The 551769-nt window shown below is 48.7% G+C and overlaps 2 protein-coding genes and 1 long non-coding RNA gene across 6 annotated transcripts in view; 2 read left to right on the plus strand and 1 right to left on the minus strand.

Moving 5' to 3' along the window:
* Positions 1 to 1303: 1303 nt before the first annotated feature.
* LOC147574041 (uncharacterized) lies at positions 1304 to 6829 on the minus strand. Its single transcript, XR_015243677.1, has 3 exons — positions 5828 to 6829; positions 3619 to 3747; positions 1304 to 2305 (listed from the first exon to the last, which is right to left on the minus strand). It is a non-coding gene; the product is annotated as an uncharacterized LOC147574041 (long non-coding RNA).
* An 8594-nt stretch (positions 6830 to 15423) lies between these two features.
* On the plus strand, positions 15424 to 302994 carry SHISA6 (shisa family member 6). 4 transcript variants are annotated; one of them, XM_025920323.2, is made up of 6 exons: positions 15425 to 16080; positions 40254 to 40414; positions 148971 to 149066; positions 291253 to 291309; positions 294839 to 294991; positions 296709 to 302994. In XM_025920323.2, exons 1-6 carry the CDS (start codon positions 15440 to 15442, stop codon positions 297254 to 297256), a joined length of 1656 nt encoding a protein of 551 aa, XP_025776108.2. In that variant the 5' UTR covers positions 15425 to 15439; the 3' UTR covers positions 297257 to 302994. The 4 variants fall into 4 exon arrangements, with proteins under 4 accessions (XP_086542167.1, XP_086542170.1, XP_025776108.2 ...); XM_086686041.1 differs by lacking the exon at positions 291253 to 291309 and having other exon boundaries at positions 15424 to 16080; XM_086686043.1 differs by lacking the exon at positions 148971 to 149066.
* Positions 302995 to 316537: 13543 nt separating this feature from the next.
* The window catches only part of DNAH9 (dynein axonemal heavy chain 9), a 342468-nt gene continuing 107236 nt past the window's right edge, over positions 316538 to 551769 (plus strand). Inside the window, exons 1-49 of the mRNA XM_086686045.1 lie at positions 316538 to 316931; positions 326509 to 326705; positions 328710 to 328868; positions 329912 to 330042; positions 334873 to 335084; positions 336899 to 337132; positions 344987 to 345154; positions 346601 to 346717; positions 348556 to 348706; positions 352196 to 352310; positions 357716 to 357784; positions 359111 to 359237; positions 362984 to 363239; positions 364659 to 364900; positions 370729 to 370864; positions 374367 to 374563; positions 374655 to 375079; positions 393480 to 393702; positions 394355 to 394521; positions 403719 to 404589; positions 407785 to 407915; positions 408499 to 408625; positions 413094 to 413246; positions 414461 to 414586; positions 416794 to 417033; positions 417348 to 417508; positions 429760 to 429916; positions 435559 to 435663; positions 446159 to 446316; positions 449990 to 450128; positions 451874 to 452161; positions 463271 to 463481; positions 468313 to 468440; positions 470224 to 470332; positions 471399 to 471546; positions 473652 to 473826; positions 479988 to 480161; positions 480632 to 480839; positions 495676 to 495841; positions 497480 to 497582; positions 498061 to 498300; positions 508168 to 508329; positions 512627 to 512823; positions 522342 to 522504; positions 524564 to 524687; positions 537497 to 537639; positions 538017 to 538178; positions 538386 to 538619; positions 547373 to 547633. Of these exons, the coding sequence (XP_086542171.1) occupies positions 316539 to 316931; positions 326509 to 326705; positions 328710 to 328868; positions 329912 to 330042; positions 334873 to 335084; positions 336899 to 337132; positions 344987 to 345154; positions 346601 to 346717; positions 348556 to 348706; positions 352196 to 352310; positions 357716 to 357784; positions 359111 to 359237; positions 362984 to 363239; positions 364659 to 364900; positions 370729 to 370864; positions 374367 to 374563; positions 374655 to 375079; positions 393480 to 393702; positions 394355 to 394521; positions 403719 to 404589; positions 407785 to 407915; positions 408499 to 408625; positions 413094 to 413246; positions 414461 to 414586; positions 416794 to 417033; positions 417348 to 417508; positions 429760 to 429916; positions 435559 to 435663; positions 446159 to 446316; positions 449990 to 450128; positions 451874 to 452161; positions 463271 to 463481; positions 468313 to 468440; positions 470224 to 470332; positions 471399 to 471546; positions 473652 to 473826; positions 479988 to 480161; positions 480632 to 480839; positions 495676 to 495841; positions 497480 to 497582; positions 498061 to 498300; positions 508168 to 508329; positions 512627 to 512823; positions 522342 to 522504; positions 524564 to 524687; positions 537497 to 537639; positions 538017 to 538178; positions 538386 to 538619; positions 547373 to 547633 (9483 nt within the window). The 5' untranslated portion in view covers position 316538. The remainder of the gene's footprint in view (positions 316932 to 326508; positions 326706 to 328709; positions 328869 to 329911; positions 330043 to 334872; positions 335085 to 336898; positions 337133 to 344986; positions 345155 to 346600; positions 346718 to 348555; positions 348707 to 352195; positions 352311 to 357715; positions 357785 to 359110; positions 359238 to 362983; positions 363240 to 364658; positions 364901 to 370728; positions 370865 to 374366; positions 374564 to 374654; positions 375080 to 393479; positions 393703 to 394354; positions 394522 to 403718; positions 404590 to 407784; positions 407916 to 408498; positions 408626 to 413093; positions 413247 to 414460; positions 414587 to 416793; positions 417034 to 417347; positions 417509 to 429759; positions 429917 to 435558; positions 435664 to 446158; positions 446317 to 449989; positions 450129 to 451873; positions 452162 to 463270; positions 463482 to 468312; positions 468441 to 470223; positions 470333 to 471398; positions 471547 to 473651; positions 473827 to 479987; positions 480162 to 480631; positions 480840 to 495675; positions 495842 to 497479; positions 497583 to 498060; positions 498301 to 508167; positions 508330 to 512626; positions 512824 to 522341; positions 522505 to 524563; positions 524688 to 537496; positions 537640 to 538016; positions 538179 to 538385; positions 538620 to 547372; positions 547634 to 551769) is intronic.

The following is a 551769-nucleotide window of genomic DNA, read 5'->3' on the forward strand; positions in this document are numbered from 1 at the left end:
GACTCTTGATTTCGGCTCTGGTCATTTATCTCACAGTTTCGTGGGTTTGAGCCCCCGTGTAGGGCTGTGTGGTGACAGTGTGGAGCCTGCTCAGAATTCTCTCTCCCTCTCTCTGCTCCTCCCCTGCTCATGCTATCTCTCCCAAAAATAAATAAACTTAAAAAAAAAAAATCTTGTCCCTATTACACAGAAAAAGGAGAGCTCCTTTCTACCAACACACGCGCGCGTGCGCACACACACACACACACACACACACACACACACTCCTCTCCCTATTCTGTCCTACTGGAGTCTCTGAAACTCTGTGAAACCAGGGCAAAACTTCTTGAAGAGGACATACAAAGGAAAACCTCAAGTCTTTGGGGCAGGGAGGGGCACTTCTATGCTTCTGGCAATGCTCTGTTTCTCGATCTGGGTATCGTTTAATAAAAGGCATAAAGGGATATCCATGGCTGGAAATCTTCAGTCGAACCAAACCTCTCCTTTGGGAACATACGGTCTCTTGCCCGTGACCATGACCTGCTCAAAAGACGATGGCTTTGCCAACACACCTCTGCTTTTTTCCGGTCCCTCCTGGGCCTGAGAACCATGGGCCTCCTTCTCCAGTCTCCACCCCGGCTTGGATCCCTTCTCCAATGCTGCGTTCGCTCCTCTACTGCTTCTCTTGGTCATATTTGTTCCTCGCGCATTTCCCTGGCTGGTCCCCTTGACCTGGTCCGGCCTGAATTAATCGATGAGGACATCTGTGTGCTTTCCTCAGCTCCAGGCTCTGTCTTCAATTCCGATTATTCCATTTTGACAGGAGCCATCTTGGCTAATCCACATTCCAAGCATTGCCTGCAATTTTGTCACCAACCCAGGCTAAGTGACAGGTGGGAGAGAATGAAAGCAGAAGGGGAAGATGAGGCAGTGATTGTCAGCCGTGCCGTTTTGAATTAGAACATCTTTTTAAACACAGACCTTTTCTGCGGGAAGATGGACAGTGAACCCCAAATAGCAGTCGCTTCGGGATTTGGGAAGGAGGAGGTATATACGTGGGTAGAGGTGATAGGCGTGTTGAGTGTGTTAAACGGAGCTTTAACTTCATCTGTAATGTTTTCTTTTCTTTTTTTTTTTAAGTTTATTTATTTATTTTGAGAAGAGAGAGAATCCCAAGCAGCCAGCACGGAGCCCTACTCAGGGTTCGATCCCACGAACCGCGAGATCATGACCAGAGCTGAGATCAGGAGTCAGACGCTTAACGAACTGAGCCACCCAGGCACCCTGTAATGTTTTAATTTTTAAAAAGGAGAATGCATTCCTATGTTGTTTGAGAAAATCAAAAGATAACAAATAATAAGTATGTCTAAAAACAAAAAGTAGGGGTTTTTTTTGAAAAATACAAAACCGGTAAAAGCCCCAACGTGTAGGTATATAACATGTAAATGTCGGTCTGTATGCTAAAGATAATGTACAGTCTGATAGGATCTGCTCATAGTCTAGTGTTATCTTTGCACTGGACCATGAGCCAGTGCCCCCATTTGCTCCCCTTGGCACGGACCGTGGACACTGGTGTGCATTTGGCCCCCAAAAACGGTTTTTAGCCAATCTTAAAGGAAACCATCTGGCTTTCTTAGGGGATGGTGATCTGAAGCGCTGGGCTGAGAAAGGAAGGAAGGAAGGAAGGAAGGATGGAAGAAAGGAAGGAAGAGCTGGGGTGAGGAGTGGACGATCTCTGTTCTTTCTGGAAACGAACGGCAAGGTGTTGAGGGTGCTTAATTATCCCCCCACCCTGTGCTCCCCATAAGCTGGCCCTATGCCCGACCGCAGGGAACTCAAGAAAGAATCTTCTTCAAAGTCTCTCAGCGTGACAGAGAGTAGGAATTGCTACCAGTCATGGAGGAAACGTGTTCCTGGAGCTCTCGAGTTCCCACGCGGAGACTCGCCGCGTTCTGGCACTCTGCATGTGAATTGTGTCTTGCTCCAAAGCCTACCCAGATTGGGGGGTGGGGAGCTGTCACCCTCTCCTTTGAAACTGCTCTTCCTCTCCATTTGCTGCCACAGATGCCAACACAATTCTTGTTGCATTAATTTGGCCGGGAGACGGAAAAACGGCAGCAGCATTAATTAAAAAATAATTTGCCACCCAAGAGAAAGCTAACCCATTTTCTCCGACTTCCGGCCGACGGTCCACAGGTTCGAGGGAGGGGACGATGTAAGTTCGGTAGGCATGTGAATGAGAAGTGAGAGGTAGTAGAGAAGCGGCTCTAAATGTGATGAAAATCTTCAATCTTAGAGGCATCTGGGAGGCAGATCTTTGAAGGCACTAAAAAAAAAAAAAAAAGTTGTGAAGAATCAGGGGAAAGGACTGGATGGGAAGGTGATGGTGATAATGGAGGGATTGGAAGAAAATGGCATAAGTGGATTTTTTTTTTTTTTAAATAAAGAGAAATAATGCCATTCTTCCATAAAAGGAACCTGGACCCCTTGGAGACATGACTTGGGTCGAGGGTGGGGGCAGGAAGTGTAGATAGTCCAGAAGATCTCATGCTGGAAAATAAAGACATGCTTGAAAACGAGAGAACACAACAACAACAAAAAGCTTTCAGCAAGCTGAAAGAGCTCCCGGTGGGCAACGCTGGGACCATTTGAGCCCCAAAATAATACTGTAATACAGTAATACTGGGCTGTAACTTAAAGTAGGAATACCCACAGGTCCATAGTGATGTCAAGAAATGACTGAATATATAAATACGTGGAGGAGAAGAGACAAATCTCCTATACAGAAGAATCCCATAGAATTTATGTGTCTGTGACCCCTTCTTGGAAGTGGAGGGTCACTCCCCACTCCCAACCTGTGACCTGTGCATAGTGACTTTCCTTCCAAAGAGTACACAGTATGGAGAAAGGGGGGGTGGGGAGCAAATCATTTTATAGTGGAGGAATCTGACAACGTGCCCCCAGCAGGGGTGATCCAAGTTAACATCATTCCTGTTAAAACATATTAATAGCGTGTGTCCTTGATAAGACAATGGCACTTCACCTCGGTGGTTCCTTTCTTCCCCCAAACCCATAACTCCAGTCTAACCATGAGAAGAGTCATCAGACAGACTGAAGTGGGAGGGCATGCTACAAAGGTCCTGACCAGTCCTCCTCAAGCCTGTCAAGGTCATCAAAAAACAAGGGAAGTCTAAGAAAATGTCCCAGTCCAAAGGAGCCTAAGGGGACATAACGAACAAATGGAACATGGGGGTCCTGGATGGGATCCTCGCACAGAAAAAGGACCCTGGGGAAACACTGAACAGATCAGAGTCAAGCATGTGCTTTAGTCAACAGGGACATATCAATAGCATTTGCTTGGAACCATCAATGTCAATTATAATACGGACCTGGGTCAAGACTGAAAACAAAAAAACAAAAAACCTTACATTTGCATTCAGAACCGGAAGCCTCACACCTTGTCAGCCCTGCTCACATTGTAAAAGAAAAAAAAAAAATTACAGTGGTTGCAAGCTGTGTTTTTAAAATGTAATGCTGTTCTAACTGCGTCTAATTTCAGGTGGACTCCTTTGGAAGTGAAGGCAATATTTTCAGCCATCCAATTTTTTTTTTTTTTTTTTTTTTTTTTTTTGTCCTCGCCTTGTTGACAGAGTAGGAACCACTGAGCCAGAGAAGCAAAGGAGCAAATCTGGGGCAAGAATCCACAAAGCTGACATGCGAATTATTCGAAATCCAACAGTCCTCGTAAACCCGTGTCTCCCAGGCCGCCTGCAACGAAGGGTGATTTTTCTTTTTCATAAGACTTTCCTCTTACTGTGGAATTAATTGAGTTATTTTCGGTTCATTATGTATGCCTTTAAAAGAGACTTTCTAATAAACTCAGTTCTTATCAGTTAGAAGCCTCCTTCTGTTTCACATTTTGTCTCCTGTGTGTGGCCCTTTGTTCGCTAATCAGAATCACAACTTCCAAATGAAGGGAGGAAAGCATTTTGTTCTCTCCAACCCATTTGGCGTGTGAGCGAATCAGAAGCGAGCTAAGACTGCCACCTCTTTATTTGTTGTGTTAACCAATTAAAAAGTGTTACTCTCTTGGTAATAAAGTGTAACTTTGTCCCTCTGGGTCCTCACTCTGGTCCCTCTTGATCTGGCTCCTTATTTAATTTTCTAGCCAGCCTCACTCTGGTCTCAGATTCCGGAATCATCCAGGGCTCTACCTACGTCAAAGCCCTTCTCCGCTGGAGGGAACACGTGGAACCATTCTGTCCTTCCCTCTGAGCTGACCGCCCACAGGAGCCGGTAACAGAGTCAACGCCACATAGGGCTGTGTCAGAAAACTCTTGGACGAAGTGATCTCCAAGGACAGCTGTCCATACAAGGGCTGTGCCCTCAGCAATGTTTATATATCAGTAGAGAGCATAAGGTTCAGACAGGAACAGTGAGACCAGAATCTGTATGCATGTTTGTTCAAATATCCAGATAACTGATTTAATAAACTGGATGGCAGCCAGCATGGACGCTTGTGTACAAAGCCAGGAAGGAATTCAGAAATATCATGGAGGACATGTGTGTCTCGGAAACATCACATCCCTTGCTGCCAGGACTGGTTCGGTTTGACTTTTGATCCAGCCCTTATGGTTTTGTGTAATGGAGAGATTTGGCAGGATAGGAGAAATGAACATTTTTATTGAACTTCTGAGTTTCCTCAATATTTGAGCATTCATGATCTCACTGGATCCCCACACCCTGTGTTGTTTCAAAGGCCAGAATTACCTTCTCTCTTTTTACAGCAAAGGCAACCGTGGCCCCCGGAAGTCACCCACTACTTGTTGAACTAGTAAAGAGTAGCCTCAGGACTGGAGTTCAGGTCTCCTGAATTCAAGGTTTAGGCTTTGCATCCTACAGCGATGGTTTAATGTTTTCTTCGGGGGTCCGAATTCATTTGATTGTCTGATGACACGTCTCCTAAGCAGACACATGCACACTTTTGCTATAATTTCAAGGGGTTCCCCATCAACCCCAGGGTGCAAACCACTGTCCTCTGCTACGTAATCTCTATAAAGGTCGTAGAGCAAAAATAAGGAAATTCTGAAATAGGACAATAAGCAATTTGAAGATGAGAATTAAGACCAAATTCCTAAGTTCTTTGGCCAAATTTTCTCTCTTGTCCTGGAATATATTATCTCACAGAGGGAATGGCAGATCTTGAAATGAAATGTGTTAAGAAGATACCCTGGGGGGATATGTATAAACAAAAATGGGAACACGTTGATGGATGGAAAATAAAAACCTGAGAAGATACAGAACGGCAGGAACGGGGAAGCGTAAGATGAAAGGGAATAAAAATAATGGTCAATTAGACATTTCGATCATGATGATTGTGCCACCAGCATAGAGTGCATACTTATGAAATCTGTTGGGGGTGGTGGGGACCGAAAGAGGAACTTGAGGGGTATGGGATGTGGAGGGAATTGGGTGTCACCAACAAGATGGGCTAACGGAAGCCAAGGGGGCACTGACTCGCGTCACACTTGGTCTAGTGGGGCTTATCCCACACATCAGTTGTGTCTCTAGCTATCTCTGGAGAGCCCATGCTTTAGAATAAATACCTGCTCATGCTGGAAGCTTGTAAGCCACTTCGTGGCCAGGTTCCCTGTCACTGTGACTGGACCCACTGACAACGTCTTTCCTTGCCTGTGGGTTCCTGTGGATGTCCTTATTCCCAACCACTGGATGGACACTGAATGTTTCCCTCCTTTCCTGCTTGGAGCAGGTTTTCCAGGTCTGCTGGGTTTAATTTACCACCCTGCCTTGACTTCCTTCTCCACTGCAAACTCTCTGGGCTACCTACCTGGTTCTAAGTGGATTTTCTGCTTCATCCTCCACATGTGGCTTTGTTGACTTTCTACCCATTGCAAATGGCCGGAGACACCTCCAATGTTGTGTGGCTCAGGATCTTCCTGGTCTCAGTTTCTCAGTTTGATTCACAACTGTCCAGTCACCACACCAACACCACCATGACATTGTTCTTCAGCCTCTGGGGACTCCTCCTGGAGAAGGATTTGCAGCCGGTTGGTTTCCTCCCTCCAGGTTTGGGATTCTAGGAGATAGAGTTGGGCTTGAGGGATGGGGTATGAATAGGAAGATACAATGAACAGGTACACCAAGTGCTGAGCTCAGATTTGCAAAAGAAATGAGAAAACCTGACCCTCAAGCAAAGGTTGAATAAATGGTTCTCAGGCTCTCGAGCCAACTCTCTCCAGAACTTCCTTTGCCAAGCATCTTTGGGCCAGCCTTTCCTCCTTTCGTTGGTACCTGGCTCCAGCAGGCCCTACCTTACCACTGGTTATGTCTGCAGAGAGGGTTATTCAGGGTCTCGTTCAAGGCTCAGGATGTCACAATGGACGTCTGTCCACCGAAAAGTAATTCCAGGATCCAATTAGTAATTTTGAAAATTAATGGGAGTTAACAATAACAAAATTGGCCCTTTTCAGCCCAGTTACCTCAGTTATTTTAATGATGGTGATTCACCCTTAGCTTGGCACTCAGCCAACAGATGGTCCATCCAGATCGTATCTACATCCTGATGCAGAATCCAGAATTTCTGTTTATTCATTTGGCTGCATTAATGACCAATTTGTGCTCAGTCAATTAGATTAGATCAGTGAGTTAGATCCAATTAGTTTATTCAATTTTTTTTCCTTTAAAGGAAAAAGACAAGCCACGCCAACCAGTTTTTTAGTATATATTTTTAAAATCACGTGTACCTATTCTGAAGATACCATTGTCTATGGCATGTTTAATGTCATGAAAGTCAAGAAACAGAATTCAAGGTGACCCAAGTGATGATAGACACAGTAGACACTATCTAAAAGGTAGGACACCAAAGGGTGAAAAGAGTTGAGACCGATAGGGAATGCTGGTTGATATGAATCCTATGCCAAGAAAATATCACATCTATGTTTAATGTGCTCAGCATTACAGGGGAACATATTTTTGCAGGTTAACTCATGGGGTTTTGAATAAGATGTCAAAAAATTCCAGCCCAACAGAAAATGTAATAGTGATGCATGGAATTTGCACATGAATATCTAGGACTGGCCGTGTGGTGATTATCCTTGGCATTCATTGGGTATAGTCTTCATTATCACTTTTCTCGGGGAGAGCTAACCCTAGCATGCATTTCCTCTAGCTGCAAATCAGTGACGTCTTTCAGCAAAAAGCACATAATAACCAATGACGTTGGTGTCCCTCCTTTTATACATATTTCAGGTTGGGCCAATGGAGCTGCGGAATTGGAATGGAATTCTAAAACCATGTCTACATAAAGAGGTAGAACCTGTATTTGAAACTTCTTGAGCGGTCAGACAAATAGGATTTATTCCTTGTACTAGTTCCAACTCTAGTTAATCCCTGCTGGCTCTTTGGAGCTTTGTGTGGTGAAGAGATTTTTGAGGCTATGACCGGTCTCAGCGGGGAAGTGTTCCATAATTGATTAGTGATGTCTGCCATGGGCGCGGGAGGAGAGCGTTATAGCGCGGGATGTTGCTGTAGCCTGTTCTAGCCGCAAGGAGTGACTGAATGCAGTGCCTTGTAGCTAAATGTGTCCTTTTGGAGTTAAAAGTATAAAATGTGCATGCACTTTAACCTGTCATTGCTGGCAAATTTGGAACAAACATGGACAAAACCACATTTGATAGTCTAGATGATCATGACAGGATAGCAGCCCCTTAAGGGGGCGACAATTCTCAAGAAGCTAGTAAGACATTGAGCACACATGTGGCCCACACATTTGACTCTTCAATTATGTTTCCAGAATATCTCCTGAGGTGCTTTGAATCTGTTAAGGCTTCCTCCTGGAGGTGTGGCTCATGACCTAACCGTAAGAATCTGTGTCCTAGAGAGCTTCTGGACATTCAGCTAGTGGGGGAAACATTTCTGAAGTCCTCTCCGAGAAGTACTTTTTCCTTGCAACCACTGGTGACTTAATTAGCTCCAGCTGCCATGACAAAATATCAACAACTGGATGCCTTGGAGAACAGTCTACTTCTCTTAGTTCTAGAACCTGAAAATACAAGATGGCGTCAGCAAGGTTGATGTCTGGTGAGAGCTCACTCTTGGGTTACAGGTGGCTCCCTCTTGTTATGTGCTCGCATGACAGAGGACTGTGGTCTCTTCTTCTTTTTTTTTTTTTTTAATTTTTTAATGTTTATTTATTTTTGAGACAGCATGAGCGGCGGAGGGGTAGAGAGAGACAGGGAGACACAGAATCCCAAGCAGGCTTCAGGCTCTGAGCTGTCAGCACAGAGCCTGATGTGGGGCTCAAACCCACGAACCGCGAGGTCATCACGTGAGCTGAAGTCAGACGCTTAACTGACTGAGCCACCCGGGTGCCCCATGTATTCTCTTCTTCTTATACATATATTAACTCAGTTGGGGGCGGGCGGTCACCCTCTCAATTTTATCTAAACCTCATTACCTCCCAAAGACCTCATTTCCAAATACCATCATATTGGGGAATAGAGCGTCAATGTACATATTTTGGAGGGCCAAAAACAGTCATTAGACAACATTTGGTATGTGGTAGAGAGAAGGCAGTTCTATGAGGCCCCAAGTAGGATTCTGGATAGCAGGTCAGAAAGCCTAATTTATTTGTTCGTATTTTGACTAGCACCTAGCAGGGCCCATTAAATATTCATTGAAAGACCGATAGACAGAATAAATGCTAAGGAATGAATAAATGAATGCAGAGAAGAGGTGATCCCAGGCCAGGCTAGCCGTAGAGGTAACATGAGGTCATTCTTGCCCTCACATGTCTGGCTGATCAGATACAGGCTGCGAAGAGTCCAGAGGATATCAATTCTTAGGTACCCATCCAGTTCTAAAATGATGCAGTTCTGGGGCCACCTGGGTGGCTTAGTCAATTAAGCATCTGACTCTTGAGTTTTGTTTAGGTCATGATCTCATGGTTCGTGGGATCGAGCCCCCACAGTGGGCTCCACACTGAGTTTGGAGCCTGCTTGGGATTCTCTCTCTCCCTCTTCCTCTGCCCCTCCCTCGCTCACGCCCACCCCCCCACCCCCCAAATTAAAAAAAAAAAAGCCACAGTTCTAGAATTCTAATTATGCAGGATGCAAACTTCCTTCACTCCATCTCTAGGTGGGGAATGCCGGAGCAAGGCATTCCCTTTCTTCTGCTTCCTGTTTGAAGTCTCTCTTATTTCACTACAGCAATTGCTTTGAGTTTTGGAAAGGGTCTGAAAAAGACCCTTCCATTTCCAGTGTGACCTAAATTGGCATTCTCTAACATCTCTCTAATCAGAGATAGTAGCAAACATGACTTCCTTCCTTCCTTCCTTCCTTCCTTCCTTCCTTCCTCCCTCCCTCCCTTCCTGCCTCCCTTCCTCCCTCCCTCCCTCCCTTTCTTCCCTCCCTCCCTTCCTCCTTCCCTCCCTCCCTTCTTTCCTCCCTCCCTCCCTCCCTTCTCTTTCTTTCTTTCTCATCTGCATACATGTTTTCATGATATTTTGGACAGAACACATTACCCTTCCATAGAGTCATGTTGATCAACAGTGAGGTCAGCTGTATCAGTTAAAATGCTTCTAATTGCAGACAGACAATCCAGTGAAAAGAGCTTAATTAAAGTGGGGATACATTGGCTCAGGTAATGTAAAAGTGCAGGGGTAGGCAGACTTCACAAGGGGTTCCAGGTTCAAATGGTGCCAACGAGACTGTGTTTCTTTCCATCTCTTGGCTCAGCCCAGTATGCTGCTGGCTCCTTCCTCGGGAGCAGCTCTGGGTTCTCCCTTCCCAGGGCAAGATAGCTGTCCTGATGCCATGCTGGCTTCCTCTCACGGAAAGGAGTGATCATGTTTCTCAGTCCTGCCCACATAAGTTCCCGGTTATTCTGCCACTGACTTACTTTCTCTGGAGTCTCCCAAATAAAGAGTTAAGATGTGCTGTGGGGCTTAAACCTGGGTCCTGTGGAACCCTGGGCAGATCCCATTAAATGAGAGTGATGGAGGCTAAACCTCTGAATAAAGATTTGAGACTCTGGCTTAAAAAAAGGGGAAAGAATGTTGGGAGAAATAGCATATCAGATGTCAAGTTCCCCAAATGCTCAAAGAGCTGGCATCATGGGCTCCAATCCATAAGATTAACTAACCTACGTATGAAGGATTTCACGTGGATGCCAAAAGTCATCCTAACTCGTACAGGTGTGGAAAAGACTCTAGTCAACCGTAAGCTTGGTCTGAACCAATACATTGATTGGCCTCTTCAACAACAATAAAAATCCAATGTACTCGAATTTTCAGCCGTTAGAACTGTCTAGCATTGAAATTAACGGCCTGAGAAGATAGTTTCTAAGTTGTCACTAGATGTCCTAAAGCAAAAGCTATATAGTCACCTACAGGGATGTCACTGAGGGAATGCGGGGAAGCACAGACTCATTCATTCATTCATTCATTCAACACGTATTTACTGAATGCCCCTGGTGTATGCTCGGATCTCTTGAAGTAGAGGCTGAGACAAATGTCGACAGGCTCCTTTTCAGGGGAGGAAGCAGGACGGTGCAAATGCAACAGAGGCTCTACAAAACCTTGGCCACAGGGAGCCTGGATCTTTGGAGAAAACGTGGCCCATCAGAGTTCCTGCGTTGAGCTAAAATAGCTAGGCCTTTGTACTTTCCAACTTGATTAGTCATTGGATGTGGGCCACTCAGGGAAGGAAGCCTGTGTTCCTGGAGGAGAAGCCTCTGTCCCTAGAGGAGCTGACAGCTGGAGATGTGTCCTTCTGTGTCCACCACAGTCTACTGTGTGCCAAGCAGTGTTTTGACATTGAAAATACAGCAGTCAACAAAACAGTAGCAAAGCTCAAGCAAGAGCCAGCATTCCAGTGGAAGGTAAGAAGAGAACTTTTTAAAAAAATTTTTTAAAGTTTCATTTAAGTGATCTCCACACCTAACACGGGGCTTGAACTCACGACCCCAGTATCAAGAGTCACATGCTCTTCCGACTGAGCCAGCCAGACGCCCCTGAGCACTTTTAGAAAATATTTAAATGGGTGTGTAGCGCTTGGTGATAAATTTTTTTTTTCAACGTTTTTTATTTATTTTTGGGACAGAGAGAGACAGAGCATGAACGGGGGAGGGGCAGAGAGAGAGGGAGACACAGAATCGGAAACAGGCTCCAGGCTCCGAGCCATCAGCCCAGAGCCCGACGCGGGGCTCGAACTCACGGACCGCGAGATCGTGACCTGGCTGAAGTCGGACGCTTAACCGACTGCGCCACCCAGGCACCCAGGAGAAAGAACCCTGTAGACATGGAGGGCTTGAAGGGGTCCAGGCACTGAGTGAGTGCAAAGGCTTTGAGGACGAGTCAGGACGTCACTGTGGCGGGAGGGAGTAAGGAACAAACAGTAAGACAGGGGCTTAGAAGAGTAGCAGGGGACCAGATCGGGCAGGGCCATGAGGCCATGGTTACACTCGGAGGCCATGGTAAAGACTCATGGTGGGAAGACACAACGGTGGTCGTTTGTTAGACACACTGCCTCCGCTTAGCGTCCCGCTTCATAGAGGAGAAAACCAGATCCCATGGCAAGGGTAGGATCAGTACCAAGCTGCATAGGTAGAAATCCTAGAGAAAGTCAGAGTGGAGACAAGATACCGGATATGTCCATTAGGATGCATTGGGCTGCAGGTTAGAGAAACTCTAGATTCAAAGAGGCTTCCGTAAAAGGGAATTTAATAACTTCGCATGACTGGGAGACCAGAGTTGTGGGAGCCCTGGGCGCAGTTCCGTGAGTGGCTCAGTAATGCTCCTTCTGTCTTTCCATCTGTCGTCCTTGGTGTATCAGTCAGGATGGGCTAGGATATGCTGCCATAATAGATCCAATTCCAGTGGCTAAATTTAAGAAGCAGACGTCTAGTTTTACTTCACGTCCATGGCCGGCCACCATTTCTGTAAACTGGGGGGCTGTCCCTACTGCCATCAGTCACAGGCTGACAAAGCCACGCCCACACATTGCCAATCACCATGCCAGAAGAAAATGAGAATTCTACGGAGGGTCTGGAAGTGCTGATTAAATGCTCTGGTTCGGAAATAACATACATCATTTCTGCCCACGTTTTGTCCACCCTCCTACTCACAAATGGGCCAGAGATTACAAGTCTAATATATGCCCGGGAGGCAGAGATACTCAGCGGCCCTGATGATTATCAAAGGAAGTGGTCAGCTTCGACTAAGAACTAGTTGCCCCCCACCCCCACCCTCCACCTCCCTGCAAGGTCAGCACATTCACAGATACAACACTCAAAAAAGTAGAGGAATTCTCACCATTTTTGAGAGCGAGGATCATTTCCCCAGCATCTCCCAACGCTTCCCTCAGTTTGTATTGGCCAGAAATAGATCACGTGTTCATTCTTAACCAACCACTGGCCCAGGGGGAATTATCATGGTTGGTTCATAATTGGGATCTATCCAATAGGGATTTACCTTCTAGAGCCAGAGATTGGGTCACTTTCTCTTGAGCCTGTGGGCTGGCTGGCTGAAGTCGGTACAGGTGTTGAAAAGATAACTCTTCTCTGGCACTTTTTAATGAGTTAAACCCACAAAGGAAGGATACTTTCATATGGGCAACAATTCAGGTATTGCAACCAGAAGGAGAAAATAGAAAAATGGATGCTGGTGGGCAAATGGATGTTGGTAGGCAACGAACCTGATCTACCACGAAGGGCAGAAGAGGAGGGCTGGGAGTGCCAATAAGAAATATAATGCAGGGGTGCCTGGCTGGCTCAGTCAGCAAACTGTGAGACTCTTGATCCTGTGGTCATGAGTTCGAGCCCCACGCTGAGTGTAGAGATTACTAAAAAATAAGTAAAGCTTAAAAAAAAAAAAAAAAAAAAGAAAGATAATGCACTGCAGTGAGGGTTGGAGTGAATAACCTTGAAGATCCTATCCAATCCTGAGATGCCATTATTTTCTGTGAGTCTGTTGACGTTCCCATCTGTGAGCACAGGGGTTCAAATCACATTTGCGGGTGGGACTATCTGAGGAACCAAACCCATGTCCCTCACTAGTACCACCAATCAAATCTTATTAAAGTTCTACATGAGGAAGATACGCTTCTAACCCATTGCTAGGTTGCTTCCAGATGTGGGGTAGGCAATGCTGGAATAAAGAAGGGGCGGGGAGGTGGCCTCGAAAGCTCAGGGGAGAGGAAAGGAAGGAAACGACTTAAAAATTGCACATAGTCTAAAAGTCAAGAATATGTTCTTATGATTTCCAAATGTGTATCTTTTCTTGTCTGCTCTCTGGAGCTTGAAGCCCTTGTCTTCACCATGGGCATCGACTACCAATAATCGACTTCAGCCCTTCGTCAACTTTTACCTGCATCAGGAGAACAGCTTCCAGATTGCTCTTCTGTGCCCTGGTCCTTACTCCGGTCGACTGAAGAGATCCAGCGATTGGGTCAATCTGACAGTGTCCTGGAGCGGAACCCACCAATAGGTCTGGAGGGTTCTGCAGTGGAGGGAATGGGGGTGGAGGGAACGGCGTGGGGGCAAGTGCACAAGAAGAGGGAGGGAGGGGCATCCCAGAATCCGCCCCTGGTGCCTTGGAATCTGGGCTCCAGCTCTCCCATTCATCCATTCTGGAGTTCCAAGGAGCGGTTCTCTGCCTTTCTGGCACGGGGGCTCCTCAGTTCGGGTCACGCAGGAGCCGGACCTAACAGCCTTCCCACAATCTCTACGGCCCACGCTCTTGACAACGGCCCCTGCCTTCAACCTAAGCCACCCCGGCACTTGCACAAAAGGTCAGGACACACAGGCAGAATCCTGGCAGTGGCCGCTGCTTTTTGTTCTCATTTCCCCCATCTCCTCCATGGACACACGCCAAAGATGATTACGACTCCCTCTTGAGGTGGCCTCAAGGCTTCGACTCGGACCCGGGACTCCTTTCCACAGATCCCATGGGCAATCACACAGGAACACTTCTCTCTCCGCACGCCCCCCCCCCCCCGCCCCCCTTCACCTACACAGATGCATTTCAAAGCTGAGTCTTAAGAGGCTCAGGCAGCTTCTTCCAACTCCGCCTCAACGCTCTGGAAAAAGTCCTTGAAAGAGGCAATAAAAGGTGCCACCCAGCGCGGGGGGCGGCTTGCGCCTGTGTTAGGGTTGCGGTTGGGGTCCTGGGGCGGGGGGGGGGAGAGTGACTCAGGGCGAGAGACCGCAGGCCCCGCTCACAGGCAGCCCTACCACCTCAGACAAGCCACTTGACCCCTAGCCTCAGTTTAGGGACCTGTAGCAATGGGTTTGGCCTCCTCCCGCCGCTGCGAGCGTCGCCACTAGGGAGAGGCAAAGGCTTGCAGATCCCCGAGTCCCCGAGCGGGACTCGGGGAAGGTGGGACCCGCGCCCAGGGCCGCGCGGGGCAAAGGCGGCGGAGGTCTGGCCCAGCCGCGGGGCCGGCTCCGGAGGGGACGCTCCCGCCCCGCTCCCGGCCCCCTCTCCGCCTCCAGGCTCGCCGTTTCCAATAACGGGAGTCCTGGGCTTCGGTGACGCGGAGCTTCAAGTGCCGCCGAGAGTGGGGAGCGGCGAAGAGGAGCCGCCCCCCCCCCCCCCCAGGCGTGTAAACGTGGGCGGCGGTGAGCGGCCGCCTTTCCCTCCCCTCCCCTCCCCTCCCCTCGCGGCGCTCCCGCGTGTGCGGGTGTGTGAGTGCGTGTGTCTCCCTCGCTCCCTCCCGCACGCGCTCCGGCCGCTGCGCTCCCTCCCGCCGCCGCCGCCGCCGCCGCCGCCGCCGCCTCTGCAGTCGCAGCCGGGCATGGTGAGTGAGTGAGGGCCGGCCGCCGCGCGCCCCCCGCCGCAGCCCGCTCCGTCCCGGGGAGCCAGCCCGCGGCGGGAGCGCGCTGCGGGGCCGGCGGCCCGTGCGCCCTCGGTGGCCGGCGCGCAGGGCCGCCGGGCCCCCCCGTCTCGCCGCGCGGGCTCCGCGCCCCTCCGGCCCCGAGCCCGGCTCGTCGAGGGCGGCGCGCTCCCTCCCCGCCCGCCGCGCGCCCTCCGCCCCCCCGCCCCGCCCCGTGACCGGCTCCCCGTCTTGTCCCGCAGGACCCGCCCGGACGGGACCACGCCGCCGCCGCCGCCGCCGCCGCCCGGAGCCGCGCTTCAGGTCCCGCCTGAGCCGCGCCGCCGCCGCCGCCGCCGCCGGCGGGGGATGGGGCTGCCCGGGAGGCGCGCCGAGCCCGCAGGGGGAGCGCGGAGCCGGCGCGCAGCGTGAGCGCCCGAGCAGCCAGCGCCGGGCCGGTCCGTGCGCACCGCGCGCCGCCGCCGCCGCCGCCGCCGCCGCCGCCCGCGCCCCGATGGCGCCATCGCCCCGGCGCCGCTGAACGCCCGCGCCGCCGCCCTCGGAGCCCGGCGGCCGGGGAACGGCCTGCCGCGGAAGCCCGCCCGCGCGCCCTCCCGCCCGGCCCCGCCATGGCGCTGCGGCGCCTCCTGCTGCTGCTGCTGCTGCTGCTCTCGCTGGAGTCCCTGCACCTGCTGCCCGGCGCCCGCGCCGCCCGCGGCCGCGCCGCCAACCGGACCCTGAGCGCCGGCGCCGCTGCCGTCGGGGGCCGGCGGCCCGGGGGCGCCCTGGCCCGGGGCGGCCGGGAGCTGAACGGCACCGCCCGGGCGCCCGGCGGCCCCGAGGCGGGGAGCCGGCGGGGGCAGCCCGCGGCGGCGGTGGCGGCGGCCAGCGCGGCCGTCACCTACGAGACGTGCTGGGGCTACTACGACGTGAGCGGCCAGTACGACAAGGAGTTCGAGTGCAACAACAGCGAGAGCGGGTACCTGTACTGCTGCGGCACCTGCTACTACCGCTTTTGCTGCAAGAAGCGCCACGAGAAGCTGGACCAGCGCCAGTGCACCAACTACCAGAGCCCGGTGTGGGTGCAGACGCCCAGCACCAAGGTGGTGTCGCCGGGGCCCGAGAACAAGTACGACCCGGAGAAGGACAGGACCAACTTCACCGTGTACATCACCTGCGGGGTCATCGCCTTCGTCATCGTGGCCGGCGTCTTCGCCAAGGTGTCCTACGACAAGGCCCACCGCCCTCCGCGGGAGATGAACATCCACAGGTGAGAGGTCCCGCTCCCCGAGCCTCCCGCCGCCTCGCCTCGCCCCTCCCTCCTGTCGCGCGTCCCCCCCGGCCCGGCCCTTCTTCATTCACCCTCGGCCGCGGCGGCGGCGGCGGCGGCGGCGGCGGCGGCGGCGTCACCACCACAGCTCTCTGGCTCTCCGAAACCCAGCTTCTCCCTTGCTCCCCTGACATGCGATAAATCACAGCCCTCTTTCCTTTTTTCCCCATTTCTGCAGAACCCAGAATGCATGCTTTGGTGGCAGGGGCAGAGTAAGGAGCCGTGGAACTCGTGGAGTTGGAGTTTAAGAATTTTACCAATTGTAGAATTCTGGCTGGCCGGGCGGGACCGGGGGAGGGGGGCGGCGGTGGCGGTCCAGGGTTCAGTTTTCCAGGCAAGTGGGCACTTTGGCATAGGTTTCTCTTGCATTCGGTTTTCTGAGTGGAACCAGCACAGCGTCTTTCGGTCTAGGGTTCTGAACAATGCCGGCAGCTGACAGGAGAGAGTACCAAGCGATTTAGTATAAATCGCATGTTCTCTGGGTGTGAGAGCTGGGGGTGATCTGGAAAGGATGTTTTCCCCCCGGGTGAGAAGGGGTAAAGATCTATCTATCCGTTCCGAGTGGACCAAGGGCAGATGGTCTCTCTTCATTACATCCTGTCCAAATGGGATGCTCTTTTTCTTGCGGAGATTGGAGGACTTGTTCTTTCAAACCCTGTAGGCAGAACTCTCCGAGTGAACATTCTTGCTGTGCTAAACCTGGTGGGCAGCGTTTCCAGCTTACGTTAGGGGGGCGGTGGGGGAAGCCTCCTACCAAAACTTACGCCAAGAGCACAGAATATGCTAGTGCCTGGTCCTACCCTGACTGCCTCCCACCCCACCACCCTAGCCCCCAGTGAGTCCTTTGGGAGGTCGGAGCCCAAAGAACGGGAAACCAGACTGTCTTCACCACTCGGGGACCGATGCACCCAGGGGAGGCAGAGTTAGCTCTGTTTCCAGTCCCCTGGTGGTGGTGATGAATGAATGACCAGACTTGGTTCAGCAGAGTCTTTCGGGGAAACAAACCGTGCCCCAGGACCTGCCTCCGGTTTTGGCACATGGTGCGGGCACCGGCTGGTAACTGGGACCCCCCCCTCCCGCTGACCCGTCCTCTTTCTGAGTTTGCCTAGCCGGTCCCCACCCTGAGCCATATACCTGAAGCTCATCTCTACACTCTGCTGGTTAACCTTCTGGCCTGGAAACCTCCTTCCCTTGCTGCTGTGGACGTAAATCATCGGTACCTTGATGAAGAGAGAGAAAGGAGGATAGAAATTTCTGGGCATGATTTTTTTTTTTTTTCTTCCTTTAAAGCTGTTGAGAAAAGATGATGTTCCCTGGCAGGTTTTATGGAGTCAGACGCACGAAGTTTGGGTACTTACACAGTGACATTCTTGGGTATCAGGACTGGGTGCTTCCAAAACCGTTCGTAATCCTCACTCGTCACCCCAAGGTGCCACTGACCCCCCCATTGCACCCCATCTTCTCTTCCAGGTAGTGAGTCTGTGCCTGGCTGGTCCTGGGGGCTGATGGAGGGATTGAGACAATGATGTGTAGTCAGCCAGTGTCCCCTTTGGATTCTCGCTCTTGGCTCCTCTTGGAAAGCAGAGAAGGAATTGCCTGTGAAGCAGGTGGTCCTGGTCCAAATCGTCCCCCTCTCTGTGCCTTCAGGCCTCTTCACCTTTCTCCTGGGCTCCTGGCCTCTCACGCCGCCTTCCCACTATGGCTGTGGCCTCCTGCTGGCTGGTGCCCACAGACCTTTCTTTGGGTTTCTTTCTTCTCTGAGCCTTTGTTCTGTGCTCTCTTAGACGGAGCCTTCCCCTGCCCTGACCTTGATGACCTGAATTGAGTCATCATGACCTGGGAGGATGCTGACGGCCTTTGGATGCTGGCGCTGGCCTGTGTTCTGCAGGCCTGTGACCCTGGAGATGTCCCTGTCCCTCTCGGTGATTTTTCCCCTCCGCATCCCACCGACCCCCTTCCCCAACCCCAAACTAGGGTGCTGGTCTGTGTGTGGGTGGATGGCCCTGTGACTGGTGATGCGATTAGAGCAGTTTGTCTCTGGGGTCGCGGAAGGCAGGTGACCAGGGTAAGGGAGCTGAATTCAGCCTCAGACCATTATGTAAATAGGGGACGTTTCTGCCTCAAATTCACCTCCTGATTTTATTCAGTTCACAGCACCTCTTCCAGCAGCTGCAATGTTGCCTGCTCAAGGCTTTGGAAACCACCATACTGATGCTTGTTAAGTAGGGGATGATGCCTGTCTCTGTGTTTGGGGGAAGGGGACGGAGCATGAGCTACTCATCGAGGACATTCCGTGAGTGACCTTGGGCAGCAGGGGGGAAACTCCGTGTCTGGCCCTGGGTGACTCAGGCACAACAGCATCCCATCTCCGCCCCCCGCCCCTCCCCCCACACACACACACCAGGCGTGTCAGGGTGAGTGTGCACATTGAAGGTTGCTCCTCCCCGACTCCTGGGTGTGTTCCCATGAGTTGCTTCACTTTGCTCACACTTTAAGAGGTCACCGCATGCCATCCTGGGGAGTTTTTCACGCAGCTGGTCTTGTTGGGAACCAGGGTAGGGAAAAGGGAAGGGATCAATATCCCCACCGTAGTGAGTTATCCCCCCAGGGCAGAGCGGGGAGGAGGAAGGAGGCTCGCTCTTCAAAGGTCAGCGGAGGAAGCGGGACGTTCGCGTCTGGTTCCATGTGCCTTGAAATAGTTCAGCAGAGACGTTTCCATTTCTGAAAAAGGCAAAGAATTTGTTCCAGGGCGTGATCCTCTCTCTGGTAGATGGCTAGCTGGGCCGGCAGGGGCTGGGGCCCAGGGAGCAGAACCGCCTCCTTGAAAGGGGTGTTGGTGGCAGGGTCGGAAGGGGTGAGAGGGAGGAGAGAAGGGAGGCTGCAGCCCTGAGATCAGCCATCTGCCTCCTCCTGGTGGCCCCGGGGGCTGGCCAGCCCTCCGCCTGCCCAGGGTACACATTCCTCAGAACAGGGCTTGCTTTCACTGCTCCGGCCCCCGAGGGGAAAAGCAGATTTAGTCTTTTCCAGAAGTGATTAGACCTGGCCATCCTGTTTCTGTAGAAGTCAGCGTCTGTAGGGGAAACTCTCAGCTCTCCGGTGATTCTGATAGATGAGCAAAGTCACACTCAGCTGGACCCCGGGGAGGAGAAAGTGACGGCCAGAGGGATCAAAGGCAGAGCTGTGCTTTGGATCTGGGGAGCCACCGGATGCGGGGTGCCCACCTTTCCCGGCCGGAAGCCTGTTTCCCACCCGGATCTCTACCTCGCCTTCCCCTGTTCACCTTCCCCGGGCTGAGGCTCGAGCTGGTAAAGCCTCAGGCACCGATTTGAATGCTTCTTGAGCGGTCTCTGCATCGCTTCCTGGTTCCTGGGGCTCTTTGCTCAGTGAGGGCTGCCCGCCCGAGGCAGGGCTTTGACCCAGCAGCCGGCCCTGTCTGAGCATCTCACATGCAAACCTGTTTCTTCCTCCTCCCCCAGAGTTGATTCATTAGCGTCCTCGACATGAGAATCTCCAAGGGAAGAACCATAGCTTTAATGGCTACTTAGCAGATGAGGTCTGAAGCCATTTGGGTGACCTAGTTCAAGGTGGTGGACCCAGACCTGCCCTGGGTCCCCCCGCTGTACGGGGGTGGTGGGGGTGGAGAAGTTTGGGGTTGGGGGGGAGTCGTGCTCAGGGTTGCGGGCCAAAGAACCTGAGCAGATGTCACCAGGAGAAAGGAAAAGCGACAGGAGGTGACCCTACAGCTGTCGGGAGGGTCCTGTGTCTTTGGACTCCTCTGGTTGTTTCTAGAAGAAGCCAGGGAACCCTTTGTTTCCCCTTTTCTCCCTCTAGAAGTTAGTTACAAATTAATTACAAACCCAAAGAGGTCTGTTCTGTGCGCACAGACCCGGTAACTGTAATAGCAGGACCCCTTTGCTGGCTGATTTCGTGAGGTTCTCTTCGTAGGTTCCCGGGCCATGAATTGTCAGAGCACCCCCCCAAACACCCCCATTTTTGGAAGCACTGTGAGCTCATTCTAACGAGTCGATCTAAACAGAGAGTCAACTTTTTTTTTATTTTATTATGTTTTACTTCAAACAGAGCAGTTGCAAGGACAGGAAAAAGAAAATCTTGCCTTGGATGGAAGGCCCCCCTTTAATGTTTTCTGTTTCTGCGGGGGAAAGCAGTGAAATTGGGGAAGGGTTCAGGAAGGCTCATGGAAGAGGGGTTAGGGAAGGTAATGGGGTGAGAAGTGGACACAACGTGTATTCCTTCGTTCCACGGACAAGTCCCACTCACCTGCTGGGGGCCAGCTCTGTTTATAACCACAGAACGTATAAACCTCTAAGGTGTGTGTGACCTTGGACACATGAGGCCAGCAGAACTCATTCTTAAAAAAAAAATTTTTTTTTAATGTTTCTTTATTTTAATTTTTTTCTTTCAATGTTTATTTACCTTTGAGACACAGAGAGAGACAGAGCATGAGCAGGGGAGGGGCAGAGAGAGAGAGGGAGACACAAAACCCGAAGCAGGTTCCAGGCTCCGAGCTGTCAGCACGGGGCCTGTCGAGGGGCCCGAACCCATGAACTCTTGAGATCATGACCCGAGCAGAAGTCAGACGCTCAACCGGCTGAGCCACCCAGATGCCCCAGTTCATTCTTGATTTTAACATGTCTGCCACGCAACTACTTTGCAAAAACCCGGCACTTTGAGGGTTCCGCCCGGCATGTTGCTGGCTGTCTTTTGCCCTCTCCGGCGCCCCCCACCCCAGCCCAGGAGGCGTGCACATCGGTCCCCCTTCCCCACCCACAGCCGCACCCCAGGCTCTGAGCACATTCCTTGGGAAGAGCCTACCCACAGTGCTAGGCTGCCAAGACACAGGTAGAGGAAAAAGTCCGTTTCACTGTTTTCAGCCTATTTTAATGAGAGATCAGATCGACTGTGCAGTTGATTCAGATCCATTGTGCAGGAAGCAGTGGTTCAGACAGCTGAAAAAGTGTGCTGATGGAAAGAGGTTAATTCACCAGCCCCAGGCAGACATGCCCACGAAGGATACGGAATAGAAGGGAACCACACCAAAGGAAGCTTCGTCCTTCCTCCCCCTCCACTGCCTGATGTCTCCAGGGCCTGGCAGGATTGATTGCCTTTAGATCTTAACTTTCTGGCTCCTCTTCCGTAGTGACTTAGAATCCCCACCACACGCTGAGAGAGCAGCCAGCCACTGGCTACTGAGTCCCACATAATCTGCTTTTTAAATTGTGAATTCAGGTGTGGTTTGTCTTGCGGTCTTGATTGTATCCCTTGACGACACCCATCCTGTGGCGATGGGTGGGGGGGGGTGGTTCTGGAGGACTATATTAGGGTCTACGTTGAATTCATTAAAAAAATTTTTTTTTTAAGTTTATTTATTTTTGAGAGGGAAACAGTGCGAGCGGGTGAGGGGCAGAGAGAGGGAGACAGAATTCGAAGCAGGCACCACAATGTCAGTGCAGAGCCTGATGTGGGGCTCGAACTCATGAACTGTGAGATCATGACCTGAGTCAAAGTCGGATGCTCAACCTACTGAGCCACCCAGGCGCCCCTAAGTTCGTTCTTTGAAGTATCTTCTTCTGCGGTGATCCCCCCACCCCCTTTCTCTATGTTGGGAAACGCCAGCCCATTGTTTTTCCCAGTCACATTTCTGACCTCGCCTTTCTAGTAGGTACTGCAGACCGGGAGGAGGGATTGGTTTATCTGCAGACCCTCAGAGGGTCTTGGTCCCTTGGCCTTGAACAGGCTTATTTCATACACGTTCAGGATAGATTGCGCCTGTCCATTCTTGTTCTTTTTTATCTCTACAAGTAAAACCATGGGCGCCTGGGTGACTCAGTCGGTTGAGTGTCCAACTTCCACTCAGGTCATGATCTCGCGGTTCGTGAGTTCGAGCCCCGCGTCGGGCTCTGTGCTGGCACCTCACAGCCTGGAGCCCGCTTCGGATTCTGTCTCCCTCTCTCTCTACCCCTCCCCAGCTCGCGCTTTGTCTCTCTCTCCCTCAAATATAAATAAGCAGTAAAGAAATTTAAAAAAGAAAGAAGTGAAACCAAAATATTCTGAAAAGGCATGGTAATATAGTTGACCCTTGAATGACTCTGGTTTGAACTGTGTAGGTCCATTTATACGTGGATTTTTAAAAATTAATTAATTTTTTAGTTTTATTCTGCACTTTTTTTGTTTTGTTTTGTTTTGTTTTGTTTTGTTTTGTTTTGTTTTGTTTTGTTTTTAAAGTAGGCTCCACGCTCCTGCTTGGGGCTCCAGCTCACAACACTCGTATCCAGAATCACATGCTGTCCGGACTGAGCCAGCCGGGTACCCTCAGGATACTTTTTCTTCAATAAAGACAGTGCAGAACTGTAAACGTATTTTCTCTTACGAGTTTCTTGATATTTCCTTCTCTCTCGCTTACTTTATCGTAAGGTTACCATATATGACGCGTGCAATGTACGAAACGTGTTAATTGACTGCCGTGTTATTGGTAAGATTTCTGGTCAGCAGTAGGCTGTTGTGGTTACGTTTTGGAGGGAGTCAGAAATTATACTTGGATTTTCTTTTTTTTGTTTGTTTTTTTTTAATTTTTAATTTATCTTATTTATTTAAAAAAAATTTTTTAATGTTTATTTTTGAAGGAGAGAGAGACAAGAGTGTGAGTGGGGGAGGGAAGAGAGAGAGGGAGACACAGAATCTGAAGCAGGCTCCGGGCTCCGAGCTGTCAGCACAGGGCCTGACACGGGGCTCGAACTCACAAACTGTGAGATCATGACCTGAGCCGAAGTCAGACGTGTAACCAACTGGAGCCACCCAGGCACCCCTATTTTATTTTATTTTTTTAATTCACATCCAAATTAGTTAGCATATGGTGCAACAATGATTTCAGGAGTAGATTCCTTAGTGCCCCTTACCCGTTTAGCCCATCCCCCCCCCACAACCCCTCCAGTAACCCTCAGTTTGTTCTCCATATTTATGAGTCTCTTATGCTTTGTCCCACTCCCTGTTTTTATATTATTTTTGTTTCCCTTATGTTCATCTGTTTTGTCTCTTAAAGTCCTCATATGAGTGAAGTCATATGATACTTGTTTTTCTCTGACTAATTAGCATAATACTTTCCAGTTCCATCCACGTAGTTGCAAATGGCAAGATTTCATTCTTTTTGACTGCCGAGTAATACTCTACCGTATAGATATACCCCACCTTCTTTATCCATTCATCCATCGATGGACATGTGGGCTCTTTCCATACTTTGGCTATCGTTGATAGTGCTGCACATTGGGGTGCATGTGTCCCTTCGAAGCATACTTGGATTTTCTTAACAAATTATTTTTTTACTTTATTTTTGAGAGAGAGAGACAGAGAGAGAGAGAGAGAGAGAGAGCTAGTGTAGGGGAGAGGGACAGAGGAAGAGAAAGAGAAAGAAAATCCCAAGCAGGCTCCAGGCTCCGCGCGGTGCCCGACCGGGGGCTCGATCCCACAACCCTGGGGTCATGACCTGAGCCGAAATCAAGAGTCGCACGCTCAGCGGGCTGAGCCGTCCAGGTGTCCCTGTCCCTGGGTTGTCAGCTGCACGAGTCATTGCCCCTAACCCCTGCCTGGTTGGCTCAGGGGTCAACCTTCTTTCCATTATTTTGTCGTCCGTTACAGAACCGTTGAATTTTTTTGCAGGCCAAGTCAGCAGCCCAACATCCTGATTTTATAAGTGAGGCAGCTGACACACAGGGAGGTCAGATCACAGTGCCCTGGGGTGGGGGGAACAGCTGGGGGTGGTGAGCTTGACCTGGAAGCCGAGGGCCACTCTGCGTCCCGGGCCCACTCTCTTGCCTGGTTGCCTCTCAGCCTTGTCTTGCGCAGTGAATGTCTATTATTGTCTTAACGCTATGCACCTGTTTCGGAAACCCTGTTATTGTCTTACGCTACGCACCTGTTTCTGAGTCAACACCGGGTAACTTCCCGATACTTAGGGATGTGAGCGACGGCCTTCTCCCTTCTCTTGCTTCCCTGACTTTCTTTGGTCCCTCCTCATTCAATTTTACGGTCCCCTGAAATGATTTCCTTCGCACTTCCACGGTCGCCTTGTAGTTTTCCCCACGTCCCTTTGTAAAGGGCAATAACCTGACCTAAGCACAATCCTTGGATAAGATCTAAGGAATGCAGACCATGGAAGAAGGGAGATGCCCCGCAGGCCAGAAGGTTGTGAGCCGGGGCAGTGGACCATCAAGTAAAACCAGAGGCGGATGTCTGTGATTCAGAAGGTGCGGTCTGAATGCTTTCTCTCTCTCCCAGAGATGGGTGGGGACACGGCCATCTAACCAGGTCAACGAGTTTTGGTTTTGCCAGAGTTTTGGTTTTGCCAGAGACCGGGAGACCTCCAGGCAACCCCCCTGGGGCCCAGGTGCGTGTGATTTCAGATGGCCCCCTGCATACAAGACAGCTCTGTGGGCCTCAGAAACGCATTCACTGGTGTGGGCCTTGCCCCTTCTCAGCTCTGGGCCACCATCCCACAGGGGCGAGGTGGATACAAGGTGAGGGGACTGAAGGGGCTTCAGGGACGTGGCTAACGAGGCTGGAAATTTGGGTCTGACCATTACATGAAATTCACCTCCGCGGCCTGCAGTTTGGAGCCTTTGCCTGATTCTGTGTACCTCTCCTAAACATGTCCCCCTTCTAAGCAGTCACCTTGGGAGGCCACACGCCGACTCTCCCCCGGACAGTGTTGTCATAGTGTTTTCAGAGCCCATGGCGCGTCATCTTGACTCTCTGTAACGGGGCACATTTTTATCTTCTTGGGCTAAGATCTGATTCTTGTAAGAGGCGCTAAGTCATGGGGCGGAGGCCGACGAGCGGAATCGGCGATCGACTGGTTATTGGCAGAAGTAAAGAGTGCCTCCAGTAATGAGGCCCGCTGTCCTAGGATCCACATCAGCTGTCTCCAGAGGCCGAGCCCAGGAGAGGCGCTCGGATGATGAGTGGTGGGGCCCGCAGGTCAGAGCCCGGCTCTCCGTGGCGGCCACTTCTCAGGGGCCGCACCTCCCCGGCCGTAGGACATTCAGCTCTGCGTTTTATTGGTGTGTCGGGGCAGATCTCGAGGGAGCTGCAAAAAGAAAGGAGTTGAATATGCAGGAAATAGTTCAAATGACTGCCCAGAAAGGGAGGGGAAAAAAAGAAAAAGAGAAAAAAAGAATGTCCCACATTTCTTCAAGAGGTAGTAGTCAGATAGCTCAATTTAGATTCCTCATTTGATTCTGAGGGTACAGGGACCCAGTTTCCTCGGAATGCATGCGGCTCGGCTTGGGGTCAGAGCCGGGCTTCTCAGTGCTCTCTCTTCCTGCACGTGGATGTCACCACCTGTGCAGTTTGGCATTCGCGTGAGGTCCCCGCCGGGGCCGGACAGCCGTCGAGGAGGTAGAAATGTTTGCAAGCACAGGAACGTGGGGCTTCCCGTGATAATTGCCTGTAGGTTCCTGACATGCGTGTACTGGGCCCCCAGGTGCCCCAAGAGTACAGTCACTATGCGAGATTGGTCACAGAAGCGGAGCGAGGGTGGGGCAGGTGACAAGGGGCCACAGGGGCAGTTTGTGGCCGATTCTTGCGTTTTTTGGCCGGGGGGGGGGGGGTGCGCCGTGGTGGTGGTACAGCGGGTGGGCTGATGTTTCTCTTTTCCATCAGGAGTTAGCGGGACGGTGAGGTGGTGAGGTGGCCCTCCTGCTGTGGGGGCTGGGGCAAAGCCTCTGGGCACTCTTGGACCCTGGGAGGAGCCAGCCCTGCTCTGTGGCTGGGGAGCCAGCTTCCTCGGCTCAAAGGTCAGGACGGTGGGGAGGTTTGTTGCCCAGAAGCCTACATGAGCCCGTCACCTGTGCACCTGCAGAGAGCTGGTGTGAGGAGGGCCGGAGGCCTCCGTTAGCTGAGGGCTCAAGGTCATGTGGATGAAACGGGGGGTGGGGGGGGTGGTAGGGAGACTCTTGGGAGAGTGCTCAGTCCCCAGGGCTTGCTCTGTGTCTGGAACCCTGCTGTGCACTGGACCTAAGCTGCCTCCGTGCGTCTTTCCTTCACCCTCCGGGGATAGGTGCCCATTGAACAGACGAGGAAATCAACTCAAAGAGGCTTAGTAACTTGTCCAAGGTTGCACGGCTAGAGCTGTGCCAGTCTCCGTCTCCTTTGGGGGCCAGCTGGCTCTCATCTTCCCAGATGTAAACGGGTCACCCAGATCAGGGTACTGCAGACCCGGGCTGGTGGCCTCGCTTGCATTGCCTGCAGGGCACACGGCCACCAGGGTGCGGTGCAAAGGCTTGTTTTCAAGAATGGGTTATATTGGTCGAGGATAGCGAAGGCGATGCAAAGAAAATGTAAAAAATCAGAGAACAAAAAACCCAAAGCCACACACCCCGATTCCAATGGAGAACCAACAGCAAAACACAAAACACAAAACAAAACAAAAAAAACAACAACAGACCTTTCCAGTATTGGCAGAACCCCGGGGCAATGCTGCACGAGTCCCAGCTCTGGAATAATAGTGGCACTAGGGAGAAGAAATGATTTGGGGGCAAGACGATGGACCTCGGGCCATTCCCAGTTTTAATTACTGAGACATACGGCTCAGAAACAGCTCCATTTATCACTGCCCCCCACCCCCCACCTCCCTGCCCCATTTATAACCAGAGCACCGTGCACACAAGACAGAGGTTCAGCCAGCTCACTGCTGCTTCCCGCTCCGGTCCTGTCCTTCCCCCGTTTCCGTTTTCCTAGCCGTGCTTCCTAATTCCTCATTCTTTCCAGGTGTTTCTCTGTTTCTTGTGACCTCAGGTCCTCTGTCCTGAAAGGCTCGCTCAGAGGAAGGCATCCTGGGGAACCCTCAGCGCCCCGGGCTTTCCTCCCAAACTTCTGTTGACCTGGTCGTGGCCATGGTGGTGGGGCTGGCCTGCAGCTCTGGGACAGGGTCTCTGACCGGGGCACTTACCTGCTTGAGGTGGGTGTGGGAACCATTTCTCTAGAAAATGAACATGGATGCCACCACCTGTGCAGTTTGGCATTCGCGTGAGGTCCCCCCTCCCAGGGAGGGGGGTTCCTGAGCCCTGTTTCCAGTAACCCCCCCCCCCCAGCCCCCACCCACTTCTGGTCACAGGAACAGGAGACACCTTGATCACCCTGGCCCAGAGCCACTGTCCCCACCTCGAGACCGTGGAGGCCGAGTTCCAACCAGGCTCTGGGTGGCTACAAGGTTGGCCCTGCTCCCCGGCGTTTGGGAGAGGAGTGTGTGCTCTCTGCCGGCTTCCCAAACACTCATTATTCCTTGCTTTTTTGGCATTTGGTCTCGTGTACTGTTCCCATTAGCTCCGGCATTAAAGTCTCATTACTTAGGACATCTGTCCTCTGGACATATTCGCGGCCCCCTTAGCCAAATGTCCTCTTCTGGGAAGTATGCTTTCCACTCTGTCCCCTTTTCCAGCTTCCTTCGGTCTGGCTGCCCCGGGGAGGAGGGATTTGAACCCGAGAGGGCCCCCCCGGAGGAGGAGGGGCGGCTGTTGATGCTGAGTGGCATCTGAGAGCGTGTTTCAGAGCCCATCAGCTCCTCCCATTTGGAGGTCTTGGGAATGCAGACCCTTGCTGTCATCCCTCGGTAGGGCAGGAATGGACGCAGAACGCCATAATAGCAAAGGAGCTATTTCCAGGAGAACTTTCCTAGACCAGCCTTGGATCCCATCAGGCAGGAACTGTGTCCTCAGTCACCCTGATGTCTGGGCCTCCTGTAAACCCACCTCTCGGGCGCTGGGAGGCAGGTGGGTGAATCAGGATTCCAGCCACCCTGTCGGACTGGCAGCTGACACTCTGTGACTTTCTACTGTGTCCCGAGGAGTTCACTCCCTCCCATCTTTGCCAGGGGATGATCCCCCAGAGGCTTGGGGGAGGGGGGTGGGGTGGGGGTGGGGCTCTTGATGCTGTGGGAAATCACAGCGCCTTTCTGTTCTCAGATCATCAGCAGCCAGCTTTTCTTGCCCACCTCCTCTCCCAGCCTCAAGCGTTCATGAAGAGAGTGGGGTCTGTCGCTTCTGTCTCTCTCCCTCTTTCAAGTCTGATCATTAAAATGTGTCTTCTCCTTCCCGTGGGTGTCTTTGTCCACTCTTGCTTGTTTCTTCCTTCTTTCCTTCTTTTGATCTCTCTTCACTTCTGTTAAGATGGTGGGGAGGGGAAGGTTCCTTTGCTTCCTTTGCTCTCTCCCTCTCGTCCTCCTTCTTGAATTTATCCCGCTATAACTTCATTAAACTGCATCGATTCAGACTCTGCTGATTCAGAAATTGTCCAAATCGGACCTGGGCGAAGTTGTTCTTTCCTCTGTCTGACAAAAACCTGCGACAGACTGATTAATGGTGAAGATTGTGCAGGGCCCATACACCACGCGGAAGGACAGATTTTTCCAGCAGGCTCTTCCGTAGACCATTGGCATGCTAATTACAAATCTTTCTCACCTAGTCAATGATGTAGCTGTCTGAAGATCGGTTTCTGTTTCCTGTTTCCCAGCCTAGTAATCCTGCAATGGCCCCGGGAAACAGTAAAAATACATTTCCTTTAGAGCATTTTTTTTTTTTTTGTAATTTCCATGTCTATTTCCTCGATTGGGATTAGCCTGCTGGAATCCATGATGCTTGACCTCAGGCTGCTTCAAAGTCCCTTCTTAATTCCCTCTGGGAATGCCTGCTGATTTCCCCTTCTTGTTTCTTTTCTCCTGTCTTTCCCGGAGTTTTTAACATCTGGAAACTCTCTCTTTTTCAGCTTTGGGAGTGGAGAGTCCTGCCACGACCCAAAAGGTTCACCTCATTTCCTCTTGCCACAGGGTGAGCATCTGGGCACCGGGGTTTATTAGGAACCTGGAGGTGGACTTTGGACAAGTGGCTTTGTCACTTCCAAGAGACCGTGAGCTCTGTCTCTGCTGCTTCTGTGCTTTCTCAATTGCCCATTTCTGCCCAAGGAGGCTGCTCGTACATCACTGTCTCCAGCACCACAGTTTGGATTGAGGAGACAGCGTTGCAGTCTAATGCAGGATGTGATGGGATGTGCCTAGACTGTACCCAGCCCCTTATAGGAAAGGAAAGGACTTTGACCTTTCTCTGCATGTGTGGTGCTCCAGGGGTACCTGCATAGCCCCCATTCTTTCACTTTTGGGGCCATCTTCCATCTTTCTGTGCCTTGAAGCATTTCCTGGGAGCTAAGAGGCAGGCTAATCCCAACCAGTGTTGCTTTCCGTGCCCATGACCTTGGGTATGAGTCCCTCAGCCAGCCCCCACTCCGGTCTGTTAGCCTGGCTGTGGGATGGGGCCTGTTAGGTGGTGCAGGTGAGTTCTTCCCTGGCTCATTCTGATCTCAGCATACCTGCGAAAGTTCCGGAAAGCGGAGAGTACATCTGTACTGTGAGTTGCAGACAGCCCTGGGGAAAATGTACTCTCCCTTCAGAGGAGAATGCTACCTGCAAATGTCTTCCTGTGACTGCTTGGTTTTAGCATCCTAAACTCATAGAATCTCTTGGGTGAGAGGGACTTAAGAGGTGTTTAGTGCCTCTCCAGGTCCCCCTCCTCTTGTGCAAGTGCGTCGAGAGCTGGGCTCCCTCTGTGCCTGGAGGAGTCCATGGGTTCAGAGGACACAATTCTTGGTAATTCTGATGGGGAGCTAACAGTGGCTTTCTGGCACGAGACGTACCTAGTGGACAAGCTGTTGGAAATGTACCCCTTCTGTAAGATGGCAAGACTTCCCTTTGAAGATGGTGGTCAAGGCCCGCTTCAGTTTTCCTGCTTCTTGGATAAACATCCCTAGTTACAAATCTGTTCCTCACAGGACACGGGTTCGAGTCTTTGTGCCTGTACGAATGTGGCTCACATCGAAATGGGGTTGTAATTTGGGGCACCTGGGTGGCTCGGTCAGTTAAACCTCCAACTTTTGGTTTTGGCTCAGGTCATGATCTCACAGTTTCATCAGTTCGAGCCCTGTGTCGGGCTCTGAGCTGACAGTGCAGAACTTGCTTGCGATTCTCTCTCTCTCTGCCTCCCTGACTTGCACTGTCTCTGTCTCTCTCAAAATAAATAATTACACTTAAAACCCGAAAGAAATGGGGTTGTAATTCTATAACCAAACCGAATGTGACATTTCCAACAGCAACATACAAGTCGTTCAAACTCCATTCAATCTGAAGATTCCTTTTGGGAAATTGGTTGGTCTCTAGTGCTAGGCCGGACTCCCCTGCTGTGATGTCAGGATGACGCATGGGTTTGTCTATTTTGTTCCCACCTGTATTTTGTGGCTCGAGTAGTGCCTGGCACGAGGTAGGCCCTCAGCTAATGTGGTTGAAAGAATGAATGACTTAATTAATTAAAATGGAGAGCATGGTGGGTGGTCTTTCTGTGTGCCCCACTCTTCTGATGTTTGCCTTGATGTGAAGAAACTTGAGCTTGGAAATGACAGTGATGTTTATGATTTACAATTTATTTATTTTGAATGAGAGAGAGAGAGAGAGAGAGAGAGAGAGAAAATGAATCTCAAGAAGGCTCCATGCTCAGTGTGGAGACCTACACGGGGCTTGATCTCAGCATTCTGGGATCATGACCTGAGCTGAAATCAAGAGTCAGGTGCTCAACCAACTAAGCCACCCAGTACTCGATCTTAGCACTCTGGGATCATGACCTGAGCTGAAATCGAGTCAGGTGCTCAACCAACTAAGCCACCCAGTACTCGATCCCACTTATATTGAGAGAGAGAGAGTGAGTGAGCAGAAGGGGCCAGAGAGAGAGAGGGAGAGAGAGAGAATCCCAAGCAGGCTTCATGCTGTCAGCACAGAGCCCAACGTGGGGCTTGAACCCACAAACCGCGAGATTATGACCTAAGCTGAAATCAAGACTCAGACGCTTAACCGACTGAGCCATCCGGGTGCTCCCCTATAATTTTTTTTTTTTTAAAGAAGAAAGGAAGGAAGGAAAAGGAAGAAAAAAGGAAGGTAGGAAGAATGAAGAAAAAACCCAGCTGAATCACTTTGCAGAAAATGTTGCCCTGGTGAGTTTGATACGTTTGCCCTTTCATGCCCCGCTGGAATCCTGATTTGTTTTGTTCGTGAGGGGAGTCTCTTGGCTTTTCCGTGGCGGTACTTTATCTCGAAGCTTCCCGGCTCGCTAGCAGAAGCACGGTTTGTGATGGCCTTGCAGAGACGAACGAACAGACACTCTCTTTGCACTTGGCTCTCAGAATCCAAGTTCAGGGTGCAGTGAAAGCTGCTGTGTGTGACCAGACGCATTCCTGTCCTCGGTCAGGCCTGAGTGGAAAATAGGGGATGTGGGTGGTCCCTTCCAGGATGACCCGTGGCCGTCACATGCCATGTGGTTCGCTCTCCACGGGAGGAGTTTTGCCCACCTGGCATCAGGGATTCAGTCCTCCGGGACACCCCTCTCCCACCACTTTTTTGTCGTGGTCCTATAGGCCGAGCCTGTGCAGACACTGGGAGGTTGTATTTGGATTTATTTATTAATCAAATATTTATAGAGTGCTTACTGGTTGCCAGGTTCCGTTCTAAGTGCTCTACAAATATTAACTCATTTAATCTCCATGATAACTCTAAGAGGTAGACATTATTTTTGGCCTTATTATTGTAGCCTTACCTTTTGAACGAGGAGGCAGGACCACAGGCCATGAAGTAGCTACGGGAGATCACTGGTGCGCCCGGTGGCTAGCAGCCCCACAGTCTGGCTCCAGAATCCCGCGTTTAGCCACTAGGCTATCCTACCTGCGTTTTGCTTCCCCCTCCGGACTTAGATCTGTGCCTACAGCCAGTCAAGCAAACCACACCGAGATAACAAAAGAGAACAGCAGTGGCGGCTATATTTATTCTTATTTTTATTAAAAAAATTTTTTTTTAATGTTTATATTTGAGAGAGAGAGAGAGAGAGAGAGCGCAAGTGGCAGAGGGGCCGAGAGGCCGAGAGAGAGTGAGACAGAATCCGAAACAGGCTCCAGGTTCTGAACTGTCAGCACAGAGCCCGACGCGGGGCCCGAACCCACGAACCGCGAGATCGTGACCTGAGCCGCAGTGCCCCTGTTTTTCAAAAACATTTTTTTTAATGTTTATTTGAGAGAGAGAGAAAGAGAGGCAGGTGGTGGGCATATTTATTCACTCCTCTCCCCCCCACCCCCGGCCGCCCGTGTGGCTCTGGTAACCCATCTCGGTAGCATTTTTGTCTTCCCCTTCCGAAATGGTGGCTGTGCTGGCCACATGTAGGTCTTTGGATCATTCCGGGACAATCCAGATATTTCTGAAGAGCCTAGGCTTGGGGTTGCTGCTACCCAGTCTTCCCAGGCCTGGGTGAATTTTCACAGGACTCAGGAGGCAAGAAGTGGAGTGTGTGGAGGTGAGGCTCTCAGGGGTGAACTGGGGCCCCATAGGATGCGCCTCTAGGCCCTGCCCAGCTCGTGGCTGGCCCCAGGCCACAGCCCCAGGACAGGGGCCCATCTGGATAGAGGACCTTACCCCGTTTGCCTGGAAAACACGGAGCCTGCGGGCTGAGCCTTCCCTGCCCGGGTCCTGCACTGTTTATTGGCCGGGATGCATTCTGATTGTGATTGTGCCCCGGGCAGCTCAGACCTGCCGAACAGCTCAGTGCAGGTGCACGAACATTGTTACCGCAACAAAGGAGATCTCCACACCCATTTGGAGCCTCTCTGTGAGGGGAGAGCGGTCTTGTACACACACAAAGCCAGCAGCTGTGTTTTTCAAGTGGACTGTGAGAGAACCAGGACTAAGAACTAAATTAAGCCGTTCTCCTTGGTCCGTGTTTATTAAAAAATATAGTCACTCCGATGGTCTGGAGTGCATATTTTCAGAGAATAGAGACACCCCGTCTGCCCAGTGAATAGGCTCGGGCATGAGGTGAGAGAGGACACGGGCTGTACCCAGGCCATCACGGTCAAGTATGAACCTCCCTTCTCCGGGACTCAAGTAGCCAGAATACTTTAACCGGAGTAGGATGTCTGCATTCTACTTCTGGGAGAAATACGAAAGTAACTGTCAGAGATTTACTTAAAGGGAAAAAACAAAACAAAACAAACCCAAACCCAACCTTTCCTGGTTTGCCCCGTAGTTTTGACGTGAATAGCTTCGTTTCCCAGAATTGTCTTTATTTTGCTTCGTTTCTTCTCCGAAGAGACCTAAAGATTAGACTGGTGGCCCCTCTCAGGGAAGAAACTTGCATCTTAAAATAAGTGATTTCGAAAATCCTTCAAGATCAAGAGTGTTCTCATTAGTCCTCAGGAATAACATTAACCAGAATAGCTTATTCAGGGAACAGTTGATGTGTTTGGCCTTTTATCATACCTATCCAACAGCAGAAATGTCTCCCTGTTCTTCCCAGCAAGAGGAAAGGCATGTGTAGGGGTCTAAACGAACCAGCTTGCTTCGCCCTTGACGCAGAAAAACTTACTGGGCTCTAGGAGAACTTACTTTCTCCCCTTTTGTGTGGCTCAGAAATCCAGAGATCTGGCGGAGGACAGAGGCTGGTTTCCATCGGCTCTATCTCAGTGAGCAGTGATGTTCGTGGGGTTCGTATGGAAAGTATTAATGGAGATCAAACAGACTTCCCAGGTGAACTAAGGGTCCCTAGGTTCCCCCCACTTAACTTGGGGGGAACCTCAGTGTTACTACCTGTTCAATGAGGGGAGATTGTGAGAAGAAGTTTCCATAGTTTTGTCTTTTTTTTTTTGGTACTCTTTTCCTACATTTCTTTTCAAACTTAGAAACTCCACAAAGCCCAGGGACTGCCTGCTTTCGGAAGCCAAGGGTGTCATGGAGCAGGACTCTGGCTTCATGCAGAGCAAGGGTCTAAGGGTCTATGTCGATGTTCTGCTTAGATTTTGTTGCCCAAAACAGTTGCCTGGTGAAAACAGCGTAAAAAGCGTTCGAAGCTTGCTGGTGTCGAGGACCCACAGAAGTCGATAGCACTGGGTAGCTGAGCGCAGCCGGGTTCTCTTTGGGCAGATTTTCCCACCAAAGATGGATCACTGTCTAAAACCCTGTGTTCAGAGACCGTGGGAGAGAGATAGTAGGTAGAAAAATAAATGTGACAGAGTGGATGGAGGGACAGATGGTTGGACGGGCGGATGAACGAATGGACGAATGGATAATTTGGTGGTGGCACACCTCTGCTGCTTTGCCTGCCTGTCTTGGAAATCTGGATTTACCCCTTATTGGTTGTGTGTCCTTGGGCAATAGAGCTGACCTTGCAAAATCTTAGTATTCTCATCATACTGGTTGTGGCTACTGAGAGCATCTACCAAATAACGTCATTTTGAGGATTATAGGATATAATGCATGGAAGAGTTCAGCATTGATATCTGGCACGTAGTAATTGTTCAGTAAATGAGAGCGGTCAGTTTCCTAAGTCTTCGATTTCCCGTGTAATTTCCTAAGCAGGCAAGACGATGAAGGAAAGTCATGAAGGAGGTCTTACCTTTCTCTCTTTTTTTTAAATCTTTTAAAAAATGTTTATTTTTGAAGGAGAGAGAGAGAGAATGGGGGAGGGGCAGAGAGAGAGGGAGACACAGAATCCGGAGCAGGCTCCAGGCTCCGAGCCATCAGCACAGAGCCCGACGCAGGGCTCGAACCCACAAATTGTGAGATCGTGACCTGAGCCGAAGTCGGACGCTCAACCGACTGAGCCCCCCAGGCGCCCCTACCTTTCTCTGGTTAAGAGGAATCACTTGCCAATTTCAGAAGGATTTCATGTCTTCAAAGCAGGTGACAGCATATCAAAAAGTGTTGGTTGGGCTGGGTCCCTTGTGTCCAGATCACTCCGCACTTAGGGACGTTCAGACACTCTTTCATTTCCTTGGGGGTCGCTGACAACATGAACCAAGGTTTTCATAGATAACTGGTCTTGACCTGAATCCCTCATCGACCGACTGAATCCCTCATCTCTCCAAGCCCAAATGTTCACTGGCGTTTGCTCAGTTGGCGGACCCGGCTGGGGAGACCAGAAGGACTCGTGCAAGTTGACCGTGCCCGTGCACAGGGACGGGAGGTGTATGCGGGCAGCAGTCCCGGGAGCGAAAGGACACCCAGACACGAGTCACGGGCCCTGGATTTAAATTTGTGCTCCGTCACGTGCTAGTCCTCGAATCACTTGGAGCCTCGGTTTCTTGTTAGAAATTGGGGTGGCAGGGCACCCACAAGGGTCGAATGCCCAGGATGACTGCTCTTCCTGCTCAGACTTGCTGCCCAATTAATCCCCTGCCCACCCCTGCTCGACACGCATCCGCAAAAGCCAGGGAATCCATGTGCCAAAGGGAGGGGTGGACCAAGGCAACTGGGGCAAAAAAACGTGCTTTTGATAGTGTGGCAGAAGTGGGGGAGGGGAGGTTGAGAGGAACAGGGCCGTTAGCAAGCTTCTTTGAGTTATTTAAAAATGATGATGATGTTGGTGATGATGATTTTAATGAAGTAAACTCTACACCCGACCTGGGGCTCGAACTCACGACTCTGAGATCAGGAATTGCAGGTTCCAACAATGGAGCCAGCCGGCCGCCCCAAGATTCTTCGGGTCTTTAAATGAGATGCTAGCCGAGGACCAGGGAGGGCCGGTGGGGTTGGCTGTTGGCTGGAAAGCCCCCTCTGCCCTCGCTTGCCCGGCTCTCTGTCCTGCTGTCTGCGCTCACTGCCCCTCCCCACTCTGAGTGCGCCCTCTGACCCCCCTCCCCCCACCACCTTCTGAGCCCTGTGCTTTCTCTGAATTTCTCTTTGTTCCTCACTGCCCCTTTGGTCCCTCGACCTTTGTCCCTGCCCGTTCTGTCCCTTCCCTGCGTCCCTTTCTCCTGCGTCCTGTCTCCCGTTCCCCCTGTGCCTCTCCCCGCCTCTCCTCTCCGTGGGCCCACTCACCGTCTGCCTGTCCCCCTCTGTCCTCTCCTCCCTTCCGCCCCTCTCTCAGGCCTGGAGCTGGTGCCCACTCTTTCACAGACCCCGCCTCCCTGTTCCTCAGTGACCGATTTTCTTTCCCGCGGTTGGAAAATAGCTCAGGCCCTAACCCATTTCCTGGGGCGCATCCAGATTAATTAGGTGAGCCTGGCATCGCACATTTCAGAATTAGAATAATATTTATCAAGCACCCTGGGGAGAAGGGGATGGAAGAGGGAGAGGAACAGAAGAACAGGAGCGAGGAGGGAGGTCAGGAGCTGAGGGGCGGAGGGAGGGGGGTGTGAGTGGGGCAGGGGAGGTGCCAGAGGGGGGCTGCTCCTAAGGACACCTCCTGGGAATTAGGGCACCTGTTCCCCTTGCCAGAGGGCACTGGGGAGGGATGGGGACTTGGAGAAGGGTGTCCGGCGGTCAGGGAAGCCACAGAGTGGGGGACCAGGAGCGTGGCCCTGGCCACCACGCCCTTTGTTGGGACCGTGCAGGGCGGAAGCCTGCCCCCAGAGAGCCCGCCTCTTCAGGGACACCTCCTCTGGCACGTCCCTCTCTTTGGCCATGCTGCCCAGCTCCGCCCAGCCCACCGGGCATCTGGAAAGGATACTGGACAAGACGTCACCCTCAGGAGGAGACGGCCTGGCTGGGCCCCAGTTAACAGTCATTCTCCAGCCGCAAGTCAGACCCAAGCACACTGGTCTCCACCAAGCCCGGTGGTCTTCACAAAGGTGTCTTCCCTCCCCGCTCCGTCCTCAGAGGCTGCGTCTCGAAGGGCTTCTCGGGAGACGGGCACCGAGAGACTCCCCGTCCTGCGAGAGGGGCGCTCCGTTCGCAGCTCTCATCTCTTTGCCGACAAGCCCCAGAGTGAATCAGCTGCCGTTAACGCTGTCAGTGTGGACCAGAGTGATAGGAGCTGAATGCCCTGCAGAGGCAGAAAGAAACCGGGCCGAGCTTTAGTTCTTCCCCTGTGTATGTCACATGGCCGGGAAGTGCGCCAAGGCCTAAGGGCACAGCGATGACCCCAACGGACGGGCCCACTCCTCGGGGACATTCCTTTCACTGAGCCCAGCCCGGTGTCTGACCCCTGGTATACGGGCTGTTCAGTAGACATCGGGGGAGCTGGATGGCACTGGGCCCTTAATCCAAGACTCCCTTCCTTCTAGTGTTGCCTAGAGGTAGGTCAGGATGTCTCAGTCTCACCACTGTTGACATCTTGGGCCAGAGAGTTCTTTGTCGTGGGGGGGCTGTCCTGTATAGCACAGAATTTCAGCAGCACCCTTGGCCTCTGCTCACTAGAGGCCAGTAACACTTGCCTCCCCAGTCGTGATTGCCACAAACATCTCGGGACGTTGCCAGATGCCCCCTCCGCCAACCCCCCGCCAGGGGACAAGATCACCGTGGAGAAACACGGATGTAGGCTCAGTCTTTGGCCTCTGGAGAGCAGTGGACTTAACCACTTCTTCCTTCCAGGCACCAGAGAATTGGGAGTCTTTGTAAACACTCGAGAGGCAAGAAACCGAAAAATAATATACTTTTGTTGGGGGGAGGGAGGGATAGCAGCTTTATGGAAATGTAACTCACCTACCTTAAAATTCATCCTTAAATTTTTTAACAAATGTTTTATTTATTTATTTATTTATTTATTTATTTATTTATTTATTTATAGAGAGAGTGCAAGCGGGGGAGGGGCAGAGAGAGAGGGAGACACAGAATCCAAAGCAGGCTCCAGGCTCCGAGCAGTCAGCACAGAGCCCGACACGGGGCTCGAACCCACGAACCCTGAGACCATGACCTGAGCCGAAGTTGGATGCTCAACTGACTGAGCCACCCAGGCGCCCCTAGCCCAGGGTTTCCTTACCATGGAAACGCGGTAGGAAAGTGTCTTTGATTCCCGGAGCAATGAAGGAATCGAGAGGACCCGCGTGGACGTGTGGTGATAAACATATCGAAAATATAACATTTTGGAATGAGAAGGGGTCTAATTAGAAGGGCCATGTTCCTTTATTTATTTATTTATTTATTTATTTATTTATTTATTTTTTCAACGTTTTTTATTTATTTTTGGGACAGAGAGAGACAGAGCATGAACGGGGGAGGGGCAGAGAGAGAGGGAGACACAGAATCGGAAACAGGCTCCAGGCTCTGAGCCATCAGCCCAGAGCCCGACGCGGGTCTCGAACTCACGGTCCGCGAGATCGTGACCTGGCTGAAGTCGGGCGCTTAACCGACTGCGCCACCCAGGCGCCCCAGGGCCATGTTCCTTTAAACCCTTTTGTTTTGCAAATGGGGGAGAAAAGATTAAATGTTGGTTTTAGAGGTCAGCAGATCTGCTGGAAGTTTTAAGAGCTCATCTGGGATTAGAACGCAAATCTCTTGACCTTTTAGGGCGGTGCTTGCTGCTTCTCCCCACACCCTGAATCTCAGGTCCCTGACCCAGACCCCGGGTCGGCCTGAACTTCCTTCACCAGGCGAATGAGCCTCTGCGTTCTCCCTCTGCTTGGTCCACCCAAGCGAACGAGGGCAGTGACACGTGTCTGCTCCTCCCTTTACAGCCTGAGAGAAGAGAACGCCAGCCAGGGGCAAGCGTTTGGAACGTCTGAAATTGCTATATAAACGCCAGTAAATGATAAGATTGCCAGGTTGATGCTCTTTTCCTCGGAAGGTTCAGCATGTCAGAGGCGGCATAATGGAAGACAGCAGTTCACGCTGGGACACAGTTTTAGACTGACGTGGTTGTCACTTTGCAAGGGATCGGAGTGCCGGGCTCTGGAGGCCCAGTGTGAATGAAGCCTTGGGGAGGACTGGGGTGGGCCGGGGGAGGCCTGGAGGCCCCAGGGACACCCCGGGTGGATGGAAAAGCCTTCGCCTGGCTTGTACGAAACAGGGATGCACTCAGAACTGGGGACGTGGCCCTAAAACGGCATTCTCTCTTTTTTTTTTTAATTAAAAAAAAAATTTTTTTTTAACATTTATTTATTTTTGAGACAGAGAGAGACAGAGCATGAACGGGGGAGGGGCAGAGAGAGAGGGAGACACAGAATCCGAAGCAGGCTCCAGGCTCTGAGCTGTCAGGACAGATCCCGATGTGGGGCTCGAACTCACGGACCGTGAGATCATGACCTGAGCCGAAGTCGGACGCTTAACCGACCGAGCCACCCAGGCGCCCCTAAAATGGCATTCTCTACGTGGTGGTCTCTTGAAACGTATCCACACTCACCTTTGCGTCCGCAGATGATCCATCCATCCCTGTCTCTGTTTTCCGTCAGCAGTGGTCACGGCCACATGCCACACAGCACACCCACAGAGCCAGTCCTGTTTGAAACCAGGTGGGGGAGCGATTTCCCCTAAATTGTGAGCCGTTAGGCGACAGGGACTGTGTCCTATTTACCCGTGTCTCGGCAGCAGCTGACGCGCGCTAGGTCCTCCATGAACGCGCATTCTGTCGTCCGAGGGATGTTTTGAGTGGATAAAATCTGCTGTCTCGGGGTGGCGGGGTCTCCTGCGGAAGGGGAGTTGTGTATCCCCGTTTCTTCCTCTTCTGTGTTTGTGTATTTTCCTGTGTGTGTGTGTAATCGTTGCCTCCTCTGGGCTCCCGTTGTGATCATGGTCTGCACGGCTCGTGTGGTCTGATACTTACCCTGTTACCTACACGGCCCGTCTTTACAGTTAAGTCACCCCTTTCTCAGATGGCGGGAGCTATGTGCTGGGTCACCAGCATAAAGTCCGTGCTAGCTGGTGTGTCTGTTTCAGCAGGGCGATTGTGCCCCTGTTATGCATAGCCTGCTCCTGCAGACGAGGCCACTGATGCCAGCCCTTTCCTGTGGTGGCATCGTACTGACCGGGGGTACAGATATCTGCCTGGCATAAGGGGGTGTTTGGGGAGCTGGTAGTCTGAAAGGGCTCATGGGAAATCAAGACAGAAACCATAATCACTGCCTTTTAGTGCCGATACCGCCCAGGCATGGTGACCTCTACCTGGGTTAGGGTTAAGGTTACGGTTAGGGTTAGGGTTAGGGGTCCCCCCGGGACCAGCAGCAGACACATCTTGGACGACTGAGGACTGAATACTGTGTCTGTGTGTCCTCCCATAACTCTGTGCATCAAAGGGCCCGTGAAAGCAAGCCAGTTCCCTCTGTGGTTGTGTATACCTGCTTCTTGAATCTCACTGTGTGATCTCCTCCTTGTTTAGGGCTCTGGCCGACATCTTAAGACAACAGGGACCAATCCCCATAGCACACTGTGAAAGAGAAACTATCTCAGCTATCAATACCTCTCCCAAAGAGAACACACCGGTCAGATCGTCCTCCAAAAACCACTACACCCCCGTGCGTACGGCCAAGCAGACTCCAGGTAAGCGAGCGCTGATCGCCTTGTGTCTTTGCTGGGGGCTGGTGAGAGGTTTCGGTGATGTGTTGTCCCGGTGGGGCAGGTGGCAGTACGTGTGCCGTGGGAGATTCTACTGGGCAGGCGGGCTTGCGGATGAGTCCTGGGACCGTCTCCTGGGGAGGGACTGACGCGTCAGGACTGGAGGAGAGCAGCGGTCCAGGGCATCCGTGATTGCGTGAGCGGCCGGCATCTTCTCTTGCCTGAAAGGCAGCTTGTGGTGGGCGTGGTAGAGAGTGGTCACCCACTTGCCCACGTGGCGAGAAGGTTTACCTTGTCCAGGATGCCAGGTATGTGACGAGAAATTGCTACAGTCATTTGTAGAGATTTCAACTACTGGAGTCTCAGAGGGTAGGGATTATGACTGTATTACGGGGTGACTTTTCCCTGTGCCTGGTAGATTCCCCGGATATGTGACAGTTGCCGTATCATGGCGGTCATCGCTGTAACCCCATGAAGGAAACTAAGTGGGGTGTATTTTCCTTGTCGTATGGATCAACGAAGGAAGCTCAAAGAAATTTAGTGACGTGCGCACCGTCAGTAAGATGTTACTACTAATAAAATACCACCGATACAGTCAAATAACTCACATTTATTCAAGGGCCTTGTTCTGAGCCAACTGATAGGCTGAGCATTTTACGTGTATTTTCTTATTCTTCACAGCAGTCTGAAAAGTACTTCTATTGTCCCCATTTTGTCTGAAGAACAGAAAGGTTCAGTAATTTTCCCAAGGACACGGGGAGAAAGAAAGCCGGGCTCCAAACCAAGGCATATAGGTAACAAGTGTCAGGACTAGAAAACCCAGAAATCCTAACGAACCCAGCTGGGCTCATGAGTCCGAAGTATCTGGTAGGATAGTCTCTTTATAAGTGCAGCTGGGCAAGTCATTTCTCATCGTGATCATGACCGGACAGCCTCGTGCTGACCCCGGTCTGCAGCACAGCTTCCACGTTGACACTTGGATCAGAAATCTGGATGTCTCTCCCCCTATGGCTTTCCAGAGGATGGGATGTTTGGTCTGAACTTCACCTGCAATAAAGATATACAGGCACTAGGGGGCAGTAGGTATGTTGCAAATTCAAAATGTGCTGCCAGGGTCAGTTTATTTTCCCTTCATTCTTGAACTTTGCTACGTTTGTTAAATCAGAAATCACATCCTTGCCTTTAAGGTAAGAGAGTTCGGTCTTTTGAGAATCTGATGAAAGTTAAGGACGTTCTCCTTCAGAACTATTCATTATGTATATATATATACGCACACACACCTATGTATTCATCCAGCATTTTGAATACGATTTGGACCCTTGCAAAGTTAGAAATCCCTGATTTAAAAGTAAAGATGAGAACTCTACTTCTGCAAAAAGTCTGAGATGGCATTTTTAGCCTTGATATCCATTGTAGATGCTTAAAATGTAGGCAGTAGAAGGAATCTTGGCAAAAACATCTGGACCAGTAGTTCTAGCTGGATATTAGGATCACCTAGAAGCTCTTAAAAATGCCGGTGCCCACGCCCCACAAATTAACCTGAATTCCTTAGGGAAGCTGCTGGCATCATTACTTTCAAAATCCTTCCCGCGGTGATTCTAACACGCAAATCGGGTGAAGAGACCATTGGTCCGGATGGATTCCTTGTTTTATAGGTGAAGATACTGATTCTCAAACTTGGCTGCCTGTTGGCATTACCTAGGGAGCTCTCACGAGGAGGGATACCTGGGTCCCACCCCCTGGAGATTGTGATCTAATTGACGTGGGAGTGTGGCCTGAGTGTGAGAGGCCGGACGCTGAGTGTTGAAGTCTTGTCGGGTGATTCGATCGTGGAGCAAAGTTCGAGAATCGCTGGGTGGTGGGAATTGCCTAAAGGTACAGTTCTAACCAAGCCTTCTCTTCACTGATCGCTGTTTAATCTAACCTTGGTATCACGTCTAGCTTTGAGGAGGGTATTTTTTTTCCCCGAAGACTCATGGTTTGAGGTCAGGTTTCTCCAGGACCTCGTTTGCCATCCTGGAACTTCAGGTCACGCCAGTATCCAGAACACCCCTGGAAGTTTACCTCACCCCACTCTGATTTTCTCTGTCTCATTCAGCAGCCTGCTTGTTCCCAGCCACTGAGTCCAGACTGATTAAGTGGACGGTCCCGCTTTCCTCTTGAATGCGTTTCGCTGGGCAGGGAAGATTTGTCATTTTCTTCTGGTTTCTGCGTATATCCTCTCCCGCTAATCCCAGGAGGAAAGCTTACAGTTGGGGGATCCCCTTGTGTGTTTGGAGAAATCCCACCCTGTAGTTTTCAAAGTGGAACTCTTCACTTGGCCTTGAGAGATGGGAATTGTTTCCCTGGTCCAGAGAGCGCTCTCGGTAGCGGTAACACTTAAATTCGGAAGCAATTTCATGACCCTCAATGCCTGTAGCTTATAATGGACAGAACCGCTTTTCCAAAATGACTGATGATATCCTTTGCCGCAGAATAGTGCAGTTTGAGTAGGAGTTGAAACAGAATTTTACCGAAGTGTTCCAAGCGGAGATTTCCTGTGATTTTTGCCACTGTGGAATCAACAAACCACTGATCGGAAGAGTATGGTGGTGGACGTATCAGAGCGTGTGAGCAGTTTTGCTACTTGAAGCGAGGTCCGTGGGCCAGCCGTGTCAGCATGGCCAGGGGGTTTGGTGCAAATGCAGTGTCGCAGGCTCCCGATCGCCTGCTGAAGGAGAATCTGCATTTTTTATTATTTTTTTAAGTGTTTATTTATTTTTGAGAGAGAGAGAGAGCGCGTGCGAGCAGGGGAGGGGCAGAGAGAGAGGGAGACACAGAATCCGAAGCAGGCTCCAGGCTCCGAGCTGCCAACACAGAGCTTGACGCGGAGCTTGAACCCATAACCGTGAGATCATGACCTGAGCCGAAGTCGGATGCTCAACCGACTGAGCCACCCAGGTGCCCCAGGAGAGCCTGCATGTTAATGAAACCACTTAGCAAGTAAAGTTTGAGAAGCGCTGGGAAGGCATGGGGTCTGAAATACACCCCCCTGTTTGCTGTCTGGCCCTATGACTTACTACGTACGTGACCTTGGCAGGTTGTTTGCCTTTCCAAGTTTCCTTGTCTGCCCCTTGACGCGAACAGCCCCTGCTGCCCAGAGTTGTTTTAAGGATATAAGGAGTTCAACCAAATAGAATACTTTTTAAACCGGTCTTGACAGGTAGCACGCACTCCATATTAGCCGCGACCGGGCTGCGAAAGTATATCCACAGCTCGTGGCAGATGAGAAAAACAAAATGTGAGTAACAAAGACATTGGTGTTCTTAGACCAGGCGGGGTCCATGGGACTGTGTCTGAGATGAAGGTCCCTGGACCCAGATGAAGGTTCCTGTGTTTGGCCCCCGCCTGTGGCTCATCCTCTCAGGGCAAAAGATTTGTAGGGCTTTGTAGGACTCAGTCAGGTTTTTGGATGCCAAGAGAATGTACTTGGTTGGGTTAGGAAATGGAGTACCCTGCATTAATAATAATACGCTGAGAGCATGAGTAGCCAAGGTACCATTTACTGAGCACCTACTATGCGCTGGGTCCTCTATTAGATACTTTTAAGTTCTTATTTTTATCTTTTAAAGTTTATTTATTGTGAGAGAGAGAGAGAGACAGAGAGACAGAGACAGCATGAGCGAGGGAGGGAAGAAGAGAGAGAATCCCACGCAGGCTCCACACTGCCAGCACAGAGCCCGATGCGGGACTCGAACCCATGAAACTGTGAGATCATTACCTGAGCTGAAACGGAGAGTCGGACGCTTCACCGACTGAACCACCTTTATTTATTTTCTTGAAAAGATTTTATTTTTAAGTGATCTCTGCACCCAACGTGAGGCTCGAACTCAAAACTCCGAGATCAAGACTCCCATGCCCTACTGAATAAGCCAGCCAGGCACCTCTAAGTTCTTTTAATTCCAGTAGATACTTGATAATAGAGGGTGGGCCTGTAACGCTTCTTAAGTATAGGGCCCCCTATTCCCACACTAGAAAATTCCTCTTCCCTTCTGTAAGAACCTTTTAATAACTAAGGCTTTCAGAAGTCCCTTCCCGACTAGGGGTGCCTGGGTGGCTCAGTCGGTGAAGCGTCCGACTTCGGCTCAGGTCATGATCTCACGGTTCGTGGGTTCGAGCCCCGCATCGGGCTCTGTGATGATGTGTCGGAGCCTGGAGCCTGCTTCGGATTCTGTGCCTCCCCCCTCTCTCTGCCTCTCTCCAGCTTGTGCTCTGTCTCTCTCTTAAAAATAAAGAAGCATTAAAAAAAAAAAAGAAGTTCCTCCCTGACATTAAAGGGAGATTCATAACGGAGGGTGACTCTGGACGTAGAAAATCGGTGAAGCCCGTTTGCATCCCTCCCCCCACAGATCTGGCTGTGCCCCCAGGCCTTTGCCCTGCACTGTGTGGTCCATGCAGCAGCCGCAACCCCCTCCCATGGGAGTTTGTTAGAAGTGCAGAAGCTTGGGCCCTTTCCCAGAACTACTGAATCAGAATCTGCGCTTTACCGAGCCCTTCAGACGATGTGTAAGCACACTAAGGCTGAAGAAGATCCCTTCAGCAACAGCGAGCCTCAGCCCTGGCCGCACGGTGGAATCCTGTGCCCCGTTTTGAAAATACCACTGCTTGGCCCTCACCGCAGAGATTCTGGATTAATTGGTCTGGGGGGTGGGGTGGGGGGAGATGGGCAGGCGAGGGGAACGTCTTGAGGGCTGTGGAGCGTGGGTGCATCTCAAGACCCACAGGTTCGAGCCCCGCTGGCCCAGGTTAGCGGGCTGCAGGGACACGTCCTCCCCACGGCGGGAGGGAGTGAAGAGCAGGTGCGCTGAGAGGGGGAGGGGCCGGTCTGCAGCTCTGATGGGGACAGCTGGGCAGCGGCAGGGATGAACACATATACCCGAATTGGGCGGTCAGGGAGCGCCAGGCTTCGTGAAATGCGCTGCGTCCGTAGCTGAAGGTCCCCTGAGCCCGTCTGGGGGCAGCTGGGGGAGCGCGGGGAACCTGTCCCTCGCGGTAGACGGTGACATCACGTGTTGGGGTTCCAGAGTTTGGATTTCTGACCAAGAGTGGCATCAGCTGGGGGAAATGAGCAATCGGTCATCCTGCCTCTTGTCAAAGCTGTGCGCTGTGATGGCAGACCAAGGGAGCCGGGGGACGCGACTGCGTAAGTGTCGTGGAGACCGGGAATGAAGCCTGGGCGGCTGGCAGAGGGGCGCTTTGTCACAGCCCTGCACGGCCTGGCCCCTCGCTGCTCCTGTGACCCCCTGCGCCTCCCGCTGGAACCCAGACCCCGTCCCTCCCCATGTCGAGTGGGTGCTGGCCTTGGGGGTCTTTCCCTGTTTTGTGTCTCTGGCCGGAAGCTTCCCGTCACCAGATCTTTGGGCGGTGACAGCTGAGGCCCAGACGGCACGGCCCTCCCTGACTTCCCCATCTGTGCCCACCCCCTGCCTTTTCTTCCAGGCACTTAGGCCATCCAGCATCGTGTATTTGTGGCTTCGATGCTTCGCTGTCTTTGTCCCTGTCAGAACGTAAGCTCCGCGTAGGCAAAGGGTCTGTCTTTCTCTTCTCTGTGGCGTCCCCGGACCAGGAAGATGCTGTTGCTCGGATGGACGTAGGAGCCAACGCGCAGGTGCTCGTCACGGAGCTGCGTGCCACAGAGACCCCGTAAAGGGCTTCTCTAAAAAATTAGTAGGGAGTCGGTCACTCAGCCTGGCAGTCTGGTCATCCGGTGGCGAGCTGAGCCAAAGGCTGTGGTTCCAGCGCCCAGGCTTTTCACCAGGCCCGTCTGGCTCTGTCCTCCTGTCTGGGGCCGACCCAGCTCTCTGGGCTCAGTGTGGCCGGAGGCTGGGAGTTCGCTTCCCCGGCTGGGTACAGAGGGGCCCCCTCCATTATGACCACTCTGTCAAGAAAGACTGTTGTGTGGAGAGAGGTCTCGGCAGCTCAGGCAGCTCAGAGCCCGTTTCGGGCTGCGGGCGAAGCCGGCCAACCTGGGCCATGTACCTGAACTCTGAGAAAGTTCCGGTCAACCTCAGCCCCTGGTGGGAAGTGGGATTCTTCTTTCTCAGGTCGCCCGCCCCCCCCTCTACTCCCCACCCCAAGGTGACAGGACTGTCTCGTCCTATGGGGGATGGAGAGGACAGCCTCATATGACTTTGGGGCGCTAAGGGGATGGGGAGATCAGTGGAGCCAACCTGGACTTGGCCTGTGGGGAAACCGAGGCACACGGAGGTTGCCTAGGGGAGAGGTGGAAGGGTGGGGCCTCAGCGCTGGAGCTGGAAGTGTGCTGTGTGTAGCTAGAGAGAGCTGGGCGTGACTCCTCCCTGCCCGGTCACAGGCTCTAGGGCCCAGGCTGTGTTGCCTCCGTCCCACGTCTCTGCAGTGAGGTAACTGGCACCCTCCTCCGACAGCCATTGGTGACCGAAGGGAATAATAATCCGTGTATCTCAAGGGCACTGACCTTTGGCTCAGTGGCTACCTTCACTGTTGTGACTGTCCTGTCATCATCACCCACACCTGCCATTCTCCCCTACCTTTTCTTTCTTTCTTTTGAAAGAGGCGCACGGGTGGGGGAGGAGCACAGACAGGGAGAGAGAGAGAGAATCCCAAGCGGGATCGACACTGTCAGCACAGAGCCCGACGCGGGGCTCGAACTCAGGAACCGTGAGATCATGACCTGAGCCGGAGTCGGACGCTTAACTGCCTGAGCCACCCAGGCGCCCCCCTCTACCTTTTCCTATCTCCTTCTCTGTCTTCCTGGCAACTGCCAGGCATCCCTCTGCCTCCACTCCTTTTCACGGTCTCCCTGATCGTATCGACTGGGTCTTTAGCGGTGACTGGTTCTCAGCTGCCCTGTTCGTTTTGAGGACCTTCTGGGCCGTTCCCTGCCACTCCTGAGTTTTCTCTTGGCAGTAATTTCTTTCCAAACCCACGCCTGCGGTTCTGACAGTCTCCTAGCAGACTGGCATGGCCTTTCCCCACCAGAGATTCATGGCCCTTGTCCGGATGTTGGGTTACCTCCCTTCCCCCCCACAGCTTGCCCTCCCTCACTCTTACAGCCATTGTCTGTGGGTCCGTGTCTGGGGATGACGGAGGCTGGGCCATGGGCCGACCACAGCAGCCCCATGACACAGCCACTCTCACTGTTCCCTCCTTGCAGGGTCTGAGAGACCCACAGAGTTTGCTGAGTCGAGGCTGGCGGTGGAGAAAAGGCACATCACTAATCCTTGATAACACGAGTCGCATTAATTAGTGCTTAGAACGGAGTTCATACAAAGCACCAGGCGCCACGTAATGCCATTTATATCATTTACTCAGCGTGACCCTGTGAGGTGGTATCATAGTTGCCCCATTTCACAGGTGGAAACATTGAGGACAGGGAGACTGGAGACCTTGCCTAAGGCCACGGACACAGTCCTTGGTAGAGAGAGGGCTCCCAGCTAAGCGGGCTTCAGCCACTGTGCTATTGAGCTCTTCTATTGCTATTTGTTTTTAAGTTTGTTTACTTACTTCTTTAGAGAAAGAGAGAGAGAGAGAGAGAGAGAGAGAGAGAGAGAGAGAGAGAATCCCAAGCAAGATCCTTGCTATCAGCACAGAGCCCTACATGGGGCTTGAACTCACGAAACGTGAGATCACAACCCGAGCTGAATCCAAGAGTCAGACGCTTTATGGACGGAGCCACCCGGGCTGGGTGCCCCTCTTCTGTTACTTTTCTGTTTCACTGACATTTCCTTATATCCCCATCACGTTGAACCTGGACCACAGGACGTCCTTCATGTATGCCTCGCAAAGAATCTGCCATTACACTTGACCCGAGCTTGGAAGCGTCTAAAACTGGTTTTGGTCTCACTCGTTGGGAAAACACGGGGTAACCAGGCCGAAATCCACCGTCACTCTGGCCTCCCAAGTAGTTTATCATGGACCCGATGTTGTCCTGGGTCCTGGCGGCGGGGGGGGGGGGGGTCCACGAACGGAGCCCTTGGGTTCCCCGCCCCCGGAAGAAGTGTGGACCGGCACGTAGACATCCTCACAAGGACAACACCAGGCGTGGGAGCAGAGAAGGGAGCGGGGGACCCGAGGTTCCGCAAGGGCTGGCATGCTTGAGCGGGTTTTGCAGGATGCCCAGGAGTTCCAGAGGCTGGAAAGGGTAAGGTGTGTGAATAGTGCAGGCAGCCTGCCCAGATCATCAAGGGTGGAAGATAAAATCCGCAAGGACCGTTCAAGCAGCCCGCGAGCCCTTTCTATGGTCTGGACAGAGCCAGCAGGCAGCCGAGCTTGGTAATAAGCTCGTGTGACAAGTAGGGTTCCCCTTTCTTTTTTATTAAATTTTTTTTTTCAACGTTTATTTATTTTTGGGACAGAGAGAGACAGAGCATGAACGGGGAAGGGGCAGAGAGAGAGGGAGACACAGAATCGGAAACAGGCTCCAGGCTCCGAGCCATCAGCCCAGAGCCCGACGCGGGGCTCGAACTCACGGACCGCGAGATCGTGACCTGGCTGAAGTCGGACGCTTAACCGACTGCGCCACCCAGGCGCCCCGAGGGTTCCCCTTTCTTATGGAGGGACCTGCATTTTACCCTCTGTTCCACATCAGTGTTGGCCGTCCCAGTATTCTTTCTTGCTTTCCTCTGGGTTGTGGGGCACGCTTCTAGCTGAGTGATTTCTGGCCAGTGAGACGGCCACAGAGTCTGTGTCACAGCTGTTTTTCCCATTTGTGTTCTTGCTTTCATGCATTTTCCCGTAATACTGGCTCCTTTCTGCCAAATTCACCACTCAGGTTAACTGTGCCTTCACCCAAGAATTCAAGGCAGTTTGGGGGGTGGTGATAAGCATAGACGATGGGGCCAGACTGTTGTGGGGGGGGGGGGATCCAGACTGCCTCGATTTTCCCATCTGTGAAACGGGGTTGGGCATAACATGTTCCTCCTTGGACTGTCGTGGGAGTGAATGAACTTGAGGGAAAAGGAGTCAGGGCAGTGTCTGACATAGGGGAGCACTGTTTTCAGCCTGCAGGGGCTCATGTGTTGGCCACTAGGCCACCCGTAGCTGTTGAATGCTTAGAACTGAAATTGGGGGGCATCTGGGTGGCTCGGTTGAGCATCTGATTCTTGGTTTTGGCTCAGGTCACGATCTTATGGTTTGTGGGTTCGAGCCCTGCATTAGGCTCTGTGCTGACGGTGTGGAAGCTGCTTTGGGATTGTCTCCCTTTCCCTCTCTCTCAGCCCCTCCCCTGCTCATGCTCTCTGTCTCAATCTCTCTCAAAATAAATAAGTAAAAAAAAAAAAGAACTGAAATTAAAATGTGTTTCAGAGCCTCACAAACTTCCAACGGTTGGTTTGGAAACAAGAATGTAAAATATCTCCGTGATTTTTTTCTGTTGGAACGCATGTCGAAATGATAGTATTTTGACTATATTGGATTAACTAGAATCGATTCTTACAATGAATTTCTTTGTTTCTTTTCCTTTCTTTCTTCCTTTCCTTCTTTCTTTCTTTTTTTTTTTACATGACCACCAAAAAAACGTAAAATCACATTGATCCAAATGTTAGTGGTATTGAGTGTCTACTTGGGTTCATGTTTCATTCACGGAAAAAACAAACCCTTCGTGGAGGTTATGCTGTGTTGGAGGCGACAGGAAGTATGCCAATAGATAACTTTGGAGCGTGCTGAATGCTCGGACACAAGCAGTCAGGTGATGTGTTCGAGAAACCGGGGGGGGGGGGGGGAGGTTGGGTTGTCACTTTTGACAGCGTTGTCCTAGGAAGTGCATTTGAGCTGGTACCCGACTGGCAAGCAGGAGTCAGCCATGGAGAGACTTGGAGGAAGAGCATTCTAGGCAGAGGGAATAGCAAGTAGCAAGTGCAAAGGCCCTGAGGTAGAATGGTTTCAGTCCAGGGCACTCCCAACAGGGCTTGGCAAACTTTCTCTGAAAGGGGCCAGGTTGTAAATGTTTTAGGCTCTGCAGCCGGAAAGCCTCTGTTGCCACTGCTCAGTTCTGCCATGGCGTGGAAGGTAGCCACCGTAACAGGTACATGACGGGCTCAGCCGGGTGCTCACAAACCTTCATTTACAATAACAGGTGGTGGGCAGGACTTGGCCTGGGGGCTCTAGTTTGTCAACCCTTGCTCTCACCCTCGCTCTGAAAGCCACAGCCGCCTTCTGTGTGTCGTGTGAGCAGGGCCACATCCCTCACCGGGGTGCTGTCCGGGAGCTGGTGGCCGGCCCACGACCGTGAGCCCCTGAGGTGCTTTGCAAATGCCAGGCCTCCCTCCCTCTCCTCCAGCTCTGGCCAGGGTGTTGCTCGAACCTGATTTTATAGCCAGTGGAAGGGGTCCTAATGAGGGTTGATGAATTAACCACATCAGAGCGAGACTAGGGTTCTCCGTGGACCTGAAGTTCTTGGAGGGGGGTGGGTGGTTATTGATCACCCGGCTGGTGAGGAACAAACGTTCTTATTAAGTGTATAAGCGGCCCACCAGGTGGAGGGAGGGACGGATGGCATCCCCTGATGATGACAGCCTCAGGGTGCAAGATACCTTGGGGTGTAGACACCCCGAGGTCACATCGCACAAGCCCGTTTTGCGGCGCAAAGCGTATCCTTCCGCTGGTCGCCCGCATCGTGTTTATTTCCGGTCTCCAGACGCGTCTCGCCCTTGATCTTCACCCCCTCCCCTCCTTCTCTAGGAGCCGAGCTCCTCCAGCGTGTAATGCGCTCCGCTCCACTCCCCACTTTTAACTCACGAGGACAGCCCTCCCTCCCCACCGCATCCCTCCCCCTCTCCGCCCCCGGACAGCCCAGCCGAACTTTGCAAAAACAGTCGTCTACACCTGCTGCCTCTACTTCCTCTCTCCTCCCAGCCGCTTCTCAGCCCGGGTGGGCGCCGGCTTCCGTCCCCCTCCGCTCCACGGCCTGGAGACCCCCTCCCCACAGCTTTGGGGGTTCAGGGAGCTGGCTCCGCTCGGCTGTGCAGCCAGAATAGCTCCCCTGCCCCCACCCTCTCGAAGCCAAAGCTGCGGCCCCCAGAGCCCGTTCAGGCTTCCCGGGCACGCCCTGCTCTGTGCTCTGGAGTATTCTGTCTGCTCTCCCCCCGCCTTGCCCGCCTTCCCTTACCTCCCAGGTCTCAGCGGAGCCACCACCGACCCGGGGGGGTGCAAGCCCCAATGACGCCCCCACACCCTGGGCGGCCTGCCCTCGCAGAGCGTCAGGGAACTGGGTGAAGAGCGTCGGCCCCGGCTCGCCCTCCCCCTGGCTGTAGGGCCTTGGCTGCTTTACTTAACCTCTGCGTGCCTCAGTTTCCGGGTCTGTAAGCTGGGACAGCGACATCTCTGCCTGTTGTAAGTGAGAATCAGAACCTGTGTGCCAGGTGAGGTCTGTTCTCAAGCCCCGTGGGGCCTCGGTGCCGCTCAACCCGCCGTCCCTGGGGCCTGGCCTGCGTACAGCGCGGTAAACGTCCCTTTGGTCCTGGTAGGGGGCTGCAGGTCACTGCTCCGTGTCAACAAACAGAGAAAAACAGCCGTTTGTGGATTGCATCGAAAGCACCTTGCATCCAGATCCGGGGCGGATCTAGAGACCAACATGCCTGCTGTTTCTGAGGCTCGTGTTTGGACCCCTGCACTCCTGTGGCCTGTGGTGGGCCCCTGAGTGTGCCAGGAGAGGGACGTGGTGCGGGGAGACCTGAGAGCCCCATCCTTTTTTTGTAAAGTGTTGTTATGGCGTTATGATTATTATTTTTTGAAGTCTACTTATTTTGCAAGAGAGAGCGTGAGGGCAAGTGGGGGAGGGGCAGAGAGAGAGAATCCCAAGCAGACCCCACACTGTCAGCACAGAGCCCGACGTGGGGCTCGAACCCACGAACCGTGAGATCATGACCTGAGCCGAAGTCGGGCGCTTAACTGACTGAGCCACCCCCGGCGCCCGGAGAGAGGCCCATTCTTCAGTGACATTAACGACTCTGGGTGCTTGGTAACATGCTTTCCGTGCACTGACTTACTTGAATCTCGTAGCAGCCCTATGGAGCAGTCACAATTATCATGCCCACTTTGTAAATGGGGAAACCGAGGCCCAGGGGCTTCAGAATCCCGTTGGAAGTTCACACAGCCAGGAGGGGGCTGGTCTGGGCTCTGAGTGCAGGCAGTCTGACCCCAGACCCCAAGCCCTGAAGTCAAACTGATCAGAGGTACAGACAGGACGCGGGGAGCCCCCCTCGCAGCTGCCTGGAACCCGTCCTGTGGCCGGGGGTCGATGCCGGCTCCTGCTTGGCACGGTATGCAGACTTGGGGTTTGTGGAAGACGCTAGAAGGGGCCGATGTTTTCTCCGCCAAAGGGCACATGCTTTCATGATGTGAGCCGCTCACCTCCAAGGCAGAGACTACTTGGGCAGTGCTGAGCCACTCGCCCCAGGATGCGTTTAAGTAGGGTGGGGGCAGCCCCTGGGTGTTCTTGGCTTCGGGAGAGGCTCGCCCAGCCACCTCTAGGGTTTTTCTTTTCTGAGAACATAACAGGAGTGGTAGCCAGCACCTGCTGGGGGCTGCTGGGGCAGGGTGTGGATCTGGCCCAGTCTGCCCTATCCGGAGCTCACTTAGCGTCCACAGGGCTTTGTCTTTCTCTTGGGATTCTGTGACCCCTGGGGTCAGAGCTCAGGCAAACCCAATGACCGGATCGCTGTCCCATTCTCTGTGCCAGGCTTGTTACAGGATCCCATTTATTCCCACTTCAGAATTTAGTGCCACTCAGAGAGTGAGTCCCAAGCCCCCGTGTTCCGATCCTGGGGGTCCTGGAGGGTGGTGGTTAATAGCTCTTCCCAGCCCAGGAGTGCCTTAAGAAGGGGTGTGCCCGGAAGCAGAGCCTTCCAGAAGCCAGAGGAGCTGTCCTTGTTCTGACCAGCTGCGCCCCTGAGGGCCCCATCTTGCCTGGGGACCTCAGGGACTTGGCCAGCTTGGTCAGAGTGGACACCCTGCCCACGCCCTTCCTGCCAGGGAGGCAGCCTGGGGTGGGGGGGGTGGGGGTGCAGACGGAGCCCGCTCTCACCATATGGCCGGGGGAGAAGGGAGAGTCACTGAGCTGGCCCACTAATTACCTGCCGCGCCCAGGAAGCAGAAGGATTTAGAATGTGTTCTGGCTGTTACCAAAATGAGGTGCAGGGGAGAGAGAAAGACAAGGCGCTGTGGACAGGGTTAGAATTCACAATGACCTCGGTGAGTTGGCAAAACGGAGGGACCGGCAGAACGCGCTCGGTACAGCGAGGACACGAGCAAGAGGGCACGGAAGATGCATTGTTGCCGGCCTCGGGGGAGGGTGGCCTCACGTCCCTGGTCCCCCTGGGTTGGGAGGGACGAGAGCTCCCAGGGTGTGGGGACCCCAGCCTCCACCTGAGTGGTGGTGGGGGGGTCCACGTCCATCACCTACTGAGCACAGGATATTGGGGGGGCCAGAGGCGGAGGAGGGGACATCGAGCCATGTCTGTCTAGGTATCAGGCACCCACTGTGCATCAAGCCCTCCGTTAGGTCCTGTGGAAGTGAGATGATAGATGCGATACAGTCCTCGACTCAGGGGCTTACGTCCGGGAGCAGGAAGACAAGTCTGTACGGTCCAAGGATAATCGGCCATCCAGGTGCCCCAGCAGAATAACAAGCCACGTGCTGCTCGGAAGGTTCAGAGGGAGGCCACTGTGGTCAGGGCGGGCATCACCTAGTGTCTTAAAGGGTGGGCAGGATTAAATGGGCCAGGAGGGTGGAGGAGGAAGCTTTCGGTTGGTGAATGGGGGGCCAGAGCCTAGAGGCGAGAGATGTTTAAGGGACTAGTGGTTTTGCAGAGGCGAGAAGTGACCGGTTCCTTTGGCAAGATTGGTTGGGGCTTTTCTGTAAACAGTCTTGGTGGAAGAACTGGGGAAAAGGCCGGAAGGAAATGGAGCTCTGTGTCCTTTTGGAGAAGGCTGCTCTGAGCAGGGGACTTTCCTCTCTGCTTCTTTGAACATAAGGGCTGTGTCCCTGAGGGCCAGGAGGTATGTGGGTAGGGGTGGGGTGCCTCGCCTGGAGACGCCATATGGCTCCTCCGTTAGTTGGGCTAATGATGGGGGATGGGGAAGGCGCAAGGCTGGACCCTGGAGGAGGCTTGGAGAGGAGGCTTGGGGCGGGGGGGGGGTCTAGGGTGAGAGGTGCACAGGGCAAGAGGTGTAAACACCGCAGACCAATAGCAGCACCTTGAGAAGAAGGGAAAGGGAGGTCAGAGTGGGACTCCAGAGATCCCTTCGTTCACATAAAAACGATTTTGATCCTTTAGTGGGGACCAGGCACCGAGGCTGTTGGAGTGAACGAAAGGAGGTGCCTAGGCTCAGGGTGCTTCCGTTCCGTTATAGGAGACCGGAAATAAACCCATAAACATAAAACATACAATCAGGTCATGTGAAGTGCTTTAGAGAGAAATAGAGCAGGGAAGGAAAGTAGAGAGGGTTAGAAGTGGTAGGAAGAAGGCTGATCTGAAGAAGGGACCTAAGTTCCTGGTCACATTACCGAAGCAGAGACCTGGCTGGGCACTAGTGGCTGTGTGTGGGGCAGAGTGGCTGGTGTGGGGAGAGCCAGGGGAGAGACACGGCAGTGGAGGAGGTCAGTGAGCTGGGGCACCGTGGGCCACGGGGGGCGGGGGTCTTGGGTTTCATTCTGGGTGGGATGAGAGCCATGGTGGGGGTGGCAGCAGGAGACTGGTAAGATCTGACTTGTGCTTGACATAATCCCTCTGGCTGTTGTGTTGAGAAGAGACCCTGGAAGGCAAACATGGAGGAAAGGAGGCGTGGGAGGAGGTGGAATCTCCTGTACCATCTTGGGGATGAGACCAAGGCTTCGACTAGGGATGGTAGTGATGGGGGATGTGGGAAAGATTCAGCTTCGGTGTTTATTTACTTATTCTTAACTTCTTATTTGGAATCGTTTTACAACAGTGGAGAATTTTGAAGTGATTAAATGATACAGTGAATAATACCTGTGTGTCCTTCATGATTAACAATTGCCTCCCTCCCTCTCTCTCTCTCCCTCCTCCTCTTCCTTCTCATTGTCATCATTACCATCATCACCATCATCATCATCACCATCCCCATCATTGCCTCCATCACCATTATCATCATCACCATCATTACTGTCGCCATCATCTTCATTGTCATCATCACCATCATCATCACCACCATCATCTTCATCACCATCATCATCCCCACCACCATCATCACCATCATCACCACCATCACCATCATCATCACCACAATCACCATCATCTTCATCACCATCATCACCACCACCACCATCATCATCACTGTCGCCATCATCATTACTATCACCGTCATCATCACCACCATCATCACCACCACCATCATCACCATCACCATCATCACCATCATCATCACCATCACCATCATCATCATCACCATCCCCATCATTGCCTCCATCACCATTATCATCATCACCATCATTACTGTCACCATCACCATCATCACCACCATCACCATCATCTTCATCACCATCATCATCACCACCGCCATCACCATCATCATCACCGTCGCCATCATCATTACTATCACCGTCATCATCACCACCATCATCATCACCACCATCATCACCACCACCATCATCACCATCATCACTGTCACCATCATCATCACCATCACCATCATCTTCATCACCACCATCATCACCACCACCATCATCACCATCATCATCATCATCACCACCACCATCTTCATCACCATCATCATCACCACCACCATCATCACCATCATCATCATCACCATCATCATCACCATCACCATCATCTTCATCACCATCATCATCACCACCACCATCATCACCATCATCACCACCATCACCATCATCATCACCATCACTATCACCATCATCTTTATCACCATCATCATCATCACCGTCACCATCACCGTCATTGCCGCCATCACCATTATCGTCGTCACCATCATTACTGTCGCCATCATCTTCATTATCATCATCACCATCATCATTACCACAATCACCATCATCTTCATCACCATCATCATCACCACAATCACCATCATCTTCATCACCATCATCACCACCACCATCATCGACATCATCACCACCATCACCATCATCATCACTGTCGCCATCATAATTACTATCACCGTCATCATCACCACCATCATCACCACCACCATCATCACCATCATCATCACCACCACCATCATCACCATCATCACTATCACCATCATCACCATCACCATCATCTTCATCACCATCATCATCACCACCACCATCATCTTCATCACCATCATCATCACCACCACCATCATCAACATCATCACCACCATTACCATCATCATCACCATCATCATTACTATCACTGTCATCATCACCACCATCATCACCACCACCATCACCATCATCATCACCATCACTATCACCATCATTTTCATCACCACCATCATCATTACTGTCACCACCACCATCATCACCATCACCATCATCATTACTGTCGCCATCATCTTCATTGTCATCATTACCATCACCACCGTCATCAACGCTGTCACCATCATCACCATCATTACAGTCACCATTATTATTATCGTCATCATCACCATCATCATCACCATCACCATCACCATCAGCATCAGCATCATCAGCATCATCAGAACCGAAGCATGTGAGAGTATGTTGCAGAAATTATGATACCATGATTCTTCACTCCTGACTGCTCCATCATGTATCTCCTGGACTCAACCACGTTTTCTTTTCTTTTTTTTTAATTTTTTTTTTCAACGTTTTTATTTATTTTTGGGACAGAGAGAGACAGAGCATGAACGGGGGAGGGGCAGAGAGAGAGGGAGACACAGAATCGGAAACAGGCTCCAGGCTCCGAGCCATCAGCCCAGAGCCCGACGCGGGGCTCGAACTCACGGACCGCGAGATCGTGACCTGGCTGAAGTCGGACGCTTAACCGACTGCACCACCCAGGTGCCCCTCAACCACGTTTTCTTACATAACCACGAGACAATTATACGATTTAGGAAACTCATCTTTGTTACAATGATAGTGTTTAATAGAGAGTATACGATTTATTTGAAGTAGAAATGTCAGCATTTGCTGATGGATTGTATGGAGGGCATGAGGGGAAGATAGCAGTCAGCGATGACATCAAGATTTTGGATGGAGAAAATGGTTGATGAGCATGGCCAGGCCAGTGCAAAGGCCTGGAAGGAATCGTTGGGAGCTTTTGCCCAAAAGAAAATTAGGAAGAGTCTGAATGTTGGCAGATGAGCTGAGCTGAGCTGGGCTGTCCCATTTCTCCAGGGGATGTTGCCACAGCAATTATAAGCAAAGAACCTGGGCTCTCTCTTTCTTTCTCACCATCTGTCTGTCTCTGTCTCTCTCTCTCTCTCACACACACACATGCACACACACACTCTCACACACACACACACACACACACACAGACACACACCCTACATGTACGTATATATACATATATAGACTTCCTTCTCCCAGTGATGTGGATCTGAATTTAGCCATAAGTATGTCTCACCATAACTAAGCAGAACCCATGATGACCCATTAGACTGTAACTGCCTTGAGGCCAGGGACATGTCTGCTCTGCTTACTGTACTCACAGTGTACATCTTTTGGCACTTAGTAGGTGTTCAAAAACTACTTTTTGAATAAAATGGAATGACACAGTGAATGTTCTCGTTTAATACCTTAGGGTGCAGTAATCATGATTATGTATGCTTGCAAATGGCAGAATACCTAAAAAAAAAAAAAAAAAAAAAAAAACAGTTGTTAACACAAAAGAGAAATTTGTCTCTCTTTCCTGGAAAAGAGGTCAGTCCAGGGACGGTAGGCTGCTACAGCGTAAGGGAGCTCCTCTTATCTGTTTGTTTTGGTTTCTAAGCATATGGCTTCCATGTCATGGCCCAAGGTGGCTGCCCGAGTGCATGCCGTTGTGCCTGCATTCCAGACATCAGGAGGAAGAAAGGACCAAGATCATACCACATTTCTTGAAGGACATTTCCTTGAAGCTGTCATACCAATCTCATTTGCATCACATTAGCCAGTATAGTCTTTATTTTGGGGGACCATGTGACCAGTTAAAATATGGAAATTCTTTTACTAGAGAAAAATGGCTCATGGGGGATTTTAGTGACCAGTGTCATAGTGTGGCCTGGAAGGGGACCGGGGCTATGTGGTGCTTTCTACTACAAACCATCAATATAAAAATCCAGCAGATTCAGTGAATCACTGTGGTGATCATCTGTTCTTCCTCACTGCAAGGGACAATGAGTGGTGTCATTAAGGGGACAGTGTGTGGGATGGTCAGGCCGCTGAGACACCCTTGGAGAAACATCTGAAAACTCGGAAGGAGTGCTGTTTTCCCCCACTTTTGACTCTGAAACAGAGACCACGGAACGTGACCCCCATCGTGAAGCCAGCACATTTGGGGGAAGCCTCTGGAGAGGGTTTAAGAGTCCCCAGCTCTGTGTCCCCAGCTGTGAGGTTCCCAGAACCCAGGGCTGGGTCGTCTTCAGCTTCGAGTCCTCCCGCTGTCACTGCTGGGAGCTCGCGTACCCTACCCCGTGCCTGCTGAATGAAGAGAAGGCAATCAATTTAGACTATTCAGGAGTTTTACAAGATGTAACCAGTTTTTCCGAAATAGAACGTCGGTGGAGGTTTTGCCAGAAGTATCTAGAAGGTATGTCAATGTGGACCTTGCCGCAGCCCAGCCACCTACCCATGTAAGGAGGCAGGAACAGTCCCTCCTGGATGAGGACCCTCCAGTGGGTGGGAAAGGCAGCCAGCGAAAGCCCACACCTGCCCGTCCCGGCTTCTGGATTCCGATCGGTACGTGAGCTTCATATTTCCCTTTGTGCGTGTTTGGCTTAGGGATTTATCACCACAGCTTAGATCTGCGATGAAATAGATAAGCCTGCACTTTAATAAACGTGGCATTCCTTTCCCCGCGAGAATTAGATGAAAGGAAACAGGGCCTCCGAGGAGGCCAGGGAGGGCAGGCAGTGGAGCTGGGGCAGGGAGATGCCACCCATCAAACAGCTTTGGGACAGGAACACTGGGGCACAGTCGGGGGGTCGTTTTACAGGGAGGCGGTCAGCATCCCTGCATCAGAGACACAGCCCTGTGTTTTCCCTGGAAAGAAGCTAGAGCGACGAAGTTTTAGGCTTGCAGTTGAGTTCTCCCTTGTGAGAACAGTTTGGATCCTGGGCTTGAGTCCTTCTCCTGGTGCGGCTGTGAAGAAACCTCCTGCAGATCTCTGGAAGGGACATGGCGTGAACTCAGAGGCTGGGGGACTCTGGCCACAGTTTGCGCTCCAGGGAAAGCAGAGAGGCACCGTGACAGTGGAGAGAGTGGCCAAGCTGTGCAATCTTGAGCAGCTTCACTTCTCCGGACCTCTGTTGGCTTTTTTCTCCGTGAAACTACGAATACCTACTTCTAGGATCCTTGCGGAGAAAAGCAACGATAAATGGAAAGAGCTAGCAGGGTCCCCGCGTGTGGTTGATGAGCATTATATGGCAGCATTAGTATTCTTAGTATGGAGTTGGGATCAGCATCGTGTAAGAAACAGACCCTTCCGGGGCGCCTGGGGGGCTCAGTCGGTTAAGCGTCCGACTTCGGCTCAGGTCATGATCTCGTGGTTCGTGAGTTCGAGACCCACGTCAGTCTCTGTGCTAACAGCTCGGAGCTTGGAGCCTGTTTTGGATTCTGTCTCTCCCTCTCTCTCTGCCCCTCCTCTGCTCATCACTTGTAGGTGACAGGCTTATATGGGCTGACTGACTGGCTCAAGGCCACATGTGTGGCATAAATCTGTGCAGTCATACATGTGACCTTGTGCATAGCAGTACCAGGAGTGGTTATAAGAACTTGTAAGGACGGGTCAAACAGTGTTTCCAGCCCTCTTCTGATTTTTCGTTCCCAGCCATAATGTCACAGAGCCTGAAAACATGGAGAGAGAGAGAGAGAGAGAGAGAGAGAGACAGACAGACAGACAGACAGACAGGACCAGGGCAATGACCTGTGTTTCTAGTTTTCATTAGTAACTTCATTCTCTCAGGCCTGTTCTTGGCACACACCTGGCTTCTTAGATTTTCTCGTAGACGAAGCTGACAGCGACTTTCAGAGTCATGAGGGTTTGGCTGAGACTGGCTGTTGCAAGCCTGTGGGCTTGCACGAGTCACAAGGACCAGGCAGACATCCTAAGCCTTGTCGTTCTCTGAGAAGGAGTGAGATGTTTTCCCATATAAACCATCTTAAGTAGGAGCCATAGAAGAAACAAGCTTTGGTAGCCTTTCTGTTTAGGTTGTTGCCACATAGAGATTTGCTTAGACAACTTGTGGGTCTTTTCTTTGAAATTTCCTCTGGGATGTATGGTTGCTCTGAGTGAAATTTATTCCCAAGCAGATTGAGATGCGTTAATCCACTCGCTCATCCGGTATGTATTGAGTACTGACCCTATTCTATGATGGGATGTTATGCCCATGGAGAGCTTACAGTCTAAGAGGTACACACAGGGAGACAAGAGTTAAAAATCTGCACAAAATTCTGATGAAAGAAATGTTCACTTATCATCCTTAGGAATAACACTTGTGGGCAGAGAGGTTGAAATACAACAGATGACCCAGAATGCATTGAGGGGTACATGTGAGTGGTGGGCGGGCCTTCCTGTCCGTGGGAGCATACTTCAAGTTCATTCGTTCCCTTAGGGTTTGGTGAGTGCCTGCTGTGTACAAGGCACTGTGTCAAAGACTGAAATGATCTAAGGAGGAGGTACGGCAGGTGGTTGAATATGACTTAGAAGAGCAGATAGGACTCAGATGGTCAGAATGCGGGGGAGGGATTGGCTAAGATAGGAATGCAGTGGATTAAAGAACACCATCAGGATAGATAAAAAGAGTGGGCGGGGCGCCTGGGTGGCTCAGTCGGTTAAGCGTCCGACTTCGGCTCAGGTCATGATCTCACGGTCTGTGGGTTCGAGCCCCGCGTCGGACTCTGTGCGGACGGCTCAGAGCCTGGAGCCTGCTTCGGATTCTGTGTCTCCCTCTTTCTCTGACCCTCCCTGTTCATGCTCTCTCTCTCTCTCTCTCTCTCTCTCTCAAAAATAAATAAATGTTAAAAAAAAAATTAAAAAAAAAAAAAGAGTGGGCTTCATAGGATAGAGGATAGACTTGCTTTTTCTTGAAGCAGCTTGCTTATGATGGGGTCCAATGGTAGGAGAAAGTTAGAGAACGGGGTTGGAAACAGAATGTGGAGGCCTCAAATGCTAGGATTTGTTCAAGGGGAACGCCTAAAGGGAACACCATAATGATAGTAGTGTTTACATTCATGTTATCCTCACGTGCTAAAATAGCTGACTTGAAATTTTTGGTTGCTGGTGGCTGGTGTATAAAAATATGATTAATTTTGTATAATGATCCTGCATGCTGCCAACATGCCAAATCTCTGATTAGTTTTATTAGCTTTTTCAGAGACTCTTTCTTAGGATTTTCTACATAAATATTAATGCCATCTGTAATATAGTTTTACTTCTTTTCTTATGGTATGCATTGGATTTCTTTTTCTTGCCTTATTGCACTGGCTACGATCTCCTGTATAATACTGAATGGACGGGGGAAATTTTGTTCCAGACCTTAAGGAGAAAACATTCTTTTACGTTGTAATGTGTGCTACATTTTTTGGAGATATCCTTTATCAAGTTGAGAAAGTTTCTTTTTATTGGAATTTGTTGAGAGTTTTTATCGGAGGTGGATATTGGATTGTATCTCTTTCTCTGTTTTTTTTTTTTTTCCTGTATCTATTGAGATGATTATATGGCTTTCCTTTTTAGTCGTTTTTTTTAACCTTTATTTTTGAGAGAGAGACAGAGTACAAGCAGGGGAGGGGCAGAGAGAGGGGGAGACACAGAATCCGAAGCAGGCTCCAGGCTGTGAGCTGTCAGCACAGAGCCCGACATAGGGCTTGAACCCATGAACCATGAGATAATGAGCTGAGCTGAAGTCACATGCTTAACTGACTGAGCTATCCAGGTACCCCACTTTTTTAGTCTGTTAATATGGTGTATTACATTGATTGGTTTTCAAATGTTAAATTAACTTTGCATTCCTAGAATAAACCTTTCTTGGTCAGGATTTCTTAATCATTTTATGTATTATTAGATTTGATTTGCTAAAATTTTATAAAGGTTTTATAATTATGTTCCTGAAGGATATTGGTCTGTAGTTCTGTTTTTTAAATCATTTTGGTTTCACCGGTGTCCATGCAATACATTCTCATAGAATGTATTGGGAAGTTTTCCCTCTGCTTCAAGTTTGTGCAATAATTTTGCTAAGATTCACTGGCAAGACCATTTGAGCCTGGAGTTTTGTTTATTTTTATAGGAAGGCTTTTAAACTAAAAGTTCGATTTTTTTAATGGATGTAGACCTATCCAGATTCTTTCTCTCTCTCTCTTTTTTTTAACATTTATTTATTTTTGAGAGACAAAGAGAGACAGAGCGTGAGCGGGGGAGGGGCAGAGAGAGAGAGAGGGAGACACAGAATCCGAAGCAGGCTCCAGGCTCCGAGCTGTCACCATAGAGCCCGATGCGGGGCTTGAACTCATGAACTGCGAGATCGTGACCTGAGCCGAAGTTGGACGCTCAACCGACTCAGCCACCCAGGTGCCCCTAAAACAATTTTTAAAAAGCTTTTCCTCACCTTCCTTACTCTCAATGTCTTATGTATCCACAGAAGCTGCTTCTGTGAACACTTTCCTGTCTCACAAAACTCCCCCCAAACTCAGCCCCCTGGCCCCTGGGGGTCTCCCCACCCTTTACTATGTAAGTCGGCTTCCCTTCTTGCTCTATAAAATTCTCTTCACCTATTACCCAGATTTCAAACATCAGGGTACCGTTCTAGAACTGCCTCTTTGGGGTTGAACGTGGAAGGTGGGGAAGGGTCAAGAGCAAATAAATTGGGCCTAAACACTAGTTAATGTTCATTTTGCTATCACACCATAGTTCACCATAGTGCTCTAGAGACATAGGTGCATCATTCTGTCCTCATCCTCCCACCCAAGGGGCTCCTGTGAAGGAAGCAGGTGCAATGAGATGCCTGCTCGCTCAGAACCTGAGTCTGTAAACTGTATTTAGATGGATTTCCCCCAAAGCCACATTCCACATTCAGGTTTATAGAGTGCAGAGCTCAACATAGGGTTACGTTAAGAAACCGTCCCGGTGTTAGTCTACGATTTGCCCCAGGATAGTTTTAATTGTTCTAGCCGCGTGCCAAAATCATTGAACTCGGACCAGAACATCTGGGTCTTTTTCCCAACCAAATCTTCAGGGTTATTGCATTCTGTAAAGTGTCCCCACAAAAACAGCCGTTACTTACTGTCCGTGGAGACCGTGTATGTAACAAAGCTTGTTGCCTATGCATAGCGCTCTACAAAGGCAAATCTCTCTGAATGTCTATCAGTTAATCATCACCTCAGTCTATTGAGGAAGAAGAATTATTTTCATTTCGTAGACGATTCTCTGTGAAGATTCAGAAGGTTTAATTAACGTGTCCATCACCACACAGCCTGGAGGTAGTGAAACCCAGACTTGAACTCTGGTCTTCTCATTTGACGTCTCCATTCTGCACCTGCTTCCACGAAGCCCAGCCGCTCCTGAATCGAAACCAAGTAGAAATGAGGCCTCATGCTGAGTATCTGCTTATTTTTCTGTCCTGTAGAATCTGAGTTAAGGAAGAAGCTAGTTCCAATGACAATGGTGTCACCGGAGACTGTATCGTTGAAAGTAGAGATGCCATATGATAAGGCAGGTGCTGAGCACCCATGTTCTTTTGGAACGGGGAAGAAGCATATAATAGAAGGAAGGTGCACTTTTGAATTCTAATACCATGAAACTTTAGTGGCCGATAAGGAAATTCTAGTTTTGTCCTGTGCTAGGAGAGAGCTTACCTCATATTTCCACTGGAATTAGGGAAGCATGGTGGAAAATGAGCCCTAGAATTCTGTAGCTTGGGCATTTATGGGCGGTTGGCATTTGGGCATGATAGGTTTTTTTTTTTTTTGGCGGATTGTTATTCTGCATTGTCTTTTCGGTTCTCCCAAGCTTTCATCTCTCAGAGATTTTTCTATTTCGGTGCAGAGAAACCTTCATTACAAAACTCTGACTCCCTCATTACCACCTCACCCCACCCCTCCCCACCCCTGCCCCGCACAACCTTACCTAGTAGAGCCGGAAGTCAAAGGCGGGCCATTCCTGGAGTTGGTTCAGCCGCTCAGCAATGCCTTCAGAGAACCAGACTTTTCCTACCCTCTGTCTTCACCTTTCTTGTTGTCTCACGGCTGCAAGATGGCTGCCTCAGCTCCAGCCTTGCTACATTCCAGGCAACAAGAATGGGGAAGGACAGAGTCCATGACCTTTATGTGGCTGGACTGACTGCTGCCCTAAATAATGTATGCTGTGTCAGCAAGGAAGGAGAGGGGCAGATTGGCTCTCGGGTGGATAACTCCCCATGTCTACACTGCCTTTCGAGTCCACTTTCTTCTATCTTATGGCCTCAAAAGGGACTTCCTCTTTGAGGAGAGGCTTCCGGTTATGTGCTCACTTTGACAAATCTCTGTATCATAAAACAATTTGGAGGCCCCTTGGAGTCCATTGTATTTTTCATGACTCCATTAATGCTTTCTTAACACTTGACATTTTCGGGGCGCCTGGGTGGCTCAGTCGGTTAAGCATCCAACTTCAGCTCAGGTCGTGATCTCCCAGTCGGTGGGTTTGAGCCCCGTGTCGGGCTCTGTGCTGACAGCTCAGAGCCCGGAGGCTGCTTCGGATTCTGTGTCTCCCTCTCTCTCTGCCCCTCCCCTGCTCATGCTCTGTCTCTCTCTGTCTCTCAAAAATAAATAAATAAACGTTTAAAATTGAAAAAAGAAATAAACATTAAAAAAATTAAAAAAAAAAATACCACTGGACACTTTCACTGACATGGTCCCATTTCTTTTAAGTTTATATTTATATATTTAGAGAGAGAGAGAGAGAGAGGGGATCCCAGGTAAACTCAGCATTGCCAGCTCAGAGCCCAATGTGGGGCTCGAACCCTGAAAACTTGAGATCATGACCTGAGCCGAAATCAGGAGTTGGACACTCAACCAACTGAGCCACCCAGGCGCCCTGACCTGGTCCCATTTAAACTCCCCCACGGTCCTGAGATCCAGATATTATCCTCTTTATCATTCGGGGGGTGGTGGGGGGAAACTGAGACCAAAGAAGGTTAGTTAGTGATGTGTTCAACCCAGGTCCTCCTTGTCTGGGGTTCCACGGGGCTCTGCCTCTGCTCCTAACTAGAGAGTGGCTCTGAGGAGGTGCTGGCCCGGGATGGCCTGGGATGACCCTGTCTGGCCCCGCGGCTTGCGCCCGAGCTCAGGACACCCACCTTGGCCCCATTTTGCACCCATGAAATCAGCCAGGAAAACAAGCCCCGAAAAATGTCCCCCTTGGTTTCAAGTCTCATGGACGCACATGCTCACCTGCAGCCAGGGCATCTGTCTTCACAGACAAGGCTCCGCGCTTGGGGTGTCGGCTCTTTCCAGTTGGATCGGAGGAACTTCAGATGCGTTGTTGGAAGCCTGTGCTGGGATCAGGCTTGCGTGTCGCGTTTGGGGTGTTAGGGAGACGGGGACAGATTCGCCACCCCGAAGCTGAGAGGCAGTGCGCGACGTTCGCGAGACTTGCTGTCATTTTCTTCCTTCCCTTCAGCTTCTTGCAGGTGACATTTCTTCAGGGTGGGGGGCAAGGGGGCGATGCGTTATGTATCCCACCGCCCCCCGTGAGCCCCGAGAGGAGCAAATCTTCCCTTGCCTTTGGGAAAGCGTGTGTCCGGAAAAGGAGAAAGGGGATCGTTTCTTTGTTAGGAGTGATGATGTTGATGCCTTTTGAAAAGTGAATCTGACTGACGGCTCAGGGGCCCTTGTGTTCGGTTTGTACAGTTCGCATTTAAGGAGAGCGTCATGGGAGCAAGGTGCCGCAGGGGGTGGGAGGGGGACGGGAATCCGGCTCTGCGTTTGCTATAAAAACCCACAAAACTTTGGCCAACGTGAGCATTAGGGTGGCTGGGAAGTGGCTCTTTGGCACTTTGTAGAAGCTGGTGGCTGCAGTGACAACAGTCGGAATGAGAGGGAGGGTGGTGAGTATCGCCTTGTAGGGGGAGGCGCGGCCCCACGTGGGAATGCTTCCTTGAGCTTGGGGAGTACCACTCACCTCCTCTGCAGGAACAGGTGTGCCTCAAACAAGGGAGGTCCAGTTCTCCGGCGGTCACCTCTCACCGTACCCCCCCACCTGCCTGCGCCCCAACATTTGCCCAGGCCTTGTCACTGACAGGGAACCGGGGCACCAGTGTGCATCCCTCTCTACCTCAGGTTCAGTAACAGCTGCAGAGTAACAGGTGCAAACGCCCCTGCACCCCGAGCTTACGCAATTCTGTGCCTTTGTTGTTACCATTTTCTGTGCTAGGAGCTCCCTCCTCCTCCCTGACCACCTACAGAATCCTTGTCATCTCCTACACGTTATGGGCAATGTCACTTCATCTGGGAAGCCCCCCGGGATACGTCTCTTCCCTTCATCCACATTAGAATCACCCCCTCTTCTCTCCCCTAGAGCTTTTGGCTTGTACCCCTAGTTGGCATTTCCATGATCCTGCCCTTTATCAAAGTTGTGTCTCTGGATGTTGCTGGAGCACAGCCAAGAAAAATCGTGTCCGTTTCTGGGAAAGAAATGCTCTGTGGAAATCAGGGGTCGTCGCATCAGTTTCCCTGCAAAGGAACCAGAACCCAGCCGGGGGACAGGCTCTTCCATTAGGTGAAATGTCTCTTCCAACCCCATAGTTACCCCAGGACGTTTTGTCCAGAATGTCATAATTCGTTTACTTATATCAATGATATGAATTGGGAATCTCTCCCATGCAGAGCACTGCACCAAGCCTCAGAAGCAGGATTCAGGAGAAGGGATTGCCTAGTGTTCGTTAGAACGATGGAAGAGGTGCTATCCTAAATGCTTGATGTAAATATTTCGGTGTGAGTTCATTTAGGTAAAGACGCATCTCATCGAGCAGACATGACTGACTATTCTATGCTTTTGATGGATATGGCTTCTGTTGAAATCCCCTGCTTTTTCAATCAAGTTTTAAATGTTGATTTATTTATTTTGAGAGACAGGTAGAGCATGCGAACTGGGGAGGGGCAGAGAGAGAGGGAGAGGATCCCAAGCAGGCTCCGTGCTGTCAGCATGGAGCCCAACGCGGGGCTTGAACCCACGGACCATGAGATCATGACCTGAACCGAAGTCGGACACTTAACCGACTGAGCTACTCAGGCGCCCCCCTCCCCTTTTAAATTTGGGTAATTTTCATTACTCAAGTAAAACATTCTCATTATAGACAAAAATGCAAAGACACAGCAAATAAATGAGAAAATAAATGACTTGTAATCTTACTCAGAATCACAGGTTTACATTTTGGTCTTTAATTGCGTGTATGTGTCTGGATTTTTAGAATAAGGGTCTACCCTACACCGTGTTTCAAAGCCTGTTCTTTTCACTTCACTATATGTCATAAATACCTGTACATATTAATAAGTACCCACATAGAATGTCATTTTTAACAGCCCCCCCCCCTTTTTTTTCTTTTTTTGAAAGAAATGGAAATTTCTTTTCAAAATTTTCTTGGGAAAATTTGAGACCTATGAAAAGTAGAGCGGTATATATAATGGACCCCCAGGTAGCATCACCCAGCTCCAAAAACTGTCAACTTGTGGGTAATCCTATTCATCTGTAGCCTCCACTCCAACACACACACACACACACACACACACACACACACACACTGTTATCCAGGTTATTCTGAAATAAATAATAAATAAATTATGAAATAAACAAATTCTGGATAGGACATCACTTCATCTGTGAACATTTAAGGCTGAGTCTCTAAAAGAAAAAGACTCTTAGAAAACACACACACAGCCTCAGTAGTGTTAGCTCGCTTAAAGAAATTCGCAGTCCTTCGCTAATATCCCCAAATACCCGGCAAGTTCTAGAATCTCCTTTTGTAGCTGCATCGGACCTTTTTTTAATTCATTTATTTATTTATTTATTTATTTATTTATTTATTTAATTTTATTTTTTAAAGTATTTCTTTTTTTTTTTTGTTTTTTTTGTTTTGTTTTGTTTTTTGTTTTTTAAATTTTTTTAACGTTTATTTATTTTTGAGACAGAGAGAGCATGAACAGGGGAGGGTCAGAGAAAGAGGGAGACACAGAAGCCGAAACAGGCTCCAGGCTCTGAGCTGTCAGCACAGAGCCCGACGCGGGGCTCGAACCACAGACTGTGAGATCATGACCTGAGCCGAAGTCGGATGCTCAACCGACTGAGCCACCCAGGCGTCCCGGGACCTTTTTTTAAAAAAAAAATTTTTTTTTAACATTTATTTATTTTTGAGACAGGGAGAGACAGAGCATGAACAGGGGAGGGTCAGAGAGAGGGAGACACAGAATCTGAAACAGGCTCCAGGCTCTGAGCTGTCAGCACAGAGCCCGACGCGGGGCTCGAACTCACGGACCGCGAGATCATGACCTGAGCCGAAGTCGGCCGCTTAACCGACTAAGCCACCCAGGCGCCCCTGCATCAGACCTTTTTATGGAGCTTTAGCATGACTTACTCCACTGGTGCCCTGGTGATGGCCCGAGAAGATGATGTGCTTGTTTTCCACTATTACAGGTAATGCCGCAGTGAATAACGCAGACACAGATTTTTGCACACGTGTGTAATGATCTTCGCAGGATGCGTGGCTGAGAGTGGCAGGGTTGAGTCAAAGGTTGTGTAGGGTTTTAAAGCCTTTTATTCCAAAATGCCAGATTTCCTTCCCCTTAGTTACACTCGTTTACAAAGTTGGTGAGCAGTCCAGGAGACTGCTTCCTTATTACCCTTGTGGCTTTATTTTTATTCTTCTGTATAAACGTGAGAATTCTGTCATCAAAATAAAAATACAATGGAACTTGTTTTCATCTTATTTTTTTTTTCATGTTTATTTATTTTTGAGAGAGACAGAGACAGAGTACAAGCCGGGGAGGGGAAGAGAGAGAGGGAGACACAGAATCCTAAGCAGGATCCAGGCTGTGAGCCGTCAGCACAGAGCCCGACGCGGGGCTCGAACTCACAAACCCTGAGATCGTGACCTGAGCCGAAGTCAGACGCTTAACCGACTGAGCCACCCAGGTGCCCTGCTAGTTTTTATTTTTGACTGCTTTTTTATATAATAGATTCTTTTTAGATGGATTTGTATTGTAATACCAAAATTCCTGTCTGAGATCAAGCATTTGATATCCTTCAGTAAATATATTAAGTTTTACCCATGTGACTTCCCTACACTCCTTTTAAAATACCCTGTATTTTGTATAATTTTTCATAATTGTGTATAGGAGTGCTTTCTTTCTTCTCTCCCCCCGCTCTCTTTATCCCGCCCAGACTAATTATTGCTGGTATAAAAGATTAATTTTTGTGCATTCTCTAATTGTCAGACTTACTGAAAATTCGTCCTCGTTTCAGTGTTCTCCCCCCCACCCCCCGCCCCGCCAACTGCTTTTCTTGGATTTCCTAGAACTGTGTTCAGAGCATCCAGTAATAATGATCATTTTGACTCTTTCTTTGAAGTATTCTGACCTTTCTTTCTTTCTTGTTTAACTGCACTGGCTAACGCTCCACATAAGGCTAGATGATGAGATGGTTGGCTTTCACGCTTCACTTCTTTACTTGTTTAAATTTTTATTTATTTTTAGTTGAGAGAGAGAGAGAGAGAGAGAGCACGAGTGGGGGAGGAGGGCAGAGGGAGAGAACCTTTTCTACTTAATTACGTATTTAGTTTATTTTTTATTTTGAGAGAGAGAGAAAGAGCACACATGCATGTGGGGGGGGGGGTAGAGAGAGAGGGAGAGAGACTCTTAAGCAGGCTCCACACTCAGCACGGAGCCTGATGCGGGGCTCGATCTCACGACCGTGAGATCATGACCCAAGCTGAAATCCAGCCGACTGAGCCATCCGGACGCCCCAAGACTTATTTCTTTCTTTCTTTTTTTTTTTTTTTATTTATTTTTGGGACAGAGAGAGACCGAGCATGAACGGGGGAGGGGCAGAGAGAGAGGGAGACACAGATTCGGAAACAGGCTCCAGGCTTCGAGCCATCAGCCCAGAGCCCGACGCGGGGCTCAAACCCACGGACCGCGAGATCGTGACCTGGCTGAAGTCGGACGCTTAACCGACTGCGCCACCCAGGCGCCCCAAGACTTATTTCAAAATTAAGAATAGGTGTTGAATTTTATCTGCTGCCTTTTGGGGCATTTATTTAACTCATTATTTATACTCTTCTCTACCTTGTGAATATGGTGACGTATTAGTGTGAATACATTCTTCATTCTTGGAATACGAACCCACTTCCATCAAACACGTGTTACCCGTTTAAAATAATGCTGGATTCTATTCTCTGATGCTTTATTTAGAGCATGCACATCAGATTTCAGGAGTTAAACTGTCTCCTCATTTTTCAGAGGTATCTTCCTTAAGGTTTGAGACGCTCACTTTGCAAAATGAATCGGAAGGTGTTTCTTTCCACCCCGCCTTTACTCCACTGCTGCAGTCAGTGGATTCTGTGCTGGGAAACGTTGAAGGGTTTTACCTGTGCAGTTGCCCTGAGCAAGAAACTTAAAATATCTATATATTTATGTAGATATTAATATTTTATTAAATAGATATATTTTTAAACAATATTTCCTGTTTCTTCCATGATTATTGCAACCCTGGGGTTTTCTGTGTGTTCTCGAATCCGTATTGGTGAGTCATACTTTCACAGAAAATCTGATTTGGTTGAGTTTACTGGCCTAGAGCTGCAAGCAGCCTCTTATTATTTAAAAATAGCTCTTCTGGATCAGCAATTATATACCTTTTTTCTTTTATATCACAGTGTTTGTGCGCTCAGGCTTCTGACTGTCGGTTGCCAGAGGTTTAATTAGTTGTTTCGTAGAATCTGTTAGTGCACATGTTGGGATTGGCCTCCAAATTCTTTAAATTTTATTGGTTCCTCTTAAATCTAACAGAACTTGAAGGTGTAAGTTCTTCTCTAAGGGTAGCTATAACTGACGTTTTTGCCTGTGTTTTTATATGTAATATTTTTGTTACCAGTGTGTTCTAAATATCTACGGTTAGGGATGGGAATTACACTTTTACCCAAAGATTACTTCTGCCCCCAAAATAATCTTTTAGACTTTAAAGATTAAGACTCTACATTTCTTTTTTTAAAAAGAGATTTATGTATGCGTGTATGTATATTTGGTGAGGGAGAGCATGTGCGCAAGTTGGGGAGGGGCACAGAGAGAGGAGACAGAATCCGAAGCAGGCTCCAGGCTCCAAGCTGTCAGCACAGAGCCCGACGCGGGGCTCGAACCCATGACCCGTGAGATCATGACCTGAGCTGAAGTTGGACGCTTAACCGACTGAGCCACCCAGGCGCCCCAAATATGTGTATATTTTTAATGTTTGGGGTGTAAGGGCTCACTGGACTTCTGTGTCCACAGTGGGTTATACCCTCCTATCTCTAACAACTATTTGCCTCGAATCCTGTGCTCTGTAACATTAATATTGCCAGCCCTGACTCTTTGCGCGTTTGCATTTTCCTCCTATAACTTCGCTCTTTCCCCTTGTGATTTTGTTTCATATAATTTTATTTTAGGTACACCTCTTTTACACAATATACCTTAACATTCTGTTTTGCATCTCTACGTGAGAAGCTTTTATTATAACAGAGGCGTGACGCCTACGTGCATTTATTTGACAGCCGATACATTTGGTTCTTCTGTTTTTATGTCCTTCGTTTCCCGTCTATTTTTAAAAAAAACCCTTCCTTACCGTTTCCCTTCATTCCCTCCCCCCCACCATTGTTGCCTCTTTTATTCTCCAGTGATTTGGAAAGTATTTAGCTTATTTTTATTCCACTGGTGCCTCCCCTCCCCTTCCTCCCTTCCACATCTTTCTTCCGTTTTATTTAGAATGAACCGGAGTGTGGAGTCACGCATTCATTCATTCAGTGGATACTTACGAAGGGACTTGCACGTGCTATGTGACTGTGACTTGTTGGTGGTCAGATCCCAGCTCTTATGGAGTTGTAGTTTGACGCAGTGGAGAAGGTGACAAATAGAGCAGGGAAGGGGTTACAGAGTGATACCACCTGGACACATGGGGTAGAGCGGTGTGCTGGAAAGTTTCTAGTGGCTTCTTTGCCCTGGATGACCCGGAAATGCGACTCTTCTGGCTTTCCCAGGCTGCTAGAGCAAAATTCCACAAACTGGGCGGCTTACACGCTAGAAACGTATTGGGTCGGGGCGCCTGGGTGGCTCAGTCGGTTAAGCGTCCGACTTCAACTCAGGTCATGATCTCACGGTCCGTGGGTTTGAGCCCCGCGTTGGGCTCTGTGCTGACAGCTCAGAGCCTGAAGCCTGCTTCAGATTCTGTGTCTCCCTCTCTCCCTGACCCTCCCCCACCCATGCTGTGTCTCTCTTGCTCTCAAAAATAAATAAAATATTAAAAAAAAAAAAAAAGGAACGACATGTATTGCATCAAAGTTCTAGATGCTGGAAGTCCACGACCAGGGTGTTGGAAGGGATGATTTCTCCTGAGACCTTGACCAGGAAATGGTTGCTTTCTGTGTCTCCTCCACATGGCTGTCCCCCTGTATGTTGCTCGTTTGGTGTCGGAATCTCCTCTTCTTGTAAGGACATCTGTTATATGGCATGTAGGTTCACCTGAAGACCTCGTTTTAACTTAATCACATCTTCAAAGACCCTCAAGTCCTGAGAGAGTCACACATTCCAAGGAACTGGGTGTTTGGGCTTCAGCATATGAATTGGGTGTGGGGGTGGGGTGGGGCAAGACACAATTCAGCCCCTAGCAGCCTGTCTCAGGAAGTGACATTTATTTGGAGATTGCTGTGGACGTGTTCTCTTTGAGATGTCCGGTTCGAGCTGCCCTGTATGCAGTATGGGTCAGTGTCTGGACAGCTCAGGAGTAGTCTGCCTTGGAATATAAATGCGTGAGTCATCTGCACCCAGGGAGTCATGGAAGGGATGGGGCAACATCCTGTAGGAAGAGAATATTGAACTAGAGAAGCGAGAAGCGAGCCAAAGACCAAGTTGGGAGGTACCCTAGCGCTTCGAGGTTGGTCAGAAAGAATCCTGGACAGAATCACGTGAAGGAGGCAGAAAGAAAACCGAGAGAGCGTGGTGTTCTGGAAGCTAAGGAGGACAGTGTTGGCATCCCGTCCAAAGCCATGGGGAAGTGGAATAAAATGGGAATGAAAGGGCACCCATTGGGGCAGAACGCGAAAGTCGTCCGTGCTCTCAGGAAGAGCAGTGTCGGTGGGGCCCCGGGGACTCGAGCTGGCTGGGTAACCCACGTGGGGACCCAGTCTGGGTTGGTTGGGTAAAAATGGTGGAAGGGGGGAAGTGGGACTGTAGAGATGGCATGTTCAGGAAGTTCTGCTCGGAGGAAGGAGGTGGACAAGATGGCGGCAGAGGGGGCGTGCGTCAAGAATGGGTCTCGTACTGATGGGAGATGCCAGAACGTGAGTATGTGCTGAAGCACTTGGTCCGGTAGAACATAGGAGACGGAAGGTAGAGGAGGGGCACCCAGATGAGTGAGTCTGAGGCCATAGTGATTCATATGCGGGCGTGTATTGATTAGCTTGGCTGTGCGTATGGCATACCTCGAATCCCAGTAGCTTACATAAGATTATTCTGTCCTGTTCAAGTGATAGCCCAAGACAGGCTTTCTAGGGCTGGGATGATGGATCTGTTACTAGAGATTGTTCAAGAATCCAGCTCCCTCCATCCACTTATTCCAGCCCCACCCTGGAGGCTTGTCCTTGGGGACCAGATGACCCTACGACTAGACCCACATTCCAGTTATCACGATGGAAGCAGGGCCAATAGAACAGCCAGCCCTGTCCCTTCCGGGTGATGGCCCAGAGGTTTCCCGCACATCACGGTAGCCAGAACGGGGTCACCTGGTCGTGCCTAGCTGCAAAGGAGGCTGGGAACTCTAGCAGTTTTTCTTAGCGTGCACGGAGTCAGCTCAGCGTTGAAGCTTCTCTTACCATCAGAGAAGGAAGTTGGCAGCGGTCGGAGTCTGGCCCAACAAAGTCCAGAGTGTCCGGCAGTTTCTGTCACAGTCCCCTTCAGCAAGAGGACACGGTTTCTCCGTTGTCAGCGGGAAGCAAGAGGGAGAGGGTGTTGGTGCCCAAGGGCGTGTGCCAGTCTGATGGCCAGTGGGCGAGAAAGTTCCCGGCTTTCGAGGTGAGGTCCTCAGCCGGCAGGAGGGAATGCCAGAGTTTGGAAGAGAGAATAATTGCTTGTATTATGAAGGGCTTCACTCTGTGCCAGCCTCTGCTCGAAAATCTTTTGCATGTATTCATTGACATACCCTTTTTTTTTTTAATGTTTATTTTTGAGGGAGGGAGAGAGACCGAGAGAGAATGAACAAGGGAGGGGCAGAGAGAGAGAGGGAGACACAGAATCCGAAGTAGGCTCCAGGGTCTGAGCTGTCAGCACAGAGCCCGACGCGGGGCTCGAGCCCGCGGACCGTGAGATCGTGACCTGAGCCGAAGTCGGACGCTTAACCGACTGAGCCACCCAGGCGCCCCTTGACGTACCTTTTTGGAGAACTGATGAGACGCCGAATCCCAGAGAGCTTTCGCCATGCTTCACTAAGACCGCACAGCAGGCATGTGGGAGCGTGGGGAACTTGAACTCCAGCCGCTCCCTCTCAGCCTTACCCCAGTGCACACTGCCTCCAGCCTGGAAACGGGTATGGGGTCTCCGAAAGTAGGACCCACATTATGAGGGGCTGCCTGACAACACCGAGCGCCCAGTGGAGATGTGTGACCGTGACCATGAGTTTACGGTGACGCCTCGAAGCCCAGTTGTGCAGAGGAGTTGAGCTGTGGGGTGTAGGTATGGAGAAGGAGACAGATCGCTTGAATCCCGTTAGACTGTTCTGGGAGAGCATAGCAAAGGGAGACCCAGCAAGAGCCCCGCGAGTGTTTGGGATGCGGATATTACAATGATCGACTCTGAAATCCAGGCTGGGCCAGTGGGCACAGGGTAATGACAAGGGTGGCGGCTGGGGAGAAGCCCGTGGGGTCCCTGCTAGTGAGGATGAGGGAGGAATGTGGCAGTGAGAAGCTGGGGCCACCAAGCCTGCCAGGAGGTGATGGAGCGGGGCGTTCGAACGGTGATTTTATGGGTATGGATTCTGGCTCTGAGGTCGGCCCCCGGGGGTTGGTGGAAGGCGGGGGGCAGGCTCCCTGAGAACCGAGAACACTGACAAATGGTTCCCAGCGGAGAAACCATGTGACAAGTTCACGGCTGGCAGCCAAGTTAAGGAGACGGGGCTTGTTACTGACTTACAGGGAGAGGACGGAAGGAGCCCCGGCCTCTTCTCCTCTTGAAAGCAGCTGTTTGAGGGCATGTTGACATCGACAGTTGACTCATCCGGGGACAGCAGAAAACCGGTCAGCCACTGAACGTGCTTTGCTTCTGGACCCCGTTTCCTCCTGTGACCTAAAAGACTTGAATCCTCTGTAGCTCCCATGTTCCCTTTTGTAGAAAAAGAGGGCCAGTCAGTAGTAAGGAGCTAGGAACGAGCACATTTCCCTGTGTCATTGTGACCTCTAGTTCGTCATATTCCCTGTCCGGACTGTTGTGTTCTCCTCCGTAAAATGAAGCAGTTGGACCAGGATCATCATAGCTAATGGTTATTGAGAATTGCTGAGTGCCAGATGTTCTTGTAAACGCTTTACATATATTACCTTGCATTTAATTGTCCGGACAGCTCGCTCTGAGGTCGATACTGTTTTTAATCCCCCTTTTTCCAAAGAGGGAGCTGAGACACAGAGGATAAGTAATGAGCTGTGTTGGCTTCCCGTTGCTGTTGGGACAAATTACTATGGACTTAATAGCCGAGAACAACACGGACGTATTCTCCTGTAGGTCTGGAGGCCGGGAGTGCAAAATGAGTTTCGCTTGGCCAACGCCAAGATGTTGGGAGAACTGGTTCCTTCCGAAAGCTCGAGGGGGAGGAACCCGCTTCCTTGCCTTTTCCACCTGCTAGAAGGTATCTATACTCCTTGGCTCATGGCCCCTTACTCCAGCTTTCAAGTGCATCACTCCAGCCTCCGTTTGCCACCCCATTGCCCTTATTCTCTGATTCTGAGCTTCCTGCCTCCCTCTTTGAGGGCCCCGTGATCACCCGGGTCCCACCGCATTCTCCAGGGTGATCTCGCCATCTCAAGATTCTTCAAGAACCCCATCTGAAATACTCCTTTGGCCCTGTAGGGTGACATAGTAACGAGTTGAGGGGTTAGGATGTGGACATCTTTGGGGACCATCATTCTGTTTACTGCACAAAGCCCCAAGGCAAGGGATCCCAACCGGTGTGGTCCTGCCCTGAGCATCACCCTGCTGCAGCATCAGGGTGCAGCGTCACATGGCCCGTGAGCTGCTCGTCGTGTTCTTGGAGTATCAGCGGTCGACTCTCCTCTGAAATCTGAGCGCATCCTCAGAACCCAGCTCGACGCTGGGACCCAGGCAGCCCCGTCAGTTAATCTGGATTGGCATGCACGACAAAGCCTTGGGGGCCGTTCTCAGTTTGGGTCTCTACGGCCCCCATCTGGATCGGACATCCAGGACTTCCATGGTTGTGGTGAGAGTGACAGAATTGGCCTACATGCCCCTCTTGAGAGAGAATTTTTCTTTTAATTTTTAATTTTTTTTAACATTTATTTATTTCTGAGACACCGAGAGAGACAAAGCACAAGTCGGGGAGGAGCAGAGAGAGAGGGAGACACAGAATCCAAAGCAGGTGCCAGGCTCTGAGGCATCAGCACAGAGCCCGATGCGGGGCTCAAGTCCACAAACCTTGATCGAGATCATGACCTGAGCCAAAGTCAGATACTTAACCCATTGAGCCACCCAGGCACCCCAAGAATTTTTCTCCCTTCCTTCCTTCCTTCCTTCCTTCCTTCCTTCCTTCCTTCCTTCCTTCCTTCCTTCCTTCCTTCCTTCCTTCCTTCCTTCCTTCCTTCTTCCCTTCCCCTTCCCTTCCCTTCCCTTCCCTTCCCTTCCCTTCCCTTCCCTTCCCTTCCCTTCCCTTCCCTTCCCTTCCCTTCTCTTCCCTTTTCTTTTCTTTGCAGGTTTAGGGCCATTTGTTGTAACTCCCCAACTGTGGGCGTAAACATGAACTTAAGAGTAGATGGTTATAGGAAAAGCAGTCTTGTTCTGATTCCTTGGCATGTCGGCCAGGAATCCCAGCTCTTACTGAAATGTTAGTGGATAATTTCAGCGTTTGGGCAGTGGGGGAGGGAGGTGGAGCCCACGGCAGGGGGGTGGGGAGCACAGCCCCACCCTCCCGCCCCATCTGCCCCGTCTTCAAGAACATGCTGTAATTGCTGAGCCCCGCATGAAGAGGAGAGAGAAAAATCACAGCATGTTCACCCAGGAGAGGAAACAAACAGCCTTCGATATCAGGCAGGGGAAACACTTTTAAAGTGTTTCCGAAGCCAAAGGAAGTTCCCAGCAGAGCCTCCTGGAGTCCCGTCTTCAGCCTCCTCTTCCTGTGTCTGGGTGTCAGAGCCTCCCCCCACCGGGTGCTGGGTTCTCTCCCTCTGGTCCCACGTCGGACTCCCGCATGCAGCTGGCACCCTCACTGGTGCCCTTCTTCCCCTGCAGCCTGTAATGTCGGGGTGGCTGCAGAGAATATGTTGGGAACACTGGACTGTCATTTGGAAGCTGAACTGTTTATCTCCGGATAGACCGTAACCTCTGGGGCCATTAGCCACACTTTCCCCAGAGTGTCAGATTGCGCAGATGGGGGGAAGATTCCATCTCAGTAAGAGGGGATTGCACACTGACCTTTAATTGTCTTTCCAATTTCCCACTTCTTTGGGGGGCCTACAGGCTTTGCTACAACACCTACTGCACTAGGTCCAAATTATTGCTGCATTTTGGGTCAATATCTCCCTTAATCCACTTCTGTGCAGGGTGCTGGACAGAGTCCTACAGTGGCTGCTTTCCACCCTCCGGTCACACCGTGCATGAATTATCCTTTCTCCTCTTCTGAGCATCCTTGGTCCCATCTCCCTGCCGGGCCCCTCCTTCCTTGCCTCCCAACAGCCAGAGGCAGCTTCCAGGAACGTCCACGTCTGCTAGTTTCTTTGTGGGTCTGGGGGCCTCCTGAGAAAAGACCTCTGACCGAGGAGCACCCTGGTGGCTCCCCATGAAGGTTCCCGCAGTCTGGGTGCATCCTTGCCGATCCCCAGGGTCAAAGTCATGTGGATAGAAGGGGTGGGGATGCGGGAGAGGTGTCCCCTAAGGCAAAGCTCCGAGCTGCAGGGGCTCCCTTCCCTCTGCAGACAAACCCTTTAGGGTCCTAGAGCTGAACCTTAGGGCTGTGGTTGGAGCGTCCTGAAAACATTTGCCAGGCTGTTTTCCTGCCACGAGAATTTAAGGAGTTGCAGGGAGTGAAGTGGATTATAGGATGTTATGCCGGAAAGCGCCCCCTGAGTTTATCCGGTGTAAACCCCTAATTTTACAGATGAGGAATTTGCCCAAGGGCCAACAGCTAGCGAGTGGCAGACCCGTGGCCAGAGTCCAGGGGCTAGGATATCCAGGTCCTTGCTCAGCTCCCTTTTGCACATGGGTTCCCTATGCCTCTGTGCATGATGGTGCCTGCCACAAAGGCGAGCATGTGCTTTCAAAAGGTGGTGGGGGGAGGGTATGGGGGAGAGGAAGGAAGCGGTGCTGAGGAACTAGCCGGAGTGGCTTGGTCCCTCTAGAACATCCAGACTGGTCCAAGGCCTCTTTTGATTCCCGCACGAACGATAATGCTCAGGCCATACATGGCCCACGACCCAGCCATTTTACGGATAGGGCCAAGAAGTCAGCCTCCTAGGGATCAGAGCTCTTGCAACGTCAGCCCTACCAGGGCTAGAGGTTGCTATAGCAACAGAAGGGGAGGGGGAGGAAAAAGAAGCAAGGCGTAATCCAGGTAGGGTGGAGGAGGAGGTTTGACGTTAGAGCTTCTTGATGGAAACCAGAACTTTCCACAAGCTTTGCTGGAGTTTAGTCAGAGGCTGGGGACTCTGTGATTTCCCCGCGAGGCGTGCTGCAGCAGGTGTCTTCTGGGGGCCTCCTGGGGAGGAAGATGTCCGAGGCGGAGCGTGCTGGGGGTCGAGCAAGGCCTCATCCCAGTACCGTGCCGTGGTCTGTCCACAGGCCTGTGTGATAGTGAGTGTGTGTGAGTGTGATCGCCTCTCACTCCACTGGGAGGCAGTCAGAAAAGTGCACCTGTTGGAGACCCACACAGGAAAGGGCTGTACCAGAGGCTAAGCCTGGGGGAGTCCTCTCCAGGAAATGAAGGACAGAGGGGGCCCTGGTCGAAGCCGAAAGGGAACCAGGAATAGTTCTCAGACCACGTGCGTCCATGGACAGCCCTGTCGATCAGCTTAGAGAGGCTCAGGCCTGGATGCCACCCCGGGCTTCCGAGGCTCCTCCGTGAACATCTCATCTCTGGTCACGCCAAGCACCTGCCAGTGAGCTTGCTACCCCTGGGCGAGTTATTAATATCTCATGAAGAAAACAGAGCCCCCAAGATCAACCTCGTTGGGGGCATATTGTGCACACTGCAGAGGCAACTATTTATAAAGCACTTAGAACATTGCCAGCATTCAGGAAAATTAGCCGTTTTGTGGATCTCTGAACAACCCTATTAACTGTGAATTCATACGCAAGGAAGTGCCGCGAGCTGAGCTAACCGCTGGGGTCACTGGCCCTCCTTGAAGTCCTATTCGTATTCAACAGATGGAGGGCACCAAGATTCAGGGCGTTTAAAAAGGGGCACCTGGGTGGCTCAGTCGGTTGAGCGTCCGACTTCGGCTCAGGTCGTGATCTCACGGTTCGTGGGTGCGGGCCCCGCGGCCGCCTCTGTGCTGACAGCTCAGAGCCCGGAGCCTGCTTTGGATTCTGTGTCTCTCCCCCTCTCTCTGCCCCTCCCCTGTTCACGCTCTGTCTCTCAAAAATAAATAAACGTTAAAAAAGTGTTTTAAATAAATGTCCAAGGGTGGCGGCACGCAGGAGGAGGAAGAACAGAGCTAACCAAAAGAAAAGGGACAAGCGGCTTCTGCTGGGAAGCTGTGACATGGGGGCAGGAACGCCCTCGGCCAGGTGACAACATCTGGGTCCCCCTCACAGACTTCTGCACGGTAGGCTGGAACCGGCTGACAGCGCTCCCCGGGATGATGTGCTACACCGCTTTAAAAGAGAGACCCCCTTGGCACATCCGGATCTGGGTTCAAGGTCCCCGGACCCTGAGCAGTTCTTTCACAAGGTCTGGGCGAGTCTGCTCCTGGTGCAGGGGTCTAGACACTCAGTGATCCGAACCCTCCCCGAGCTGCACCCCCTTCTGCATCCCGCCTACCCTTCCCCCTCCTCCCCTGTCTCCCACACAATATACAGTGGTGCCGCGGAGTCAGAAACAAAGTCCCAAGGAGTGTCGCCACTGAGGAAAGGGACGAAGGGAGGACCAGAGCTGGTCCACAGCAGTGATGGGATTCCTCTGGGAATCAGGAAGGCCTGATGCCTTGGGAGTGGGGCAGGTTTCCGATGGAGACCCCGGTTCTGCTCTCTGGGAAGAGCTCTGTTATCCGTGGTCACATGCACTGTGACCACTGGACTTAACCCCCCAATCCCCCTGCCCTGGATGGGTCTTCCTTATCCATTCTCCCCTGTGCCTGCACCTGGCACCTGGGTGGGCGTTGGTCCATGTGCCCCCCCGTGGAGGACAGAGAGCTTTCCTGCTTCCTCCCTTGTCCACAGTCAGGACCTTGATGGTGGTTCTATGCATAAAATAGGCTGTTCCAGCTCAGGTCCAGTGTTTTGTGGCAATGCAGTTCCCGTGGAAAACTTAGTAGACTTCTGGTCTACCCTTGCTGTCAGCCCTGTTTCAGTGGCCTCACTCAGTAATCTTTCCTGGCTGTAGTTCTTACGTCTGCCTTCTGTCTTTGCTTCTTGGACCCCTACTGTCTCTGCACTCACCGGTGGCTGGCTGAAGGGCATCTGACACGGGAGAGGTTGGTGGGAACGGGAGGCTGCATTCTTAAGTCTTGGCCAAAGAGATGGGTGCTGTAGCTTGACTTGAGGAGACTTCATAGGTCTTTGAAGGAGACTCTGAAGACATCAGCCTCTCTCCCGATGTTGAGGGTATAACAGCAGATGGCTTTTCCAACTCCGTGCATCCCTGTCCCCGTTTCCAGAAAAAAAAATTTTATCCCCTCCGTCCCTGTTTGCAAGATAACCATTAAGATGGTGACATATATTTAACGCCTTACTTTCTGTATCAGTTAGAATCTAAGCTGCTTTAGGAAAGGATCCATAAAGCGCAGTGGCTCCAGCAAATTGATTGCCGTTCACACTGCCAAGTTTCCTCCCCACGTGAAGGCGCGGGGACCCAGGCTCTGTTGAATTTGTTTCTCTGCCTTCCGCCCGTCATGGTCGTCGTCCGTGCGGCCAGTGCTGGGCTCCCCAGCCTGTGTTTATAGGAAGGGAAATAAGTGGGGAGGAGGCAGGTCTAGTGTCTTTCAGGCTCCAGACAAGTGGAGCATGGTACCCTTGTCACCTTCCTTTGGTGGGACCACAGGCTCATGGCCACCACTGATGGCGGTGGACTCTGGGATCTGCAGTGCCCCTGGCCACCCTTCTGTGGGGCTGCAGTTCTCCCGTGGGAGGTGGCGAGGACAGATCGTGATGGACAGAGAGCTGTCCCCATCACTCAGGCCATTTGCACCAAGTCTGTGCCTCATGGAGTTTACCGTGACTCCAGGAGGTGAATAAACACAGATTGTTCATATGACTTTGCGTAACGGTACATGCTCTGACAAAAAAAAAATAATAATGGGGGTTTGGAGATACGGGGTGGCCAGGACTGTTTCTGGGATGGGGTTACATGACCCTTAGGAATGCTGGTCCACACCTTGAATTTAGAGATGTGAATAATTTGGGTGAAATAACTATACTGTTTTTAATATCAACAAGCAAATGAAAGGGGTGTCCTTAAAAAAAGGGCAGGGTTTTTTGTTGTTGTCTTTTCTGGTGCCTTCAAATCATCCAGCAGACTGAGCTGTCTTGAGCGGGAGTAAGGTCACTGGCACAAGGGAGCTAGACACCCAGGTTACTGGAATTTTATCACGGAAGTGCATTGGGCATCCCCCCTCCCCCCAGAAAGCCTCGTCCAAACTCTAGTTATACAGAGTAGCAACCTGAGGTCCCGAGGGAGGAATCACCTGCCCTGAATGTCACCCGGGGTTCTGGATTTTGCACAATTCCTGCTCAGGAGGATGTCCCCACCCCCTATAATATAAGTACACACAAATGCAGCCCAATGACTTTTCCAGAAAATGCCGGGAGCAGGGTGCTCTCTTCCCCACACCCAAGCCCGCCATGGGTCCCCTCTCATACTCCCTGTCCCTAAAGCCAAACATCTCAGGCTTCCCAAGTCTAATTTTCAGAGCGTTTCATTAAATAACTCACAACACCCCCCTCCCCGCCAGGTCCTGTGCTCTCCTGTGGCTGCTAAGCGCCCTCATTCCAGCAGCTGATCCAAAAAGCAATGAGGTTTGTCCAGCATGATTTGTTTTCTTTCATAAAGAAACTCGGTGATCTCACAGCTGATCTTTGCCCAGCGCTCAGGCTGCAGCCAATACCCTTGAGTTCTGTTTGGTAAGTAGTCACAGGGGCTGTCTTGCGGCCACAGGCAACAGCTGTAAAGAGAATGTCGCGTGGGGACACCTGGGTGGCTCAGTCGGTTAAGCGTCTGACTTCAGCTCCAGTCATGATCTCACAGTTCGTGAGTTCGAGCCCCATATCAGGCTCTGTGCTGACAACCCAGAGCCTGGAACTTGCTTCAGATTTGTGTCTCCCTCTCTCTCTGCCCCTCCCCTGCTCACACTCTGTCTCCCTCTGTCTCTCAACAATAAATAAATGTTAAAAAAAATTAATAAAAAAAAAGAGAATGTTGTGTGAAGGAGACAGCAGACAACCTTTGGGAACAGGTCCTGAAGGCCGGTGACAGAGGAACTCAGGAAGAACGTGTAGACTCGCACTTTCGTACTCTCGCCTGATCCTAAGCTTCCAAAGACTGGTCACTGCTGGTGAAGCCCAGACCATCCACGTGCGCACTCTCGACGCAAGCATTTGATGGCAGAGATCACACATAACTAGATTTTTTCCTGCAGGGAAAATAAGATGCTACTTGGGTCCAATTGCACATTGGTTTCTGCAATAGCTTGAATTGATCGACTGGATTGTCTCTCGCCCTGAACCTGTGTCTTTTCTGCCTGGAACCCATTTTATTAGCGGTCTGTCCGTTGTGTTTCTTTGGACGCAGGAAGACGCTTGGATGCCCGGGTGGAGTCATTCCCCAGTGTCTCGTAGGACATGTTTTTGTTTGGGTCTCACTCTCTGATGCCTTGATGTGTTGACTTCGGATGTTGGATTTTTACTCCCTTGTGAGTGATTGCTGGATTCTGTTCCTTAATTCACTTTACCACCTGTAAAGTTCTTTCTGTTCTACATAGAAGTTCAAACTTCCTTCTGTTCTACAATTCTTCCCACGCGGTGAGATTCCCGTGGTCGGTGTTGGTGTTGGATTTCCCTTCCCCATTTCCAAATGCAGAATGGAAATGTCAGGAAAAGGGATGCATTCACTCATTCGCTCGTTTGTTCACTCAGACATGTCAAGACATTGTCCTCCTCTGCGTGGCCAAGGCGGGCCTCCAGCATTCTCCAGCTTATAGGTTGAGGGAAAGGAGGAGTCCTGTCCACCTTCCTCACCTCTTATCACCTTCCTCAGGTAGGATACAGGTGCCTGAGCACGTCAGACAGCAAAGGAGGCTGGGAAATTCAGTGCATCTGGCCATCCGTGTGTCAGGCTGCGTTTCTCCCGTGGAAGATGGGGAGGACAGATTGTGATTGACAGTTAAGGGTCCCCATCACGCCGGCTCTTTGCAGAATGTCTGTCTGGGCTGTCATGAAGGTCCCGTGACTGGCAGAGGTAAATAAATACCCATATTCGTAATGTAACTTCACCTAATGATGCTGTGTGCCGGGCACCGTCTTAGGGCTGAGACTACCCGAGTGAGCAAAACAAAGTCAGAGCACACGGAGTCTGTGTCCTCATCACGACATTGTCGTTGGTTCCAGATCATGAACAACACATAGATAAGAAGGTGCATCATATAACGTCACATAATGGCAAACCCTGTGAAGGAAGATAGTGCAGGGAGGGGGGACATAGAATGACCAACGTGGCCACTTAGGATGGTCAAGACAGAGGCAGGGGATGTAAAACTCTGAGACTGAATTGTACATGGTTGGAGGGATCCCAGGGGGTCTTGAATGGTTGGTGCAAGAAGATCCCGGGTGGGGGGGAGAGGAGGCAAATGAGGTCAAAGAGGTCACCAGCGCCGTTCCTGAAGGGACTTGGGGGCCAGTGGAAAGCTCTGGAGTTCATCCTCAGTGAGACAGAAGCTCTTGGCGGGCCAAGAGCGAGGGAAAGACGTGATCTAATTTATGCTTTAAGAGGATCACTTCCGCTGCTATGTGGACAGGAAACTAAAAAGTATTTTCTCTGGCATCTTTGCAATTATGAGCACGGGGTCTGGGCTGAGGTTTTCCTGTTGCTATGGGACAGCACCAAGTTTCAGAGTCACTGGCCACACTAGTTAAAATGCATTGTAATATGTTATGTTGCAAATCTGCTGCGAAACGATGCAAGTCAAATGAATTGGGATTGCTTACCTTTTTTTTTTTTTCCTATTGTAAGGATAATTTAAATAGAGTAACTATGACACATCCTTGAAGTTTGAAAACTTCATTTCTCGGGGGACATTTGGAAAATTCCTTCATAGTCAGGAGCCTTCCTGATGAAATGTGCCAGTTTTGGGGGCGCCTGGGTGGCTCAGTCGGGTAAGCATCCGACTTCGGCTCGGTCATGATCTCCCAGTTCGTGAGTTCGAGCCCCGCGTTGGGCTCTGTGCTGACAGCTCGGAGCCCGGAGCCTTCTTTGGATTCTGTGTCTCCCCCTCTCTCTGCTCCTCCCCAGCTCGTGCTCTGTCTCTGTCTCTCAAAAATAAACATTAAAAAAAAAAAAAAAAAAAGAAATGTGCTGGTTTTAATGTTTTTCCCCCCCACAGAACTATGTGTCTTATACTATGCGTGTTTTCTAAATTCATTAATTGCTGCTTTTATGTATTAATTTCCTCTCTTGCCTTCCTTCAGAAATCCTGGTTTCCTGACTCGAGTGCTTATTTGATGTATTATCATGCTTTTCTTTTTGTTTAATAATGAAAATGATACAAAGCTATGAGTTTCCTTCTTATTACAGCTTTTGCCACATTCCATAATTTTGCTATGTATTATTTTCATTGTCATGATTCTTAAATAGTCTGTAATTACAATGTGATTACCTCTTGAATCCAGAAGTTTTAGAAATTATGTTTTTTTCTCACAATAACATCTGCCGCTGTTTTGAAAATGCACGCAGTTTGCAAATGGATAAATTAAAAAGCAAAACCTGTCCCCTCCCCTCCACAGGATAGATCTTTCCAACAGCTTGGCATGCATCCAAATAGACCTTGTTCAAACACATATAAAATGATACAGTGCAAGCATATACGATTTGTAAAAATGAGATAATATGCATGGCCTCCAAGTCCTTTATTTATTCAGCAATAAGCTGTGTCAGTATCTGTAAATCTATCTGTCTTAGTGTTTGAAAATGGCTATATTATAATATGGAATGCATTGTAATCATTCGTCTACTAACGGGCATCCAGGAGGCTCGGTTGTCTATTTTTTAAGTATCTTTTTCCCCTCATGCACTCATTTCTGTGGAATATCAGACCGAAATGATGCGCGTTTTTCTTTGTTATACATAAAGGCCTTGGGGCGCCTGGGTGGCTCAGTCAGTTAAGCGTCCAACTTGGGCTCAAGTCGTGATCTCACAATTCATGAGTTCGAGCCCCGCATCGGGCTCTGTGCTGACAGCTCGGAGCCCGGAGCCTGCTTCGGATTCTGTGTCTCCCTCTCTGTCTGCCCCTCCCCTGCTTGCTCTCTGTCTGTCTCTCTCTCTCAAAAATAAGTAAACATAAATTTGTTTTAAAGGGCATTAGTATGTTTCTACACTGGCTGCCAAACAAACACAGAGAAACAACCATCTGATTTTTCACACTTGCCGATTTCCCTGGTGAAAATACAGCAATCCCCACCTTAGCCTTATTCAAGGGAATATGTACCAAGACCCCCAGTGGATGCCTGTGACCGAGGATAGTACTGACCCCTATATATACCATATTTTTCCTATATATGCATACCTGTGATAAAGTTTACCAGTTAGACACAGTAAGGCATTGACAGCAATAATAAAGAATAAAATCGAACACTCATAACAATATACCATAAAAAAAGTTATGGGAATGCCGTCTTTCTCCCTCGGGATCCTGTTATAAGGTACCTACCCTTCTTACGAGGATGTGAGATGATACAGAGCCTCCGTGACAAGATGAAGTGAAGTGAGGGGAATTGTAATGTGGTGTTGGCATCCTGTTTACCTCCTTGACCGTACGTCGGAGGGAAGGTCATCTGTTTCCTGACCGAGGGTAACTGAAACCGTAAATGAGGGAAGGATACGCCCCCATGACCAGCTTCCAGATAGAGGCTGTTCTCAAAAAAAATCCCTCAATATTTAACTGTGGACTCCTGCGAGCTGATATAAGCCAGTTCAGGCTGATTCTAGCCACCCAGGTGCCCCGATTTACTTTTTTTTTTTTTTTTTAAACATTCAACGACACTTTAATTGAACATTGTCGACATCCTGTCCATCTCTCTACCTGCTGGGGACGCAACAGTGAACAAGACAGATTCCATTCTCTGCTCTGGTCGAGTTTATTTCCTAGGGAGCAAGACGGGTAAAATGACCACAAGGTGAAAATACGCTATGAGGTTAACAACTGGGGAGCTACGCTAGAAAATAAAAGGAGGACCTCTTTTTTTGATATGACATTTGGGGAGACCTCTCTGGAGAGGTAGAATTTAAGCAGAGACCTAAGTGTGCAAAGGAGCCGGCCGGGCACACGGAGTTTCAAGACTAGAGGTTAGAGGTGGCATCCACAAGCTTTCCTGTGGCAGCTACAGCGTGTGCAAAGTCCCGAGAATTGGGGAGAGTCGGAGAGAAGGTTCTCAAGGCTAGAGCATACAGAGGAAGGAGGAGAGAGCGACCAGGATGAGGGCGGGCTCTGGGGTGGCCGGACTGCATCTCATTCTAAGTAAGTGCGCAGCGATTTTAGGGTAGAGAATCGGTGTGATCCCGTTGAAAATAAAAATATAGGAAAATCCCTATTGGGGCACCTGGGTGGCTCAGTCAGTTAAGCATCCACCTTTGGCTCAAGTCATGATCTCATGGTTCACGGGTTCAAGCCCCACGTCGGGCTCTGTGCTGACAGCTCAGAGCCTGGAGCCTGATTTGGATTCTTTGTCTCCCTCTCTGCTCACTCTCTCTCTCTCTCTCTCCCTCTCTCAAAGTATCAATAAACACTAAAAAAATTTTTTTAAAAAATAAAGGAAGGTCTGGGCCAGGATCATCCCATTGTACAAATCCTGGAGGAGCCATTCAGACCGCATTCTGCGCTCTGCAGACTGGTTGTTTTTCCCTTCACTGATGTCATCTGTCTTCTGGGGAGTCGACACCCTCTGGTTACTACATATGTTGCAAATATTTTTTCACAGTTGGCTGTAACCCATTGCAGGATTCAAAGTCTCCAAGTTTTAAATTTTCATGAAGTCCGATTTGCCCATCTTTTTCTCTTTTATTCTGAGTTTCTTTTATCCTGAGGTTCCTTGTTGCATGGAGAGAGACACTCTCCCTTTTGCAAATTTGTAAGACGGCTTTCACATTCTTTCCGTATTTGGATCGGGGGGAGCAAAACCCCATAGATTTCAAAATGAATCCGGAAATGACTTCGGTATATAAACAAAGTAGGAAACTTTTATTGCGTGTATTTTTTTTTTCCCTGTGTGCCTTTCTATCGTCCATGCTGCTGTTTGAATTGGGGCTCCGTCCTGCATTTTGTTGTCAGGAAGGACAAATTTCCTGTCAATGTGTTCTGTCACAGAATGTTGGTGACGCTTCCTGCATTCACTTACCTTTCATGGCTTCTGCAATCAGCTTGTCGCATTCTGTTTTTCAAGAACGAGATTAAAAAAAGAGAGAGACAGAGAGATACGGATTTTATGTCTTAATTTGGAAGAGAACTGACATGTTAGATAGATATTTTCCGTTTTCCTGTTCAGTAATATGGTATGTGTTTTTGGTTTTCCAGACCCTTCCTTCTTTGACTTCCTTTAGCAACGTTTTCATATATATATATATATATATATATATATATATATATATATATATAAATTTTTTTTTTCTTAGAGCCCTGATACCTACCTTATGTTTTATCACAGGACATATCATCATTTTGGTTATTAAATAAACGGGCTTCTCTTTCATCGGCTTTTGCCAGGATGTAGGAGAGCTACTCTGATGTGATTTTCTTCTGTCTGCTCACTGTTTTTGGATTTTCTCACTGGTTTTAACAGAAGTCCCGTTAATTGCCTTAGACTTTGTAAGCGATCGTATCATCTACAAATAATGGCAGTTGGACCCCTTTCCTTTCAATATTTCTTTCTCTGACTTTTTTTGCTTGGTACGTTGACGGTAACCTCTTTCGAAAAAGGTCAATTAATTTAAGGGTAACAGGTATTCCTTACATAAATGTCTTTGGGATTTGCCATGAAGTTAAACCTTTTGTTTTCAGGTTCCTGAAAGATGACTTTAAAAATGACTTTTTCTGGGGCGCCTGGGTGGCTCAGTCGGTTGAGCGTCCGACTTCAGCCTCAGGTCACGATCTCGCGGTCCGTGAGTTCGAGCCGACTTCAACTCAGGTCACGATCTCGCAGTCTGTGAGTTCGAGCCCCGCGTTGGGCTCTGGGCTGATGGCTCAGAGCCTGGAGCCTGCTTCCGATTCTGTGTCTCCCTCTGTCTCTGCCCCTCCCCCGTTCATGCTCTGTCTCTCTCTGTCTCAAAAATAAATAAACGTTAAAAAAATTTTTTTTTAAAAAATGACTTTTTCTGCACTTAGGGCAACAGTCATGTGTTTTGTTTTGTTTTTTTCTTATAATGTCATGAACTATATAACTTACTTTTATTTTTCACTCTTGAGCCTCTCTGTATTCCTGGAATGAATTTTCCTTGGCTTTGATGCTTTATTGTATTATTATGCTGAGATTTGGCTTGCTCATGTTTCATTTAGATTTTCTTTTTTGGTATTGAAATTTACAAATGAGACTGGTTTGGAACTTTTACTTTTCCTTATGTCTTTGTTTGATGTGGGTCTGAGAAACCGAACGAGTCTGAGACTTCACTTATTATTACAAGGCATTTATCATTTAGGCTCAAAGAAAGACTGAGAAAATTTTTAGTCTTTTCCTCTGCTCTGATGTGGTTTAAATAACAAAAAAACATTATATATTATTATTTAAAAATTTGGTCAAACTGGGTCATAAAATGATCTGGCCCTGGTGACTTTTGAGGCAAGTAACCCCCCGTTCGTTATTTTCTGTTGTTACTGATAGATTAGTTTTTGTTATGTCCTCAGCCAGTTTTCCTTATTGCATCTGATTTTTAAAAGACTCGTTGGGGGGCGCCTGGGTGGCGCAGTCGGTTAAGCGTCCGACTTCAGCCAGGTCACGATCTCGCGGTCCGTGAGTTCGAGCCCCGCGTCGGGCTCTGGGCTGATGGCTCAGAGCCTGGAGCCTGTTTCCGATTCTGTGTCTCCCTCTCTCTCTGCTCCTCCCCCGTTCGTGCTCTGTCTCTCTCTGTCCCAAAAATAAATAAACGTTGAAAAAAAAAATTAAAAAAAAAAAAAAAAAAGACTCGTTGGTATGAAGTTGAACAGAGGAAATGTAAACATTAATTATAAAGTATTCACAGTCTCTGGTTACTTTGGGTTTATTCTCTCCAACTAAGATCCGATTTTGCAACGTTTTTATTGTGCTTTTCAATAAGTTAGGTTTGGATTAATCAGGTCTGCTTTTTTCTGTTTGACTAGTTTCTCCCAGTATTTGTATTAATTTCACCCCTCTGTCTTCTTTAGGCTTATCTAACTTGGCTCATTCTGGTTTTCTTACAGATGCATTTAAAGATATATGTAATTTTTTCCTTTGAGTGAGGCTTTTGCCCCATCTAATAGATTTTTATTTATTTATTTATTTTTTAATGTTTATTTATTTTTGAGAGAGACAGAGACAGAATGCGAGTGGGTTAGGGGCAGACAGAGAGGGAGACACAGAAGCAGAAGCAGGCTCCAGGCTCCGAGCTGTCAGCACAGAGCCCGACGCGGGGCTCAAACCCACGAGCTGTGAGATCGTGACCTGAGCCGAAGTCGGACGCTCAACCGACTGAGCCACCCAGGCACCCCCAGATAGATTTTTAAATATCACCATTTTAAAAGCTTTTTTTTTCCCTAAAGAATGTATAATTTTCTGAATTTCCCTTTTCACACAAAGATTTAGAAGAGTTTTTACTTTTGTATTTAAAAATATTCCATCTCTCCCTGTCTCAAAAATAAATAAAACGTTAAAAAAAATTAAAAAAATATTCCAGATACCTATTGTTTTGGCCATGGTTAGCCTATTTGAGGATAAGCCTCTTGGTATGATTTCTACTTTACGAGGTTTATCACGATTTTCCTTGCGGCTTAGTGACTGATTTTTTTTAAAGGTTTTATTTATTTATTTGAGAGGGAGAGAGAACGAGAGGGGAGGGACAGAGAGAGCAGGGGACAGAGGATCTGAAGCGGGCTCTGTGCTAATAGTAGAGAGCCTGATGCAGGGCTTGAACTCACTAACCTCAAGACCACGACCTGAGCTAAAGTTAGACACTTAACCGATGGAGCCACCCAGGCGCTCTATGACTTATTTTTCTAAATATTTTATGGATATTTGGGAACCATGCATTTTCTGTGTCTGTGGCTGTCCATCCACAATTGTAAGTTTCAACCTATGCATTTTTTTCTGTCTCATGGTTTTAAAACCCTAGTGAAATAGCTTTATTTTTCACCATGATTGAGGGTTATTCAGACTCTCCTTTATTTCTGCAAATTTCGCTTTAAATATTTCTCTACTGTATATTCTTTTGTTCAAAAAAAATCAGGATTACTGTTATTTCTTTGGTCTGTAGTTTTTCCCAAAACATAGTATTCATTTTTGTCTCTTTTGCTGCCTTTTTTTTTTTTTTGCCTTTGTATTATCTGTTATCTGATAGAATAGTTCCAGTCTTGATTGCTTATTAATAATAAGTGTATAGAGTGTCTTTGTTCAGTTCTTTATCTTTTGTGTGTCTGTATCATTTTGCTTTTTGAATATATCTGTGTGTGTATATGTACATATATAATTTGTTCATTTGTGTTTACGGCTTAAAAGTCCTTGAAACAAATAAATGACCGAGTTTCCCAGCCACAGTGTAAATAATTGTTTAGATTTTTCTCTAGCTTTTACTGGTTTCTGTCCTAGCCTGCCTTCCCTCCTTCCTTCCTCCCTTGCTTTTTGGGGGGTGGTGGGAAGGGTTCTGGGGTAAAGTCTCCCTTTATTTTAAAAAATAGATTGAGTATCGGGGCGCCTAGGTATGGCTCAGTTGGTTAAGCGACCTACTCTTGGTTTCATGTCAGGTCGTGCTCTCACAGTTTCACGAGTTCGAACCCCGTGTCGGGCTCTGTGCTGACAGCGTGGAGCCTGCTTGGGATTCTCTCTCTCTCTCTCTCTCTCTCTCTCTCTCTCTCTCCCCCTCCCCCACTCATGCTGTCTCTGTCTCTCTCAAAATTAATAAATAAACTTAAAAATAAAAAATAAGTTGAGTAGTTGGGTAGCAAACCTATGAGCAAGCGTGTGTCTTTCTGAAAAAAAATGCTTTTATTTTCCTCTTCTGGCTTTTAATCAAATTTGGTTTCTACTTTTTTATTATGGAAAATTTCAAACATTACGTGGGTGCATAGAGAATCCCACCTGCCCCCACTCCTGCCTCTCACTCCCACGCTGGATTCTTTTGAAGCAGGTCCCAAGATCATATAATTTCATCCATACACAGTAAATATTTTAGCTGAATGTTTTATTTCTGAAAGGTAGTAAGATAAAGACATGTATTGGGAAACAACCACAATGCCATTATTATACTACAGAACTGACGCTGCTTCCCTAACACATTCAAATTAGATTCAAATGATTTGAACATCAGCACTTGGAAGTTTTTGCTACCTTGTTTCCTCACACCTCGTTTTGCAGGTGAGCAATAGAATCCCAGGTTCTCTTTGTAAACCGACTTGGCTTTTTGGAAACTGGCGATGTTTTTTACACGGTGGGGGGGGGGGGTTCACCTCTTCCCTGCCTCTACTTGTTTCCTGAGCTCTGACCACACTGGCTTTCTTATGGTTTCCCAACATGCCATGCCACAGGGCCTTTGCACCAGTGGTTCCGTCTTCTTAGAATGCTGTTCTCCAAATAGTCCATCCTGCCACTCCCTGCTTCCGTAACTCTCAGTGTCCTTCAGATGTCAGCGTAATCCCTACTCCCCTGGGAGGCTGCCTGGGTGTCCTCATAACACTGCTACCTCATCAGCTTGTACCTCTGATGTATCCTTGTTTTGGTACAATGTCTCGTTTTCCTAATCCACCACCAGATAAGCTGCATCAGGGCAGGGACTGTATCTGTATTTGTTTCTCTTTGCACCTGCCGTACCTAGCATAATGCTTTGCACACTGTAGGTGCTCAATAAACATCTCTTAAAGACTTGACTGTTTGATTTGCTTCAGTGAATGAACGATGCATATCTTCCTAAGGCTCTCACTGCATCTGTATTCCCTAAACACTTTGCTTTTGGATTTTTTTTCGCAGTCCACCTTGTTTCTGTGCTCCTGGAATTCTCAGGAGACAGACACCAGCTCTCACCTGAAGTTTCTACAGCTGCTGATCGATCACCTTTCTCTCACGATTGTGATTTGCTCCTCTTGTCTGTGGAGTTCAAGTGTTTGTGCATCAGCCTTGCGTTAACTTTCCTGGGACTGGTGGTCAGCTCTGCGTGGGGTTTTTGTTGTCCTTAGGGCTTCTTTGCTAAGAAGTTTACGTATTTTTCGTCACTGTGTGTGCTTGTTTTATATGTGTGATAGGCTCATACATCTCTGAGGAGGGACGCCTGGGTGGCTCAGTTGGTTAGGCATCCGACTCTGGATTTTGGCTCAGGTCATGATCTCATGGGTTGTTGAGTTCAAGTCCCACATCAGGCTCTGCACTGACAGCATGGAGCCTGCTTGGGATTCTCTCTCTCTCTCTCTCTCTTTCTTTTCTCTTTCTCTGCTCTCCCCCACTTGTGCATGTGCTCTCTCTCTCTCTCTCTCTCTCTCTCTCTCTCTCGTAAATAGATAAATTTAAAAAAATATCTCTGGGGGAGCAAATTTAGCTTATTATAAAGTTGTCTTCTGTTTCTCAAGTTAACTCCTTTTTTATGAATTCTTCAGTTTATTTAGTCCAGTACTGCTCTTTTGTGCTGCTGTTTTCCTTGGAAGGTTGGGAATTAAGGATTGTCTTCTTTTTTTTTTTTTAAATTCAGTGCCCTAGGGGAGCCGGGGTGGCTCTGTCAGTTAAGCGTCCGACTTCGGCTCAGGTCGTGATCTCGTAGTTCATGAGTTCGAGCCCCATATCAGGCTCTGTGCTGACAGCTTGGAGCCTGGGGCCTTCTTTGGATTCTGTGTCTCCCTCTCCTGCTCTCTCTCTCTCTCTCTCTCTCTCTCTCTCTCTCTCTCTCTCTCAAAATAAATGAAGCGTTAAAAAGTTTTTTTTTTTAAACCAATGCTTAATCATCTAGGTAGATAATGTCTGACTTACTCCCTTTTACAAAGTGAAGGAAAAATGAATGGCACCATAGCTCTATGATTATTCAAATTATTCTGTTCTTCCATGCTTGAGGAGGTAAGGCGTATTTGCAATGTATTCATTCATCAACTCATTCAAGTACTTCATTAACATTAATTGAGTATATGCTACCTCCCTAGGTCCTGGAGACAGAAATATGAGTAGGTTTCTGCTCTTTCCCTTATCAGATCAGCTAAGGAAGGGGAGAAGTACACATAAATAAGATGGGTTACAGTACAGCGATGTTGAAGCAATCATGATGATGGATTGCCTAAAAGAACACTAGAAAACAAGAGCTGGGGGGCAGTTCTTTCTTTGTTTTTAATTGTTTCATGTTTATTTATTTTTTGAGAGAGAGAGGCAGAGCATGAGCAAGGGAGGGCCAGAGAGAGAGGGAGACACTGCATCTGAAACAGGCGTCAGGCTCTGAGCCATCAGCACAGAGCCTGATGCAGGACTCGAACTCACGGACTGTGAGATCATGACCTGAGCCGAAGTCGGACGCTTAACCGACTGAGCCGCCCAGGTGCCCCTCAGGGAACTTCTGAAACACAGTAAAACCTTGGATTGTATCTTGTTCTGCCAGTGTTCCGCAAGACAAGCAAACACTTGTAATAAATTGTAACTTCATAAACGAGTGATGTCTTACAATACAAGTAGCACCTGGTGCCCAGTGTCACATGTCACAGCTGAGCCAATGGTTCCTGAAATTTGCTTTGATACACGAGTGCTTTGGATGACAAGCATGTTTCCGGATCGAATTAGGCTCACAAACCAACGTTTTACAGGAAGTGAGTTATTTCCTCTTATATCCCTAGTCCTGGGACAAAATTAACACCCAATAGTAACAAATTTTCATGTAGTTTTTCTTTCTTGAGGTATGTTGACACGCTCTGTTAGTTTCAAATGTAGTGTCGTGATGCAACATTTATATACATTACAAGGTGATCACCACAGTAAATCCAGTGATAAATGTCACCAAAGTTGTTGCACATTATTAACTATATTGCCTAGTAACTCTGTATCCCTGTGTCGTATTTATTTTATAACTGGAAGCTTATATATGTTTTTAAGTTTATTTATTTTGAGAGAGACAGAGATAGCATGAGTGGGGGATGGGCGGGGAGAGAGAGAGAGAGAGAGAGAGAGAGAGAGAATGAGAATCCCAAGCAGGCTCTGTGCTGACACGGGCTCGAACCCACGAAGCTGCGAGATCGTGACCTGAGCTGAAACCAAGCGTGGGACGCTTAACAGACTGAGCCACACCCAGTGCCCCCGAAGTTTGTATTTTTTAATCCCCATTCCCTGTTTTGCCCACGTCTCTGCCTCTCTCACTTCTGACAGCCGCTGGATCGTTGTCTGTATCTATAGGAGTCTGTTTCTGTCTCGTTCCGTTGGCTCATTTGTTTTGTGGTTTAGAGTCCAGGCGTAAGTGAAATCATACGACATTTGTCTTTCTCTGTCTGACTTGTTTCACTTAGCGGAACGCCCTGGAGGTACATCCGTGTTGTTGCAAATGGCAAGATTTCATTTTTTTTTTTAAAGGCAGAGTAAAATCCCCTTTATCCATTCATCTCGTGATGGACACTTAGGTGGCTTCTGTATCTTGGCTCTGGTAAGTAACGCTGCAGTGGATATAGGATTGCGTATATCTTTTTGTCTTACTGTTTGCATGTCTTCAGATCGATATCTAGAAGTGAAATTGCTGGGTCATAGGGTAGTTCTAGTTTTAATTTTTGGAGGAACCTTCATACTGTTTTCCACAGCGGCCGCACCATTTTGCATCCCTGCCAGCGGTGCCCACGGCCTCCTTTTCACCACATCCTTGCCAACATTTGTTTCATTGCATTTTTCTTTTCTTTTTTTCTTTTAGGGAGGGAAGGAGGGAGAGAGAGAGAGAGAGAGAGAGAGACCATGAGCAGGGGTGGGGGAGGGGCAGAGGGAGAGAGAATCCCAAGCAGGCTCCTCAGGCTCCACGCAGAGCCTGACATGGGGCTTGAACCCATGACCTATGAGATCATGACCTGAGCTGAAACCGAAAGTCGGACATTTAACCAACTGAGTCACCCAGGTGCCCCTGTTTTTTACGGTTTCCGTATCTCTCCTGAAACTTGCCGTCTTGTCACTCATTGTATTAACTTTGTTCTAAAGGCTCTTAAACGCACTGCAGAATTCCTTTTTTTTTTTTTTAATAACAGGATCCAAGTCATTTATGAAATCCCTGCCATGAACTGAATTTTCCCTTAAACATTTGTGAAATACGCTTTGCACGTATGATAATTTTTTTTTTTTTTTTAATCTACATCCTGGGTATTGTGCATGATGCATTGCAGAGACTCTGGATTCTGTTTTCATCTCCCGAAGATTGTTGTGTCTTGTTCTAGTAAGTAGCTAGATTGCTGGTCGATCATGAGCTCGTTGGAGACTTGGGTTTGCGTTCTGTTGGGTGAGTGTCTGTTGGTTTTGCCCTAAATCCTGGTCTTGGGTTATATTAATAAGTCTGAGGTGTTGACCAAGCTTCTCTGACTTGGTGGGACTCACATGTTAAATTATGTCCCCCGAGGTGGGCGGCAACTGCAACCCACCCACCTCTAACTTCGTGGCTTTGCCCCTCCGGCCTCTCACGGTCTTGTTTGCACATGGGGATCAGCCAAAGATTTGGAGGGAGTTTAAGTGCAGACTTTGGGAGGGGTCCCACCTTCTGTGGCTCCCTCATTTCCAGGATCTCCCCCTTCAAGTTTCAGCCCCTCTGGGAGTCCCAAACTCTGTTCCTCCAACTCAGGCCAATGATCCTTTGGCTTCTGGCTTGAATTGGAAGCACTTGGTGCCTTGTGGGCTGGGGCGTTCCCGCAGGACAAACACATCTTACCAGACACGGTTTTCTGTTTTCAAGGGTCAACCCCGCACCTAGTTTCTGGCTTTTCATCTTTCTCTGTACCTTCACATAGTTGGGTTTCCATTTTTGCCCAGAAATTATAATTAACGCAAGCCTATTTGGATACGGAGCTCAGGGCTTACGACACTGGAATCGAATTCCTTTTTAGTTATACTGGAATAAAAAACCTAGCTTTTATTAATTAGCGTGCAATGCATCAACCTCTTCTTGGGGACACTAGCTGAATGCATTTGATCCACTTGGGGGCAATTCTCGGTGTTTATAAATGGGGCGATGCAGACATAAAATGGCAGGTTTCTACTAGAGTGCTTTCCTCAAATATCTTACCCGAAGATTTTCAGCCTCCTAGTTAAAACGTGAAGTTACGTCCGTTCTTTACAGGGCAGATTGGGCATGAGAATATCAGTAGGGTGCTTGTTTTAGAAACTAGTTTTGAGGTGTTTCTTTCAAGTTGGGGGTAACCTCCGGAGGGTTGAGGGAGAGGAGGAGAAGGAGTTGGACCAGGAGAAGAGAGACAGTGACTCACTGACATTGTTTTCTGAGAAAGTGTTTCCAGGTCAGGTTAACCAGTCCTGCCCAATCCTGTGCCCGCAGGGGCCAATGTTCTTTACGCCCTTCATCAAGAAATTCACAGAGGATCTTGGGATTCCATTCTGTTCCTTAATCTGTCACCGAGAGCAGGGTGAGTCCTGTAGAACTCACACGGTTCTAATTTTATCCAAACTTCATTAGCTTGTCTTAAAATAATTTCCCACGCCAAAGAATAATAGAAAGCTGGCACTCATCACATCCAAGCGCCTTTATTTTACTAATGAGGGACCCGAGGCTCTAGAGGGGACTGCTCTGGGTTGTCATACTCTTTAGTGGCTAAGCTGTCACTTGAACCTGAAGTCTTTGCTCTCTTTCTTGACCATCCTGTCCTCCCCTCCCCTCCACCCCTCCCTCCCCTCCCCTGTCCTCCCCTCCCCTCCCCTCCACCCTACCCCTTCCCTCCACTCCTCATCTCCCCTCCCCTGTCCTCCTCTCCCCTGTCCTTCCCTCCACTCCTCGCCTCCCCTCCCCTCCACCCCTCCCTCCCCTCCCCTGTCCTCCCCTCCCTTCCACCCTACCCCTTACCTCCATTCCTCATCTCCCCTCCCGTGTCCTCCTCTCCCCTGTCCTCCCCTCCCCTCCTGTCTTCCTCTCCCCTCCCCTGTCCTCTCTTTCCCTACTCTCCCCTTCCCTCCCCTCACCTCCCTTCCTGTCCCTTTCACCCCTCCCCTCCTCTCTCTTCCCCTCTGGTCCCCTGCCCTGCCCTCTCCCCACCTCTCCCCACACCTCCAGAGGCCCTGGCACAGCTTTGGTATCCCCATCCACACTCCTGGTGTTATCTGGGCTTCACTTAGCTTTTTAGGCAGCTTTATTGAGATTTAATTTACATACTACACAAAGCACCCCTGTTTCATTAACTTCTTACTGCTGCCTGGAATCCAAATCCCAGATCCCAGAATGCCAAGTACAGAAGGAAGGCTGTTCCGAGTGAGACCGTCGAGGGCCCCCCTGACACCTCAGGGTGCACCCCCCCCCATGGTAGACCCACCCCTATTTCCTGGAAACCCCCATCCAGCAAGAGCCACATCTCTAAGTTTCTGGCCCCAAATCCACTGGAAATCCTTTCCCCACCCGTCTGCAGCTCTTCTCAGCTTAGGTGCTGGGTTTTTCGTCTCCTCTCGGATCCGTGCACGCGTGTCAGACTGGCTCACGTAGGCTCTCAAGTCTGATGCCTGTACGCCCAGGGAGAGACTTCCTAGTCCGTTTTCTGAGCTCCTTTTCTGTCTTTGACATCCTGCCTCTGCCCTGGAACGCGGCACCTAGAAGGGAACTTCGCCGTGAGTTGTCTTTGGCATAAAGGCGGTACGAAGAAGCCGTGGTCCTGGAACACCGCCCCGGCATGGTGGCCCCTGTTGGGCACAGAGGTTGTGCAGTGAGTCAAAACAGACAGAGGCTGTCCCTCCGGGAGCCTCCAGGAAGTTAGGCTTTCTGGGGAGTAGTTGCTCTTCCTAGTTGGAAATCCACACCCGCCCTGGGTGGTGAGTGAGGAGTCTGGACAGGTGGACGCAGTTATGGAGAATGGAGGCCAAGCTGGCGGTAACCCTCTGCTCCTCCCTGACCCCTCACCCCCACCTCGGGAGGGTTCACAAGCCTCTCAGAGTCCGGGCTGGAGAATCTGGAACCAGATTCTGGAGATCTGGGAGACACGACTTCCAGGTTTACTTTGAAATCTCAGACTCTTTTATTATTATTATTATTTTTTTTTAATGTTTATTTACTTTGAGAGACAGAGATAGAGAGCAAGCAGGGGAGGGGCAGAGAGAGAGACAGAGAGACAGACAGAGAGAGAGAGAGAGAGAGAGAGAGAGAATCTCAAGCAGGTTCCGTGCTGCCAGTGCAGAGCCTGATGCGGGGCTTGAACTGACGAACTGTGAGATCATGACCTGAGCTGAAGTCGGACACTTAGCCCAACTGAGCCACCCAGGTACCCTGAAACCTCAAACTCTTCCCCTCCACTGCCAGCCCTGTTACAGTTAGATCTTATTAGTTAACAGAGAAGAAAGCCGACAAGAGTCACCCAGGGTGCCATAGATGACTAATCCCCCCACCAGATCCCAGGCGCCTTCCCCCACCCCACCGCTCCTGCCCCAGATCTCCCCAATAAGCACCAATTCTGCTCCGCCGCTCCAGACAGCCACGCAAACTGGCCAACAGCCCAGTCACCAACCCCGAAGTCCCAGCTCCTGGCCCCCAGGTTCCTCATCCAGCAGGGGCTGAACGTCCCCGGAAATATTTCTGAGAATTTTGCCATCACATCCTGACCCATCAGGATGCCCTCGATCTGGGCTTAGGATCCCCCTTAGGGGAGGGGAGACTTAGGCTGGCACATGGAGCCAGGGACACTGGACTCTGGGGTGTCCGCGGATCCGGCAGAAGGGGGCGGGGAGGGGGCTCTGTCAGGTCGAGCCGCACGAGCTGTGGGGACAGGACAGAGCCAATACTTTTCTCGGACTGCGTCAGATAAACTGGGACATCTGCAGTATTTCCTAAGCAAACTAGGTTACCCTCCCTGCCGCTGTGGCCACCCGAGGGCATCGGGCAGCTGGGTGACCCAGAAAGGGCCATCTCCTTGTCCGGCTCCACCTGGAATCCCAGCCCCTCGTTCCGCACCCCCCCAAGACAGGCGCCCTGGGTGGAAGGGAGCTTCATAGCACCGGGTGGGATCCAGCCCATTTTTGCTGCAGGCTGCTTCTCCCAAACAATCAGGGGGCAGAGGCGTTTTGGATCATGTTAAAAAGACAGAATCAGGAAGGGAAAGGACGACAAATCTTCCCCGTCTACTTTTATGTTTTATAGTCTGGAGAGAAGTGAGATAATTGCAGGAAAGTGTGGCATGTTAGGTGGAAAAAAAAAAACAAACCCAAAAAACCTTGACTTCAAGACACATTGATGTGAGCTGCTAAACTTGGAAGAATTACTTCCTTTCAGGGCCTGACTCTCTCGGTGGTTTAATGACGGGGCTGGCTTACAAAGCCTCTAGGGGTCTTTCCTGGTCTGAAGGGTCGTGGCCGGGTGTTATCTCTAGTTAACAATGCCCAGGAACGGTAAAGGAGGGTAGCCACTGAGAAGACAGCCCTCTGCCGCCCCGAAAGGCTTGGGGGTTGTAGCCAAGAGGAGGACCCCGCAAAGCAGCGGGATGTAGGGCGAGGCCAAGGCGATGGCTCAGGTCAGCTGCCTTCTGTACTTTCCTCCTGAGATATGTACCCTCCCCCCCTTGATGGCTACTCATCAGGGGGTGTTGCGCATTTACTAGGGTGCAGCATCGCACTGGGGGTGCGAGTGAGGAGGGGGGAAGCCCGCAGCCGGGGAATCTCCCGGCCGATCGCCAGCAGGGCACGTTGGCGCTGGGGCTACGCTCATTTACTCATGCCTTCGTGAAGGCATGGCACCTTATCTGGCGAGCGCCCCAACCTTCTGCACCCGAGGCCACCTGCCTCTCTTTGTGATTTGGTCTCGGAGGGCTGTGTGCACACGAGACCTCTCAGCAAGGTTGCACATCCTCTGCATGAAACCCCCTTGGCCCGCGAGTGTGCCGAACTCCTTAATGCAGGGGCCACAGGCAGACCTGAGAGCCTTTATGCCCTGGGGCTACACTTTCCTCCCCGCAGGTCCCGGAGCAGGGGCCCCCCACACGGGTAGGAAGCAGTCCCCGGCCTTCTTCCTGCCTCCGCAGCAGGGTAGGACAGGAGGAGACCACCAAAGATCCATGAGACCCTGAAGTAACAAACAGAAGAGTACAAAAGACATCTTTCTGTCAAAGCAACAACTTCTGGGGCCCCTGGGTGGCTCCGTCTGTGAAGCATCCGTCTTCAGCTCAGGTCATGATCTCACGGTTTGTGGGTTCGAGCCCCCCATCGGGCTCTGTGCTGACAGCTCGGAGCCTGGAGCCTGCTTTGGATTCTCTGTCCTCCTCTTTTTCTGCCCCTCCCCTGCTCTCTCTCTCTCTCTCTCAAAAATAAATAAAAATTAAAAGAAAAAAAAAAAACAGTAACAACTTTTGTCCCTATTTCTCACACTGAGCCTAAAAACCACGTGTTTGAAACCTGGGGCACAGGGTCAGAGACCGAAGTAACTATTATCTCACTTCCACATTCACCCAGGATTAAGGGATTACTCCTACATCATATGCCACAAACACACACTCATCTGGAATAGCCTGGCCGTGCTCTGGGTTTATGGGATTTGCAAAGAACGCCATGGTGGCGTTTCTGCCGTCAGTGTTGTGTTTCTGCTGCTCACAAGCTGGGTGACCTTGGGCCCCCGTCATCTCACCTCCCTGAGGATCAGTTTCCCCGTCAGAGAAATCAGAGGGTAGGACCAAAATATCCCCCAGCGCTGGAGCTTAGAGAGGCTTCAAGACACAAAGAAGAAGAGAGAGGGGCTCAGTTTACTTCACTGGGGGGAGGCTGGTCGTCAGTGGCCGCGGTAAAGCCAACGTTAAGTCCAGAGACGCTAGAGTAAGGAGGTAGAACTTGGGACAGAAGACAAGTAAGTTGAAGCTTTTCCGTCCAGACTTCTTCCAGAAGCACACAGACACATGCATTTTAATGCATGTGAACCCATGATAACAATTTTTTTTTTATTAAAATTTTTTTTTCAACGTTTATTTATCTTTGGGACAGAGAGAGACAGAGCATGAACGGGGGAGGGGCAGAGAGAGAGGGAGACACAGAATCGGAAACAGGCTCCAGGCTCCGAGCCATCAGCCCAGAGCCTGACGCGGGGCTCGAACTCACGGACCGCGAGATCGTGACCTGAGCTGAAGTCGGACGCTTAACCGACTGCGCCACCCAGGCGCCCCAACAATTTTTTTAATGTTTATTCATTTTTGAAAGAGAGAGAGAGAGCACATGCATGAGTAGAGGAGCGGGGGGGGGGGGCTTTGGGTAGGGGTGCAGTTGGAAGAGCCTTGGGAATGAGCGTGCTGGTTAGCACAGCTTTTCGTATACTGTTTCTGTTCAGGAAGTGTTTGTGAACCAGTTAGTGGGGGCGGGGGAGAATCACACGCTGGTCGAACAGAACCAGCTGTCCTGCTCTGGGTTCTTGGTGCGGGCAGGGTAAAGAAAACCAGCTTAAAGCAGCGTACGTGAAAGAGGAACGTGTTGGCTCATTGCGCATAATGTTGTCGGGAGCAACTAGACCAAGGTGCTTGAGCGATGTTTTCGGTTCTCACCGTGTCTCTCTGTCTCTCTCCACGGTCTCTGTTTGCCTCTGCTTCATTCTGGAGGCAGGCTGTTGCCGTCTAGGTAGAATATGTCCCCCAGCAACTCCCGAATGCGTACTCCTTACGGCTTCGCATCCCAGAGAAGAGCGGACACGCTCCCTACCTTTCCAGGCAAGACTCCAGGATTCTGCTTGAAATCTTGGTTGGATTGCAATCTAGTCTTGGATTGGCCCCCATCTAACCCAGTTTCCGGGGGTCCTCTGGTTGGTGAGACTAGGCAGGTGGTTTCCTCTCTGGCCAGAGAGGGAGCCACCTGTCGGAGCCACCCGGACCATGTGTAACTGCTGTGGAAGGGGGCTGACGTAGACGCACGGAAACGTCACGCCCGTTCGTCTGTGCTAGACGATGCCAGAGCCAGTAGAGGAGTCCTGGCATTAGGAAAAATCTGGTCAAACATAGATGGATCTGGGAGGCATAATGCTAAGCGAAATAAGTCCATCACAGAAAGACACGTACCCTATGATGTCACTCATATGTAGAATTTCAGAAACAAACGAGCAAAGGGCGTGCAAGAGAGACAAACCAAGAAACAGACTCTTCACTCCGGCGAATATAAACTGATGGTTCTCAGAGGACAGGGGGTGCTAACACAATTTCACAGCAGTTTGGGGAAGTAGGAATCACAGGTACAAACACATCACCCTCCCTGGGTCTCCCCCCCCATGAGGTCCGTGTTAACAGAACACTTCTCATTACAGGCAAAGACAGAAGGGGAAAAAAAACAAAAAACAAAAAACACCAGTGCCCAGGGCACCCTACCAGATTACTGGAGTGTCGAAACCAAGTTTCAACATTCAGGAAACATCTAGTCATTTGAGATAATTTAAAGATTATATGCTCAAAGTAATGAAATTCGGGCCGGCCCTGGTCTTCTGCCTGATGTCAAGGGATGGGGGACAACGGAGACGTGTCCCCAGGCTTCTGAGATTGGGAGCCAGGAACTCTGCACCCAGATGAAATGTCTTTCTCCTATAGAGACAACATAGAATCGTCCTTGGATAGGCTCTGTCTTGGAACATAGGAGGTCGGAGGCTCTCGGCGACCAAGAGATCACTGAACTTAGGGCCATCAGGGGATGGGTGTTTTGCGTTTAAGAGCTGAGGGAGGTCCTGATGGAAGGGTGATACACTCCCGTCCGCGGTCTGGAGGATAAACACACCTCCGTGGGAACCCTCCCCGGGTCTGGACCAGAGGCACCTGGATGAAGCTTCAAAGCGAGGGGTTTCGTAATTCATTATTCCCCTGCTTCATGCGGTCGACTCCGTAACTGGATGTCAGAAATTCCTCTGGAAAAGCTTCTTCCTCAGAAGAGTCCAGGCCAACGAGATCAGCATCCGCACCAGCCTTTCTTGGACGCTGGCTCTTAGTTGGGCCTTTTGCCGAAACGCTTAAGGTAAATTATTTCAGGTGAATCTCACCCCTGCATTCAGAAGTCCTGTTAGGTGGGCATTTACAGCTAAGCTTTAAAAACAAAAACGCTGGGGCGCCTGGGTGGCTCTGTCGGTGAAGCGTCCGACTTCAGCTCAGGTCGTGATCTCGCGGTTCGTGGGTTCGAGCCCCGCGTCGGGCTCTGTGCTGACAGCTCGGAGCCTGGGGCTGCTTCAGATTCTGTCTCCCTCTCTCTCTGCCCCTCCCTCAGTCATGCTCTCGCTCTCAAAGATAAAATAAACATCTAAAAAAAAGAAAAAAACAAACAGACCAAAAGCCCCCAAATGCTAATTAAGCCCACTTCCTTTGCTCTTGAGAGGCGGCAGGACTCTGGGTGATTTCTTCCTCCCTTCCCTTTTCTCTACATTCTGTGTCTCGTGACTCCGAACTACTTTTTACATGAGAACGAACAGCACACAGTTAAAACAGACGTGATGGTGTGCCTTACACCAGATGCACTTAATCGGAGTGCACACGCACACGCACAGCCTTTGGGGCACTTCCTTACGTCTGCCCTTCTCTTCTTTTTTTAAGTCTTTATTTTTATTTATTTATCTTGAGAGAGAGAAAGTGCAGGTCAGGGAGGGGCAGAGAGAGAGGGGGAGGGAGAGAGAATCCCAAGCAGGCTTTGCACTGTGAGCACAGAGCCCGACGTGGGGCTCGAACCCACGAACCGTGAGATCGTGACCTGAGCCCAGGCCGGACGCTTCACCGACTGAGCCACCCAGGCGCCCCTCCTTACACGGGGGAGGGGGGCCTTCTTATGTACCCTTCTTACGTACACAGACCTACAGTCTCTGACCTCTGTGCCCACATCCCCTGCCCCTCTGAGCTCTTCCTTCAATGGCTGCCTCCCTCTCTCTGTGTCCCTTTCATGCACAGACTGCCCTGCACCCCTCCCCGTCTCCACTTTATCTCCCGGCCCCCCATCCATCTTACTTGCCTTCCCCCTCTTCTCCCCTCGCCCCTCGCCCCTTCTCTCCCGCACACGCTCGCCTTTACTAGTCGTTACACTACACTTACAGCCCGCAAGACTTACGGATTTAATTCCCCAAACGCCGCGGTCCTCCCCCTTCTCTTAAAGAGTGAAGACGAGGGAACAGCCTCATTGGAACGTCACCTGTCACCATAGACAGAAGAGCCAGGGCTGAAAAAAAAAAACAAAACTGGGAAGACAGTAACGTGTTTCCTGCCACCCCCCCCCCCCCGCCCCTGCTAAACCAGCACTTTGGAAAAGCCTCCTTTGTTCCTCGTCAAGTTAAAATCCAGACACGGGTCCCGTAGCTCTCATGGCGGAGGGTGGACGAGGGCCACGTGCGACGGAGCTGGGAGCCACAGGCCGTCCCCGTCCCTCCAGCTCATCATGCTTGCCTCCTGTTGCCCTTTGGAATCTTCCCCTTTAGTGCAGACGAGGCTCCGCGGGACTCAGCTGGGAGCCGTCTTCTCCAGGTTCGGAGCACTTCCAAGTAGATGAGTTACGTCCACGCAGGGCTTTGTGACACTTTCAGATCGGTGGCCGGCGTCCTTCCGCCGCGTTAGGAGAATCGCGAGTGACATCGGTGGACGGGTTCGATCGGATGGTTCATCCCGTGACGGTCCTCTCACCGGGAGCCTGTCCCGGCCCCCAGCTCTGCACCCTGCAGAGGGGCTTCAGGGGGGTCGGGGTCCTTGCCTCTCAGGGGTGGTAGCTGCCTGCGATGCCAAGGCCGCGCCCGGGAGAAGGCCACGTGGCGAGAGGGCAGTAGACGGGAGCCTTCGGAGGGACCCGAGAGGGGACTCCGCGGGCAGTGGCTGCCGGTGGGCAGGGCTGGGAGCACATCAGTGACGGCATCCCCACGGTGCCCCTCGAGGCCTTGGGGCAGGTCCTGCACTGTAAGGGTTATTCGTGCCCCGCCCCGCGGTATACACGGTGACCGGACGGATGGGTTCCCCTGGTGCACACAGAGAGGGGACCTGTGAGCGCCAGAGGGTTGCAGAGTGTGGTGTAAGTTAAGGACTGTGTGTTTAGTCCGTCCCGGTGCCTGACACGGAGCTCCCAAAGCTTGAAATTTCCTGTGTGTTAGGGGTGATACGTACACCTTCCTTCCTTCCTTCCTTCCTTCCTTCCTTCCTTCCTTCCTTCCTTCCTTCCTTCCTTCTTCCTTCCTCCTTCCTTCCTTCCTTCCTTCCTTCCTTCCTTCCTTCCTTCCTTCCTTCCTTCCTCTCTCTCTCTCCCTCCTTCTTTTTTAATTTTAGAGAGAGAGAGCAGGGGAGAGGAGCAGAGAGAGAAGGAGAGAGAGAATCCCAAGCAGTCTCCATGCTCAGAGTGGAGCCCGATGTGGGGCTCAAACCCACGAACCGTGAGATCATGACCTGAGCCGAAGTCGACCACTCAACTGACTGAGCCCCCCAGGCGCCCCCAGGAACGTCTTTCGTTTTAACGAGGCGACTCCTGGTGGCCCCCTCTGTAGCTTAGGATGGGAGCTTGTGTACCAGAAAGACCAAGCCTTGATGCGAAGCTTGGAACGTTTGCTCCCCAGGGCCCCCCAACCCCCACGGAGGGGAGACGGGCTGGAGATAGAGTCTGGTCACCAGTGACCAGTGATTTCATCAGCCATGATGGCGCGATGAGATCTTTGGCCAAACCTTGGCCTGTATGTATCTTCACTTCAGCTGTGCCTGAGTTGGATCCTTCACGATAAACCGCGAGCTGTTCCGGCAACTGACCAAAATGAGAAGGGGGTCACGAGAGCCCCGGGGGACAGCCCGCTGCCGGAAGTACGGGGGGCCCAAGCCTCGTGGTGGCATTGGCAGAGGGCAGCATTGTGGGACTGAGCCCTTAGCCTGTGGGGTCCAATGCTACCCCCGGGTAGACGGTGTCGGAATTGAAGTGAATCGTAGGACATCCGGCGGGCCGGGGCCTCCAAAGCTGGGACGAGAGGAATGAGGCTCCAGTGGCAGAGAATTTGTGATCCCTTCCCTTACTTTCCAAGCGGCTCCATAGAAAAGGTCCTTGGGCCGGAGACCTGGAGTCTCAACATACCTCCAGCCCCAGGAAATGGGATCTTCCCCACAAATTCTCAGGTGCTTGAGGCTCGGGTGAGCGTAGAAGAGAGACAGAGAGGCAGACTCGGGGTCCTCCTCTGACGCCACCACTCATTGGCGGGGAGACTTGAGTGCGTCACGGATCTTCTCTGAGCTTCATATTCCTCATTTGTAGGATAGGAAGGGGGTCATCCTGATAGTGTTTACTACACAGCATCACTCTGAAGTTCAAGTGAGGTCTGCAGATGGTACCTTGTAAAACCATCAAGGGCTGGGGCCCTTGGACAGTCCGTTGAGCACCCGACTCTTGACCTTGGCTCAGGTCATGATCTCGCGGTTCATGGGTTTCGGGCCCCACATCGGGCTCTGCGCCAATAGCTCAGAGCCTGGAACCTGCTTGGGATTCTGTCTCTCCTTCTCTCTGACCCTCCTCTCTCTCTAAATAAATAAATAAGCCTGAAAAAAAATTTTTAAACCATCAAGGGCTATGAAATGGTAGCTAACTCTGTAAGTTTCTCCATTTTATGTCTCTGGTCCTTACATACCTTTTTTTCCCTGAATAAGCGTGATGCGGATGTGGGGGAGGGGAGGGGTGTTGGGAGCAGAAGGGACAGCGAGGTAAGCCATTGGAGGGCAGAGGAAGCAGACAGGGTGGCCCTGGTGAGGGGTGTAGATGCGTCAACCCCAATACCGAGCGCGTGGGTGGGGCCCATCCTGCAGCCCCTCACCCCCACCCCGGGTGTCCACACTCACTCTGACGAGGCTTCTCCACATCACACACCTGGCGGCAGCGAGAGAAGTCACGACGCCCCCTTCCACCCTCCGTTCCTTCAGGGAGGAGACAGGGAGTGAGCCCCGGGCACAGCCTTCTCCTGCCCCTCTCCGAGGAACCTCCTGCAATTAATGGCCTGCCATTTGCCATCTGTCCTGTCCTTCCCCGGTCGCCCAGGGCGCAGGGATTCAGAGCTGGCACATTGTGATAGTCTACAGTGTTCATGTCACCTCTGATTTCTTCCAGAAAGTCATTAAGCAGATCTGTGTGGGAGCCGCTGCAGCGTCAGTAAAGTTCCTCCAGGGCAGGCGGCACAGAGGTGGCGAGAACAGGCTAGGATTCCTCAAGTTCAAGGGGGGGCTGGAGTCTGTGCGTGCTCAGATGAGAGACGTGTGAATTGGGACGAGGACGAGCCGCACTTAAACCCCAGGTGGACTCATCTCCTCTTTTCCCTTTGGCTTCCTCAATCTGAGACGGAGCCCCGAGTCTTCCTTAGGACCCCAGAATCACAGGGAGTATTATACCTGTGCCTTGCCTCGCGTTTTCCCCAAAGCGGAGTCTGACACAAGAACTTGGCTGCAGGTAGTTTATGTGGGAGGCGTTCCGGGGGGGGGGGGGGGGGGGGGCAGAAGGGAGGGAGTGGGCAGGAGGAATCGCTAGTCTCGGGATGAGTGCACGAACCGGTTTTCTGCGGCCACCGGGATTCAGCCCCTGGGGCCCCTCTGCGGCATCATGTGCCTCAGGGGTGCCCCACTGGGAGGTGGGAGGTGGGTGAATGGCCACCTGCTTCTGGCACCCTGGTGCATCACTTCCCTGCACTTCTGGGCTGCCCGTGTTTGTGCAAAACCCCGGGGCAGTAAGGCAGAGAGAGACCCCTGGTGCGCTTGACATGGGAGGCCCGCAGTTGGCAGAAAGCTGCCCATCACAGCTGCACCGAGACCACGGGGCCCGGAATGCGGTGTGGTGAGTTATTAGCACCAGCTCTAGAAAGCCCGTGTTCTTCCTGGGAATGGGCCTTCTTCATCCGGGCGCAAAGAGTGCAGGTGTCAACATCAGGGACCGGCAGTGGTCCCAGAAGGAAGGATGAGGGGCTGCTTGTAGGAACAGCGTAGAAAGATACATTGTTGGGGAAGAGTCTTATGGACCCGCGTCTGCTTTGGGTAAGGTCTTCAACGGTGGGCGGAGCACACGAGATAGGGCGTGGCGGTGGGCGGAGCACACGAGATAGGGCGTGGCGGTGGGCGGAGCACACGAGATGGGGCGTGGTGGTGGGCGGGGCACATGAGATGGGGCGTGGTGGTGGGCGGGGCACACGAGATGGGGCGTGGTGGTGGGCGGGGCACACGAGATGGCGTTCAGCAGTGGCCCACAGACTAGGTGCATCCCTCTGCCGTTGAGGATGCTTTTGGGGGACCAGCACCTCCCTGCGTCTTCCAGCTGCATAACAGTTTGGGCCTCTGGCTCCAAACTGACGGGCCAGGGAGCATCTACTAATGGAAAGCACCCCCGAATCTGTCCCCTAGAGCCCGCACTGCTAAGCAAGTCCCCTTAATACCAGAAGGCTTTTAATAGGAGGTTTAGCCGTTTCTTAATTGGCCATCTTGTGATCTGTGGTTCAAGGTGACTTTGAGTTATAACAGTCTTGCTCCCTCACTAATTAGCACTGAAACCGCAAAGGCGCGTGTAAAGGTTGTGCTGATTAAATTATTGAAAAACTGGGAATAACCTAAATGTACAATTATAGGGATTATTGAATTAATTGAACGATGTACAGAATAGTGCAAATATCCATGTATGTTACCTAGAGTGCTGTTTAGAATATTAATAGAAAGAAACAGGGACAATCTAGATACCCAACAGTAGGGGATTCACTTAAAAAGAAGAAGAAGAGGGGCGCCTGGGCAGCTCAGTCAGTTGAGCGGCCGACTTCGGCTCAGGTCATGATCTCACAGTTCGTGGGTTCGAGCCCCGTGTTCGGGGTCTGTGCTGACAGCTCGGAGACTGCTTTGGGATTCTGTGTCTCCCTCTCTCTCTGCACCTCCCCTGCTCATGCACTCTCTCTCAAAAATAAACAAACATTTAAAAAAAAATTAAAGTGGAGAAAGACATTTGAACTGGAGCTTGCATAGACATAAGGTAAGGACTTTCCAGAAAAGTCTGAGAAGTCCAAGAAGTGCCACTGACAAGGGCCGCAGTGACACCCAGGAGAGAAGCACAGGAACAACCTGTTAAAAGCAAATTACTCTTTAAATATTCTTTGTTTTTCATGTTTATTTTTGAGAGAGGGAGAGAGAGAGCACGCAAGCAGGGGAGGGGCGGAGAGAGACAGAGACAGAGAATCGCAAGCAGGCTCCACACTGACGCACAGAGCCCGAGGCGGGGCTCAAACTCTCAAGCCGTGAGATCATGACCTGAGCCAAAGTCGAATGCTCAACCCACAGAGCCATCCAGGCGCCCCACCTCTACTGTTTTAACTTGAGCACACGCGAGTGTCCGGTGATCGTACAAGCATGACACGGTGTGAGCTGAGCCTGGGTGCTGATCTGGGGATTTGCAATGTGTATCAGTTACCCATCACTGTGTAACAAGTGAGCCCAAGACTTAGCATATTAAAACAACACTATTATCTCCTGCAGTTCTGAGGGTTGGCAGGATGATTCTCTTGCTGGGTTTGCCTGAAGGCTCACTCCTGCGGTTGGGTTTGCCCAGTGGGGCAGGTGGGGGCTGGCTCATTGAGGCCCAAGAAGCCTGGGCCTCCCTCCCTGGTGTTCTCTCCTCCTTCAGTAGTCGAGGCAAAGCTACCTTATGTGGTGGCTAATGGGCTGCAGGAAGCTAATGCACAAGCTTCCAGGTCTTTGAAGGCCAGCACGGCATTGCTTCACCCCCCGGCATGTCTTCATGGCAAGTGACAAGGCCAGCCTAGGTTCAGGGGGAGGGCAGACAGACTCCATCCCTCGATGGAGTCGCCTCGTGCATGCAGAGGGGTGGGAGACAGTGCCGGCGATCATCTTGGCAGACGGTCTAGCGCAGAAAGGAGCCAGTGTGCTGGCGGCTCAGATTCTCCAGTGTCGTCTCCGCTCCGGAGGGATGACACCCCAATTCCGTGAGGGCCACCTACCAAGGCTGGGACCACAGGGGGCTCTCGGCTAGAGCAGAGGACACCGTATGCAGTGGTCTGTGGAAGGGGAGGCCTGTGGACTGTCTGTCTCAACCTCACGTATGTCGACCCTGAATCCTCAAAAAAGCCTAATAAAGTAGACACTCGTACGAGGCCCATTTTCCAGATGAGAATATGGAGGCACAGACAAGTTAAGTAGGTCGCCCAGGTGGAGCCCCACTTTTATTTCGTCTCAGAGCCTGCGCTCCTAGCCACCGGGCTGCTTGAACGTTTGACCTTCTTTCGCCCCTGTTTCGTGACCCCAGTGCCCTTGCCCACAGAATGCACTGGTGACCTCACTTACGATGAGGAGGACCAGGTGTTTGGTTGTCGATTACTTATACACGGCTTCTGTCTCACATGGCTTTGGTGTAGCCTCTAGGGGCGGTCCTGTTGGGTCCCTGTGCCAGCTGAGTCCAGCATAAGGGGAAGCGGATTCGAGAGGCAGCCTGTTGGTCCCCAAACCTTATGGTCTGGAAGTGAGAATGGGCTCGCACAGGTGCAGGTTTCCAAGGGAGACCGTGGACTCCCCTCCCCCACCCCCCCCCACCCAGGACCCGCCAGCGACTGCTTTTCGTCTCTCAGCTTGGTTTTAAACGTGGTTGGCCCTGAAGCTGTGGGGGTGGGTTAGGGAGCTTCCACGGCTGCCCCACCCCTGCACCCCAAGGAGCCTGTGCCCCACGACGTGCGGTGTTCCAGGAGGAAACGGGGCCGCAGGGTGGGCAGTGGGTACCAGCAGAGGGGCTGCTGGCCAGCTCCCTGGTCTAGAGATGGGGAAGAGGTGGGGCAGCCCAGGGATGGGAGCCTCAGGCAGCCCGCCCTCTCCTCACCTCTGCCACCCTCCCCAGTGCCTCCCGGAGGCCAGCGCACATCAGGCCATCCTGTCTCTCTGGCTCGTTTTCACCAAGCCTCTTGCGTGACCTCCCTGGTGATGTTGCTGCCCAAGGGGAAGGGGGCCGGTTGGTCGGGCAGGAGCTCTTTCTTTCCTGAGCCCTCATCCTCCAGAGGATCTGCAGCTAGTCCAGGGCCTGGAGAGGTGGGGATGTCTACCAGAAAAGCCAGATCTGTGGAGCTGCAGCCTTAAGCTATGTAAATATCAAATCAAGTAAGGGCCCAAATCCTCTGGGACAGGCAGTCTGGGGGGGGGGGGGGGGGCGGGGCAGGGAGAAGAAGGAGCCATCTATTGTGAAGAGGCTGAGGCCAAGGGCATGAGGAGGACCAGGGGGTCAGAGGGGAGGGAGGGGGAAGGAAGGGAAGGGGGGAAGAGGGAAGGAGGGAGGGAGGAGAGAAGGGAAGGAGGGAGGGAGCAGTGAGAGAGAGAGGGTGGAGTGAAGGGGGGAGGGAAGAAGGAGGGAGGTCTCTTTTGCAGCACTCAGCCCACCGTGAGGGGCCAGGCCCAGGCAGGAGGGGTTAAGGTGCAGAGAGAACGGAGGGGCTTGGAGCCACCAGTCGGTGACTAAGACATTATCCCTGCCGACAAAGGTGGTGGGGTTTGGGGGAGGGACGCGATGCTCCCAGGAGCACAGATTATTTTTCAAAACCTTGTTTCCCATCAGCAGAGCTTTCTAGTAGCGGGTACAGGTTAGGGGATCACCCCTAAAGCAACATCCAATCCCCCTACCCCACCCCTAGAGTACAAGACAGGCCTGTGGTTCCGAAAGGAATTTTAATTTTTTCCCCCCCGTGGGAAGATTCGCACCCACACCAATATTTATCCAAGGGCGGGGGCCGTGAACACTGGCCGTGAACATGTGAGGCAAGGTCCTGGTTCTAGAATGTTCCAGCCGTTGGGGCCGGGGGGAGGCAGAGCAACCCCCCGTCTGGTGTTGGTTTTGGGGTTGCACGTCATACCCATTCCCTGGGTATTTTTTCGAGCTGCGCAAAGTGCACGTCTCTCCAGAAACAGAACGGGGACCAGTTCGAGCTGCGCGAGACCTGGGGGCTTCTGGTCCCAGCCTCTCATTTTCCAGACCAGGAGACTTGAAGTGCTCACAGCCACAGCCATGTGCAGCAGAGGGCAGAGAACACGGGGGCGGGCCCCGGGCGGTGCCCAGGCCAACACCGTGGGCGCTTCCTGCCTGTTCTCCTCCTGTGTTTTGTATGTGGTAGCAGCTGGGACACCGGTTCATGACTTATTTAGGGTAGTAACCGAAAGCCGTGCGTCATCCCAGTGCAGGCATCTGGAAGAGGGAGAGGGGGGGTTCTCAGCTTCTCAGCTCAAGCCAGGGTAAGCTTCCCACTCGATTTCCTCGATCCTCTCCTAAGAGGCGGAACCGGATGGGATTGGTCCGATGGCGGGGCATTTTTAGCCCACGCTTAGGAGATCAGTGACTTTGCTCGGGTCCCCCAGAAGGCAGAGCCTCAGACAACGGCTGGTGCGGCGAAGTTTATTCTGTGGTGCGATCCCAAGGGTGGGGGATTGAGAAAATAAACAGGGAAGGAGAGGAGGCTAATCCAGGGGTTAGCGAGCGGGTTTTAACAGTGGATAACAGGAGCTCGATCCTGCTGAGCACATGGCCCTGAAATTGTCCGCCTGAGATGCTAAGCTGGGGAGCATTTATCTCCCGGATCCCATACCCAGAGGCGGTTGAATCCCCTTCACTCTGAATTTGCACATGATGGAACGGCTGAGCGGCAGTGCAAAAGGCCTGGGGCACGAGGTGAGGGTGCCAGGTGCGGCTGCGGTGAGGGTCTCTCCAGACACACCTGTGTGCAGCCGGCCAGCTGCCATGGTGACTCACAGCCCAAGCGAAGATGAAGGTTGAGAGGACGTGAGGCGAGGCATAAGAAGAGGTCAGAGACTCATGCCTCAAGAGGCAAGCATTTTCTTTGCCTTGCTGTGCCAGGGACCTGGCCAGGCTTCCATGAGATCCCGAGACCCGGTCCCCTAGGCTTCAGGCTACCGTGGTGGTTCTCAAACTTGAGGATCCCCTGGAGGGCGTGTTGAAACATGTGTTCCTGGACCCCATCCCAGCATTTTTCATTCCTGAACTCTTGGTGGGCCTGACAGCTTGCGTTTCTAACAAGTTTCCAGATAATGCCCATGCGACTGGTCTGGGAACCACAGTCAGCCATCACGCTTTGTCTACCCGCCTACTGATGGGCATCTGCTAGGTGTCTGCTTTGGGGCTATTACGAATAATGCTGTCACGAACCTGAACGTACATTTTCAGTTCTTGTGTGTGTGTGTGTGAGTGGCAGTAGGATTGCTGGGTCACGTGGTCACTCCATTTTTAGGAACAGCCAGATTGCTGTCCAAGGTGGTTGCATCACTCACCACCAGTGAGAGTTACAGTTTCCCCCCATTGTCACCAGTACCTCTAGTCGCCTGCCTTTTTGATTATGGTATCCTAATGGGTGTGGGGTGGTATCTCATTGTGGTTTCCGTTTGCATTTTCCTAATAACTAATGACATTGAGCATTGTTTCCTAGGCTCATTGGCCATTTGTGTATGTTATTTAGAGACCCATCTATTCAAATCCTTCATCTAGCGTTTAATTGGGTGGCCATTTTATTTTTTAATTGAGTTTTTAAGTAACTCTTTTATGTAAACGCAAGTCCCTTATCAGATGTAGGATTTGCAAGTATTTTCTCCCGATCTGTGGGTTGTCTTTTAACTTTTTTGAGGCTATCCTTTGAAGTAAAAAATTTCCAAATACGATGAAATGTGTTTTATCTACTTTTTCTTTTGTCGCTTGTGTTTTTGGTGTCATGTCTCAGAAGTTTATGCCTAATCCAAGCTCACTAAGATTTACCCCTACATTTTACTCTAAGAGTTTTACGGTTGTAGATCTTCTATTCAGGTTACGGGCCATTCTTTTGCATGTGGATATCCAGTTGTGCCAACGCCATTTGTTGAAAAGTCTTGTTTTGTCCCTCATACAGTTTTCTTGGCCCCCCTGTTGAAAATCAATTGATCGTAAAGGTAGAGGTTTATTCCTGGACTGTCTTTTCTAATCAACCGGTTGGAATTTTGATAAGGATTACATTGAAGCTGTAAACCCATTTGGGAAATGTTGCCATCTTAACAATATTAAGTCTTCCAGTCCATGAACATGGGATGTCTTCCCAATTATTTAGGTGTTCTTTCATGTCTTTCTGTAATGTTCAGAATTTTCAGGGTAAAGGTCTTGCGTTTCTGTGTTATATTTGTTATTTTTGATGTTACTATAAATAGAACCAATTTCTTAATTTCACTTTCTGGTTGTTTGAGGACAGAGTGGCTCAGGAATGTTAAAGTAACTTGCCCAAAAGTCAGAGTTGCCAGTGTATAGAAATATGATTGATTTTTATGTGTTGATCTTATGTCCTTCAGCCTTGCTGAACTCACACATTCTAGTAGTTTTTTTTAGTGGACTTCTTAGTGTTTTTATACCATCTGGAAATGGAGATAGTTTCATTTCTTCCTTTCCAATCTGGGTGCCTTTTACTTCTTTTTCTTGCCTAATTGTCATGGCTGGAACCTCTAGCACAAGAGAAGTGAGTTAACAAGAGAGTTAATCCTAGCAGAGAAGCATTTAGTCCTTTACCGTTACATAAAATGTTAGCTGTGAGTTTTTTACAGATATTCTTTATCAGGTGAGGGTGTTTCCTCTTATCTGTGGTTTTGGAAAGAGTTTTTATTTTATCATGAGAGAGTGTTGGATTTTGTCAAATGCTTTTTCTGCATCTGTTGAGATGATCATTTGTGTTTTGTTTTTGTACTCAGTCCTTTTCTCTCTAATGATAGGATATATTATATTAATTGATTTTCATATGTTAAGTCAACCTTGCATTTCTGGGATAAATCCCACTTGGTTATTATGCATAATCCTTTTTATATGTTACTGGATTTGTTTTTCTGGTATTTTATTAAGGATTTTTGCATCTGTGTTCATAAATATCCAAGAATTTTTGCCCCTCTGAAATTGTTTTAAGATGTAAAGAACCATTTTATTTTAGTTTCATTAAATTTTTTTTCTATTTTGAGAGAGAGAGTGCATGTGAGCAGCAGAGAGAGAGGGAGAGAGAGAACCCCAAGCAGGCTCCACGCTGTCATCACAGAGCCTAATACAGGGCTTGATCCCACAAACCATGAGATCATGACCTGAGCTGAAATCAAGAGTCAGATGCTCAACTGACTAAGCCACCTAGGCACCCCTGAAGAACCATTTAAAATTTTTCTTTTAATGTTTATTATTTTTGAGAGACACAGAGAGACAGAGTGCGAACGGAGGAGGAACAGAGAGAGAGGGAGACACAGAAACTGAAGCAGGCTCCAGGCTTTGAGCTGTCAGCACAGAGCCCGATGCGGGCCCAGACCCACAAGCTGTGAGATCATGACCTGAGCTGAAGTCGGACACTCGACTGACTGAGCCACCCAGGCGCCCCGTTAAAGAACCATTTTAAAAAAAAAAAATTTTTTTTTTTTCAACGTTTATTTATTTTTGGGACAGAGAGAGACAGAGCATGAACGGGGGAGGGGCAGAGAGAGAGGGAGACACAGAATCGGAAACAGGCTCCAGGCTCTGAGCCATCAGCCCAGAGCCTGACGCGGGGCTCGAACTCACGGACCGCGAGATCGTGACCTGGCTGAAGTCGGACGCTTAACCGACTGCGCCACCCAGGCGCCCCAAAGAACCATTTTAAATGAGATTTCAGAGATTGCAAAGTGATTGAAGAAGAATTAGTTTTACTTTGAAATTTTTGGTCTCTTTCAGAGTCTTTAAAATACTAAACTAGTAGAATAAATCTGAGATAAAATTATCTAGGATAAATTAGTAAATCAGTATTTCTAGAGATCACCAAAAGAGTCTGAGCAGAATTTCCTCAAATAATACACCATTCTTTGCTTCTCTTTTGTAGTCTGGAATGTTCTTTTTTTTTTAAGTGTTTATTTTTTGAGAGAAAGAGAGAGTGTGAGCGGGAGAGGTACAGAGAGAGAGGGAGACACAGAATCTGAAGCAGGTTCCAGCCTCTGAGCTGTCAGCACAGAGCCTGACGTGGGGCTGGAACCCACAAGCCATGAGATCGTGGCCTGAGCTGAAGTCGGCCGCTTAACCGACTGAGCCACCCAGGTGCCCCTGTAGTCTAGAATATTCTTTTTGTTGTGATGAAATAATTGTCACTTATGCCTGTATGAGTTTGTCGCTTGATATAATAAGCAGAAATGTTTGAGTCTTAACGATACACTCAATATGCTTATCATGATATAATCATGAAAGACATGATATGTATTATTTGATATAATGAATTGGTATATTTGTTTGATACTCAACTGTGTATTCATGGGATAATCAATATACTGATGATGTTCTCATGAATACTTAACACGATACATACCATCTGTTATAATGAACTATTCTTAGAGGACAAAGGGTGTGTTTCCATTTCCTAACTTTATAGGCCACTGTATTGCATGTTTGTGCAAGTGAATCTTAAATCACTTAAATCGTACGTTGTCCACATGTATTATCTTAATAACACTTCTAATAATTTTGTGAGATGGACCTTATTATTTCCATTTCATGGATTAAGGAACAGTAGTTTAGGAATCTTAAGTGACCTGCCCAAAGGTCAACAAGAAAGTAAATTGTAAGCTGGAATCCAAACCCAATCTGACTCTAAAGGGAGAAAGGAGGGAGAAGGTGGTGGAGAAAATCAAAGCAGCGTGGGTCAACAAGGAGAGATGCAGACCTATTGGCAAAGATTCAGGGAAGGGACAGCTGGGCCCAGGGGGAAACGTGGACACCCTTCCCTCGAGAGCACTGATTGGATGGCCTATGCCAGTGAGGACACTCATGGCTGCATTTGGCCTGGTGCTCCGGGGTTTCATCCCCCCCCCCCCACCATCATGTTCCTCTTCCATGCACTGCCTTGACCTAGAAAGAAAGATCCATGGGGACGTATAAAACCAAAACACAGAGCTCACTTCTGAGCTTAAACAGAGGTTTTTTTTTTTCAGGCTAATTGGTGATCCATAACAGGATGTAAAATTCTATTTTGTTGCATAAGGTAGTGACTCCATAAAGCACAGAAACACGGTGAGAAGCGTGTCCTCCTTTTCTTCCCATGTTGGGAGTATGTGTAGTGAAACGGCGTTTAATTGGGCCCCATCACTTTGACATTTGTGATGGTCTGGACAAGAGCTAGGCCGAAGCTTTGCTTGGCACTATTTATGGGATCAGAGAAGAACTTGTAAGTTATTTGTTTCTATTAACGAACGTGGGGGCGTTATATCTCCTTGGGAGATAATCAACGATTCTCAAGAACTTAATGATAACCTAACTTAATGGATATGAGAACTATAAATAACTTTTTGCCTATTATGAAAGCAGGTCTCAAAGATCTTCTTGACAAGTCTTGGTTAGTTAATGATACCACCCTCTGTGCTAAAAACAATTGAATACTTATTTCATACTGGTATTTAATTAAATAAATATATGATCATATAATTTCTCTTAAAATCTTCGTAATCCTGAAGGGCCTTGTCACTGTTGGCCTGAGAGAGAGAGAGAGAGAGAGAGAGAGACAGAGAGAGAGAGAGAGACAGAGAGAGAGAGAATCACAAGCAGGCTCCATGCTGCCAGCACAGAGTCCTACATGGGGTTTGAGCCCACAAACCATAAGATTGTGACCTGAGCGGAGATCAAGAGTCGGACGCTTAACCCACTGAGCCACCCAGGCACCCCTGCCCTTTTTATCTTTTTAAATAAACAATTTCTTTGGGGGTCTCTATTTGGCAGCCTACTCAATCTGTGCATCTTAACACCCAAGATCCTAAGTAGTCAAGTAGAATATGTATTTCGCGTTTGTATTAAGATTGCTCATTTTCAAACCGTGTAATTACCTTGTGAGTGTCTTACTCTTCACACTGATGGAACAGGTTGACCAAACACAGGGACAGGCATCAGAACTGAAATCATGAACCTGACCATCCTGTGGCCCTTCCTACTCATCTGGCTTGGCTTTCACCAGGGTGGGGGCAGGCACATGTATACGTCTTCCCAGAGTAGCGCCTACAGGCTTTGAGATGTCGTAAAGAATGGGGGGTTGCTCGAGGGGTACAAGACAAGCCCCAAAAGCCATTGCGTGGCCTGGCATCCTCTGGTTTAATTTTATGCCACCGGGGAAACACCGTCAGCTAGACGCATTTGGTGGTGCCTTTCAAGGAAGGAGAAAATTTCGGCTGGCGTGATAATTTTGCTGGAAGGTATCAGCCTGTAAATTTGTCATCTCATCCCCTTTGCCGGGTCTCTCCATCTTGGATCATCAGAGGAACCATGCCTAACCTCGTGGTCCATCAGCATGGTTTTGTGCATATTGTGGCTCTCGCTGGGTCGGAAGAAAACCGTTCATCGTCTCGTGGCTTTGACCTGTGGCCTGCCGGGGTAACTAATGCCAATCAGATCCCCTGATTTCAGAGTCAAATCCTTGGTTCAGAGTAAAATCCTCTACTCATTGGTTTTGGAGGAAATACACCCGGAGAAGCTGAGTTGGCTTTGTTTTCTGTGCCGGTTGGCACAAGGTCCTCCCCGGAGGGCTTTTGTCACCTACCCACCCACCTACGTGGTGACAGTAGAAGTTATTTCTGGTACGGGTTTTACACCGTGACTATGTCTCCCTGGGCTTGAGTCCTGTGGCTGAGCAGCCTGGGGGGATGTTTAGGTCTGAGGGCAACCACTTCGTTTACAAAGTGCTTTCCAGATGCCTTCCTTGGCCTCAGCCCTGTCCTACCTGTCTGGAGGCTTCAGCTCTCTGCTCAATCTGATAACTGATGGGAGGGAAGGCATGGGATAAGGTTAAAAGAGAGTGAGAGACGGTGATTATTCACATGAAAAGTTTCAAGCCAAAAGACGTGAAGTGGGCAGAAACGAAGCGTGTGGAGAGTTAACACGACCAGAATGTAGGGTGTTGCATGGATCCTGCACCGTGCCTTCCTCTCACCGATAGAAATGCAACCCTGCAAGACCCCGAGAAGCCAAAAGGAGAATGCCAAAGCATAGTTTCCTTTTCTAACTAAATGTTTCTTGGAAGGGCTTACTGAAAACCATGGGAAACAACGTCCTTCTTTTTTTTTTTTTTTTTTTTTTATGACCGTTATTCATTGGCAGCTGACTCAGGTCACCACAAATCAAGAAGGAAGAACAGGGAGAGAATTGGTGCCCTGGAGGTTGGGGCTGCCATGACGAGACAGAAACGTGAAGTTGGTGCCCCCCAGTTTGGCAAGACAAAGGTTAGGGCGCGGCATGATCCCGACGTGAGGACCGTGAGCTGTGTGGCTCAAGTGAAGGTGATGAACTTGGTTCAAGTGAAGGTGATGAACTTGGCTCAAGTGAAGGTGATGAACTTGGCTCAAGTGAAGGTGATGAACTTGGCTCAAGTGAAGGTGATGAACTTGGCTCAAGTGAAGGTGATGAACTTGGCTCAAGTGAAGGTGATGAACTTGGTTCAAGTGAAGGTGATGAACTTGGCTCAAGTGAAGGTGATGAACTTGGCTCAAGTGAAGGTGATGAACTTGGCTCAAGTGAAGGTGATGAACTGGTCTCTCCTCCAAGGGTCGGTGTTTATCAGCAAAGGAAACATGACACCACGAAGAGGTCGTGATAGACGGATGGGATCTGTTGTCCCTCAAGATGGTTGGGACTGGCTGGAGACCGGAAGCCCTGTCGGACTAGCCTGTCTGCGCCAGAAGTGGCCACAGGAGCCACTGTTGTGACCTGCCCCAGCCCACCCTGCTGTTCTGACCTTGACTGCATTAGGCGTCTGGCTCTCTCAGCACCTCAGCCCCAGACAGACAACTCTTCCTCAGCCTTCATCATTGGAACATCAGCGCTCTGATCTCTTGCGCACTCAATCTCCCCGACTGTTCTTCTGCTGAACGCTCAAACCGTAGATGTCTGCGGTTGATCCAGACCCCCCCCCCATTTTTCTCATCATGAAGCGCTCCTGAGGTCACATACAGCGTAGCATAGTCACCAAGGTAGTATTTCTGTTTCTGAAATGACTTCGCTTTGGAGCATCAGCGACTAGTTGTGGCCATTCTTCCGTCCTTAATCTCTCTGTTCTTGTGTATTTGAAGCCATTGACCGTCTTACGTGGTGCATTTTCTCCTGTTTTGATTTCCCAGGATGAACACGGTCTCCATTTTCTGCCCACCCTTCCAGTAAGTCTGTCTCCTGGGGATTCCTCTTCTTTTCTTTTCTTTTCTTTTCTTTTCTTTTCTTTTCTTTTCTTTTCTTTTCTTTTCTTATTTTATTTTTTTGTCCCTGCTTTTAAAAATTACATGTTTCCAAAAAGATTCTTTTCTTTAATATTTGCCTGCTCTACCCCTCCTCTCTGTCCCTTCATCAATCTATTCTATTCTCATGGGACACACTCCCACCTCCAGGTAGATCCTTCTCGAATCTGCTTGTCTCTCCCGGTCTGTCCCTCCATTTCCAACTTCCTGAGGAGCATCTCCATACAGATGCTCCACCAAAACCTTAAAGTCATTTTAGCTTAATGGTTTTTAAATTTCGCAAATTATTTGGAAGCTTCTGTCTCTTTTCTGTCTTCCTTCTTCCTCCCCGCCCTCCTTCAGTGGTGGCATCCTTCCAGGTTCAAAAAACTATGGGTCATTGTTGATTCCTTGTGCTATATGCATTTCATTATGCCTCTGCTCTGTCACCATGTGACCCTGGCTTGTTCATCTTCCTAAAGTGCTCTCTTCATTCAGCAAGTGTCTCACGAGCGGCTAATATGTATTAGGACGTACGTCAAGGGATGGGGTTACAAAGAAAAATAAATATGGTTCTTGACCTCATGGAGCTCAAGGTCTAATGGAAATAGAGATGTGCAAACAAAACAACAAATAAAATTTGATCACTGTGGCAATGGAGACCTGTTTTAAACATGATAAAAGAGGCAGAATTGTATCCGTTGGAAAGATGAGGTAGGTTTCTCAGAGGAGGTGATGCTTAAGTTGAAGCTTGGAGAACGAGTAGGATTTTACTCAGTCGGTACTTTGAGAACTCAGTATCCCAGGAAGAAGAAACAGCATGCAGCCATATGTAGAGATATCCAAGATACCCGTTTTCAGGGAACTATACGTGGGTCTTTGGATATTCAAAGACAAACACGACAGGATGAAGGCAGGATGTTTTGTGTTCTGCTCAGGAGCTGGGCATTTAGCCTCTACTCAGTAGCAAACCATTAAGGAATTGTGGGCAAGAGAATGACATGGCCAGATAAGGAGGTATGGTGGTTGGATGAGGAGAGGGTAGACTAAAAGCAGAAAAAATTGTACGCACCATATTTTAAAGGTCTCATAAGAGGTGATCGACAAGGACATGGGAGGGGGGTAGGTTTGAGATCTTAGAAGGAAGAATCAGGGGCACCTGGCTGGCTCAGTTGGTAGAGTGTGCGATTCTTGAAGCCCCGTGTTGGGTGTGGAGATTACTTAAAAGTAATATCTTTGGAAAAAAAAAAAAAAAAAAGGAAGAACCAAGAAGACTCAATGACTGACTTAAGTATCTGGCAAAGACCTTGGGTTGGTTTCTCTACAACGTGACCCTGGAAAGGGTCTTCACCACCCGTGTCAGAATATTGGCTTCGTAGGCTTAAGCCGTTGTTGGGTCAGTCCAGCCAAGAAGTAAGGCAAGTGTGTGGACTGAGATGACATATGTGTTTAATGCAGTCTGCCTCCGGCTGTAGGAAGACGCACATGACAGGTCTGCCCACAGCCACGGGGACCCCCGTGTCATCATGGTATACTCAGAAGGTACCCTGATGAACATGAGGGGAAAACAGATGCTTTGAGGAATGGAGGAAAGATCATTTATCTGTTCATAATTTAGATTTTAATGTTGCTCTGAAATGCAGGACATCATTCCTGCCTTCTGGGACTAAATGCTGGGAAGAGACATCTGTTTATAGAGTTGTCCTGGGCATATTATATAAATTTATGTGTAAGTAAGAATTTCAGGTGGACTCTGGGGAAGACCGGGAAAGGGGAACAGACCCCGGCGTATTTTTCCTTTTGTGAGAGAACTCCCCACCCCAGGGTCTCTCGACCTTGGCATTATTGACATTTTGGCCCGGATAATTTTTTGTTGTCGCTGTCAGATACTTGTCAACCTCTCTGGCCTCTACCCAGGGCACCCCTCCCAAGTTGTGATGACCAGAAATGTCCCCAGACATTGACGAATGTCCCCCAAGGGAGCAAGATCTCCCAGTAGAGAACCACTGTCATATACTAATGCTTCTCCAGTTTTAAGGTGCATGGGAATTGCCTGGGGACCTTGTGTAATGGCACATACTACTGACTCAGTAGGGTGGGGACTGGAGATTCTGCGTTTCTAGCAAACTCCGGGGGGACGCCAGTGATGCTGCCCTGAGGACCGAGCTTTGAACAGCGAGGTCTTAGCACTTCCATACATCCCATCTTCGCTGCTTCCATACATCCTACCACCACGCAAGCCTGGGTGGCATCGGAGATCCCGCGAGGGCCCCCGCCCTCTCGTCTCGGCAAGGACATCCCCCAAGCCCTGCCCTGATCTGTTCCAGGCTCCTGTGTTCTCGGTTGGAGGGACGTAGGGCAGGTGGGAGTAAACCAAAGGGGCACATCCCGAGCCCCTGACGTCAGGCCGGAAGCCTGGGGCAGGGGGAGATTGAGGAGGCCTGAACTTGCTCACACATCAGCCAAGGCAGCTGTGTCTCAGTCCACGGGGTGCGGTTCAGAGGGCACAGCAGCTAATGGGACCAGATGGTCTGTGCCTTGTTTGTGGGCACGTGCCTCCCCCGTACTCACACAGTGATTTCCTCATTTGTTTCCTGCCCTCCGGAAACAGAATAGCCATTTTTAAATGAAATGGGGCTGAAGGCTCTCTTTCTTCCCAGCCTGTGTGCCGTTGAGCCTCCCGATGTGAATATGTTCAATCATGGAACTTTCTTTAAAAGCGCTGGCAGCCGGCTTTATTTGGAAGCCAGGCGGGGTCGTGATTCCGAGCAAAATGAGAAGACCCCAACCCCCACGCCCACCCCCTGCAAAGGGACCCCTAGTCGGGGCATTATCTGCCATCAGATGCAAAGAGTTACAGGGGGTGTCGTGTTCTAAGCCCTGAACTGTTAACACATGAGGGCAAAGCCCTTGTGAAGGTTCTCCAGAGGGGCTAGTTGGGGGCACTTCACTCCAGAGCCATGCGCGGCAACACTTAGGAAGACGGCAGGGCCCAGGGGCTGGTCCAGGGCCCTTCTGTCCTCAAGCCGGAAAGGAAAGAGATGGACTTAAGTTTCTTACCCGGAGAAGTCTGTCTACCAAATCCGAGTCCTTCGAAGCTCTAAAACGGACTGGACGTGCATTTTATTCCAAAACAGACCCATTGTTTTCAACACCCCACCCCACCTCACCCCACCCCACTCCCTTTTGGGAGCCCCCATGGTTCCCCCCCACTGCTTTGCCTCAGTCCTGAATGGCCGTGCTTGAAACTGTCTCAAGCAGACGTGTCTGTCTAAGGCTGGGAAGACAGCTTCAGCCCTGTCCTTTCGTCCTGCCTAGCCTTTGAGTTCCTGATGAAACTCATGACCTTGACCAGCACCAATCCCCGTTAGGGTAATGGACTTGAAGCTCTGCTGTTCTATAGCTGGGTGACCTTGGGTGCTGGGCTCAATCTCTCTGAGTCTGGTTTCTCCCTGGTCAGATGGGTTTGCTGGTATTTCCCTTTCCGTGTGGTTGTGGGCAGTAGGTAAGGGCGGTGGGGGTCGGAGGGGGGTTCCTATTTGCCAGGTGCCTCTCTGCCAGGTCTGGGCTCTGCCCGCCAGGACTTTAGTCAGGAGGATTAGGGGAGTGACATTGGCCTCTACCCCTGGCTCTAACCCTTCCCAGCCCTGTTCGTTTTTTCTTTTTTCTTTTTTCCTATCTCAAGTTAGGTAACATACAGTGTTAGTTTCAGCAAAACCCGGTGATTCATTCATCCCCTACGAATAACACTCAGTGCTTCTCCCAACAAGTGCCCTCCTTAATGCCCATCCCATCCCCCATTTAGCCCATCCCTCCCCCCCCACCTCCTGCCAGCAGCCATCAGTTTGTTTTCTGTATTTAAGAGTCTCTTAGAGGGGTGCCCAGCTGGCTCAGTCGGTTAAGTGTCTACCTTTGGCTCAGGTCATGATCTCAAGGTTTGTGAGTTCGAGCCCCGCGTCGGGCTCTCTGCTGTCAGTGCAGAGCCCGGAGTCTGCTTCGGATCGTCTGTCCCCCCCCTCTCTGCCCCTCCCCCGCTCGTGCGCACTGTTTCTGTCTCTTTCTCTCCCTGTCTCTCAAAAATACAAAAAGAGGCTCTTCTGGTTTGCTTTCCTCTCTGTTTTTATCTTATTTTTTCCCCTTCTCCTCTATTCATCTGTTAAGTTTCTCAAATTCCACAGGAGTGAAATCAGATGATATCTGTCTTTTTCTGACTGACTCACTTCGCTTAGCATAATACCCTCCAGTTCCATCCACGCTGATGCGCATGGCAAGATATCCCCTTTTTTCATCGCTGAGTAGTATTCCCTGGTATATACACATCTTAATGCAGCCCTGCATTAAGTCTTCCTGACTTTCCTTCAGGCAGAATGCCTCCCCTCCAAGGCCATCCGCACCTCTGAAAAAGTGGCTGTGTGGCCAGGCCCTGGAGTTCATTCCTGTTGATCCAAGCAGTTTCAGAGTGGGCCCCGTGGGGAGTTCAGATGCTACACCGTTTTGGGGGGTGGGGGGCAGTGGCTGCGGTGGGGGCCCGGGAAGGAGGAGGCTCAGCCCAGCGGGGTCCACGGGCCGTAGGACGGGCTTCAGGGGCAGACCCGCACAGACTCCCCACCTCGCCTGGAGCCGTGAGCTCGGCCTTGTGGGCACTCAGAGACACAGGCCACCAGCCCTAGAAGGTTCCATCACGTGGGCTGGCCAAACTCCGGCTCGGTCGGGTGGTGTGCAGGCAGTGGCTTCCAGCTGGCCTCCGCCCGGCTCTCGTTGCTCACGTGCAGCCGGCTCCCCGAGCTGCCGTTCGGCAGAGTCAAGCACCCTGTACAGTCACTCTCTTCCCGGCCTCAGCGACACAGCAGCTCAGCTTCCCGGAGCCGCTTCGCTGGAACATCTTATTTAAAGTTCACACCCGAAGAGACGCGGGTGTTGATGGCTAATTTCCTCTAAACGAGCAGAGAATCGGGAGGCCTCTTCCCTTGGCTGACAGCTGCGGGGTCCGCGTCCATCTGTCTGGTCCCTGCCGGCCCGATGCTGCCTCTGGGTGGAGGGTGGCCTCGGGCCAGCTGCCAATGGCACGGCTTCCTCCGGTTCCTTCCAGGAGCACGGCGCACCAGCTGTTGACTCCTGTCCCCGAGCCCCCCGCCTGTCCCCTTGAAGTGGCACCACAGTGTCCCTGCTGGACGAGTGGGGGACAGGTAGTTTTTTCTCTCCTCCAAATGCAACCTGCATGGGGGGGGGGGGGGCGGTGGGGGGGAGCTCCTCGGCTTTCCTCCAGGCTTCGGTGGGCAGGGTGGGAGGGCCGGTGCAGTGTTTCGCCCCATCGCTGTGCAAGAGACAGGGACGCTGCACAGGGGCGCCCGGGTGGCTCAGTTGGGCAGCATCCGGCTCTTGATTTCTGGTCAGGTCAAATCAGGTTCCTGGGTTTGAGCCCCACATCAGGCTCTGTGCTGACAGCTTCGAGCCTGCTTGGGATTCCCTCTCTCTCTTCCCTCTGTCTCTGCTCCGCTCTCTCTCTCTCTCTCTCTCTCTCTCTCTCAAAATAAATACATTAATTAAAAAAAAAAAAGAAAGAAACAGGGAGGCTGCACAGGTAGAGGCCCGCATTGCTGAAGGGAGGCTGTGTGTGCGTTTTGCAATATGCCTTTTATTTATCTTTTTGGTACCATTTCACAGTAACCCCCTGCCGCCAGAATGCACCCCCTCTTAAGCACAGAATATTCCTTATCGTAAAAGAAATATCTGCTCATTAGGGGCACCTGGCTGGCTCAGTCAGTTAAGCATCCAACTTCGGCTCAGGTCATGATCTCGCGGTTTGTGGGGTCAAGCCTCGCGTCGGGCTCTGTGCTGATGGCTCAGAGCCCGGAGCCTGCTTTGGATTCTGTGTCTCCCTCTCTCTCTGCCCCTCCCCTGCCCATGCCCTCACATTAAAAAAAAAAAAAAAAAAAAAAAAAAAAGGTATCTGCCCATTAAAGAAAGTTTGGAAAACACAGAAGAGCACAGAAAAATTACTCCTCATCCCTACAAATTCCCCTGCGTCTCCCCTGCCCGCCGCCCATTTTTACAGAGATGTAACACATTGTATATTAATTATAAATCTTTCGCTCACCTAATGTGATTCCCTGACAGTCTTTCACAGCGTGGAAAGATTTTGCAGAAGACAGCAGAGAATGAGTGCGTGGCACCCAGCCTTGGAAGGAACATCATTTATTCCGCCGTTTTCCTGTTGATCACATTTAGCTTGTTTCTAATTTTACCCTATTATAAATAATACCGCGATAATAATCATGGCATATAAATCTCTGCTATGTGTGCAATTATTTCCCTTGGATAGATTGCTCTTAAGTGGAATTATTAAATCACAAGCTGTGCATGTTTTAAGACTCTTATTATATATCATCATATTACCCTGAAGAGATACCTTTCCAAAAAGAGAGAGAGAGAGATCATTCCATTTTTTGTCTTCTCTTCTGAATTGCCCGTTTATGTCCACAGCCTGTTTTTCCCCTAAGGAAGCTCATCTCTTCTTTATTCAGAAGAGCTTTTTTATTATTTTTTTATTATTATTATTATTATTATTATTATTATTTTTTTTTGGGACAGAGAGAGACAGAGCATGAACAGGGGAGGGGCAGAGAGAGAGGGAGACACAGAATCGGAAACAGGCTCCAGGCTCTGAGCCATCAGCCCAGAGCCCGATGCGGGGCTCGAACTCACGGCCTGCGAGATCATGACCTGGCTGAAGTCGGCCGCTTAACCGACTGCGCCACCCAGGCGCCCCCAGAAGAGCTTTTTTATATACACTGAAGATAATAACTGTTTACAAAATTATTGTTAATTACGGTAATATACGCGCAACATAAAATTCACTCTCTTGGCCATTTTTGAGCGGGCAGTTTGGTGGGGTTGTGGCCATCCGTGTGCTTGTGCAGCTCTTCTGGCCATGCATCTCCAGAACGTTCGCATCTTCCAAAATGGAAGCCTAGTAGCCTGTGAACATGGGAGTACGTTCACGGTCGTTTTCGCCCTACACGATGCTCAAAATTTTTATATGATCTGACCTCTTCGTCCCTCCTTTTGTCGCTGGCTTTTCCTTTTTTTTTTTTTTTTTGCTCTCCTGTTTGGACATGCCTTGCTCGGCCAGGGTTGTTAGCTCCTTCTGTTTCTTTTACAATCTCATTTCCTCATGTTTAATTCTAGGCCGTCCCTAGAACGTGGTTTGAAACATGGTGTATGTTCTATTCAGAATGTGTTTATGAGAAACGCAGATCAAAATACCCCAAATAAGAGAAAGCTTATTCGATAACACAGGGACGTCTTGTGGCTGGGAACTGGGCAGAGATCTTCTCTTTGGGGCTTCTGTCTTTGCAAAAGCCTTCCACCCTCCAGACCAGGGTTTGCTGCTCACACATGGTAAGGGCTGCATGTGGCTTTGAGGTGTCCTGACAGGGACTCTAGTTCCAACTCTGTACGACTTTATGAGTCTAAATACTTTGGAATATTTCCCACTCCTAAATATTCTTTTTTTTTTTTTAAGGTTTATTTATTTTTGAGAGAGAGAGAGTGAGCACAAGTGCGGAGGGGCAGAGAGAGAGAGAGAGAGAGAGAGAGACCCAAGCAGGCTCCAAGCACACTGTCAGCACAGAGCCTGATTCAGGGCTCAAACTCATGAACTGTGAGATCGTGACTTGAGCAGAGATCAAGAGTTGGATGCTTAATGACTGGGCCACCCCACGGGGCACCTGGGTGGCTCAGTCAGCTAAGCGTCTGACTTCAGCTCAGGTCATGATCTTGTAGTTCACGAGTTTGAGCCCCGCGTCGGGCTCTGTGTTGACCGCTCAGAACCTGGATCCTGCTTCGGATTCTGTGTCTCCCTCTCTCTCTGCCCCTCTCCTCCTCGTGCTCTGTCTCTCTCTGTCTCAAAAATAAATAAGCATTAAAGAAATTTAAAGAAATATGACTGGGCCACCCACATGCTCCTAAATAGTCTTGAGAACAAACCCTGTTTTTTAATTGCTGGCCCAATCAGTCTTGGTCAGGAAATGGGAGAGGGTCACGTGACAGAAGAGAGATTAGACTTTCCAGATGCGCCCTTTATTCGGAAGTCCACGAAGTTCTTGTAGGAGGTATGGGCTGGGCAAACATCCTGATACGTGTGTGTGAGGAGAAGCTGTATCCCAAGGACATAATCCACATTCTTGTGGATTCGTTTCTTTTCTCCACTGATTCGGATGCCCTGCTTATCATAACCTCGATCCTTAACACTTACCAAGGTCTCCCTCTCGCCTCCCTCTCGGGTGTTCCATTCTGTTCCATTTAGCTATTCTTAGGTTGGTACCTCACTGTTTTAACGATTGTAGCTTTATCTCTTACGTAATATCTGGTTCAAGTTCTCTTTCAGTTCAGAAGGTCTTGCCTCTTCTCTTCTGTTAAATTTTCCCAGCTAGACTTCAGACTCCACACGCCCGCTTTGTATTTCCCACAGGCATGCTTCATATTTGAAAGGTTTTAAAATCACAAACACATTAGTTTGAGGAGAATTTACATTTTCAGAATATCTCATGTGCGCACTATTTATACTTATTTTTCTTTTCTGTTTTTTAATATTTTATTTTATTTAAAAATGTTTAATGTCTATTTATCGTTGAGAGAGCGAGAGAAGGAGAGAGAGAGAGAGACAGGGTGTGAGCGAGGGAGGGGCAGGGAGACAGGGAGACAGAATCTGAAGCAGATTCCAGGCTCCGAGCTGCCAGCACAGAGCCCAACATGGGGCTTGAAGTCAAGAACCACGTGACCTGAGCCAAAGTCGGATGCTTAACTGACTGAGCCACCCAAGTGCCCCAAAGACTTTATTTTCAAGTTCACTCTATACCCGAATGGGGGCTAGAACTCAGAACCCTGAGATCAAGCCTTGCACACTTCACCAATTGAACTAGCCTTCTTTTTCTTTTTTTTTTTTTTTTTTTAAATTTTTTTTTTCAACGTTTATTTATTTTTGGGACAGAGAGAGACAGAGCATGAATGGGGGAGGGGTAGAGAGAGAGGGAGACACAGAATCGGAAACAGGCTCCAGGCTCTGAGCCATCAGCCCAGAGCCTGACACGGGGCTCGAACTCACGGACCGCGAGATCGTGACCTGGCTGAAGCCGGACGCTTAACCGACTGCGCCACCCAGGCGCCCCTCTTTTTTTTTTTTTTTAATGTTATTTATTTTTGACAGAGAAGGAGAGGGAGAGGGAGACAGAGCATGAGTGGGGGAGGGGCAGAGAGAGAGGGAGACACAATGCAAAGCAGGCTCCGGGCTCTGAGCTGTCAGCACAGAGCCTGACGACATGGGGCTCGAACTCACGGACAACGAGATCACGACCTGAGTTGAAATTGGACGCTCAACTGACTGAGCCACCCAGGCCCCCCCCCCCCTACTTATTTTTCAATAAAGATGACTTTAACTTAGAGGCTTTTTTTTTTTTTTTAATTTTTTTTTTCAACGTTTATTTATTTTTGGGACAGAGAGAGACAGAGCATGAACAGGGGAGGGGCAGAGAGAGAGGGAGACACAGAATCGGAAACAGGCTACGACGCGGGGCTCGAACTCACGGACCGCGAGATCGTGACCTGGCTGAAGTCGGACGCTTAACCGACTGCGCCACCCAGGCACCCCATAACTTAGAGGCTTTTTTGTTTTAAGCTGTCATGGCACTGAAAAACTGGATCCACCTGGGGAAGGATGGGAGGCTCGAAGTTCATCTCATCTGGCACCTGTTGAGTGAGTGAATTAGATGACTATGCGTTCAAGTCCACGTGCACAGATTTTGATTCCAAGAGAGTGAAAAGCTGGGATGATTGGATGGATATTCGTAGCAACGGAGAGGTGACAGCGGTTTGGGGAGATGTTGCCGATCTTTTTGCCCCGTCCTGTTCGTTGGCTCTCTCTCGTAACCACTCAGTGCTTCCCTGCGTGTTGATAAGGCAGGGAGTCCCGTGACTCAGACCTTGAGATTATTCGAGTGTGGACACAGGGGCATCTGGGTGGCTCAGTCGGTTAAGCGTCTGACTCTTGATCTCGGAGCTTGGTCCTTGCCGTCTGTAACTGGTATTAGGCGTGCTCACCAGTAACGGTAGTGAATGCTTGCAGTGCTGTGGGTCACAGAGATAGGATCGGGTCGCACCCAGCCAGAGTTCATGGGGGACAATGGACCACAAGCCACATGTGATGGACCACCGGGGTGGCTAGGCAGTTGCCAGATGGTAACAGGAGGCTGGACTTTTGAACACAACCTTACTGCCACTTCTCACCGCCGAGATGAAATCCTCGACCCCCACGTCCAAGTCCCTGGGGCCCGGTTCTTCCGAACATGACCTCTACTCCCCTTCCTGCTGAGGCCTTCACTCGTTCCACTCTCTTGCCATATAATAGATCTTTATTTCTCGCAGCAGCGCGACACGGCTCGGGAAGACCGCAGGCTTTGGGGTAAAAAGAATGTTTTGTTCCAACCCTGCCTATTTATGTAACTAGCTGTGCCGTTTGGGACAAATTATTGAAAATTTTCTTTTTCTTAAGTGCCACGTGGGGATGATGAATGCACCCTTTGTGAGGTTGTTTCAGAGTTTCCATTAAATGAGATTTTATGCAAAGCATGTAGTCAGGTGCTACCTTAGAGGTGGTGACCGTCTTATTCGTAGCTGGCCTTCCTTTTGGGTCAGGGGCCTCCTAAATGTAGAGATTGATCCCATTTCTTCTGGGTTTAACCTGACTTCCCCTTCCTCCTCCCCCTCCCCCTCCTCCTCCTCCTCCTCCTCCTTCTTCTTCTCCTCCTCCTTCTTCTTCTTCTTCTTTAAATATATCCATTCCTGGGGCGCCTGGGTGGCGCAGTCGGTTAAGCGTCTGACTTCAGCCAGGTCACGATCTCGCGGTCCGTGAGTTTGAGCCCCGCGTCGGGCTCTGGGCTGATGGCTCAGAGCCTGGAGCCTGCTTCCGATTCTGTGTCTCCCTCTCTCTCTCTGACTCTCCCCCGTTCATGCTCTGTCTCTCTCTGTCCCAAAAATGAATAAACGTTGAAAAAAAAAATAAAAAAAAAATAATAAATAAATAAATATATCCATTCCATTCTTTTATTTTTTTTTAACGTTTATTTATTTTTGAGAGACAGAGACAGAGTGCGAGCAGGGGAGGGGCAGAGAGAGAGGGAGACACAGAATCTGAAGCGGGCCCCAGGCTCCGAGCTGTCAGCACAGAGCCCGACGCGGGGCTCAAACCCGTGAACTGTGAGATCGTGACCTGAGCCAAAGTCGGACGTTTAACCGACCGAGCCACCCAGGCACCCCCTGACAACCCTTTCAGTGGAAATACTTCTTTTTACTTAACTCTCTCCTTTGGAAAGGGTGGTGGGCCTTTGATTTCATATTCACTGTTGCCCTGAGTTTATTAGCGGAATCAGTGTCCTCGGGCCGGCTGCTGAGATGAATGCACTCTGCTTCCTTCCTGGCATGCACGGTGTGGCCCTCTTTCCTTCACTGCTCGCCAGGCGGCCAGAGCAGACTCATGGTCCAGCTTCATTAGAGGCCGAGCTGAAGCCTCTTCCCCTCCGCCAGTCTTGACGCCAGATCCCTTTTCCATCCCCTCCTGTGCAGCCGCAAGGTGCCTTCCCTCCCCTTGAAGGAAGCCCGCTGAGCCGTTCATTATCGCAGGGTCAGCTCTCCGAGAGCTACATCCTAAACCTCTGTGAGTAGTCTTGCTTGCAGAGGCATGGCAGAGACAGGCGGTGGTGGGGCAAAGGAAAGAACGTGAACTGTACTTGGAGATGGGCGGCGTCAGACTCACTTTCTCTTTCCAGGTCTGTTTGTTTCTAACGAGGGGGTCTCTAAGTTCCCTTGCAGCTCGGAGGGTCTTTGGGTTTGTAAACGGAGTTAAACACAGGCAGTTAGGGGACTGGAAGACTGAGAACAGTTGCCTCCTCGTGGCGTTGGTATAATTGGGGTACAGACAGGAGTTTCATGCAAGGTTAAAAGCATGGGTGTTTAGGGGCGCCTGGGTGGCTCAGTCGGTTGAGCAGGCTGGCTTTCGGCCCGAGTCGTGATCTCACAATTTGTGATTTTGAGCCCTGCATCGGGCTCTGCACTGAAAATGAGGAGCCTGCGTGGGATTCTCTCTCTCCCTCTCCCTCTCTCTCTCTGCCCCTTCCCTGCTCTCTCTCTCTCTCTTCTCCCTCTTTCTCTCTGCCCCACCCCTGCTCCCACTCTGTCTCTCTCTCTTTCTCTCTCTCAAAAATAAATAAACATTAAAAAAAATAAGAAAAAAAACACAGAACATTTCCGTCACCCCCTATGATTCCCTAGGCCCCTTCCCAGTCTGTAGTTACCCCCAGAAGTCACAGCCCTGCTGCCTTCAGTTGTTACCAAATGGCTTCGTCTGTGCTCTTGGAGTCTTTAAAAAGAATGTGGTCTTGGCCTTCGTATAAGTGGAATCACACCACATGTACTCTCGTCGGTCTGGCTTTTCATTTAACATAATCTCTGTGAGACTCGTCTGTGTTGCTACACTCATCGCCTTGTGTAGCATCCCTTTCAGGAATATGCCGCCGTGTATTCATTCCAGCTCCACTTGTCGGGCATTCGGATGATTTCGTTTTCTTTATGACTCTTTCAAGTAGAGCCGCGGCGGACAATCTTCGCGCGGGTTCGGCCGTGGACCCTGTTCTCATCTGTTCTCAACTTCTTGGGTAAATACCTGCGTGTGGAACTGCCGGGAGGTAGAGAGAAAAAATACTGTACCTTCAGGAGAAACTACCCAAGAGTTTTTTCAAGGTGGTTTGTCATTTCCTGTCCCCACCAGCAGCGTGTGAGAGTTTGGTTCACATTCTTGGCAACACTTATTGTGGCCAGTTTTTTAAATTTTAGCCACTCTGGTGGGTGTGTAGGGGCGTCTTATTGTGTCGTCGTTATTATTATTATTATTATTTTAAACCATAAAAAACGTGTATTCTGAGCCCCAGGTCCTCCACCGATGGGATACGTGAATAGTGGCAAGATCCCTCAACCCCGAGACTCTTCTGGTTCCTCCACTACTAAATAGCGGGAAATGGGCAGTGATTGGCCTGGGAGGCATAGGGTCAAGGGAGAGTGTTGTATGTATGTAGTGTTCTGAGAAGTTCAAGGTGAATGTGCCCATTGAGGGAGAGAAACTGGTGATTCAGAAGGAGGGGGATGATTTCAGGAGGTAAGTCCCTGAGAAGGTGTAGGGGGTTGTGGATGTTAACAACTGGCAAGGAAGATTCCCTGTAAATGAGAGTTTCTTTCTTCCCGCTCCGATTTCTCCTTGAAGGATGAGGCAAGGTCAAGTTGGAGGGTGTGGGGAGCGGGTGTGGGAGGTTCCAGGAGACACCATGAAATACGTCTGGAACGTGGAGAGTGAACATTCCAAGGGAGGAGAGCAGAATCGCCAAAGGGTTGAGGGGCCATTTGAGACTTTGGGTCATTCATGCTAAGAGATTCTGGTAACAAGAGCAGCAGAAGTATAGCGTTGAACGTACCCCAGGCACTGTTCTGAACTCTTACGTGTATTTATTCACTGAATCCTTTCAGTTGCTCTATGAGCCAGCCTCTCCTCATCTTTTTTTTTTTTTTAATTTTTTTTTTTTCAACGTTTATTTATTTTTGGGACAGAGAGAGACAGAGCATGAACGGGGGAGGGGCAGAGAGAGAGGGAGACACAGAATCGGAAACAGGCTCCAGGCTCCGAGCCATCAGCCCAGAGCCTGACGCGGGGCTCGAACTCACGGACCGCGAGATCGTGACCTGGCTGAAGTCGGACACTCAACCGACTGCGCCACCCAGGCGCCCCAGCCTCTCCTCATCTTATAGATGAGTCCGCTGGAAGGCTAAGTGACTTGTCCTCAGTCACACAGCTAATAAGATAGGGAGCCGAGCGCCGGACATCGTTTTGCCAAGCCAGGCAACAGCCACCATGTATCGAGAGCACTTAGAATATCCACCCGAGGTCTTAAATCCCACATGTATGTATTAACTTGAGTATCACAGAACCCTCATTGGGCACTGGTTCGTCTCCTTTTACAGGTGGGAAGTGAGGGTTCAGAGAGGGTTCAGGTAACTTGCTTGAAGTCCCACAGCTACACGGCCACTGCTTGGCTCTCTCTGCTGGTGGTTCTGCTGGGTGAGCACAGCGGATGAGGCGGAGGCCAGGGCGGTGGTTAAGGATGGACCATGGCATCCCAGCGGGCCAAGGAGGGAAGAAGGCCCAAGATGGCGGTGGACGATGTATGCGTGGGAGGCCGGCAGGATGGCCTTGTAAGGTGGCGCTCTTACGAGGGGTAATTTGGGAACAGTGTAGCAAAAGCATTATTGAAAAGAAGAAGGTAAGGAAACTAAGGAGCAACACGGTGTTGGACAAGCTAACAGCAGCAGACTGGTCCGCTGCCGGACTGAGGGGGCGAGGGGGAGGGAGCAGGAAGGACTGTTGTCTGGAGGGGAACTTCAATAGCCCATCCGTGATGGAGGGACCTGATTATAATCCCACCCTCCTCCTGCCCTTCTCTCCTGCTGCCTCCCCCTGGCCAGGACTACCCGGAGGTCCCTTGATGCAGTTCGTAGAGGTCAAGTTGAGGACCTGCCACCTTCAGAGTCCAGCCTTGGGGACCCACACGGGAGGAGCGGGGCCTGCGGGGAAGATACTCAGCCCGGCAGCCCTGAGGAGGGTCTTGCTCCGCCTGCCCCCTGCCCCCGCTGGACGAAGGTGACCCAAGTGTCCAGGAGCAGAGGGGAGGGAGGGGCCCTGGTCCAGGGGACCCTCCTGGGCCGGGACGCACCCTCAGCAGGAACGGGGTGGAGAAGCAGAGTGTGCATCCCTGGTGCGTGGACCACAGGCCATTGTACCGAACAGAGAAGAAGGGAACATGAGAGCTGTGCTTGGCGACTTGTGTCTGAGCTGCTTCAGCCCCCGGTCCCTGGGAGGAGTGGCTCTGAGAGGGGAGAAGTGGCAGGAGCTCACCCCCAAGAGGGTGCCGTGTTGGGGGACGGTCATGTGGATGGTTTCCCATGCGTGCCCCTCCCCTAGCTTTCTGTTTTCTTCTCAGGAGTGCGGCCCACCCCCCCTCCCCCCAAAAACCTGCTGTGAGGGGAGACTGGAGACCGATCAGAGTACATCCAGCTCCCAGTCCTGTCCCCACCCTGCCCGGAACAATCCTGGCTCCCCTGCGTCTTTCCCTGGGACCTGGAGTGGGCAGTCTGGCTTTGCCCACGGAAGGAGACGTCTGCGTGTGACGTTAATTCCATAAACTCCGAGGCGACACCGCACCCTATGCCTAAAACTCACTGATGGGTTTCTCACCTCCTATTTTGCCGTGCTGCGTTACTCAGCGTGGCAGCAAACGCCTATCCCAAATCAACGTGCCAAAGCCCTGGGTTTGAAAGCGAACCTTCTCTCATTGATCACTTCTCAGGGATGTTCCATAGTCCACAAACTAAATGGCCTTCCCATTAGGAGTTCAAGCCTAAAAAAAAAAAAAGAAAAGAAAAAGAAAAAAGACAGCCTCTAAAATTCTTCTGTCTCCTATTTTTTTTTCTTTTAAAGAATTTTTTAAAGTTTTATTTATTTATGTTGAGAGAGAGAGAGCATGAGCAGGGGAGGGGCAGAGAGAGAGAGAGGGAGAGAGAGGGAATCCCAAGCAGGCTCTGCACCATCAGCCTGGAGTCGTCCATCGTGGGGCTTGAACTCACAAACCACGAAATCGTGACCTGAGCCGAAACCAGGAGTCGGTCGCTTAACCAACTGAGCCCCCCAGGTGCTCCTCAGTGTGTGTGTGTGTGTGTGTGTGTGTGTGTGTGTGTGTGTGTGTGTGTGTGTGTTTTAGGAGATAAGAGGTCAAGAAACAGGAAAGGAGGTCTCAGGTGCCCCACGGGCTACCCCACTGTCAGTCTGCAAGGTGATAACAAGAGGGGACTTGAGCAATTCACAGATTTCTTAATCGACCCCTCCCCACAAGTCCTCAGGCTTGGGAGCCAAGGCGAGTCTTCCCTCGCTGTGGAAAGAGCCTGCATCCTTGCATCCATTCAGATTCTCTTCAGGACTCTTGGCCAGGGTCCTGCTCTCAGGAATGAGCCAGAGCCGAAATGGGGATCACAGTCAGAGACGGGAATTTGGTTTGACTCTGGGCATCTTTCCAAGGGGATTACAGCCAGCACATCTGAGGAGAAAATAAATGGCGCGCTGGGGTCCCCTGAAATAGAAACCAACCTCTGCACCATTTCCTCGGGCATGGAGGAGGCTGTGGGCTCCTTGGTGCATTAGGGAAAGCTCTTCTGTGAGAAGATGGGGTGTTCAGTCGCAGCCAGCAGCCAATGACCTTGGACTGTCTGCTTTTGCTTCCCAGTTCCAGTTTCCTCATCTGCAAATATCAAGGCTAGAAGAGATGCCCTTGAACAGTCCTTCAGCTGTAACGTTCCCTGATTCTATCTCAATGGCAGGGGGAGAGGGGGAGGATTTAGCCCTCCTCCTAAAATATCCCAAGATTAATGTCACCATCAAGTCATCCTCTCTCTCTCTCCTCCCCTTGGTAAATAATTAGGATGCACTAGAGGTGTGGTCTTGGACGTTTATTTTTGAGCCACATAATGCTCTCTGAAACAAGAAACCTTACCCCAAAGCCTGTATAATATACAGGAGACCACAGCAGAGCTCCCCTCTTGCAGAGGATGAGGTTGACCTAGAGTGTGCCCTTGACCACAGCCGGAGACCTTTAGAGAGTACATCTTTGTATTTTTGTTTGTCCGTTTTGGTTTCAAACACAAAGTACCAGTTTTCTTAAATTCAAACCAACAAACCTGTGGTTCGGGGGACATCGATTTGAATGGAAAGGGGTTGGTTTAGGAATGACTTTCTGGAGAATTTGCCCCTGGTGCGACGGTTATCAAGATGTGTTCTAGATTACGTGCCCCCCCCCCTCCCCCACCGCCAACCCCACCCTGCTTGTGATCCTGACCTTCTGTATCTGATGAGAGACCCTGCTGTCCTCGAGCAGAATGATAGGATGAAGAGTGCCATCTTGAAAGTCAAGAGTTCAGGGTCCAGTTTCCCAAACCATCAACCTGTGTGACCTTGAGAAGGCCTCTACTCAACGTCTCTGGGTTTCTGTCTCCTTCTTTGTCACATGAGAGTGTTGGGCAAGGCAGTTCCCCAGACAGCCTGGGATTGCTTACCCTGAGCCCTCACGGCTGGGGACACATGGCCTCCACCGGGAGGGCTATGCACCTGGTGACCATCCCCAGCTCTCCCAGCTGTGGAGTCTGCAGAGGGAAGACGCCAGAGGGCAGATCTGTGGCATTGCCACGGTATTTGCCAACAGCTCTGCTAACTGCACAGACTCCCCCTGTGCTTGTGTGAGCAAGCCCTAGAATTGACACATAAAATAAAGCATCCCCAGTAGCTAGTCTCTCGAGATTGTTAGACTAGTAAATAGTCATTGTCAGTACAATGTGCAATTAGACCTGGCCTGCCCCCAGTTTACCTTGGCGGAATGAGCTCAGAACTGCCTCATTCGCTCAACAAAAAGTGACTGTGTGGAGGAACACAGGCCTCCTGGCTGCCAGCCCACTCCCCGTTGTGGAGACACGGGTGAGAGATCTGGGGAGCAGGAAGGAGCTTTGGGGTTTCTCTCGGGAAGAGCCATCAGGCAGGATAGCAAAGCCCAAGGTCTTTTGCTCTTGACTCTTTCTGGCCTGAGGTCAGCTTGGGGCACCATAAGAGGACCCTTGAGTTACCTGCATGGGAAGAAGGAAAGACTTGAGCCTTTTGTGAACAGCAGCTCCCATTTACTGAGGCTTATTGGTGCAGAGTATTAGGTGAAACGATTTATACCTGGGATTTCCTCTAATCCTTCCTACCCTCTGGCCGGGTGGGTATTAGGATCTGTGTTTGATAAATGCCTTGTCATTTACACAGGGAGAAGTGGCCCCTCTTACTTCCTGGCCCTTGTATTTCTTTTTATAAAATGGCATTTATTAGAGTTTTTATCCCCCACATAAAGAAGTACAAAGAGAAGAACAAAGACGGGCCCATGATCCCACTCCCTAAGCCCAGAGAAACCCTGTAAATAGTACAAAAATAAAAAAATAATGCATGTATGTGTTTAGAAAGTTCAAACAGTAAAGAAAGTGATAAATCTTTCAAAGGTAAACACCTCCCCTTCTTCATCCCAGGACCTCTCCCGAAAGAAAAGGAGGTTGTTGTCGTTTGCGTGCATCATTATGTCCAGGCAAAAGGACCGTTTGTATAAAACATCCTACTTGTGATGGGTCTCTACATACCCTCGCTGCATTATTTTCATTGTTGTGTATATAAAAAGGATCCTGCTGCAACATTGCTTTACTCCTTGCTTTTTATTTATTTTTATTTTTAAATTTTATCTTGGAGGTCTTCCTGCCTCTGTACGCACAGAGATGCCTCTTTATAACAGCTGTATAGTATTCCACTGGGTGCATGGATTCCAGTATTATTCGCTGCCTGTTGCCAGGACTACCGAAGTTGATGCCATACTATCTGGCCTGGTTCATATGTAATAAGAAGCCCAGGAGACATATTTGTAGGGTAAATTCGTAGCAGTGAGATGCCAGGTCAAAGGCTTGTCCTTCAAGCAGGCACCATTCATTGACATCCTCCACCAGCAGCTAGAGAGAGCCGGTCGTCCAGGCATCGGGTGTCATCCAGTGCTTACGTTTTGCCGAATCGATTCATTTTTTAGAAAGATCCTGCATATTAAAAAAAAATTAGTGTTTATTTATTTTTGAGAGGGAGAGAGACAGAGCAAGAGCAGGGGAGGAACGGACAGAGAGGGAGACACAGAATCCGAAGCAAGCTCCAGGCTCTGAGCTGTCAGCACAGAGCCCGACGTGGGGCTCAAACTCACGAACTGTGAGATCATGACCTGAGCCAAAGTCAGACGCCTAACTGACAGAGCCACCTAGGCGCCCTTAGAAAGATCCTGCATATTTTGATTTGCATTTCCTTAATTATGACTCAGGGTTAATCATATCTTTTACATATCCAGGGGCCTTTAAAGAGAGACTTCTTTTTTTCCCCAGGGGATGTAATTACCTATTCCTATCCTCTGTGCATTTTTTTCTAGGGTGTTATGATTTTTGATACAATTGAGCTGTTTTTTGTAAACAAAGGGAAAAGTCCTGTCTCACATGTATTAAAAATATTTTCCCAGGGTTCGCCATGTGTTTTGGGTTTTGTCTCTGTCGTATTTTTCCACAGACAAGTTCAGCAGTGGGCCCGGCACCATTTCGGCCTTTCAGAGACCAGCTCCCTGTCCGTGCTGCGAGCGTGCTGTGCGTTTCAAGCAGGCTCTAAAGATGGAGAGCTGTTCCTCTGATCACGGATGGTACTTTGGGTTTTGTTGCATCATGATAACATACTTTTATTGCCCTGTTTGCATGCCAGGTTTTCCAGGGCCAATCCAGCACCGCTTCACTTTGTTTCTGCCAATAAAGACAATTTGTGAAATGTTACAAGTGTGTGATCCCATTGACCAGTCTCTTCTCCATGGCTTTTGGGATTTGGGTACTGTTTGAAGATTATAAATAAATACATCCTGGCTTTTAGAAATTCTGTAGTTTTGCTTCTTGCTTGATGGATTTCATCATCACGTATCTTGCCCCTTCCCCCAAGGAGAATTTGTGGGGCTTGTAGTCTCTGAGTTCTTAAAACTGGAGACTCTGTTTCCTTTTTTGTTGAAGGATAATTTGGTGGTGAATAAAATACTTGGGCTACAGGTACTTAACCAAAACCTAGCTCTCTATCCATCCAGCCATCCATCTATCCATCTACTTATTCACCCACACATTCATTCCATTCATTCACTTATTCCTTTTCTCATCCACCCATCCATCCACCCACCAGCCCAACCACCCACCCACCCATCCATCCACATACCCATCCATCCATCCATCCATCCGTCCATCATCCATCCATCCATCCACTTATTCACCTACACATTCATTCCATTCATTCACTTATTCCTTTTCTCATCCACCCACCCATCCATCCACATACCCATCCATCCATCCATCCATCCATCCATCCGTCCGTCCATCCATCCATCCATGCATGCATCCATCCATCCATCCATCCATCCATCCACTTATTCACCTACACATTCATTCCATTCATTCACTTACTCCTTTTCTCATCCACCCATCCATCCACCCACCAGCCCAACCACCCACCCATCCATCCACATACCCATCCATCCATCCATCCATCCATTCATCCATCCATCCATCGATCTGTCCATCCATCCATCCATCCATGCATGCATCCATGCATGCATCCATGCATCCATCCATCCATCCATCCATCCATCCATCCATCCATCCACTTACTCACCTACACATTCATTCCATTCATTCACTTACTCCTTTTCTCATCCACCCATCCATCCACCCACCAGCCCAACCACCCACCCATCCATCCACATACCCGTCCATCCATCCATCCATCCATCCATCCATCCATCCATCATCTAACAAATAAAATAACAATAATTACTTAACAGTGAATTATGTCCTCAACTACCCAGCATATGAATTAAAACACACAAGCACCTCATATACCCTTCCTTCCTCAATTACATTCCACTCCCTATCTCCAGAAGTATCTGTTTTGAAGTATTTATCATTTCCCTGGATCTCTTTGTACTTGTATTGACACTACATGTGCACATATCCTGAAACAATATAGAGTGTTGTACTGCATGTTTTATAACTCTCCCCATATGATGGCATCCTGGTTTTCCTCAGCTTGCTTAGTGTACTCAACATTAGGAACTGACAATCCCCCCCCGCCTTTGCTACTTACAGCTCTGGTTCATTTCGTTTGCCCTGTCGAATAGGGTTACATCGTATGAGTATACCATTATTTATCATTTTTTCTCTTGGTAGGAATAGAGAGCGCCCCCCCGTTTTGTCTTTATTACAAACAATACCGATATGAACATGGCTCTTGCCTGTCTCCTCATGCACATGTGTGAGGATTTATCTACCAAAAGGGGCCATTGCTGGTTCTACACTATATCCATCTTCAACTTTATTAGCCATTGCTAAAGTTCTTTCCAAAGCATTATGTCCAAGAGTTCATGTTCCTGCTTCTCTGAGTTGGTTGCGTTGGGCATTTTCATTTTTGCCAGTCTGCTGGGTATGAAATGATATCTCATTATGGCTTTAATTTGAATTTCCCTGATTACTTGTGAGATTGAAGGCCACTCTGTGTGTGTATCGTCCCTTCGGGTCTTCTCTGCTGTGACTTGTCTATTCATCTCTTAAGGCCGCGTTTTCTGTTGGGTTCTTTCAGCTTCTTATTAATGTGAAGTTCTCTAGGAGTCTTGGATATTCACATAAATATATATTTCTAGCCTTTGGCTTACAGTTTTTTGATGTTTCGTGGCTTAAAAACGCTCACTTTGTTTCCTCTTGAGTCTGTGCCTTTTTCTCCTTGTTTCAAGATCCTTCCCTGCTTTGTGATCATTAACGGATTGTCCAGTATTCTTTTCTAGCAGATTTAAGGTTTGGTTTTTCATGCCTTGGCCTTTAGTACCCTTTGAATTGATTTTCTTATTCTTTTCTTTTCTTTTCTTTTTTCTTTTCTCTTTCCTTTTCTTTCTCTCTTTTTCTTTTAAAGTTTACTTATTTATTTTGAGAGAGAGACAGAGAGACAGAGAGAGACAGAGAGAACATGAACAGGGGAGGGGCAGAGAGAGAGGAAGACAGAGAATCCCAGGCCGGCTCCACGCTGTCAGCACTGAGCCCGATGGGGGGGCTCCAACTCAGGAACTGTGAGATTGTGACCTGAGCTTAAATCGAGAGTCGGATACTTAACTCTTTTTTTTGTATTTCTGTATGTGGTTGTGGATGTGTATTTTCCACCTCTAGTAAATGAAAAGTCTGGTATTTTTTTCCCTTGTGGAAATTTTTTTTCTATTCTTTTTTCTTTTAATTATTTTCAATGAGTTTTGGAGGAATGGAGTCCAAACATCTCTACTGAAAAATATTAGCAAAGTTAGCCTTGTTCTAAACACCTTATATATGTTACCTCATTTAATCTCCTCAACAACCGATGAAACAAACATTACTGTTTTTCTTTTGCGGTTGAGAAAACAGACAGAGAGGTTTGAACTTGTGAGCCTGGTCCAGAGTATGTGTTCTTCTGTGAACAGTGTCTGTCTCTATGGAAATAAAAGTCTCAAAATTCTTCAAAAGTTTGCCTCACTTCCCCTCCCCCACTTTTTCAAGTGTTTTATAAAGATGATATTTTCCTTTATTTTTTAAAATTTTAATTAACTTATTTATTCATTTTTTTCCTTTATTTTTTTAAGGTTTTTAATGCTTATGCATTTTTGAGAGAGAGAGAGAGAGAGACAGAGCGTGAATGGGGGAGGGGCAGAGAGAGGGAGACACAGAATCCAAAGCAGGCTCCAGGCTCTGAGCTGTCAGCACAGAGCCCAACGTGGGGCTTGAACTCACGAACCGCGAGATCATGACCTGAGCCGAAATCAGATGCTCAACCTACTGGGCCACCCAGGTGCCCCATTTATTTATTTATTTTTTAATTTTAAATGTTTATTTGAGAGAGAGAGAGAGAGAGAGAGAGAGAGAGAGAACGAGTGGGGGAGGGGCAGAGAGAGAGGAAGACAGAAAATCTAAAGCAGGCTCTGTGTCGTCAGCTCAGAGCTTGATGTGGGGCTGGAACCCATGAGCCGTGAGATCATGACCTGAGCCGAAGTCAGACGCTCAGCTGACTGAGCCACCCAGGTGCCCCTCCTTTATTTTTTTGAAAGCCATTTCACTAGAGTATATCTGGACTTTGGTCCCTTCTCATATATAGTGTGATGCTTGATCTTGCCTTTTGTCTTTTGATCTAAAAACTGAAGTCTTGCCATCTGCTCAGGAAAACGAAAATCTATTAACTTTTAATCATTGCTTCTGAATTATCCCTTCTGTGTCTCTTCTGGGAATACTGTCGGGCATCGATGGAAACTCCTGGAATTGTCCTGTCTGTCTGTCCTCTCCCAGCATTTCTGTCTCTCTGTCCTCCTCCCCACCGAGTGCCCTTGACTTTACTTGACTGGTCTCCTTCAGGATGCGCTCTGTTGGCTGTATTTACAGCCCAGGCAAACCGTCCTGCTCAGTTTCTTTCCCTCCCTTGGCTGTTGGTCTAATTTCACAGATGCAGACTGCTGTCACATCTTACTGAAATCACCATTCAGATGTTACCTCATTTCCCCCTCCTGTTTCTTGCGGCAAATCTCCTTCACAAAGAAGCTTTCCCTCTAGTTACTCAGAGTCACTTCCTTACCGGAGTCACCACCATTGCACGACTCCAGGAACCCTGCCCCAGGTCTCTCTTTAGTTTCCACCTGCCTCCTGCCAGGGGGACAGTTGAACTTGAACCTCAGTGCCGTCCCTGTGACTTTGGACTTCCAGATGTGGTGATGGTGGAGAGGGCAGTGCCTTTACCGATTGTTCTTCCCATCATGCTACCCTTGTTCATGCTAAAACTATTTGTTCCTCTCGAGGAGACACAAAATGTAAGGCATTCTAGACCTTGACCCCACCCCCCCAACATTGGCCCTGTACCCAGCTCAAGCTGGACCCGTCGGTAGTTCTAACACGGTGGTTCATAAAGTGTGGTCCCTGGACCTGCGGCCATCATCAGCATCACTTGAGAACTTGTCAGACATGAACTTAACCTCTGACCCTAGTAAGTCAGGAATTCTGGGGCTGGGGCCCAGCAATCTGGGTACCGCCCCGTGAGCTTGCTATGCTCAAGTTTGAAGACCGCAGCTCCAACAAAAGCTGAAGCTCTCACCTTGTCTTCTCCAACTCCGTGTCACTGGCTGCTTTCTTTCCCAACATGCATCCTGAGAGATACCTTTGAAAAATGTAAGGGTTCCCTGGAGACGTGGGTGCTCATTGACTGGTCCCTAGCCTTGGTTTCCATGGTTACTTTTCATTTCACATAACTCAATATTTTCCAAACCGATTTGCCCATAGAATTCGTTACTCCTGTCACCCGCTCTTGGTCCTGACCCCTCACCATATCTTTTCTCTACCCAACGCCAAGCCTCCGTACTGAAGCTTGTTGGAACCTGAACTCCAGCTTCTATGAACTTACTCATCACCAGGTAGACTGCTCCTGAGTTAGTGTTCCCATTGGGTTGAAGTCTCAGGGAAGAGTCACAGCTGCACAGTTGTGACCATTCAGACCACCAGGTGAGGTGGCTCGTGTCAGACTTGTACAAAGGTGGGAGCCTGGGGAGTCAGGATTTACCGCTAACTAGCTCCGTGAACTTGGGAACGTGACTTTTCCACAAGGCTCTTGTGGGGAGTAGATGAAGCCAGGTATGCATGATGGAGGGAACATGTGGTTTGTGGTGGGAGAAACTGGGTGCCTGCATTGGCCTCATTACCTACCTCTGGTCTGGCTTTCCTTTTTCCATCAGTAGATGGGGGAACAATAATAATCCCAGACAACATACGTATGCGGTAGTGGTTAAAGTTTTCAGAAAACAGAGGGCGCCTGGGTGGCTCAGTCGGTTGAGCCACCGACTTCAGCTCAGGTCATGATCTCACAATTGGTGAGTTCGAGGCCCGCGTGGGGCTCTGTGCTGACAGCTCGGAGCCTGGATCCTGCTTCGGATTCTGTGTCTCCCTTTCTCTCTGCCCCTCCCCCACTCATGCTCAGTCTCTCTCTGTCTCAGAAAGAAATAAACATTAAAAAAATTTTTTTTATATTAAAAAAATAGTACATGTGAAAAATTTCTGTAAGCCGCATTATACTACAAAACATTCGCTGCTATGATGTCAACCCCCGCCCCCTTCCCGAAACCCTGACACCGTGTTTTCAGAGGCTCTGTCTCTCTGCCTGGTGCATAGTAGGTGATCAGAAAACTTGCTCGTTAAACCAGCAGAGCCCCAAAGTGCTAGGGCACCGCTCAGTCCCAAGGGACCTCGTTCCAGCTGACAGATAAGAAATGATTTGTAAGTAGCACACGCACTGTTTATGTTCTATCTTCCCCAGTATTGATTTGTTTATCAAAAATTTTATTTATAAAAGAGCACAAAAATATGCCAGCCCAAATTCTGCAGGATGTATCGCAGGTTCTGAATTAATGAGGTCCAAATTTATGACCGTTCTGAATTGTTACTTCCTTTTCCTGCCCTGTCATTGCTTGGGGGTGGGGGTGGGGTTGGGGAGAAAGTGGCCTTGTTACAGGACAGGGTTCCCTCCCTCCCTGCAGCTCACCCTTCCAGACACCCCCTCCCTGCTGATCCCTGATGAGGATGCATTTCTCCAGGTACTAGAGGCTGGTTTCTGGAGCTGTGACATAGCTTGAAGCCTCTTAGCCCAGCTCCCATTCTATCAAATAATCCCATTCTATCAAATTCTGGGTTGTGACCGCAGTATTTTACAGCGAGAGAGCTCCTTTTGGGAGGCTGTGGACCCTGAGGAATGGGTATCTATTCTAGAGTGGAGGGCATCGCAGAAATGGTGGCAAGATTCTCTTAAGTTCCTGAGGGGCTAAGACAGTGCTCTCAGAGTTTGTAAGCCCAGACCCTCACCAACGGAATCAGAACCCCTGGAGTTGTGTCTGACATTTGCATTCTTAAAAGCTTCCAGATGGTTCCAGCATGCACCTAGGTTTGAGATCTGCTAATTGAGAGGGTGCCCTCTTAAGAAAAAATGTGATTTGGGTTGTCTTTGCAATTACCATGCAGCTTTTTCATTGGAAATTTATTTTACCTAGTTGTATTATAAAACTGACCTACTTACTAAAGGGGGGAAAAACTTGGAAAATATGGAAACGTTGAAAGGAGAGAAGTAAGACTCAAGTTCCAATGATCTGAGGGCAGTTGTGAGTATCAGATGTGTTTTCTTTCAGTTTTTTTTAATGCGCTGGTTTGAATTTTTTACAGCACTGTGGTCATATTTAATATAGCATTTTCTGTCCACTTTTGAACTTACCATTACGTCTTAGGTACTTCTGCACATTGTGTTAATTCCAGGTACAGTTTTTAATGCACTCTTGTACAAATATGACAAAAATGTGGCTTTTCTCCATTTTCCTGTGTATATACCTCAGGATGGCATTTACGGAGTCCTTTCTTTCTTTACAACACCTGCGTTTCAAGAACATTTGTGAAATCGTGTTTTGAATGTCAGAAGAGGAATGTATCTCTCTTTCTCTGTGGATTTCTTCTCCCAGGGTCTGAGCCCGCCCCGACCTTTCCTCGGTCCAGCCCCGCAGGTAGATGGGCACGTGGGGCTGGCACAGAATAAGATCTTATTGCAGAAAAGTCAAGAGGGGAAAGCAGTAAATATTTTCCCAGTGTTTTACAACCACCATTCTGGATCTCTCCTAAGCCGTGAGACTGTAGTTCCTTAGGATGTGATGGGACTTATAAGCAGAGGCACATACAGAGAGCTGTCCCCACCAGACAGACCCATGCCTCCGTGCTTCGGAAAGAGAGGAAACCAATGACTAAGGCGAGATGGAGAAAGAGGGAAGCTGGGACAGAGGTGACGATGGTCGGGCAAATAGACTGATGTTCTGGTGCGCTCGGTCAGAAATGCCAAAATCTAGCCACCTGTTCCTTTCCCCCCCACTCTGTTTTCCATGTAACCTTCCCAGAATTGTTGTCTTTGTTGTGCAGTTGCGTATATATATATATATATATATATGTACACACACACACTTACATGTGTATATACACATATAATATACATATATATGTGTATATACACAATTGTATGTATATATGTACACACGTGTGTGTGTATATATATATATATATATATATATATATATATACACACCTACGTGTATATATACTTGATCTATATACTTTTTATATACACTGTATATATATTACATGATATACGTGTTTATAAAATGATATACGTATTTCTCCTTGACGGCTGCTACCTTCTGACTCAGCTGCTGGTTCGGAAATGAACTTCCTCATTGCCTCTCGGGGAGCTGCAGCGACGGGTGCCCATGGGTGCACCAGGTAACTGTGCCCCGTCTTCTTGCAGGACATTATGGGAAGGATACCCACCGAAGTGGAGGACCCGATCTCCATAACTTCATCTCATCTGGATTTGTCACGTTAGGAAGAGGACACACGAAGGGTACAGTGGAAACCATTTTTTACTAAAATACAGAGGTTGCCTAGGGGAGCCCCGAGCTGAAATGGGAAGGTGATGTTGGAGGAGGCTAACGTTCCGGGACAGGAATAAGTTGAGGGGGGTTCCCCTTGCAGCGTGGCCTGGTGACATATGTGGCTTCTGACGGGAAGGCAGGTCCCAGGTGTGACTTTTAGAGGGCCCATAGACTTGCAAGAGATGCCCCCCCCCAGCCCGCCCCTGCCCTGTCCCCCCAGCAGGAGGGACCGCAGGCAGAGTGGCGAGAAACCTTGCCGGCAGATGCGAAGCGTGTTCTCCTCTTGGTTCTTCCTCCTTTTCCTTTGTAAAGCCACATTTTATAAACCGATGTATGTCAACGGTCCGCACCGTGGGTTTCTAAGCCAGCGTGCATGGCGAGAGTTGCTGTGTCCTACATGTGTCTCTGTACACAATCTCTCTGTGGTGTGGACACAAAGGTAGAGGTCACGCAGCCCTTCCGACCTCCAGAGGAACGCTAACGTGGCATTTCTGCTGAGCTGCTTTATGACCTAGCCGACAGCTTGCAGAGCATCTGTCCGGGGGTGGGAGGGGGGGGTGTATGGAGTCCTCGATTCTGTCTTTTGTTTAAACAGAGCCCTCCTAGTGTTGTGAGCATTCTGTCCTATCAAATAACTGAATCCCTGACTCCTCCGATTACCTTCCTGACACCTGTGTACTGTTATAGACCAACTGTGAATTCTGTTGTAGGGATGGAACGATCCCTGTCTTCCTCCGCAATATGTGTCTCTTTTAAGTGTGAGCGAACAAGGAACTTCGCGAGTTTTTCGTACATTCCATGCAACGACTTTTTAAATTCCCTGTGTGATGTTTGTTCACCCTGTAGAGAAAAAAAAAAAAAAAAACCAAACAAACAAATCTGTATCTGTGTATGTATTTTCTGTTGTGTCTCTTTGTGTCTAAATAAAGTTTATTGAGGATACAGGTGGCATTTGTGGCTACTCAAAGTCGCAGAATCAAACTGGGACCAGAAGGGCGGTGGGGCTGCACGGTTAATGGATGAAAGACATCATCCTAGTCCTACCCATATCGGCTCAAACCTAGGACGGCCAGCCCCCACGTCATCTGCTTGGCGATAATTACCTATCGCTGTGAAACGAACACATCTGAAATGTAGCGTTTTAAGACAATAGCAAACACATATCATGTCCCGTAGCTTCAGCGGGTCCCGAATTCGGGGGCAGCTGAACTGAATGCTTCTGGGGTGGGCGTCTCTCACGAGGTTCCTGGCGACATTGCAGCAAGGGGCTACCTCATCCGAAAGCTTGACCGGGGTGGAAGGACCTGCTTCCAGAATCGTTCATGCACATCGCACTGGCTGTTGGCAGGAGGCCTCAGTTCCTCCCCGTGACGTTCTCTCCATGGGCTACCTTGTGTGTCCTGACAACATGGTGGCTGGGCTTCCCCAGAGTGGGCAATCCAAGAAAAAGAAAGAAAGAAGTCCGCGTGTCTATTATGACACCAAGCCCGTGGGTTACATTCTGTCATCTTCTCAATATCTTCTTGCTTACACAAGTCAGCTTTATTACAGATGGCGGGGTGGGGGGGGGGAGCCACACAGGGATCTCTGGGGGCCATTTTGGGGGTTGACTACTGCACTCCTACTTCAAAGCTACAAATATGAATTTTTCTTTCTTTCTTTTTCTTAATGTTTATTTATATTAGAGAGAGAGAGAGAGACAGGGTGTGAGCAGGGGAGGGGCAGAGAGACACAGAGACAGAATCCAAAACAGGCTCCAGGCTCTGAGCTGTCAGCACAGAGCCCAACGCGGGGCTCGAACCCACGAGCTGTGAGAGATCACGACCTGAGCCGAAGTCGGACGCTTAACCGACTGAGCCACCCAGGTGCCCCCAAATCTGAGTTTTCCCAACAGAACACGGCAACTCTTACCAAGGCTTTTCAGCTGCAGTGGTTTCCCACCCTTACCCCTATCCCTTGTAGGTGGTCTAACCTGAAATGTCAGCTCATCAAAAGAACTATTTATGTATATATAAGTGTTTAATATATTTATATATAAATATAAATATTATATAAAACTATATATATAAACTATCTATATATAAATGTTATAAATGTTACTTATATATTATAAATATACTGTATAAAACTATATATATAAACTATATATATATAAATGTTATATATATATATTATATGTATATAATGTTATGGCTTGGGGCTCATACATTCATTCAACAAATAAATATTTCATGAGGCTCGCCATGTGCTAAGCAATATTCAGAAGTCGATGAAACGGAATCTGCTTTTGTGAAAACTCCTATTCCGTTGGGCGAAGCAGACAAAATAAATTCTCGATGATTAAGAGCAGGGGGAAAACCGAAGGCCGCGGCAGGAAGCAGCTTGGATAAGGGGGTAATTGGGCAGAGACCCGCATCCCAGGCAGAGGCAGCAGGAAGGCTCTGAGGTAGAAGCTTTGTTGGGGTGTCAAGAAATACAAGGGGGGGTTGTATCCTGAACGAAGCAGGATAGAAAAGGACGAGAGTGGGGGACATGGGGCCGCAGCCAGACCATGCGTTTATCAGGCAGTGGACACAAAGCTGCAGCGTAAAGGGGATTCTCTATCCCTGTCTGTCCTTTGGGTCTCAGTCACCGGGGAGACTGTACCCTGTCATGGGTGTGGGGCTTTGCTGATGCTGGTTGCTCGCCCTGATCTTAGCTTGCCTGCGTCTCTCCCTCTGCATACGTGGCGGGTCCCCCAGCCACACCCTTACCAGATCCTCTCTTCCGTTCCCTTCCATCAAGGCCTCTGAAACCTCCTCTCTCCAGGAATGTACCCTGCGTGTATTTTCCAATTGAGAAAACAATTAAAGTTTCATGAGCAAAGAGACTGGGGCTTGGGGAGGAGCTGAGGAAACGGAGTCCCCCCTTCTGATATCGGGACTCTTTCTTTGCACACAGCCTGGGTCTCTGGAAAAGGGCCAAGCTTCATGCTCCCTTCCAGCAGAGCAACCCAAAGCTCGGCTCTGAGTGGTGCCCATAAGGCAAGTGGTGCCATATTAATGCCCCATGGGAAGGTAGCCACTCCAAATTGTATATCATGTATGTTTCATTCCTTTCTTTTTCTTTTTCTCTTTATTTCTTTTTGCTTCACCCCTACGGCCTGCTGGGGACCTTTTCCTTAATTCCCGCTTTCCCTTCTTCCTACTACATTGGCATTAGGCCTTCTGATGGCACCCGGCTGCCGTGTGGCCCCACTGTGACGCTCAGAACTAATGGGGTAGCTAACTCCTGCTTTAGAAGGTAATACCATTGCATTACCAACCTGCATCACTGAACTGCACAGGTATTTCTATCAGATTCTGATTATCTGAGAATCATGCATTGACCATCCCTATTCCAAACGGTGTCTGGAACCTTCTTTGGAAGCTCGGATGCCTCCAGTCCTGTCTGCCATGTCAAAGGCCCCAGAGGCATCGTGGAGAGAGAAGTGCACTCTAGCTTCGGTGGCCGCTCCTCCAAATTCAGAGAGTTGGGGGTTGGGGATGCTATTGTAGAATGAGATCCATAGGTGCACAGGGAATTGAAACCCTCTGAGACAAAGCCTAAACAAGGGGATGTTTTTTGGCTAATGGGCTTGCAAAGGTGAGGAGACATCAGAAGAAATGGAAATCTGGCCTTGGGGGCTTCATAACCGCCAAAATCCCGTTCCATCTCTGTCCTGTTAGGAGACCCCTAGGGGACCATGCAGTCATTGGTCAACCTCCTAGGGGGCATAGCACCGCCTTGGGCTCACAGGTACCACACTCTGTACTGATGCCCCTTTTCAGGACTTTCTAACTGCCTGACTGTGCTCTGCCTTTGATAATTCTCACTCTTCCCTTTCTTCTTCTTCTCCCTCTTTTCTTTGAAGTTTATTTATTTTGAGAGGGGGAGGGCAGAGAGAGAGAGAGAGGGAGAGAGAGAATCTCAGGCAGGCTCCGTGCCGTTAGCGCAGAGCCCGACGCGGGGCTCGATGCCACAAACCATGAGCTCATGACCCGAGCTGAAGTTGGACGCTCAACTGACTGAGCCCCCCCAGGTGCCCCTGTTTTCTCCTTCTTCTAAGGAGCTACTTCTCCATGTGCCCGCTGCTCTGATTTCTTCCTTTGACCTCCTCCCTGCCGATCCCTTAGGAGAAATGGAAGTCAAGGCCAAGGAAAATGCGGATCAGAGTGACCATGAGTTTAGACCAAGTTCCCCCTAAAACCTTTCCTCTGTTCAGTAGATAGGATCTCCCCGACCCCCACGCAGGACCCCAGAGCTGTCTTTAGGGAAACAACATCTCCGAGGCTGCCACAGTGAAATCCCAATGATAAAGGCTATTTGCCGAACACTTACAATGTTCCGGCACTCTGACATATGCCGTCTTATTTTCGCCTTCATGACGACCCCGTGGGTGAACTCTTGTTACCCGCTTTTGCTGGGGAAAGAGAAGTCAAAGTAGAGCAGTTGAGTAATTTGCATGAGTGAACGTCACATGGTCCGTACTGGCTCATCCCAAATCCAGTCCTGTTTCCAAAGATCATGCTCCCAGCCACCACACACCCTACCCGTTGGAGAAGGGGGCGGGTGGCGAGGCAGCATATGGGCAGTGGTTCCACAGGACGCACACGCGTGGTAAACACTCCATAGCCAATGGTTGTTCATTTTAGAGGCACACATCTTGCAAGGTAGGAAGTCACGCCAAAAAAAGACGGGCCTAGAGTGGGCCACCGCCACCGGATTAGCCGGGGCTGTCCTTCCAGAAAGGAAGCTCAGTCTGCTCAGATACGTTTTCAGGGTCTGGCTAAATGAACACACTTTACGGGGACCCTGTTCCACGTCGGCATTTTGGTGAACAGCTCAGTCGGGCTGGTTGTTTTTGAGTCTGATCAAAAGAGCTGGAAAGACTCTTTTCCAGGATCCCCCGCGTGTCAGTATCGTTAATTCCAGGGATCTCCGCCTGTGTGTCCCAGGCCATGCCAGGCCGAGTCCTTATGGGCCGTGGTGGTAGCAATGCCCGCAAACGCATGGCGGCTGTCTTCTGCACTTGGGCGTTCTCTCCTCTGCTCTTTCTCCATATTCGCCGGGCCTTTCCACCGTGCCAGGAACCACATAGGCACACGCGTGCGTGTGGGTGTGCATGAGAGAGAGAGAAAGAGAGGGAGAGTGTATGTGTGTTTGGGACAGAGAGAGAGAGAGCCCCGCAGCCTTTACTAAAAGGTAGGCGCTCCAAAGTCACTGCCCCTTTGTAGGAGGCAGACACTGTCACTCATGGTCATTCGTTCCTTCAGGTGAGCACGTACGTTGAGCACCTGCTCCGTGCCAGACATCATCGTAGCCACGGAGGATGCAGCAGACAATCTTACATGCCAGTGTGAGATGTTAGAAAGAAGTAAACGTATGAAGCATGCCGGATAGAGTTAAGAGCTATGGAATAAGACAAGGCAGGGAAAGGGAGGGAGTTGTAGTTCATACAAGAGCATCCACAAGGCTTCAGAGGAAAATGACATCTGGGCACAGACTGAAGGAGGCAGAGGATCAAAGCCGTCTGGATTTGCGGGTGGGGGGGGCTCCCAGGACAAGGGAACAGCCATGTGTCCCCCACCAGGCTGTGGGGAACAGCTGGGAAGATTGACCAGAAGGAGCTGGACTGTGGGGTCAGCCAGGGGCGGGGGCCTGAGCACATGGGGCCCGTGGGCCATTTAAGGATCTGGTTACCATTCTAGGCAAGATGAGAAACAAAACGTTTTTGGCTTGAAGCACTAGGAAGCTGGAAGTCTCCGGGAGGGACAAGGTTTAGGCAGAGGTTCGGGGTGATGTGAACTCAGTCTGGCTCCCTATTAAGTTTTAGATGCTTATTAATCAGATCATCCATGCGGAAACGTCAAGTTCAGGAGGTACATCCAGGTTGGGGATGTGAATGTGGGAGTTTCCGGGGCGTGAATCTGGGAGACCGCATGACATCAGCTAGGGAGAGTGTCGCCTCCAGGTGAGCAAGGCTCCGGGAGGAAGCCGCTGGGCACCCAATATGGAGAGGCTGGGGAGATGGGGAGGGTACCTAGGGAGGAGACTAGTCTGGAAGCAAGAAAACCAGGGCAGTGTGTGTGGCCTTGGAAATTGAGTGGGAAGCAAAGCAGGTGTTCCCAAGGGGGACAGTGATCAGGTGTTTAAGACACAGAGAGGTCCAATGAGCCGAGGCCTGAGCAGTGACTCCTAGATGCGACCTGGTAACACGGAGGTCGTCGGTGAGCTTGGCAAGAGCAGCCATGGGGAAGGCACATGTGTATCTGATGGAGGAGACACACATGTGTCTGATGGAGGCAAGAGAGGATAGATGATGTCTGGGCTGTGCTTCTACAAAATCGAGGCAGACCGGGTGATGAGAAGACCTGGGTTTGTTACACCAGCCTCTTTACTCGGGGATGCGTCTGAAATGCCCCGTGACAGAACGCTGTAAAAGGTTTTTAAAGTAAGAAAACAGGAGAAGAGGAATAAGAAACCGCAGGTGCGGACGACCCTGTAGAGTTTTGTTGTGAAACGGGATAGGAAGGAGGGCGGTGGCTGGAAGGGAGCGTGATGTAAAGACAGTTGTGTTTTGTTTTAAGACGGGGGAAGTCACAGTGTATCCACATGCTGATAGGAATGGTCCAGCGGAGACGGGAAAATCGATGACGTGGGGCGGGGGAGGGTGTTTCAGAAGTGGTGTCCTTGGTAATGGGATCTACCGTGTAGGCGGAGGGGCTGGTCTCAACCAGGAGCAAAGTCCACCGGAGAAATCCACCGCAGATGAGAGGCAGAGAGTATACAGCCCCGGGGTCATGCAGGTGGACATATGCCATTGGTGCTCGGTGACTTGGAGAGGCAAGGTCATCAGCTGCGAGTGAGGGTGAAGTTGGTCAACCAACTCAGTTTGCCCCAACTGGTGCCATCTTAGTTCGGTCCCAGGGGAACGAGACACTTGGTCGCCCTGATGAGGACACGCGAGCAGGCCCAGCCAGCGTGGCTTCAGAGCATCTTTGACACCCACCTCTAGAGCCCAGAGACTCAGAGTGAGCTGGCTGCTGTCTGAAGCTGGCCATGCCCAGCCTCCAGGTGCTCAGAGGCCATGGGGCTCCCTGGAGATCAGTTGCAAGAAGCTGACCATTCCAGAGCCTGCGGAAAGACCATTCGTGGGTCTCCTCATTCTGTCTAAATGATGCTCCCTGGGGACCAGGCTGGAAACGGCCCACCCCACCGCCCAGCCAGCCCGGGCGTGGGGTCTGAGGCAGAGGATACGGCAGGAGAGTACCCGCTACATCCAGAAGAGCTGGAGGCGTCCGAGCAGGTGCTGAGATCAGAGCTGGAAATGACCAGTTCAGGAGTCTCAGCAGGGAGGGCAGTGGCGTGGGTAGCCCTGGCCAAGTCCCACAGAGGCTCAGGTCCCCAGATCTAAGGACGAGGAGCAGCGATCCAGAGGGAGGGTGCCGGACTGGTGGCATGTGCCCCCTGAGCAGGGGATGAGGCCGGAGGTGGGTCCTCACAGGGACCCGTGTGGACAGGTGTTAGCCAGTGAGGAGTCTGGGTCAACATTCTACCAGGAATAGGAAGCCAGGGCAGGGGAAAGCGAGGACCGGAGCCTTGTGGTCAGCGTGGTGGCTGGGAGGTGAAGTGTGAGAGGGGGCAGAGCTTTTGGTAATGACAAGGTCCAAGGGGTAACGTGGGAGTGGGTCCTGAATATAGCGGAGAAGCCAATCAACACTGAGGTCAGGGACCTACTTCTTCAGGCCCACCCAGAACTGTCCTTCTCGGCTGCCTTCCGTCCGTCCTGGCCCGAGCCCCATGGCGGGGCTGAGCCTCACTCGGCCCTGACCCTGTGCTCACTTCTCCCACCAGCCCGTTTGTCAGGTGCCACCACGGCTGGCATACAGGGTTCGAAATGTGGTCTCCTCTTCTAGAAAAGAAAGAATGGGTGGGCAGGCCACGCCCCCCACCCCCACGGTTTGAGCAAGAGGCTGCAGACCATCCTGTGGATTGTGGCCAGGGGACCCCCCGAACCATTTGGCTAAAAAAAACCAGCGTAGTCATTTTCACACTCTGGGAGCCAGGGGAGTGAGTGGGCTTCGCTAAACCCAAGGTGTTCGAAGGCTGGGCTCCAGATAAAGCACAGAGCTCAGAAGGCATCTGGTCTCCATGGCAACAGAGAGCCGGGGAAAGTGCAGTTGCAGGGGAGAGGGAAGGCTGGGTCTGGCCGGCCTGAGATTGGCCTCTGAGAAGCCTGTGCCACCTGGGAACATCCTTGCCTGGACTTCTCCGTAGGTCAGGGTGGGCGGGAAGAACAGGGAGGAACTCTTGGGTTCTGGGCTGGGGGCACCACAGATCCCAACTGTCTCCGGATCGCTCCGATCTGCGCCATGGGACGGCTCCCTTGGTATGCTCTTGCTCCTGATTAATGGCTGAATCCCGGGAACCAGGCTTTGACTCTGTGTGCTCAGCCTTAGTCAGTGGTCTTTCCCGTGATTCAGGCCAGCACGCATAGGCTGTCCCTGAGCCTCCCACTCAGGAGAATATGGGGTATCAGTGTGGTTCCCTGTTTTCTTAGAATTGAGTCAACCTCACGCGGTGGTTAATTGGTTAAAATGGACTGCGTCAGAAGCAAAGACAGATGTGCGTGAACGGTGAATCCATTTCTCAGCATCACTGCTCTTCAAACAGGAAGAAATAAGGCGGAACAAAACCCAGGGCAGGACCTTTGAAAGCTCTCAGTTGGATACTTCCATTTGTGAGTTCAGCCATTTTGGTTAAAGGCAGCTGTTCCACAATTTGCTCTTTCCTAAGTTGGTCCTGCAAACAAGAACACCCATGACTGCCCCCCCCCACCTCCAAGAAGCAGAAAGGGTGCTATGTCCCTCCTCAGTCTTACTGAGGACTCTGTCGTCACCCAGGTTAGTTTTGGTAGCAGTTAAACCTTGCAGAGGATGCTGAGGAACACGATACCCATCAGAGCCAACTTTCTGAGCCATCCAAGGGTCCACTTCTAAGGTAGGCCCACCCTACTCTCCATGAGAGACCCACTTTGAGGCCCTGAGGAAGCCGATTCATAACTTGGCCATCCTCTCAGGTTCACCATGTTCTAAGGGCAGTGCTTGGGTCAAAATGGCACACACGGGCAGGCGATGTGGCATCTAAGTCGTCACCCAACCCACACTGCCTCAGCAAATCATGGTGTTGAGAACAATCCCCATTCATCAGATCTTTGCTGAGTCCTGGACCATACATGTCCCTATTTAAGGCTTGTCTGTGGGCCCGCTGCCATGGGCCCACAGAGGCTACTGGGCCATGCTGGAACAATCCTCTGGGCTGATGTGAGGAGAGGAGAGATAGTACAGGGCAAAGGAGGGGTCAGGATGCACTGGGAAGTTGCCTTGGGAAATTTCAGAGTCCAGAGTGCTAGCCAGTACACTATGGTGCCTTGGGAAATTTCAACTCGCCTACAGGGTACATGTATCTTCTACTCAAAAGAGGAGTAACCCAGATGGATGTCTCCGGCAGTGAGGCAAAAGGGATGTCTTGTTGGCACATTGAAATCAGTGAAGCATCGCTCCTCAGCTTCTGCCAGCCTGACTCCTTTTCTGCTCAGGCGGGAGGGGAGGCCCAAAGAAAGCCTTCAGCACCCTGAATCTTGGTGTGTCTTTAAGTCCCCATTGGGAGAGGAGAGAGGATCAAGCTCTTTGGTTTTCCCAGAGGCTGGTGTGCTCAGAGTTCTACCAGCTCTGGGCTGCATTCTTCTTATTTTCTAATCTCTTGCTAGTGCCAAATCTGAGTTTCCTCTTGCCATGACCCATGGCTCAAGTTGGCCCCAGGGGCAGGTTTGTGGCCAGCGCAGCCTCTTCCTGGCATTGGGCTTGGCACTGACTGGTCATCCACCTTGGGAATCTTCCCTTCTCAGGAGCCAGCCGTTGGCAGTTGGCTTCCTCTCGTTCTCTGCTGCTCACTGCCAAGAGTCTCCTGAACCCTGACAGCTTAGCTGATGGGGCTCTCAAGTCCGGAAAAGTGCTGGGTCACCCCTACGCCAGCAGGAGTCTGTGGCCAGGAGGTGGCCTCTCAAAGAATGGTTGCCAGGATTTCATGGCGGCCCCGAAGTGGGACAGAATCCTGATGATCTCAGTTCTCAGGACACCATTCTCTGGAACATAACCATATAACTCTGGGACTCCACGTCTGTGCAGATAGATCATGGATGAGGCAGGATAAGGCTATCCCAGCCCTTCCTGCCTGGAGTCATGGCCTCAGCCTCGGTCTTCCTGCCCTCCAGACAGTGATGTAAACTTCCCTCATTAGATAATTATCGAAGAAGGAACGTGCCGAGAAAGAGAGAGTCGCTGGAGTCAGACGGGTTCCTTTACTCCTGGTTCTGTCCCATGCTAGCCATGTGACCTTGACTTTTGTGACATCCATCTTATTATCCATAAGATATTAGTACCTCCTACCATGCAGGGCTGCTGTGCAGGTGGCACGAGATAACATGTGCCAGAGTGCAAAGCACCAAGCAGTGGTAGCTTAAGATGCTGGAGAACTTTACTGTTCAAGGGGTAATCCTGGCATCAGCATGTGGGCATCCCCTGGGAGCTGGTTCGAAATGCAGACTCTTGGGCTGCAGCCCGAACCTACTGATTCTAGAATCTGCATGTTAGCAAGATCTCCGGGCGATTCACATGCACCCGAAAGTTTGAGCAGCACTACCCTGGAAGGCTTTAAGTGCAGTCCCCCACATGGTCTTCAAAGTCACCTCCATTTCTGAGATTCGTTGGCCGTGAAGTCGCCGCATACCGAACGCCACGGTGTCTTGCATCTGGGGAGGGAAAGAGTTCCTCTCTAAGAGGAGTACCTGAGCTCTGAACAGGGATGCAGAGAGACCTCCTAAGACCTGAGTGGCCTGTCCCAGATGGCGGAATCACAGGGATCTGTCCAATTCGGGGGAACTTAACTATGGGTTGAGCGAGGATGAGAAAACCAATGCCAGGCTTCCTGAGGTATCTTCCCTGCCAGATAAAAGGGAAGTGCCATAAAATCGATCCCGAGGAGCGTGGGGGAGGATTTAAAGAAGGAAAGCCTTGGGGCGCCTGGGTGGCGCAGTTAAGCGTCCGACTTCAGCCAGGTCACGATCTCGCGATCTCGCGGGATCTCGCGATCTCGCAGTCCGGGAGTTCGAGCCCCGCGTCGGGCTCTGGGCTGATGGCTCGGAGCCTGGAGCCTGTTTCCGATTCTGTGTCTCCCTCTCTCTCTGCCCCTCCCCCGTTCATGCTCTGTCTCTCTCTGTCCCAAAAATAAATAAACGTTGAAAAAAAAAAATTTTTTTTTAAATAAAATAAAAAAAAAAAATAAAGAAGGAGAGCCTTTTCTCCGAGTGGAGGAGACCTAAAATGGCCCTCGTGGAGAACTCGAGGTAGCCCTTGAAGGGCAGGAAGAATGTGACAAGAGTGGGGCAGGGTGGGCGTTGTGGGTGGGGATGCCTCGGGAACAAAGACACGGAGAAGGGAAAGGCCAAAGGGATGGGACATAGGACCCCCTTTACTGGGGTACAGGGAAGTGATGGGGCCACGGGACGCCTGTAGGAGGCAGCTGGAAATGACCCTGGAAAGGTGGGTTGGAGGCAGTGTCCTAAATCCTCCCAGGGCAGAGGAGGACAAAATAGAGGCTGAGGTCAGAATTCTAGCTGGTTACCACTCTCCACCTTCTCCTGTGCTTGTCTACTCCCCTCCTGCCTTTGAGAGCAAACCTAAACCAGGCACACACCAGGCAGGTCCCTGCGTGAGGTAGACGCCTTCTCCCTGGGCAGAGGTGGACACAGCCAACTTAGGGGCAACTCCCTGCCTCTATGTCCCCCCACCAAGCGTGTCCTCCGGGCGTCGATCCTGGCGCAGCTGACCGCAAGGCTGAAAAGGCATCGGGTGGGCTCATGGAGCCGGTGTTCTGTGGAGACTCAATTACCCCCTTACCTGTGGTTTTTCTGACTTAGTTTTTTCTGTGTCAGGCCTCAGTTTCCTCAAGCAAGCCAGAGCATTGAAGATTCAGAAGGCCCTTTGTTCTCTGAATGCCCCCGAGTGTTCTCAGAGTGACCTGTTCTGCCCACGTTCTACATGCTCTATATGCGTAAAGACCGTCGGGATATGGGCCTGATGCTGGAGGGAGGTGATTTTATTTCCTGAGGTTAACAGCAGATGGTTCAGGGTTCGTACCTGAAGGCCCTTCCACCAGCGATGCATAAATGTGCAATCGGGCTCACGGGGGCCAGAGCTCATCAAGTATTCATTCCTTGAATAGGATGGATGTCAGACTCCTGTTATCATCATCATGCTTCCCAATGAATCCTGTGTCTTTTACCCCGGGAGAGTAATTCTGGGGGAGCATAATGGTTTTCTGGTTTTTTTTTTTTTTTTCACTAAGAGCACTTGAACGCAGATGCCCAGACCCTGAATCCATTCAACTGAAATGGATGGGGCCGATGGATGGACACCAGCTGCGCCCTGATTGAATCGCGCGACAGGTTTGACAGAAACTTATGTTTGTGCAGATGAAGGCAAGGGGCCCTCAGCCCGTGGCCCCTCTGGCTGCTTCAGGCCTCAGGCAGAATCCTGCTGCTGCCCTTGGTATCTTTCCTCCCTCGCCACCCACATCCAAGTGCATTACCATTCCGTTCCGTTCCGGTCTCCTGACCTTGCTCACTACTTGCTTAATCCAGCATCCTGGTCCATGACTCCCTCCCTTTGCATTTAGACAACTCTCAAAGACATCCCCCCCCCCGACCCCTGAATGGAGTTTCATGCTTGTCCCCCACGTCCTGTCCTCTGCTGAGCCGCCAGAGTGATCAACCTTATTGTAACCGAATTTAACCTGATTTAATCCAATGGACCTAACCTAACCTGAAGCTTAGACCTCTCGTCACTCTTCGCTTTACAAAACCTCAAAGGCTCTCTGCTGGAGCCAGAGTCCTAAATATTAACCCCGACACTTCAGAAAGGCACTTGTGAGTCATAAAAACACTGAGTTCAAAACTCTTGAGCGGCAATGCGTGTATACCCTTCCTTCCTCTGTCTCTCCGTTGACAATGTGACCCAGGAACAGAGCAAACACGCGGCATTCAAGGCTTGCACCATCTGGCCCCCGCTTACTGCTGGAGCCCCACCTGTTCACTGCACTTCAGTCAGAATCGGGCTCCTTCCTCTCCTTCCCTCCCTAGGAGCTGGGCTCAGACTGTTCCTTCTGTCTGGAATGTTCTTCCCCTGTGGTCTTTATTAGACCAGCCTACTCATTGTTCAGCTCTCTGCTTGAATCTCCCTTCTTCAGGTTACTCTTCTTGGCCATCAAATGGAAATCCGACCTTCCGTCGTAGTTCCTAATTTCACCCTTAATATTTCCTTTCCGTACTCTTCAAAAAATTATTTTTAATTTGTGCGATGCCTTGCCTGATGCCTGTCTTTGCTGCTAACCATGTGATGAGGCACCTTGTCTGGAGGTGTTTACCATGTGTCCCCCGTGGCTAACACGGTGCCTGGCACACGGTGTCCAGTGAATATTGTCAGTGAATGAGTGAATGAATAAATGGGTGAATGAGTGAATTGAAACACTACACTGGAAGTCGGGAGACCTGTGTTGTTGCAGGTGAATGTATGGGAAAATTCCTTCCCCTCTCAGGTTGCATCTCTCTACCTGGAAACTTTTCTCGAAGATACCTTGTAGTCCTGGGGCGCCGAGGTGGCTCAGTCGGTTGAGCCTCCAACTTTGGCTTAGGTCATGATCTCACGGTTTGTGGGTTCGAGCCCCACATCAGGCTCCGTGCTGACAGCTCGGATCCTGGAGCCTGCTTCAGATTCTGCGTCTCCCTCTCTGCCCCCTTCCCGCTCGCGCTCTGTCTCTCTCTCACTCTCTCTCTCTCTCTCTCTCAAAAAATAAGTAAACATTAAAAATTAAAAAAAAAAAAAAAAAAAAAAAAACAAAACAAGAGGTCTTCTAGTCCTGATGTTCTGGGACTCATATATGTGTGTTGAAGCACAGGGTGACAGGTGGGAAGGTAGTTCCCCGTGACCTGAGTCGTCTGCAGAGCTGTTCTCCACCCGCTCAGACCTCTGTGGGAATTGATACTTCGTCATTTTTTGTTTCACAGATCTTTTTACGACTGCAATCATATGCTCTTAAATACAAAAGTACAATATAGTCATCACTTCGCACCTTGCTTTTTAAACTTAGTACAGCTTGGATCTCATTCTAGATCAATCTTCCCTCCCGCCCCCACCAGTGGCTGCCTAATAATTCATCCTCTCATACCATCATTTATATAATCGGTATTAGGCCCACTGATTACGTTCTTTTTACTGACTTCTAATCTTTTAAATGTTTTTATTAGAAATAACTTCAGGCTTACATAAAAATTTCAAAAATAGGTTAAAAATTCTCCAATTTTAACATTTTATTACATTTACTTTATCTCTCCATAGATAGATAAATAGATATATGTAACATGTCACATATACATTTAACATCATATGACACAAATATAACATCATATATATATATATATATGTTTTCTAAAAATACATATATAGGTTTTTTAAAGTTTACTTATTTATTTATTTTTTAATTTTTTTAACATGTTTTTATTTATTTTTGAGACAGAGAGAGCATGAGCAGGGGAGAGGCAGAGAGAGAGGGAGACACAGAATCTGAAGCAGGCTCCAGGCTCTGAGCTGTCAGCACAGAGCCTGATGTGGGGCTCGAACTCATGGACTATGAGATCATGACCTGAGCCGAAGTCAGACGCTTAACAGACTGAGCCACCCAGGCACCCCAAAAATTTACTTATTTATTTTGAGAGAGAGAAAGCATGAGTGAGCACGAGCAGAGGAGGGGCAGAGAGAGAGAGAGAGAGAGGGAGAGAGAGAATCCCAAGCAGGCTGTCAACACAGAGCCCAACGTGGGGACCGATCCCATGAACCGTGAGATCACAGCCTAAGCTGAAATCAAGAGTTGGATGCTTAACCAACTGAGCCACCTAGGCGCCCCTATATATAGGGTTTTTTAAAAAATATTTGGGAGTAATTTGAACATATGATGGCCCCTCTATCCCTAAATACATAAGTAAGTAATTCCTAAAATCAAAAACATTCTCTTACATATTCACAGTATGATTATCAAAACAGAAGATTAACATTGATGAAATACCATTACCTAATCTACAGTTTTTATTTCAATGCATCACTAATGTCCTTCACAACAAAAGAAAAATGTTTTTCCTGGTCCAGGATCAGATGTTGTTAGCTTTATTTCTACATGTTTGAACACTTTGGTTGCTGTTTGTAACAACAGTTTCTCTACCTTTATGACCTCTGACGGGTTATATTTGTGCATGTGAGGGCCATTGACTTCTGTGTGTTAATTATATGTCCTGCTGTCTTAGCGATTTATTTTATTGTTTGGCTTATTTTTAATATTGACATTCTAGATTTTTATCATTGACACATATCATATGCATATCATATGCATGTTGCTTCTCCTTTACCCCTGTGTCTCTAATTGATTTAGCTCATCTGACTGTATTGGCTTAACACCACTAGTACAGTGTTGAATACTAGTGGAGATAGAAGGCATCCTAGCTTTGTTTCACTGTTAGAGAAAATGCTCTAGAGTTTTCCCATTAAGATACTGTCTTTAGGACCAAGGTCTGTAAATAGAAGATGGATGGATGGATGAATGGATGGATGGATAGATGGATAACTGATTCAGATTAATTCGTGTTAAAAATATCCCTCAATTCCTTAAATCAAGAATGGGTATTGAATGCCAAAAGCTTTTTCATCACTGATGGAGATATAATCTATGATTATTCTATTAGATCTACCAATATGGTGTATAATATTAATAGACTTCCTAACATTGACTTAACCTTGCATTCCTAGAATGAATCCCACCTGGTCATATATTATTTTCTTAATATTGGGTTTTGTTTATGAATGTTTCATTTAGTATTTTTTGTATCAATATTAATGAACGATAGTGGCGTATTGTTTTCTTTCTTGTGCTGTCTTTATGTTTCGTATCAGCATTATTAAAGCAAGTGTCGCTGGGTTTTTGAAGGAATTGGGAACTTTCTTTCCTTTTCAATGCTTTGGAACAATGCTCTGGAACAGCATTAGGACTATCCAGTCTTTGAAGATTTGAAATAATTATCTTATAAAACCATCAGGGCCTAGTGCTTTTGAGGGTAGCTTATTAGTAACTTTTTCTACAAGATATGTATTTTTTCCTATTTATTTTTGAAATTTTGGTATTTGTTATTATGTTTTGTTTGTCTGTTTTGTTTGTTCTGGGTTGTTTTTCTTTTCCTAATAGTTACCATTCAATGCTCCTTAGTCCCATGTGTTTAAATTTAATCTTTTTCATCTGGTTTATCTGTTTTTTGTTGTGGTTGATATTCTTTTTTTTTTTTTAATTTTTTAAACATTTATTCATTCTTAAGAGACAGAACATGAGTGGGGGAGAGGCAGAGAGAGACAGAGGAAGACACAGAATCGGAAGCAGGCTCCAGGCTTTGAGCTGTCAGCACAGACCCCGTCGCAGGGCTCCAACCCACAAACCACGAGATCATGACCTGAGCCGAAGTCGGACGCTTAACCGACTGAGCCACTCAGGCACCCCTTTTTTGTTGATATTCTTTAACCTATGCCTTTTGCCTATACAACAATGAGTACATATATTCTACTGTCTTCTCCCAATTTTAGTTGGTTTATTTCTACTTTGTCACATATAGCACCTGTACATTTGTCATGAACCCTCTTACCTACCTGTGTTTTAACCTTTTAGATTTCTCTCAATCTCTCTCTTTCTCAATCTCTCTCTCTCTCTCTTTCTCTCCCCCATCTCTGCTCATCATTATTTTTCCTCTGAGGTTTGCCCAGTCATCTCTTGGTTGGATGAAATTCATCTCCCAATAGATTGCCTGAGAAGGGCTCATGAATACAGAATCCCCTAAGTTCTGGTTCCTTGTTCCATAGCCATGATGCTTAAAGAAAAGTTTGACCGGTTGTAAAATTCTAGGTTTATACTTTCTCTCCTCGCGTTTTTGAAACCACTGTTGCATTGTGGCCTTTGCATGCTATTGTATGCTATTTTTTGAGAAGTCTGATGACAGTCTGATTCTTCTGATTTTGTAAGTTATTTGCTCTTTTTGCTTAAAAGCCTTGACCTTTCCGTTAGTTTTACTATGACATCACAGATGATCATTCTGAGTACGTCACCCAGGTGCCTTTTGGCCGTTCGGAATGTACCATCAGATCTTCTTTTGGTTTAAAGAAAGGCTTACATAATTGTGTTTTTATATAATAGTTTTCTTACCCAGTTTTGTCTTTCTTCTTAAGGTACCCTAATTATAGGTATGCTGTGTTTTTGTTTTTGTTTTTGTTTTTTCGGTCTTCCAGTGTATTCACTTTCTAATTCTTATTGCTTTCTTTGGTTTATTTCACTGTCATGGCTGCAATTTTTGCCTTTCCTCAATGCCTTTCATATGTTTTATTGTGACCCTGTTCTCTTTTAGGCATCTTGTGCTTTAGTCTTTCTTTTTTCTTTTTCTTCCATTTCTTTCCGGATTTCAGTAAATCCTCTTTAATTTTTTTTTGCTGTTTATTTTTAATTTTTGAATTTCTCTTTCAAAGAATTCTTTATAACTACAAGTGTGTATTTAAGGCTGTTTAATTCATTCCAGAATGTTGTGTTCAGTGCCTTCTCCTTTATACTTACTTTCATGTACGATTGGAAGAAAATTATCATCAGTAGAGGTGTTTGGATTCTCATTTGTTTTTTTAAAGATTTGTATGTATTTATTCATATTTCTTCTATCCCATTTTTTTTATGTGGGGCAGTGTAGAAGATTCCTATTTTAATGGTAGCCTTTTCTATTAATGTAGAAAGTACAATTTTTCTAATTGGCTTCATTATTGAGAGTTTTTTTAAGTTTATTTATTTATTTTGAGTGAGAGAGAGAGAGGCAGAGAGAGAGGGGGCGAGAGAATCCCAGACAGGCTCCACACTGCCAACATAGAGCCTGATGCGGGGCTCAAACCCATGAACTCTGAGATCATGACTTGAGCTGAAACCAAGAGTTGGAGGCTTAACCAACTGAGCCACCCAGGTGCCCCTATTATTGAGAGTTTTACCCTTTGGTTTACAGGATCCGATTCCCCATCCCTGTGCTTCTTTTCTCCTTTGCCAGCCAGTCTCCAAAGAGCCTCTCTCTCTCCCTTTTGACCTTCTTCTTGTCTAAAAACAATGCTATAGAGGACTGCCATGTTGATTGGTGTGTAGTTAGTACTCTGACCTATCAGGACACTTTTCCATGTTTTTATTCTCAGGATGAACCTTTTATATATATATATATATATATATATATATATATATATATATATATATTAATATATAATATTAGATTTATAATTATATAATTATATATATATTATTATATATATAATTATATATATATTGCATCAGACAACAGAGATGGACAAGGTTCATGGAATATACAGGTGCATGGAGAGAGCTACACATGTGAAGCAGTGTGTTACTTCAGCCACAGTGCACGACCTCTTGTGTAATACAGTAGTCACTTCCTACTTTTGGTGCTGACTATGGGAAACCCCTAACTGGTGATTATTAATTCCAACTAATTGCGTATAGGACTAAATATTATGTCACTGACAACTATGGAAGTATGTCATCACCCCATCCTCATTTTACTAGAGTGATAGATGCAGGAGGACAGGAATCAGAGCAACTTCTTTGGGAACACTGGGCCGCATGGAAGGTTCTAGCAGATGGTGATGGATCTCTCAGGCAAAGAACTAGCCTAAACTCCCGTGGCAGAGGTCCCTGATGCAAAATGAATCTCCAGATCTAAGGACTTCTCTTAGTCTCCATTCTTCTTGTTTTGACTTTTCTCCAGAAGTTCCCACTATGGACTTACCTCTCTTACTTGAAAATCATCTCTCATGATGGTAGACTACAGTTTCTTTTGAACGTGCCTTCTTTGCCTCCTTTTCTGTGTATAGTTTCCCTTCCATCACCCCATTGGCCTGAACATTTTCCAAGCTCTGTGCTAACCCTCTATTCTCTTTCCTAAAACTTTCCCTTAGAGGATGTACTTACATGCACAACTCCTCACAACACTTGTAGCCAAATGTCCCAAAGCCCATCTCTCTTGCCCTTCTTGCCTTTTGGATGAACTTCACTGATGAAAGCCTCTTAGCAGAGAAGTGGCCCTAGAAGTGGGAAAGGGAGAGACCTGCCTGCGTTTTGTGCCATCACCCCAAACTCAGCACGTCCTATGGCAAACCTGCCGCTTGCCTGCAAAACGGACTCTATTTTTGGTGAAAATTCATTGACATGATGTTCTTTTAGCTGCCCAGATCGAGAGCTGGAGCATCACTTTTGCTCGATTCTTTTGATACATACTCCTGCTTCTTCCATCCTTGTTCTGTTGGTTCATCCTCAGCCCATCTTTTGAATCTTTCATATTCGTCTATTTCCCCAGTAAGACTTCTGTCAGCTCCTTCCCAATTTAATAGCTGCCTAACTGGACTCTCTGCCTGTCACTCGGTGTGTGCCCTGCACCTTCCCACAGTCCATTGCCAGATTAATCCTTCTTCAATATGATTTTCAGTAAACCAGACTCCTGCTCAGAGTGGCTGAGAGTCCTAGAGTGGCTCCCATTTCCTGAATTTCTTCTATTCTCCTAGGCATTCCGTGTCCTCCACCTTCCCAGTCATTCTGATTGTCCTTCTACTCAGTTCAGCCCTGTTATGAGTAGCCTGCTGGTATACTCAATCTTTCACTGAATGTACAGTGTTTATTTCGCCTCCATGAAACCTAAAATGTTTGGTTTCCCACCTTTCTGCTTACTTTAAATCCTGCTCTTATTTTATCACTGCATATATGTCTGGCTTTCTTCCATGAACTTCAGCCTCCAAAAGTTTTACCCCCATCCAAGTTCAGACCTATAGAGGACGGTTTTATTTTTTTATTTTTAAGTTTATTTTGTGAGAGAAAGAGAGGAGGGTAGGGGCAGAAAAAAAGAGAGGGAGAGAGAGAATCCCAAGGAGGCTTCATGCCATCAGCACAGAACCAATGTGGGCTTCAACTCACGAACCATGATATTGTGATCTGGAGCTACAGTCGGACACTTACCTGACAGAGCCACCCAGGCAGAGGGCTGTTCTTAGTCGTTCTAGAGATCTATAAACTAAAAATCCATGCTTCTCCCCAAGCACACTGATATGGTGGACTATGGACAGCAAATCTACAATGAACACTGCCCTCAGAAGGATGAAGAAAGGGGGCACTTTATAGCCATTGGTCCTTAGCAATTTTGAAACCTGTCTGAGCAGACATTGTGAGGGTCCCTGATATGGGTTGGGGAATGTCCTTTGATTAAGCTGCAGTTCTTTTTTTTTTTTTTAGTTTATTTATTTATTTTGCAAGAGGGAGAGACAATCCCAAACAGACTCCACACTGTCAGCACCAAGGCCATGAACTGCAAGATCATGACCTGAGCCGAAATCAAGAGCCTGATGCTTAACCAACTGAGCCACCCAGGCGCCCTTGATTAGGCTGCAATTCCGCTTTCTGGAGGGGCTTCCTTGTTCAGTATTTGCCACGGCTTATGGCCGAGCCCTCCACAAGTTCCTCATTTTCCATGATCTTCCTTGGCCATGTCTGAAATATGGCCTCCTTGGAAACCCGACAGCCTTCTCCACCCACCCGCTTGCCCTAGAGAGTCAGAGGCCTAGGGATTCTCTCATGTCCTGAAGAGTGTCAGGCTCCCTGTTCCTTTGGCAGCTCAACTCCATTAAAACAGGAGGTTTCTTACCTGTTTGATCCTGGTCACCTCCATGTGCCCGTCAACACCCACAGTTCTTGAGATGCAGACCTCAGAACTGCTGTTTTCTGTGCTTTCTGGCCCCAGGCCCCTTTCCCTCACCTCTTGGGAGGTATTCTGTGCCTTTCAGACTTTGTGAGAGAACACAGCTTTACATTCTTTACTGAGTCACCTTGTCCGATTCAAACACTGTCCTTCTCAGCTCACGCAGGAGGGGAAGAGGTGCAGAGAAAATGGCACACCAGCTCTTAAGTGCTCCACTCCGATGTGGTACATGTGGCTTCCCCTCGTTTGTCATGTGGTTGTGCCAAACTTTGGGAGAGCAAAGATATATTATTCTTGCACCAGGACAGAAGGAAAGCCAGGTCCTCTAGTGAATAGGATGGGCTGTGTCACTTCCCGGTGGAACCTGTAGGCTGCGACTCTCAGGCACTGAGTCCCCCGTAAAGGAGCCAGCAGTGATGTCAATGGGAAGATGCCAAGAGGTGCAGATTCTATCTTTGGGGTCAGGGCCACACAAGTACCTGGAGTGCTGGTAACTTGTGGAGAGAATTGTAATGCTCTGCCTGGAACCCCCTGGAGGGGCTGCCTCCCAGCCTCCTATCCTTGACCTTGGTTGGAACCCTGAAGCAGCTCCCTTGTGGATGGAGAGGGGGTGTTGCAAGAGAACCTATTCCATGCAGCTTGGGGTCCCAGAGAAGGAGTGCCCCGAGAGACCACGCTTCTTGGGGGTCATGCTAACCCAAGTAAGACTTCTACCTAAAATTCACATTCACAGGAATCCCTCGGTTTGTTAGAGAACAATCACTCCCACGACCCCGATTTCACCAGAGAAGGTTCAGAAGCCATCACGGAACAAGATGGGGTCCGGGCAGGTCTCTGCACCCCTTTCCCTCTTCCTACAGGCACAGTTACTTCCCAGGAGCCACTACAGTGTGCAAAGTGCCGAGAATCTGATTGTATCGTCTTGCAACTGGCAGGTTCAGGGGGCACCTTCTTGAACTTTCTTAGGGGAGCCCAACGAAAACTGCCAGCCCTGGTAGTGACGAGACAGATTCTCAGGAGAGAGGTCAGAGACTCCGCGACCTCCCGTCCACGCTGTGTGGGTCTGGAAGTGCCCGGGCACAGTGGGCTTGCGTGAGTCAACGCTGGCCTTGGAATGGGTGTGGGCGAGGAGTGGCTGCGACAGGTGCTGGGGCTCAGCCAGGCTCTTCTCCTTTTTGACTAATTGGTTTCTCTTTTGTTTTATGGAACTTGACAGCACTGGTTTGTGGCTTTTCGTGGTTGACTACCCCCGTAGTACCTAATTACAGAGGAGATTTTTAAAAGCAACAATGAACACATTTTCTAAATATGTTCTCAGTCCGCTCCCTCCCTGGGTAATTGGACGCAGAAAGGAAGGAGGGCTGGGTGGTATTCCCAGAGGCCTCTTGTCAATCAGTCCCGGGCAGGTGCCACCAGGGCCACTCAGGAGCACAGTCACCTGGAAACCCGGAGGCAGGGACAGCAGGAAGGGTGCCCAAGGCCCTGAGGCCACGCCCAGGCATGTGAAACTCTCAACACCTGCTTTCTTCATGAGCACCAAGGCACCCCTCGAGAGCTAGGTGGGAAATTATACACTTCAGCCAAAGAAGCGAGGTGTTCTGTCAGAAGAAAAAGAAAAATCTCGAGCAGCTTCTAGGGAGATCAAAGCCAGACTCAATGAAAAAGCTCCTGGCACAGGTGATCCTGAGACTTTTTCTTTGTTCTTTTGGATGAAAAGAGTCGTCGTGCCAGGGACAGCAAACCTGTAATTCACTCACTTACTCAACCACCCATTTGTTCATTTGCTCATTCTGTGCATTTGACCCTGTGCCAGACCGTGGAAGCGTCTGTCGCTGAGAACCTGCCTGGGCAACCTGCCAGGGGACGTGGAGCGGGGTTCTGATCCACCCCCTCCCCTCAAAAACCAGAATGAGGATGGAGACAGTCCAGGGACCTTGTGCCTCTGTGTCCTAGCACCCCGCTGGCTCAGATACCGTGCTGCCTCTAGCTCCTTCTTAGTGGAGGAAGAGGAAAGAAAATGCCTCTGCTTAACTCCCATGACTCTTTCCCTACGTTTGGCTGGCCACCTCCTACTACCCTGTCACTGCTTAGAAAGGCCTGGAACTCTCTATCAATTACAAGCTGCAGGCCAGACGCCAAAGGAGGTCGGTGTGAGGCATGAATCACAGATGCCCCTCAACTGGAGAGATGTTCTCATAACAGCCACAGGATGCTCAAGGGCACACAGTAATGGCCTGTCACACACACGCACGCATGTGCGTGCACGCGTGCACACACACACACACACACACACACACGAGCACAGGGAGATGCAAATTCTTGGCCCCTCACGTATCCTTTCTGGAGAATCACATGGAAATTGTGAGTCATTTTACAACTCAAGAATGACCTCACCTCTGGGTTTCTAATCTCCATCTGTTCTTGCGGCAATCCCATGGGGCTGTGCGGCCCTCCCTCGAAATCCTCGTGCCACATGATACCCACCCCTTCTCCGTGTGGAACCGCCCTTCTTCCGGAAGCATTGGTCTCCCTCCCCAGCTCTCTGCGCAGAGCAGGCTTACCCACATCCCTCCATCATGGGTCCTCTGTCCAACTGGATCCACACAGTAGTACCGGGGCTCTCAACACCAGCTGTTTGTCACACTCATCAAAACTTAAAAGTGTAGGCAGATTGAAGGCTTCGTTCTAGACCTCCTGAATCACAATCGATGGAAGCACAAATCTGTCCTTTTGATAAGCTTCCAAGGTGATTCCGACGTGCCGCTGTGATCGGGGCCTCTCAGAGTCGCAAGTGCATTTGAATCCCCCGGGGATGTTGTCAGAATGCAGATTCTGAGCCAGTAGACTCGGGGTGAGCCCGTGACGCCGCATTTCTGACAGGTGCCTGGGGCTGGTTGGTCCCGGTCCAGGGACAAACTGTAGGTAACAGAGCTATAGGGTTAGGGTTCTCAACACCGGCTGCACATCAGATTCACCTGGGGAGCTTTTAAATATCCTGAACCCCAGCCAACGAATCTATAGTTTGTGGCGCTGGGACCCACGCATCAGGAATTTCTAAATCTTCCCAGGTGGTAACTTGACGCAGCCCCGGTTGAGAACCACCGGTCCAAGAGCCGTTTCCTAGCAGACCGGGTCTGTGTTTGAGCTCCTTATCTCCTGTCCCGCCCGTGGACCTGCTACCTACTCTCCAAAATCCATTTTCCAACCAGCTGGGCACTGCACATTTTTCTCCAGACAGCTAGACAATACATATTATCATCACAGAAGAGCTCGTCGAAACCCATCCCTTTCTGCAGGTAACCAATAGCTAGCAATATTAGCAAAGAACGGACACCCAGTACCTTCTCTCTGCACAGAAAATTAATTCTCAGTTGTTGCTTCATGGTTTCTTGGCTTCTCTCCCTCTCCCGGGCAAGTCTGTGTTGTACCCTTACACAACCACATAGGCATGTGGTGCATAGACACACCCCATGCTTGGGATAAACCTCTTGTACGGTCCCACCAGTCTTGACTTCCTTAAAAACTGGAAGGGATTTTAGGATCTTGCTGCCCTACACTTTCTACCTTCCGCAATGTCCTCTGTATTTCTGAAGTTGTACATCTGTATTTCTGAAGTTGTTGTGATGCGTTTGCCCACCTTGCTGGCATGGCTGCCTCCTACTGTCTTCTGGCTCCTTTTTTCTGGACTTTAGGAGGACCTCCCCTCCCCAGACCAAGATAGGCACCGTGGTTGTAACACCTGTGTGCTCTTCTAGTAGCCCAGGGGGATGTCTGTTACCATCCACAGTATAATGTGCAGCATTTGCTGATTTTCTAATTTTTGTTTTCAGTGTTTGTTTATTTTTGAGAAAGAGAGAGAATGAGGGAGACAGAGCATGAGCAGGGAGGGGCAGAGAGAGAGGGAGACACAGAGTCCGAAGCAGGCTCCAGGCTCCGAGCTGTCAGCACAGAGCCCGATGCGGGGCTCGAACCCACGGACCATGAGATCATGACCTGAGCGGAAGTCGGACGCTGAACCGACTGAGCTCCCCAGGCGCCCCTGGAATTTGCTGATTCTCTAATGTGCTTCTCCCACGGGACTGTGAGCTTCCTGAGAGTGGGAAGTGCCCACCTCTCAGTCTACACCGTCTTGCACCAAGCTCAGAACAGAGCAGAGGGTCAAACAACATTCATTGAATAAATCACCAGTTCCTCTCTGCTTTTCTTTCCTTCTTTTTTTTTTTTCCTGCTTTCTCTACTGGGTTGTGTAAAACGTACAGGCGCTGATCTGCGTTAGCATGATTCCGACTGGCATATGTCCCCAAACCAGTCCATACCCAACGAGAGTATAATTGGAAAACCCAGGCCTTCCAAAACCCTGCCAATCATGCTGCTGTGTAAATAGGCACAGGTGATTGGTTCTAATCAAAGTCATTAGGGTGGTTCTGGAATGGTCCTGCTGCCATATGTAGATAATTATGGCAGAAGTCTACATTTTGGATGTTGGCCAATCTAAATAGCATTAGCATGAAGAATTTGCATGGAACAAAAGGAGAGGGATGGTGCAGTATTTGGACATAAATAATAATGGCTAGCATTTATATAGTATTTTCTATGTGCCAAGAATTCTTCTCACTGGTTTACATGTATTAACTCATTTGCTCGACAGAACAGCCCTATGATGGAAGTACCGTTGGCATCTCAGTTTTTTTTAAATTTTTTTTTTTCAACGTTTTTATTTTTGGGACAGAGAGAGACAGAGCATGAACAGGGGAGGGGCAGAGAGAGAGGGAGACACAGCATCAGAAACAGGCTCCAGGCTCCGAGCCATCAGCCCAGAGCCCGACACGGGGCTCGAACTCACGGACCGCGAGATCGTGACCTGGCTGAAGTCGGACGCTTAACCAACTGCGCCACCCAGGTGCCCCTGGCATCTCAGTTTTATAGGTGGGGAAACTAAAGCTTCAGGGAGAGTAGGTAACTTGGCCAAGATTATGCAGCTAGTAAACATGGCGGGTCTCTACTGGGACCAGCGGACTGGCTTCGGGTTTGTGCTCTTTACTGCCATACTGCCAGAGAACAGGCTTCTTCTAGGATAGAACATTAATCAGCTATGTCAATATGACTCGGTTAACATCCCCCATAATTCATGTGTGAGTAAGTAAGAGACCTCACTTGACCCCTGGAAGCAAGAGTTTTTACATCTCATCAGAATAGTAGTCCCTAAATTTTAGGTATACCAGTTGACTTTTTTTTTTTCTTTCTCAAATACACACAGACAGACATACTCATCTGTCAGGAAATAGAGACTCAGGAACCTTCAGTGGACAACTTATCTATAGATGCAAATTAAAATTTTTGTTTCATAATGAGAACAGTGCTGCTGTTTTCCTAGAATTTTATTTCCTTTGCATATAAGACTGGGAATAAGAAATTTGGCTGGTGGTTTCTGAGTCTAAAATACTCCTGTTAATGATACGTCTCTCTGTCCTTACCTGATGGTTATTTGGGGGTTAACCAAGAAGCTGTGCCCTGTGGGGTGTGTCCAGTCCCCTTCCCCATGAAGAAAATTAGAATGGAGGGGTCCTTGTCACACAGTCAGGGACCTTCCCGTGAAATGAATTTGCCCCTCATTCTTAGAGTTTGGCACCCTTTGAGAGAACCATTTCATTGGTGACATCCCATTCGAAAAACTAGGACTTGGAGTCAATGGTTCCGTATGGCCATTTCTTCCAAGATGTGGTCTCCCTGACGTCTATGATGTGCTCAGACCAGGGGGCCACACTGCCTCTTTCCATCTCTGAGGTCAGTGGGAGAAACTGGGAGCTGACATTTTTAACAAATTCTCTACAGCAGACTGTTTTGTGAAAGAAACATACCCAGCAAGGTAAGGACTTTGCAGCAGCTTCTATAGTCTCTGTCCTTTCGATGCCGCATGAGAAACCATTAGCGCTTAATAACAAAATAAATAAATAAAAGCAGTATCGGTATCTTTAAAGCTGTGGTTCTCAAAGTGTGACCCCAAGGCAAACAACATCTGTATGACCTAGAAACTTGGTAGAATGCATGTTCATGGGTTCTACTCCGGACTTACCGTGTCAGAGACTCTAAGGTGAGGATTAAAGACGTGTGTTCTAATAAAACCCTCCAGGTAATTGCGATGCATGCTCAGGTTTGAGAACTACTGTCATAAAGAATTAAGATACATAATTAAATCATGCTTCTTAATATACAATCTCACCCAAGTGGATGGTTGCAAAGGGTACATTATGTAAGTACCATGCCCTCCAAGGATATCCTAGTCGATATGTTACCATGGAATGAGGCTCTGTACCAGGCATGAAGCTTCAGTCGAATTATAATAAGGATCTAGACAGAAACCTCTGGGAAATTGAAGCCATCCGTTCATTACTGACCCCAGAAAAACACTTCCCCAGTGTACAAACCATTATTTGCCCACTGATCAAGGCAGGTGGGATATGGTTGAAGGCTGATGATGAATTCAGATGATTCTCACTTGGAAAAGCTCAGCTGTCTTCCTTGCTCACAGCTGCTTTATTGAAACTATGATATTAAAGCTGAAGTTAATTCAACCAGTGACTTTAATCACCTAGGGTGATAGGATGCGCTGAGAGACCATAAAGACTGGGGCCTCGGTCAAATTCAAATGTTAGTGCTTTTAACTGGGGCCATTGCAAGACTCACAGACAAATGGAACAGGCACAGGGCGATCTTTAAAATCAGTTACAAAGAACAAAACATCAGAAAAAAAGTGGAGTGATTTTTTCTGAGGATGAAAATGTGTCCTTTCAGAAATAATTAATTTGATAAAATTACTCATTAGACCCATGTACCATCGTGCCATTAGAGCTGCAATGGCTGAAGTAACTTCAACTTTTTGAAGAAGCCAGTACAAAATCTAAAAGTTCCATACCTAATTAGGCCAGACAGTAATGAACTTGCCTTCCCAATACTGTTCTGTGGAGAATACTAGCAATAATGACCCTCTGCTTGCCTGTTTGAGAAAGTTAGGACTTCTTGAGGTATCATGCCAACCATGTGTGGATCATGTCATAAAGGATCAGAGTTTCAGGGACCCCCCCCCCCCCCCCCGCCGAGTGACACCACCACAATTTCCCTGAGTAGACCATTGGTGTGACCACACGTGTTATTTTTGATACGCATACCTTTGGTCATTTTCCTTTCTCTGAGTCCAGGGGCACCAAAATGGAAAGTTTATATATCGTTGGAAAGAAAGGAGTGAGAAATCATAGGCTCACAGAATTCTTCGTGTTGGTGGAAGGGTTCAGCTGTCCTCATTCCCTTCTGTTGGCCCAGCCACAAGCTGTGGGTTAAGACCTGGGAACCTTTTAATCTTCCAGAGGTTCAGGAACTAGCCTTGATTCTCAGACCTTTAAACCAGCCTTGACTCCCTGAAGGTCCACTCTGTAGGGGTGGGCTCTAGTAAGGAGGAATAACTCGAGTCGGCTGAATACCTTCTCTCAGAGGAGGCTGGGGGAGTTTACCCAGTGTCCTGAAGCAATATTAATTCTTTAAAAAAACTTTTTTTGTAATGTTTATTTATTTTTGAGAGAGAGAGAGAGAGAGACATAGAACATGAATGGGGAAGGGGCAGAGAGAGAAGGAGACACAGAATCCTAAGCAGGCTCCATGCTCTGAGCCATCAGCACAGAGCCCAATGAGGGTGGGGCTTGTACTCACAAACTGCGAGATCATGACCTGAGCCAAAGTCGGACGCTCGACCGACTGAGCCACCCAAGCGCCCCAACAATTCTTGAACATCGCTTTGGGCCAGCAGGGTCTTCACCTCTGTCTTCTTCAGACCCACAACAAGTTTGGTACAAGTGAGGATGGATGCTCAGAGAGATGGAACTGTGGAGATGGAATTATGCGATGTTGCATAGTTCTTAAGCAGCTGGGCTAGTATTTGAGCTCAGGGCCACTTAGCATTAGCCTTAGGGTAAGGTCTGACTCTAAAGTCCAGTTTCTTCCCTGGCCCTCACTATGCAAGTGGGTCACCCCAACATACTGCCCTTCGATAACCTCACTGATTATGTGGAAGGTTTGTAGGTAGATGTGAATCAGCCCTCTCTGGGGCATCTGTTAGGTCTGAGATGCCCCAAGCATACACTATGCCACTCTGGTTGGCTCCAGAAATAGTTTGGGAGGTAGCGATTGTCCAAGTGTGGCCCCTGGACCTACTGCATCAACGTCACCTAGGGATGGCTTGGAAATGTACCTTATCAGACCCCACCCGAGAACTACTGATTAGAAACTCTGGGGGTGGGGTCCGGGGATCTGAGTTTCGGGAAGTCATCCAGGTGCTTCACCTGAATAGACAAGGTCTAAGAACCACTGGTCTCACTGCTCCATCTTAGGGAGAACAACAGCTTATTTCCTCTTTGACCTGACCACATGATTAGGATTTTCTTCTGGGTATCTGAAGTTTTATTCACCACACACATGCCCCAGGAGTCCAGTGGGTATGTTCACATGTCTCCAGGCTTTCTGGGATACGGGAGCTTAAAAAAAACAAACAAACAAAAAACTAGAAGGAGTAGAAAAACTGTGCCTCCCCCTTCCGTTTTCTCTAATGAATGCCCACCACTTTATGATTCCCTTTAGAAAAGGGAATGTGAGTTTCTCATAGTTCCTTTCCTCCCCAAAGATATTTAGAGAAGATAAGAAAAAGGTTGTCTCTGAATATGTGAGGTTGTTGCAAGTTGTAGTGAAAAGATGAGCTTTGGAAATCTGTGGAATTGTGTTTAAATATCATTTCTAGTTTACCGGCTTTGAGACTTTGGGAAAGAATCCATTCAAGTCTCTCAACTTTCTGTTTCCATTTTTGATGTGAAGAAAATAATACGACATAGGGCTGTTGTGAGAATTGCGCAGTGTATGAGGTGCCTAACACAGCACCTGACACGTTGTGGGTATCAGGTAAATAACCGTTATTATTGAGAACAAGATGGTCTTATTTTTTTCTCAGGAGTAGAGGTCTGGAAGCCTCTAGATAAATAGGATGTACGTTCCCCAAGGATCAAATTTATCTTGGTAAAAAAAAAAAAAATTAATATGATCTTTTAAAACCAAGACTCTGGGGACGCCTAGGTGGCTCAGTTGGTTAAGCGTCCAACTTCAGCTCAGGTCATGATCTCGTCATTCGTGGGTTCGAGCCCCAGGTCGGGCTCTATGCTGACATCTCAGAGCCGGGAGCCTGCTTCGGATTCTGGGTCTCCCTCTCTCTCTCTGCCCGTCCCCCATGCTCTCTCTCGCTCTCTCTCTCTCTCTCAAAAATAGACATTAAAAAAATTAAAAATAAATAAGTAAATAAAAAATAAAACCGAGACTCTAAGCTCTCCTTCACGCTTTTGAGTTTTGAGGGGAAAGAATTCTTTGAAGACTTGGCCACTCCCACATCCCTCCCAACAGAGGAGCCTTTGAGATAGGATCCCCATCCTCTTGGCTCCCTCCCCTAGCAAGTCTGCAGGAAGACACTGGTGCCTATTTAACTGAGTAAAATAACGAATGAGTGCGTGAGCGAATGAATGAATGAGTGAATGCCCTTTGAGTCTATGCCCCCAGGTCTCTGTGCTACTCTACATCTGTCCTCACTGACCCCCTTAACTCCAGTCGGACTTTCGGGAACACCCCCTTCCCGTGGGGATTGTGTTGAGCTGCAAGTAACAGAAAACGAGCCTCCCGCTAAGATGAGTTTATTTGCCCGACAGAACAGGGGATCTGTTCTTTCCCTTATGGTTGCTTGATGGCTGGAAGGTCCCAGCTGCCACATCATCCAGGCTTTCGAGGGCAGGAGGGCAAGGACAGAGGGAGAGTAGTGTCAGCAAATACCCATTTCTGCTGCTACATCACTTGACAGACCATCCCAAACTGGGCCATTAGCGACAACCATTTATTTAACTCATGTCCTTGTGGGGCAGTAGTTTGGGCAGTCTCCGCTGGGGAGGTGACTTCTTCTTCTTCTTCTTCTTCTTCTTCTTCTTCTTTTTAAATAGTTTTCTATTTTTTTGTTGTTGCTTAAATATTTTCAAGTCCATTTAGTTCTTTTTTAAAAAAAAGGAAATTTATTTTTGAAAGAGAGAGAGAGAGCACTAGCAGGGGAGGGGCAGAGAGACAGGGAGACACAGAATCCGAAGCAGGCTTCAGGCTCTGAGATGTCAACGCAGAGCCTGACGCGGGGCTCGAACTCACGGACCGTGAGATCATGACTTGAGCCAAAGTTGGACCCTTAACCGACTGAGCCACCCAGGAGCCCCTGGGCAGGTGTCTTTGATGTAGGGTTTTCTCATGTGTCGGCAGGGTGAGTCAGTTTCTGGGGGTGGGCACCTCACCACGTGCCTGTCGTCCTTCCACGGGCTCACATGGGCTAGTCCTGCCTGGCCACCCAGGAGTGGGTGGAAGCTCCATGGGCCTCTTGAGTCCTGGCCTCAGAACCAGGCCATCCCTTTGCCTCATTCTGTCGGCCAAAAGCAAGCCACAAGGCCAGTTCAGCTTCCAGAGCTGGAAAAACATGCCCCGCCTCCTGATAGGGGTTCCGTCCTCTTTCTTCCCCTCCTCCTCCCCCTCCTTCTCCTCCTCCTCTTCCTCCCCTCCTTTTTTTTTTTTTTTTTGTAAGCTTTGCCAGAGGCTCTAATAATGACAAGCCAGGGAAAAGCGTGCTGGGAAAGAGTGTTGGGATGGAGCACTTTGCAGTCCCCACCCTGTCATTTCACCCCATCCTTGACTTTGCTAATAAAGTTCTTCTTTGGACCAGCATCCCTCTTAGACTGTCAGAAACCTCTGCCCCAGGGAATACCCCTAGAAGCATGCATTTTGGCCCAGGGGGCCCTCAAAACAGGCTCCTGGTGAGGTGCTAATGCAGGCAATATGCCTCCTTTGTTTCGCTGCCCCTCCTCACCATTGAAATGTCAGTCAGCGCAAAAAAAAAAAAAAAAAAAACCTCTTGAAAGCACAGAAGGGCCACCCGGCTTCCCCGCTGTTTTGCTAACTCTCCCTGGAAACATAGTCTGTGATCAGGTATGAAGGGAGACCTTCAAAAACCTGCGTATAATAATACCTCTCCCAAAGGACTTTTACTTGAGAGGCAAATAATTTGTACATGGCATGTAGGTAAATATCAGTCTGGATGCAGAAACTTCTGGGAACATGAACGTTTCAGGGACCATAACACACACACACACACACACACACACACACACACACACACATTCTGAAGATAAAGAAGGTTGTTATTCACTAAAGAAAAAAAAAATAAACTTCTGATCTGAAGCTCATAAAATCATAGTGAGCATTTATTGTGCCTGGTAGTGTGCTAATGAGCATTCTGCATAATCTGATTTAATTTTCAAACTGTCTAACGAAGTAGGCAATATGCCCCTGTTTACAAGTGACGAGTCTGAGGCACAGACACGATAGATAGGTGTTTCAAGATCGTGCCTGGAGAATCAGGATTCAGTTTCATCTTGGACCGCGAGCCCTTGCCCCTAACCGTGAGAACGCACTGTGTTCTCTTTATTTATAATTCATGGCGCAAAAGTAATGATGAGTATGCCTAGAAAATACTGTATGCTTCCTGAGTATCAGCCGACAGTCTTGACCGACCCAGCCTATGGCGGTCTGAGAACCAAAACAATCAAAACAGTCAAAACTGTGCACATTCAGCGCCCCCGTGACCTCAGTGTTGTTGAACAAAGGAGAATATATTCCTTAAGCCAGATGGTTATTGACAATTGTAGACAAGATCTTTATTAATGGAGCTGTTCATTAGCTCTGTCATTTTTGCGTATCGATCTACACGTCCAGGTCAAGAGTTTGTTGTGGGCTTTGCTACGGCTTATTGTTTGCTTCCTGTCTTTGTCCTCTAGGGTTTTGGTATCGTCCAACAGATTAGAGTTCCCCAAATCATCTTCCACCGAATACCAGCCTGAGGTGTTTGTCAGTATCGTATGAACGGGAAGGATCCCACAGTCAAATAGATTGATAAAATGTAGGGCTCGTGAATTCACATTTAAAGTTTATTGCTTTACTGCATGACTCATCAGAGCCTTTGGGATAGTGTAGCGTGCATCGTGGCATCGTGGCCCTCCAAGGTCCGCCTTGTTGGCCGTACATACTGGATGTTGGGAAGTACTGTTTGAGTGCTGGTCAGCCTGACCTCACTGTGGTGGGTCCAAGTTCATAAATGAGAGCAGACCTGTAGAGATCTCCAATCCTACCCATGCATATCATGTCTCATATGGTTTTAAATTATTTTCTTCCCATCCTTCTAAAAATCCTTTTCTGTTTGAACAGAAATCACTTTGCTGGTAGAGACTTGGGACTTCTGTTTACCTAGAGAAACATAATTTATGTGTTGGCTTTTAAGGCCCAGAGAACATTTTATTTGGTTCTTTGTATGTAGTGATTATGTACAAAAGTGTGCTATATCCTCACTTGGACATCACTTTACATTTCTGGCGCCAAATTCAAGAAAGAAAACCAAAGTTGGGGGTGGGGGGGAACTGCCATTTTTGGAGAGATTATCTGTTTTAATGTTTAATTGTTTATTTTGAGAGAGATTGGAAGGGAGAGAGAGATGCCCAAGCAGGCTCCACACTGTCAGCACAGAGCCCGAAGCAGGGTTCGAACTCATGAACCATGAGATCATGACCTGAGCCAGAAGCACTTAACCGACTGAGCCACCCTGGTGCCCTGGAGAGATTCTTTTGTATAAATCGTTCTCACGTGCGACTGAACCCTTTCATAACCCGTGGAGGTGTTTTTGACTTCACTTTGGAAATACAAAACCTGCATTTTGCAGCGAACAAAGATAGCGAACTATCTAAGCTTACACAGATAATAAGCATGAAGCGTTAGGATCTGAACCCAAATCTGTCTGACCCTGAAACGTATACTCTATTTATTATGAAAAAAAAAAAAAAAAACCCAAAAGAATTAAAATAAAATGATAGGGAAGCTACCACTTGGATAAGAGTAATAGTTACAAAGGCTACCATTTTCTTCCCATGTGACAGAAGGGGCTAAAAGGGAGTTTAATCAGTATCTGTTCAACCAGAAAGAGTAAGAAACTCATCTAGTCTGTTCACTAGATTCGAAAATTAGGGATTAGTCCTGAAAGCTTGACGAGGATTATCTTCAGAAAGATCAAACTATTAATTAAGAAAATAGTTAAGGGGCGCCTGGGTGGCTCAGTCAGTTAAGCGTCTGACTTCGTTTCAGGTCATGATCTCACGGTCCATGAGTTTGAGCCCCACTTTGGGCTCTTGTGCTGACAGCTCAGAGCCTGGCGCCTGCCTGGGTTTTCTGTGTCTTCCTCTCTCTCTGCCCTTCCCCTGCTCATGCTCTGTGTGTCTCTGTCTCTCAAAATAAATAAGCATTAAAAAAATTTTTTTTTTAAAGAAAATAGGTAATAAAATTCTTCCTGTAATCCCGCAAAGAGATGGCTTACTCGAAAACCATAAAGTAGATGGAAGAAGTGAATGGATACATGACTGTGTAATTAGCGCTTGGAACTTTTGGTTGCAAGATTACGTAAGATGATGGTGCTCATCACAACGTGCCCTTTGACCTGATGAGCAAGTAGACCGTCTGTTCAGTATAAATGGCATTGTAGCTTCATCTTGGGATGTTGACAAAGCAGTTGGGACTTCTCTGGGACAGAGCCAGCCTTTTATAGACGGGGACCAGTTTGGAGACGTAACCTTCACTCCTATTAGGATTTAACTAAGGTGCTTCATATCATCTTTTATCAAAGTCCCTGCTGGCGTTTTGGACGCAGTAGGAACTTAGAGCTTCTAGAATTTGAGCTAGGGTGCGGGCCTTTGTGGAAACAAAATAATCAGTCAGAAGTCAGGATGTGCGTTCCCACCTGAATAAGGACAGCCTCTATTATTTGATCGGGGACCAGATCTAGGAATTAGATCGGCCGGTTTGAAGGGAAAGGCATCAAGGGGAGGTACTCAGGAAACAGCATCATCATGCCCTCCCTATCTTGTGAGCAAGGGTACAGGTGGTACAGGCCACCTGTGCCCTCCTTAACCCTCAATTTGCACATTTTCTCCACCTCCCCTTCTCAGCCAACCCCTCTTATTTCTTTGCCCCCCCCCCACTCCACCACACCCCTCCACACAACACACACACACACACACACACACACACACACACACACACTTTGGCTTGATTCCGGGCCCCACCGCTTAATAGCTATGTGATGCTTGGCAAGTCTCTTAACATCTTGGCGTCTCTTTCCTCATATAAGAAAGAGAAGTAATAACTTCTCTGCCCGCCTCACAGTTTGCAAACTGTAATGTGCTATCTAAATAGAAGTTTGATGTTGTCATTATTGTCCTATGTCCATTTTCCCTACCAGAGCATAAGCGTGTCCCTGGTTGGGGCTGTCAGACACTGTGTCTGTTGAAAAGTCTGATGGGGAAGGATGTGCCTCTTCCCCCCACCACCCTACTGTTGCCAACACATTTCTAGAGTTTATGATGGATTGTCCTTTGCCCTTTTAACTACTTGAGTGTTGTTGATCTGGTCAGTGGAGAGCATTTCATTGGGGTTCCATTTTAATCTGCCCAGCAGCTAGTATTAATTGAGGTTCTGCCTGTCTTTCCATTTCTCTGCTCACCTGGCTTTCTTCCACCTTACCGGGAGATAGATGGGAGGCGGCCAGGAATGCCAACGAATGCGATTGAATCGCAAGGTTTAACGAGGAGAGAGGGCAGGAAACACGGGAACGAAGAAAGGCATACTGTTAGGACAATTTGGAAGGTATTGGGATAATTTCAGAGCAGATTTTCCCTTGCTGTTATAAGTTCACTTAATAGATGTGATGAGATCACTATTATAGATAGATGACCTTGAGTGAACCATTAGAGATTTGGGGACACACTGGAGACGTGTGTGTGTGTGTGTGTGTGGCAGTTGAAAACACCATGCAAAAATTTCTTGAATTCTTTGAGCACGGCCAAGAGATTTCTTACTTGTAAGCCAAAACCACCTGTCACAATGAGCACCAAAAATAGTAACCTATAAAATGTAACTAAACAAAAGCATTGCATTGGAGGGACGGGGTATAGAGTCATGGAAGTGACACTGGGCTGGAATTCAGAGCTGAGTTTATGTTACATTTCTGCCACCTTCTTCCAGGGTGACCTTAAATAGCAATAACAATTGCGCAGCATTCTTCAGATCGGAACACACCTTCATGGTCACCGTGTCATTTTTACCTGACCGTGTTGCTGCTGCTGACATGAAACAAGCATGTGGAATCCAGCTGGGCGCCAGGTCCTGCCTCGTGAGGACCGGTTGCACGACTTTGAGCCAACCTTTGGCCCTTGCGGTCTTCATTTGTTCCCATACAACCAATAGGGTTAATGAGGCATTCCCGTGTGGTTATTTCCAAGATGAAATGTGACCGTATGGATGAAAGTGCTTTGCAGCATCCAAAGGATTACCTAGCGGTTTGTGGGATTTTAGGAACAAGGGAGGAGATTTGGGACCGTCTACTTGTAGGGTTTGGGCCGAAAGCAACGGGAAGTAAGTCTGTAAGTGAAGCAGCAAAGGAACCTATTGGGGTGATATCACATAGTTCACAGACCCCATGGCAGAACTGAAGATCCAGGCTCAGAAAGTGTCTGGGAATCAGTGGAAGGTGGGGGGAGGGGGGTGCATTTCTGCAGCTGTGACATGCCACTGGAAGGGTGCAATTGGGCACAGCTCGTGTCACAACTGGATCCATTGCCAATGCCACTGGCCCCAAGAAGGAGTTGGCCGCCACCCAAATAAATTCTAAATGGTCACTTGCCTCATAGCGCTGTAGTAAGGAGGCATGATTCTATCTCTTATGTCTCCTGGGATTTCTCCCCACATAGGTGGGGTGTTCAGAAGTCAACTTCAGGCATGTTTTTGTGAAATAACCTACACAGAGTCTACAGATTGTTGCTGGCAGGACTAAACCCCATGGCTCTGCGTTCTCAGTCTCCTAGACCCTTTCACCATTTTATGTTTCCTCATATAAACGCGTCCAGTCTTGGAACGAATATCGAGTCTCTCCCGTATACCAGGCATGGTGGTGGGATTCCTCCAGCTCTCAAAGTTTAAGATTTTATGATTCAATGTTTCCATGTCGCGTCCTCCTGGCGATAAAGCACCTTGCTAAGAACACTGTTTTCACAATGAAGTTCTAGAGAGCCTCAAATTTAAAATGCAGATTACTATCAGAAGTGTCCTGCCGACTCAGCAGAAAGGCACGGCTGGAAAAGATAATTTGCTCAACAAAAAGAGGAAATAACAGCACCAGGGGGATTTCTCAGGCCCCATCAACATCCACCGTTAAACTTTATTATGTAAGCCAAAGAAGGGGTTGTACAAGTCAAGGACGTACAGCCCAGAGAATGAATCCGGAGGCTGGCTGGCTTTGGTACTGCCTAGATCTTATATACTGCAAGCTATTTCCACACACACCCTCGCCAGTCTGTATCTGGCACCGAGCTACAATATGGCCATGGGGTGGAAAGAACGGAAGCTTTGAAGAGTCCGTTCAAGGCTGCTATCCACGTAAACAAACAGGGGAAGGCATGTACCTTTTTCTTATAGAGGCTTCCTACCTTCCCCTCAACCATTGCCTGATGGAAACAGAGCGGCCACAGATAAGATGGCAAATAGACATCCCAATCTGAGTTCCCTAGAAGATGGAGCATGAGGCAAATTCTTGGTGTTAACAGTATGCAGAGGAGTCCAATCTCAGCGGGGGGGGTGGTGGGGGGGGAGGGCGGTGGTAAATGGAGGGTGGAAAAAACAGAAGGGACTCTGGACAGGCAGGAGAGCAACCTTAAGGGGTTCTACCACAGCTTTTAGAACAAGCACAGTGGAGCGCTTCGTCTCTCAGGATGTCTTGAGAGAGGCCACCTGACACCCACTGCATATTTTAATAGTCCATCTAGGAGGAGGAAGGGAGAAGAATTTTTAGGCTAGCTCTGGTCTCTCTTTGGTCAAAGCTGTCCCACGTGGCATCCACTCCCCTGCATTTTGGGGGTTTACCTCCCAGGCCCTCCAGGAGCCGCCTAGGAAACCAGGTCTCTGGCAGCAAGGAGAGGAGTATCCATGGCACAGGCCACAATACTCAAGCTAAGCCTGTGCTAGAAGCAAGCCGCTGGCACTCCTCATCTCTTCACCTGCGGCCTCACTGGCGGCCAGCTGGACAGGACATTGCATGTGCCAAAGAGCCCCATAACATCTCATGCCTTGGTAGCAACAGGAATCAGAGGCAAGAGGCACCCACATGAAGGTACAAGACATGCCTACGAGTGATATGGGGGACCTAGAACATTCACTGCAGAGACCCCAGCCAGTTAAGCAAGTGGTACACCACGAAGGAGGGAAAACAGAGATGGACATTTCCTCTTGCACCTACGAGCACGGGCTTGGGCCAGGAGGTCTTCATGGAGGTTCACAAGTACCATCAATGGAAAGACATGGCCAAGGGTATCCAGGGAGGTAAATACACTGGGTTACATACGCTAAGATCACCTTACATGATGCATACTAAACATTTTCTGGATAGAATGCAAACAAATTAAAATGCATGGCTGGACTCAAAAGAAAGAAGGGGAAATCCCTGCTTCAAGAAAAAAGAGGAATTTAAACCATATTGGTAAACGTATAGACTGGTTTGGGAGTTACTCTTGGAGGGGGGGAAGAGTACTTTTCTTATGCCAGTAACATATGGGATTTGGGGCTTTTTTCCCTCCTACACAGTAAAAGGACTCAAAACCTTAGGCCTGGGCAAAGTGGGAAGCATAGGATCAGGGACTGCATCCATCCTACACCTAGAAAAAATATATACCCATCAGCACAAGGCAGTGACAAGGAAGCTTTTCTCACACTGTCTGGAGCTGGTGGGGCAGAAGAGTTTCTTCTGAAAAGTCAAAACCAGGACTGCATTTCTTAGAGGTCTGAAGTCTGATTTTATATTGCTGGACAATTATAGGGAACCATCAAGGTGAAACTACATCATAAAGCATGTAAACATTGGTCCTGAGCCAGTGAAACAACTAAGTGCTCGGTATAAGCAAAAACAAAAATACAGGGAAAACAAGATTTCTTAAGGAAAAAGGAACATCCCACAAAAGGTCAACTTACCATACGACCAAACTATCTGATAATTAGACTTCCAGAACTGGAGCAGGGCAATCTGAAAAAGCATTTAATTTTTTTTAATGCTTTTATTTATTTTTGAGAGAGAGAGAGAGACAGAGCAGGAGCAGGGGAGGGACAGAGAGAGAGGGAGACACAGAATCCAAAGCAGGCTCCAGGCTCTGAGCCGTCAGCACAGAGCCCAACACAGGACTCGAACTCATGACATGAGCTGAAGTCGGACGCTCAACTGACTGAGCCACCCAGGCGCCCCTGAAGAAGCATTTAAAAAGTGTACTTAAAATTATTGAAAATATAAAGAAAAGGGATTTATTTTATGAATAAAATATTAGGATCTTATGAAAAAAGGACAGGTAACTTTGGAAAAGAACCAAACACAAAACTTCTAGATGTGAGAAAGGTCACGGCTGAAATTAAAACCTGAGTAGAGAGGTTAAATAACAGATAAGACACCACCAAAGAGAGAATTAGTAGATTGGAAATCATTTCAAGAAATTATGGAGAATGCTGAGCATAAAGAAAAGTATACACAGGGAGAATCAGGCTAAATCATTTAAAATCTATAAATCTCACATATAACTAATATGTTGTATGTTCCAGAGGGAAAAGATGCAGAGAAAATATGGGAGAAACAGTATTTGAATGGATAATGATAAAATGTTTTCCAACATTGATGAGTAATGTGAATCCAGAGATTCAAGAAACACAGTGACCTTCATGCAGGTGAAATAATCATAACCCCAATTCTCAGGTAACATTTTAAAGCAGATAGAAGATAATGACAGGTTCCTTCCTCAGGAGAAAAATAATTGAACTGGCAGAAGGTGTCTCGATATTTACAATTTGTGGCAGACAGTGCTGCGATGAATCAAAATCACCATCAGTTTAAGAGTCTATACTACACTGTCATTCAGGAGATAAGGCAAAATAAATACATTTTTGCACAAATAAGGACTAAGAGATCTCCCTCTGTCAACATTATTGAATCTTGAAACAATACTAAGTGAGAAAAGCAAGCTCGCGATACCATTGACATAAAATTAAGACGCCCAACACCGGCGTATCTACGGTTCATGTAATATTTAGAATACAGAGCAGTGTAGAGGAATAGCAACCACGTTTGAGATAGTAGTTGCTGCTCTGGGTAGGACAGAAGGGAGGCACAAGGGATGGGGACATCAGTGACACATCAGCTACAACGTCAATGTCCTACATCTTTGTCAACGAAAAGAAACACTGGGAGGAAAAGTGGCAAAATCCTAACATTTTTGAAACCTAGATGGAGGTACATGGTGCCTGCTAGTTTACTTCCATACTTTCTGTGTGCTTGAACTATTGCAAAACAAAGTTCTATAAAGAAACAAATCTACATCAGAAGAGTCTACATCCTCTAGGAAAGAGGAGGAAGGAAAGGAGAAACACCGGGAGAAGGAAGAAGGAGGTGGCTCACCTCGGCAAGCTCTTGACAGTGGTTGGAAACAAACAACGGGAGCCCATTTGCGACAGAGACCTGGATGTCAAATCTGGGTCCTGCTTTCACTTCTGCCACCGAGCCGCTATGTGGACACATGCACAGACTTCCCCGCTCTGCCTCTTAGTTTTCCTCATTTTTTAATCAATGGGGTTGGAGCTGCCAATTAGCAAGATCCTTTCCATTTCCAACACTCTTTTGTTCAGCTTCCTTTGACTTTTCAGATGGCCACATTTTAGGGCATAAAAATGGCTCTTGCTAATGCAGCTGTATTAGTAAGGATTCCTTTGTCTTCAAGTGATGAGGACTCAGTCTGAGCTGGCTCAAGGACAGTGAAAAATTATTGATCTGTGTAAGATGAAACACAGGGCTAGGGCTGTCTCGTGGCGCTTTGATTTGGAGCTCACAGATACTCTCGTGTGCCCCAGGTATTTTTGTTTTAATCTTCCGTAGTGGGTCTTTAGTTACTTACATTGGCTTCCTTCTCAGCCATCACGTGGTAGACCAGATGGCGGTTGTAGCCAGATGTTGACAGCAGCTCCAGTCTAAGTTTTCTGTTCTGCAAGAAAAGCAAAATCTCGTTCCCTGAAGTCCCAGTGAAACACTCATCGTGTCTCATTAGCTTTGATAGAGTTCTAAGCCCAACATGGAGCCAGTCACTGTAGACAGGGTTGGGGAAAGGGGGAGGCTATGTGCTGATCTACTTGAGCTGCACAGGCTCCCGCTATGGAAAAGGCGCAGCTTCACCTCAGCCACGCAGACGGAGAGCGGAGGAGGATTCCAGTTCCTGGGATAGAAACCAGGACGTGGAAACCAGAAAGGGGAAGATTAGCTATCGGATTACCAAAACAAATGTCCCACTACAACTCACAAAACTACAGGAATGATTTCCTAGTAAGGACAGTCTAAGAATGTCAAGTCTCGTTGTATTCGGAATGACAAAGGATGAGAGAGAAATCTTCACAGTGTGGACCATTCGAAGCACAAAATGGGGCCATGCGGGGACAAACACATATCTGCTTTCCCATTCCAGTATTCAGGAACTAGGCAGAGAGGCGTCTTTAAAAGCTTTTTTTAAAGTGTATTTATTTATTTTTGAGAGAGAGAGAGAGTGGGGGGGGGGTGGTGGAGGCAGAGAGAAGGAGACAGAGAATCCCAAACAGGCTCCATGCTGTCAGCACAGAGCCTGACGCAGGGCTCAGTCCCACAACCCTGGGGTAATGAATGACCTGAGCCGAAATCAAGAGTCAGACGCTCAACTGACTGAGCCACCCAAGCACCCTGAGGCTTCCTTAGCTTGAAGGATGTGGCTCTAGTCCATTCACATGAGTTCTGAGTAGAATGACAGAATTTTCTAAAGGTATCAAGGCGCCTGGCTGGCTCAGTTGGTAGAGCCTGTGACTCTTGATCTCAGGGTCGTGAGTTTAAGCCCCATGTTGGGCAGGGAGCCTACTTAAAAAAATACAATAAAATAATTAGAATGATATCATGGGAAATATGGGCCAAGAGATGGTCCCCAATGGTAAAAAAGGGAAGTTTAAGAGGAGATCATGCAGATTCATGGAAGACAGAGCATGGCCTCTTACCAAGAGGTGACCCAGGAGCTGTGTGCAACTCCGGAGAAGGACACTGTGTAAGATGAGTTAGGAGCCTGCCTGTGGTACCTCTGCCAGAACATGGGATTCTGTAAGTCATTCTGCACGGCACCGCAAGAGAAAAGTTACGTTTATTTTTGAACCACTCTCAAAACGTAATAAACCTAAAATAGGTAAATCTTAATCATGGAAAACGCGAATCGGTGTGTTTACACAGGATAGGTTTGAGACACACATCTGCTGGGTGTGCTTCCCGTAGAGTCCAACATCCCCAGACATGGGGGAGAGTTACATCTGGGGAGGTGGGGAGGATTGGGGAAGCATTTCTTTTCCCTTCCATCCTTGTCTGTTGACCTAGATATTCCAGAATCCTCCACTTTCCTCTTTTCTACCTGCCCCAGCCTCCTGCCCCACGCTCCTTGCGTCCAGAAAACAACAACAAAAACCGCACGGCGGTCCTGGGTCTACCCCGCGACAGCTACAAAGATATTACTGGACGCGGCTTGGCGGTCTGGGCTATAAATTAGGGGATGTGCTCAGGAGCCCCGTGTAAAGGTTCTCTAAGGCTCCTCTGGTTGCCTTTTGGTCAAAACGCCCAGAAGAACCCGTCTCTCATTTCCTTGTCTCTCTCTGCCCTTTTCTGCTGCTCTCCCTGACCTCCAGATCCAAGCTTCCTTCTGCCAGTTCCCATGATGCCCTCAATGCTACATGGGCAGGTCCCCCCACCCACCTCCCCGCCCCGACCCTAAATCTTCCTGTTCAGAGTGAGGCATCTCCAAGTTAGTTAACTAATTAGTTAAGTAATTAATCAATTATTTTAAACATATTTCTAGGGCACCTGGGTAAAAGAGTTGATCTCGGCTCAGGTCACGATCTCACGGTTCAGCATTCACTGGCAGGATTCGGTTCCTGGGGGGCTGTTGTCCGCATGCCACCCCCAGGTCCTTGCCACATGGGCCTCTCCAACAGCAGGTCAGCTTGCTTCATAAGGGTAGTCCAGAGACAGGGTGACAGAAATGACTTCCATCACTTTTGCAAGGCCCTGAGTCCGGCCCACATGCAAGGGGCGTGGATCCCATAAGGGGGTTGATATGGGGGGTGAGAATCCTGGGAGCCATTTCAGAGGGCTCCCCTCCATGGAGTTCAAAGCCTATCTGTCCAATTGAACTTAACCCATCAAAATGCAGATACCCCTCCTAGGAATTGGGGGACAAAAATCAATAAGCTTAAGTTATTTACATTTACCCTTTAGGGTGAAAGTGATTATTACATTGTGTCCTTCAAGGTAGTTACCTATGTGTAGGGATTTGAATAGGAAATGGAGGGAAGGAAGCTAATAGTTACGGCCGCCCTACTGCATGTCCTGTTATTTTCTCAGTGTCCAGAAGAGGAATCTGAGGCTCACAGACTTAAAGAATTTGCCTCAGATCGTGCGCCCACGATGGGCTGGGGTGACAACTACAACTCCGTTCTTCCTGTCCCCAAAAGCACATTTTTCTTTTCTCTCTCTTTTTTAAGTTTTTTAAATGCGTATTTATTTTTGAGGGGGAGGGGAGAGAGAGCGAGTGGGGGAAGGGCAGAGAGAGAGGGAGAGAGAGAGAATCCCAAGCAGGCTCCACGCTGTCAGCACAGAGCCTGATGCGGTTCTCGAGCCCACGAACCGCGAGATCGTGACCTGAGCCGAAACCAGGAGTCGGATGCTCAACCGACTGAGCCACCCAGGCGCCCCTAAAAGCACATGTTTTCCTTCATCGGTCATTAGTGCTGTTGGTCAAATGCTTCCAGTTCTGCCCACTCTGGGCCCAGCCAATGACCGTACTTTGTACTCTTCTTGTGATTGGGTGGGGCCAGGAGACAGTTCTGGCTCCCGTGTTGTGTGAGCTGGGTCATCTTGCCTTTGGGCCCAAGCATTTGATTGCAAGACCTCCCAGAGGCCTCTTTCCCCTCTGCCATGGCACCAGCAAGGTTTGAACCCCTGAGTGGCTGCCGTGCAGACCTCTCGGGCCACCCCTCTGGTTCATAGCAGGAACCAGAAATAAGCTTGTGTTGTCGGGAGTCACTGAGGTTTGGTGGGGGTGATTCGAACTCTCCTGATTGATGTCTCTCTGAAAAGATAAAGGAGCGAGAGTGAGGGGGTGTGGAGGTTGCCCCTGAGGAGGTCTGGTCCTTATAGCCGGCTGGCATGGGGTCACGGCCGACACTCACCTTGACCCCGGTCACGGGGCCCCATGGGGCCCGCATACCCACAGCCTTCTATTTCTGAACACTCGTGGATAGAATCAGGAGCAGAGGGACGGACGGCATGACTCACAGGCAGGGTGAGAGCCCCGCCGTCTCGTTCACTTTGGAGCAGCAAAGAGCACGAACAGCGTCTGAGCAGTGCTCTCCCTTCCCAAGCCTGATCTGACACAGCTCAGCAAGAGGCTTTTGAAAGCAGCTTTAAGTGGAGCAGCGTCCTCACATCAAAGCAGCTTGTCACCAGGGAGCCTTGGTGACTGGGGCAGGCATTTGGGAAGCTAGATCCCCCTCAGCCGGGCTGGGGACCGGCACACACAGGCTCGGGTGCCAAGGCTTGGGACAATTTGGGGAGGGTCCCAAGCCTAGATTATTGGGCATCACAAACATCATGCCCCCTGTGCATTCCTCCCTTGGGAGGCAGGACTGCCTTCTCTTATGCTGCCTGGGTCACCAACCCAGCAGCTCGTCCCTCTGACTGCATCACCCATCCTCTGCCCTCTGTACCACTGAAGAGTGACAGCACAGACGTGCAGCTGCTCACTGGCACAAGTCCCGGATGGACGCGAGTCCCTTGGTAGGCGGCCGTGTCCACACAGGTGCCAGCAGAGACGCGCCTCCTCTGTGGCTCTGCCCCTTTAGCACACACACCACCCCCTCCCTTCGCATATGGTTGCCTGGCTGCAATCTGGCTTTGCTCAAAGATCAGAGTGTTTCAGCTGAGTCAAAGAAGTGGCATATTCAATGACACCCTAAATCTGGTTTTTCTCTTGGTCTGAGGGAAAAATGCACCCTCCCTAAGGGAGGGACGTTATGGACAACATGGGTCCCTAATCTGGCCTCTTTGTTTTCAAGTCCAAGATTTTTTTTTTTTTTTTTTTTTTTTTCGGAATGAATTTCTTCCTGAAGCTTCCACCTTGTGAATTTGTGTCCACCCTTCAGAAAACCCCACCATACCGGGTGATCTCACCCAAGAGCTATGTATTCCCTGTTCCCCTCTGTGCAGGAGAAGGCTTCCTTTTTTTTTTTTTTTGTTTTAATGTTTTTATTTATTTTTGAGAGTGAGAGAGAGAGAGAGCATGAGCAGGGGAGGGGTAGAGAGAGGAGGGTACAGAGGATCTGAAGCAGACTCTGTCCTGACAGCGGAGAGCCCGACATGGGACTCGAACCCACAAACCTTGAGATCATGACCTGAGTTGAAGTCGGACACTCAATGGACTGAGCCACCGAGGCACCCCCAGGAGCAGGTTTCCTTAGGACTAAGTTACTCAGTCTACAAACTCACCAGGGCTTGGGGTTGGGACTCTGGTACCATCTTCCAGGGTAGATGAGATACTTTAAGTATACACCCAGGATATCTCTCTGATGTCAAGTTCCGCCTCTGACCCATTTGAAGAGCCATTGAAGAATGGCTCCTGTTGCCAAATCAAGTTGAAACATCACTGATGCATCCAGCAGACCACTCTCGCCCCTCCTCTTACAGAGGTAGCAAACTGGTTTGAAATGCCTTGCCGACCACAGAGTGCCCTTCAGGAACTCTGGGTACAAGCAGATTGACTTATAAGGAAGAGCGAAAACATTCGAGTCTGCGTTCTTCCACGAGAATGAGCGTTGGAAGGTCAGAGAAGAGAGGACATATGTAAGGCTTTGTAGTGGTGAAGGGATGGTTCATTGAGAAGCCACTGAAAGAATGAAAAGCGAGATTCCCATGACTTCTCACCTGTGCAGAGGGTGGTCTCTGCTTTTGGCCATGAGCTGGGCTCCTGGGCCCAGCAGCATGGTGGATGCCTGCTCAGAGTTGGTGCCAAGGGAACCCTAAAGTAGATACCCCAGACATTGAGGTATCTGTAAGTTCTGCTTTTCCAGCCTGATGTTCATGCTCAGCCTACCTCACCGAGAGTTCTGTACGAAAGGCTGAAGTTTGAATGGATCACAGGGCTGGACACCAGCTGAACCGTAAGGCCACCGCCTGTGTATCTATGGGCAGTTACAGAGAAAATTGTGTCTGTTACAGTGGTTTAGATTCAAGCCATGAAAACCGACCCTGCCTAACCTAAGTAGGAAGGAATTTATTAGAAGGACATCAGGTAGCTCATAAAAACAGAAGGGAGAAACCCATCCAGATGTCCATCAGTTGATGAGTGGGTGGATGAAATGTACTCTATCCATACAATGGAATAGTATTCAGCCACAAAAGGAGTGATGTATACCGACAATGATTACAACACAGACAGAGCTTAAAAACATTAGGCAAAGTGAAAGAAGCCAGTCTCCAAAGACCACATATTGTGTGATTCCATTCATAAGAAAAGTCCAGAAGAGGCAAACCTGTAGTGACATAGAGGAGGGTCCTGCAGGCCCACAGCTCAGCTGGAGGGCTGGAGGGAAGTAGGGAGCGACTGCTATTGGGTACAGAGTTTCTTTTGGGAATGATGACAGTCTCCTAAGATTGCTCGTGGTGATGATTGCAAAATTCTGTGAATATACTAAAACCCGGGGCGGGGGGGTTGTGTATTTCAAAAGGGTGCCTTGTATAGTATGTGAATTATATCTCAGTAAGGCTGTAATATATTTTTTGAAAGATGGTATTTAGAAAATCTTAAAAAAAAATAAGGGAGGAGGCTGGAGATTCTGGCTAAGAAACACTCAGGACCCAAGACCTTTTAAAGGGTGGCTCCTATTGACTGGGTGACTTTCAAACCACTTTTGTTCTCATATTCGCTTACTCCACTCGAGACACAGAGACCCAGGAGATCATCTCATCAACTTGTTTGGGGTTTGTCGTCCAAACGAGACTACATTGGATGGACAGCAGGTGGCCTGAAAGGAAATCAAGAGGCTGTAACCAAAGAGGGGAGAGTGGATGTGAGGCCAGAATCAATGCATGCTCGTCTCAAGTATGGTCCAGAGCCGAGTTTTGTCTGTCACGAGAGATTCCTTGTTTTGGAATTCTTTTGTCCTGTCACCTGGGTCCAGACTTATCACAGCCCACATACGTTTCCTCCCCAGTTTTCTTACAAGTATTTGGAACTGTGTCCGATCCTAATGCAGACTGAACTGGGCCTGAGCCCGGCAGCTCTCTGACCACATCTTCTCTGATGCCTTTTCAGAGGAAAAGGCATCTATTATAAGGATGGCAGTCCCACGTTGCTTAGCATAAGGCAGGGGGTGTAACGAGGCTCAGACAAATCCGTCTTCACTTTCTTCAAGCGTTCCTTGTGTCACATCTAGAGTTTTCCATTATGTGAAAGGGAAACTTACGTACGGTATCATTTTTCTGTAATATTTAACTGGTACCTAGCACCGCTTTCTCCCACGTTTAAATTCTTTTCCAGTCTTAACGAGTTACTCTTGTCTCTACTTAACTGGTACATCCCAATAGTCTTCGGCCTAAAAGGCAAAGAGAGACTTGAGACAGAGGAGAGGGAAAGGAAACTTATCTTCACATTTCTAAATCTCCCTTACCCTAGCCTCTTTCACAGATTTTAAAGATTGAAACCGCCAAAGGCTGTTGAAAGACTGTTATGGACTGAATGTTTGTGTCCCCTCCCCCCAAATTCATATGTTGAAGCCCTGACTCTCAACGTGATGGTATTTTTTGGTGAGGCTTTAGGGAGATAGTTAGGGTTCGAGGAGGTCATGAGGGTGGGGCCCTGGCCTTAGAGGGTTAGTGCCCTTATAAGACACGAGAGCTTATTTCCTCTCTTTCCTGTGTGTACCAAGAAGACGTCACATGAGCAGACAGCAAGATGGCAGCTACCTACAAGCCAAGCCTACATGGCTTAGGATGCAAAAACCTGTCTTCCCACAGCCTTGATCTTGGGCTGCCCCTTGTGAGAAATAAATCTTTGTTATTCAAGCTACAGACTCATACAGGCACAGAATTACACCTCTGTGTTTATATATCCACATGGTTTCCTATAAGCTATATAGCTATATTGTTCTCTTATAAACGTTAAATGACAGTTATGTGTAGACGGTTGACTCTACCCTCGCCCTCTTCTTCATCAGATGCCTATTGTTCACTTTCATGACGTCTCTGTGTTTCTCCTTGGTTGTACTTCGACCAGTCTACTTAACTGGCTGTTTGCTGTCCGTTTATCCTGCTAGACTGCAGACCCCATGAGGGCAGGGTCTCCATCTGTCCTGCACAGAGCCTGTCACAGTAGACCCTGAGAAATAGTTGTTCAATATTTAAGTGAACGAATGAATCCTGAGGCAGCTGAACCATACTGATTAATAACATCTTGGCTTAGTTGTTCTAGTAAAGGATGCTATTTTAGACTTTGGAAGAGCCTAATGGAGCTGTAAGATTCGATTTTCAACTTAGTGATACCCTTGTTGGAAGTCTGCCCTTTCCAATCATGAAGTCAAACCCCCAAGTGGCTGTTCCCATAATGACCATCACCCAACTAAAGCCAACGGTCCTGGGAGAAAACTCTTCAGCCTCCTGTGTTGCTACATAATGGCTGCCTTAGTTTGTTCCCCTTAAAGCAGAGCCTGAGAGAGGGTCTTGGGTCCAGGGAGATTATTCCAAGGAAGCGATGGTGGGGGGTAAGGAGATGAGAGAAGGAAGGAGGAAGAGCCAGTATATGGTTGTACTGTCAAAGTTACTGATGTAGACAACAGGGGCTTAATTAAGGTGTGATCTCTGGAAAATACCTGGAATTGTTTACTTAAAGGATAGGGATGCTGGGTCACCTCTCCAATGGCTCCTGTCTCGTTGGCCAACGATTGCCCCAGAACCATATACTTCCCACCCTTCCAGGTTGCCATTGGGTGAAAACTAAGGATTCCTGGGGGTTTGGAGAAGGCTCAAGGCAGAAAGGGGACAGGGACACTGTGCCTGAAACCAGAAATGGAATATCCCAAGTGTCTGCTACCCTGGTGAGCCTCAGCTCTGCATGTTTCCTTCGGGGTAGTACGCTTCCCTTGTTGTTCATCTTAGGTTCAGGTCGGCGATAGGCTTGTTCCCCAACCCATGAGCACACTGGCCGTGGCGAGATAGATCTCTCCAGTAGCCAAAAAGGCAGATTCTCCAAATGAGTCATTTTCTCCTGGCCCAACCTGCACTCCACTTCGTGTGCTCGCCTGCTGTTTTTAGTGTCATGTATTTCTCTTACTCACTTTCTGATTCCGCGAGTGACTCCTTAAACCTCTAGGTCCTTGAGAACAAGTGTAGCGTTGGATTTGGTCTGCAGAGCCATGAACATGGCCTGGGCAGTGGTTCCGTGATATTGGGGCTGATGCTGCTGAAGGTAGGGCTGGTGATGATAAGATTGGGAATAGCGAGCAACGACTCTGGCCTGATGTCACTTGTTACGGTGACGTTTGAACCTTGGCAGGTTGGGCCACGGTGGATGAGGATTTCTGCCATGCTTACTTGCCACCTTTTCTGCAAGGTTTTCTCACACTGCACTGCTCCCTGAGGGCATCCCTGCATCTCTAGTCTCCACGCTGGGTACGCAGTCTTTGTCTAATTCTTAGCTAATTCATTAAGGAGCGATATGTTTCAACCTAAGCGTTATCTTCACCAACTGTTTTGTCCCTCGTCCTTCTCTAAACATCAAGGTATGTTTAAAAACCTAGGGTGTACCAAGGGCACCTGGATGGCTCAGATGGTTCAGCGTGTGACTCTTGATTTGGGCTCAGGTCATGATCTCACTGCTCGAGACTTCGAGCCCAGAGTCAGGCTCCGTACTGAACGTGGCACCTGCTTGGGATTCTTTCTCTGCCCCTCCCCTGCTCTCTCTCTCTTTCTCTCTCTCTCTCAAAATAAATAAATAAGAAAAACAACCTTGGGTGTACCATTAGTAACTAAATTAGTCTACTCGGGCCGACATAACAAAACAGTCCAGGCTGGTGGTTTAAACAGAAATTAATTTTCTTACAATTCTAGAGTCTGGAAATCCAATATTGGGTTGTTTAGAGCTCTCTTCCTGGCTGGCAGTTGGCAGTCTGTCCCCACATGGCCCATCCTCTGTGGCTGTGCCCAGAGAGAGAAAGAGCTCTAGGGTCTCCCATAAGGACACTGATCCTATGGGATTCACACCCCCCCCCCCCATGATCTCATCTAACCTTTATCACCCTCTTACAGGCCCCTTCTCCAGAGACAGTCTCCTTGGGGATCAGGGCTTCCATATATGAGTTTTGCAGTGACATAATTCAGTCCTTAATCATAAGCACAGGTAACAAACTCATTCTATTTTAAAGATACTATTAATCTTGTTGGAAAACAATGGGCTCGATTTGACTCACCTTCAGTGACCTAAGTCACAGATGATGAAGCAGGTGTTACAGAAAGTCTGGGTTCCCCAGAAGCTAACCCCGAGCTGAGGATTCATGTGCAAGTGACTCATGAAGGAAGTCCAAGGGGATATGGGTAAGGGAGTGAGGGAAGCAAGGCAGGAGAAGCAAACACTCGAATTTAAGCAAAGTCCTGAGGACTCTTCCCACGACAATGTTCATTATACCTACCATCGTGCTGGCCTAGAGGCTGACCTTTCCTACTCCCAGACCTATCAGCCATTGGCTAACGGCTTGGCAGGGGACCTAAATTTCCAGAAATTTCCAATTCTGTGCATCCAAGAAAATCCTTCCAAGAAGAGAGGCGAATAGTGTGTCCATTAGAGGCAAAAGCCTACTTCGCCTAAGGGAGGGGAGCACAGAAGGAGTGGAGGGGACCCCAGGGGTCAGGTGGACCATCAACAGTGCCCAATGCAGGGCTGGGAGAAAAATGAAGAACATCTCAGGGTGGACGAGCTGTCAATGGAGAAGCCAGTGTCCTGGGGAGCCCCTGGCCGTGCCCACCAGCTCTGTCTCGGACTGAAGGCAGGCAAAAGTTATTTGCTAGCCTTTCTTTTTCCCAGAGAGAACGCAAGTAGCTCTAGGATTTAGTGGTGGAGAGCCACAGACTTCATGAGTACAAACTTCAAAATGTAGTGGCCTCCTAGACCCCTGAAAAAGACAGAAAATGGTGTGCATTGGAGCCCCATGTGTCCGAGTTGGATCCTGGATCTACAACTTGCTGATTGTGTGGCCTTAGTCGAGAGATGCAGTCATCCTGGCTCAGTCCCCAGGTCCAGCTAATTCTGGGTGCCATCTATAAGATGGCAATGTCACATAGATACAGCTGCTAAGAAGTTATCCTGCACCCATGGAACACTTGACAGTTTCTCCTTCCGCCCGTGTGTTCCCTTCTTTCCGAGAATCGCACGCTTGCTTCTGGAAACATCTGAAGGCATCTCTGCCTCCTTCTGTGTCTCTTTGGGTCTCAAGGTTTTTAGCACTCTGGGGAGAGAAGGCTTTATGGTCTGGTGACAGCCTTTCCTTCCGTGTTTTCTGGTTCTTTACCAGAAGAGAGGAGATCCACCCTCTTTGATGACTCAGACATCTTTGTACTTTGCTGGAGGGAAGGGAAAGAGCGAGGCGGGGGATAGTGGGGTGCATCCCGGCCGAGCAGAAGGCAGCTGGAGGGCCCTCAGTGAACAAATGAATGAATTCATCATCCAAGCTCATGTTTGCTACGTCATCATCTGCACTAAACTAGTCAACAGCTACTGCTGTCCAGTAGCTTCTGTGGGTTTCTCGGAGAGGAGAGAGGAGCGGGAAGAAGGATACGATTTGTAGGAAGAGAAGACACCAGCCTGTGGTCCCTGCTTCCCCCTTTCCCCTGCCCCCTGCCTGCATTCTGCCAGCTCTGGATTTACTCCAGGAGCACATACTGGAGCAGTGTAGGGTAGCGTTCTACTACTGGAGTAGAGAGAACATGGCTTTGGCTTTGGATCTAAATGGCCTTGGGGCTACTTATTTAAACCATACTGTGTCACCGTAACCCCGCTGTGGGTTGGAACAAGCCAGGCTGGCCGCACAGCGGTTTGCTCATCTACACTGGGTGTGAGAAGCAGGGATAGCACAGGACAGGTGCCTGAAATACAGCCTCAGCCACCCAGCAAGTGGAGGCCCTTTTTTTTAAACAAATTTTTTTTTTAATGTTTATTTCTTTTTGAGAGAGAGAGACAGAGACAGAGACAGAGCAGGGGAGGGGTAGAGAAGGAGAGGGAGACACAGAATTTGACGCAGGCTCCAGGCTCTGAGCCATCAGCACAGAGCCTGACGCGGGGCTCGAACTCACGGACCGTGAGATCATGACCTGAGCGGAAGTCGGACGCTTAACCGACTGAGCCCCCCAGTAGCCCCAAGAGTCATTTCTGATTTGAGGCTCCAGGAACAGTAAAACAAAACAAAACAAAAGAAAACAAAACAAAACAGAAAAAAACCCAAGCACCTAAACTAAAGTTACTCTCCAAAATACTCTCCAGAGTGATGGGTGTGTCTCTGATAGAGCGGGGAGATGAGGAAAGCGTCCCCATGGACTGGAAAGTCAACCCCCAAATATGTTCACACCCAGTCTGCGTCTCTGTGTTAGAACTTTTCCCCTGCGTTAAGCTGCCGTGTACCCAGCATCCCGATGCTTGTGTACGCTACTTCTTTTGGGGGGCCTGTGAGCTGTGTCTGGTCTCCCAGTGAATGCCACGGGGCCCAGCGCTGGTGAGTCACCGAGTAGGAACTTGCAAGGGGGACTTGTGTGTGCCTTGAGCAGGCCTGAGGGCGGCTCACACTTGCTGAACCAGAGAACGCTGGAGGCCTTTTGTTCCTAACAAGCAGAGTGCCCAGAGCAGGGAACCGGGGGCAAAGCCAGGAAGCAGAGGTTACACCTCTGCCTTGCTCCCTGGGGGGCCCTTCCTTCCTCTGTCACCCCCTTTCTAGAGTGCCTTCTTCAGCACCATCATCATCCTAATGACTCTGGTACCAGATCACTGGGATCTGCCCTCCAGCAGAGGCTCTCATGTTTCTGGTCTTTTCCTTTCCCACACGTCCCCAATCCATCCTCCCAGGAGACCAAGCTGTCCCTTTCTGTGACTGCACCAGAGCCCTGCTGGGTCCTGAGTCCCCCTCCCCCCCACCAGCTCAGCCTTCACTAGCTGTGTGACCTTAGCAAAAGTACTTAACCTCTCTGAGCCTTGGTTTCCTCACCCACAAATGGAGCCAGTAACCGTACTGCCCTCAGAAGACTGTCTGGAGGACTGAATACAATGACACATAAAATGTTTAGCCCGGTGCCACACACACACACACACACACACACACACACACACATGGGGTCTCTGGTACTATCTGTGCTAATAGATTCCGGGGATGGGAGTTTGCCTTTGGACGGGACCCTCGAACAACAGACAGAGCTCTCCCTACACCACGGGTGTGCTGGGAAGGAGCCCCAGACAGGAGTCTGCAGGGTCCTGTGGGTCCCATGCAGCCCAGCGGTGCTGGGCTGGGTTGAACTGAGCCGTCCTGTCTAATGATGTGTCTGTCACCTGTCACCTGCAGTCTTCCTTTTTATCTGAACCACTGCTTATTAGCACTTGCTCAGACAAGGAAAGAGGGGGCAGAGATGGGGCTAAATCCTGTCCATCTTGGCACTTCTTAGGAGGAAAAGAAAGGCGAGAACTAGCTCAAAGCTACGTCCAAGTTGAAGGACCCACAACCACGCTGAGCTCTGCCCGCCCCCTCCCCGGCCGTCTCGGGGATTTGACAGCTTTGAAAGTACCCGGCTTGCCCCGGCCTGAGAAGCAGTGTCTTCAGGAGTCTTGAAGGACACCCTGGCGTTTGAAGAGTTTCCTTTCTCTTGCAGCCGCCCGAGCCCTCAGACAAGGGCTCCACATCTTGGCATAAAGCTTGTAGCCAGGAATTTGCACGCCTGGATTATGGCTTCAGCTCCCGCCTTGATTATGTCTACCTCGACGTCCCCATCTCAGAAATGGGTGGGAGCATAATGTCCCTCATGGGGGGGGTGGGGTGGTAACATAGTCATAGGTTTTCATCACTCACTCAGCATCACTGCACAAATACTTCTTAAGCCCTAAGCCATGTATGTACCAGGCACTGCTAAACAACGGGAGTATTAGAACGAACCCCCCCCCCCCCAATAATAGGTAACATGAGCTAGCACTCACTGAGTGTCTATTCTTCAGATAAAGAAACCAAAGCACAAAAAGTGTGTGTCATTTGCCCGGATCCTCGCCTCTGCTAAGGATGCGCCCCTGGAAAGCACCAAGTATAACGGGGCCCTTCGCTTGTTTCCAAGACGCTCGTAGTCTAAGGGGATTCTCAGCCATGACGATGGCAATATGATATTATTTGTGCTGTAACAGAAGCAATGGTAGGATGAAATTGTCCTGAAACAAAGAGAAGACGATTGAGGTGGGTGGGGGAGGGGAGAGTCAGCAAAAGACCCCGGGGTGGAAAACACTTGAGCTGAACATGGACACACGTTTTCCTTCTGCAGAGGGTCTGTGTCAGCTCACCATGGATGACAAGCAAAAAAAAAAAAAAAAAAAAAAAATGAACTCAGAGAAATAAAAGAGGAATAGAAAAACCAAGATCAAGAAAGGATAGAGAAAGTTAAGTGTGTGTCTCTTTTCCCGTTACCGTATTTCATGAAAACAGCCATTAGGAATTTTCTTTTTTGCGTTACCGTATTTCATGAGACTGGCCAACAGGCGACGCAGTGTATGTGAAAGGCCTTCTTGAGAGGTCTCGGAAGGAACCTTAGTGAGGTCTCCAGAGCAGTCCAAACAGAGGTCCGCTAGAGATCACTCATTACCTGTGAGCCAGGACGGATGGGGGCTGCGGCGGCGGATGCTGTAGACCAAAACGAAACAAAAATAACAACGGTGACCAAAAAAATCTCAGCTCCAACTGGAGAGTCACCAGAAGAGAGGCTCCTAGCTGCAGGTGTAGGTCTAGATGGGGCTTCTGCTCAAACAGGCAGCCCGTGGGGCTTACACCGAGGAGAGAAGCAACAGAGGTTCATTTAACAATGGTTTACATAATTCTCAGGAGAAACCACAGGAGGTCAGAAAATAGTTAACATAACGACTGAAAAGTGGCAAATGGGAATCAGATGTGACCCTGAGCTTCCTGGCAGCCACGTCAAAAAGGAAAAAGATGACCAGTGACGTACACGTGATTAGTACGGAGCCAGAGCCTTACCAGTTCCCTGGAGGACACCACGATTTTCTCGGTGTGAAGTTCTAAAATAACTTTATTGCATGGTGCAGCTAAGTTGTTAGAAGGCAGTGAGCGACAGCTTTATAGAAAATGCAGGTGTAGAGAGGTGGTTTTAAAACAACCTTTCAAACATGGCCTTTGATAAAGCTAGGAGTATAATGTTGAAACACACCTCAGTGGAAGTACTTAGGAGAGGATCAGCATAGTACTTACCAGTCTGGAAGGAAGAGCCATCATTGCAGACCAAAGCATCCCTATACACACTCACACATATACCCTTGCAAAATAACTCAGATGAACTTGATAGTGATGTGTTTTAGCAGCGCAAATACACCAATATTAACTGAGTACACGATGATGTTGCTTGTGTGCGGTCTTGCCCTTGGCTATGGGACAGGGATTCTTTGTAAAGTCCAGGTACACTGGGGCTCCTGGGTGGCCGAGTCAGTTAAGCGCCCCGACTCTTGGTTTTAGCTCAGGTCACCATCTCTCGGTGTGTGGGTTCGAGTCCCACGTCGGGCTCTGTGCTGAGAGCACCGAGCCTGCTTGGGGTACTCTCTCTCCCTCTCTCTCTCTGCCCCTCGGTTACATCCCCACAAATAGGGATTGAGCCCCTGCTATGTGCCAGGCATAGGGCTAAGTGCTGGCAGTACAGAGGATAGGAGGCACTGTCCTTGATGGGAGGGGCTGTGGCAGGGCAAGCAGAGGAAGGAAACAAGGTCTCCTGTCCACAGCGAGACAAGAGATCGGACCAAGCTTCTTCAAGGAGATGGCCTGTGGACTGAATCTTGGAAGATGGGCAAGCATTGGTCAAACTGAGGAATAACAAGGGAAGAGTGAGCCAAAGCAATGTGCTTGCACGGACCTGTATTGTCCATCGAGCACAGGAATCTGTGTGTGACAAAAATGCATAGACAAATGCACACATGTACACCCCTCATCTGTGGGGGGACTGTTTTCAGAGACAAAGACTCACAGCCTCAGGAGGTAGGGAGACCCAGCAGCACCCTGTCCCAGCTGCTCATGGCTGCCCCAATTCAAGCATGTTCGTGTTAATTACTGTGGCTCTGACCTTTAGAATATGGCATTCCTCATCCAAATCCCCAACACTCCTCTCCAGAAAGGCTGCTGGTCAGCAAAACACTCCTCGACGCGTATTAAATGAAAAGAAATTGCGGCATGGCAGGTGAAGACGAAATCCACGCGCGGGCAAGGTGTGGGAGCAGATGTGGTTGGTTCCCTTTTGTGTCCAGACCAGGAGACAAGCCATTGTTCTCCTTCTGTCTGGATGTCTCTGACCAGCTGCCTGATCCAGCTTGTGCTGCTGACCCAGCTTCCATGGTGTGGAGCTCAGGAAATTTTTCATCTTGGGTCTCCCATAGTGGCGGGAGAAGCCAGTGAGGTCTGGCTTCTGCGAGCTTCTACGTCTTTTAGTCTGACCATCTGAAGAAACAGGTGCGGTCTTGAGGATGTGGTCTTGCTCCCGAGGAGACTCTAGGAGTCTTATCTGAGCCCATCTTCTCTCAGACCAGGTGCCATCTTCCTTCCAAAGGCAGCAAAGCCATTGCTTTTGCCTCAATAGCAATGAACTGGTTTCAGATGTAAATAAAGCCACAGGCGCGTGAAACAAATAATACACACTGAACCACACACACACACAAATGGGGTGAAGCACTGAGATATCACCTCACACCAGTCAGAGTGGCTAAAATGAACAAATCAGGAGACTATGGATGCTGGAGAGGATGTGGAGAAACGGGAACCCTCTTGCACTGTTGGTGGGAATGCAAACTGGTGCAGCCGCTCTGGAAAACAGGGTAGAGGTTCCTCAAAAAATTAAAAATAGACCTACCCTATGACCCAGCAGTAGCACTGCTAGGAATTTACCCAAGGGATACTGGAGTGCTGATGCATAGGGGCACTTGTACTCCAATGTTTATAGCAGCTTTCTCAACAATTGCCAAATTATGGAAAGAGCCTAAATGTCCATCAACTGATGAATGGATAAAGAAGATGTGGTTTATATACACAAAGGAATACTACTTGGCAATGAGAAAGAATGAAATCTGGCCATTTGTAGCAATGTGGATGGAACTGGAGAGTATTATGCTAAGTGAAATAAGTCAGTCAGAGAAAGACAGATACCCTATGTTTTCACTCATACGTGGATTCTGAGAAACTCAACAGAAGACCGGGGGGAGAGGAAGGAAAAAAAAAAAAAAGAGGGAGGGAATCAAACCATAAGAGACTCTTAAAAACTGAGAATAAACTGAGGGTTCATGGGGGGTAGGAGGGAGGGGAAAGTGGGTGATGGGCATTGAGGAGGGCACCTTTTGGGATGAGCCCTGGGTGTTGTAATGGAAACCGACTGGACAATAAATTTCATATTTAAAAAAAACGGGGTGAAGGTGACAGAGGCAGGGTAACGCACGGTATTTATACCTTTCTGAGGAGGAAGGGTAAGAAGAAAATGAGGAGAAGGAAGGACCTCTCAAATTAAGGGCAGTATCCTCAGAAACCAAGAGCTGGGCTGGTTCGCCCAATGGGAGGCAATCGTCTCGTTCCCAGAATTCTCTGGGGAAAGTGGTGTAATCTGTGGGAATAATGAGCAGTTGAATTATTTTAGCCTCCCGGCTGCTGACCTCAGAGAAGACCCCCCACAGTTCCCCTGAACACGCTGAATGGAACCTAGGAATGAGGCCACCTTCCTTGAGTTAACACAAATCTCTTAATGCCAGACTCATTAACAGCCTCACCCTATTCCAGGCTCTGCTGGGTTGGCTTTAATCCTCCCCCCCCCCGACACCCCTCAACTAAACCTTTTCAGAGGGGAGGCAGGCATTTCATACTCCTCCATACACAGTAACCTCGCTGGTTTGACAGATTCCTCCTGGGCCCCCTTCGGTGGATGCACGAGAGTTGCTCCATCAGTCTCTTTGTTATTGTTGTTTGGGCATTGTCTTCTCAACGGTTTTTTCTTCTTCCCACTTTCTTGCACTGTGAGTCCAAGTGTTTTATGGCTGGCCACGTTCTATGACAGATGGCAGTACCCCGTGGGGTGCGAGGGGCTGCGTTATCAAACTGAAGAGCTGAGAAGCCAGCAGAAGGCTTATCAAACCCAAGAACAGCAGTGGGCAGTGGCCACAGAGGCAGCTCTAGGATTATGGTGACTTCCGCTTTCTAATGATGCTTCCTACTCTCTGATGTGACTGTCTCCCGTGCGTCCCCCCGGAGTTGCGTGCCAGGGCACCCAACGGAGACATAATAACGGCCTCGTTTATAAACTCCCTGGGAGCGGAAGGGAAAAAAGAGTAGCCAAGGGGAGAACTAATATTTATGGAGTCCCTGCTAAGCACCAGAACTTTGCCAACGTTATTTTATTTAGTTCACGAAAGTACTCCTTGATTGTCCTATTAAAAAGATAAGGAGACAGGCTCCTGGGTGGCTGAGTCAGTTAAGTGTCCAACTTCGGCTCAGGCCATGATCTCACGGCTTGTGATTTCGAGCCCCGCGTCGGGCTCTGTGCTGACAGCTCGGAGCCTAGAGCCTGCTTCCAATTCTGTGTCTCCCTCTCTCTCTGCCCCTCCCCTGCTCACACTCTGTCTCTTTCTCTCTCTCTCAAAAATAAATAAACATTAAAAACTAAATAAATACATAAGTAAATACAAAGATAAGGAGAGAAAGGCTGTTAAAAGTTGAGTTGTGTCGGGGCGCCTGGGTGGCGCAGTCGGTTAAGCGTCCGACTTCAGCCAGGTCACGATCTTGCGGTCCATGAGTTCGAGCCCCGCGTCAGGCTCTGGGCTGATGGCTCAGAGCCTGGAGCCTGTTTCCGATTCTGTGTCTCCCTCTCTCTCTGCCCCTCCCCCATTCATGCTCTGTCTCTCTCTGTCCCAAAAATAAATAAATGTTGAAAAAAAATAAATAAATAAATAAATTATAAAAAAAAAAAAAAAAAAAAAGTTGAGTTGTGTCAAGCCAAGCCAGCGTGCGGATGCTTCTATCGAGATGCGTTCAGTGTATGTCATGAGCGCCTTAGCTTTTGTATGATTGTCCTGAATTCTGTGACGGGCGTGTCTATTTTGTGTCCCACCACGCTTACTGTTTTGAGGGGGGGGACACCATGCAAACATAAAGGCAAGATCCCTTCTACTAAGGAGTTTACAGTCAGTCTCTTTGGAAAGAGAAAGGATATGCAAGAAGGGAAGGGGAAACCTAACGTTGACTTCCTGCTTCTTGAATGTCAGGCACTCTTCCTATGTTATCTTGTTCAGATTACACCACAGTCCTTTCTGGTAGGCATTTTGTGTGTGTGTGAGGAAACAGGGACTCAGAGGGTTAAGTAACTTCCCAAATGTCCTATAGCTAATGACTGGCTGGCAGTGGGCTTCTTGTTGGTTAAACCTTCATGGTCAAGGGTGGCAGAGTTGATATTTAGCCAAGTGCATGGGACACCCACTGTCCCCAGGTCTTAAAGCATCACCAGTACACCCGCAAAGCACCCAGGTCCATCCATGGTGGGCGTCTCTTATAGTGAGCTGGTCATACAGGCACATCGTACTATGTGACCAGCCTTAACTGCTGAAACCACTTGCTTACCCCCAGCCTCCTCTGAAATCAGTTACCAATTATAAATTCAATTACTATTACTAAACAGTGCTGGCAGGCTAATGCATCGTGGCCGACAACAACTCACGGGTCCGTGGTTAGAGAACATCGTGTACTTTTAGTGAACACAGCCCCACCATGTTGGCTGAGGGTCAGTAGCTCCGGAGATAAGATGCGTTCAATCGAGGGCAGTGGGGTTACCCCATGCAATTTGAGGTGGAACCACCCACGGGCAGTGGAGGGCCCTTGAGGAGATGCACCAGATGTGGCACTGAGGTCGGGCAATGTGAGTCTAGTCTGGGATGCGCTGACTATTGCCAGCAAGACCCCAGGTCCCCGAGGATCAACAACCTGGGCAGAAGCTGAGTTTTGTTGAGCTTTTGGCCCCCAGGGGAGGCAAGACTGGTTGCAAGGATGTGTTAGTGGGTTATTATAGCTCAGTCCATCCGTATGGTCTTGACTTAAGATGGTAAGAAGTGGACTATAGAGAAAAGGTGACAAACACGGAGGTTTCACTTACAGGATGGAACAGAGCCATCAAAAAATGTAGGTGTGGCTGAGGAAAAGCATGACAGTGGCAGGTGGCAGAAAGTGGGGCAAAGGAGAAAGGTAATTTCACTTTGGCACAATCCAGGTTAGGTCTGAAGTGTATACGGGGCACTGAGGTTGACCATCTGTAGGAAGTTGAGGGAAAAGTGAGAAACAGAAATGGCGTCTTCCCATTAGTCACTGGGACTAAATGGTGGGTCTTGTAGTAGCAGGGGGCGGGAAGCTCACAGAAGAGGAGACAGAATGGAAAGAAGAAATCAACCAAAGAAAGAAAGAGTGCCTTAGACTCCTTGGGCTACTGTCACAAAGTACTACACCCTGTGGTTTGAAGGACAGATTCATTGTGTCCCAGTTCTAGAAGTCTCCAGACCTGGTTCCTTCCAAGAAAAGTAGGGCAAGAACCAAAATATCGAGAGACACGGAGACCACACTAAGAGAGGAAAAATTTCACAAAAGGATAATTGGTCAAATGGTTTTAGAAATGTACCTCAGACCTGTCTGCGGAAGGGGCATCTGAGTCGAAACAGGGACATGAATGGCAATTTGTCTCCCCCAGGATGTGAAAGTTACCTAGAGGCAGAATTGGGCACAATGTAATAAAGTCTCTTCAGGGCACTCATCCGTGTAATGCGTTGACTGTGGTGCCATGAGCGCCCCATCTCCAGGGGATTGCGGAATACATATCATTAAATTTAAGTTTGCTTGCTTCTAGAAAATTTCAAATTGCATACGTGGCTTGCGTCGCATTTCTCTTGGCCAGCACCCGTTCGACATGGGTCATGTTTCTATTTCTACAGCAACTGTTTACTGAGCACCTACTATCTCAGGGTCTAGCAGACGCTCCCCAACTCAGAGAGTTTACAGAAGATCTTTTCTATGATCTAACAAGAAGAGAGTATTTCCCCATGAGTCACGGACTAGCCACGGGGAAGCGTGCACTTCTGGTGACACAGGAGAGATTCGGGGAAGGAGGGGCAGGGACAGAAGCTTCCTGATGGTCCCGTGGCTGACACTGTCCCTGTTGCCATGTGGCATCTGTGGCTTGAGGCTCTGGATGGTTGCACTTTTCATGGTCGTCTTCCCCCTGCAGTCGACCATGATTGCACCACCTAAAGGAAATCGCTGCTCAAAATTTAGTGTCTTCCTTTTAGCTTTTTGTTGCAGAAACATTTCAGAAGGAGATACTATATACGCATATGCTTTTCCCCTTTGTGAAAGCGGGGAGCGGGCGGCATTGGTGCCTGGAGGTCTGCTTCAGTGCTAGCTCTCCATTAGGCTGGGGACCCCACACACGCCGAAGCCGGGAGCCTGCCCTTGGAAGCAGCCAGCTGGCATGGGAACGCTGTGGAGCTGCCATCTGCCCTGCCGTCCTCCTCCTCCTCCTCCTCCTCCTCCTCCTCCTCCTCCTCCTCCCCTTTCTCCCCTCCCCGTCCTGTCCTCTTCTTCCTCCCCCACCTCCTCCCCCTCCCCCTCCTGTCCTCTTCTTCCTCCCCCTCCTCCTCCCTCTCTTCCTCCCCCACTCTCCCTCCTCCTCCCCCTCCTCCCTGTCTTGTTTCTCCTCCTCTCCCTCTTCCTCTTCCTTCTTCCCCCCTTCTCTTCCTCCTCTTCCCCCCTCTCCTTCCTTCTCCCCCTTTTCCTCTTCTCCACTTCCTCCCCACCCTCAGTCTGGCTCCAGGTCTCTGGGAAACACTGAATTTTCTCAGGACCAGCGCACAGACTGACATCAATGTTCATTTCCTTCCAGCCCTTCCCTTCGTCTTGCGACGACTCACTAATCGACGTTAATAATTTTGGCAAAGGCCCAGAGATACTGAGCCCCGGCCCCAAACAGGGGGAGCCCTGCCATGGGGACAGCCAGTGGTCACCCATGGGTGCTGAAAGCTCACCTGCCGGCTGACTCCACAGAGCAGACACTCGGTGAGGGAGAGCTGGGGGTCCGAGCTGCAGCAGCAGCTTCAGGGAGGCCGGGGGCTCTCATCTGTCCCCAGCCCTCGCCCCCCAGATTCGTCCCCCTCAGGCAGATCACTCTCCTTGCCCCCCACAGACCCTCGGAGGGACAGTACTCACTCGCTGCTGGCCGAACCAACTTTGAGCTGAATTCCAACCCACAGAACCAGAAGTTGGGGCGTTGAGATCAAGCATCCTGTCCCTCTGCCGCCACCGCCCTCTTCCCCACCTCTGAAACGCCCTACAACCATGCACAGAACTCCTGCTTCATTTCTGCCCCCTGACTTTCTCCTTTCCTCTTCCAAAACACTTGTGAAGGTTTATTTTTAAATTTACACGCATTAAAATTGGCTTGTGGCGGAAGCGTTGCTGGAAAAGTACTCCACATTAAAAAGGAGGGGACTAGTAAGACGTTCAGCAGCAAGGGTGACTCTCAGAGGCATTGTGCGGAGGGAGAGGAGCCAGGATCCAAAGGGTACGTACTTATGATTCCGCTCGTGACATTCTGGAAAAGTCAAGCGGCAGGGACAGAGGACAGATCAGCGGTTGCCAGGGATTAAGGGCTGGCGTGTACCACGATGTGATTCACGTGGATTCGCCCATGAAAGGACATTTAGGGTACGAGTTTTTGTTGGGACAGAAGTTTTCATTTCTCATGGGTAGATACCTATGGGGTGAGATCTCTGAGCCATCGGGTATATTTAGGTTTGGTTTTGTGAGTTAAACCAGGAACTTCTATCGACTTGTAGACCCCAGCAAATCACGGGGTTTTCCCAAGGGGCTGCCATCCATTCCATGCTCAAAGCCAAAGCCTAGAAGTCACTCTTGGTCACTCTCTTTCGTGCCCCCGCCACGTGCACTTTCTCTGCAAACCTTCTGCCTCCAAACAGTAGCTTCCAAGGGAAGCCATCCAATTGAAGCCATCCATCATGGCTGTCACCGTGCTGACGGGGGTCGTTCTTATGTCTTAGGGAGCTACGTGCTCACCCCCACATCCTCTCTGCCCTTTCCCGCCATCACCCATTCCCCACAAACAGCCCAAGTCATCCCGAGAGAGAGGTGGGGGAGGGACAGAGAGAGAGAGGGAGACACAATCCGAAGCAGGCCCCAGGCTCCGAGCTGTCAGCACAGAGCCCGATGTGGGGCTCGAACTCATGAACCGTGAGATCATGGCCTGAGCTGAAGTCGGGTGCTTAACCGACCGAGCCACCCAGGTGCCCCCTAAATGCACATTTTTAGAAAATGGATGAGTGGGAGGTAGACGACCGGAAGGAGGAAGGAGGATATGAAAATGGCCTCAAGGACCTTGCCATATCTCCTCCCAGTGTGTGGTCACTCAGGGCCACCCACAGAGGCACCTGCTCGCTGTGGCTGGGACCACCCCGAGGAGCCCCCTTTTTTCAGAGTCACCCACAGGCCCCAGATGAGCTGGCACTGGCCCCAGGAACACCCTCCTTCACAGACAGCAGGTTGAAGAACGGAGTCCCAGCCTGGATTCTGCCGCAAACTCAGACAAGTCTGATCCCCTTCTCTGGCTCCTGGCGTCCACATCCCTAAAACGAGGAGTGGGCGAGACAGCTGGTTGTCCCACATCTTATTTCGTAGCCGCAGAGCCCTGTCCTCGTCCGAAATGGTTCTCAGAAGCCACTTGGGGAAGCGAGTTGCCTTGCGGACGTACCGTTGGAGGCGGGTAAGGGACAGGCACCTTTGGCCCCCACCGTGGCCATGCCGTGTCCCTCACTTGCGGTGGAGGACGGCAGGAGTCGAGGTCCGTCTTTAACGTGCTCCTCAGCCCTATATCTCTGTGACTTTATAAGAATCTACCGAGCAGGAAAATATCCCCCGGAGACTGTAGACAGTTGCACACGAATGGAAATAGTAAGACCCACAATCCCACTGTGCGGCCTGGCCGTTGAACCGAGCGATGCTTTCTGGACTTTCTGGCGGACCCTCAGCTCCCACCAGCTGTCAGTCACCTACTTCTCTGCATCGAACCTTCTAGCTCTTTGCCTCCACCTGCCATCCCGTCCAGGTCTCTCCTGTGGCCTAGGTCCCCTCGATGTTGGGAGAGCCTTAGAAGAAAGCAGCTCCCCTGTCAGTTCTGGCTCCCTCAAGGCCCTAGCTTCAGGTCTCTGCCTAATTGAATATTCATGGTGACCAACTGAATATTTATTATGCCAGAAGAGCTCCATAAGGCCCTGTCTTCTCCCCACTGTCTGCACTCGGTCTTTCTAATGCATACACAGCCTTCCGTGGGCTGTGGCAGATGTCCCTTTCTCTCCCCCCCCCCCCCCCCGCCAGTGCTGTCCCTGTCACTCATTTCTCGGCCGTGCACTCCTCCCCTCCCCCCGTGCTGTTAATCCCACTCATCAATCCTTTACCCGTTAGCTTGCCTCCGTCTTCCGGAGCAGGCTTTTCTGAATTCCATCCCCCACCCATGCGGACCACAGCTAGAGCCCATGTCAGAACCGCTCTCTGCTGAACAGAAGCTTCCCATGTGCTTCGTGAGGCTAATGGATGCAGGATGAAAACCCACTTTTCCGTTGCTTTCCGTCGGATTAGATGGGGTGCTGACGCTGAGCCGGAGGGACATCCCCAACAAGACAGCCGAGTGTTTATAGAGCACGTGGCACGGTGAACAAGTGTCAGAAACGCTTTGCAAACCTTATCCTGAGTCAGCCCAGTGAATATCTCCCGAGTGACACCAGCACCTTCTCAGGTGGTAGTTTTCTCATCAGGAAGCTGGAGAAAAAGGCCTGCCCGTTGCGCTGATACATAGGTGACATGGTGAGAGGGAGGTGGCTTTGCTAGGCTGGTCGGGAGTTCCCCTCCCCCTGCCCCTTATCACAGGTCCTTTGCTCTCCCTCCTCTATCAGGGGATATGAATGGCCCAGGAGTGAGCTCTGAGCCCCACAGAGACAGACACTGAAGGAGGAGCTATTATTTCTGTGGCCTCCCCGTTGAGCGTAGCCGACCACACGCTAACAAGGATGGATGAGGCTGTGTGCTAGAAAGATCTGTACTCCCGGAGGATGCCGTGCCAGGGACGTGGACAGTCATGCCAATCTGCAGACTAGACCGGGTCCCCTTGTTCAGCGCTGAAGCCACCTTCGTGTCCTTGTACCGACTGGGCGTCCACTGGTGAGATGCAGGTTGGCGTCCCCAGCTCTCCCCAGGAACGAGATGTCACAACACAGCTCCTAGATTCAGCCAGCCTCCCCGTGGACCAGCACCCACTCTCCTGGCAGCCTTCGACTGCTCCCCCAACTTCTCCGAGCCCTGACATCCCACTTGCCAGATGGGCATAATCCTGCCCACATCATTGGGTCGCTGTGGGGAGTCAGTGGAGTCCTGGTGGGTGAAAGACACTGCGAATACAAGACCGATTCCCAACGTTCATCCGTCACGAAGCCTTCCCCTGTCCTCCTACACGGAATTAATCCTGTATTCCTCGAGACCGCCTCCTGAATATTAACACCATGTCCCTGTTAACTGCGTTTCTCCCAGCCCGCCCTGGAGAGTGAGGGGCCGCGCGCATGTATCTGTTTGCCCACTAGACGGAATCTCAGTGGGGGTAGGCAGGCAGGATGTGGCTTTTATGCAGCTTTATGTGAATCCCTGTAGGCATCACAATGCCTGGGACATAGTAGATGTTCAGTAAGCGTTTAATGAATAAAAGAATGGATGGGGCGCCTGGGTGGTTCAGTGGGTTAGGCATCTGACTTCGGCTCGGGTCGTGATCTCACAGTTCGTGAGTTTGAGCCCCACATCTATGCTGACAGCTCAGAGCCTGGAGCCTTCTTCGGAATCTGTGTCTCCCTCTTTCTTGGCCCCTTCCCCACTCACGCTCTCTCTCTCTCTCTCTCTCAAAATTAAGAAAACATTTTAAAAAATGCTTTGTTAAACAAACAAACAAAAAAAGAGTGGTGGCCCCTTCTGCCTGGACTCTGCCCCTTGTGTTATCTTTTCTGTGCTACTCATGACGTGGAGGTAAGAGAAGGAGATTTCTCTTAGGGTCCATATGCCCTGGCCTGGGGGATGGACCCCAGTTGCACGAGCTGGTGAGGAAGTAGGAAATCATGGCTCTGAAACGCAGAGCCCAGCTCCTTCCCCCTGTTGTCTACCTGTGTTCAGCCCCAGAACACTTAGACAGAACTGGATGGAATCTTGGAAGTGATTGCTTCTTGTCTCTGAAATTGCTTCCTTGTCTTCTGGGCCAGTCCCCCGGAATGGCTGCAGAGAGCCCCCGCTGTTTAATATCCAGCGTGCTGATGGGGGTGATCGCTCATCAGACCCCAGAACCCCCAGCGAGTTCTAGAGGGACCGCGGACGGCCCCAGACATGCAGGGCTCAGACAAACGGCTGCCCGGCGGATTGGCCAACATGATTCAACAAACGTGATTAAAGGCCAGAAAATAGGACCTGTGAGGAAAGTGTGAGCCATCTGGTTGATATATTGTGGAGAGCGAATAACAATGTGCGAGTCTTGAGGACATTCTCCGCAGGAAGGATGGCGTTGCCTGACTCCATCAGGCCCGGACAGGAAGCAAAGGGCACCCGACTGGGGCAGGAGGGATTTGGTCCAGACGTATTAAGGAAGAACTTTTCCACTGCCTGGCAGTCGGCGGTGCGTTTAAACCGCTGGGAAGGTCTCCCGGAAGCAGCTCCTGGAATCGGATTTCCTTGGTAAAAAATGATGGACCTGGGGCGCCTGGGTGGCTCAGTTAAGCAACCGACTTCAGCTCAGGTCATGATCTCGTGGTCTGTGAGTTCGAGCCCTGCGTTGGGCTCTGGGCTGGCTTCGGATTCTGTGTCTCCCTCTATCTCTGCCCCTCACTCACTCATGCTGTCGCTCTCTCCCTCTCTCTCAAAAAATAAAGATTAAAAAAAATTAAAAAACAAGAAAGCCATAAATAACGGATTTTAGCTGGGATAACAAGAGTGCTTGCAACATAGAGGGCTTTTTATTTTTTTCGGCATCAGGTTTTATCAGTTAATTCATGAATGAATGCCTAGCGGTTTCTGTCTTCGTCGGGAACTGTTAGTATACCTCAGGAGGGTGTGTTGAATCATCTGTTACAAATAAAAATATTTGTGAGGTAGAAAATCATCAATAGTTTTCAACAGAAAACACTCTTGTTTTAAAATTCACTTAGGATTTATTTTACGGGTAGGTATCGACAGGAAGACAAGTAGCTATGGAAGTATCCGTGATGCAGGAAGAAGTTCTTCTGCTCACAGATCTCTAGAACCAGAAGGCACAGCATTCCCACAGGGGAACCGCCAGGGTCGGTCCGCAGGCAGGAGCACTGAGGGAGAAACACGGTTTAGAGTCTTTATCGTAGTTTCAGCGCTTAAAAGACAAGGCAAGGAAGGTTAACCAGGTTTAGGACTGGCTAGTTTGGATAATCTCATTGGGCTTTGAGGCACAGGTGCTGCTGACTCTTAGTCCCGTTAAGGCAGGTGGACAGTGGTCCAGAGTTTAGGAGACCCACAGAGGAGATGGGAGGATGGGGGAGGCAGGCTCTGGATTGGTTAGTTTGCATACGAAAGGCTTGCAAGTTGCTGGATCACTCTAGGAATTAGCTAACCTGGAGAGGGACAGTATTTCCCTCCGCTCTGCAAAGCCACAGATGCGGGAGCATCCGGGATACAGAAAATTTAGTTAACCCAACTCTCCATCCAGAAGGGACAGGGTTTCCAGTCGTCTTGATGTTGGTGGACAATTGGAAATTAACGAGCCTGGCGGGGAGGGGCAGAGTCCTTGTGAACCTCTGGTCTGTAAAGCATGACCTGGAGGTTGAGTGGCTTATCCAGTTTGCACGCCCGCTCAGGATGCCACCAGCAAGGGCTTCTTTCCACCATGATGGGTCTGTGTTCCAAGATCACAAGTTCCAGTCTTAACCCAGCTGTCTACCCAGCGTGTGTCCTGCCTGCCACCGGGAATGGCTCAGGCACCCACTGAGCCACCCCCCCACCCACCGAACCCAGGATGGAGTGCGGTGTGGCTGCCAGTGGGTGATGTTCTTTGCCGCATCTACTCTGTAGCCACCACCACCATCAGTGCTGATTTGTAAGACAACCCTGGGCCAGAGCTTCCCTTTACTTCCCTCCTTCCGGAGATCATAAATAAGGCTGACGGTGTTTTGTCAACGACAAACCCCCTGAGTAATTTTAAGAGCCAGCTCATTCATTTGACCAACATTCGTTGGACACCTGCTGGAGCTAGGTGTTATACTAGACGCTGGGGACACGGTGGTGCACGTGGGACACAGGGGCCATGCCCTTGTTTAGTAGAGATACAGGCTAAGTAAACATAATCAGCTAATGACGCATTGCATACGCGTCGTGGCGGAATAAACAGCGATGTGTGGAGGAGAGGAAGGTGGACCTCTTTGGAGGGATCAAGGTTGGCCTCTCCGAGGGGAAAGGAGACTGGGAGCCTGAGCAAGGCACAGGAGGGGCCATCTGCACAGGTAGAACAGGACCCATAAAGGCCCCAAGGAGGGAAGAACGTGACTCACTGTAGGAAATAAACTCCGAGGAAAGTCAAGGGATTTGGACTTTACCCCAAGGGGCAGGGAGAGGGTGCCAAAACAGGGGCCTAACGTGAATTAAAGTGATGTTTCTCGAAAGATGACATTGGCAGCTCTCTGGGGGCAGAATTTCAGAGAGGGGAGACAGGAAGTAGAACAATTCATCGGCTAGGAGGCAGCAGGTTGGTGACATCGAGATTGAGGAGGGTGCCTTGGGCGGCAGGTGGATTCACGGGGTAGTTTGGGGTGCAAAGGAGCAGCAGTGGGGTGGGGCCATGGGGGAGGGGAGCAGGGGACGCATCAGCGCAAACTTGCAGACTTCCAGCTTTGGACCTGGCTGGCCGTGCCTTTTCTTGAGACGGGGAAAGAAGATGCCAGGGGGTCTGATGTGTCGATATCGTCAGTAGGAGCCATGATTAGGATCACTATTAAAAAGCGTTGTCCCCCAGCTCAGATCTCAGTAAGGGTGCTGTTAGCATCAACAACTCAGTTTGGCCTCAATGCGTCACATTCTCTCTGCCTGGGCATCAGTATCCTGGCTCTTGACTCAAGAGTAGAGTTTCTCAGCCTCGCACGGTGGACATTTTGGGGTGGGGTGGGGAGGTGACTCTCTGTCGTGGGGGCCTGTCTTGTGCTTTGTAGAAGGCTTAGCAGCATCCCGAGATGCTGCCAGATGCACCCACTAGAGGCCAGTAGCATCCTCCCCCTGAGTTAGGACCATCATAAATGTCTCCAGACCTTGCAAATGTCCCCTAGGGGACAAAATGGGTCCTGTTTCAGGGCTGCTGTTCCAGAAGCACAGGAACTGAGAATTAGATGTAAAAGTTCATCTAGGAAGGACAGGCTACCCGCTTGCAGCATGGGGAGCTCTCTGACCTGCCTGACTCTTGAACTCATGTCCCTCAGCTTCTGGGCTAATAGCAATCTGGAGTTGCAAAAAAGCCTCGCTCGGCAGCAAAAACACGCACCGAAATAAATAACAGAGCACCTGTGCCAGGTGCTGCCCCATGGTTCTCTCATTTAATCTCCATGACCACTCAGTCTGCCGACAGGAAAGCAGAGGCCAATAGAGGTTGAGTTGCATGCTGGTGACCATGAGGTCATCCATGAAGGGGCGGAGGCAGGGTTTGAGCTCAGGTCTTTCGTGCTAGATCCTGTACTCTTTCCTTGGTGTCACAGTTGCCTTTCCTGGACACTGTGTCACAACCTGAAGCATCTGTGCCTGAGGACGCCATGGTTGGGGGGGGCCAGAGCGGTGACCCTCGTAGCCACCAGTTACTCCTGTTCTGTCTTGATCCTCAGCCCCAGGCTGAGAGCAGAGTCTCTCATTACCCACTGGAGAGAGCTCTGGGGTCTGCATCTCACTGCCCGCCACCACCTCCCCAGCTCAGCCAGGACCCCCACCATCCCCCTCGCCAGTGCTCTCGGCTCAGCTCTCCCACAAAAGCACAGCCATGCCATTATTGAAGGACACCAACCTCCCAGCTGAACAAAGCAGCCTTTCCTCGAACTCATTAAAGCCAGAGTCTCTTCTGAAAAAGATCAAAAGCAGACATAATCCCAATTCCCACGGGGTCCCAACCTCGGTGCAAGACACACGGGCTGTCACGTCCCTGGGCATTCTAGGCCCCCATCCCGGAGGCTCTGTGTTGAGGCTCCTGGGTTTCATGCCCCAAGGTATGTGGTGGGATGAATGGGCTTCCTCCACTCCATCACAGTGATTTTCAACCCATCCAGCCTAAGAACCATGTCACGGAAGCAGAGGGCTACTTGTGAGTCCCTTGAGAATTGTCTGATACTATTTTAGTCTTCTTCGTTGTTGCCCACAGACTCCCCTGCATGCATTCCATAAATGTTTCCTAGTTGGTGGATAGATGGAAAGATAGAAGGATGGATGAATGTATGGGTAGGTGGATGGATGGATGGATGGATGGAACATTGAATGGATGCATGGAAAGAAGGATAGAAGAAGGAATCTAGGAAGGGAGGAAAGGAGGGAGGGAGGGGGGGAGGGAGGGAGAATTAAGAGGTCTTCAACATCAAGTCATGTTGTCTACTAAAACTCACCTGCCCATTCAGAAAACCCTATGATAATTCATGCAAGCAAGTTTTTGGCTTTTGAGGAAAACCCAGTGGGGCAGTAGTTAGGGGTTATTTTATTTTTAGAAATGTATTTGTTAACCAGAGTATTATCCCCTTGAGGTAGGGTGAAGAGTAAAACAGTCAATTCAGTTGTTGTTCTTACAGAACTGGTCATTGCCATGAATTGTCCTATCATATATTTATGGTTTGAAAATCAGTCCTATGAAACATCTAAACACACGACACGATCATTCCCCTTTCCAAAGGAATACTGGCCCCACCACATGCTAATGCAGGGTCTCCAGCGGGTCTCCCAGCTGCCATGAGTCTGTCCCCTTGTCCTCAAAATGGAGATAATAATGGCATCCACCTCAAAAGGGCCGAGTCAACGAGATAATATCTGCAAAGCTCTCGACGAGACCTGGGGTACATAACAAGCACTAAGCAAATAATGGGTGTATCGTGGAAAATGTTCCTGGCCAGCTAGCTCAGACCCGCCGTGTTTTTGTTTTAACAGCTACGCAGTACTCCACGCTACAAAACGTGCCATCATTTTCTTAGCGCCCCCTGTTGATGGATATTTAAGTTGTAGCCCTCCTACATTTCTAGTGTGATTCGATGGGGAAAATCTTTTGCTGGCACGTTTTGTAGATACGTGTCGGGCACCAGGAAGGCACTGGGGGGAAAGTGATTGGATTTAAGATGGGGCAGAGGGTTTGGTTTAAATTTATCATACGCTATCAGCCATGTGAGCTGTAGATTTTGTGGGGGTTTTCCTCCTATTTGGAGGAAATTGTAACTGTTCATAATCACGATTGCCCCCCCACCCCCCACGCCTACCTCGAGAGAGCATTTTTCTCACAGATTTGGGGGCAGGGGGAAGGAGACTCTATTTCCCATCTTGCCAGAGGGATCTTCCAGTTTTGCCGTTCAGGAAAGGTGTGACACCTCCCCCCCTGGAGCCAGAAAGCTCAGCTCCCACAGCCGGGATGAAGGCTGGGTCCTGCCCTCGGACAAAGATGACAGTCCAGACCACAAGGAATCAGCCTGATGGTTCTTCAGGTTGTTTGTTGGAGGAATCGAAAAGCCACAGCTTGACAAGGTTTGTGTTTTTCCCACGTACTTTCAATTGCCTCTGCGACTCACGAGAAGACTAGCCCCCAGAGGCCAGCTCTCACAGACTTAACCACTTGGCCTCCACCAACTTTCATCTCCCACAGGGTCTGGCCCAAGGGTCCACTCCCCCGTGTGTCTTCGCATCACAGAGCCCTTCCCTGCTTCAGCCGGGGGTCTCTTTCCTGCCTCCAGCTGACTGACTCCTACGGGCATTCAGAGCCTACTTAGCACAGGAAGCCTCATACGATCGTGTCTGTCGTTTCAACTATTTTAATATTCACGATGTCTCTCGTAGTCAGCTTTGCGTTGTTGCTGTTCGAATATACATATAGCCACACGTCCTATATTAGATTATCGGGTCCTGGAGGACAGGGACGAGGGCCCCGTAAAGCAATTTTTCCTACCTCCTGTCTCCTGTACACATAACAAGCACGTGATGCAAATTTTACAACGTGACACTGAGTTAAGAACATGATTTAGTTGTTCGCTTTTAGTTGTTCGCATGATCATGTTGTTCGCTTTTCGAGGAGTGTTTGCTGGGTTCCGCAAAGCAGCATCTAGTTGGCGGGCTTTCTGCATTGTGTGGAAGACAGAAGAGGGAGGAGGTTTCTGAAAACCTGCCTCTCAGCCTTCTCAGCCTCCAGTGCTTCCGTTGCTGGTATAGGTGTCGGGGAAGAGTCGTTGTCATCATCTAAAGGAAGGAAGGGACGTTGGGAGAGCCAGGAAGTTGGCATATGGGAGGCAGTGCAGAAACACCTCACTTCACCTGGCAGGCTGTTTTCTTGGCTTCCCTGTTGAGATGTCCTAGCTGCTCCGCGCCCCACCCCACCCCCCCCCGACCTCCCAGGGGAACTGGAAGCTTCTGGAGCATGCTGGAGTCACCCCTGTCCTGGCTTCTCCTCCTGCAGCCCCCACAGCCCGGTCACCCCCTGAGCCAGGATGCTGCCCTCTCGTCTCTGCCTGAGTCCCGGGCCACTGCTCTGACACTGAGCTTCATGCTGGGTCACCGAGCCACTCCCACCTAAAGGCGTCCTGACGTCCCTGCGGTTCCCACTACCACTCCCGTGCCGGGATCCCATGCCAGCAAGGCCTCCACACCTTCCCCTCTGAGAAGAGAGAGCTTACAAATGGTCCTACCGGTGTGTCGATTTCAACTCAATTCTGCTAATGGCAGGCACATTCCTCTGGCCACCGTCCCAAACCCAGTGCTTAAAAGCTCAAACCGAAGAAGGTTCTCATGAAACAGACTTCAGGGGAATGTGAGTATCATCAAATCAAGAATGCTGACGTAGACCCTTCAGGTGCCTTGGACCCCTCAGATAGAGAGAGGTCTCAGGCCGAGGGGGTGGTCAGGGAAGGAATCTGAAAGTGATAACTACGCATGCGCAGGCTCAGGGAGTTGAGAAATGGGGAAATGTTCCTAAAACAGGGAAACAGCTTTCACTGCAAGGGGCCCTTTGGGTTGGTGACAGCTGTGGGTGTAAAGGTCATTTAGAAAGGACAATCAACCCAACACCCACCTCCCCAGACCCACCTTTCCCGAAGTGATGCACTTGATACAGGCATGCCCAACCTGAGGTCCCCAAGGGTCTGTCACCATGGAGAGAGGGACCTGGATGGCGCTGTGGTCACAGATAATCACATGGGCACTCCAGACCGGCTCACTGGGCTCCTCATTTCAGCAGGACATTGTCTCCAGATGAAAGGTCAGGCAGCCTCACTCTGGGGCTCAGTCCTTGGAGAAGAGCACAAGGCTTGGAAATGTGCAGCCTGAGTTCTGATTCCACCTCTGCTTTGTACTAGCTCTTGGACAAGCCATGTCCCTGGACGTCAGCACCTCATCGATAAAATTTAGGCAAGACTGGATGTAGGTCCCACCCAGCTCTGTAATTTCCAGACCCGCCTTTCTGTCGCCCAGTCCAGTCACCAGACCTGCCTATCAGGGATCCTGGTGGAGGATGGCGATGGAGAGGGCAGGACTTGTGTGTTGGGAAGGAGAGCTCTCATGCCTCCCACCCCCATGCCCTAGCTTTTTCATGGGTCGGCATGTAGAATCCAGATGGCGGAGGGGAAGCCACATTGAACTACCTGTTACTGAACCTGAATGTCCAGGTGATCAGAACATACCACACTCCACCTCCATGTTCATGGGAACCCTGTCATCTGCCTGCCTGCCTTCTTTGAAGAGTTATTAGCTGTTTCTTTGACTCTCTGTGGGCAAGTGTGACACTAGCTCCCTATTGCTGCTGCAGCCTATTAGCACAAACTCAGTGGTTTGAAACAACACAACCTATGATCTTACAGTTCTGGTGGTTCAAAGTCCAAAATAGGGCTCAGTGGGCTAAAATCAAGATGGCGGCCAAGTGGTGTTTCTTTCAGAGGCTCCAGGGGAAAATCCATTTCCTTGCCTTTTCGGGCTTCCGGAAGCCTCCTGCACACGCTGGCTTGTGACCTCAGGACTGAAACCTCTGTTTCTTTCTCTGACTCTGACCTTCCTGGTTCCCTGGGATGAGAACCCTGTGATTGCATTGGGTCCACCCAGAGAGCCCAGAAAAATCTCCCCATCCCAGGGTCCTCAATCACATCTGTAAAGTTCCTCTTTTGTCCTGCGAGGTAATAACATATCCGTAGGTTCTGGGGACATCTTTAGGGGGCCATTGTGCAGCCTGCCACTGGTGCGTTTGCCCCTGAGTCTGTTCCTGCGTCACACTATGGAAGGGTAGAATGAAAGCAGAGAGCAGGAAGCGGTTACTAAATGGACATCAGACATCACTATCCCAGAAGCTTACTGATCATTGGCATCCACTGGATGCTGTCATGGCCTCTTACAGACTGACTTGTCCCTCCTCCTTTCTGCTGACTCTTGACTCCTTTATGCCAATTTGGCATTCACCCCATCTCTCCCTCCCCGGGGGACCATTTCCTAGATGTATCTGCAGGGTGTTCAGAGTTGGTTCGTATGGGCGCGAAGATTTATTCCCCTTCTAATTATTCATTCATTCATGCATGCATGCATTCGTTCATTTGACATTAGTTGAGCATCTGCTATTGTCCACATGCGGTAGGCTGGCCTCGGTGTTGTGATGAACAAGCTGGAAACAGACTCTACCCTCCGATGGTCACACACACACACACACACACACACACACACACCTCCCCCAGTTTGTGGATTTTAAAGATCACTTCTGATTTTCATCACCTTGGCCCTATTATGGAGATGGCCCTCAATGACTTCTCGGTTCCCCCTGTTATTTATTAGATGGCAAGAGGATGGCAGGTGACTTTGCCCCTGAATCGATGAAAAAAAAACTCGAGGAAGGCAGGACAGGAGCGGACCCCATCCCTGTGGTTGTCACAACCAAATGTGATACAAGTCCCACCTTCTGGCGGGACCGGCCCTCTACTGACAGGGGAGCCTCGGCTCTCTGTCTTAGCTGGTCCTCACTTCTTGGAGGAGTGGATATATGAGGGATTAGAGGTCTTCTCTTGCGGCTCCTGTTGATGTAAGAGGAACACAGTATCCCTGTTCTGAGAGCTTAGTTGGGCAGAATAGATACAGCGTAAGTGCCTAAAAGCAGGGATTGCTTTGGCTAAGCCTCCGTTCAGATAACGGAGAACCAACATATTCACTTTTCCCTCCAGACCCTCCCGTGTGTGCGGCAAACCTCCTTGTTCCTGTTAGCTACGGCTCCTAAAACCTTTAAAGCTTTCAAAATCTCCTTGATATTAGGGGTTGGTTTATTCTCTTCCCAGAAAGCTTATGAAAGCATAAAATTTTAAAGCCTGGAGGGGACCTCGGAGAACAGATGCATGATTTAATTTATATTTTTAATTTTCCCGGTTCAGCAACTTGGGGGAGATGAGTTTACAAGTCGGTCTCCTGCTTCCTGGTCTGCTCCCATTCATAGCCCGCTCCCCCCCAGCTCCCCCGAGGCCTCTTGAATACCAAGGTATTTCTTGCTTTCCTGAAGCATGTCCACGTGGGTGCTGTGGGTTCTCCCCCCGTCCGTGGTTGGGGTGCAGTGGAGGCTCTGTCTTTTGGGGCATCTTAACTGGCTTCCAGAGGGACAGGCTGTGCGCACACAGGACCCACGTTTCCTGGGAGCACTGTCTCCTGATGTAGATGTTATGGCTTCTGCCATTTCCCATGAAGATGCCCCTCTGGGCCCTGTGCCCTCCCAGGGACAGAGGAAAGCTTCTGGCTCAGAATGAGCCCCCCGTGTTGGCAGAATAATGCCCCCCCCAAAGATGCCCGCATCCTAATCCCTGACCTGTGCCTATGGTATTTGCACGGCAAGGGGGATTTAAGATTGGAAAATCAGCCTGGATTACCCAGGTGGGGTTAATGTCGTCCCAAGGGTCCTTATGATCAGGAGGCAAGAGGGAGCATGTCAGAGAGAGAGAGAGAGAGATGGGCAGGTGCCGTGTGACCGGCTCTGAAGGTGCTGGACAGGGGCCCGAGCCAAGCATGGAGGCAGTTTCTAGGGCAAGGGGACAGACTCTCCCCTGGAGAGTCCGGAAAGAACACAGCCCCGTAACTCCTTGACGGTAGTCCAGAGAGACCCATTTCAGACGCCCAAGCTCCAGAACTATAAGGCAATAAATTCATGTTGTTTGAAGCCCCAGAGTTTGTGTTCGTCACAGCAGCCACAGGAAACTAACACAGCCTCTAAAGAGGAGGAACCCAGATCAGGCGTTGAGGGTATCCCACCACCTTTGGCTGAGGTGCACGTGATCACACGGGCCTCGCGGGAGGCGTCCTCAGGATCCCCGGGGCTCAGTCCTCCTGCTGTGTCTGGGCTTGCCCAGCAGAGCATCAGCTCCAGGCCAAGAGCTGTCGTTTTCCCTCTCGGGGCTGCTCCCTGGCCTCGGCAGCAGACTTTCCGGCTCTGGCTTCCCGCACCCTGCGGCCATCAAGCTGCCGATTCTGAGCGAAGCCTCTGTTCGCACAGCCGGGCCCACCTCAGAGCACCTCTTCTGTTCTCTGCTCCGAGTTTTGGGTTCCTAGTGGCCAACCGCAAGCACCCCGTGAGTGGGAAGTCGGGGCATCTCTGGGGAGGGTTCCTCGCAGACCGCAGTCCCGCCCCCCAGGGGATATGCAGAAAAATGTTGATGCTTTTCACCTCCTCTTAACTTAGGAAGAAGGTCCCCCTCCAGGGGACCCAGGGGCCACCCCCGACCCCCTCAGCTTGGATTCTCTCCCACAAGGATGACGACTCGGGCTCTACACGATCCAGCCTTCCAGATGGGTGGGCATCCCCGCCTTGGTCTCCACTAACGGCAGGTGTCAGGACATGAAAATGAACAACAAGGCAAACGCGAAGGACACAGTGGTCCAATTCAGTACACAGTGAAGTCGCAACCGGGCGCCGGAGGGATGTGTGGTGATGGGGGCCGGTGGCAGGAGGTGGGAGGTTGGTGGTGCAGAGGACAGTCGTCTGCTCTGCCCTGACACATGGGCCATGCGATCTCCTGGCACTCTCTTCTGCCAGGAGGCAAATAGTACTGGGCTCCCGAAGAAAGGGGGGGGGGGGGCGCGGTGAGAGGCACTAACAAGGGATAGTGCGGTCCCTGGGGGCGGACAGTGGCAGGGAGTTGTTGCAATCGCTGACCGAGAGCGGCAAGGGGAGGGTTGGTTCCAGAACCCAGAGGAACCCAGAGGACGGATGGAGAGCTTGGCTGCAGGAGCCGGGACCAACCCACAGTGACCCACGTGGGCACCTGCTGGGGGAACCCAGACCCGTGGACTGTCCTGCCCCCACCCCGTCTCCTGCTGGTGGTCCCCACTGACGAAGCCCAACGGGAGCCAGAGGAACAGGGGACTTGGGGATGCACAGAGTGGAGCCAGTGCTGTTGAAGCTGGAGGGCTGACAAAGGACACCAGTGCGGTCACTCGGCCCCAGTGCGTCGGTCTGCTTTCTGTTCGCTCACATACCGGCCTCCCTGTCACCTTCCGTGGCTCTGCTTAGGGTCATCTCCTGGTGGGGGGACGGCTTCCCTGACCTCCGGATCTACGGCACCCGACCCTGTGGCATCTTCTGCATCACCCACTGCCATCTACAATCATCCTGTTGGCTGGCCGCTCCCGTGTCGTGTGTCCCTAGACTGGGGACTGGGGAATGCGTTTGACCCATTGAAACAAAGGTCTGCTGAGAGGACCTTTTCTCTTCTCTCTCTCAGTCGTACCCATAGCAACTAGCACTTTGCCCGGTGGGTATTCTCAAGCCCTGACTCAATGAGTGGGTCGGTAAACTCCCATTTATGAATGAACGAATGGAAACATGGAAATAACGAATAGGGGCTTGCGCCGCCATAATAGACGGGTCAGGAGAAGCCGAACATGGCCAGGTTCACCCCCAAGTCACAGGGCCTTGGTCTACTAGGCTCTCCGCTGACTCTGGGGTGCACGGTCCCCATGGCTGCGTTTTCTCTCAGTGTGCTCCCCACACGGGCTCCAGGAAGGAGCCAGATGCCCCCATGCTGTTCCCTACAAGACAGAAAAAGCCAAAGTTTTGCTGCAAAGAAATGACATGGAAATCAGGGTCCCGTGCTGGAGGCATCCATGGTGTGTGCAGACTTAGAGCAACTGAGGAGCTGAGTGGGGAACAGCACCCAGGCTGGAACAGAAAGGTCCCCGCCAAGGAGAGTCTAACAGCACCAAATGGGGGGGGGGGGCGGGGGTTGTTCCAAAGTGAGGTGACCATCTCATTTAAAGATGTCAGCTGAGGGGCGCCTGGGTGGCGCAGTCGGTTAAGCGTCCGACTTCAGCCAGGTCACGATCTCGCGGTCCGTGAGTTCGAGCCCCGCGTCGGGCTCTGGGCTGATGGCTCAGAGCCTGGAGCCTGTTTCCGATTCTGTGTCTCCCTCTCTCTCTGCCCCTCCCCCGTTCATGCTCTGTCTCTCTCTGTCCCAAAAATAAATAAACGTTGAAAAAAAAATTTTTTTTTAAATAAATAAATAAATAAAGATGTCAGCTGAGGGACAGGAGTGAAGTCTATTAAATATGTGGAGTAGCTAGAAAGAGAAACGTAGCATTCAAGAATCAGAGATCAAAAGTGATTTTAAAAATATTTGGAAACATGTAAATACGGCATTGATTTTCATTGAAATAGAGGAGGCCACACACTTAATAAAATAGGAGGTAAAGCAGGAAGTAATATGACAGACTGGACAATTTGGCAAGGCCTTGGTAGGCTAAGGAAAGGATACAGGGAGCAAATGTTGCCGTCAGAAATGCCGAGGGGCCAACAGATTCCACGCGAAATAGCCACAGGAATAGGAATGGTAAGCCAGAGACACTCTCCAGATGCCGAAGCAGGAAGGGACGATGGATAGAAGGGGCCGGATGAAAAGTGTTTGGAGTCTGAGCTCACAGAATGAAAATCCACATAGACATAAAGGGAGTATGGAGAACAAAAAAAAAGGAATTCATTTTTTTTTTAAATAAAGGAATCGAATCACTTACAAGGATAAAATAGGACAAAGTAAAAGAAAATATTTCTCAATTTCAGAAGATGGGAATGGATAGATGGGGTGGTTGAAATCAACTGAAAGTAACCGACACATAGACATACTGATGATTTTATTTTTCTTTTTAGTTTCAAGGATAAAACTAAAGTGTCCAGGCTGGGTGGAGGGGGTGGGAAACAAGGGGGGGGGGGGAAAAACAAGAAAAAACTATCTACAAAGGAACACAAGTTAGCTTTGCCATAGAGATCTCCATAATGCACATGCTGTGAATTCCAGAAGAGAGCAGCTAAAAAGCCAGACAGAGACAGAGAGAGAGATAGAGAGAGACAGACAGAGAGAGCTAGGGGGAGAGAGGCAGAGAGAGAAAAATAGACAGGGAAAGAGACAGAAAGACATACAGAGAGAGAAGAGAGAGCAATAGAGAGATAGAAATAGACAGGGAGAAGAGAGAGAAAAAGAGAGACACAGGGAAAGAGACAGAGAGAAAGACACAGAGAGAACCAGAGAGAGAGAGACAGAAGAGAGAGTGATAGAGAGAGAGAGAAAGACAGAGGGACATAGGGCAGTTCCACCCAGAAGGGAGGGAAGGGTTTGGATCCAAGAACGCACCAGCCGAGCAAGGTGTTACTCATCAAGACAATACAGAGGCTGCCTCGGATATGTAAAGATTCCAAAAATGTGCACCTGACAACCAAAAAATGAGTCAAAGAGTTCCCGAGAGAACACACAGCACTGAAGGACCCTGGAGACTAATCACACATACAGATCTACAAAAAAAAAAAAAAAAAAAAAAAGATTGTCAACATAGTCACAAGACAATACAAATATGATTCTTGAAAGAAAAAAAAGTGACACTGTAAGAATAATCATTTATCAACATCAATCAGAGCCAACTATTTGACAGCCTAACAGGTAAATCTGGGAGGGAGAGGAGGAAATATAAATATATGATAACATTTTCCTTTCAGATAGGTCATTAGGTATGGTTTCACCATGGACTTTGATAATAGAAAACACACAGGCTTGCCGATATTTATAAAGATGAAGGTAATTACTGTAGCATGAAAATTAACATTGTACGGGGGTGGGGGGACCAAAACATGGTCCCATAAAACTAATGATATGAAATAAACAATCAAGGAAACATAAAAAAGCAAAAAAAAAAAAACAAAAAACAACAACAAAAAAAACAAAACCCAAAACCATAAAAATAATAATACGCAGACATAAGTACAAACCCACCAAGCCTGAGACCAAGATAAGTGGATTTAACCCCTATGTTAAAATACAGGCTTTTATGGGGCTCCTGGGTTTATCAGTCGGTTGAGCTTCCGACTTCGGCTCAGGTCATGATCTCACAGTCTGTGAGTTCGAGCCCCGCATCGGGCTCTGTGCTGACAGTTCAGAGCCTGGAGCCTGCTTCAGATTCTCTGACCCTCCCCCATTCATGCTCTGTCTCAAAAATAAACATTTTTAAAAATTTAAAAAAGTAAAAATAAATAAATAAAATACAGTCTTGCCACAAATAATGGTTCAAAAACATAAAGCTCTGTTTTATGTTACCTATAAGAAATACACTTACAGCCTAATTACTAGTAAAAAAAAAAAAAATCAAGTTAAGAGCTAGACAGAAGAATACCAACTGATATAAATAACTACCAAAAAACCTTTTTTTTTTTTTTTTTTTTTTTAAGGCAGTGGTGTGTAGAATTCCAAATCAATGTTAGCGTGGAGTCATTTTTTATTGTCGAGGTAAATGATCCACATGGAAAGCTACTGGACTCATTTCTTTGTGCACATGACAATATCACATCAAAATATGGAAAGAGAAAGTGGTGGGAATTGAAGAGAAACATTGACATAAATAATACGGGCTGGGGGGGAGGGTGCACCTGGGTGGCTCAGTCGGTTAAGCATCTGACTCTTGACGTTGGGTCAGGTCATGATCGCACGATTTATGAGTTTGAGCCCCTGGTCAGGCTCTGCACTGACAGCTGAGCTTGCTTGGGATTCTCTCTTTCTCTGCCCTCTCCCCTGCCCACGTTCCTTGCATGTGCTCTCTCTCTGTCTCTCTCTCTCTCAAGATAAATACACTTTAATAATAATAATATGGGGGAATGTTTCTCAAATAAGCACATAGTGATCTGCGTAAATATTTCAGAATTCAATACTGACATCACTAACCTACAAAGAAGTCAAAATGTTTTCTTTTTGTATGACCGTGGGATATTTACAAAATGGGGCTATATGTGGACTATAAAGAAAATGTCAATGAATGGACTGAACAAAAATGAAAAAGAACAAGGGAGTTTACCTACTTGTATCAGAATGTAGAAAGATACAATTAGATAAATCTTTGGAAATTAGCAGGGCATAATTGACAAGCTTCGAAAAAAAAAAATAGGACATTCAGAAATTAGAAAGCAGAATCAGTTAGCGGAAATGGACCCTCGAATTGTGCTTAAACAAAATGCAAATAAAATATATAAAGCAGGGGGACCTGGGTGGCTCAGTCGGTCGAGTGTCCTACTTCGGCTCAGGGCATGATCTCGCAGTTCGTGAGTTCGAGCCCTGTGTTGGGCTCTGTGCTGACAGCTCAGGGCCTGGAGTCTGATTCAGATTCTGTGTCTCCCTCTCTCTCTCTCTCTCTCTCTCTCTCTCTCTCTGCCCCTCCCCTGCTCATGCTCTGTCTCTTTCTCTCTCTCTGTCAAGAATAAATAAACATTGGGGCGCCTGGGTGGCGCAGTCGGTTAAGCGTCCGACTTCAGCCAGGTCACGATCTCGCGGTCCGGGAGTTCGAGCCCCGCGTCAGGCTCTGGGCTGATGGCTCGGAGCCTGGAGCCTGTTTCCGATTCTGTGTCTCCCTCTCTCTCTGCCCCTCCCCCGTTCATGCTCTGTCTCTCTCTGTCCCAAAAATAAATAAACGTTGAAAAAAAAAAACTTTAAAAAAAAAAAAAGAATAAATAAACATTAAAAAATTAAATTAAAGAAAAATATATATATAAAGCGAATGTCCATGTTAATGAGAACTAGCTAGAGAGAGAGAGAGAGATACAAATAACAAAATAAAGACCAAAATAGGGTAAGAAACTATGGATCCAGAAAACACGTGTTGTTATAATTTTCTAGGCAACCGTAAATGATCAAAATTGACTTTTTAAAAATGTTTAAAAGCCTGGATTGGTGAAAAATCACCAAAGAAATTGAAAAAATTGCCAATGAATTGCCCCCCCGGCCCCAAAAAGAAACTGAGTGGAGATAAATTGGCAGGCAGTGTTGGAGACCTTATGCCAAATAACAAATAACATCACCAACGTGAATCCATTATGACGTTGCTTTTCCAACTGGGAAAAAAAAAAAAAAAAGAGGCTGGTATTTTACCCCTCGTAATATCAGCCTCTTCTCCGTCAAATAGCTTAAAATTAGTCTACCTTTGGTCTCACCTTATCGAACAAAAAGGACAGACCCTTTGCCCTGATGTTGCTCTGTAAAAGCCATCTGTGGCACATAAGTATCTCCCCCACCTTTAAAAAACGTAGATAGTGTTGTTATTATCGCGATAGTTTGGACAGAAGGGAAAGGTGCTTGGAGAAGCCTGGTTTTCACGGAAAGGCAGAGGTAGGACTGGGGAGGTTGGCAGAAGAGGGGAAGGGGGCCCAGGGCCACCCCATGTGGGGGGCAAACAGGGAGAGAGGGGTCCTGTCTTTCAAGAAGCCAAGAGTGGTCTGATGGGCTGTGACACTGGGGAACGTTGCGTGTGTGCACACGTCCCGGGCACTCGGCATCCAGGCCCTCGGTGGCCGATGCCTCTCTCTCATTAATTGCCCACCAGTACGGTCTTTGCGAAGCCCACAGTGCAGGGTCCCAGGAAATATCTATGGAAACACTGGTGGCCACGGGTGAGCTGGGGCCCAAGTATGTGCACTGGGCAAGGCTCCCTGTGCCAGATGAGAAGCCAAGGGAGTTTTCAGGCAATTATTAGAGCAATGGTAATAATGACCCAGGAGAACAAAGGGAGTCAAGTTGGCCCTCGTCCTGGGGTAAGACCTGGGAGACAGGAAGAGGGAGAGGAGTAGGAAAGAGACTTCTCCAGGGAGCAGAGATGCTTTGCTAGCACTTTTTTTTTTTTAAACACTCCTTCTAAATGACTCTGGATTTGTGTTTCTCATTCAGACTGGATGTGCTAAGGCATTTTCATTTTGTTGCCTCTCGCTCCCGCCCTACCTTCCCGGCGAATTCCGTCCCAGCGCTGTTGATTTCTGTCTTGCGACCATTATGGAAATCTGGCTTCATTTCTCCTCCTAATTTATGATCTTGTTAACATGCCCGCATGCCAGATGGTCCTGTTCTTCAGGTTGCGAGTTAATGAGATAAACAAAAACTGCTGTAAGAAGCAAGTAGGGAGAGGGTTTGTTTTTTTGTTTTTTGGGTTTTTTTCCTTGAATGGGCCTCTCTTGGTTCCTCCAAATGTGCTTTGGAGGCCTGTGCCACAGCTCCCTGTGATCCTAAGCAGGTGAACAGCACTCAGTGGCACTTAAGCGGCCACCAAGAGGTGAGCTATTCCTTCCCCGCGGCGCTCCGTGCTCTGGAATTCTGTCCCAGAAAGAGACAGGGCCTCGGGATCACTAGCCACCCGATTCCGCCATGGCACTTGAGCCGACCTGTCCTGCCTTCCGTGGTATTATTTGCTCACCCCCATCACAGCACTTAACACCTTGTACCCCGGTTGTTTATTGTTCTTTCTGCCTTCTCCATCCGAAGCTCCCTGGGGCCAGAGACCATGCCTTTTTCCTCGGAACCCAGAATGCCTAGCACAAGGCCAGACCCCTAGCTGGTGGATATTCAACACCTAATTGTGAACCGTCTCCACTACAAATATGCAAATTGCTGCTAAAAAGAAGAACAAGGAGATGAATGAGTAAATACACACTGCAAAGTGGCAGGACCAGCAGAATCAATGAGATGGGCTGCCGGGGAGACCCCAGTCCTGGTGTGGGGGGGGGGGGTGCTGTGCCACACGATGTTTAAGGACTTTTTCTGTGGTAGAGATACCACCCAAGGGGAGACCATAATTAGACACACGGAGGTAGAGTTTTCTGTTATTCTTCATCGACCCTTAACTCTGGCATCCGGGTACCGGGAGGAATCTCGAGGGCCCACATCTTACACCCTGCTTGCCTTTATCAGCTGCCCTCATACCGTCCTATCAAGATAGCTCTCCAACACCGGCTACGGAACGGGTGGGGGAGAAAGAGGCAGGCTGGCATTACTAAGTTAGTGCTAGCAGACTGAGTCACTCACTGTCATTGCTGTCTAGCTCAGGGCTCAGCAAACCAGGCCGGCCGGCCACATCCGGCACCATCTGCTTTTGTAAAAAAAAAAGTTTATTAGAACATAGCCCCGCCGTTTGTTAACATATTGCCTACGGTTGCTTTCCAAGCCACAATGGCAAAGTTGAATCTTTGTGACGGAGACCACACGGCTTACACAGACTACAATATTTACTCTGGTGTGGGGCGCCTGGGTGGCTCAGTCGGTTGAGCGGCCAACTTCAGCTCCGGTCATGATCTTGCAGTCCGTGAGTTCGAGCCCCGCGTCGGGCTCTGTGCTGACAGCTCGGAGCCTGGAGCCTGCCTCTGATTCTGTGTCTCCCTCTCTCTGACCCTCCCCCGTTCATGCTCTGTCTCTCTCTGTCTCAAAAATAAATAAACGTTAAAACAAAAATTAAAAAATATATACATTTACTCTGGCGTTTCGCAGAAAAAGTTTCCTGAGCCTGAATCCAGGGGGAACATGGGAAGCCCTGTATACATGTGTGCGTGAGCTTGCATAAGCGAAGGTGGACCATCACCTTGTCCACCATCAAGAGGCACCGAGAGCCGTGGCAGCAGACGAATGAATGAATGAATGAATGAATGAAATGAGAAATGGAGCTCCCCGTTGTAGTGAGATCTTTTTCTTCCTCTCTCGGGCATCCAGAGGATGTGACAATCCCTGGGCGATGAAAGCCTGTGTGTCAGGGCAGAAAGTAGATGTCCGCTGACATCATTGTCCTCACTGGCTTCTCATTATGAACCATAATTCAGGACATGTGGTGGGATTTGGTTGGGAAGGACGGGGGCAAGGGGAGAGCCGGTTGTGGTCCCGTTTGTCCTAATCCCACGTACAGGAAATACTGTCACGGCACAGACAGTAGCAGGAATCAAGAGCAGCCCCTGCGGCTAATTCACTCCTGAGATTAGGCTCGAGCTGGAAGAACGGGCTGATAGAATTCCAAATAACAAGATTAGCCTCAGGCAGAGCGCACGGATGCCCCTGCCTCTTTCTAAGATGGGCAACATTTCCATTTAGCGCTTTGTTAATGCCAGGACCCTCTTGTAAATATCCCGTCTGGTCTGCGGGTCTCTTGTATTTCAGCTTGGAATGAAATTAGCTTGCATTGCCCCTCCCGAGAAGCTGGAGCCTACTTTTAGGGGTATGACCCTTCTCGAGAGCAAGGCACTGGTGATAACACACCTTCAGGTCAGCTAACTCAAGGGTCATAAAATGCCTCTCAGGGAACACAAGAGGCCCAACCAACTGTTTGCCCAAGTTGCTTTAAGAGGCAAAAACTGGTTCAGATCTCATTCAGACTAAAGGGCAAAAGACTATCATCAGATCGGTTTTTGTTTTGATGGGGGGGAGGGGTTGTTGACACTGAAGAACCCAGACTATTATAAGACTGGAGGAAGGGGACTACGTTTCCAGTGGAGAAAAGTCTTCCTGACTTTTGTTTTGCCCGAGGCCAGCCCTCAGCTGTCTGGATAAATAACTAGACTCCACGCAGAGCGGAACAGGGTCCAGTGACTGGCCTTGAAGAAGTCTCTGTGCTACGTGTAGTCAAGAATTATTGGAAAGGCAGTGGTCAGAATCATTGCACGTACTAGTGGGGAGGGTTCTCCAGCACCATCTTGTTCAATGTCCTCCAGGGAAGTGAGATGGTGCCTACAGCCAAGATTAGAATTCCCAATTCCTAAACCGACCTTTTTGCCAATTTACCGCACTGCCTCTTTATATTACTAAGGCACTTCCAACTTGAGAAGCCCAACTCAAGCTGAACAACAAGTACAAAAAGGTGTAGGGATGTATGGACTCATCTTACTGAAAATGCTTGGGGTACTGGCCTTCAGGCATGGCTGGATCCAGGCGTATAGAGCATGTCATCAGGAATCGATCTCTGTCCATCTCTCTGTTCTGCTTTGTTCTGTGCTGGCTTTGTTCTCAGACAGGTTCCTTTACATCTTCTCAAAGGAAAACCAGGGTACTGTTCCCTTCCAGAGGAGGAGGGGGGAGGTGCTGGGAAACAAAATCGACAGGGCCTCATGCTGTTCCCTGCCGCGTCTGTCTCTGAAGCTGCCTTATGTGGGGGTGTCCATCCTCCTGGTTTGGATCCTTCCCACTCTGGTTTTTTTTCCTTGCTCATTCTTGGCTCGCTGAGCAGTCTCTGAATTCTTTCCGGGTCTCCCGCTCACGCCAGGGTAACTGAACTTTCCCATCAGCCCTGAGCTATATATCCCTTCACTGATTCCCTAAATTGTTACTTCCCTTTAGGGAGAAGTCTGCCCCCAGACCACCTGTTGGCCTCTTAGCGACAGTGCTTTCCAGGACCCCGACTTTTAGGGAAAATTTTCTATTCATGCCCACTGTCATGTTTTTTTTTTTTTCTTTTTCCCACCCTGACTGCTGAGTCCTTTCCTCCACTTAAACCGTTTTTCACAAATCTTCCCATATAATCAACAGAGTTTCTGAAATGCTCTTCCTTATCCATCATCACTTAAAATGAAATCTCCCTCGAGTATATAGATTTAGTCTTATGTGCATATAATAATAACATAGCGTGGTCCTTAAATACGGTTTCTGTCCTTAAATACGGTTTCTGTAATGTGATCTGGTACTTTATAGTTTGCGTCTCATTTATTCTTCATGTTAATCCTCTAAAGGAGGCAATGACCCCATTTGTCAATGAAAAAACAAAAACAAAACAAGACGCCAGCTTCGGAAGCTTAAGTGTGCCAAAGGGAAGGCACTAGGAAGAAAACGGGGTGGGAGCTGGGAAGTGAAAAATCCAGAACAACGCCAAGGCCAGTTCTGTTTCAAACACAAAGATGCCTAAATCAGCTGAGCTTAGACAGTGGTTCTCAAACTGGGACGATTTTACTGCCCAGGAGACATCCGGCAATGCCTGGAGACATTTTTTTTAAATGTTTATTTATTTTTGAGACAGAGACAGAGCATGAGTGGGGGAGGGGCAGAGAGAGAGGGAGACACAGAATCCGAAGCAGGCTCCAGGCTGGGAGCTGTCAGCACAGAGCCCGACGCGGGGCTTGAGTTCACGAACCGTGAGATCATGACCTGAGCCGAAGTTGGATGCTTAACCGACTGAGCCACCCAGGTGCCCCTGCCTGGAGACATCTCTGATTGACCCAACGCGGGAAGGAAGGATTCCAGTAGCATCTATCAGGGAAAAACCAGAGACAGGAGACGGGGAAGCGAGCAGAGGAAGGATGGAAAAGAACAGGAGAGTGGGGAGGGTGTCTGGACTTGGCTGACAAGAGAGGAGCATCCCAGGTCACGGAGGAGAGAGGACGGGGCCTCCCCGCTGCCTCCAGGCTTCAGGGAGCGCGATTTTAATGGGAGTCTAATTAAGTCAGAAGCAGCCCGCATTTATTCCAACTCTGCTCCAGCGGTTTCTGAGCCCACACACCCCGCTACACTCTGGAGAGCCTCCACCCGTGGTGACTCCAGATCTGTGTTCACGGCGGAGGGGAGGGAGGGCAGCCGGGCCCCCAGCCCCTGGCCGGCGGGCGGGCCTGGCTCTGGGGCCTTCCTTCCTGACCCTTCCTGTCTTGCTTCCCCCGGACTGTGCGTGGCTGGAGGCGGGATGGGCGTCCCCGGGGGGTGTCTGTTGATGAGTTGGTGTGGGGCTGAGAAGCCGAGGGAGGAGGTCCACCCGCAGGAATATTTCAGGTCCGGTGACCTCATCCATACAGCAGAGGCCCGGTGAAAAGAAAGGGCCTTGCCAGTGGCTTTGTGACAGGTACAGGGCCCTTCCGGGAGACGCAGGACAAGTGTAGATCCAGGACTCAATCGGGCCTCACGCCAGATCCCGGCCCATGAGCACAGAAGGAGGGAGGTGCTCCAGGGCCCTGGGTTCCTTTGGGGGTCCCGTCAACACAGTGCCACGATCTCGCTGTTAGGGGAGAGTCTCCCCAGCATCAAGATTATTCCAGAAAAGAACTAAGCCAGGGGCCAAGGCAGTGGGGGTCTGGGGGTGGCAGGCCCAGCCCCGTAACTTACTGAGTGACCTGGGCGGGGGGGTGGGGATGAGGCTCTTTGCCTAATTTGCAGCACTTTCGTGGAGTAATGGCCGTACGTGGGGATTTTGCCAGGAGCCGTGTGTGGTGAGGGAGAGGGTTTTGCATAAATAGAGCCCCGGCAGCGTCCCTTTTAATTGGGGTATGGGGGGTTGACGGGAGGAAGTGCTGAGAGGGCCCGTTGAGCCCATGTGCAGGCACCAAAATGCCAACTCAGAGATCAGCGTTCCGTTTTGTGTGGTTCAAGGGAAACTGTTGAGGGTTTTGAGAAGCGAGATTGGAGTCCCAGATGGGAGACTGTGTGTGTGTGTGTGTGTGGTGGGGGGGTGGGGGTGAGTGGGGGACCAGCCTGGAGTTTCTGTTCTTCCTAGGGCTTTCCAAGAAGGCTCAGTGCAAGCGGGGTGAGAAGTATAGGGTGTGGAGAAGACCATGCACAGGTTCCGGAATGCTTAACTTATTTGATCAGGGTCCAGTTGTACCAATCTCTGCAACAGCATTGGGTTGAATGGACCCTGACCCTGACTCATAAGAACCATGACTGCGTTCGGGGCACTTGTGGGTGGCTCAGTCAGTGAAGCGTCCGACTTCGGCTCAGGTCATGATCTCACAGTTCGTGGGTTCGAGCCCCGCGTCGGGCTCTGTGCTGACAGCCTGGAGCCTGCTTGGGATTCTCTCTCCCCGTCTCTTTCTGCCTCTCTCTCTCTCTCTCAAAATAAATAAATAAAGGGGTGCCTTTATAAAGGGGTGGCTCAGTCGGTTAAGTGTCCGATTTCAGCTCAGGTCATGATCTCATGATCCGTGAGTTCAAGCCCCGCGTCGGGCTCTGTGCTGACAGCTCGGAGCCTGGAGCCTGCTTCAGATTCTGTGTCTCTCTATCTCTCTCTCTGCCCCTCCCCCGCTCGTGCTCTGTCTCAAAAATAAATAAAGAAACATTAAAAAAAAAAAAACTGCATTGACAGTCTTAGTGAGACCCTGAAAGGTGGTCTGGCTTCGGAATCAGAAAGACTTTGGGTTTTAGCCTCTGGCAAGTGTGTATCAGGCCTTGTGGTCCCTTCACCTGACGACGGGTCGAAGCCCGGTGTCCTGTAAGCAGGTCCCCCGGACCCAGGTCCTAGCTCAGAGCCTCGACATTCAGACTGTCCCCAGGCTTCTCAGGCCATCCTTCGTCTCCCTCTCTTCTTTTTGCCTCTTCGTAGTTTTTAAAAATAGTTTTAATGTTTATTTATTTTTGAGAGAGAGAGAGAGAGAGAGAGAGAGAGAGAGCATGAATGGGGAAGGAGGTGAGGGAGAGAGAGAGAGAGAGGCAGAATCGGAAGCAGGTTCCCCAGCAGCACAGAGCCGGACGCGGGGCTCGAACTCACGAACCGCGAGATCGTGACCTGAGCCGAAGTTGGATGCCTGACGTCCTGAGCCGCCCAGGCGCCCCCTTCCTTTTGCGTCTATGCTACCGCACACAGCGAGCTTCCCTCACAGCCTTCCAATCCTGCCAGCCACGCCAACCTTCGTCACAGAATTCTGTCACTGGCGGGAAGGGAACACCTTGTGGCGAGTGGGGGATCCTTCCCCGATCTCTCCCCAAAACACGAACCCCCATTTACGTTTCCCGTGAACGTCGTATGTGTTCAGAAGGCTTTGATCGATGACCGCCCCTGAGTTCAGGGGACCTCGCTCACCCATACAGCTCCTGCACGCTGTGACCCCTTGGCTGGCCAGCCAAACACGGTTCCTGGAAGGAAATATAGCACCTGCTACTTGCTAGGCAACCCCCCACCCCCACCCCGCCACCTTCAGGTGCACACACTTTCCACCTGCCCAAACCCCTGTGGTTCAAGAGAAACTACCTCTGACCCATCAGTGGAGGGGCGGGGCGGGGGCAGGCACAGGGGCACCACATAGGTAGGCACGGAATCAGGAGGGGCGGGTTAGGGCTGGACGTGCCCAGGCTCGCTGACCTCCCGGCCCCTAGGCTCTGTCCCCAACCCGCCACAGCTGACGAGTTCAGCCGTCCCTCAGGAACCCTGGCCTTGGGGCTCCCGTCAGATAGAATAGAAAAGGAAATCATGCTTCAACTCCACACAAAAAAAGTAACTTAAAAATAGCCCCTGTACAGAATTCTGTTCCTTGTGGGGTTTTTTCCCCCCTCCTTGTTCTTTTTCTTTTTTTCTCTCTCTCATTGGAGTCCGATTTCTCATTTGAGTCAAAACTTATTTCGCCAGAGAGGTAGTGGTTCAATCTGATAATTAGGAGAAATACCAGCTACGTCAGGCTGAGGGAGCATGAGACAGTCCTCATTCACATACGTCCCCCTCTCCGCCTCCCATTAGCTGCCACATCCCACCCTCTCTCCCTATTTGTTAGAATCCACTGCCCGGACCCCCGACCCTATTTCCTGCCTTGCTCTATGTGCCGTTCAGTGCCGTTGCCCAGATGCTATGCCACAGTGGCTCGCTGTCCAAACCTAACCCTCAGTCCCCTGTCTGCTTCCAAAATCGCCTGTCACTTGTCAACTCAGATCTGCTGGTAAAGGCACTGCCCTGGCACACTCACAGAGCTTCCAGTAAACAGGGAGTTTCAGAAGGTGCCGGGGAAATGGAACTTTCTCCAAGTGTGGTCTCTGGAACGCTCCTGCATTGGGGGGAGGGTACAGAGCTGCCACACCCTCTCCCCGAACGGCCACTCAACCAACCCGTGTGTTCACCAACCCAGGAGCTCTGCGAGCCTTGTCCTTTGGGGTTTCTACGGAGGCTTCATTACAAACAGGCACAATTAATTAAATCATTGGCCATTGGTGACCAAACTCAATCTCTAGCCCCTCTGCCCCTCCCAGGAGGTCAGAGGGTAGGACTGAAAGTTCTCCAGGCAACCAGCCCCCATCCTTCCTTGAGCTCCCAAAGTTGCCTCCTTAACATAACAAAGGACACCTTGACCAGGGTCAAGATTTAGGAAATTCCAAAGGTTTTAAGAAGCTCTGTGCTAGAAACAGGAATGAAAACCAAATACATATTTCTTGTTCTAAATCACCGGTTCACAGAAGGACGTGTACAAAGCTGAGCAGACGAAAGGCTAACCAGCAATGGTATCAGGCAGATTCCTCAGGCTAAGCCAGTGGCTCTCAAACACGACTGTGCATTAGAGTCACCCGGGAGGCATCCAGAACTCTTGGTTCTCAGGTTGATGTTTGGAACAGTTATATCAAAACATGTGTAGTTGGGAGCCAGTCATCAATATGGGTCAAGGCATCCCATACACAGCCAAATCGAGGATCGTGGGACTGATGGCGACCTGCCTTCTGATCGAGTGACCGAGCATCCTGAGTTTGCCCAGGAATTAGGGGTTCCCTGGAACATGGGAAATTCAGGACTAAACAGGAAAAGCCTGGGCAACATAGAATGAGTTGGTTGCCCTGCCTCCGGTAGACTTTACAGAGCTCTGTCCGGGAAAAATCCAACCCCAGGGTGAAAGCATTTTGTCCATTGTCAAGTCTATCAGGTGTATTAATCAAACAGCATGAATCTTAGGATCAGAGAAAGCCAGGCTCCATCGCTCATTAGCTATGTGACCTTGGGCAGGCTGACTTCTCCACCAAGCACATCAGTACTTTTTCTCTCTCCTTCCTTCCCATCTTCCCTGAAGGTCATAGATTGAGCTGCATTCTGTGGGTGGTGTTCTCCAGCACAGGGGACAAAGTGGAACCAAGTTCTACAGAGGCCAAGAAAACTGGGGACTCTTGACAGGTTGCCAGAGAAGGGTAGGGGCTGGAGGCGAGAGATAGGAGAAGCCTGGCCACGCCAGCGTGTCTGCACTCAGCATGCATGTTTTCTACCTCCTTCTGACACCGATTGGCAGACTTAGCAAAGAGGGGCCTCGTATCCAGGATCCTCCCTCAAGGCCCCCTCAAGGCAGCTGCCTACCCTAGCTCTCCATACCCTAGGTATGCCCCTGACCTGGCCATGTTGTATGAAGACTGCCAGACTGCCAGGACTCTGAGCCGTCATCCACTGTTCCTGACACAGGCGCAGCCACCACACCATTCCTCCAAGAATGAAGTGAGCATGTTGGCTCATATGTTTTTGGTTTGCATTCTCTCCAACCCTTTACTTTTAAACCAGCAGGGGGTTGACTTATCCATGAAATGTGTAACGGTTGTGCTTTTCTGGCTGCGGGCCAGACTTTTAAATCACACAGTTAAAGCTGAGGGAAGGATGTGTCAATTATTAATGGAGGCTGCATCTGGAGGATTCTCAAAGACCTTTCCCAGGGCCCCTCTTTCTTACCTGGCCCATGCCCCCACGAAGCCAGAAGAGGCCTGAAGCTGCAACTGAAAGTCCACCCATTCATGTGTACATCCCTCCATCCATCCATCTATACTTCCATCCATCCATCTTCCCATCCATCCATCCATCCGTCCATCTGTCCATCCATCCATCCATCCATCCATCCATCCATCTATCCATCCATCAATCAATTCATTCATCTTTCCATTTTTCCATCCATCCATCCATCCATCCATCCATCCCTTCATTTTTCCATCCATCCACCCACCCATCCAACCATCCATCTATCCATCCGTCTGTCCATCCATCCATCCATCTGTCCATCCATCCATCCATCCATCCATCCATCCATCCATCTGTCCATCCGTCCATCCATCCATCCGTCCGTCCATCCATCCATCCACCCATCCATCTATCTGTCCATCCATCCGTCCATCCATCCATCCATCCATCTATCCATCCATCAATCAATTCATTCATCTTTCCATTTTTCCATCCATCCATCCATCCATCCCTCCATTTTTCCATCCATCCATCCATCTGTCCATCCATCCATCCATCTATCCATCCATCTGTCCATCCATCTATCCATCCGTCTGTCCATCCATCCATCCACCCATCCATCCATCCATCAATCCATTCATCTTTCCATTTTTCCATCCATCCATCCCTCCATTTTTCCATCCATCCACCCATCCATCCATCCATCCATCTGTCCATCCACCCATCCATCCATCTATCCATCCATCAATCAATTCATTCATCTTTCCATTTTTCCATCCATCCATCCATCCATCCATCCATCCATCCCTCCATTTTTCCATCCATCCACCCACCCATCCAACCATCCATCTATCCATCCGTCTGTCCATCCATCCATCCATCTGTTCATCCATCCATCCACCCATCCATCCATCCATCCATCCATCTGTCCATCCATCCATCCATCCATCCATCCATCCATCCGTCCGTCCATCCATCCATCCACCCATCCATCTATCTGTCCATCCATCCATCCGTCCATCCATCCATCCATCCATCTATCCATCCATCAATCAATTCATTCATCTTTCCATTTTTCCATCCATCCATCCATCCATCCATCCATCCATCCCTCCATTTTTCCATCCATCCATCCATCCATCCATCCATCCATCCCTCCATTTTTCCATCCATCCATCCATCCATCCATCCATCCATCCATCTGTCCATCCATCCATCCATCTATCCATCCATCTGTCCATCCATCTATCCATCCGTCTGTCCATCCATCCATCCACCCATCCATCCATCCATCCATCCGTCCGTCCATCCATCCATCCGTCCGTCCATCCATCCATCCACCCATCCATCTATCTGTCCATCCATCCATCCATCCACCCATCCGTCTATCTGTCCATCCATCCATCCATCCATCCACCCATCCATCTATCTGTCCATCCATCCATCCATCCATCCACCCATCCATCTATCTGTCCATCCATCCATCCATCCACCCACCCATCCATCCATCTACCCATCCATCAGTCAATTCATTCATCTTTCCATTTTTCCATCCATCCATCTATCCATCCGTCTGTCCATCCATCCATCCATCCATCCACCCATCTGTCTGTCCATCCATCCATCCATTCATCCATCTTCCCATTCATCCATCTACCCATCTGTCCATCCATCCATACATCTATCCATCTATCGATCAATTCATTCATCTTTCCATTTTTCCATCCATTCATCCACCATCCATCCAACTATCCATCCATCCGTCCATCCATCCATCCATCCATCCATCTTCCTGTTCATCCATCTACCCATCTGTCCCTCCATCCATTCATTCATCCATCTATTCCACAACTATTTATTGATGGCCTACTATGTACCAGAAGTGACCTGGTGCCTGCTGTTCTGGTACTTACAGTCTACTTGCAACAAAAATTAAGATGCTCCAGGTGTAATTTCCCAGGAACTGACAGGCCTTCCCTATGTGCCAAGAAGGGATGTCAACCTGATGAGATGTTCAGATCCACAGGAGGGTACCCCTTCTCTTACCACTATTTTTATCCCAACCAACCTTCTGTTACCTGAAACTCCTTTAACATCCTTCATTACGGATGAGACTTAAAAACAAGCTAAGAGTTACTGTCTTAATTTGGATTCACAGTAGAGTAAAATTAACAGAAAGTGCCCTAGTCCAGAGAGTTGTAAACTCAAATGGCTACAGGGCCAGCCATAGACTGAGATGAAGTAGGACAGGTGGGAAACAATACAAACTAGTGAGGACTGTGGCAAACTGGAAACCTGGGTCCCATTTAAAGGAGGAGCCAGCCAGTTATAATAATATAATGCAGATCTTGTGGGACTGTATCTTCTCATTCTTCAAGAGAGGTCAGGAATCCAGAGTTTGTATATAACTTCCTAATTTTTAAAACAATGAAGACCAGAGGCTGGCTCAGCTGGTGGAGCATGGGGCTCTTGATCTCACAGTTGTGAGTTTGAACCCCACGTTGGGCATGGAGCCTACTTAAAAAGAATAAATAAATAAATAAAAATTTAAAACAATGAAGACAAAAGAAACACCTATGAGGGCAAGATGCAGTGTGTATGCCACTTCCCATGACTATGGGCACTAAGCCAGATATTCTAGCAGGGAGGAAGCCCAGAACCCCTGTCCTAGGCCAGGCCCCTTTAGATCCTCTCCTCAGGACCAATTCTGATAGGGGATGCCCTGAGGACTTGACCTGGAGGGAGAAGAAGAGAGGGGAGCATCACGGGCAAGGGAAATGGATGAAGAAAAAGGAACCTGCACTCATGGGAGACCAGCCTGGCTCATGTCCTGAGACCGCTTCTAGAAACGCTTAATGCTTGTGTCTCAGCTGTCATTTTCAAGGGTCCTGATTTTTCACAAAGCCTGGGAGGTGAGAGGAGTGGTCTGATTTATGGGTTAAAATAATCACTCTGGCTGTTGCGAGGAGAAAGGCAGGCTGTGGGCACATTCATGTGAAAACAGGACAACTGCTGAATTGGCTACTGCAATGGTCCAAGCAAGAGCCGAAAGCTGTGGCTGAGGTGCATCAGGCAAGGACACCGGGACAATGTGTGGACACAGAAGGCTTCCCAGACACTTTGGGCTGCTGGCCTTGGCGAGTTGGCCAAACCACTGGGGAAATGCCCCTTCAGGAACCAATCACACCTTATCAAAGATTTGTCCAAAGTCTTTCGTTTGACTCTGAACCTAGCCACAAATTGTCACCAGCCACATTCCCCACAATCTTGAGCCCTCCAGCTCATCAAACTTCTCTCCTCTCACAAGATCTTCCCTACAGCCACTTAATTTTGTATTTCCTTCTTTCCCTGGGGCCTTCCTCCTCACCTTCTTCCCACTTCCGTTCCTCACTATGAAGCTCAGACACCTCCTCCCCTCCAGGCCCACGTAGCACTACCTTTGAGTGTTGTTAAAGCCCATTTATCCGTTGGGCACACCTGCTCCCAGAATGGATTTCGAGAAACAGGTGTTGGTCTTTATTTCCTTATATGTTAATCCCCAGCTCCCAGGAAATGCTTAGTAAACACAATACTTGCAGAAGGAAGGCAAGAAAGGAATGTGGATGACAGGTGGGATACTGTCACTGATTCTAGCCTAAGAGTTCACTGCTCTCCTCTTCCTGTTTCTCTCCTGCGCGGGTAGAATCCACTGGTGGGACGTACCGGGGACACTGGAGCTCTCACACTAAATAGAGCATTGTGTTCTGTGATTAAAGCCCAGCCCAAGGGGTGAGCCTTCCCTGAGCTGGTCCCCCATGTCCTGTCCCCCAACACACCCACACCCCGTCTTTTCTCACCCTCAGTTACAGTTACGGAAGGAGCAGTGTGATAAAGGAAACAAAAAGTAAAAAAGAGGAAGGGGGGAGGGGAGAGGGAATGAGAGGGGACTGGACCGTGGGGCCAGACAGACCTGGGTGGCCTTGGAGGAACTGTTTTACCTCTCTGTGCTTGAATCCTCACACTTATGAAAGATCTTTATAGAAAAGATCATCAGCAAGGTGATGGATCCCAAGTGCTCAGCACAGAGCCCGGCGTAGTCACTCAGTACATGATTGCGGTGTTTTCTCCAATGTCATGATTGTTCTCAAGGGGAGGGGAGGACGGAGGAGACAGATGCTGCAGCCACACTGTCCCTCTGTCACGGCCTGTCCTGTGGGGTTCTGTGAGCAGTGGCACATGGGCTGGCTTCCCTGGGGATGCATAATTAACATGCATCCAACGGAGGCTTCTCTTCTGGAAAGGGCTAGGGTGCAAACCTGGGGTCCAGCCTGGAGTAAGATGTTCATAATACCTAGAATTCATTGCATCCGTGAAGTGGGAGAGACAGTGTAGGACACTGAGAGGAGGCGATGCTGCCTCCATCCTTACGCAGGACTAACAATGCCAGCCCCAGGGAGTGGGCTATGGGGCACCTGTGTCCCCCTTTCAGTACCATGTACCCCCCCAACACACACACACACACACACACACACACACACACACACCCAAACTTCTTCTCTCCTCCACCAGTTCATACCTGGCTCTACCTTCTCTAGGCAATGATAGACTCTGCTTGGCAAAACAGCTCTCAGCTAGTTAGCACTTTAGAATGGGCCAATTTGTGCTAGAGTGTTAATGTCTACTAGGATGGCATGCAGACTGATTCAGCGCTTTAATAAGGAGCAATGCCTTTAGTCCCTATTAAATAGTGGCTAGGAACATTTGCAGTAAGCGTGTGGGGTCTGAGACCAAGGCGGAGAAGTGGACAGGTTCGCCCAGGCAGCACCGGCTGAGGGAATCTGACCTCTCACGCCGTAGCCGTGCACAGATCGTATTCTCAAGTGCAGAAGCCCCTCCCGACTTGCAGACGGTATCAGAAGAGGCAGTTTGGGAAATCACCCTTGTCAAACCCCAGAATATGGGCTGGTGGCAAGACTGTAAGACTGGACGACTCCAAGGGTCGCCCTCCGTGTTGTAGTCTCTGTTGCTTGTCTGCACAACCCTGTATACAGCAGCCTTGGCTGGAAGGGAATCTTAGATCAACTACCTGGCTTTATAGGTGAGGAAACTGAGGCACAGAGGTGAACTGACCTGCCCGAGGTTCCATGATGGAGTCAGGTGGAGACCCCCAGCCCTGGACCCATTTTATGCCACACTTTCCCCGGCTTTGGTTTGCTCAAAAGGCCAGCTCTCCTCTCATGCACAGCAGAGATGCATCCATAGGTAGCCACTGGTCCAGATGTGTCCGTATATATTTATGTCCATATATCCCGTGGGTATGTTCAATATGGTAGCTACCAGGCACATGGGACAATTTAAACTGATTTAAATGAAATAAAATTAAAATGTCATTTCCTGAGTGTTGCCAGCTGCATCGTATTTGGTAGCTACATGTGGCTCGTGGCTACCATATTGGAATTTGCACCCTCTCAGAAAGTTCTACTGGGTGGACACAGCTGGACTTATAGATCGTACTCAACACAGTTACACAACTGGCCGTGATCACGTAGCTTGAAAGTGGGGAGCCAAGACTCCACGGGAGTCTGTTTGACTTCTGAGGCCAGGTACTTAATTACTAATCTCTACTGCTTCCAATGAGTGGATGGAAAGGGTATATAGACTAGAGGGCTGCAATAGAGCCAGCCAAACAGATGTTATTTTCAAGATGGCAGGGACAATTAAAGGGCTCAGAACCAGTGACAGGAATTAATGAGGCTTGTTGGGTACTAGAACAGAAGACCAAGAAGACCAAGGGGTGATTTAATCCCGTCTCTGGGAGCAAGAGAGCCATGCAGGCAATGGCCGCCAAAGGCCAGGGGAGGGCAGAGAGAATGCAGGTGGTCACAGGTGGGGCTTCCTGAGCACTGAGCAATGGAGAAGACACGCATCGAGGGGACAACCTCCATCTAGAGATAGTCCAAGAACAACAGCCCCGTGTTACATACCCTTCATAGCCCCAGTGGTGCCCTGCAGACAGGGGACAAGAATGAAAGGGATCTTCTTCCCTCTCCTCGTGGTGGAAAGGGAAGGCAGAGGGAGCCTTCTTGGGATGGGTTTGGGCACAAAGCCAAGTCTCATGGTGTTTAATTCCTGGGTTTCAAGCTCTGGTCTTTGGGAGTGACGGTGGGGTAGGGGTAGATGGGTGTCTGGGAAGCTGGACCACCTTTGTTCAACCAGCTCCTTTTTTGTTTTGCTTCTGCTTCAGAGAAAGGCGTGCTCTTAAAACACACCTGAGTTTCCCTCCGTAAGAGCTGCAAGGGGTCTAGAGGTCTCTAGCCAGCACCCTCATATTACACATGAAGAAACTGAGCCCCAGAGAGGTTAGGTGACTTGTCCAAGAGCGCTCAGCTAATTGATTGCAGGGCCAGGGCTAGCACCTGGGTTGACAGCATGGAGGCTTTTACGGCAGTTCTCAGCACACAGAGGGGACGTCCTTTGCCTAGTATCCAGCGCCAGGAACTTAGTCACCAAATGTCACTTAAACAAAGCAAAAGCAGGCTCCTATATGTTCATTTTCAATCCCTGGATGTTTCCAGTAGAGCTGGAGAGTGGAGGTGGGGCTGGGGCTGAGAGTCTGGACAGAGAAGAGCCTTTGATCTTGATGTCACTGAGATTCTTGACAAATGTGGCCCCATTGCCCCCCCACCACCACCATCTCCCCATTGTTCCCATTTGTCAGCCTGACAGTCAAGTCTCCTGGCCTCATTATCTTTGTGGCCACTGCCTGCTTCTGTCCTCCCCTCAGAGCCCGGCCTCTGAGACCATTCTACAAAACCCTCCAAGGTTCCCTAGACCTTTTCTGCCCTTGGAGATATAATAAGGCTTTGTATATTGTTGTCGTTGTCAAAAATGTGACACACATGGCTGGATTTTAATTGATGATGTTTATTAACTGACACTTGCTCTCTGTACCCCCTTGCTCTGTTCTGTGTAGGACTCTACACCGATGTAGCCCACCCTTATCTGCCTTCCTGTGTATCTGTGTGCTCATTAGTCTCTCTGTACCCCTTCTGTATGTACAAGTATGTTCATGTGTACGCTCTATGCAGCCTTCTTATCTCTGTCTCTCTGTGCATTTAACCTTGTACCAATGCTCACGATGTAATAAAAACAGAACCAAACAGACACAACGCCTTCTGGCGATTTTTAAACCTAGGGGGAAATGCTCACTTACCTGGGATGGATGCGTGAGTTATTATTATCGAAAGGCAGTGGGTCGGGGAAAATGTCTCAGTGACCTTGGAAGATCCGTGAGCCCCTTGGCCCTTTGCCCAAGGTCGGCAGGTAAGACGGGGAATGGAGGTGCGTTCCGCGCGAAATCTCAAAGCCGAGAGCAGAAACAAGGTGGCTGTCGGCACGTTGAGTCTCCTGGGAACGGTGGGGGCTCCGTGGTCCCCAGTCTTTGGTAGAACTTTTAAAACATTGTGTAAAATTGCACCTTGAGAAATGCTCTTCCATCGTGAAGAAGAGGCTAGCCATCGCTCCTGTCCTGCCCTCCCTTCCCTGATCATAGAAGCCCGAGGAACTTCGTTCATTTAAGAGAGACTTCTTGTCCCGAGGTTTTGACGTGCTCCTGCTGTTGAGTGAAGCCAGCCTCCCCGGCCTTGGTCCACCGGTGGTTGAGGCAGCCCCTACGGGCATCCCTATGTCTACCCTGCCACTCCTCCCCGATCATGTCCCCCGTTAAGTGGAACTCATATGTGGGTGCTACGTGTAAGGTGACAGAAACACTGTCTCTCTTCCTGGCTCTGCATTCTTCTGGCTTCCTTTTTATTCATCCAACAAATACTTACTGAGTTACCCGGTACGTACCAGGCACTCTTAGCTGTGGTGATACGGGCGCGAACAAGACAAATATGGTCCCTTCCCTCAAGGGGCGTATCCTCCAGTGGGAGGGAGAGCCAATGACGGAGCCCATAAAATACCACAGACGCAAGTTGTGATAAGGTGCCCAAGGCAACAGGATACAAATGGGTGATGTGGTGCACACTCTACATAGGGGGTCAGAGAAACCCACCCGAGGGAGGAAACTGTGTGCCTGGAACTAGATGGCGGGGAAGAGTCAGACTTGAGGATGCCAGGCAGAGGAACACCGTGGACACACGCTTTCTGGTGGGAATGAGAGAAAGGAAGGAGTGGGGTTCAGAGAAGAAGACGAGGCCCAAGGAGACTGGGTGTTGTAAACCAAACTAAAGACTGTGGGTGTTATTCTGAGCACAAGCAGGAGCCATAGGAGAATGCTGGCCCTCTAGAAATGGGCCATTGACACCAACAGCCTATACTTTGAGAGATCGGATGGGAGGTGGGATAGGAGGATAAGAAGAATCTAGAATGACTCCCAGGTTTGGGCCAAAACAGCTGGATGAAAAATGGAAACCCTTGAGCCCATCCATCCTGATGGATGGGAGAACTGATGTTCTCCCCAGTTCGGAACATCCCCAACATACGCCCCATGTCTGCTCCATCCATCTGTCCCATGGTCCCAACATCCTCTCCCTGCCCACACCCCCCCCCACCCCCTACCCCCCCCCCCCCCGCCAAGCGTGTGGGGGAGCCTACAGCCCTTCCCCTGCTTCTCCCGCAGCCTGCCGGCTCCTTGCCTCTCTGGGAGAATTTCCTTTCCAGGTGATCAGATCACAGCAAGTCTCCGTGAGGCCCTCATTTGCCAGAGTATCATTAAAAGAGTCCTGAACCCGTCGTTCTCATTTGTAGGAGTAATGAGCACCAGGGGACACGACTTTATACCTGGAGGGGATAACGGTGCCATGTTAAAATCCTTCCCAGGAAGGTCTGACTGCGTAAAGCATTGACTGACCCTCATAAGGCGGGGCGGGCGGGGGTCAGGGGCGGCATTCAGACTCCATGCCTACCCGAGCTCAGACTCTCAGGTCATCCAGATCAAAGTTGTGTGTGGAAAGCCCAGTTCTGTAGCTGGAAGTGTATACAATCCCCGGGCATGGACAGGAGTTGCTTAACGGCTGGATTTTACTCCCCCCCCCCCACCCCACCCACACCAGGCCCATTAGCCACCCTGCGTGGGAAACCGAGTCTGAGCAAATTCACCCATCGTCGACTACAGCATCGCACGCGGCCACGTACCTGCGCAGGGTTTCACCGTCTGCAAAGCATTTCGGCCTCTGCCATCTGCTTGGAGGCTCCCCATAACTATGCCGGGGGACAGGGAGGTTCGGAGAGCTTTGCAAGTGCCTGAGGCCACATCTCGGGGGTGTAAGCAGAACACGTGACCTTCCACATCTGAGGGGCGCTGCTCACTGGCTCCGCAGAGATGTCCTCCCTCCCACCTTGGGGCAGCCGCTGTCTGGCCTGCAAACCCCGCCCCTTTAGATCATCCGAGCTGCCCTAAGAGAGACCAGAGCTTGTGCATTGACGCCTGGCCATCCACAGTGAGAAGCTCCAGGCTAGACTTTCCCCCGCAGGAACGGGGTGAGTTGGATGGGGGTGTGCCACTCGGGGGGAGAGGGAGAGGAAGCCAGTGTGGCAGGAGGAGGGTGCACGGACAGCTTCGAAGGACGCTTTGTGTGCGTGTTGCTCCGGGTGGAGGAAAGGGTTGATCACTCACCTCTTGGGGAAGAAAAGCTTTGAAAGCTGGGCTCCGTGAAGGAAGCGGCAGACGCGGGGTAGGACGTGGGAGAGGAGAGGAGGGCAACATGTGGGGACACAGAAGCACGTAAAGGGGAAACTGATGCTTCCTGTCTGCAGCTTGCACAGAGCAGGAAGCCTTCCCCCCCCCCCACCTCCCCAGGTCCCCAACGAGGACACTGTAGCGTCACCTGTCCACCCACTAAAGTGAGTGCCTGAGTGGCCAGTGAGCCCTGGGTGGGGTGGGAGGTGGAGAAGAGCATCAGCTTCTACTCTTGATTCGGTTAAAGGCTTTCCTGGGTTGGACAAGAAAGCCAAAAACATCCACCTGATCTACCTTGCCAAGCGATGGGTTTGGCCCACAGCCCGTGTGCGTGTAGGTAATTCTTAAGCCACAAATCCTGGGATCCACCGGAGAGGTGAGTACAAATCCTCAGCCTGCCTGGTTGCCGCACAGAGGTTCAGAATGTGTCCAACGTTGGGCAGGGAGGGGGCTCTGGTTTCCTGTTACAGGGCAGGGTAGAAACAGCACAGGCATTTGGAGAGACGTGGATTTCAGTCCAACGTGCCACCGCTGACCAGCTCTCTTGGATTGGGGTGACTAACTTACATGTGTCTCCCAATCGAATGCAGACAGCGGGATCTCACCGGCATGCTAGGATTCACCGAGCGCGGGGCCTGGCCCACGAAAACTGGCTTCCCCACACGGCAGGCATTATCATTCTTGCTATTGCTGGGAGTGGGCACCGGGGAGGTAGCTAAGCATCGGGCTCTGGAACATCCTGCCTCTGTTTGTGCCCCCGCTGTGCCATCTTCTAAACGTGTCACCTCAGACAAGTTAATTTCCTGCTTTGTGCCTCAGGGTTCTCATCTGTTAAGTTAAGAAAGAGTCCCCTCCCCCCGTCTCCTAGGGCCGCGACTTTGAAAGGAGATGCACAGTGCTTAGAAATGAACCTGGTACTGGGGCACCTGGGGGGGCTCAGTCGGTTGAGTATCCGACTTGGGCTCGGGCCGCGATCTCACCGTTTGTGGGTTCGAGCTCCGCATCGGGCTCTGCGCTGACAGCTCAGAGCCTGGACCCCGCTTCGGATCCTGCGTCTCCCTCTCTCCGTCCCTCCCCCACTTGCGCTCTGTCTCTGTCTCTCTCTCAAAAACTAAGTAAACATTTAAAAAATTAAAAAAAAAAAAAAAAGAAGAAATTAACCTGGAGCTTAGCCAGGGTTTCATAAATAGATCAGTTAGTGCTGTCATATTGTTATCATCAACCCTTAATATTACTTACACTTTCAAAGCTATGTAAAATTATACAAAAATTATAAAACTTATTTCAAAATATACAAAAGTTATCCAACGGGAAAATCATCTTAATTTACAGTCCTGTGCCTGATCCCCCCAGCGACTGTAAATCCGTAAGCCCGCCTCAAGCGCCTTCTGCGTGCAAAGGGCTATGCAGGTGATACGGGGGACAGACGAGACTCCTGACTTCCAGACCCTGATCTGGACAGCCAGTCCAGTCCTGAATGCACAGATAAGCCAGAGGCACGAGGGATGGAGACTTTGGGGTGTGGTTAAAAAGACCACGACGCCAGGAATCAAGAGACACGAATCCTAGTCCCATTTCTCTGACTCACCGAGCGAACACCCTCACCGCTCTGACCCTTGGTTTCTCCATCTGGAAATGATTGATCCCTGAGATTGCTTCTGTCCGATTTGAACGCTCGTTGATTTCAGAGGACAATTTAGTGTCACACCCTCTGTTTGTACAGAAAGTTCTATTCAAAACGCCTCTCCTTGAGCAAGATTGTAACAATCTGTGTGATAAGGAACAACTACCTGCGAGATCTATCTAGTGGCCTCAGGACCTGTATAGCCTGTGTTATTTTCATGCTTTGGGGAACGTGGCCCTCACATCAGTTTGCCTTCCTTCTCCGGCAAAGAAAAACAGTCTTGCTGTTCCAGTTCTTGCCTGTGCTCCCGGGACGCTCACAGATAAACGCAGCACCCCTTTACAATAACCACACACCGCCCACCTGCAACATTTCATTCCTTCAGCCCTTGGAGCAATTCTTCCCCAATCTTACCTGTCGAACTTTGTAGCTGTGCGTCCACGCCTCAAACTTCCAATCAAGTCCCTTTAGAAACTGGCAAAATTTAAGTTCCCTTAATGGTTTAAATATAAATAACCGTTTGCTGTTGAAACAACATTAGTAGATTGACTTAGTCGGGGGGGCACCGGGGTGGTCCAATCAGTTGAGCATCTGACTCTTGATTTCAGCTCAGGTCATGGTCCCAGGGTCATGGGATCGAGCCCCACTCGGTGTGGAGCCTGCTTGGGATTCTCTCTCTCCCTACTTCTGCTCATGCTCTCTCTGTCTAAACTAAAAATAAGAAAAGAAACCATGACTTAGTCAAAAAAGAAAAAAAATGCTAATAATCCTATCAGTCAAAGGTAACCTTTTATTATATATCTTTCGGGACTGTTCTCTACATGCAAATTATTCATATAATTAAAAGAGAGAATCATAGTTTATTGTATTGTTTCCAATCTGCTTTTTTGTTTCGCTTAACATATAGAAGTTTGTTAATTATCTATATTATGAGTCGTAAAGGCCACATGGCATTTCTTTGCTTAGAGTTCTCTATCTTACTCAACTGATCTGTTCTTCTTGGACATTAAGGTTGTTTCCAAGTTTTTGCTATTACCAACAATTTTGCAGTGAGTTGGCTCGACTATTTTCTTTTTTTTTTTTTTTTTAATTTTTTTTTTCAACGTTTATTTATTTTTGGGATAGAGAGAGACAGAGCATGAACGGGGGAGGGGCAGAGAGAGAGGGAGACACAGAATGGGAAACAGGCTCCAGGCTCTGAGCCATCAGCCCAGAGCCTGACGCGGGGCTCGAACTCACGGACCGCGAGATCGTGACCTGGCTGAAGTCGGATACTTAACCGACTGCGCCACCCAGGCGCCCCTCGACTATTTTCTTAGTCTCCGTTCCTATTAAGGAAATGGCTGGGCAAAAGGGTCTATATATCTTTTTTAGATTTTTAAGGCATATTACTGGATTTATCTCCAGGAGTTTTGTAGTAATTATAGAAGTACCTGTTTCCTTTCCTTTCCCAAGAAATATGTGCTATTTTATTCATGCTCTATGTGTTCTCTTACCTTTTTTCATCTGAGAGTATCTGGAAAAGTCAATCTCATTGATGTTTTCAGAGATATTTCTCTGATCACTGAGGCTGGGTATTTTTTGTTCATACATTCATTGGCCAATTATATTTTCTTTATTCAACAAGTATTTATCAATCACCTTTAATGGTCCAAACATGTTTCTAGTATTTCTTCCGTGAGGTCCCTGTTAATGTAAAAACATCTAACTTTTAAGTGAGCTATTGCTGGGGCGCCTGGGTGGCGCAGTCGGTTAAGCGTCCGACTTCAGCCAGGTCACGATCTCGCGGTCCGTGAGTTCGAGCCCCGCGTCGGGCTCTGGGCTGATGGCTCAGAGCCTGGAGCCTGTTTCCGATTCTGTGTCTCCCTCTCTCTCTGCCCCTCCCCCATTCATGCTCTGTGTCTCTCTGTCCCAAAAATAAATAAATGTTGAAAAAAAAATAAATTAAAAAAAAAGTGAGCTATTGCTTATTAAATTCTTCATTTTCAGGGTGTCTGGGTGGCTGTTGAGCATCTGACTCGTGATTTCGGCTCAGGTCACGATCTCACGGTTTGTGGGATCGAGCCCCGTGCTGGGTTCTGTGCTGACAGTGCGGGGCCTGCTTAGGGTTCTCTCTCTCCCTCTCTCTCTGCCCCTCCCTGCTTGCGATTTCTCTCTCTCTCAAAATAAATAAATACACATTTTAAAAAAATTCCTCATTTTAACCAAGACCACATGTCTGGGTAACAGATCCTGTAAGGTGTCTTAGGTAAATTCTCTTGCATCTTCCATGGAGGCAATACGCCTGCTCCCTCAGACTGCTTTTCTCTGCCCTTCCCCAAATAAGTACAGAAATTTGGAGGCAGGTCCCTATGAGGATGCCATCAGCTGACTCCCAGGGCTCTCCCGGATGCTGGTGAATTCACTCCTGTCTGGAGTCAAGAATCCATTTTCCACATCCGGAAGCTCTGTCCCATGAGTGCCCCAGAGCTGATCCCCAACAAGCTCACCTAACAGTAACCAAACTCACAAGAGACCTGGGCGTATACGCCCGAGAGCCAGCTTCTCCACGTGCGACGAGAAATATAACTGTCAGGCAAAGCAGACAACTGCGGGACTCTCCAGCACGGTTTCTCCCTCAGGCCAGCTAGAGAAGTAGCCGGAGCTCTCGGAAGCAGAGCCTGAACAAGGAGAGTAGATGGCAGGATGTGAAAATCGGCTGGCTTCCAACTCCGACGCACCTATCTCCCCTCCCCCTCCCCCACCCCCCGGCTGGCGCCTGGGTGGGTGCAGCCCGTTTGGACTTCATGCTGGTGGCTAACATGACCCTGACTTCTTCACGGTCAGCTCTGTCCACGTCCAGCCATGTCCAGCACAGCTTGCTGTCCTGTCCGCCATTCATCTTGTTGAAGCGATCTGACCCGTGCCTCACGCCCTGGTGGAAAGTTTCATATGTTGGTTTGTGTTATTGCCCCCGTGTCCAGCACATGCATATTGACAAATTACCTCGTTTCAGGCATCAGACGCAAAAATGTGGGCTTTTGCCGGTGTCTGGGATAACACAGTAGTGAGGCAAGGCCAAGTGAGTCACCAGGTCTAATGATGTCCTCGTTTTTGGAATTTTTAAAGAAGCTTTGAAATGAGGGGGTGGGTGCCCGGGGCAGACCTCTCTGCTACCTTGGCTGCTCTTGGCTTTTCAGCCTCAGCTCAGGGGACGGTTCCACTTGACCTTGGACTCCCTTACAAGGACAGCATCCATCATATGCACATCTTCAGGCTTTACTTAAAGGCCTTAGCTGATGTGGCAGAAGCCCGGAAACACAAAAGAGTTAACATGCCCGGGGTTAACTGTCAGCCAGCGAGGGTGGCAGCCGGCACATGAGTCCTCCCCCCAGTGGGTGGTGCCAGGAGGCATCCACACATCTCTCGGGAGCCCCCTGCATGGAGCACGCGTCCTACAGCACAGAGGAGCAGCCTCAGTCACACATCCTTAAATACAAGGCTTGTTTTCTTCCCTCGGCTCAATTCCAGAGGCCGTCCCCCCAAACGAACAGTGGATGTGCACCCACATCCTTGGCTCTCCCTGTGCTTTTGAATGGGCGATGTAGAGGCCAAGGAGGGCCAGTCCCTTGGGTAGCTCAGGGAGGTGCAAAGATGGCACTCGGAGCTCTGTGGACCTCCTTTGGAGACCACAGCAGGGGCTGACGTCCCTGCCGGGGACTGGGAAGTCTCAGTAGAAAGATCCAGAATTCCCCTAAATCCTTCTACAGGCGTGTCAAGGGGAAGCGAGAGCGATATTGCCAGGAAAACCCTTAGAAGACGCCCCAAATAGCCACCATGACTTTGTGTGTTTCTTGGATGCCACAGTAGAAGAATTTCCCACCTAAGGTTGGGTCCCTTAGAAGCTGGGGCTGGGGCGGCGGAGTTCTTGGGCAAGAGTCGTATTGAGAGGCTTTTCTCAGGAAACGGAAGTGAAGGAAGGAGGGTGGAGCGGGGGAAGGAAGCCAGGCAATGATGTGGGCCCAGCTGGAGATGGGCTTCTGCCCCATGGAGAACCCTGGAGCACAAAGTGGAGAGTGTTGATCACACCTTGAGACCAAAGGACTGGCCTCGCGCACCCCCCTGTCAGTCAGACATTGGCTGAAGGCTGCCCCCACCTTGGCACCTCCTAACACGGGGGCCTGGATCCTCACCAGGAAAATCATCCCAGGAGCTGGGGGGGAGGGGGCGGGGATCGATGCACTAGCTCAGCAAAGGGGTCCCAGGTGATGGGACACCTGCAACACGCATTGCATTTCCCTTAGTCCGGACCTCCCGATCCTCAAGGAAGACCATTGTTCCCTTCAACTTCTTCATGGTGCAGAGACTTCTCTGGCCGTGTGCTTTGAAACTCCCCTTATCCAGAGCTGTCTGTTAATCTTTAATCTCTCCAACTGAGAGAGCTCAGGGGAGTGCCGGGGATTCTCTCCAAAGACAGATCCTTAAATGTTATGACATCATCCTAGACATCAGCATGAAAATGCTTGTAAGTCCCCATCATTCCCTCCAGGGTTGCACGCTGATAATTAGGAATCTTTTTATAAGCTGAACACCAGAGCGTTTTCCTTAAGCATCACGTTGCCTCAGGAGTGAAGTCCCAACCTTCACCGTAAGGATCTCTGACAGAAAATTCTGGAGGTACCTGCCCTGCCAGCCCAGGCATCGGCGGCAGATGCCTGCCAGGACGCCCCGTGGAGTACCTCAGGGTCTAACTCCACTCCATCTTCAGTTTAAGATGCTAGGTTCCAGTTCTGGTCCTGCTACTCACCAGCCAAATGACCTTGACAATTCAGTCAACCTCCTGGGAGCTCATTCAGGGGGACGGAATAAGGATTAGGTTCCAAATGGATGTTAACAGCGACTTATCACGACCAGGCGTTCGGTAATGTGCTGGGAAACCAGCCCGGGGTGAGGGGCAACTTGGAGAGGGAACCCTGATTTACGTTTGCTGATTTCCATGGTGTAGACATTCCCATTATGACTAATTTGGAACTGCCCATGGGTTAACTGACAGCCAGCTTGCAAAATTGCTGAATGTTTGAAAATCTGTTCGAGGGAGCCGGTGGGAGTCTATATCTTACTGGTAAGCCCATCAAAATGGTGGCTACTTGTATTTGTCCATGCCTGTTGGATAAATGGCTTAGGAAAGGCACCACTGGGATTATTCCCAGCCAAGGGATTGGCTCTGCAAGGATCTTGGTCGGATGCTCATTCTAAACCTTCATACTGTTGATAAAAATCTCCCATTCCCTACTCCTGCTACAGCCAAGACCAGCCCAAACTCAATACCTTCTGGTGAAGACATTGTGCTCAAAGGGAGTGCGGAGATTTGCCCGGTCTTCGGGGCTGGGAATCTGCTCCTGCTAACAGGAACCTAGAAGCCAGAAAGAGAAAGTGGCATGGAGGATTGGGGAGGTAATTCTGCATTTAATGAGCCTAGCTGGGCAAGTAGCCATGAGACCGTTGAAAACGTGGCCTGCGCCCCAGGGATAAAACCCAAACAAAACTGCCTTTCCCTGTGGCCTGCGCCCCGCTCCTTGGGTCTTGGCATGGACCACAGCCCCTGGTCACATTCCCCTGAAATAATCCACTAACACCAGTGGCATGAGTGGCAGGGGACGTCATATTGGGTGGGAGCATGCAGACTAAGGTTGCAAAGTCCGTCTCAGACACACTTATGTGCCGACTCACCCTACTGGTCACTCACCTGCTCCAGCAGCACCCCAGTCCGCCCTCCATTGACGGCCACTCCCACGAGCCCCGTGGGGTCTCCTCCTCGCCAGAGCGTTTCTCCAAGTATTTCTTCCAACCCCGTGACATGTCTCCCCACAACTGCACTCTTGTTGATTCTGTTTTTCTCTGTTTCATGCCCTGGGAAGGGTGCGGCGGGAGGTGCCTCGTTTAGGATTTGCACCCAGTGGTGCCGTCCAGGCACCAATTCCAAGCCTAGATTTTCCTGGTCTCATTTCCCACCATGGTCGCACAGTCACTTTTGTGAATACTGGCCGCCCGATTTTACCTTTGTGCCTCATTCACTTCTTCGTAAAACAGAGATGTTGATGTTGCGAGGACTGGAGGGATTAGTAGACGTTAAGATGCTTAGAAGAGCGTTTGGCACATGTTGGCTTTAGCTCTTACTGTCATTGGTAGGAGTCGACAATGAGGAATAGATGGGCTCTTTAAGGAGTACTTTTCAAAGGGAAAAAGGCTCAAGACAGAGGTTTGCAGGGCTTTAATATGTGGAGCTAGGAAACATACACACACATCATAATCTGCACAGGCTCATTTCCAGTTGAAATTTATGAGCACGCATCGCAAACCGGGGTCCGACGGCCCCAGCGATCCTATTATCTTTCTCTAACAAGCTGGCTTTGCCAGTCTGAGACTGCCATTCTCCCCTCCCCGGGTGGCACATTAGAATCATCTGGGGAGTTTAAACTATAACTAACTGCAAGGTTAGTTATACTCACCATAAAGTAAACTGTAGTGGAAAACAATGTCGTTTTCAAGCTAAACTCCAGTTAAAGCTGCAGACGCCCAGGACCCACCTGAGACCGGTGACATCGCAGCCACCGTGCAGGGGAGGGAGCAGGGCATGGAGAAATGTTCCTTTAAGGGGATCATTTCCTAGCTCCTCTCCCTCCCCTCAACTTCCCTCACCGTCCCTTTCATTTCGACTTTCAGCTGACAAATTTGCTTCAGACTTCAGGGAGAGCACTGAAGCCGTTTGAAGGAGGCTGCCTTAGCTCTCCCCTGTCAACGCGGCTAAAGGGGTTGCATCTGAAGTCAAGCCTTGTGCCTTCTTTCTCTCCAACAGAGGAAGGTCCAGCCACGTCCTCCTTCTCCCACCTGTTCTTGCAACGTCCTTTCTGCACAGCATTGCCTCTGCTTCCCCCCAGAATCACCCCGGTAGCATGCAGACACGCTCTGGTTTCTCTCAGCTTGGGGAACAACAACAACGACCACAACAAAAGCAAGCCGTCTCTTGCCTGCATGATCCCTCCCCCGGTCCCCAACTCCCAGCCCCGTCGACACACTCAAGAGGCGTCTGTCCGCACCACGCGCACGGAACGCGATTCGCAGCAGCCAAGAGTGGGCGGAACCCAAGTGTTCATCCGTAGAAAACCACAAAGTGTGGTCTATACGTTCGGTGTATCGGAAGGCATTTGACAGGTGCTTCCACACGGGTGAGCCTCGAGGACGTGATGCCGAGTGCACTTAGCCAGAACTTAGCCAGAACTCACCCGAGGACCGATACTGTGTGATCCGCCCCCTTCTAAAATTCATAGGGACAGAAAGTAGAAAGAGGGTTGCCTGGGTCCGGGGCAGAGGAAGGAATGGAAGGTTATTTGCTTGGTACAGAATTCCAGTTTGGGAAAACGTAAAGAGCTCTGGGGGTGGATGGGGGTGACGGTCGCACAACACGGCGAGTGTGCGTGATGTCGCAGAACTGTGCGGTTCAGAGTGGTTACGATGGCCAATCGTATTGCCACGCACATTTAGCACAGTTTAAAATAGTAATAGTAATAGCTGTATACACCTGCTCTCCCCACCGCAACCCGCCGTGTGTGTGCCTCAACTCACAACCACCCTGGGTCTGCTTCCTTGGTTCCACCAAACCTGTTCCAGCCAAGGTCACCTTGACATGCACGATTACACATCCAGTTCTCAGGGAGCGAGCGAAGCGCTCCAGTGAGGCTAAGCTCGCTCCCGGACGTGCCCTGCCTCCCTGGTTTCCATGACACCACACTCTCCTGTGTCCTCCTCCTGACAGCCCGCCGCACTGTCGGGCTCCGGGGTTCAGGGTGAAGGGTAAGGCTTCCCGGTTCTCTCCTGGACCTTCTGTCTCCCTACTGTGTATGCACACCTTTCTCCAGGGACACTCGCCTTCTCTGCTCTATGTGCCATCCACGTGTGCACGATCTCAGAATCCCCATCCATCGCCAGCCCCAGATTCTCCTCTCAACTCCAGACTTGTCAACCCCAGTGCCTGCTTGGCCTCGCCATTGCAGTGTTTCACGGGCACCTCGCACTCACTGAGCTCGGAGTACAGCTTTCCACTGTGCGTCCACCATTCGTTCCCATCTCTGCAAAGGTTGAGCTGCTCCCCTTTGAGTGGTATATCTACCTTCTCTCACTTCCTCATCCCCCCTGTCTAATGCATTAGCCGATCCTAATCCCCCCCTCCTTCAGACTTGCATCTTGGATCTGTCCACTTCTCTCCACGCCCACTATCCCTGGAGGACCAGTCACTGTCTTTTCTCAGCCAGGCTGTTGCAGAAGCCTTCTTACTGCTCCGAAGTCCCGACTGATTCTTCTCAACCCTCATCTCAGGTCTCTCCGCCCCTTGCCCTCAGCCTCTGTGTTCTGGCCACCACCAGTCGTTTTAGCTTCTCATCTGTGTTTGTGCTCGGTTTAGCTGAACTCTTTCCTACCCCAGGGCCTTTGCACATGCAGGCACACACACATGCTTCCTTCTGCTTTCCTCCTCCTCACCGCATGTCCCTGTCCGTGGCTGGCCCTTCTCGCCCGTAAGATCTCTGCATAAACGTCATCCCTTCACAGTGGCACACCTTCCTTGATCATCCTAACTAAATAAGCACTGCTTTCTGTTGTCATGTATCCCTTATGTCTCGTGGTTATCTTCTTAGAGTCTGTCACCACTAGCAATTATTCCCATTTGTTAACTCATTCTCGTCTGTCTCTGTCAATAGATCCCAGACCCCATGAGTACAGATTGTGTCTAGTTGAGTCGCCACCATATTCCCAAGACCCTCTGCTAGCATTCCCCTGGGACACGCATGATACACTTGATAAATCCTTGGATGACAGATTGGGGCGCAGGGTCCTCATGGGACACGATGCCTTGGCCGTACAGCTTGGGTTTAGATGAAGATTTTTCTGGTCTCCCTCTGGAAGTTGGCAGTCCCGAATTCTCCTCCACTTTTATTTACTCACAGAATTGAATTCTTTATTAACACTGGTCTGCTGATCTCAGACAACATGAACCGGTGGGCTATATTACCCTTCAAAGCAAGTTTTTGAGGGTCATGATTAAGTATACATTTTGCACTTAAAGTAAGCTTTCGATAACATCGAGTGTTTATTTGGTTATCTCCGTTTTACAAATCCCTGACATCACCTTATCCTCATTCTTAGTTTAGGCAAAATCTCGTTGGGATTTGAGGCTTAAATCAGCCTGACTTCAAAAATATTTGCAGCTGATATTTCAGAGTTGCTGGCTACAAACTTTTAGAGATTCTTTTTTTTTTTCCAACGTTTATTTATTTTTGGGACACAGAGAGAGACAGAGCATGAACGGGCGAGGGGCAGAGAGAGAGGGAGACACAGAATCGGAAACAGGCTCCAGGCTCTGAGCCATCAGCCCAGAGCCCGACGCGGGGCTCGAACTCACGGTCCGCGAGATCGTGACCTGGCTGAAGTCGGACGCTTAACCGACTGCGCCACCCAGGCGCCCCAGAGATTCTTTCTTGTAATGGCTGCTTTTTAAAAAGTGATTGCGGGGGCACCTGGGTGGCTCAGCCGATTAAGCATCTGACTTCGGCTCAGGTCATGATCTCACAGTTCCTGGGTTCGAGCCCCACGTCGGGCTCTGTGCGGGCAGCTCGGAGCCTGGAGCCTGCTTTGAATTCTGTGTCTCCCTCTCTGTCTGCCCCTTGCCTGCTTGCTGTCTGTCTCTCAAAAAAATAAATAAACATTACAAAAAAATTTTTTAATAATAAAAATGAATAAGTAAAAAGTAGTTACAAAGAAAGTGAGCAGAGTTTACCTCTTCTCTCCTTGCCTATCTTTTGTCTCTTTGAAAAGACAGCAGAGGAGGAATGAAGAGGGAGAGAGACAGATGTAGTTTTTACACTGAGTGAGTTTTTTTAAAAGCCCAGGATCAGAACTGGCATCTGTCTCATTAGTAGATGGCATATTTCATATTATTCAGACTGTGCTTTTGTTCTTTCGTCCCTGTGAAGTGTTTTCAACGAGAACATCTTTATACTGAGTTGCATGCCACAATACTTTGCACAGAGGCTTCCAGAAGCTTCTTTGCCTTATCAAGTTCCCAGGCGTGACTTGAGATCACAGATTGCCTCACATTCCCTGTTTTCAGAGCCATTTTCCAAAACAAGTTGTATCCTTTGCTTGAATAGATTTTTCTTTTCTTTTTTTTTTTTTTTTTTTTTTGTAAAGAATATTCTTACCAACGTTTAAACACAGTCTCTCAGCAGATGTTTACACAGGTTTCATCCCGGATACTGACGCCGAGGGCTCTCTGAGCCTCTAAAAAACTCGGGTGGTAAGTTTTCTGGGCACCATCGACCCGGCCTGAGCAAGCCCAGACGACGTAGACGGGCACGATCTAGAGCTGAGTAGGGAAGTTTTGAGAGATGAAAGAGAAAAAGAAGAGAGAGAGAAAAGGGAGGAAAGCATTCTGTTTGCTCTGGTTGGATTTGCTGTCTTTGCACTAGGGTTCTGCTGCTTTGCTGTGTTCGTTTCTGGCAATATATTCTTCCCGTCGCCTGTGAGAGGATTAGAGTCTGCAAGGGGAGTCTGACAAAACACCCACAAGCGTAGCTGAATAAAAATGCCTAAAGATCACTGCAGAAGCGGGCGGAGGCCTCTCTTTGCAAGCCAGGCAGGTGGATGTGCCTGAGTGACGGGAGGCCAGGGTTTGCTAAGACCTTGAACAAGACGTCAACGTTGTAGCCACCGGCTAAGCGTCCGGCTGACTCTAACTGCGCTAAGTACGGCCGTCTGATGTCCTGTGTGCACCTGCTTTGAAAGCAGGATGCTTCGAGGTGTAAATTGTTCATGCTTATCTGCTTGTTCTCCATACAGTTGTTTACTGGGTGGGGTTACAAGGAAACGGCCCCACAGTCTTGAGCCCTTTGAAAACAACGTGCGGACCTTCTAGCTTGAGCCACATGATGGGGCCACACTTGTGCCGTGTGGCTCACAGGGCCCCAAAATTCCCGGGAAAGAGACTGGCCCCTGTCTCTTCAGTTATAAAACGGCAACACCTAAAATCATCAGACAGTAGCTTCTGGCAAAGTGGGCGGAACAAGAAGTTTCTAGAAAGATGAGTTGCTGGGTTGGGTTTGTTTTTTTTTTTCCTTCTATAGACTGATATGGTCCAGAATTAGAAAAGAAAGTGTCCTGAAAGAGGCAGGCAGATATGGATAACAGATGACTGACATGTTGTAAGAAGCAAGATAATTCTCTGAGGAGTGGGCTTCTACCTAGTTTTTTTTTTAAATTATTATTATGTTTTACTTGTTCTTGTGTAATTGTTGAATGTTTGGCAATATTACTTCTTTGAGACAGAGAGAGACAGAGCATGAACGGGGGAGGGGCAGAAAGAGAGGGAGACACAGAATCTGAAACAGGCTCCAGGCTCTGAGCTGTCAGCACAGAGCCCAATGCGGGGCTCGAACCCACAGACAGTGAGATCGTGACCTGAGCCGAAGTCGGACGCTTAACCGACTGAGCCACTCAGGTGCCCCAATCTCCCTTTTTAAAATAAAAGAGGTTATGGGGCTCCCAGGTGGCTCAGTCGGTTGAGCGTCTGACTTTGGCTCAGGTCGTGATCTCCCGGTCTGTGAGTTCAAGCCCCACGTCGGGCTCTGTGCTGACAGCTCAGAGCCTGGAGCCTGCTTCGGATTCTGTGTCTCCCTCTCTCTCTCTCTCTCTGCCCCTCCCCTGCTCATGCTCTGCCTCCCTCTGTCTCTCAAAAATAAATAAACGTTAAAAAAAAACGTTTAAAAGAAAAGAAGTCAGAGATGGTTTAGCTCTCATTGCTTTTCGATCACCTTGTTGCAAAGGAACTCCTTACATGGTCCAAAGCCCTGGAACGAGGCGTGGAAGGTTCTCTCGCGTGGGAACCGAGCAGGCTTGTGTCGTCGCTGTCCCCTTCATTGTTGTGGTTCACCTGTTTTTCCCCTTGTCTCAGAAGGCATCGGAGGAGTTTTGCAAAAGCAGAAAAGGACTCGAAGGTCAGAGGCAGTAAGACACAAGCAAGGGACAAGAGGCAGGAATGAAGCGAAACCATACAGCTCCTCTGTTTACTCACCTGCTGGTTTGATCTGGCCACTCCAGCAGCCAGCCAGAGAGGCAGAATCTTCCGGGGTACACAATTCATGATGCCCGTAAGAAGGAATTATGTCCCTCAGCCAAGAGAGGTATGCTTCTTGGTGTCAGGATTGAGCTCCTTTCTCCCCGCAGTTTCCTCGAAGGGGCTCTTGCCATGTAATGAATGAGGTTATCTTAAATGATGAGCTTCACGGGGCTGATCCACAGAACAACCTTCTGTAGACGGAAGGCATCAGAGCCAGGGTCGGTCACCCTAAGTCATGTGCCGTCAGCTCCCCACTCTCTGCTGATTCGGTTGGCCCAGGTGTGGTTTCGAATACCGAGATGAGTCGATGGCTTGTATATTTTACCTACAGTTCTCCCTGGATATTGTTTCTTTCAAGCAACCTCTTGATAAATATCGCATGGTAGTGAGTGAGAGATTCCTTCTGGCCGGCACAGGCACCGAATCCCAGAGTAGGCAACGCATCGGATGGTGGTTTGCATCCGTTTGTGCAAATAAGAAGCCTGGCGAGCTTTCCGGCCTCATGTTTACAACAGACCTGAGTCCAAGATGTGCCCACAGACTGTCCCCGTGGAGACCATTGGTTTCCACCTGCTTCACATGGGTACGGGCGGGCAGCCAGTGTCACGCCTGTGTCCCACATAGCAGGGACAAAACCATTTTAGCCTGCAGGGTTTTTGAAACACGTTTGGCCTTGTCCCCACCCCAGCAAAAGTAAAACTCTCAACACAGACTTTCTGGTTTGAATACCGCCCTGTCCTGCTTCCTTTTCGGGAATCAAGCAATTTGCAAAATGAATAAACCAACTTGCATGAGGTTTTAGGTAAACCGGGTAAGAATTAGGGACTACCTACAAAAAATTATGACTTGAGAAGGTGACTTATGTCAGGGGTTAGCAAACGTTTTTTTTTGAAGGGCCAAAGAGGTAATATTTCAGTTTTGCAGGCTTATGTACGGTGTCTCTCGCAATTTTTCAAGCTTATCATTCCAGCATGAAAGAGTGCTACACGATACGTAAATGATAATGTAGCTTATTCCAATAAAACTTGATTTCCGAAAGAGGCACACTTCAGATTTGGCCCCCAGGCCATCATTTGCCAGCTCTGGGTCCAAGTCATTCTTTCTGGCAATAATTACCTATGAAAGACCAATTTTCCCATCAGGCAATTCCTAATTTAATAATCTAATAAAGTAAGCAATATAAAAAAATGCATTCAGTTATAGAGAGAACGATCACTCCTCTCCTCTCTGTATGAGTGAAAATGCAGGTAGACAAGTTATCCAGTTGTGGACCCAGAGCAGTAACAGACAAGACAGCATTTAAACCAACTCGTTCAGCTGGAGGTTTTTTTACCAAGTCCGATAGAAATAGTGCATTATGGTTTTTGTATTTCCATCCGCACCAAGAATACATGTGAATCGCCAAAGCCTGATCCTTAACTGATTAACTGTCCATAAATCCCCATGTAGCCTATTAGTTTTCTTCATGGGTTTCCTCACAGAACAGGAAGATGTACTCCAGACGTCGAGATGGACTGGCCATGAGTAGTATCCCCATCCTTCGTGTGAACCGTTGGTCTGGGGAAACCCAAATCTGCGGTTGATCAAGTGAGAAGCCGGCTTATCCTTTGGGTAAAGCGTCCAGGGGAGGAGTAGGTATATAACATGGGACGGGTAAAGACCTGCTCTTTTAGGAAGGTGGGATTCACTTTCCGCCTGGTCCAGGCAGGTGGGATCTCATCTGGAGGTCAAGCAGCTAGTGAGGGGCGGGAGTCCATGCGGCAGAATGGTCCTTACACAGCCCTGGAAGCAGACACCTAGGTTTGTTTGTTAACTGTGTGTTTGCTGGTTATCATCATTGCTTTGTTCTTAAGGTGAAGAACTTTAAAATTAACTTTAGGGGTGCCTGGTTGGCTCAGTTGGTAGAATGGGTGACTTTTGATCTCGGGAGTCATGCGTTTGAGCCCCACGTTGGGTGTGGAGATTACTTAAAAATAAAATCTTGGGGTGCCTGGGTGGCTCAGTCGGTTGAGCATCTGACTTCGGATCAGGTCATGATCTGGTGGTTCGTGAGTTCGAGCCCCACATCGGCCTCTGTGCTGACAGCTCAGAGCCTGGAGCCTGCTTCGGATCTGTGTCTCCCTGTCTCTGGGCCCCTCCCCCTGATCTGTCTCTCCCTCTTTCAAAAATAAATAAACATTAAAAATAAATAAAAATAAATAAATAAAATCTAAAGGGGCACCGGGGTGGCTCAGTCGGTTGAGCGTTTGACTCGTGGTTTCGGCTCAGGTCACGATATCATGGTTTATGAGTTCGAGCTCCGCCTTTGGCTCTGCGCTGGGAGTGCAGAGTCTGTTTGGAATTCTCTCCCTCTCTTTGCTCCTCCCCCACTCGCTCTCTCTGGCTCTCTCTCCAAATACATAAATAAGCTTAAAAAGTTTTTTAAAAATCTGAAAGAAGCAAAACAAAACTTTAAACATCGTAAAGTCCCAAGGAATTACTTCCACGTTTTTGGGGGGTAAGTTATAACACTCCCTAAATTATTTTCAGCTACTTGATAGTATTTACCAAACCAGGCACTTACATCCACTGTAAAAGAAAAAAAAGAAATCATTGTAAATAAATGTTATTATACAAAAATGCACAAGATCTCTCTAAGAAAGACAACAAATATTTAGTAAGGCACGTAATAAAGGATTTAAGTAAATGGGACATATAGATCGTGTCCCTGAATGGGAAGATTTTCAATTAACCCCCAAATTAACCTATAAGTATAATAATGTAATTCTAAGCCAAAATCTAAATTTGTTCATCTCACACAACAGTAGCAAAAAGCCTCTGGAACCATAAATGTGTGAAACTTAATGTGCACATACACACGCGTGTGAAAATACACATGGGCGTTTGCACTATTATATCTCAAGATGTTTAAAGGCAAAATAAAAATGCCATGATTCAGACAGTGTGAGCGGTACCGGAAAGACAGAATAAACAGTGTGGAATCGCGCAGGTGGTGAATCGGGGGCGACAGGGAAGGCACTGAGACACGGATATTTGTTGGGAAGAAACACGCTGTACTTAGGTGCACAGCATGGGGACCCGGGGACCGCAGTAGGGACTTTCAGAAGCACCCGGCTGGGGTCCAAGTCCACAGAGATGCCCTCGGGCCACAGATCCCAGTGCCAGCAGCCCCCCAAGAGGCTGGCTTCACCCCATCCGGCTTAGCTGTCCTTTTTTTTCCTATTCAACTGCTGCTTAATATTTTATAGGATAGATTCCCAGTCAAGGCCTTGGTTTCCCCCCAGTTAACTCCCCTACTATCAAAACACTCGGAACTACGGAGTCATTTCTGGATGTGAGTTCATCCTTCCCCGGGCAACCCTCCCTCCCTATCCTTAATCTAAACAGCCTATGCGCTACACTAGGCGGCTTCCTCCACAGGCAGTTATTCGGCATAGGATTGAGATGGGTTTGCATCAAAGTGAGAAAAGCTTGCCTGGACTCCATAGTTAACCAACTTTAAAAGAAATGAAATTCTTATCTCATGACATAACAGTAAATTCCACGTATAGGGAAGATTAAAATTGCCAAGAGGGAAACCGGAAAAGAACAGGAGAAACACTGTTCATACCCTCTGGGAACAGAAAGCCTCTTTTTGAGCACACCCCAGCACGAGGGCCAGAGTCTCTGCTCAGCAGTTGCTTGCTGAATTGCAAGTTAATAATTTGCCAGACGGACAAAACAGAGCAAAATACAGATGAAGTTTGACCACATGAGAATTTAGGATAGGCGCAAGTCAAAAAAAAAAAAAAAAAATGAAGCGGGAAGACAAATACTTTTTTTTTTTTCTTTTTTTTCAACGTTTTTTCTTATTTATTTTTGGGACAGAGAGAGACAGAGCATGAACGGGCGAGGGGCAGAGAGAGAGGGAGACACAGAATCGGAAACAGGCTCCAGGCTCCGAGCCATCAGCCCAGAGCCTGACGCGGGGCTCGAACTCACAGACCGCGAGATCGTGACCTGGCTGAAGTCGGACGCTTAACCGACTGCGCCACCCAGGCGCCCCGACAAATACTTTTTAAAAATGGGAAGATGTTAAGGGGGCTGGATGTGGGATTGATATCCTTTATGGGTGGAATTCTTAAAAAATTGAATAAGAGGGCAAGAATAAGTTAATCATCCCAAAGGGGAAGAAATGAGCCCAAGAAACTATCAAAAATACATCAAACGCACTTCCCCTGTCGGACATAAGGGAATTTAAATTGATTTAAAGAATGATTAATCTTGGGGCGCCTGGGTGGCTCAGTCGGTTGAGCGTCCAACTTCGGCTCAGGTCATGATCTCGTGGTTCGTGAATTCGAGCCCCACGTCGGGCTCTGTGCTGACAGCTCAGAGCCTGGATCCCGCTTCGGATTCTGTGTCTCCCTCTCTCTCTCTGCCCCTCCTCCACTAGCGCTCTGCCTCATTCTCTCTCTCTCAAAAACAAATAAACATTAAAAAAAATTTTTAATGATTAATCTCTCTAGTAATCAATGAAATGTAACCTTTCGATTTGGCAAAAACCACTCACTCCCCCCACCCCCACAAAAGAAAAGGCTGTACCCAGGGGTACTCAGCGCGAGGGGACATGAACACTACCACTCTCATTCAGCACTGAAGGAAGTATCAATCAGCACACGATTTCCAGGAAGACATTAAACCGAAATTTTAAACACTGCATGCTCCCTCTCATGTAGGAATTCTGAGTCTAGAAATTTTCCCTGGGAAAGCAATCAAAGTCATGCACGGGAGTTCTGCCTGCAGAGATCGAAGGTACCATTTATAACACCACTGAAATGGAATCCACTTGAATACGATCAGAGGGAAATGGTTTAAAAAAGACCCCAAAACTACCAGCAACGATAAGGGTGCGTCCCTATGGCTGACCGCTGAGCCACCGTCTACAAACGTCGCAGGATCCTTCGTGATTGACTTTGACAAAGAGTCACGGTATCGTATCAGTGAAAAATCACGGTGCGGCAATGTCTTGTTTTTCTGGGGGATAAAAAACACATGTCTTTCTTTTGTTCGTTTTCATTTTCTAGCCTTTCGACAATCGCAGGCGTCAATTACATAGTTTTTAAATAATCCAAGGCAGTAAAGACGGGAGCTGTTTTCAGGGGGGGAGACTGAGATCCTCCCGGGGACCTGGGGGGACGATTAAGTGAGCGCACAAAGGCAGTGCCCCCTTCAGGGTCCCCTGATGCCCTCTGCTTTATCACACTTGACGGGATGTCTCAGCACGCCATGGTACCAGATGCTGGCATGTCTATTGTCAAGGCTAGTCATTTATTTAAGATGTTCTTTGCGGAAGGCCTTCCCTGCTCAGGAGGAAGAGAAGTGGTGTGTGAATTTCTCATCAACAAAGCAAGGATACGTTTCGTAGCAAGGGAGTTCAACTCTGATGGCGGTAGACGGTTCTCGACCGCACAAGAACACCCGCTTCATGACGGAATTGGACGGGGCAAATGGCGAAGTTATTAATTGTCCTTTCTTCCCCATTGGGGATACCAGCTGATAGCTGTTCTTTGAGTGCAGTATTCTTACGGTCAGGATTCCCAGGAGGCCAATAAAGCCTTTCCCGTTGTCTTAGGAACTGATTTGAGCAGTTGTGACCATGACAAGATCAACTGTGAAGTTTCGGTGAACAGTCGAGCAGCTCAGGTCTGGTTAATGAGGGTTAACGTGGTGGCTGTGCAGCTGAACGTGTGGGACCTGAGAGCTTGTGTAAGTGTGGATGGGAGCCTCAGGCTGTGGTTACCGTCACAGTAGAGCTCTGCCTTGTCTGCTCCCAACAAGTGCTCAAGCCAACCAGCAGCAGGAGTGAGGCCCCAGTGAAAGAATGGAATCAAGCATTTATCACCACCTCTCCTTACATCTTCTACGTGGCCCTTTGCTCGTTAAACAGGGGGACCACCTCGGTCTGGAAGGAATCTCAGAGTTGATTCAGCTTCCCTAACCTCCCACCTGCAATCCACAGTAGCCTCCTGTCTTAGTCCCCCTGCTGTAACAAACTGTCATCGACTGAGTGGCTTATAGGCAACAGAGATTTGTTTCTCACAGTTCTGGAGGCTGGAGGTCCAAGACTAGGGACAGTATGGTTGAGTTCTGGTATGAGCCCCCTCCAAGGTGCAGAGGGCCAACTCCTCTTGTATCCTCACCTGGGGGAAAGGGGGCTAGGGGCTCCCTGGGGTCTCTTTTGTAAGTCACCAATCCCATTCATGAGGGCTCCACCATCATGACCTACTTACCCTCCTAAGGTCCTTCCTGTTTACAACATCTCCCTGGGGGTTAGGGTTCCAACAAGGGGATGTTGACGGGACACAAATATTTAGCAACAAACACGTCTGGACGGATTTTCCTTCCTCCTTCTAGCCTTTCCCGCTGATCCATCCTTAGGAAACGAGGCTTTTGTCATATCACCCTCCTATCTGGGAATCAACAGCCTTTCAGGATAAAGTCAGAGACCTTTTCATCTGTCATTAAAAACAGCCGTGACCTAACCTCATTCCACCCTCCCCCCCCCCAGTATCTCTGCCTTCTCTAGCTCCCACCTTCCACCTAATCTGAACCATCTGTTCTGCTAGCTCCTCCCCCACTCCTTGGCCTTGGACTTCCTTTACGTGCAGGAAGTGCCCTCTTCCAATTTCCCATCCCCCCAGTCCAAAAAGGACGTCTCTTTTATAGCTTCGTTCAAGATTGACCTTCTTTATGAAGCCCTCCCTAATTATACTCTACGAAAATCTTCAAGATAATTGATGTGCCTTCTGCAGTCATATATACATGTATTTATTATTTCACTCAAAAGCATTTATTGGACACCTACTGTGCACAACAAAGATTGTGCCAGATCTACCTTTGTATCTTCCCATGTGCCCAGCATAGTGGACTCATTTATTCAGCCGATTGATGGTTATTGAGCATAAGCGCTGTCTTGCTCGACTTGGGAAATACAAAGGTGAATGGTCTATCACTTGCCATCACAAAGACCCACTGTGTTAGAAGAGACGACAAGGCATGTACCTATGTCGTGATAACAAAACGTAGAAAGCAGTACATGCCTCCCCCTCCCCCCAAGAAATTACAGAGAATAAGAGAACTCACTGGGTGGATAGATCGCTGGCAGCCGAGGGGGGTGGCAAGGTCATCTTTCAGCCTTGAAGGGTGGATAAGAACAGAGCAAATGGCCAACAGGGAGAAAGGATCAGAGGGTAAGGAAGGGAAATGGTGCAACGGACGTCAGCAGAAAGGCCATCATGAGGCTGTGTGCTGGGACTGTTATAAGAAGGTCATGGGCAGGAAAGCAGGCATGAGACAGCGGAGGACCCCCAGCCTGTTCACTGCTCGCTAGAGGGTCATGCCTCATTAACGGAAGCAGTGCTCTGCATGATGGTCCCCAGAAAGAGAGCACTCCTTGCCTGAACTCCCCATCTCCTGGGTCCCCAGCGGTGTGGCTGGCTTCTGCTGAGCTGTATGTGCTGATGGGATGGTGGCCTTTTGGTGGATGACAGAAGGGTTGCATTGGGAAGTCAGAAGATGGCTATCAATGGGGAAGGGCTGCATTACTCTGGGCTGAGTCAGGGACAGGCTTCCTAGGGGTGCATGGGGTGGGTGGAAGAAAGGGCCCTATAGATCAGGAATCGTATGAGATTTTCTCCCAAGTATTAGCCAATTGTGACCAGTTTGTAAATCCAAAGAACTGAGATCCCCCTTGGAGCTCAGTCCTGCAGAAGGGTCCATATTTGTACGTTGCAGTCAAATGGCAGTATAGTGCAGAGCTCAAGACCACTGTGTTTGGAGTCCCCACGTGTGAATTTGAATCCAAGTTGAGCCACTTACTTGCTGTGTGATCTTGGGCCACTCGGTATCATCTATAAAATATGAATGGCTGGGGAGCCTGGGTGGCTCAGTTGGTTAAGCGTCCAGCTTCAGCTCAGGTCATGATCTCACCGCTCATGAGTTCAAGCCCCGCATCGGGTTCTGTGCTGACAGCTCAGAGTCTGGAGCCTGCTTCGGATTCTGTGTCTCCCTGTCTCTCTACCCCTCCCCCCACTCATGCTCTGTCTCTCTCTCTCCCTCTGTCTCTCAAAAATAAATAAACATAAAATGTGATTAAAATGTGAATGACCTCGTAGGATTTCTGTGAGGTTTCAGTGACATGATACTTGTAAATTACTTAGCACAGTAAGTGTATGACAGAACACATGGTAAGTGACAGGGAAAAAGTGACTGTCTTTGCCCAGACACAGAAAAATTCCATTTATGCTGAGGGTAGCAGTGCACATGGTTACTCAGGCCAGATGCCAAGTTCAGAGTGTCCTCAATTGGTATTGTAATGTAAAGAACAAATGCGAAAGTTACAAATGGACCCAGATCACACACACACACACACACACACACACACACACAAATTCACTTCTCAAAGAAAAATGTGATACTATGTCAGATACACTCATAGCTCATAGTAGTTACGGGATGGACACGGATCCTCTGGTAACCTACTTTATTCATTTGGGATATTTTGGGGTTTCCCAAAAGACTGCATGCCCTCCAAATATCAATCGTCTTTCCATTCCACTTATTCTAACTGGAGTCGCCTTTTGCGATATTGAGCTACTGTGTGTCACCCGGGAGATGGGTTGGGTGCCCAGATCAAGCTCTATTGTAGGGCGATTGTAGGATGGGGTGCCTGTGGGTGGGGGTGAGGAGAGTCTGGAATTTGCCATAGACTTTCACCACACCCCCCTTGCTGAGGGAACCTCAAAGGTCCCACCTGACGTGCCAGCTTGGCCAAAGCCATCCCACCATCTTCCAGATTCACTTCATTTTACACCTGGCACTCCTACCCCATACTGCTCACAGGGCATTCCAAGGTTGATTTTCCATGGGTATGATTTTTTTTAATGTGTATTCATTTATTTTGGGAGGACGGGGAAGAGCAGAGAGAGAGGGAGAGAGAGGATTCCCAAGCAGGCTCCACGCTGTCAGCACAGAGCCTGACGCAGGGCTAGATCCCACGAACCGCGAGATCATGACCTGAGCCCACATCAAGAGTCCAAGAGGAGGACGCTTAACTGACTGAGCCACCCAGGCGCCCCTCCGGGCATTTGATTTAAATAGCTCTCAGGGATTTGCTTGGGTCCTTACTGCCAGGAGGATGATTAGTCCCCTGGAAAGAACAGAAGCCCTGGTAAATCCTCCTTTTGTGGTGATTACAATAACCCTCTAGCAGAACAAACACAGCCCTGGTGCCTCAGGGCTCACGGGAGCCCCAGCTGTCCTGAAAAAGTGGATCACAGCAGGTGGCAGGCAGCTCTCCCAGGGAAACCTCAAGTTTGTCTTTTTAAGTGAATCTGGCAGAGGACACGTTGTTTTCCTGTGTAGGCATGACAACCCAGGGCAGACTGGAAAATTAAAGTCCTTGCCAGCAGTGGGGAAACAGAGCAGACCCACTGGGGAGGCGCTTATACAAAGCCAGACTCCCAGGGGTACGGCCCAGGGGACCTTGAGTCTAAGCCTCTAACGTAAGAGAAGACCGAGTCATAGAGAGGGAGCGGGAAATGGACTGGAGCACAGAATGGAGGACCTCACAATGTCACGGGCGCGAACCAGTCACCTTGGGAGGAGTCGGCCTCCTAACGCCAGGAATCACAGATTTCTTCATTCCACCAAGACTGAAAGGGTGGTGTCACAGTAGAAGGTCAACGAATCCTCACGAAGCAGTGAAAGCGTGGGCTGGCTCTGAGGTGGGGAAGGAGGGGGGCCTTACTCCTCCACACACACTTACGCTCAGACACATCTAAAATATTACAACCCACAAGCCTGGCTACGGGCCCAGAAAATCTGCCACTCTGGGCACGAAGAGGGTGAAGAATAAGAAACTAGAAAGTGGGACAGGCAATCAAGTATCATCACCATGGCCTCTTGCCCATTTCTTCTGCTCGAGACTTCATTCATTTACTCATTCATTCATCATTCAAAAACTTGTCCCAGCGCCTCCAAGGAGCCCAGCCCGGGGAGTATTTCGTCAAGGTAAACACGAAAGAAGTGTGATTGATTTCCACCTCCAGAAACGTTCCATGTATTCGTTAATAGTTGGGGAGAAGTGCCTCACAGGCAAAAGTGTTGAATCGTCTCCGAAAGAGCGAAGGAAAGAGAGAGACAGAGGCAGAAAGGCAAGATTATGTGTGATTAGGCACCGAAGGCAAAGGGTGGTGGTAAATAAATGATCAGTTATCAGAAGGGCAAGGACATCCCTGTGCACTGGAGGGCCTGGGAATGACTTTATGAAGACGAAGCTGGGAGTTTTCTCTTCAAGGACTGGAAGGGGTTGAGGGGGAAGTACGGAGAAGGAGAGCAATCCAGGTGGAAGATGTTCCTGAGCAAAGCACTGAGGTGGTGCTGGGCGTTGGGGGCGGCAGAGGGGAGCCAGTCCATACAAGGTGCTGGCGTTTTGGGTGAGACGAAGGAATCCTAGACCACGCGCAGCTCTGAAAATGCAGTGACATTGACAGAGGATGGTCTTGACTCCGGCTGCAGAAGTATTGTCCAGGATGCTTTTGAAGCGTTGATTCCTGGAGCTGGTCTCTCAGATCCCCTAAATCATAATTCAGGGGCTGGGGGGAAGGTCCCAGAAGTTTTTAAGGAGTTCCTCAGGTGATTGTTCAGTCCACTCGTTCAAAAATCTTTGGCCTTAGGCATCTAAGTTTTAAACCTATCGGTAATTTGTAGTGTTTGCAAGCTAATGGCTAGGATGAAATTAGAATTTAAGAAAGACCAATCTGAAGGTGCCTGGGGGGCTCAGTTGCTTGGGTGTCTGCCTCTTGATTTCGGCTCAGGTCATGGTCTCATGGTTCATGAGATCGGGCCCTGCATTGGGTTCTGCACTGACAGCATGGAGCCTGCTTAGGATTCTCTCTCTCTCTCTCTCTCTCTCTCTCTCTCTCTCTCTCCCTGTCTCTCAAAATAAATAAACATTTTTTTAACTAAAAAAAAAAGAGAGAGAGAGAGTAATGTGGCTGGAGTGTCCAAGAGCAGAGACTGGAGGCAGGGAGGAACTCAGGAGGTTATCATGGCAATTCCAGAACGTGGTGATGGCACCTAAGACTTGAGAATCTAGAACCAATATGCATATTACCCCTTTGTTCTGTCTCATGCTCCCCATTGATGGAGGCATCGTTTATGTCTTCGGGTATTGTCTCCCACAACCTTCCTGGGACTCACTGTGACAGAAATTGCTTGTGCTGTATCTGTCACCAGGGATGTGCAATACCTCATCACTCTTCCCTTTCACCCACTCCCCTTCCAGACACACACACAAGCAAACACACAGGCACCTAAGGGCATGTGCACACATACCTGCCCGCAGCTCACTGGCCCACAGAGAAGACTGGCCTATTCCCCTGTCGCAGTTAAACCAGACCGCAGTGTGAGGACACTCACTGTCACCTCCGGCACCTTCACGGCTGCAGAGGTGAAGGTGAGCGTTCCGATTCTAAGACACCTGCTAACTGCTGGTGATCCACATGCTCTCAGTGGGCAGAGGTCCCCACCCTGCCTTTCTGCTTCCTTCAAGCAGCCTTGGCGCTCAAATGGAAATTGTTTCGTCACTCTATAGATGTGTCAGCGCATTGATCGATGAGTCCTGAGCGCTAATTAATTGTTATGTTATCCAGCTCAATCCATCAGGGGGCTGGACTCTGCCAAGGCCCAGGACTCCTTGAAGGGAGAGGGGGAGGGGGAGACAGGTAATTGAGGGAGTGGAGATGCGATCCGTTGATAAGTCTAGGGAGAGACAGGACGCCAGGTCCAGCTGACTGTATGCGTGTCACCGTGGAGAGGAGCTCCAGGCAAAATCTGGGGACCATTAGCCTTCCTAGTCTTTGTACATCACAACTTCTGCCTTTCTCCCTTCCTCGTCCACACCTACCTGCCCACGCATCCCAAGACTCCATCCATTACCTAGAACACCGTCTGCCCAAACTCCCATAGACCACCTTCGGAATGAACCACAGTTAGCATTTGTCAGAGTGAGATAATAAGTCTGCACAGGGCAGTTTTCCGTTTCTCCGCTCAACTCCCCACCCTACTCAGTCTCCTGGGTGCGCTAACCTTTGCGGATTGCTCCATGGATGATAGTTGGCTCTGGTAAATGGGGAATCCTGGAAAGAGAAAGGAATGGGATGCCTATTTCCTAGGCTACCTCATGGTACACTCACAGGAGCCTGGCTGTAGCCCTCCACCAAAGAGCAGGGAGCCTTGTCCACATAGCTCGCTCCCCTCTTGGGTTCCAGAAGCCACTTCCTTCTTTCAACACCCAGGCCCAGTTTGAATAAAGCCGCCCCACTCTCACTAGTCCCTGGGCACCGCACTGTTCCTTATGGGCTCCCTACATTCTGCTCACACCTTTGAAAATAGTCCCTTTATTAAAGTCCCCCTAACGTACCCAGTTGGATGTGTGTCTGTTTCCTGTCTGCACCCTAACTGTGTTAGGAGAAAAAAAGAAATTCTCCATGTCAGTTAACTTGACCCCTTTCACATGCCTGGTGAATATCCAAGAGGAAAGAAAGATACAGTATGTAGACCCCCAAAGGTTCTTTGATCCAGGGTCACTCTCCACTCTCTCCCCACCCCCAGAATTCAGAGTAAGCATTTCAGGGAAGCCAGATATACACTGAAGGCTAAGTGCAGCTAGTGTAGAGAGGAGCAGAGGCACCAGAAAATGCACAGCTCCTTGGAATTCCCCCCTGGAAAACACAAGAGACTTTGTAAATATCACACAAGCTTTCAGATAATGATGTGCCATGAAAAAACACAGCCTAAGACCTAGTCCCTTCTCTGCCACCAACTTCGTGATGTTGGGCAGGTCACTTCGCTTTGCTGGGCCTCTTTTTCGCACCTGTAAAATGAAGGAGCGATCGGTCGATTTTAAACATATAAACACGGGAAACTGTTTCCTCAAATGAAATCTTAGGTAGAAGGCCAATATGGAAAACAGATGGGAACCAAGTTGCTCTGGGTGAGGCATGGGTTGGGGGGAGGGGAGGGGGGAGGGGGTGAGCAGTGTTAAGACACCACCCGCTAGACTCTATTCTTAAACAGTGGCCTTGAGGTACCTCCAAAGAGTCCACAAGATGCCCTGGAGCTGGTTTCAGAAACACTGTTCTAGAGGTATACCCTTGAGTGCCTGCTTTGATGTGAACACAAGGTGGTCTTTACGGACAATCATTGTTGCCCCCTCCCTGCCCAGAGGATGTAGAGGGAGCCTTTGAGCTGGCACTTAAGGCAAGGCTGGCAAAAAGCCCCATGTGGAAACTTTCTCTTTGTTTCTGAAAATATGTCCATTTATAGCAGCAAGTAATTCCCTTTGTCTCAGGGTAAAGAAATTTTGGAGCCTATTAGGTGATCCTAGGAAGTGTCTTCTATTCCAAATGACTTTTCCCAGCCGATACTCTGTTAACATGTGCGAGTGAGTATGAAATCTGGACACAGATCTCATTCTCCCTGGATGCAAAATGTTTGGCCCAAAATGCATCGGGGATTTACTGATACCAAAAGGCTTGAAAACACCTTTAAGCTCCCCCGAGACTAAGGACCCAGCCAGACACCCTTTCTTCCTGATCTCCCCCCAGCCATCTCTTTGACTGTCACTGAGATCTCCAGGCTACCTGGGAGACTCCCCCAGCCTGCTGGAGAAACAGTGAACTGGGGAGGGTACCTGGGTGAATCTGGGCAGGGTCCAGTGAGAAGGTTAGCAAATCTGGTCCCCATAAAGTAACTGCAAAGCTGGACAAAATTGATCAAAATAGTCACTTCGGTATTCCGGACAATTCATCAAAAAGCTTGCAACATCAGAGGAGCATTTAGGCTTGAAATGTCCATCAACTGATGAATGGATAAAGAAATTGTGGTTTATATACACAATGGAATACTACTTGGCAATGAGAAAGAATGAAATATGGCCTTTGGTAGCAACATGCATGGAACTGGAGAGTGTCATGCTAAGTGAAATAAGTCATACAGAGAAAGACAGATACCATATGTTTTCACTCTTATGTGGATCCTGAGAAACTTAACAGAAGTCCATGGGGGAGGGGAAGAAAAACAAAGAGGTTAGAGAGGGAGGGAACCAAAACATAAGAGACTCTGAGAACAAACTGAGGGTTGACGGGGGGTGGGAGGGAGGGGAGGGTGGGAGATGGGCATTGAGGAGGGCACCTGTGGGGATAAGCACTGGGTGCTGTATGGAAACCAATTTGACAATAAATTTCTTATTAAAAAAAAAAAAAAGAAAGCTGCTGCATTTAAGGTCGGAGTGGAGAATTGATGACATGCTTGGGGCTTCTCCTAGCCTCCCCCCAGATCAGTCAGCATAGAGGTTCTGCCCCGATGGGGCAGGCTGTCAGCATTGATAGCTGTGCTACTGTGTCAGATGACAAGCCTGCCCTCTCAGCACATACAGAGGAAAACCAATGCGATGGATGTGTCACTTCTCATCTGGGGCAATGCAAACCGGTCATGGTCAGGAAGACCCATTCAAAGTGCTAAAGACACCTGTCAGCCAAGAATTCTGTAATAGCAAAATTAACCTTCTTTTTTTTTTTTTTCAAGTTTATTTGTTTATTTTGAGAGAGACAAAGACAGTGCAAAAATAGGGGAAGGTCAGAGAGAGAGGGAGAGAGAGAGTCCAGGCAGGCTCCACCCCATCAGCACAGAGCCCAATGCGGGGCTCAAACCCACGAGGCCGCGAGATCATGACCTGAGCTGAAACCAAGAGTCAGACGCTTAACCCACTGAGCCACCCAGGTGCCCCAGCAAAATTAACCTTCGGTTTAGTAAAGGTGCAATAAAGACATTCTCAGGTAAACAAAGACTGATAGTAGTCCAGACTGACAAGAAAAACTAAAGAAACTTCACAGGCTGAAAACAGAAAAATGTAACACCAGACACTAATTCAAATTCACAGGAAGAAATGAAAACACCAGAAATGATGAATACGTGATTAATTTGAGAAATTCTGTATTTTTTCTCACGTCCTCTCTAACTTTTTAAAAAGACATAAAATTTTATGCATCAATAATTTTAATGCTGATCATGGCATATGATGTATTTATATATACATAAGGAAGAATGTCAGAAACTCTCACTGTCCCTACCTATCGGCAGTTTCTTAAGCATGAGTGCTTATAAGGTTGTTGTATGCTTTTTGGTCAATTTTCAGACCACTGAATAGATAGATAGATAGATGATAGATAGATAGATAGATAGATAAATGGATAGATGAATAGATACATAGATAGGTGGATAGATAGATAAATGTATGGATAGATAGATGATAGATAGATAGATAGATAGATAGATAGATGGACAGTTGGATGAATAGATACATAGATAGAATGGATAGATAGATAGATAGATAGATAAATGGATAGATGAATAGATAGATAGATAGGTGGATAGGTAAATGTATGGATAGATAGATGATAGATAAATGGACAGATAGATGAATAGATAGATAAATGGATGGATGGATAGATGATAGATAGATAGATAGATAGATAGATAAATGGACAGATAGATGAATAGATAGGTGGATACATAGATAGGTGGATAGATAGATAAGTGTATGGATAGATAGATGATAGATAGATAGATAAATGGACAGATAGATGAATAGATACATAGATAGAATGGATAGATAGATAAATGGATAGATGAATAGATAGATAGATAGATAGATAGATAGGTGGATAGATAGATAAATGTATGGATAGATAGATGATAGATAAATGGATGGATGGATAGATGATAGATAGATAGAAAAATGGACAGATAGATGAATAGATAGGTGGATACATAGATAGGTGGATAGATGATAAATGGATGGATGGATAGATGATAGATAAATAGATAGATAGATAGATAGATATAATATATATGACAACAACAGTATAATGGAGGGAGGTTCATTGGAATAATATTGGGGCAAAGTTTCCATATGCTACCGAAGTAAGTTAGTTCTGAAGATTGTAATAAATGAAGGTGCATATTGTAATCCCCAGAGCAATCCCTAAGAAAATAACTTTTAAAATATAGTCAAGTTGTCAAAGGAATTTAAATAGACATGCCATGTTCATGGATTGAAAGACGCAATAGAGTGAGCATAGGAGTTCTCCCAAAATAATATACAGACTTAACAAAACTCCTATCAACATCCTCACAAAAGTCTTTGTAGGTATAGCCTATATTATTATAAAATTTGTATGGGAAGGTAAAGGAACTAGACTAACGAAAATAATTTTTAAAAGGAAAAATAAACTGGGAGGGATCAGTCTACTCCATTTCAAGAAATAGATAGCTACATTGATCAAGACCGTTGGTAGGGGCACCTGGGTGGTTCAGTCGGTGAAGCGTCCGACTTCAGCTCAGGTCATGATCTAGAGGTTCGTGAGTTCAAGCCCTGAATCGGGCTCTGTGCTGATGGCTCAGAGCTTGGAGCTTGCTTCAGATTCTGTGTCTCCCTTTTTCTCTGCCCCTCCCCCAAACTCACACTCTGTCTTTTTCTCTCTCAGAAATAAACATTAAATTTTTTTTAAAAAAGACTGTATTCATAGGGAATATAGTCAATGGTATTGTAGTAGTGTTATGTGGTGAGAGATGACAGCTACACTTACAGTGAGCACAGCACAATATATAGTAATGTCAAATTACTATGTCGTACACCTGAAATTAATGTAACATTATGTTCAACTATGCTTCAATTAAAAAAAAAAAAAGACTGTTCCCGAAAAAAATTTTTTTTAGTATTGGCAGAGAAAGGACATGTAGATCAATGGAACAGAAGAGAAACCTCAGAAATAGCTTCAAACAAATATATCCAACTGGTTTTTTTTTTTTACAAATACATAAAATCATTTTAATAGAGGAAAGAAAGCCTTTTCAAGAAATGATGCTAAAGTAACTGGACATGAGTAAGCAGAAAAGAAAGAAAGAAAAAAAATAAAGAAAGAGAGAGAGAGAAAGGAAAGAAGAAAAAGAAAACAAAAATCCTCAACTTAAATCTAAGTCTCATACTTTGTATAAAAATTATCTTAAAATGGATTATGGACTTAAATATAAGACATAAAACATCTAAGGGGAAAAAGAAGAAAATTGAAAATCTTCGGGACCTAGGGCTTGAAAAAGAGTTTTCGATTTGGCACCAAAAGCACAATCTATCAAATAAAAAACTGAAGGGCACCCGGGTGGTTCAGTTGGTTGAGTATCTGACTTCAGCTCAGGTCATGATCTTGTGGTTCGTGAGTTCAAGCCCAACATCACGCTCTCTGCTGTCAGCCTGTCAGCTCAGAGCCTGCTTTAGATCCTCTGTCCCCCTCTCTGATCCTCTCCCCCACTTGTGCTCTCCCAAAAATAAGTAAATATTTAAAAGAAAAGAAAAAAATTGATAGATTGGGCTTCATCAAAATTAAAAATTTTGTTCCGCAAAAGACTCTGTTAAAAGGATGAGAAGGCAAGCTACAGTCTGGGAGGAAATATTTAGAAACCATATATCTTACAAGTAACTATTATCTAGGCTATAAAAAGAACTCTCGACATTCAATAGGAAAAACGCAAACAATCTGATTCGGAAGTGGGCAAAAGTAATCAAGAGACATTTCACTGAAGAAGGTACACAGATGAAAAATAAGTACATGAAAAGATGTTTAACATCATTAGCCATTAGGGAACTGCAAATTATAGCCACAGTGAGATATTACTACATAACTACCAGAGCTAACTAAAAATGTCTAAAATAAAAAGTAATGACAACACCAAATGCTCACGAAGATGTGGAGAAACTGGATGACTCATTCGTTGCTGGTGGGAATGTAAAATGGTACAGCCACTCCGGAAGACAGTTTGGCAGATTCCTTAAAAGATTAAACATATAACAATCACATAATCCAATGCTTAGGAGCAAAATCCTAAGCATTTATCCTAGAAAATGAAGACACGTTGACACACAAAAACCTGCACATGAATGTTTATAGCAGCTGTAAATCAGAATATCACAAAACTGAGAACAGTCCAGCTGTCCTTCCAAAAAATGAATAGATTGTGTTACACTTAGATCATGGAATATTTACTGCTCGGCAATAAAAAGTAATTAACTATTGATACATGCAACAACCTGGTGCATCTCCAGTGAATTATGCTTGATGAAAGAATCCAATCCAAAGAGGTTACATACTGTATGACTCCACTTGCATAACATTCTTGAGATCATAAAAGTATAGAAATGATGGACAGGCTAATGGTGGCCAGAGGTTAATGAAGGAGTGGGTGCAGGAAGGAAATGGGCGTGGCTATAAAAGGGGCACAGGAAGAATAAAACTAGCAGTGGATATGTTCTATACTTTGACTGCATTAATGTCAATATTCTGGTTATGATATAGTCTGTAGTTTTGTAAAGTGTTACCTAACTGGGGGAGCTGGCTAAAGGGTACACAAGATAACTATATTCTTTCTTTGAGTTGCACGTGACCCTACAATGAAAACAAATTTTTTTTCATCGTGGAAAATAATACAATAAAGGCAACATTCATTTTGCTTATCAATCTGCTATCGGGGCAGGGCTCCGTGGGTATAGCTTGTCTCTGCTCTGCCTGTTTCAGCTTGGGCAGTGGAAGGCTGGGGGGCTGGGATCATCTGAAGTCTTCCTCACTCACATGTCTGCCAGTTGATGTTGGTTGTTGACAGATATCTTAGCTGGAGCTGCCAGCCCGTACCTGTAGCCTTATAGCCTTTGCAGGTGGCCTGGACTTCCTTACAGCATGGCGGCTGGGATCCAAGGTTGAGTGTGCTTCAAGAGAGCCAGCTGAAAGCCAGATGAACGTCTGCAACCTAGCAAATGTGGAAGTTATACAGTATTCTTTCTGTTGGCAAAATGTTCACCGAGGCAGTCAAAAGTCCCTCCAGTTTCAAGGAGATGGAGGAGATATTCCCTGTAATGTTTTGGGAGAGCATGCGAGACTAGAACTATAAGTATGGTTGTTTTTGTAAACTATAATGTGCCACAGTCTCTAAAGGCTGACTCCCTTCCAAATCTACAAGACTGCCCGTAGCGACATAGTTTACATGCCATGGGCCCAACCATGCAGAGAGACCAAACCTCTCTTATAATGATGCCTGATTTCTGGAAAAGGAGCTCTACTGGGCCCAGGCTGAGTCAGGTATTCACACCTGGTCAAATCAACCATGACCTAGAGTCTGGGCTGAGAGAAGGAGAGTATGATCATGTTACATACAACTAGAGCCAGGAGGTGGGGGGGAGGGGAGCACAATAGAAGGGAGCACAGCTTTCTGAGTGGGAAGACTTGCTTCTAGTGATCGAGGCAACCCAGAAAATGCCAGAGCACAGAAGGTAGATTTTCTGTTTTAAAAGCCAAGCTCTCTGTCAAGAGACAGAGCATAAAACAACATGACACAGAAAGGTTAGATGTGAAAAGATAGGCAAAGTTTATCAGGCAAATGCAAACAAAAGGAAAGCTGGGTTGGCAATATAAATATCAGATCAAGAGGACTTAAAGACAAAAAAAAAAGCGTTAAATAGGACAGAAGGGGTTTTTGGTGTTGATAAAGAGGACGGCTGCAAAGAAGACATGAGCACCATGAGCCTTTTTGTGCTGAATAATGTAGCTACGAAATACAGAAAGCCAATTCTATAACAAATACCAAGAGAAAATGACAGGAACAAATTAGTGGGAGACCTTAATACACGTCCCTCAGTCCTTGACGGGATAAATAGGCAGTGAAGGAACTTGGATAGGACAGAACTGAATAATGTATTTCATGGGTCTGATTTAATAGATCTATGTCAATTTTGTACTCTCCAAAAAGAAAATATACCTTTTCTCTAAGTACTCATGAAACATTTATCAAAATCAATCCTGTAGTAGCCCACAAAGGAAATCTCAATAAATTCCCCAAAGCAGCAAGTGTACAGGCCATGTTCTCTGACCACAATACAGTAAGACAGAAAATTAACAGCCAAAGCGCAAACCAATACACCTGAACACTTTGAAATGTAACAACTCTACTAAACCCTACTCTACTAAAGAATTCTTGGGGCGCCTGGGTGGCTCAGTCGGTTAAGCATTGGACTTCGGCTCAGGACATGATCTCGCGGTTGTGGGCTCAAGCCCCGCGTTAGGCTCTATGCAGCTCAGAGCCTGGTGCCTGCTTCGGATTCTGTGTCTCCCTCTCTCTCTGCCCTTCCCCCATTCACACTCTGTCTCTCTCTCCTTCAAAAATAAATAAACAGGGGCGCCTGGGTGGCTCAGTTGGTTAAGTGTCCGACTTCGGCTCAGGTCACGATCTCGCAGTCCGTGGGTTCGAGCCCCTTGTTGGGCTCTGGGCTGATGGCTCAGAGCCTGGAGCCTGCTTCCGATTCTGTGTCTCTGCTCTCTCTGCCCCTCCCCCGTTCATGCTCTGTCTCTCTCTGTCTCAAAAATAAATTAAAAAAAAAAAGTTAAAAAAATAAAAATAAATAAATAAACATTAAAAAAAAAAAAGAATTCTTGGGTCAGAGGGAAAACCAGGGTTGCAATTACGGATCATTTAGGATGTTGCAACCGTAAGAACACTGTGTATTGACACTCACAAGAAGGTGCCAGAGACTAAATTGGTGCGAAAGACCTCAGATTATTAGCAGAAAAGAGGAAACGTAAATGAACTAAAGATTTGAGCCCAGAAATGAGAAAGCAAAAGCAAAACCAAACAAACCAAAGAAAATTAGGAGGCAGAGACGAACAAATCCAAAAGCATAAAATAATGATTTGAAGACAAAAAAAAAAAAAAAGAATTGATACGTATAAGGGGTAGTTATTGGAAAGAAGAAGAAGAAGAAAGAAGAAGAAGAAGAAGAAGAAGAAGAAGAAGAAATGGCTGATCTAGAAAACATTAGCACAGAAGATTAAGAGTAAGAAGAGGGTTGGGATTTCATAAATAGATGGATGATTTTTTTTTTTTTTGAGGAATGGTATAGTGTTAAGCTAATAGAGTTAAAAATGTCTAATGGGTATGTTTAAGAAAAATAGGAATTACAAGTTAAATTTAGAGTTAGAAAACTGAACTAATACGTAAGGAAAATGTTGCCGACTGTGAGAAGCAGCGTGCATAATGGTTAACATGCCAACTCACCTGGGCATGTTACATCCCAGACTTCACCTGTTAAGCCAATTATTCAACCTCTCCAAACCTCAGTTTCCGTAATTCTAAGCTGGTGATTATAACCAACGTCCATCTACCAAATTTGTTGTTGTGCAGTCAACGACATGGTGAGTCAACCTCGTGCTGTGGTCGTAACAGAAAAGCTCCCCAGAGACACCGGAAATTTCTATTACTGCATTCCTTCAAACTTCCTAAGAAGAGGTAGCTCATGTGCTGTATTAATAGTTTCAGGGCACACAGAAAAGTGGGATGCTATTCATCCAGCTTTTACAAAATCATTTATCTTGATGAACACACTTGATATATTAGCACAAAAAAAAGATAGACTCTCTTTGTGACTATATAGGAATTGAATAAAATATATGCCAGTGGAATCCAGTGTTGTAATGGAAGAATACTGCCAAAATCAAATAAGGAAATTCCCGGGAAGAGACAAATGGCTCCGTATGAGGAAATCTATCAGTCCACTTTATCACGTGGCCAGGCAGTTGGCAGTATGTTGACCTAGAAAGACTGCTTTTTATTATTCGCCTAAGGAAATAAGACATGATTGAAGACCAGTGTTCGAGGTTGCCTGCTGGAACGTTATTGAACTTTTAAACAATCTAAATATACAATAACAGGGGAATGCTTAACCATATCTGTTAAATAAACATATTAAATAAACTATAGACATACATATACTGTATTCTATAGAATTACTATTGTGAAACCATATGAAATATTTTGAGGAATATTTCAAAACCTGAAAATATATTCAAGGGGCACCTGGCTGGTTCAGTTGGTGGAGCCTGCGACTTTTGATCTCGGGGTTGAGAATTCGAGCACCATTTTGTGTGTAGAGATTACTTAAACACAAAACCTTAAGGGGTGGCTGGGTGGCTCAGTTGGTTAAGCATCCAACTTCAGTTCAGGTCATGATCTCATGGTTTGTGAGTTTGAGCCCCGCGTTAGGCTCTGTGCTGACAGTTTGGAGCCCTGTTTCAGATTGTGTGTGTCTCTCTCTCTGCCCCTCCCCTGCTCACGTTCTGTCTCTCTCTCAAAAATAAATAAACATTAAAAAATAAAATTAAAAAATAAAATAAAGTCAAAAAAATCTTAAAAAAAGAAAATATATTCAAGCATGTTGTCCATTAAGTATCAAGGAAACAGATTAAAAGTAGTGTGTATAGCAAGCTAACATATGTGGAAACTATCCATATTTATCTGTATGTGTCTAAGTACATACGCATATGAGCAGTTAGGTTTCTTCCTTTTCTTTGCTACTGTAAAGATGCCACAATGAATAACCTCACACATTTGTTATTTTGCACAAATGTGAGGATCAAATCATTGTATTTTTCTCCATTTTAAGAGTTGAAATCCGGGGCGCCTGGGTGGCGCAGTCGGTTGAGTGTCCGACTTCAACCAGGTCACGATCTCGCGGTCCGTGAGTTCGAGCCCCGCATCGGGCTCTGGGCTGATGGCTCAGAGCCTGGAGCCTGTTTCCGATTCTGTGTCTCCCTCTCTCTCTGCCCCTCCCCCGTTCATGCTCTGTCTCTCTCTGTCCCAAAAATAAATAAACGTTGAAAAAAAAAATTTAAAAAAAAAAAAAAAAAAAGAGTCGAAATCCTATTCTCCCCAAAATGAAAAATGCACAAGGTAATTCCTTATAATATTTGTGTGTGTGTGTGTGTGTGTGTGTGTGTGTAAACACACACAGTAATTTAAAGGGGGCAGAGAAACAAAAGGAAATATAACAAAGTGCCATGATGGTTACTTTAAGACAGTTTTAATTTTCGTCTTCATACTTTAAATGTCTTTTCTTGATGCCAATGTAGGAAAAAATTGAGTGTCAGCAAAACATTTGAAGTGAGATTCAAACAAAAGGAAACACGTTGATCTTGTAAACAAAATATCTAAATTCAAGACATTTATCCTGCTTGCAAACTCATCTGTAAAGAAACACGGGGACTGCTTCGAATGAGATGTTTAAAGAGTTTTTGACAGAGTCTGGAAATTGGTAGGCCAATAATATATATTCCGATCAAAATCATTATGAAGATTAGTATTTTAAGAATATATGCAGCCATGTTTAGCACAGAGTGCAGAGCACAATTGGTGACCAGGAATTGTTAACTGAACCTGAATCGATCCCCCTTTCCTAGTGCTACCTAAACTCTGAGATGTAAGATTAAGAGTGTTTCTCTGTAACTGCCACTGTCTACCATTGGAACTGGGTTCTTCCATTTTTTTGTAGCTGTCTCTTTGAGGTTGCCATACTGCCTAAAAGCAAATATACCAAAAAAACCCCAAAAAACCCATAAAGCAATGAAACTTTTTTTTTGCTTGCCTCTGGAGGACAAGCAAAAAAAAAGAAAAAAAAAAATCTATCCATTATCTCCCTTCCTGGATTCTCTCCTCTTGCTTAAATCCACATCCAGTGCGAAATTGATTCAACCTTTTGCAAATGGTTTTTTTCCCCTGGATATAACTTAATATTCTGTATTGGGAGGGAAGAATATCTTTATGTGAGAAAGTCTGGCTTGTTGCCCAAACACACACCCCCACTGGATAGTTGTCCATGACTATTTAAAGAGTCTGTACTGAACCAAAGGAAAAATGTCATGATTCCATTCATATGGGAAATTTTGTCTAGTAAGAGGAGTACCCAGGATGATTTGTCTTGGAAATGGCCAGAGACTAGAGCTAAGAGAAATCTGGACAAAAAGATATATTATAGGCCTGGATTTACGGGGTGACTGTAAGAACAGGATTTGGGGAACTCACCGGTTATGGAGGATGAAGGGAGGGAAATGGTGGACCATGACTGGAGCTTTACATTCAAGCCCATGGAACATTAGTGTCATGGACAGACAGAAGCTTGACCATGGGAGGATAAAGCAATGAGATGATGAGCTAACTTTGGGACATCATAGTTTGGGCTAAGGGCAGGAATTTCAAGGCCATGTCCACAAGCAATTTAAAATCGAACCCTCCACACCAGACAGACCTCAAATGAGAGGTGTAAATTTGAGAACTATCAGTCTGGGTAAGAAGGTAGAGCCTTCATGAAACACTAGTATGTTGAGAATACAAGAGGAAAAGCTATCTGGTGAGAATGCTTTATAGTGAGCAACCAAAGACTATGATGCCAACAGTAGAAAAGATGGCACCAATAGTAAGATAGAAGGAAACAGACACAGATCTTCTAGCCCCAAGAGGATGGCATGGCTGTAATCCATGGTTTAGATAAACTAGAGCAAAGGCTATGTGCCCCCTTTCCCCCTTGCTTTAGTTAAAATTAGATGCAAAAATACAATGTTGAGTTGAAGCAATAACACAGGGATGAAGTGTGTTTTCATGGCAAAACCACACTGTCATTGGGTCTAAGAAGACCTTAGATTGCCTTGAACTCTGGGCTTTGGCAACTGTGACTCCATTAACTTTGTGACTTGTTCAATCGATGTGGACTTTTGAAATGTTGGGCTGTGTCATTTCTAGGCAGGACAGAGCCTAGAACGCAGGGTTCCTGATCCCAAGCTGACAGTTTCCGTCAGCTTGCCCCATCTCAGGGTGCACCCAGGCACCTGTGTATAAAGACTCAAGACAAATCAAAGCCCCATAAAGGTGCAACCACCTTAAGTTAGGGCATCCCCTTCCTGGCTAATGATGCCCTACAATCCCCCTCCCCCCAAAAAGGTCTACTTCCCCTGGCCAGTCCCCCACCCCATATATGTATACTTGCCAAGTGCCCCTTAGTCTCTATCCTTCTCTTCCACCCACCTCCACCCCAACAAACCTCTGTTGCGGTCAGCCAGATCCACAGATGTGGGTGGGTCTCCATGGTGACAGAGGAAGCCCTGATGCAGGAGGAGAGGGACACAAACAGCAGAGGAAGGCTCTTTGCACCTAATACACTGCCTTCTGCCATTCATATTTCCAGGGCATTAGAGGGCCCAGGCCTGTAAGGGGGGCTTCCTTTGGCTCAGAGAAGCACATTAGATGTCAAGAGAGGCGCCGCTATGTGGGAGAGACAATGGAATGCCTGAACTCTTCTTTAAAAATCTCTTTTCTGTGATTTCCAGGTGATCGTCAGTATAATCATCCGATTTTAAGCAGTGCTACCCAGACCCCTACACATGGTGAGAGATGGCTGTGAGCATTCTGTGTTCCGTCCCCATCCCCAGGGGCTCCATCTTGACTCCTGATTCCCGTCAGGCATCAGACATATGGTCATGACTCACTGGAGCTCAGGAGGTGTAAGGAGCCCACAGTGGCTCAGTCCCACTCTTAGACCATTGTCTCCCAGTGTTCTGTCTCAGAAACCAGAGTGATCTTCTGCCACGGAAGGGAAGGAGGGAGACCCTTTCCTAACCCATTCTCGTGTGCACGCTAGATCACTTCTTGGAGTCATAAATTCCATATGTCCAGAGCAAAGAGCGAGCATGCTCCTTTGCCCAAGTCTACATGTGGTACCATTGACTAATGGCATGCGACTTGGCATAAACTCCATCAGTCCTCCCCAAACCACTTAAGATTTGATAACACACTCAAAACCAACCCGGGTGACCCGAGCGTTAGCCTCCTGACAGGGGAAGAAGGTGAAGGTTGGAGAGCACAGGAGGGTGGGCATAGCGCCAAAGGTTTACAAAACCCACGTGCCCTTCTTATAACATCCTCCTGATCACAACTCAACACCTAGCACTGCAGAGTAAAACTATTTTTGGTACCCGCTCCAAACTTGGTAGAACATAAGACAGCCATGGAAATTATGAACCATCAGTCATTTTGCTGTCTTTGCTCTGAAGGAGTGAAAACATCATTAAAGTTTAGTGAGAGAGAAACTCAAAACAAAGATAAATTATGTGGCTCACTTGGCAGAGAGACTGACAACCCTCTTGTGAAACTGTGCTCTGCTTCTGCATTGAGGTGTTGAGCATTATAATTAGGAAGACAGAAGTGGACTATTTTGATGTCCCCCTCTAGTGCTGGGCTCCTAGTGGAAATATGTGATGAAAGCTAGTTTAATAAGATGTTTAAGGTTGCAGGGACCAGGGGAAACCAGAACTGAAAGAAATTGGAGAGATCAGTGAGGAAGCGGCAGCTACCAGTGGTGATGTGGACAGTGGGAAAAGAAAGAAGGGCTCAGATATAAAATATTTTGGAGAAAGGATCGAGAAAACTTAGTGACGGGGCGAATATGGTTGACGAGAGTCAACAGTGAGTAAAAATGGTGAGCCGTGATCATTGAGAAGGATGGGGGTTCTTAGTAAGGCGATCTAAGGAGTCAGGAAAGCAAGCCAGTGTGCGGAGGAGAGGAAGCTGTTGATGGTGAATCTGGATCTGGACATCTAAAGCTAGAGACCAGAGGAGACTCAAGAAAAAGGATTCAGCAGGCAGCTAGAAATGCAGACATGAAGCGTGGAGGGAGGTTACAGCTGAAGATGTAAGTAAGCGACGCTTTGGAGGCAGGGACCGATGCCCTGCGAGTGGGGCAATCTGTGCAAGAAGGCTGAAAGAGAAAAGCAGAAGGCAGAAGCAGAGAGCCTGGGAGGGGGGATGCCCACGGTGATGAGGCAGCAGCAGGAAGAGGAGCCCGAAAAGGCGAGCGAGGAGTGCTCTGCTCACTCCTGAACATTCTGAAAGGCTTGTTCTCCAGAAGGAGCTAATACCTCCTGGGTGCAGAAGGAGCCATTCATCCCTCCTCTTCCTCTCTTCTTTTTCCACCTGCTGCTGGGGCATGAGGGTAGGCGAGACCCGGTCTCTGCCCCGTGAGCCGCTCACAGCCTGGGGGAGGCAAGGTTTCCTCCACGTCTCTTCGTTGGGGGCTACGCTTTCCCCAGGAGCTGGCAGCGAGACTATTAAGAGGGAAGGTGGACTGTGTCGACTTGATTAACCAGAGAGCATTAACTGGGTCCTTATTTTGGGCCAAGCACGGTGAAGTCATCAGCCAAATGGGAAAGCAAGGTGTCTACCGTTAAGGATATTCCAGTCTTTGGAGATCCCCAAGAGCAGATCAAGTCAAATGATTAGAGACCACATAGACACGGAAATGCGTGGCATTGTCTAGGAAAGCGGCAACAGGGGCTTGAGGACCAGATGTCACAGGGGGCTGAAAAGACGTGACGTGGCTGGAGCGGAGAGCCTTGAGCGAAGAGCCAATCTGGGCACAGGACGAGTAAGGAAGGACATTGCAATAGGAGAGAGAGGCTGAGCAAGGGGGCAGGGGTGATCATGGTGGAGGCCGAGGGCGAGGAAGAGCTGGCCTTGGCTCAGCAGCATGAATTGGAGGACAGAGCGGGGTGGGTAGGAGCACCCAGAAACGTTGCATTTGGAAGTGGGTGAGCTGAGCAATGCCCTCGGTGGCAGGATGATGCCAACAGGCAGAGGGAAGCTCCTTCTTTCTCCAGCATCACTGAATGTGAAGCAGTAGGAGCAAAGGACTGGTGGCTGTCACCCAGCTCCGGAGAGCAGTGCTCCCAGCTTCCTGCCCACCCCGCTTCCTGGCGTCTGTCCCGATCCATGCCAGGGAGGCTCTTTCTGTACAGCATGTTCTGATCTCTCGGGGACGTAGAGCGTCCCTCACCCCCTCACATATGTACCGAGCTGGCATGAATGCCAGCTCATTGGCTGGGCTCCCTTGGCTCCACCCCCAGCGTTTAGGGGTACCAGTGAAGGCAGGAAGGATAGAGAAGCTGGGAGTTCCCTGTAGTGAGGCTGCCCTTGGACCAAGCCTGGCACTTCTTCTCTTCGTCCCCCGGTTCATAGAATTCCTGACTTCTGGAGTTCGGCACTCTCTCTGCCAAGAGGCGTGGGGAGCCTCAGCCTGGCCCTTCTCTGGGTGCCCCAAACCAAAGAGTATGGAGGGACAATGAGAGAGCCACCTGCCCACCTCATTTCGGGGAAGGGCACCACTGTTTCCACTGTTGATTTCTTGCTAAGGCTCAGAAAGTCAGTCAAGCACCAAGACATGCCTGCCTGCTTCCTTCCTGCCCAACCACCCCCCTCCCCCACACCCGCATCTTCTCTCTCCCCCCAACCCCTGTGCTCTTCCTAACGTGGCCCCCAGAACTTTTGGGGAAGGAACTGGAGGAGGAGGGAGTGGCTTCGTAGGTGGCCTGTCAGGGGCGGGGTTTGGGGAGGCCCGAGGCGGAAGGCGGGACCTGAGGGCTGGCATTGAGGGACGGAATAACATCATGGGCAGCGTGGGATGGAGTCTCAGTGAACCTGGGTCCTGGACCCCGTCCTGTGAGTACGTGGACGAGACCACCGTCACCCCACCTATTTCCAACGGAGATTTTTCCCCCCTGGGCCTGAGAGCTGTTAGGGACAGGACAGAACTTTCACACAATTTTAGGACCGCCCTCAGTTCCATCAGGCTTACGTTGTCGTCGTCAGAAAGCACAGCGGCGCGCAGGGAGAAGAGAGTCTGTCATTCAAAGAGGGACAGGCCACCAGCACGGCCCGCGGCGGCTAAAACAGCACTTGTCCCTAGCCTTCGAGGCAACTGGAACAGAGCATGGGGGAAACCAAGTCACCAGCACCACCCACGTTCTAGTACAGGGGGGCCAGGAAAGCAGGATAGGGAGCGAGAGCCAGAACTCGGATCCTCCCCTCCTGCCGGCCCATCGTCCTCGCCAACGCGACGCGCCCCACCCCCTTCTTTTGCAGAAAAGCCACGGATGAACAACATCCTGACGTCGGCCACGGAGCCCTATGACCTCTCCTTCTCCCGCTCCTTCCAGAACTTGGCCCACCTGCCCCCATCCTATGAGTCTGCGGTGAAGACCCACCCCAGCAGGTACTCATCCCTGAAGCGGCTAAGTAAGTACCATTACCTCGCGTTTGGGGTCTGCTCCGGGGCCTTTGCGACACCTTCCTGCGCTTCCCTCTCTTGCCCTACGCCGGAGGGGACAGGTGTGGAGTTTCAAGAATAAAGAGTAAGGTGTAGCCTGGGAAGAGCGGACGGGAAGCCCTTGTGTCTGTTCGCTATGGCCTGGATCCGTGTCCCCGTAGACAGGGTGGAGGCCACGGAATCATCAGACCCACGTGCCCGTGGGAGGCAGCGCCACGGACGAGTTGAACCGCAAGAGAAAGCCTTCCCCCAGCCTCACCCAGCACCCGCCATCTTCAAACCACGCTTCCTCATGCTCTACCTTACTTTAGAGTGGAGGCTACCGGTGCCAGAGCCTTGTGTGAGACCCTTCCCAGAGACCCGGCTTTGGAAGGGCCCAGAAACCAGCTCCCTCTCTAATCCGGCCAACGCTGTCTTGAGAACCCGAGCCTCCCCTCTCCCGTGCACACACCCCGTTTCCTCGCGGGGCGCCGTTCCTCCGGTGGTCCCAGCTCTGCCATTTGAGTCTGGGAGGGGATCTGAACATAGATGGGCTTAAGACCCATGAAGACCCATTACGATGTCAACAAGGTACATGGAGAGGCCAACAAGAAGAGGAGAGGTCTTCTTTCCTAGCTTTCTGACCCTTGGACCTCCTGCCTCCATGCCCTCATGGGTCTGTTTTCATAACCACCCAGCTGTGGGGACGAGTCTTTACTTGACGCTCTGGGGTAACCTGCCCTGACGGAGTCCATCCCATGGGTCCACATCAGCTACCTCCGCGGTGAGCTTCTACGGCTAGAAGCGGGGGTCCCTGATGATCCGAGGGCTCCATGAACGGCGGGGAAGAGGGAGGCAGGACCTACCCATCCGTGACTCTCTGGGAAACCCGGGGAGCAGTCAGAATTGCCACATTCTGCAGAGATTTAGAAAACCGCAGGACGCCTCATTCCTGAAATTCGGGCCAAAGCAGGCTCGCGTGTGCCCTGGGTACACTCAAGGGTGTAGCAGTCAGTGTGAGCGTGGGAGGGCCTCCCGGAGGGAGGGAACGGGTGGAGCGTTTTGAGCGAAGTCCAAATATAGGACTGCCTTGGCCATGTTGTGGGCACAGGCGACGTGGGTGTAGGCTTGATTCTGGGCGTGTGTGGGACTGGGGGCGGGTGCTGGTTTCCTGTGGGCTGGCTGTCACCGCAGGGGGGGTGTTACTATGTTCCTAAGTTACCAGCTGAGCATTTGCACGAGTGCCTCTTGGTCGGAGCGTCTCGCACTTCACTATAGCGGGAGTCTGGTTCCGAAACCCGGCTTCCCCGGAGAGAGGCTCTGAACTTCCTCAGAAGGCCGCCGACTGCCTCCCGGGGGTTTCCGAAAGACCCGGTCTCTCTCAGGACCACGGTGTGGTCGAAGCGGGATTTCAGGGGCTTGGCTGTGCCATCAACTGTGCCTTGAGCCCCCTGGGGACCTCGAGGGAGCCCGTCCACCCTTGGAGACTCAAGGTGGTCCCAGACCAGAGGCATCAGCATTGCCTGGGAGCCGGGTGGAGACGCAGACTCTCGGGTCCAGCCCAGGCCAGGAGGTCTGAACCAGAACCTGCGTCTAACAAGACCCTGGGGACTGGTTTGCACTCCTCCACCCGTCTGGGCTGTGCTGTCACACTGTCACCCCAGCTGACTCCTCTCTCTCTCTCTCTCTCTCTGTCTCTCTCCCCAGCTGACAAAGAGGCTGACGAATATTACATGAGGCGGCGGCATCTGCCTGACCTGGCCGCCCGCGGCACCCTCCCCCTCAACGTCATCCAGATGTCCCAGAAGCCCTTACCGCGGGAGCGGCCCCGCCGGCCCATCCGGGCCATGTCACAGGACAGGGTTCTGTCCCCAGAGCGGGGCCTGCCCGACGACTTCGGCTTGCCCTATGACCGCATCCTGTCCGACGAGCAGCTGCTCTCCACGGAGCGCCTGCACTCCCAGGACCCGCTGCTGTCCCCGGAGCGGACGGCCTTCCCCGAGCAGTCCCTGTCGCGGGCCCTCTCGCACACGGACGTCTTTGTGTCCACGCCCGTGCTGGACCGCTACCGCATGACCAAGATGCACTCCCATCCCAGTGCCTCCAATAACTCCTACGCCACCCTGGGCCAGAGCCAGACGGCTGCCAGGCGCCAGGCCTTCGCCTCCCGCAGACACAACACGGTGGAGCAGTTGCACTACATCCCGGGCCACCACACCTGCTACACGGCCAGCAAGACGGAAGTGACCGTGTGACTGGCCGGGCGGGGCGGGGCGGGGCTGGGAGCGGAGCCCCTAGCCGCGTGTGGCCGCCCTGCCTTGTCCCCTCTGCGGGAGGTGGGGGCGGGCCGCCTCTGCCCAGAAAGCCATACGCCGCCGGGAGACACGGCCCCGGTGGCCTGGCCAGGCACGCTCACACCTGGGATCTAGAGCGATCTCTCTCACTCTTCCAGAAGCATCCAGGGGAGTGAGGGGAGGGGCTAGGCCCCAGCCCCGCCTCCCCCCCCACCACTAACTCCCTTCAGCCCCATGTCCCGCCCCCCCTGCAGGTTCTGTCGGCCGAGAGACCCTGGCCTGACCTTGGTCCCAAGCCCCCCATCCCCCGGGTTTGGACTGGCCAGCAGGTGCAGTCAACGGGCTGACCAAATAGGCTACTTGGTCTCATTCGTTTCCCTTCGACCGCATCACAGAAATCTTCTAGTGCCTACAAACTGTCTGCTTGCTCTCTCAGAGCCGGGGAGCTGCTGTCTCCATAAGCACAATAACGTTGTCTTCTGCCTGCTGGAACTCTCTGGTCCCCACCGAGTGGCCCTTCCCCCTGCCTTGCACCCCTCCCCCAAGCCCCGGGATAGGGAGGGGTTCCCTTTCTTCAGCTGCCTCCCCCGTTGTGGGGAACCCCCCCACCCAGTTCTAGCTGGATGCCCCACCTGCAGCCCCCGCCCCCCACCGCCCCCCTCCTCGGGCTCTAGGCATGTGGCCCCCGAGCTCTCTGGGGCTTTGCTGGAGCCCACCCAGAGGAAAGTCACAATGGGGTACAGGGACTTTGGGGGGTATCCTCCCCATCAACCTATGTCCACCCTTCCTCCAGGCCTCTAGGTCTGAACTATGGCCCGACACTCAGGCCTGCCTCCCCCTCCTTTGCTCTGCTCCCCAGAGGCCTCTCTGCCCGTGACCAGAGAGCAGAAGGTGGGGAGAGCCACTGTGATGCCCCGGGGCCTCAGGGGCTCGCCATCCCCATCGCCCCGGGCTCTGCCTGTCTCCCACCGCGCAGGCTGAGGCAGAGGCCTCTAGAGAGGGTGGCTTGGCCCCCGGTGTTGGAGGACCCCAGGCAGTGGCCTTGAACCGTGCCCACCCCTCTCTCCCCACCGCTGCCCACCCACTTGGCCCCTTCTCTGTTCAGTGCTCCTTCTCCCTGCCCCCTCCCCACTCCCCCTGCCCTTCCATTTCTCTCTCCTGGCTGTTGCTGCTTCAGACCAGTGCCTCTTCTGGATCAAAGCAACAGAGACCCATTGGCAAATGCAGACAATGCTACTCCAGGGCTCTGGGTCTGGGGGTTAACTGGGCAGCTCCCCACCCCTCCCCTGCAGGGGGCACTCGGGCACCAGGCGGACCCAGGCCTTCAGCTCTATTGGGGGACTGGCCCCTGCCAGCCCATCTCAGCCCCTTCTCTGCCTCCAACGTGGGCAGTGGGCAGGGTGTAACAGCCTCCTGGAGAGTGAACCGTGAACTAAGCAGCATCCAACTCCCGAAGACCAGAGCCTGGGGGGAGAGAAGGGTCTCCCCCATTCTCAGGGCCAGGGCACTTCCTTGGGCTGGGGCGCGGGGAATCAGCCCCAGACTGGCAGGTGAAGGTATGATACAAAAATATACGACTGTCGCCACACTCAGACTCCAAAAGCAATGACCTTAAACTGGGGTTTTAGGTTCCCCCAGTTCTGCATACAACATGTATGGTCCTTTAACACGGGGGTCGGGCAGGAAGAACCCCCCCCCCACCCCCCAGCGTCAGCCCTTGGAATTTTTAATCTCACCACGTCTACGATCCACCGAAAACTCAATCGACTGAGTCCTTTTACTTATTTCAAGAATTCCAAAGCTCTTGTCTCCCCCTCAAGGCTCATCATGAGGGGATTAAGGCTGGAGGTGGTGAACACAGCTCTCAGCTTCCCCACTGGGGGAGCATCACTGAGACTGTGAGGCTGTGAGGACAGGGATCACTCTCTGCTTTCCTCCCCTACAAACACATAAACCTTCTCAAGGGGCTGGTCCCCAAGGTTTTATGAGCGTTTGTTCCGGAAGGCAAGGCTAAGAGGGCTGGGGGGAGGAAGCCAATCTAAATGGAGCAGTAGGGCACTCCCAGAGACGAGAGTGTACCTCTCACAGCTGGTCCCCCTAAACCCACTGTCCTCTAATCCAGCCTCCCCTCTAAGGCTGCCTGCTGGTGTGGAGGGGAAAGGGTGAACATCCCCTCCCCAGGTGTCTGCACACATACACACGCCGAACCAGAAACCTGATCTCATCCCGGGTCAGAAGCATCTTGGCACTGAGTTCTGCAGCCGTCAGCATGATGCTTCTCCCCTGCCCTGTCTGTCTGCCTGTCTGTCTCAGGGGTTGTTTGATAGGTTGATTCCAAAGCATTTCTCATCCCAGCCTTATTGCTGTCTGGTTCAAAACCTCTGCTGTCAGTCAGATCAGAAAATCCTATCTAACGCTTACTTTATTTAAATTATTCTTCTGCTTCTCACTTGGGTCAGGAAGGAAGGGAGGAAGGAAAGAAAGAAAGAAGGAAGGAGTGGAGGGAGGAAGGAAGAAAGGAAAGGAGGGAGGGAGGGCAGGAGGAAGGAAGGAAGGAAGGAAGGAAGGAAGGAAGGAAGGAAGGAAGGAAGGAGGGAGGGAGAAAGAGAGAAGTCTACAAACTTGCTCCAATTCAGTCCCTCATTTAAAAATCCATAAGATTATGTCTCCACTGGGATACAGAAACATCTCATTTATTCAACTGCCCATCCACGTTTGCAGAACAAGCAAAGCCACATGACCAGGCAAGCTCACATAACAGGTAAGAGAAGGTTCTGGGCTGGAACCCAGATAGATACCCTGACTGCCAGCCCCACCAGGCTGGTGGCCACTAGCACCACTAGGCATAGAAGGGCCATCCGTCCCCGTGGTGAAAGCCCTCCTTTCCCAGCAAGGGCTGCTCAGAGCCCTCAACTTCCTTCTGCTTGTTGTGGTCTCTGTGTGTGTCTCCATTGCTCCGGTGGGAATGGATGGGGCTCTGCGTAGGCTCTCTCCTGCCCTGAAGGATCTCACAGGTCCCCTTGGTCTTTGATGGCAGTGAAGCTCTCGCCATCCTTCATGCCCTTCCGCCTTTCCCGTCTTGCTTCTTCCAGTTAACTCGTGGCTCCATAAGTTCGTAAGTCACAAAGGCTTTCCCAAGAATTCCTGGATCCCCCAGACTGGAGTTGTACCCTCGGGACTCCCCAGTGCCTTGGGTGAAAGTTCCAGACTTTCCCCTTAGCTCAAACTTCTCCCCTCTTTCCACTCTCACACCCAGAAACTCCTATTTTAACCTCAGTCTTCTATGCCATTTCCAGTTTTTCTCTCCTCTCAACTCCCTGGCCCTGCCCTCTTCCTCCATTTACCTCCCTCCATCCCTAATGTGTTTACCTCCATCCTGCTATCCTCTAAGTTCTAAAACTTAGAGCCCTCGGTGAAAACAAGCAAGGAATGACACATTCTTCAAGACTTCTGTTGGCCTCATTGGTTTGCCCTTCACCTCCTGCCCCCACAAGATGATTCTCCAGGCCATGCAGCCAAGGGCTCTACCTCCCTGATCTTTGGGAGGTTAGGGAGAGAAGCTGGCCTGTCGGAGACATCATGGTTTGAAGGTCGGCTTTGGTTTCTGCAGCTGGAAATTCCCTGAAGCTCCTGCCCAGCCTGCCACGAGCCCAGAGGCTCCTGTTCTGGCCAAAGATTCATATCCTTGGTGGCTCTCGGCCACTCTGCCACCTTGCTTACATCTGTCCTGCTCGTATGTGTCACGGATTTTTCCCCCTTTCTCTCAAAAGACGGGAGAGCCTCATGACTCTCCAGGCGTGGAGAAATCTCCATTACCAGTAGCCCTGCCACCAAAAAATCCATTTTTCTTCAGAGATGCTTGGCCACCAGCCTTCCTTCCATCCTCAGATTCCATCCACACAAGTGTGGGCTTGACCCGAGGTCGTCTGAAGGGGCTGCTGGTGACCTGGACCCTAGACATCACCACCTGCTCTGAGAAGAGTTGACATGTCACCTCCCACAGACATTCCTTCTACCGTCCTCCCCGAACCCGGGACATTTCGCTCTGGAGTATTTTCAAGGAAGCTTGTTGTGTTTTAATGAAGTATTTTTCAGGGTTCAAATGTTATTTTTTATAAATGCAGCATTTTAATGACAGACTCAATATGAAAGATAGGTCTTCCTGGGCTCTATATTTAATTTCACAAGGCAGCATGTCACAGGAGGGAGAAGCACAGGGCTAAGGCTCTTGGGGACATGGCTTTGTCTCCATCTTGCTGTGTGACCAAGGACGAGTCATGTTCCCTCTCAGTGCCTCAGTTTCCCATCTGTAGAACGAGGGGCTTTGACTAGGTGAGCTTTGAAGTTTCATCCAGCTCTTACGTCCTAGGGCCTTCATTCCCCATTGGCACCCCCTCCTTTCTTCACGTTCCTCCCCACCTCAAATGAGCTGCACACATAACGCCTGCCCCATGAGCACATCCTCAGATGCCTTGGGTGGCCACTAGCCCCCTCGCTAGAGTCTGAGGCGGGCTCCGTGGTCTCGGCCACCCAGAGATGCTCAGACCTGCAGGGGTAAGGCCCTACCCATTCAACAGGTTACCAACAGCGTTCACAAAAGCCCTCTCGCATGGACACATCTAAATTATCCCGGGTGTCTGCGTCACTGAGGCATTCCGAATTTGAAGTGTTCGTTGTGATGTGGTCCTTGAAGCTGGAGGGAGGCGGTTCTGACTTCAGAGAGAGGCCAGGCTGGAGGAGACAGGCCCAGAGGGTGCCCCACAGGGGTGTCAGGTTTGTATTTGAGGACAGCTTGGAAATGCATTTCAAGCCACAGAGGAGAACACACGGCAAAAGGTCCGTGTTGAAATGGATGTTCTGACTCCAGAACCCGGGTCCTGAAGACGGAGTCTGGACACTGGGCCCCATTCCCACTGGAGGAGGGGGAGGCATCACGCCCTGGGCGGCTAGGAGGTGGGCACTCACCCCAGGCTAGTGCTTTTCCAGCCCCTCCCGGTGACACTACCGTCCTCCTGGTGAAAGCTTGCGAAGCAAGAGCTGATGATGGAAGTCTGCAACGTCAAACCCATCTTGTAAATCGGCCAACCCATCAACCTCCCATCCGTAAGAGAAATGGCGTCGTATGTTTCCTTAACACCTTCCCTCCCGAGGGAGGGAAAGAACCCCCCCCCACCTCAACTTTGCTGCCCACTCCTGCTGTGCCCCGGAATACCACTCCATGAGAGGACTTGTTCATTTGCTTCGTAGTGGCAAATATTCCTCTAGTTCTGTAACTCAACTAGACATTTTGTAGTAAAGAATTCTTGAAATTCTCTAATAAAAAGCAATTCTTACTGTAATATTTTTAGTTTGGGGACACAATTTCCTAAGGTGTGGGGGGGGGATTAATGAACATTTATACGCATTAGCCCAATTTACGGATTCCGTGTTTATTATATGGTAGTACTGATGAAAAGTACCTTTCTATCTGTACCTTTACACAGTTTCTCCGTTCCTCGTAAGGAAGCTTCACGATGAGCAGTGCTGATGCACCTGCTGTTTCTGTACAGATCTTAGCGTTCACTTACTTGTCAAAGCACATTCTATATGTACTGTAAACAGGTATCCCTTTAGTAAGATTTAGTCTTAAGGATTTTTCCACTTTTGTCAGTAACAGATATTTATGGATTAAAAGAAATAATAAAGCCGTTTCAACATAACCTGTGTCTCTTAACATGGCCAACGTGCTTGTTTTTACAAACATAGAGCCGTAACGGAAGATAATTAAAAAAACCACAAAGGAGGGGCGCCTGGGTGACTCAGGCGGTTAAGCGGCCGACTCTTGATTTCGGCTCAGGTCGTGATCTCACGGTTTGTGAACTCGAGCCCCGCATCGGGCTCTGCCCTCACTGCTCAGAGCCTGCTTTGGATCCTCTGTCGCCCTCTTTCTGGCCCTCTCCCACTCGCACTCTCTCTCTCAAAAATAAATTCACGTTAGGAATGTTTTTATTAATCACAAAGGAACGCAGATCACTGGATACGGGGGCAGAAGCAAGAGTTGACTGCATAGAGAGTGAGGGAAGCGTCTTAGGGAGATGCCACCAACTGTATAAATGTACTAGAAATCATCCAACTGTATCGTTACGAGGGGCGGATTGTATGATGTTCAAATTTGGCCTTAAAAATGCTTTTAAAGACAGTGAACCAAAGGAATGCAGGGAGGGAGGCTTAGGACGATGTCAGCGGACAAGGTATGCTAATTCAAAGCAGAATTAGAAGCGATCACTTTGTAGCCACGTGCATCGACTCTGGTGCTATTGTTTTTAGCCTTGAGGTCCTAGTTTGCTTTTACCGTGAGTTCTTGTAGGTAGCATAGGTGGTTAGAGTATCCGTGGTTTAATATCCATGCTGACCAAACCGGACAATCGGGCAGCGTCATGAAAATTGATTTCGATTTGGAGTCTAGCTCAAGACCCTCTTTCTCCAGACTGGTTTTTTTATATTATTTTCTTTGGCACATATTCACTGCTGCTGCTAAGGTCATCTGTTGTTCTGTGTGTCTGAGTTTTTCACCATAACCTAGATACTGGTGGGCTCAGGTTCAGCAAACAAAGTCGTGCCAAACAGGACATGGTCTTTGGCCAACTTCGGCAACGCCATGCTTCCTAGAATCTATGGTGAATTATACTCTCTTACCAACTGCCTGACTCCTTTGCAATTAAAACTCTTCTTATTGGGTGTTTTGAGCTTATATTTAAAAATCCCTTTAAGGGCACCTGGGTGGCTCAGTCAGTTAAGCCTCTGACTTCTGCTCAGGTCATGATCTCACGGTCCGTGAGTTCGAGCCCCACATTGGGCTCTGTGCTGGCAGCTCGGAGCCTGGAGCCTGCTTCCGATTCTGTGTCTCCCTCTCTCTCTGCCCCTCCCCTGCTTGCTCACTCTCTCTCCCTCTCAAAAATAAATAAATCTTAAAAAAAGAAATATCAATAGCTATACTATTTAAAAAATTCCCTTTATTATCTCCTGCCAATGGCATTCCTCACCTAAAACGGAGTAACAAACCTGTGTACTATTCTAATATTTAATAACACATAACCACACATATTCTGAAATGTATTTTGCTCACTATAACAACTGTTACTACAATGCATTGCTCCTAAGTCACAATGTCTCTATGATGACCATAGCAAATGCATGCACACACGTATAGAAAAGCTTCACTAATCTATATTCATTATTGAAAGGAAACCTAAGGGAAAACAAAATTCTGAATTGCAGAATGTTTTTAGAGAAGTATAATAACAACACTTACACACATGTATAATGACGAAATTAGACCGAAAACGTGTTCCCTAATAGAAAAATCTCAGGAGAGTTTTTTTTTATTATTGAACAGGTAAGACTAATGTGTAATTAATTTAAAAATTGTCAAGAGGTATGGGTCAGAGAGCCCTAGATATGCTTTAAATGGTATTTGGAAAATATTTTAAAAGAATCTTCCCTTAAATAGGTTAAATAGCCCTCCTTAAATATCATTAACACTAGGGGGCGTCTGCGTGGCTTGATGGGTTGAGCGTCGGACTCGATTTTGGCTCAGCTCATGATCTCGTGGTTTGTGGGATCAAGCCCCATGTTGGGCTCAACACTCAGTGCGGAGTCTGCTTGGGATTCTCTCTCTCTTCACATAAACACAAATTAGAAATAAATAGATAAAATATCATTAACTTGAATAATTTATTCGACATTTTCTCTTTGATTCTCCAAGGTAAACCTCAACTTAGCCCATCCCGGTTGTCACTAATTTTGAATAAATGAGGTCATACTACGCTGTCGTCAATAAGCCAAGCCAAAGGAGACTCACGTTGGGAGCACAGGAATGCCAGGAGCCTCCCATAGCTTTTCACCTCCGATGTCACTTTAGACACTGATCCTTCTCCTCTCTGACTGAGCATGAGAGGGAAGCTCGGGACCCTTAGGAAGGAGTAAGAAGGATTTTCCTTCAAGATTCTACCAAGAAAATTAAGGACACTCACTGGGCTCCAGTGTGTCAGGAGTTGACAAATCAAAGAGCAGAGGTTAGGAATGAGTGCCTTGAAAGCTCCAGAAGGAGGGATCGGTAACTTGTGTGCCAAGGATGCGTCTGGGCCTTGGGGCCCTCATCCTAATTGGGGATATTAGACTCAGAGGTCCTTGCCATATCTGAAAGACGTGATCACTGAATAATTACAAAACAACACTCAACTTCTATCAGGACCTCTAGGTCCTAAATGAACTTGGCAATAGCCCATCCTGCTGTCTTCCTCGGTCCTATCCGTCCCATGAGAAATAGGACGTAGTCTGAGAGCACTGGACTGGGAGTCAGGAAACCTTGCTCATTGTCCTGGCTATGCCAGCATTTTGCTGTGTGGCCTTGACTTATTTCCGCCCGTCAAATCTCAACGTTCTCTTCTAGAACAGAATAAGTGGGCCATGCCACTCTGAATCCCTAAAAGCATTCTCAGCAGTTTTAGTATCTGCTTTTGTAGCTTTGTCAAGGTTTTGCAGGGACTCGGTGAGCTCAGCGGGCACTAGTCCTGGCATAAGGGTGGGGTGATGGCAGGAATGCAGATCCTTGGCCGGAGCCACTGCATACCAGATAGCATCTTTCCGGTCACCCGCATATCTACCCTGCGTCAACAAGATAGCTAGAAAGGAAAGGTATTAAGCTAGAGGAAGTATAAGGTCCCTTCCCTTTAACTTAACTTTTTGTGACTTCCCCAAATCAAAAACTTGCTTGTTTAAAAAGAAAAGAAAAGAAAAATCCCGAAGAACGCATTGTCACAGAAAGTTCTCAACGGCGCATTCTTCTGATGTGTTTGCCCATAGAAACAGAGCTCAAAAGTGTGTTTCAGGACCAGGGATCTCCCCGCAAAGAGGCAAGAAGTTGTTTTGTCTCCAGCCTCATTCCCAACCCCAAGTCTGAGCTCTGGAGATAGGTGTCGAGGGTAGAAGACGAGGACCACTGCCCTCATTCCCAACTCTGTGTACCTTAGGGATTCCTTCTTGGATCATTTATAAGAGCTGCATCCACTGGTTCATCGCAGCAACCAAAGAGGAGAGGATCTCCTCTGCTATTTAAGGGACAACCGTCCCTACATCAGCTTTCAGACTTGGAGAAAATGAAAAGCTGTTGGCTAATCCAGCTGTCGGCTAATCCAGCGGCAATGTCGGTACCCGCTGGGAGCTCGCTGTACTGCAGATTATTGATTCCCACCCTAGACCTAACTGAATCAGAATCTCTGGGGACGGGGCCCCAGAATTTGCCTTTTAGCAAGATCCCTAGGTGATTCTATGCATGTTAGAGAAGCACATCATTCTGCCTGCCCCCCCCCCCCCATTTTGAAATCCTATAACTCTATGTTTAGAGGAAAAACTTGGAATTCAAGGGCTCAGAGTAGCCTTGGTCTGTGAAAACAAACAATTTTAGGCAACCAGCTTCGGTGAAGAGGTTAAAACAAAAACGGGTTCACAGAGGATTAGGTATTTAGGAAACGATGAGAAAACTTGAGGCAGGGTGTATAATCCATAGGAAAGGTTAGTAGAAGGGAAAATATGTGACTATTGGAAGGCATTATAGGGTTGAATGAGAATCTTTACAGACTGCACAAACTTGAGGGTGTGAAAATATGAAGAGAAAGGAGAATTGGGTCAGGACATGGTCACAGAACAAGATTCATCCCCTTCTGCATAGGAGGAGCACAGGAGGAGGAAACTCTTGACTTCTTCTGAAGGTTTTGGTGGGGGGGGGGTCAAGATGGCGGCCGTGGTGAGATAAGGAGAAGGAGCCTGCTAAGGGAGCTCTTCCTGGAGAATCTCAATCTTCTTGGTAATTATGACACAGAGTCATTGAATCAGGCAGGTTAGGCTGGATTATGCTAGAGTGATAAACAACTCCCACCCGAATCTCCCTCCCACATGAAAGGGTTATTTTTTCAATCCCACTCTCTGTGGATCAGGTCATGATCTCATGGTTCATGGGTTCGAGGCCCACATTGGGTTCTCGGCTGATGGCGTGGAGCCTTCTTAGGATTCTGTCTCTCCTTCCCTCTGCTCCTATATATCTATATCTATATATCTATATATCTATCTATATCTATATCTATATCTATATCTATATCTCTCTCTGAGAAAGCCCCAACTGCGATCACCACCATGGGGTGGGTTAATACGAACTGGAGAAGGAGGAAGGTGGACACAGGCAACAGAATCCTCACTGCATATCTAAGGTCTGGCTAATAAATTTTAAATCTGGTACACCCACATCTTGAGATCCAACATCTCTGAGTTATGGCTATAAGTTTAAAAAAAATTTTTTTAATGTTTTATTTTATTTTTGAGAGAGAGAGAGAGAGAGAGAGACAGAGTACGAGCAGGGGAAGGGCAGAGAGCTAAGAGACACAGAGTCCAAAGAAGGCTCTAGGCTGTGAGCTGTCAGCACAGAGCCCGACGCGGGGCTCGAACTCATGAGAGGTGAAATCATGACCTGAGCTGAAGTCAGACATTGAATTGACTGAGCCACCCAGGAGCCCCAGCTATAAGTTTTAAAGCTGATACACCCATATCTTGAGACCCAACATCTTTCAAAAGAAGTTCACAAGCCTTTAGTCTCAGGATCTCTTTACACTTTTAAAAATTATTGAAGACCCCAGAGAGCTTTTGCTTGGATGGGACATATCTATATACATTTATTATATTAGAAATTTAAACAGGGACCTTTTAAAAATGTATCTATTAAATTATTTAATAAACAACAAACCTGTGATGTGTTAATAATAACACATATTTATGAGATATAGCTGTATTTTCTTTTTAAAAATAATTTATTGTCCAATTGGTTTCCATACAACACCCAGTGCTCATCCCAACAAGTGCTCTCTCAATGCCCATCACCCACTTTCCCTCTCCCCCACCCCCCATCAACCCTCAGTTTGTTCTCAGTATTTAAGAGTCTCTTATGGTTTGCCTCCTTCCCTCTCTGTAACGTTTTTCACCCTTCTCCTCCCCCACGGTCTTCAAGTTTCTCAGGATCCACATATGAGTAAAAACATATGGTATCTGACTTTCTCTGTATGACTTATTTCACTTAGCATAACACTCTCCAGTTCCATCCACATTGCTACAAAAGGCCATATTTCATTCTTTCTCATTGCCTTGTAATATTCCATTGTGTATATAAACCATCCATTCATCAATTGATGGACATTTAGGCTCTTTCCATAATTTGGCAATTGTTGAAAGTGCTGCTATAAACATTGGGGTACAAGTGCCCCTATGCGTCAGCATCCTGTATCCCGTGGGTAAATTCCTAGCAGTGCTATTGCTGGGTCATAGGGTAGATCTATTTTTAATTTTTTGAGGAGCCTCCACACTGTTTTCCAGAGCGGCCACACCAGTTTGCATTCCCACCAACAGTGCAAGAGGGTTCCCGTTTCTCCACATCCTCGCCAGCATCTATAGTCTCCTGATTTGTTCATTTTGGCCACTCTGACCGGCGTGAGGTGATATCTGAGTGTGGTTTCGATTTGTATTTCCCTGATGAAGAGTGACGTTGAGCATCTTTTCATGTGCCTGTTGGCCATCCGGATGTCTTCTTCAGAAAAGTGTCTATTCATGTCTTCTGCCCATTTCCTCACTGGATTATTTGTTTTTTTCAGGTGTGGAGTTTGGTGAGTTCTTTATAGATTTTGGATATTAGCCCTTTGTCCGATATGTCATTTGCAAATATCTTTTCCCATTCCGTTGGTTGCCTTTCAGGTTTTTTTAAAATTTTTTTTTAATGTTTAAAAAACATTAAATCCCTCTAAGTTCAAGTCCAAGACGAAACAGAAAGCGCTCACTTAACCCAAGAGTGAAACCAAAGCCTTGGATCTGATTCTACTGTTCTGATGGGATCACACGCCCTCTGCCACACTGAGGGCTAATGGGGATACGGGGACAGGAATGGTCCAGTTAGCTCAGTCATACATTTCAGTCAGAGCTGGGGACTGAGCCCTATCAGAAGTGCCTGGATTGGGGGCAGGGAGTAGAGGTATTTTCCCAAAGGAAAAGTGGTAAATGGTTATTAGAACAAGGGTAAATATCCATTTATCCAAGGGTAAAAACACGAAAGAAGCCAATGTCCGTCAAACCACCTTTCTGCTGACTTTTGAATAACAGGGAGAGTGTGGTGTGGAAATTGACTAGACTCAGTGTAGACAGCTCCTAGCATTCCTCTTTGGGATTGTCACTAAGTGGCTCCCTTCTCTGAAGGCAAGACGATACCCCATCCATCACTGCATCCCCAAGGCAAAGAGAATAAATGATGGGCGAATGCCTTCCTGCTCTCAGAAGTGTGAGACTACTTTCACAGACCACAGGAACAGGTTGGGTCATGGGGAAAAAAGAAGGCAGTCGGTACCCTTAAGAACCATTAATGAGAAAGCACATTATGGATTTGTTGTTTAAAATGATATCCTGGGGCACCTGGGCGGCTCTGTCGGTTAAGCCTCCAACTTCAGCCCAGGTCATGATCTCATGGTTCGTGGGTTCAAGCCCCACAGTGGGCTCTGTGCTGACAGCTCAGAGCCTGGAGCCTGCTTTGGATTCTGTGTCTCCCTCTCTCTCTGCCCCTCCCCCACTGGCACTCTGTCTCTTTCTCTCTCTCAAAATAAATAAACATTTAAAAAAGTAATATCCAGCTAGGGACACTTCCTGTAACCTCTCCCAACTTCTCACTAGAATAACTAAGAAAACACAGAAAAAGAATGTTCCTCATTTCACAGCTGTGACTGAAGGGTCACCTGATTCCACAACCTGCAAAGGTTGACCTTTGACTCTAAAGCATATGGAAACCACCAAACCCATTCTGAACTTGACTTCAGGAGACTAAGACTACTTTATTCCTCCTCCATTGAGTTCTTACCAACCAAAAGACTTCATAGTATCTAATCTAAACTCGAGGCTGGCCAACTTGTTCCTCTACAGAGGCAAATATTTTAGGTTTCAGGGCCATCCTGTCTCTGTAGACTTGCAACAATTCAACTCCACCCTTGTAGTGTGGAAAAAAGCCGTAGGCTCTTCACGATTCATAAAAAAAAATTAATAAATGAATATATGCATAAACAAATAGGCCTGGCTGTGTTCCACCTGGATTTTATTTGCAAAAGTAGGCAAATAAAGTAGGGTTGGATTCGGTCCACAGACCATAGTTTACTGACTTACGATGTTAACCACGTGAAGTGACCAATAATATTTTACTGCCCTTGTAGTCTCCTGCTTAATTTTACCCTAGACTCTCTATTCTTATCATCTTTCTACCACCAGAAACAGAAACTCTCATTTAAAATATGGCCCCGAATGGGATTGGATTCTGGGAGGTGTGTACTAGAAGGCAGGAAAATAGTATTTAAATGGAATTAAAGGTACATCCTCCATGGTCACGAAATTATGACTCTTTCTCTGAACCTCCAGCTACAATCTTCAGACCTCCCTTCACTTCACTTCCCTGCTCTTCCCATGCTCATGTAAGGTCTGATTTCTATATGAAACTCCTTATTTATATAATACTTGGAGTGGCTTTGACCAAGGCCAGACTGATCCTCCCCTCTACCCAGTCAGCGGTAGAAAACACAGTCTTGCCAGTTCAAGGTAATCCAATCACCTGATGTCTATATTTCAGGATTCTTTCCTTTTACTCTCTTCTCTGGGGGGTTGTAAGTTCCTGGGGAGCTTATATATCTTTTGGCCATCGGGGAGGGTCTACATCTGTCCTAAGATATACACCATCTTGTAGAGTCAGTCCTTGTAACCATGCCCTCTTGTCCACCAAGCCTCTAGGTGATACAGGTACCTAGACTGTGTCCTTCTCACAGTCCTTCTCAGCCTGAACCCAAGCTGACTCTCCGAGCATTTCTGCCCTCCTTCTCCTAACCATCCGACAAAGATCTTGGGAAATGTCAGCCCCTGTCCCTGAACATAAGTCAAGGCAGTATTGAAAGGCTGCTTTCTGTTTACTCTCCTTAGACCCTGCTCTCATTCATTGCCACTGTAACACCAAGTGCTTCCCTGGGCAGCCGGGCTCAAGCATCCCCTTCCCTAGTATTGGGTATTCCCAAGAAATACCCAAGTATTCCTGGAGTAGCTGTCATGTTGTCCTCGGACTCTCTTGAAAGGGTCAATAGTTGTACAGCATGTCTAAGCGGTCCTCTACTTGGCTTCTGCAGCACTCCTTCCCAGCTTATCGCTCCTTTTAGGAAATGTGCTTCTCCACCTACGGGTTAGTATACACATCCTGACCTCTCAGTCTCCAGGCTGTACCTTGTGTCCTCAAAGCCACGCTCCTGCAATGAAAACAAACTAGCAGTGCAACATAAACCCTTTCTCCCTCTTAAGTGCTTAGCTCTTACAATAAAAGAAAAGAAACAGAATGGCTTTCCTGACCATTGTGTTTGAAAACCATTCCGAAGTTCAATAGACCCTTTGAAGCTATATCCATACTCCCCTGAGGCATTAAATGTCACTAACTCAATAAGTAGAGAGCCACAGGACAATATCAAAACACATAGGGATAAAAAAAAAAAAAAAAGCCAAAAAAACAAACCTCAATTAGTATTTCAAAATGTATCCCTTACTTGTAATTTTAGGCACACTCGATCAGTTTACGTTACCAGAAAACCAGATCAGAAAGTGCAAGTAGAAAATAGGTAATAATCAAAGATTCTATAGAACGATCTCTCTTGCTGTGTAGAAACCCATCATTATAAGAACCAAACATGCCCTCATAATTTCAAGCAAAAATCAATTCAATGGGACTTTAGCTATATCCTAAAACATTTTTTTTTTTTTTTGTATCACCGGAATGAAAAGCGGGGAAAAAACTGCCTTAAACAATCCTGTAGTTTCAAAATGTTACCTACAAAGGAATAAAAATCAGGCGAGCTTCAGACTTCTCTTCCACATTCAGTGTCAAAAAGCAATTTCTACAGAGGTTTGAGGAAAAACAGGCATTACCCAACGATGTATATACTTTTATAGGTCTAATGGGGTATTAGTAGCATTTAAGTGAATAACAATACATTTATTCCCAGTAACTGAAATGAATTGCCTCACAACATTCAGAGTTCAAGAAATGGCACATCCCTTTTTAAAATTAAAAAAAAAAATTTAATGTTTATTCATTTTTGAGAGAGAAAGACACAGAGCACGAGCAGGGGAGGGGCAGAGAGAAAGAGAGACACAGAATCCGAAGCAGGCTCCAGGCTCCGAGCTGCCAGCACAGAACCCAGCGCAGGGCTCGAACTCACGAATTGTGAGATCATGACCTGAGCCAAAGTCGGAAGCTTAACCAAGTGAGCCACCCAGGCACCCCATGAAATTTCTTTAATTGTGAAATATTTCATATGTACACAAGAGAGTATATAATACACACGTGTGGGTTAAGAAGAGTGAGTGGTAAAATGAATACCCATAAGCAAGGTTAAGAATAAACCATTACTAGGGGCACCCGTGTGACTCAGTTGGTTGAGTGTTGGACTCTTGGTTTTGACCCAGGTCGTGATCCCAGGGTTGTGGAATTGAGCCCTGCGTTGGGCTCCACACTGAGCATGGAACCTGCTTGGGATTTTCTTTCTTTCTCCCTCTGCCCCTCTCCCCCCGCCCCCTCCCCCATCTCTCTGTCTCTAAAATATGAATAAACAAATAAACAAACAAACCATTACCAGGGATGTGAAAGACCCCTGTGTGTCCCTCCCCATTCCATGCCTCTCTTCCCCTCCACCTCTGAGACGTGATCAAAATCTGAATTTTGTGATAATCGTTCTCTGACTTTTCTCTAGATTTCTTCATATGTCTGCCTGTCTACAAAAATAGTGTTGATTTGGTTTGGCTTAAAACTAGTAATAAATATTATACTAAATGCATTTATGTGCGACTTCCCTTTTTTGTTTAGCACTACACTTTTGAGATTTGCCCGTGTTGTCTCCTCCTGTTCACTGCCGGATAGTATTTTATTTTATGAATGACATACACTACAATTTGTCTACTCATTCTGTCATTGGTAAACACTCAGTCTATTTCCCATGATTATGCTCTTACGAACAAATAATATTCTTATACATGCCTCCTGGATGGAGTCCCAGGTAGCCTGGATTCTCCTTTGGCACATGTACCCAGAGCACCTCCCCATTTGCGTCCAATGTCTTTATTCAGTGGCATCGAAGACAGCTGGAAGGAAACTATTGTAACAACGCATGCATGCTCTTTGAATTAAGACGTTATCATTATTTTAAATATTTGATAGGAAAAGGTTGATTCAGATTCAATATCCATTAGCAGCATCATGAGAAATTTCAACGTAACGTTTGTCAGTGAAGAAAAGAACTGTCAGACCCTGGAAATATAATGTCAGCTCTTCACTTTTGAATGAGTCTAAAGGCTTTACGTTTTGCATTACTTGCTTGTGTGAACACATTTTCTTGCCCATGATGACTGCCCAGAATTTAAAGAGATCATTACTAAAAAGCATTGAACAAGAGTTGTGCAAAGCAAGAAATCTGATATAAAAAACATTATGCTCAGAGCAGCAAAGTCACGTTTCCAACATAAAAAATGGAAATCATTTCCTCTGAATAATTACACAAATTCAATATCTTTCTGAACACTTTTTGGAGTCGCCAGCCTCTTAGGTAACACCCGGTGAGTCTTGCCCCAAGGTATTCACATCCTGGAATACTTCCCTTTCACGGTGAATGGGGTGAATCTTTGTAACTAACAGGGCTATTGGAGAAATGGCAGTGTGTGGCTTCCAAGGCTAGGTCGTGAGAGACTTTGTGGCTTCTGTCTTGCTCTCTCTTAGATCATTTGGTCTAGGGGAAGACAGCCATAGTGTTACCAAACACCCATTGGTGGAGAGCTCCACGTGCTGAGAAACCGAAGCCTCCAGCATTGACTCACCAGCCATGGGAGCAAGATATCTTGAAGCGGCTCCCCCAGACCCAGTCAAGCCTCTAGATGATGTGGCCCCTGAAGACATCTTGTCTGAAACATGATGAGAGATCCTGAGCCGGAACTGCCCAGATAAACTGCCCCAATTCCTGAGCCAGCATAAATCATGTTAGATAATGTTATGAAGCTGCTAACTTTTCATGTAATTCGTTACACGGTAACAGATTGCTAACATGTTTGTTATTTTATTTCCCTTACTATAATTATACAGTATAAACTTGATGTCAGTTGCTTTTAATAAATCCCATTTAATGTCCCACCCCCACACACCCCCAGCCCATCTCCTTCTAAAATGAAGATTAAGGTGTGTTTTTAAAGGAAAAAAGCCTGGGTTGACAGTGTTCAGGAGACTTTACTGTCAGATATCTTCAGATCACCTTCACAGGCTTCTGGGTTTCTATTTTTATGTATATTGGGGCAAAGGGACAATGAGGATGGAGGTCAACATAGGCCGCGACTGGGGTGGTAGAAACTTTATTTGAAGGGTTTACAGGAAGTTAATGGCCCTGAAGTCACTCTCTCTATAAAACATGACCGGGGGGCGCCTGGGTGGCACAGTCGGTTAAGCGTCCGACTTCAGCCAGGTCACGATCTCGTGCTCCGTGAGTTCGAGCCCCGCGTCGGGCTCTGGGCTGATGGCTCAGAGCCTGGAGCCTGTTTCCGATTCTGTGTCTCCCTCTCTCTCTGCCCCTCCCCCGTTCATGCTCTGTCTCTCTCTGTCCCCAAAATAAATAAACGTTGAAAAAAAAAAAATTTAAACATGACCGGGATTTACACATTTGGAGGCCCTAAGCATTAAAACAATAATCATGCCTTCCTCTGTGCAAAATAAAAACTCTAAAAAACAATGCTATGTGTAAGAAGCCCCCAACACTTCCATTTTCCCCTGATGCTTTCTTTTGCAATGTCAATCACCAAATTCATCTTAAAATCATTTTAGGGCCCCTGCTTTGTCCCTTTCCTCACAGTTGGTCTGCCTACTGTTTAATCCGGCAATGATAAAACACTCCTTACACACATAAAGATTCATTTTCTATTGTGAACATTTTTCATCATAGCGCCTCCTGTGCCCCAGTTATTATGAAATCAATCATTTTACCTTTTAGCTACCAACTTTTCCTGAGGGGTTCTTGTTAGCTGAGTTGCCTTTGATAAGTGCTTATTCTGTTAATGTTTCTTTGAAGCCATTATGAACATTCTTTTTTACCAGAGAGTGTGCAGCCTCTGGTTGATGACAAAAATCAGAGTGGTAGGGCGGGGGGATGGGGTGGGGGGGCTCATTTCAGACCTGCAGGCTTCATGCTTCCAGGCTGTCCCTTTCCTTGTCCCTACACCCCTTACAAGCATGCAAAGAGCCAAGCTATTTATATCTCCATAATGAAGAGGGAGTCAGCAGGTGACAAACGCTAATTTCTGAGGTTAGTAAAGCTGCTTCACGGTATCCCTTTTGGAAGACAAGATCCACATAATCCTGCATATTTAAAAGCGCCTTTCTGCACTTCAGAAGAACTGATTGGGGCCATCTCAGAGTTTGAGTCCCCATTTGTCAGATTAAGCACACACTTAAGGCATGAACAGAGCAGGACCCTAAAAAAAATCTTTTTAAAAAATAAATTGACATTGAAATTCTGAAGCTGATCTAAAATTATTATTTCATTATTATTTCATTATTGTTTAATATTAAATTAAATTAAAAATTCAGTTCCTCAGTCGCACCAGCACCTTTCGAATGCTCAGTGGCCACATAAACACCGTTCTAAAGTATGTAAGTTATCACGGAAAAGAAATTTAAAAAATTCACTGAGTTCGCTTACATCTATTTTAGGATTTGACATCGTTTTTTCAAGTTTGAATTACACATCTGGGGATTAGACGGGAGAACCAGCATATTTTCAGTGTCTGGAGTCCTCTAAAGAATTTAATCTGACCTTAGCCAGCAAGACCCTTAACAGCATTTGTATCCTTGCCCTCCCCCTCCACGCACCCCGTCAATAAACCGGGGCTCTGGACGGTCACCCCTGAGCACCTGCAATCCGAGAGAGCAGGCACTAACCAGGAGCGGCGGCTGGTTTCCTAGCAACAGCGACGCGAGCCCGCCCCTTGCCGTCCGCGTCCCTCGCCTACCTCTCTAGCCTGGAAGGGGGCGTGGTCAGCAGTCTCCGGCCCAATAGGAGGGCAGCGGAGGCGGGAGCCCCGGCCGCGTCCGCGTCGCCCGGGAAACCGCTGGGGCCGGCAGGAGCGCGCGATGCCGGGAGCGGAGGAAGCGGACCCGGAGCCCGGCGCCGACCCGCGCCTGCGACTCCTGGGGGCCTACGTGGCCCGGAGCCTGCGGCCGGCCGCCGGCGCCTGGGAGCGCTGCGCGGGCACGGCCGAGGCGGAGCGGCTGCTGCACGCCTTCCTGGGCCGCGAGGATGAGGGGAGCCCGCAGCCGCTGCTGGTGGTGCGGCCCGGGCCGGGGGGCCTGGCGCTGCGACCCGGGCTGGACGCGGGGCCCGAGGCCGGCCCGCCTCGCGCCAAGGGGCTTTTCTTCCTGCGCACCGGGCCGGAGCCGCCGGGGCCCCGCAGCCTCCGCGGCGCCGTGCTGTGCGGGGACGTGCCCGCCGCCCCTCTGGAGCATCTGGCCGCCCTGTTCTCTCAGGTGAGGGTGGGCAGGTTGCGGGGCGCCGGCAGCCACTGGGAGGGGGAGGGGAGGGGAGGCGGAGCCGGAGGGCGGGGAAGGGGGCGTGGCCAGAGGGGAGGGGCCCCAAGCCCAGAGCCCACGTGCGACCTGGGGGCGAGCTGGGGCCACCTGGGAAGGGGCCAGGTCAGAGTGAGAAGCTGAATGGGCTCCGATTTCCTCCAGTCCCGGTCTGGGACCAAGCCAACGTCGAGGGGAGGCTGGAGTCAGGAGGGCCTGCTGGGTCCTGACCATTTCTTAATCCCTCTGTAAACTGGCACAGGGAAAGACAAACAGTGGTGACCAAGGGGTCATCTCTATGGGGTCAGGGAGGTAACGGAAGTGAAAGGCTCTATATACACAGTGCTTACCTACGAGGGGAGTTAAAGGGGGAGGTGTTTTGGTTTCGATTTCACCTCATCCGTGACTACCCAGTGTCAGCCACGTGCCAAGATAAGAAGTTGGGGCATCCATTTGGAAATGTCCAACAGGTGCCAACAGGTGTTTGGAGGGGGGAGGGGTCTTCCCTGAGCTCAGGGAGGAAGATGTCCGGAGACGTGGATTATAGAGTACTTGTGTGAGGCCACAGGCAAAGCGGGGAGAGTGCAGATTTCAGAGAGGGTGCCCAAGGTGACATTCTTGGGACATTTAGACCTTTCTGGAATGGGAGTAATTTTCCCTGTAAGTTCTGTGTGTATGTTTGGGGAGGCTGTTTTGTGTGATAGAGGCCATAGGGAATACCAGAAAAACAGAAGACACAATCCTACCCATGAAATTGATCCTCTATTTCAAATACAGTAAAACCTTGGATCGTGAGTAACTTGTTCTGCGAGTGTTCCGCAAGACGAGCAAACATTTCTAATACATTTTAACTTGATAAACGAGCAATGTCTTGCAATATAAGTAGTATGCGACATGGGTTGTCACATGATCGCAAAGAGCCAATGGTTCTTCTGTCTCTCTCGTTCTCTCTTTCGCTCACTGTGGGATTGTGGGTGATTGTCAACGCAATGTCACAATTCCCCGACATCCTCAAAAGGAGGCAATAGCAAGTGTCATTGGATAGGTTCCTTGTTACGGTTGCACAAAAAGAAAAAGATTCCACCGAGCCAATAGCCGTGATTCTGTTAGCGATAGTGAACGTCGTCCTACACAATAACCCTCCTCTCTCTTGTCTCCTTCACACCAACCATGAAGGTGTTCAAAGGTAAGTGCAGGTGAATTTGTTTCTTTTTCTTTGTATTATGTATTTTCTTTATTATTTTGCGTTATATTTACAGTATTGCGATTTTTATATGAATATTTTTGGGTTGTGGAACAAATCATCTGAGTTCCCACTCTTTCTTATGGGGAAATTTGCTTTGGTATACTCGTGCTTTGGATTACGAGCATGTTTCTGGAACGAATTATGCTCTGCTCGCAAACCAAGGTTTTACTGTATTGAAAACTTGTACGCCTGGGGTGGAGGTAGAATTTACTAGAGTTGGCCCCAGTGCTGGAGCCGGGTCCTGGAGGCTCCCTGCTAGGCCAGATGTTAGCCTTTTAGTTGCTTTACCAGGAAGCTCTGGGAAGGGCGTATGGCAGGGAAGGAGCACGGGTGACAGAGTCACCCTCGGGAAGCCCAGAGAAGCTAGGTTTCTCAGTAGATCAGGATGCACTTCAGTCTTTTAACAACCAGAATGGCTTTACTGCTGTGCATTGTCTGAACACCCTCACTACAGAGATCTAAGCTTGGATCAAGTCCCCTTGTGAATGATGATGACAGAAGGAAGTGCCATTGTGTTCAGAGGAGAGAGGTATGCATGTGGTCTGAGAGTCACGCTTAGCCTCAGGTGTCGAACTGGCTCCTGAACAGGAAGGAAGGTTAGGGTAAATGGATGTCAAGGTAAGTTTCAAGGGACTGGGAGCAGACTGAGCCAAGGTTCAGACGTGGCGCTACACTTAGTACGTGTGGAGGGCAGCGGGTCAATCTCAGAGCAGGATCAGGCCCGAGGAAATGTATCCAGCGGGCAAACATAATTGTAAAATAATCCAAGCCCTCAAACGTTCCAGAATTTTCATTGGTGCATTGAACGAGATTGGAAACAAACTGAATGTTTATCGACAGGGCACCGGGCAAATGAAGGAAGGTCCAGCTATAACTAAACGGAAGAGTTGGTAGGGCGCCTGGGTGGCTCAGTTGGTTAAGTGTTGGACTTGGGCTGAGGTCATGATGTCACAGTTCATGAGTTTGAGCCCCGTGTCGGGCTCTGGGGTAGCAGCGAAGAGCCGACTTGGGATTCTCGCTCTCTCCTCTCTCTCTCTCTGCCCTTCCCCGCCTCGTGCTTTCTCTCTCCCTCTCGAAACAAACACATAAACTTTGAAAAAATAAATAAAAGGAATAATTGCTATGGAACAGTCCTTAAGGTAATTTATATTTATTGTGGGAGAAAAAAAACGCACACAAGATAAAATTCACTCTCTCAATAATTTCCAAGTGTACAGGCTGACACCTGTGAACCCCCCACACACTGTTGTGCCGCAAATCCCCGGGAACCCCCGCCATCCTGCACGACTGAAAGCCGGTACGCGCTAAACAAACCCCCAGCTCCACCTTTCCGCGGGCCCTGGCATCCCCCCCCCACCCCATTCTACTTTCTGTTCCTATGACCTTGACCACTCTGGGTACCTCATATGGATAGAGTCGTGCGGCATTTAGCTTCTTGTCACTGGCTTGCTTCATTTAGCATAATGTCCTCGTGGTTCATCCATGGTTGTAGCAGGTGTCAGAACCGTCTTCCTTTTTAAGGCTGAGTACTATCCCGTTTTATGTATACGTCGCCTTTTGTGTATCCATTCACCCACGGATGGAAGTTCTTTCCCCTCTTGGCTAGTGTGAAGAGTGCTGCGATTTAAGATAATTTTTTAAGGTGCAGAATTATAGTATAGTATGCTACCATTTCTGCTGAAAAGAAGAAAGAGGGAGGGAGGAAAGAAGGGGGAAGGAAGCAAGGAAGAGGGAAAGCGGGAGGGAGGGAGGAAGGAGGGAAAAAAGGAGGGAGGGAGGGAAGGAAGGAAGGAAGGAAGGAAGGAAGGGAAAAAAGGAAGGAAGGAAAGAAGGAAGGAAGGAAGGAAGGAAGGGAAAAAAGGAAGGAAGGAAAGAAGGAAGGAAAGGAAGGAAGGAGGGAAAGAGGAAGGGAAGGAAGGAGGGAGGGAAGGATGGAAGGAAGGATGGAAGGAAGGAGGGAAGGAGGAAGGGAGAGAGGGAGGGAGGAAGGAAGAAAAGAAGGAGGGAAGGAAGGAGGGAGGGAAGGAAGGAAGGAAGGAAGGAAGGAAGGAAGGAGGGAAGGAAGGGAAAAAAGGAAGGAAGGAAAGCAGGAAGGAGGGAAAGAGGAAGGGAGAGAGGGAGGGAGGAAGGAAGAAAAGAAGGAGGGAAAAAAGGAGGGAGGGAAGGAAGGAAGGAAGGAAGGAAGGAAGGAAGGAAGGAGGGAAGGAGGGAAGGAAGGGAAAAAAGGAAGGAAGGAAAGAAGGAAGGAGGGAAAGAGGAAGGGAGAGAGGGAGGGAGGAAGGAAGAAAAGAAGGAGGGAAGGAAGGAGGGTAGTAAGGAAGGAAAGAGGGAAAGAAGGAGGGAATGAAAGAGGGAACAGAAGAAAAGAGGGAAGGAGGGAGGGAGAGAGGGACGAAGGATGGACAGATTCACCAACAGAGGAATCCACAGGCCCGAGAAACTAGGTGACTGAGCTGCAGGGGTAGATAGAATGCTTGCTTCGCACTGGGAAGCTTTTGCACTTTCAGATTTTGCACCAGGTAAATGTATTATATGTTTTTAAAATCCAAATAAAATATTTACTTTTAGATTACCTTCAGGCCTTAGCATTTCTCGAAGCCGCTAACAGCCATCTGTAGGCCCTTCAACCACTGTTCCCTCATCTGCTTCTTTTACTCGCCCTGCTGATCGAGGGCGGTTACAGCCCCCAGCTCACCTCCTGTCCCCTAAGCCCCTCCTTCCCTCCCAGCGCTCCTGCCCCCCCTCCTCTCCCCCTGTGGGCCAGCTCCACCCCTGGTGGCATACTGCCCTCTCATCCTCCCACACCCGACTCAGCTCACTCAAGCCAAAGGAGCCCTTGTGGCTGAGAAGCCCTCCTGTATTAGGGGGTGGGTGTGGGGTACGATTCCTCCCAAAGAGGGAGGAAGCTATACATTTTAACATTACTTTGTTACACTAGTACAGGGTTTAAAAAAAAATGCATCGGAGGTGCGCCTGGGTGGCTCAGTCGGTTGAATGTCCAACTCTCGATTTTGGCTCAGGTCGTGATCCCTGGGTCGTGAGATCGAGCCTCGTGTCAGACTCTGCACTGGGCATGAAGCCTGCTTGGGATTCTCTCTCTCTCTCTCTCTCTCTCTCTCTCTCTCTCAAAATACATACATGATAGATAGATAATAGATTGATAGATTGATAGATAGATAGATAGATAGATTAAATAAAGTAATTAAAAAAGGCATCCAAGCAATGTTTCTTGGAATTGACAGAATTTAGTAACGAGTTTCCTGCTAGTTTCTTCCTCCTCCTGGCCACTTCACTCACTGCTGCCAGGTTATTTTCCCCGAGGTCCGAGACTTGGGTGCCATTTTGAAGTTCTGTGTCTGGGGGAGGGAGCATGGGATATGGAATCTGATGGGCCTGGGTTCGAATCCCGGTTCTGGGCAATGCATCAGTGTCATGTGACCTCTGCAGCCAGGGTCAAACGATCGTGCAGGACGGTCATGGAATTTAGAAACAGTACATGAGGACACCCGGAATAGTGTGCTGTGTTGTAGGTTTGCCCTACAGGACAAGAATTCTTGTCCCTCGATACCCCACTCAAAAGCGTCCTCACTCCTCTGACCCCTCCTTGTCACCTGGCCCTAACCCATCCCCGCTGTCCCCGGAGGACTCAGCTGTGTGTCTGTCCCCACAGCCTCTCCATCTCTGAGCATTCGCTCCTCCCTGCTGCTTCTAGACTCGTGTAGAAAAACCTCCGCTTGGATCTTACGCCATCAGACAAAACCCGCCCTCTCCCGTCTCACTGCTGCGTCATGTACTGACGGCCCTGCCCCCGGCTCACTGTGACTCTTTCCAACATCACTCCTACCTTACCACCTGGCTGCTTCATCACATGCAGGAAGGATCCTTCCAATAAGCCGGCCTCCGGGGTCCTTGAAACGTCCTCCTCCAACGATGTTGCCTACCTCTCTACTGTGGCTGTTTCCAGACCTCCCATTCCAAACCACCCCCTCAGGATCCCACATCAGGGACCTCTTTCTCTGACCACCACTCCTGTCTTCCAGCTCGCTCCACACAGCGTCCCATACCGCAGGCCCACGACCCTGCTGGGACCGCCAATCCCTCCATCCTGTCGCCTTCCCGCTGTCCCTCTCCAGACTCACGTGCTTTCTCCTCCATTATCATCACGACCTTGGGTAAACTCCGGACTCACTGGCCTCTGCCTCGTTTTGTCCTATTCCTCTGGTGAAACCATAATCCTGATGGAATCCAACAAAACCCACTGGCCCCACTTTAAATCCGTGAGCCCGAACCTGTAACAGGCCTTCTACGCCTCCCAGGTGACACCCATGCTTCCAATTATTCTCTTGATTTTTCTTTTTTTTTTTTTTTTTAATTTTTTTTTTTCAACGTTTATTTATTTTTGGGACAGAGAGAGACAGAGCATGAACGGGGGAGGGGCAGAGAGAGAGGGAGACACAGAATCGGAAACAGGCTCCAGGCTCTGAGCCATCAGCCCAGAGCCCGACGCGGGGCTCGAACTCACGGACCGCGAGATCGTGACCTGGCTGAAGTCGGACGCTTAACCGACTGCGCCACCCAGGCGCCCCACTCTCTTGATTTTTCTAGATCCCTGTCGCACACTTTCTCCCCGCCCCCCCACCACCCGCCCCCCGCCTCAAATGTCCAGAATTTCTAGCAGCCTCACTCCTGTGGTGCTTTTGCCTCTTACTTGGTTTTAGAACATGGGAGTATTAGAATAAAACTCCCACCAGTGCTTCTATCTGTCCCATCTGCCAATATCTAAAGTCACCCTACTCTGCCATCCCTCTTGTTGCTACAGAAGGACCGTGTGCCGTCCCCTGGTGGCAACCCCGAGACTAAAATCTCCACCTTTGCTCCAAATCCCGTCCATTCTCCTTTCCTTGAAGAGGTCACGCCAACGACTCTCCCCTCTCTCCTACATTCTTGGTTTTTCCTTCCCCACCAGGTAACTCCCGTCAGACAGAATCCTCATTCCTCCTGGCAGCTGTCGTCCTTTTTTCTGTGGTCCCCTCGACGGCAGAATGCCTGGGATTTGTGTCTGTTCTCGCTGGGCCCCATCTTCTCCCTGTTTTAGCCTGCGGTCACCCCCACGTCGCATGGAAGACAAAGTGAAGAGCTCGTCGGCGTTACCAGGACGCCGGATGCTTCGGCAGTCCCCTTCTGGTTGGACCTGTGAGCGGCCTTTGGCTTTCAGGACACCAGTCTTCTGACGTCGCGATGGCCACTCCTTTCCAACAATGGCACCTGCCAGCTTCCTAACGCTGGAGAGCCCTTGGGCTCACTGCTTGGACACCCCCTCCTCTCTATCTGTCCTCAGATTCTCGGGAGCAGTCATTCACACCCCCCCCCACCCCAGAGTTTCACAAACCACCTGATTCGGATATTGCTGTCCCCAGCCTTTGCTTCTCTGAAACCCCAACTGCCATAGCCAGCTACCTTCTGTCTATAATATACGTCCCCCAAGGATCTGCACAGCTCTCTCCCTGTCCTCCCCAGTTTTTGTTTAAATGTGACCTTCTCAACGAAGCCTGCACCAATCAGTCCATCTGTCACTGTAAACTCTCTTGATCGTCCTCCCCTGCTTTGTTATTATCCTTTCTTGCAGAACGTTCCGTTGATGGACTGTCTCTCCCCTGAACTTCATGAGATCAGGAATTCTTGTCTGTTTTGTTCATTGACATACCTTCCCAGCACCTAGAACACGATTAGCATATAGATGGTTAATAAATATTTATTGAATAAATGAAGGAGTACCTTTTCGTTTCATAGAAAGTTCACGTTCATTATTTTTCTCTCAGAGCCCTCAAAAATCCGGTGCAAGCTCACTCACCAGTTTTTCTTCAGACCGCGTACATTCAATTATTCTGTGAACCTCTATGGAATGCTTCTTCTATGCCAGGCCTTATGGAGGACTGTGGGTATAAAAAGACCAGATGAGATACAGTCCCTGCCTCTGAGATCCTAAGAATATTACTCTTCATTCTCTCTTTCTTCTTGGGCCTTCTGCCCAGGGTCCAAAAGGGTCCTTTCTTTTCTTTTTCTTTCTTTCTTTCTTTCTTTCTTTCTTTCTTTCTTTCTTTCTTTCTTTCTTTCTTTCTTCCTTCCTTCCTTCCTTCCTTCCTTCCTTCCTTCCTTCCTTTCTTTTTCTCTTTCTTTCTTTCTTTCTTTCTTTCTTTCTTTCTTTCTTTCTTCTTCTTCTAATAAATGTCTGTTTATTTTGGGGAGAGAGTGTGTGCGGGTGGGGGAGGGGCAGAGAGAGAGGGGGACAGAGGATCTGAAAGGGGCTCTGCATGGAGAGCAGAGAGCCCCATGCAGGGCACAGACTCACAAACTGTAAGGCCATGACCTGAGCTGAAGTTGGATCCTCAACCAACTGAGCCACCCAGGCGCCTCCCCCCCCCCCCCCCCCCCCCCCCGAGCATCCTTTCTCCACATGAATGAGTGGGACTTGATTTGTAACATCTTCTCTGTTGGCACTCCCTGTCCACCTGCTGTTATAAATTCTCAGTTCAGTGATTGTTTCCAGACAGACGAGGCAAGGCTCACCCTCTTAGATTTCACCCGCCAGGTCTAGGTGTCCCATTTCATAGCCACATGGACTCTGGTCATTCGTAGAACCCAACCAGCCATATGAGTTTCTGTTGTCATTATTTCCTTGGTTCTTCCTTATCCCATTTCCCGATCATCTGGGTTTCTCTCTCTCTCTGTCTCCCTCTCTCTCTCTATCATCCCTTTCCTTCAGCTGTGAGATGTTCCTAGAAGGTTCCATCAACTACAACTTTTTTTTTTTTTTTCAACGTTTATTTATTTTTGGGACAGAGAGAGACAGAGCATGAACGGGGGAGGGGCAGAGAGAGAGGGAGACACAGAATCGGAAACAGGCTCCAGGCTCTGAGCCATCAGCCCAGAGCCTGACGCGGGGCTCGAACTCACGGACCGCGAGATCGTGACCTGGCTGAAGTCGGACGCTTAACCGACTGCACCACCCAGGCGCCCCAACTACAACTTTTTAAGTTGCTAGTGATCAAAACCTCCACGTGAAGTAGCTAAGAAAATTCTGGAGTGGCTTGATTCGGGAGCTCTAATGATGTCAGAGGACATGGGCTTTTCTCCATCTGTAAACTGTCTTTTCCCCATATTGACCCTATTCTTTTTTTTTTTTTAATTTTTTTAATGTTTATTTATTTTAGAGACAGAGCACAAGCAGGGGGGTGCAGAGAGAGACAGAGAGACAGAATTTGAAGCAGGCTGCAAGCTCTGAGCTGTCAGCACAGAGCCCGATATGGGGCTCAAACTTACAGACTGTGAGATCGTGACCTGAGCCGAAGTCAGACGCTCGACCAACTGACTCACCCAGGCTCCCCCATATTGGCCTTATTCTAAGGCTCCATATGTTGGCAAGGTGGCCACAATCGTTCTGGACTCCTAGAAAAGAGAAAGCTCTCTTCATCAAAAAGTTCAGATGCGAGACTTTGGCCTGACTCTCATTGGCTCACATTTGTTCACATCCCGCCTCTGGACCTAGAAATGAATACCAAAAAAAGAGGAACCCTACTGGGCGGCCCAAACCAACTAATGTTCACCCTACAGGTAGATTTAAGATCCTCAACTTGGCTTGCTTTTTTAACATGCCCTGGTCATAACACCTGTAGACAGATGGGCTGCCTTACCTGCATTCGTCCTATATTTTGACATTTTCAATCGCCTCCTATTCACCCTGCTCATGATGGAGGGGCTCCTGCCCAAGAGTTCTGGGGATGGCCAAGCACACGATATTGGACAGATGATCCTGATGGCGGCTCCTCAGTTACCTAGACTCACAGCCCAGAGGAGGAGGGGGGAGAGGATACTGTGTCCCTCGGGAGTTGGGCTTGGGACCACAATGAACAACCACGGGGCTATGGGAGGCAAGCTTGGGGTGGGGGGATCCAGATGGTGGGGTGCCCACCAGCCCCGGTGGGAGGATAGGAATGGCTTATTTGAGGAAGTCCACTGGCTGGCAGGGGGTCGAAGCCCGCTACTCAGAATTAAGCGGCAACCGCGCCCATCCCCTTGACGAAGACGGCTGTCTGGCCAAGGGGACTCACCTGCTGGTGGGCTCTTCGAGACCTTCCCAGTTTTACCAGATGTCAAGGCAATACCCACTGTTGGCTCTTAATAGCACAGGGGCCTGCAAATGTTGCGGGTGGCCTTCTGGGCCATTCTAAGATAGTCTTTCCTGAAGGCGTCAGAAAAATTCCCACCTTCCCTTCCCGCGTGCTTCCGTTCCAGGTGGTCCTCCCCGTCCTGGCCAATGAGAAGAATCACCGAGGCTGGCCCCACGTGGTATGTCAAGATGTCCAGCGGCACGCCCACGGCCTGCAGGGCGACCTCCTGGTTATCCTGGAGCAGGTCAACGGGAAGACTGTGCTGCCTCTTCCGGCAGGCGCAGACGAAGTGGGGTTTGTGGATTCGGACAGCGACAGTGCGTAAGTACCGCCAGCCTGGCCGTAGGGGCCTCCGAGATAGGGGAGATGCCGGTTTATCTGAGTGTTTTCTTTACGACTTCTCTGTTCCCGGCTCCCCACACCTCCTGGTTCTGCACGCAAGCCCACCGTCTGCCGTTTGCCAACATCCGCGGACTGCGTGTTTTCCGCGGATTGCCACCCGTGCCTCTCACTCCCTGTGCCCGAAGTCCCTGAAGGCCATCACAGCAGCATGGCCCTTTTCTCCCCCACCCAGAATTATTTCAGGGCCGGGAGCAGCCACACTGATTTGCAGTATTTTGCTCATCAGGACAGCGTCTCATCCTTGGCAAAGACCCAGGTCCGGTCTGGGCAACAGCCGCGCGCATTTACGCGGCACGTAATGTCACAGAACCAGCCTCTGTGGCTCTTGTTACAGTTCCACACCCTCCTCCCCCTGGCAGCTGGAGACTTTTGTCAGATCTCCGGGATTTTTTTTTTTTTTCCCCCACACGGACACAAATCTGGCTTTGTTTGAAGTCTGCGCCTCTTTGCGTCTGGGTGGGCAGAAAACCCCCAGCCTCTTCCCCTTGGAGGGGGGATGGCTTTCTTTCTGTCCCATGGGGATTGTCTTTCTCCTTTTTCTTTTCAGCCAGCCTGGGTTTCTAAATGATACATTTTGTATCTTCTATCCAGCACTTCTGTGTGTTTCTGGGAACAGGCCACCTTCCGGTGTGAGTGCTGTCTGCCATATTGCCAGCAGTTTGCAAATGTCTTACTGGTCAACAGTTGTACATTCAAGGGCCCGTGATTTGATCTGGACACTAAGTGTCGCGTGCAATGCCAATGTCCTTTATAATGAGTTTTTGCTATTGGGAAGTAATTTGCTACATATATAATCTGAAGCAATTTCCCAGTTAACTAGAAAACCTAAGGTGGCTTAATAAAAATATTCAATTTTTGAAATAAATAAATGACGCTTTCCCTGTTCCTTTTTATATGTTAACATAATAACATTCAGTGTATGTGTCTGTGGGTGTGTGTGTGTGTGTGTGTGTGTGTGTGTGTGTATGTGTGTTTATAATCATTGCTGGGTTTGTCTTGCTTTGTTCAAATTTGATAATTTCCCGAAAGGCTGGATCACATTTCAGGGAGGTGAGTATCTTTTCCTTTCAATACCTTCTGTAATCACTTGCGACATACTGTTGCTCAGCAAATATGAATTTAATTAAAATAAGCGAAGGTGGGTTTCTGGCGTGAAACACCCAGGCGATAGATTCTCTTTCTGTGTCACTTGTGTCCTGGGTTCTTGGCATGAACAGCTGTCTATGAAAGCTTTGTCGAAAGGCCACCAAAATGTGTTCTGGACATTTACATCTCTCCCGAAACACCTGTAGCTTTCCTCGCTGAAGGATTTTCGAAAAGGTGTAGGAGGGGGAATGGGGGCCCAGAATGAAATTGCCCGTGGCCTTCAGATGGCTGATTCCCTGCCTCGTGGAGGAGGACGGAGCCTACCTCCTCTTGCTGCAGAAGTCAGAGCCAAGACCAACTGACTTGCCGCAGAAGTCAGAGCCAAATTGGCAAAGAGGTAGATGCGGTTCCGGGTTCAGTGTAGAGACCGACTCTCTCCCAGGACGGGCTGGCCTACCAAGGATCGCACTGCTTTGTCAAGTAGGGAGCTTGCTGACATTGGGGGTGCTCAGGCAAGGGGTGGACATTCACCCGAATAGCTTCTGTCCAGTGTATTCCTGCGTGGACAGAAAGGCTCGGTGGGATTCAGAGTTCTCAAACCCGTCTTCAGGATGTCGGGGAAGCCCCCAACCTTGAATAACTGTGTACACATGCACACATAAGCGTTTTGTCTGTACTTTTTATTGACTGCGGATCCGAGTCTATCATCCAACGGAAGTGAACAATGCCTGGATTCAGTGGAATTTCCCACCTATCTTTGAAAGACTTGGAATTCTGTTTTGGGGACACCTGGAGTTACTTCCAGTAGACCCGGGAGATTTGTTGTGTCTTCCACAGCTTGGATTGCACAGAGAAGTCAGTCATCTATGCCATTGAGTCTGCTGTAATCCAGTGGAGCCGCCGGGTCCAGGGGGTGCTCAAGAGAGAGTCTTCCCAGCCCCTCCTACAAGGGGAGAACCCCACCCCTAGGGTGGAGTTGGAGTTCTGGAAGAGCAGGTAGGCGCATGCTCAAATCCTGGGGCGTAGATGTCTTACCGGGGATGATGGTGGCCTGGGGGGAAGGGGCAGCCACTGAGTCTGGTCCCACCCCCGGGGACTTTTCACCACTGGTTGGGTCAACACAGGTGTCCCAAGCGCCGGAAAATGCTTAGCTGTCTTTCCTTTCTTGAGCTATGATCTGTCTACCTGCTGACACTTCTTCAAAGGTGCTTTCAACCAAATATAAAACTAATGAACTGTCACGTTTTTTCTTCTACTCCTCTGTCCCCTCCTCCGTGGACAGTCGAAGCCGTACGCACACTTCTTGTAAAGATCTGGGGTTCTGGCCGTTGGCTGCCTGCAAAACGGCCTTTCCTAGGGCCCAGTCAGTCATCGGGAGGGCTGGAAATCCCATCCTCCAGGGCGTCCCAGCCCCTGCGGGATTCTGGAAAGACCTGACTGGTGCTCCCACTCCTTCCCCCTCAGGCTCTCCTGTTTCCCTGCTTCTGTTTATTGCCGTGCCGAGTGCTCCTTCACTGAAAAGGAGACAGAAAGATGTTTGAGGCAGACGCCCCTGTCCTCGCATTGAACGAGAGTGTCCCTGTCACGTGGCCAGGCGTACCGGTAGGGCTCCGGCCCTCTGTGTGCCCCAGCGCTGAGACGCCCCATCCTCTTGCCTCGTCACTGACCGTTCCTCTGACCTGCTGACGGGCCCTTCTCCGGCAGCTGTGTTCTGACGACACCCCACCCCCCCCCTCACCCCGCCTTCCAGACCTTACTGCAAGAGCTAATGACCTCCAGCTGCCGAGATGAGCCGCCAGATGGTCACAGCAGTGTTCGCTGCCGTTACCTCCCGGAGCTGCCCCTTTGAACCCGCGTCCCCGACCCAGGCTTTTGCCCTCACTGTTCCAGGAACAGATGCCCCGCTCTGTGGGGCTGGCTCCGGCCTCTGTGCAAGCACCCGGAGGCAGGGCCCCTCTGTGTCCGAGGAGGGGGTCATCACAGCGTGACTTGCGTTTCGCGATGTCCGCCCGGACTCACCCCTCTCCACGGTGTTGTAGGGCTGAAGATCTGGAACACATTTACAACCAACTGAGAGCGATAAAGGCGAGGGGCATGGCCAGGCTCTTGGACAGAGTCCACAGCAGCTACTTCCCAGCTTTCCAAGCCATGTGCAGAGATGTCGTAGCAGGTGAGGACGCGCGGGTATTTCCGTCAACACGCTGGCGTCGCATTTCTTGTCGAGTGCTGAATTGTCTTCTCCCTCTGCGATTTTCTGGTCTCTGAAACCCTCCCACCCGACACGGTCTAGCTTGGTGATGAGAGTGCCAAATCTAGAAGCAGGAAAGCAGACACCTTGTGGTCTGTTTGCGTTGCCAAGGCTCTGTGACCCCGGCAAAGTCACCTAACCTCTCTGAGCTTTAGTGCGGAGCGCGGTTGTGGCCCCCACACTCCCCGCGTAGGCTTCCCTGGGCCGCTGGGGGATGACACAAGTGGAAGTGTTTTGCTGACCATGTTGTACTGTGCACGTGCATGTTGTGACCTCTCACCTCTGGATTCCAAGTCCCTCCGCCCCTAGCTCCTTGGAAGAAGTCTCTGTTCCGTTTCGAGCTCCGTTCTGCTTTTTTCTGTTCCTGCTGTCGGATGGGACTGGCCATCGGAGCCCCAGACAAGATCGGCCCCTGTCAAAATTGCAAAGTTAGCAAAGTCTATGATTAGAAGTAGGTAAATTTTTCTCGGGGCTCCCTCTCCCGCCGTCTGTACCCTTTGCTTCTTTCCTCCCTCCTATCAAACCTCCTGCTAGCTCTTCAGCATGGTAGGTCAGAATGTGCTTTTGAAGGCGTCCGTAATTTCATGTGATTCAAGCTTAATTCAAGTGGTGGTTTTTCAAACGTTTTTCTCCTCGATTGGAACTCTTTCTTCAAGTACAATCTACGGAAGTCCACAATGTAAAACTCACCAAGCTACATTTGCTCTGTTAAAGAGGGGAGCGTCCTGTGTCCAGACCCCACTGGTCTACTCCTACCTCACCATCTCAGCCCCACGGCATGGGGTTTGGAAACCACTCAGCTCAAGGAATAAAGGTCCCAGTGGTGGGGGTTCCAATATGTGCTAACAGAGGAGAGTGGCCGTAAGTGACTAGTCTTTGAGGTCCTTTTGGGCCCTAAAATATTATCACAGACATCGCTCTGCCAACACATAAAGCTGGCTTGGAACAAGATCCCTCTTGGGGGCCCCTGATTATTGCTTCGCAGAGAGGTTTTGTGTCCCAGAGGAACGAGCCATTGTTCCCAATTTATACTGTAGTTCAGATGGGACAGGTGTCCCCAAAAGTGGATGCGTGCCACCACCACTGTGATTGTGGGAGACGAATGGACAGGTGTGTTTGAAAGCGTGTTAAACGGTTGGGGCCGCTGGGTGGCTCCGTCGGTGAAGCGTCCGACTTCGGCTCAGGTCATGATCTCACGGTCCATGAGTTCGAGCCCCGCGTCAGGCTCTGCGCTGACGTCTTGGAGCCTGGATCCTGCTTCGGATTCTGTGTCTCCCTCTCTGTCTGTTCCTCCCTTGCTCATGCTCTGTCTCTCTCTCTCTCCTTCAAAAATAAATAAAAACATGAAAAAAATTTTTTTAAGTGTGTTAAAGGGCAACTGCTTTTGGCAAGTGATGCCGGTGTTCTGTTTGTGGTAGTGATTCGAAGTTTTCATCTAATATTTTATTCAGGTTAAAATGTGCGTCAACTTTGAGAAAAGCACTCAGTAAGGAATATTACAGGTTGTATGCAGGCACGACAGCTACCATAAAGGAGACCTGCAAATGACTGACGTTCGGGGCCCTGAAATAAAATGACACGTGCTAAAAGTATATTTACGAGTCCGTTATTTAGAGCCCCAAATATATTTTGCACATTAATAGATTAATAGACTATAATCATTCTGCTTGATTAATAGTTATAAAAGATTTGGTTTCCCGGGTGGGCTTCAGAAAGCTCTTTGCAGTCGAGTAAATGCTGGCAATGAGAAGAAGGGAGAAAAAAACAATACCATCATCATGATCACGGATAAACACGACAGCAAAATTAGAAATCCTTGAAACATAGGTAACTCAATTCTGATGATGCAAGAAGAGGAATTTTGATTATAGGAGTTAGGCAAAGACTTGGTCAGAAATTTTGATGGGGTCTTCTGAGAATAAAGAGATTTTAGAGGGGCGCCTGGCTGGCCCCGTCGGTAGAGCGTCTGACTCTAGATCTGGGGGTTGTGAGCTCCAGCCTCACATTGGGTGTAGAGGTTACTTAAAAATAAAATCTTTAAAAAAAATTTTTTTAAAGATTTTGGAGGCTGGCAGTTAGTTTTCCCATTTCCGATTTAATTTCAGAGCATCTTTTTTTTTTTAATTTTTAAGATGTTTTTATTTATTTTTGAGAGAGAGACAGAGCGAGTGGGAGAGGGGCAGAGAGAGAGAGGGAGACACAGAATCTGAAGCAGGCTCCAGGCTCTGAGCTGTCAGCACAGAGCCCGGCGCGGGGCTCGAACTCACAGACCGCGAGATCACGATCTGAGCTGAAGTCGGACGCTTAACTGACTGAGCCACCCAGGCGCCCCAAAGAGCATCTGTCTTTCTTGAACCTAAAGAGACCCACTATGAATGTTAGTCGTCTTAGTCATGAGCAGGGTAGTTCTTGGGCTCACTGATGGACTGAAGAGAAGGAGAGGAGAAGAAACATTCCTGGATCAGTGGGCACAAATCGGAAAACGATGCAAAGTAAAGAAGGGAGTTAAAGGGGTGGAGGAAACAGTGTGGAACAAGATTGTCAGCAGTGGAAGGAAACCTTGGGAAGAAAGGAAGCCAACAGGTCCCTGCAGGAGCATTCTAGTCTCTGGCCACCAGGGGCAGGATTGGCATAGTACAGCCTGGTCACCAGTCCGGCTCTTTGTTGGTGGCAACGTGTGCAGGTCAGCGGCCAGAGGTGGGCTGGAACCAATGGGGACTGGCCATCAGGTTCTTGAGAACCTGCTGTCTGCAACTCTTTTCAATCCCCCCTCCCGACACTCAGAAAAGTCGAGCTGGTAGCTTGAAATCCGACATGGTGGGAATGTCAGCAGTATCTACGCCATGGAAATTGGCAAGTGCTACACGTAATAAAGGCTTTGGTCCCAGAAGAGCCTGTCACGACTGAGCTGCTTATGTTTCACCCACCTTTGTTCATTTCTTTCTTTATCTGCCTTGTGAGCTAAGTTGTGACCACGCCCTGGACTGGAGGAGTCAACCCTCAAATACCGTGCTCTTAAAAATCAGGGGAATGCCTATTTATGTGATTAAAGAAGGGTTTGCTTTTTTGGGGGTTGGGGGGAGTTATCGTAAAGAGAAAGCTTCTCTGGCCCAATGTCCTCAGCCTCCTTCCTCCCCATGTGTCTGAACACTAGGGCACGTGCCCATTAGCATGGCTGCTGGAGCTGCATCTCCCCCACCCCCACACGGCGGTTTTGATGTTCTCATCAACCCCTCCCATTAACTTACTGTGATATTTGACTTTCAACCGTTCAACGCACACACGACTTCCCGTTGGAGATATAAAGTGCAAATGTACACGCATTGCAAACTCCTGGCGGGGTGAGCCCCACGGCCATCAAGCTAGGGTTCAGCCCCACAAACCTGGGGTGATCTTGCTTTTGTTCCGCTACATCCGTGGGAAGAAGACCCTAGGCATGGTGGGCAGGTCTTAATTTCTTCACTCGTGATGGGAGAGTAACGAAGCTCCCGCCCGGGGTCTGCTATGAGATGGGATACGTCTAGTGAATGGATCAGTGCCTGGCACACAGAACCTTCACTAAATAGGTACATTTTGGGTTTCCTTTAGGATGAATGAGTGGGGAGCCTGTAAGATAACAAAGGCCGTGATCACCCATCATAGCGCCTGATTATCTGCCCAGGAAAGAACTTTATAAATGGCCCTTCCTGGGATACTTTGCTCAGTGGGCTTCCTCACTGCCTCTGTGGTGATATGCAGAGTTAGTCCCCCACCCACTGGGTTTCCTACTTTCCCTTCTCTCTGTCACCACAAGGTGACTAGTGAAAGGCACCTATCTTTCCTTGGCTGTGGTCAAAGGAAGTGGTGGGGAGATTTTCCTGGCTTTGAGATCCCGTAGAACCCCGCCATCATCAGTCTGTGCTATTTCTCTCTCCCCACCTGCCTCCTCCTCGGTACGGGCTCAGTGAGATACTTGATTAGCAAAATGTTTATCAGGGACGTGACCTTTCCTGGGACACTCTCCTTGTGCTGCCTACAGACCTTTGCAAGAATTCTTTAAATTAGCTCCTGTTCCTCCTCTTTCTGAGGTTAGAGCGACTCGCCGTGCCCAAGGTCACACATCAGGGAAGCGTCTGGGTCGGCATTTGGAGGCAGATCTTTCTGACTCTAAAACTTGTCCTTCCGATCATCTACTTTGTATGGCGTTGGCCAGCAGCAAAGTATCTTCTCCACACAGGGCACCGGACTGGGGCCAGCAGAGCCAGGGAGGTGTCCAGATACGGGACTTTTGTAAGAGAGACTCCTCAGACCATGATTTCAGCTGTCCAGAGCTCTCCAGGTCTCAGTGTTTCCTCAAAAGAGCTGGAAAGTTTGGGACGCCTGGGTGGCTCAAGTCAGTTAAGGATCCGACTCTTGATTTCGGCTCAGGTCATGATCTTATGGTTCGTGAGATCGAGCCCCGCGTCGGGCTCTGCACTGACAGCATGGAGCCTGCTTGGGATTCTCTGTCTCTGTCTCCCCGCACCCCCACCCCTGCCATCTCTCTGCCCCTCCCCCACTTGTGCTCTCTCCCTCTCTCAAAATAAATTAAAAAATAATAAAAAAACAAAAGGAGCTAGAAAGTTCTCAGGGACCAGCTTCCTCTGCTCTCCTCCTAGTTTAAGCAGAAATGGCAGCCACTGCTCCCCGGAAGCTTCCGTCCCAGGCACCAGGGCTCCACTCGGTAGGCGTGAGCCCCAAGCGGGGAAGGTGACCATCTCCAATCCCTTCCAGCTCTGACAGAGGCGCAGGACATCCGGACACACCTGATGCCACTCTCCCGCCACCTGGAGATCCTCGAGAGCCTGGAGTTTCCGGAGGTGAAACCACGGCTGCGGCCTCTGCTCCACGTGGTGTGTCTGATCTGGGCCACGTGCGGGTCCTACCGCTCCCCAGGGCGGCTCACGGTGCTGCTCCAGGAAATCTGCAATCTCCTCATCCAGCAGGTTAGCCGTCGGGGCTCCTGACAACCCACCCCCCCCCCCCACGCCCCTGCCAGGGGCTGGCTGCACCGGGTCACAGGGAAGAGGAGAGGGCGCTTTTCCTTCAGGGCAGGGAAATCATTCAAGTCCGGAGGAGTCTCACACTTAAATTGTGTTACTGTCACCGCCAGTAACTCCCAAAGGTGTTCTCAGTAGTGCTAGAATCCTTGGGAGGACTGGTCTTCCTTTCCCCTCTGCCCAAGTCCCGGGGTCAGGCACAGGGTGGGTGTGGTGAGTCTTGACCTCCTTAGTGATCAGTGCCCAGGGTCAACAGGGAAGCCCAACACTTAAGAATGCTGCCCCGAGAGCCAGGCGTCCTTGTGCCTAATTCTGAGTCACCACTTGTTAGCCGTGTGTGCCTGGGCAAGTGACGTATCTGCTCTGTGCCTCACGTTCCCCACTGTGCAATGGGAAAAAGCAGAGGACCTGTCTCAAAGGGTGGCCAGCTGGCCACATCCCACATGCTCATGCCCTGCACGTGCTATGAACTCAGGTCCTGTGAGCTACAGAGAAACAGCTTCTTGGACCACATAGTCCATACTCCTCCTCCTCAGGGCCTCTTGGAACACCAGCCAGCACAGCATAAACCTCAGGAGTCTGTGTGTCAACAGAACAAGGGGCCTTAATGAGGCTTCGGGGATCTGTCTCCAAAATAGGCTTCTTTTACCTCTAATGAACATATATAAAGAGTAACTCGTAACAACTAACATCTACGGAGAACGTTGCAGCCTACCAGTGCTGTGACATCCAAGACCTTGGCCATTTTCGGATGGACCCTGTGAGATGGGCAGGGAGAGCCTTATTAATTTCTTATTAATATTTAAAAAATTTTTTTTTCAACGTTTATTTATTTTTGGGACAGAGAGAGACAGAGCATGAACGGGGGAGGGGCAGAGAGAGAGGGAGACACAGAATCGGAAACAGGCTCCAGGCTCTGAGCCATCAGCCCAGAGCCCGACGCGGGGCTCGAACTCACGAACCGCGAGAGCGTGACCTGGCTGAAGTCGGACGCTTAACCGACTGCGCCACCCAGGCACCCCAATTTCTTATTAATATTTAAAGATGTGAGCTAAGGCTCGAGGAGGTCAACTGAGTCGCCAAAGGTCCCCCAATCCAGGACCGGAAGTCAGTTGTTTGGCTCCAAGGTCAGCACCCTTCCATCACAGCATTTTTGTAAGACTTTTCCGGTTGAAAGTATAAGAAAGCCCAATCCAAACCAGCCTCAACAAAACAACTAGCATGACTTACTGGTTTGTGTACTTCAAAGGCCCAAGATAAGGCTAGCTCCAGCCCTGGCCGACAGGAAGGCTAAGATAACATCACCAGGACGAGGTTATTTTTGACACGCCCTGTGGTGGCAAAGGCAGCTGTCATACAGCTTAAGCATCACAGCTGTACAGGATCGAGCCTCTTGGAGACAGGGGAATACTTATGGTTCAAAGAATTCTTGCTTTTGAATTACTTTACTGTAGAAAGCCAACTAGTCATGAGAGAATCCCCCAGGAAAGAGCACCTTCCCCAGCCCAAGCTGGCCCAACAGAAGTTCGCCATGGCTCCTTTACGCGCCCGTCTGTCCCTGAGCCAATCGTGGACGGTTTGGCTTGAGCCCAGGCGCCAGTCCACTGGTAGAACTGAGGATGGGGTCAGAGGTTTCCTACAGCATGCTTCTGGAAAGTATGGCGGGCGGTTATTGAGATCAGAGTTGGGACATGGACAAAAACTGTAGGGTGTCCTGCACCGCGTTCAGACTCCGCGACAACCATCTGTTTGCGTTCCAGGCTTCTAATTATCTCAACCCAGAAGGCCTCCTGAGAAGTGAGGTGGAAGAAAGTCAGAGAAAACTGCAAGTGGCCGTGGACACCTTGAACTTCTTCAAGCAGATGTTTCAGGACAGAAGAGAGAATCTCCATACTTACTTCAAAGAGAACCAGGAAGTCAAGGAGTGGGATTTCCAGTCTTCCTTGGTCTTTGTGCGACTGGATGGCTTCCTGGGGAGACTGCTCCTGGTGCAGGTGAGTGTCCTCGTTCACATCAGGCTCCCAGCTCCATACAGGGGTGAGCCATCCAGGGATCCAAAATCAGAGTAGGAAAAGGACCAAAGCAGCACGGTGGCCAATCCTCCATTGGTTGGAAGAACCCATAATAAGAGTCAATAAACATCTGGTTTGACATTTTCATGTAATGGTGGTTCTGGTCGAAGTGTAGGAAACTCTGATCATAGACTCGTTTGGGGGAAAGGCCAACTAATTGAGTTGGTTTTCAAATTACCCGTAATCTTCAAACTTTGTTTCAAATAAACTCTTGCTAGAAATTCCACGGGCGAAATGCAACTGAACTGATCTAGATGCAGTTAGCCATGCTCAACAAATCCACTCCTTTGAACTTCTCCTTTTCCATGCTCCCACCCTCAAGGTGGCTCTCAGAATCATAAGACTAGCGAATCCCTGTGCAAAAGATGCAGGACTTTTGGCTCAAAGTTGTGGCTCCACCCCCTTCCTCCCCCCATGTCCCCCTCCCCCAGCAATGATTTAAAAGTTCATGTGAATGTTAGTTTAAGGACCAGGGTGAGAACACAGGAGACTTTTGCTTTTGCTGGTTTTCATCCTCAGAATTTAATGTGGTTAGCAGGTGTTTTCACACTTGATGGCTCGATATTTGCTGACTGAACTTTGCAATGGACGTCATCAAATGAAATACGGACTTATTTGAGAAATTCAGGGTCAAGATTAGGACAATGACCAAGGGGACCGAGAGGGAGTCAGAATTATTTCCATCTATGATCCGCACAGATTTGAGAATGCAGAGGTGGGGTGGGGTGGGGGGATCAGTTGGGAAGAGGTGCACCCTACAGTTTGTAGGATAATGAGGACAAGAGAGTATGGGATTGAACCCATGCATTCCAATTCAAGAAGCATTGTCCCAGCCCCGCCATGCACCAGGCACCGAGCTGCGAACTGGGGATACCATGGTGACCGGAAGATGGCTTTGTCTACAAGAAGCCTGTGGACCAGTAGCCATAGCGCAGGAGAAGGTAGACAGACTGATGGATGAGATCCAGGGACAGAAAGACCACAGAATCTGGGAATGTCGTTGAGGTGTATTAAATGCCACGATAGAAGCGAAATCGGGGTGTTCCTGGGAGCAGGAAAGAAGGGCTCCCTAACCCAGAGGGGGCTCTGAGAAAGCGGGCAGCACACGAGGAAATACATTTCGAAACTGGAGTGGGAATTCTCCAGGGAAAGAAGGGGAAGGCCACAGAGACAGAGAAAACGTATACGCGAGAAAACCAGAAGCCAGATCTCGCGAAAGGCGCACCCTAAACGCTTCACCCGATCGCGGAGACTGCAAATAATCGACATTAGCTTTATCCTAAATGCCTCCTCCTCCCGCAGCCTCTGGAGCTCTCCCTCTAGTCTCTAACCCCTTCCCTGCTTGAGCCCAGGTGACAAACAGTCACCAACCTGCCTCTGCAGTCAGAGCGACTGCGGGGCGGGGCCTCGGCCCTGTGCACACATGCTCACGATGCGACTTTGCATATAGACAGCTATTCTAACATGAGGGCGGCTAATCTGCTGGGTGTATTCAGTAAATACAAGCACTGACGGCCACCCATCTCCCCGGAGTCATTACCCTCACGAGAGTGCTCACAGCTGCTCTTTCCCTCCGAATGCAGGGCACGGAGGCATAAAAAGCAGTTGCCCCAATTTAATTAGGGGATGGCTTGAATGTCACCATGCTCGGCCTTTCTGTGGCTCCCTCTCTTTCCTGTCCTTCGAGATGGTTTACTTCTCAGCCCTTACCTCAGACCCCAGCATTTCTTTTCTCTGCTGCCTCGCCTCTTCCTCCCCTTTCTACCTGTCCCCTTCCCCACTTTTGTCATCTTTCTTTCTCTTTCCCTTCCTTCCTTTTTCTCTTTCTCATTCCCTTCCTTTTTTCTTTCTTTCTTTCTCTTTCCCTTTCTTCCTTTCTTCTTTCTCTTTCCCATCCTTCCCTCCTTTCTTTTTCTTTTCTTTCTCTTTCCCTTCCTTCCTTCCTTTTCTCTTTCTTGCTCTTTCTCTCTCTCTCTCTCTCTTTCTCCCTCCCTTTTCTGTTTTCCTCACCTCATTGTTCGCCCTACATTTCTGTGATCTTCCCAATCCTGTGGCTGCCCCCCCTTCCCCCAGGCCAGCGTTTGCTCCCCTCCTCCCGGTTTCATCTCCCAAATGTTGGCTCTCACTCATCCCTGTGCCCTCCGGCTCCCCTGTCGCCCCCCTACCCGTCTCAGCACAGAGGACACGGCGTTATTGATCTTCCGGGAGCATATTTCATGTGGCCCTTTAGTTAACATTCCGTGTATCTCTGTGATCAATGCCTGTTTGAAATGGGATTAATCTGCTTCTCTCCAGCAAGAATTAGCATGAACCTCGCCTTATTCATCTTGCCGTTCTAATAATGCAGCCTCCGAGATGTGGGTGTCTGCCATTAATAAACGCACGCAGCCAAGTTAATAAAATGACACCAATACCTTTACTCTCCGGCACGCTCACGTCCAGGGTTATGTTGTAAAAGGGCCTGTTTTTCATCTCCGTGGTTCCCTTGGATTTCTTTTCCCCTCTGATTTGTATGGCTTTCCCTCCCTCGCCTTTTGCACAAGAAAGTCTCCTTGTGCAGATGGACTCTTCCCTCTGGGCTCCTGCTGGAGCAAAAAATGGGGGCAGGGCGAGGAGGGGGCTGCCGGGCAGGAGCCTGTGTGTGCGGAGCACCGCTCAGCAGGCAGAGCGATTGGGTTCGTAGGGCACCGCGCCCTCCCCCGCCTCCCCATCACAGCCAGGATACAGCTCATCTCAGATAGAGCCGAGCCTGGGGGAACGGAAGGAAGAAGAGGAAAATGAAGAACAAACCTGTTTCTAGAGCCTGAATCCTGCTCTGGCCCGCAGCCTACATTCAGCAGGAGCCTAGGTGCGTTGAGGGCAAGGCACAAATTCGCTTGCCCAGGGTCACACGGCTCGGGGAGGTTTGGCTGCAATTTGTAGCCAGGGGCGTCTTGTCTTTCCACCAAAGTTGTGAATCTCCTGGGGGGAGATCTCAAGGTCCTGTCCCTCTGTCCTGCCACCCTATCCCCAGGGTTTTGTGTTTTCCTTCTGCCCTCAGACACCCGACTCTGCCTTTTCAGACCCTATTTCTACCACCTGTGCCTAGGCCTTTTTTTTTTTTTTCCAAAATAAGTCATTTGGGTAAAATTATATCCCTCCCCCCTGTCCACGAGGGGGCCTTATTTATTTGACTTTATGACTCGCTAAGGAACTCCCAAAAGTACATAAAGTCTTTGCAACTCCAACAGTCAAAAGTCAAAGGGAAGAAGAGGGGTTCGGCTGCCTCCTGATCCCCTCACCCTGCCTTCCTGCTTGCCTTACCAGTGCGCACGCGCGTGCCCCCCCCCCACGTGAATGCACGCTGCACACACCCACGCCACGTGCACACACACGCATGCACACACACACACACACACAAACACACACACCCCACACTGAGCTCATTTTTGTACCCTAGTCAGTAGATGCTGCAGACCACCCCCCCCCACCCGCCACCTCCCTTTTCCGTTTCTGCCTGCAGCCTCTTCCCTACAAACAATGCCCTGAGCAGCTTGGAGAGAACCCTCATTTCTTTCATTATAAAATTGCTGCAAAGCTGGGATTCACTTGGAGACAAAATGATTTCCTGCTGAGGCTTTCCGCGAGGTGATTAGCGGGGAGAGAGGTAATCAGCTGACCTAATATGCACTGCATTCCCTTCCCTCCTTCCTCCATCGGTGGCCGGGCTGCTGCCTCCTTCACTGGGGCCTAATTGGGGCGGCTTCCCTCTCAGCCTGGCCCGGGCATGTGGCCACGCAGGAGACCATTAGCCGCGTAACGTCGGCCACCGTTGGAAAGGTAAAGAAAACAGTCTTTTTCCCCACGACCTTTGGAGATTGTCTTCTCCGAACGCCTGCTTTGTGCTCTCCCTTAATGAATTCTGAAGACGTTTCCTTTCAGATGGGTGGTGTCACCTCTCGGTGGAGGACAGGCTTGTGTGCGTGGGGATAGCCATGATCCCTGACTTTGTCGCCACGCCTCGCGGGGCCAGGGCACAAACGGAGCTCTCCCCCGGCACCCCATTAGAGGTTGCCCCGTTGCTCCAAAGAATAGGACCCAATCTGCCAGTCGGCTGCCGGGGACCCCATGGTCTTTTTGGGATCCAGCTGGGAGGGAGCAGCGGTCCATCCGCCGTTAGACATCTCTTACCCACCAACCCGATCTAATGACATCAGCGTGATGGTAATTAACGACAGCGACTTCTGTGGATGGAAGTCACTCCAAAGCACTTCCCGTGGAACACTCGGTAACCCCACGGCAAACCAGGTGTTAGCCAACCCTTTTGCAGGTTAGGAGAGTGACGTTTAATTAGGGTCTTGCTTTAAGCCGCGTGGGTAGGGAGTGGAACCCCAGGGTTGTGTGGACCCAGGGACTTGGGGTCCTGGATCCTCAGCTCTTTCCATGATGCCTGTGCTCCTGAGGTCGACGTTTTCAGCCAGTACAGAGCAGAGTGAATTTCCTGTGTGTACTGGCAGGACGAATAAAAATGGGTATGTTGAAAATACTATTTAAGCCTCATTTTGGTTTTAACTGCCTTTTATCTGTTTCATGAGGACTTCTAAATAACGAAAAGGACTTGCATTCAAATATTTTGAGAATCAACTACGTGGAAACCATCGTTAGGATGAATCAGTTTCCACAGTTGGGAGACGATTTTCCCCCCGATTCAGGAATCGTCTCTACAATGCCCCTGATCGCAAACCTCTCCTAAAATCCATGCCGTGATGGGGAGCTCACTATCTCTCTTAGCATTCCAGTCTATAGTCGGGCATTTCTGGGTATTAGACGGTTCTGTTTTATGAAGTGGAACCACGTGGAATTGCCAGAATGGCCAAGTGCAAGTCATTTTATACGTTCAGCCCACGAGTTGAGGCCAAAACTACTTTTTTGCCCTGTTCACTCATTTGCCTTATTTCTGCCCTCACAGTAGGACCAGGCTAGGTTCTGCCTCGTATTTGACCAAGGCCCTTTTAAACGCACATTTAAAGGCACGAACGTTTAAAGGCACATTTCTGCCTTGCATTCCTTCAGCGTCTAGGACCCTTCCAGGGGCTGAAGGTACAGTGGTACCTCTGGGACCCAAGACCATGCTTCAAGTATTCTTGAGAACAAAACAGTACAACTAAATGACCATCTGGTTTTCCGATGTAACCAAACATACCCAGATCCGTCTGTCTTTTTTAATTTTTTTTTTTTTCAACGTTTATTTATTTTTGGGACAGAGAGAGACAGAGCATGAACAGGGGAGGGGCAGAGAGAGAGGGAGACACAGAATCAGAAACAGGCTCCAGGCTCTGAGCCATCAGCCCAGAGCCCGACGCGGGGCTCGAACTCACAGACGGTGAGATCGTGACCTGGCTGAAGTCGGACGCTTAACCGACTGCGCCACCCAGGCGCCCCAAGATCCGTCTGTCTTTTAACATGGATCCAGAGCATCTTCCCAAAACTTGAAACTGACTTCCACGGGATTACGAAAGGTGGGTACCCAGGTGACATCCCACAGCACACGTACGCTTTCCCCCACTTGACTGAGCACAGCTAAGCACAACTTGTCGAATGGACATGAATTGCGATCTAAGTCGATTTCATTTAAATCGGATTCTTTTCGGGGCACCTGGGTGGCGCAGTCAGTTAAGCGTCCGACTTCAGCCAGGTCACGATCTCGCGGTCCGTGAGTTCGAGCCCCGCGTCGGGCTCTGGGCTGATGGCTTGGAGCCTGGAGCCTGTTTCCGATTCTGTGTCTCCCTCTCTCTCTGCCCCTCCCCCGTTCATGCTCTGTCTCTCTCTGTTCCAAAAATAAATAAACGTTGAAAAAAAAAAATTAAAAAATAAATAAATAAATAAATAAATAAATCAGATTCTTTTCTGTTCTCCTGTGGATATATAAAATTGAAACGTGTTTTTAAGTAAAGACTGCCCCATTTCCCACCAGTAGAGGCAAGACCCCCTGGTCTGGGTGACGTCTTCCTTTCCTCAGCTGGTTCTTTCCTCTTCTCTCCTCCCTGACTTGAGCTGCTCGCCAACAGCCATGCCTGAGCATAGCAAGCAAAACAGGGGTGGAGGGGGGGGGGGTTAGATGGGCTGCCCCAGGCTGCCAGGTGCCCTCCTGGCAACGTGGGGCAAACCAGTCCCGTCTCACCACTTCCCGGTGTCTCTGTCACTGCCCTTGGACATGGCGTTCCAGGAAGAGAAGGGAGTCGAGCAGCCTCTCGCCAGCCTGATGGCTCAACCCATCGCAGTGGCCATTGGCAGCGGGGATTTCCCGGAGTGGACTCGACCCACTGGGTTTTCTGCGTTGTGACACGGTGTTCCCTCTACCTGCCTTCCAATCTCCCTTAGGGTGGAGGACCCCCTTCCAGCGTTTGCCAGAAGCACCCAAAGGTCAGAGTTACCCTCCTCTTTCCTGTTGGAAGAGGTCTGCGCCTAGATTGGAAGAAAGGCTGGGTTTGCAGGTTCTGTGACTTCAGATGAGCGTGTGCGAGGGAAAAACACAATCTGGCACGGTAGTGTCTTCTGAAGCCTCCCGTCCGATGAAGGGGCTTCTGTGGACTTGGGAGGGGCTCCTCCCCGAGGCTCTGCGCTGTCCACCTGTCACTTAATTCTGAGCACAGCTGGGGCACTGCCATATCAATGACAACAGTGACAGCAAGACGCACGCACTGTGTACTTGCCGTGTGCCAAGCACTGGCCTAAACCCTAAGCCAACCCGGACTGCTTTCACTCCCGCCATTATTATCCTGTTGCAGATGAAGAAACCCAACAGAGACGCCCAATAACTTGCTCACTGTCGCCCAGCCGACCACATGGCAGATTCCTTCTCTCCGCAGGAGTGGTTGCTGAGAATATCGGTGTCTCCCTCTTGGCTTGTCCTTGAGACCTTTTGAAGGATCTGTTTTCTGTCAATATCCTTTAAGATAGCTGTGCTTCTGGAGCCAGATAACGTGTTTCCCTTGAAATGGATTTATTTTTATTTTTTTGAAGTTTATTTATTATTGAGAGAGAGCGAGCGAGAGAGAGAGAGAGAGAGGTGGGCAGGAGCAGAGGGAGAGAGAGAATCCCAAGCCGGCTCTGCCCTGTCAGCAGAGCCAGACACGAGGCTCGAACTCATGAACCACGAGATCACGCCCTGAGCTGAAACCAAGAGCCAGACACTCAGCTGGTGGAGCCACCCAGGTGCCCCGACATGGATTTTTTAAAAAAACATCAGGGGCGCCTGGGTGGCTCAGTCGGTTGAGCGTCTGACTTCCGCTCAGGTCATGATCTCACAGTTCATGGGTTCGAGCCCTGCGTCGGGCTCTGTGCTGACAGCTCGGAGCCTGGAGCCTGCTTTGGATTCTGTCTCCCTCTCTCTCTCTGCCCCTCCCCTGCTCACGCTCTGTCTCTCTCTGTCTCAAAAATAAACAAAACACTAAAAAAAAAATTAAAAAAAAAACCCAGAAGTAAACCCACCAGTCACGTAAATAATGTTGTTATAGTTTGTTATCTATTAGAGAACCCGGAAAGAGGCTGAAATATACATGTGGTTTTTTTCTTGTCTGTGTGAATTTTGTTTACCTGTGCCTCCTGTTTGCTTTGTGAGTTTAGCCAATAGTGATTTATACCAAGCCGATCTAATAATAAGGCTACGATACTAATCAGCCTTCCTATTTTCCTAAGCAACCACCCCTGCTCCCCGTGATTTCTAGCCCTTCCCATACTAATCTGAGTGTTATCTGCTGCTGTTCTTATTAACTATTTTGTGAACTGGCCCTATAGGATCTTCTGAAGACAACCCTGGATTTCCACACGCTGGGAAAGCTTGAGTTCAGTGGCATCAGAGGGAGTGCCCTGAGTCGGCAGGTCCAGCAAATGTACGACGAATTTCAAGAGATGTACAGGGTCTTTACAGAGGCCCCCTATGACTGCTTGGACCCCCAGAGCACGGTAAGGCTTGGAAAGGCTAACTCACAAGCTTTTTCTCTTTCTCAGATGCCTCGAGGCGGTAGGGTCTAGGTGTTTACTTGCATTTTCCTTGTGTATTTCCTTTGGTTCCTGGGGCTCCGGTGGTTGTATTAAGAGACCACTTCCAGTTATTCTCTTTGTCAGGAGAAAGTTCAGGAAAGGCCTTTTCTAACGGCTGACTGCTCCAGACGGATGGTTCCAGAGATGCTGAGATGTGTACGGGTTGATGGTGGGGGGCCGTGTGCAAAGCTTTCAGCTTCGAGCTCCGCGGAGGCCAGGCGCACCCGGGCAGAATTTCATTAGTGGCTTGGGGAGGGGGAAGTGAAACAGGCTGAGGCTGAGTTGTTCTGAGCTGACCCTGGTCCCCCAGGGAGTCTTCAGGCAGAGGAAAGGGCCAGAGTTGCAGTTTCTAGGATCCCACATGTCACCTGTAGCCCAGGATTCTGGACCTGTGGGTCCAAGCCTGCATCAGGAAAAACAAAACAAAACAAAACAAAACAAGAAAGCAGAAGGGTCAGTACAGAAGGAGGGAATGGCATGCCTATTAGGAGGGGCTGAATTAGGGGAGAAGGAATCACAAGAATATACCAGCGGAAGTGGAGAAAGAAATTGAGCAGAAATCTACTCTGAGCACCTCCAGACCTTGGGTGATTAGCTGGCCAAACCCAGAAGTTCTAAAAATTTCTAAAAATTCCATGAGTCTCAGGTGGAAAAAAAAAAGGGGGGGGGGCGGTGGCATATGACAAAACAGGATATATACTGTGTATTTGCTACAAAGTGATAATCTGAAAACACACCAAATCCTACACACAAGGAAACATACTAGTATTAATGTGCTTGGGTTTGGGAAGTCGAAAAACACTATGCTGTTCTGGTTTCCTTTGTCTTTTTGTAAGGCGATGCATCAGTGTTGGAAAGCGATAATAACAGGTAATAATGATTCCACAAATGAAAGTTTCTTTGACAATGGCTACGCTCTAAGAAAGAGAACACCCTTGGGGCTGTCTGACAAAATACAGTATTTGGGAGGATTTTGACTTGGGGCAGGAAGGAAGGTAGGAGGTAATGATAGAATAGCCTTACTGCCGGGGCTGTTGGCGCCGAGGTGGCTTCTGGGGTGACATGAGCTAGCACTGGGGGTGAGAGAAGGGACTTCAGAAGGTGGGAGAGGGGCCCCAAAAGGGGGTGACAAGGAGCCAAGCTCACACCGGACTCAATTTACCAGGAAAGTGGCATCCGGGAAAACAATACTGCAGTAATAGGGTCACTGCATGGATAGAAACAAAGCCATGCCAGGGTGAATTTTAGAAACTTAAAATTTAAGTCCTGGGTGTAGCCAATTCAAGCACATAGGTGGTGGTAAAGAGCATAGTGGGATTGGCCTTGAGGAGCTCACGTTCGTCCTACGTCCACGTGATGTCTCTACAGGAATTCGAAAATGACGTGTCCGAATTTCGCCAGAGAGTAGAAGATCTTGACCGAGGGCTGGGGACCATCTTCATTCAAGCCTTCGATGATGCCCCCGGTTTGGAGCATGCCTTTAAGGTTTGTGCAGCGGGGGGCAGACGGGTAGGAGCCGCCACTGTGCTCCATTCTGTCCCCACCCTCAGCTGAGGGGGACAAGGCCCCTCTTCCAATGGTTTTGTCCCCGCAGATGTCAATTGTTCCTGTGGGTCTTCTAGAACGGTGTCGTGGGAGAACTAGGCAAAGGGACTGGGCAGAACTAGGGCTCTCAGGTTGATCATTAATGCTTTCCTAGAAACACGACGATGTGAAAATACTTTCCAAAAGAGTTTATTCTAGAATGTTCTCTCTGGGCCTTATCCCGAGCGTGCCCATTAGAAGTGAAGAAGCCTACTTGCGGTCGCCCCCCTGAAAACCTGGGCTATTTAACCAGTGCCGCAGGGCTGATTCACGCCGGAGCAAACCCCCCCATAAGTGGTTGTAGGGGTCAGCTACCAGCTGCTAGAGTTGGAAGTCCGTCAGGGGCCAGCTGGAGCAGGAATAGGGAGGAGAAGGCACAGGACAAGTGGACAGTGGGTGCACACTGAGACCTCTGAGTCGTGAGGCACGATGCCTTCACGGCACGTGACCGATCTTCTCTAAACTGCAAAGGAACTTCCACTCTGTAAAGACTTGGAGATTAGAACAAGGACTGACCGGTGGCAGTTATAAGGAGGCCAATTTGGGCTCCGTGGAGGGGAGAGATTTCTGCGAAAGGCGGAATGGACTTCTCCGAGAAGTCGATGAGTGTCCAGTCGCTGAAAATGTCCTCGGGTAGCCTCGATGACCAGTGAGACAGTTGTAGAAGAGGCTCAAGCCCTGGGTGGGTGAGTCCGTGCCATTCTGGGATAGTGGGTGATCCAGCATGCCAGCCTTCGTTAGCCATTGAGCATAGAGACACATGACCTTTCATAAACAGTGCGGCCCCATAACTCATGGGGAAACACTTGTAGGATTCCTCTCTCCAAGCCTTTGAACTCATTCCGGAAATTAGTTCCAGAATTAGTTCTCTCTGAAACTTTTTTCTTGCTCGCCACCCTCAAATTTGAGCCTTCCACATTCTCCCCAACACCTGGCCCACTTAGGTTGTTTTTTTTTTTTTTTTTTAGTTTATTTATTTATTTTGGGAGAGAGAGGGAGCAGGGGAGGGGCAGAGAGCAAGGGAGAGAGAGACTCCCAAGCAGGCTCTGTGCCGTCGGCACACAGCCGGACGCAGGGCTCGAACTCATGAACCGTGAGATCGTGACCTGAGCCGAAATCAAGAGTCAGATGCTTAGCCAACTGAGACACCCAAGCACCCCTAGCTCAGTTAGCTTCTTTGCCTCATCTCTATTTCTGTTTTAGTTCTCTTTTTTTAAAATTTTTTTTTTTCAACGTTTATTTATTTTTGGGACAGAGAGAGACAGAGCATGAACGGGGGAGGGGCAGAGAGAGAGGGAGACACAGAATCGGAAACAGGCTCCAGGCTCTGAGCCATCCGCCCAGAGCCTGACGCGGGGCTCGAACTCACGGACCGCGAGATTGTGACCTGGCTGAAGTCGGACGCTTAACCGACTGCGCCACCCAGGCGCCCCTAGTTCTCTTTTTTTAATGAAGCTCAGCTCTCTGACATCTTTAGCTTTCTCTTTGTTTAATCCTTTACTCAGGGTCTCTCAACACGTGAGAGTCTGGCGGGTAATTCAGCAGACAGGTCTCTTTCTCCTTTAGAAGCAAAGGAGGGAGGGGCGACTATGAATATCCACCTATTTATAATCATTGACTCAACAGTTTTCGACCCTCTGCCGCCAGTGGACATGTGAAAGAAATAGCCAGGAAACAAGCTGTACTTAGAAAGGTTGGATCTGTGACTTTTTCTTCTTCTCTCTCTGCCTCCTCCGCAGCTGCTAGACATAGCAGGGAACCTTCTGGAAAGGCCGCTGATAGCGCAGGATGCATCTGACAAGTACCTGCTGTTCGTCCGAATGTTCCACAAAGACCTGGATACCGTGAGGGTGATCTACAGTCAGCGCGTCCAGGAGGAGGCAGAACTTGGTAGGTTTGTGGCGAGCGGATTTGAATGGGGGAGTTCTGTTACCAGCAAGGGTGCAACTCAACCCTCTTGTGTCCATTAAATGGCCACGGTGGGTCCATGACATCCTCCCAGAAAAGAGAGCACAGTCTTCCTGCTTGAAATCTCAGGCTGCCTTGGGCAATTATAGAATTCACTGACCTGTGCATTTCCCTGTGTCTGGGGCTGCGACTGGCAGCCGACCCAGAGCACTGAAGTCCCGACTGCTTCTGGCTGAGACCTTAGCACAATGCATGAGTTGACCCTTGATCAATGTTGCCACACTGATCAATCTCCAGCGTACCTCAGTTCCACAACGGATTTCTACACGCCTGGGGAAAGTTTCTGCTCCCTTCTGACACCATAGCAAACCCTGCTTCTGGAGGGGGGACCCTGCAGGAGGCTGACAAACGGCAGGTCCGTGCCGAGGTGTGATGTCTCCATTCTTGAAAAAAAATTTTTTTCTAACCTTTATTTATTTTTGAGAGAAAGAGAGAGAGAGAAAGAGCATGAGCAGGAGAGGGGCAGAAAGAGAGGGAGGCACAGATTCCGAAGCAGGCTCCAGGCTCCGAGCTGTCAGCACAGAGCCCGACGTGGGGCTCAAACCCACGGACCGGAGATCATGACCCGAGCCGAACTCGGACGCTTAACCGACTGAGCCTCCCAGGCGCCCCATGACGTCTCCATTTTTGCCGCAATTCTTAGATGCCCCGTCTTACCTGATCTGAAGTCAAACACAAGTTCAGTTCTGCTCTACAAGCATTTCTTGAATCCTAACTATATGCAGGGCACCTTTGTGGGCACTGTATACAGAGGCAGGCCAGGGTAAGGGATAAAGTAATTAATACTAAAGGGTTGTCCTTCAAGGAACACATCAGACATGAACAGACTTAACAGTAATGCAGAGCAGAGAACACAGGCGATGTTCAACTTGAGTCACAGCGAACGGTAATGAAACAAGACAGCTTATGGCCGGGAGGTCTGAGGGGAGTGTGTGGGGTAGATGGCCTTGAGCTGAGCCCTGCAAGGTCGGGGGATAGACAGCCAGGGAGAAATGGCAAAGGCCTCTGAAGCAGAGACAGGAGAGGAAGGTGATGGGTGGCACCTGCCTCAGCCAAAGGAGGTTACATGGGGAGATTATGTTAGTCACAGAGTTTGGGGGCAACAATATCACCTTCTCTGAGTGCCATATTTAGGAATCTGGGGTTCATTATTCGGGTAATGGGAAATTTTCCAGGGTTTTTAAGCAACAGAGTAGTAGGACCACTGCATCTATCAAGAGGTTTGCAAGTTCCCAGGGAGGTCATTAAGAACTGCTTCTTAGGGGCGCCTGGGTGGCTCAGTTGATTGAGTGTCCGACTCTTGGTTTCTGCTCAGGTCATGATCTCATGGTTCATAAGTCTGAGCCCCACGTCGGCCTCTACACTGACAGCACGGAGCCTGCTTGGGATTCTTTCTCTCCTTCTCTCTCTCTGTCTCTGTCTCTCTGCCCCTCCCCTGCTTGTGTGCTTTCCCTTTCTCTCTCTCTCTCTCAAAATAAGTAAACTTTACAAACAAACGTTTCTAAAGTTCTGTAGGTCGGAGCCCAGCATGATGTGCCTTGATCTCCACTGAGAGTGGCCCAGGGCTGAAATCACAGCATTGACCAGGGCCAAGTTCTCATCAGGAGGTCCCAGGGAGTGGGGGGAATACGCTTTCGAGCTCATTTCGTTGGGAGAATCCAGTGCCTTGTGACTGTAGCCCCGAGGTCTGCAATTCCTCGTTGGCTGTTGGCGGAGGGGCTGGGTGGGGGGGCCACTTAGTGACTGGATGGCACGCCCATGCCTCCATCTTCAAGCCAGGTATGGCTTCCTGAATCCCTGACTTCTCCTTCCAGCCACCAGAGAAAACGTTCTGCTTTAAAAGGACTCACCTGATTAAGTCAGGCCCACCCAGGATCATCTCTCTTCCGCTATCTAACATAGCGTCATCACTGGAGTGATTTCTCGATCGTATCTGGTTCCCCCCCCCCCCGCCACACACACACACACTGAAGAGGAGAGGATTATGCAAGGGTTAGGGTCATTGGTGTCATCTTAGCATTTTGCCCTGCTGTGGAGGCCGGGCAGAATGTGACTGTAACAGATCAGGGTTGAGGGTATGACATCAGGGAGCAGTGGGGTCTGTGGTAAAATAAGGAAGAGACCACTATTCAGCTACACTTGCTAGTTAGAAGTGGTGGCTGGTTCTTGCCAACTCTTCCAACTGAGATTTTTTTCAAGAAATGGAATCCAGGGGCACCTGGGTGGCTCAGTCGGTTAAGTGTCCAACTCTTGGTTTCAGCTCAGGTCATGATCTCACATCCGTGAGTCTGAGCCCCACGTCGGTCTCTGCACTGACAGTGCGGAGCCTGCTTGGGATTCTCTCTGTCCCTCTCTCTCTCTCTCTCTCTCTCTGCTCCTCTCCTCACTCCCTCTTTCTCGAATCAAATAAATGGAAAAAATAAGTTTTAAAAATTTGTCTTAAAAAATGAAATCTAATCACTGTTGAATCCTGACAAGTGAGCAAAGAAACCCACTGTTTGGACTAAAGTAAGAGCATCCAGGCTGTGCTGACGCTGGGCAAGTGATTCACAACCCACATGGCCTGTCTCATTCATCATCTTAGTGAATTTTCACAGAAACCCTGGAAATGAAGCAGGGAAGATAGTATTCCCATTTTCTAGATGAAAAAACTGAGGCCCAAAGAGATTCTATTGTCTGTTTAAGGCAGTGTTTTCAACCCTGAATGTGCAATTGAAATCATCTCCAGAGCTTTTAAAAATACAGATGACTGGGCCCCACCCAGACCAATTAAATCAGAATGGCTGAGTCAGGGTCCAAGCATTAGTAATTTTTTTAAGTTTATTTATTTATTTATTTATTTATTTATTTATTTATTTATTTATTTATTTATTTATTTATTTATTTTTGAGAGAGAGAGAGAGAGAGAGAGAGAGAAAGCAGGAGCGGGGGGCAAAGAGGGGGAGGTGGAGAGAGAGAATCCCAAGCAGGCTCCACACTGTCAGCCCAGAGCCCCAAGCAGGGCTGGATCCCATGATCTGTGACTTCATGACCTGACCTGAAATCAAGAGTCAGATGTTTAACCCACTGAGCCACCCAGGTGCCCCGGGATTTTTTTAAGAGCCCCCAGGTGATGCTGATGTGCAGGCAGGTGGAAAGTCCCAGGTGTGGAGTCAGAAAGCCAGTGAGGGGCAGCGCTGGGCTGGGCACCCCTGTCCTCGGACCCCATTTGGTGTTCTCCCCCAGGCCCCTCCTCCTTACTCCTTAGCCTACAGGCCGATCTCCCGGGACCCACCCCCATCTCAGTGTGGGCACAGGGTGACTTTAGCAGGTGGAGGTACTGAGGCAAAAAGTAGGGGGGGGGGCGGGTATTCCTGGGCAGAGTGGGGCCGGGGGCGGGCCTCCTTCAGTCTGCCTGTGCCGTGTCCCCAGGGTTCGCCGCCGTGCACAAGAACATGCCCACTGTGGCCGGGGGTCTCCGCTGGGCACAGGAGCTGCGGCAGCGTATCCAGGGCCCCTTCGCCAACTTCAGACGCATCGCACATCCGTGAGTAACCGACTCCCCGAAGGCGGGTGCGTTTTAGGCTTCAGCTCCCGCTCTGGATTTTTGGAGAAATGCAGCTCACTTCCCTAAGGCATGAAAATCACCTTCATTTCTTTCCCTTTTCAGCAGTAGACCAGCATCTTAAGTCCGTTTGGGCTGTTGTACAGAGTGCCACAGACCTGGTGGCCTATAAACACCAGAGGCCCTTCTCACACCTCTGGAGGCTGGCAAGTCCAAGATCACTGTGCCGGCAGATTTGGTGTGTGGTGAGGCACACCCTGGTTCACAGGTGGCTGTCCCCTCACTGTGTCCACATGGCAGGTGGGACAAGGGACCTCCGTGGAGCCTCTTCTTAATAGGACACTAATTCCTTAATGAGGCTCCACCCCTTCACGAGGCCCCACCCCTGCCACGAGGCTCCACCCCTTCACAGGGCTCCACCCCCTTCACGAGGCTCCACCCCTTCATGGGGCTCCACCCCCTTCACAAGGCTCCACCCCTTCACGAGGCTCCACCGCCTACATGAGGCTCCACCCCTTCACGGGGCTCCACCCCCTTCACGAGGCTACACTGCCTACATGAGGCTCCACCCCTTCACGAGGCTCCACCCCCTTCATGAGGCCCCCCCCCACTGCCTACATGAGGCTCCACCCCTTCACGGGGTTCCACCCCCTTCAGGAGGCTACACTGCCTACATGAGGCTCCACCGCCTTCATGAGGCTCCACCCCCTTCACGAGGCTCCGCCCCTTCACGAGGCTCCACCCCCTTCACGAGGCTCCACCCCCTTCATGAGGCCCCCCCCACTGCCTACATGAGGCTCCACCCCTTCACGGGGCTCCACCCCCTTCACGAGGCTACACTCCTACATGAGGCTCCACCCCCTCCATGAGGCTCCACCCCTTCACGAGGCCCCACCGCCTTCACGAGGCCCCACCCCCTTCACAAGGCCCCACCGCCTTCACGAGGCTCCACCCCTCCATGAGGCTCCACCCTCATGCCCTAATCACTCCCGAAAGGCCCTGCCTCCTAAGGCCATCACATGGAGAGTAGGATTTCAACATGTGAATTTTGGTGTGGGAGGCAACACAAACATGCAGTAACGAGATTGATACATTTGGACTCATTAGGGGACCGTTGGTGCAAAATGAGGCTTCATGGATGACAGGCTGCCCCTTTTTTGCTCCATCAGATTGATTTCTTTTTCTTAATGTTCATTTTTGAGAGAGACAGAGAGCGACAGAGGGGCAGAGAGAGAGAGAGACAGGGAGACACAGACCCTGAAGCAGGTTCCGGGCTCTGAGCTGTCAGCCCAGAGCCCCAGACGCCAACTCACCGGGGGATCACGACCTGAGCCCGACGCTTAACCTACTGAGCCACCCACGTGCCCCGAGGGTCCTTTCTAGAGGCAAAGGAGTCCGGGTTTTCCAGCTCTTTGGGGCTCTCCCACCAGTCTCCTCTAACACAGCGTCTCCTGGCTACTGAGGCTGCTGGAAAATAGAGAAGCCCAGTGTCTGCTAAAGCGTGCTGTAAAGTCTTCGCCTGTTCGAATACCTGGGGCTCTTGTTACACGCAGCTTCCCAGGCCTCACCTCCCACTACTGAATCCGAACCGCGAAGCGGGATGGGGCCTCTGAATTGCTTCCTTAGCAAGCTCCCCCCACCCACCCCGTGATTCTGATGGTTGACCAGGTTTGGAAACCACCGGCTCGACAATCTGGAAGCTGGGCTACGTAGAGGCGCCTCGGCTGCGGGATCACATTCAGGATGCTTCGGGAAAGGGCGGTCTTTCTCTGACCCCTCTTTCCAAAGAGTCTCCGTTGAGGGCGCTCAGCTTTGGCAAACAAAACGGCAACCAAGCGTTGAGACCCTGGCCTCCCAGGTGTTTTTGGCATCGGGTAGGACGCCGGCGACCCTCTGGTGCAGGTGGCAGGACTGAACGCTTTCAGGGGCCGGGGAAGAAAAACGGAAGACCGGCCAGGCTGGGGTCCCACAGGGGGGTCACCAGCACCCCATCCAGCGCTGCCCAGTGGAAAAACGGACTCCATAGGAGCGCTCCCCCCACTCAGAGAGGAGCTGAAAATCGCGGCGTGTGTGTAAAACGCCCAACTTCAGAGTTACCACCTGCTCTCAAACTCCACACCCATCCGATAAACAGCGGGTCAGGTCCGCCCTGCAGGCGATCCGTTGGCAACATCTGATCTGGTCTGAGCTAGCCGAGCTCTTTGTTTTGCAGATGAAGAAAGGGAGGAAAACGGAAATGAGGTGACAGGCTCACCACAGTCCCAGGGAGAGATCCCAGAAAGAACTGGAACAGAGTCTGGGGTCTTGAGACCCTGGCCCAGCACTCTTCCCCGGGAAGCCCCCAGCCACCGGCACCGTGGCCCAGGATACGCTGAGCCCCATCTTCTCAAACGTGCACGTGGATGTGGGCTGTCGGAGGGGAGGGGCATGACCTTGGGCGAGGGGCTCTCTGGCCGCAGCTGTTCCCCCAAGAGGCAGGCAGCTGTGTTTCATCAGCAGCCAATGTGTCTAGCCCAGGGGGGATGGGAGGATGGCAAGAGGGCCAGGGCCTGGAGAGGGGATCTGAAGGGCACCCAAGGTGTCCTCTGTGGTCCCCCCTGAAAATTCCCCTTTGTTTAAAAATGAATTCACGTTTGCAGCACCTTGCTCTGTAATACACAGCTGACCTTTGAACAACATGGGTTTGAACTGGGTGGCTACATTTACATGCAGTTTTTTTTTTTTCTTTTCTCTTTTCTTTTGCTACAAGAAGTTTCATTGTTTCCATTTGGTCAGGGGTGGTTAAAAGCTGCCTAGAGGCTGCAGGGAAAAGTAAGTTCAGGCTGAAACCTCAACGTGAGCAGGATGCATAGAAAGGAGGTGCAGGGTCCCCTTCTTGTGCTTGACAAGGGGAGGAGCTACCCGCCTAGCCCAGCCTGGGGGCGGTCAGGCCAGCCCGCGGAGGTGGGCCAGCTGGTTACCGTCTTCTTGAGGAGTTTCACCTGCCTCTCTGGGACTTGGTTCTCGGGATTCCCAGAGGTGGGGCCTGTGCTCGTGGGACCCAGGGCAAGCGGATCCAGAAGGAGCTGGTTCAGCTTCTCATCCAGAAGCGTGGAAGCTTCCGTGGCGTGGCAGGCTTCACCTCTCCCATCTCGGGATGGCCTCTGCGCCTTCTGGAACAGGCGCATCAGCTCCGCTGGGTTTGTGACTTCGAGAGACGCTGGACACCCTCACGCTTCTCTGCCAACTGGGAGGAGAAGTGGCCCAGCCCTCCGGAGCCGCATCAGTGCATCCAGGTAGAAGCCCGGAGAGACAGGTGTAGGAGGCGTGCAGGTGCAGGTTGATCAGGCAGTTGACGGTGGCCTCCACAGCGGTGGAATGATTCTGACGAATCTGGGAGCTCGTGGTTGGTCAGCAACAAGGAGCTAAGCCCGGTAGACGCTGTGGGCGGGTCCCGGAGGCAGGGCACGGCTGACAGGATGATTCCAAAGATTGCATCGGGGAAAGAGGTAGGAGGGTGCTGGGAGACTGGAAGAAGCAGGTTGGCACTGGGTCTGTTCCCTGCACAAGGTGTTGAGGCCGGAGACAGACCCAGGGGCTGCTGGGCGCGCTGCCCGGACGGAGTTTTTATGGTGTCCTTCCTTGTGATTTTCTTACCATCTTCTCTCTAGTTTCCTTTATTGCCAGAATACAACGTATAACGTATATAACGTAAAACGTACGTGTTCATGGACAGTTTGGGGTATCTGTAAGGCTTCCAGGCAAGAGTAGCTGTTAATAGTTACGTTTTTAGGGAGTCCAAAGTTATATGCGGATGTTTGCCTGCGTGGGGGTTGGCGTCCCTCACTCCCACGTTGCTTAGGGGTCAACTACCTGTATGAATTGGCTATAAAGAACGTTTTCCATTCCTCACCACGAAGGGAAGGAGAACCCACAGGGAGTTTGCAATTATTCCTGTGGCTCCTGAAACTTCCAGGCGACTGGCACGGGCCCCCAGTGTGAGAAACCCTTCTCCCCTCTGGCCTCACTCTTCTCCAGAAACAAAACTGGGATCCGGCGTCTTGAGGCTTGCAGAAATCCCACGGCTCGGGAGGGGAGAGCTGGGGGGAGCCAGCCCACCTGGTCCAAAGCCCTTCTCTCGCCTCCTTTGCTGCCTCCCCAGCCACACCTGCTCCTTCACCGGGAACGGGGACTAAGGACTGGGAATAAAACGCCAGGAAATCCAATGCTTTCTCTGCAGGCACGAGGGCTTATCCTGAGAGCTCAGGAGATCTGGTGGAGAACTGTTGTGTTGGGTTAAGGAGCAAATGGGTTTTAAAAAATCTTTGCAATCAGCCGGGAGAACAAACAGAAACAGACGCTCCCACACAGTCAGCGTGAAGGTGTCTGAAAATTACAGACACTTCACCGATGTTCCCAGAGGCTGGACTCTCATTTCGTGTTGCAAAGGGACGTCACAACCGGGCGACAGTGTGGGTAACGGTGCCTCCAGCCGGACCCTGCTTACATGCCATGTGGCCCCCAGCGTCCCTGCGGAAGCCTCTGTGTCCACGTGTGTGTTCACGTATGGGGGGGGCATAAGAGGTGGGAGGGGAAACTTGCATCGACGTGTCAGTGAGTAATGGGTAGGAAGTTTTGTCATCACATGTCCTAGAAGGATTTCAGAGGAGACATATACATGTGTGTGACATATATACATGTATACATATACGTATATACGTATGTACATGTATACATCTATATGTATACACACATCAGGTATCACTTTATACAAATGTATACAAAATATTGTTTTGGGGGCGCCTAGGTGGCTCCGTCAGTTAAGCATCTGATGTCAGCTCAGGTCATGATCTCAAGGTCTGTGAGTTCGAGCCCCATGTCAGGCTCTGTGCTGACAGCTCAGAGCCTGGAGCTGGCTTCTGATTCTGTCTCCTCTCTTTCTCTACCCCTCCCTCGCTCATGCTCTCTCTCTCTCAAAATTAAACAAACATTAAAAAAGTTTTCAATATTGTTTTTATATTTGATGTCGTGTAGTTTTATTATGTTATAATTCATAACATTATGTAGTTTTTTTCCTTAAATACAGAAAACTGTAGCACCTAGAATGTTCCTTTCGTCTCAATTTCCTTTTTAATTCAGATTTTGGAAGGACTTCACTTGCCCATGCATGACTGGCTGGGCTAGGAGAGGGGGTTGGTGGAGCCCAGCGTGGGGCCGAGTGGGATGGGGTGGGGTTCACTGTCCCTGTCACCTGGGGGTCGGCCTGCATTTCAGGAAGTGCAGATGCCCTCTAGTGGCCGGTGGACGACACTGGCGAGAAGGACGCGGGGAACAGGTGCAGTTTGTTACTTTGATTATTATTTTGACCTCTAAATCGATGCCATCCCCCCCCCCTTTTGTGTGGATAGTTGCCTGGAATCTGCCGAAGGAAAGCGAATGACACAAAAATATGAAGATCTGCTCTCACTGCTCGACAAGTAAGCGGCTTCTGGCATCGTATTGTTCTGCAAATGGCATAGCCACCCCCGGCCTCCCTCCCCGCCCCCGTGATGCCTTCTGTGGTTACCGGTTTCACGTAGATTCCTCAGTGGCTGTGCAATGTCACTGTTTTAGGATGTAAACCACGGTGTCTGTGAGTCCAGCGCTTCTGGGTCTCTGGGGAACGCGGCTCTGTTCTAGGAACAGACGCTTTCCAGGGTAGTTCGGTTGGGAGCATGGACTTGGCGGAGCCGGAGGAAGTAGGGCGCTCCTCGGGACACCGGGAGATCGGTGTCCCAGGAAATCACAGCAGCCACTCGCGAAGCAGAAAGCAACGGTTTGTGCTGCGCAAAGAGAAAATAAGTTTTAAAAGTACTTCCTGCGTCCTCTTACGGAGAAAACAGAAGAATGACAGTTCACACGGACTCTTAGTTCCTGCTCTAAAGCTGCGGTTAAGTCTTGTGGTTCAGGTTGTGATGCCCGCAGTCTCAGCAAATCCGGTGATGTCACCGCATGCCTGGGCTGGGGAGCCCTTCAGTGCCTCCCACTGGCTCTTGTCACTTTCACGTGACCCGAAAAGCCCTCGCTGTGGCCTTTGCCTCCCTCTCCAGCCTCGTCCCTTCCCCCCTCCGGCCTTAGCCGTTCCCAGATCACACTGCATGTGTCTCTTCTCTGCCCTGTGGTGGTGCTGATGCTTCTGCTGGGGGACATCCATTTCCCTTTCACTCTCCTACCTGTGCCCATCCTTTGAGACTCCGTCAAGCCTCGCCTCAGCCCCTCTTCCATGCAGCCTTCCTGGCATTCTCCTTATCACACTCTCATCCCCGCCACTAGATGCCCGATGCCCGGTACATCTCTCCAGGGTTGTACTTCCGTATTTTCCGTTTACCCGTGGTCCAGGGCCTTAGCTCCATTTACCGTGGGGTGTTTATTCATCACGTTTTCAGTCATCGGGTAACGGCTGAGCGACGGATGTCTGAGCTGCGTGAAGATTAGGGTGAGAGCAAATCTTGCCCAATAACTTCTTCCCGTGGTTAATGAGACTAATCACAACTCCCTTTATCTCCTCTAAAGATTGCATGGAGCCTCTCGACCAGGTTCTCATTTCAGCTGTGCTACCTTTTGAAAGCCGAGTCAATGACTTTGACCTAAGAACGTAGCCAGGCATTTTACTGATGGTACCTTCAGTTTTTGCTATAGATGTGCACATATACCTATGTAGATATCTAGGTCATATACACATTAATAGATCTCTGTCTTTAGCGGGTCATTGCCGGGCGCTGGGAGGGTGCTTCAGAGGTGACTGTTGTCTCTGGTCCTCGCAGGTACGAGACGAAGCTTTATGAAGACTGGTGTCAGGCTGTGTCGGAGAAGTCACAGTACAATCTTTCCCAGCCGCTTCTGAAACGTGACCCAGAGACGAAGCAGATCGCCGTCAACTTTAACCCACAGGTAAGGCAGCAGGAATTTCCTTGTGGGTTCCTGAAGAGACTCCTTTAACTCTGCTGATTTCAAAGGCAACAGAGGCGTTTTATAAGAAATTGCAGAAGCTGCCCGAGAGAATTTCCACCCCGGATCTCCCTTTTCGGGATGAATCCCGCGGTGCGTTGTTTCCTTACGTTGTCCAGTGTCCTCATTTTTCTCCGTGGTTGGTCAATACGTTTGTGTCAATTTTGCACAACAGAAAATACAGCAGAATATGTTTTTAACTTTCATAGTTGGGTGATAACAGCTTTGTTATGAACTCGACTCCACATACAAAGTTAGAACGGTAATTGTGTTCAAGATAAACTCATCCAGGGGCGCCTGGGTGGCTCAGTCGGTTGAGCGTCCGACTTCAGCTCAGGTCATGATCTCACGGTTCGTGAGTTCGAGCCCCGCATCAGGCTCTGGGCTGATGGCTCAGAGCCTGGCGCCTGCTTCCGATTCTGTGTCTCCCTCTCTCTCTGCCCCTCCCCCGTTCATGCTCTGTCTCTCTCTGTCTCAAAAATAAATAAACATGTAAAAAAAAATTTTTTTTTAAAAGATAAACTCATCCAAAAGTTTACATATCCTATTCTAGGTGTGCACCACCTGGAATTCGAGAAAGTATTTAAATAGGTAACAGGTATTGCTACGCCTGCCCTCAAGGAACCCACCAGCTAGTTGGGAGCTAGGACCTCAACATGCAAAAGTCTACCTTTATTAGATTATATGTGATAAATCTCCTTGGAGTAGCTTTGGAAATAAGACTCTAGATTACTGGTTCTCACCTGGGGCAATTTAGTCCCCTTGGAGATATTTTGGGTTGTCCGTCATGGACTGGGTGCCAATGGTGTAGGATGAGCAGATTCTTAAGGATGCAGCTAAACTTCCCATGACACTCAGGATGGCACCCCACAAGCAAGAGTTTTTGTCTGAAAATGTCAGGAGTGCTGAGATTGAGAGCCCCTGCTCTAGGCGATCAGAAGAGTTGAAGACCACCGTGGGCTGTAGCAATGTGGAAAACTTCATGCCAGAGAACGTGATAACCAAAAGCCAGCCCATATCAGGAAGTATATCGGAAAAAAAAAAAAAAAAAAAAAACCAACTTAAAAGCATAGGCCATGCTGAGCTAAACGCAGTCACTGACTTCTGTATCAATGGCATGTTCTCGAGGTAGAGCCGGAAACTAAGCTGATAGCATGTGAGTGTCTTTTGAGAAAATTACAGTTTAAATAGAACATCGACTCTGACAGCGATCAGAGTCAACAAAGGGGGTTGGAGGGTCCATTTCTTCACTTTGGTAGCACATAAGCCTGTCGTTTGACTCATTTAACTCCTTGGCATAATTTTATCGGCATTCACCGTGAGCAATATTGATTGTTAAATGCCCAAACAGAGGAGGGACTGGGTTACCCACGAAGCCACAGTCCAGAGGTTATAACTGTAGGAATGAAGCCCTCAGGACGAGACAGTTTTGAGGATGGACCACTCTTCCTCTGTATACGCCAGAGCAAGGACTCTTTCTCTCTCCTAATGTGCAGCACATAGTAGGCACTTTCGAAGTGTTCATAGGTGATAGAAGGAAAGAGCAGAGAGTGAAAGAGAAGAAAGGGGGAGAGGGAATACCTGAATTATAAAGTGAGTTAAGGGGAGACAACCAAACACAAGTCAAAGAGGAGCTGTATGTGTCCCTGTTTCCAGCTTTGAGCAACATGACAGTGGCCGTGCTAGTAAGAATGGACAGTAACACGTGTATCATTCTAGAGGGACATGATCAGATCTGCCCCTCTGGGGCCAGAAAAAAAAAATTCTTTTGCAAATTATTTAAAGTGTTTTAGGGGCGCCTGGGTGGCGCAGTCGGTTAAGCGTCTGACTTCAGCCAGGTCACGATCTCGCGGTCCGTGAGTTCGAGCCCCGCGTCGGGCTCTGGGCTGATGGCTCAGAGCCTGGAGCCTGTTTCCGATTCTGTGTCTCCCTCTCTCTCTGCCCCTCCCCCGTTCATGCTCTGTCTCTCTCTGTCCCAAAAAATAAATAAATGTTGAAAAAAAATTTTTTTTAAATAAATAAATAAATAAATAAATAAAGTGTTTTAAATGCCCTATTATGGGATATTGAAATTATTTTCTCGTTTTATCAATCTGTATTTCACTGATCGAAAGATATACTTTTTCTTTTTTTGTTATGTCTTCGCATCTCTGAAAATGGCACGTGTTTATAGTTTAACCGCATTTTTCTTCCCTAGTTGGAAATGAAATAATAGAGAATCTTAACATTGAAGCATGTTGGAAAGAAATAAAATACAGTATAAATAAAGCTACAGGAAACATTCTTAGTTATTGTTGTGCCCGTCCTCGATGATTTATGTGGGATAAAGGCCTGGAAATGGGGTAAAGGGTGTTCACATTGTGAGGATTCACATATACATCATCAATTGGTTCTTCAGGAAGATGGAACTCGGTCATATCTCTTCCAGGAAGATATCCATTTCTTCAAATCACCCCTAGCCTGTTGAACTAAATATAGTTCTCAACATTGTTTTAATTTGTATTTATTTGGCCACTAGTAAAGTAGAACCTTCTCATCTGTTCATTGGCCAGTCATAGTTCTTCTACAAATCACTTGTTCGTGTCTCTTGCCCACTTCGGAGTGGAAGTGCCCTCTTTTCCTGTGAATTTGTTAGAATATTTGGGAAATATTTGTCCCATATTAAGAAATCCATTGCATATGTTTCAGACCTGTTGAAATGTGCCGTTTTATTACGTGAACGATATTTAATGCCTGCAACCTTTTATATTTTATTTTCCGGTTGTATGTTTGGAAGGGCCTTCTCCACCTCAGTATTATATAAGTAGCCCTGATGTTTTAATTTTCTGTTTTCAGTTTTTACACTTAAATTTTTAATATCCGTCTTGAGCTTATTTCAAACAAAGTAGGAGACTGAAGCCATTTCCCCACCAGATGGTTAGCATTTGCCTTCATCCTGAGTAGGGTGGGCCGCAGCGGAGCACTGACCCAAGAGCCACTGTGAGGAGAGCTGGGAGCCCAGGTGTCTCCATCCAAAGGGGAGGGGAGTGGGAGGCGGGTGGGAAGTATCTCTGGGGTGTTTTGTTGCCCACACTAATACACATCTGTCCTCGTGGGTTCAGAGGTAAACGCAATAAATAGCGAAGACCGCAATACCTAGCAACCCAGCCAGAGGTCTCTTTTTCCATTGGCCCACGTCTGCTTCGCCTCTCACCCTTCAGTTCCACTGAACTCCGTGCCCACAGACGTTCAGAGAGGCCTGGGTGACACAAAGGCGTGCCGGCACAGGCTCACAGAAACGAAGGGCTGTTTCCAATGGTTCCATTTAACAATTAAACTCGTACAATAGCATCTCCTCTCAGTTCTGTCCGTGTCTGTGTGTGCGTGACCTCATTGGGGTGAGCCCGTCACTGCATCAGCCATGTGCCCGAAAGCATCAGGGTAATCTGTCCAGCGTTGTTTTTGTTACTCTTTGGGATTGACGGACTTGACGGACTTGGTAAGCCTTGCTGCGTCTGAGTCCTCTGCTTTCTCAATTTCAAAACTCAGTTTCCCTTCTCTAGACGGAAGGAGCAGGTAGGAGCAAACGTTACGAAGGGACCCGTTACGAAGGTCTTTGGGCTCCTGGGGTTTTCTAGTCCTTGACTGATGATTGCCACCCTTTACTGCCACGGAGCTGTAACCACTTTAATGCCAATTTGCTCTTCCAGCTGACTTCAGTGCTGAAGGAAATGAGTTATCTTGAATCGAGGCAGATGCGACATGTTCCTCAGACAGCAGCAGCCATGTTCTCCTCCAGGGAATTCTATCGGCAGCTCGTGGCGAAGTTGGAACTGATGGCGAATTGGTACAACAAGATTATGAAAACTCTTGTAGAGGTGGAATTGCCATTGCTGGAGAAAGAGCTGGGGAATATCGATCTCTGCCTGAAAGCTGCAGAAGAGACTCTGAACTGGAAAACGGAAGGTAGCAGGGCACTGCCTGGAATCTGGGGAGGGGGTTGGGGGTCAGGATCCTGATAAAGTTGGTAGAACTTGAATGACTCCCCCAGTAACCGGATTTGAGCTTGAAACACAAGCCTAGCCTCTGAGACATGTATCCAAAGCAGAGAAGGCAAGAATTCCTTTTCTTCCTTCTCTTTGGATATGATTGGTAGACTGAGAAGATGTTGCCACCACCTCGTTTGGGGAGGCTCAGGGTTTGTGTGACATACCCTGAGGTCTCCAACATATATTGGGCACTCCGTGAATGAGGGCTTTTCTTATATTATCACTGTCACTTAATTTTTGTCACTAAAATATAGACACCTTTTTTTAAAACTTTTTTTTTATTTATTAAATAATCTTCACCCCCAACATGGGGCTCAAACTCATGACCTTGAGATCAAGAGTCCCATGTCCCACCGACTGAGCCAGCCAAGCACCCCTAGATTGTAGACATCTTAAGTGAGGGTACCATGATTTATTTCTTGTGTTTCTTCCAATTCAGTACTTTCATTGATGGATTAACTTTTGCAGGGTACTATGTAAGGGACCTCAACAGCACTTGGAATATGAGGTGTATGGGACGTGGCTCCTACCCTCAAAGAACTCACGTTTAGTGGGACCAACAGACATATGTACAACCATAAATCACCCAAGACAGGCTATGATAAAAAGCCTTCACAGAGTTAAAAATAAAGTGTGCCAAATCACAGGGGAGGGAGATTAATTCTCATTAGAGTCCTCAAAAGAGTTCATGTTTGCAAAGGAGGTCACCATCAACTCACAGAAGTCTTGGAACGCCATATTAAACGAGTTAGAACTTTATTTTATGTGCAAGAGGGAGCAATGTTTTCAACGTTTTTTTTTTTTAATTTTTTTTTAATGTTTATTTTTGAGACAGAGACAGAGCACGAATGGGGGAGGGTCAGAGAGAGAGGGAGACACAGAATCGGAAGCAGGCTCCAGGCTCTGAGCTGTCAGCACAGAGCCCGACACGGGGCTTGGACTCACGGACCGCGAGATCATGACCTGAGCCGAAGTCGGCCGCTTAACCGACTGAGCCACCCAGGCGCCCCTGTTTTCAACATTTAATGAGGCGAAAGTGCTTTTCAGAAGGTCCATAACCCAAGTACAATCATGATGGTGCACTGGTGTGCCCCAGCAACTATGACGATTTCTGTGCACTTGGTTGGTAAGCATTACCTCCTCGTTTCTTTTCCTCCATAAGCAGGGTGATGGTAAACATTGGCTTTTCAACACAGCCAGGAAGAAAAAGACTCCGGTGCTAACAAAATAACTTGTGCAAGAAAGCCTTTTGAAACCTACAGATATTAAATCCGTACCTTCCGTAGCGACTAGACCTTTAACTCTTTCAATTAAATGTATTTCTTTTGGGGAGCAGGCATTTGGGATTATGTCATTCAAATCACCGACAGCGTTCATGATCTCGAACAAAGGATTCAGAAAGCCCAAGACAACGTGGAAGAGATTCAAAACATCATGAAAACATGGGTGTCTCCGATATTTAAGAGAAAAGATGGAAAAAAGGAATGTCTCCTTTCCATGGATGACCAGCGCAACCGGATGGAAAAATACTACGATCTCATCAAAGAATCTGGACTTAAGATTCATGCCCTCGTTCAGGTAATAACCAGCCTGTCGGATGCGCCTACCACTAGCAGAGGGAAAGCGTCAGGAAGTGTTTGGATGCAGTAAGTGATTTGAAAATTAGAACGCTCAACAGATCCCGTGACTTCTGCATTCAGGGTAGAAGTTTATAGTGCGAGCGAGAGAACTAAAGCTAACAGATCGGTAGAGAGAAAAGTCACATTCTGGTACCAGTGTGTCAAAATTAATACTGTCGTAACGGTGTCACCGCATGACCTAAGTCCCACGCCAAACCCCGAGGACCTAGAAGGAGATGCCAAGTACAGAACCCTAGAGTCCGTAATGGATCAGAGTTGCTATTTTTGATTAGCTGTGGTTTGAATCACAGCATGCTGTACTTTGACTCTGTTAATTTTATTTATCTGTTTTCTAATTCATTAATTTCTTTGTTTTTAAGTTTTATTTCTTGATTTTGAGAGAGCAAGAGAGAGAGCACGATCAGGGGAGGGGTAGAGAGGGGGTGGAGAGGGGATCCCAAGCAGGCTCTGCACTGTCAGCTCGGAGCCCGACTCGGGGCTCGAACTCACAAACTGCGAGATCGTGACCTGAGCCAAAATCAATAGTCGGACGCTTAACCAACTGAGCCGCTGAGGCGCCCCTCTAGTTCATTAATTTCTGTTCTTTGTGCTTTATCCTTTCTTTCCTTAATTTGAGGTTGTTCTCCCCTTTTCATTCTCCCCCTACCCGCCAAGGGCAGAAACTTAGGGTATTGATTCTAAGCCTTTCTTCTTTTCTGATACAAGCATTTGATGTAATTTTCTCTCTTAGCTGTACTTTAGTGGCATTCCACAAATTTCATGTGCCTCATTTGCATTGTCATTCACTCTTAAATTTTTCTGCTCGTGACTCATTGTTTAATGGTCATTTGGAAGCACACTGTTTCGTTTCCATATGTTCAGGGCTTCTCTGGATAGCTTAGTGAAATCGACCTTGAGTTCAGTCCAGTTGTGGCCAGAGAAAGTACTCTGTAAGATCCAAATCATTTGGAATTCACCAAAACTTGTTCCATGACCTAGAATACTGTCCCATCTTCCTGCACATTCCTTGTACACTTGACAATGCCTTCATTCTTCCATTGTTGGGTGTAGTGCTCTATGAATCTCCGTTAAAGTTCAAAGTGGTTGATACTGTTGTTCAGATCCTCTGTATGGTTTCAGGATTTCTTGTCTGTCTGTTCTACCAATTACCGAAAGGGCCGTGTTAACATCTCCGCCTGTGACTTTGGGTGATTTGACTAAACCTTTAGTGCGGTCCGAGTTTTCATCAAGTTTGTGATGCTCTTTTAATACAGACACATTTATAATATCATGACTTTCTGATTCCTTCTCTTATAGACAGTATAGTAGAAACTTACTTTCCTAACAACTCTGCCTATTAACTGGGTTGTTTAGACTATTACGGTTAGTGTAATTATGGCTGTGCTTGGATTTAGCCCTACCATCTGGCTATTTCCTGTTTGTTTCATCTCTGTTGTGTTGTTCTGCTCCTCTGTTCCTTCCTTCTTGTTATTTGCTATTTTTTTTTTTTACTTAACGTTTATTTATTATTGAGAGATAGAGACAGAGCATGAGCATGGGAGGGGCAGAGAGAGGAGGAGACACAGAATCTGAAGCAGGCTCCGGGCTCTGAGCTGTTAGCACAGAGCCCGACGTGGGGCTCGAACTCACAAACCGCGAGATCATGACCGGAGCTGAGGTCAGACACTCAACTGACTGAGCCACCCAGGCGCCCCTGTTATTCTCTATTTTTAAAAATATCCTAATCTGATTTCTCAATGGGTATTCCATCTTTTACTTTAATGATGCTGTCATTGCATTACATTTGCAATGGTTGTTGTGGGTTATAGGTCTCTAATTACAATCAGTGATTGTTTTCCCATGAAATATAGGAACGTAGCCACAGTATGGTTCAATTCAAACACCCCCGTTCATCTTTGGTACTGTTGGGGTGTGTGTGTGTGTGTGTGTGTGTGTGTGTGTGTGTGTGTGTGTGTGTAACAAATCCCACACTAAATCCCAGGCCTTGTAGAGTAGTCTATATTTTTGCCTTAAAAACTCAAGAAAAGGGACTCCTGGGTGGGTTAGTCGGTTAAGCGTCTGACTTCAGCTCAGGTCATGATCTCACGGTCTGTGAGTTTGAGCCCCACACTGGGCTCTGTGCTGACAGCTCGGAGCCTGGAGCCTGTTTCCGATTCTGTGTCTCCCTCTCTCTCTGCCCCTCCCCCACTCATACTCTGTCTCTCTCCATCTCTCAGAAATGAATAAACGTTAGAAAAAAACTCAAGAAAAAAATACTTCTGGTGTTTTAGATCCACCCACATACTCGCCATTTCCAGACTTGTTTTTTTTTCCCTCTTCTGTAAAACTGACTTGCCACCTGTAGTCATTTCTCTGCAGCCTGAAGAACTCCATTCACTTTTTCTTGCAGTTCCAGTCTGCTAACGACACATTCTCTCAGTTTTTGTGTATCTGAGATGTCCTTGTTTCACTTCTGGTCTTGACGGATAGTTTCATTAGATATAGAATTCTGCATAGACGGTTTTATTTTCCCTACAAAAGTTATTTCCTTGTCTCCTCCCCTCCAATGTTTCTGATGCGAAGCCAGCTGCATTTGGTGTCTTTGCTCCTGTATATGCAGAGTATTGTTTCTCCCAGGCTTCTTTTAATAGATTCTTTTTTTAAAAAATCCTTGGACTTCTTTTTTCTGCCTCACTACAATGTGCCTAAATAGGTTTATTTTCTGTTCACCCAGCTTGGAGTATGTGGGCTTATTGAACCTGTTTTTCATTAAATTTGAGGAGTTTCTTTTTTCTCTTTTTAATTAAGAAAAAATTTTTAAATGTTTTATTTATTTTTGACAGAGAGAGAGACATGGAGCATGAGCGGGGGAGGGGCAGAGAGAGAGGGAGACGCAGAATCCGAAGCAGGCTCCAGGCTCCGAGCCATCAGCACAGAGCCCGAGGCAGGGCTCGAACTCGTGAACCGTGAGATCGTGACCTGAGCCAAACAAAGTCGGCCGCTTAACCCACTGAGCCACCCAAGCGCCCCAAATTTGAGTTTCTAATCAAATTATGCCATGCTTGTCTCCTGATTCTAACATCCGTTTTATTTTCTGCGTCTGTTTTTGTTTTTAATGTGACAGAAGTTCCTTTTTGTCTCCATGAAACAAGTCTTAGGAACAGGCATCCCCGGATTGGTATGGCGGCTATTTGCTGAGTATGTTGTTGGTGACTGTTTCCTCTCTCGGTTACACTCTCCTGCTTCTTTGCGTGTCTAGTGATTTTTTTGTATTATATCTTAGTCATGTCGGATGCCACTTTAGGATCTGAGTGTTAGTCCCCTTAAAGGGTTCGTGTTTTGCCTTGGCAGGCAGTTGACTTACCGGTGGGTCAGCTGGTCCTGCCGAGGCTCGGTTTTAAGCTTTGTGAGGGTGGGTCCGAGGGGGCCTGACTCTAGGACAAAGCAGCTCTAACCCCCAAGCACAGTGTTGCTGGGGGCTCAGCAGAATGTGCCTGGGCTATCTGTAAGATGTCCTCATTTATGTCCGAAGGCACACAGATATTTTCCAGATATATTACCGGATATTCCCAGATATATTACCGCAGGCCCACACAGTCTCCATGCAGCTTCACGGCACCCTGGCAACTGTTCTCCACCAGGCCTCGCAGAGTCTGGCCCTAAGGATGTGCGGCTTACCACCCAGAGACTCCAGAAGATTCGGCAATCTCAGTAGCCCCAAACCCCAACTGCTGGGTGGTCTTCTGCCCATCAGGAAGGACCCTGTCACTGCGGTCTACTTCTCCATGCCATGGTTGGGAAAGTGCCTCTAGGTCGGGAGCCAGGTGGTTTGTGAAACTCACCGCGCACGCGTGTGTGTGTGTGTGTGTGTGTGTGTGTATTTCCCTTATCCCGAGGAGCACAACCCCGTGTTCCTGTTATCTAATTGCCCCCCAAGAATGGTTTCTTGTGCTGCATCTGCCATAGCTGCATCTGTGTCGCGGACGGACAGGTCTGATCTGACCCCTCTGTCTTGGCCAGAGAATCAGAAACTGGAGCCATTTCTTCTTGGTTCACAGAAATTCCAATAGTTTGCCTCCCCCCCGCCCCAGACCATAGTAGATTTGAGGTAAAGAGTCGAAAGGTACGGAGAGCTATACTGAGAGCATGACGTTGAGGAGATAAAACCGTACAAAGCAGTCAGAACTGAACGTTTTACACAATAAAGAAGCAAACAGACATACGGGCTTTCTAATACCCGAGAACAACTCTCTATTGTCACTGTGTTGTGATTTGTGTGATGTTGGGCTTTAAATCATTCAGAAACTCTTCTACCCATAGGAAGGAAAGGGGTATGTTAATGCATTTTGGGAATTTTAGAGTTTTATCATGTAAAGACAGGATCGTGAGACTTTTTTTTTTTCCAATATTTTATTTAACTTCTAGTTAGTTAACACACAGTGCAACATTGGTTTCAGGAGTAGAATTTGGTGATGCATCACTTACATACAACAGCCGGGGCTCATCCCAACAGATGCCCTCCTTAATGCCCATCTAGCCCATCCCCCACCCATGTCTCTCCATCAATCCTCAGTTCTCTGCATTTAAGAATCTATGAGGGGCGCCTGGGTGGCTCAGTTGGTTAAGCGTCTGACGGCTCAGGTCACGATCTGGCGGTACGTGGGTTCGAGCCCCGCGTCGGGCTCTGTGCTGGCAGATCGGAGCCTGGAGCCTGCTTTGGATTCTGTGTCTCCCTCTCTCTCTGCCTCTCCCCTGCTTGTGTTCTCTTTCTCTCTCAAAAATTAACGTTAAAAAATTTTTAATAAAGAATGAGGTTTTTTAAATTTATTTTTGGGAGAGAGCACGCGCAGAGGAGGGTATGCACGCGCTCTGCATGCACAGAGAAAGAGTGAGAGGGGATATCAAGCAGGCTCCACACTTCCAGTGCAGAGCCGGGTATCGGGTCCGATCTCCTCAACAGTGAGGTCGTGAACCTGAGCAGAGATCAAGAGTCAGAGGCTTAACCCACTGAGCCACCCAGGCGCTGCTATGAGATTTTTTTTTTTTTTAATTCAGGGGGGTTTGTACGTGGAAATGTTTGTAAAGGGGCGTGAGCCGCCTAAAAAACGTACCTCTTCAGAGTCGTTACCACTTTCTTTGAAAATGTGCGATAAGTAGAAAGTCGATGTCAGAAGGCTTAATGATGAAAATGATGGCGGTAGGTGGGATGTGTGTGCCCCACGCCAGCAGACCAGGGAGGAGGGAGAGAGCACGCATGCATTCCTTGATGTGTGTACGTTTTCTAAATCACTCAGCCGGCTGCTTTCAATGGCAACTGCCCTGAGCAAACCCCTCCAGCTCATTTCTGAGGACTCGCCAGGAAATGCTTTACTTGCTTGAACCCCAAAGTTCTTACACGCCTTCAATCACCAAGCCCTCTATCCATAGCGTCCCTTTTTCTCTCTGCCCTGACTCCCGTCTTGATATCGCTTCTCCACGGCGTACCCGTCAGCACTTCTAAATCAATACCCCATGTCCCATCTTTCCTGGGAAAGTGGCCCGGCCCCCTCCTCCTTTTTCAGGGACAGGATGAGACCCCATCGGCCCTTCACGGATTGACTTTGTGATCCTTTCGATCAACGATTAAACCCATTAGACAGTATGGATTCAACATCCATGTGATAGCAAACTTTTCACGAGAATGCTTTTCTCCCCCCTCTAGGTTGTTTTCATTCCCGTCAATGAGAACTAGACCAGTCCTTCCATATTATTCAACATGGTTTCAATCCGTTCTTCTTTATTTTGTAGGAAAACCTAGGTCTGTTTGCCGCGGACCCAACCTCTAATATCTGGAAGGCTTATGTTAAGTACATAGATGATATGTTGCTGGATGGATTTTTTCTTGCCATTGAGTGCTCCCTCAAATACCTTCTGGAAAACACCGGTATGTACTGGCTTATGGATGTGTGTTATTGCCACAAAGATAACAGTGGCACCTGTTGAACAAAAATGAAGTGTGATCGAGTGCTTTGTGACTTTTCCCAAAACGTTGTGGACGTTTTGTGAGCTACACACAGGAGAATAGCAAAGGTATTGAGTTTCTGCATTGTTCCCAGAGAAAAGATTTCTCTCTCTTTAAAACTCAGGTGATAAACCAGGCTCTCAGATAGTGAAGCCCTTAGCAAAAGCAAAACCATAAATGCCACTTCAATCCAAATAAAGCTTCAGGGGGTGCCTGGCTGGCTTAGTCGGGAAAGTGTGTGACTCTTGATCTCAGGGTTGTGGGTTCGAGTCTGGACTTGCCTCGTGGTATTGGGAGGGGGACGTTTTGTGCCTTCAAGCTTAATGTACTCTCTTTCTGTGGCCTTTCGAGAACACAGGCAGTAGCCAGGTTAAGTGGAAGAAACAGAGTGTTTCTGTGTGAAAAGGGTCAGACCAGCTGGGGATGAGGTCACTTTCAGGAGGAAAAGGAATGTTAAGAAGGGTAATGGGCATTGTCTGAAGTGGTTAAAAATCGTTTTGAATTTCTGATGGATAGAACTGAGTTAAGGTGCACAGTGTCGAGGATACAGTCAGGGCCAACTTTGGCTAGGAAGTCATGGGATGGAAAGAGTGGAAGCATTCAGGAAGAAGCTGAATTAAACCTTCACATTCTGGGACGCCTGGGTGGCTCAGTCATTTGGGTGTCCGACTCTTGATCTCAGCTCAGGTCACGATCTTGAGGTGGTGAGTTCAGGGCCCGCATTGGGCTCTACACTGGGCACGAAGCCTCCTTACAAAAACAAAACCAACCCTTCATATCCTGATAGCTTCTGAGCAGCTTAGCAAGGATCACCCTGAAGAATGAATCAAAAGGGGAAGACCGAGGGGAATAGGTTGAAGCCACAGGATAAAGGTGAGATGAGAGTTTAAGATATTAAGTCCAACCCAAGGAGAGAATCCAGAGGTCAAATGGATAGGTCAAGGGCAGTGTCCAGATACCCAGCCCAAAGAAGACGGCAGGTGCAGGCCCCTGGGCTGAGAATACAGACGGAAGCGAGGCTCGGTGCTGGGTGTAGCTCAGAGAGGCAAACCCCATGTGGTCTTGGTAAGTGGAGTGACTGAGGTCAGAGGCACAGTCTTTGTTTGCAGGGTTGCAGGAAGCTCCAAATCAAGGAGATCAGGCAGCAAGAAACAGCCTCCAGTATAGTCAGGAAGGTTGGGGTGGCGGGGTGGGGTGGGGGGCACCTTCCAGAGCCCGGGGGCGAGTAGCCAGTGGGGCACAGAGCGCAGGCACTGAGACCAGAGAACTGGCTTCTGGGGAGCAGTGCTGACAGTGCTCATCATAGAGAACCAACCAAATGTCCTCTAGAAGGTCCGGGAAGATGCCCCAACACCCTTGCCATAGGCACTGCATAAGAAATGGTCCCTAAACATAGTGACTCCACACACGACCGGTGCCCATCTAGCTCTCCCGACCTGGGCTGTCTCCCCTGCTTCCTTTATCATTTCCACTTCTTTGTGCTTAGTGAGACCAGGACCGTTCCCAGGGCTTGGGGCCGGACTCCCTGTCGCCTCTCAGAATGCAAACCCTGCCCAGGTTAGATGCTACCCACCCTACCGAGAAATGCTCTTCCCTCTCCTGAGTCCCCAAGTGACTGACCTGTACTGAGACAATCTGGTTTTTACGGTCACGACGTTGTCATTCCGTCTCATGTAGGGATTCGGTTCTCATGAGAGCGCCTGGGACAGAAATCTCACGGTCAAAACAGTCTCGTGAGTCTTTTACCTCCTGTAAACCCAACGCAACCTGGTCTATGAAGTTTTCAGTATCTCATACAGAGAGTAATGCAGAATATGTCCTGAGTACGTAATGCAAAGTGTGATGTTATAGGTGTTTTTAAAAACGATTCCATGATGGCATAATTACCGTGTATTCCCTTAAGTTAAATTTGCATTTGATGGGACCCTCCTGAATCCAGTCATGCAAATTTATCATCCCTGCAATTTTTTTTAATGTTTATTTAGTTTTGAGAGAGAGAGAGAGAGCACAAGTGGAGGAGGGGCAGAGAGAGAGGGAGACACAGAATCTGACACAGGCTCCAGGTTCCGAGCTGTCAGCACAGAGCCCCGCACAGGGCTCGAACTCACGAACTGTGTGAGATCATGACTTGAGCTGAAGTCGGACGCTCAACCGACTGAGCCACCCAGGCGCCCCTATCATCCCTACAGTTTTCAAGGCAAGGCCCTAGTCCTACTTATCTTTGAGGATCCCCCCAGTTACTTTAGTTGGGGTGAGTGGCTAAGCTATGGTAACGAGAACTCCATCAATAACGTGGCTTAAAGGACAAAAAGGTCTATCCCCCAAGTTCTAGACTCAGGTGAGCGTTCAGGTTAGCGGGTGGGTTCCTGCCATGCTGTGGTTCCCCCACGTTCGTGTTCCTGCCTTGTCTTCATTTCTGTGATGGAGCTGGGTCACTGCCACATCCGGGCTCTAGTCCGTGAGCGGAGAAAAGAGCGAGCACAGAGATGACTCCCCTGCTGTCTCAAGGGCTGCAGCCCAGAGGCGGCAGCCCTCGCTTTTCCCCACATCCCACTGGGGAGGGAATCGTGCCCACCCTGACCTCTGCTTCTAGGGAGGAAGGGGATGAGGATTCCGATGAGTCTCCACCACCCGCAGCATGCTGTGCGGAACAGTCTCCCGAATATTTCCAGTTAAGACAACCTGGGAATATAAGTGGTTATTAATAAAAGTTGAAGCGCTAATCTCGTACTTGGAACATCTTGCTCCGTGTTATATTTTGATTTAAATTTAGCAGGGCAAGTTAGTCTAGCAAGTAATCAGGGATCCATTAATTATGTATACTGTTTTTAAATTTTTTATCACCGTAGGACTACAGAATTAAAGTCAGTTCTGTTTTCGTGGAACAGGATGAACGGCCAGGGTTGTGAGTTGTCTTTCATTTTTTTGCTCACGCGACCATTGATAAGAACGCCTCGGTTCACCTACTGACAACCGATGCGGTCGCGTGGCTAGTGCCGAGGAAGAAGTCGGCCGCTTCCTAGAAATGAGCTGTGCAAAATCAACCTGTTCTCCACCGCCCCCGCCTCGCTCCCCTGACCCAGGCACCTGGGAACGTGGAAGGGGACTGGCTTGGGTTGATCAGTCACTGGGACGTGCTCTCCGAGGACGGGAGGGTAAATGTCCTACAATGCCCAGGACGGCCCTGTGCAAGAATTGGCCTATTCGAAATGTCAGTGGCTCCCCTGTCGGTAAACACTGCAAGACCGTCCCCCCTCACCTTTTCCGGGGGGTTAGCAAATTTTACATTTCCATTTTTCCTATACCCAAACAGCCTGTGTTAAGGGAAAAAAGGTTCCAAGTGCTTTGAGAACGGGTATGGCGCTTTGCCTGTCTTGACATCCTTCTTCGTTTTGTGTGTGTGTGTGTTTTCCTTGTGTTTCAGAAAGTAAAGCTGGACTCACCCCGATATTTGAGGCACAGCTGTGCTTAGTGATACCAGAATTAGTTTTCTCTCCATCCCTGGAGTCTGGAGTGAAGGGTGGCTTCTACGACACCGTCGAGGGTCTGGTGGCCAACATTTTTGGAATATCGTCTTTGGTGCCACGGCTTTCCCCACAGAACGGCTCTCTCCACTACCAGGTACCAAATTCGCAACCATCCCGCCTTCCCCCGCGACCTCGTGCAAAGTGTTGGTGTAACCCGCCTGCTGTGGTCTTGCCCCCCACCCCAGGTTGACATGGAGGGCGTGGCCCACTTGGCCAGCTTGAGGAGCACGCTCCTGGACAGGGTTCAGAGCATGATGGCCCTCTGCAGTGGCTATCGGAACACTTTCAGCCAATACTCCTACCTCTACGTGGAGGACCGGAAGGAGGTTCTGAGTCAGTTTCTGTTGTATGGACGTGTCCTCACACCCGAGGAAATGGAAGCCCACATAGACGATGGCCTTCCAGAGAACCCCCCTCTCCTCCATCAGTTCAAGGCACAGATCGACTCCTATGAAAAGCTCTACGAAGAAGTGTGCGGCCTGGAGCCCGTCAAGGTGTTTGACGGCTGGATGAAAATTGATGTGCGACCCCTTAAAGCATCTCTGCTGAACCTCATTAAGAGGTGGAGCCTCACGTTCAAGCAGCATCTCGTTGACCACGTCACTAACAGGTAAGACCGTCGTTCTAGCTTTCTTCTGGCATCCCGAGCCATTGGGGCCGCCATGTTTTTTCATCTTCTTCATCGTTTGCCCCAGTGGGTTCATTGGCTCAGTGAAAAATTGAAACGGCTCATTGAGGTTCCAGGCCCTCGGACACTGGTGGTAACGTTAGTCCTGCGCTTTCCTTGGTTCACCAGGCGTGGCCTCTTCTGGTTTTATTTTCCATCCAGGGCCCAGTGCGTGAAAGGCACTCGGTGAGTGGTAAACCACGTTCCGCGTGATGATGGCAGATCCAGGCTCCCTTTGCAGCCCTGCGAAATCTCTTCAAGCCTGGGAAACGGAGGGCATCTAATGGACCTCTTTGATTTTATTTCTACCACTCCCTCCTTGTCTCGGATCACCCCGCTTTGCAACCTGGAAGTCACTAAATCCCCACACTCCCAATGCCCGTGTGTGTGCCATTCTAGCCACGGGACAGACAGGACCTGACATTGTTCCCCGGGGCACCTTGACTATCCATCACCAGGCTCTGCCACCCAGAGCATCAGCCTCCGGGTGAACAGGTCTGTGCTCAGTCTCCTGGTCACTTCACCTTGGTCTGCTCCCCACAGATCTGCCACAGTCAGAACCTCAACTAGCACCCCCCACCCTGAGTCCTTCGGGGCAGTCGCGGTCCCTCTGTGCAGCCATCAGCCTGTGGTGCATCAGCTGCGCCTACAGGGGAGCCGACCCGCCCCCTCCCTTGATTCTGGGGGTGGTTTCGCTCAATGCTCCCGCCGCCCCGCCCGGTGATCTAGCACCGTGAGCATAAAGGAAATGACCCCACGGAGGACGTGTCTGTTTGCAAATAAATTCCAAGAGACCCTACCAGGGTGAGGGTCCTCCGCTCTAGAAAACTCCAGGAGAGCATGGTGGGATGTTGGAAGTGGGTTTGCCTGGTGCTTTTAGGAAGAGGCCAGTTGTCCACATTCACGGAGATGTCTCTGAATGTCTCTGCTCCACGATCCCTCTCCATTGGTAGGTCTGGGGATCCAAGGACATGGAGGTGTGTCTCAAAACACAGGCCTTATTATCATTCACGTGCGGTGGGGCCACCCGAGAGACTCTTTGGGCAATGACTGCCCCTGAGAAGAGAGTTGGTTCTACAACTGGATTCTCAGGACAGGATGCACCATGCCGCCCGTGCAGGGCTGCAAGGGGGAGGCGCCGGGGTCCATCAGGCAGAGGGAACAATGGGAAAACGTGGGCAAGAGCCTTTATTGTGGTTTCCCTGGAACAGAGCTGTCGAGACAGGGCCAGCGGGTGGACAGTTGGCTCTCTTGAATGAGTTGCGCAGGCTCTGGGGCCAGAGGGACTGACGGTGTCCAGGTTTTCGGTCCCTGGCCCTGGGGTGGTTAGGGCAGGTGGATAGGGGTCTGGAGTGTGAGAACCAGATAGAGGAGGTGGTTGGAGGCGTGGGCTCCGGGTGGATTGGTTTGCGTGTGGAAGGCAGGCTCAGAGGCAAGTCACTTAGCGCCTCAGAGTATGTGGTTGATACAGGATGCAGTGAAAGCACCTGCCGGGCGCCTCTCCACCAGGTGTGACTTTGCAGGGTTTGGTAGTTGGTGTGACAGGATAAACACGCGGAGTTCTTGTCCTTTGACCACTATTTCCTTAAGCCCAAAAGGAGACGATGACCCGATTCCTCTGAGGTGCCTCTTCGTATCTTACCGTGGTAAATATTTTGCATTGCCCTGCTTCTGAATAAAGTGGCTCATCTTTTTATGTTGGTTTTTTTTTTTTTTTTTTGGTGAGTTTGTGGGTTTCTCCTTCTGTGCCCATACAGAGCGCTCACCCGTTTTTTTCTTAAGTTTATTTATTTATTTTGAGAGAGAGAGAGAGGGAGGGAGTAGGGAAGGGGCAGAGAGAAAGAGGGAGACAGAATCCTAAGCAGGCTCCATGCCGTCAGCGCAGAGCCTGGTGTGGGGCTCGAACTCATGAACCATAAGATCACGACCCGAACGGAAGCCAAGAGTCGGACGCTTCAGTGACTGAGCCACCCAGGTGCCCCTTGCCCACTTTTGGTCGGAGTTTATTTTTGCCTTTATGATATTTACAAGATTTTCCTTTCGCTCTTTGGTACATACTCTCTCTAATCCTGTACGAGTTGTGTGTATCGCAAACACAGTCTCCCATTTTGTGACCTGTCTTCCCACTGCATTTATGGTATGTTTCCATGAACAGTTCGTCGTAACGTAGCCACACGTGTTCGTTCATCTTTTCCCCTCTGTTGCAGTTGGTCTCGTTAAACAAATCCTTTTTCGCCCTGAGATCCTAATGGTGCTCTCCCATACCCTCTCCATAAAAGCTTTGTAGTTTCATCTTTCACATTAAGTAGCCCCTTATCTGCCGTTGCGTTATATGACAAAATCCGAATTCCCATGGTTTTGTCATAAATCTTGGTATCTTGCAGGGCAAGTCGCCGCCTTTTTTTCGTTAAGAATTCTCCACAATTCTTGGCCCTTACTGTTCTACATAAATGTAAAATTCTGTTTGTAGAACTAAAAAAAAAAAAAAAAAAACCTGTTGGGATTTTGATTCTGTTTGCAGTGACGATAGCTCAATTTGAGGACAGTAGTCATCCATACACGCTGAGTGTCCCTGCTCAAGAATGTGTCATGTTTCTGTTAACCTATGCCTTAAATGTCTCTCGACGAAATTTTGTAATCGTTACCTTTAAGGTAATTCTCGTGTCTTTAAGATTTATTTCCAGGTATTTTAATTTTGGACTCCTAGTATAAACGATATTTTAAAATTTTATTTTCTGGGGAAATGGAATTGATTTCTGTTTATTGATGTTATATCAAGCATCTCTGCTGAATTAACTTATTAATTGCAATAATTTATCTGTGCTCTCCTTTGGATTTGCTATGTACATGGTCATCATCTACAAATTTATAATAGTTTTATTTCTTCCTTCTCTGTCTTTTTTTTTTTTTTCTAATGCATTTTATTGCTGTTTTTTTCTTGCCGCACTGGCTAGGATTTGCAGTTTGATGTTGAATAAGGTGGTAATGACAGGTACCCTTATCTTGTGTGATCTTTTTAAAAAAAAAAATTTTTTTTTAATGTTATTTTTGAGAGACAGTGTGAGCAGGGGAGGGGCAGAGAGAGAGGGAGACACAGAATCCAAAGCAGGCTCCAGGCTCTGAGCTGTCAGCACAGATCCCGACACGGGGCTCGAACCCACAAACCGTGAGATCATGACCTGAGCCGAAGTCAGACACCCGACTGACTAAGCCACCCAGGCACCCCATCTTGTCCGATCTTAAAGGCGATACTATAACATTTCACCACTAAACATAATATTTGCTGTGAGTTTTTGTGGATTCTATTTATGTAGTTAAAGAAGTTCCCTTCTTTTTGTTTTAAGTTTATTTAATATTTTTTTTAGTAATCTCTATACCCAGCGCGGGACTCGAACTCACAACCCCGAGATCAAGAGTCACATGCTCTTACAGCTGAGCCAGAGAAACCCCTAAAGAAATTCCATTCTATTCCTAATTGGTTAAGGGGATTTGACGTAATGGCTATAATATTTTGTGAACTGCTTTTTCTAACCCCGTTAAAGATGATTCTATTTTTTTCCATTGAAATGTTAAAGCGGTGAATATATTAGTTGCTAATGTTAAGCCAGCCGAGTATTACTGAGAAAAGCCCAACACAAGGTATTATCTTTTCCAATATATCCACTGCTTAATTTTGTTTGAACACATATTGGTTATTGTTGATGTGTCTCTGTGATTGACATTGGCCTTCAGTTTTCCTTTCTCACGTGTTTGCTGACCATGCTCTGTGCTTTGGCTAGTTTCATAAAATGACTTAGGAAGTAATCCTTCCTGTTTATCCTCTGGAAGAGTTAGTGTAAGATTGGAATTCTCTGATCCTTGAAGATTTGATTTAAATCTCCCTTGAACATCTGGGCTCAGTGTTTTCTTTGTGACGAGATTTGTACCTATGATTTTTCTAGTGGTAAGAGGGATGTTAAGGTTTTCCATTCCTTAGTTAAGTCATAGTTGTCTGGGTACGTACCTGCTTCATGTAAATTCTTTAAATTATTGTCCTAAAATTCATAATATTCTCTTGTCTGTTTACTCTCTGCAGAATCTATGATTATGTCCCCCTTGTCATTTCTATTCATTTCCATTTGTGCTTTTTGAATACTTTGATTAATCTTGCCAGAGATTTACAAAGAAGTATCTTATAAACTCCTTGATCCTCTCTATCACAATTTAATTTCTATTTCAGTGACTTATTCTTTTATGTTTATTATGTCTTTCTATTTCCTTGGATTTATTTTTTTCTCCTAGGCTAAGTTAAGATTGATGCTTGGCTTATTCACTTTGAGCTGTCTTTGTTAATGTAATATTTAAAGCAATGTAAAATATTTAAATGTAATTAATATAAATATTAAATGATATAATTAATTTACGAATTCCCTTCTTGGTACAATTTTATCTACATCTCACAGGTCTTCATATGTAATATTTTCATTATAATTTAGTTCTAAGTCTTTAAAAACTTTTTTTTTTAATGTTTATTTTTGAGAGACAGAGACAGAGTGTGAGTGGGGTGGGGCAGAGAGAGAGAGAAAGACACAGAATCTGAAGAGGCTCCAGGCTCCGGGCTGTCAGCACAGAGCCCGACGCGGGGCTCGAACTCACAAGCCGTGAGATCATGACCTGAGCCGAAGTCGGACGCTTAACCAACTGAGCCACCCAGGCGCCCCTAGTTCTAAGTATTTTTAATACCCGTTATGATGTGTTTATATTTAATATTTTCACACATATGGTTCTTCCAGGTATGTATATTTTTTAAGTTTTTCATTTTAACCCCAGGATGGTCCATACACGGTGTGATATTAGATTCAGGTGTCCAATATAGCAATTCAACGCTTCGTATAGTACTCAGGGCTGATCATGGTAAATGTACGCTTAGTCCCCATCACCCCTCCCACCTCCACTCTGGTGACCATCAGTCTGTTCTCTACAGTTAAGAGTCTGCTTTGTGGTTTGTCTGCTTTTCCTTTAGTTTGTTTCGTTTCTTAAATTTCACATACAAGCAAAGTTATATGCTATTTGTCATTCTCTGACCTGTTTCGCTTAGCCTTATACTCTCTAGCTTCCTCTGTGTTGTTGCAAATGGCAAGATTTCATTCTTTTCATAGCTGAATAATATTCCAGTGTGTGTGTGTGTGTGTGTGTGTGTGTGTGTGTGTGTGTGTGTGTGTGTATCTCACCTCTTCTGTATCCATTCATCAGTTGATGGACACTTGGGCTGCTTCCATAGTTTGGCTCTTATAAATAGTGCTGCTGTAAACATACAGCTGCATATATCCTTTCTAATTAGTATTTTGTATTTGGGGGGTAAATACCCAGTAGTGTGATGACTGGATCATAGGGCAGTTCTCTTTTTAACTTAAAAATTTTTTTAAATGTTATTTATTTTTGAGAGAGAGACAGAGACAGAGACAGAGTGTGAGCAGGGGAGGGGCAGAGAGAGAGGGAGACACGGAATCCGAAGCAGGCTCCAGGCTCTGAGCCGTCAGCACAGAGCCTGACATGGGGCTGAAACTCATGAACTGTGAGATCATGACCTGAGCCGAAGTCAGCTGTTTAACTGACTGAGCCACCCAAATGCCCCTATTTTTAACTTAAAAAAAAAAATGTTAATTTAGTTTTGAAAGAAAGAGAGCGTGCAAGCAGGGGAGGGACAGAAGAAGAGGGAGAGACAGAATCTGAAGCAGGCTCCATGCTGAGCAAGGAGCCTGTCGTGGGGGCTTGATCTCATGACCATGAGATCATGACCTGGGCCAAAATAAAGACTCGGATGCTTAACCAACTGAGCCACCCAGGTGCCCCTATTTTTAAGTTTTTCAGGAACCTCCATACCGTTTTCCAGAGTGGCTGCACCAATTTGCATTCCCACCAACAGTGCAGGAAGGTTCCCCTTTCCCCATATTCTCACCAACACCTGTTGTATCCTGTGCTGTTGACTTTAGCCTTTCTGACTGGTATGAGGTGATACATCATTGTGGTTTTGATTTGCATTTCCCTGATGATGAGTGATGTTGAGCATCTTTTCATGTGTCTGTGGGCCATCTGTAGGTCGTCTTTGGAGATCTGTTCATGGCATCCGCCCATTTTTACTCGGATTATTGTTTTTTGGGGTGTTGAATTGTACAAATTCATATAGTTTGGATACTAACCCTCTATTGGATATGTCCTTTGCAAATATCTTTTCCCATTCAGTATATTGTCTTTTAGTTTCATTGATTGTTTCCTATGCTGTGCAGAAGCTTTGTGTTTTGATGTTGTCCAATAGTTTATTTTTGCTTTTGTTTCCTTTGCCTCAGGAGACTTAGCTAGAAAGATGTGATTAGGCCACTGTCAGAAAAATCACTGCCTGTGTTCTCTTCTAGGATTTTTATGATTTCAGGTCTCACGTTTCGTGTTGAATCTATTTTGAGTTTATTTTTGTGTCTGGTGTAAGAAAGTGGTCCAGTTTCATTCTTTTGCATGTAGCTGTCCAGGTTTCCCAGCACCATTTGTTGAAGAGACTTTTTTCTCGCTGCATATTCTTGCCTCTTTTGTTGAACATTGACTGACCATACAATCGTAGGTTTGTTTCTGGGCTTTCTATCCTGTTCCGTTGATCTATGTGTCTGTTTTTGTGCCAGTACCATACTGTTTTGATTACTGGAGCTTTGTAGTATAACTTGAAATCCAGAATTGTGATGCCTCCAGCTTTGTTTTTCTTTTTAAAGATCGTTTTGGCTGTTTGGATTCTTTCGGGGTTCCTTACAAATTTTAAGATTATTTGTTGTAGTCCTGTGAAAAATGCTGTAGTATTTTGGTAGGGATTGCATTAAGTCTGTAGATTGCTTTGGGTGGTATGGGCATTTTATTTTTTATTAAAAAAATTTTTTTTAACATTTATTTATTTTTGAGAGACAGAAACAGAGAATGAGCAGGGGAGGGGCAGAGAGAGAGGGAGACACAGAATCCAAAGCAGGCTCCAGGCTCTGAGCCATCAGCACAGAGCCCAATGCGGGGCTCGAACCCACAATCCGTGAGATTGTGACCTGAGCCGAAGTCGGTGGCTTCACTGACTGAGCCACCCAGGCACCCCAGGGTAGTATGGGCATTTTAACAATATTTGTTCTTCAGTTCATGACCACGTGATACCTTTCCATTTGTCTGTGTCATCTTCAGTTTCTTTCATCCGCATTTTATATTTTACAGGACACAGATCTTTCACCTCCTTGATTAAGTTTATTCCTAGGTATTTTATTATTTTTGGTACAATTGTAAATGGGATTGTTTTCTTAATTTCTCTTTCTGTTGCTTCACTATTGATGTATAGAAATGCAATGGGTTCGTGTACGTTGATCTTGTGTCCTGTGACCTTATTGAATTCATTTATCAATTCTAGTAGTTTTCTGGTGGCATCTTTGGGATTTCCCATATATAGTGTCATGTCATCTGAAGTGAAAGTTTCACTACTTCCTTACTAATCTGGGTACCTTTTATTTATTTTTCTTGTTCATTTGCCGTGGCTAGGACTTCCAGTACTATGTTGAATAAAAGTGGTGAGTGGACATCCTTGTCTTGCTCCTGATCTTGGGGTGAAAGCTCTTGGGTTTTCACCATAGAGTATGATGTTAGCTGTGAGGTTTTCATATATGGCCTTTATTATGTTGAGGTATATTCCCTCTAAGCCTAGTTTGTTGAGGGTTTTGATCGTGAATGGACGTTATACGTTATTAAATGCTTTTTCTGCCTCTTTTGAAATGATCATATGGTTCTTATTTCTCTTAATGTGATGTGTCATGTTGATTGATTTGCAATTATTGAACCACCATTGCATCCTGGGAATCCACTCGATCGTGGAAAATGACTTTTTTAATGTATTGCTGGATTTGGTTTGCTAATATTTTGTTGAGGATTTTTGCATCTGTGTTAATCATACATATTGGCCTATAGCGTGGGTGTGGGTGTGTGTGGGTGTGGGTGGGTGTGGGTGTGTGGGTGGTATCTTTTCTGGTTTGGATATCAGGTAATGCAGATCTTGTAGAATGAATTTGGAAGTTTTCCTTCTATTTTTTTTGGAATAATTTGAGAAGAATAAGTATTCATTCTTTAAATATTTGGTAGAATTCACCTGTGAAGCCATCTGGTCCTGGACTTTTGTTTTTCTGGGAGTTTTTTGATTACTGATTCAATTTCATTGCCGGTAATTGGTTTGTTTAAATTTTCTGTTTCTTCCTTGTTTAGTTTTGTGAGGTTATATGTTTCCAGGAATTTATGCATTTTTTCTAGGTTGTCCAATTTGTTGGTATATCATTTTTCATAATCTCCTATAATCTTTTGTATTTCTGTGATGTCAATTATTTCTCCTGTTTGATCTGATTTTGTTTGAGTTCTCTCTCTCTCTCTCTCTCTTCTCTCTCTCTCTCTCTCTTTTGGTGAGTCTGGCTAAAGGTTTATCAAGTGTGTTGATCTTTTCAACGAACCAGCTTCTGGTTTCATTGAGGTGTTCTATGGCTTTTCTAGTTGTTATTTCATTTATTCCTTCTCTAATCTTTGTTGTTGCCTTCCTTCTACTGTTTTTGGGTTTTGTGGGTTCTTATTCTAGCTCCTTAGGTGTAAGGTTATTTATTTGAAATTTTTCTTCTTAAGTTTGGCCTGTATTACTATAAACTTCCCTCTTAGAACCACTTTTTCTGTGTGCCAAAGATTTTGGACCATTCTGTTTTATTTTCATCTGTCTCCATGGATTTTTGGATTTCCTTTTTGATATCTTGGTTGACCCATTCATTGTTTAGTAGCATGTCCTTTAATCTCCATGAATTTGTGTTCTTTCCAGATTTTTTTCTTAGGATTGATTTCTAGTTTCATAGCATTGTGGTCAGAAAAGATGCATGGAATAACTTCAGTCTCCTTGAATTTGTTGACATGTGTTTTGTGGCCTAATATGTGCTCTATCCTGAAGAATGTTCCATGTGCACTTGAAAAGAATGCATATTCTGCTGTTTTAGGATGGAATGTTGTGAATATATCTATTTAATGCATTTGGTCCCATGTGTCCTTCAAAGCCACTGTTTCCTTATTCACACTCTGTTTTGATGGTCTGTCCATTGATATAAGTGGTGTGTTAAAGGTCTCTACTATTATTGTATTACTCTTGATTATTTCCTTTGTTTGTTATTAACTGTTTTAAGTATTCTGGTGCTTTCATGTTGGGTGCATAAATATTTACAACTGTTACATCTCATTGGATTGTCCCATCAGTGATTACATAGTGTCTTTCTTTGTCTCTTGTTATCATCTTTGTTTTAATATCTATTTTGTCTAATACAGTAATTGCTAACCTGGCTTTCTTTCCACCTTCATTTGTATGATAAATGTTTCTCCATCCCCTCACTTTCAGTCTTTAGGTGTCTTTGCGTCTGAAATGAGTCTCCTGTAGGCAGCATATAGGTGGGTCTTGTTTTCTTTTCAGTCACCCTATGTCTTTTGATTGGAGCATTTAACCCGTGGACAGTCAAAGCAATTATTGATAGGTATGTATTTATTGCCATTTTGTTACTTGTTTTATGGTTGTTTTTGTAGTTCTTCTCTGTTTCTTCTCTTGCTCTCTTCTCTCATTGTAAGTTGGCTTTATCTTTACTGATATATATGGAGTCCTTTCTCTTCATTTTTTTTTTTTTTTTGCATATCTATTACCGGTTTTTGATTTGTGGTTACCGTTAGACTTCTATGTAACATCTTCTGCATATAACAGACTATGGTAAGTTGATGGTTGCTTAATTTTGAACCCAATCTTCACTCCTCTCCCCTCCTTGTCTTAGGTATATGGTGTCATATTTTAATCCTTTTATTTTGTGAGTCCCTGGACTGATTTTTACAGATACACTTACTTTTACTGTGTTGTGCTTCCTACTTTCCTTAGTCTTGCTTATGGTCTTTCCTTTCCACTCACAGTCCCCTTTAACATTTCTTGTAGGGCTGGTTTGTGGTCATGAATTCCTTTAAACTTTGTTCGTTTGAGAAACTCTTTATTTCTCCTTCTATTCTGAATGACTGCCTTGCTGGATAGAACATTCTTGGCTGCAGGCTTTTTCCTTTCAACACTTTGCAAGTCAGAAGGGAGTAGAATGATATATTCAAAGTTTCTGCTGAAAAATCTGCTCATAGCCTTATGGGGTTTCCCTTGTATGTAACTGCTTTTTTGCTTTAAAAATTCTCTTTAGTGCTACTTTTTGCCATCTTAATTACTACATGTCTTAGTGTGGACCTCCTTGCACTGATTTTGTTGGAGGATCTCTGTGCCTTCTGGATCCGGATTTCTGTTTCCTTCCCCAGATTTGGGGAAATTTCAGCTATTATGTCTTCTAATAAATGTTCTGTCACCCTTTTCTTTCTCTTCTCCTTCTAGGATGACTATAATGCACATGAAATTATGCTTGATGGTATCACTGAGATCTCTAAGTCTATTCTTATTTTGCATAATTGTTTTTCACTCACCTGCTCAACTTGAAGACTTTCCATTATTCTGTCTTCCAGGTCATTGATTTATTCTTCTACCTCATCTTGTCTGCTGTTTATTCTGTTTAGCATATTTTTATTTCATTCATCACGTACTTCATCTCTGATTAGTTCCTTTTTGTCGCACTGTTAAGGATCTCACTGATATCCTCCACTCTTTTCTCAAATCCAGTGAGCATCTTTATGACTATTACTTTAAATTCTCTATCAGACATATTACTTACGTCAGTTTTGCTTGGGTCTCTTGCTGTGGTTTGGTCCTGTTCTTTCATTTGGGACATAGTCCTCTGTCTCCTCATTTTATCTAACTCTGTGTCTGTTTCTCTGTGTTAGGACAGACAGCTGTTTACTGCACTTGAAAGTAGTACAGTGAAGAAGGAGGACCCTCTTCTTATGAAGAAGAGGTTCTCTAGTTCCTGGTAGTGCAGTGTCCCCTGTTCACCAGAACCTGGTGCTTCAGGGGTGTGTCCTATGTGTGATGTGTGTGCCCATCTGTTGTGGCCGAGTCGCTTTTTCCTTCAGTCCAGTCATCTGCAGTGATTCTCCTTGCTTACTCTGGGCAGGGTTTGGTTCCTGTGGTGTTAATGGGCCACTCTTAGGATGCCTTGGACTTGACTTGAGTCAGACCAGGCGTTTGCCAGAGATGCAATAGCACCAAGCTGCACGGCACCTTCCCTGTGTTGTCCCCTGAGAATCTTTCATTGGTGGGCGGGGCCTGCAGTCAAACCAGATGTCTGTCTCCAGCCCACTCCGGGGCCACAGGCCGACTGCTGTGGGTGGTTATCTTTCCCCTCCAGGGAAGAAGTCCCTTTGGGGTGGTGCTGGCCACCATATGGATTGCTCGCACACTCCCAGGCCTATGGCATTGCCTTGTGTGGGCTCTGGCCAAGAGCGTATTGGGGAGCATGGTAACCAAACACAACATGGTGGGAACAGAATGGCGGGGCAGCTGAGCTAGCAAATTAGGTAGCAAGTTCCACACGTGGCTGTGTGTTTATGCTGGGGGGTGGGGGAAGGAACTGGCACCTGCCAGTTTCTTGGTTCCTGGAGGAGTTCCCCAGCTATTTCTGTGTCTCTGGGGCATGCTGTAACATTAGTAAGTAACTCTCCCTCCTATATCCCCCAGGCACCTTTCAAAGTGCTGCTTCTCTGCTGCATCTCCTTGGGCTTTTTGTTGTGCTGTCTCTTTAAGGGCAGGTACTCAGTTTCCCCTTGGCCTCCCCGCCCTCCCAGAGCCAAGCCCACTGACTTTTTAAAAGTCCAGGTTTCGGGGCGCCTGGGTGGCGCAGTCGGTTAAGCGTCCGACTTCAGCCAGGTCACGATCTCGCGGTCCATGAGTTCGAGCCCCGCATCGGGCTCTGGGCTGATGGCTCAGAGCCTGGGGCCTGTTTCCGATTCTGTGTCTCCCTCTCTCTCTGCTCCTCCCCCGTTCATGCTCTGTCTCTCTCTGTCCCAAAAATAAATAAACGTTGAAAAGAAAAAAAAAATTAAAAAAAAAAAATAAAAATAAAAGTCCAGGTTTCAAGTTCCACTAGTTGTAAGAACTCACAAAATTTAAACCCTCTGGTTTTCAAAGCCTAATGTTACGAGGATTAATTGTCTCCATGTGGGCTCTCTGGTGGGGGGTGGGGGGTGTGTTTCTCACCCTTCACTGTGCCCTCAGTTTCCTCCCTCCTGTGGACAGTCTGGAAAGTCCATGTAGTTCTGACCATGTCTCTGCCCTTCCTACCCTCTTGGATGTGGCCTCTTCTATTTAGTTATATTCCACTTTGATGGCAGATTGTCAATTTTGCCTTGTAATTCTGTCACTTTTTGCTTCATATATTTTAAGGTTGTGTTACATGAGCATACACAGCTTGACTTTTTATATCTTTCCAGCAAATTGTAACTTTCAGCCACACGTTAAAATCGTCTTTATTACTAACTATATTTCTCATATTAAAGCCTGTTTTGTCTTATATTAATATAACTAAACCAATTTCCTCTGTATGATATGAGCTTGGCGTCGCTCATTGTATCCTTTGACTTTTAATCTTTCTGTGCCTTTATATTAGAGATTACTTTTTAATGATCGGCATAGAACTGAATGTTTTATTCACCTTAATATATATCTTTTAGCTGGGGGGGGGGTTGTTCATTAATATCTATTCTGCTACCATTTTATTATATAGTTTCTATTCTTTTTTTTTTCTTGCCTCCTTTGAGGTTGAATTTTACATTGTTTTTTTTTTTTTTTTAATTCTCTTTTTTTCCTTGTGCTAATTTGGATGTTATATGATCGAGGTCTACTGTTCTTATGGTTACCATAGCTATTTAAAATTTTTTTTTTTAACGTTTATTTATTTTTGAGATGGAGAGAGACAGAGCATAAACGGGGGAGGGGCAGAGAGAGAGGGAGACACAGAATCGGAAGCAGGCTCCGGGCTCCGAGCCGTCAGCCCAGAGCCCGACGCGGGGCTCGAACGCACCGACCGTGAGATCGTGACCTGAGCCGAAGTTGGACGCGTAACCGACTGAGCCACCCAGGCGCCCCTACCATAGCTATTTTAATAAGCATCCTTGAAAGGAATAAATGTGTCAGTACTGGTACTCTCCTCACAGTCAATAGGAAGTCTTTAGAATAGTTTGATCTCAACCATTGATTCATCAAATTATGTTCTCCTTCCCAGCGATTTCGGTTATGCTCTATTATTTATTTAATCACCACAATTCTACTTCATTTTTATACACTCAATATTTATTTAAATCTGCCTACATATTTACCAATACCTTTTGCTCGTCGCATCTGTCTACACTACAGACCACTTTCCTGAGTTACGGTCATTAGAAGTTCCATTATTTTAAGAGTCTATCGGTGAAATTCTCATTCTTTCTTTGCCTGAAAATGCATGTATTTTCTGCTTTTACTTGGGGGCAAAAATGGCTTTGTAGAAAAGGGATTTCTAGGATAAAAGCTCTTTTCTGTGAGTTTATTGAAAACAGCATTCCACCGTGTTCCAGATGCCATTTTTACTTCTGAGTACTCAGCCATCTGCGTTTTGGGGGGATTTTTGCTTTTTGGTTTGGTTGGTTTGGTTTGGTTTGGTAGAAGTCAGTCTTTGCTCTACAGCTAATTGGCTAATTTTAAGATCTGCATTTCCTTTTTGGTAAAGGTATCAGTAGGAAGGACCTTGAGGGTTTCTTGATATGCCACCTGGAATTTGGTGGGTTTTCTCGAACTTACATTGTCTTTCAGCAATTCAAGAAAATTCTCAGCCAAGATCTCAGAGGTTGCTTCTTGCTCATTCTCTCTCTCTTGCTTTCTTCTGAGCTCTTACTAAACTTATGTGAGGGTTTTTTTTGTTGTCACCATCGTCCATGTATTTTAATGAATTTCATAATTTACAGCTTTCTGTCTCCACTGCAGTTTGGATAACGTCTCCGCTTTTATCACCCAGTGGTCTCATTCTCTCAGCTTTGTTTAAATCTCCCGTTGAATCCATTCATTGAGCTTTAAATTTTAATTATACGTTCCAGTTTTAGACCTTCTGTTTCATTTTTATAAAATTTTGCTTACTCATTTTTGTATTTTCTTGTTCTTTGCTCAAATATCAAGGGTTCTCTTTCATTCAATTTTTTCAGTTTTTTAAAAAATTTTTTTAAAAATGCTTATTTTTGAGAGAGAGACAGATTGTCGGTGGGAGAGAAGCAGAGAGAAAGGGAGACAGAATCAGGCCTGCAGCAGGCTTCAGGCTCCAAGCCGTCAGCCCAGAGCCCGATGCAGGGCTGGAACCCACGAACTGCGAGATCATGACCTGAGCTGAAGTCAGATGCTGAACTGACTGAGCCACCCAGGTGCCCCTCAATTTTTTTCAGTTTTAGAGTACATTCATTAGAAGATGATCTTAAGACAACTTCTGCTTTGACAGTTTAAAACTGTTTTGTTTCTCTGTGCCATAGATTAAGGGTAACATAAAGACCTACCAACAATTATTAGCTTCTTTCTCCTCGAATTGGCTGTCGGCATAGCACAGTATGATCATTTTTGAATTGCTAAAACACATATTAAAGGCTTTGTCTGCTTCTCTTCACAAAGTAATGCCATTACAGCCTATAATTTTCAGTAAGTTTTGTCACTTCTCAGAAGGCAAAGGTCCATGCACGATCACAGAGTCTGGATATATTTGGAGAGCCTCTGAAATCGCCTCTCTTCCTGCCAGTTCAGGCAATGCTGAATTTATATTAGAACTTAAAATACGAGGTCAGGGGCAGGAACTGTGACCTATGGAGACTAGGTGCTTGTTTAGGCTTCTGAAGGGTGATTCCTAACAGCGAACATTTCTGCCTCTTTTTTTAAGTTTTGTTTATTTAAGTGATCTCTTCACCCAACATGGGGCTCGAACTCCCAACCCTGAGATCAAGAGTCACACGCTCTTCCGACCAAGCCACGTAGGCACCTCGAGAGCATTTCTGTCTTAACTGATACATTGTGCTCAGAAGGATGAAGGTATTTTTTCTTAGTCTTGAATTGGTGTCTGAGAAACTACGAGGAAGGCACTTTTTCCTGCTACATGGGTCAGAGACAATTAAACAAGACACTTCAACAGGAACTTCTTGTTTTTTTTTAAATATGTTAAAGATTGCGATTTTATAGTTGGACTTCCAATATTTGAAGTCTTTGCAGGTTGAATCCCACTGCTTCTGCTGGCTCCAACTCTTGGTGACTTTTTTCCTTGTGTATTTTATGACTTTTGATTGTCAGCGTCACGTTCCTTGGGATTTTATTTGCGGGAATCCTTTGAGGATTGGAATCTGGTTGCATTCCTCCAGGAAAGGTCTGTATCTGTTTCTGCCAGTCTTCGAGGGGCTCTTCCAACCCCAGACCACTTATACTTCAACTTGCAGGGGTGTACTTAGTGCCCAGGAGAAAGCAGGAAACTTCCATCCTTGCCCTTTCTGTGTTTTGTTTCTCATACGCCCTCACGGTGTCGAGATTTCACATGCAGCTTCCTACCAGCCTCCTCAGCTCGTGGGGGCCCCAGGCTGAATCACCAGGTTCCCACATCCCACAGAGCAATCAGAATAGCAGCCCAAGGTCTCCAGTGTTGAGTAGAAACCGTCACAGGAAAGACCGCTGGGAGCCTTACTCACTGCTTGCTTTCACTACACCTTCAGCCTCCAGAGATTCCTTGATTTCTTGCCACTTTAGCGATGCATTTTCATGGTTTGGGCGGAGGGGTTATTTATCCATATTATCGCATGCATTGTACAGTTGTCTCCAACTTCCTCTCCCGGTCACTCGGCAGTCAGGGCTTTCCTGGACCACTCCACCGAAACCACCCTTGTCAAGATCACCAGTGATGGCCATATGGCCTAATCCTGTGGCCATGACCACCTTCATCTTACTCGTACCCATCAGCAGCGTTTGGCATAGCTGATTATTCTGTCTTTCCCAAAGAGCTTCTTCGTGTGGCTTTCGGGATACCTCACTTTTATTATTTTTCTTCGGTCTCACTGGCCGCGCCCTCTTGGTCTCTGGCTGGGCTCATCTCCTCTTCTAGGCATCAAGATGCATTTCTGAAATCTCAATCCTGAACTCTATCTACATTCTTATTCCAGATGATACCTAACTCGTCCCTGTAAATGCACCTGTGTGCCGATAACTACCCAATTTATATTTTCAGCCTCAGCTCTCCGGAACTCAAGACTTCCAGGCAACTGACCCACAGATATCCCCCCTAGGTGTCCAGTGTCTGTGAGGCATCTTACACACAATACATTTAAGACTTACTCCTCCTCCACCTTCTCCGTCCAGAAAACCCCAGTCTTCGCCAGTTCTTCCCCAAATCTATACATGACATCACCATTGACCCCATCTCCAGGAGTCGTTACTGATTTCTCTCATCCCCTCGTGTCTCCCCTCCAGTCCATCAGTGGGTCCTCTAGCATCTCCGTGTGAAATTACCTTGAACCTGACCACCGCTCCAGTCCACCTTCCAGGCCAAAGTCAACATCATCATCATCATCTTCTGTGACAACCATTAGAGCCCCTAAATGCCCTCCTGGCTTCCATTCCTGTCTCTCCATATCCAATGCCACCATCACCACCTCCGGCTACAACTTGTTCTCCTCCAGCTACAGATCTTTTGAAAATATACTTCTCCAGGGCCTGGGTGGCTCAGTTGCTTGAGTGTCCGACTTCGGCTCAGGTCATGATCTCACGGTTCGTGGGTTCGAGCCCTGTGTCGGGCTCTGTGCTGACAGCTCGGAGCCTGGAGCCTGCTTCGGATTCTGTGTCTCCCTCTCTCTCTCTGCCCCTCCCCTGCTCATGCTCTGTCTCTCCTTGTCTCAAAAACATTAAAAAATTTTTTTTTGAAAACATACTTCTCCAACTCAGATTTCTCGTGCTTATGATGAAATCTGGACTCCATCTGGACTCCTCGCCCTGGCGAACAAGGCCCTGCAGCGTCTGACCCCTGTTGATTTCCTCACCCCTCCTCCGTGATTCCCCGATTCCTCGTCTGTTTCTGCCCACTGACCTTTCTCCTTTCCTTCAAATATGTCAGACTGAATCCAGCCTCGGTGCCTTGACTCATGCTGTGCCCTGTACTCAAAAGCTCTTTTCCCGTTTCTTTCTGTGGCTTACTCCTTCACACAATTTCCATTTCTGCTCAAATAGCACCTCTGTAGAAAGGCCTTCACTGACCACTCCACAGAAAATTGGACTCTCCTTAGTCTCTGTCCCCTTATAGCTCTGAGAGCCATGTGAAACTATACAATTTATTTCATTGATTTGTTTCCTGTTTTTCCTATGAGAATGTACGCTTTATAAAGTCAGAGCCTTCGTTTCCCTCATTTATCATTCTTTTTTTTATGTTTTTTTTTTTTTAACATTTATTCACCTTTGAGAGACAGAGCACAAGTGGGGGAGGGGCGGAGAGAGGAAGACACAGAATCCGAAGCAGGCTCCAGGCTCCGAGGTGTCAGCATAGAGCCCCATGCAGGGCTCGAACCCGTGAACTGTGAGATCATGACCTGAGCTGAAGTCAGCTGCTTAACCGACTGAGCCACCCAGGCACCCCTCTCTCATTTATCATTCTGTCCCCAGAAACTGGAGCCATGGTTGGGCTCAAATATTTGATACATTGATCTATCTCATTCTATGTAATAGATGCTCGATAAATATTTTTGAAATAAAGACTGAATCTCACTTAACTCCCACCATAACCAGTGAGTTTTTCCAATCATATAGGTGAGGAAACTGAGGCCCAGAGATGTTAAATGACTTGGCCGTGGTTACACATCTAGTGAGTGTCCAAATCAAACCCAAGTGTGGTATGACTTTCGAGGCCATGATATTTTTTTTCCCAGTGTTTTGAATTTTTTTTTCCTAAATTTCACCTTGAAATAATGTCAGACTTAAAAAAAAAAAAAAAAAAAGTTGCCAAAACTGTACAGAGCTCACGTGTACCTTCCCTGAGCTTTCTCAAATGATGTCATCTTCTCTAATCATAATGTAGTTATCAAAACCAGAAAGTTGATGTTGGTGTAGAACTAGTTTCTGATGTACAGGCCTTCTTCCCATTTCACCAGTTGCCCCACTAACGTGTCCTCTCTCCTCCAGCGTGGAGGTCCCGGTCTCTGTCTTTCACGGCTGTGAAAACACGACCGTGACCCTTCCGAAGAGGACCGCATTCTCACCGTCAGGGTCTAGTGTATGCACAGTGCTAGGCACATGGAAAGTGTTTGGCAATGATGGCTGTTCTTGTCGGGGAAATAAATCAACCTTCCTTTTGAGGAGTGGGAGGGGAAGGCTTCTTCACATTCTGTTTGCTTTGCTTAGCTTGGCCGACCTTGAAGTGTTTATAAGAAATACCGAGAGCGGCATGCTCAAGAAAGTTGAAAAAGGAGATTTCAAAGGATTGGTGGAGATTATGGGGCACCTTATGGCTCTGAAAGAGCGGCAGAACAGCACTGATGAGATGTTCGAGCCCTTGAAGCACACTATTGAGCTGCTAAAGACCTATGAACAAGAATTGCCAGAAACGGTGTTTAAGCAGCTGGAGGTCAGTGCACAGTTTGTTTCCTGAATAAAAGAAACAGAGGGAAAGCTTCTGGACCGCAGAGTGGGGTGAGGTTGGGGCGAGGTGAATGAGAAACGGGGCTGGGTGAGGACCCAAGGCTCGCGATTTGGAGCCGTCTGTGTAATGGCTGTGCGCTCTCTAGTGCCTTCCGGAAACTCCGTAAATACGAAACGGCACAATGTTGGCGATAGATGGGACAGTTGGCGTGGGTGAAGGGTTTTGGTGGTTTCGTTTTGTTTTGTGTTTTCTTTTTTAGGGATGACTGAAAGTTTTGATTCGGAGAAAGGAAAGCAAGTCTGAGAAGTGTTAAGATGACCTTAAGGGGATGTGGGGCCTGAAAGAAAACAGTCAAGCAGTACTCTGAGGCAATACAGAAAAAGGGCACAGGTTCCTGGGTCAGAGGCTGAGGGCAAGAAGGATATGCCAGAGTCAGAAGGAGATGATAGCCAGGCAAGCAGGCGACCACGGAGATGGGTCAGAACTGTAGGGGACGGGCACGCCGTGCCGTGACGTCACAGTGTGGCATCCTAGCGTTGATAAAGACGTCTGGGCACCTGTCCAGCTTCAGGCCTGCGGGCGATGGGGGGGGGGGGGGCAGAGCATGGGTCTGACCGGACTGTGGTCGTCTTCGCAGGAGCTGCCTGAGCAGTGGGACAATGTGAAGAAGATGGCCATCGCTGTGAGGCAGCAGGTGGCCCCGCTGCAGGCGAACGAGGTGGCCGCCCTCCGTCAGAGGTGCTCAGCCTTTGACGTTGAACAGCAGCAGTTCTGGGAGCGATTCCGCAAGGAAGCTCCCTTCAGGTATGGACCGCCCCCCCCCACCCCCCCGCATCAGCACAGCCTCCTTTCTGGTAAACATGGCGGTCTTTGGGTTTCCGAGGGTCTTTCGGTTGAGTTCTTGGATCTTCTGGTGTCTAGCAGGGGAAGACTTGTTTCCAGTCTTCCCTCCCACTTAGATCGGCTGGTTAGAACCTGGTGCTGATGTGAGCAGAGCCCCGTATGAGATGACCAAAGGTTGTACAAACACCGTGCCTTAAAAACAGAAGCCTAGAGGCGCCCGGGGGGCTCAGTCGGTTGAGCGTCCGACTCTTGATTTCGGCTCAGGTCATGATATCACGGTTTATGAGATCGAGCCCTGTGTCGGGTTCTGTGTCAACAGCTCAGAGCCTCCTTGGGATTCTCCCTCTGTCTCCCTCCCTCTCAAATAGATAAACTTTAAAATAAAAAAAGTCTCAAAGTTCTGTGTCCCCGAACTGTATGTGATAAAAATCACAAGGTATTTTACAAAGCCACTAGTATTCTAAATACCCACAGACTCGTGTTCTTTTGGTTTAAAAGTGGCTGGGAGCATTTTGAAATAATTTTGGAAGGCACTTTGGAAGACCAAAGGAAGGATTTGAGGGGCGCCTGGGTGGCTCAGTCAGTTAAGCATCTGACTGCGGCTCAGGTCATGATCTCATGGTTTGTGAGTTCGAGCCCCGTGTCAGGCTTTGTGCTGACGGCTCAAAGCCTGGAACCTGCTTCAGATTCTGTGTCTCCCTCTCTCTCTGCACCCCGCCACTCCCACTCTGTCTCTTTCAAAAATAAATATTAAAAAAAGAAAGGAAGGTTTTGAGGTGAAGGATTTCTTTCTCTCTCTGCTTAGTAATGCTCAGACCCCTCATGATAAGGGGTCTTTACTTAAAACAATTATAGGACGAATGACCCCATTCACACGTGCTCACATTGTGCACACACGAGTTTCGCACGACTCCTACCTTGATGGAGAAGTGTACCAGGGGTCTGTCCCTGGTCCTCTGCTCAGCGTCGGTGGCTCCAACCAGGAGAACAAGCTGGTTCTCAATGTCCCGTGTCTGCTGATGCACCAGCTGAGATGGGTCCCCTCCCTTACTCCAGTTCCATGACTCACTTTCTGGTTCCCTCACTGAGATTCCTGCCGGGTTTCCTCTACGGTTTTGGACGGACGAGCTTAGACGTCTCCGCGCTGGAAAACGCCATGCTGGTGAAGAGTGACAAACCTTTTAACTGTCAAGGGCACTTACCCAGAAAAAACAACATCACACAGGGAGACAACACGCTAAAGCAACAAATGAAGCCAAAAAAACAAACAAACAAACAAAAAAACCACGAAAAAACAACCATCACAACGTTAGTGGAAGGAAATAGGGCGTAATGATTAAGCATGTGGACTCTGGATTCAGGCTGCCTTGCGTCTGCTCACAAGTCTATGACTTACTGTGTGTCAGGAAGCTCACCAGCTCTGAGCTTTAGTTCCCTCGCCTGTAAAATGGGGTTCATGATAGCATCCGTCTCATAAGGTTGTTGACAGAATTAAGAAGTAATCTTTGTGGGGCGCCTGGGTGGCTCAGTCAGTTAAGCGTCCGACTCTTGATTTTGGCTGAGGTCATGATCTCATGGTTAACGAATTCGAGCCCTGCGTCGGGCTCTGTGCTGACAGCATGGAACCTGGTTGGGATCCTCTCTCTCTGCCCCTCCCCTGCTTACGCTCTCTCAGAATAAACAAACTTTTTAAAAATATTTTTAAGTTTATTTTGAGAGACTGCACAAATGGAGAAGGAACAGAGAGAGAGAGAGAAAGAGGAAGGCAGAGAATCCCAAGAGGGAGAGAATCCACGCAGGGCTTGATCTCACGAACTTGTGAGATCATGACCTGAGCCCAGATCAAGAGTCGGATGCTTAACCGACTGAGCCACCCAGGTGCCCCACTAAATAAATGAGCTTAAAAGAAAAAGAAGTAATCTTTGCAAGTATTTAGCGTAGTATCTGGCACTAGGATGACCAACCATCCTGGTTTTCCCTCGGCCGTTCTGGTTTTAGCGCTGGAAGTCTCACATCCAGAGAAGATTCCCTGTTCCAGGCAGATCAGAACTGTCGGTCGCCCAGCATGGCGCATGGGCACGGCCTACCTATTCCTATTCGCCACTCCTCAAACGTACACCGAGTGGCTCCTATCTCCCAATTACCATACCTGGGGCTAGAGAGAACGAGACGAATGTTTCACGAGGCAGGGAACGGCAGAGCAACCTGGGGACAAGACCTCCAGCACTTTGTAAAGGTCCTCAGGTGCTTCCACTGCGCAGCCAAGTTTGAGCCTTGCTGCCCTATGGGGAAGTAACTGGTTCCCTTTTAAGCAGTCGTGCCAGGGCGTCAAATTCCAGATGAGTCCACATCCCTTTAGCATAATGGTCTTTGGAGCCGTGCCCTTGCTCCAAGGAAGCATGTGTTGCACCACACATTGGTGAAACTCTTTGGGGACTGTTCTTTCAGAGTCTGAGACATATTCTCTTGACTCTCCTTTGGACATGCAATTGGATACTTGAATTTTAACACCGATCACGCAGAGCCAAAGCTGGTGAGGGGGTTGGGTTATGGAGCTGTGTGATACTTGCTTAGCGTTAACAGTCACACCCACGGCAACAGCCGGAAGAAAGAGAGGAAAAGACACTAATATCTTTGCCTCAACTGTCCCTTACAAAATTTTTCAAGAGAAGGGTCCCAAAGATACGTGGTGAAATGTTTTCCCAAATGGACTCCGGAGAACTGCTCGAGAGGACACGACGTCCGTTTGCTGGTGTGATTTTTGCGTACCTGTTGGAAACGCGGTATCCCTCCTTCGTAGTTAGGTCGCGTGCGTGTGTTGATCGACTGGTGGCGTTTTTGTAACGTGATGGCTGCGATTGAGTTTGTTTTCTTTCTTAGCACCCGTATCTGCCGGCTGGGTGGATATTGCTTCTCTGAGCTGGGTTTTCCAAATCCGCATCTGTTAATTTGACATGCAGATGAGGCCTCGCAAGAGAACACTTTGAAAAGAGCTGCTCACAGCAGCATGGAAAGCCAAACATTACTTCAATTGTGATGCGTTCTTCTCCTCGGCAAGAAAACATCAGGACTGGGGCAGAATTGTGGATTTATGGCTGAAGGGAATCTTAGTGGGAATCAACTCAAGGCTTGTTGTCTTTTTGGGCTTGGTGTATGCAAATCTGTGTGTTTGACATTTTAAGGCTGTGTGTATGGCAAAGGGTTTTAATTCTGGCGCCTTCACTTTTAGATCATTTAAGAGTTTCTAAAATGCAGACCGTGGCACATTCCTCTGCGAGTGCAAGTTTCGGTTCCTGATTATGTTGCAGGTTAAGCTCACACTGATCTTGTCTTTGAGGAGGAAAAACAAAGTATCTCATTAGGCTCCTGAAGCCTGTCAGGTGCTGGTTGATGTCTGGTTGCTTGGGTTGAGTTTCTTCGTGTCCAAGTCTTACTTCTTCCTGTAGTTGTTAACTCTGAGCTGTATCAGCATATTCCGAGCTGAGCTCCCTGACTCCGTAGTATTTGGCTAACTCCTCATATTCAGATTCAAGGACTTTTCACAGCTCTTAAAGTCCGGAGGCGGACTGTCCCCTTTGAGCAAAAGGAATGTCTCCACGCTCCAGTGGCCTTCTCTGGCTCAGTGTCCTAACCTTGAGCGCAGTCTTCCTGACCTTAAGGAATGATGCCATGGCACATAACCGGTTGCCTTTCCCACATCGAGACCAAGGTTATCTACCCACGGCTTTCTTAGCCAAAGCACTTGATCTCGGTGAGCTGCTGCTCAGTGGAGATCATTAGTGTTTTCAGCCGGCTGGCAGCCGGATTCCGTGAACGATCGAGAGAGCTTTCTTGAAGGTACCCTCCCTTTGGGTACTATCGTGCATGACAACTAGAGAAAGCAAAGCTTTCCAGATAGCCCAGTGCAGCAGGCGTGAGGAAAGGTAGGGTCCTCAGTCTTGCTTGCACAGTGTCTGTTGTCTCTTCAGTAGCTGGAGAAAAGAAGTGCTCATCGTTAGATCTCCCACAACATGTCGCAGTCCTGAGACAAGTCATTAGTTCAGCCTCACCCTGTTCTTCCAGTTCATCGGATTCATTCACACGACTCAGGCTTCCGCAGAGCAGGAGAGGTCGTGGTCTCAACAATGGGGTCACCAAAAAAGGATATTGTGCTGGGATTTTAAGATAATACACGCTCAAAAAAAAAAAACCAAAAAAAAACAAAAAAACAAAAAACCCCATACTTTCTGACCTCAGAGACAATTTCAAAAATGAGTGCTTAGACACATTCATTGGAGGGGCATCTGGGTGGCTCAGTTGATTGAGCATCTGACTCTTTTTTTTTAATGTTTTTAATGTTTACTTTTGAGACAGCATGAGTGGGGGAGTGGCAAAGAGGGAGACACAGAATCCAAAGCAGGCTCCAGGCTCCGAGCTGCCAGCACAGAGCCCGACGCAGGGCTCGAACCCACAGACTGTGCGATCACGACCTGAGCCGAAGTTGGGCCCTCAACTGACAGAGCCACCCAGGCACCCCGCATCCGACTCTTGATTTCAGCTCAGGTCATGGTCCCAGCATTGTGGGATAGAGCCCTGCGTTGGTCTCCATGCTAAGCATAGAGCCTGCTTAAGATTCCCTCTCTCTCCCTCTGCCCCTCACCCCACTCTCTCTTTCTCAAAAAAACAAAAACAGGGGTGCCTGGGTGGTTCAGTCAGTTAAGCATCCAACTTCAGCTCAGGTCATGATCTCACGGTTTGTGAGTTCGAGCCCCGTGTCAGGCTCTGTGCTGACAGCTCAGAGCACAGAGCCTGCTTCAGATTCTGTGTCTCCCGCTGTCTCTGCTCTTCCCCCACTCATGCTCTGTCTCTCTCTCTCTCTCTCCTTCAAAAATAAATAAAAACACAGGGCGCCTGGGTGGCGCAGTCGGTTGGGCGTCCGACTTCAGCCAGGTCACGATCTCGCGGTCCGTGAGTTCGAGCCCCGCGTCAGGCTCTGGGCTGATGGCTCGGAGCCTGGAGCCTGTTTCCGATTCTGTGTCTCCCTCTCTCTCTGCCCCTCCCCCGTTCATGCTCTGCCTCTCTCTGTCCCAAAAATAAATTTAAAAAAATTGAAAAAAAATTTATTAAAAAAAATAAAAAAAAACAAAAATAAATAAAAACATTAAAAATTTTTTTAAATAAAAACAGAAAAAATAAAGTGAAAGACATGTCCATTGGGTGGCCAACTTTAACCTCCCCCAAGGAGGCAGTTCACACCCCCTGTTGGAGATGGTGCTTGAGCCAGTGGGAAAGGGAGGATTAGCCATTGGGAAAAGAAGTTGGAGGTGAGGTTATTCCAGGCATAGGAAGCAGAACACTCAAAGGCACCAAAGGGTGAAAACGTGAGGAACAGTTGGATGGCCCCATGTGTGCATGGCTGGGATGCTGGAAATGGGGGTGAGAACAGAGCGGTTCACGGAACCAGATTCTGACCATGATCAACCACTGAGGAGCCTAAGCATGAGGACAACGTGGTGTGAACACCACTGGCCTGTGGCTGCAGAGAACGGGGTGGAGCGAGACCCACTCAGGGCCAAGTGCTCGGTGGGAGGGTGATGGTGGCAGCCCAGGAGAGAAGCAGTCCCCGTGGACTGATGAGATGGCACTGACAATGGAGAGAGGACAGATTGGAGAGAGATTTGGGAGGGGAATAGGTGTGTTGATTGGGTACGAGAGGTGAGCAGGGAGGAGAGACTGGTACAGTTCTCTGTCTTCTATCCTGGACCACTAAGTGCAAGGCACTCTTTCACTGCTCACCCAGGTGGGGGCCACCGATGGGGAAGAACTGAAAGACCCCAGGCTCGGTTCGGATGAGTTGAGTCTTAAGATTCCCGTCAGGTACCAAGCAGGGGTGTGTTTGTTTTTGAACACACAGGTGTGGTTCTGAGGTTAAACATTTACCACCCACTGGCTTCCCGAGAATTAATTTAAATTTTTTTTTTCAAACGTTTTTTATTTATTTTTGGGACAGAGAGAGACAGAGCATGAACGGGGGAGGGGCAGAGAGAGAGGGAGACACAGAATCGGAAACAGGCTCCAGGCTCTGAGCCATCAGCCCAGAGCCCGACGCGGGGCTCGAACTCACAGACCGCGAGATCGTGACCTGGCTGAAGTCGGACGCTCAACCGACTGCGCCACCCAGGCGCCCCTCCCGAGAATTAATTTAAATCACTCATTCCTCCCACTCCCTCCACACACACCTACGTCTGGGTCAGGCCTGAGTCGATCATTCTTCTGAGATCGTACGCACAAGCGCCGAATTTCCATTTCTCTCCATTATAATTTTATTCATCCAGACATTGCAGGCATTTCTCTCCTTAGATTAAAATACTTTTGCATTATTGTTTCAATTTCAAAGACTTACTGCACCACGTTCCCTCCAATTGCTTTCTTGTTCTCCTACTGTATCGCTCCCCTAGGATTCGGAGAACCGCTTCCAGCTTATTAGGCACATTAATCAGGGCTGTGAACATCCTGACGGTGTGCACCAGAGTTTTGAAATGGGAAGAGGGTTACCTGCCCTCGTGTCTTGGGATTCTTTTCACCACTTAGGCCAAATTAACTTTTATGTGTGCTCAGCTGCAGGAAATGACTGTCCACAAATTTAAACCATAAACAAAAATTACACCATGCAGTAGACGACGTCAGGAGTAGGTCTGACAAGTAATCGCCTCTGACAGTCATCTGAGATGCTGCTGTTGATTTCAGGGTGTTCGCACGGGCTAAGGAAAGAATGGTTAGAAAGACCATTCATTTTCTCCTGTGTGTGCCCCGAACACCCTGAGAGCTCACGACTTCCCTCGTAAGTTATTCCTGAATTATATACGCCATTCGTAGATTAAACAGAATGTGGGCTTTTAGACGTTGGCCCGCAAGGATCTTGTACCAACAGCAAGAAGCTAAATTCGCTTTCCAAGTCGCTCCAGTCAAGATAAAAAGTAGAACCTACACACTGGAACAATCAGTCTTTGGAAATGAAGAATAAGGAGAAAAAAACCAGCCGTGCACTTGATCTTTCCTACCGGACCACTTGCCATGAGGACATTACATTTCATTTCTTCTGGTTCTTTTTCCACTCCTCTCCTGGGGGGGGGGGAGGGGGGGAGGAAGCTCCTTGCCTAGACAGACAAAGGTCCCCCTTCAGCTCTGAGAACTTCAACCTCCAGTCCTGTTCCAGAACCCTGGGGGGACGGAGACCAGCGAAGACGCGCCATGATGTTCGGCCTCATCCTCTGAAGACAAGTCCACAACCGTAGCACAGAAGCCAAAAACCATTTAGATGGAACCAGCAGAATCAAACGTAGCAAGCATCAAAGTTAATCTGACACTGATTTAATGGGATGCATAACTGTTATTGTGTTGCATGGTAATTAGGCTTAAGTGGCGAGCAGTTCAGGTAAATGGCTTTAATTAGGATTACTTTCCATCCGTCAAGTCAGATATTTCCAAAGACAACTGAGAGGAGAGGCAGTTCAAGAAAAAGACGTCGTATGCCGTCCTCCCCTCCACGCTCCACCACCCAACTAACATACACGAACATACGTACGTACGTGGGCGTGGGCATGCACACACATGCTAGACTGGAGGAAACGACTGGTTCTTCAAATCACTCGTTTACCCTCAAATTTCCCCTTGATGATGAAGCCCATGATACCTTATTTTGATTTTAGAGGAACGTGGTATTCCCCCTTAAGTCGCGGTGCCCCCAAATTGGCCCTCCAGGCGCACAGAAGAAACCAGAGTTGGTGATGGGGAGGAAAAGAAGAGGCTCCTTACACACTTGGGTTCCATGTGCCCCTGACCAAAGAAACGTTATCTGCCCACGTGGGTTCCTTTGCACGTCAGGTTCGTTCGTTTGTTCTTCCTTTCCTTCCTTCCTTCCTTCCTTCCTTCCTTCCTTCCTTCCTTCCTTCCTTCCAAGATTTTAAGTCCTCTCCACACCCAACATGGGGCTCAAACTTACAACCCCAAGATCAAGAGTTGCGTGCTCCACGGACAGAGCCAGCCAGACGCCCCTGCGTGTGGGGTGCTGATGTTGGAGGAGAGAGGCCAGGCCGGGAACGCAGTTCTGGAAAGGTAGGGCCGTGAAGCAGGCGAGCACTGGGGAGGCTCAGAGAGGGCGGTGGATGCCTGCCGTGAGCACTAGAGAGAAAAGAGGGTGGGGGCCTATGAAGAAAAACCATAAAGCTGGGCACAGCGCAGAGATAGAAGTCGGGTGAAGAACCAGAGGCATCCGGGATTCAGGAGAGAGCAGGCCAGAGTGGTCTAAGGCTCGAGATCAAGGACAACTTGGAGGGAGGACTTAAGAGGAGTCTGACTTGAGGCCCCTAGCCAAGGAGCAGCACGATGACTGCACAGGGCCCTGGTGAGGTCTCTGTGCTCAGTCTTCAAGGTCCTCTATCCGTGGTTTCCAAACGTGGCAGTGCCATTGCCTGGAAGCGTCACAGGCCACCCACGTGAGCTTCCCCACAGTCAAGGACGCCAACCTGGCACACTGGAACCACCCGGCAAGCTGCGCCTGGGTCTCACCCCTAAAGAGCCTGATTTCACTGGACTGGGGAGCAGCCTGGGCACGGAGAGCATTCAAAACTTCCAGCAAATTCTAACATGTCACCCAGACTGAGAGCCAGTGCCCCAGAGGGAGTGTAGGGTTGGACTTCTAGATGCCAGCCCTCTCACCTAAAGACCGCCTACCATGCATAGTCTTGGCGGGAGCTCTGGCTTTCCAGCACCTACGGGAACATGACCGTGTTCCTCTGTGTCAGGTGCTCCGGGAGCCAGTGCACAGAAGCACAGTCCAAAGGGAGCTTGAACAAAGGGATGGTCCCCTTCATCCCTGGATGGGGGACCAGGGAGCAGCAGAAAAGGAGACTAGTTTTCCCTTCTCAGGTGTGAAGAGAAGATCTAAGCCTCCTGTTCACCTTGAACTGTCTTTTCTCCAGCTGTGCGCGCTCACCCCCACCCCCCCCCCCCCACAACCCACCCCGAGTGCCTTTTTCTTCCCGGGCTTCGGTGCCAGTTACCGTTCGTGGCTAGAATACTAGGCGTTTAAAGATTTGAGCTGGCGTGACCCTGGCGATTCCGGGACACGAGCCCCCGTGCGCCCTCCTCACCGGAAGGAACACGTTTTTGTTTCGTAGGTTCGACAGCGTCGCCCCTCACCGCGAGCTGGACGCCAGGCACGTGGAGATCCGACAGATGGAGCTGACCCTGGCCTCCATCTCGGAGTCTGCTGCCTTGTTTGAGGTCAGCATTCCCAACTACAAGCAGCTGAACCAGTGCAGGCAGGAAGTCTGCCTGCTGAAGGAGCTCTGGGACACGATAGCGATGGTCACCTCCAGCATCCGTGCCTGGGAGACGGCCCCGTGGAGGGAGGTCAACGTGGAGGCCATGGACCGGGAGTGTAAACGGTTCGCGAGGTGCATCCGGAACCTGGACAAGGAGGTCAGGGCCTGGGACGCGTTCGCGGGCCTGGAGAGCACCGTGTCGGACGCTCTGAGCTCCCTGCGGGCGGTGGCCGAGCTGCAGAATCCGGCCATCCGGGAGCGGCACTGGAGGCAGCTGGTGCAGGCCACGGGCGTGAGCTTCACCATGGGCGAGGGCACCACCCTGGCAGACCTCCTGCGGCTCCAGCTGCACCGTTTTGAGGACGAGGTGCGGGGCATCGCGGACAAGGCCGTGAAAGAGATGGGCATGGAGGAGACCTTGACGGAGCTGTGCGCCACCTGGGCCGGCCTGGAATTCCGGTACGAGCCCCACCCGCGGACCGGCGTCCCCCAGCTGCGGTCGGACGAGGACCTCCTCGAGCTCCTGGAGGACAACCAAGTCCAGCTGCAGAACCTGATGACGTCCAAGCACGTTGCCTTCTTCCTGGAGGAAGTGTCCGGCTGGCAGAAGAGGCTGTCCACGGCCGACGCCGTCATCTCCTCCTGGTTCGACGTGCAGCGTACGTGGTCTCACCTGGAAAGTATATTCATGGGATCCGAAGACATCCGGGCTCAGCTGCCCCAGGTACCTGCTAAGGAAATCCTGCTCGTTCTGCCCCCTTACCCGAGTCGAGGGAGGCGCTCCCTGTCTGTGCGGTCCTCTAGACCCTGTCCTCCTCTGCCTGGTCTTGCCTCCACTCAAAGGCACCCGCAACAAACATCGGCCTCCCAAGCCGCCAAAAGTCAGGCAGAGGGAAAGAGAGAAAGGGAAATGCACACCCATCAGTGTGTCCCTGGATGGCTGGGAAAAAGAAAGGAGGGTCGATTGGTGTTGTTTCAACATGTATTTAAGAAAGGAAATGGGGGGGCACCTGGGTGGCTCAGTCATTTGAGCATCTGACTTCGGCTCAGGTCATGATCTCACGGTCCAATGAGTTCGAGCCCCACGTCGGGCTCTGTGCCGATGGCTCAGAGCCTGGAGCCTGCTTCGGATTCTGTGTCTCCCTCTCTCTCTGCCCCACCCCTGCTCATGCTCTGTCTCTCTCTGTCTCAAAAATAAACGTTTAAAAAAAAGAAAAAAAGAAAGGAAATGGAGACTATCAGCTCCTGAAGTTTGGGATGAGCCAGTCACGAGCCGCTCCACAGACAATTACAGTGCAGTTGTCAACTGGGAGTGAGCATTTGTTTCCGGGCAAATTCAAGTTCCTTCTTGAGCTGTGAGCCACCCTGCAGACCTCTGGCCTGTACTGCCTGCGAAACACCAGTCTGCAGCTAAATCCTCAGCAGCGAATTTCTGTGAACTATACATTCTTCTCATTACTACCTTCCCTGTGGTTGATTGCCCCTTCTAATTTGTCTTAATTAATGTGCCATTAACTTACCCACCTCTCAGTGGACTCATATTCGTTGGATTTTTTTTTTTGCAGAGTTCTGTTTCTCTGTACCCCCTCAGCACAGAAAGCTCTTTGCCTACAAATCAGTTTGTTTCCAAAACGTCACGCATTGTGCAGATCTCCCTTAAAAGTTGACGCGCCCCCCATCAAAACGTTGTATTTTTCCAGCTCGCCCCTCAAAAAGCATATCTAATGTCCGACTGCAGATGGAAGGTTGTACATCCAGAACGAAAAACAGCAGAAAACTGGGGCACCTGGGTGGCTCAGTCGGCTCAGGGCACGATCTCGCGGTTCATGAGTTCGAGCCCCGCGTCGGGCTCTGTGCCGACAGCTCGGAGCCTGGAGCCCGCTTCGGATTCTGTGTCTCCCTCTGTCTCTGCCCCAACCCACTCACATTCTGTCTCTGTCTCTCTCAAAAATAAATAAACAACAAAAAAAAATTTTTTTAATAAAAAAACAGAAAACAATTCTGATAGACGGTTGTCATCAGGCCCCATGGAATAAGCCAGATTTTCTTTCTCTGCAGTGCTAGTGAGTGGAGAAGAGCAGGTTTAATTGGGGGGGGGGGCATGGAAATCAGTGGAGACTTTGGTAGAGACTCTGAGGAGGCATCTGAGAACTCCCAACTATGCACCAGAAAGAATTGGTGTCATTACCTTCTCCGTGGCAAGGGTTTGTGTGTGAAGTATGCGAACACATTTAATTTTTTTTTTTTTTGTATTAACAGTGCAATAACAGAGACAATTTGAAAACATAATAAAACCGGTCATAATCTTACACCCTAACTGGTAACTATTTTCATTCATTAGAAACATTTCCCAACTTGGCTTGACACACACAGGCATTTCTGTACAGTTGCCCTCTGCAGGATATCAATTTTCTTTCCAGCTCTTTCCACGGGAGCACTCGTGCTCTGTGCTTCATACTTCTGATGAAACCTTGAGACTCCCACACCTCTCACGGGAACAAGATACCTCACTGAGCAAACATAATGTCCCCAGCCCCCCTATTTCTAAATCTTCTTGGAGAGGGGTGTGGATTGAAGATGTTCAGAGCAGACCCAGGTGGGCGGGGCAGGCTGAGTTTCAGCTCTGTCTCTTGAAGCTGTGGGATCTTGGGCAAGTTGCTTAACCTCCCTGTGCCCTGGTTTCCTCCCGCGAACTGGGACAAATAACCAGTACCTACTTCAGGGATGTAACTGAACACTGCACACAGCATATACCGTTGTGATCGTTGCCGTGTGCTAAAAATACCACAAGCTCTCGCCAGGTGCCAGGTGTTGAGCTAAACTCTGCACATATTATTGTCTTGACCACGTCAGTGATGTTGTTCCTCACTGTGTGTGTTTGAAGGACACGGTGGTAGCTGATTCGTTTGACCTCACGTTTGCCAAAGAACGTCTTACTTTGGTTACGTAAACTTTAGCACGGACCCAGGGAAGGCAGCGGACCCGCCCGCCGTCCACCTGATGTAGGAAGTGTGTGTTTTATGCCGACGGTTCTCAAAGTATGGTCCGGGGACCCTGACCTTTGTAGGGGATCCTCAGGGTCAAACCTGTCTTAAGAATAGGGCTAAGATGCTGTTTGCCTTTTCCGCTCAGATTTTTCCGGGCGCACAAAGGAGTTCCCCAGAGGCTCTATGATACGTGACATCACGACAGATTGAATGCAGAGCAGGAAAGAAAACCTGGTCACGTTCCAAGTCAGACATTAACTTTGGGGAGGAAAAAACAAAAGTGAAACAATGTCACCTCCTCTCTAAGTTATTTTGTTTTGGAAAATACAATTATGTTAGAGACAAGTATATTATCAGGTTACCATCGTGGGCTTAATGTCATTATTCTTCAAATGAATTAACAAAATATTTTTTCAATCTGTCAACGTCAGCTTCCAACAGAGAAAATGCACTGAGGGCTAAATTAGCCACATACGCAAAAAGCTCTTTGCACTCCTCGCCGATTTTTGCAAAACACAGAGGGAGGGATTTTGTGGCCCAAATGTGCAGGAACTGCTGTTTCAAGCCAAGAGTATTTCCTTGTTGAAGTTTTTAGGGCCTCCCCCAAGGACCGGTTTCTGGTTCTGAATTGCTGCAGATGAGGGGACCTTCTTCGAGTCCGAGAAAGCAGTGGTGAATTTCCCCCCACGTTTTTAAAAAAAAAATTTTTTTTTAACGTGTATTTATTTTTGAGACAGAGACAGAGCGTGAACGGGGGAGGGTCAGAGTGAGGGAGACACAGAATCTGAAACAGGCTCCAGGCTCCGAGCTGTCAGCACAGAGCCCGACGCGGGGCTCGAACTCACGGACCTCGAGATCATGACCTGAGCCGAAGTCGGCCGCTCAACCGACTGAGCCACCCAAGCGCCCCTCCCCCCACGTTTTAATTTCAGGATTCTGAAAGATTTGAAGGCATTGACGTGGACTTTAAAGAGCTGGCTTACGATGCCCAGAAAACTCCAAATGTCGTGGAGGCCACCAATAAACCAGGTCTTTACGAAAAACTGGAAGGTCTTCAGAGCAGGTGATGGTCTGCTTGCTTCACCCCCCCACCCCACCCCGCCCTTTATACCGGGGAAGGTGATGGTACCTTTTCCCCATTCTCTGAGACCCTTACTGTCTTCAGCTATCCAAGAAAGTGTGTGTGTGTGTGTGTGTGCTTCGATTTTCTGGTATGTTAGGTAACGTGGGGTATTATGAGAAGCGCTTGTTTGGGTGGAAATGCACCAGTGCGTATATTCGCGAATACCCTCAGTGTTTCTGGCACTGATTTCTTTTTTTTTTTTTTTTTAATGTTTATTTATTTTTGGGACAGAGAGAGACAGAGCATGAATGGGGGAGGGGCAGAGAGAGAGGGAGACACAGAACCAGAAACAGGCTCCAGGCTCTGAGCCATCAGCCCAGAGCCTGATGCGGGGCTCGAACTCACGGACCGCGAGATCGTGACCTGGCTGAAGTGGACGCTTAACCAACTGCGCCACCCAGGTGCCCCTGGCACTGATTTCCATACGCGTTCCGTGTCCTGCCTCTGTCTGCCTTTGGGTCGTGTCTATGCACCTATGCGCCTAAGCAAACTTAATTACAAAATCCTATGTCTGTGCCCTCAGATTGCACCTGTGTGAGAAGGCCCTGGCAGAGTACCTGGAGACGAAAAGGCTTGCCTTCCCTAGGTTTTACTTTCTGTCCTCTTCTGACCTGTTAGACATCCTTTCCAACGGCACAGCTCCTCAAGAGGTAATCGGAGGGAGTGCTCGTGGAAGCGTCCAGAAAGTCTGAGGGGGCTCCCAAGTGGGAAGGTGTCAGATTCCCCATTATGCCTCCTCTCTCTGGCAGGGTGCGTATTTCAGACCCACGTTCCCCCCTCCCCCACCTCACCCCCCGGCATCTTCCACGTTTATGGTTAGGCTTCTCGGGGAGCCCCCGGCCCATCAGTGGCTCTAACCCCCGAAAGGGGAAGCTTCGAGGATGGGGAAGGTGGAGGGGTCTAAGCCTTCACAGGAGCGTGCCTTTGATCGGATTCTGAAGGGAGATCCAGGTAGGTGCTAGCAAAAGTTACAGCAAACGTTTCCAGGGGAGAGAAGACTGAAGGTTGTATTAACTTGGCATCTTGTGATTTGTGTGTGTGCGGAAAGAGTATACACAAGGAGCTCAAAATTTGGAGTCCTGGCCCCTGGTTCTAGCCACTTGTTGGCCGTGTGGTCTTGCGAGTCCCTTCTCTTTGGCGAAATTTCCTCATTTATAAGATAGGAGAAGGCTACTGTGGTACGGCCTCCCCCCCCCCCCCCCCCCCCGCCTCTCTCTCTTAATATGAAAGTCCCACTGGTTGTTCTTGGAGCTGTAGACAGCGGTTCTCAAACATGAGCGTCACCTGGGGGCTCAGGTGCATCAGAGTCACCTGGAACGCTTGTTAAAATGCAGATTCCTGGGCCCCAGGGTTTCAGATGAGCCTGTAGGTCCAGGTGGGGCTGGAGAGGTTGCATTTCTAAGGATTCCCCAAGTGATGCTGGCGGTCTCGGGACCACCCTTCAAGAAGGACTGTCTTAGACCCTAGGTCTGCGTCTCCAAGTGACAGGTAGGGCGGGGGGATGGTGTCTCCACCAGGTGTCACCCCGAGAAGACGCCAAGATCTGTGTGTATGTAGTTCTCCACTTTTCCTTTGACGGAGCATATCCAGTCAGAGTACCGTGTTCAGAAGTTACTTGGATGAGTTCTGTCCCGCCCTTCAGTGTGATTTTTGTACCTCACCTAAAGTATGGTTGGGCTCAGGTATTTCTCTTCGCTTTTAGTTTTTTTTTTCTGTTTTTGTTTTTGTTTTTTCTTCCCATCCCTGTTGATTGGATTGTTTGAATACGTAGCATTCTAAGAGTCAAGATGTGCAAAAAGGTATGTTGGAAATGCCCCTCCTGTACTTCCCCTCCACTCCCTGTAGGTCACAGACCCCACTAGTTTCTGGCTTTCCCTTGCAAGAAGCAAGCAAATGATCATTTATATTTGCCCGTGTGGTTTTCTAATTTACCCTCCTTTCTCACACAAAAGGGAGCCTGCTATGTATACTTGAAAGCGGTTTTTTATGTCGTTACATATCCTGGAAATCACTCCATATCAATTTAAAGGCACGGCCCTCATTTTTTTTTTTTTAATGTTTATTTATTTTTAAGAGAGAGCGTGTGCCAAGCAGAGGAAGGGCAGAGAGAGAGAGGGAGACGCAGAATCCGAAGCAGGCTCTGGGCTCTGAGCTGTCAGCACAGAGCCCGACGTGGGGCTCGAACTCACGAGCTGTGAGATCATGACCTGAGCCGAAGTCAGACACTTAACCGACTGAGCCACCCAGGCGGCCCCCCCCCCTCATTTTTTTTTTTAATACACCTGCATCCTAACTCCCTGGACGATGCCACAGTTTGGCCAAAGGTTGCTGATACAATTTTGCAATTACAAATCCTGTGCCAGCGAATAACTTTGGGTTTTGTATTGTTGGGGGTCTGCCTTCCAGGCAAATGCCTAGAAGTGGGATTTTTCTGGGTCACGGTAAATGCTATGCGGTCGGGTTTAGAGGTGGCCCTATTTCCCTCCATGGGGAAACAGCCTGTTGTCTCACCAGCAGCAACAGAGGAGAGCGGCTCTCATGGAGCCTAAAGATGACAGCCGTGCATTAGTTTGTCATCTTCGTCATTAACTTTCCACCTCCCTGGAATTATATTTTTGGTTTGTTGGTGAGAAGCATGTACCAAACACAGATCATCCCTAGAGTTAAAACCCACCTTTCTCTTGTTCCCCTATATAGTTTTCCGGAATAGTTCCAGAGTAGCCCATGCATATCGGAGTTGAGACATTTATCACACCGGCATTCTGTTTTGTAGCTATATGTTCATTAATTCCACGCATAGGGAAAGTCAAAGATCGTTGCCAGACCTTTTGTACATGATGTGCTCATTCTTAAATACTTATATATTTTTTTAACGTTTACTCATTTTTGAGAGAGGGAGACAGAGCACAAGCAAGGGAGGGGCAGAGAGAGAGGGAGACACAGAATCTGAAGCAGGCTCCAGGCTCCAAGGTGTCAGCACAGAGCCCGACGCAGGGCTCGAACCCACGGATCGCGAGATCATGACCTGAGCTGAAGTCGGACGCTTAATCGACTGAGCCACCCAGGCGCCCCCTAAATACTTATTTTTATTTGTCTTGCTTGGTGTGAGTAAATCTTTAAGTAGCTCTTCCCTCCCCACCATCCTGAGAGATGAAGGTTAGTAGACTAATCCCCACATCCTTCTCTATCTGCGACTCTTTGGTAGTTTTTACAGGTGAGCGATTGAACCGTCGAGTTTGGAACTCCTGTGTGTCACAGCACTTTCTTCTCAAATCCCCTCAGATGTAGCTCTGAGACATCATCTGAGGTCCACCTGTTTTTTTCCCCCCAGACCTTTCTAGGTAACCTCATTTGTTTCTATTTGGATCTCCGGAGAGATCAAAATTTAAAGTTTAATTTTAGAAAATTTGTATACGTTTATATACTTGCTTTGTTAATTTTTCCAACATTTGACGAGGTTTTTTTTTTTCCTATCTGAAAACCAGGGTCATTATCTTGAAAAGGTTTTCTTTCTATGCGCTTTAAATTTTTTTTAGCGATTGTTTAATTTTGAGAGAGAGAGAGAGCACGCACAAGTGGAGGACAGGCAGAGAGAGGGAGACAGAATCCAAAGCAGGCTCCAGGCTCTGAGCTGTCAGCACAGAGCCCAACGTGGGACTCAAACCCATGAACCACGAGATCATGACCTGAGCCAAAGTTGGATGATTAGCTGACTGAGCCACCCAGGCGCCCCTATTCCTATATGCTTTAAAATAATATTTATATTCCATTTATCTGGAGTTTTTCCCTTTAAGTTCATCAGATTTCCATAAGCTAGGATTCTATTTTCTCTGTACAATATAACATTACCTTCATATGTTCATACATATTTAAAAAAAAATTTTTTTTTTGAGTTTATTTTTGAAAGAGACAAAGCATGAGCAGGGGAGGGGCAGAGAGGGAGAGAGAGGGAGAGGATCTCGAGCAGGCTGCTTGCTGTCAGCGCAGAGCCCAACACAGGGCTCGATCCCATAACCTTGGGATCACGATCTGAGCCGAGATCAAGACTCAGGTCCTCAACCGACTGAGCCACCCAGGCGCCCCACACTTTCAGCTGTTACCCCTCTTCCTTGGTGTCCTTCCATGGCTTCTCAAGCCCATCCGCCGTATTTCATTCGTCTGTGTTGATTTGGTTCTTAAGTATTTACATCATTTTCGTACCACTACCCATTCATCTCTACCTCCTACTTCATCGCGTTCGTGTTTCTTTCATTTAATTGCAAACAAGGTGGCCTTTTTCATAATCACTCCTGTTTCCTTTATTAAAGCTTCTCTCTCTCTCTCCCGCCTCCTCTCCCCCTCCCCTCTGTGCCCCTCCCCCCTTCTCTCTGATAAAGAAGGTTCCCTCCCATCAAGATATTCATCCCAAGCCACCCCCTCTGGTGCCCTCACAGTGTGTTTACTTTAACACGTGGAGTTTTTCCTCTCCTGTCATTAGCTGGGGAGCTGGTTATGGTAAATTTAGGATTACAACTCCGGGTCCGCATACCCTGGAGGCCCTGTATCTCAGAAAGCTCTACCAGAGAGCTTTCTGCTTATTTTTTCCCTCTCAGCCTGCCATTTCCCTCATGTCAGGACCACGGCGTGGCTCTCTGGGAACCCTCCTGGAACAGTCACCCAGGGCGTTACTGGAAAGGGGCCTCTGTGTCATGAGACGACATGGCGAGGGAGAACCAGGTACAGGTCTCCTGCGCCTAAGTGGTTTCAACAGCCGGGTGACTTCTTCCACAGGCCACCGCCACCACCATCGCCCTTCTGCCGCAGGGTAGCATTTTCTGAGGAGGAGGGTTTAGGAATTAACCATCATTTTTTCCCTCCAGTCTGTTCCCGTTTAGTTCAAGCAGACATTCGTGAAACTTTTGCGGCCACGATTCCCACTAATTCCGTGTTCCCTTGACCACTTCTACCCAATTCATTTGGTTCCGACCTCATACCACCCCACCACTGTTCCACAAGCTTCCCTGTAAATGTTTGGTAACCGTCTCTCTAATGGCTGGCACGCAGTAGACCTCTGCACGGTACCGATGAGCGTCTGCCCGGACACGTTCTCCAATCCTGTGGCGTGGTTTCCCATCTTAGGTTCAACGCCATCTTTCCAAACTCTTTGACAACATGGCCAAGATGGAATTCCAGCTGGACGCCAGTGAGAAAGCGACCAAGATAAGTCTGGGCATGTACAGCAAGGAAGGAGAGTACGTGGCCTTCAGCGAGCCCTGTGACTGCAGTGGCCAGGTAGAGTAGAAGTCCTTTGCCCTCCTCATCCCGTTCTCTCACAAGTATCAGGCAACCTCAACTTTCAGGATGGCCATTTCAACCTTGGGCCGGAACTGCTGTCTGGGCCCTGGGACTGCCAGCTCCTCTCAAACCGACGTTGGAGGAGCTCCTGGTGCCTGCCCTCCCATCTCTGGGAAGGACACATGTCAATATTCGTATATCTTTCTTAACCAAAGACCTGTGCAGAGAGGAATGAAATGCGCATAAACAACTACCCAAGTCGAGGAGAAAAGAATTTTTTTTTCTTTTTTTTTTTTCAACGTTTTTATTTTTGGGACAGAGAGAGACAGAGCATGAACGGGGGAGGGGCAGAGAGAGAGGGAGACACAGAATCGGAAACAGGCTCCAGGCTCTGAGCCATCAGCCCAGAGCCCGACGCGGGGCTCGAACTCACGGACCGCGAGATCGTGACCTGGCTGAAGTCGGACGCTTAACCGACTGCGCCACCCAGGCGCCCCAAGAATTTTTAAATGATTAGCAACACCAGGAGACTTTAACGTGACAACCCCTGGGGCACCCCATTGGCACACTGACGTCTTCCCCTGGAGAAGACGTTCTTTGAGATCAGCCGTTTTCCTGGGATGTCATTTCTCTGTACAAATACAGCTCAGAGTCACTTCCTCCCACAGTCCTACCCCTGGGAGAGCCAAATACCATCGTGCTCCAAGAACTACTACTTCTAAATGTCCCGTGTACAATTCCAGAAACACAAAATATGGGGCACTCTCTCCTAAAACTTCCTTCTAGCCTCCCCCATCACCACTAGAGTATAAGCTATGTGTCTGTTTTTTGACCAGAAGGCATTCAGTTGGAAAATATAATTCTGGTTTACATCTCCATACTGAGTGTGGACAGGTTATGAAAACCCACTGACTGAGCGAGGTTGACCTTGCTTAGCCCAGACTAACACTTCCTTGTCTGAATGCCAGATGGCAGCTCCCCTCCCCTTGACCAGCTACTGTGTCCTGTGTGTTCCAAAGGGGCCTGTCCACCTGTTGTTAATTGAGCCTGGTTCTCACCGACCGCCATCCTGGGCCACAGAAACAAGACGGCTCCCTGTGCCTTCTGGCGGCCATTGGGCCGATGGCTGGGCTCCATATTCTTGTCTCCCTCTGGGTGAGCGATCGTATCCTTTCCGGAATCCAGCATCTAACTTGGAGTTCTTCTTTCAGGTGGAAATATGGTTGAACCATGTGCTCGCGCATATGAAGGCCACAGTGAGGCATGGGATGACAGAAGGTGTAGTTGCTTATGAAGAAAAGCCAAGGGAACAGTGGCTCTTTGACTATCCAGCTCAGGTATTCTAACCAGGAGCTTTGTGGGCCCCCCCTCCTTGCCAGGTCCCCTCCCTCAGGGAAGTCCTTCGGCCTTGAGGGGATACCAGACCTCAAACTCACTATGTGCTTCACACTCCAGAAGGCCTGGTCTCTGAATTGTCAACTAAGACTTAGTCCAGCCATTACCCTGAAGAACCTGGGATTGTCCGTTTTTACCCTCTCTGGCCACCACGGGGAGAAAACGTAAACCATTCAACTCACTGAGCCAGCCTGCTTTGTATATGCCGAGATCTTTGCTGAGCAAAGGGGACCCCAACAGGGAACGAGACCTCATAACCCTGCCTTGCCGGAGTTTACAGACTTGGCAGGGAAGCCAACTCGCTTACAAATGAACACATAGCTAGCTGGTGGGGTCCGGGGAGCCCCCCCCCCCACCTCTGCCAAGGATATGATATGTAAGCTGAGATTTGAAGTAGGAGCTAACAAGTTAACGATGGAGGGAAAGAGCAACCAGTATGGGGAGGACCTTGAGCTCAGAGGCAAGGAAGAGCATCCTGTGGTTGAAGAACTGAGTGTGGTTTGCAGCAAGAAGGGAAAGAAGGAGCCTGAGCCAGCTGATGGTTCCTACAGAGGAAACTTGAAGCCAGTTCTTACCCACCCCGTTAGGGAGTCTGACTTGCTTCTAAAATGTGTCCCAATCCTTTCCAGGCTTCCCAGGAGGGCGAGGAGGGAAAGGGGCAAATTAATGAGAAATGGCTGCGGTAGACCCTCCCCCCACTCCCCGCCCCCCCGTTAGGGGCACAGTGCCCGAGCTGGGGTGTTTGAGGGTTGCAGGCACTTACCAGGAATGAAGCCACAGGAGTAGAGAAGACTGGTCTTGGAAAAGACGCAGACCCAAGATGAGGGTGCAGAAGAGTCAGTCCCTTGGGCATCATGTAAAGACTGGATAGCCAAGGAGGAGCCAGTAAAGCAGATTGAGAAACGGTGCCTTTTCAGGTAGAAGGAACACCAGGGGATGGTCGCATTGGAAACCAAAAGCCGGCCAGAGGTCAGCCATGCCACGTGCTTATAAGAGATCAAGGAAAATAAAGAGGCTGGGGAGTGTCTGTGAGCTTGGTGTGGCCATGTCCATGGAGTGCAAGGTGGTGGCGCATTGCAGGGGGCAGAGAAGGGAGAAGAAGGTGGGGAAATGTTGGCAGCGAGTGTAGACTAACAGAAACGAGAAATAAGTCAGGACTACTGCAAGGATTCTTTTGACGATGCAATGGGTGCATCGCGTTCAAAGCATCCCAGCAAGATCTCTGGCAAAACCCCACGCGCCTGATCCCAAAGGCGAGAATGGTCCTTTTTACTACGACAGGATTCTCTGTTTGACAAAGGGAATGATCCCCATCAGGATTCTTTGTTTACCTGAATCAGACTTTTGAGGCAAGAAAATGTGTCGCCTCCTGCTCTTGTGACAGGTCTCATCTAGAGCAGTGTCTCCCCAACCACGGGATGCTACAGACGATCGGTGTGTCTAAAGTCTCCACCGTGAATAATTCGAATTACGCATTTTCCGTATCAGGTTGCTCAGCAAACGGAAGTCGTGTTTGTTCAAATCCCTTCTTCCATTCCTTTATTTTGACTCTCTGAAAAACACAAATCCCACTGACCACGTTGAATTTTGCTGCCATTCACCTTGGTCTCCAGGAGTAGGCTTTTCAAGGTTATAGGGTCCGAGAAATAAAAACCATACACAGCCAAAGCGTTACGGGCAGGCAAAAATACGCCGCAAATGATCATCAGAGGCTCACTAAGCTAGAACAGTCAGACCGCGGGAAGTTTAAGAAGAACAGAACAAAGACCAAGTGTTGTTGAGATGTTCAGTCAACATAGTGTTAACCTCCCAAGCCCAGGAACGATGCTTTGCCTGGGGAGTAAAGATGGAGAGATCAGAGTAGCAATTTCTAAAAGCCACTGACATTGACCAGGGGGACTCTTTGGTCGTTCTCAGCCGAACGATACATTTTTTTCCCCGAGCAGAAAGTGCTTTCCCCGCTCGGAACCACTTCACGTCTCCAAGGAGACAGAGGCCAGTGGCTCACTTTGTCAGTGCTGGCAGAAGAGGGAGGGAAGGGGCTGAGGGCACCCACACAATCGCATGCTGACTCTCGCTGTGTGATGAGTGGGCTGGCTTCGGAGACAGTCCTGGCAATGGCTTTGCTAAGCGGCTCCTGGTGCCACAGGTGGCCCTGACCTGCACTCAGATCTGGTGGACCACGGAGGTGGGCATTGCGTTTGCCAGGCTGGAGGAAGGCTACGAGAACGCCATGAAGGACTATCACAGGAAGCAAGTGGTGCAGCTCAAAACCCTCATCACCGTGTTACTCGGCCAGCTCTCCGAAGGGGACCGGCAGAAGATTATGACCATATGCACCGTTGATGTGCACGCCCGGGATGTGGTGGCCAAGATGATCGCTCAGAAGGTGAGTCCCAAACGTTCGGGAGCGTCCCTCTTTGTCGCCAGCTATACCGTGAACGGTGGGATAAGGGAGAAGCTCGCATACAGCCCACACGTGGGGGTCCCAGACTCTGCCCCGGCCAGAGAGCTGGGGGAGGGTCATGGCGGCTGCTCCCAGCGAACGTGTGTAATTAGCATGCTCTCTGTGCTGTGGTGGGCGCAGCATGGACTCCTGACCGGTAGGCAAAACCCAGCTCATCCAGAGCCCCGCGTGGCCTGTGGCCAAGGGGCCACCGGCGGAACAGCGATTGAGCCCCCTCCTCTGCGCTCTCTCTTCAGGTGGACAATGCTCAGGCCTTCCCCTGGCTGGCCCAGCTGCGGCACCGTTGGGACGACGAGGCCAAACACTGCTTTGCCAACATCTGTGATGCGCAGTTTCTATATTCCTACGAGTACCTGGGAAATACGCCTCGCCTGGTGATCACGCCTCTGACAGACCGGTGAGCACTGGCATCAGCCACTCACAGAGAACCCGATTGGTGTCCGGGTCAGGCCGTCTTAACGGGCCGCTGCCCCTTGCTAGTTGCCCACAGAGCTGTAGGGAGGGAGCCCCTGCCCACACGACACACGTAAAAATAAAACTTGAAGGAGGAAGGGCAGAACCCTTCTCAGGGCAAATCTGTGAGCTGTGATTTTTTTTTTTTTTGAGGAATTTACTAGGGGAGAATCCCATACCCCTGGGTTCTCACACCAGCTCTAACACATACCGGCTACTTGACCTTGAAAAACTTGACCTAATGCTTGGTTTTTCTCATCTATGAAATGGAGGCAGTTACTTGTTAAACTGGTCTGGGATCCCCATATCGAAAACAAAACCAAAAAAAACTACTGATAAGAATTCTGGAAAGTGGAGTTTTGTGTATAGAAGGCTGGAAATGGGGAAAACCCAAGATATGTTCCTGGAAGAGGGGGAGACGCTTGACTTGGGGGGCGATGTGATTGGCCATAAGCCTGGTAAGGTGGGTCCGAGTCAGGCTATAAATATGCAGCATACATTTTTTTAGCCAGTAAGTAGCGATAAACTATTGAAAATTTTTCATCAGCCGAATAAAACGATGGAAACTGTATTTCATGGAGACTTATCTGAGAGCACAGCGTGGGCAAAGGAGAGCGAGGACGGGATATTTTAATTCTGTTGAGATTTCCGTAAATTCTGCTATGAGCTGGTGCCCTTTTCCCGTATAATTTCATTGAGCACTAAATCTCTTCTCCAAAGAGCTGCATGTCTGAATGGCCGGCTTATTCCAAATAAGTGACTTGTAGACGGTGAAAAGATTGTCATCAGTGGTGAAGGCTAGAGTGGCCACGTAGAATCTGTGTCATCTCTTACTGAATTTCCCCCCTGCCTGTTTTTAAGCGTTTCCACCTGTATTCTGGCCAAATCCTCAGATGTATCTCCAAGGAACATTGAATGGAGTTGCGATCGCGGCATTCGCGGCATGACCTGGGATGTGGGAAAATCCCAACATCATCCATAGAGCAGGACCTCATGGTTGATCTCTTCCCCCCGCCCCCATGCTGTTCCTTTCCTTAATTCGTTTTCCTGCCCAGCCTGGAAGGATCTTCCACCCAGAGTCCATTCCACGTTTGCTCTTGTCTTTCTCTCCTTTCATTTTTTGTGGGAGCCCGCAGAGGTCGCATCGCTGTCTCAGGTCACTCTCCCCCGCACTTAGGAATGGAAGCTCTTTGCAGTCGGGGAGCTCTGTCTGTCTGACTTGTTGCTATGTCACCAGCCACCTGCTAGATGTTGGAATTGATACCTGTCGAAGGAATGAATGGTGCTTGAATATTGAAGACCTCTGTGGTAAGAATAGACAGAATTAAGAATAGGAGGTTGACTCAGGAGGGGGATCCACACAGGACTCTCTGCCTTGGCTCCCAAAGCTCCCAAAGCTACTCTGTCCTCTGCCCTGATGCGGGGACCAATACTCCCCCCTGCCCCAGCTTTGGACGAAAGGCAGATAACACCTGTTCAGAGGGAGATGCGGGTCTCTCTGCGGCTGGGACAGTATCGGCAACGGCAACTCAGAGTGTTCGGGCACCTTAGGGTTGCACTTGGCCTTCACTTGGTATCAGTCCATTAGAGGCGCTCATTCACTGCGGGCCAAAGGGAAAAGTGTTCCCGCGTCAGGCTTCATTCAGAGCGGACCCTCTCGTGTGTCGTGGTTATTCTCAGCAAGACACGCACCCTAAACAGGAAGGAAATGGGGTCCGGGATTCTCTCTTGCAGTGAGTTTTCCTGCAGCCTTGGAATATAAGCTAATAGTTTGGGAATTCCTAACGCTCGCAACAGAATCACGAAGCTGTTCTGTATCTGAGCAGTTCGACGAATGTCCGCCTCTGACTCTAGACTGTATGCTCCGGGGTAACGTTGACTTCAATGTACTGGCTGTTCTACCCCAGGGGACCCGGCGCTGTGATAGGCATTCAAGTTCACTCCTTGACCGAATTCAGTGGAACGATTTCTGACACAATGCACCCCAACTTCTCCATCCCCAGTCAGAATATCTCCTTCCTTTCCATGGACATAGCAGACACGATCATTCCAAGTGATAAAAAGTCTAAGACTTTTTTCTTTTCCCTGGGTCGTCACGCCCGCCCCAGCGTTGAAGATAATTACCTCTTTTGGATTTAGAAGTCTCTAGTACACGAATGCTGAAGGCCTCTGGAAAGGGAGAGGGTAAAGCTCTGGCAAGGAATTCTCTCCAAAACAGGATTTTATCACCCCTCCTATGAAACGATGCAAAAAAAAAAAAAAAAAAAGAACTAGAAAGGAGGACTTAACACAAATAATGGTGAATACTGTACAGACCTTGACCTCGTTTGGCTCTTTAGATGCTTTTCTGACAAAGTGGTACGTAGTGAATATTTATATGTAAAATTCCATTTTCTCATTGACTTCCATTATTATCTCGAAATGTTTTGCCCGGGAAAAAAAAAAAAAAAAAAAGGCCTTAACACAGAAAATCACATTTTAAAGAGCATTCAGCCTTGTCCAGTGTGTAGCTTAAGTACATTTAATTCTCTTCTGCTAGAGGAATTAATCAAATGGACAATTGATCCATAAAACCTTTGCACATTCATTAAAAGCATAGCCGCATTACAGTACCTCCGACTGATTATGCCTATTTCTTTGGAATTTCCCAGTGCCCGGATGGGACCTGAATTTATAAGTAGCTACGATATATTCGCAGGACTCTGGCATAGCACTGAGCTGAAGAACTAAATGGAAATGCCTTTTCAGCCTGTACAAAAGCAATTCGCATAAGTTGTTTCTCAACCTTTGGATGACCTCCTCTTCCCTCAACTCACCTTCACACACAGACGCCCCTTTCAGCCCCGTGCTGCTGCGTTAAGTACTAATCAGCTGCTTATCAAGTTTGAGTACCTCTTAATATCTCAGGAACTGCTGCGAGTAGGTGAGATTTAATTGACCCAAGAGTCTTGGAAGGGGATTTGCTGGACAAGGACGCAGCACAAGTCCTACACTTCCTAAGTCTTCATCTGCAGTTTTTTGTCGGAAAAACTTAGTACTCTGTAAGCAAAGACGATAAAGTCGCCCAGAGGTAACCATTGTTAATATCTAGTCCGTTTCCTTCTGCGTGTGGATGTTGACAAAATGAAATTGCAATCCTGTGCTGTATATAAAATACCATAGTTTTGTTTTTTTGTTTTTTTTTTTTTTACATAACATTATATCATGGGCATATTCTCACAACATTCTTCTGAAACACTCTAAGAGCCGACTTACCTTCTCCTTCCAAGTCTCCCATAATTTACGTAACAGAGCCATGTTATAAAATGTTTCAGTCACACCTAAGCTTTTACTCTTGAAAATAAATCTGCCATGAACTTGCTTATAAATAACTTTGTGCTGCGTTTCCTAATATTTCCCCAGGAGACAGGCCAAGAGGCAGGGTAATTAGGTGACACATACTTTAAAATTATTCTTGAAACCAATATTGTTCCCACTCTCACCAGCGGTTTATGAGAATGTTTACCTCGCAACATCCTCACCAGCATTAAGTATCATGGTCAAAAATATTATTTTATAAGTCAGAATGGGATCTCATTTGGATTTGGATGTCCTTAATTACTCACAGACTTTAGCATTTTTGTGTGCTCATTGGCTAGTAGATTTTCCTGTCCTGTGAATTATTTATCACTGTTCCTGCCCATTTTATTACTTTTATGCTTAGAAAGTCCCTGCTCATTTCAAGATCAGCTCCATATTCACCTGGATTTTACCGCAGCTTCTTTTGTTTTATTTTCCCCTTTCTCTTTTAAAATTCTTGGGTGAACTTTTGGACTTTTGAGTAGAGGGAGTGTTTTTACACAACATTTTTGGTTACAAGCGCTAGAAGCCAAACCCTAACTAAGGTAAACAGAGGGAGGAATTGTTACCTCATGTGCCTAGGAAATGAGTCTAGCCCCAGGGCCTGGATGGGGAGAGATCGGTGATGGAACTCTCTCTCCTATCACGGCTCTGTTTTCTTCTGAATATTAACTTCTCTCTCGCACGGGTTTTCATTGTATGGCTGCAAGGGCGGTCTCCATGCCCACGACTTCATGAATCTTCCAGGAGGAAGAGACACCCTCCCCCCACTTCTCAGCTCCGTAGATCTGATTCCTTCAAGGGACTCTGGTGAGCCCTGTTTGGGTCCTGTGCCGATCTCTGAGTCCCTCACTGGAGCCACCGAGCTTGATTATTTTGCCCAGCCCGAGTCTTGTGCCCACCCCTGGGAGGGTGGGAGATACTTTGGTTGATGGCTGTGCAGCCAGAGGGCTTACCGTAAGTGTGGACTCCTGAGCAAGGAAAACCCACAGAAACTACTATGGCAGGGAATATTTGATTTCTTTGGTTGCCAAGTAACCAGTGGACATGACATGTTTCAGTGAGCCATGGGCCCTTTCCCTCACTGGTCTGTGATGTTTCCTCCACCGCATTCAAGATTCTGAGTTCTCAGACTACCTCAAAGCGTCTATCCTGTTTCATCATTCTGTCCATCAACACGCCATATTATTTAAGGATTGTAGCTTTGTCGTGAGCTCTCCTATTTGTGTAGTAAAGGTCCACATCATCTTTTATATATATATATTATATATATAAGTATGTAATATATTATATATATATATATATATATTATATATTTATCTCTTCTCTTCTCAAACAAACTTGAATCATTTTGTCAGGTTCCAAAATATAAATGGTTAGGGTTTTTGACGGGTGAGTCTTAATACCTTCAAGTTAATTTGGAAAGAATAGCCATCTTTATGATATGTGATACTTTTCTATATATGCATATCTTGAATTATGTTTATATATCTTTCAGTTTCAGTTACATATATTTCAGTTCAGAAAAGTGTCTAAGTATCATCATAAAGGTTTTGAATATTTTTTATTATCACTAGGTGCTTTTAAGAATTTTGTTGTTAGGGGCGCCTGGGTGGCTCAGTTGGTTAAGTTGTCCGACTTCAGCTCAGGTCACGATCTCACAGTTTGTGAGTTCGAGCCCCGCATTGGGTTCTGTGCTGTCAGCATGGAGCCTGGAGCCTGCTTCGGATTCTGTGTCTCCCTCTCTCTCTGCCCCTCCCCTGCTTGTGCTCTCTTTCTCTCTGTCTCTCAAAAATAAATAAGCATTAAAAAAAATTTTTAAATAAAAATTTTGTTGCTATACAAGGTTTTTCATTATATATACGTTTTAAAACAATTTGATTGAGGTTTCTTTTATGTGTCAAAAATTTGTCCCCATTCCAAATGTACCGCTTAATGGTTTCCAGTAACTTGACCATGTGGTATAACCATCACCATAAATCAGTTATACAACATTTTTAACCTCCTCAATGAGATCCCTCATGCCCATTTATATACCCATTCCCACCCCCACCCCCAGCCCCAGCCAACCACTGAGCTACTTTCTGTGTCTCTAAATTTGGCTTATTCCAGCCACTTCTTGTAAATGGAGCCATACAACTTGTCCCTAGTGTCTGGCTTTTTCATTTTACACAGAGTGGGGGGGTTTGTCCATGATAGAGCACGTGGCAGTCGTCCATTGCTTTTTCTTACTGACTAATATCCCATGTTATAGACAGGACACATTTTGTCTATCCAGTCACCTGTTGATGGACACTTAGGTTATTTCCAGTTTGGGGCTGTCGCAAACAATGTCGCTGTGAACCTTTGCGTGCAAGTCCTTGTGTAGACGTTAAGTTTTCATTTCTCTTGGGCCGATACTCAGGAGGGGAGTTGTGTGGTGGTACGAGATCTTTATGTTGAACTTTCTGGAAAACGGGCAAACTGTTTTCCAAAGTGGCTGAATCATTTTACATCCCACCCCCACCCCCACAGTAGACGGGGGTTCTCATCTCTCCACAGCCTTGATAACTTTATTATTGTCTGTCTTGTGTATTACAGCCGTCCAAGGGGGTGTGAAGTAGGATCTCATCTGAGTTTTAATTGCGATTTCCCTAATAATGCTGTTGAGCGTCTTTTCTTGTGCTCATTAGCCATTTGTCGATCTCCTCAGTGTCATCCCGTTCATGTCCTTTGCCTCCCGTTTGATCCGTTTGTCATCTCGCTGAGTTGTGAGAAGCCTTTGTATATTCTGGTTTTATGGGACATGTGTTTGCAAGTATTGTATCCCCATCTGCCGCTTCCCTTTTTCTTTCCGAACGGTGTCTTTTGAGGCGCAAAAGTGTTTAATTTGTGTGAGGTCCAATCTGTCAAGCTTTTCTTTTTGGACCATGCTTTAGGTGTCGTAGCTAAGAAATCTTTGCTTAATTCCACTGTGTCTCTGCCTTTTCACTTGCGTATAGAACGAAACTCACCTTTATGAAGTTATCTCTTATGCTGCCCATCGACTGCCCTATATTAGAAAAATTCTGAGAACTTTAGTCTTGATTCTCTTGACTTTTCTAAGTCACTACTAGAATTTCCAAACGTATCTGAGACATAAATATGAAGCATAATTAGACCTACTCAGGCTTCGTTACTAAGCACGCTGTTATTCTTGTTGCAGAGATCATGTGTCAGTCATTGCTCTGTGTTCTGTCATATTTTGAGAAAGACATTTACCAAGTCGTAGGGGCAAAGAGAAAGATGAGCACTGGGTGAGGGACGATCTCATAACCAAATGGCATAAGCAACAGATCTTAGAATCGGGGCCATGTATGCTGAAGACAACATTCGTATTTAAACATTAAAATGTTATGGGGTACCTGGGTGGCTCAGCCAGTTAAGCGTCCGACTTCAGCTCAGGTCACGATCTCACAGTTTGTGAGTTCGAGCCCCGTGTCGGGCTGTGTGCTGACGGCTCGGAGCCTGGAGCCTGCTCCAGATGCTGTGTCTCCCTTGCAAGTGCTTGGAAGGTTAACTTACATTTATCCTTCCTAAATTTTACCCTGTGGGATCTACCCCTATCATTTTCGACTGTTAGGATTATTTTGAATTCAGTCTATGTTGCATGTAATCGATTATTTCTTAATCCAAGTTACTGATAAAAATATTGACTATCATGGACCCGAGTCCTGCTGGTCACGCTAGAGGGACCCCCTGCCGGGGAGATATTGTTGCAATCCGCGTTCATTCTTATGAATAATCATCATCCATGTTATGATTGTTGAACCGTGTAGAATTCTAAGGATGATCCCCATGATCTTTTCCCCTGTACGATCTCCTCCCCTTTGAGTATGGGTGAAAACTATACATATGATCATGTCATTCCCATGATAATGCTTTGCTTTACAGCAAGAGGGAAATAATTCAAGTGGACCCAATGTCATCGTGTGAGACCTGGAAAGTAGAGTTCTCTCCTGGTCGAAGACAGAAGGGGGAATCAGAGAGATCTGAACATGAGACAAACTTGACACACTGTTGTTGATTTTGAAGGTAGAGGGAGCCATATGCAAAGATGATAGAAAGGCCCAGAGGAGCTGAGCTATCCCCTGGCCAACAGTAACCAATGAGGACCTCAGTCTTCCAACTGGTAGGAACTTAATTCAACCAAGAACTCGAGTGAACTAGGAAGCAGATTCTTCCCCAGAGTGTCCAGATAAGAGTGCAGCCAACAGTTACCTTGATTGTGGTCTTTGAGACCCTCCAGAGAGGATCCACCTGGACTTCTGACCTAAAAGAGTAAGAGAATGAGTGAGTGTTGTTTTAAGCCACTTCGGTTATGGTAATTTCTTACATAGCAGGAGAAAAACGAATACAAAACAACTATAAAGATTTCACCAACTCTGAGATGACTCAGACCACATTTCCAGGATAGCTTCAGGCTACTTATAGCTGCAATCGAGATGCAGGGTCTCTGACAGTTTCTTTAATCTGCCAATTGAATAACTGTATTGAAACAGAAAAGCTATATTTCATATATTTTTCACCTTAAAAAAATAATACCTTAAACATGGATTGGCCTTCTTTTCAAGGCACCTTTCTATCTCTTGTCTCCTCTTATCCTCACGGAAGCCTCCTGAGGGGCGAGAAGACCAAAGCATACGGGAGTCATTTGCGCAAAGAGAACAAGACTGACTTCAGCTTGATATTTGGAAGGCCTTTCAAGCAATTGCAACTGGCACACTGTGGAAGGAGCTGCCTTCTGAAATCATAAACCCTGCCTCGCTGGAGGAAAAGGCTTATGTAGCCCTCCTGGAAGGATTTAATTAATGGGAAAGAGCCTGGCTTGGTTAAAAGGCCAAACCTCTGAGGTCCGTCCCGGAACAAAAGGGTCTGTCTTCCCAGGAACAACCAGACTAAATCGATCCGTATCCGTGTTGGGGCCAGCTGGCCAGGCAAGAGCGCCTCTTGGAGGAGTCCTTGCCATTCTCACAATTGCCATTGGCTCGACACAGCGAGCTTACTGAATTCCTTGGTGCAAAGCCCAAGACTGCTGGATGGATTCCAGTGACCGCTTCTGTTAAGGCACCAAGGTTTCCTTCCCTGGCTGAGTTGCGCCAACACTTTGTACTAGAGGCAACGTAGGAACCCTATCTGACTCCAGAGCCCTCGCCTGAGACCTCGATAGCCTGATCCGCCCACCTCAGTGGAAAGCAGCTGCAGACTGAAGCGGCTGGCTTCATGTTGACAGAGATGGACAGGCTGACGAGACCCCAGATTGAACTTTAGAGCAGGAGCGGGTATCCCTAAAGCCTAGGACAGCCAGATGGCCCATGACCCAAGCAAAATGGCGACCCTCATGTGGAAGAGGGAGGCACTGTTTTCCGTTTGGTTTACTCATGGCCCAAGCCTAAGCCCCACTGCCCCTGCCTTTGTTATTATTAGCCTTAGCCCAGCTTCCCTTCCCGAAGCTCAGTCTTCCCATCTGTAAAATAGGGATTGGATTAGTTGATCTCAGAAACGCCTTCGAGCTCTAGAGTTCTGTTACTATGGGGAGAAAAATATTTTTTTTGAGGGGGGGAGGGCCCTCCCCCTACCCCCAAGTACTTCTTCTGGAGATCATCAGAAGCTCAGCAGTAGATACTCTGGAAGAGATTGACACCCGGCTCCAAGGGTTTCTTTCCAGAGATTCTTGAGTTTCCTGTGCGAATTCTATTTCTGCAAACCCTTGTGTTTCTGGACTCCTGGACTCTTCGAGAGCCCTGCAGCTCTATGGAGAAGAGGCCTGGGTCCCCCTCTGGCCGGCAGAGGAGGCTGCCGTGGACAGATCAGGGGTGGGAGAGAGTGGGGAGGTGAGCTGGCCAGAGGCCGGGGAGTCTGCCAGTCCGGGCAGCTGCCTTTCCTCCTGGGAGGTTCAGGGCTGCAACAGCCCCTGGAAAGTTCTAGAAGAAGCCGAGGCTCGGGTGGGTAGAAGGCACCGGGGCCAATCTGGAGTCAGAACTCAGCCCCTGAGAGCAGGTATGGCCTCTGTTAGGACTCAGCTAGGAGTGTCTGAGAGAGGAGAGCAGCACCCTGGGGGAGCCCAGCTCACCAGCCCTGAAATGCAGCCCATCAGTTGAGCCAACACCTGCCCTCACACGGGAAAACTGCTGGTGGAATAGCAGGTCCCCACACCTGTCCTGTCCACCTGGGGATCTGCCTTCCTGAGTGTCACGTGCAAAGGCTGAAATATATCTGGGAATTTTGCACTCAATTAAAGGAGAATTCAGGGGGCAGCTGGGTGGCTCAGACGGTTAAGGATCCGATTTTGGCTCAGGTCACGATCCCACAGTTCCGTGAGTTCGAGCCCCGCGTCGGGCTCTGCACTGACAGCGCGGAGCCTGCTTGGGATTCCCTCTCTCTCCCTCTCTCTCTCTGCACGCCCCCATCACACTTTCTCTGTCTCTCTCAAAATACATAAACTTAGAGAATTCAGGAACTCACTCCGTCTTTCCAAAGCCATTTTGGTGTCGGTGGAGACGCAGTCGCCATCTGGCCTGAAGAGTGTTCACCTGGAACCACCGGTGAACTCTAGACATCAGATTCCAAAACAGAATTCATCTTGGAGGCCCCCTTGGGTGGCCCCTTCTGGTCCAACCTGCAGGTGGAGAGCCTATGTTATTAATTTTCTAGGTATCAAGAAGTGAGGCCAGTGGCACATTTTTTAATGGCTTTATTGAGGTATAATTTACATGCGTTACAGTTCACCCATTACAAGGGTACAATTCAGTGACGGTTAGTACTTTGTAGAGTTGTGCAACCATTACCATCATCCAGTTTCAGACTTTGCCATCACCGTGTTTGTGATAATACCCTCTAGTTCGATCCACGTTGTTGCAAATGGCAAGATTTCATTCTTTTTTTTCACCACCACGTCATATTCCATTGTGTATGTGTGTATATATATGTATATATATACCACATCTTCTTTATTCATAAGTTGGGGAACACTTGGGTTCTTTCCATAATTTGGCTATTGTTGATGGCGCTGCTATAAACATTGGGTTACACGTGTCCCTCAAATCAGCATTTTTGTATCCTTTGAATAAATACGTAGTAGTGCGATTCCTGGGTCGTAGGGTAGTTCTGTTTTTAATTTTTTGAGGAACCTCCATACCGTTTTCCAGAGTGGCTATACCAGTTTGCATTCCCACCAATAGTGAAAGAGGGTTCCCCTTTCTCCGCACCCTTGCCAACATCTGTTGTTGCCTGAGTTGTTAACGTGAGCCGTTCTGACAGGTGTGAGGGGTGTCTCATTGTGGTTTTGATTTGTACTCCCCTGATGATGAGTGACGTTGAGCATTTTCTCATGTGTCTGTTGGCCATCTGGATATTTTCTTTGGAAAACTGTCTGTTCGTGTCTTCTTCCCATTTCTTCACTGGATTGTTTGTCTTTTGGGTGCTGAGTTTGGTAAGTTCTTGATAGATCTTGGATACCAACCCTTTATCCAATATGTCATTTGCCCGTATTTTCTCCCATTCCGTTGGTTGCCTTTCGTTTTGATGATTGTTTCCTTCGCCGTGCAGAAGCTTTTTATCTTGATCAGGTCCCAATAGTTCATTTTTGCCTTTATTTCCCTTGCCTCTGGAGACATGTCAAATAAGTTGCTGTAATGCACGTCTGTTTTAAAAAGTACCAGAAGCAAGCCTAATGCTTGTTTTTATTTTATTATCATTAGGAAAGATAGTCAAAGGAGGATTAAACAGATGGAATGACTGATGGCTTCATTCATGAATTTGCTTCATAAATAATTATTTAGGGTCTCTACGTGGCCAGAGCTGTTTCTGGAGATGAAACCACGAGTAGGACATGGCCCCACCTTCACGTGTCTTATGAAGATTGTATGAACGACATGTGTGGTATATGTTGGACGCTGACGTGCAGGACAGTGGGGGAGGACCTCAGCTGAGGGACATGTACTCACTCCCCCCAGTGCTGAGGGGTCTGGGGATACTTAGCCGGGGAGCTAATGTCAAATATGAGCCCCAAGGGATGAGTGGCCACCACTAGGCTACTAACGACCATGTTGAGGAAGGACACGACTCAGGTAGACTGACAGGGTGGGGGGCTGGGTGGGGGAAGGAGAGAGAGACGAGCACAGTCCTCGTGTGTCTGAGTGTCCTCATCCATTTGAGCTGCTATAACAAAATACAATACACCAGGGGGCTTATAAACAACAGAAATTCATCCCTCACAGTTCCGGAAGCTGGCAGGTCCCAGGTCAAGGCACCAGCATGGTCACGTTCTTGTCTGGGGCCCTTTTCTGGCTCCTAGCAGGTATCTCGTCACTGTGGGCTCACCTGGTGGCGGAAGGGATGAGGGATCCCTCTGAAGCCTCTTTTATAAGGCTGCTAATCTCATTCCTGAGGTTCCTCCTTCACGAGCTAATCGCCTTCTGAAGGCCCCACCTCCCAATTCCGTAGTCTTGGGGGGTTAGGATTTTACTGTAGGAGCTGGGGAGGTGGGGCACACAAACCTTCAAGACAGAGCACGAGCAAGTGAGAACAGCTGTAGGTGAAGGCACCTTAGAGTGTTGGGGCTGAAGGAGACACGAGAAATGGGCAGTGAGCTAGAAAACGGAGCAGGGGCAAGCTCAGGGAGGGAGAATCACGATCAGAGGATTCTTCAGAGAGTGCTCCCCACAGTGCTGTGGGGAGCAGATGGCAGTGGGGGCTCTGGCTTTCCTTTTATGGAAGCTGTTGGCCGCCATGTTCCAGAGCCTCAGCTCTAGCTCCCTAGGACCCAGCAGGGTCCAAGCCGTGGGCCGGGCCACCTGGGGCCCTGAGAATGACCGACACGCTCCCATGTTTTGACAGATGCTACATCACCCTCACTCAGTCTCTGCACCTGACCATGAGCGGAGCTCCGGCAGGACCCGCGGGCACAGGCAAGACGGAGACCACCAAGGACCTGGGCCGAGCACTGGGCGTCATGGTGTACGTGTTCAACTGCTCCGAGCAGATGGACTACAAGGTAAGGCCCATCTGGGCGGGGGTGCCTGGGGACCGGGGGGGCGGGCCACACCGGGGACCAGGCTCATCCATGCCACCCTGGCCCGGCTCAGAGGCCCGGCCCTGGAGGGCTCTGCTGGCTGCATCCTGGGAGACCTGAGGATCTCTGACCCCTGGAGCTTGTTGACCTCTCCATAAGCCGATCGGCTTCCACCGATGAACTTTGCAGCCGTAGGTGGGTTATTTCATGTGAGGCTCTTCATTTTGTGACCCGTACAATGAAGAAGCTGAACATATATCTGAAGACTTAAGTTCACTGTTTGACCTAGAACCACAGAAAAGCTCACGAGGGGCTACCGTAAAATCTTCACATAAAAGTCATACTTGTGCTTTTCTGGAAAAGTGGGCATTTCCTCAGAATTTCTACAAGGGCAGGTGTGACTTCTTTTTTTTTTCATTTTATTTTATTTTTATGTTTTTATTTGATTTTTGAAAGAGAGAGAGAGAGAGAGAGAGAGAGAGTGAGTGCAAGCAGGGGAGGGGCAGAGAGAGAGGAAGACACAGAATCCGAAGCAGGTTCCAGGCTCTGAGCCATCAGCACAGAGCCCGATGCGGGACTCAAACCCACGGACCGTGAGATCATGACCTGAGCCAAAGTCGTACACTTAACTGACTGAGCCCCCCGGGTGCCCTGGGCAGGTGTGACTTCTGAAGTCAGACTCGATTAACCTCCATTCCTAATCAATGATTCGATGCTCACAACGGACAAATGCAAGGGTAATGGTCTTCACTCAGGCGCTCAGCATCGTCTTCTCAAATATATTCCAAGTCCTGTGTCATAGAGAAAAGCAAGAGAAAACGACAGGCTTATAGGTCACTTCTTAGGTAGAAATATTCTGCTTACAACCAGATTTCCTATAGATGCTCTTTATAAAAAAAAAATGGAATAAGATTCTCACTTTTTCATTATTTTTATTTTGTTTTCCTGTATTATTTTTGTAAACTGTCTTACGTCCCTTTTGCAACAGGGTGGCACGTAAATAAATTTACAGCGGGGGAAAAAATAAAACAATTGCATTAAGTAGATTAAATATTTATGCGTAGAAATCACGGTATGATGGGTACAAAGTAAATTTAATTTAAAAATAATTTTAGAGACTTCAAGGGAACATATAGAACTCCAAACGAGATTCATCAGCTGTAACTTTAATAATTTCTCTCGTACATAAAATTTTGCTGTGCAAAGAGTTGCAGCAGCCAAAAAGCACCATGTTTTTTCCCCCGGGAAGCAAACAAAATGAGGATTCAGACCTCAAAACAGCTGTCTTCCCCATATTTCACTGGGTCTAAATTTTAGCATGATTGCTCTTACTGCTGGACACATTACAGTGATAGTTCTCTTTAAGCCAGGCTGAAAGAAGAAAGGTTTTCTATTTCTTTTTTTAAATTGTTTTTTTCTAACGTTTATTTTTGAGAGAGAGACAGAGTGTGAGTGGGAGAGGGGCAGAGAGAGAGGGAGACACAGAATCCGAAGCGGGGCTCCAGGCTCCGAGCTGTCAGCACAGAGCTCGACGCGGGGCTCGAACCCACGAACCGTGAGATTGTGACCTGAGCCGAAGTCAGACGCTTAAGCCAACTGAGCCACCAGGCGCCCCCCAAAGTTTTTTTTTTTTCTATTTAAACAAACAAACTCAACCTTTAAGAATTATTTTAAGTTTCTAGATTGTTCTCTAGTTGAGCAAAGGCAGCATTGCCACCCAAGAGGATATTTCATTTAGATGTGGAAGACCTGGTGAATTTTGATTGAAGAAAATCAAAATATCTTCAAAGTTATGCCTGACATGTCAAGCAGGAATAGAGGAGTTCGCCCCATGGGCCAGGGGTCACCGAGGCCATCTTACCCAATTCTTCCAACACTTACTACTGAACTCTGACCCCAGCAATTCCTCTGAGAGTACAGGATGAGAGGAGGGGTCTGTCCATCGTTTGTCCGGACTGTGCAAAGCTCTGGTCAAGTCTAGCCTAGATCGGAGGAAGCACTGATCGGAAGAAGAGCAATGGGTATGGCTGTAGTGAAACACACTAGAAGGATAGCGGTCCCTTCCTAGGCACCAAATGTCCTTTGTAACCAACGGCCTCACTGCACTGTTTGCACACCTCCTCTTCCCTTTGTTGTCCAGTCCTTGAGAATTATTTTCATCACAAAGCACTCTCCAGCAATCAATTTATTGAGTATCGCCATTGCTCAGCAAGCATTGTGCATCATGAGAAGATGGATGGATGGATGGATGGATGGATGGATGGATGGATGGATGGATGGATGGATACATAGATGATATAAATAGACATAGGTGAGAGATGAGAAAGAGAGAGAGATGAGAGCATGATGGATAGGTGATAGATAAATGATGGATAGATACAGAGACAGACAAAGTATAACCCAGTCTACCTGGAAAGACAAGAAAGATACGTGAAATAATTAGGGGAGATACCAAAGAGCACGTAGAATGTGTGTTTTAAGAACTCTAATCCCTGGACGACTTCAGAGATAGGGAAGAGTACAGGGCACGCTGGTCGGGAACATCCTGGAGGATGTGAGACCGAAGGCTGTTTAAGGTTTGGGTGTTGCCAAACAGGGCATGTGCCATTTTAACACCGCCTAGCCTATGAAAACATCAAGGGTAAAGACATGACCAAGTTCTCTGTGCATCCCATTCTTCCCCTACTCCTTGCTCTGACCTCTCCCTTGACCTGTCCTCACAGGGCATGGCTCGGATGATGGAGAAGGTGGAACGGGGGTCAGGAAGAGCCTTGTGGCCCTTCCCCAGATGTCATTCCAAAGGGTCATTCATGAAACTCGCAACAACTCCGTATCTCCAGAGAAAAGCTAGCAATAAATACGGAGTAGCAGCTGAGTGCCTGAGAGGGAACAGAAAATAGGAGAGAGGGGTTCAACAAGAAGCCGGGGGGTGGGGGGGGGACATAAAGCCAAGGAGGAGAACATGACCCTGAAGTGGTGGCCATCAGGAAGACCCTGCAGGCTTCAGAAATCAAGGCGGGGCATGATGAAAACGGATGGCATCTGAGGATGACTCCTGGGTAGCAGGACAAGTGGAGGCAGGACAGGACTGGAAGGAGGAAAATTTTTTGCTGAGAAACTTGCAGTTGTTCAAACCAGGGATGGTCAGCAGCCAGACATCAGGGTAGCATAAGTGGAAAAGAAAAAAGGAGAGACTTCAAAGAATGGAATGATACCTGGTGAACATGGGGAGGGGTGGGTGGTGAAACAGGATGGGGTTGGGGTAAAGAGGAGAGGTGGGCTGTAGTCGGGGACCCCCACAATTCCCCTTGCCTTCTCAATGCCACACAGAGGCATTGGGTCATAGGGCAGACGCAACAACAGTGTGGAGACTAGTGGAAAAGGCAAAGTTACTGCTCCCCTCTCTTTAGTTCTGGTTGAAAAACCCATAAGCCTGGCTACATTTTCTGGAAAACATCGCGGCATTAATGCTAAGACGTTCTTTATTTTCTGGCCACGGTACTTTCCCCCTTGATCTCAATTCAAAGATGCTATTGCTGAAGCAGCAAATGTAGTTTTAAAAAAATTTTTTTAATGTTTCTCTATTTTTGAGAGAGAGAGAGAGAGCACAAGCAGGGGAGGAGCAGAGAGAGAGGGAGACACAGAATCCGAAGCAGGCTCCAGGCTCTGGGCCATCAGCACAGAGCCCGACGCAGGGCTCAAACCCATGAACCATGAGATCATGACCTGAGCTGAAGTCGGAAGCTTAACCGACTAAGCCACCCAGGTGCCCCCTCTTCCCTCCTTTTCGAAGGCTGCCTCACATCCAGCCTAGCTTGTGTGATATTAGGCCGGTTCTCCTAAAACATTGATTTAACCATGCTTTGCTCCAAAATTCCACGGCCCCTTAGAATAATTCAAGGCTTTCCCTAACCATGGCCTCCTTTTGTGATTCAACTTTCTTTTTTTTTTTTTTTTAAGTCTATTTGAGAGAGAGTGCGTGGGAGGGGCAGAGAGAAAGGGAGAGAGCGAGAACCCTAAGCAGGCTCCACACTGCTAAGTGCAGAGCCCGATGCAGGCCTCGAACTCGCAAACCGTGAGATCGTGACCAAAGCGGAAACCAAGAGTCAGACGGGACACCCACCTGACAGAGCTACCCAGGCGCCCTTGTAATTCAATTTCCCAGCCAAGATGGCACCTTTATTTTTCTCTAGACGTATCATGATTTTGGTCATCCTTTGACCATAATAATTACTTCTAGAAAGCCCTTGGTCCTTCCTTACTTTACCCTCTTCCATTCTGCCTACATGGATGCTAATAAGAGCATTCCCAGGGTATGAAGATCCCATATAGGCTCTGTGAGATACCAACACTTCAGGTCTCCTGACTTCCCTTCTTCTCTTTTGTCCACCACACACGTTTCCCAGCGTGCATCCCGAGAAAACCAGGGTTTCCCATGAGGAAAACAAAAAATCCTGCTCATAAAACAGACACTGACCGAATTTCGTTGCGCAGGACTTCTCAGTGCTCCCCTTAAAATCCTAACACCTGTTGTAAATTGGCAACAGAGGGTTACAGAATGTGGCGTTTCCTAAACTTGATCGACCCAAACGCCTTGGCTTCAGGGAGCGTCTCCCAGATGCGGCATTCCATGAAATAAACTTGGGCGAAAGAGGTCGTGATGCCGTCTGAAATTTACCTCTTTCGGCCAAACGGATCTCTGGAGAGTGCGCTGACCCGCTCCTCTGAACAACGAAACGTCTGTGTCTTCTACTGTCCATCGGAACCACTGCTCACATGGCAATTTACCCGCTTTGGCTGTATGATTTCTGTCCACAACCTAACTGGAAGTCCTTAGAGGGACTGAGCCCTTCAGTGACTAGTGTGCAAGCTGCGCTCAGAGCTGACGGTCAGCGAGTGCTCGCTATGGGGGAAACGAGTGGGACTTGGCCACTATTTGCATTTTCCCAGGGCTTCGGTGATGTCTCCTTGACAGTGGCCTTGAGAGTGTCTCCCTGTAACCCTCCCCTTTGTGTTGCTTCCTGGTTTACTGGTTCACACTGAACGCCCAGGAGGTTTTTATTTTCAGGACAGATGATAGGCCATCTTCCCTTTGAAATTCTTTTCTTGCTCTCATTTGAAAAGATTTACCTGCCACTCAATTTTCTATAGATCTTATCACGTCCCCCGTCTGTCCCCAGCTTCCTATCACGCTGGGAAGCCTGGGTGTTTGGGCACGGATCTCAAGATACAGATAGAAACTTTTTTTTATCAGTGTGTGCCAAAGGCGGAGTGGAAGGCTTTTTTTGTCTATATGGTGTAAAAAAAAAAAAAAAAATAATAATAATATTTTATTCATTTCCTGGGATTTTGAAAGCTCCAGAATCAACAGTAACGCAAGCCTGATGACATTTTGAAGGGATTTGGGTCCAAGTGTCTTGAAGAGGTTCTATTTGATCCCGTGACTTACGTTGGCACCCATAGCCGTCAAAAATGTAATTGCCCTTGAAACTTTAATAAGAGTTTCAAACCAGCGGTCTTAGGGGACTGGAAGTATCTATAACAAAAAGGATGGAAACTGACTTAGATGTGTAATGATGAACCCAGCGCTGATAGTGATTTAATCTTTGTACATTTCATTGCAGTCTTGTGGCAACATCTACAAAGGCCTCGCTCAGACCGGTGCCTGGGGCTGTTTTGATGAGTTTAATCGAATCTCTGTGGAGGTCTTATCAGTGGTGGCGGTGCAGGTATGGGGGTCGGAAGTAGGTGGGAGGCCATGGGCTTGTTGCCAGCACTGTGAAAGTCGACATCTTCTTGCTTTCAACCCTGCTTGTCCACTTCCGTGTCTCCTTCCCCCCTTGCATTTCACGTCCCTTCCTTCCTCTGCCCTCTAAGACAGACGCTGGTGCAGGATATGGGCGTCCTGTGGGTCCCTACCAAGGTGAGTCCATTTATTGGCCATGGGACTCCATTTCCTTCTCTGTAACATGTCCCCTCTGCTTCACGGGGGGTGAGGAGAGGAGCAAACAAGATGACGGAGCCCAGCTCTTTGGAAAGGCCATGGACTTTGGGAATGTCTTCCATTTTGTCACTGAGTCTGGGCAAGCTGCTCCAGCCCCCTTGGTCCAATTCACCTCATTGTATCTAAAGCAAGGATCACAGGATGAATGTTGTTGACGGAAGGAAGTCACGTTTGGGGCAGATTTATGTAAGCTGCCACTTGTCTTTCAAATTATCCAGAAAACACTCATTCAACACCTATAGCATAGTAAGTGCTACGCTCAAAACTAGGGTGAAGGGTCCCTGGTTGAGTAGGACGTGATCCCTAACTTTAAAACGACTTTAGTTCTTGAGGGGGACATGAGCATTCTTCAGTGTTCTAGAAGTGATTTAACTTCTGACTCACAATATGGGGCAAGACTGCTAGACGCTTCCTCTCTCCCTGCCTCCCTCCATTCCTTCCTTTCTATCTCCCTTCCTTCCCTTCCCTTCTTCCATGTTTGTTTATTTATTTTGAGAGAGGGAAATAGAGAGTGAGCAGGGATAGGGCAGAGAGCGAGGGACAGAGAGAGTGAATCCCAAGCAGGCCTTGCACTGTCAGTGCAGAGCCTGATGCAGGGCTCGAACTCCTGAACCATGAGATCATGACCTGAGCCGAAACCAAGAGTTAGACGCTCAACTAACTGAGCCACCCAGGCACGCCCAGACACATTATTTTTAAGCCAGGCCTTAAAAAAGGTGGAGATGATGTGGATGAGGGTAAGGGTCTTCTAGACAGAGGAAGTGAGCAGACAGAGGGGGAGAGGGAGGGGGGAAATGAGCAAACTGCTGTTGAAAGTCTGTCCTGTACCAGGTACTTTTCACATATCCTCACATCTGTACAAGGTGTACAAGGATACACACACACACACACAGACACACACACACACAGACACACACACACACGGGGTAGGGAGAGAAACCAAAGATCAGCACAGAAAAGTAACTGGTCCCAGGGCACACTCTTGGCAGGTGGCGAGGTTAGGACTTGAACCCAGCACCCCCACCCACACTGCCCAGGTGCAGGTCTAGACACAGGTATCTGTCAGATACAAGGGATAAAATGCTAGAGAAGAAAACGAGGCTTGAGAGGCAGGTTCGAACCAAACAGCAGACAGGCTTAATTAAATGCCATGATGTGTACTGTCTTCAGCAGGCAACGGGGAGCCCCTGGAGGTTTCTGAAAAAGAAGTTGCCCTCTGCCTGGCAGTGGTTTTAAGGAGGGGCTGAACAGGAGGAAGATCAGTGGCTGTGAAGTCAGTGGTCTCTCCTGGGGGTCCCGATTGGAGCTGGGGCCTCAGTGGGAGCCCCCCGGCCTTCCCCATGGCCTCCCGGTCACCCCAGCAAAGCAGAGCCTTTGCTGACACCTGCTCTGGGCTCCTTCCTGTAAGCCGGGTGCCCCTGTTTCCTGCTGGGGATGCTGTGGTTTCATAGCCCACCCCCTCCCCCCACCTCTATTGCCTCCGCTAGGCAAGGCCAGCGTAAGGGTGCTGCGCGGTGGAGAATGTTGGGTGGTGATGGCACTAGGGGCTGGCATGACGGGTGCTCCCAGCTTGTGCCTGGAGTCCATACGGTCCAACCATTTAACTTTCCCCCTACTGGTGGCTTTTATTTCCAGAGTGGCGTGTATACAGTACAGGGAAAGAGAAACAGAGCTCTGGAGGACTCTCTTTCCTTCGGGTCCAAACAAAGGGGCAAGAAAGAAGTGTAGCTTGACTGCCAGTTTTCAGAGGACAGGGGCAGCGGAAGGGAGGCGGGAGGCGCTGCAGACAGAGGGTGGTCCTCGCTGGAGAAGCCGCCTGAACCAGCATCCTGACTCCCTACTCCGCGTGCCCCGGCAGGAGCCAGCCTCCGCCCCCGTCACCCCCTCCTCCAGCGTGCTGACCCCACGCAACGTGCTGTCCCCGTCCAAGCAGGCTGGACTCGGAGCTGGGGGCAGGATCGCAGCCACCGCGAGGCGGAACAGCAGTGGAGCTCACAGCACCAGCTGATTCCAAGGCCCCCCCCCACGCCCTCCCACTTCATCTCCGGTTGCCGCTGGGAGCCATAAGCGGTCAGGGGGCTCCGCAGGGTCCCTTCACTTCCCCCACGCCTCCCAAGGTCATCCGGTCTTCCAGCCCTTGATTTTGACAGCCAGTCTGGTGCTCCCATTCATGGGTTCCTGTCTGGCCTGCTGCTCGGTGAGGCTCCTGCAGGTTGCAAAACCGAGGGCTCTTCCGTCCCCGGTGCTGATCCCTTTCCTTAGGACCGTTGGATTCCGCAGGAGTTAGTAGGAGCAGTAAGTCGAGCGGCTGGCCAGAGCACTCTCTTGGCCTGAAAGCCCTTGACTAGCTTGGGTCGCGGGAGCCGATGGTGTGTGTTTCCAGGCTGCTGCCCCGGTGGCTTGAGGTCAGCTGTGGCACCTGGCGAGTGCCACAGACCAGGGGCATTTGGTTTTCCTGGCGAGCTGCTGCTTCAACACTTACCAGCACGCCTCTGCTTTGGAAGAATGCACGTCAGGGCCGCCAGATTTTTTTTTAATTTTAGAGAGCCTCTGAAAGTCCAGATTTTTATGTAAAAACATCTCTAGATTTCTTGGGGCGCCCGGGTGGCTCAGTCGGTTCAGCGTCCGACTTCGGCTCAGGTCACGATCTCGCGGTCTGTGGGTTCGAGCCCTGTGTCGGGCTGTGCGCTGACAGCTCGGAGCCCGGAGCCTGCTTCAGATTTGTGTCTCCCTGTCTCTCTCTCACTGCCCCTCCCCCGCTCATGCTCTCTCAAAAATGAATAATGTTAAAAACATTTTTTTTAAACATCTCCAGGCTTCTCAAAGTTGTCAACTCACTCAATTAAAAAACAAAACAAAACAAAACAAAAAACCAAACACACAAAAACCAAAACCTGAGCCGGACCAAGAAAGCACGGTGCCGGCTGCATTCACCTTGCCGACTTAGAGCCCAGTTTGCGCCCCTTCGCGGCCTGTGTGAATTTCAGGATAGAAGATAGAGTGACACGAGTAAAATCAAGCTTTCTCAGAGTACTAAATCTCGGCCCGCAGTGGGTTCTGAGAATTGGGACGGAAGTCTAAGCTGTTCCCTGCCCTGGTGGCCGTTGGGATCGAGGACTGTCATTATAATGTGCGCCTGGGGCTTTTCTCCTTAAGTCGCCTACTGCAGATAACGGGCAGCTCTCGTATCACCCGGGTTTTTATCTCCTTGCCCGCCATCCTCTGTTCATTCTACCTAGGTGGTGCCCACCTCCCTCCTCTCTGCTTGTCTGACTCCCTGTCCCCTCTCTCCTGGCTGCTGGCCCCAGACCTCAGAGGGCCTCTCTCGTGCTCTCCAGCCCGGCTGCCTGGCTGTGACTGCCCTCACTTGAGTAGTTACACCCGTGGTGTCCCAGCTCAGCACTGGGGGCCTGCCAGAGGGCCATCTCGCCGTGTCCCTCCGAGAAGCCCAGGGGAAGAGCCAACAGGAAAGCAGTGAGAGCCAGACCGGGGTCAGCCCAGAGCTCATCTCGCGTTCCAGAGATGCTGTGAGCAGCCCCGCGTGCAGCTGGGATTTGAAAAGAAACAGGTTCTTGTGGGGTGGGGTGACCCGGGCAAGGGGCGGGGAAGTGGTTGTCAGCGTGGGTCACGTTTGAAACTGCACAGCCGGTATTCAGCCCCGGTTCTGCCACTTAACTAAGCTGTGTGCTTTGGGGCAAGTCCACGTCTCAAGCTCTCCGTCTGTAAAGAGGGTTAATAACAGTACGTGCCAGATGCAGTTGTAATAATTATTAAACGAGTTAATACGTGTAAGAGCCCTTGAAGCCCTACGGATAGGAGGCGTGCGACAAATATTAGTCACCGTGATGGTGCTGATTATGGTGGTGGCCATGATGTTGGTGATCACTATTGTCGTTGGCTGAACACGGCCGGAAACGGGTTGAAGGGAAGCAGAAGGCAGGGGGATACAGAGCAGGGAAAGAGGGTCCACGCCCAGGTCTATCCAGTCTCTAGGACACCCTTCGCTCCTTCTCAGCTGGCCCAGCCTCAGGCTCTCTTCCCAAACTTAGCGTCCCAACCGGTGAGGCAAAACCCAAGAGCCCGTTGGTCCCCGGGGCGCAATGGATGAACACTGCGAATTCACCCGATCCTGAAACTGCCCGACAGGATGTCCTAGGAGGTTCACCAAGATCAGTTCCTTTTTGCTTCTGGAATTAAATGAGTTCCACCCGGAATTCCCGGGTGCTTTCACACTGCAGTCTAGGAACACACCCCGTGGGAGAGACGGTTCTCAAGAAAGTGGTCTGACAACAGCCTGGGCAGAATTGGAGGCTGTACCACTTAAAATCATATACCCGTCCAAGGGGAAAATTGCACTTAATTATTCACACAGTCATCTAGGCTGGCATATTGGTTCAGAAGCCGCACCAGCTGGGACAGTCCTCCTCCACCCTCCCCGCCCCTCCCCTCGGCTCCTTGCCTGCCTGTCTGCGCTCTTCTAGTAACTTCCACAAAAGCCGCGTGTGCGTCAGTGTTCTCGTAGGTGGGTATTTTCCTGTTTCTGTCCGATGGGTCAAGCAGAATTACATACCCAACGGGGAAAGAGTGTGGCATTTCCAAGAGCAATTACTCTGCTGTTTTAAAAAACGTAGAAAATACTACCTTTTTTTTTTTCCTTCGGAATTTTGCTAATGCTGTTGCGGTCAGCTCACCGGGCCTCGGGTTATCCGGGCCCAGGGGCAAGTGTCACCGGGATGCACTCCACTGCCCTCTCCCTCCAGCCTCCTGTCCCCTCGGTGCCCCCTGGCCAGGCATTTCCACCATGCCCCTTCCTTCCCCGTGGTACAGGAGTGCTGAGCCGAGGCAGGAAGCAGCTAGAAGCAGCGAATCGGTTGGCAAGGTCTTGGGAGGTCACCAGAGCAGTGCTCCACGGACTCAGGGCACCAAACAAATGCTAGAGTCTCAGAACCAAGGGAGCTCCCCACCTGCCACCTTTGATAGAGGAGCTTAAGGTCGAAGGTGCAAACGCAGAAATATTTTTTTTAAAAAAAAAAACGTGAAACCTGGTGAGTGGGTTGCACTTGCCGAAGGCAGCACCCTCCAATCCACCTTTGCAGAGGGAAGCGTGGAGTGAGCCGGGCAGGATTTTAATAACGCATGGCATTTGGGGGCAAAGTGCGGACCGCAGAATGGACCACTTCCCTAGAATGTGAGGGGCAAAGGAGAAAGAGCTGACAGGTTTTATGTAGCTTAGGGCTAGCCCGTGACCTCCTTAAAACATATCACCTGCGGGGAAGGTGGCCTGACTTTTCTACTTCACGAGTGTGTCTGATACAAGGCCCCAGCGGGAGGATGTAGGGGCAGAACCTTCCGTGATTACCAGCTTCCAGTCTTGGAAGGGAAAGACCTCATTTTTAAGGTGTCCCATCAGGCCCCCACGGTCAGGCAAACACACGTGGCTTGTACAGAATGCAGGATTGCTCATCTGCAGTCAGGGCCACCACGACCTAGAGGGGTAAAGTCTACCCACACATCTAAAGCATAAGTCGGTTGGGGCGCCTGGATGGCTCAGTCAGTTGAGCGTCTGACTTCGACTCAGGTCGTGATCTCACGGTTCGTGGGTTTGAGCCCCGCGTCGGGCTCTGTGCTGACAGCCTGGAGCCTGCTTTGGATTCTGTGTCTCCCTCTCTCTCTGCCCCTCCCCTGCTCATGTTCTGTCTCTCTCTGTCTCTCAAAAATAAACGTTCAAAAAAAAAAGCATAAGGCAGAAAGCAAGCTCCAGAAGAGAGGGATGATTAAAGCCTGTGGAGGCTGGAAGACAAAGTGAGCTCATCTGGTTGAGGGCCAGTGGGGACTCTTGAAATTGGTAGGGGCAGTTGGGGCCAGTGGCAGGGACACTTAATTGGCCAGCAGCATCTGTTTCTCTTGGGAACTTACTAGAAATGCAGACTCAGACCCACTGTTGACCTGCTGTAACATCTGCATTTCCACGAGATCTCCAGGGGTTCGTACCCACCATAACCTTGGAGATCTGCTTCTCTGACTCCGTATCCTCTACCCTGGCTACACCGTAGAACTGCCTGGGCAATTCTGAAAAATAGGAATGTGCAAATGCCTAGTCTCTGTGCCCAAAGATTCTGGTTTCATTGGTCTGGGGCAAGACCTAAGCATCACCTAAGCATCGAGTCTTTTTTTGGGAACTTTCTGTGTGGTTCTTTTGTCCAGCAAACTTCGAGAACCGGAGTGGAGAGGGAGATGGGCAGGCGAGGGGAACATCTTGAGGGCTGTGGAGCGTGGGTGCATCTCAGGACCCACAGGTTCGAGCCCCACTGGCCCAGGTTAGCAGGCTGCAGGGACACATCCTCCCCACGCCAGGAGGGAGTGAGGAGCAGGTGCACTGAGGGGGGAGAGGCAGCTCTGACAGGGACACCTGGGCAGTGGCAGGGATGAGCCGAAACCCAAGATTTGCCTGGATTGCTGTGGTCCTCGAATTTGAGCATATATCCAGATCACCTGGAGGCCTTATTCATCAGCTGGACCCCACCCCGGCATTTCTGGTTGGCTCAAACTGGGGTAGGGCCATGAATTTGCATGGGAATTTGGTAGGCCCCGGGGACACGAGCTGTGGCATGGTGGACAAGTCACTTATACCTCCTTGCCCTCAGTTTCCTCATTGGTAAAATGTTTGATTTTGCAGATCATGGTTTTCCCAACTTTGGCAAATGTCAAAGGCCTCCATGTCTTGAGGCCAGATAATTCTAGCAAACCGCCCCCCCGCCCCACCCCGCCCCCTAGTTGTGACAACAAAAAAGTCTCCAGCCATGGCCAGATGTCCCCTGGGGAGGGGGGGGCAGGTGCAAAATCATCCCCCCCTCACCCACATTTGAGACCACTCATTTCGACATAGCTCTCCATGTTTGTTTTCTTTGGTGAGTGACAAATACAGCTTTTCTTACTCGGTGGAAACGTGTGTCGGAATTATTATTTCCAGAACAGAACAAAATTCCTCTGAAAGCTATGTATTTGATGAGGAGCCGTATGTGGCTGGCACGGTGTCCTTCTAGTAAAAGGAAGGCTGTTTGAGAAAGTGGCTATTAAGTGTATGTGCTTTGTCACCAAATTGCCTGGTTGGTAACTTGGGGTGCCCTGAGGTGCCCCACTTACCAACTGTTAGACACCTGGCAAATTTCTTTTTTTTTTCCTTGTAAAGTTTTATTTTTTAACCAATTTTAGACTTCTAGAAAAGTTGCAGAAATCGTGTAGAGGCCCCACGTATCCCTCCCCCACCTCCCGAAACTCGGCATCTTGCATATCTGTAGTACAGGTTCTTAACTGCTTCTGGCTGTTTCGTCATCTCTAAAACGAGGATATGCCCCCATCTCGTGCAGCTATTAAGAGGACTTAACAGGATAACTCATGTAAAATACTCAGAAAAGCGCCCGGTGCCTTCCAAGCGCTCAGAAAACGTCAGTTACTATTTTGTGGTTATTCTGCGTGGTTTTAAAATCTTTGAAAGCGGTTAAGTTTTTAGTGGAGAAACAGACCCCCGTGAGGGAGGAGTGTACCTGACCTACAGGTGCACAGTGTGTGGCTGCCTGTGTGCTCACCCCCACCTGGCTGGGCCCGGGGTTTAATCCATACGATCCCAGCCCACCTGCTTGCCTCTGCCCACCCCCCCCTCCCCCGACATCCTGAAGGACCTCTGGACTCTATCGGGGCCTCCTGGACCCTGACCGCTGCATTCCAAGGCTCATCCCGTGGACCTCGGTTGTTCCTAAGACGATGAGAAAATGCCAGGCAGGCAGTCTCCCGTCCTGTCCAGCGTGAGCCCAGCGAACAGAGCCTGCCACCAGCACTGATGCCCCAGCGTTAACTGCAGCCTTGAATCGGCTCAACGCTGTCCCTCAAGGGCGCCCCCTACAGATGCACGCCGCCCTCCCTCCAGCGCACCATAAAGTCTCACTGAGCGCCAGGTTCCTGGGCCTCCATGTTGCAGGAGGGAAGGCTGACTCAGACTGTCAGCAGAAAGGGCCCTAGGTCAGCCTCCGCCCAAAGGTGTCCGAGCCGTTGGTAAATAGCAATTGAACTCACTCCCCCGCCCCTTAGGATGGTGACTGTTCAGTGTATTTTATGGGGAGGACCGGGGCCAGAGAGAGCCCAGCCTTCACCACCCACGTAAGCCGCAGGGTGGCCGGGAGGCCGGAGGTCGTGTGCAAGGCTCTGGAGACCACCTCTGCCGCAAAGGCATCGACATTCCCTTTGCAGAAGAGAAGTTTCGGTCTCAAACTAATTGCCGCGAGCTCAAATGCGTGTGGCCTTCCGGGCCTCGCTTTGGGGAAGGAGCTGAATCCTAATTACGGAACTGTCACACGTTCCGGTGAGTGCCCATTCTTCCAGACACTGGAGAGAGCCTTGTTCTGCCACACACGGTCCGGTGGTTTCGTGTCTTTCCCCTTATTTAGGCTCCAGCTGTCTCTTTCATAAATGCTCAAGCTCGCTCTCTCTCTCTCTCTCTCTCTCTCTCTCTCTCTCTCCCGGACACACACACCTACCTGCAGCCCAATCTCCACAGAACCCTTGGCTATTCCAAACACCCCGAACGCGGCTGACAGGACGGGAGCTTGTTCAAAACCTTGCACTGGTCCCCCCGGCTTTTGGGTTTTGCTTTCGGGAGCCCCGACAAGCTGGAACTACCCAAGAGACATTCCGAGGGGCCCGCCTGAACAAGTGCGTCCCTCCTGCCTTCCCGCCTTCTGTCACTGATCATCTTTGCAAGCGCTCTTTCCAAGGCACCGGGTGTGAAAATGGTGATCTCCTTTCTGTCTCTCCTCCCGGGGCTGTAAGAATGATCTAGAATATAGAGCCAGCCAGCTCAAGCTTTAGCATATATCCCCACCATTTAAGAAAAAGTCTCATCTTTTTAGAAAGGCACGAATAGCCCCGGGGATGTAGCTCGAGCCTCGCTTTGGTTCTGGGGCTCCCTCCACTCCTCACCATCTACAGGGCACTCCGTCCCTGAAGGGGTGAGCTGTGTTCATGCCATCGGTTCTAGAGATGCAGTCTGAGGAGGTAAACCAGGCTGAGGACCACGACTGCGGTGACGATGGTCACCTTAACAGTTTCCATGTTAGCTGCTAGACTTTTTTTTTTAAATTTTTTTTTTTTTTTCAACGTTTATTTTTTTTGGGGACAGAGAGAGACAGAGCATGAACGGGGGAGGGGCAGAGAGAGAGGGAGACACAGAATCGGAAACAGGCTCCAGGCTCTGAGCCATCAGCCCAGAGCCCGACGCGGGGCTCGAACTCACGGACCGCGAGATCGCGAGATCGTGACCTGGCTGAAGTCGGACGCTCAACCGACTGCGCCACCCAGGCGCCCCAGCTGCTAGACTTTTAAAAAAGAAAAAAAAACTTTTATAAGTTTATTTTGAGAGAGACAGAGAGAGAGCAGGGGAGGCGAAGCCAGAGAGGGAGAGGAGAATCCCAATCGGGCTCCACGCTGTCAGTGCAGAGCCCGACGCGGGGCTGGAACCCACAGACCGTGAGATCGTGACCTGAGCGGAAACCCAGGGTCAGATGCTCAACCGACAGAGCCACACAGGCGCCCCGTTGACTGCTGCTTTTCAGCGTTTTCTGGATGCCACTCTCTTCAGGGGCTTTATTTCATTTAAACAAAGAACAAGCCCAGCCGGTAGGTACCAGTGCCCTCTCGATCACGCAGCGGCCACGAGCCCAGGCTCCAGAATCCACTCGCCTGGCTTCAGTCCGGGTGCCACCACCTTGGAGCGATGTCAGGTTGGGCAGACTGTTCCACTGCTCAGTGCTTGTGTTTCATCATCGAGAGACGGGGCTGGTGGCAGTGAAGTGCCCCCGCTCCCCGCCAGCAAAGGATCGTGGTGAAAAGCAAATGAATGAATACGGAAGTGCTCAGAACAACGCCTGGCCAGAGATGAGTGCTAGTGCATTTCCAGGGTAACTACAGGGAGGGTTAAACACCCGCTTGCTGTTCACTCTCAGCCGCTGTGTTGTAAATACAGAAACAGGCGGCCAGATTTCTTTTAGACAGGCACCCCGCGCCCACCAGCAGAGGGTCCAGGGTGCCGTCGCTTTGCCTGTCCTTCCACGAAGGGGGCCAGGGAGCAGGTGTCCGTGTTGGCTATGGACATGCTTCCCAGCCCTAGCTACCACTCCGCCCCTGGGACACACGGCAGAGGGACCTTTCTCCATTGACTCGTTCCCCAGGTAAAAAGCATCCAGGACGCGATCCGAGACAAGAAGCAGCGGTTCAGCTTCCTCGGGGAGGAGATCCACCTGAATCCTTCCGTGGGGATCTTCATCACCATGAACCCGGGCTACGCCGGCCGCACGGAGCTGCCGGAGAATCTCAAGGCTCTGTTCAGGTGAGCGTCCGCTCTGCCCCACATGAGGGCCCCCGGAGACAAGGGTCTCCTGGTTTTTTCCACTGAAAATGTAGGGCGTGTATATTAGAAGACATTTGGAACATCTAAAAAAGCTTATAAAACTACCTTTAGGGGTGCCTGCGTGGCTCAGTTGGTTAAGCATCTGACTCTTTGTTTCGGCTCAGGTGGTTCTGTGGGTTCAAACCCCACATCGGGCTCTGCGTTGACAGTGTGGAGCCTGCTTGGGATTCTCTCTCCCTCTCTCTCCCTTTCTCTCTGCCCCTCCTGCATGCGTGTGCGCATTCTCTCTCTCTCTCTCAAAATAAACTTTAAAAAAAAAAATGAAAAAACCTTTAATGCTACCATCAGTAAAATTATTTTTTGCTTAGCTGTATTTAAAATATGTGTATTTAAAAAATTTTTTTAATGTTTATTTTCGAGACAGGGGGAGACACAGCATGAGCAGGGGAGGGGCAGAGAGAGAGAGAGAGAGGGAGACGCGGAATCCGAAGCAGACTCCAGGCTCTGAGCTGTCAGCACAGAGCCCAACGGCAGGGCTCGAACTCACTGACTGTGAGATCATGACCTGAGCCGAAGTCAGACGCTCAACCAACTGAGCCACCCAGGCGCCCCAAAATATGCATATTTTAAAGTCATGGACTTGTGGTCCACACACGGTTTCTTTTTATAAGTTTAATTTTTTTTTTCATGTTTTATTTTATTTTTGAGAGCCAGGGAGCAGGGGAGGGACAGAGAGAGGAGACACAGAATCCGAAGCAGGCTCCAGGCTCTGAGCTGTCAGCACAGAGCCCCACATGGGGCTCGAACTCACGAACTGTGAGATCATGACCTGAGCTGAAGTCTGACATTTAACTGACTGAGTCACCCAGGCGCCCCCCCCCCCCCCACAGTTTCATACTGTTTTGTCTTTTTCGTTTCATACTCGATCGTAATCCTATCACAAATAACCTCTTCTGTTAGATGGTCTTAAGAAATCTCCTTTCGTGACTACACGTTATTCTATCAAGTGTGTGGTCCACAGTATAATTAAGTAACCCTCCATATTTAAACATTAGGACCTTATCTAGCACTTAAGACAAATTTATTCATAATGCTGTGATGTCCACCTATGTACCTAAGTGTTTTTTTCTGTATGTGTGATGATTTTCTTTGGCTAAGCTTCCCAGAAGTAGAATCACAGAGCTAACTGGGGAGGCACGTTTTTAAGGCTCCTGATGCACACTGACAAATGGCCTTCTAGAAAGAGCAGTGCGGAATTACACTCCTGGTAGCGGTGTGTGAGAACACATATCTTTTCCTTCGCCTTGGCCGCCCCCGGTGGATATTGTCATGCGTTTAAATCTTCTTTATTGTGATAAGAAAACGCAAATGCATTTTCTAGAAGGGGCTGGGGTCTCCATTCTTTTTCTCGGGAAAGCAAAGTCAGCCCAACAAAATAAAGAGGCCTCACGGCTTCTGATTTTCTGCCTACTGGACTGTTCCTAATGGAACATCACCAGGCCTGAACGGATGGCACAGAATAGGTCTGTTGTCTGTTTGCACCAAATTATGTATTAAATGCACTTGGGTTGCAAACAGTAACGGAGGTCAGGACTACTCTACGTTTCTTTTTCCCTGAGCGTAAAGGCAATATTTATCTATAGAAGAAAATTGGGGGGGGGGGGGTGGAGAAAATATTTATAGAAACAGTAAAAGGGACACCTGGGTGGCTCAGTCGGTTGAACATCCTGCTCTTGGTTTTGGCTCAGGTCATGATCTCATGGTGCGTGAGTTCGAGCCCCACGTTGGGCTCTGTGCTGATGGTGTGGAGCCTGCTTGGGATTCTCTCTCTTCTTTTTTTTTTTTTTTTTTTTTTTTAATTTTTTTTTTTCAACGTTTATTTATTTTTGGGACAGAGAGAGACAGAGCATGAACGGGGGAGGGGCAGAGAGAGAGGGAGACACAGAATCGGAAACAGGCTCCAGGCTCTGAGCTATCAGCCCAGAGCCCGACGCGGGGCTCGAACTCACGGACCGCGAGATCGTGACCTGGCTGAAGTCGGACGCTTAACCGACTGCGCCACCCAGGCGCCCCGGATTCTCTCTCTTCTTATCTCTCTGCCCCTCCCCTGTTCTCTCTTTCTCTCTCTCAAATTAAATAATTAAAAACTTAAAAAATAAGCGATAAATACAAACATCTGCTTTTACGCCTTGTTTTCAAAAAGCCTGTGAGGAAGACACTATTCGTGCCCCCCTTGTTCAGGGAGAAAACAGAGTCCGCAAAGGCCCAGGGTAGTAATCGTGATCACCGGGGTTAGCCAGTAGCCCTAGGAGCAAGCCGCAGAACTGGGGTTCTAACCCAGTCGGTCTGATTCCAGAACCTCGGCCCTCCCCATCTGAATGCTTTCACCCAGAGATCGTGTGACCCTTTGGCATTCCTCCTTCTGACCTTGGGTGGGCAGACTATATTCCTTTTTTGAACTTGGGATAAGACCCTGTACAAGTTGGTATCCTGCCTTCGTTAATTAATATTTTCCTGTGTCAGGGACGCCTGGGTGGCTTAGTCGGTTAAGCATCAGACTTCAGCTCAGGCATAATCTTCTGGTTTGTGGGTTCGAGCCCCACATCGGGCTCTGTGCTGACAGCTCAGAGCCTGGAGCCTGCTTCGGATTCTGTGTCTCCCTCCTCTCTGCCCTTCCCCCACTCACGCTCTGTCTGTCTCTCTCAAAAATAAACAAACATTAAAAAAATTTAAGAAAAATTTTTCCCGTACCATTAAATAGTTTTCCTTCTATAGCATTATTTTCCACAGCCGTGTTGCATGCTATTGTATGGATGCATGTTTAACCTTATTTCAGGTTGCAAAATATTTCAGGTTGAGAATCTGTTTGAATGCCATGAAAAATAATTTAAAGGAAAAATGTTCTTGAGCTATATGTTAGTGAAAATCTTATATCTGCATGGGGAAAATGCGATTAAAGAACTGTAAATGACCTTAGGCTCCTGGTATATACCTAATAAATTAACTTGAAAAATAAGTGATTTTGCAATCAAATGTTTCTAGAGCCAGGCAGGAAAAAAAATCAAAGTAAATCCTTACAGAAAGACAAAAATTCCCCTATATACCGTTTTGTGGCAAGATGGGGTTAATGGGTATTTACTTGAGACCTCGGCATTAGATACTTACATTTGTATGCACATAAGTACAGAATAGGCCCCGAGCGTCTAGGCTTGGAGGAGACGCACGTCTTGAAAATGAGATATAGGTTCTTGTAGACCCCAGGAGAGACCCGATTCTTCAACCGGAGTCCCTAATCTATTATAGGAACAACTAATCTAATAAATTACTAATTACCAAAGCTTTACTAATCTGTGCCTGTGGAAGGCTCACTGGACCCAGGTTACAACATGAGCTGTAGCCCCGATCCTGTCCCCACGTGCTACTATCACCCATCACCTTGGACAAGACAACTCACGTCCCATACCCTTCATCACTTCATCCCTAAGTTGGAAGTCTTAGACGAAACCATTGCTAAGGGCCAAGTGTTTATCCTCACAGATGCCTCTGTCCGTGATCCCAGCCAGTGTCTGTTGTCTTACCAGCACCTCCCCCCTCTGCCACCCTTCAGCCATGGTTAGGAAAACTATCTTGGCCCTCTGTCCCCTGTTCACAGGCCTTGCGCGATGGTGGTTCCAGACTTCGAGTTGATCTGTGAGATCATGCTGGTGGCAGAAGGATTCATTGAAGCACGGGTGTTGGCCAGAAAGTTCATCACCCTTTATCGGTTGTGCAAAGAGCTGCTCTCTAAACAGGTACTCTCTCTAGTGGCGCTGGACCACCAGTCACGTGTGATCGCCGCACCTCTGGACGGGGCTCGGGGCCGATGTCATAGGGAAACATTAGTCAATGTTTGGGCGTCAATGTGCCCATAAGCATAGTACGAGTTCTGCACACTTCCACAACAAAGATTCGTATTCACTTTCTTAGCGTTAAAAAAAAAATCTTATTCGGCCCCCAAACTTATTTTTTTTCACAGACTATTTAGCACCTCATCGACCACCCGTGTCCCGTGAGAAACACCTCAGTGGCCAACGAAACTCCCCTGGAGGGAACGGTCTCTACCCAGAGGGACACGAGATGGGGGAGAGGGTTGGGGAGATAGTGAGTCATCGAGCCCCATGTACCTCACCACTTGTCCTTAAATGTGGCTGCTGCCTAGGGCAGGCCCCCCCACAGGAATAGCACCTTAAAACATGCCGAAGGGGGCGCCTGGGTGGCCCATTTGGTTAAGTGTCTGACTCTTGGTTTCTGCGCAGGTCATGATCTCCCAGTTTTGTGGGTTTGAGCCCCATGTCAGGCTCTGTGCTGACCGCTCAGAGCCTGGAGACTGCTTGGCATTCTCTCTCTCCCTCTCTCCCTGCCCCTCCCCCGCTCGTGCCGTCTCTATCTCAAAATAAATAAACTTAAAAAAAAAATGCCGAAGGGGGCACCCGAGTGGTTCAGTCAGTTAAGTGTCCAACTCTTGATCTCAGCTTGGGTCTTGATCTCAGGGTCGTGAGTTCAGGTCCCATGTTGGGCTCTGCACGGGATGTGACGGAGAATCTCTTGGTGGCAGGGACAGCCAGTCAGGCTTCCTTGGGCTGTCCCCACTGAGTGTCTCCTCCGTCCAGGGGCTCACAGGGACCATCTTTGCTGCCACAGCACGGGGAACACCCGGCCCTGTGAAATCTGTCCAAGGTGGATTTCTTTAAAAACCTCTCCTGTTGCCTCATGCTTCCCAGGCCCCTTGGTCATTGCATTCTTTCCGTAGATTCCCCACCACCACTAACGTCCAGGCCAGCGACCGACATTCACAACTCTACCCTGAGCCTCTCTTGTGACCTCCAAACCCTCATATTCACTGGTTTCTGCCACAGGTCCCCACCCCACCCCAGCCCGCTTCCCCCACATTCCTTGCTTCACTACGCTAAACCGTCACTTACTTGCTTGCTGATTCTGGAACCCTGGGAGTCGTCCTCGGCATTTTCGTCTTCCACAGCCCTGCACCTAACCACGGACGAGCTGTTGTTCGTTGCCCACTCTGGCCCTCTCTCAAATCCATGTCGTTTTCTTTCTACCACCTTCAATCCAAGCCCCCCTGTCTCTTGCTTAAACTCTTGGAATTTCCTTTCTACTGGTTGCTACCAGTGATTGTTTTCAGTTGCTTTCCTCAGAGAGTTTGGAGGCCTCCAAGGTGTAGAGCTTGTGAGCTCAGCCTCCGCCATATCTAAGCCAACGTGGCTGCCTCCCGGATACCCTTCAGCTCTCTGAATGTACAAGGAGAAGCCAGGTGGGTCGGGAAGTGGTTCTGTTTGGTTTCTCCGACCCCTAGCCCCCGGGATGCTCTGGGTCTGCTTTGTCATCATCCGTGACCCTGACGTCCCGTGTCATTGGTCTTGCCCTGTGCCTCTGCCTTGGCCTCGGAAGTGACCCGCTGGTAATTGTGTGGACGCCAGCACGGGCACGTGGCGCTCTGCATCCCAGCGACTCTGGCCTGACCCGTGCCGCCTTCCCTCAGGACCACTATGACTGGGGCCTGCGGGCCATCAAGTCGGTGCTGGTGGTGGCGGGATCCCTGAAGCGAGGAGACCCTGACCGCCCCGAGGACCAGGTCCTGATGCGCTCCCTGAGAGACTTCAACATCCCCAAGATCGTGACCGATGATGTGCCAGTGTTCATGGGCCTGATTGGGGACCTCTTTCCTGCCCTGGATGTCCCTCGGAGGAGAGACCTCAACTTCGAAGCCTTGGTTCGGAAGGCCGTGGTGGAGCTGAAGCTCCAGGCCGAGGACAACTTTGTGCTCAAGGTACACGGTTCTCCCTCAAGGTACAAGGTTCTCCCTCCCAAGCTCTTCTTGTCGCTCAACGCTTTTCTTGGATGATGGGTCGTCCTCAATCCAAAGGGTTGCCTTAGATGTACAAATATGTATCTACCTAGTAGGAATTCGTTTCAAGAGCTCTTTACTGGGGCACCCACCGTGCGGAATGTGTGGTGGGGAACGCGAGGGAAGGACGGGGCCCCTGCCATCAGAAGGCTCACGATCCGGCAGAGGAACACGAGCCATTCCGCTGCTGCTTCACGTGTTATTTTCCCATGAGCTACTTCAGACGTGATTTCAGAGCAATGATGAAATTGGAAGTCATGCTGGTTCTTAGGCAGTTTTCCGAGCTTGTGAATGTTCTGAAGTGGTCAGGGGCAAGCTTTCTCACAATTAAAGGGAGAAAAACAAACAAACCCTGAGTGTGGCAGGCAGGATAATGTCTGCAGCCCAGTCCCCAGGATGTACGTTATGTTACATGGCAAGGGGAGATGGGGGCTGCAGGTGGAATGAAGGCTGCTAACGGGCTGACCTTAAGACGGGACGATGATCATGGGTTACCTAGGTGGCCCTATATAATCATGGTGGTCTTTAAGATTTATTTTAAGTTTATTTATTTTGAGAGAGAGAGAGAGATCGCACCCGTGGGGGAGGGGCAGAAAGAGAGAATCCCAAGCAGGTTCCGCGCTGTAGGCACACAACCCGATGCAGGGCTAGAACTCACCAACCGTGAGATCGTGATCTGAGCCGAAACCAAGAGTCGGACACTTGACCAACTGGACCACCCAAGTGCCCCATGACGGTGGTCGTTGTAAATGAAAGAGGGACACAGGAGGACGTGTCCATAGTTATCTCCATAACTCCATAGTTAAAATTCCACCAGCCATTACTGACTTTGAAGGTGGAGGAGGGGGCCATGCACCAGGAAATGCGGGAGGCGTCTAGATGCTGGAAAAGGCAAGGAATGGATGCTCCCATAGAAGGCCCCAGAAGGGACGGGCCCTGTCAACACCTTGTTGCCCCACTTTGTGAGACTCACTTTGGACTTCTTACCACCTAAGCTGTGAGATAATGACTTTGGGTTGTTTCAAGCCAATACTTTTGTGGTAATTTGTTAGAGCAGCAACAGAAAATGAGTCTGCTTACCAGTATGTATAGAGTTTCAGGGAAAAAAAATCTGAAACTTCAGGGAAAGTATAATAGGTTTCGAGGCCTTTGGAGCCATGGTGGTTTCTACTATTTTCTGGAGGATGCTCAGGACAGGTGAAGACATTTCTCTCCTTGCATTAAAACAGTGGATTAAAGGGGCGCCTGGGTGGCTCAGTTGGTTAAGCAGCCGACTTCGGCTCAGGTCATGATCTCGCGGACCGTGAGTTTGAGCCCCGTGTCGGGCTCTGTGTTGACAGCTCAGAGCCTGGAGCCTGTTTCAGATTCTGTGTCTCCCTCTCGCTGACCCTCCCCTGTTCATGGTCTGTCTCTCTCTGTCTCAAAAATAAATAAAACGTTAAAAAAAAATTAAAAAAAAAACAGTGGATTAAAGAGGCTCTGTCTAGAACAGATCTTTAATCATGATTAAAATGGTCTTTATTAGAAGTGAGTGTGCCCATGACCTACCTCTTGGAAAAGGAAGCACACAGGTACCCCAGTTGGGGCACCCGGCTGGCCCAGTCTGTGGAGCCTGGAACTCCTGATCACAGGGTTGCAAGTTCGAGCCCCACACTGGGCATAGAGATTACTTTTTAAAAATCCTATGAGGGGCGCCTGGGTGGCGCAGTTGGTTAAGCATCCGACTTCAGCCAGGTCACGATCTCGCGGTCCGTGAGTTCGAGCCCCGCGTCAGGCTCTGTGCTGATGGCTCAGAGCCTGGAGCCTGTTTCCGATTCTGTGTCTCCCTCTCTCTCTGCCCCTCCCCCGTTCATGCTCTGTCTCTCTCTGTCCCCCAAAAAATAAATAAACGTTGAAAAAAAAATTAAAAAAAAAAAAAATCCTATGAAAAAAAAAATAGGGGCACCTGGCTGGCTCAGTCAGAGGAGCGTTTGACTCTCGATCTTGAGGTCGGGAGTTCGAGCCTCATGTTGGGTGTAGAAATTTCTAAGAAAAGTTGCACAATAAACTGTAAACTGTGGCTTATAAATAAAATATATAAGTAATATAAAAACATTGAGAAAGATAGCGTGCAAGAGAGAAAAGATTGGCCAACATGAGGCAAGGAGCAAACGCTCTAGCGATTTAACTGTGCTAACATTTTTCTTAGGATTAGGATGCATTGTCAAAATTTTTCGGGCTTTGGATACAAAGTTCTGCACTTTTTAAAAAAATGTTTTAACATTTATTTACTTTTGAGAGACAGAGAGTACAAGCAGGGGAGGGGCAGAGAGAGAGAGAGGGAGACACAGAATCCGAAGCAGGCTCCAGGCTCTGAGCCATCAGCACAGAGCCCAACGCGGGGCTCGAACTCACAAACCATGAGATCATGACCTGAGCCAAAGTCGAATGCCCTCCCGACTGAGCCGCCCAGACTCCCCTCTAACTTCTGTCCCTTTTGACTGGTCCGCCCCAATCCCGTTTTTCCGTAAGTCTGTTATTTTTACTGAGCACCTTTGCAGACAGTCACGTTTTCAGGAGGCGTGACTGTTGCAACAGTAGATGTATCTGCCCACAAGTAACTATACCTTGAAGGAGGGTGTGGCAGGTGCCACAAGAGAGGGTCCCAGGGTACAGGAGCATGGCTAGATTGTTTTCCTGTGCAGTGATATCTTTAGGAATTCTCTGAACGCTGCTTGAGAGCTCACAGGTGTCTTACTTTATGTATCACATCTGACCCTCCCCTGCCCCCCCCCAACCACCGAGGCCGACGGAGCAGGTGAGATACTTTACAGATGAGGAAGCTGGACGGCCATTACTTCTGCAGGATATGCCACTGAGGGTTTCATGAGCGAGAACGTGCTCCCCCTTGAGGACGTTAATGGACTAGGGGGCCTTGTTCCTTCTATGCCATGGGGCGCCATAAAAGCCTCCTGGAGGCTTTTCTAGCATGGAATACAATACAATCGGTTGAGATTAAGCCCCGGCGGCTGTATATAAATAGAATTGCAAATTGGTGTCTGCTCGCATCTCTCAGATTACATTTCACCGAGGAAAGCAAAACTTTACCTGGTCCTTCACAGCTGTGACTGTGTTTTGCCTGTCTGTCCCCACACCCAACCTCCCTCCTCCCAAGTGTGGTGGATAGACTTTTTCAAGGTAGAGGTGGGCTTGAAGGCCTTCCAGGTAGAAGAAAAGTGTCGGTGAAGGGCTAGGCGGGGAAACACAGGGATGGTATGAGCACTGGCAAGAAGTCCGGTGTCACTAGGAAAAAGGTAACGGGGCCCGGGAGGGAGCAGTAGGACTCGAAGGGTCATATGGCAGCATGATATCGGGGGCCTTCAATGCCAGACCAAGGGGTTTCCTCGTAAGGGCTCCGATCCTCAGAGGGGAGGTAAATCCGACGAGGCTGCTGCTGTGTAGGGCTCTGGGGCCGATGTCCCAGCATCAGAACTGCCCACATCTTCCTGGACGCTCTGCGAGTCTGCTGAGGCCACATGGCCCTACTTTGCCACTTGCTACATTTTTTCCTACTCAGCTGGCCCCCATTCTGCGCCTTCTTTCTCTCTCCTCCTTTTTCATGATTGCTCTCTGCTCCTCTGATAAGACAGATACTCCCTGTTAAAACATGCTGTCTCCCACCCACTTTTCGTCTGCGCCTTCCACCTGAACTCCTGAAAGTCAGTTCATCAGAGATACCTCGGGAGGCTCTGGGTTGAGATGTCATCCTGAGATCCCCTGAAAAGCGATAGTGTACGTTCTTTTTTTTTTTTTTTTTTTTTTTTTAAGAAAAAGGAGTAAGGAGTGTGGAAACTAGAAGGAGATGGTTCCGTCAGTTCCTGGAAACAGGATGAAAGCAGGTGGACAGATCACACAGGGCAGGAGGGGCTACAGGCCAGAATCCACCCTGAGGGGGCCAGTCCACCCAGGCGGACCCCAGGGGGGAAGCCCTGGGCTTGGAATTGGTATCGAAGGAGGGCAGGGGCGAGAAGAAGAACCGGCAACAGCCGAAGGGGGACCATTAAGTCTGTTTCCCTTATAATTTTGCCACCTGCTTCCCCACACTCTTCTCCCAGCTCTGCCTTCTAGTTCCAAATTCCCAAGAAGGCAGACCACATACAGCCAGGCATTTAACCCGCAGCCGGAAGGAAAAGTCTGAAGTAATCTAATAAACTCTCAGAGGGGGCGGCTATATCTGCTCTTGGGGTGTTGGTGCCCCAGTTTATGGCCTGTCTATTCCACTCGGGGCCCCTCAGCCTGAAGGCCAGTCACCTGCTTACTCACCTGCAAGGTCTATGGTCCACGTGTACATACGTCCGCGAGCTCCCATCTCGGGAAGGCACCCCGAGCGTATCCACCTGCCCAGCCTCCTTGAAAACGCAGGGCAGCGATCTTCATTTAAACTTGAGGCTCACCAGATGCTGGAGAAAGCCAACAGCACGAGAGACAAAGGCAAGCTGACAGACACCCCCCCCCACACGCACATGCTCACACCACACACACACACACACACACAGCAGCTGACTCCAGTGCAAGTAAGGAGGACAACATTTTGAAAGTTCTAATTAGTATCCTTGAAGGAAATTAAGAAAATGATACCCATAAAAATGGAATGAGATGCTGTAAAAATAAGTAAATAAGTAAAAAGAACCATCAAAGAATTGTAAAGAGCTCTTTGAAATGCGTAATTGTATCATTGATAACACAAAATTCAGTAAGGGGATTGGAAGGGGAAGTCAAGGAAATACCCCAGGAGGAAATTACGTATGGATGTGTGTAAGTTTAAAAATGCATTTTTATATACATTTGTTTTTATTCAATATGTAAAAACAATATATAAAATACATAAATATATGTATATATATATACATACATACATGTATGTATGTACATACATATATACATATATATACAATATATAAAAAACATTTGTTTTTATTCAATATATATATTTTTTTTAATTTTTAAAAAAATGGTTATTTATTTTTGAAGGAGAGAGAGACAGAGCATGAGCAGGGGAGGGGCAGAGAGAGGGGAAGACACAGAATGGGAAGCAGGCTCCAGGTTCCAAGCTGTCAGCACAGAGCCTGACGCGAAGCTCAAACTCACAGCCATGAGATCATGACCTGAGCCGAAGTGGGACGCTTAACCGACGAAGCCACCCAGGCACCCCTCAATATATGTGTTTTATAAGGATAAGAGATACTTATGTCTTTATTTATGTAGATATAATGTGTGTATAACAATATAATAGATATGATGTACAAAGAGACCGAAAATGCAAGAGTCCGGATAACAGAGAAGATTGTTCTAGGTTATGCAACATGTGACCAATGGGAATTTTAGAAAGAACTTTCTAGAGCTGGAGAAACAGATGTTTGGTTTTGTTTGTATTTAAATTCCAGTTGAGGGGCACCTGGGTGGCTCAGTCAGGTGAGCATCCAACTTTGGCTCAGGTCATGATCTCACAGTGCGTGGGTTCGAGCCCCATGTCGGGCTCTGTGCTGACAGCTCGGAGCCTGGAGCCTGCTTCAGATTCTGTGCCTCCCTCTCTTTCTGTCCCTCCCCTGCTCATGCTCTGTCTCTGTCTCTCCAAAATAAATGTTAAAAAAAATTGTTTTTAGTTCCAGTTGACATACAGTGTAATATTAGTCTCAGGTATACAACAATATATTGATTCAGCAATTCCCATACATCACCCGATGCTCATCACTAATGTGCCCCCCTTACCCCCCATCCCTGATTTCACCCATCCCCCCGGCCACCTCCCCGCTGGTAGCCATCAGTATGTTCTCTATGGCTAAGAGTCTGTTTCTTGATTTGTCTCCTTTTATTCCCTTTACTCATTTGTGTCTCAAATTCCACATTTGAGTGAGATCATACGGTATTTGTCTTCCTCTGACTGACTTATTTCGCTTAGTGTTATGTTCTCTAGCTCCGTCCACATCACTGCGAATGGCAAGATTTCATTCTTTTTTAAGGCTGAGTAACATCCCATTGCATGTATATACCACATCTTTATCCATTTCCTCCGTCAGTGGACATTTGGGTTGCTTCCATATCTTGGCCATTGTAAATAATGCTGCTATAGACATCGGGGTTATGCACCCTTTTGAATGGTACTTGAAGACATACTATGGAAAACTGAGGGTGAAAAATAATAATGCCACGGGTTTCAAAACACCAAGAATCAGAAAAAGAAACCTTAGCATTATAGCTGTCAGCAGACCTAGAAAGCGATCCATCCAGATCAGGGCAGGAAGTTCACAGTCTCCAACAAAAGACCTCAAAATGGATACGCTGAAGCAAGAATAGATCATCATGATGAAAGTTTATGTAATTTTATTAAACTTCTAAGGCAAACGTCTTTTATTTTAACAAAGAAAAAGGAAAGCGATTAGAACACCAAGAGAAAAAAGTCACGGTCTGAAACTTTTCTGAATATTTATTTATTTATTTTGAGAGAGAAGAGGGGGAAAGAGAATTCTAAGCAGGCCCCATGCTGTCAGCAGAGCCCAACACGGGGTCAAACCAGGAGATCATGACCTGAGCCGAAATCAAGAGTTGGATGCTTGAGTGACTGAGCCACCCAGGCATCCCCCAATTAAAAAAAAATTTTTTAATGTTTTATTTTTGACAGAGACGGCATGTGTGGGGGAGGAGCAGAGAGAGAGGGAGACAGAGAATCCAAAGCAGGCTCCAGGCTCTGAGATGTCAACACAGAGCCCAACACGGGGCTCAAACCCAGAAACTGTGAGATCATGACCTGAGCCGAAGTCAGACGCCTGACTGAGCCACCTAGGCGCCCCCCCCCAATTTTTTTTAAGTAAACAGAACCTGATATTGATCAACATATGGAGTGTAAGAAAAGAGTATCCATGGGTTAATGCTGAGAACATCATGTGTCAGGTCATGACACCAGGCTCATAGAGAACACAACACATTCCAGGCAACTACTTTCTCCTGGAATGAAAAATCTCTATGGCCATAAAAACACAAGTCATGACTGGTCTTCAACCCTTACAATCCCAGAAAATAGAGAAGGTCTGGATATATGGATAGAATGGCATGTAACTATTATCAAACATAGCGACGTAAGGGTATAATGTGTCTGGCTGAAGATAGGAGAGAAGGGAAAGGACAGGGATACTGTCAAAAGCTGATAGATTCATAATAGTTGGAGAATAGAAATGACCCATCCATCGGTTGGTACACAGATAATCAAATTGTGACCCACCTACACAGCGGAATTTGATTCAGCCATAAAGGAAGGAAGGGCTAGTATGCACCACGGCACAGATGAGCCTTGGAAACGTCATGAGTAAAAGAGGCCATCCACAAAATACCACATATTGTTCTAGATCTGTTTGTATGAAGTGCCCAGAATGGTCTATAGAGGCAGACTGTATATCAAGGGCTGCCGGAGCTGGGGTAGGAGTCAGAGGATAAGGAGGGGCTACTCGTGGTATGGTTTTTCCTTTTGGAGTGAAGAAAATGTCTTAATGGTGGTGACAGTTGTACAGTCCCGTGAATATGCTCGAAAGCATCGAATTGTACACTTTAAAAGGGTGAGTTTTATGGTACTTGAATGCTATCTCAATAACGCTGTAGAAGTGAGTAAAAAGAAGTCAATGGAACTAGAGAGTGATTTTAAGTCTTTCAGGATCAGGGAAGCAGTCAGAAGTTGTTCATGGGAAAAAGAAATGATGTAGGAATAGAATACAGTCTCAGTTCGATAACCAGGGCTCCGTTTTCCCCTCCTTCATTTTTTTAATGCAATGCCCTCGGGCCAGTTTCATGCTTAAATCCTCCAAATGCTTTCTGTTGTACTTAGAATAAAATTCTGGGACGCCTGGGTGGCTTAGTTAAGTGTCCAACTTCGGCTCCGTTCACGATCTCACGGTTCATGGGTTCAAGCCCCGTATGGGGCTCTGTGCTGACAGCTCGGAGCCGGGAGCCTGCTTCGGACTCTGTGTCTCCCTGTTTTTCTGCCCCTCCCCCTCTCATTCTCTCCCTCTGTCTTTCTCTCTCCCAAAAAAAAAAAAAAAAAAAAAAAAAACTAAACAAACAAAAAAAGAATACAATTCCAAGTCCCCGTTCCTGCATATCTGACCTCTGCTTACCACTCTTACCTTACACTCTTCCCCACCCCACCTTTCTTTTCTGTTCCTTGAGCCCTCCAGGCTCACAGCTGAAACCTGAGGGTTTTGTACTCACTGTCCCCCTACCTGGAACATCGCCCAGAGATCTTCACGTGGCCGAGTCTCTTGCCTCCATATATTAGCTTTAGATGGCAGCTCCCACAGGCCCTTCCCAACACTCTCCTTATCTGGAAAGATGCTGCGTTAAGTCCCTGAAGGACGCGAACGAGAGCCAGCATTGAGAATCCCCTTTTGGGTGCTTTTGGGCCCTGATTCAGAGTTCTAGCAGCAGCTGGGGACAGAGGAGAGAAAAATATGGATTCCGTGGAAAGCAAAACTCAGTATCTCAGTAAATCAGTCTGGCACAGTGGAAGCTAATCATCTTGCTCCCCAAACAGCCACTCGTCCGCTACCTTTATTTTTTTTTTATTTTTATTTAATTTTTTTTTAATTAAAAAAAAAATTTTTTTTTTCAACGTGTATTTATTTTTGGGACAGAGAGAGACAGAGCATGAACGGGGGAGGGGCAGAGAGAGAGGGAGACACAGAATCGGAAGCAGGCTCCAGGCTCCGAGCCATCAGCCCAGAGCCCGACGCGGGGCTCGAACTCCCAGACTGTGAGATCGTGACCTGGCTGAAGTCGGGCGCTTAACCGACTGCGCCACCCAGGCGCCCCTCACCCGCTACCTTTATAGCGAGCTCAGTAGTGCCGCTCTCCTCCTGATCCCCCAGAACTCATTTTAACAACTGTATCACTTAATTGTTCTAAAATAGACAAATTATGGGCTCCTGGGTGGCTCAGTCCATTAGGCATCTGACTCTCCATTTCGGCTCAGGTCACGATCCCAGGGTTGTGGGACTGAGCCCCGCGTCAGGCTCCACACTGAGTGTAGAGGCTGCTTGAGATTCTCCCTCCCTCCCTCCCTGTCTCTCTCTTTCTCCTTCTCCCTCCCTCTTCCTCTGTCTTCCTCTCTCCCTTTTCCTGTCTCCTTCTGCACCTCTCCCCTGCTTGTGCTCTGTCTCTCTCAAATTAAAAAAAAAAAAAAAAAATTAGAGCAATTACTTTTTATCATTTTTGAAAAACGGGAAATAAACGTATGGGGAAAAATCTTTGTATTGTTCCACTGTTGTGTCAATATCCAGTACATTACCTCTTCGGTTCACTTAACTCAGCCATTAAGGATCTTATAGTGCAAAATATATTTGATCTAGAGGTGCCTGGGTGGCTCAGTCAGTTGAGCGTCCGACTTCAGGTCATGATCTCACAGTTCATGAGATCGAGCCCCACACCAGGCTCCATGCTGATGGTGCAGAGCCTGCCTGGGATTCTCTCTCTCCCTCTTTCCCTGTCTCTCCCCTGCTCAATGTTCTCTCTGCCCCGCCCCCCTCTCAAAAATAAATAAACATTAAAAAAAATTTTTTTTAATAAAATACACTTGATCTATATTAAAGTTTGAACGTCTTAGCCCAAGATGTATAAGACCTTTCACAATAGGGGCTGCCCAGCCCTTCCAACCATCCTTCCCATTTTCAGCAAATACTTGTTCAATGCTTGGTGTTTGCCAGATTCTCTGCTAGACACTGGAAGTAAAAAGATAAATTCATGGGGTGCCTGGGTGGCTCAGTCGGTTAAGCATCTAACTTTGGCTTAGGTCATGATCTCATGGTTTGTGAGTTCAAGCCCCGCGTCGGGCTCTGTGCTGACAGCTCAGAGCCTGGAGCCTGCTTCAGATTCTGGGTCTCCCTCTCTCTGTGCCCCTCCCTGCTCACTCTCTCTCTCCCCCTCTCTCTCTCTCTCTCAAAAATAAACATTAAAAACTTTTTTAAAAAAAGATGAGAAATCCCTCCTAGCCTGCCTTCAATGGGCTTAGAATCTCACAGGGAGAGGAGTAACCACCGCGGCACTGATGAGTACTAGTATGTAGGTACCTACAGGCTGAGGGACGTCCAGGTCTGGGCAGAAGAAGCAGGAGAAAGGAGAAGGTCTGAACCAAAAGTACCCCGTCTTGAAAGGTGCAGACTCGGGAAAGAACATCGTTAAAGAATCCCAGTTGTCTCCCTGGAATGTGCGTGCTGGGGAAAGGGGAGATGGGCTGGAAGCTGACTTGGGCCCGTCTGCAAAAGGACCTTGTCAGCCAGTCTGAGGATTTGGGGTTTCCTCACCAAAGCTCTGGAGAGCCACTAAAGGGACAGAGTGATGGCAGTGACGTGATCAGATTTTCATCCCAGGGGATGTACCCCCACAACAGTGTGGAAAGGCCAGGCTGGAGGCAAGCCAGAACAAGAGCCATAAGGGCTCCAGTGCCACCGTTGTCCCCAAGGGACTCCTTGACTCCAGGCTCATCAAAACATCTGGCCACCCACATCGTGCTCTGTCACACCACAAGCCTTTATCTGTGCCCTTACCTCTGCTTGGAATATCCCCCCCACCCTCACTATTCATCTTCTTGGCAAACCCACCCCTGGAGCCCAGTTCAAATGCCCCCTTCTCCTCTGTGCAGCCTTTCTTGTTCCCTCTATCTGTACAAAATCAACTGTTTCTTCCTATCTGTTCCCATGGCACTTCACAAATCCCCCGATCACGGCAAACCATTACGCTTCCCCGTTAGCCTGGAAGCTCACGGAGGGCAGGGACGTCCTCTCTGAATCTCCCTCCGCCTGCCCCGCTCTCCGGCACTTAGTTGGTGACTAATAATTATACGACTGAATGACGAACAAGTACGTTGCCCCCACACTTAGGACCCCTCGCTCGGATCCCTTCCTCTGTTGACATCGGGTCTCACCTTGGGGACCAGCCTGGCCCCACGGATGAGCGCTTGGGATGCAAGTGCAGAGGTTGGTCCCTTTGGCTGATGACGTTGTGTCTCCCCAGGTGGCCCAGCTGGAGGAGCTCCTGGCAGTGCGGCACTCGGTGTTCGTGGTGGGCAACGCTGGGGCCGGCAAGTCTCAGGTGCTCAGATCCTTGCACAAGACCCATCAGATCATGAAGCGTCGCCCCGTCTGGGTGGACCTCAACCCCAAAGCAGTCACAAACGATGAGCTCTTTGGTATCATCAATCCAGCTACCAGAGAATGGAAGGATGGTAAGACCATGGGCAGGCTTGAGTCTACATCCAGGGGCAAACTTCAGAGGGAAGGACGCTGGCCCGCTCTGTACGGAGTGGGAGAAGGAGGTGAAAAGAATCAGAGAGAGGAAGGCACTGATGTGGGCTCGGAGGGGAACCTCAGCCCTTGGGATAGTCTCTTTCCTTGGGGACCCTTCCAGCTGCTCCGTGAGAGAGGGCATCGAAAGAGGAGAGACGAGGCAGGCATTCTCAGCCAGGGTTCTGAGATTTTAGAGCACAAGTCAGAGTCCGCTCATTGCTTGGCAGGTGGAATGAATACGTGGGTGGGATGGGGAGGCCCGCAGCTTGTTCCCCAAAATGCTGTAGCGTCTCACGGTGGACACCTGTTCCTATCGGCACGGCCCCAGGAGTGACGGGGAGACATCACTACAAGAGACACCATTCATCACCACCTCGGGCGGGACCCAGAACCACGATCCCTTCTCTAGCGATGCAAAGGGTCCCAAATCCCAGTTCGCTTAGTACTAAGCCCGGGGTCGCCTTCTAAGATTTAAGAGTCACTGGTAGATGCCGGAAGGAGGCACAGTCAGTGGGAGAGAGCTGAAAAGAAAACTCTGAGCCCATAGGACCTCTTTGTAAAACCCACGTGGCTTCCAGAATGAGGACCTCTCAGCTCCCTCCTCCTGTCTCCGTGTCTGACTGCATCATGGTCTGGCTGCCTGGATTCCTCTCATTCAGGGCCCTCAGTCAGGGGCCTAGAACAAGGGGGTTTGATGGGCAACCTGTCCGATTTTTATTTCACTGACCCTTAATGAGGCTTAGCATTTTTTCCTCCTTACTGGCCTTAGTAATGGACTCTTGTGATTTTCTTTCCACTTACGATGTTCTTCTCCGCTTGTACGCATTCTTTATACGTCAGAGGTATTACCCCTGTATCTGTTGGGTGCATTGCTAATGGTTTCTACCATTTGTCTACAGGCACTTCGTGACATATTTACCATCCACTTTTTAAAAGACAAAATTTTGTCTGCCCATTCTTTTTAGCACCTGGGATTCCTGTTTGGTTTATCACGCTCTCTCATGCTCAGCAGTAGATACGGTATCATAAATGTGGTCCTAAACATTATTTTCCCATGAACATTTTTTTTTTTTTACCCATCTGGAATTTATTTTGGAGCTTGGTGTGAGGTAAGATAGAGAATCAGCTTTATTTTCTTCCAAATGGATAATTGGAAGTGGCAGGACCGCTCATTAAGCAAACCATCGTTTCTCCCTGAATGTAAATACCAGCCTGTTTTAAACGCCAGGATCCGATTCTGAGTTTTCTATTCTGTCCACTTGTTATTTATCTAATCCTGTACAAATTATGATTCTACTCCATTCACAGTCATTTTAATGTTTGTTTGTTTATTTTGAGAAACAGCAGGGGAGGGGCAGAGAAAGAAAGAGAATTTCAAGCAGGCTCCGTGCTGTCATCACAGAGCCCTATGTGGGGCTCAAACTCACAAACTGTGAGATCATGCCCTGAGCCGAAACCAAGAGTCGGACGCTTAACTGACTGAGCCACCCAGGCACCCTTGTTCATAATCGTTTTATAACATTTTAATGTCTGATGACATAAGTCTCCTCAATATTCTCTTGTAACTTTCTTGGCTGGTCCCAGGCACTTAGTATTCCATATTAAATTTAAGCTCGCATAATAGAATTCAGACTTTAAGCTCTGTGGGAATTTTAATTAAAAATTTATTAAACATACAGTATTCATCAAATCTGGAGACGTTGGCAAGGAAGATTTATAATAATCATAAATCTGTATTCATGAAAAAAGAGCGTCCATGTAGATGGAAGGCAACATTTTAACATTTTCTAGGGAAGCTTGATAAAAATAGAAATGTGACAGATAACATTACTTTCTCTTGTTCAAAACTAGATAGATCCTGTAACAGAAAAATAAGCATACTCTGAGAGAAATTGAAAAAAATACATCATCGAACTCAATATAACACCTAGTTTTAGAACATTGGCATCTTATAAGTAGAAAATATTCTGTTTTTGGTCGGTTCATGGGACACTTACAAAAATTTGAAGTTTAATTGGGTCCAGAAGAAACTGCAGTGAATTGAAAAGTATCTGTTTCCAAGCCACATTGTCTGATAACAATGCAATAGAAGTAGAAACAGACAACAAGAAAGTGGCCAAAAATAATTGTGCTGCTTACACATCAGGAGATGCTCACTTAACCCCTAGATGAAAGAAAAGAAATACATGGGATCCCTTCTCAGAAGCAGTAAAAAGAACATACGGAAAACAACAGGGTCATGTCTGAAACCAACAGACAGGAGCTCTAGACTTTTATTTTTGAAGGTGGTCTAGAAATGAAGGAAGGCGGTGTCTATCGTAAGAAATTATTCAGACTGATAGACTGAACCTGAAGAGAATGGGGAAGAAGAAACTTAATAAAGATACAGTCTGAAATTAATGGGAAGGAACAAAGAAATTATAGGATAAATAAAACATGCTTATGGATTCTTTGTAAAGACCAGAAGCCCGCTGTGAGCATGATTGATGGGAGGAGAAAGAATAAAATGTAGCTGATTAAGAATTAGTAGCTGTAAGAGCAAATAAAGATTAAAGTGGAAGAGATCACTTAATTGTATGATACATGTTAGGAAAACTAGGAGAAGAATGATCCTTTAGCAAATTATAATATTTAGGCAGTTTACTCAACAGGAAACAGAAAACGAGTAAATGGGTGAAAAGGAAAAAAATTCCAAAATGATAAAAAAAAGGACACCTCTCAGTTCATTTTATAAAACCAGAATAACCTTGATATCAACCTTTATGTAGAACCAAAAACAGCCCAATTTCACTTACTAATATAGATTCAGGGGGCACCTGGGTGGCTTAGTTGGTTGAGCGTCCAACTCTTGATTTTGGCTGAGGTCATGATCCTAGCAGGGTCGTGGGATTGAGCCCTGTGTTGGGCTCCATGCTGAGCACGGAGCCTGCTTGAGATTCTCTCTCTCTCTCTCTCTCTCTCTGCCCTGCCCTGCCCCAACTCGCTCACTCGCTCTAACAATACAAACAGGCGCTAAAAATTCAGTAGCTGTTCCTAATTTTTTTTAATTTTTTTTAACGTTTATTTATTTTTGAGACAGAGACAGAGCATGAACGGGGGAGGGTCAGAGAGAGGGAGACACAGAATCTGAAACAGGCTCCAGGCTCTGAGCCGTCAGTACAGAGCCCGATGCGGGGCTCGAACTCACGGACCGCGAGAACATGACCTGAGCCGAAGTCGGCCGCTTAACCGACTGAGCCACCCAGGCACCCCCCCTAATTTAAGAACTCTAAGTAAAATAGGAATAGAAGGAAATCCCTTAAATATAATAAATCTAAATCTTTATCAATAAATCTTTATCTAAAGCCAAAAGAAGGGACAAAGGCATTCTGAATGATGAGGAACTAAAGCCATTTCCATTAAAATCAGGGATAATACAGGGAGAACGATTACCAACCTTATTCAGCATGGCTTGGTGTGGGATTGTAGACAATGCAGTAAGACAAGAAAATGGAATAGGGGCGCCTGGGTGGCGCAGTCGGTTAAGCGTCCGACTTCAGCCAGGTCACAATCTCGCGGTCCGTGAGTTTGAGCCCCGCGTCAGGCTCTGGGCTGATGGCTCGGAGCCTGGAGCCTGTTTCCGATTCTGTGTCTCCCTCTCTCTCTGCCCCTCCCCCGTTCATGCTCTGTCTCTCTCTGTCCCAAAAATAAATAAAAAACGTTGAAAAAAAAATTTTTTTTAAAGAAAATGGAAAAGATAGTATAAGAGGAAAGGAAAAAAATAATTATCTTGCTGATTATACAACTTTGTACCTAGAAAATTTAGGAGACATTTTGAAAAAAAAGAATCACTAAAATCAATATGAAAATTTACTAAAGGGGTGCCTGGGTGGCTCATTCGGTTAAGCATCTGACTTCGGCTCAGGTCATGATCTCACAGTCTGTGAGTTTGAGCCCAGCATCGGGCTCTGTGCTGATGGCTCAGAGCCTGGCGCCTGCTTTGGATTCTGTGTCTCCCTCTCTTTCTGCCCCTCCCCTGCATATGCTCTGTCTGTCTGTCTGTCTCTCTCTCTCTCTCAAAAAATAAAAAAAAAATTAAAAAAGAAAATTTACTGAAGGTAACTAAGCATACAATAAATACATAGAATCCGATAGCTTTTCTCTGTGCTGGCTGAAAAGGGCAATACAGGAAAAAAAATGCCGTTCACAATAGCAATAAAACTATGAATTATTTAGGAATACATTTAGCCAAAGAGGTACATCGAATGAAAATACTGTAAAACTTTATGAAGGAACAGGAAGAAACGTTGGAAGAAATGAAAAACACATACCACGTTAATTGATTAGGAAAGCTTAATATCACGAAAATAGATTCTTTACAAATTAAGAGATAAATTTAGTGTGATGCCAGTTAGATTCCCATTGGCCCTTCTCTTAAAGCCTGGGCTGTAATCACAAAGGATGAAACCTTACCTAAAAGGCTTTAAGGTAATTCTGTCATGTCCCAGTTGCCTATTGAAATGATTCTTAGGGCCCCTCGTCACCCAAGCCAGACCATCAGATTTTGTTTTCATTTTGCTCTTGTTCTTAAAAGTCAGACAGAAGCACAGAGAAAGGAGTGTCTTAGCACTCACTGTCAGATTTTCCATAGATCAAAATCCAAATCCAGTCCTGACCTGTCTCTTCCATTTACACCTTCTTCTGGGTGTTATAGCCAAGAGGGAAAGTCTGTCTGACGAGAAATAGGACAGATGATGACGTGGATGGTAAGCTGTCCGTACTTCCTTTCAGGACTCTTCTCTTCCATCATGCGGGAGCTTGCCAACATCACCCACGATGGGCCCAAGTGGATCTTACTGGATGGCGACATAGATCCAATGTGGATTGAGTCTCTGAACACCGTCATGGATGATAACAAGGTATCATGGGCGTCGGGAAATGCCCAGGCCATCCCTAATCATCCAGGAAACCAGTCCCCCCGGGCCCGTTTGGAAATCTCGATCCCCCACAAGGGCTGGCCCCGAGTAAGGAATTGCTACAGGCGTTGTTTTTTTTTTTTCTTTAATTTTCCCCAGGTTTACTGAGATCTAATCAACATAGAACATTGTGTAAGTTTAAAGTGTGCAAGGTGCTGATTTGAAATATGTGTATATTGTAAAAATGATGGCCGCCATAAGGTTAGTCAACGGCTTTATCACATAACTACCGGACGTATGCGTACTCACATGCTCAGTGCATTTTTAGCATTGTTGGAACCGTCTTCACGATCTTCTGCACGTAGGTCAATTTAAAACTCAGAGCTGGAAGGAATCGGAAGTCATCTATTCGAATCTTCTTTCTTAAGTTTTTCCTCTCTCGTAAATACGGACACTGAAGGTCAGAAACATTCCGAGCCTGTCGGGCGTCCTCCATGGTGGCAAACCTTGATCCGTGGAGAGTATGTTTTATTTTTCGTAAACCAGGAAATCTCGTACCAATAAAGTGGTGGCTCCTGAATTTGTTCAGAAGGTACATTAGGGTTGGAAGCGTTGGGATGGTTTCGACGTTTATAGAACCATTAAAATAAACGTGCACTCGCCCGAAAGAACTACTTTACTTATTTTTTATTGTAGTGCAGTTGACACACGATGTTACGTGAGTTTCAGGTGCACGACATGGTGGCTGGACAACCCTCTCCTTTAGAGACAACACTACCATCATACGATGCTATCGCAGTGGTGTTAGCTATATTCCCTGCGCTGTGCCTCTCATCCTGTGACTTACCTGTTCCATAGCTGAAAGCCTGTATCTCTCTCCCCTTCACTCCCTTTGCCCACCCTTCACCCCCCTTCGCTAGAGGGACTACTTTAAAAGAAATGGCAATTTCAAAGAAGCCTAAGCTCTTCTCTTTTCTTTTCATTTTTTAAAATTTTATTTATATATTTTGAGAGAGAGACCGCATGATCTGGAGAGGGGCAGAAAGAGAGAGAGAGAGAGAGAGAGAGAGAGAGAGAGAATCCCAAGCAGGCTCCACGCTCTCAGCTCAGAGCCCGATTTGGGGCTCAAACCCACAAAACTGTGAGATCATGACCTGAGCTGAAACCAAGAGTGAGACGCTCAACCAACTGAGCCACCCAGGAGCCCCTGAACTCTTTTCTTTTAATAACCTTATTATTCCATATGGTCTAGCTCATTCAAATCATTGACATCCATTTAAACTTTTTAGAGAGCTGATTTTTTTTTTTTTTTGGATGCATTTACACACATAAGGATGGAGGTCACAGGGGGGCAATAGGAAAGGGGATAGAGGATTCTTATAGAAAATTTAGAAAATACTGGGGTGCCTGGGTGGCGCAGTCGGTTAAGCGTCTGACTTCAGCCAAGTCACGATCTCGCGGTCCGTGAGTTCGAGCCCCGCGTCAGGCTCTGGGCTGATGGCTCAGAGCCTGGAGCCTGTTTCCGATTCTGTGTCTCCCTCTCTCTCTGCCCCCCCCCCCCGTTCATGCTCTGTCTCTCACTGTCCCAAAAATAAATAAACGTTGAAAAAAAAATTTAAAAAAAAAGAAAATTTAGAAAATACTTATCATAAAGAGGAAAATAATCATCCTTAATCCCTACCAGGAATACTCAGCCAAATCCAGAGACCCCCACCCCACCCCCCGACCCCAGCTGATCACGTGTCCTCACTCCTTCCTACCTTGGCGTGTCCCTCCCTGTTGCCAGGTGCTGACCCTGGCAAGCAACGAGAGGATCCCCCTGAGCCCCACGATGAGGCTGCTGTTTGAGATCAGCCACCTGCGCACGGCCACCCCAGCAACGGTCTCCAGAGCAGGTATCCCCCGGGAAACGAGAAAACCCGCAGAGCCGTGCCCTTGAACACAGGTGCCTCTGGCATCACGTGTGATGTGGCTGTCTCCCAAGGAAGGTCCGAGCGGGAGCCGCCCGTGCATCATGGGAAACTCTGGCCTGATTCCCAGCCCGAATCTGTGTCCACGAGGGTGGCCAGGCACTCCCAGGCCGGGGCCATGGGATTTTCTTCATTCAGAGATGGGAAGGAAAGGGTCCCTGAGCTGGACAACTGTCCTCTGCACAGAAGTGCCTGGAACGAGGCTCCTTGTAGGCCAGTTCTAGCCTCTACGGCAGTGGTGACAACCCAGCATCGAAGTTCTCACTACCTCCTGGTGAGAAATGACAACTTCATACCTTAACTTAACCTCTGGCTCCACGGCCAAACTGATGGGCACAGACTGGGGCACAGGAGAGCGGATTTGACGTCTACCGTAACACCAGAGTTCCTTCTAGGAACGCATGCTGAGGCTGTGAACGTGGGCAGGAGAATAGTCTCTCTCTGTATATATTCATGTCCTAGGGCCGCTGTTATAAGTCACCGTGAACTCGATGGCTTCTAAGACAACAGACATTGATTCCCTCCCTAGGGGAGAACCTGCCTTGCTTCTTCCCGCTCAGGCTGGCGGCCCCATGACTCCAACCCCCACCTCCATATCCACGCGGCCTTCTCCTCTGTGTGTGTCTTGTCTCTTCTGTCTCTTATAGGGACACTTATCAATGTCCCACGCACATAATCTAAGATGATCCCGTCAGGAGATCCCTAATCACATGTGCAAAGGAAGGCCCTTTTGCTGAATAAGGTCACGTCCACAGGCTCTGGTTTCCTCCTGAGCCTGGACTTGGCCCTGTCATCCTTGCCAACACTGCTTTCTCTCAGCTCTTCTCAGGCCGTCGGGCAGCAATCCTACTTACCCTCTCAGACCTCGGCCAGGCCTCTGTTTCTTTGAAGTCCAGTCCTCTGTACGTTTTCTACACAGAGAAAGGAACTCCGTGGGCTGAGGAATATAGTGGCATTTATGGAAACCTAACCAAATTCTTGACGTTCCCAGGAATCCTGTACATCAATCCCACGGACCTGGGCTGGAACCCTCCCGTGAGTAGCTGGATTGACAAGAGGGAAGTCCAGACAGAGAGAGCCAACCTCACCATCCTGTTTGACAAGTACCTCCCGACCTGCTTAGACACACTCAGAACCAGGTAGGCCGGGAAACACGGAAAGTGACTATTTATTTATTTTTTTATTTTTTTTAATGTTTGTTTAATGTTTGTTCTCGCCTCCAGTGAGAACATTACATGTGTCCGCAGAGTGGGGGGGTCCGAGGTTTGCAACCTGCTTTCTTGCCAGTGGACGCGTCCTTCTGGGTGTCAGGCTCCCGGCCTCGTAGTTGAGCCCCGCCCAGCCATCCGAGGTCGGTGCCGGGGAGGCGACGTGACTCAGGGACCCGTCGTTCCCGAACATTCAACAAGTCAACAAACGCCAGGACTGCGTTTCCGGGAAATTGAGGCCGCTGCTCAGAACGACCCCTGACTCTGTGGTTCACTGGCCTGTGGCGCCCCGGGGTGGAGCAGAGCTGGCCGGCGTGGGGGCCGAGGTGGAAGGGACCCCCGCGCCCCCTATCCTGCTGCGTGCCCCGCCCCTTGCCCGATACAGCCTGTCTCTAAGAGTTAGGCCATTTCCCTCTCTGGACAATTAGAAGAAGAGATGCTAAACTCTGTGTGTGTGTGTGTGTGTGTGTGTGTGTGTGTGTGTGTGTGTGTGTGTGTGTATGAGTGTGTGCACAAGTGTGCGAGCGTACAAGCATGTGTACAAGCCTCTTCACCAAGCTGTGAGGATGCTGAGTGTATTCTGTGCATCCAGAGGCCGCTCACCCGATCTCCTAACTCTGTGGCCGTCGAGGAAGAAACGTGGCCACGGCTTGGGTGCTGATTAACGTTGGCCCCGATACCACCAGGCTGTGGGGCGTGTGCACGATAGTCTTCATGTTGAACAAGCGGGCCGCACAAGGGATGATGATACAGCAGCTTTTGTGTCCCGCCTCACCTTCAGAGCCGTTTTGTGCGGCTGGTTCTGCTCCCGCCCCCCCCCCCCGGAGGGAATCTGGGGCCACATTCGTGACTTTTCTGGTCATTCTGCAAGAAGGCATGTTGTTGCTTCCGGTCACGAACACGTAAAAACTTTAAAAACCAAACTCCATTTACGAGGAAGGCTTCTCCTCTCCCCACCTCCACCCCCACCCCGCTCAGGCCCGCTTCCTGCCGTCCACCTGCAGTGGCGAGGGTGGGGGAGTCCCCGACAGCTTCTCTCCTTACTCCTCTGGTCCCCGCCCCCCACCCATCACCAGCTGTAGCTTCTGGCCCCTCAGATCGAAAGGGGACAGAGGAGAGCAAGGGCAGGAAGGGTCTTAACGGCTGGTACTGGCATGGCCTCGTTACCCTAAGCGTGGCACATTTGAAATCAGACTCTTGGGGCGCCTGCGTGGCTCAGTCGGTTGAGCGGCCGGCTTCGGGGTTTGTGAGTTCGAGCCCCGTGTCGGGCTCTCTACAGTCAGCACGGAGCCTGCTTCGAATCCACTGTCCCCAGCTCTCTGCCTCTCCCCTGCTTGTTCTGTCTCTCTCTCTCTCTCTCTCACGCGCGCGCGCGCACACACACACACACACACACACACACACTAAATCTATAAACTTGAATCAGTAAAAAAAAAAAAAACAAATTTTTAAGTACAAAACCTAGGCCACAGAAGAGTGAGGCGTATTTTCAGAAGACGAGCTCCGTCAAGTAAGCCACGATTGTATCTACAATAAGCAGCTGTCCGGGCCCACTCTGCCTCCCCGCCCGTAAGACTCGGGTTCCCGAGGAAATGTCTTCAGTGTGTGTGTTTGATTTGAGGGAACTTCTCTGAGCCAAAGGCAGGGAAGGACCAGCCTCAGCACTGCACTGACTCTGGGAGGGCTTTTGACACTCGGGGAAACCAGAATGGTTCCTTGTTCCGTTGCAGTGGCCTGCACTCCCTGAGGACTGAGGGGGGCGGTCACTGTTCAGAGAAGGGAAGAGCAGCGGGGGAGGGTAGCGGAGGGAAGGGTGATGAGAAGGGACCTTCTCGGAGCACCGCGGGCCCCTTCTTGGTTGAGACAGCTGACCCAAAAGTAGGCGGTGAGCATAAAGGCTTCGGTAGCACCTCGTAATCCCAGGGATCCTGACGGGTCACGAGTGCCCCCAAAGCAAGTGGGTGCCGAGGCTGTCCAGCAAGCCTCTAGGAGAGAAGCCCGTATGTCAAAGAGCATCTCTGGGTCTGTCCCTGCAGATTCAAGAAGACGATTCCAATCCCAGAGCAGAGCATGGTTCAGATGCTGTGCTACCTTCTCGAGTGTCTCCTGACCACAGAGGACATCCCTGCAGACTGCCCCAAGGAAACCTACGAGCTCTATTTCGTGTTTGCCGCCATCTGGGCTTTCGGCGGAGCAATGGCCCAAGATCAGGTAAGAGGAGATGCCGGGCTTGACGCCCACGTGCAAGTCCGCCGTCGCCAAAACCAGCGTTCCAGCAAAGATGCGGAAAACAGGACCGCGGAATGTCAGAATCAATCTGAAGGCATCGGGCTATTTTGTTATCTATCCGTCGCTCTGCCAGAGACGTCGGCCCCCACAGAAGGGCCCCTTGGAGCGAGACCCATGAGATCGGGCTAGGTTTTGAGCTCTTGCCTTTTGGGTTGGTGGTGCATCCGATGTCGTGGAGAGCCGCGGTGTTTTGGACCAACTGGCGGTATAGGTATGCTACTTTGCAAGGGGATGTGTTTTATAGACGGAATGATGCTGTGCTGTAGAGGCTTGAGAGGGAGGAATCCCTTTAGCGTTCCAGGACAAGCACGTACAACTCCGTCCCCGGCCAGAGTGTTAGCCAGCGCTGTCCACAGAAGCTTGGACCAAAGGTTAATTGACATCTAGGGGTAGGAAACCAAATCAGTATTTATCTCATGGTTCTGGCTCCCTGTAGCCTCATGTTTAGGGGAAGGGATGTTGGCTTGGGGTATCTTGGCATCCTATTCTTTTTAAAAAGAAAAATTAAGTGGTTTTTTTTTTAATTTTTGAGAGACAGAGTGCAAGCAGGGAAGGGGCAGAAAGAGAGGAAGACACAAAATCCCAAGCAGGCTCCAGGCTCCAAGCTGTCAGCACAGAGCCCGACGCAGGGCTCGAACCCACAAACTGTGACACCATGACCTGAGCCGAGGTCAGTTGCTTAACCGACTGAGCCACCCAGGCGCCCCAGTGGCGTCCTACTCTTTAACCCTTCCTATATCCCCAGACGTTTTGTTGGCTTAGTTTCTTCCAAATGAAAAGTTCTCTATCTAGAAACCTCACTTCCAAGGTTGGGCAACCCAGTCCTTTACAGCCTACTCTAGGAATCAGCCAGGGTCATATAGGGGCTTCCGACACGGACTCTGCTTTCGAATTGTAACTTTGCCACTTGATACTGGGGGGCTTTGGACAAATGGCTTCACCTCTCTCTACCTTGCTGCTCACGTGTGTACAGAGGCAGGGGTGAGGACAGCGGTGCACAGCATCTAGGGTGGTCATGAGGAGTCAAGGAAAGGATGCTGTTCTGATCGTCCGACACAGATATGTGCAGAGCTCTTTGGGTTAAATCGTGCTGGCACACGTTATGTGCTTATTATTCATATTCTCGCACCGTGAATATTCAGTTTCATAGCAAGTGTTTGGTGCCCCCCTCACAGCAAGGGGTGAAACAGACCCACGGTGGGTGGAGAGTTATGATTTACTCTTTCCAGTCTGGATTGATGTGGGGCTCTTCCGAGGAGAGAGGTAAAAAGCGTCAGTCTCCCAGGGCAAAGCCATGTTCTAGAATCCAAAATGGCGGCGAACTGGGAGAATTTGCAATGAATTTATTTTTTAAATGCTTATTTATTTATTTCGAAGGGGGGAAAGGCAGAAAGAGAGGGAGAGAGAGAGAGAGAGAGAGAGAGAATCCCAAGCAGGCTCGATGCTGTCAGCACAGAGCCTGACGTGGGGCTCGATCTCACGAACCATGAGATCATGACCTGAGCCGAAACCAGGAGTCGGACGCTTAACCGACTGAGCCACCCAGGCGCCCCAACAATTAATTAGAACTAACAACTAGTTTCTCTTTCGTTTTCACAGACCCTGGCTGCTAGCATCCACCCTACCTCCCTCCACTCCCTAGCATGCTCTTTTGTGGTCCACATTCAGAAAGCAGCTCTCCCAAGCTCCTGGGACGTGTGCCTTTCTCCCTCTCCCTCTCCCTCTCCCTCCCCTCTCCAGATCCTGGTGGGAAAGGGGGAATTCCCCAGGGCAGGACAATGCCTGAAACTGGGAATTGGGCGTCTGAGAATCTCACACTGCCTCCTGCAGTCCTCGGAGCTTCTCCGTGGACTGCTTCTTGGAGGCAAGGACTCCGGCAGGATGGGTGAGACCTCACCAAGTCCAGAGATCCAGAAGGCGTAGGTCACTTCTTTCCATCAAATGCACACCCTGACCTTTCAGCTGCTGAAATGTCAGACAGCAACCACTGTCAGGCTTCTCCCCCGTTTCAGTGCTTAGTAGGCAGTGCCAGGAGGGGTGGGGAGGGCAGTCAGGATGAAGACTCCTGGTCAATTTTTCTGTGTCCGAATACATTTTCAATCCACTCAACTCTTTTTAAAAAGCCCAGGAGAAAGCGTCCTCCCAGGTGTCCCGGAGCACTTGGAACTGTAGGTGGCCATGCTCGCACATGGGGAAAGGACACAGGAGAAAGCTTTTAGCAGCAGGGAATGCCCAAGACCCCTACCCAACCTGCATTCAAGCCAAACACCAAAAATAGCGCTGTAAATAGCAAGATAGGAAGTTGGCCAAAGAATTCACGTCAGGAACACCAGTGGTGCTTAATGTTTGAAAAGCTGTCATTAAAGCAAAGCACGAATTCAGCACGCAGCCCATACCTGAGTGCCAGCTGCAAAAGCAAAAGAACTTGGTGCTAAAGGAGGTTCTCCCTAAAGGACTTTGCAGGGGATCATGGGTAGTGGCCTCTCAGAAGCAAATGACCTCTCGGAGAGCACGTGCTCTGGAGACCGGAAGCCTGGGTTGGGCACCATGTGCTTTGGAAGTGGAGCCTTCTGAGTTGTGGTCTTTTCATATGTAAAATAGGAGTAATTTGCCCTCGCCAGGCTTCCTGGGAGCGCAGCAAGGGTCAGATGAGGTGATGTTACAGCCCAAGGTCTTCTACGGTGTACAGGCGCACCTTAGTGTCCTCAAGCTCAGAGGACAGAAAGGGAGGGGGGACCGCAGGACTGTCCAGATCCAAAGGCGATGGGGATTTCTGAAGGTCACCTCTTCCTTAAGGTCACTGCTGCAGAGACACCCAGAGAGCTGAACTGAGAAAGAGCTGTTGGATGGCTCAGCAGAGGTGACCTTGTGTTTAGCGTCCAATTATGGTGGAGGTGGGGCCAAGTGCTGGGTTACAGGGATGAGGCGATGTTGGTGTGGCCCAGCCCACGGCGTGGCCGTTAACTGTCCACGGAGCTCCAAGTGGCCTTGGCGGCAAAAGGAGAAGACGCACCCAACCTGTTTTCTTTTCTGTTTTTCCTTATTAGAGTGAATTTTATTTTATTTTATTTTTTTTATTTCAGATTTTTTATTTTTTTTCTCTATTTTTTTAAATATATGAAATTTATTGTCAAATTGGTTTCCATACAACACCCAGTGCTCATCCCAAAAGGTGCCCTCCTCAATGCCCATCACCCACCGTCCCCTCCCTCCCACCCCCCATCAACCCTCAGTTTGTTCTCAGTTTTTAAGAGTCTCTTATGCTTTGGCTCTCTCCCACTCTAACCTCTTTTTTTTCCCCTTCCCCTCCCCCATGGGTTTCTGTTAAGTTTCTCAGGATCCACGTAAGAGTGAAAACATGGTATCTGTCTGTCTCTGTATGGCTTATTTCACTTAGCATCACACTCTCCAGTTCCATCCACGTTCCTACAAAGGGCCACATTTCATTCTTTCTCATTGCCACATAGTCTTCCATTGTGTATATAAACCATAATTTCTTTATCCATTCATCAGTTGATGGACATTTAGGCTCTTTCCATAATTTGGATATTGTTGAAAGCACTGCTATAAACATTGGGGTACAAGTGCCCCTATACATCAGCATCCTGTATCCCGTGGGTAAATTCCTAGCAGTGCTACTGCTGGGTCATAGAGTAGGTCTATTTTTAATTTTTTGAGGAACCTCCACACTGTTTTCCAGAGCGGCTGCACCAGTTTGCATTCCCACCAACAGTACAAGAGGGTTCCCGTTTCTCCACATCCTCGCCAGCATCTATAGTCTCCTGATTTGTTCATTTTGGCCACTCTGACCAGCATGAGGTGATATCTGAGTGTGGTTTTGATTTGTATTTCCCTGATGAGGAGCAATGTTGAGCATCTGCTCATGTGCCTGTTGGCCATCCGGATGTCTTCTTTAGAGAAGTGTCTATTCATGTTTTCTGCCCATTTCGTCACTGGATTATTTGTTTTTCGGGTGTGAAGCTTGGTGAGCTCTTTATAGATTTTGGATATTAGCCCTTTGTCCGATATGTCATTTGCAAATACCTTTTCCCATTCCGTCGGTTGCCTTTTAGTTTTGTTGATTGTTTCCTTTGCAGTGCAGAAGTTTTTATCTTCATGAGGTCCCAGTAGTTCATTTTTGCTTTTAATTCCCTTGCCTTTGGGGATGCGTCAAGTAAGAAATCGCTACGGCTGAGGTCAGAGAGGTCTTTTCCTGTTTTCTCCTCTAGGGTTTTGATGGTTTCCTGTCTCACATTCAGGTCCTTTATCCATTTTCAGTTTATTTTTGTGAATGGTGTGAGAAAGTGGTCTAGTTTCAACCTTCTGCATGTTGCTGTCCAGTTCTGCCAGCACCATTTGTTAAAGAGACTGTCTTCTTTCCATTGGATATTCTTTCCTGCTTTGTCATAGATTAGTCGGCAACCTGTTTTCTTCTAAAGGTGACCTTCGCCTTGGTTTTTCCACGTAAATCTACAATCCGATTTTTAAGGGACGTTGAAAATCTTGAAGGATTGTATCCATGAGTCAAAAATAGGTTTTTTCCTCCAAGGCTTCCGGTCGCAGAGCACATTACTGAGAAGGTCCTGCACCCCCTTCGTCTGAATTCGTGTCAGAATAAGAACACACAGATCTGTCCGTCTGTATCGGGACTTGTTTCCGTTCTCATTCCAAAGCAAGAGAATTCAGTCCTACTTACCCAGTAGGCAACAAAGTGAGCTGCCCCACTGGCCGCAAGCCCAGAATCACTGCCCACGTGCCCAGCTTCCTCGTCTGTCCCGCCCTCCGGGAACATTTCCCTAAAATGTCCAGTCTGGGTCTCTTTTTAGGTTTCCTTTTTGGAGATTTTTCCTAGGTCTGTATGCTCAAAGAATGGGCTTATTGCCAGTAGTCGCGGGTATGTTATGGGGTGCATGCATGTGCCCGTGTCTGGCATGTTTTGGCTTGGACATAGTAAGATAATTAAAAAAAAATTTTTTTAATGTTTATTTATTTTTGAGACAGACACAGAGTATGAGCAGGGGAGGGTCAGAGAGAGAGGGAGACACAGACTTGGAAGCAGGCTCCAGGCTCTGAGCTGTCAGTACAGGGCCCGACGCGGGGCTCGAACTCATCAACCGCAAGATCGTGACCTGAGCCGAAGTCGGAAGCTCAACCGACTGAGCCACCCAGGTGCCCCTATAGTAAGATAATATGAGTACACCGGGCGCGCAGCCCTGAGGGGCTCGTGATCTAACACGCGTGCATGTGAATCATGTATCTCTACCTATTCCTTCTGTCAGAAAGACCAGTTTAGCTTTGGCTCTGCTGCTCTTACGTTTTAGAAAGCTCTTGGGGCACCTGGGTGGCTCAGTCAGTTAAGCGTCCGATTCTTGATTTCGACTCAGGTCACGATCTCGTGGTTTCGTGAGTTCAAGCCCCGCATCAGGCTCTGCGCTGGTTAGCGGATCCTGCTTGGGATTCTGTTTCTGTCTGTCTGTCTGTCTCTCTCTCTGCCCCTCCCCCACTTGCACTGTTCCTGTCTCTCTCAAAAGAAATAAACTTAAAAAAAAAATAAATTTTAGCTCTTGAAGGAAGACCTTCAGAGTCCTTGGAAGTTCTCTTTTCTGGGGTGCTCATTTCACAGCTGACACTGAGGCACAGAAGGAGGCGAGGCTCTTCTCACGCCACCGCCCTGCACCCCCCAGGTGCCAACAGCCTCCATTTGTATCCGTTCCGTCCCTAACCGCCACCCTGGAGTTGCTGGGTCTCTGCGGTCTGGGAGGAAGGGGGTCGATCTGTCTTTTCATCTTGCGGTCATGGGACCCCACTCTTTTTGGTGTTCTCACACCCCGTGAAGAGTCTCAGATGCACAGTGCCAGGGGGACTCAGCCCCACGGTCGAGCGGTGGCACTCGTGTCCCCGCACTGATGCGTCTCGTCAGGGCTGATCCTCAGGGAAGCAGCATCCTTCCTGGAGAAGCCACTCCATCGGGCAGGTCTGCAAAGCCTTTCATGGCCCCGACCTTCTGCCCGACGGCCGGGCAGTCTGTCCAGGCTTCGCAAGCTCTGGAGAGCCTCGCCTCCTGACCCGCTTTGTTCTGGCAGCTTGCGGACCACCGGGAAGAGTTCAGCAAGTGGTGGCTCGCGCATTTCAAGACAGTCAAGTTTCCCTCCCAGGGAACCGTCTTTGACTACTACATAGACCCAGAGACCAAGAAATTCGAGCCCTGGTCCAAGCTCATCCCCCAGTTTGAATTCGACCCCGAGATGCCTCTGCAGGTGAGTGTGGCCGAGTGACCAAGGATGTCTGCTTGTGCCAAGGATCCGTAGCGGTCCTAGTCACAGCCCGTTATTGGCCCTCAAGTGTTTTAACCTTGCTGGCAACCAGTCATGCCCAGCGACGTGCTTTTCCAGAGGAGACTCTCGGTGCAGGGAAGCCACAGAAACCCCGCAAAGACTAGCTAACTTGATTCGCAGACTCCAGCGGCATCCTGGGGGCAGAAGGTTCTAAAGCGCATTAGAGAGGCCACAGGGAGGCAGACGGAGCTGGCCGAGGAGGGAGGGGATCTCTCCACCCCGAGAATGAACTCCCGGAGTGGTGTTAGCATGCATGCGAAGGAAGGCGCCCCTGCCCCAGGTAGTGAGCCAGCGCCCCCTTGCCAGGGGGAGACCCTCTTCTGAAATGTTCCGGAACGTTCCGCCCTGCATCTGTTTCTCCCACGAGCCTGCCCATCGTGTCCTCCCCGCAGGCTTGCCTGGTGCCCACGGGCGAGACCGTCCGAGTGTGCTACTTCCTGGAGCGGCTCCTGGAGCGGCGGCGGCCGGTCATGCTGGTGGGGACCGCGGGGGTCGGCAAGTCGGTCCTGGTGGGAACCAAGCTGGCCAGCCTCGACACCGAGGAGTACCTGGTGCAAAACGTGCCGTTCAACTACTATACCACGTCGGCGATGCTGCAAGGTGAGGGCCGGAGCGCGTGGAGGGTGGTGTGGGGGCGTCTGAGTGGCCACGTGCCCCGACATGGAGCCGGGGCAAAGCATCAGGCACCTGTTGGGGTTCCCCCGTGCCCCCCCACCTGTCTCCTACATTCCTCCCGTGCCGGGAGTCGAACACAGAGAGGTTCAGCACCTTAACGCCAAAGAAAGTGGGCACACGCAGAAGCATTTCCGTAGGCTTGTAGACTGCTGGCACGGGAAGTGTCTCTAGAGAGCATTTCCTTCCCGTCTCGCCTCCCCATATCTCCTAGATGGGGAAACTGAGGCTCGGGTAGACGCGCGCGATTGCCCAAGGTCCCCGTTAAGCAGCAAGGCTGGCATAGCACATCTGGGCTTCTGAGCACGTAGAACGTGCTTCTCACCGGGAGCTGACACGCCGGGCTGCCGAGTGGGCACGGGTCCTCCAGGTGTGGCTTCAGGGTCAGAGGCTCGCTGCAGGAACGTCCCCCTCGCCAGAGGCACTTTCTCCTTGACCCTCACTTACAACAGGGTCTCCTCGTATAGAGAAACACTCATCACATGAACCCTGGAAGAAGCTTCCTTTTGACGAAGCCCCCGAGCCAAGCTCCTGGCCAGAGGAGGGCGGTGGCAAGGCTGGGGAGAACCCAGCTCTTCCCCCTGATGCCGTAACTGGGCCGTGCTTCCCACGTGAGACCCCGGTGCATGCCCGCACGTGGAATGCCATGCACTGGGCTGTTTGCACACTGGCCAGTTGCAGGCTGTCACTCAGTACATGAGGATGAGCCCAGCACTCTCCCTGTCCGACATCCAGGCCAGCAGACTTGCAAACCAGGCTTTACTCTGACCACCTCTTGCCCAGCCTGCACCCGTTTCACTCACCCACTGCTTCCGTGGCCCCTCCCAGCGGGATCCCCAGAGTCAGCCAGTGTGGTCTTGGCAGGGTTCCGCGTCCACAGCTCCCACGTGGAGAACAGCTCACCTCCCTCCTTCCTCCTGACCATCCCGCCGGGTCTTCCGAGGCCCGGGGCCCAGCCAGCTCCGCGTGCTGTCGGGGGCACCAGTGTCTGCTCCCTGCCTGTCAGAGCAGTTAGGCACCCGCACGCCTGCACCTGTCACCCCTCGGTGACAGGCCGTCCTCCGCCTCTTTGTTAAGCGAGCCTCGGGGCTCCACACCCTGCTGGGCTCATGAATGCTGCCCAGGGTCCATCGCCACCCTAGTGCCCACGTGAACCTGAACAAGTAAGACAACACGAAATGAGGAAGGCTCGTGGCACAGATTCACTAGTGGGTCGGTGACGTGAGCGTCTTTGAACAGCCAAAGAACACTTGGGTTTTCTTTGTTGCTCTCGTCCCTGTAAATGGCTGCGGGCGTGATGCGCTTTGAAGTTTCATCTGCACGATTAACGCTTTTTACTCCGGCACCTTGTGAGAACTGCACAAGCACCCAGACAAACCTGTCCATTTCTGTGGTGGAAATACTCCCACCTTTGTGGTGGTCACCCTCCATGGTATTTCCACTTCCCAGGCAGAGTGGGTAACAATCATTCAGATATGATGAGTTTTGAATAGCCTTACCTTTGTTTTTTTGTAATACAATTTAATTAGTTGTAAGCTTATTTATTTTTTAATGTGTTTTTTTTTTTTTTTTTTTTTGAGACACAGAGACAGAGAAACAGAGTGCGAGTGGAGGAGGGACAGAGAGGGGAGGGAGACACAGAATAATCCAAAGCAGGGTCCAGGCTCCGAGCTGTCATCACAGAGCCCGATGCGGTGCTTGAACTCACAGACCGGACTGTGAGATCACGGCCTGAGCTGAAGTCGGACGCTCAACCGACTGAGCCACCCAGGCACCCCTAATTTATATATATTTTTTTAATTAGAGAGTGTGTGCACACGAACAGGGGAGAGGGTCGGAGGGAGGGAGGGAGGGAGAGAGAGAGAGAGAGAGAGAGAGACAGACAGAGACAGAGACAGAGAATCTCAAGCAGGCTTTGTGCTCAGCATGGAGCCCAACACAGGGCTCAATCCCATGACCCTGGGATCATGACCTGAGCCAAAAATCAAGAGTCAGACGCTCAACTGACTGAGCCACCCACATGCCTCATTATCTAATTTATTGTTTAAATAATGGCTGTGCTTAATAGTCCAGCTTGCAGAATTCCCTCAGTGTTAACCATGGGCTCTCACTCGCTTCATCTCTCTTCCATGAGACCTCGGCCACCATCATGGTATGCTGTGTTATGGCCTTGCATCGTGGCCTGACATTGCCACGTTAATGCCCGGCGGTGGTCGTAAGCGGACTTCACGTGCCTGTCTGGCTCACTTGTTGACCCCGTTTGTTCCTGGGAGAATATACCTGCCCTTATTTGCAAGCCTGGAGTCCGGTGACTGACCAGATTATGAGCTCTGCCCATTTGCTCTGATTCTTAAATCTATGATCAGTAGGCTAATATCAACAAGTGACATTTATCAAACATTCATCAAGTATGTGTCAGGTGCCAACCTGAGATTGGAAGCTGATCTGTTTTTATTTATTTATTTTGCATAATTTTTTTTAAAGTTGATGTATTTTTGAGAGAGAGCGCGCACATGCAAGCAGGGGAGGGGCAGAGAGAGAGTGAAAGAGAGAGAATCCCAAGCAGGCTCCACACTGTCTGCGTGGAGCCTGACGCGGGGCTGGAACTCACGAGCCGTGAGATCGTGACCTGAGCCGAAACCGACAGCCAGGCAGTTAACCGACTGAGCCACCCAGGTGCCCCGGAAGTTGACATGTTTTTAAATCATTTCATCATTTACAGCCCCATAAAGTAAGTCCTTGTATCGTCCCTGTGTTGTAGATGAGAAAGTCAAGGCAGAGGAGTTAAATAAGCTCTCCGAGGCCATGCCGAGAGTGATGATGGAGCCAGGGTTTGAACCCAGACAGAGTCTGTGCTCTTTTTTTGTTGTTGTTTATTTATTTTTGAGACAGAGAAGGTGCCCGGGAGGGGCAGAGAGAGAGGGAGAGAGACAATCCCAAGCAGGCTCCATGCTGTGATTGAGGACCCCGACACGGAGCTCTAACTCATGAACCGTGAGATCATGACCTGACTCAAAGTCAAAAGTTCAACCAACCTAGCCACCCAGGCGCCCCCAGAGCCTTGCCCTGAACAACAAGGTTACATTGCCTCCCTGCTAGGAAAATACTACAAAAACTGTAATAAATATTTGCCGTTATTACTATTACCGTTTGTGGTATCATTCGAGTATTCTGGAGGAGTTGTTCCCTAGAATCCTATTGTCAGGTTTCTGCATGTAAGCAAACACTTTAAATAGTCAAAACCCGGGGCGCCTGGGTGGCGCAGTCGGTTAAGCGTCCGACTTCAGCCAGGTCACCATCTCGCGGTCCGTGAGTTCGAGCCCCGCGTCGGGCTCTGGGCTGATGGCTCAGAGCCTGGAGCCTGTTTCCGATTCTGTGTCTCCCTCTCTCTCTGCCCCTCCCCCGTTCATGCTCTGTCTCTCTCTGTCCCAAAAATAAATAAACGTTGAAAAAAAAATTTTTTTTTAAATAGTAAAAATTCATAACCAAGGAAAGGGAGACGAGCTGTTTGCTCTTCTCCTGGGTCCTCTCGCCCGGACCTCTCCGTCTTCTCCTGGGTCCCCAACCTGGAGGATTTTCTCCTCCTGTCCTGGTGAAACACAGAGAATTATTCAGAAGAGTCAGCCTGCTGTCAGATGGGGCCAGGATAACACCGGCCGTCACTGCAGCTGGACACAACACTCCTGTGTCCCGTTAGCTCCCTAGTGGCCTCTTGGTCCCTTCCATCCTCCACACTAGAGGTGGGTGAAGCTTCTGCTGTCCAGAAGCAGCCAGGAACTTGGGACTAACCCAGAGCCCAAGAGGAGCAGCATAAAGGCCACAAAGTCCACGCAGAAGAGCTCATACCCATGACTCTGGAAAAAAAAAAGAAAATGCTGAACTCCCTTCCGTGGAGCCTCATGCCTCTTTCTGTTGGTCACAGTCCAAACAACTTTGTTTATTTGGCCTCTCAGCCTAAAACGTGTTAGAAGCAACAAAATGGCGGGAGAAAGGATGCTGATGATGCTTAGGAACAGGGGAGCCAGGAACCTGGTATCCCAGAGGGCAGAGAACATTTCAAAAAAGGAGATTCTCAAAGGGCAGCTACCCCGGTCTCGGACAAGAGGCAGATTCTCCCACGCACATCCTGAGCCCAACGCTCTTTCTGCGGCCGAGTGCCTCTGTCGCCTTTTGTGCCTAAGAGCCTGTGTCATTACGAACAGATCCAGTGTGCTGTGGTGTATGGTCTGCTTCCCGGGGCAGGTAGTACACCCAGACAGGTGTGCAAGATGTGTGTGGGGCCACTTCAGACCCGTTATAAACACACATCAAGCCCCACATCAGGCTCTGCACTCATAATGCAAAGCCTGCTTGGGATTTTTCTCTCTCTCTCTGCCCCTCCTGTACTGATGTGGGAAGTAGCCTAATTATCCACGAGATGGAGTGCTGAGCATCATTATGACACGTGAGGACGTTTCTGTATGAACGGGGTTGGAAGTACTTCCAAAGCTTTGTTGAACGGGAAAAGGAAGATACGGAACAGGGTAGATCATGCTCCAAAATGTGTCTTGTTTAAAAAGAGGTGTATACTGGGGCGCCTGGGTGGTTCAGTCGATCAAGCGTCCGACTTTGGCTCAGGTCATGATCTCATGGTTCGTGAGTTCGAGCCCCGTGTCGGGCTCTATGCTGACAGCTCAGAACCTGGAGCCTGCTTCGGATTCTGTGTCCCCCTCTCTCTCTGCCCCTTCCCCGCTAGTTCATATTCTCTCTCTCTCTCTCTCTCTCTCTCTCTCTCTCTCTCTCTCTCTCTCTCAAAAATAAATAAACATGGGCGGCTCAAAGTTAAGTGTCCGACTCTCAATTTCAGCTCAGGTCACGATCTCAGTTTCATGAGTTCAAGCCCCACATGAGGCTCTGCACTCATAATGCAAAGCCTGCTTGGGATTTTCTCTCTCTCTGTGCCCCTCCTGTACTCACACTGTCTCTGTCTCCCTCAAAATAAACAAACTGGGGTGCCTGGTGGCTCAGTCGGTTGGGCGTCCGACTTCAGCTCAGGTCATGGTCTCAAGGTTTGTGAGTTCGAGCCCCGCATCAGGCTCTGTGCTCACAGCTCGGAGCCTGGAACCTGCTTCGGATTCTGTGTCTTCTCCTCTCTCCACCCCTCCCTTGCTCATGTTCTGTCTCTCTCTCTCAATAATGAATAAATGTTAAAAAAAAATTAAAAATTAATATAAAAATTCTTTTAATTAAAAAGATATGAAAGTATACATATATATACACTCACATACCTATGCTTATATACACTTAGAATATTTCAAGAAGTACACACAACTGATAACAGCAGGTGCCCCTGTCAAGGAGAACTAGACGCTAAGAAGGAGCGATGGAGAACTGCTTAAACTTTTTAGAAATTATGAAATAACTCAAGCCTGCAGGGAAGGACAGAAAATAATGTAACAGATGCCCATGTGCCCACCACCCAGATTTCACAGATGTTAAAATTGTGTCATTTTGCTACGAATCTCAGCAGTAAAGTACAGCCAGCACACCACCCCCACCTGCCTTCCTGCCCCTCATCGACCAAGTACTAAAGTTGATTGTGTATCATTCTGAATCTACACCTTCTCTTAGGTTTTTAAGTTCCGGCCACCACGCGGTATAATAGTAGTTCCAAGCGTCCGATAGGGTGATTCCACTCTTCCATACAACACCCGGTGCTCAATACAAGTGCCCTCCTTAATCCCCGTCTCCTCTTTCCCCCCATCCCCCACCTCCTCCCGCCTGGCGACCCTCGGTGTGTTCTCTGCGGTTAAGAGTCTATTTCTGGGTTTGTGTCTCCTTTCCCCCTTGGCTCCCTTGCTTTGTTTCTTAAATTCCACCTGTGCGTGAAACCAGATGGTGTTTGTCTTTCTCCGACCTACCTCGTTTAGCATCATGCTACCTGGTTCCATCCATGTTGTTGCAAGTGGCAACATTTCACTCTTTTTTATGGCTGAGTGATACTCCATTGTGTATATATACCGGCTCTGTATCCATTCGTCCCTCCACGGACACTTGGGCTGTTTCCACAGTGTAGCTACTGTGTAGATAGTGCTGCTATAAACATTGGGCTGCATGTATCCCTTTGAATTAGTACTTTTTATATTCTTCAGATAAATACCTAGTAGTGCGGTTGCTAGGTCGTAGGATATTTCTGCCTTTAACTTTCTGAGGCACCTCCATACCGTTTTCCAGGGTGGCTGCACCATTTTGCATTCGCACCAACAGTGCAAGAGGGTTCCCTGTGTCCGCATCCCATAAACACCTGTTGTTTCTTGTGTTGTTGATGTTAGCCCTTCTGACAGGTGTGAGGTGATACTGTGGTTTTGGTTTGTGTTTCCCTGGTGACCCGTGATGTTTCGCAAAATGGATTAAAGACCCAAGTGTGAGACCCGAAACCATCAAAATCCTGGGGGAGAACACAGACAGTGACCTCTTTGACGTCAGCCATAGCAAATTCTTTCTAGATGCGTCTCCTGAGGCAAGGGAGACAAAAGTAAAAATAACCTATTGGGACTTCGTCAAAGTAAAAAGCTTCTGCACAGCGAAGGAAACAATCAACAAAACTAAAAGGCAGCCTACTGAATTGGAGAAGGTATTTGCAAAGGACATATCCAATAAAGGGTTGGGGTCCAAAATATTTAAAGAACTTATAGAACTCAACACCTAAAAAAAACCAAATAATCCAGTACAAAGTGGGCAGAAGACACGAATAGACATTTTTCCAAAGACATCCAGATGGCCAACAGACACACGAAAAGATGCAAACTTACAATTTTAATATATACATGTACCCATAAAAATACACAATGTTGTGTTGTATTTACATTTTAAATATGTGATCATACTGGAAGTTCCTTTGAGAACTTACTTTTTTAATCATTATCCATTTTGATGCATGTAGATCTATTTCATTGGTTTTCACTGCTGCATAGAATTCCATTGTAGGAATAAACCACAGCCCGTTTATCCACATTCCTACTAAAGGCGGTATAATTTTTTTTTTTTGCCATTTCCCCTTTAAAAATGCATTGTTGGGTTATAATTGACATATAACACATATGGCACATATTAAAGTATAACAATTTGAGGGGCGCCTCAGTGGCTCAGTCAGTTAAGCCTCCGACTCTTGATTTCGGCTCAGGTCATGAGCTCACGGTCCTTGGGTTCAAGCCCTGCATCGGGCTCTGTGCTCACCGCACAGAGTCTGCTTGGGATTCTGTCTCCCTCTCTCTGTCCCTCTCGTGCACGCACACTCACTCTCCCTCTCTCAAAAACAGACATTTAAAAATAACACTAAAGTATACAATTTGAGAAGTTTTGAGATACTTACACACCCCCAACACCATGACTATGGTTGAAATAATGAGCATATCCATCACCTCTGGAAGTTTCTGGTGTTCTTGGGCAATCCCTCCCTCCCTCCCTTTCCACCCTGCCCATGCCTAGGCAACCACTGACCAGTTTCTATCGCAGTCAGTTAGTTCATATTTCCTAGAATTGCCTGTGATGGAATCACACAATACATGCTTTTTTTCCCTTTCTTTTTTTTTTTTTTCTTTATTTCTTTATTTATTTATTTTTTTTTTGGTCTGGCTTTTTTCGCTCGGCATGATTTTTTTTTTTTTTTTTTTTTTTTTCAACGTTTATTTATTTTTGCGACAGAGAGAGACAGAGCATGAACGGGGGAGGGGCAGAGAGAGAGGGAGACACAGAATCGGAAACAGGCTCCAGGCTCTGAGCCATCAGCCCAGAGCCCGACGCGGGGCTCGAACTCCTGGACCGCGAGATCGTGACCTGGCTGAAGTCGGACGCTTAACCGACTGTGCCACCCAGGCGCCCCTCGCTCGGCATGATTTTGAGATTTGTCCCTGTTGTTGAGTGTTTCAATAGTTCTTTTCATTTTTGAATAGCAAGATGAAATATGTAAAAAACTCACAATGAGTCCTACCATAAAGTAAATGCTTAAGTAAGTGGAAGCTGTTACTATAATAATATTAAAACCCTTCCTGAATTTAAGAATCTATAACTATTATGCGGTCATTTCTAAAACCCCTCACTGGCAAAACATAAGGAACCCAGGTAAACCCCTTTTGCTTGGAAAGGGGGTTTAACTTCAACTATACTGAAACAAAAATAATGTTGGGGCACCTGGGTGGCTCAGTCGGTTGAGCGTCCGACTTCAGCCAGGTCACGATCTCGCTGTCCGTGAGTTCGAGCCCCGCATCAGGCTGTGTGCTGACAGCTCAGAGCCTGGAGCCTGTTTCAGATTCTGTGTCTCCCTCTCTGCCCCTCCCCCACGCATCTGTCTGTCTCTCTCTCTCTCTCTCTCTCTCTCTCTCTCTCAAAAATAAATAAAAACATTAAAAAGTTTTTAAAACAAAAACAATGTTTTGGTAAGAAAGGTTCTGACGTTCAAATGGGAAGTAACCCCACCCTGCAGGTCAATTCATGGAGGTCTGCGGGGGGATCTGCGGACGGATCTGGCTAGCCCATCAAACGCCCTGTTTCTCAAAATCAGATGTTCTTTTATAGAGGACGCAGCTGCTTGATAAACCCTGCACCCCTTGTGTCTCATCTCTTCCAGCTCTGGGGTCTCCACCAACTATGGTTCTCAATGCAGGCCCAGTAGTCTCAAATACAAATGGGGTTGTGTTTCAAGGCATTCCCATGGCTCACCCATGGAGGCAACACGTGCTTTATGTGCTGTTTGTACTGTGCCAAACATTGGGCTCAGGGTCCCACCCCCTTAGTGCATTTAACCCTCCCCATCCAGTGAGACACCATGTCAGCAATGCCTTTGCCACGCAGCAGAAAATCTGACGGCGGTGACGTGGACAGAATTTGTTTTTCACCAGCAAGAAGTCTTGAGGTAGGCAGTTACTAATGCGAAATCCGTGGCTCAATGATATCGATGCTATAATATCTATTCTCTTAGCTGCTTCCTCAGGTTGGCATAATGGCTGCTGCATCTGCCATCACATCTGCGTTCCCAGTGGAACAAAGGAAAAGATAAAGGGGAGAGTTAGGGCCCATGTCAGGGAACGAGAGCTCTCCAGGAACCCCGGTGACCTATACATGTGTCTTCCCGTTCAGAACTGTGTCACAGGGCCACCCTCGTTGGAAAGTGACCAGAGAGGAGGATTTTGGAAACGGTGTCCATCACAGATCTGACAGTCTCTGATTTTGCAAGATGAGAAAAATGAGGCTTAGAGGTGTTAAGGGACTTCCCTGAAAGTCCCACAAGGAGTTAAGAGCCAAGCGGTCTTATTTGATCGGCTTTGATGAGATTCTAGGTCAGGCTTCTTGCTTTTCACGCTCGAATGCCAACTTTGCTTCCGTTCATCTGATATCTACAGCCAACTTTGCTTCCGTTCATCTGATATCTACAGCACATGGATAGTTTTCCCTTTGATAGTAAATCAAATCGGCCCTTCGGGTAGTCATTGAAAGACTCAGATTCCAACTGACTTCTCTCCAGCAGCTGCCCAGAGCACAGAACACTGAACCCTCGCGTTGAGGGAGGCAGGGACCCGCCCTCCTCCTATCCTTCTAAACCCACAGACCCACTGCAATGCTTTCATTTCCTTTACTGAGTTACAATTTAATGATCCACCCCTGGGCTTCGCTGAGGCTCAGGAGGATGAAAGATAACTTTCAGTTACTGTTACATCTCCTGTAAAACGCCCATTGACGACCTTGCTCATCCTGCAGCCTGATATTCCTTTAGTAAGTATCCAGGATACATGCCCGCTAGAATTTAGCGCCTGGAAAATTTTTTTTCGTAGAAAATTAGAAGTGGATGTGTACCAGTAATCCAGGATGTCGCGGTTGCTGTAACTAAACACAGGTTTAGTTCTGAGGTTTCAGGTAGGCGTGAGATACATTTTTATTGGGTTACAGTAACCCTGTCATCTGGATCACGGGTCCAGTCACGTTTCTTTTCCTATATGGCTTTGGAATCCTTGGTTAGTCTCCTTTAATTGGTCTGTTTTATGTCTGCAAATACTTGAAGCCTCTCTCTTTTTTTTTTTTTTTTTAGAAAATATGAGTAATTTGGGGTGCCTGGGTGGCTCAGTTGGTTAAGCGTCTGACTTCTGATCTCACAGTTCATGGGTTCAAGCCCCACGCCAGGCTCTGGGCTGATAGCTCGGAGCCTGGAGCCTGGAGCCTGCTTCAGATTCTGTGTCTCCCTCTCTCTCTGCCCCTCGTGCACTCGCTCTCTCTCTCTCTCAAAAATATTAAAAAATTAAAAGAAAATATAAGTAATTTTTAAGACTAAAAGAATTTGCAATGACCCATAGACAAGACAGTCTAGAAAGCGAAAAAGGAGAAGCAAAGAAACGGACCAGGCATCGAGGGACTTATATCTGCAGCGTAAAGAGAGGAGGCTGAAGATGATGTGCTTCACGATTCTGAATTCTCTTACCATCCACCTGCAATTTAAATGATTCGTTTAACAAATATTTGAGCCCTTAATTACACTCATTAGATAGGAGCTCAGGCGTCTGAATCTCTGTGCGATGTGAATCTCTGTAACCCATTCATTAACAGGTTGAGGTTAGACAGGACCCGAAAAGATCCGATCGAACCCTCAACCCGGGGAGCCTCGTGCTTACATCGTTACAGATAGCTCGTCCGCCTGTCTTTCAAAAAGGAGATGACAGGAAATTAAATCATGAAAAGATCTGTCACCTCGTGGGCCAGACACACGGCTCAGGATAAGCGGAGGTGGCTTCAGAGTATAGGAAAAAAATGGAATACAGCATAGATTTGAGACGACAGAGAAACCACTCCATAAATTTTGGTACCTCCAAATTATGGGACACGGTGCAGCAATTAATATCATGTTTTAGGAGACTATATTATCATATAATTATGTGGATGGACAAAATGTATCTGTTTGTACATATATACACACACACAAGCAGAATATGCAAAACTGATTTTGTGAAGGAAAAACCAAACAGACCAAACAGACTGGAATGAAATTCACCAAGATATTGAAAACAGTGGCTCCCGCGAGGTGATCGAATTACAGGTAATTTTCGTTTTCATCATTATGATTTTCTCTGTTTTTTAATCTTTATGGAATGAATATGTATCACTTTTACAATCACGCAGAGCATGATTATATTTGGAAGGAATAAATGCAAAGTCCGTACAGTATAATGGAAATGTCTCAACACATGAAAAACTAGACGGTGTAGAAAGAAAAGAGCTCGAAGCAAAGGAGAAGCAGTACAAAATGAGACGTGATTAATTACTCGCGATCTCTGTCAAAAAGCGTGGCCAGGCGGTGGGTTCACGAAACCGGGGATTTCTCCAGCGCAGAAGTCACCTTGTGACGTTTAAGTGATTTGCTAACCCAGGTTAGCATCCTGGCTGGGCCACTCGGTGGCTGTGGGACCTGGGACAGAGTCCTTTATTCCCTCTAAGCCTCTTGCTTCTCTAGAGCAAGTGGGGGAGAGGCAGAGAGGGAGGGAGAGAGAGAGAGAGAGAGAGAGAGAGAGAGAGAGAGAGAGAGAATCCCAAGTAGGTTCTGCACTGTCAGCATGGAGCCTGAGGTGGGGCTCAAACCCTCGAACCCGCTCATTTGTTAAAAGATTTTTAACACATGATAGGGCTGCTCCGAGGGGTCAGTGATGACAGGCGTGTAATGGGCTCCATATAGAGCCTTTAGCAATGCTTTGCGGAAGAACAGACATCCTACTCCGAGCTCAGAGACCGTAAGAATCTGTGGGACAGGGGTGGTCGGGGGCAGACATACACGGGGGCTGGGGTGTCAGGGCTTGCCTGTGAGGGCTCTCTCTCGGGGTGATACGCAAGGTGCATCAGCCTCAGTATCTACAGACCTGGCTCCTCACTCGGCAAGGTATGCAAACAGCCTCAGCCTCTGTGTTCTTAATTACAACATTGATATAACGTATCTTTCTTTGCTCTTCCTGGGGCTTATCATTCGCTCCTTCCTTAATTTTATGAATGTCTTTTGGACGCCCTACTGTGTGCGAGATAAAAAACCAGAGAAAGATTTCCTGTCCTCATGGAGTTCATAGTGCGGAGGGGGTTAAGGTGACACACACACGATGCCTAAGTTGAATGTATGGCATTTTAAGTGGTGATGCGTGTCACAGAGAATAACGAAGCCGGCACAGAGAACTGGGGTGAGGGGTGAATTTTGGCTAGAGGGCAGGCAAGGGCTCACCGAGAGATGGCATTGGAGCAGGTTAATGTGTGGTGGAAGCGAGGGAGCAAGCTCTGTTGGAATTTGGGAGAAAGGATTACCGGCAGGGAGGACAACAGCCAGTGCAAAGGCCCTGTGGCAGCGAACGTGTCGGAACAGGATGGCTGCAGCAGAGAGAGTGAACAGGGCAGCCTCGAGAGAGAAGAACTGAGATGCGAGGTTTGTGGACAGAACCACACTGGCTTTTGCCCCAGGTGCGTTTTAAGCAGGAGATGGGCGGGATCTGATTTCCAAACTGCCGTCTGCTGTTTTGAGAACACCGGGTGGCGAAGAGATCAAGGGCGAAAGCAGGGAGGCCCTTGGGACGATGTCATGGGGAGCAGGTGAGAGCCGCTGGGCAAAGGGCGGTCGCGGCGGAGACGGCGAAACGAGATAGCGGATGGGGACCTGCTTGGAAAATGCACTTGCTCTTAGACCGCACGATGCTGTTGCGATCTCGCAGAAGCAACTGTGTGAAGAGCGCAGAGCAGCAGGTGCCGCACGCGGCCACGGGCGGGACACCAGCCCGTCCGAGGGGAGACGTTCGGTGAGCTGATGAACTCGGGGGGGGCCCAGGTATGGGCTTGACCGTCAGGACTTGTCTGCAATGATGCAGGACCCTGAAATGTGAGGGGACAATCACATGTCCTTGTGCGTCTCGCGCATGGGATGCCTTCGCCATCAACTTAAGTCCACCTGCTTCTCTGGTTCTGCCTGGAAACTGTCACTTCCCGCCCTGCGTCCAGGAGGGGAGTTGCAACAGCGTCTGGCCGCGTAGGGAGCAAAAACACGGCTGCCTTTCCTGAGGGAGTCCTCCCTCCCTGGGGGACTCAGCGGCGTCCTGCTGGGATGGTCCAAGGCGTTCCCAGCCCGCTTCCTGCAAACTGGTGTGGTTTTCTCCTCAATAATCCTTCAGAAGCACGTAGAGCTGGACGGGCCCAAATTAGAGGGGTCTGCTCCATTCCAGGGGTTGATTTGAATATCCCTCCTTTGCGGGGAGGAGAAAACAAGTCTTCCTAAGAAGAGAAGTTACTAGAAGGCCTGTTCTCAAAAACATGTCCTTGGCAGCCCATTAATTATATTTCCTTTTGACACATCTCGTATATGGTTGTTATATCTTTAGGGGGAGAAAGGTGTTGGGTGATTAATTGGTTGATGGTGTATGTTAATTGGATGCTAATTACATTGAAATCTAATTCGTATTTGAAACCCTTAATTTAACTCAGGACCAGACAATTAAGAATCTTCAGGCTTCTCGAAGGGACTTGTCTTCCTCTCTGTCACCTCCAAATGTCTGTTGACACTTTCTCCTTGTTTACAAACTTGTTTTTCAAGGGAAGACTCACGCTTCTTCGAGCTTCCAGCTATAATAAGACATGTCGGTTCTTGCGATACATATTTAATTGCTTTACTGGGGGAAAAAAATGCACTTATCTCCACTCTATTACTTAAGTTTGTTCTAAGCAAGTCCCGTCACGCTGGACTACGGTGCCGTTTGAAGAAACGGCACCTAGAAGAGAGTCATTCTGTACTGAAGTCTCCGGAAAAGCACGGAGATGCTCTGATAGGGTCCTGGTGACCCGAAAGCAGTGGAGGAGCCCTTGGCATTGCTGGAAGCTTCCGGGCAATTCTCTGCTCCTGTTCCCACTCGGGGAAGACCCCACCCCCACCCCCACCCCCACCTGGGAGATGAATACTCTGAGAATATGCTCACAAAGTATCCAACAGCTCCTGTTTTTTGTTTTTAATGTTTTTACTTATTTATTTTTGAGAGAGAGCAGGGGAGGGGCAGAGAGAGGGAGAGAGAGGATCCCAAGTAGGTCAGCACGGAGCCCGGCGCGGGGCTCGAACCCACGACCTGTGAGCCGAAGCCAGCTGCTTAACCGACCGAGCCGCTCCGGCGCCCCCGGTAGCTCCTGTTTTGTACCCCAGGTGTGGAAGGGGCCTCCACCCACGCTGATAAGGGAGCCCCGGCCTCCACGCTCCTGTGCTGTCTCAGCCAGAGCGGGCAGGTCTCTCCACAATCCGATTTTCTGGAGATTTCCTCGAGGGTAGAGTGCCGCGCCTTGAGACCGGGAAGGTATCTTCTGTTTCGACTCTCTAAGCACAGAAACCTGGGGACCCCAGGTACGATCGGAGGAGCCTGGGCTCTGAACGTTAACCGTCCCAGACTTGTACGCTGACCTCCCCTTAGAAGAGTTTCTTTGTTCTTCCGAGCCTCGGTTTCCTCCTCCGTGAAATGGGATGCTAAGACGAATCCGGCACCGACGTTGCAGGAATTAAATGAGATGGTGCGCTTTTGTAGAAACCCGAGAGGGTCCACGCCTAGTGAGGTGTTCGGTGCCTGGTCTACGCAGTCACCCTGACTGCCAGGCGGGCTCCCGCTTCACCTGCGGTCCCCTAGAACGCCAGGACTTAGGCAGGTGCACGCTGCGCCACGGCTTGTCCTTGGCACTGGTTCTGTCTCCGCACTGGCCTCTGAGATTCGAACCTCCTTCCCTCACCCACTGGCTCTCCCCTCAGCTGTCCTGGAGAAGCCTCTAGAAAAGAAGGCCGGAAGAAACTATGGCCCCCCAGGCAACAAGAAGCTGATCTATTTCATTGATGACATGAACTTGCCTGAGGTGGATGCCTACGGGACTGTGCAGCCCCACACCATCATCAGGCAGCATCTGGACTATGGCCACTGGTAAGCACACGTGCAAAGGGCCTGGGGCCCGTGGGCTGGGGGGGCTGAGGGGGGAGGCCTAAGGCAGGGCTGAAGGCTGTTCTCCTGGAGCCCCAAACTGCAGTTTAGTGCTGGTGCTGGATGAGAATCCCCGTAGCAAACCACAGTCCCCACAGGACTGTGTCTCCTGGGGTGCACTTTCAGACCCAGGAATCAGTACCGACATGGGAAATTTGGTCAGGGCACATACTGAGCTGTTATCTAAGGGTGGGGAGAAAACCTACTTTTTTTTTCAACATTCATCTCAAAAGTTGCCTTCTCCAAACCCCCAAAGCAGAATGAACCTCTCCTGTCCCCCGCTGTGGTCCCAAGTCCCTGAGCGGGTACTTGAGCGATAACCGCTAACACCCTGTGTGGTGCACATATGTCCGCGGGTCTGAACAGCCTTTGTCCCTTTCGGGGAAATTCGCAGAGTTTGTTATTGTCTCCGGCCACAGCGTAATTGTTGACGGCAAAAGGTCTGAACTTGCCAGAAAAGAAAAAAAAAAAAAAAGTCTGTGATTGGAGACAACTTTGGCTCGCCTTCCTACCCCACGTCGAATTAGCTGCTGAGAATTCGGGGAATTCAGAGAGAAGCATGGCTGTGATGGTGACCTGAGTCGCCTTTCAGCCATCGCTAACACCTTCTGCGGGATGCCTGCCGTGTACATCCCCCCACAGCGTGCACACCAGCATCTGGGCGGCTCGGCTGTACAGGAACAGATCGATCTGACACACGAGTTTTACTTTAGATTCGTGGCCACGAGCCCAAAGTGGGCACTAGGAGCTCTCTGGAAATCCCACCCTGCTGCCTCAGCATGTTTGCATTTCCCCTCGCAGCGATGGCTGCTTCAGACCTTCTGTCTGTCCTCAGACTTCCCGCCCCACCTCCGCTGCTGGCCATGGGTTCCATCTTTGTTTCCTGCCTCCGTAGCTGTACGAGAGCCTCCTTTCGTCCCTCCTCCTGACCCACCTTCCCTGAGGCCGAGCCGTCACCAGCCTCTGGTTCTTCTCTCCCCCCGCCTCCTTCGGCAACTGCCTCTTACCTCCTGATTGGCTCCTTCTCATCGAAATTGAGACTCACCTAGATTTCTTCTATTGCATTCAAAAACACGATTTTCTAACTGATGACCCATTCTCTCTTCCCACATAGCCAAATACCTCTATTTCCACTTCCCCACTTTCCCCACCACTGCTGACTCTACTTCCTGGTTCTTGTTGCCTCCACTTTAGTGAATTTTTCCTGCTCAACTTCTCTATGTGAGACCTGACAGACCCGTTGGGTCAACTGTCTTTCAGATTCTCTTTGACTGCTCTCTCCTCTTGGAAGGAACCAACTTCCTTTGGCTTCTGGGCTGCCGTACCCCTCTAATGCCCCCCCCCACCTCTTAGACCTTTATGGTTTCTTTTTTTCTACGATCTTTCCATAGATGTTGGATCCCTCAGGATTTGGGCCCAGCCTCTTATCCTTTTCCGATCTCTACCAATGGATCTAGGCTTTTTTTTTTTTTTTCACCACCCAAGCATATAAATGATAGGATGCATCCCACCTCACCCTAACAAGGCACTCACCTGCCTGGGCCATCACCCAGCTCTCCCTGTGGTTTCTGACTGTTCCAGGTATGACCGGAACAAGCTGTCCCTGAAGGAGATCAGGAATGTGCAATATGTCTCCTGTATGAACCCCACTGCGGGCAGCTTCACCATCAACCCACGGCTTCAGGTATGGGAGGAAGCTGTGGTACCTGACTCCTAAGTAAATACTAGCTCACCAGGGCCCACATCCCTCAATGGCAAGTAGTAACTGGTCCTTCCCCCGTCCAGCCTCTCAAAGTGGCGAATCATACGGGATGCTGATTTGCGTTTCTGGGGAGACAAAGAAACTCCTAGACCCAGAGCCATGAAGCTTTTAGAGCTGGAAGGGGCCATAGAATTCATCTGATTTAGCTCATTCTTTGGAGCGGGAAAACATCAGAGAGATGAAATGACTCTCCCAAGGTCGTGGGGATATCCAGTGTCAAATCCTAGTTTGGGCTCAGATGCTCTGAGTTCAAGTTCTGTTCTAAGTTCGGGTTCAGTGTGAGAAGTGTGATCGGAATATAGAATCCAAAGGCCTCATAAGAATTCCTCGTTGCTCTACCCAGAGCCCCAAGAGGCGATCTTGACTCTGACCCCTGGCCCCTGCCTGTTCTCTCGTACAGCGCCACTTTAGCGTGCTTGTCCTCTCCTTCCCTGGGGCAGACGCCCTGGCTTCCATCTACGGCACCATCCTGACTCAGCACCTTAAGCTTGGAAACTTCCCAGAGTCTCTGCAGAAATCTAGCCCCCAGCTCATCAGTCTGGCCCTCACCTTCCACCAGAAGATCACCACCACATTCCTACCCACAGCGATCAAATTCCACTACGTTTTCAATCTCCGAGACCTCGCCAACATTTTCCAGGTGAGTCCATCTGTACAGAGACACCCTTGAAAGGCTCGCTGATAATCTGGGCCCTTCCGTTCTTGGTAAAATAACAGCACCAAACCCTTACGCAAAGGTGCCGTTCGTACAGAATCATGAACACAATCAGGTAGGTGGGGCCACGGGCTCCATGAGGAGGGACGTCAACCAGGTAGAGTTCTGTTTGCCAAAGACATGGTTTCCCAGGACACATTTCTGAGTTGGCTCCTTTGGGTTGGAGAAGGCTCAGCATCTTGAAGAAAATGCTACATACTGATTCCAGCATGCCAAGGAAGGAAAGAAAAGAAAGAAAGAGAAAAACTACTTTGCAGGCCCTGGTGGTATACCATGGTTCTTGGGAACAAAAAGAATGTCCCCCGAAATCAGGCGGGATAGATCCGCTTCCTGAAAAAGCCACATCATAGTATTCCTAAGATAGTACCTGCCAGCCTCCAGGAGGCCTCTGTTGTCAAACTCCAGCTTCCTCTCCAGGCCACAGCCATTGCAGATTCTTCTAGCTCTTTCTCCTCTGCATAGCGATGGCCTGTCTCTGCCCATTACCTTCAGTTGCTTGACCCTTCACTGTCAAAACCTCCAAAGGGCAACGCAACAAAGCCTGGTCCCCTCTTCCTCACAGGATGGGGGCTGCAACTTTCCCATCTTGGGCGAACCTATGGAGACCACTCTTTGGACACGGTCCTCCCCAAGTTGGCAGGAAGGATGCCTTTTACACCAAGCAGAGGCCACACCTGTAGGGGGCTGTCAATGCGACCGGGGAGTGAGACGTGACCCTCTGTGGTCAGCACATGTACTTGGAATTAATTACCCGGGACACTACATGTCCAGATCCTGAGAACATAGGGCCTGCGTGGTCCAGCCAGGACCTTTGGTTGTAAAAAGCAGAAATCTTCTGACCATTAGTTCAGAGGTCTGAGAACTGTGTCTGGAGTGGCTTCACCTAGAGAGACACTGAGCCTCCCCGCGTAAGGACCAGTCTCTGAGTACACACTTAAGCTACCTCAGGACAGCCCTGTGGGCCACATACCTCCTAAACACTAACTCTGCTAAAAAATGAGGAAGCAGAGACCCCCAGAGATTCTGTAGATTTTCCTAGGAGCACACAGCCAGCCAGGGAAGGGACTGGAACAAGAAGCCGGGTCTTTGGGTTCCTGGCCAGGACCTCTTTCCTGCACACCATTCTGTCCTCTTCATCCGCACTTCTGGAGAGGGGAACAAGCATAAGGTAGTTCAGGCAGCAAGAAAGACCCCACTCCAAGCCCGTAAAGCCTTCAGGTCTGTGGCTCTAAGGCCAGGATGATGGCAAAATTTGTACATGCCCACTATTATCTCTCCTCTACTGAGTATTAATTGAGAAAGACCTCTTTTATCACATACTATCTCTCTTAAATCTCACCACAGCAGCACGAGGTGAGAATGTCCCCATCTGTACTTTTCAAAGGCAAGAAAGGAGTTAATTGGGTCAAATTCACATTGCTCATAGAGCAGAGCTGAAGGGAGAAGGGCATTAGATCTGGTTGACCAGAAGCATCCAGCTCCTGCCTGGACAGACGCCTTGTCACCTGTACGCTCTGAAACGCACTCATGACAACCCTTCGGGACCCACATTATTATCCCAATTTAACGGAGGCTCAGGGAAGTTACCAGCCAGGTGACAGCACGAATGGTCACAAAGGCAGAAAAGCATAGACAACATCAGTGGAATGCGTAACAGGCGTCGGGCCATGAGGGATGGAAAGTGAGGGGAAGGAGGTGGTCATGGAGAGACAGAATTGGAAAGATCATTTGAGGCCAGAGTGGGCCCTCATAAAAAGTCTGACATTGGCCTGTAGCAATTATGGAGCACGGTCCTGGGCCTTTTACATCTATTAGCGAATAACTGAATCCTTGCAACCATCGTGCAAGGCAAAACAGTGATTATTTCCAATTTGGAAGGGACACACTGAGCCACAGACAAATCAAGTGCCTCGAGCATGATCCCATCACCGGAAGGCAGCGTCACCGACATCCAAAACTAGAACGTTCCATTACAAAATGCTCACCGCCATATTCCAGCCTTGTTTCAGTGGCGGCCAGCGTAATGTCAAGGAAGCGCCAAGGAGGGGGGTATTGGCCTGGGGGCAGCGTCTCCTGTTCCCCCTGGCCTGTTTCATTGGCTGGCTCAGGCAGGCTGAGTGGCAACCCCCGGGGCCCTGTTTGCCTGCCTGTCTGCAGCCTGCCAGCTGTCAGCCACCTGCCACCACGGTGGGAAAATACATCCCCCATTGGAGCACCTGCCTCCCTGCAACTACCCAGCCCCCGCCCTCCTCCTCCAGGGGGTAGTTTCAGGCTCCCAGCTTGACCACAGCCTCCCCTGGCTACTTGTCTAACGGCCTGATGGAAGCACCTAGGGGGTGGCTGGATGCCTGGTAGGAGCCAGGCATCACCTCCTTCCAGTGAGACCTGCAACTCAGGAATTGAGACCCTCTCTACACTTCCCTCACTCTGTCCTGACCAGGACACCATCTGAGAAAGCTCCAAGTGGCAGAAATCATCAACTGCTCCCATCTCAATGCCACACGTAACTAAGGTGGGGCAGAATTTGTGCTTGACGTGCTCATGTGGGTGAGTAGCCTACTTCACTGTAAGGGACAGTCCAGGAAGTCAGGGTGCCTGGTGGGTACTTCTCCCTGCCCTCTGCACCTCATACGGCTCATACCGAGGAGAGCAAAGGAGAAGAGAGGTCGAGATGTGTGTGGGGGTGGGGCCCAAGGGACCTAATGGAATTTCTTCCATTTTTAAAAATACACTTTTATCAGAGTACAACATATAAGTAGGAAAGCCCACAAGTCATAGGCACACAGCTTGGTTAGTTATTACAAAGCCATCACACCTCTGTAACCACAAGAAATGGATCAAGATCTTCAGATCAAGAAATAGAACATTCCCTTGGGGCACCTGGGTGGCTCAGTCAGTTAAGCGTCCGACTTCAGCTCGGGCCATGATCTCGCAGTTTGTGGGTTCACGCTCCGCATCAGGCTCTGTGCTGACAGCTCGGAGCCTGGAGCTGCTTTGGATTCTGTGTCTCCCTCTCTCTCTGTCCCTCCCTTGCTCATGCTCTGTCTCTCTCTGTTTCTCAATAATAAACATTAAAAAAAAAAAAAAGAAATAGAACATTCCCGGCATCCCTGAAACTCCTTCTCCTTTGTCCCTTCCATTTGGTTTTTCCTCCCCTCCCGGAGGTAAATACTGTTTGGATTTATAACACTGTAAGTTCTTCTGCCCTGTTTTTGGACTTTATGAAAACAGAATCATAGGGCAAATATTAATTTGTATCTTTGTTCAATAATGCCCTTATGCTTATATATACAATCATGTTATTGGTAAAAAAAAAAAAAAAATACTAGTAATAATTTCTTTCTTTCCAGTCCTTAAATCTTACAATTTCTTTTTCTTGTCCTATTGCTCTGGCTACAACCGCCAGTATGATGTTGAAGAGAAGTTGAGAGAGCTGCCTCTTGTTGCATTCCTAATTCTAGGGGGAAGAGCTTTTAAGAGTGTGTGATGCTTACGTTAGGTTTTTGTGGATGCTCTTTGCCAGATAAAGAAACTTTCTTCCTGTGTGTAGTCTAAGAGTTTTAACCATGAATGTATATTGAAACTTAAGTGGTTTTTCTGTAGCTTTTGTAATAATTATATTGATTCCTTTCTCATTGTTTCTGGAAATGTGATAAATTACATTGATTATTTTTTATTTTTTTTTAACATTTATTTATTTTTGAGACAGGGAGAGACATAGCATGAACAGGGGAGGGTCAGAGAGAGGGAGACACAGAATCTGAAACAGGCTCCAGGCTCTGAGCTGTCAGCACAGCGCCCGACGCGGGGCTCGAACTCACGGACCGCGAGATCATGACCTGAGCAGAAGCCGACCGCTTAACCGACTGAGCCACCCAGGCGCCCCTACATTGATTATTTTTGAATCTTAGCTCACCCTTGCATTCCTATAATGAGCCCAACTTAATTACTGCATGTTGAGCCTTTTATATTTTGCTGGGTTCCATTATCTATTTTTTTTAATGTTTATTTATCTTGAGAGAGAGAGAGAGAGAGAGGGAGGGAGAAAGAGAGAGAGGTAATGGCAGAAAGAAAGGGGAGAGAGAATTTCAAACAGGCTCCACGCTGTCAGTTCAGAGCCCAAGGTGGGGCTTGATCTCACGAGCCATGAGCTCTTGACCTGAGCCAAAATCAAGAGTCAGAGACTTAACCCACTGAGCCACCCAGTCACCCTCCATTTGCTATTTTTTAATATATTTTTGGCACCTCTGTTAATAAGATTGTCCTGTAATTTTCCTTTCTTCCATATCCTAAGGTTATGAAGTCCTCATAAAGTGCATTGGGAAGTGGTTTCTCCTTTCCTACTCTCTGGAAGATTTTGTAAAACACTGTAGTGAGCCTTCCTTAAATGTCAGAAGAAGTTACTGATGAAACCATCTGGAGATTTTTTATGGCCAGTCTTACGCTCTGAGTTCAACTTTTTTCGTACATATTAGACAATTCAGATTTTCTATTCATGTGTCAGTTGTGGTAAGATGTCAATGTCATCAATTTCTACCTTATTAGCATAGTCATTTATAATGTCCTGTGATTATCTTTTAGATATCTGTTGTATCTGACATTATGTCCTCTTTCTTAAAACTGATACTATTTGTGCCTTTTCTCGTTTTCTCTTTTTCTCTTTTATCGGGCTTATTAAAGAGTTATCAATTCTGCTAATCTTTTCAAAGAAACTGAAAAGTATATCAATTTTTTTTACCTTGTTTGCTGTGTCTATTTGATATCTGCTTTTATCTTATTAATAAATACTGTATAATCTCTTTCTTTAGGCTTGTGATTAGTCTTCCTTTTTCTAGCTTCTTGATGTGTCTAGTTTGATCATCAATTTTCAGCCTTTCAGCTCTTCTAAAATGTTCATTTTAAGGCTATGAATTTATCACTATTCCATGTATCATGCAAACTTTTATATGTTGTATTTTTATTATCATTCACTTCATAATATTTCTTAATTTCCCCTGTGATTTCTCCTTTAGCTTATGGGATATTTGGAAGTGTATTGCTTTGTTTTTCAAAATTGAGAGATTCTCTAGTTATCTTGCTTTGTTTTTCAAAATTGAGAGATTTTCTAGTTACCTTTCTCTTGTTGATGCTCAGCTTAATTTCACCATTTCAGAAAATATACTCTATTATTTTATTCCTTTGAAATATGAAGTGTGTTGAGACTGGCTTTATGTCCCAAGATATGACCAATGGGCACTTTTTAAATAGTGCATTCTTCAGATGCCGCGTGTAGTTAAATCAATATGTCAACTAGGTCAAGCTTGTAAATCATGTCATTGAAATATCTTATATCCTTACTGATTTTTTTTTTTTTTTTTACTACGTGCTCTGTCCATTTCTAAGAAAAGTATGCTAAAATCTCCCACTGTTGTTGTGGACATGTCCATTTCTCCTTTTATTTCTGTCACATTTGTTTTATATGTTTTGAAGTGGTGTTATTAGGTGCACATACATTTAGAATTAGTATATCTACCTAATGGACTGCCCTTTTACTTATTATTAAATATCCTGCTTTATTTCCAATTTATTATTCCAGCCTTTTTTTTTTTATATTTAAGGTATATCTCTTCTAGGCAACATATAGTTGGATTTTTAAAATCGAGTCTAATAATCATAGTCTTTTAATGAAAATATCATGTTCATTCATATTTGATTTGATTTTATATAATAATAAATTTAGGATTAAATCTATACTGTTTGTTTTCAGTATGTTCTAGCTGTTCTATGTTTTCTTTCCCCTCACTTTTTGTATTCTATCAAACTAATCACTTTTTGTTTTTTATTTTCTCCCCTCTTAGCATGCAGTACATCTTTTTACTCTTCATCTAATGATTATCAAATGCATCATTTTATTCTTTTTTTTTTAATTTTTTTTTTAACATTTATTTATTTTTGAGACAGAGAGAGACAGAGCATGAACGGTGGGAGGGCCAGAGAGAGAGGGAGACACAGAATCTGAAGCAGGCTCCAGGCTCTGAGCTGTCAGCACAGAGCCTGATGCGGGGCTCGAACTCACGGACCGTGAGATCGTGACCTGAGCGAAGTCGGACGCTCAACTGACTGAGCCACCCAGGCGCCCCTCATTTGATTCTTTTGTAAATGAGCACTTTATCACTTGCAAGGGTCTTAGGGCAATTTACATCCCTCCAATTTGATTCTATTATTATTTTTAAAATTCAGTCTGTATTGAAAACCCACGACGCATGAATACTTTTGTCTTCGTCAACATTTACTTAGGTTTACTCACATACTATCTTCCTACTTCCCCTATCCCTGGTGCATTTCTGTTTTTCCATTTGGAGTCATTTTCATTCTACCTGAAGCTCTCCTGTAGATTTTAGTGGTGTCTATATCTGCTAGAAAATAATCTCTCAGTTTTTATTTAACTGGAAATGTATTTATTTCTTATTTTTCAAAAGAATTGGGGGGAGGGCGCCTTGGGTGGATCAGTCAGTTAAGTGTCTGATTCTTTTTTTTTTTTTTTTCAACGTTTATTTATTTTTGGGACAGAGAGAGACAGAGCATGAACGGGGGAGGGGCAGAGAGAGAGGGAGACACAGAATCAGAAACAGGCTCCAGGCTCCGAGCCATCAGCCCAGAGCCTGATGCGGGGCTCGAACTCGCGGACCGCGAGATCGTGACCTGGCTGAAGTCGGACGCTTAACCGACTGCGCCACCCAGGCGCTCCCTGCAATTATTTTCTTAAAAAAAATTGTTTTTTAACATTTGTTTATTTATTTATTTTTTTATTTTTTTAAATTTTTTTTTTCAACGTTTTTTATTTATTTTTGGGACAGAGAGAGACAGAGCATGAACGGGGGAGAGGCAGAGAGAGAGGGAGACACAGAATCGGAAACAGGCTCCAGGCTCTGAGCCATCAGCCCAGAGCCCGACGCGGGGCTCGAACTCACGGACCGCGAGATCGTGACCTGGCTGAAGTCGGACGCCTAACCGACTGCGCCACCCAGGCGCCCCTTAAGTGTCTGATTCTTGATCTCAGCTCACATCTTGATCTCAAGGTTGTGAGTCCACACCTAATGTGGAGCCCAACTTAAAAAACAAAAACAAAAAAACAAAAAACAATTCTTGGAGGGGGTTTAGAAGTCTAGGTTGGCAGCTATGTTTTTTCAGCTTTTCAAAGGTATTATTCAACTGTCCTCTGCTTTCATCGTTTCTACTGAGGAGGTCTTAAGTCTTACTTTTCCTTTACAGTACACATAGTTTTTTTTTTTCACTTGCCTGCTTTTGAGATTTTCTGTTTGTCTTTGATTTTCAAAATTTTCACTATTCCCAAGATTTCTAAGTGGTATTTTCTGTATTTATCCTGCTTAGTGTTTGCAGCACTTTTGAATCTTGATGTCTTTTCTTTTCAGGTTTCTTTTTCAGTTTTAGAGAAGTCACAATATCTTTTCAAATGTTACTTCTGCTTTTTTTTGTTTTCTAGTATTCTAATGCAAGTACATGAGACCTTGTCACTGGGTCTCATATGTCCCTTATGCTCTTTCTTTTTTCTCTTAGTGATTCAATCTGAATGGTTTATACTACTTGCTCTTCACTCATTTTCTTTTCAATTCTGTCTATTCTGCTGTCAACTCCATTGATTAAGTTCTTAATTTCAGTAACACTAATTTGGGGTAATTTTTAATTTGACAATTTCCATTCGATTCATTTTTAAGTTTATTTATTTATTTTGAGAGAGAGTGTGTGTGTGTGTGTGAGAGAGAGAGAGAGAGAGAGCACGTGCGTGTGTGTGTGTGTGTGTGTGTGTGAGCGAGCAAGGGAGGCACAGAGAGAGAGGTAGAGAATCCCAAGCATTCTCTGTGCTGAGAAGACCTCACAACCATGAGATCACAACCTGAGCACCCCTGATTCATTTTTAAAGGCTCCACTCCTTTGATGAAATTCTTTACCTGATGTCCCCTAATTTCTTGGTCATTTTAATCATAGTTTTGTTAAAGCTCTTGTGTCTGATAATTCCAATACCTAGATCTTCTGTGGGCTGGGTTTTTTCCCCCTGATTTGGTCACGTCTCCTGGTATTTCCAGTAATTTTTGTTTGATGGCCAGACATTAGGAGTTTTAAAATGTGCAGGGGTGCCTTTGTGGCTCTGTCAGTTAAGTATTCAGCTCTTGGTTTCGGTTCAGGTCATGTTCTACCAGGTTCATGAGTTCAAGCCCTGAGTCAGGCTCCACACTGTCAGGGCAGAGCTATTCAGATAATTTGAGGGTTTATATGATGATATTTTCCTTCAGAGATTACACACTTCTGCTTCTGGCCAGTAGGTACCAGGGATTGAGGAGTTGAAATTGGGCTCGTTTCTGTGAGGACTGAATGATTGTGACTCACTCATACTCCTGATGTATCACCATTTGAGAAGCTCCCCTGCGGTCTTTAGCCATGAACCCCTTCTTGCTAATCCCTGAACTTCAACTTTCACCCTTCCTACCACTTGAGATGAGGTAACTTTGCTCAGCATCTTAACCTTTCACTTGTCTGTCTCTCTTTGGTTTCTGAACCTGTGAGCCATTACTTGTGAATTGGAAAATGCCTGAAGGAAAAAAAAATAGTACCAAATTCTGGGTCCATCTTTCTTCCTTCTCTTCCCTAGTATCGTAGCCCCTTGAGTCCTCACTGCCTTGGTGACTCCCTAATGCCTCTAAAACGATGAAGCTTTAAAGATAAGTCCCCTGTCTTTTGTAGTTGACTTCAGCGGATTGGTTTGTGATCAGGTATTCTGCCATGACTAAAAGCAGAAATCTCGACGTAGGGCACATCAGAGAAAGTGCTGTTGGACAGGAAAGGAGGTGCCATGGAACACTTTAAGAAAGAGATCACACTTGAACTGGATCTTGAAATATGAGCATAGCTAGAAAAGCAAAAGGCACGAAGGCACAGAAAGTATGCAGCACCAGAAAACAACTTGAATTTGGTGAAACCGAGATCTAGATTTTATGGGAAGTGGTGATCATGAGGAACTAGACTGGTAGCCCTATTACAACCAGAACTTTCTGCCGTGCTCATCCTGTTGGTAATGAGGGATAATTACATGGCCCCTTTTCCTCATGATAAAAAAAAAAAGTAATTGGGGGGAAACACAGGTACAGATGAGTTTCAAATTACAGGACTTGTTGAGGTCATTCAGAGACTCTCATCTTGGTTGTCTCCAGTTTTCAATGAAAAATGAGGCTGAGACGTTAGCTAATCGTAGCAGAGAGGTGAGGTGACAGAGAAACTTGAAAAGGATAGTAAATGTTTGGGATGATCCCTGTGGTATACGGAAGGGGAACCCTCTAAAGATGAGTAAAATGGATTACTGACCTGCAAAGGTTAGCTAGAGTCACCCTTTGTCATCATTCCGATTTTACATAAACAGTTGTCACCTAGACTGGTTCTCAAACCGGTACTTAGGGAGTTGAAACACGGCAAAGAGGCCACCTGTCTCCTCACTGTGGCTGTTTGGAATGCAGTGATCAAAATTCCAGGTCCTCAAGGTTTTGAAACCCTGCTGAGACCACATACTATATATATGCCATTAGGTATGCTTCCTGTCTTTCTGAATCCCAATCTCCACATTATACCAAATGGATGTAGTAAAAGTTATATTTTTGTAGAAATTGTTTATCATGGTGGTCACATGAGTTTTACCTGGAGAAACTTCTAGTCCAGTACCTGTCACGTACCTGGTTTAATAAGTTGTAGCTGTTGTAGTTTTAAATTGTTATTCACATTATTTTTGGTCTACTCTCTATAAAGGGCATTCTCTTCTCCTCTGTGGAATGTGTAAAATCCACACAGGACCTCGTAAAGCTCTATCTACATGAATCAAGTCGGGTTTATCGGGACAAGATGGTGGAAGAAAAGGACTTTGATCTTTTTGACAAAATCCAGACAGAAGTGGTCAAGAAAATTTTTGATGTGAGTATTGCCCTGAAAAAAAAATTGCTATATATTTGAAAAATAAATATTTCTGCAGACGATCACGCAAATGATAAAATCTAGCTCAGAAATGCGGCAAGGTGGGGGGCAGGAATCAGAGATTAGATAGAGAAAGAAAATCTATCATTATTTTGCTGAGGTGAAAATGGCAGGACAAGAAAAGACATAAATTACCATAGAATTTCAGTGTTGGGAGGGTCTGTGGATTTCATGTGATCCAATTCCTTGTCCCATACTCGCTCATGTCAGTAGCATTTCTCAGATTGGTCATCCCAGTGGATGCATCCTTGAAAATGCATAATCTCATCTTTCCCGGGGGAGCCATTCTGGAGCCACTAATGACTAGAAATTTGAAGCAATTTATTTTTTTTTTAAGTTTATTTTTTTATTTTGAGAGAGAGAGAGAGAGAGGCAGAGAAGGAGAGAAAGAATCCCAAGCAGGCTCTGTCAGCACGTGGGGCTTGAACTCACGAACCATGAGATCATGACCTGAGCTGAAATCAAGAGTCTGATGTTTGACCGGCTGAGCCACACAGGTGCCCCTGGAAATTTGCAACAATTTTTATTTTTTTTATTTTTTATTTTTTTTAATGTTTATTTATTTTTGATAGAGAGAGAGAGAGAGAGAGAGACAGAGCATGAGTGGGGGAGGGGGAAAGAGAGAGGGAAACACAGAATCCGAAGCAGGCTCCAGGCTCTGAGCTGTCAGCACAGAGCCCGACGTGGGGCTTGAACTCATGGAATGTGAGATCATGACCTGAACCAAAGTTGGATGCTCAACCAACTGAGCCACCCAGGCACCCCTGGAACAATTTTTAAATTCGGAAGCTTTGGAACAATTTTAAAGTCTGGAATTTTTTTCTTTTCCTTTCTTTCTTTTTTTTTTTTTTTTTTTTTTTCATTTTCATTTATTTGAGGAGAGAGAGAGTGTGTGTATGAGCAGGGGAAAGGGGCAGAGAGAGAGAGAGGGAGAATGCCAAGCAGGTTCCACGCTCAACACAGTCCCCCCCGATGGGGGGGGACTCGATCCTATGATCCTGGAATCATGACCCGAGCCAAAAACCAAGAGTCAGTCGCTCAACCGACTGAGCCACCCATGCACCCCAGCTGGAAATTTTTTCTAATGATGATCTAAAACTTATTTCCCTGTCCACTCATATTAAGTCTACATGAAACACTTTCAAATATTTCAAATAATATGTCTTGTCCTTCCTGGGTCTTCTTTCCTCCAGACCAAATAGCCTCTGTTCTTTTAGCCACTTCTGACATGGCTTGTTTTCAAGCCCAGAGAAATTTGCCATCATCTTGATTACTTTTCCATCAGTTCCCTCCTCTGAGATCGTGGGGTCTGACTTTTCGTCTCACAACCCAACTGGGGTCTGGCCCAAAGCAAGATCATCATTCCCTCTTCTTACATACTATAATTTTGTTACCATTTCCCAAAATTGTCCTCCTAAACTGTTGAACTACGATATACTCCTTAGAAAGAAGGTATCCATGATAAAAATAAGTTGAGAAAGTACTTCATATTCTATCCCTCTCTTGGAAATACATCGTGCTTTCGGCACATTCAAGCCCCCAAAATCTTGAATAACCCTGATTCATTTGTCATTTCCCACATGTATGAGACCCTCAAACCCTTTTCCATTCATGAAACTTACTAATAATTTGCAGAACGAATGTTCCACAGAATATGCCTTGGAAAGCACTGATCCACGAACGCAGCCTAAGATCGTGTTACACTTCTTTGTGTCACAGTTACCCCACAGCTAACACTGAGCATTCTGGAAGTTGACCCAAACTCCCTAGTTTCCACTCAAGCCACTTGTCCTCTCTCGAACTTAGAAATAACCAGAACTTGTATTGAAATGTACCGTGTTTCCCTGCTCGCCTTGTTGGGTCTGGCACCATATTTTGTCCTGACCAACCTGGGTCTACCTCTGAAGATACTTAGAGTCCATCCCAACCTACATGGCAGCCTTCTGGATCTTGGACAGCATTTTTAAGGAATTTATCTCAGCCTGCTCTTTACTAATATGAACACCCTGAAATGCCTCCCCTTACCATTTTTCTGTGCCCCGCTCTCACATCTTAGATGCCCCTCTGAGCATTGTAGCATTTGCCAATTTATGTGTTCATGGTTGGCTCTGCAAACGCACCTTGACTACTTTCTCCAGCCAGTCTGAGCTGGCACTTTAGACGGACAACTCTCAGCCTTTGAAATCGAGGTTCCTCTGTGGGTCTGTATCCTAAGGACGCATTCTTTTGATCATAGACCCAGATATAATTAATACCATTATCCTTCTCCAACAACCTCTGAAATGCCAGCCAGAATCACCTCCGGCCGCATGAAATCTTGGTATCGGTATTAATGAAAGGTTACTGGATTTCCACCAAGGAAGTGACACGGTCCTGTTTCCACCATTAAAATCTTAACGTTCTCTGAGAAGTGGCCCTTGTGTGATGTGGCGTCACTATGAAGAAGTCTTTGATTCACCGGGTGCTTGGTTTTCCTCTCCCTCCTGCACCGCCTGGCTCTGATCAGAAAATCTGAGACACATTGTTTTGTTCATCAAAGAGTCTTTGTAGAGTGGGCTTTTCAGAACTGCACTTCAGTCCTTCCTCTGCTAGACCATTCATGTAAATTGACTGCTATCAGGACCAATTCCCAGTATATTAGCCCGTGTTCAAACTGGGTAAATGTATTCCCACATCACTTCCCCCACGTGCTTCCTGCAGCTAGCGAGAATGGCTCGCCTGCATTTCATTAAATCTTACCCGAGTGTCTGGGCATTTACTGCTAATGTGTGGCAAAGACATAATGGTTTAAAGACTTTCCAGGGCCCTGAAATCACCTTCAAAATACAATAGCTCTTTGATATTTAACTCTTGCCATTTCATTCTTCTTATAAACCAGTCCTGGTTTCTCTGTCCATGTGACTGTCGAACTCACTTCCCCTCCATTAAGTTTGATGCATCTTGCCCATGGGCTTACAAAGCCAACCCTAAGGGACTCATCCCCTGGGTAATGTCCTTGCTGATAAACAGCATGTGTGTTACCTCTTTGGCAGGTGGTTCTCCCAGTCAGAACGTTGGGAGAAAAACACAATGGCAGTGGGGATAGTTGCTCATAATGGTATAGCACTAGGAAACCTGTTTTTTCTCAACTTCCTTCTGCCACCTTTCTTCCTTTCGAAGTCTCTAGCATTCAGGTTTCGGTAAGTAAGTATACAATGGAATACTACTCAGCAATGAGAAAGAATGAAATCATGCCATTTGCCTGAATGAGTGAAATGACTGAGTGAAATAAGTCAGTCAGAGAAGGACAGATATCATATGTTTTCACTCATATGTGGAACTTGAGAAACTTAACAGAAGATCATGGGGGAAGGGAAGGGGAAAAAAACAGTTACAAACAGAGAGGGAGGGAGGCAAACCATAAGAGACTCTTAAATACAGGTAACAAACTGAGGGTGGATGGGGGTGTGCAAAAAAATAAATTAAGGAAAAGATTAGCTGCCTCTTTGATGCTCGGAGGGCACCTTGGTGGTAAGGAGACATAGATGCCGTATCTTTTTAATTAATTGAATTGTACTAGGTATTCATTAAACGTGGTTAGGTCTGCCCTGTGGGCAAGAATTAACACACAATAGGCTCATATCTTTAGGAAAATTGTGTACCATGTACACGCAGGGGGCTCTCCTGTGAATGAACCAGTCACCTAAGGATGGCTCATGGCACATTTTTCAGAAACCAAGTTCTCTGGGCTGAGCCTGTGAGGCTGGGGCTGGTAGCCTACAGTGGGGTGTCTCACAGGAAACAGGAAAGGATATTTTAGGACACTGCTGTGGATTGGGAAGCAGGACTTGTTGGAATGGGTGCGGGGGAGATGAGGCCACTGGTGCATGGACCCCTTCACCCGGCACTGGTCGAAGAGCCGCTGCTTAGCGTAATCTGTCCCTGTGTCCCCATCCATTCCTCTGCCCAGACATGGGCTCTACCTGTGTATGTGGGAAGGGTCCCTCCCACCTTCCGGTTTCCACTCTCAGCCCACAAGGAATAACAAACATCACTCGTGACTTCATGGAGCTAGTAAATGAATGTTAAACATCCACTTCATAGAAGCTTCTCAAGAAAAAGAAAGTGTTGGAAGCAGGACTGATACTTAATTTGCAGGGTGTGTTCAGAGAGAAAAAGCACATGAGGGGTCTTCAATCTGTATGGAACCAGAACTGAGTCTGTAAGGAGGGTCCTTACGCCTGTGTCCCATCACCAGGGTGTTGATGAGACGGTGGAGCAGACCCGAAGCCTAAACATATATTGCCATTTTGCAAATGGTATTGGTGAACCCAAGTACATGCCTGTACAATCGTGGGAACTTTTGACCCAGACTCTGGTGGAAGCCCTGGAGAACCACAACGAAGTCAACACAGTGATGGACCTGGTTCTCTTTGAGGACGCCATGCGCCATGTGTAAGTGTGCTTCCGTTCTTGCCTTTCCTCAGTTGCCTCGTCTTCCCAATGTCAGAGGTCTCATGTGGGCATTTGAGGACACCTCCCTAAAACCAGAAAAAAAAGCAGCTATGCGTCTGCCCTGAAGGTCAAGATGGCGGCCGGTAGAGCAGCGGCTGCAGTGTCTGCCACTGACCCTAGGGGGCAGCAGGATGCTGAACTCAGGCAGCACTGGATGTATTTCCTTGTGTGTCATTTACAATCCCTGGGCATGACCACAGTGACACCAAGGGAAAATTTAAGATCATAAAAGAGGCACCAGAACAGCTCAGAACCCATATCCCCACCCCATACCGGTCGAAGGGCCAACTTTAGAATAATGAGATTGAAGATTTTTGTTTACGTGCTCACAGATTTCAAAAACTGAATACCCTTCTTAAATGTTATTGCCATCAAATGAATCACTGAGAGTAGTCACCAAGCCTCCCAGACGATGTATACTCACACCAGTGCTGTCCCTGTATTGCTCTACATTCCCCGGTTCAGTCACACCTACCATCCCTCCCTGCCTTCCAAAATCTTTCCACCCTGTCCCCTGGTACCCGTGCACTTCAGCAGCAAAACCCACCTCATCTTTACCTTCTCTGAACCTCCCCTCATTGATGATTCCGAGTGAAACCTCACTGACCCCTGAGTGGAGGAAAGCTCTTTTTGCTGTTCTGTGTCCCCCCCAGGACCTAGCGAGAACTAAGTACCCTCCTTCTCCCCCACCTCATTTCAATGGCACATTTAAACCATTTCTCTCTTTATCCTTTACAAACCCCACTTCTTCTAAAGCACTGGCAACCGGACATTCATACTCATCACCTCGCCTGTCATCTGCCAACAGCCAGTTCCCCCCCAACACTTACCGGCTGCCTGGGTGCTTGGAGCGTCTTCTCAACTACATCTTTCTCCATGGCTGGCATTGGTCTTGTTAATTCCTGTGGTTGTTTCTTCCATCCCCCACCTCAGCCACTCGCTCTCATGTTCCTACCCTCGCACTTCCATCATCGGTGATGATCCCATCTCCACCATTGCCATTTCGAACGTCCCTCTCTCTGACTTGTACCTCTTACCCTTCCACTCACCTGCTCTACTTCCCATTCCAGGTATCCTTTCTTTACCCAGTTTTATTGAGATATAACTGACATATAACATGGTATAAGTTCAAGGCGTACAACGTCACGACTCGATATACGTGTATAACACAAAATGGTCATGACAATAAGATTGGGGCACCTGGGTGGCTCAGGTGGCGAAGCGTCCAACTCTTGTTTGGCTCTGGTCACGATCTCACATTTACGGCATCAATCCATGCATCGGACTGTGCACTGAGCATGGGGCCTACTTCGGATGCCCCCTCTCCCTCTCTCTTTGCCCCTCCCCCTTCTCAAAATAAGCAAATAAACTTAAAAAAAAAAGATTAGTTAACAGTCATCACTTCTCCTAGTTACCATTTTTTTCCCCTTGTGATAAGAGCTTTTAAGATCTGTTCTCTTAGCAACTTTCAAATACACCACACAGCGCTGTTAACTGTAGTCATCGTATTATATCTTACATCTCCAGAACTCATTTATCTTCTATCTGGGATTTTGTACCTTTTGACCACCTTTACCTGATTCCTCACCCCCATCCCTCCAGTCTCTGGCAACCACAAATCTGATTTCTGTGTGTGTGCGTGTGTATGTGTTAGATTCCACATATAAGTAAGATCATATGGTATGTGTCTTTCTCTGACTTACTTCAGGTGGTGTAATACCTTCAAGGTCCTTCTGTGTTGTCCCAGATACAAATATTCCAGTTACTCTTAAACTTCATCAAGACTTCATTTCATGGAGCCAACCACTTTCGCAGACTCCTTTGTCCCTCTGCCTACCATGCCTTTTCTGTCCTCAGCCATCATAGACTCCCATCATGCTGGTACAGGCTCCCCTAACTTTCCTGGCATAGCATCCACGTGACAAAACCCCATTCTAGTCAAACCCCACTGTTGTCTTATTCCACACCTGCCCCCTAAGCATCTGAAGATCGTGGAAGAAAAACCACAAAAGTTTTGGCTTGGTTTGCTTCATATTTTCAGCCACAGCTACCAAATGGGCCCCTAACGTTGTGGAAACTCCACCTCCCCTACCCTGGGCAGTTTGCTCTCTTGCCCTGCCTGTGGTAATTGCATCGTGTAGTTGTCTGTTCTCAAGCTTCCAGCATCCTTCTCCTCTCTCTGTTCCCAGTTAATGAGCACATGTCTTACTTCACTGCGATAGTGAAAGCAACCAGGAGAGAATCCTCTCATCTCCCCATCATCAAATCTAACAGCCTATCTTCATCCCTCCTGCATCCCACCCACAGATTGTGCCTTCTCTACTGTCTCAGCAAATGAACCATCCCTGTTCCTACCTGAGGCCAATCCCTCCGTGTGCATTCTGGATCCTGACTCTTACCACCTTCTAAGTGAGTTTATTCCTTCTGAAATTCAATTATTCTTTCTCCCTCCTTCCTTCCCCCCACCTCCCCCTCCCCCACCACCTCCTCCTTTCTCCCTCTCTCTTTCTCTTCCCTCCCCTCTTTGCTCTTGTCTCCCCTTACCCCATCTTCATTGATTCAGTAATTGCTTCATCATATGCATCTACATACAAACATGCCAGATCATCCTTATCAAAAACAATAAACTATCCCTTCACTTTTACATCTCTTTCCATCTCCTACCCCCATTATTTTTTGCTCCTGTTCATAACAGCATTCATCAAAGTGGTTGTCTGTGCTTGTCATACTTTCTCACTTCTCATTCTCCCCTTGACCCATTTCTTATCAATTGAACAAATAAGTTCTTATCAAAGTCACCACGGAGCCACCTCTTGCGAAAGTCAGTTGTCACTGCTGGGTCCTCACCTTGTATAACTTGCCTTTCTACTGCATTTGTCATGATTAATCACTCTAGTTGTTTGCATCCATCCATCCCTCCATCTATCCAACCATCCAGTCCCCCATCTATCCAAGCATCCATCCATCCAATATGTATCTATTGAGTAGGCATACTATGAGTGCAGGGATCTTTGTTTTATTCACTGCTAGATCTCTAATACCCAGGACAGTGTCTAGAACATAGCAGATCAACAAAAATTCTTAGCATGTCATATGGCATAGGTGATGTAGAGAAAACAGGGAAGAGGGGACAGAGTCCTGGGGGCAGGGGGCTGATTGCAGTCTGAAATAGGATGGTCTGGAGGACCTCTCTGGGGAGGCAGCATTGATGTGACACGTAGGAGCCACCCTGAACACAGAACTCATGTGGGCCTAGTGCATGGATCTTTGCATAAGTCATTTCATCTAGTCTTCACAAAAACCCTGAAGAAAGTAAGGTCTGTCATCCCTCCATTACAAATGAGGAAGCTGCAACCCAGAGAGAGAAGAGAAGTTGCCTAGTGCCACACTCCCCAGAAACAGGTAAGCCAAAGCTTACACTAGGGCCCTGTGGCTCCAGCGTGTGTGATCTGGGCTTTCACACTGTGGTACTTGTTCATCTACTTTTCTGTCTCTCCCGGGCCAATGTGAGCTCCTTTTGCTCACGGCTGAATCCCCAGTACCTTGGACAGCGCCTGGTGCCTAGTAGGCGGCCAGTAACCAGGGTTTTAGGATATCTGTTCAGTAACCCTGGGCAGCTTCAGTGGACACGCCCCCTCCTCAGTAACAGCTCTCAGAGCCTGTGTCATCGTCTTGGAATTGAGACAGATCTTTGTCCTTTCAGGGTAAATTTCATTTGAGAGAAGAGCAAGTGAATTCTGTCAATGCGGTTTCCAACATGGGTGATCAAACTCACTAATTCTGTTTACAGGAAAAAATAAGGCTATGAAAACTGGCTTTTCTCCTGAGACTCCTTAAGAGGCTCCAAAGATGGTTTCCAAAGAGAATCTGGAGCTGCATTAGCAATAGCAAAATAACTGGAACAATGAACTGCCTTGAGGGAGGCAGTTCTCACGATTAAAGTTTATTTGGATGTATCATTTCACATACATTTGTTTAAAAATATCAATGTCTCACGACTTCATCTTTGCACTGCCCTCCCCTCCCCTCCTCGGGCTCCTCACTCCCCTCTGCTGCCCCTACCAGCCAGATAGAGCAGAGGCATCCCCTCATGCCAGAAAATGGAATCAACAGTGAGAAACACAGACAACCTAAGAGTGACAAGATTTGTGGCCTCACATCACACCGCATGGTGCCTGGGGCAGAGGGGTTTGGATTCCCTCCGGGAGGTCCTGATACCTAGGGTGATACCGAGGGTGGGAACAGGGCGAGGCAGAGCGGGACGGAGGCTATGGCACTCCCTGGGAACCCACAGGGCTGGCGGGTGGAGCCAAGGTAAGGGCGTAGGTTCCTAGGTGCAATGAGGCTTATGCTCATTCTGATTCTATCATCCGGCTCTCGGTTCTCACCACGTGAGTTCTCACCATTTTCTCTGATCTGGTTTCCCTACACCTTTCCCAAGCTCTGCTGCTAACTCTTCCTGCCTACTTCTGTGCTGAACCCAACCATGGAGCACCGCATTGCGGGGATGGGCACAGGCTCCGGAGACAGAGTCAGACCCACATTCAAATCCCGGTTCTGCCGCTAATTGGCTTCGGTATTTTTCAAGGGACACTGAACTTCCCCGAGCCTCAATTTGTCCTCTGGGAAACGAGGATAGTAGGAATGCCTACGTCGTGCGCCTACGTTGTGGCAATGAGTATACAGCGCTTTGCGCTCAACACAGAGTCTGTAGGTTTAGTCTTTTTCTTCGTGCTGTTATGTCCTTAACGGTACCATTTTGCTCTCCTACTGACTTTCTCTGCCACCTCAGCAGATTCTTGTTGTGCCTTTCCTTAAAGCCTTTTCCCCTGCTTGTGGCATAACCTTAACGTTTTTCTTTGCTTATTGGCTCCCACATAGAGTCTTTGTTCTGCCTCTTCTTTCTCTTAGCATCACTTAACAAAAAAGGAACTTTAGATGTACTTCTCTTGTGCCCCTTCCTTTGTGCATCCTGTCCATTCTCTAGGGCGTGAGTGTGCGTGTGGGTGTGCGCGTGCATGTGCCTCAGTGTGTGCGTGTGTCGGCTTCGGTGAGCCCGCTTCCTCCGGCTGTGCTGTGGTACATCTTTGGCTTTTGTCTTTAATCTCACAGAAATTCAGTAATGGGCTTAACTTAGACTCCGCTGGTTTGCTTGCCCAGGAGTCCTTCAGAATATTGATCCTCTTTTTTAAATTTTGTAATTTGAATGCAGAGTCCTTTGCCCTCGTCAGAGGTTGTTAATGAATCCCCAGCTGGAGTCTAATGCTGACAGTTGCAGACTCAACCATTCTTCTCCGGAAACTTCAGCACTAATGATGCATTTCCCATTTAGATATTGAATAGCAGGGACCATGCAAAGCTGAGGTCAGGCCTTCCAGCCTAGAGGGGGTGTTGGGCGGCCCAGAGAACCCAGGTGAACTTCTTCTCCAAATAGAGGGCCTGGATATGCTTCTCCCTTCATCATTGCTGCCAGGCGCCCTCTAATATAGTCACAAAGCAGGTGAGCCCTTGCACCTCACATCCCCCCCGCCGCCCCGGTGTGATGCTGACTGGAAGGTATTTGTTGTGCTCTTTGAGTTTAACTAAAATTTATTAAATGCCTTCAATGTGCTAGCATTATAGAGGATACAAGACGAGTTATACATGCACGTTCTTCCAGGGCCTCGAAACTAGGACTTAAGGGAGCCAGAGAAGTGAAAAGCCATCTGATACAAGAGAGAGTATAAGTATCACAATTAAAGAATTCTAAAGGGGAAAAGCAAAATCGTAAAAGAACTAAGGATGGGTCAGTAAATAATTCCTAAATTCTTAGGGGAATTAATTTTGACTATAAAACTCAGTGACTTATAATTTTAAGACCAGAAAGCTAGGATTTTCCACACATCAAAAAATACATTAAGACCAAAAGGGAAAAGTGACAAATTGGAGGGACATTTCAGAGCATACATACCTAAGGGGGGGGGGGGTCTTACAAATCTAGAACACTTCAATTAAGAAGTGGGAACTTGGGGTACTTGGCTGGCTCAGTCGGAGGAGTGTGCAACACTTGATCTCAGGGTTGTGAGTTTGAGCCCCGTGTTGAGGGTAGAGATTAAACAAAAAGAAAAAAGGGGGGGGGGGGCAATGGACATGAAAAGGAAATTTGTAAAAGAAAAAATATATAATGATAAGAAAGATGTTCAGTTCCCTAAATAATGAAGAAATAAAAATTAATATTTTCAACCACGCAACCGGCAGAGATTTAAAAATATGTTGGGGCGCCTGGGTGGCGCAGTCGGTTAAGCGTCCGACTTCGGCCAGGTCACGATCTCGCGCTCTGTGAGTTCGAGCCCCGCGTCGGGCTCTGGGCTGATGGCTCAGAGCCTGGAGCCTGTTTCTGATTCTGTGTCTCCCTCTCTCTGCCCCTCCCCCGTTCATGCTCTGTCTCTCTCTGTCCCCAAAATAAATAAACGTTGAAAAAAAAATTTAAAAATAAATAAATAAATAAAAATATGTATATAAGACCCCGTGTCCACAAGAATGGGGGCCAGACTCTCCTATCGGCTGATAGGTGGGCATTGTTGACTGACCTGCAGCCCTGCTAGGGTTTCCTTCTCAGTAGCAAACGCATCCCACAGGAGACAGGAGGCAACGAACACCCAGAGACATTTAGGTTATCGACGCTGATTATGACCCAGTCATCAGTATGTGCCAGAAATTTTGCAATAGTGAGAAAATCAAGCCACAGAAGGTTTAACCTCATATATGCTCATAGTTTGTTGACACGTCAAGCCCCAGAACTCTCCCCGTGCCCCAGCCTTTTTTCCAAATGGAGCTTAGCTACCCTTGGGCCTCTCCACCCCTGATTACCATTACTTAATGTGAATACGGGATTTGTCACTGTAACATCATGAACACAAGGTAGAGACACAGGCTTATAGCCTGTGCTGTTCAATCTCAGATGTCCACTCTGCTGTGTTTGGTCAGACTCCACCTGAGGTCTTGTTCTGTGTACCCCTTCAGTTCCGAGGTCCCCAACACCTGTTGTCTCACCCTTATTTTCCCCGTTTCTCCACCGTGCCTTGGTCACTGTGTTACGTTTTCCCCAAATTTTTAACATATTCTCATTCAACTCACATGATCTAGCATAGGCTCACCTTTTGAAATAAGAGATCCACATTTTGATCCATCGGCTGGACCTAAGTCGACCGCAAATTGTTGCCCCCATTCTGGGGCGGGCAGGTTTTCACTACGTATCAAAGGTCGTGAAAATCGCCTTACTGTTTGACTTGGCAGTGTTACCTTTTTTTAAGCTTATTTATTTATTTTTGAAAAACAGAGAGAGTGAGCAGGAGAGGGGCAGAGAGAGAGAGAGGGAGAGAGAGAGAGTTCCAAGCAGGCTCCACACTGTCAGCACAGTGCCTGATATGGGGCTCGAGCCCACAAAGGGTGAGATCATGACCTGAGCTAAAACCAAGAGTCGGACACTTAACTGACCGAGCCACCCAGGGGCCCCTTGGCAGCTTTACTTTTAGGAGCCCGTCCTGTGGGCGTGACAAGAGGTAGAAACTAAAAATAACTTAAATAGCATTATTTATGGCTGGAAAATGTTGGAAACAACCTAAATATCCAGTAGTAGTCTATTGCAGACAAGGAATTTATTCTATGCATTGGAATATTGTCCTACCATTAAAAGCATGGCCTAGCGGGGTGCCTGGGTGGCTCAGTCTGTTAAACGTCCAACTCTTGGTTTCGGCTCAGGTCATGATCTGGCTGCACATAGCCTGCTTGGGATTCTCTCTCTTTCCCTCTCTCTCTGCCCCTCCCCGACTTGTGCCGTCTCTGTTTCCCTCGAAATAAATAAACTTAAAAAAAAAAAAAAAAGCACAGTTTAATGATTACTCAGCAGCATAGGAAAATAATCACAGAACATCACTAAATGGAAAAGTGGTCTCAAAACACTGTTTACTGTATGACGTGAGCCCAGTTTTGAAAACAGGATAGATACACATATTGAACTTCCACAGGTAATGGGTGTAGATACACATAAATATATACTTACAAACATACAGACCCTAGAAAAATGTCCAGAAGGGCATACGGTTAATGTCAATGGTGTTTATTGCTACCTAGTAAGTTGTAGGTTTTTTTCTGTATTTTATGCATTTTTCACAATGAATAGTTATTGTTTTTAAGATGAGGAAAGCAAGGGGGGCAACCAGATGGCTCCGTCGGTTATGCGTCCTGCTCTTGGTTTCAGCTCAGGGCATGCCCTCCCCGTTCATGAGTTCGAGCCCCACCTCGGGCCCTGGGCGGATGGTGCGGACCCTGCTTGAGATTCTCTCTCTCCTTCTCTCTCTGCCCCTCCCTTGCCTGTGTCCACGCTGCCACTCACTCTCGCTCTCTCAAAAAATAAGTAAATAAATACAAAGACAAGGAAGGGAATGGAAACTATTGTCATAAAGGGTGTAGGTCCCTGGCATAAGGTAAGTACACAGTGCTGAGGGGAACGGAGAATGTGGAAGAGGGTCTGTGGATGGCCTGAAGGAAGGAGAGCATTTGCGGAAGGCTTGCGGGGCAGGCAGAGGAGGGTCCTCTGCAGAACATAGTCTGAGCCCAGGGCCTGGGAACGTTTCGCCATCGCTGGGTGGGAATATGGTTACTGAGAGAGGTGAGTGTCGCTGCAAGGGGAAGAATCCAGAAGCCAAGGAAGTGGGTGTCTTGTGCCCCAAGAATCTCCAAGTGCTCGTTGCAAGAGCATCCGTGCCTAGGGCTCCCCGTCATTCTGCCGACTTCAATTTTGCTCCTCCTTTTTAACAATTTTTTTTATTTTGTAATGTCTATTTATTTTTGAGAGAGAGAGTACAAGCGGGGTGGGGACAGAGGGAGAGAGAGAGACACTGAATCCAAAGCAGACTCCAGGCTCCGAGCTGTCAGCACAGAGCCCGACCCGGGGCTCGCACCCACAACCCGTGAGATCATGACCTGAGCAGAAGTCGGACGCTGAACCGACTGAGCCGCCCGGGCACCCCGTTGCTCCTTCTTTCTTAAGAGGAGCAAACAATTCTGTTCCCGCTTGTCCTCTAGCCTCCCCTGAATGTTTTTTCTTCTTTTCTCTTTTCCCTGCCCCCTCCTCCTGCCTGAAAGCACAGGCAGGTGAGGCAAAGCGCCATGGAGGTGTGGCAGTCAGGCCGGGCTGGGGAGGGGACGGAGCGTGAGTTGGGGTCCCCTCCCATCCTGCCTGGCTGCCGTGAGCTCTTCCTCCACTGCCACCTGGTCACAGAGGGTTTGGCTTAAAGCAAAGCCGTTGACAACCTCCATCCATCCAGGCAAGAAGGTGAGACCTGATGCGGGGACCGTGTAACTCACGCTTCCTGCACCTCCGCTCACAGTGTGCCTCCTAGGAAGGTTCCGGCGCGGTGCGTGCTCCTCGCGGGAGGGGTCTGATCAGAGCCGTGGACCTTGCTCCTTCTCCGCAGCTGCCACATCAGCCGCATCCTGGAGTCCCCGCGGGGAAACGCTCTGCTGGTCGGCGTGGGTGGGAGCGGCAAGCAGTGTCTGACCAGGCTTGCGGCTTTCATCAGCTCCATGGACGTATTCCAGATCACGCCGTGGAGAGGCTACCAGATCTCGGACTTCAAGGTGAGTGACAGCCCCCCTGCAGCCACCCACAGCTTCCTGTCCCCCTTCCTAGCTCTTCACGCGCCTCGCTTAGACCCTCCCCGTAAGGTTCTGGGCCATTCGCTTCTTGGGTTCAGGGCTAGGGACGTGAGGGGCTCTTTTCTCATTGGGCTCAGGTCTGCAGACCTCAGCTGCTTCAGCTCGGTCCCTGGAACCTTAGTTCTCACCGGAGCAGGGGCACATCTATGTGACGTTTAGCGCTCGGCTCGCTAGCCCCTGTGGCAGGCTTTGAAGGAATTCCGACAGTCTGCCCAAGTTCTATAAGACAGCCATATTTTAAAGGCAAGTTCCTGTAACCTCCAGCTACCAGGAGCTTCAGTGACATTTCCTGGTCCCGACAGTAGGCACTTAGCAGCCACAATGCAAGCTCTGAAAAGTGGGGAAAGGCATTTATCCAGCCTTCAGAGGTCACTTTGCCCAGCCCCCTCCCTTTTGTGCATGGTTACAGTAGAGGCGGGATTGGGAGTCCTGATGTAATATTATACCAGGACGCTGCCCTTACTGTCCCTGGGAGAATTCCCGCCAGCGTGGGGCCAGACCTACCCACCTGCCTTCAGATCTCTCCGCCAGTGGCACCCACTGCTGACTCCGGAGCCACAGTTCAGCCTCTCCATGACTGGCTGGATCTGAGGTCATAGACCATGGTCACGTGAGGCCAGTCTTCAGCGGTTCCCCCCAAAAAAGTAAATAAGTTAGTGCATATGAGAAACACATGTTCACAGAATGATCTAAGACAGCGGTTCTCTACCTCGACTGCATCCTGGAATCCCCTTCAAATCATGCTGGTACCTGCACCCCACCTTCCAGAAATTTCCGCGTAACTAGTCCAGGGAATGGCCTGAGTGTCGGGACTTCTGAAAGCCTCCCCCAGATGGCTCCAGTGAGAGTTGAGAAGCCTTGTCTTAGCTAATTCCGTCAATGCACAAGGTTGAGAGCAGTCGATATTCAAGGAAGTTCACTAACTTTAAAGGGGGATTATATAGAGGACACAAAGGTGCTCTGCTGTAAAGAAATGCACGAGGCTCTTAGAAAAGGAGCTTTGAGGGGCACCTGGGTGGCACAGTCGGTTAAGCGTCCGACTTCAGCCAGGTCATGATCTCGTGGTCCGTGAGTTCGAGCCCCGCGTCAGGCTCTGGGCTGATGGCTCGGAGCCTGGAGCCTGTTTCCGATTCTGTGTCTCCCTCTCTCTCTGCCCCTCCCCCGTTCATGCTCTGTCTCTCTCTGTCCCAAAAATAAATAAAAACGTTGAAAAAAAAATTAAAAAAAAAAAAAAAGAAAAGGAGCTTTGACTGGGGCAAGGGAGAAGAGCAGGATCAGAGACTGGCACCGAGCTTTGCAAGAGGGATACAGAGAAGGAACCGAGATTGACTAAGCTGGAAAAATTCAGGGCTTGGCATCCTAGCCCAAAACTTCATCTACCTGTAGTTTTGACTGGATGTAATTTCCTACAAGATGATTGTGTGTGTGTGTGTGTGTGTGTGTGTGTGTGGTCCCCAGTATATTTTATTCCAACATAAGGCTTTTGCTGGAGCGAGTCATGAGGACACAAGACACTGCTGGCCTAAGATGTATTCATCACCCAGGTCGGTATCCCCAAGAACATGACTCCTCTGTCAAGGCCAAGAGCAGTTGCTTGCCTCCTGGGGAAGGTCATTCACTTGCATGATGATATGAGTAATACAGGTGAACAGGAACCATCTCTGTCCCTTTGGGAAGCTGTTAGCTCTTTGCACAAAGCAGGAGCCCCAGAGGCCAGTATAGGAGCCACAATGGTTGTAGAATTGAAGATCATCGCTATTTAATTTTACTCGTCCATCTCTATTGGGATTGAGGCAGGGAATGAGGCGTACTTTCCTTATTTTCAGGACAAGATGGCACTCCTTCCTACTTTCCATTGCTGCTTCACTTTATCTCCCATTAAAGTAGATAAGGAAATGGTCTCATTCCTAACGAGTGGCTTGGAGACCTCTTTCAGTAAGGCCGTCTTCCCAGAGATCTCTAATATTGATTGTTTCCACAGATGGACCTGTCCAGTTTGTGCCTGAAAGCTGGGGTGAAGGGTCTCAGCACGGTGTTTCTCATGACCGATGCCCAAGTGGCTGATGAGAAGTTCCTTGTGCTCATCAATGATCTCTTGGCATCTGGTAAGAAACCCTTATCTCTTGAGTGTCTCTGCTAAATTCCCCCTGGTGTCAGAGTCACCCCAAGGTGGCCCAAGGTCCAGAGAGCTAGGTCATAGAAATAAGGAAGAAACTAGAAGAGGACTGGTTCATTAAGGTCCTTAGAGCTAGTCCTGTGCCTGGTATCCTGGCTCCTTCCATTGCAAAACAGGCAATAATCTTGGGGCTTTTATTGGAACTAGATCTGATTATTGGGAAAAGAACATGTTAAGGGTCTGCCGATCTCCTGAGCCCAGCGGGAAGGTGCTATTCTCTTCCCGTATTCAAGAGAGAAACTAGATAGAATGTGTGCAACATTTCAAGTAGGTTAGGCATTGGCCAGAAGAGACACAGAATTTGCACATGCAAAACTTACGCAATAGGGCAAGATTCGTTTGCCAATTTAATTGAGGATTCAGAACCTTAGGCAAAGTAGAAGCAACAATAGATGTAGGATATCCCTAAAATGGGGGCACCTGGGTGGCTCAGTCAGTTAGGTGTCAGACTCTTGGCTTCAGCCCTGGTCATGATCTCACAGTTTTGTGAGTTCAAGCCCCCATCAGGCTCTGTGCCAGCAGCACGGAGCCTGCTTGGGATTCTCTCCTTCTCTCTCTCTCTGCCCCGTCCCCACTCACACTGTCTCTGTCTCTCTCAAAAAAAATAAATTAACTTAAAAAAACAGAATTTCCTTTAAAAAAAAAGGGGGGGGGATATCTCTAAGCTGGTTTCCTTGGTTTCCCAAAAACTTGACAGAGGCTGTCCACTGTCCTGTGACACCATCAGTGCAAGAGAGGACTTCAGTGGAAAGTTCGATTCTGATACTTTACTGTCCTTATTTACTCAGGAATTCAGGAATTATGTGAACCATTCTGGGTTAAAAAAAAATTATACACACACACATGCATGTATATAAACATAATGCAAGATATATATAAATGTATATACCCAAGAATGTAAGACAATATATTACTTAAATTATGCATTTACAGAAATTGGAGGTGTATATTTTTGCATTTATATTAATTAAACATTGAATATGCTTTCCTGGCTCTTAAGCCAAATTCAGCATCTGCAAAACTACCTCTTCATCTGGGTTAAGAAAACAAAGTCAATGCACAGATGTTCCAGAACAAAATTACTGCCTCTAGCTTTTCAGCATTTCAGAAAGCCCATGTATCCACAGTCCAACCCCCTGGCTCTCTGACTAAATACTCTTTAGTTTATGAAATCCAAGAACCACGATCACAGCATATTTCTCCAAAGTCTATCCCATGTCATATGTAATTTATTTCAAGGTGTCTTCTGCTATGCAGTCCCTAGGAACTTCACTGCTTCAGGATCATTGTCCGCTTCAAATTTTGTATGCTTCTATCCCACGCCATTTTGCCATCACCCCTGAAGAACCAGTGGTCCCTGGTCCCCATCATGCTCTAGCAGACTCTGTGAGCAACCTTTGGATCGTTTCTGATGAGGAACGGAGTCCCAGTTTCCTTACTGTGCCATCTCTAAGCCTCACACAGATTTCTACCATAAAGTTACCTTCATATGCAGGAGTTTGCCTTACTTATTCCTTTTCTCCTCACATCCGCTCTCCCCATTCTTAGAGCCACCATCTTCTACGACAGTATTCCACCTACAACATTGCCTCACCTTTTATTATTTTACTAAATAATGAGAGTGTGTCCAGTGGCTCTCCCACCCTGCACCCTGAAGTCTAATTTCAAAGAAGGTGAAATTGTGCTTCCAAAAACTTACAGCTCTGGAGATACCAGGCACGTTGCCAGCCTCACCCTGTATCGCAGTTGGCCCCATCCAGCCAGGTCACCTTCTCCTAAAATAATGTCTGAGACACAGAAATTGATATGCTTTTACCAGTTGAAATTTTGTTTCTCAATTAAGTATTTTTAATTTTTCATTTGGAAGGCAACTATTTCTTTTCCAAGTTGAAATGAATTTCTGAAGCCCTGCCCAGTAAAAGAATAATGCAATCAGCTTGCTCCAAAGCCATGAAGTTTCAAGCTCACATTTCTCTTTTAAGGCTTCTGTATAAAAATAAGACTTACATACATGTGTTAAAAAGAGATGCAATTAAAAGTAATGCTTTTCTAATATTCCTCCCTTTCTTCTTAACCACTTTGACAGGGAGAACAAGAGGCTCTCTCAGTTCTAATTTTCCCTCTCAACTAAATAATTGCTAGAAATTAACTGACTGCCAGTCCACAGAGGGCTTTGGGAATTCCTCAGAACCTCCCCATCCCCTTCATGTTTGAATTTTGTGGGGTTGTGCAATCACTCCACTCTTGGATAACACAGTGCAAACTATAACACTATGTCAGGCTCCCTTGCCATGAACTCCTCCCTCCATAGTTATCCACAAGTCCTGTTAGTTTAGAGATATAAAGGTACAGTGGAATGTATTACACTGATTCAACCCTCCCCAAAAACACCTTTCTCAATGACTTACTAATCTCACGCCATAGGCTATCTGGCTTCTTCCCACATATTTTTTTTTTTTTTTTTGAGAGAGAGAGAGAGAGAACACACATGAGCTAGAGAGAGAGGATCTTGAGCGGGCTCCATGCTCAGCATGGAGCCCAATGCGGAGCTCAATCTACGACCGTGAGATCTTGACCTGAGCTAAAATCAAGACTCAGACACTAACCAGCTGAGCCACCCAGGCGCCCCTCTTCCCACACTACTTTAGCTCATTGTTTGATCCCTTGATTTTCTGATGCCATTTCCAGAATCAAACCATAATAGTAATTCAGTTCTTGCATCCCACTCCTGACACCAACCAACCATTCCAGAACCTATCATTATCCCAGCTGTGTCTCAGTTGGGTTACAGATTGACAGGAAGAAATCCTGCACACAAAGTTTAAAAATTAAATATAGTTCCTAGTTTAATTAGCAAAAGGTACATAATTGTATAAAAAAAAAACATGGTGGCCGTATATATCAGGAGCAAAGGAGGAGTACCTTTGAGTCATTTCCCTTGGCTGCCAGGGTCCTTCCTGGGCATCATGCAGCTGCTGGCATCATGAAACTACACATTGAAACATTGATCCTTCCTGAATCTGGAAAGCCCAAATTTTGCTATGCCCTTACTGCCCTGTTATAATAATTCCTAAAGAGTAGACACTGGTCATCAAACCCAGGTACTTAAGAAATTCTTACAAAATGTGTACCGTCTTGGTTCTTGGACAAAACTCAGAACCAGCAAGGCCTCATCCTAACCTAGAGGGGGGAAATAGAATCATTTCCTGGCTTTCTGGTATAACACATCTTCCTCCAACTTCCCTGTATTCCAGAAAGTGCATTTTATCGCAGTCCCAGCTAAGAGGACATAGTCTGCTCTGGGTGTGGTGTCTCTGCCTTTCTTAACTCTGCCAGGTTTCACACTTTATTTTACATGGGGATCTCGTGTTGGGATTTTCCTCCTGCTTTTCAAAAGGCCTAATTGTTCACTCCATATTTAAGATTTCTCTTCCCCGGTCCAGACTAGTTCACTTTCCATGTACTCATATTCAGAACCACTTATTAAGCTCACATGTTCCAGTCAGTAGGCACTGTGCCTAAACATGAGCATCATACACTCTATGTGGCCTATTGAAATAGTTTATGAAATTGGGTCCCCCTTGTTATAAAGTACTGTGCCTCTCCATCTCTGAACCAGACTGTCCTTTTAAATTAGGGCCACATCTCCTGTTCATATATAGAACATGAAAAGATCACCTCGCCTTCCAGGATCTCAATGATTAGATCCAGGATTGGTATATTAATGGTCTCCACCCATCACATAAGAATCTGGAGTCTAGGGGTGCCTGGGTGGCTCAATTGGTGAAGCATCTGACTTTAGTTCAGGTCATGATTTCACGGTTCATGAATTCAAGCCCCACATTGGGCTCCATGCTGACAGGGCAGAACCTGCCTGGGATTCTCTCTCTCCCTTTCTCTCTGCTCCACCCCCCCCCCCCCACATACACACTGTGTCGCTCGCTCTCTCTCAAAATAAGTAAACTTAAAAAAAAAGAATCTGGAGTCTGGAAATATTTGTAACAGACTTGGCATTAGATTATGCTTTTCCCAGAACTAGGTTTCCTGGTGGGCCATCTCTGCTTTACATATGCAGAGATCTGGCCCAATTTCCCTGGAAGAAGAGATAGACTGGGAGGCAAAGGAGGCTCCCTTGAGCATGCATCAGATATTCTGAGCGTACTTTGTGGTCTCTGTGGCTTTATCTACAGGTTGTGTCCTCAAACCAGCACCTGGTTGGCTCTCCAGCTGCCAAGCAGAAATGCCAAAAGGTGATGCAAAAACATGCTTGAGTTGTCAGCCTTTCCTTTCCTTCACGTGGTGCTAAATTTCTATGCAAGTTGTTAAGACGATGTCCGCGCATTTGCCTACATTGCTGACTTCTCCCTCATCTCCTCTATCTAAGAGATAATCAGCCACCACCAATTTTATCCCCGAACCATTTCTGAATCTAAATCTTCTCTATCATAGCTACCACCGGTCTTTTCATCAGTTCATTCAACACATACAGGCACTTCTTAACTCATCCCCACATCCTAGGCAATACCCCCCCCCCCCATCCATCCTCCTCGCTGCTTCCAAAGGGTCTTTATGAAACAGAATTTCTTCACTGGTTTTTCTAACTGAATGCAGGAGAAGACCCAAGCCCCTTTTTCTACAGATTAAAAAAGAAAAAAAAAAAAAAGAAAACCCTGCCTTTGACCTACTCTGTGATCTACTTCCTAACTCCCTGAGATAATACACTGCACTGTTGTTCCCTGACATCATTACTCATCATATTCCTCTTGAACTCCATGCCCTCCTCCTCTTTTGTCTGGAGTCCCTTCTGCCCACGTTATGAGACTTATCTTGAGCGTCCTCTCTCTCTAGGAAATCGTCACTGATCCATTATCATCCTTGGCAGTGAGAAATACCCTCCACGTCTCTGTAGCTTTCCATGGCTGCATACCCCACCACTGTGCTGAAACAGCATTGCAGACTCATGAAAGGCAGAGCCTAGGTTGTCTCTTGTCAGTTAATGTTTTTGTTGTTAGGAAATAATGTAAGGATAGGAAAGGAAAAGGCTTAAGGACCTACTGTCCAGTTTAGGAAATAAAACAATACAAATATAATTCTAACCCTCTGTAGAGACTGTTACTTCCATCATTTATACTGTCAGCTATTAACCCATCTCTGGTCCCATAATTATTATTCAGCAGGTGTTTGTTGAACTAAGGTGCGTGATGTCACGAGAATGATGTGCTGTCTTACGTATTAGATCTCACTGTTGCACACATGCTTTGAGATGGTTTTCAGGCATGCAGAGAGAGGTGCAGAGGGCTCCTGAGACAGCCACCACAGTCCCCTGCTTTTCCCCCCTTGAGACCAGAGAAAAGTTTGGGGGAAAATGGTGGGCCTGGATGAGGCCAGGTCCCCTAAGCCAGTGCGACACTAACGCGTTCACGGAGGACCCAGTCCATAGCTTCATCCATTTTATCATCAAGCCCCAACTAACAGAACCATCTCAAACCATCAGGATCTCCTCCCCCAAAAGCAGTTTTCGCCTCTGAAGGTCCCACATGAGCACAGAGAAGAATGATGATTAGTCTGGGCTTCAAAGTATTAGGAGGCGTTAATGATGGCACAGAGCACTTGAAAGCAGAAATAGTGTTTCGCGAGTGTAGGTCTCAGGAGGGAACTTTTCAAATATTTAAATAGCCTCTGCCTCTGTTCGCATCACAAAATCCCCTCTGACAGTTCAGTCCCTCACTTGAAAGCATGACTACCTACATCACATAGTAACTGATGGGTATGATGCCGGGAGAAATTGGAGGAATAAACCTCAAGATGCAAACTTTGCTCCCAATTCAGAGGCTCAATTCCATCTGGTGACCTTCTTCTTAAGGAGCTCTTGGGACCTTGTGACAGACACTAGCATCTTAAGAGCATGGAGAAAGTCTCCAAATGGCCTGATACTTTCAACAGCACAGCCCTAAGTGTATCCCATAAGCCAAGGTCAGCCAACTTTTTTTTTTTCTATAAAGGATCAGAAAGTAAATATTTTCAGTTTTGCAGACCGTACAGTCTGTCACAGCTACTCAGCTCTGTTGTTGTACTGGGAAAAATAGCCATAGACCATACCTAAATGAATGATTGCAGCCGTGGCCGATAAAACTTTATTGATGGACAATAAAATTTGAATGTCCTATAATTTTCATGAGTCATTAAGTATTATTATTTTATTTTTTTTTTCAACCATTACAAATTGTGAGAAGCACTCGTAGCTGGCAGGCCAAGCAAACAGACAGCATGCCGGATTTAGCCTGTAGACCATAGTTTGGTTCCTCCCTATCGAGAATGTTCTACATAAAACACCAAAAGTAAGCCCTCCATATTTCAAATAATAGAAGGGCGAAGAACGCAGGCTGTGTTGTTACACATGCTCTAAGACCAAAGGGAATGGAGTCCTCACTGGGGGGCTCTAACATGATAATGGGGAAGGGAATGCAGATTATCAGAGACACAAAGGAGAAAGGAATACAGACCACCGTAGGCAGTCGGCTCCTGAAGCTGGGGGAGTGTGGCTCCTGTCAATTCCATTTGACTGTTGCTTTTTTAAAAACTTGGGGCACCTGGGTGGCTCAGTTGGTTAAGCAGCCAACTTCAGCTCAGGTCATGATCTCGTGGTTCATGAGTTCGAGCCCCGTGTTGGGCTCTGACAGCTCGGAGCCTGGAGCCTGCTTTGGACTCTGTGTCTCCCTCTCTCTCTGCCCTTCCCCTGCTCATGCTCTGTCTCTGTCTCTCAAAAATAAATAAACACTTAAAACAATTAAAAAGAAAAAACAACACTTCCCTGAGCTCTTTAATTCCCAACACATGCTGAATATCATTGCATTTCCTTAGCAGTTTCCGTGGACCTCTGCTTTGATCAAATGAGAAAGGGGTTATTCCATTCCTAAGACCTTGGTTTGGACAAGTTATAGCTCAGGGTGTTTTATATGCGTCCTACGGAATACCTTGATGGACGGAAGTTAAATTTGTCCAATTAAGGGAAGGAAGTAAACGATCAATTTCATGATAATCCATTTTTTTTTTCCATTTTGACCTTTTAAAACGATTAAGTCTAATTAGTATAAAATTCTTACTGAACTCCCGGCTGGGTTAATGTGGTCAGACTATGAAAACCAGACATTTGTTGGCAGTTGGCAATGCGTTCCTTCAGCTGTGGTAGTGCACCGATGTGTAGCAACTTCACTGACAGGCAAAGTCAGAATTCCCATCGCTCGGATTAACTAACGCGAATTCATGAATGGTGAGATCATGACCTGAAGCCGAAGTTGGACCCTTAACCGGCTGAGCCGCCCAGGTGCCCCTCCTGCATTTTGTTTTAATTTTTCCTGTTTTACTTTTCATATTTATGTCTTTAATCCACCTAAAATGTTTTCGTCTATAGTGTGCTAATTTTTATTTTTTATCTTAATACTGAATTACCTGACATCACTTGTTGATTAAGGCCATTTGCCAAACCACCCATCTTTGAGGACCTCATCCAAGCCCGCAAGGAGGTAACACGGGTAGGGTGGCCCCCGTAGCTCCTTCCACGTCCAGCATTTCTATGATGCTCACAATTCTGTGTTGGTTATGGACGAAGGAAGAAGCGTGTGGGTGTGGATTCCTGTGATTCCAGGTCCAGATGGCCTCAGTACCCATCTAAAGCCTTGTTCTGGAAATGGGGAAGAGCTTTCCCAGGGCCCATGGAATATCCTGGCCATGAGCCACGCCTACTTCACATCATATCCAGTGTTTTCAAGATTTGAGCTATTCCAGTGCTTCCCTCCCCCACCCACTGTCCTCTCTCATTGAGAAGACCTGACTCTTCAGGATGAGACTCACAACTTTCCTCATACCGCACAGCCTGTCTCCACGTCTCTGTGGGTTTCTCCTGTCCTCCAAGGTGACCATGCCTCCTCCCCAAGGCCAAATCCTCCATCTGAGCCAGGAGCCCACCCCCTGGCCCCTGATTCACAACTCTGCTCTGCCCGGCTGTCTCTCCCCAATTTCTGACTCTTCCTTAACAGTCTTTATGCTCTCACCACCCCCGTTGACTTTCTTCCCTTTATGTGTTTCTGTATTTCTTTACGAACTCTTCTGGATGTGCAGAAAGCAATAAAACTCCCATGCAATCATGACGTTGCAACGTAGAAACTTGCAATGGGCACGTACAAGAGTTTCTTTCCAATCGGTGCCCAAAATGTAGATTACTAAATTGTCTGGGATGGATATTTCAACTTTATAAAAAGTGCCACGCTGCTCTCCAGAGTAGTTGTGCAAATTTGCTCCCTGCCCAGTCACGCATGAATACCTGCTTCCTCCTAACCTCATGAGTGCTTGGTTGATCTCACACATTAGTTTTTGCCAATGGGCGTGAAATGAAATCTCATCGTTTTCTTTCCCTTTTTACTTGTGACCTTGAGCATCTTTTGGAGGGTTCATTGGCTGTTCCTCTCCTGTGAGTTGCCTATTTATACAGTTTGACCATTTGCCCTTGGCTTTCTTGTTTTTTTTCTTACGGATTTGTAAGAGTTCCTTATATATTCTGGATACTAACACTTTGTTCATTATATGGGGTGTAAATCTCTTTTGAAGCCTGCATCTGACTTTTGTCATGCTGATTTAGTTTAAATGCTGTAAAACTTAACAGTTTTTTTTAATGCTCCAGACTGTTCAGAACTTTTGTTCTATTCGACATGATAAAAATTATCTCCTGCATTTTATTTTTTAAAAAATTAATGTTCATTTATTTTTGAGAGAGAGCGAGAGAGCGTGAGCACACAGTAGGGGAGGTGCAGACAGACGGGGAGACACAGAATCCGAAGTGGGCTCCGGGCTCTGAGCCATCAGCACAGAGCCCAACGCGGGGCTCAAACTCACGAACTGTGAGATCATGACCTGAGCCAAAGTTGGACGCTTAACTCACAGGGCCCCCTGGCGCCCCTTCTGCATTTTATTTTTAAATTTTTAGTGTTTTACTTTTCATATTTATGTCTTTAATCCACCTGAAATTTATTTGTATATGGTGTTCTAATTTTAATTTTTACTCGTAATGCTGAACTACTTAACATCACTTATTGATTAATCCATCAACCAGTGACTGCACACTGATTTTTAATAGCAATTTCCTGTTTAACATTTATTTATTTTTGGGACAGAGAGAGACAGAGCACAAACGGGGGAGGGGCAGAGAGAGAGGGAGACACAGAATTGGAAACAGGCTCCAGGCTCTGAGCCATCAGCCCAGAGCCCGACGCGGGGCTCGAACTCACAGACCGCGAGATCGTGACCTGGCTGAAGTCGGACGCTTAACCGACTGCGCCACCCAGGCGCCCCGCAATTTCCTGTTTATAATTAGGTCTGTTTCTAGGTGTTGCCTTCAGTATTCTATATATTTGGCCCATACCAATTTTGCATTGTTTTAATTAACATAGGTTTGGGTTTTTTGGTTTGTTTGTTTGTTTTAAGAGAGAGAGAAAGCACAAGGAAGGGGAGGGGTGGAGAGAGAATCTCAAGCTGAGTGTGGAGCCCAATGTGGGGCTCGATCCCACCACCCTGGGATCATAATCTGGGCCAAAATCAAGAGTCAGATGTTCAACCAGCTGAGCCACCCAGGTGCCCCAAATTAACTTAGTTTTATAAGGAACCTTGATTTCTGGTAGGGAAAATCCTTCCCACTGGTTCTTCAGAAATGTCATGGCTGTTCTTTAGCCTTTGCTCTTCCCTGGCCACTTCAGTCAGCAGAGCATGGGACTCTTGATCTCGGAGTTGTGAGTTTGAGCCCCACGTTGGGTGTAGAGATTGCTTCAAAAACAATAAAATCTTTCCTTAAAAAGATAAAAAAGAATAAAGTAACATTTTGGGGGGCTTGAGTATAGAGATGCCATTTTATTTTCAATATTGATTTATATCCAGAAAGCTTGTTGTTAAATGTGCTTGTGAGTCCTGATGGTTTACGTGTATATTCTCTTAGATATTCTATGTAGAAAATTAGATTTTGAACAATAATAATATTATGATTGTCTTAACTCTTGTTTTACATTTTCCTTTTCTTGATTTTTTGCATGGTCTAGGACTTCCTATATACTATTGACTAGGAAACATAATAGCAATCATGGTTGTTTTGGTCCCGATTTGAAAGGGAATATTCTAGTATTTCACTCTTAGGTATAATGTTTGCAATGAGTCTGCAATAGACATCTATGATAGAGTAAGAGAAATCTTATTTATTCCTAGTTTGTTACCAGTATTTTAGAAATGTTATGTGTCTTTGTAATGGTAATATTGTAATTATCTACTTTAATCTATTAACATAGTGGATTATTTTCATAGATTTCTCTAATACCTAACCATCATTGCATTTCTAGGACAAACCCTACTTGGTCATCATACGTGTATTTTTATGGATTTAGTTAGGATTTTTTAAAAGATTTATTCACCGTATATTGCGTAAGACAGGATTTTATCGAACTTTCAGAACTTTGCCAGTCTTGCAAAATTAATAATGAGGCATTGTTTTAAGCTACATTTCTATTACTATGAGTGGGGTAAAACATTTGTTCATATATTTAAGAAGTATTTGTATTTCCTGTACTGTGAGCTCTCTTCTGTATCCACGTCCTACAGTTGAATTATTGGTTTTTTCCTTTATTTGTGGAGACTTTATTTACATATTTACATATAATGTTATTATATGTAACATTATAATATTTACATATTAAGGAGATTAACTATTTAACTATAATCAGAGTTAAACACATATTTTCTTTTTAAAACTTGAGGAATGAGAACATTTAAGTTCCAGCTCTTGGCAAATTTCAGTTATATAGTACAGTGTTATCAAATATAACCACTATGTTATACATTAGATCCTAAAGCCTCATTCATCTTATAACTGAAAGTTTGTACCCTTCTACCAGACTCTCCATATTTCCTCCACCCCCCAGCTCCTGGCAACCACTTTCTACTCTATTTCTAGGAGTTTGACTGGGTTTTTTGTTTGTTTGTTTTAGATTCTACATGTAAGAGACATCATGCAATATTTTTCTTTTTCTGTAGCTTATTACTTAGCATAATGCCCTCCGGGTTCATCATGTTATTGCAAATGACAGGATTTCACTTTTTTTAAGCCTGGATAATATTCCCATATATGTCACATTTGTTTGATCCATTCATCCACTGATGCATACCTAGGTTGTTTCCAGATCTTGGCTACTGTGAATAATGCTGCAATGAACAGAGGAGTATGGATATTTCTGAGATCTGTTTTTTTTTTTTTTCTTTTGAACATATATCCAGAAGTGGGATTCCTGGATCCCATGGTACTTATTCTATTTTTAATTTCTTTAGGAGCTTCCATACTGTTTTCCATAGTGGCTGTACCAGTTTACATTCCCAACAGTGCACAGGGGCTCCCTTTCCTCCACATCCTCATCAGCACATATTATCCCTTGTCTTTTTTTTTTTTTTTAATTTTTTTTTCAACGTTTTTATTTATTTATGGGACAGAGAGAGACAGAGCATGAACGGGGGAGGGGCAGAGAGAGAGGGAGACACAGAATCAGAAACAGGCTCCAGGCTCCGAGCCATCAGCCCAGAGCCCGACGCGGGGCTCGAACTCCCGGACCGCGAGATCGTGACCTGGCTGAAGTCGGACGCTTAACCGACTGCGCCACCCAGGTGCCCCTTGTCTTTTTGATAATAGCCATCCTAACAGGTGGGAGGGGGTATCTCATTGTGATCTTCATTTGCATTTCCCCGATAACTAATTGTGTTGAGCACCTTTTCATGAACCTGCTGGCCGTTTGTCTGTCTTCTTTGAGAAACCTATTTTCATTGGTTCTTTGGTTTTGATCTTATTATACTTTGCCTATGTTTTCACCATGCTGTTTTGTTTCTATTTTTTATACCAAACTTATACTTTTACATAAAATATATCAACTTAAATATATCAAATGTATCTTTCTTTTAAAACATGCTGATTTTGAGTTACAATGAGGAAGTCCTTCCCCACTCAGAGGTCATATAATATTTCCCTCATTTCTTCTGCAATTTTTATGGTTTTCTTTTCTATGGTGAAGTCATTGACTCATTTGGAATTTATCCTAGCATACAGTGGAATATAAGGATCCAACCATAGTTTGTTTGTTTGTTTGTTTGTTTGTTCGTTCCAGTCTTCCAAATACTGTGTATTGAATGTTCATTTTTTCCCCATTGATTTTAAGATGTCATACTTACATATGCTAAGTTCCCTGACGCCATTCCCGCTGTCTCCCTTTCTGCTCTAATAGAAAGGGATAGTTCATTTTTCATCAATATATGGATTTGTCTGTATGTTACCCCCCCTTTCACTTGTGGTCTTATAAGTATTTTACATCTCTTTTATTCTTCCTACCAAATCTTAAGCTCCTTGGGAACAAACTTTTTATTAACAATAATTAGTAAATAAATTCCTTAAGTAAAAGACATAGACAGTTGAAAGCCCTCATGCCACGAACTCCTGGCCCAGGACAAAAGGGTGCCATGTAGCTTGTTCCGTTCTTTCAAGTATCATCTCTCTGCCCTGGGTTTGGAGTAGATACAGTGTCTGTTTAATTTCACCAGCAGGAATGGTGGGGCATGGCCACAAAAATCACAGGCCTTGTGTCCCCAAGTTGGATAACCTCTCATGTCCAATTGCATTGTGCAGAGAGATGTGAAAGCTGCCCTTCTGTGTCCCATTTCTCCCAGGAGAGATCCCAGACCTCTACTCCGATGATGAAGTTGAAAACATCATAAACAACGTGAGGAATGAAGTCAAGAGTCAAGGTCTGGTAGACAACAGAGGGAACTGCTGGAAATTCTTTATAGATCGGGTCCGACGACAACTGAAGGTATAAAAGGATTTACTGCGCCGGGTAGGCAGACCAGAGATGGTTCACGAGAACCTCTACTGATAATTTGGCTGTCCTTCTTGATTGTACTGGGAGTGGGCAGTATGGGTGGAGTGACTTTCTCAGCCTGAGCAATTTTGCAAGGCTGCCCTTCTCATCTGATTCAAGGGCAGTAGCCTCCCTCTTGCCTCATGCAGTCCCAGCTTTCTTAATTTCTTGGTGAGAAGCCTGGGTGGTATTGACAGATTTTTTTTTTTTTTTACTCCATTGGATGCGTTTCCCAACTTTCCGGGAAATAAAGAACCTAAAGCCATAGCTATCTCCCTGTGAGAACTTCTGATACCTTCTTGGTTCTCCCCACCCTTATGACTTCTCAGGTGACTCTCTGTTTCTCCCCTGTGGGGAACAAGCTGAGGGTCCGCAGCAGGAAGTTTCCAGCCATTGTGAACTGCACAGCCATCGACTGGTTCCACGAGTGGCCTCGGCAGGCATTGGAGTCTGTCAGCCTCCGCTTCCTGCAGAACACAGAAGGCATTGAGGTAAGAGGGCAAAGGAGACACTCGTCAAGATCCTCTCCACCTCGGGTACAAGGAATTGCATGTCCAGAGTTTCAGGATTCAAGTTCAAGCTTGGATAGAGTCGTCGGAGCAAAACCTTCCATGTAGCGAGGCAATGAGCAGGGTGGGCCACCACCGCCAGTCTTCACGTCCAGACAGTAACTCTGATTTCCTGCTCTTCACCTTCAGCCCACAGTCAAGCAGTCGATTAGCAAGTTCATGGCCTTTGTCCACACAAGTGTCAACCAGATGTCCCAGGCTTATCTGAGCAACGAGCAACGCTACAACTACACAACCCCTAAGTCATTCCTGGAGTTCATCAGACTCTACCAGAGCTTGCTGCGCAGACATGGAAAAGAGCTCAGGTCCAAAATGGAGCGTCTCGAGAACGGACTGCTGAAGCTTCACAGCACCTCTGCCCAGGTGGGTAGCGTTCTTTCATGGCTTGTGCATGCGGGGCACTGAGAGGGAGCGGGAGCACCCCATTCCGGGGAACTGGAGAGATCACAGTCCAGGCCTGAAAATCACTTATGGTTCCCCAGAGGCCTCAGAGTCACCAGAAACCATTCCAGAAGTTAAGGCTGAGCTCTCCCTGCAGAAGGGCACGCTGTCCCCTTCAGGTCTCGTCTGCTGCCACCTACTGATGATGGAATCCTCTGGAGCACCTCTTCTCTCTTGCTTGCTACCCCTCTCCTCCTCTTCCGCCACCTTCCTTTCTTCTCCAGTCCACTTCCCCTCCATCTCCAAAACCAAAAAGACATGGTTGCCAAACTGTACCGATTCTCTTTGGTTTCTTTGTGTCTTACTCTGTCATCTGTCAAAGCACCATTGGGACCTAATTTCTTAAATCCTGTCTCATTTCTTGCATTTCCTCATGTGTCCCTAAGTGGTTGGCCATCGAAAGAAGGCCCCTGTTGTCCTGTCCTGGTAAGATTTTTCTACTTCCTCTTCCAAAGGGAACGAGTTTGTTTCAATTTCCTGTTCTTCCCTTGAGAATTGGGGACAATTCTGGCACCTTCTCTGCCCCTGCTTATGCCCATCAAACACTGCCAGTCCCTGGATGGCCCTTTTTTTGTGTGCTCTGTTTGCCAGAAGCAGACGCAGTCTCTCATTCAGGTGGTGTCATTTTCATGCATTTGCACCATTAAACTAAAATTGTGATTAGTTTGATCCATGGGCATCACGTGTTCCTACAGATACCTAAGCCTTTCACTTATTGTCATTGTTTCAGAGCTTTGCCTTTGGACTAACTATTCAACTTGCTCCTTCTGAGTTGTCCTCTCTCCCCGCTTCTGTTTCTTGAACGGTAGATGTAATAGGTCTAGAGGATTTCAGTGCATTTAGTGGGATGCAGTGAGCCCTTGCAATCTGTTCACAGAGAATGTCTTCTGCTCAGAAAAAGCTGTCTTCTGTTATCTGATGTTGTTCATCTGGCCTGGCCTCTCCTCCAGGAGCAATGATTTGCCGGATGGCTTCTCTGTGTCCCGCATCTATTATGTTCTCACTCACTGATCTCATTCTTTTGGCTTTTTTTTTTTTTCCGTCTGTGTTCTAAGAGAGCCTTTCACGTTGATCCCGGACAATTCTAGTTTCGTGCTGTGTAATATTGCTTCTGCTTCTTACGCTTACAGGGAAGGGTTTAATTATGCTACTACATTTTTAATATCCTAACAGCCCTTCCCCATCTCATCCTTTTCCCTGTCCAATGCATCCTATTGCTTTTTTATTTCAGCCTGTTTTCCTGCAACGGTGTCACAGAAACCATCCTACCGAGGATGGTGGACTGCTTTCTCCAGGTTTTCCCTAGATCTGGTAGTACGTCATTTGCAGAACTGTGTTCTTCTTAGCCTCCTACATGGTTTTCCCATCCTTGTCCTATATTTCTAGAAAGACCCTTTTATCTTTTTCTTTCTGTGCCTTCAGGCATGGTGAGCTCGGTCCAAACTCAATGTTTGTCCACTGATGACACGTGCCAGTTGTCCACGATGCTTCTTGGTTTCCATTTATGCCATGACCACACCCCTTCCCAGAGCTACAGTGCAGGGCAGGTCGAGGGACACAGACCCAAGCCAAAGGCCTAGCAGTTTACCCGGCATATGTACTGTGGTTGTGGAAATGTCACATTTTCTCTCCCAACACTTTCTAGTGTTTCCAGTACCCTCAATCTCTGAACTTCTAGAACTCAGCATAAGATAGAATCCCGGAATCCAGATTCTTAACATCTGTCACTTCTTCCTCTTCCTGTCTCCTCCCCCACCCCTGACGTATGGTGCCCTCTGAATACTGTCATCTTAGCAGCCCCTGTTCTCCCTCCCCTCCCTGTCCTCTGGAAATTCCAGCCGTCCCAGGAGAAGACTGGTTATACCTTCGGCAAACCCAGTTCTACCTGCGTGTGGAGAGTGGAGAATTCTTTTCAGTCCTGGCATCAATTTCCATTTCTTCTCCTTCAAAGTTCTCTACTTCGACGAGTGATACTTTCATCTACCCAGTTCCCTAGAAAGCGGGGAGTTACCTTCGATTCCTCCCCTTCCCTCATTTCCCGTTTAACAACTTCTATACATTTCCTAAACGTGTCTCAAGTGTACCCTCTTGTTGTATCCCCCTTTTCTATGTCTTGATTCAGACACTTCTTACCTAGGTCATTTCAATACATGGAACTCTCCAGTGTCTCCCTGGTCCCGAACCTGCTTCACCTGCAACCTCTCGCATCACCCATGAGGCCAAAATCCTTGGGGTCATCCTTGACCCTTCTCAATTCTCTCTCTCACACACACACACACACACCCTGTGCCCAAGCATCAGAAAATCGCCATTGGCCCTAACTTCAGACGAGCCCCGAATCCCCCCACTGTGCACCTCCCACTCTGCTACTCCCCTGACCCAGGCCACTGATCCTACCCGGGGAACCACAGTACCTTTCCAACTCACTCGTCTGCTTCTCCTTCTGTTCCTCTTGGGTCCGTCATCATGGGAGCACCCAGAGGGATCCGTTCAAAACAGGAATCAGAGCATGTTACTTTTCTGCTCAAAACCCTGAGATGGCCCCCATTTCCCTCGCTAAAGTGGCGCCCCAGTCTGCTCTCCCCCCCCACCCCGCCCTGCAAACTGTCAGACCTCATCTTCCGCTGCCCCATGCCCGCGACATTCCTCTCCGGCCATGCCGCCGCCTTGCTCTTCCCTCAGACATGCCAGGCCTTTGCACTGGCTGTTTCCTCTCCCTGCGTGTTCTTCCTTCCCTCACCCCCACGACTCACTCCCTCATCTCGACTTCTTTGTTCACATGTCACCTTCTCAGTGAATCCCATTCTGATGGCCCCATTTTAAATTGCAACCCCACCCCATTCCCAGGTCCCTTACGGGGCTCGACTTCACCTCTTTCCCGTACTGGTTGCGTTCACTTTTTGCTGTCGATCCCCATCTGTCAGACAACCTCGGCATGGACAGGGATCCTCATCTGTTCTGTTTGCTGATGTGTCCCACGTGCCTGAAACACTACCTGGACAGAGGGGGCATGCGTGAAATGTTGAATGAATGAATGGCATTTTGTTTAGCCTCTCCCAACATTCTGGACCCCCCCATCCAAGAGAAATATCCTGCAAGTCATAAATGCAAATTTCAGTTTCCTATTAACTGCATCAAAAGAAGTAAAAGGAAACTAGTGGCTTTCATCCTAACACTAGATCTTAAATTTACCTAATTTTATCATATATTTTAAGAATACATTTTATTTAACCCAATACATCCATGATACTATCATTTTAACAGGTAAGCAATGTATGAAGAAGTTATTGGTGAAATATTTTTTTTCCTGCAAGGCTGCAAAGACTGGTGTATGTGCGGTTATAATTACGGCACGTCTCAGATGGGACAAGCCACATTTCAGGTGCTCATCCCCCAAACTAGACAGCACAGCTCTGGACCAGCCCCTGTCCGGCTATCAGACTGATCTTCGCTCAAAACATTGAGTTTTCTCTAACGTGGACCCTAACGTTTTAGACATTACATTTCAGACTCTCTGAACTTTTCTAGAACTTTCAAACTGTACCCTTGCCTCTCTCGCCATCCTCTCTTCCTCCCTTCGACCCCATTGTACCCTGGCATTCAGCAATACTGACTGGTTGGAGTCGCCCCAAATCTCCACAGCTAGTTCACATCTCTGTGTCTTTATGTGTGCCCCTGACTTGCCAGCTTGTGACTGTCAAGACGTAAACGGTTTGCTCCCTCCGCTCGCAGAAGCCCCTTCTAAGTTCTGAGAAGATTTTCATTCTGTTCTCTGTGGTTCCATCCCGGCCTTATGTTTCTTCTCTTGTATATGTCCTGCCACACTATCATGGCGGCATGATACCCAAGGGCAGACACCAGGATTCATTGGCACATAGCAGGTGTTCTCTAAGTGTGTGGATAAATGGGTAGATGACAGATGGCTAGGCAACCAAGCAAATGAGTCACCTACAAGCTTAGAGTGGGGATGGAGGGTGGGTCCCCCAATACTGTGTACATGCTGTATATTTCATACTTATGGATGGTTATGAGGATAATTCTTCTTGTAAAAATGCTATCTTGGCTTCTCATGTAAAGCCTTCATCTGAAATTGTTCCTTTGTAGAAAAAAGCCTTAAGCATATCCCCATAATCTTGGTACAAGGGTAATGACTTGAATTATATTGTATAAGTATCCTACTACCCACTTATGACAGATTTTGGTATTCATATAATCCAGCGGGAGTGGGCTACATGAATCTCACCACTCTGGCTCAGATGGACTCCAGATTTATTTAACAATGATCACAATATTAGGAGCAGTGATGATGATGATAATAATGACAAGAATTAATAATTATATGGTCATCTAAAGTTTATAAACTTCAGACACAGTTTCATGCTTAGACTCACCTGGTCAGAAACACCACTTTATTTTTCTACACTGAGATTTGACTTAGCTCCAGATCCGTCTTTTTCATTTAAGAGTAGGAAATTCTCGGGGCGTCTGATGGCTCAGTTGGTTAAAACGTCCGACTTCAGCTCAGGTCATGATCTCGTGGTTCCTGAGTTCGAGCCCCACATCAGGCTCTGTGCTGACAGCTCGGAGCCTGCTTCAGACTCTCTGTCTCCCTCTCTCTCTGCCCCTCCCCCACGCTCGCCCGCTCTCTCCTGCTTTCTCTAAAAAATGAATAAACATTAAAAAAGTTTTTTTGTTTAAGAATGGGAAGCTCTTGATCTTACTTTTCTGGTCGACTTGGTCACTTCAGGTTAAAAAAGTCTCTGGAGAGCAGTCAGTTCAGAGTGTAGTTCTACCTTGGGGCTGTTTCCGTGTGAAGGGTCTTTTGCCCCTTTGCATCTCGCTGGTGGTGGTTTCAGGAGGCAGCTGGTGAAGCTTCATGTGTGGTCTTCCAGCTCTCACTGGCTCTGCCGAGAGTGGCTGATTCTGCTGGGTCTTTGGGTGGCATCTTCTGTCTTTGCTGCTGCCTCATATGAGGGTGGTGTTACTTCTGTTCCTTCTCTTAGCACCATCAGAACCCTCACCCCTGACCTGGGTCTCACGCCATCTCCTGGCATCTTCAGGACACACTGTCACCCTCACTTCTATACCTAGCTCAGGTGTACTCATGAGGGAGAAGGGCTGTTGGACTGAAGAAATGTTCATAAGAGGCCTACAGTTCGTTACCGGTTCCCTCCGTCAAAGATTTACTCCCCAAGTCTGTTCGTCTGGAGACTCTTAAATTCAATCTTTCTTGGGCTTTCAAAGAATCTCAGGCCACCGAATTTACCTGAAGTTGACAGTTCAGTAATTTACCATGATGTAGGCATCAGGACTCTTTTGGTGCAAGTGAAAAAAAAAATAAATTCAAATTCAGTTAGCAAAAAAAGAGGAAAAAAGAAGAAAAGGAAAAGACAGGAGGGGAGGGGGTGGGGAATGAGATTACATGATATATTTATCAGATCCTTTTGATGGCAACTGACCAAAATCCGGCTGAAGTTGGTCTAGGCAAAACAACAACAAAAAATAAAACAAGCTGTTTCATATAAGTGAAAATTCAGAGATAGAGCTTAATTTTGACAGGGCTGGAGCCAGATTCTCACTAAATGTCCCTGTCCAGGCAGGCAACCCCATGGCCCCGCCAACCTCAGACTTCTATTCTGCCTGCTTTGCAGCTTCACCATAAGGAGGAGTTCATCTTTCCCAGGATTTTATAGCAAGTTCCTGGGGTAAATGGTCAGTAGCTCTGATTGGCCTCTTCATATCATTGGTTTGCCCATATGTGAACCGTTCTCTGTGACTTCGACACTCTCCTTGGCCAAGTGAGGATCAAAGGACCACCTTTGGTGTCAGCCCCACCCAAACCACGAGGACTAGGGAAGGGAATATTCCCCAAGGGAAATTCAAACTGTATTTCCAATACAGGGATGAGAAGTTTTATTAGGTAGACAAATATAACAGATGTCTACTGCAGATGGGAAACCACTACGTCTAAGAAGAGAAGCCTACGTGAAGTGTGAATTCATGGGAGAACGTGGTGGGTGACCAGAAGGACCCGGGGGGTAAGAAGGCAAAGACCTCTGGGCCTCTAATGCTCTGCACACTAGGGATTGCTGTTGATGATCCCGGGTTTTCTCTCTTCCTTCTGTGGCTCTGAGGAGAAGGTCCCAGGAAGCTTGGCCTTCCTCTTTGGCATCATGTTCCTGGTCCTTGGAGAGAGGACGGTCTCTCACCACCAGCCTCTTGGCACTCCACTCAGTTGACATTCCCCTCCCACTTATATTCATGGAGCTGGCAAGACTGAAGAGAGGGTCTCTTCCTTGTTTTTGTCCCTCTCCCCCTTGACCCTCCTATCTGGGGGCGGGGGTGGGTGTCTGAAGAGGAAGAGATCCAAGGCGGGGACTCGAATGCTTTGAATAAAGGCGAAGAGGAGAGGAAATTTTAACTTGACCTCTTTCAACTTCCTGTTCTGACCTACTGCGACTTCCTGTTCTAACCTACTTAAACTTCCTGTTCTGCTGCCAAAGAGCCATGAAACGAGCCTGACTTACGCCCTCTCTTCAGCTTTGTGTGGAGCGGCCTAGTTCTGACTGGCGGGACCCTTGTGTCACTTCTTGTCACGGCTCGAGAGCTACAAAGCTCCCATCCACAGTGCTGGTGTTTGCTTACCTTGGGCCTGAGGTCGTACACCCTATCTGTAAGCCACAAAACAAACAGACAAACAGCAACAACAGAATTAAAAAAAAAAAAAAACCCACTCCAATTTTCTCAAATCTCCCCAGATTTAAAAAGGAACAAAAAGTTACTGGTGTGCTTGCTGACTGCAGTGATTATGTGGTTCAATCATTTTGATTTACAATTGCATCTTTGTCCTTGTAGAAATAACTCCCTGCAGCTGAACCATGGGATTTAGAAATGGATTAACCTTCCAGCACGGGAATATAAGACTTGTTCTCGGGAGCAGGCCTTCATTTGAGGTTAACAAAAAGTCTCCAGTTTCCATGAATACACAAAATTAAAGAGCATTCTTTCTTCCCCCCCCCCCACCCCCCGCTTTCCTTTTCTTTTCTTTTGCTCTGCCATGAAAAGGGAATTATCAGCAGCATCTAAGCCTCTGTTTTATTTTTCCCCTTATGCATTTTGTATCATAAAGCATTTGAATCTGTTTGACGTATTCCAGGAGCTCTGAAGTAATCTTGGGTTGTTGCATGAAATAGACTGCAGAAAAATGAGAGGCGGGAGGGCATTTTGCGATGTAAAGTTTATAGGCCCTATTGCAAATACAAATGGCTTTTTTTTTTTTTTTTTACTTCCCAGAAATAAACAGATCTGAGTCTTCTTTCTGCAGATGAAAGGGCCATAAAACCAGGCCAATGGGTCTCAAACCTAGGTGGGCACCAGATTCACCCAGAGGGCCTGTTAAAACACAGATCGCCAGGCCCACCTTCAGAATTTCTGACTCAGTAGGTCTGGAGTGGGCCTGTGAGTTTACCTTTCTGGCAAGTACCCAGGGGATGCTGTTGTCAGTGGTGGTCCAGGGAACCACACTCCGAGAACCACCACACTCTCCGGAACAGACTGTACATAGAAAACCATGCCTCCTTCTCCAGGGGGTCAGAGAAATGAACGGTCTCCTCCGTGGGGAGCTTCTTCACTTCCTCCAAACGCATATGAATTCAGAGGCCCGATGGGGAGAGCCCATTGGGTTCTGGTCTGGGCCACTGGGTCCGCGTCAACCTGGTCATCTGTTTCCTGAAAGGACTGCGGAACTAGACTAAGACCAAACCAGTGAGACCAAGTGAACGCTCTCTACGCAGAGCTGGCTCCAGCGGGCACCTGGTTTTGGGCAGAGATTCAAAGTCAGCCCGCAGGGTGGGAGGGCTTCTTGGTGGGCAGAAAGGAAAGGTGTCAGATGTGTCCCGATGGAGGCTGGTGGCCTGCGGAGCTGGAGGGGGGCTCCCTAGAAGTGGGCATCCTGTGTGATCAGTTGGGGGAGCGTGTTTGACTTTCTCTGGCTGATCCTAAGTGGGAAGCAGGGGCAAAAATGAAGGAAGTCGTCCGTTGTTAACCAAGTGCTGGCCATCCGGGACCGATTGCTGCAGAGGCCGCTGTCTGTTTGTCTCCCTGGATTGTGACGTATTCGGGAGTCTGGCTTCCTGAGCTGGTTATTGTAGATAATGGGTTGGTCTCCTGGTCGCCAGGAGATTGCAATTGTGGGTCAGCGTTCTACTTTGATACGCGGCCCGGCCGCTGTCTGTTCGTACATTCAGTCTTTCAGGATGCACGGGACATACTTTTTGTAACTTGCTAAATTCTCGGTGTACTTCACGTTGGCCAGTTCCAATTAGACAACGACTGCTTTTTACAACAGGCCCGCTCTGCACCAAGTAGTATCCGAGGCAGGAGGAGTTTTATGAGACGCAGGCATCAATGGCCGTGGGAAGCAGCCTAAGTCATGTGGGCACGAGGGAGAATCTTGCTTAGAATCTTCCATCCGCCACATTTACCATAGAGGGAGGAAGAAGAGAGAGCCCAGTGCCCCTTTCCGTCCGCGGGGTCAGGGCGCTTGGTCCCAGGTGAGAGCTCAGCTTAGGCGCCTTCGCTTCAGGAGTTGGCCGTTTTCGTCTATAGGGTCAGACCCCCAGGGCCGTGTCCCACCTCCCTCTGCTCCCAGTAAGCCCAGCGCTTCTCTGCCGCAGGTAGATGATCTGAAAGCCAAGCTGGCCACCCAGGAAGTGGAGGTGAGACACAAGAATGAGGACGCAGACAAGCTGATCCGGGTGGTGGGCATAGAGACGGACAAGGTGAGCAGAGAGAAAGCCATCGCGGACGAGGAGGAGCGGAAGGTGGCCCTCATCATGCAGGAGGTAAAGCAGAAACAGAAGGACTGTGAGGACGACCTGGCCAAAGCGGAGCCGGCGCTCACAGCAGCCCAGGCAGCCCTCAACACCCTCAACAAGGTAGGACGATCATCCGTCCCTACTGCTCGCCCCTCGCAGGGCCAGGGGGAGGCCACTCCGACCCAAAGACAGCGCGGTACCCTGGTGTCCCAAAGAGGTACAAGAGCAAAGCTGGAAGGCTCAGGGTGGGATCCAGCTGTCACGGGTTTATTCATTACGCCACCATTTATTGAAACCGCCTGTGTGTCGGGCTCCGCAGAGGACCAATGAAATCCCAGAGGCGTGAGTCTTAGAACCAATCAGAACAGGAGATGCCAGCTAGTCCCTCCCCCCCCCAACTTCACAGATGACAAAGCCGGGGCCCCGAGAGGAGCACCGACTTGTCCAGCGTCACAAGCCTCATTAGAGCCAGACTGGAGCTCACACCCTCAGGATCCAAGTGCAGAGATCGTCCAGCTAAGTAGCCCGTGGTCGTCTTACCCATTTCGTACCACCAGCCGCACGAGCCTCAGGAGGCCCTATGGAGATGTTTAGGACAGGAGAGGAAAACCCACGTTGGCTCCAAAATGGGGAGGGGGGGAGGGGGGGAGCCCTACAAAATCAAAATTCACAAATATTCCACTGTTCACGGCACCCGTGTATCAATTAAAGTCAAGCCCTATCCATAACCATTTGGTAGGACAGGCATGACTTTTGAGACGTATTCACAAGGTGCTTTTGATTGGATTCCCGTGAAATGTATCCCAGGTATGTGTGCGTTGGACAGGTGAGAATTAGCTCCTTCTTCCTTTTATCGCCTTTTTGCGATTACGCTTCTTTCCCACTCGGATAACTGTGGCTGAGGGGCCAAGGGGAGAAAGGGAGAAAAGGGGGCGGACAGACTCAGGACATGAGGAGCAGGTGGCAGAGAAGGACCGGAAAGCTGACCCTCTCTCTGTTGGATGGAGACCCTCCCCCAGTCATTGGGACCTCTCCCCTGCAGGGTGCTTTCTCCTCCTCTCCCGAGTTTGGCAATTCACATGCCCTTCCACGTGGGCCACTTGGCCAAGGTCTGAGACATCCTGTCCCACCTGTGCTGTGCAGGCACCTCACCTCAGCTCCACGGGGGACACCTGTGCCTCCTTTCCCCAAATGCACTGAGAATGTCAGCCACCCATGCAACACGCTCTCCCTCGTTCCGTGGTTGGTGGGGAGGTAGGAGGGCTAGCCAGCTGTTCTCACACATTCTAGATTTCTGGGGTATGCATTAGACCCCAATCCACTATGTCATGCAGACTACACCCCACGCCGCCCTCCTTTAAAGGCAGAGTGGGTGGGACTCACCAGCAGGTCTCACGGAAAATTCTCTCTTAGTCCCCAACTTGCTGACTCTGACACCCTCAGTGCAGGTGAGGCATTTGACGCAAAGCACTGGCCTTCTGGAACCTCCATCTCACGCCTCACTTTGGAAGGTAGTATCCAGTGGTTTAGGGCCTCATCAAATCCAAAGCTAAACTAGGAACACCGTAGAAGCCTGTGACATATAGCTGCGTATACATTGGAAGTTGAGCTACGAGGGCATTCTAGTATATCTAAGGATGGGGGGGCTGGATCCCCTAAAGATTAAGGCAGCTAGGGCCAAAAAGGCCATAAACAGGCCTCTACCTACATCAGGAGAGAACTCAAGGTTCTCCTTAGGAACTTGGGTACCATCGGGTGGAGTAGGAGTTGGCCCCATTACGCCACCTGAACCTTATAGCACAGCCAAGCCAGGCTGCCCCTCAGAGCGTCATCCACTGGCCGGCCTCCTGGCCTTTGGTTAGCCTGGACCCCTCCCCACCACCATTGTTTAGGGCTCGCTCTCCTATCGCTTCCTCCCGTCTAAATCCTACCTGTATTCTAAAATCAGACTTAACATTCTGGATCAATCTCGCCCTTTTCTGATTTCCCGAGCACGAAACACGAGACCACTTTTAACATGAGCCGCGTCCAAATACTGGGTTTGGCTCTGGGTGTGATTTTCTCTTTGCTCGGCCCCTGTTTCCTCATCTGAGCAATGGAGGCGACAGTGACGCAGTCCCCATGAGGTTGTCATCGGGACGAAATGAGATCATGCCTGAAACGTAGCTAACAGATGGGAGCCGCCCAGTCGATGCTGGCTCTTGTCGATGTCACCATCACCCGCATCATCACTTCTGTTTCCGCAAAACTGGAAACAAAGTGAATGCCCGTAAATACTTCTGGGTTAATTAGTTGGCTGGTTAGTCGACTAACCAGTTGGCTGGTTAGTTAGCGGATTGGTCGTTGGTGGAAATAAACATATAGCGGTGGACCTCGTGGAAGTGATGAGATCCGATACTGGAAATAGCGGTGGATTTGAAAGTCTCAACGCTTCCGCCACAAAGGACATGAAACTCATTTTTTTTTTTAATTTTTTTTTCAACGTTTATTTATTTTTGGGACAGAGAGGGACAGAGCATGAATGGGGGAGGGGCAGAGAGAGAGGGAGACACAGATTGGGAAACAGGCTCCAGGCTCCGAGCCATCAGCCCAGAGCCTGACGCGGGGCTCGAACTCACGGACCGCGAGATCGTGACCTGGCTGAAGTCGGACGCTTAACCGACTGCGCCACCCAGGCGCCCCATGAAACTCATTTTTAATGAGTGCCTACTGTGTGCCAGGCAAGATGATAGGTGCTTTCCTCCAGCCGGCTGCAGAGCCTGGCACACATCGCTGAGGTTCTTGACTCCTCGCTTTCTCTTGTTACGTAGAAAGGGGTGGGTGCGAATCAATGAGCGCCTTATGTCACGCTGCCCTAACCAGTCAGCAAATTCTGTCAATTCTGCCTTCAAATATATCCTGAATTCAAATGCTTCCTGTCCTCTCTGCCGCTACCCCTCTGGTCCAAGCCACTGTCCCCTATTACCTGGACCGTTGCAGTAGCCTGTCAGTTGGCCTCCCTGCTTGCACCCTTGCCCCAGTTCTGTCTTTGCCCATTACAGCCACCTGAATAATCTTTTTTAAAACAGCAGTTTGACCACATCATCCCTCTGTTCAGAATCTTCCATTGGCTTCCCATCATATTCAGAATAAAATCCAAAGTGGCCCGGGAGACCTTACAATTTTGCCCAGTTCCCTCTTCTGCGATGCCAGTTACTAGCCTTCCTCTTGTCCCTCTGACCCCCCACACTGGTCCTGCTGTGTCTCAGACACTCCCAGCACAATCCCACCCCAGGGCCTTTGAACAAGCAACCACCTCTATGTGCAGTGCTCTTCCTACACAAACCCCCATGCCTCCCTCTTTCAGGTATTTGCCCAAAAGTTACCTTCGCAGGAAACAAATAATAAAAGTGCTCATTAATTTCAGAAAAAAAAAATTCAGCATATGCAAGATACATAATATAACCCAAGGTGAACAGTATTTATGGTCATAATCATGTCATAATCGCACTGAACGTGAACTGAACGAAAAAAGTTGATAGAACCATAATAAGTAGGAGCAAAAGGGAGGGCAGTATAATAGCTAAAATATTCCCACTCCGAGGAGGAAGCCACTTGCTAACTTCTAAAATGAAAAAAACAAAACATGTTCCATATCAATAAGGAGCGAAATCTGGAAGAAACGAGGGAAGAAATTGCCAGCCATGGCTTCTGGAGAGCTGGGGTCAGAGATAACCAGAGCCAAAATCAAGAGCCAGGCATTTAACGGACCAAGCCACCCAGGCACCGGAGACAACATTTTTTTTTTTTTAATTGAGGTATAATTGACATAGAAGGATCTTCGTTTCAGGTGCACAACATCATAATTCAGTGTTTGCATCTATTGCAAAATGGTCACCACAGTAAATCCAGTGAATATCCATCACCACGCGTAGGTTTGTGTGTGTGTGTGTGATGAGACCTTTCGTGATTTCCTCTCTTTTCAAATACATGGCACAGTATCGTCACTACAGTCTCCGTGCTGTAAATGACATCCCCAGGACTTATTTCCCTTATAACTGGAAGTTGTACCTTTTGACCCCCTTTGTCGATCTCGCCTCCCCGCCCCCCGCCTGGTGGAATAGAATGACTAGATCAGCCTGTACGCCATGTGATGGAGGCATTATTGCTTCGTGAACCCCAGGATCCCTGGGGTGCCCTCAAACCCTCTGCGTTCCCAGGACTCCCGGTATTTAATGACCACCTCCCTGTCTTCTCATCTTTTTCAAAGTTAACAT

The sequence above is a fragment of the Puma concolor genome, chromosome E1, assembly GCF_028749965.1.
Source record: "Puma concolor isolate L17-30 chromosome E1, mPumCon1.1.hap2, whole genome shotgun sequence".
Classification (NCBI taxonomy): Eukaryota; Metazoa; Chordata; class Mammalia; order Carnivora; family Felidae; genus Puma; species Puma concolor.

Excerpts from the sequence above, each read along its gene's own strand:
- SHISA6 (XM_025920323.2), top strand. The coding sequence starts at position 15,440 with ATGGCGCTGCGGCGCCTCCTGCTGCTGCTGCTGCTGCTGCTCTCGCTG. Across the intron at positions 16,081-40,253 it reads CGGGAGATGAACATCCACAG|GGCTCTGGCCGACATCTTAA; the intron begins GTGAGAGGTCCC and ends CTCCTTGTTTAG. Across the intron at positions 291,310-294,838 it reads TACCCAGACCCCTACACATG|AAAAGCCACGGATGAACAAC; the intron begins GTGAGAGATGGC and ends CTTCTTTTGCAG.